Raw genomic sequence first — 458981 nt, forward strand, 5'->3', positions numbered from 1 at the left:
TTCATTATGTGTGTCTATGCATTACAGACTACAGGACATGTGCTTATACATATCTTGTTCTATACTACTACCTCTATTTTGCTTATCACCACACTACTCCAACAGTGAGTCTTCTAGTTTCTCTGTCACCAAATTTCTACCTTGCCAGATTTGTGCCTTACAAATTTCATTTTCCCTCCTCCCCATCTCCATGATGTTTCACAGACAAATAAATAAAATAGGCAGGGGGCCAAAAAATATAAACAGATTCCAAAAAGTAAATAAATGGTCCCACCTTCTCTCTTTTAAGATTGGATTAGGAGAAGAGGGCTGTCTGAATATACTCATGACCCTAGAAACTGTTCTCAAGCAGAGACAGCCAAGCCAATAATATTTAGAAAAATAACAAAAATTGACTGTATTTAGCTCTACAGAGGAATCCTGCTGGTTATTCATAGTTAAATATTAACATCTCAGCTGTTTCTGGCCAACTGAGTGACAGGCTATAGATTTGGTTAAATGACCCTCTACAAACCCAATGTGGCTGTAAACTTTTTAGAAGAAAATAAAAGTAACCTTTATATTAATAGTTAGTGACCCAGAGGATATTAGCTGCATCTAGTGCTTGTGAAGTCCAAAGCCCATATGACTTCGAGATTATTGGAGTTAAAAGAAATGTGCAGATATCATCTATTTCCCTTCTATTACAGACGAGGTAACAGAACCAGAGAAGTGAAAGAATGTACCCAAGGTCACACAGTTAGTTAATTACTGGCTGGGTCAGAGCTTGACCTGGGCTCTAGCTACCACCCTTATTTTATATAAATGAGAGTGAGGCCCAAAGATTTGCTGAAAGTCACACAGCCAGTTATGAGGCAAAGGTAAGACTAATGTGTCTGGTTTGCCTCCATATATCATATTCCCAGATAAACATAAGACTTAATTGAACAGCTTATTCATGTACAGATTTCATGTCAGTTGTATCGGAAATGTGATTTTCTTAAATCTTTCATAACTAAACCAAATTTCTATATCATGTCTTCCTTCAGTAGTAAACTCTCCATCTTATTCACTCCTAATTATTTCCGTCTCCTCCCCTTTCTCCAGAGTTGAATCCAAGTTTTGGACATTACTCAGAGTTTCCTTAGAATGAGGTTGGAGTGATGTGAAAGGGGGATGCTGGCATCTGCTTGGATACAACAAATCCCATCTGTTCTTTGGCTGGGAATTCAAACAGGTCACTGTTGCACTGTCCTTTGTTCTCCATCACAGAGCTTCTCCAGGTCTAGCTTTCTCCCAGCCACTTCCATGCCCCTTGAGAACATAGGACAAAGATTTCCCCTTGTCTCTCTGGAGATTCAGGAAATTAAGTGTGACTGAACAGGCCCATCAGTTTTAGGCCCAGCTGTAGACATTTCTTCTGATTCCATATAACTGGCCATAGGTAACTACTCTGGGATCCTTCTCAGGCCTGCAGGATCAGTCTCTCTTGGACTGCCAAAACTAGTTAGGAAATCCATAGTTCCTCCTACTCCCAGGACTCTGCCCAGTGAGGTGTCAGACACAGGACCCCTGCTCATGGATCACTATTATCACTCACTACTACTATCCTCACTGACTCTCCAACTTCACCATTTGGAAGATATTTATGTTGTTGTGGAGGCAAGGAAGACTCATCTCTCTATATCCACTGTTGATGGCCAGATTCTTGGGATAAGGAATAAGAAGACCCAAACCCTGGGCTGAGGCTCAGTTAGTATAGCTTACCTCACATGCACAAGAGCCTGGGTTCAATCCCCAGCACCCCCCCCAAAAAAAAACACCCCAAACCCTGCTGCTGTCAAGTAATTCTCTCTTCAATAGATTATTTGTTGTTTCAAAATTGATCCTTAGATACACAGAAGTGAATTAAGCATGATCTTTATTTCAATAAACAGTACCATCATTGTTCCATACATGGCCCTCTTTAATTTAGCTTATTTAATTTTAATAATTGTAATGAACTCCTAAAACATTCTATTCAAAACAAAAGCTAGGCCAGGCTTGGTGGCACTGCCTGTTATCCCAGCAGCTCAGGAAGCTGAGGAAGGAGGATAGCAAGTTCTGAGACAGCCTCAGCAATTTAGCAAGGCAGGCCCTAAGCAACTCAGCAAGACTCTGTCTCTAAATAAAATAGAAAACATGACTAGGGATGTTGCTCAATGATTAAGTGCCCCTGGGTTCAATCCCTGGTAGCAAACAAACAAACAAACAAAAAAGCTAGAAGGTTGGGGAACCTTAAAAGTAACTTATACCTGGGCTGGGGATGTGGCTCAAGCGGTAGCACGCTCACCTGGCATGCGTGCGGCCCGGGTTCAATCCTCAGCACCACATACAAACAAAGATGTTGTGTCCGCTGAAAACTAAAAAAAATAAAATATTAAAAAATTCTCTCTCTCTTTCTCTCTCTCTTTAAAAAAAAAAGTAACCTATACCTAACCATGTGTTCCACCACCCTCATATCCCTGCCACCCCCTACCATGCTTTACCTGATATGACCATTATCCTGAATCCTGTGTTTATCATTTGCTTGCTTTTATATCATTTTATTGCATATATATATATTATAAAAAGCAATGTTTAATTTTGCAGTCATGGTTTTCTCACATTCTATTAAATGTGTCATATATTACCTTTTGGGACTTCATTTTTCATTAAATATATCACTAACTCCATCAACATTGTCATTGATTGTTTGAAGATATTACAGCTTATTTATCCAGCCTAATATTGATGGGTATTTGGTTTGTTTCTATTTGAACTTCAAAAGCCAACAATTGACTCTTTTCTTCCTTTCTTCCATTATTTATGCTGTAATAACCCTACTCTGAGGCAATGGATGCTTTATGATGAATTGCTTGATAGGAGAAGGGTAATGGAGTAACAGGAAACACCTGGAATGAAAGCACATGCTGGTTAATATATCAAAAATTATTCAACTAGGGTTGGGGTTGTAGCTCAGTGGTAGAGCGCTCACCTAGCATGTGCAAGGCACTGGGTTCAATTCTCAGCACCACATAAAAATAAATAAGTAAAATAAAGATATTGTGTCCATCTACAACTAAAAAAAATTAAAAAATGGAAACTTTACCTAATCAAACCCTAAGCATGATATTCATTAGTTAAAAGGAGTGGTGTCAAGGGAGAGGAGAGTGTATGGCTCCCTGCCATATAGCCCAGTTACTGAAAGACCATCTCAAAGGACTTTGCAGGAACCTTGTCTTTGTAATGAAAATACATATATGAATTAGTCTGTTTTCTCCTCCCTTGTCTCCTGATAATTTTGCTCAGAAAACCGGATAGGTTGGGTAGAGAAAGTTTAAATAAGAATGTGATTCCTGGCTCAACATTACCATTAGCATCCTTTAGTCATGTTTTACATTATCTCCTTATTTACTAAAGAACATTGATTCTACTAAAGTTACACTATCATTAGTGACAGCGCAATTTGAGTCAGGATTTCTTAATATATTTCCTGTTCTCCATCACTATTAAGTACCTCATGATACTGACAAGTACCACTTACAGGCCAAATGCTGGAAACAAATAATTTTCCTGAAGATTCTGGGTGTGAAGTGTGTTTATTACAGGAAGGGAGCTGGTTTATATGGTTTACAAAATAATTTAATGATAAACAAAAAATTATTTAAAGATAGAGTTTGCTTTGAGGATCTTCTTTCCTTTCAATCCCCCTGTCTATGGCTTAGGAACATTGATTTAGGGAAAAGATTAGGCAGTTTGCTGAGATGGTGGAGTATGCTGTACTCAGTTTTAACTTCTTCAGCCAGTGGGCAGTGCTTCCTATTTCTTTAATTTAACTGTTTGTCTTCCAATATCAACATAAAACTTATTCTTCTGACTGATACCAGGTGCTTACAGCTCCGAAAAGCATTCACTGGCAACTGTAATATTTGTTTCAAAACAGAAAAAGAAGATTAAAATTATTCTGGGAAAATATTTTTCTTGATTCACTACCAACACCCTGCCTCCAACGTAGGAGTTATACAAAAAGTCAAGGGAGAAGTTGGAGAGAAAGTAAAAATACAGTACAAAAAATGACTTTTTCCATATTTTTATTGGTACATAATAATTATATGTAAAGATGGGATTTTTGTTATATATTCAACATGCACACAGTATAACAATATAATCTGGCCAATATCAAGCCCCAGAACTTCCTTTCCCCTTCCTTCCCCTCTTCTTAACCTTTGGTCCCTTTCTTCTACTGATCTCCCCTTGATTTTTATGAGATCCATCCCCACTTTCTTTTCCTTTTCCCTCTCTAGCTTCCACATATGAGAGAAAATAACTGACCCTTGACCTTCTGAGTTTGACTTATTTTTTAAGTTTTTTAAGTTGTAGTTGGACACAATATCTTTATTTATTTTTATGTGGTGCTCCCCTGTGCCTCATATGTGCGAAGCCAGTGCTCTACACTGGGCTACAGCCCCAGCCTGCGACTTTGACTTATTTTGTTTAGAATTATGGTCTCTAGTTTCATCCATTTTCCTGTAAATTACATTTTTTTTTCCTTATGACTTAATGAAATCCCATTGAAAATGATTTTTAAAAATATGTTCCACACCAGGCATGGTGGTGCACACCTATAATCCAAGCAGCTCAGGAGGCTGAGGTAGGATGATAGTGAGTTCAAAGCCAGCCTCTCCCTAAATAAAATATGTAAAAAGGGCTGGAAATGTGGTTCAGGGGTTGAATGCCTCTGATTTCAATCCCCAGTACTCATCCCCCCCCCCCAAAAAAAAGAACTAATTTCTAGGTTCATCCTGTCGTCACCAATGACACATGGAATTTTGGTCAGAGGAAACAAATTTTCAATTATAAGATAAGTTAAGGAGATCTAATGTATACCACAGTTCCTATAGTTAATAATAATGACTTGTATTTCTGAAATTTGCTAATAAAGTAGATCTTAATTCTCATCACAAAATAATGATAACTATATGAAGTGATGAACATGTAATTAACATTATTATGATAATCATTTCACAGTATATACTTATGAGAAAACATCATATTGTATATTATAAATATATATAATTTTTATTTTTCAATTATACCTCAATAAAACTGGGGGGAGAAATAGTCTCAAAGCTTAAGGTTGACATTCTTTGTTTCACTCAAAATGTTCCTTCTTTTCTTTCCTTTCTTTTTCATTCCATTTCCTTTTGTCTCTGTACATGACAGGGTCTCACTATGTTGCCCAGGCTGGCCTTGAACTTTTTCTTAGACTTAAGCTGTTCTGTCTCAGCCTCCTGAGGAGCCAGAACTGTAGTCATGGGCCACTATAGTGGATTTCTCTAGCTTTTCTATGTTCTTTTGACCCAATGATAAATTGATTGTGACCTATTGTGGTTAAAATGCTTCCATTTCCAAAAGCAAGAAATCAAATTAAATTTTTTTAAAAAGTAAATTTGGTTTACGGCTACCTGTCACCCAAAGGAATTGGTTAAGAAGTGAAAAATCAAATCAACTAGATGTTTTGACTATGTGTAACCAAGCAAAGTGTTCTAAGTGAGTTTTTCCTCATATTAACTAAATCTTTTGGTGGTTTGGGTGTCATAAGGAAAATCTCAGAAGCAATTTTATATCCATTTTCATATTTGTTTGCCAGTTGGATATTAACAGAGTGAGGAGATTAGGCTGCTAGGAATTCCCACTGGAAATAGACTCCATCTTTCCCCTTCCCTTTCCATCATATGTTTGATGTGGTATATTTCAGTTTAACTGAAAATATTCTATTTAAATTTTTTTTAAATTTGATCCTTTATCTGTATTTTCATGGTCATATCTCTTCCTGTTAAAGACTGAATACATTTTTCAGCTGCTTCAGAAGTATAAATGAAAATTCTAGTCATATCATCCTCATCAGTTGCCTCCCACATGTGCTCCTGAGAGGTCCATTTGGTATCTGCATTATAGTCCATGGGTGCAAAAGAAAAAATTCTGCTGATGGGCTCCAAATATGTGTTTTTGAGTGGATCAACCTGGCTCAAACTTGAACTCCTTCACATGTGAAATAAGTATTCATGTAACGTCTAATATTTGTGAGGAACCAGAGTTCCTTAAGCCTCAGATAAATGGTGTACTAGATCAATGGTTATTGAAATAACAATAACTATAATATTAATGTGTGCTAAGCATTGAACTAAGTATACTTTGTCTCATTCATTTCTTACAATAACATCATGGACATGGTGCTATTTTTATTCCCATTTTACAAAGAAGAAAGGTCAGTCTCAAAGAGGTGAAGTATAATTCACTCAAGGTCATGTAACAATGAAGCTAAGATCTGAATCCAGCTTACAACAGAATTTCCTGCATGGTTAAGCATTTCACATGTGAATTCAAAGAATTTGGCTTTTGATAAATAAGTTGGCATACCTAATTCTAGTTGGGTTAGAAATTTATTCAACTTGGAGATCTAAGTTAGGATCCATGGTCCTAATGGCTTTGAGCCACTTTGACTAATTTGTTTCATTGTGCCTGCAATACGTATATTTACCCATTTTGCAGACAAGCTGACAATTTCACTGATTTGTCTCACTTGAAGCTCACTGGTCCCATCAGGAAACTGAGGCTCAAGAAAGTTAAATTCCTTTCCCAAAGTCATGCAGCTATGGATATATGGAATTTTGTACTCTAACACCAAGAACAGACTTAAAGTAAGCCAGGGTGGAAGCTACAGTTCCAGTCAGAAATAATCCAGGCAAGATAAGATGGTGATTTGGGCCAGGGTGGCAAAGAGGGTGTGGTGAGAAATGATCATATTCTCAAATTTTGTTTAAGATACAGTTGACAGTATTTTCTGATAGATTAAGTGAAACGTATATCCCCAAGTTTTGGGATTTTAGCAAAAGGAATAAAGAATTTGCATATACTGTGAGATAAGAAAGACAACAGTAGAAGCTGGTTTAAAGAAAATCAGGTACTGAGTTTTGGACACATTAAATATAAAATTCCTAACTGACATCTAAGTGTGTCCATTAATAAGTAGATGGAATCATCAATGTATTGATAAGACAAAATTATGACCCAGGATGGGATCGTCTAATGAACAAGTATAGATAGAGAAGATGTACTAAAACTGAGCTCTGGGTACATCATTATTTAAAAACTAGGGATATGAGGCAAAAATCAACAAAGAAGACTGAGAAGTGGCCATGGAGGAAAGAGGACAAAGATAAGAAAAGTATCCTAGAAGCTTGGTGAAGAAAGTAGGAGGACAGGGTGATTTACTATGAAAATATGTGCTGATGCAATAGTCAAGTTAGGGAAACAACTAAGGTGCCTTCAAAAGGTGAAGGGATAAAGAAAATGTGGCACATATACACAATGGAATATTACTCAGCTGTAAAGAAGAACGACATTATGACATTTGCTGATAAATGGATGGAAATGGAGAACATCATGTTAAGTGAAATAAGCCAGCCCCAAAAACCAAAGTCCAAATATTTTCTCTGATATGCAGAAACTAGTCCAAAATGGTTGGGGGGAGTGAGAATGGGAAATTTAGGAGGAATTCCATCAAAATAGAAGACTGATGGACTAGATGAAGGGGACTAAGAGGGATGGAGAAGGGATGTAATAAGGAAAGAATGAAGTAATGAATCTGACCTAACGTGTTCCCATGTACATTTATGAATATATTACAGTGAATCTCACCATCATGTACACCCACAAGACACTAACTAAAAAGAGCTAAAAGTAAAGAGCAGAAAGATCAGAAGAGTAGAGGGAACAGAACCAAGAGAAGATGAAGGGGAGGGAAGGGGAAAGTACTGGGAACTGAATTAGAGCAAAGTATATCCCATGTTTTTCTTTTAATTATGTGAAAATGATTCCTAATGTTATGAATAACTAAAAAGAAGCAATTAAAAAAGTGTGCTGATGGGCCTATTAAGATGAGAACTGTGAAATAATCCTTGAATTTTATAATGTGGATGCTGCTAGTGATTGTGATAAGAGTAGTTTTTAAGGAATGGTGGAAACCAACACTTGAATAGACGGAGTTCAAAAGAAAGTAGGAAGAAAGAAATGGGCTGCAGAGAGTACAGACAATCCTTTCCAGAAGTTTTTCCATAAAGAGAAAAATAAAAATAATTCAAAGGGGAAGTAGAGGTTTTTGGTTTAAATATGAGAAGGATAAAAATATACTATTACATGATTAAGGAAGATTCAGTAAAAAGAAATTTCTTAGTGCTCCATCCATCAAGTGCTTACAAGCTTTTGGTATTTATATTGAACCATGAAGAATGATTGTTAAGGTTTGCTACATGTTAGAATCCCTTGGGGAGTTTTTCTTTTTAAAATTCTAATGCCTAAACCAATAAAATCAGAATCTCAGTGGCTGGTGTGTGTGTGTGTGTGTGTGTGTGTGTGTTAAATCACCTGAGAGGTCACAAGGAAGCCCTAGAAAAGCCACTTGCCCCATGTAGCTTCTCTCCTACCTACTAGATCCTTAGTTAAGGCACCGTCCTGTTTAGTTGCAAAGGAGATAAAACAATATGCTATTATCAATCATTAACATCTTAGAGAAAATTGTTCCAGAACCTTGCCAGTGTGACAGCTAGCTTAATACAGGATTTGGCAGAGATGAGAAATGGCACAGATAATTTTTGCTGGAGGGTAGATAGAACAATTCTGCATTTCTCATTCCTTTGATTCCACATCATGACTAGAGTTGTTCTTTTGGAGTCAGAAGTGCCCAGCAGGCTGCCTGTCATGGCCTTTGTTTTTCACTTGCAATTGCAAGCAGAATGCTGCATGTGTGGTAGAGCAGCAGGCCATGCCATCCTGAACTACAGAGACTTCTCATAACTCAGCATAGGAAACTGAGCCTTGAGATTTCCACCCTTTCCCCCTTGCTGTTGAGAATATGGATGCACTAGTGGGTACATAGTCTTCTAGTGTCTCCGGAGGAAACAACATACAAGGCCTAATATGTCAGCAGACAACAGAGAGGTCTAAACTATGTGCTGTGAAAGCAGAGACTAGAGAACAATTCATTCTAACAAGAAGCCTTCATTCACATATTAATGAAAAAATACTTACTGAGTACCAATTAGGTATCTGGTGCTGTACTAGGTTCTTGAAATTATATCAGTGAATAAAATATGACTTTGTAAAAGTATATGTTTATTGAGGTAAACAATAAGTAATAAGTGTGGTATATTTAATTTTGTCTCTCAATATTCACCCTTTACCTATACTCTAACTAGTGACTCCATGGTTCTTCCTACTAGAGACAGAGTATATTATTATTGTATTTTATTTCATTAATATTGTTCTTGGCCATAAGATTTGCTTTACCCAGTGGAATATTGGTGGAGGTGATGGAAACAAAACTTATATTATGCTTGTGTAGTTGGGCTTTCTGGTGCTTCTACCATAAACTTGAGAAGGGAATGTCTTTGTTTGCTTGCTAGTTCAAAGAAGATGAGAAACCAGAAGAGGAAAATTAGACCCAAATCACTGGTAGAAGCCAATTCCCAGTCAAAGCAGAAATATAAGAATGTGAAAAATGCTTGTTGTCTTAACCACTGAGAATTGGAATTATATGTTAATATAGAACTGTTTGGACAATTATCTATCTTTAAGATCAATGGAAAAGTTAGATTCACACATATCTATACATATATATGTATAAGTATGTTAGTGCTATGGAAAAAAAAAAAGTAGAAATGTAAGAGAGACCAGGAATGCTAGAATCAAGGATTTCAATGTGACAGGAGCAGAGTTATTTGTGGAGAAAGTAGTGAGGAACAAGGATAACATTGAGACCAGATTATGTTGGGCTTTGCAGGCAATTGAAAGGATTTTGATTAACTGTTTCTTCAAGCAACCCCATTTTTCACATGAGATGTCTTTCAAGACCACTATCTGAGAACAAAAATGTCTATTACTTCTAGATTAGTTATTGTGATTTTTGTTTAAGTACAATATGAGTTAATGTAGATCATTCCAATTCATACTTAGGATGATATGTGACTGGAATTTGTTTTTATTATTATGATTATTAATACATGTTAACTTTACATAGTAATGAGTTTCATTGTGACACATCTGTACATATATATATTGTTCATTGATCATCCACACCCTCCTTTACTCTACCCTCTCCACCATCCCGGCTTTCCTTGCTCCCCTCAACACCTTTTCTAGGTCCTAATCATCCTCATCCCTCTTTTACTTCCAAGTTTTTTTTTTCAGTTTCCACACAAAGAAAGAAAACTACAGACCAATATCTCTAATGAACCTAGATGCAAAAATCCACAATAAAATTCTGGAGAATCGGATACAAAAACATATCAAAAAAATTGTGCACCATGATCAAGTAGGATTCATCCCTGGGATGCAAGGCTGGTTCAATATACGGAAATCAATAATGTTATTCACCACATCAATAGACTTAAAAATAAGAACGATATGATCATCTCGATAGATGCAGAAAAAGCATTCGACAAAGTACAGCATCCCTTTATGTTCAAAACTCTAGAAAAACTAGGAATAATAGGAACATACCTCAATATTGTAAAAGCAATCTATGCTAAGCCTCAGGCTAGCATCATTCTGAATGGAGAAAAATTGAAGGCATTCCCTCTAAAATCTGGAACAAGACAGAGATGCCCTCTCTCACCACTTCTGTTTAACATAGTTCTCGAAACACTGGCCAGAGCAATTAGACAGATGAAAGAAATTAAAGGCATAAAAATAGGAAAAGAAGAACTTAAATTATCACTATTTGCAGGTGACATGATTCTATACCTAGCAGACCCCAAAGGGTCTACAAAGAAACTATTAGAGCTAATAAATGAATTCAGCAAAGTGGCAGGAAATAAAATCAACACGCATAAATCAAAGGCATTCCTGTATATCAGCGACAAATCCTCTGAAATGGAAATGAGGACAACCACTCCATTCACAATATCTTCAAAAAAAATAAAATACTTGGGAATCAACCTAACAAAAGAGGTGAAAGACTTATACAATGAAAACTACAGAACCCTAAAGAGAGAAATAGAAGAAGATCTTAGAAGATGGAAAAATATACCCTGTTCATGGATAGGTAGAACTAACATCATCAAAATGGCGATATTACCAAAAGTTCTCTATAGGTTTAATGCAATGCCAATCAAAATCCCAACGGCATTTCTTGTAGAAATAGAGAAAGCAATCATGAAATTCATATGGAAAAATAAACGACCCAGAATAGCAAAAACAATGCTAAGCAGGAAGTGTGAATCAGGCGGTATAGCGATACCAGACTTCAAACTATACTACAGAGCAATAATAACAAAAACAGCATGGTACTGGTACCAAAACAGGCGGGTGGACCAATGGTACAGAATAGAGGACACAGAAACCAATCCACGAAACTACAACTATCTTATATTTGATAAAGGGGCTAAAAGCATGCAATGGAGGAAGGATAGCATCTTCAACAAATGGTGCTGGGAAAACTGGAAATCCATATGCAACAAAATGAAACTGAATCCCTTTCTCTCACCATACACAAAAGTTAATTCAAAATGGATCAAGGAGCTTGATATCAAATCAGAGACACGCCGTCTGATAGAAGAAAAAGTTGGCTACGATCTACATACTGTGGGGTCGGGCTCCAAATTCCTCAATAGGACACCCATAGCACAAAAGTTAATAACTAGAATCAACAAATGGGACTTACTCAAACTAAAAAGTTTTTTCTCAGCAAAAGAAACAAAAAGAGAGGTAAATAGGGAGCCTACATCCTGGGAACAAATCTTTACTCCTCACACTTCAGATAGAGCCCTAATATCCAGAGTATACAAAGAACTCAAAAAATTAGGCAATAAGATAACAAACAACCCAATCAACAAATGGGCCAAGGACCTGAACAGACACTTCTCAGAGGAGGACATACAATCAATCAACAAGTACATGAAAAAATGCTCACCATCTCTAGCAGTCAGAGAAATGCAAATCAAAACCACCCTAAGATACCATCTCACTCCAGTAAGATTGGCAGCCATTATGAAGTCAAACAACAACAAGTGCTGGCGAGGATGTGGGGAAAAGGGTACACTTGTACATTGCTGGTGGGACTGCAAATTGGTGCAGCCAATTTGGAAAGCAGTATGGAGATTTCTTGGAAAGCTGGGAATGGAACCACCATTTGACCCAGCTATTCCCCTTCTCGGTCTATTCCCTAAAGACCTAAAAAGAGCATGCTACAGGGACACTGCTACATCGATGTTCATAGCAGCACAATTCACAATAGCAAGACTGTGGAACCAACCTAGATGCCCTTCAATAGACGAATGGATAAAAAAAATGTGTCATTTATACACAATGGAGTATTACTCTGCATTAAAAAATGACAAAATCATAGAATTTTCAGGGAAATGGATGGCATTAGAGCAGATTATGCTAAGTGAAGCTAGCCAATCCCTAAAAAACAAATGCCAAATGTCTTCTTTGATATAAGGAGAGTAACTAAGAACAGAGTAGGGACGAAGAGCATGAGAAGAAGATTAACATTAAACAGGGATGAAAGGTGGGAGGGAAAGGGAGAGAGAAGGGAAATTGCATGGAAATGGAAGGAGACCCTCAGGGTTATACAAAAGTACATACAAGAGGAAGTGAGGGGAAAGGGAAAAATAATACAAGGGGGAGAAATGAATGACAGTAGAGGGGGCAGAGAGAGAAGAGGGGAGGGGAGGGGAGGGGAGGGGGGATAGTAGAGGATAGGAAAGGCAGCAGAACACAACAGACACTAGTATGGCAATATGTAAATCAATGGATGTGTAACTGATGTGATTCTGCAATCTGTATATGGGGTAAAAATGGGAGTTCATAACCCACTTGAATCAAAGTGTGAAATATGATATATCAAGAACTATGTAATGTTTTGAACAACCAACAATAAAAAATTAAAAAACAAGAAAATGGAATCCAGTGGAACTATCTAGAAGAGAAGGACAACAATTCCCTCTCTCATGCACCTCTATCTGCTATCTGGTATAACTAAGTAGTACTACTTTTCTTCTCTTCTCCTCTGCTCCCCTCCCTATCCCTTCCTTCTTTCCCTCTTCTCTAGTAAAAAAAAAAAAAAAAACATTGCAACACTCATTTTTCTTTATTTATTTTATTTCACTGAACACAAGACATGGAATTTTATTAACCTCTTCTATATTACTTCTATATCTCTCTGAGATTCTTTATTCTTTGGGATAGCAGCGTTGATTTAAAAAAAAAACACTCAATTATTTGTTTTCTTCATTTCACTTTACACACAAAACTGAAATGTACATATATTTTGGCCTAAGGATTCTACCTCTAGGTATTCATTCCCAAAAGAATGTTCCTCTATGTACATAAAAAAGCATATAATACATGTTCATTTGATCTTATTCATAAAAAGGGAATAGAGTGAAACCACCTAGATATCAGTCAGTAGAATAATGGGCAAAACAAGTTTGATGCATCCATATAATGCAATAATATAAAGAAGGATAAAGTAGAATATAATGCCATAGTATAAACTAGGATAAAATTGCATATATATGTATATGTATATATGCACATATATGCATATGTACATATGTAATATGTATATATAATAACATGTATATAATAATTATATATATGCATATACATATATATGCATATATACATATACATATATACATGTAATGTTCAGAACATTATTAAGCAGAAGAAGTGAGTTGAAGAATAACAATAATTTCTAGTATTTATTGAGGGATTGATATGTGCCAGACAGTATTCCAAGTGCATTATATTTATTAATTAATTGTTAACATCATTACAACTCTACCTATGAGGTCAGTGATATAATTCTTATCATTTTGCAGATGAGAAAACAGAGGTGCAGAGGTTTGAAGAAATTCTCTAAGGTCACATAGGTATAGTAAGTGTTAAAATAAGGATTTGAATTTAGGTAGTTTGATACTAGACTTTATGCTATTAACCCAGATTATACCACATATCTTTTTTATGTGGGTAAAGACCCTATACTTCATATATTAGTGTACATCACACTTATTTTATTTCATAGAGAAAGATTTGGAACAATATGTGCTAAACTAACAATGGTTACTTTAGGTTGAGGGAATAAAATGGTATGAACCAAGAAAGACTTTTGCTCATCCATAGGATTTTAATTTTTGACAAGAAGAACAAATAATATAGCCACGTATCTTTCTGTAATTCATATTATTTTAAGAGAAATGAATAGTTTCTACTTCTGGTAATGTTCAGTAATCTCCTATTGGCTCAATATTCTTGAAGATTAAAATGTATATATATAAAATCTTAAGGACTTGGAAAGCAACCAAAAGCAGGAAGATTTTGGAGGGGAATTAATAACTGGCCAAAAGAGAATGGCAAAGGGTAAGTTCCCTAGCTTCTTGCCTAACGGCACACACTAGTCTATTCTATGGAACTACCTAATGCTCTGATAGAAAACTGGCATTTTTTCTGGATTGAGTATCTAAAGGATAGAGCTTGGGCCAACCACAGACTTTGGGAAAAGAGGGAGAAAGCAGCAAAGAAGAGAAGGCACAAATTCTATGTGTGAATTCTTCCCAAGTCTCTGGTTAATCTATGAATTTCAAACATGCAGAGAGAACTCTAAGTAGTTCTGCTAAGCATAGAAGAATTGATCTAATAGCTGATCAACCAATTTAGTTGCCTACTAAAACAAAATTATTGATGCTCTTCAAAGGACTATAACATTACTCAGAATTTCAACACCAAAATATATACAATGATCAGATTACAATTCGAAACTATATGATAATAGGAAAAACTATGTGAAGCAGCAGAAGAAATTGTTTCTTCTCTCATTCTCAAGAGAAAAAAACATTTAATGAAGGCCATCTCTGAAATGACTCATATTGAACTTTGCAGTCAAGTATTTTTAAGCTGTTATCATCATATCCTAAATAAAAGAAATATTTGTAAGATGAATGTAAAGATCAGGAATAGCAGTAAAGGATTAAAAATAATAAAAATGAAACATAGAAGTTCAAAAACAGAAAAATACAATATCTGAAATAGAAATTTTAAGTATGCTTAACAGAAGAATGTAGATGACAAAGAGGGAGTCTGAATTTCAAAACAGATTCATAGATACTATCCAATTTTATAAAATAGTGGTGGGGAGAGACTCAGAGACCAGTTAAGCAATATTAAAGGTCTAATCCATGATCCATCTGTAATTGGCATTCCAGAAAGAGAGAGAAACTGGAGAAAAAACTTTTTAAAGAAATAATGTCTGAAGATATTCTAAATTTGGTAAAAAACATAAATTTAAAGATTCAACAATCTCAGTGAATCCCAAGAAAGTTTTATTTAAATGTAGATAAATCATCATTAAATGAAAGAAAACCAAAGATAAAGAGGAAAAGATACATTGTACAGGGAAGCAATGGTTCAAACCACCTAGAATGTTGGAATTAGAAATGTTTTTCTCTTAAAAATATTATTCCACTTTCTTCTTAGAGAGATATTATTTCTCTTTTCTATAATAATATATTTAAGAGAAAAAGAACACTCAATTGAGAATTTTATATGACAATATATTAGTCATTAAGAATAAAAGTGAAATAAAAATAGTTTTACATAAAGGGAAACAAATGCATCTTATTTCCAACAGTTCTGTACTCCAAGGAATGATTGAAAAAAGAGGTAATTGTGCTAAAGAGATATAATGCAATATATAAATCAGGCTTTTCAGGAAGAAATGAACAGTATAACAGTATCAGACATGGTAAATATCCAGTAAATATAAAAATATTTTCTCTTAATTTTCTTAAACTAAGCCAGGTACAGTGGTGCACACTTACAATCACAGCTCCTCTGGAGGATGAGGCAGGAGGATTTCAAATTTGAGATCTGCCTGAGCAATTTATCAAGACCCTATCTCAAAATAAAACGTTTTTAAAAAGCCATGAAAATAAGAGCAAGGTCAGGAGTAGAAGAAGGTGTTTGAGGGCAAGGGAAGAGGGACATGAAAGTGGAAGAAATGACCAAACATTTCTATGTATATATATGACTATAACACAGTGAATCTCACATTTATATATACCCAAAAGGCACTTATTTTTTTAAAAAAAACTATAAATAAATAGAAGAAAGAACAGTAGAGGAACTGGGACTATACCTCAGTAGTAGAGCACTTGCCTTGCACATATGAGGTACTGGGTTTGATCCTCATCACCACATAAAAATAAATAAATAAAGATATTGTACCAACAGCAACTAAAAAAAAAGAAGAGTAGAGGAAAAGGAACAGGGATAAGGGGAGGAGAGGAAGGAAAGAGGATGCAAAATAAAAGGCTGGGTATGTAGTTCAGTGTAGAATGTCACTGGGTTTCAATCCATAGTATTGCAAAAAATTTTTTCTTAATAAATTTAAATGTTTAGAGCAGTGAGTATAACATTATCATATGGGTTTCAAAATGTATGCATATATGAATTATCTGACAATTATAGTATATAGATGGGAAGGGATTAAATTGACCTAAATAGCTGAAAAGTTTTTATATTTTATGTGAAATGCTAAAATATTACCACTTAATCAGAGAACAAAAAGTGAAGAATGTATATTATAATCCCTAGAGCAACCACTAAAAAGACAATGTAAAGAAGTATAATAAGAAATAAATTTTTAATTTACCATGGAATTCTAAGATGCATTTTAAAAAATCCAAAAGAAGTCAAAAAGAAGAAAAAAATATGAAACAAACAGAAATCAAATAATAGAATATTAGATATGTAACAAGCCATGTCAATAATCAAATTAAATATGAATTAGCTGACCATTCTAATTAAAAGGCATACATTATTAAATCAATAAAAATATCAAGACAACTATAATGTCTACAGTGTATGCACTTTAAATACAAAGGTGAGACAGGTTGAAAGCAAGTGATTGGCAAGATACATACTAATAAAAATATAAGAAGTTTAAAGTGGTTGCATTAATAGCTGGTAAAGAAAACCTCCATGAAAAAAGGTGAAATGGTAATTTTCAGATTCAAGATGGAAGACTTCATTCTTAGTTGCTTGGCAGCTCAGGATTCAAGCAGTGGGAGTAGTGTATCACAGTGAAGCATATGAAAGAGGGATTTCACTAAAATTCAATATTGGACTATCAGAGTGTCTTAGAGCCTCAGTAATTTGGGTGCATTGAACAAAGAAGAAAGTGCATTGGAGCCAAGCCAGTTACAGCAGAAGCAACACTGCTTGTTCACCACAGAGGGAAGGAATAACATGCACAAACAATGAAGTGATCTGATAGGAAAAACCTGAAATCAGAAAAGCATCCTGAACTTAACAGGCAACATTGCAAACTGGTTTTTTTCAACTGGCAAGTGAAAAGCTGAGGCAGGAGCCATTTTGAGGCAGCCGCCATTTTGAGGAGGCCATGCTTCAGCTTGCTCTTGCAGGAGCCCGAGAGATCACAGAGAACCTTACCATGCTCTCCCAGTGAGCACCTACCATGCAGCCTAGGGTGTACTTAGCAAAATATGAATGAAACAGGCACAAAGAAGATTGTGCCCAAGGGGGTTTAAGTTAAAAAAAAAAACATGAAGAGAAGCCCAATGAGTCTTTGCCTATGAGTCTACTGGCTTACATGATCAGCTGAAGAGGGTTATGAATCTGAACAAGTGAGTGTGAATACACTCAGGGCCTAAGCCTAGGAAGACTGCTTGTGGGCTGAAGGGTGGAGGATTGACTCCCCTGCCCCACAAGTAAAATTCCTGGGAGGCTCCTGAGATCCACACTCCCAGCAGAGATCAGCATCTGCAGGGCCTTGGGGGTGTGTTGATATAATCTCTCCAGAGCAGATACCACCCAGCAAATTCCCTAAGGCTTGATTAGACCTAAGCCCCAGCAGGAACTCCCCTCATAGGAAACTGCAGCAGCATCACCCTGTGGGTGCATAGATCTGGTCTATGCAGCTGAAACTCCAATTGACAGTAATTCCTACTCTTTCCTACTGGATCCTGGTAAGAAGGGAAGCTGAGTGCTGTTTCAAGCAGCTTCAGTCTTAGGCCACATCAAAGGAAGCTCAATGAGCAACACAAAGAGAGGAAGGAGTTAACAATCCACAACCCCCCAGCCCTCTCTCTTTCTCTCAATACATAGACTAACAAGACTTGGAAAGGAGTACAGTTAGGCATAGGAAGTGAACATCCATTCTCAGCAAACATTTCAATCAACTCAGTGGGGAGGATCCTTTTCTCTTTCATTAATAATCTTTTTTTTCTTTGTGTGTGTGTATGTGTGTGTGTATGTGTGTGTGTGTGTGTGTGTGAGAGAGAGAGAGAGAGAGAGAGAGAGAATTTGCTGTGCTGATTGGTTCATGCATATATATACTCATAGATATTTGTTTCATTTTTTTTCTCACTTTTATCATTTTTAAATACAGTTATTTTCCTTGCCTCATCTATAGAAGATTAGGGTTTGGCTTTGTTTATTCTTGTTTATTTCTCTTTCTCTCCTTTCTTTTCCTGCTAACAGCCAAATTCTCTTGTTCTCTCTCTCTCTTCCTTTACTTTGTTGTTTTCGCAATTTTTCTCCTCCCTCCTTATAACTACCACCTGCCACATTTTCTCTGCATTCCGTTTACTTTTTGAATATCATAAGCTCTCTTCCACCTTCATATAACATTTTCCTTTCTTTTAATGAACTGTATTTTGACCATCTTTTAGAACAAATTTGTCTATATAATTCCTGCACCAACATTTATGTCGTTTCAGTTATTACTGCTGCAGATGACAACAGTGTACTTTGCTCCACAAACAAATTAACAACATTCACATGTCAGCTATACTTTAATACAAAGAATAGAAGTGACAAAAAACAAAACCAAGGACCAGACCCCAAGCAGGAAAACTAGAGGTGAGCCTTCATGCTACAGCAAAAACAGGGAGAATGAACACAAAATCTGTGGACACCACACCTACAAGGGTGGGGTATCAATCCAGAACACTGTAGGACACTAAGGCAAGAGAAAGATGTGCCCTAAAAAGGCCCACACATAAAAGTGGAATAGAAATCCATCCCAACAAATGCATAAACTCAACACAGGAATACAAGAAAAAAAAGCAAACATGTAACTTGACACCTTCTAAAGTTCATAATTCACCAGCAACTGACCTCAAAAGATATTGAAGTAGATGAAATACTAGATAAAGAATTCAAAAGAATGATGGGGCTGGGGTTGTGGCTCAGTGGTAGAGCGCTTGCCTAGGATGCATGAGGCACTGGGTTCGATCCTCAGCATCACATAAAAACAAAATAATGTGTCCACCTTAAAAAAAACTAAAAAGATGCATAAATAAGTAAATATTTTTTTTAAAAAATGATTATACAAATGATCAATGAATTCTAAGAGAACATAGAAAAATGACTAAATTAACCAAGGAAGTCAGTACAGGATATGAATGAGAAATTCAATAAGGAGATAAAGATATTGAAAAAGAACCAAACAGAAATTTTGGAAATGAAAGACAATAATTCAAATAAAATGTTCAGTTGAAAGTCTCTCTAATAGAATAGAATATGCTGAAGACAGAATCACAGAGCTGGAAGACAAAATGGCCAGCCTTGAACATTTAGACAGTATTTAAAAAATGAAATAAGTAACCATGATCAGAATATATACAAATTCTGAGAAAACATTAAGAGACCAAATTTAAGAATCGTTGGAATTGAGAAGAGTTGTGAGAATCAGTGATGGAATGGATAATGTCTTCAGGGAAATAACAAAAAAAGTTTGCAAACCTTGAAATTAAGAGGTACTTCCAGATACAACATGCATTCAAAACCCCCAAAAGACAAGATCAAAAAAGAACCTCTCCAAACCCATTATAATTAAAATATCTAACATAAAGAATAATGATAGAATTTTTTTAAATATCTAGAGAAAAATGTCAGGTCATATTTAGAGGCAAGTGAATCAGAATTATTTCTGATTTCTTAGCACAGACTCTAAAAGTCACAAGAGCTGTGTTCCAAATCCTGAAATAAAACAACTGACAAGCAAGAATTCTATATCCAGCAATGCTATCCTTCAAAAATCAAAGAGGACATAAAGACCTTCCAAGATTATCAGAAACTAAAATAATTAATGAGTAGCTAGCACTACAGAACTTATTTAAAGATATACTCCACACAGAAGAAATGAAAAACATACACCAGGACTCACACATAAACAAATGTTATTTCAAGAATAACTAATAAAAGAAGAAACAGAACCAAAATAAACATTTAAATAAATGAAACTGGTAGAAATTAATAAATATCTTTCTATAAAACATTGAACATAAATGTTTTCAATGCTCAAATTAAAACATAGACTAGAAGAATTCATTCAAAAACAAGACCTAACTATACTTTATTTGCAAGTGACTCACTTTTCAAGCAAAGACAGCCACAGGCTGAAAGTAAAAGGATGTAAATCAATATACTATGCAAATGCTACCCCCAAAACAAGCAGGAGTAGCTACACTCAGATCTGACAAAGCAGATTTCAAACCAAAATTAATCAGAATAAACAAAAAAAGGTCACTTCATACTAGTAAAAGGAACAATTCAGCAATAACTTATAAAAATAATAAGTATTTATGCTCCAAATGTGGGTGCAACTAATTACATAAAAAAGACACTACTTGAATTGAAGCCTCAGATAGACCCCAGTACAATAACACTGAGTGATTTCAATATACCTCTTTCACCATTACATAGGTCACCCAGACATAAACTCAATACAGATTCTTTGGATCTGAAAAATATAAATTAAATGAACTTAATAGACTATATAGAGTATTTTATCCAACAAGAACTGAACACACTTTCTTCACAGCAGCTCATGGAATCTTCTCCAAAATACATGGTATTTTAGGCCACAAGGCAAGTCTTAGCAAATACAAAAAAAGATATAATTCCTCATCAGATCATAAAGGAATGAAATTAAGAATAAACACAAAAAATCCATATAGAAAATATATAAACACATGGAGATTGAACAATTCACTTTTGAATGATGAGTGGGCCATAGAAGAAATCAGGGGAGATATTTAAAAATTCTTAGTCTCAAATTAGTATAGTGAAACAACATACCAGAACTTCTAAGACACTATGAAAGCATTCATAAGAAGCAAGTTTATAGCTGAGTGTGTACACAAGAAAATCAAAAGATCCTAAGTAAACAATCTAATGATGCATATTAAGGAACTTGGTAAAGAACAAACCAAATCCAAAACAAGTAGAAGGAATGAAATAATTAAGATCAGAGCTTAAATCAATGAAATAAGAATAAAAATTACAAAAGATTAATGAAGAGTTGGTTCTTTTAAAATACAAACAAGAATTATAAGCCTTTAGTGAAAGAAACCAAAAGAAAAAGAGCAAGACCCATATTAACAAAATTAGAGATGAAAAAAGAGAGATCACCAAAGACATCACAGAAATCCAGCAGACAATTATGAACCATTTGTGAAAACTTATACTGCAATAAATTGGAAAGCCTAGAAGAAATGGATATATTTCCAGACAAATGCAACCTGCAAAAATTGAATCAATAAGACATAGAAAATCTAAGCAGACCATTAACTAGTAATGAGATAGAAACTGTAATAAAAAGACTTTCAACCAAAGGAAAAAAAAAAAGCCAGGACCAGATGAACACTCAGCTGAATTCTACCAGACAGTTAAAGAAGAACAAATGCCAATGCTCTTCAGATTATTCCATGAAATAGTGTGTTCCATCCAAATGCATTCTGTGAAGCCAGTACCATGCTCATACCAAAATTAGATAAGGACACATCAAGGAAAAAAAAACTATAGACTGATATCCCTGATGAAATTAGATGCAAAAATCCTTAGTAAAATATGAACAAATTATATTCAACAGCATATTAAAAAGATTTTACATCATAACCAAGTTTGTTTTATCCCAGAGATGCAAGAATGGTTTAATGCATGCAAATCAATAAATGTAATTCATCACATAACAGAATTTTTAAAAACTTAATGTCAATAGATGCACAGAAAACATTCAATAAAATTCAGAACCAATTCATAACAAAAACACCAAAAAAGTAGGAATAAAAAAAACCTACCTCAATATCTTAAAGACTGTATATAAAAACCCCAAGTAAACATCATAGTAAATGGAAAAAAAACTGAAGGAATTTTCTTTAAAATCTGTAACTAGAAAAGGATGTCCACTCTCACCATTCCTATTTAATATAGTGTTAGAAATTTTAACCAGAGTGATTAGGCAAGAGAAGGAAACAAAAGCCATAAAAATTGGAAAATAAGTCAAATTATAACTGTTTAAAGATGATATTATACTATATTAAGAAGATCCAAAAAACTCCACCGAAAGACTGCTAGAGCTAATAAACAAATTTAGCAAAATAGCAGGTTACAAAATTAACATGCAAAAATCAATAGCTATCCTATATACCAACAATAAATCTGCTGTGAAAGAAATCAGGAAATCAATCCCACTCACAATAGCCTCAAAAAATACCTATGAGAGGCTGGGGCTTTAGCTCAGTGGTAGAGCGCAAGTCTCGCACCTGTGAGGCACTGGGTTTGATCCTCAGCACAACATAAAAATAAATAAAGATATTAAAAGATACACAGCATGTATAAAAAATACCTACAAATAAATCTAACCAAGGGCATGAAAGACCTCTAAAATGAAAACTCTAGAACATTGAATAAATGACCTCCAGTGCTCATGGATTGGCAAAATTATTATTTTTAAATGGCCATTCTACCAAAAGCAATGTACTAATTCAATGTAATCCTCATAAAAATATCAATAATATTCTTACAGGATTATAAAAAAGTAGTCCTAAAATGTATTTGGGGGTAATAAAAGACTCAATAACCAAAGCAATTCTAGACCAAAAACACAATGTGGGAAGCATTATAATGTCTGAATTCAACCTATGCTGCAGAACTATAGTAACAAAAACTGTATGGTACTGGCATGAAAACAAACATATAGGCCAATGATACAGAATAGAAAACACAGAGAGAAATCCATACATCTACAGTCATCTGATCTTTAACAAAGGTGCTGAAAACATACATGGAAGAAAAGACAGCTTCTTAAACAACAGGGAAAACTGATTATCTGCAGGTTGAAGAATAAGATAGACCCTTATCTCTCATACTACATGGAAATTAACCCAAAATGAATTAAAGACCTAAGAATTAGACCAGAAACTATGCAACTCCTAGAAGAAAATATAGGTCAACACTCCAACATATAGACACAGGCAATGACTTTCTCCATAGAACACCTAAATCTCAGGAAATAATGCCAAGAGTTAATAAATGTGATGGAATTAAATTAAAGAGCTTTCACACATAATGGAAACAATTAAGAATGTGAAGAGAGAACATATAGGAGAAAATCTTTGCTCATTACTTTTCTGACAGAGAATTAACATCTAGAATATATAAAAACTCAGAAAACATCATAAAACAACCCAATTAATAAATGGGCAAATGAATTAAGCAGACACTTCTCAAAAGATAAAATACAAATGACCAACAAATATAGGAACAAATGTTCAAAATCATTACCAATGAGGGAAATGCAAATCAAAACTACACTGAGGTTTCATCTCACACCAATCAGAATGGCAGTCATCAAGAATAAACGCTGGAGTTATGGCTCATTGGTAGACTGCTTGCCTAGCACATGTGAAGTACTGGGTTCGATCATAAGCAATACATAAAAATAAATTTAAAAAATAAAGATATTGTGTACATCTACAACTAAAAAATTTTTTTAAAGAATACAAACAGTTTTTGATTGGGTTGTTTAGTTTTTTGGTGTTAAGATTTTGAGTTCTTTATATATGGATATTAGTACTCTGAAAAACGTGTGGCAAAAATTTGGTCCCAAAATATAGGCTGTCTCTTCACCTCATTGATTATTATTATTTTTTTTTGCTGAAAAGAAGCTTTTTAGTTTGAGTCCATTCCACTTATTATTTTTTTTATTTCTTGCACTTTAGGAGTCTTGTTAAGGAAGTTGGAACCCAATCCGACATGATGAAGATTTGAGCCTACTTTTTCCTCTATTAGGTGCAGGGTCTCTAGTCTAATTCCTAGGTCCTTGATCCACTTTGATTTGAGTTTTGTACATGGTGAGAGATAAGGGTTTAGTTTCATTTTGCTGCATATGGATTTCCAGTTCTCCCAGCACTATTTGTTGAAGAGGCTATCTTTTCTCCAATGTATATTTTTGGCACCTATGTCTAGTATGAGATAACTTTATTTATATGGGTTTGTCTCTGTGTCTTCTGTTCTGTACCATTGGTCTACATGCCTATTTTGGTGCCAATACCATGCCGTTTTTCATACTATAGCTTTGTACCATAGTTTAAAGTCTGGTATTGTGATGCCTCCTGCTTCACTCTTGCTAGGATTTCTTTGGCTATTCTGGGTCTCTTATTTTTCCAAATAAATTTCATGATTGCCTTTTCTATTTCTATAAGGAATGACTATGGGATTTTAATTGGAATTGTATTGAATCTGTATAGCACTTTGGGTAGTATGGCCATTTTGACAATATTAATTTTGTCTATCCAAGAGCATGGGAAGTCTTTCCATCCTCGAAGGTTTTCTTCAATTTCTTTCTTTAGTGTTCTGTAGTTTTCATTGTAGAGGTATATCACTTCTTTTGTTAAATTGATTCCCAATATTTTATTTTATTTTGAGGCTATTGTGAATGGGTACTTTTCCCAACTTATCTTTCAGAGGATTCATCACAGATGTATACAAACGCATTTGACTTATTGGTATTGATTTTATATCCTGCTAATTTGCTGAATTCTAGAAGTTTTCTGGTAGAGTTTATTTTGGATCCTCTAAGTATAGAATCATGTCATGAGCAAATAATGATAGTTTGAGTTATTTTTCTATTGGTATCCCTTTAATTTCTTTCATTTGTCTTATTGCTCTAGCTAGAGTTTCAAGGACTATGTTGAATAGAAGTAGTAAAAGAGGACATCCCTGTCTTGTTCCAGTTTTTAGAGGGAATACTTCCAATTTTTCTCCATTTAAAATGATGATACATTCAATCAACACATATATGAAAAATGTTCAACATCTCTAGTAATTACAGAAATGCAGATCAAAACTACACTAAGATTTGATCTCATGCCAGTCAGAATGGCAGTTATCAAGGATACAGACAACATCTACATACTGTGGGGTCGGGCTCCAAATTCCTCAATAGGACACCCATAGCACAAGCCTTAATAACTAGAATCAACAAATGGGACTTACTCAAACTAAAAAGTTTTTTTCTCAGCAAAAGAAACAATAAGAGAGGTAAATAGGAAGCCTACATCCTGGGAACAAATCTTTACTCCTCACACTTCAGATAGAGCCCTAATATCCAGAGTATACAAAGAACTCAAAAAATTAAACAATAAGAAAACAAATAACCCAATCAACAAATGGGCCAAGGACCTGAACAGACACTTCTCAGAGGAGGACATACAATCAATCAACAAGTACATGAAAAAATGCTCAACATCTCTAGCTGTCAGAGAAATGCAAATCAAAACCACCCTAAGATACCATCTCACTCCAGTAAGATTGGCAGCCATTATGAAGTCAAACAACAACAAGTGCTGGCGAGGATGTGGGGAAAAGGGTACACTTGTACATTGCTGGTGGGACTGCAAATTGGTGCAGCCAATTTGGAAAGCAGTATGGAGATTTCTTGGAAAGCTGGGAATGGAACCACCATTTGACCCAGCTATTCCCCTTCTCGGTCTATTCCCTAAAGACCTAAAAAGAGCATGCTACAGGGACACTGCTACATCGATGTTCATAGCAGCACAATTCACAATAGCAAGACTGTGGAACCAACCTAGATGCCCTTCAATAGACGAATGGATAAAAAAATGTGGCATTTATACTCTGTATTAAAAAATGACAAATCATTGAATTTGCAGGGAAATGGATGGCATTAGAGCAGATTATGCTAAGTGAAGCTAGCCAATCCCTAAAAAACAAATGCCAAATGTCTTCTTTGATATAAGGAGAGTAACTAAGAACAGAGTTGGGAGGAAGAGCATGAGAAGAAGATTAACATTAAACAAGGGTGAGAGGTGGGAGGGAAAAGGAAAGAGAAGGGAAATTGCATGGAAATGGAAGGAGACCCTCATGGTTATACAAAATTACATACTAGAGGAAGTGAGGGGAAAGGGGAAAAAAACAAGGGGGAGAAATGAATTACAGTAGATGGGGTAGAGAGAGAAGATGGGAGGGGAGGGGATGGGGGATAGTAGAGGATAGGAAAGGCAGCAGAATACAACAGACACTAGTATAGCAATATGTAAAACAGTGGATGTGTAACCGATGTGATGCTGCAATCTGTATACGGGGTAAAAATGGGAGTTTATAACCCACTTGAATCAAAGTGTGAAATATGATATGTCAAGAACTATGTAATGTTTTGAACAACCAACAATAAAAATTAAAGAAAAAAATAAATTAAAAAAAGAATACAGACAACAATAAGTGTTGACAAGGATTTGGGAAAAAAGGCACACTTATACATTGCTGGTGGGACAGCAAATGGTGCAACCGATCTGGAAAGCAGTATGGAGATTCCTTAGAAAACTTGGAATGGAACCACCATTTGACCCAGAATCCCAGTCCTCAGTGTATACTCAAAGGACTTAAAATCAGCATCTATAGTAATTCAGCCACATCAATGTTTATAGAAGCTCAGTTCACAATATCTAAACTGTGGGCCCAACCTAGATGCCCTTCAACAGATGAATGGATAAAGAAACTATAATACATTAGTACTCTGACAAACGTGTGGCAAAAATTTGCTCCCAAAATGTAGGCTCTCTCTTCACCTCATTGATAGTTTGAATATTACTCAGCCATAAAGAAGAATGAAATTATGACATTTGCCAGAAAATGGATGCAACTGGAGAATATGCTAAGCAAATTAAACCAATCCCCAAAACAAAAGGCCAAATGATGTGCAGATGCTAACACACAATAAAGGAGGTAGTAGGGAAGAACAGAAGTACTTTGGATTAGAAAAAGGGGAATGAAGGGAAGGGAGGTGGGAATGAGAACAGGAAAGATAGTAGAATGATTCAGACATTACTATACTAGGTGCATATATGATTACATGGCAAAGGTAATCCTACATCATGTACAACAAGAAGAATGAGAAGTTATACTCCATATATGTATAATATGTCAAAATACATTCTACTATCATATACAGAGATATGAAAAATTGTGATATATATGTGTAATAAGAATTGTGGGGCTGGGGTTGTGGCTCAGTGGTAGAGCGCTCGCACAGCACATGCGAGGCCCTGGGTTCGATCCTCAGTACCACATAAAAATAAATGAATAAAGATATTGTGTCCAACTAAAAAAATAAAAATAAAAAAAAAATTGAAAAAAAATTTAAAAAAAAGAATTGTAATGTAAAAAAAACAAAGTACATGTATAAGGGCATGAATTGGCGTGAATATACTTTATATACAAAGATATGAAAAATTGTGCTCTATATGTGCTCTATATGCTGTATAAGAATTGTAATGCATTCCACTATCGTGTATTTAAAAAATAAAATCAATTTTAAAAATAAATAAAGACTCCCATATAACAATGAAAGAAGTGTCCATCTAGGCAGGTGCACAAATCTCAATATAGGCTTCCAAGAATACATAACCCTCCAATAACTGAATCCATACATACTGAAGTGGGGTAATTGCCAGATTGTTGTTTAAAATGATCAATGAGGGCTGGAGTTGGGGCTCAGCAGTAGAGCGCTAGCCTAGCACGTGCAAGGCCCTGGGTTCAATCCTCACCACCAGATAAAAATACATAAACAAAATAAAGTGTTGTGTCCAACTACAACCAAACTTTTTTTAAATGATCAATGAATTTAGAAGAAGATCTAAGGAATGAACTAAGGGAGAAAATATAGGATATGAAAGAGCATTTCAATAAAAAGATAAAGATTCTCCAAAAAAAAAGAAAGAAAAATTATAGAAGTAAAAAACTCAAACAAATCAACAACTCAGATGAAAATCTCATCAATAGATTATATCAAGCAGAAGACAGAATTTCAGTGTTCAAAGACAAGGGTACATAAACCTGAACATTCAGATAGCAACGAAGAAGAAAAAAAAGAAAATATGATTAGAATATACAAGAACTATGGGACTTTTTTTCAAATATTTCTCTAGTTATACATGGACACAATATTTTACTTTGTTTATTTATTTTTCATGTGCTGCTGAGGATAGAATCCAGTGCCCCACATGTGTGAGGCAAGCGCTCTGCCACTGAGCCACAACCCCAGCCCCATCTGGGACTTTTTTTTAAGACTTAAGAGACATTTCTTAAGACTCACAGGTCTTGAGGAAGTATTAGAGATACACACTAATCACATAGATAATCTATTCAGAGATATTATAGCAGAAAATTTCCCAAACCTTGAGAATGATATCAACATTCTGCTTTTTGTAGTCATGTAGAACCCAAAAGAAATATTACCAAAAAAGAACCTCTCCGTGACACATTATAGTTTACATTACAAATATCCAGAACAAAGAAAAAATTTAAAAACTACAAAAGAGAAATTTCAACTCACTTATTAAGTCAAACCAAACAGAAAAATAGCAAATTTCTGAGTAGGAAATTTAAAGACCAGGAGGGTTTGGAATGACGTATTTCAAGCTCTGAAAGAAAATGTCTGTCAACCTAGACTGTTGTACCCTGAAAAGCTATCCTTTAGCATTGAAAAATAAATGAAACTTTCCAAGATAAATATAAACTAAAAGAATTCATGATCACTAGATCAGCATTGCAGAAAAAATCCTTAAAAGAACTCCTACATACAGAAGAAGTTAAAAACAACCAAGATAGCATGAGAAGGAATATATTTCATTAGAAGAGTAGATGAGCAAATGAATTAAGAACAAATCAAGTATTAGATATCAAACAAAATAACAGGAATTAATACAGATATCATTATAATAATATTGAGTATAAATGGTCTTAATTCTCCAATTAAAAGACATAGACTGACTGGCAAACTGGACTAAAAACACAAGACCTAACTCTATGTTGTCTACAAGAAACATACCTTATCAGTAAAGACATCCAAAGACTAAGACAGAAAGAATGGAAAATGATATTCCATGCAAATTGAATCCAAAAGCAGAATTTCTGAACAAGCAGAATTCAAGCCAAGATTATTCATAAGAGACAAAGAATGTCTCTATAGTAAAGGAAATAATCCAACATAAAGATATAACAATTTTTTATATGTATCCCCCAAACATTAGCACATCCAATTTCATAAAATAAACACTACTCTACATAAAGGGACAAATAGGCCACAATACAATAATAGTGGTTGATTTCAACGCACCTCTCACACAAGTAGATAGGTCATCCAGACAGAAAAACAATAAAGATACTACAGAGTTTAAAAAAGGTGTGGGGGGGTGAACTTGTGGCTCAGTGGTAGAATCTTGCCTAGCAGATGTGAAGCACTGGGTTTTATTCTCAGCACCACATAAAAATAAATAAAATAAAATAAAAGTATTTTGTTCATCTACAATTTAAATATATATAAAAAAATTTTAATCAAATGACTTGACAGTTATCTACAGAATATTTCATACAAAACTGAGTCCATTTTCTTTTCAACTGCTCATATAACCTTCTCCAAAATAGATCATATATTAGGCTACCAGGAAAGTCTTAGGAAACAGAAAAAATAAAATTATTCCTTGTAGCTTATTGAATGTTAATAAAATTAAATTAAAAATCAAGAGCAAGAAAAGTTACAGAAGTTATACAAAATCATAGAAATTGAAAAATACAGATTTTTGGGGGCGGGGGGTGTATTGGGGAGTGAACTCAGGGGCACTCAACCACTGAGCCACATCTCCAGCACTATTTTGTATTTTATTTAGAGGTAGGGTCTCACTGGGTTACTTAGCACCTTGCTTTTTTGCTGAGGTTGGCTTTGAACTTGAGATCTTCCTGTCTCAGCCTCCTGAGCCACTGGAATTACAGGCATGCACCACTATGCCTGGCAAACAAATACACTTTTGAACGATTAGTTGGTCATTGAGGAAATCAGTGGAGAAATTTTGAAACTCTCAGAATTGAATGAAAATAGAAATACAGTATACAAGAACCCATGGGAAGCCAGGCATGGTGGTGTATGCCTGTAATCCCAGCAGCTCAAAACCTACCCCAACAATTTAACAAGGCCTTAAGTAACTCAATCAGACCCTGTCTCTAAATAAAATACAAAAAAATATCTGGGTATGTGGTTCATTGGTTAAGCTTCCATAGATTCAATCCCTGGTATCACAAAAAAATTTAAGAAAGAATCTGTGGGAATACTGTGAAGGCAGTTCTAAAGTTCTAAGAGCAAAGCTTATAGTTATAATTGCCTACATTTTAAAAAATTTAGAAAGATCTCAAAAAAATAAGGATGTATTTCAAGGTCTTAGATAAACAAGAACAAACCAATCCCAAAACCAATAGAAGGAAAGAAATAATAATAATCAGAATTGAAATTAATGAATTAGAGAAAAGAATACAAAGGATAAATAAAACAGAGTAGGTTCTTTGAAAAGATAAGAAAGATTGAAAAACCCTTGATCAAGCTAACCAAAATAGTGAGAAGACACAGGTGAGTAAAATTAGATGTGAAAAGGAGATATTATAATAGATATTACTGAAATCCAGATGATAATTAAAGTAAATTTTGAAAATCTATATTCCAATAAGTCAGAAAATTCAAAAGAAACAGATAAATTTCTAGACACATATGATCTACCAAAATTGAGAGGGTATAGAAAGACTAAAGAGACCAATAATAGGAAATGAGATTGAAGCAGTAATAAAATGTCTTCCAACACAAAAATCCCAGGGGTAGGTGGATTCACAAGTGAATATTACCAGACCTTTAAAGAACTAACACCAATGCTCCTGAAACTGTTCTAGGAAACATAAAGCAAAGCCAGTATCACCCTGATACCCAACCTAGATAAGAGCACATTGAGAAATAAAATAACAGACCAATATCCTCAATTAGCATAGACATAAACTACTTAACAAAATAAGTGAAAATTGCACTCATGGACACATCATCATCAAGTTAGTTTCTTTCCTGGGATGCAAGGATAGTTTGATATTTGCAAATCAAAAAACATGAAACCCTATATAAATAGAATCAAGGACAAATAAAACACACAATCATCTCAATAGATGCAAACAAAAACTTTGACAAAATTCAATACACTTTCATGATAAAAATTCTGAAGAAATTAGAAGATAGGAGGAACTTAACTCAACGTAAAAAAGGATAAACATGAAAAACCCAAGGCCATCATCATATTGAATAGGGAAAAATCGAACACATTTCCTCCAAAATCAGGAATAAGAATAGCTGTACACTCACCACTCTTATACAATATAGTATTTGAAATTTTAGCCAGAATAATTAGATGAGGGAGAGAAATGAAAGGGATACAAATAGGAAAGGAAGAAGTCAAATTACCCCTGTTTCCAGATGATATGATCCTATGCTGAGTAGACTGTAAAGGCTCAACTAGAAGACTTTCTACAGCTGATAAATAAGTATAGCAAAGTAGCAGGTTGCAAAATAAACAAATTAAGCAAATATCTTTTTCCATATACAAGTAATAAGCCTAATGACAAACAAATCAGGAAGACAGATACATTCAAAATAGCCTCAAAAATATAAACTATCTAGGAATAAATCTAACCAAGGAGGTGACAGACCACTTCTACAAGTTTGAAGATAGAAAGAACTTCCATGTTCATGAATGCACAGAATTAATATTGTTAAAATGGCCATATTATCAAAAGCAATTTACAGATTCAATGTGATCCTTGTAAAAGTACCAATGACAGGCCCTAGCAGCCAGTGCCTGTGCCACCTTACCTTTCGGGGCCAGTGTGAGCACCTTACCTGGTGGAGCAGCTCAAGCTAGAGACAGTGTGAAAAAGATCAAGGTCTCTCAGGCTGCTGCGAGTTTCAGCAGTATGGCATGCAGAATGCCTGTAAGGATGTTCTGCTGGTCGGTGTTCTAGCAGGAAGCAACCCCTTCCAAGAGCCCAGATTCTGCGCTTTACTCTGAAGGCTGGGCAGAAGTTTGCTGAGGAATGCCTTCAAGCACATAGTAATGAATAACTGCCTCCAAGTCTCAAGAAAACACTTTTCTTTAGCCAAATGACTGAGATTTTTCAGACCTTTCCTGTGCTCTGGTCTTACAGCCAAAATTCTACAGAAATTAATGATTCTCTACTCAAATAAGGAAATTGAGTGAAGAGATATAGTTGTTTTGCATTCTACTGTCATGTATAACTAGTTAAAACAAAAACATTTTTTAAAAAATAATAATAATGGCCTGGTTCTCCTGGTGAAGTGCTTTGTATTAAGATAAACAAAGACCTTACCAACCTTACCACCATATATACCAAAATACACTTCTTTAATAAGTGAGTTACTGGAGTTGCTATAGCTATAATATCATGTATGTTTTGTTTACTGGATGTTTACATTTTAGGAAGGAAAACTCTTTTGTTTATTAAAAATGGAATATTTGTAATTTGTTGTTCCTAAAACTTTTATACTATAACAAAATTTGTTCTTCTAAAATAAATTTATAATTACTAAATGAAGACAAGAAAGTATGAAATTGGGGGGAAGAATGAACTTTATTAATCAAATGATGTCTTCTTGATGTTTTTATAAATGATAAAATTGTTTTATTTTTAAAATTAAACATGGGAGATGTTTCTTAGTAAACTTGTTTGGAAAGAGTCATGTTTTGATGTATATTAGATTGCCCCATCTTATGTATTGAAGCAGATTTGATCTTTTTAAAATTCCTTTACTTTATAGTTGTAGTTGCACTTTTAAAAAGATACATTATTTTATGTCTTTAAAAGATGTTTAAAAATGTTTAAAATCCCATGGCAGTGGTGCAGCCTGTAATCTCAGCTGCTTGGGAGGCTGAGACAGGAGAATTGCAAGTTCAAAGCCAGCCTCAGCAACTGTGAGGCACTAAGCAACTCAGTGAGACCCTGTCTCTAAAGTACAAAATAGAGGTGGGAATGTGGCTCAGTGGTCAAGTGCTCCTGAGTTCAATCCCTGGTACCAAAAAAAAAAGTTGAAAATTGACCTTCATACAGAACATTCCAAATGATTAAAAATGAAATAATATGAAAATTTGACCTAAATGAATTCTTCCTGTCAAAGTGTTTTATTTTGATGATGTGCCTTTCATTTAATTTAGAATACTTTTAGAAGGATACTTTGTGTTTGTAATAATATTTTTAAAACTTGAAAATAAATTCTGCTTAATTCATCATTTTCTATGACAGCACAAAAAAATGACATTATTCACAGAACTAAAAATCCTAAAATTTATATGGACTAGAATAACCAAGCAATCCTGAGCAAAAAGAGCAATGCTGGAGGTACCACAATACCTGATTTCAAATTATACTATAGGGACCTAGTAAGAAAAACAGCCTGGGACTGGCATAAAAACAGATATGTGTAGGATGGAGTTGTAGCTCAGTGGTAGAGTACTTGCAACCTAGCATGCACGAGGCCTGGAATTTCATCCCCCAGCAGCAAAAGAAGGAGAAGGAGAAGGAAAAGGAGAAGTAGAATTGGGCAGGGGAGGAGGAGAAAGAAAGAAAGAAAGAAAGAAAGAAAGAAAGAAAGAAAGAGAAGAAAGAAAGAAAGAAAGAAAGAAAGAAAGAAAGAAAGAAAGAAAGAAGAGAGAAAGAAAGAAAGAAAGAAAGAAAGAAAGAAAGACATGTGGACCAAAGGAATAGAATAGAAGACACAAGTCAAACCCATGTAGATGCGAGGCTGAGGATGTGGCTCAAGCGGTAGCGCACTCGCCTGGCATGCGTGCAGCCCGGGTTTGATCCTCAGCACCACATACAAACAAAGATGTTGTGTCCGCCGAAAACTAAAAAATAAATATTAAAAAAATTACCTCTCTCTCTCTCTTAAAAAAAACACATAGATGCAGTCATCTGATTCTTGACAAAGGTGTCAAAAACATATATAGGAGAATATGAAGACTCTTTAAGAAATGGTGCTGGAAAAACTGGGTACCTATATGTAAAAGAATGAAACTAGATCTCTTTCACCCTGCACAAAAGTTGACCCAAAATGGATCAAAGGCCTAGGAATACAACCATAAATACTCCAACATATAGGCACAGTTAACAACTTCCTAAATAGGACTCCTCTATCTCAGGAATGATACCAAGAATCAACAAATGACTTGGCATCAAATTACAAAGTTTCTGCACAGCAATGGAAACAACCATGGAGCTGGGCACAGTGGCACACACCTTTAATCCCAGCAGCTTGGGAGGCTGAGACAGTAGAACTGCGAGTTTAAAACCAACATCAGCAATGGTGAGGCCCTAAGCAACTCAGTGAGACCCTGTCTCTAAATAAAATACAAAATAGGGCTGGGGATATGGCTCAGTGGTTGATTGTCCCTGAGTTCACTCCCCAGTACTCCCCCCCAATAAAAGGAAACAACCTTGTGAAGAGATAGTCTACAGAATGGGAGAAAATCTTTGCTAGTTACCCTTTCAACAGAGGATTGACATCCAAAATATATAAAAACTCAACACCAAAGATAAAAATAAATAAACCATTCAATAAATGACAACCATTCGATAAACAGTTCTCAAAAGAAAAAGAAAAATGGCCAATAACTACTAAGAAAATGCCATAGACTGGCTGGCTTATAATTAGCAAAATTTTATTTCTTACAGTTCTAGTGGCTAAGTTCAAGATCAAAGTGTTGGTAGATTACTGGTGAGGGTGGCTTGGTCTCTCAGGTACAGAGCGCCATGTTTTCCCTGTGTGCTTACATGTTGGAAGGGGTGAACAGGTCTCTGAGACTGTTTTATATGAACACTAAAACCACACATGAGGGCTCCATCCTCATGACTCAATCACCTACAAAAAGCCCCATCTCCTAATACCATCACCCTGGAGATGAGGATTTCAACATGTGAATTTGAGGGCACACAAATATTCAGATCATAGCAAAATAAAAAATATATATATATATATATTTATATAGGATCATATTCCAAATAATAAAGCATAAGCAATAAAAATTTGGGGATAAAACAGAAACACATCTTTATAACTTGGGTGTAGAAAGTTTCTTAAGACACAAAGAGCAATACCACATAGTAAGAAAATGATATATTAAGCCACCAAAATTAAAAACATCTCACCATCAAAATAAGCCATGAAGAAAATTAATGCATGAGCCATACACTATGAGAAAATATTTGTAAAATGTATATAAGAAAAAGGACTCATTTAGGATATATGAATAAATAATCTAATAAAAATGGGCAAAATATTTGAACTAAAGTTTAGGGACTGATGATACACAAATGAATAGGGTCCTGGGATAAAGCTCAATAGTAGAACATTTGCCTACAATACATGAGACCTTGGGCTTGATACCCAGCACCACAAAAAAATATACATGAACAGTCAATAAGTATGTATCTATGTAGTCAACATCATTAGACATCAAAGAATTGTAAATTAAAATCCCAGTGAAATATCACTATACAACCATCAGAAAGGCCTCAGTGTTTTAAAAGATGTAAAGGGACTAGAACTTGCATACATTTTTGCTAGGAATGTCAAATGGACACTTGGGGAAAATGTCTAACAGTCAATTATAAAAGTAAATACACAGCTACCCTAATACATAAAAATTCTTTTCTTAGGTATTTATCCAAAAGAAATGAAATCATTTGTCTATGAAAAAACTTATATATGAGTGCTCATAGCTGGTTTGTTCGTAATATCTTCAAACTAGAAATAATGCAGGTGTTCGTTAATAGATGAACAGATGAAATCTGTGGTGTATATATACAAAGAAAAAATACTTTTAAATAAAAAGAAATTAATTGCCAATACATACAACAGTGAACAAATGAATCTTTAAAATATTATGCTGAATGAAATAATGATTCAACAAAACACTACAAACTATATGACTTCATTTATATAAAATTCTAGAACAGGAAAAGTTAACATATGGTGAAAGACAAAATAGTAGTTTTCTAAGGTAGAAGGGTGGGGATTGACTATAAAGGAACATGATAAACTTTCTGAAGTAATGTAACATCTTATATCTTGGAATGGGTGTTAATTTGTAACAAGTAACTAGTGGTTTGATTAAGATTTATGTATTTCATTGAATATAAATTTAATTTCAAGAGAAAAAGTATCATAAATTCTGAACTCTTGTTAATGATGGGAATGCTGAAGTATTTAGGCGGCAACGTTTTGTTGTCTGCAATTCACGTTGACACATATGTAAATAATAAGATGAATTAATAAATACATAGAGGAATAAAGAAATGAAGTATGTGATAATACAAAGTAGAATAAGATGTAAATTGTCAAGTCTAGGTATTGGGTATATGGATATTTACTGTAAAATTCTTTCAACTTTTCTATACATATGAAAATATTAATAAAAATCTTAAGATAAAAACAATGGTGGTTGTGATTTTTTCCAGAAGGGCCCCTTATCTCTTATCTCTTTCTGTATTTGATTTCTGCATGTTTACCCATATATAGTGCCTGAATTTTTCCATCCTATTTTGTTTGCAAGGTTATTATTTGTCTCCCATGTACCCCCATAACTCTCATTCCCATCAGGAACTCAATTTCAGACAGTCCTGTGTTAAGTAATACTGTACTCTGTTAAGGAAGCTTATCTGTTGGACCTCTTCAAGGAATCTGCCTCATCTGGTGCAACCTTCCATCTCAGACTTCAAAACCCCTCCCTGGTATCCACTAAAAAGGATTGGCATTATGGCTAGGGTTGGAGCTCAGTTGTAAAGTGCTTCCCTGGCATGCATGAGGTGCTGGGTTCAATCCCTAGCACCACATAAAAATAAAAATTAAATATTAAAAGTTGTTTATGTTAAAAATAAATGTGTTATTTTAAAACAGGATTAACATTTAATCCATTGGTTGCAGAGGTACAAGCTCACAATATAAAGAAAATTATACTGGAAACACAAAGATATTCATCCAAACCTGTAAAGTTGAATATAACCTTGTGTGGAGTTTCTGTCTAACCTTATATCCAGAATGAATTTGATGACTTCAGTTTGCTACAGTGATAATTTGTACAGAAAGTGGGGCTCAAGCAGTGTCATGAAGGCTTGTTGAGCAATCAAGATAAGTCTTTACATTTTAAAGGAAACCCAATGGCCATGATCCATGGACCTCTTTCTAGTTGTGTTTCTGAATGATCATAATGAGCTAAGCTTAAAAAGAAACAACTCTCCACAATACCAAGATATATAGTTCCACTGATTCTTTACTCCTGGCTGCACATTAAAATTACCTAGCCACTGAATTCTTTTTTGTAAAAGGATTCTGCAAATGATTCTAATTCCAGTGTACAAGTCAAGCAAGGTAGCTATTTCAGTGAGGATGCACTGGTAGAGCCATACAAGATGTGAAAGTATTAAATATATACATATTTTTTGGTACCAGTATTAAATTCAGGGGCACTTGACCACTGAGTCACATTCCCAGCCCTATTTTGTATTTTATTTAGAGTCAGGGTCTCACTGAGTTGCTTAGGACCTTGCTTTTGCTGAGGCTGGCTTTGAACTCACGATCTTCCTGCCTCAGCCTCTCAAGCCGCTGGGATTACAGGTGTACACCACTATGCCCAACTTGAAATATACTTTTGAGGAAGCTGAAAAATGCCCTGAGACCCAAGTGTCCTGGACACCTTGTTTACTCCATCCCAGAACCCCCAGACCACCCCATAATCTGTAACTAACGTGTTAATGCCTGGCCTCGCAGAAGTCCTCCAGGATGCTGCTTCAGCATTTAGCCAGATTTCATTCTAACTAATCAGTGCCCAGTACTGTACCCATTATTAGATATTTTGAATACCACTTCTGCAGCCAGTTTGAGAACCACTGATCTACTCAATTCATTTGAGCATTGTTGCTATATCACCCTAAATAACTAGTTTGACTATAGATTTCGTCTGACTTATGATGGATTCAGCAATAAGGTTTTGGCTTTTCGATTGTGTACAAGCAACATTCATTCAGTAGAAACCATACATCAAATTGTGAATTTTGATCTTTTCCCAGGGGAGCAACTTATATAACAATATTTTCTTACAATGCAGCAAGTCAGAGCTTCCGTTCAGTCACATGATCACAAGGGGAAAACAACCAAGATGCTACAGTATATTGGGTTGCTAAGCAATGTTGTTTGGTAGGTTAGGTGTATTCAATGTATTTTCACCTTGCGATATTTCCAACTTACAATATGTCTATGAGGAGCAATTGCACATTTATACCTTTGTGCATGCACATAAGAAGGTTTGGAAACAATCAAGGCATCTCTTGGCTTTGAATCACATCTAAAAAAAGGAAAAGTTTGAGCTATATCTTCTTTAAGGATACTTCCAGGTGTGAATTGTGTTGAACGTGAACTCGGCAGAGCTCCAAGAGAAGTGAGAGCAAAATGAATCCAGATTCCTGCAAACTGACTCAAAATAAGAAAACCCTAAGTGTGTGTTAATTGTATATTGCTCTTCTTAGGAACCATAGTTCTTCCTGAAGTTCACTCTTCTCCCACCTTACCAAGTTTAGGGCCTGGAACTTGAAGCATGAAGATGTGTTCTCTTTTACTTGAGCCAGAGATGCAAATGTTATTAGAGTTGAATATAGCCCATTCACTTTTTAAAATATTTTTATTTTATTTATTTATTTTTATGTGATGCTGAGGATCAAACTCAGTGCCTCACAAGTGCTCTACCACTGAGCCACAATCACAGTCTGAGCCCATTCTCTTTTAAAGCATGGTCCATGTGACTTCCACAGAGGGGTGACATACAGGTAAACATAAATCATTGTACTTGTTTCATGTTTATTTGCCACTAGTTTCCTTGAGTAAAACTTTGTGAATTATAGAAAGGAGGAGGAGTCTGTTGACTTTTATTGATCCTTCTAGAAGTTTAAACAGCTTTAAGCTGGCCTCCCCCATTCCATGCGTCTCTTAACCAAGAGTTTCTTTGGTTTTACAATCTCACAGCAATTCTCAGTTCTATGGCTCTTCAAGCACAGCTTAATTTATCTGGATCTCTTCACTTCTTGCTTGATCTTTCCTAAGTCAAGGTTCTCAAGTGGTAACTAAAACCATGTTTACAATAGCTCTAAGTTAGATGGCAAGTTTGCAATTATGCAGTCCATGCAATCATTAATGAACAATGTGAATTATTCAGATTACTTGTCTATACTGGTAAATAAGCAAAATATTTACCAAATCATTTCATTTCACATAGTGGAAATATAACTTATCCTCTTGTGTTAATAACTCTCAATTGTATATCTGTATCACTAATGTCTCATCCAATGTCCTAGATTGATATCTCTCAGAGTAATAAACTCAAGTTATTCAGTGAAAGATTGATGCAAAACTTAAAACCCCCACCTCCATCTCCATCCCACTTGCCCTCTCCCAAAACACTAAACTGTCTCTGTTCTCCAGTACTGATTTTTCCCTACATCTACCAAGCCAGATACCAACAATAAAATACAACATGATAAAATAACCATGCAAAAATACATGATTTATTTCCCAGTCAGGGAAGAGAAGACAGAATTGGAATGGAAGGAAGGGACTGGATTCATTTATCAACCAAAGTCATGGTTGGGCTTTGTCCTAGGCAAACATTTCTGAAGAGCAGGCCAGATTGTTTTTTGACTTCTTCCCTTGGCATCATTCTGCCATTTTACCATCTTCTCCACGTGAAATTCCCTTCCTCACTGCATGGATCAGAAATTTTTCTAGTGTGCTCTGTGTGAAGACCACCAGTAGCAGAGTCACTTGAAATAATATTAAAGTGCAGATCCCTAAGCCTTATGAAACCAGTTGATAAGACCCAATACTGAAGAATCATGGCCCTCTGTTTGCTTTATTTGCACAATTATCAAATGCAGCAATTGCCTTTCTACTTTATAGAGCTTCTTGACAGCATTTCCATTTATATAGTTCACCATAATTTTCAGATCAATGTTTATAACCTTTGATGCTTCTTCTACTCTGAATTGCTTTCCTCTCCACTGTCAACTTTCCTATGTGCATCAGTAACACCACCATAGTCACAGAATCTTAGGATCAAACCTTGGAGTTAGCAATGATAAAATAGGATGAATCCATTGGTTTTTCCCATGTTCCTTGTCTTTTTGGTTGATCTCCTCTTTTTCTCCCGCCTCCTCTCTGTTGGATTAAAGCTTATTATCTTTGCATACACAATATCATAACATCATTTTTATTGCATAATCTTCAAGTCCTTATCAGGAATGTGCTCTTGGAATGAAACTTGAAGGGGTCTGTGAAATTTCTGTTACAAGATCCAAACACCTCATAAGGCACTAATCAGAGTAGGGCAGGACACCAACTACTCTACTGTGTCAATTTCACCCAGATCCATGAAATTTATCTTCCCATTTGTGGTCCTAGAGACTATGCACTATCTAGCTTATGCCTCCTTTTATGTATGCCAAAATAAGAAGTCTTCCATCTTCACTTTATAACTAGTATCCTTCACTATTACCACCAAAAGCTTCATTTAAGGAACACATTGTATGTGCCAGGCACTATTGTAGTAAAGATTTTATAGGCAAGCACTGCAGCAATGGGATTTGGACCCAATCAGTGTGGTTGCAGAGTTCCTGTTCTTATCCATCACACTCTTTGCTAACTCTTGGTAGCCTAAAGAATAGCATCCAGGCTGTGCATGCAAGCAAGAGCTGTTTGCACCAAAGAAACTTCAAAACCTCCTTCTTCTGTCAACTCTGCCCAAATGGTGGAAGTCTACTACTAAGGAGTTGGCAAAGGTTTTACAAGGGCTCTTTGTGTGTGTGTGTGGGGGGGAGTACCAGGGATTGAATCACTGAGCCACATCCCCAGCCCTATTTTGTATTTTACTTAGAGAAAGGTCTCGCTGAGTAGCTAGTGCCTCACTGTTGCTGAGGCTGGCTTTGAACTGGCAATCAATCCTCCAGCCTCAGCCTCCTGAGCTGCTGAGATTACAGGCATGTGCCATTGCACCTGGCTAAAAGGGCTCTTGCTGCTACATACATGTATAATAAAAGAACAAAGAATCCCAAAGGATAATAATCACATAATTTAGGATGGAGGAAACATCTGGATAAAAAGTAGGTGGTAGAGAGAGACACTTAGGGTACTTCAGCTGTACTGCTATAGTTGATGTTCTTAGACTGGGTGTGGTTAAACAAATGTCTTTTATATGTCCACAGTATTTCATAACAAAAGGCTATTTCAATAACTTAACATAAAAATGGGTCCCAGGGAATCTCACTGTCTTAGACAAAGGAGAGAGATCATCCTATACTAGTTAACTTGTCATGTACTAAAGCCTGAAAAGGGAGCTGGGGATATAACTCAGTCGGTAGAGTGCTTGCCTTGCATACACTAGGCTCTGGGTTCAATCCCCAGCACCAATAAATAAATAAATAAATAAAGCCTGAAAAGTCTGGAAGTGGGGATGGAGCATTGTTACTCCTCTATTACTTCACAAGGAACAATCTTTAGATTTACAGCTTTATACTTCTTGTTATGTCTTGGATATGAGGTGTCCCCCCAAAGTTCCTGTTAATGTATCAATGTTCAAAGGTGAAACAATTAGATTATGAGAGATGTAACCTAATTACACCATCCTAGTTTAAATAGACTGGCTGGGTGGTAACTGTAGGCAGGTGGGACATGGCTAGAGAACGTGGATCACTAGGGTTGTGGCCTGGAAAGTTTTGCCTTCCCTATGACTTCTTGCACCCTCTCTTTCTCTCTGCTTCCAGACCTTGAAGTGAGCTGAGCAGTTTTCTTTTGCTGTGCCCTTCCTCATGATGTGTTGCCTCATCTTTGGCCCAGATCAATGGAGTCAGCTGACTGTGGATTGAGACCTCTGAAACCATGAGCACCAAATAAACGTTTCCTCCTCGAAGTGATTTTTTTTTTCATGGATTTTGGTCATACTTCCTGTTACCCATTGTAAACCTATTTAAAGATCTGGAAATAAAGAAATAGTTTAATATTACATATATTCATATCTCATAATCTTAGAACTCCAGGTTTCTAAACCTAAGAGAGATTGGAGTAAGTGTATATGAGAAGGAAGGGAGCAAGGAAAGGGATCAGGGAAAGGGTAAGGGGGAAAAAGGCAGGAAGAATGGTAAATAATTGAATAATCCTTGAAGATGAAGAGAAAGGAAAGAAAAATAATGGAAATTTAAGAAGTCTCCAGTTCTATCCATTTACTGAGAGATGTCATAAGTCATTCTTCTTTATGGCTGAGTAATACTCCACTGTGTATATATACTACATTTTCTTCAAAGGTTGAATGTTTTCTCTGATATGAAGAAGCTAATCTGAAATAAGGGGGGCGGTTATTAAAACAAGAAAGAAAGAAAAGAAAAGAAGCAGGGAGAGGTAATTTCATTTTAATATAGAAAATATTGGTGGAGTAGAGGAAGGGGATCAGGAGGAAAAAGAAAGGATGGAAAAAGGGAAGAACAGTGGACTGAATCTGATGGAACTTTCATATGAGCATGCCTGGATGTAGCAAGATGGGTTTGGGCATTGGGTATATCCACAGGACACTATTTAAAAAAAAAAAAACAACACAAAAAAGTAAATTGTAAATAGATTGAAGAGGGATCAGTGGAGTGAAGGGAAGGGTGTGGGAAGGAGGTGTTGGGGAGAGGTGCTAGGGAATGAATTGTGTTCCATGCTTTTGTGATTATATCAGGGTGTATCTTGGTGTTGTATTATAACTAAAAGGAGTAAATTCAAAACAAACAAAGGAAGTAAGCAAAAAACAAGGAGCACAATACGATTGCACACACAGGTGTGGGCAGAGGGGCAAGAAAGAAAAAGAAGGGATAATAGAAGGAAAGGAAAGAAGAGAGGTTTGAAGGCAGTGGAGAAAATGTAAATAAGAGCAGAGTGATAATGAGTATCATTAATTGTCTACTATTTGTCAGACACTGTACTGAACACATCACAAGCATTATCTCATTTGATTCCCCCCTCCAGTCAGTTAACAATATGTAATGGTTTACTCCTATTATTATCCATGCCTACAGATAATTTATTATTATTTTTTTAAAGAGAGAGAGAGAGAGAGAGAGAGAGAGAGAGAGAGAATTTTTAATATTTATTTATCTTTTAGTTTTCGGCAGACACAACATCTTTGTTTGTATGTGGTGCTGAGGATCGAACCCGGGCCACACGCATGCCAGGCGAGCTCACCACCGCTTGAGCCACATCCCCAGCCCCAGATAATTTATTTTGTAAAGACATTTGTACACTCCTGATATTAGGTATTAATAGACTCTTATTTTATATATGAGAAAAATAATGTTTAGATAACTTGACAGATTTGCCTGAGACACACAGCTTGAAAAGTAAAATTTACTTCCAGTTCTGAGTGACTTCAGTCACTGGGAGCTTAACCACTGGGTTTACAGAAGTCATGAGAAGAAGGAAAAGAAGATTGGAGGAGAGAACTCTGATTTGAAATGTATAGGGGTCAAGAAGGTAATAGCCATCTTCAGGGAAGAAGACTTGTTGGGCTTGTGAAATATTGAAGAATGCCTGCCTGCTCCAAGGGACATCCTAGCTGAGTTCCAGCTGCTCATCGCCTTGTTGGAAAGTGAGCCAAAATTGCCACATACTCTATTTTTTTCAAGTAAAGTTCAAAATCCAGACTTTTATAAAAGAAAATCTCCTATAATTTAATGTCAGCAAACAATTTACAAAGACAGTAACCACCGTATAAGACAAATAGAACCCAACTAGCAGCCAAATTTGCCTCACAAGTCACCAGTTTGAAATCTCTGGATAGAGAGGTGGATAAGCTGAGTTCAGAGATCAAAAGTAGAGAGAGGTGGTGGGGATGTGGCTCAAATGGTAGCATGCTCACCTGCTATGTGTGGGGTACTGGGTTTGATCCTCAGTACCACATTTAAAAAAATGAAGTAAAGATATTGTATCCACCTAAAATTAAGAAATAAATATTTTAAAAAGTAGAGAGAAATAAGTGATCAAAATAAAGAAAGAGGGCTGGAGTTGTGGCTCAGCAGTAGAGCACTTGCCTAGCATGTGTGAGACACTGGGTTTGATCCTCAGCACTACATAAAAATAAATAAAGATATTGTGTCCACCTAAAACTAAAAAATAAGTATTTTTTAAAAAAATAAAGAGAGGAAATATAAAGCAAGAGAATGATTTTATTATTAAAGTGAGCCATGAGTCAAAGGTCTAATAAAAGGGAAAAATGAGTAGGCAACTGTGGACAGCCCAAGAGATAGAGGGGAAGCAGTAAACTAGGGAGAAAAGATGGGCACATGCTTGGCAATCCTCGTGGGATCCTGGGCCACGTTGGTGACCAGGGAGAGGCAGGGTGGGACATCATCAAGCCTCTTCATGTCTTGGAACTGTTCTCAGGAAGCAAATGCTCCTCAGCCCTCACAGAACAGCAGAAACTGTCACTGCTTGGTGAAACCCCTCTGGGCAGTTTCTGGGCGCCCCCCTCCCCAGCAGAACCGCAGGCCTTGTAGAGAACTCTGCTGGTCAGCACTAATGGATTAGGGTGCTTTCGAGGCAGGGTTAGTGTTCTAGGGAATGGGTCGGCCGCAGTCTGGCACACAGCCTTTCCTGGCATCAAACAGGAGCTTGAGCAATACAGCAGTAGCCATGGTAACTGTGTGTGCTGCTACCCTGTTTGGATTCACAGAAGAGTTGAATTTTGCACCAGAACATCCGCATTAAGAAAATGCTGATCCAGTTAGCCCCAGCCCCTGCAACCCCTTTCTTGGGGAATCCCATTAAAAACTTGGAGACAGGAATAGTTGACATAAGAGATTCCCATTCCTGGGCCCCTCATTTCTCCCTCTGAGACTGTTTTTTATTGCATCACACAATAGCTGGACCTCAAGGTTACAAAGGATTTCAAAGATACTTGCTGCATAAAACTCCATCATTAAACTTTGTCCCCTGTAGCCCTCCAAATGACAGTTTTTTAGTGTAACCTGGGACTTCTCAGAGAGCTGGACACACAGGGATCAAATATATTTTATATATACACATATTTTTGTAGTATACACATACATTCAAAATACCAAACAAGTTATTCAAATTGTGTAGTATGTTCAGTGTTTACATATGACAAAATGAGTCTTTTAACTTTAAAAAAGACAATGAATCAATTTATTTCTTTCTGTCCTCAAAGACTTAATGACTGGGCTGGGACTGTAGCTCAGTGGTAGAGTGCCTGCCTTGCACGTGTGGGGAACTGGGTTTGATCCTCAGCACCACATAACAATAAGTAAATAAATAAAGATATTGTGTCCATCTACAACTAAAAAACTATTTTTTTAAAAAAGGCTTAATGACTAATGTAATTTTTAACTGAGACAAATAAATGTTCAGAACCATTGCAGCTAAATAGTTTCACAGGATATTTTTATATAACAGAAACTATTTTGTCAATTAGGGGTTTAGCCAATGACCATGATTCATAATCTATAGCCTATTCCAATTTAAATGTTCCACCACAGATGGCAATGTTCTATAATATATGTATGCTAGTCACTAGATAATTGCCAGGTTTATAAAAACATAATCCACAGTAGGACAGATAGTGGGTCTGATGGTGATACAGAAGTTTAAAGTTATATAATGTATTTCTTTCAGTTGTATTGTTTTACATTGCATATGTAGAAACTCATTTGGTGATAAGTCTAAAGTTAAAGCCTTTTATAAACAGGATGCCTCAGTTTAATGACCTCCTTCCTTGTCCCCACCTCTACGCCTTTTAGGAGATTAATTTTTTATTAATGCACCTTTTTTTTGCTACTGGGGATTGAACCAGGGGGTCTTAGCCACTGAGCCACATCCCTAGTCCTTTTTTTTGTATTTCATTTAGATACAGAGTCTTGGTAAGTTGCTTAGGGCCTCACTGAGTTGTTGAGGCTGACTTTGAACCTGTTATCTTCAAGGTTCAGCCTCCTGAGTCACTAGGATGTGACTCACTAGCATGTGTCACCAGATCTGGTTTATTAATGGACTTTTATACATAAAATCTTTCAAACAAATTTTGATTGGGGGGATTTTAGACCTTAGAATAAAGTGATGTATTTTGGAGATTCAATGCCCTTCAAATGACTTCAAGACATAGCTACTTACTCTTGAGGTACATCCTAGCTCTTCCACAAATGACACAAACTTTAATTGGAGGTGGCAGTACGACCCTTTGAAAGATATTACATTTTGAAATATTTCAAACATACTGTTATAAATGACCACCCAAATTAGTCGCTTAAAAAAACAAATTTTATTATGCTCATAGATTCCTGGGGGTCAGGTTTTAGAAAAGGCACAATGGGGAAAGCTGTCCCTGCTGCAAAATGTCAGATGCCTCTGCTGGGAAAACTTGACTTAATGGTTGTGGGCTGGAATCATCTGAAGTCTTGTTCACTTACCTGTCTGCTTCCTGGGATGAGACAATTCAAAGATTACAAAAAAACAAAAGAAGCACCTGCATGTGACCATTTCACACATTGGCTTCCTCAACTGTCTAGTAGCTTTGGGGCGGTTATACTTCTAAGATGACTTCTCAGCGCTCCAAGCATAAGTATTCCAGAAAGCAAAGAGGAACCAGAAGTTGCCTCTTCTGACCTGGCTTCAGAACTCACAGTCATTCTCACAATATCCTATGGATTACAAATTTGCCTTCAAGATTCAACAGGAGGTCCTACCTATGTTTTGGAAAAGTGCCAAAACTTTGGGTAATGTTTGAGAAATGCCAATGTGAGAAAATACAGTTGAGTAACATAGAAGTCATAAAAGTATTCATGACCCAGAGTTTTTTAAATTAAACTTGTTAGTACACTATAATTGTACATAGTGGGATTTGCTGTGATGAATTCATACATGCACCTAACATAATTTGGTAGATTTAATTCCCCAGTATTTCAGTCTCCCTCCCTTCCTCCATCCTCTCGCCCCTTCCTCTTCCCTGCTGTTTTCCCTTATATTTTCATGAAATCCCCCTTTTTCTTTTTTTTTCTCTATAGCTATCCAATGAGAGAAAACATACAACCCTTGATTTTCTGGATATAGCTTATTTTGCTTAAGATGATGTTCTTCAGTTCCATCCATCTTCCTCCAAATGCCATAAAATCATTGTTCTCTAAGGCTGAGTAATACTCCATTGTGTATATATACCATATTTTTTCTTTATCCATTCCTCTGTTTATGGACACCTAGACTGGTTCCATAACTTGGGTATTGTGAACTATGCTGTGATAAACCTGAATATGTATGCCTCCTTAAAGTTTGTCTTTAATTTTTTTAGATAAATGCTGAGAAGTGGTATAGCAGATGACTCAGAATTTTTGCATTAACATTCCTGCTGGGTTTGCTTCAGAGATGGTTTTATAGGCAAATAAAATATCACTTTTAAAGAAAGGACTCCAGCATATTGAGTTAGTTAGAAGTTAGTTTTCCAAGGATAGAAAGCTAACAGTTCTTGTATTCAACTCCTTCAATATTTATTTAGTTCCTACTATATGACTCTTTGCCTTATTCATAGAAAGTATAATCTAGTAGGAGTTAGGTCATAACAATAAAAATTGTAATAAGTGCTGTAAAGGGAATAGACTAATATCTTGGGAAGTCAGGAGAGCAGAGAAAAGAGTCAATATTTGAACTCAGCCTAATTCCAGAATCTATATGCTTAACCAAAGTACTATACAGATTCATATTATGAATTTGGTTTAAGATTTGAGACCTATAAAGTTGGGCCTGTGGTCTGTGGCATCCTTCACTCTATTAGACTTGTCCTCCCTTTTGCCTTCATTTAAATTGCTTTTGCCAGCATTCATTGCTTTGTGATTATTTATTTTGCTTGTCTCAGATTTTTCCTGGTAGAGCTCTCTTGGCAGGAAGCAATCTTGTCACACAGAGGTTCTACAAAGCAGACATGTTTAGACTATCTTTAATAAAATAAAGTGGCCTCCTCCCCATAATTAACACTGTGGAGCATATATTTAAACCTCAAAAGTCATCAAGTCCTGATTATAAAGGCATAAACGTGCTTTTGTCTTTCAGTGAAATAATCATTGAATGATTTTCTTGGAAACTCTAAAAGCTTGGAGCAAAAATTAAGTGGTTTGGGACCTCAGGGGATATAACTAAATCTTCCAGGCTATTTGGCCAGGTTATATTGCCCAAAGATTTAGAGGAAAAAAAGGTTGATATTTTCACCCACGTTGACCTCAAATATGTTACACACATTTGTTAGAATTTCCATTGTGTGCCAGTCATCAGTTGCATTTTTATTATGATCAAATTGTCTCTCTCTCTTGCAATACAATTGTATGCCATTCATACAGTGGTTCTTAATGAAAACAACAGGCTTTATGTCTTCTTTTTTTATTTTTAGTTGTAGTTGGACACAATACCTTTATTTAATTAAATTTATTTATTTATTTATTTATTTATTTATTTATTTATTATTATGTGGTGCTGAGGATTGAACCCAGCACCTCACACTGCTAGGTGAGCGCTCTACCACTGAGCCACAACCCCAGCCCCAGGCTTTAAGTCTTTAGAATTAAAGACACAGGAAATTAGTTGGGAGCCCCTATGTAACAAGCAAAAGAAGGTAGAAAAAAAATTCAACTACCAGATTCTGTCTTAGCTAGAGGCAGTGGCACATACAGGTAATCTCAGCAACTCAGGAGGCTGAGTCTGGAGGATAACAAGTTCAATGACAACGGCAGTCTCAGCAACTTAAAAAAAAAAACCCTGTCCAAAATAAAAGGTAAAAAGGAGCTGGGTGCAGTGGCCCCACGCCTGTAATCCCAGCGGTTTAGGAGGCTGAGACAGGAGGACCACAGGTTCAAAGCCAGCCTCTGCAAAAGTGAGGCCCTAAGCAACTCAGTGAGACTCTGTCTGTAAATAAAATACAAAATAGGGCTGGGGATGCGGCTCAGTGGTCGAGTGCTCCTGAGTTCAATCCCCAGTACCAAAAAACAGAAAAAAAGTAAAAAAGGGCTGGTAATTTAGTGCTTCCTTAGTATGTGTGGGACCCTGGGTTCAATCCTCAATCCTCAGCTCCACAAAATTTAAAAGAAAAAACCTAACAGGTTGATTTTTTTTTTTCATTCTTGATATCAGTTCTGCATCTGTGCCCAGTTTCTTGGACTTTAATGTGAATAAAAGGCAAAGATATTAACTTCTCGTTCCAGATTGACCACTATTTGTTTTTTTTTTAATTTTTGTTATTGTTGTTGTTTGAGATATACTTCATATACCATAAAATTTGCTCTTTTGAAGTATATAAACAGGTGGTTTGAGTATATTTAGAGTTGTGCAAACATGGCCACTATTTAACTCAAAAATATTTTCATTACCCCCAAAGAAATCCCTATACCCATTCACAGTCACACTTTATTCCCACGTACCCCACACTCCCTACTCCCTACCTACTTTCTGTTTCTATTGATTTGCCTATTCTAGACATTTCTTATAAATTAGACAAGCTCTATTACTGCCTCTTTTTCCTTTCCTCCTTCTTCTTTTCTAACTACCTAAAAAAAAATCAGGTTCCTGGTCTGTCAGCTTAGCCCTGTAGGGTATACTCAAAACAGGTTTTTTTGTTTTTCCATATTCTCTGGCTCACTATCTAATCCTGCATTTTCTAATCCTCCCATTTTCTTCATCCACATATACTCTCAGTTATCAATCAATTCAGGAGGATTATTAAACAGTAGGTACAAAGAACCAATTATATATAAAACTGAGCATTTGATATAAGTGAAGCAGAACTGTGCAAATTTTACTTGGATTATCTCTTGATATACCAGCTGAATAATATGAATAATAATAATAATTATTATTATTATTACCATTATTCCCATTTCACAGATGAATAAATTGAGGCATAAAAAGAATACAGACTTATATATGGCTTTTCAGTAGCAGTTCTGGGATAGTCAAAGTTTCCATGCCCGGGGAGGGTGGGGGGCAGGGAGTCCAGGTGGAAGGCAGGGTGATAAAAGTAGACAAGATTCCCTTTCTTGAGTTGGGAGATTAAATAAATTACCTACACGTGCAATACTGAAACAATAGTATAAAAGAGTGATTTTCTAGCATTACTATGTCTCAGAATCACCTGGAGGTTTGTTAAAGCACAAATTGCCAAGACCTACCTCCAGGATTTCTGATTTAGTAGATCCCTAATAGAGCTGGAGGAATTATGTTTCCAACTGGCACCAGTATTTCTAGTCCACTGTGATTCTCACTATGACAATCAGTGTACTACGACAATTACTGTTTTAGAGAATAACTGTCTTAGCATCTGGAAATGTAGCATCAAGATGTAAAATTATGCATATGTAGATAACATATGAGCTTTGGGCTGCAGGAAAAGTTATTACTTAAAGGATTTGGTGAAGCAAAGATGATCATCACACTAATAGGACTTAACCTCTCTGAACCTAGATATCCTCATCTGTAAAATGAAGATGATAAGAGCAAAATAATGCCCACTTCATAGAGCTACTGCTGATATTGAAAATGGCAACGCATGAAGGAGATCTTAGTGTACTGCTCAGTCCTTAGTTGAGACTCAATAAATGATGGCCAATGATACTTTTAAGTGTACCATACAATTGTGAGAAATGAAGAGAAGGTTCCTTCTCAGGGTAAGGCTATGATGCTGTTATCTCAGGAAGTAGTTGGAAAGAGTAGATGGCTTCAAACATGGTTCCTGGTGGTAAGGTTATTATTTCAGTCTTTGACTTGACCTCTGTCTTCCCTGCACTACATACCCTGTCCTCTTATTTGCCCAACACCTGCTACCTAGTTCCCCAGCATGCACCACACTACAGCAAGCCTTTCTGCTTGGATTGTTTCCTCTAACTGAAATACCTTTTCCCACTTTCTTCCCTGGCTAATACCTGACCATTCTTTTAAATTTGGCTCTTGGGGCTGGGGATGTGGCTCAAGCGGTAGCTCGCTCGCCTGGCATGCGTGCGGCCCAGGTTCGATCCTCAGCACCACATACAAACAAAGATGTTGTATCCGCCCAAAATTAAAAAAATTTTTAAAAAAATAAATTTGGCTCTTGTTGTCACTTGTTCCAGGAGGATTCCCTGAGCGTCTGTATTGAGGTGGGTGCTCTCCTTTCCCCCAAGTTTATACCATCACCATGCTTATGATGTTGTCATATAACTTTTTGTTTATGCACAGGTCTCCTCATTTTTTTAGACTGTGCTTTTCTTAAGGGTCAAACTATCTGGCTTCATCTCTGTACCCCTACTTCCAGCTCAGTGTTTATGACATAATATGGGCTGAAAGTATTTGAACTAAACTGAGAAGACACAGCTGTATTTGCACAGGTTTAAGGTTATTGTTAAAATGCCAACAAGTTGCCAAAGACAAGTTACCTTTCCTGAAATTACCGTATGAAAAACACCTGGGCATTCTTTTGTTGGCAGGAGAGATGGTCAATTTGACCTATGACTCATGGAAAGAAATGGCATTAAACAAAACTGGCCTTTCATGCTATTAAAACCTTGGAGAACACTGCCACCTAGTGATCAAATTCAAAGATGCTTAAGAATAAGGTATTTCTCCGTGGAGGCATGGAGCAGCCCACTGAGCCTGTATTTATGCAGGATAAAGATGAATGGCCAAGGAGGCTGGGGTTGTGCGTCAGCGTTAAGGGGCTTGCTCAGCATGGGTGAAGCACTGGGTTGGATTCTCAGCATTGCATATAAATAAATGATCAAAATAAAGCCCAGCAATTTTTATTTTTAGATAATTTTTTTTATTTTTAGATAAAAATACATTTTAAAAAATGGCCAAGTGGTCTAAATGTGGCAGGTGTGTGATGTGCCTTTCCAAATGATAGATTTTGTTAAATGAGAACAATAAATTCTGGGTGACTCATTCATTAGTCCTATTATGTGGCTAGTTGCTGATGGGGAGTGAGTAGAATTTTCCAAGACAGTCCAGACAGAATATATTTGGTCCCATTGTCACATTCACTGTCAGACAACGCACTTTAGTTTTTCAAATGGAAAGTATGGTTGGCCCAGATCTTCTTAAGGCAGCATTACAATCTAATTGGACCCAAGAGGCAATTAACAAATAAGACATCATTAAATTTGACTCAAGACATAGACTAGCCGTGTGTGTGTGTGTGTGTGTGTGTGTGTATTAAATAAATATACTCAAATGTACCTGAAAGTTTTCAGTTATCCTGGGTTTACCTATAGTTTTTCTAGGAATCTCTGAGGAGTTTTTGAGTATTCTGCCCTTAGAATCATCCCGAACCTATTTTCACATCAATAAGAGACATTACAGATAACCTTCCACATTATGTGCACTGCATTTGAAGTGAAACAAATGTGGATTTGGATTGTTGTTCTGTACTTATGTGTGACCTTGAGCAAGTTACTTAATCTCTCTGTGATTCTTCATCTGTAAAACAAAAGTGAAAATTATTCCCATTTCATTCAGGTTTTATGAGGATTGATATATATATATATATATATATATATATATATATATATATATATATATCAATATGTATATATATATATGGTAATAAATAATGTCTGATTGATTCTACTATTCTTCCCACACTCCCCATTCACCCCCATGTGCCTAATACAAAGAACCTCTGTTCTTCCCTAGCACACCCCCATTATTGTGAATTATCATCCACATATCACAGAAAACATTAAACCTTTGGCTTTTGGGGACTGGCTTATTTTGCTTAGGAAGATATTCTCCAGCTCCATCCATTTACCTGAAAATGCAATGATTCCATTTTTCTTTAAGGCTGAGTAATATTCCATTGTGTATATTTTCTTTATCCATCCATGTGTTGTAGGGGACTAACTTGGTTCCACAGTTTAACTATTGTGAATTGAGCTGCTAAAAACATTGATGTGGCTGTGTCACTATAGTATGCTGATTTTAAGTCCTTTGGGTATAAACCAAGGAGTGAGATAGCTGGGTCAAATGATAATTCCATTCCACGTTTTCTGAGAAAATCTCCATACTACTTTCCAGATTGATTGCACCAATTTGCAACCCCACCAGCAATTTATGATGGTACCTTTTCCCCACGTCCTCATGAACACGTATTGTTGTTTCTATTCTTGATAATTGCTATTCTGACTGGAGTGAGATGAAATCTTAGAGTAGTTTTTATTTGCATTTCTCTAGTTACTAAATAATAACATCATTTTTTAATATCTGCTTTGCTACAACCCTTTTACTATTCTGAAATAAAACAGGGAAATTCATAGACAATATAATGTGCCTACAATACTACACATAGTTTTATATATTTGCATATGTGTGTACCATACATTTATAATTGGAGAGAAAGGGGGGACTAACTTATTGTAAGGTTTAAATTTTAAAAATTGTTATTTAAAAAAATTATTTTAGTTGTAAATGAACACAATACCTTTATTTTAGTTATGTATTTTTATGTGGTGCTGAGGATCAAACCCAGTGCCTCACACGTCCTAGGTGAATGCTCTACCACTGAGCCACAACTCCAGACCAAGAAAATTATTTTAATAGACAATGAATTTTCGAATATTCAGGCCACTTCATACTAGAAAACCTAAGGAAACAGGCAGAGACTCGCATCTAGGTATAGAAATGCCATGAACACAAACACTACAAATGCAGGCGCTGACTGGGGCCTTGCATTACTTACTCAATTACCAAGAGCAGTGTTGCTGTTGGCAACAGGATCTTCAAAAATATTAAACAACTCTTGGGAGGGTTCTGAACAAAACAAAGCACAAATTTCCCTCAATTTATATGGTAGTTGTATTCCTGGAAATTTCAGCATATACTAAAACAGTACAAAAAATACTTCATGTTTATGTGTAAAGCAGAGTTATGTTCTAGGCAGATAATTATTAACAGATTTTTTAAGCTTCTGGAGTAACTGGGTGGGTTGGCATCAGAAGTTGGGCAGAACATAGGGATGGATTCTTCACTATGTAGACCTATCCAGCATATTGGGGGTATCCAGAATCTAGGGAATGGGGTAGAATGGAGTTTCTGATTGGAGGGTGCAGAGAATGGAAGAGATCACAGTGCTCAAATCTCGAAGGTTGGAGAAAGGCTAGGAGTCATTGCCAAGTAGAGAACTGGCATCAAGACCCAAGTCAAAATTAAGATCCTGGAGCTGGGTGTGGTGGCACACACCAGTGATCTCAGTGGCTTGGGAGGCTGAGGCAGGAGAATTACACGTTCAGAGCCAGCTTTAGCAACTTAGCGAGACACTAAGCAACTCAGTGAGACTCTATCTCTAAAATACATAGTGGGGGTGAGCTGGGGATATGACTCAGTGGTTAAGGACCCCTGGTTTCAATCCTTGGTTCAAAAAAAAAAAGACACTGGAAAGGCAATAATTCAGGAACAATGCAAACAGACAACCAAAACTGTAATAGCAGGCAGAGCAAGGAAAGGGGATCTGAATATAGGCAGTATGTCTTTCATCAATTGGTTACAAGAATGGACTTGAAGTCAGACTGACCTGGGTTTAAACCCCAGCTGTGCTACAGACTGTGAGATCTTGGGAAAGTTATTGTAAGTCTTTAAGCCTCACTCTCCTCTCATCTGGACACAGAGAGTAGTACTAAGAGCACCTGTCTCCTCCCTCAAAGGGTACTTATCAGGATGACTCTGGATAGTATATATAAGGTGCTGGCACACAGTAAACATGCACCATGTAGGCTAGCGGGGAATAAGACTACCTTCCAACCACACAGCTCTTCTGTGCCCTCCCTTCAGAAAATCATATCACCATAGAACTCCTTAGTCACCCAAGCCAGAAGCCTAGAGATGATCATTGACCTCTTCTTCCTCATGCCTCGCAATCCTACTGATTCCTTTACAATTTATTTTGTATCTAATGCCTCTCCCTCTATCCCCACTGTGGCTCTTCCAGTTCAGTTTCCCACACCTCCTGTCTCCCCCCTGTGATAGATCCTCTTCATGGAGCTTGGCTGTGCCTGGTAGGAGGATGAGTTTTCCGGGGATTCTGCTTAGGTAAAGTCTTGGCGACTGGGGGCAATAAGTCAGATCACATGTACATAATAGGTGGGAGCAAATGAAATCCATGGGGTAGAACTATTGACTAGAACTTGAAAAGGTCTTTTTAAAAATATTTTTACTTGTGGATAGATACAATTCATTTATGTGCAGTGCTGAGGATTAAACCCAGTGCCTCACATGTGCTAGGAAGTGCTCTACCACTGAGCCACAACACCAGTCCCTTAAAAGGGTCTTATCAGTGACATCACACAGCAAAGCAGACTACAGCTTAATGATTCAACCCAGGGACTGTGGGGCTAGGCTTCCTGGGTCTGAATTCTAACTTTGCCACTGAACAGCTGTTTGACCTTGAGTGATTTACTTTCTCTCTCTATGCTTCACTTCCCTCATCTCTAAATAGAAATAAAAACAACACATACATCAGAGTGTTGTAAGGACTAAATAATTAAATACATGTAAAGGGCTTAGAATGGTGTCTGTAACATTATGATTGTGAAAAGCATTTAAGTATTTTTTAAAATGTAAGATGGGGTTAAACAGAGCTGTGAGGAAGTACATTTCTCCTTGGCTCTACAAGGTATGACTTTTTTGTGTGTGTGTGATATGGGGGATTGAACCCAGGGCCTGGTGTAAGTGATCTACCACTGAACTACAGCCCCATCCTGGGATGGTCATTCTCAACAGGTGATGGTGATCCATGTGAAAAAGGGCCAATTCCAACTCCAATTCTTCCAAGGGCCGCCTTTTTTCAGGTGTGCATAACAGTAGCCTACAACCCTCTCTAATGCACTTTTTTTTTTACTATTAGCCATTGAATTCATTCATTCATTCATTCACAAATATTTATTAATTATTTTCTCTATGCTAAATACTTTCACATATAACCTATTTAGCAGCACATTCTACCAACCACAAAGCTAGTAATGATTTTTTTTTTAAATTTAATATTTAAGGCACTGTTTATCCTGACTGGTTTTGTTTCCTTGGTTTTCTGGCCCTTGGCAGTTTGAGACAGCAAGTATAGAAAACTAAAGAAGTGCCCAAAGAAGGCTTGGATTGCTGTATATCCTTAAGGGTTAGAGAGATCCCTTCTCAGGGCAAGTGGATTTCTATGTTGTCTGACTTCATGCAGATTCCCTGAATTGGTAGAAAGAGGCCAAGGAACTGTCAGTTTTTTAAATGTTCATTTACCAGTATAAGTACTGTTGTGGTAGGCCTGGGGCTGGCTGTGCCAAGGACTTGATTGACTATAGAAACAGTAATAATGAAACCCTGACACAGAGGGTCCTAGGACTTGGTTAATAGACTGTTTGAAAGGCTGAGGTGTTGTACAAGCTGCAAGCCATTATCAGATGCAGGAACTGTCAGAGAAAGGTCTAAAATGACAGAGGTTTTAGTCCTTTACTGTCCTGGATTTGACAGGGGATTTAGAGGGCCTGGAAGTCTAAGGTTACACTACTCTGGGTTCCTCACAGATGCATCTAAGAGATTGAGAATTACCAGCATTGGAAAGGATTCTATATGGTCACAAATCTGACAATGGAAGAGCCAGTTCATGTTTTTTCTTTTTAAAAAAATAGTGGGTCTCTGCTGGGAGGTAGAATTTTTGGCAGAAACTCATGCAAGAATGGTTGTAGAGGTGACTGCTAGCAAGTCCCCAAAAGATTCAGATGTCCAGAGGATGGTATGAGTTTGGCATTGACACTCTAGAAGAGGCCAGAGATCAAGGAATACAGTGAAGCCAAGAGGTGTTGTTTCTTTTTTTAATATTTATTTTTTAGTTTTAGGTGGACACAATATATTTATTTTATTTTTATGTGGTGCTGAGGATCAAACCTAGGATCACACATGCTAGGCAAGTGCTCTACCACTGAGCCACAACCCCAACCCAAGAGGTGGTATTTCTGATCAGTATGTTTGTACAATGCCACGTATGAACTCTTATGTGTTCCTCAATGATTCTTCTTTTTCCCAGTCGCAGAATGAAGTACATCCATGCTGGAGCTGACTTAAACAACATAAATTGGCTGGGCAGGGTCCACAGATCTATTTAAAACCTCCAGTCTACCAGAAGCTTAGAGGTTGTCTCAAGATGTCGTCGGTTTTGCCAGTGTCCTGCACACAATGACTCAGTAGCTGGTAGAGCCTGGGCTCGGTTGGGGTATAGAGCAACATCTGGCTTGGTTACCCCTTGACTAGCAGGCAGTGCTGGATGTTTTGTTAGGCAGGGAGACTAAAGTCACAATTAAAGCCCCAGGAAGTTAGGACCATAGGCAAATTCAACTTCAAACACCTTATCCAGTATTTGGCAATCAGTAAATCTAAAAATAAATCACTGGAATTTGAGCAACACTATTTAAAATTTAGTTTTGCCTTCATTTGAGATACATACTAGAAGGGGTCACCATAGTCTTTTCATAGTCTTGTCAAACTCCTGGTTGGAGTTTGACAACAAATCCTGCAATTCTGAATAGTGTCTGATGGTTCTGGGATTCTTTCATGAGTCCCTTCCTAGCCACCAGCTCATACAATTGCGCCATCTAGTGGTACATGCTGTGCTATGGGGAATGAGTTTTTCAACTGCACTGCAGTTGTTGACACCTTCTATTTTGGAAAGAGTGCTTGAGGGAAGGTGGGCTCTGGTGGTGATGGTGGGAAGATGAAGTGTGACAATCTGCCTCCCACCTGTCTCTGTTCTGCTTGCTGTTTTAGCAAACACACAATTCTTAGGACAGAGCTAAATGACTTCCTAAAAGCTGGAGTTCTTAACTTAATAGATATCATGGGACCCTTTGGTTGGCCTGTGAAGCCAGCAGAACTCCTTCTTATAATCATACTTTTCAATGTCTAAAGCAAAATACATGGCAATAAAGGGTAAACCTTCTATACTGAAATATGATAGTCTAAATATTAAAGATGAATTAATGAAATAGCAATATATGTGTTTCTTTGTCACACATTCAATAACAAGATCTAGTGTCAGGTCTCTACTACTATAATTTCAAAGCAGTGATGATCAAAAATATATTTGAAGACATTGGAATGAAACTGTTGTAACATGTCAGGCAACCATTTGTGACTTCCATTGATGACAAAGTCACAGGTTCTGCTGATACCATTGTGGGTTAATGCTTATGTTCATAATTGCAGGAAATGCTACATGAATCGAAGGAAACTGAAATTTGAAGCTGGTAAATACAAAAATGTATAACTGGAGTTGTATCTCATTGGTAGAGTGCTTACCTAGCATGTGTGAGGCACTGGTTTTGATCCTCAGAACCATATAAAAATAATCAAAAATAAGGTATTGTATATTGTGACACAGATGTGTTTTCTGAATCCAGGTTCTCAGATCCCTCCTGTGGTTGAACTTCATCTGCAGAAGCCATGTTCAGAAGGCCTTGCCTTAGACCCTTTCTAAGTGGGGAGGGAAGGGAGAGATTGCAGGCTTGACTACCCCCTTGACAGGCTCTTCGAAGAAGGTGATCAGGAATTCCACAGAACATCCTAAAAGAAAATGTACCAACTCCTAGAGTAGTGACCCCTCACTATATCTTACTCCCTTGCATTCATGCTCCTGCACAAGAGTGCTGGGGCAGAAGCCAGAAACTGAAGCTGGTTTAGGTTTTCTTTTTCTAGATCATTTCCTCTTTTCTCCAGAGGGTGGCATAGAGGCAGAGCTGGAGATCCCTTGGCAGCTGTACCCAGAGGCATCACCATCTACATAAGAGAAGCTGTGGCCTCTCTGTGGCTAACTTAGCTGCCAGAATGTGCACTTGCTAAGGGAAATCTGCCTTTTCTTTCCCCCAAAGAGCAGGTGAGACCCTGAGAAGCGTGAATTGGAGGTAACCTGTTTAACTCCGTACTACATGGGGTTTAGAGCCCACCTAGGAAGAGGGAAAGCAGCTCTGGTTGAGGTATGGGCTTACTGGGCTGGAGAAAAAGTGGACATTCCTCTCAAGAAACAAGCTGGGTCACAAAATGGAAGGGTCAACCAAGTCAGTTTCATTGGAGGAAAAATGAACATAGGATATTAAACTTAGTCTCATAACCAGGCTAAAGGTCCAGAGGTAGCAAATGTCAAAGGATTGAAAGGCCAGAGAGTGATAGCCTGTCAGAGACAGGAATAGAGTAGTCTGCAGGGTAAATATCAGGATGAGAGAGGTTCGTTGTAGCTTGCTGTTCTGGATCAGTAAGTGTTTCTGGCATGGGCAAGGAAAGCTGGTCTCAAATATTCAGGGTGAGGAAGTCCAAGGATGCAGAAAAGTATCAAAGGGGTGTCGAAGTTGTTGCAACAGTGGGTATTCTGAACAGGGACACTAGAAGCAGTTATGTGTTAATTCAGTTACTCCTTCTGTATAAGGAGATCACATGACATTAGGGATAAACATACAGGCATGAAAGCCACACTGTCTAGCTTTATAGCCCAGCTCTGCTTGTTACCAGCCATGTATTTTTAAATATATTTTTAGTTGTCAATGGACCTTTTATTTTAATTAATTCATTTATATATGATGCTGAGAATCGAACCCAGTGCCTCACAAATGGTAGGCGAGTGTTCTGCCACTGAGCCACCACCCCAGCCCCTCTAACCATGTATTTTGGGGCAAGTTACTTAACCTCTCTGTCCCTTTACTTCCTTAAATGTAAAATGAGGATAAAAATAATACCTCACTCAACAGGATATTGTAGAAGTTAAAATAAGACAATGCTTAGGACAATTAAAAAAAACAAGGGGGAGAAATGAATGACAGTAGAGGGGGTAGAGAGAGAAGAGGGGAGGGGAGGGGAGGGGAGGGGGGATAGTATAGGATAGGAAAGGCAGCAGAACACAACAGACACTAGTATGGCAATATGTAAACCAATGGATGTGTAACTGATGTGATTCTGCAATCTGTATACTTGGTAAAAATGGGAGTTCATAACCCACTTGAATCAAAGTGTGAAATATGATATGTCAAGAACTATAAAAATTTTTAAAAAACCAACAATAAAAATTTTTAAAAAGTGCTTAGAATAGTGCCTGACATATTGTATAAATTCAGTATATGTTAGCTGTTGTTAGTATATGCTGCCAAGAAGCAGTAGAGCTGAATGGTAAAGGTGTAGGTCCAGAGTAAGTTAGGTCCTAGCTCTATCATGCATTCTCTGTGTGAATTTGGGCAAATTAATTATCTTCTGTAGGCCTTAGTTTATTTATCTATAAAATGAGAAAAACAATACTACCTGACTTCAGCAGGAGTATTAAATGAAATAGCATGTGTAAATTCACTGGTGTATATGTAGAGTGTACTCAGTGTTAACTCTAATTATTGACCTGTGGGTGGTAAACAGGCAGATTTGAAGCACATCTTCCAAAATCAGTAGTTGCTTTAAAATAATGGAAAGGCACACAAGCTATTACTGATGGTAGTTTCCTTTAGAGGGTGGGGAATGAAAAAGAAGTTTCTATAATTGATGTTTTGCTGTTTTGAACTTGAATTTTCTTTTACCATGTGTGAATTAAAAAATTCAAGGAATGTTAATGGGTTATCAGTAATTCTGGGTCATCCATGATCACTTTATATGTTTTTGTAGTAAAAGGGGAAAGACAATTGGAGCCTTTGTTCAGAACACCCTAATGTTCAACACCCTTTTGAGGAAAGTAGTGTCCAGAGTTGAAGATATCTGGGTGCAAGATACAGGGGAAGATATGTGTCATGTCAAGATAATGACTGCTATTTTGTGGCCTTGATTTGGTTGGATGGCCAAGATAATATATCTCAAATTATGGGCACTGGGCTAGCTGCATCAAAATTTCTTGAAAGGGCTGTTTGAAAAACCAGATCCCTTGTCTTTAGCCAGGCTTCTCTGGATAAGAATTTCTGTGGGGTGGGGCCAAAGACCTATTTTTTAACTAACTCCCCAGGTCAATCCAAGGCATCTCAAATGATGAGACCCACTGATGTAAATGAAGCTGTCTTTTGCTTCAGATGGACTTGAACTCAAACATCAGTTCAGCCACTCTCCAGCTGTATCAAAATCCCCAATCCTGAAATGTGTCACTCCCAACTTGATGCTTGGACCCCATATTTCCCTGTTACTAAACCCTATCCCAGCTGCTACAGGCTCAATTTCATAGTTGCCTTTTCCCAGTTTGTGAGCAGAGGAATGGCTTCTTCTCTATATGTAACTGGCCTATTTTCTGCTTTAGTGCACATATACCATTATATCTGGTAAGCAGCAATTTTGTCTCCCTTCCTGCCTAGTGTCCTGTCATGAAATAGCTGCCAATACTCCTTCGCATACATGGTTACTAAGTGTTTGTCACTTGTGCTTTGGCCAATCAGGGGGCTGACATTGTTTACTTGGCTGTTGGTTTATCCAACTCGCTGCCCTTGTAACAACCTCTATTCAAGTGCACACATATGCACAGATGAAAAAGACTCTGTAGGCCTCAGAGTGCAGGGGATGATTCAAAAGAGTGTAATAGTAGTGCCTTGATAATGGGTTTGTGGTAATTATTGTGCAAGATAATGTATATGAAATGCCGAGCGTGGTTCTTAGCTCCTGTTATTAAGCTATATTCAGGATCTCCTTTCTGGCATGAGTGTAGGATTTTTCTGATTAGGTTTGTTTTATATCCCAAATCTATTTCTGTGTATAAGTATCAAGTGTCCACATCTATAATGCCATGAAGGCAAAGTTAGGTGCATAACCTCTACCTCTAAGGTTTCTCTCTCTCTCTCTCTCTCTCTCTCTCTCTCTCTCTCTCTCTCTCTCTCTCATTTCTGTTAACCTTATCATTTTATAATTCTCTATTAGGACTTGCCTAAAGAACAACTTTGAGTTGGCTCTAAGGAAGCTTCCCAGGTCACTATTAAGCAACAGATACTTCTGAGCAGGGTCTTCAAAGACAAGTAGAAGTCTACCTACATAAATTGCCATCAGAGTGGCTCTTGCCCAAGAATTTGAAATTTGGCATCCCTTGCAAACCTTGTTTGGGCCAAGCAGCTACTTAACTTCCCTCAAAATTCCCCTTTCTGCTGCCTCAACTCACACAACCGTCCTTATTCTCAAGTGTTCGTATCAAAGGCCTTTACTATACAAGATCTCACTGGCTGGTGGGGACATCCCCTGTCCTCCTCTTCACATGTTCCAGCTATACCTCATAAAGAGCAGGTAAAAGCTGTTTCATCAGTCTAGCTAACTAATGACAGGGGGAAATGGCTTTCAAAACTTTAATGTGGGGCTGAGGTTGTGGCTCAGTGGTAGAGTGCTTGCCTAGCATGTATGAGGCACTGGGTTCAATACTCAGAACCACATAAAAAAAAACCTTAAGGGCTTGGGCTGTAGCTCAGTAGGAGAACACTTGCCTAGCATGTGTGAGGCACTGGGATCCATCTTTAGCACCACATAAAAAAATGAACAAATAAAATAAAGGCATGCTGTCAATCTACAACTACAAAAAAAGTTAAAAGAAAAAACTTTAATGTGAATCATAACTTGTTAAACACATGGATGCCACCTCAGAATTTTCAGGGCATCCATACAAGGTACTATGTTTTGGATGTGTGTCCCACAAAGCCCATATGTAAGGTCTTGGACCTAAAGGTAGTATTGTGAGGTGCTATGGACCTTTGCAATTGAGGCCTGGTCGAAGATTCTTAGGTTGTTGAAAGTGTGCCTTCAGAGGAGAATGTGGGACATTAGCTTTACGTCTCAAGATGTGATGCTCACTCTAATGTGCTCCCACCATGATGTGCCACCCTCACCAGAGGCTCAAACCAATGTTGCTGCCTGATCATGGACTTGTACTTCCAGAATTGTGAGGCAAAATAAACATCTTTTTACTTCATGAGTACCCTGTCTCAGGTATATAATTCTAATGAAGCAAAGATGACTGATGCACCAGATATCACAAAGTGTAGTTGGTCCATAGATCACCTGTGTCAGAATTACCTAGTGTGCTTGCTTTAAATGGAGATTCCCCAAGGTGTTAGTCAGTTTTTCATTGCTGTGACAAAATACCTGAGAAAAACAACTAAAAGGAGGAGTAATTTGGCTCACAGTTTCAGAGGTTTCAGTCCATGGTTGGCTAGTTCCATTCATTCTGTACTTGTGGTGAAGCAATTCAGAATAGCAGAAGGACATGGCAGAACAGATCATCCATCATGTCATAGCAGCCCTGGAATGAGAGAGAGAGAGAGAGAGAGAGAGAGAGAGAGAGAGAGAGAGAGAGAGAAAGAAGAAGAAGAAGAAGAAGAAGAAGAAGAAGAAGAAGAAGAAGAAGAAGAAGGAGGAGATGGAAGAGGAGGAGGAGGAGGAGGAGGAGGAGAAGGAGGAGAAGGAGAAGGGGAGAAGTAGGAGGAGGGGGGGAGGAGGGGGGAGGGGGAGGAGTAAGAGGAGGAAAAGAGAAGAAGAGGAGGAGGAGGAGAAGAGAAGAGGAGGAAGGAAGAAAGAAAAAGAAGGAAGGAAGGAAGGAACGGAGGGAGGGAGGGAGAGGTATACACACACACACACACACACCTTTCCAGAGCATACCTCTAGTGACCTACTTCCTGCTATCAAATTATGAACACACTAAAATTACTAGTCCACTGATGAAGTCAGGGCCCTCATAATTCAATCACTGCCCCAAAGCCCCACTTCTGACTACTGCTGCACTGGGGACTAATCCTTCAACATATGAGCCTTTGGGTGACATTCCAGATGGAAACCATAACTCTTGGTTAGTCTCCACCTACTGAATCAGATTCTCGGACTATAGCAGTGCTTTCTAAAATGAACCCCCTAGTCTTCTGTAGCCTTAGTATCACCTGGGAACTTGTTAGAAATGCAAAATTATTTGGCCCCAACTACAAAATCAAAAATTGTGGGGGTACTGTTTGTGCTTTTACAAGCCATCCATGTGATTCTAATGCAAGCTCAAGTTTGTGAGCTACTGTACTAGAGTCTCTGTACTGTCGCATCCCATCCCTTGGATGCCACATCACAGTGCTTATGAACCCCTACCAATTTCTGCTGGAGATAAAAGTCAGTTACTACTGTTTCTTGAGGAGATTCCAATAAACTTAGGCTTACAACATTTTCTAGGAAGATGCTTTTCAGGGATTTTCTTGTGGCAGGATGATCTCTATGAAAATAGCAAAGGTACCTGTCTCCATAAATCATGAATGATACCAGTCAAGATGTCAAAGAACTGGCTGGAGGATAGTTGTCCTCAAACATATTTGAAGAGAGTAGAAGGCTCATTTCTCCTTAAAAAGATCATTAAGATCTTGTTCCAATTCAGAGGGGAGTTTAAACTGGGAAAAGGGACATATCCCTCAAGAATCTCTGTTCTCTTGTTGTTAATTCAGGAATCTTGCTACTTTACATCCAAGAATGCCATGTATAACTTCATCCAGGATATGGCGTACAAATTTTCTGCTGTGTTTGCGAAAGAGTATATTTTTAAAAATATTTTATAATTATTATTTTTCTGTGTTACTTATATGTTCTATATGCCAAGAACTGTTATGAGGGCTTTGTACATATTATCTCATTAAAATTCTTACATCAGCCCTATTAGTCATGCCAGACATTGAGGCTCAGGGATGCTTACTTAAGGTCACAATGTTGGTAAGTGGCAGAGCTGAGATTTGAAACTAGGTTTTGTTTTAATTCCATAGCTCATGCTTTGAACAGTTCATTTATTAGTTATTCATTTAAGTATTTGTTGAGCTGATACTATGGGACATACACAATCAAGGCATTGGGTGTGCTGTATTGGACATGAGCAAAACACATCAAAATCTCTGCTGTCATAAAACTTTCACTCTAATGTAGAAAGCAGACAATAAACTAAATAAACAGCAAAGTATATAGTATGTAAGATACTTGCAAATGCCAAAGGGGGGAAAATATCAAAGCAAAGAAGGGGCAATATGATGTGTTTGAAGGAGAGGGAGTAACAGTAAGGTAGCCAGGAAAGATCTCATTTAGAAAATAACATTTGAGAAAAAGCCAGAAAGAAGTGATGGGGAAACTATGCAGATGTCACAGAAAAGCCTTCAAGGCAGGGAGAAAAGCAAATGCAAAAATTCTGAGGTGGCACCAGGTACAGTACCACATGCCTGTAATTCCAGTGGCTCAGGAGGCTGAGACAGGAGGATCTCAGGTTTAAGGCCTGTTAGAGTCTGTAAACAAGTCAAAATAACACCTGGCATTTTACCAGGGGAATGTTAGAGTTCATAAACAAGTCTGGATGGTGCCTGGCAAAATGCCAGAGGGAGTGGTTTGAGAAGTAACAAAAGCGAGCTATTAAGTGTGGAGATTCCTTATTGGTTGACTGCTGTATCTAGTTTATGCTAATTAGATAAGCTGTGTGGAATGTATAAATACTGCTCCTGTCCTGCAATAAAGGGCTCCTACTCCTGCTGTATCAAGTACACAAGTTCTTCGTCACCCCCCCTGATTATTTTGCTGCAGCCAGCAGGACTGCGGCAAATGGTGGCCCGTTACGGGGAGCCCCGGGACACTTGGGGGTAAGTGACGAAAAAAAAAGCTGCCCGTCCATAGATAGGACGGGAGCAAATCTGCTCGTCCCTAGGCAGATAGGGCGAGAGGAAAAATGGCCATTTCAAGAAAATGGAGAAGATTGATACAGTATGTTTGTGTCTTGTTTTGTCTCAGTGTATTGTATTGTCTTTATGATGAAAATATGGAAGGGGTGAGAAATAAATTACTAAGGGAAGAAGGCACCCCAGTGGAACCAAGAATAGTTAGGGCATGTGTTGATAAGAGCCCAGGAACTCTAGTCAGAAAGAAAAAGAAAGTTCAGAAGAAGAAGGATTATCAGGAAAAAAGTTGCAGCAAAAGGCTATTACTAAATACTTTTCGTTACCGGAGGGTGCGTGAAGCGGAGAGGCGGCTGCCGAGTGTGCAAGCCGGTCACAGCGCAGCAAGGATTTTCCAAGAGGCGGCGGCGACTGGCCCTTCCCCGCCTCCTGGCTGGGGAGCTAGCTCTTCCACTGCCGCGAGCCCAAATCTAGACCTGACCTGGAGGCACAGTCTCGCAGGCTCTTGCTCCCTGTGCCCAGTAGCAGTTTGAGACCGGGACTCTCCCCAGGGCCATCTGGGGCTACCCGGGACGCTACAGCCGCAGAAGACACTACTGGTGTCCCTGATGTTTGGTCATTTTCAATGCCAATAACTAAGCTACAATGGTTCTCCCACACCTGGAAGCTAATGAGTAATGAGCACCATTAAGGCTTATTTAAATGTAAAAAACCTTGAGATAATGTACTAAATTGTTCAGAAGGTTGTTTTCTTAGTGGAATGCTACAGGATTTTCTTTAGCATCTTTGCAAGAGTTCCTGCCTTCGTCCCAGTGCCGTTGAGGACGAGGATGGAAAAATTTCCAGTGTTGCTGAAAACCGGATGAAACTTCGGCTGAAAAACGGACGAGACTTCGGATCTGTTGCTGTTTCTGCTGCTACAGCTTAGGCTAGCTGCCTGAAGAACTTACCTGGACTGTGATTTACCGGGACTGTGAGTTAATCTATTGAGACACTGCTTTACCTGGACTGAGACAACAAACTGTAATCTATAACAAATTGTAATTCGGTATCTTTGCTAACAGTGTCATTGCTGGTATAATTTTTCCAAGGGCTTCTTGCATGGAGCCATCAATTGGCTTGGTATTGTGGCATTTTGTATCCTCCCTTTCTGTTTGTAGCAGGTTATTTATGGTGTTTCTGTAAAAACCACTATGGTCATTATTTAAATTACACAAAAGGGGGAAATGTTAGAGTCTGTAAACAAGTCAAAATAACACCTGGCATTTTACCAGGGGAATGTTAGAGTTCATAAACAAGTCTGGATGGTGCCTGGCAAAATGCCAGAGGGAGTGGTTTGAGAAGTAACAAAAGCGAGCTATTAAGTGTGGAGATTCCTTATTGGTTGACTGCTGTATCTAGTTTATGCTAATTAGATAAGCTGTGTGGAATGTATAAATACTGCTCCTGTCCTGCAATAAAGGGCTCCTACTCCTGCTGTATCAAGTACACAAGTTCTTCGTCACCCCCCCTGATTATTTTGCTGCAGCCAGCAGGACTGCGGCAAAGGCCAGCCTCAGCAACTTAGCAAAGCCCTGAACAACTTAGTGAGACCTTGTCTGAAAATAAAACATAAAAAGGGCTGGGGATGTGGCTCAGTGGTTCATCCTTGTATTCAATCCTTGGTACCCCCACAAAAAAATATTTGAGGTGGCAGAGTCCTGGTGTAATAGAGGAAGAAGGGAATGGCCTTTGTGACTTATGCTTCATAATTTTTGTACTTGCTGTTCCCTTGCTTTGAATGTTCTAAAATTGATTTTGGTAAAGGTTTCAAAGTTCTATAAGTATTATAAAAATTATTCAAAGTACACTTTAAATGAATGAACTATATGGTATATGGATTATATCTCAATAAAGCTGTTTTTGCAAAAGGCAGAAGCCCAGATCATGTTGGGAAGAGTAGATATGGAGATGGTTGACTCTGAATGTATTTTGAAGGTGGGGTAAGCAAGGTATGCTGAGATGCTGGATGTGGAATGATAAAAACAAGAATCAAGGAGAAGTCCAAGTGTTTTAGTTGAGCAACCTGAAAGGTGGCATTGACACTAATTGATACTGAGAAATCTATGAGAGGACCCAGTTCTTGGGAACAGAGATGGAGTTCACTTTGGGACACATCAAATATGACATACTTATTTGACATCCAAGAGGCAGTCACTGATGTGAATCTGGTGTTCATAGGACAGGTTCAGGCTAGAGATACAAATTTGAGAGTCAAAAAAAATAGTACTTCTCTGTGCCATGAATGTAATTATGCCATATTTTCTACCATATACATGGTGATCCTTCTGTAATCATTCCAGAACTTCTAAACTTGGACCTCATGAGAAACCAGATCTTAAGAGTATGTCAATATGTCCTTGAAATAACTAGTTTCAGTCTCATGGCTGATGTCATTCATAAAGTATATCTGTATCCATGAAATACTACATTTCTAAAGGGAACCATTAAATATTTAACCCTAAATCTGTCTAAAATTCTATCTTTCATTCATTTTCACTCTATTTTAGAGATCATGTGCTCTCCTCTAGCTGCAGGATTATGGATACCCAGTCCCTTGAAGTGTAATGACACTCTAGACCTGAGAAAAAAAGTTGTGATTATTTGTTATCATTGTTTAAGTAACATAAGCAATCTGGCATATCAACTTAATTCTCTTCTTTTTCATAAGATGTGCTAGGATATGCGGAAGTGAGATAGAGGACCTCATTCATAAACTGCCTTCAAATTTTCTGATACCATAAGTCAGTGGTTGCCAGGATGGTACACCTTAGAGAGGAAGGGTAGAGTATCTTTGAAAGGATGTAATCTCCAGTCAGAAGGAAGTGCAGTGGGAACCCATCCCCCTTTGTTCCAAGGAGACCTCTGAGGAACTGCACTTCTGCCTGGTTAGGTGTACTTTTGCCACTCCAGGTGATTTGTAGACAATGTTTTCACCAAAAAATTGAGGGAGTCACAAGTGGCAAGGGGTTACAGCTAGGGAAGGGCAATTAAAATTGGATTAAGGCAAGTTCTAGATGTTCAATATGAACTCTAAACTGTATGCTTCTTGAGAACAGGGTCTGGGATTAAGCCATTTGGCTGGGAGTCAGAGGGGCGGTTCTAGGGATTGAATTCAGGAACACTTGACCACTGAGTCACATCCCCAGCCCTATTTTGTGTTTTATTTAGAGACAGGACCTCACTGAGGTGCTTAGGGCTTTGGAATTGCTGAAGCTGGCTTTGAACTTGTGATCCTCCTGACTCAGCCTCTAGAGCCACTGGGTGCCACTGCACCCAGCTAGCCATTTTTGTATTTGTGAAGTTCATCTCTTATGGGGCTGGGGTTAATTCAGCCTAATAGTGTCAACCAAAAGAGCCATTGTCAGAAAAGAGGAATGAGAAGGAAAGGATAACTCTTTCCCTTTTCCTCTCTCTCTTTCTCTTTTTCTCATTGTGAGATAGCCACAAACATAAAGCCTGAAAGCAGATGATTTAAATTATGAAGCACAGAAAATCAAGCCCAGGAAACCAGGTATAAACTTTTATTGCACAGGGTAAAGGAATAAGAAAGAGTGTCCATAGTCATAATGGTACTGACATGGTAAATTTGTCACATCCATCCTTTACCCCATATCCATCTGGAGAAGAATAATAGACCCAATGGTAGATGTATAATATGGAAAAAATGATAGTCACTAACCCTCCATTCTGATGCTATATGAGAATTCATTCCAATGGCTCTCCACTGGAACCCAAACCAAGTCCATCTCTTCCATGAGAGGTTGAAAAATGGGAATCAAAACAATGGTTCTTAATGATCCCCAAGAGCTACTGAATGTCTTTGCCAGACATGAAGGGACCAAGAACCTTCTGGTGCTTGATATATTTATACTTACAGCTGGTACTGAAAGAGGAACTGGATAAGAAACTACATGTGGCACACTCTGATAAGGACTTTGATAAAGGGTAATGTTATGAATTATTGATGAGTGAGGTTGGGCATACCCATAGGAAGGAGTGATCACTTCTCCTTGGAGAGGGCAAGCAGCCATTGAATGTTAATCTGAGTCTTGAAACACAAGTAAGGGCCCTACAAATGATGGAAGCCATTTAAATAAAGATGAATATCATGGCCCATGAGTGGAACTGTAAGGAGGTCAGCATTGTTGAAGGAGGAACTGCAGCTGGAAGCCAAATCACAGAGAAGTATTTTTCAAACTGTATCTTGGAATCCATTATGATGTTAGAAAATCAATTTGGTAAACCATGACCAACATTTTATTAAATGATATGGATTATAATAGAATAAAATGTAGTGAATTGCATGTTGTAAAGGTAAGAATCCTTTTGTGAAACTTTTGTTTCAACTATGTATAAACATATTTATGTAGGTGGGTACTGGGATGCAATAAAAAATATATTTTGTACTATGGGCCACTGTCAAAAAGTTTGAAATTCACTATCACAAAGGGCCTTATCAGCCCCACCAACATTTTCAGACATTTTCCTGTAGGCTATAGCAAGCTATTGAAGGAATTTAAGCAAGGTAATGACATGATCCAATTTGTGTCTCATTGAAAAGTTTAACCATCTTAGATCAAATTAACCATAGAAGAGGTGTCAGAATCAAATTAAGTACTGAACAACAGCTGATCTTTTCAAAATTAAATGTTCAAGCTAATCAAATATATGTTTCACAAGGAAGACACTTCAACTGGTACACATTCATTTATTTGACAAATATTTTTGGACTGCAAATCATGTCAGGCACTGTGATAGGAACCTAGGATACAATGCAACAATAAACAAAATTAACACTGTCTTCACCTCCAGGGAGTTGAGTCTAGTAAAGATACTGTAAACAAACAAACACTATCCAAATGAGTGTGATAAATGCTACAAAAAAAGACAGGATAATATGAGGGGAAATAGAAAAGTAAAGGTACAACAGGGAATAGTGATTTAAATTGTCGAGTCAGAGATAGGTTCTCTAAGGAAATATTCTTTAAGCAGAGACCTAAGGGGAAATTGGAGTTCGAAGCAAAGTGTGCAGAGTACAGCAAGTACAAAAGCCTGAGGGCAAGAGAAGAGTGTGGCATGTTCAAGAACAAAAAGGAGTCCACTGTGGCTAGACTATGATGATCAAAGTGCTAGTGTGGCACTAGATGAGACAGGTGATGTACGTAGGGCCAAGGGAGACCATTGTATGAGATTTGAAGCAGGGAAAAGGCAGAATAAAGCCTGGAGGAATTGGCTTGCATTCAGAAACTTGCCAGGGACTCTGGCACAGGCATGCTGGGAGCAATTAAAGGGACTGATGCGTAAAGAACACCACTCTTTCTTTACAGGCTCCTGCTCCAGATGAAACAAGCCATTAGCCCCTGGAGATTTGCCTGGTGGAAGGTTGAAAAGTGTCTGGGAGGATTCCAGAGATTAGAATGTGCCCCTGAAAATTATAAGGCATTCTATGCACTGCAAAAATCCAGGGGGGTACCATTCAGGTTCTCTGGCTGTTTCTTGGGTCTTTATTACGTTTTGGGGTGCCAAATCCTAGAACTTTCCTTGAACCTAGTACTGCTTGCATAATAAACCTGCATTTCTCTACTGAGTTTGCTAACCCCTGCTGTGATGCTAACAGTAAGGCAAGAAAGGTTGGATATGTTAGAGGAAGTCTGCTTGAGCTGGAAAACCTTGGAATTGACAGCATCTCTTGCCTCAGAGTCCCAAATAATAACCTCAAAGATTCTATAATAAATGGGTGTAGAATAGTGGCTAGAAGAGGACCATGTCATATTGTGCATTCAGGAGTCTTTCCTCAAAATTTGTACTTGCTGGCTTCATCCTTCTACCAATGCTTGACATGGCAGAGATTTTGTTTGTTGGCTTATTGTTTTGTTTTGGAGCACCCCTTAATTTCTACAAAGATCATCTGTTCCAATGAATGCAGGACAGTAGCAATGGAAACTGGTTGCTGAGAAAGAGGGTAGTCAAAGATGGGCTGTAGTGATTTGAGTGCATCTTTGTTGTGCTACAGGAAGGTGAATCACCTGTGCTTGGAAGGAAATGTAACAGAATAAGAATTCCTATGATACAGTGCTTCTCAACCAGGGATGAGCTTATGTCCCAGGGAACACTTAGGAATATGTGCAGACATTTTTGGTTGCCACATGTGGGGAAGGTGCTATTGGCATCTAGTAGGTAGATGCCAGAGATACAGACATATATCTTACAACATAGAATTTTCTAGAATAAATGTTAACAGTCCCTCAATTGAAAAAATGAAAAAAATCCTGCTCTAAAATCAGGTTCACATGCCACATGTGGTCATTAGTCTGGTAGAATTAAACTGCGAACTGGTCAAAATAAAATAACAGCCTGGAAAATCAAGAACAAATTGGAGGTTCAGCTGGTGATTGCATGTGTGGGATAAAAATAAATAGAATGACTTATCTGGTACAGGGTGACTTTATGACTTCATTTCTTATGGTTCAGGCTTCAGTGGTCTGAAAGCACACCAACATCAGTTGGCCTTGGTGGTCAATCAGCACTGACTCTAGAAGAAACTTCCTAGACAAGTAAGTGCAGAGCTGGAGATCACAAAGGACTTATTTTTTCCTTATATTTTTATTGGTGCATTATAGTTATACATAGTGATAGGATTGGTGTTACATATTTCTGCATGCACACCATACACAATATAACAATATAATTTAACCAATACCACTCCCCAGCATTCCCCCCCTTCTGTGCCTCTCACCCCCTAGTCCCTTTCCTCTACTAATTTCCCTTTGATTTTCACCAGATTCCTCCCCCCCCACCCCACCCCCCTCCGCCTTCTTTTCCTTTTTTTCTCTGTAGCTTCTGCATTACAAAGAAAGTGTACAACCTTGACCTTCTGAGTTTGGCTTATTTTGCTTAACATGGTGGTCTCTAGTTTCATCCATTTTTCTGCAAGTAACTTAATTTTATTATTTTTTTTATGGATGAATAAAACTCCATTGTGTATGTGTGTGTGTGTGTATATGTGTATATATATATATATATATATATATATATATATATATATATATATATATATCACATTTTCTTTACCCATTTATCTGTTGATGGATACATAGACTGGTTCTGTAGTTTCACTATTGTGAATTATGCAGTTATAAACATGAGCATATCACTGTAGGAAGATGACTTTAGTTATTTAAGATAAATACAAAGAAGTGGTATAGTGGTATAGTGGTATAGGTGATTCCATGCCTATTCTTTTGAGGAACCTCTATACTGATTTCATAGTGTACTAATTTACAGTCCCACCAACAGTGTAAAAGTGTTCCTTTTCCTTCATATCCTCTCCAGCATTTATTATTGTTTGTCTTCTTGATGACTGCCATTCTAACTGGTGTGAGATGAAACCACAGTGTACTTTTCATTTGCATTTCCCTAATTGCAAATGTTATTGAACACTTTTTTTCATATATTTGTTGGCCATTTGTATTTCTTCTTTTGAGAAGTGTCTGTTTAATTCATTTGTCTATCGATTATTTTGATTATTTGATTTTTTGGTGTAGTGGTTTTTTGAGTTCTTTATATATTCTAGATATTAATTCTCTGTCCGAAGAGTAGCTAGTAAAGATTTTATCCCATTTTGTGAGTTCTCTATTCACATTCCTAATTGTTGCCTTTGCTGTGAAAAAAACTTTTTAATTTGATGGTGTCTCATTTATTAACTCCTGGTATTATTTCCTGAGCTTTAAAGGTGCTATTGTAAAAGTCATTGGCTCTGCCTAAAAGCTGGAGTATTGACCCTATGTTTTCTTCTAGGAGTTTCTTAGTTTCTGATCTAATTCCTAGGTCTTTGATGCATTTTGAGTTGATTTTTGTGCAGAATGAGAGATAAGGATCTAGTTTCATTCTTCTACATGTGGATACCCAGTTGGGTCACAAAGTACTTTGGACATAGGATGGCTACCACAGCAATGTAACAGGCAATGGGTTTGTCTAGGGTCAGAAAATGAAAAGAAAATCCATTAATGTTGGGGGGTGTGCAAAAGGTTAGAATCCAGCTGAACCCCTTTCTTGTCGAATGAGTCTGATTAACTAGGCAGTCATGGTGGAAAAGGAAGTATCGAACCTTTGCTAACACCCAGGAAATCCCAATGAATGGTTAGATGGGGTCTCTTCAGTCAAGTCAGCGCAAGTCCAGCAAGGCTGACACATGTCACTTTGCCCTCGACATCTACGAAAACATTTTGGCTAACTAAATCTTGGCTCAGGAATTAGACTTGAGAGCTTCTACCATCTGAGGATACAGCCAGACAGCACCATTTATGAACCAGGAAATGGGCCTTCACTATCCACCCACTTTATTGGTACCATGATCTTGGACCTTCCAGCCTCCAGAACAATGAGAAATAAATTTCTGTTGTTTCTAAGCTACTCCATCTGTGGTATATTATTGTAGTAGTCTTAATTGACTAAGAAACTATTTATTTGTTAATGAAAGACATCTAGGTATTACAAAGGCCAAAGTAAAAGATAATATATTCAGACTATGTGAAAGAGTCTTTTAGGCTATTTCAATCTGTTAATTTCATAAATCACATAAAATTATAGGTGACAATATTAGAATTGAGATAAAGTTTTAAGATTTTTCTTTAAGAGAATATTGAATTTTTATATACTGGCAATGAAAAATTCACAAAGGAAGTCAAGAAAACAATTCCATTTGTAAAAGCATTAACAAGGATAAAATACTTAGGAATAGCCATGTGTGGTGGTGCATACCTATAATCCCAATGGCTTGGGAGGCTGAGGCAGGAGGATTGCAAGTTTAAAGCCAGCCTCTGCAAAAGTGACGTTCCAAGCAACTCAGTGAGACCTTGTCTCTAAATAAAATATAAAAATAGGTCTGGGGTTGTGGCTCAGTGTTCCATTGCCCCTGAGTTTAATCCCTGGTGACCCCCCCAAAAAAATACTTAGGGATAAATTTAACTCAAGAAATGGAATGTCTTTTACACTAAAAATACAAAACATTGCTTAAGGAAATTAAAAAACACAAATAAATATAAAGATAACCCATGTTCATGTATTGGAAGACAATATTGTAAAAATGGAAATACTGACCAAAGTTAAAATTCACTAAAATCACTATCAAAATGCCAATAGTCTTTTCCAGAGATATAATGTTTGACCCTCAAATACAAAAAAAAAAAAATGGAAAAAGAACAAAATTGGAAGGGAGGGCTTATACTTCCAATTTCAAAACTTATTACAAAGGTAGAATATCAAAAATTGTGTTGAACTGAAATAATGATAGACATATAGATCAATATAACAGAATTGAGAAAGCCATATATCTATGGCCCATTGATTCTTTTTTAAGATGGTACCAAGATATTAATGGGGTAAGTCATAGTCTCTCAACTGACGGTGTTGGGACAATTGGATATATGTCTGAAAAATAAGGAAGTTTGATCCTGATCTTAAACATTAACTTAAAATGGACCAAAGACCTAAATATATCAGATAGTTATAATATTTTTAGGAAAAAAAAGCATTAATGTAAATCTTCATGTCTTTGAATTTTGCAATAGTTTATTAGATATGATATTAAATGTATAAGCAATGAAAGAAAGAAAGAAAGAAAGAAAGAAAGAAAGAAAGAAAGAAAGAAAGAAGAGATTTGAGCCATGAGAAACTCACTGCTGACCTTGACGGTGAAAGCTCTCATGTTGAGAACTGCTCATGCAGATGGACATGAAATAAGGACCTGAGGGTGGGTTCTAGAAGCTGAGGGTGACCCTCAGTCAACAGTCAGAAAGAGAACAGGGACCTCAGTGTCCTCCAACCACAAATAACTGAATTCTGCCAACAGCATGTGGAAATTGGTACAAGCCATTCAAGGAACCTAGATGACAGCTTATTGCAACCTTAACCCTGAGCAGAGAATGCAGTCATGCCTAAGTCTTGACCTGCACAACTGTGAGATAATAAATGTGCATTGTTTAATTCATTAAACTACACTTAATGTTTAGTGTTTAAGTCATTAAACTACAGTTCATCTATTTTTTTTTTTATTTTTAGTTTTCGGTGGACACAACATCTTTGTTTGTATGTGGTGCTGAGGATAGAACCCAGGCCGCAAGCATGCCAGGCGAGCGCGCTACCACTTGAGCCACATCCCCAGCCCCAAAGTTCATCTATTTTTTCTTCATGAAAATTAAACTTTTGTACATTAAAGGACACTATCAACGAAGTGAAAGGACACACCACAGAATGTAAGAAAGTATTTATAAATCATTTCTGACAAAGGTTTTTTTTTCCCATTAGTTCTAATTAGTTATACATGACAGTAGAAAGTTCTTTGATTCATTGAACACAAATGAAGTAGAATTTTTTGCTTCTCTGATTGTACATGAAGTAGAGTCACACCATTTGTGCAGTCATACATGTACCTAGGGTAATGATGTCCATCTTATTCCACCATCTTTCCTATCCCCCTCCCCACTCCCTGCCTTCCCTTTGCCCCATCCAAAGTTCCTCCACTTATCCCATGCCCCATTATGGATTAACATCCACTTAAGAGAAAACATTTGGCCCCTGGTTTTTGGGGAACTGAATTATTTCACTTACATAATTTTCTCCAACTGCATCCATTTACCTGCAAATTCCGTGATTTTATTCCCTTTTAATGTTGAGTAATATTCCATTGTGTATATATACAATAGTTTCTTTATCCATTCATCTATTGGGGGGCATATAGCTTGGTTCCACAGTTTAGCAATTGTGAATTGTGCACCCCTGGAGAGAAGAATGCCACTTTGTGGTTCTCCACCCAAATTGCCTCCATCTTGGGACATTGCAGCCACCACCCTAACCCTAACCCTAACCCACATGGCAATTTGCACCATGGGACGATAGACAGGGCCAGGAGGCAGCTGCCTGTTGCAACACCACATGCTGCAGTGCATCATCACCAAACAGGCTGCCCAACACCATTGCACAGCCCATCCTTCTAGCCCCATATCTGAAAGTGTTTGCCTCCATCTTGGAATACCTCCACCGCCATCTTGGGTTACCTCCACTGCCACCTCTGACAAAGGTTTTGTGTCCACAATATATTTTAAAATTCTTTTAATTCAAAAACAAAAAGACACACAACCCAATTAAATAAAAGATTTGAAAGATTTGAATAAAGATTTCTATAAAGAAGAAATACAAATGGCCACCAAGCACATGAAAATATGTTCAACATCATTAGTCTTTAGGGAGATGCAAATCAAAACCACAACGAGCCTTGTGTGGTGAAGTACACCTATAATTCCAGTGGCTTAGGAGGCTGAGGCAGGAAGATTGGCAAGTTCAAATCCAGCCTCTGCAAGAGTGAGGTGCTAAGCAACTCATTGAGACCCTGTATCCAAAGGCTATAATGAAGACCCTGTCTTCAAAGGCTATAATGATGTTGTTCCACTTTTGTTTCATTCTGTTTCAGTTTTGTTTGGCGTTATCTTGTTGGGTTGTATTATAGTTATAGTAGAAATATTCAAGTAAAAGAGAAGGTCTCTCGAGCTAGTCAGACAGAGAAAAAAATTCAAGTAAAAAAGGTCTCTCGAGCTAGTCAGACAGAGGAAAAAGTTCAAGTAAAAGAGAAGGTCTCTCAAACTAGTCAGACAGAGGAAAAAATTCAATTAAAAGAGAAGGTCTCTCAAACTAGTCAGACAGAGGAAAAAATTCAAGTAAAAGAGAAGGCCTCTCAAGCTAGTCAGACAGAGAAAAAAAGTTTAGAGCAGAAAAAGCCATCAGGGGGAAAGTTACAACAGGAGACTGCTACTAATACCTTTCTATCACCAGAGGGTGTAAGTGTCCAACCAACAGTGTCACCTCTACAGGAGACTGCTACTAACACCTTTCTATCACCAGAGGACATAAGTGTCCAACCAACAAGGCCACCTCCATATGCTGGGAGGCTCCCAACCCCCGCAGTTGATAGATGGGATCCTGAGACAGGATCTCAAATATTAACATGCCCTGTATTTGAGGCAGGAGGGCAGTGAATTCACAATGCTTTAAATTTCAAAACAGTGAAGCAGCTAAAAGAGGCTGTAACAACCTATGGTCCTCAAGCACCCTTCACTGTAAGCATGGTCGAATCCATTAACAACTTGAACATGACGCCAGCAGATTGGGCTAATATGTGTAAAGCTGTGCTAAATGGAGGACAATACCTGTAATGGAAGGTTGCCAATGAGGAATTTTGCAAGGAGACAGCTAGGCGAAATGCAGCAGCTGGTTATCCTCAGAGAAATCTAGATATGTTGTTAGGAAAGGGACCTTATGAGGATCAGCAGCAACAAATTGCATATGATCCTGGTGTGTACGCACAAATTGCTGTAGATGCAATTAAGGCATGGAAGACTTTACAAGGACATGGAGGTTTACAAGGTCAATTATCTAAGGTAATACAAGGAGCTAATGAACCTTACGCTGAATTTGTAGATAGGCTTATTCAAACAGCTACCAGAGTTTTTGGGAATACAGAATAAGCAATGCCATTAATAAAACAACTGGCTTATGAGCAAGCGAATCGTTGGTGCAGAGAAGTCATTAGACCATGGAAACATGAAGATTTAAACATATATATTAAATTATGTAGAGACATTAATGAACAAGGGCAAGTCGTGGCAGCTGCAGTAAAACAGGCTTTAGATGCCAGGCCAAGAACATGCTACAATTGTGAACAAACAGGACATTTTAAAAGGAATTGCCCCAAAGGAGGAGGGTTTAACAAAACTAGGTATCAAAGGAGTAGAATACCGGGTATTTGCCCACGATGCCGTAGAGGGAGACATTGGGCTAATGAATGCCGTTCTCAAACCACCATAGAGGGTACTCCATTATCAAAAAACGAACAAGGACCAGGTGTTTATCCATGATATTGAAAGAAAGGCATCGGGCTCTGTTGCCAAAAAATGGACAGGGGGCCCCAATGCTCCAGGGCCCAAGACCACAAATATATGGAGCACTGGAGGAACCCAGCAACCCCATCAGGGTAGTGCCCAGGACATATTGTCCATTAGATCCCTCATCAGACAAACCAGAGGGAGCGCAGGGTTGGACATCTGTGCCTCCGCCAGAGCAGTACTAACTCCAGAGATGGGAGTTCAAATCATTCCCACAGGGGTAAAAGGACCTCTTCCCAAAGGAACAGTAGGCTTATTATTGGGATGCAGCTCTTCTACTCTAAAAGGACTTATGATAAGTCCTGGGGTAATTGATCCCGATTATGAAGGTGAAATAAAAATTATAGCCAGTTCTCCAAAGGGTATATCAGTAATTTCACCAGGAGATAGAATAGCACAGTTACTAATAATACCCAGCCTACATGATAAATTTTCCAGTCATACTGTAGAAAGAGGTTCCAAGGGATTAGGCTCCACAGGTGTAGATTGGGCTATGCTTTCTTTAAATTTAGATTCTCGCCCCATGCTAAAACTAAATATTCAAGGACATGAATTTAATGGTCTACTGAATACAGGTGCAGACCTTAGCATCATCTCTCCTCAAGAATGGCCAAAACATTTGTCATTACAACAAGCCACTCAAACACTTCAAGGCCTAGGAATGGCGACTAATCCCCATAGAAGTGCAACGGTATTAGATTGGCAGGGTCCTGAAGGATGTGAAGGAACTATACAGCATATGTATTGGATCATCTTCCCATAAATTTATGAGGACGAGATGTCGTAGATCAATTAGGATTGGCATTAACAAATAACATCAACCAAAATGCACCCATTATTATGACTAGACAAGGTTTTAGGAAAGGAAAAAGATTAGAAAAACAAGAATAAGGTATAGCAGCACCAATACAAATAGATCAAGGAATGGACAGACATGGGTTGGATTTTCAGAAATGGCCATTGAGACAATAAAAATTACTTGGAAATCAGAAAGACCAGTATGGGTTCCTCAGTGGCCCCTGACTAAAGAAAAGATACAAGCAGCCCATGACCTGGTCAAACAACAATTAGTGGAAGGACATATACAACCTTCTGTATCTCCCCATAATACTCCCATTTTTGTCATCAAAAAGAAATCTGGTAAATGGAGATTATTGCAAGATTTAAGAGCCATTAATAATGAGATGGTTATTATGGGACCTGCTCAATTGTCTGCTTTGCCAAAAACTTGGTATGTTTTAGTTATAGATATTAAAGATTGTTTTTTTTTTCAATTCAAATTCATCCTGAGGATAGCCCACATTTTGCATTTACTATCCCTGCACTGAATCATGAAGGTCCTGATCAGAGATATGAATGGAAAGTACTCCATCAAGGGATGGCTAACAGCCCAACTATGTGTCAAATTTATGTTAACAAAGTAATCCAGCCACTTAGAAATCAAAATCCTGAACTACAAATATTTCACTATATGGATGATGTATTATTAGCACACAAAGATAAAAACACATTGCTAGAATGTTATGCCACACTTACAAACTTATTAAAAAATTATAATCTAGAGATAGCAATAGATAAAGTACAATTAAATTTTCCAATTAATTATTTAGGAGTTCTATTATCCTCAACCATGGTCCATCCACCAAAAATTCAAACACGAGTAGATCAACTCAAATCACTTAATGACTTTCAAAAGTTATTAGGAGACATAAATTGGATAAGGCCTTATCTAGGTATACCAACAGGAGAGTTGGGACCTTTATTTGATATCCTAAAAGGTCCATCAGATCCAAATTCACCCCGAATGTTAACGCTTGAAACAAGAAAGGCATTAAAAATCATTGAAACATATATGGAAAATATGCATTTGGATAGAATTGATATAAGTTTGCCTTTATTATTTATTGTACTACCAACAAAAATATTCCTACAGGAGTATTTTGGCAAGAAGGTCCATTATTATGGATACATTTATCTTATTCTCCTAACACTATTCTTACTAGGTATCCTGAGGCTGTAGGACAATTAATACTCAAAGGAATAAAAGCTTTGACATTTTTAGTACCCAAACAATCAGCTCAAAAGGTAGAGCTTAATGCAGTATTACAAGCTTTTGTGATGTTTAAAGATTCTGTATTTAATTTATTTTCCGATAGTCAGTATATAGTTAATGCTATAGTATCCCTTGAAGATGCTGATAGGATTTCCCCTTCCTCTACTGTTTTCTCTTTGCTTTCCACTCTACAAAGTCTAATCTGGGACAGAAAAGATCCATTCTTTATAGGACATATCAGAGCACATACAGGATTGTCTGGAGCCCTTAGTTTGGGCAATGATTTAGCAGATAAAACTACACATGACATACATATTTTCTCTACACTAGAAGAAGCTACAAATTTTCATAAAAAGTTCCATGTCAATGCTAATACCTTACAAAAGCATTTTAAAATAACTAAGGAACAAGCTAGACAAATAATAAAACAATGTCAAAATTGTGTGATCTTTTTACCACAAGTTAATCTTGGAATCAATCCTAGAGGACTGATACCTAACCATATTTGGCAGATGGACGTCACACACTTGCCAGAATTTGGAAAATTAAAATATTTGCATGTTGCAGTTGATACTTCTTCTGGATTTTTGATGGGCTCCCTTCATGCCGGAGAAAAAACTAAAGATATTATAGCTCATTGCTTACAAAATTTTGCCACTGTGGGCGTTCCAAAACAGTTAAAAACAGATATTGCCCATGGTTATACTTCTACCTCTTTTAAACAATTTTGCTCATCATTTGGCATTACTCATATAACAGGAATCCCATACAATCCACAGGGACAAGGCATAGTTGAAAGAGCTCATCAAACTATTAAAATGTACTTATTAAAGCAAAAAGAGTGAATTGGGAAGGGGTATATATTCCCCAAAGATAAACTTAAAATAACCCTTTTTACTCTAAACTTTTTAAATTTGGATTCATCAGGAATAAGTGCTGCGGAAAGGCATATGTGTCCAAAAAATGTACATAAGCCCAAGGAACTTTGGAAGGATATTCTAACAGGACAATGGAAAGGTCCTGACCCAGTAATTGTCTGGAGTCGGAGGTCTGTTTGTGTGTTTCCACAGGGAGAACAGCAGCCGATTTGGATTCCAGAGAGAGATTAACTAAAGCGATTTCTACAGACCAAAAAAAAGATGATTTGGCTCAAATCCATAACAGCTGATATCCAAAACTCCAGTTTGGCTATTCTTACATCTGCAACAGAACCAGGATGCTTTTTTCAATATCTATTTTATTATTACCCTTTCCCATATCATGAAGTTCTATTTTGTTTTTTGAGCTCATACAGACCTAGGTTAATGTTTTGCTGATCAGTTCTATTTTTTGACTACAGAGTTTTTAAACATTGCAATGGAGATTTCACCTGTAAAAAGTTATAAGGCCTTTACTATTATGTTATGTGTTGTATGTATTATATTATGTGTGCACACTTGTGTTTTATGTTATATGTTTGTATGTACGTATGTCTATATATCATATATGAAGAGCGCTCATGAAAAAAATGGATCCAAATTTTTTTTTTACTCACGTGATTTAAATGGTTTAATTTAAATTGGGTAAACAGCTGTTGAGGATTGTTTTAATATGTGAACAAAAAAGAGGTTAACAGATCTGTTTGTTTACTTTCACCTTTCCTTTTCATTATATTTAATAATTCTGTTCAAGATAATGTAAATTGTTCAGAAAATTGTTTTCTTTTAATGCCTTTTGGAATGTTACATATTTTTTTTCTTTAGCCATTATTGCCAGAATTCCTATCTTCATCCCAGTGCCGGTGAAGACAAAGATAAAACCAATCTACAGCTTCTGCAATAGCCATCACTGAACTGCTTGCAGAACTTGCCTGGACTATGTATCACTTGTATGCATTTTGAACTCACTTGTATGCATTGTGAACTATCTGTTGGTGCAGCAACTTGTGGTAGTGTTGGGGTATTTTTGCTGATGGTGTCATCGGTGGTACAATTTTTCCAAAAGGAGCCATCAATTGGCTTGGTGTATCTTCCTCCCTTCTGCTTGTCATGGTCATTCAGCTAAAATTTGGGGGCCAACAGAGGTGAGGCAAAGAACCTCACCCCCCCCACCCCGCTGGAACAAAGACCTATCCACAGGTGTGGCTGTATGCTGGACCGGTAGTCAATGATGGGTAAGATCCAATTGCAATGGTACCAACCTAAGACAGGTAAGGACCATATGTACTATTGGACAACCTAAGGCAGGCAAGGTCCCTAAGCCACATGCTTGTTGTTTAAACAGAGAGGGGGAGATGTTGAGAGCCACAGCCGAAGGGGCCCCAGCAAACTTCCAGCTGCCAGCTGATGATTGGCTCACAGCGGCCCCAGCAAACTTCTAGCTGCCAACTGATTGGATCCTCTGCGGTGATGCTCATTGGGCTGTTTCCCCGCCCTTTCAGACCACGGAGCTGCTCATTGGGGGACTTTTTTTGGCTCTGCCCATGCGACCCAGCCAATCAGCCTCAAGAGCAGGAGGAGTGGGGGAGGTTGAGAGGCTTGTGGGAAGCCGGTGGTGGCAGTTGGGCTCTGAGGATTTTTCCTGAGGAGCTGTGTGGTGTGGTGTGTGTGTTCTAAAAATAAAGTTTGTTTCTTTTGACAAGTGGCTCCTGAATTGTGCCCAGCCAGACTGCGGCAATGCCCATTTTACAAAAGGAAATTCAGGCAATGAGTGTCATGCAGCTTATTCAGGGGAGCATCACACAGCTAACGAGAGGCAAAGCCAGTATCCATATTTATTCTGCTCTAAATGGCCTTCACATTCTGAGCTTGACTATCATAGCAGCTGTCCACATACTTCCAGAAAAACCTGGGTCATTAGCTTGGGTGAGGGAACATGATTGGCACCTGGGCTGCAGAAGCAGGTCTGCTTTCATGAGTTAAATAACTTCTTGGGATCTGGACCCAGTACTGACTGATAACATAGGGTCCAGAAAGGCAGACAATAGGAAGGACGTGCATTTTTTCAGAAAGTAGTTATAAGTTATGGGCTTCTAGCGTGAAAAACTTGGATAAGGAGGAGGAATGGTAGACAGCAGGTAGAATGTTGCTTCTACTGTTGATCCTGGTGAAAACCATTTGAAAGCTGCTGTCATGAAAGATCTGGGAAGCTGTGCTAACTTATTTGGACATTTCCCTGTAGGTGAGCTATTGAAAATTTTAAGCAGAGTAGTGGCATGATCTATTGTTATATTTCATCAAAGTCTAACCATATTTTACATAAATTGGTCCTGGAAAAAGTCTTCCCCCATATCTGCCTGTGTACCAGCTTGCCCATCAGAGAGTATTGATCATAACTAGGCCCTCCATAGCATCTGAAAATGAAGGTCATTAATTAAGAGATGGCAATCATGCTCTAAGTACATGAAGAAGGCATGGACTGAAAAACTCCATTAGAAGCACATCCCCCAGTCTCAATAGGTGCCAGCAAGAAGTCATACAAGGTACTTAATTCTATTGGTTTCTGAAGAGCAGATTATCATATCCTTGAGCTTGTGTGTGAGACTCATATCATATGCCTAGGCTACACGCTGGGGCAATAATGCTTTCACCTTTGTTTACTCACTAGAAGTAGTAATCTCTTGTGCTACCAGGTCACTAAACAAAAATGCATCTGGATAAACAATTGAACCTAGAACACAAAGCATCCAAAAAAGTGGCTGATAGGAGTTTTGCCCAAGTGGGAAGAAGGGAATCCTGGAGGAGTTGCCTTTATTCAAAGACTCAGAAGCAGCCTTGTATGCAGTATCCATGACCTTGGTTATTATCAATCTGACCATATTTAGAGGGGGCCTAGTGTTAAGATTGGCTAGTATACATCTGACTCTCTTTTTCTGCTGAAGGCCTGGCTGGATATGTGGTTAAGATTGTGGGTTTTGAAGTTAAATTAGTCTGGTTTGGAATCCTAGCTCTGTGTCTCTTTCTACTAGTCTGATTTTGGCAAGTCTCTTAATCTTAGTGAGTCTCACATTTCTCATAAGCATTTTGTAGAGGTTTTCAATGTCTTACACTAAGTAATAGTTCAAAAAATGAAAACTCCATCTCTCCTCTCCTCCTACTTCATCTTCATCTTCATTGTTATTATTATTGCACATAATGTAATCCAGAGGAAGTTGCTTGAAGCATTGTCCCAAGGGAATTCTAAGTCAGAGCCACAGATACTTTCCAAAATCAAGTTACTAGTTCACAGGGGTCTAAATCAAAGCAAGCAATCAAGGAATTAATTTGAGGGAGATGGAAACAGTGAGATCAGGGAGAGAGGTTGAGTTCCCTGAGAGGGGATGAGAAAGAGGCCTAGGGCTGGGGCTGGGGCTCAGTGGTAGAGCATCCGCTTCACACTGTGAGGCACTGGGTTCAATCCTCAGCACCACATAAAAATAAATAAAAATATTGTGTCCAACTACAGCTAAAAAAAGAAACTTAAAAAAAGAGGCCTGGAATAAAACTATTCTAGAATGTAGGTGACTTCAGTGGCTTTTTATTTAGATTACATGACTACTGTCTTGGTTCTTTTGAAAATATTAAAATAAGACAACAGAGTAGATACTGTGCCCTGCCAGACTCCTTCTGATAAGTGGAGGATCTCAGGATTTTCTTGCATTTGTCTTATAAACTCTGGCCTGTTGTTGCAGAGATGAGATGGTGACTCCTAAGATGGTAACTCCTTTGGCTGTTACTCTACCAATAGGCCCAGTATAGATCTTACCATACTATCATTATAAGCCCCACACCTCTCTCTCTATAGCATTGTTTCCATCCTAGGTCATGTGGCAGGAACACCAAAGTGCAGAATGGAAAACAAGATCTTTATATGTCAGGTACAGCAGGAAATATGTCTAAAATGGAGTGGGTGCTCATTGAAGATTAGGGAATAAGAGCGATGATGGTGGGCTGTGGATATAGCTCAGTTGGTAGAGTGCTTGCCTTACATGCACGCGGCCCTGGGTTCAATCTCCAGCACCACAAAAAAAAAAAAAAAAAAAAAAAAGAAGAATGCTGGTATTGGAGAACTAGAGTTGATGGTAGATATGTTGATGTTGGTACTAGAGAACTAGAGTTATGATAGATATCTTGCAAGTTCCCAAGCAATAATCCCTGAAGTTCTGTGGTGCATATGTGCCTAGAGGCAACCCAGACATTGCCTCCCATATCAAATTTCCCATCATCCCTCAACCAGTACCAGTAGTTCTATCCTCTGTCTTTGACCCACCAGGATGTACCCTAAGGAATTTTCTAGGTATTCTGCTGTTACCCTACTGTGTAAACTGGCTACAGGGATATCCTTGATGCAAGAATTTTTTTTTTTAAAGTAGTGAAGGCTAAGACTAGACTTTCTATGAGAGTAGGTGTTTCTGAAGCAGGAATATAGTGAGATGACATAGACAACTTTGGCAGTGGTGAAGTAGGTGGATCAGTCATGTGGCTGGTAGGCGGTATTGCAGTAGAGAAATTCTTCTAACATTGGACTGATTCAACTCTTTGATTCAGTCTGTAGGTGGATGGCACACAGATGTATGAAGCTGGGCCATATGGCTGGGAAGTCCATAGAGACAAAGGATCTTGTAAGATAAATAAGGTGGCGGTACCCCTGTTTACCTTTATATCTTCATTTTGTATATATGTTCCAGAAAGCTAGACTTTTTCCTAACATTGGAACTTTGTACTTGCCCTTCCTTCTCCCTGAAATGTTGTTTGCCTGGTTTGTTATTTTTCATCCTTTAGGTCTTATCTCAAAAAATTTTTTCACAATGACTTTGTCTAGAGTTGACTCTTAATAATTACTTTCTTTAAAATTGCTCTATTAATTTACTTGGTGGAATTTATCAATTTCTGCAGATCAATAGAAAGATCTATATCTATCTATCTACTTTTTTGTGGTCCTGGGGACTGAACCCAGTGCCTTTTGCATGCAAGGCAAGCACTCTACAAACTGAGCTACATCCTCAGCCCCTCTATCTACTTATTTATTACTTTTCCCCTACTGGATTACAACATTGATGAGGTCAAGGAACTTTTTAAGAAATGTTTATTCTTAAGTTTTAGGTGGACACAATATCTTTATTTTACATTTATGTGGTGCTGAGGATCAAACCCAGTGCCTCGTGCTGCTAGGCAAACACTCTACCGCTGAGCCACAACCTCAGCCACTCAAGGACCTTGTTGTTCCTTTGCAACACTGTTTCCATATTAACAGAATGGTACATATTACATATTAATTACATATTTACATATTTAATACATATTTATTGAGCAAATGAATGAATGGGGAACCAAGTTGGGATATAATAAAAAAAAAATGTTAGGACACCCACCACCATCACAAAGATAATGTTGTCGCTGTGGAAAAGTCCTGGTTAGGAATAAATTTATGTGTGATGGTGTCCCAGGAGCATTTTTGTATCAGGAGTAGAAAAAAACTGGACTTATCTTTGACCCAGATACAGTGTCAGAGTGTGCAATGTACTGGAGAGTCCCATTATCACAGCATTGCCTATGGGCCCCATTGTTAAAGTATAGGATGAACTACAGTAAACAACAGGAGTAGTGTCAGGGTATGGGCATTTCTCATCACCTAAGTCCAACTGACTGACTCTGAAACTAAATGAAGTGCTGTTCTACATAGCTAAAATTTAGTGGCCCATGTTGAACCACTTTTGCTAGTTGTGACTGGGTCTGATAATCATAAAATTCCATATTACCTAAATTTCCTTGGGTGACATTTCCTATCCATTTGTGAGTACTCAGTTTCCAGGATCCCTTTGGAAATCCTGGCAGTCTGGGGTAGAGAACATAGCAAGGTCTAACCACCAGAAGAAAGTGAAACACAAGGGCTAGATTCACAAAAAAACAGATGCTCCTTATTTGTGATTGGAAATAAAAACAACAGTAAAGTATAGATATGTGTCAAAGAAGTCCAATGAAATGCTAAGTAATTATTCCTGAGATTCTAGTTTGCTGAGTTTTCAAAAATATCAAATCTTTTCCAAATATATTTCTTAGTTTATAGGCACCCCTGCTTTCCTGGCAACCTATGTGTGTGCCAAGTGTGCCTGGCAGGTTAAGCAGCAATGAACAGCCATTGTGCCTCCATTGCTGTTGACTTCAGTGACCTGAGTATTTTGTCACCAAGTATTAGGATGCTTCAGGAAACAACAATATCTGTCTCAGACAGCTTTGATAGTCTGTAGTTTTCTTTTGCAAAGAAAGACATTGATGACATCCACAATAAGCTTCCAAATCAAACACAGTGGAAATGACCACGAGTACTGTGATAAAAATGAACCCCAACAAAACTGGAGGAATCAGCTTTGCTATGGCATGGCTAGTTAGATAAATCAGAATTTGATCAAAGGTGAACAGAGTCTTTATGACTATGGCTATGGTTTGAGATGAGAGGAATCCGTTACCCTCAGTTAATCCATTACCCTGGATAGTTGGCATATTGGCCAGATAGGAATGGGCTCAAGAATTCTCTCAATATTGAAATTTCTACTTTTCAATGTGGATTCAAAGGTGATGCCACTTCAAGAAGTTCTGGACATGACACACCATGTATTCATTTTGCTTTTGAAACCAAGTCAGAAAATTAGGATATCATCTAGATAGAGAACAGACTGTCTGCAGGAGATCACATAAGATGTTGGTCATTAAAATGATAATGGGTAACATTTATTGAGCACTTATTATGTCCCTGGTCTTATTCTTTTTTTATATATACTTATTTCTTAGTTGTAGTTGGACACAAAACCTTTATTTTATTTGTTTTTATGTGGTGCTGAGGATCATACTGCACATGCTAGGCGAGTGCTCTACCCCTGAGCCACAACCCCAGCCCCTGCCCCCCCCGGGTCTTATTCTTATTCCTGTTCTTTAGATTATAATACTAAGACACAGAAAGGATAAAGTAATTTGCTCCAAAGTCATATAGTAGTAATTGGAAAAGCTGGATTTTTAAAAAATATTTTTTCTAGTTGTAGATAGACACAATACTTTTATTTTACTTTGATCTGGTGCTGAGGCTCGAACCCAGTGCCTTTCATATGGGAGGTGAGCACTCTAACACCGAGCTACAACCCCAGCCTGGAAAAGCTGGAATTTGAACCAATGTAGTCTGACTATAAAGCTGATACTCAGAACCTCTATGTTAAACAACTCTGAAGTGCTCTTTCCCATTCCACTAAATGCTAGGATATATTCAGGACATTGCTTAGGCTAAATAGTTTTATGGTAAATTTGCCTTGGCCAAGTTGCAACTTCTACTTGTCACTTTCCAAGAAATCAACACAATTATAGGCCACTGCATGTCCAATTTCATGATGCCTCAGAGCTTGGAAATCAGTATGAGCAGGTAGTAGTGATCATATTGAGATCATTGACATTTAAGTAAAGGTAGAAATCTTCATTTTTCTAATTTAGAAAGAAACTGGAGTCTCATCAAGGAAAGTGAATGAATCACTGCAGCAAATTGGTGTCTTACCCTTGGCGTCTTAGATGGAATACAAAAACCGAGCAGTAACTTGAGCCCTGGAGTCCAGAGTGAAGGGAACAGTGGGACTTCAATGTAAGGGAAATTTCCCTGCTCACTACCAGAAAATACTTTATGAGAACTAATGTTCTACATGATCGAGGACTGAGAGGGCACAGGGGGTATCAGGTAATTCTATCCCTTTATTATACAGTGAAAGCCCAAGCCTACTTGAAGAACTTCTAGCCAAGAAAGGCTGAGGGTCCAGTGGAAGGATGAACACTGTAATAGACTCACTGGCCTATTTTCTTCCATTTTTAGCTTAATGGCATGTCTCCATGGTTACTGATCCCTTTCACAGGTAGTGCCTGTCAGCATTGTCAATAATAATAGTAATAATAGGTGGCATTTTTTATTACATACTGTTATGGTTTACATAAGAGTTGTTCCCCCAAAAAAGCTTGTGTTAAGCAATGGAGCAATGTTTAGAAGTAAAATGTTTGGATTATTAAATCTGTAACCTAATCAGTGGATGAATCTATTCAATGGATCAGTAATTTGAATAGATCACTGGGTGGTGACTATACGTAGGGGGAGTGTGGCTGGAGGAAGTAAGTCATTGGGGGCATGCTCTTGGGGGTTATATTTCATCCCTGGCTCCTAGTACGCAGGCTTTCTCCCTCTCCCTCTCCCTCTCCCTCTCCCTTTCCCTCCTAGCTGCTGTGAGCTGAGAAGCATTCCTCTGCTACACCCTTCTGCAATGATGTTCTACCTCATTTCAGACCCAGAGCAATGAAGATGAAGTTCACAGGCTGAATCGCTGAAACCATGACACCAAAATGAACGGTTCCTCCTCTAAGTTGTTCTTGTCAGGTATTTTGGTCACAATGATGAAAAGCTAACCGACACACATATACTATTGCCAGGCCACTGTGCTAACCACTTTACATGCATTATTTTGTTCAAACTTCATGACTATTTACTATGCCCATTCTATTAGTATCCTATTTTAAAGAAAAGGAAACCTAGCACACAGAAGTTATATGGTTTGCCTAGGGTCACAGAGAAGATAGTAGGGCCACTAACAATTCAAATGGACTGAATTCAAAACCTACTCTCAACTGCAAGAATGGAAGCAATCATGACCTATTCCTATGTCTCAAGGCCTTTGCATTTACTGTTCCTTCTGCTTGAAACAATTTCCTCTATATTGTCACATGGATGCTTCTTTCTTAGCATTCAGATCTCAACTTAAATGTCATCTCATCACGAAGGCCTTCCTTGATCGCCCCATGCCTATCAAAGGATCACATGAAATCATGCTCTTCATGTTTTGTTTTGTTTTGTTTTTTCAGTCTTCTCCACACCAACCAGAATGAAAACTCCACAAAGGTGGAGTTTTATTCTGTTTTGGGCACAGCTACATCACCAGAATCTAAAAGAGTGATTGGTATATAAGAACTCGGAAATAGACATTTGTGAAGTAAATGGCATTGCTTTGTCATCTCACATTAGTAAAGCTTTGTACCGGAGAGGTGAGAGCTTCAAAGCCTTGATCTGTAAGTGAGAGCCCACTCACCACTGGGAGTTCACACTTGATATCATATGGCCCCTCTCTATTCCATGCTGTTGGGCTGAAGGTTTGGAGGAGGGCCTAGGTAAAGACACAGGGACATGGTAAATGCTCAACCATTGGCTCTCTTGAAGAAGTAGGTAGCCCTAATTTATAGCAATTGCTGATCTTTATGGTATAAATATTTTTACCATCACACATTAGGCTGCCAACATGGTGTCACTGAACATGGAGTTGGAAGGGATGTGCAGTCATATACTATTTCCACCATACTGACACAATATCCATAAATAACCTCAACAGCATAGAGGATCAGGACAAGAGATAGTAAAATATTTAGGAAGTAATGGATTTTGAGTATTTATCTTTTTTATATAAAGTTTATATGATTTGATTTTTAATGATGGTTTGTGTTTCATAATCAGTTCACAGCATTCTTAAAAATTTACCAGTTTGCTCTCATGAACCAGTACAAGCCAGTTCTACTACATGACTAGACCAACCCTCCTGGAAAATAGACACAGCTGCTTTCCCAGCCTTGGGCACACACTCTCCACAGTTGTCAATGAGTGATGATCTCAGGCAGCTGATTTTAATATGAGTTGGAGGGTGAGTGTTGACAGCTGCAGTGGAAAATGCAGGTGGATCCTTAATGGGTTCTATCCTAGGGTCTGGAAGTTTTGCATTTCTAGGGGGCTTGGTATCTATATCTTAGAGATTATCTCAGAACTCTGCTAATGAGGAAAATCATTTCATTCCAGTTACATGCCAGGAACTGAAATTCACTAGCAGAACAGGAATCTATTGCTCAGAAAAGATTCTCCCCAAATGGAAGTGCTTAAACATATGTTGGCTCTGTTGAGAGGTATACTATTATAACATAGCAGGGGTCTTGCCCACATTTTTTGTGTTAGTAGGAAACATAATGTAGTAGTTAGGAGCATAAAATCCAAATGCAAAGAGCTTGAGTCAACCTTTTGACTCTGCTGTTAGTTAGCTATGTGAACTTAGGCAAAACACTTAATACATTATGCCACAATCCTCATGTTTAAAATGAGTATAATAGTACCCATTTTAGTGTTAATTTGAGGGTTAAATCAGTTAATACATGTAAAAACTATTAAAATAGTGAGTGATACCTAAATACTATGAGAACATGTTATCATTTTGTTATTTGCATATTAGGAGACCAGAAATGTAACTTGCCTAACTTCCCCTGCAATCCTGGAACAGAATGTCTTCAATGGAAAGTAGGACTACCACCTAGGAATCCTCAATAATTTTCTATAGGAGTGGGAGTTTTGGCAGTAGCAAAAAGTTGGATACTGAAACTCCACAGTTCCAATGCTGAGCTGTCACCTAGCAGAGTGTCTACATACACCACTGCCACAGCACTCCTTTCTATAATGCAAGTAGAAGCCTCCAGGAGTCAAAAGGACTCTACAGCTTGACCGGTACTCTACCTCTTGAGTCAGAAAAGAAGTTGCTATAGTTCTGATGAAAGGTATATCACGCTGGAAAAATTGAAGAGATAGGATGCCTACTGCCACTTAATGAGATATTTGGAATCAAACAGTTCCCTGAAGCAACTTCCTCAATAAGTATAGATTTATTATTTTTTAAAAAAGGAAAATGTCTGTGCCAGCCTAGAAAACCAAACAGGACTTATTAAAAATTGGGAGGTAATGTACAAGCAATGGTTTGCTGGTTGATGTGTAACAACTGGCTTTACAAAGTTGGAGGACCCGTGATTTGCAGTGTTTGACAATTTTTATGGTATAATCATTCCAGTCCCAGATGATTTCAAATATGATATCACTGAATGTAGAGTTGGAAGAGTTGCACATGTTTGGTTCTCATTAACTGATAAAAGCAGGCTACAGACTACACAAATAGAGTATGAAAACCAATTGTTCTGGAAGTGGGTGTTTCTCTTGGAAGAAGATGGTAGTACACAGGGTTACCTCCAAGAGCTCATTTAAAGGATGCATATTTTATTTGCAGATGGTAGCAGGTGGTCACAAATGTGGAGACCTTTGAACCACAACCTCAAAAGCAAGGATATAAACATGACATTCTAGTGAGAGATCAGGTGAATTTGAAGTCCTTGGGGATAGAAAGTTTCCTTTATAATTTTGGTAATTGTGTATGGCACAGCTGGGATATTATTGCCAAGCAGTAATACGCTGCTTGAATAACAGTGATATTTACCATTAGAATTATCCTATAAGAGTGATGCCAGCAAGATGGCAGACTAGGAGGTTCCAGACCACATCTTCCACAAAATAATGATTTTAAAATTACTCATTAAAAATTAGCTCTGGGGGCTGGGGATGTGGCGCAAGTGGTATCGCGCTCGCCTGGCATGCGTGCGGCCCAGGTTCGATCCTCAGCACCACATACAAACAAAGATATTGTGTCCGCCGAAAACTAAAAAATAAAAATATTTTTTAAAAAAATAGCTCTGGGAGAATAATGAAGAAACTTCAGCAATAGAGTGGAGTGTAACAACCAAGGATGGCCACATAATAAAGTATAAGAAGTATTTTATCTGTCTCAGCCTATCCTCAAGCTCAGTACATCTCAGTTCCAAGAGAAATACCATTAAGCCATGATCTTTCCCTGTGTAATAAAAAGAGAAGTTGGAGGCTTCTAGCGTCCTTTACCCCTACTTACCCCAATAGTCCTTCCTATTGCTACAGATACTCACAGCTTTAATGACAAATGACACCCACAGTATTTGCTGACACTAATCCCAACTCATGGGGCTGCAGAAATTCACACTACCGTGGAATCCTGGAGCTGGAGCCATCATGCTCCCTCCTTGCTTCACCAACATGTGTACACAGTGGTAATAAGGCACAGCACTGCCATATTACCCACACACCCATGCCCCAGACTCTCATGGTGATACTGCCACACATATCCCTGAGCCCTGGAATCCAAAATTAAATGGGATCATCTTGGTCATAAATAATGCACATGGGGGAAAAGGAGAGCAGGAGGACCCCAGCAATCTTTGCAAGCAAGGACTCTAGCAGAGTTCACACTACAATAGCCCACATACCCTTCACTGATAAAGACTCCTATAGTATTCATTGATACTGACCTCAGATGACATAAATGCCTGGAGTCCATGCCATTATGGCCCCCTGAAGCTAAAGCCACCATACCCTTCCCAGCTGATGCCCTAGACTCTCTGGTAAGTGAAAATAATTCCCTGCTAAAGCAGTTCATGAAGTTTACAAGAGGTGACTGCTCCTTCAAATGTGCAGACATCAACACATGACTATAAGGAACACACACACACACACACAGAGAGAGAGAGAGAGAGAGAGAGAGAGAGAGAGAGAGAAATAGGATACCATCCAAGAAACATTAAATTTTCATTAACTAATCCCAAAGAAATAAAGATTCATGGATTACACATCAAGAATTCAAAACACTTGTTTTTAAGAAACTCGATGAACTACAAAAGAACACAGAGAGGTGTCTCAACAAAATCTGGAAAACAATATATGAACAAAGCTATATTCCCAGTAAAGTGATTGTAATTATTAAAAGAGGGAGACGGGGAGAGAGGAGAGAGAGAGAGAGAGAGAGAGAGAGAGAGAGAGAGAGAGAGAGAGAGAGAGAGAGAGAGAGAGAGAAACTCTGGAGCTGAATGATATAATGAATGGGATGAAAAATGAAGTAGAGAATCTTTTTTTTTAAAAAGAGAGAGTGAGAGAGGAGAGAGAGAGAGAGAATTTTTTTAATACTTATTTTTTAGTTATCGGCAGACACAACATCTTTCTTTGTATGTGGTGTTGAGGATCGAACCCGGGCCGCACGCATGCCAGGCGAGCGCGCTACCACTTGAGCCACATCCCCAGCCCGAAGTAGAGAATCTTAAGAGTAGACTCAATCAAGCAAAAGACAGAATCTGTGAAATTAAAGATAAGTCATTTGAAATTATACAGTCAGTAGAAAAAAAGTGAAAAGTGAAAAACAGTGAAGAAAGCTTACACGATTTATAAGACAACCATTGAGCAAACCAATGTACATAGTATGTAAGTACCAGAAGAAGAAAAGAAAGAGCAAGAAGAAAAAAATTATATGAAGAAATAATAGCTGAAGAGGCAAAGCAAGAGCTAGTCTCCCCATAGAAACATCAATTTGTACAACTATTGATGAATAAAACTACCTTCACAAGAGCTAAGGAAATCACTGAAAGATTGGGCATAGTACCTGGTTTTATTTTTTTTTTTTTTATTTTTTTTTTTAGTTGTAGATAGGCACAATAACTTTATTTTATTTAATTAATTTATTTATTTGTGGTAGGGATTGAACCCAGGGCCTTGTGCATGTGAAGCAGGCGCTCCACCAACTGAGCTATGTCCCCAGCCCTGGTGCCTGGTTTTAGAATAGTAATAAGCAAAGATTCATTGAAAAAAACAAGAAGGAAAAAGTATCTCATGTCTCCCCTCCCCCAATTTTAAAGCATTGCAGCATGGAGAGAGATGCCTTCCATTTGAGGAGGAAGAGTGAGTTAAGTCCTAGCCTTAAAATTGGAAACCAGTACCAGGCTTACAATACTGAAACCCAGTACTGACGGAGTCCTACAGCTCCTGCTTCTAGGCCAGTGCCTGGAGATACGGTATCTGGACCTGCTTTCGCTTAATGGCCAATAAAGTGCTTCCATCTTTCTTTCTCATTCTTTGGAAGCACATCATAGAAAAAGACACAATCTGGTGGGGAATAAGCACAGAACTTTGCCTTGAAACTCATTGCTTGCCTGGTGAAATCCAACACTGAGTGCATACCAATTGCTCTTGTTCTTGTGTTATTGCCCATAAACAGATCCTCTGAACCTGACCTTGTGGGAGGTTGAGAATCATAGCTCTGGTCAGACAAACTTCTATTCCAGTCAGCCTTATCTGTGACTGGCTGCAGAAGCCTTGGACCATAAGTAAACTACAGCCACAGGTATGCCATAGCAGCATGTGCCTTGATCCTGCTCCTGTGCCATATTAGTCTTGACAGATTATGGGCTCTCGGTGAAACAGTATTGGAGTATTGGAAGCCACAATACAGCCCACCTCATTAACTCCCAATACAAAGCAGCACAACCCAAAGACAGTAATTTTCTACTCTGGCGAAGAAAAGGGAGGAGGGTGCCAAGATTCTGTATTGAATTCTAGACAAAATCCCATGTCACCTGACCACAGGCTAGTGACTGTGAATCAAGTATCTGGACCAACCCCAACCCCAGGCTTCCATGGATGAACTTCTGTAAGACACTCTCCCAGTCCATCCTGAGCAACAAACTGGATTTGTGATATACTTGGTGCTGGGACACCCTCAAGTGCTGAAACAATGACTTAGGGTACCATCTAGTGATGAAATAATGGAAATGACCACAGGCTCAGAGAAAATAAACAGTCTACTAAGATGTTTTGGAAGAACATGTACAAATAAAGCTAGATTGTAAAGATTAGAGTAAATGCCTAATCCTTAAGCATACATACAAGGGTCAAGAACTTTCAGGGATCCAGGACTTTACATAATAGACAAAATAAGTGACCAAAAATCAACAATATAGCAATCAAGACTCGTGTAATATTGGGCAGAGAGGTTAAAGTAGCTTTTTTAGGCTGGGGGATGAAGCTCAGTTGGTAGAATGCTTGCCTTGTATGCACAGGGCCCTGGGTTTGATCCCTAGCACCAAAGGAAAAAAAAAAAAAAAAAACTAAAATAGCTCTTTTAACAAAATTTAAGAAAACACAGAGAAACAATTCAGTACTTTATCAGTGAAACTAAACAGATTAAAAGAAATACTGAAGTTAGTTTTGTTGTTGTTTTTGTTTTTGCTTTGTTTTGGTACCAGGGATCAAATCCAGTGGCACTTAACCACTGAGCCATATCCCCAGCACTTTTTTATATTTTATTTAGAGAAAGAGTCTCACTGAGTTGCTTAGGGTCTCACTAAGTTTTTGAGGCTGGCCTTGAGCTTGCAATTCTCCTGCCTCAGCCTCCCAAGCCCTGGGATTACAGGCATGTGCCACAGCACCTGGCTGAAGAAATTTTTTTAAAATCAAAAATCTTGAGCTGGAAGTACACTAAATGAAATGAAGAAAAAGACAAAACATACCAATTGTAGAATAGATCAAACAGAAGGCTCAGTGAGCTTGAAGATGAACTATTTGAAAATACATAGATAAAAAAACAAAGAAAGAAGAGGCATGGAGATTGATTATGGGAATCTGGACAGCATTAAAAGAACAAACTCACTGGGGTTCAAGTAAGATTTGAGAATGCCAAAGTGGTAAAAAATGTATTCAAATAGATATAAACAAATTTTCTCAAACCTAAAACAGGATACAAATATTCAGATACTTGTATGAAAACAGTCACCTGTCAGATACAGACAATTCACTCAAGTGTACCACAATACATTATAATCAAGATCTCAAAAGTTAAAGACAAAGAGAGGGGGGACTGGGGTTGTGGCTCAGTGGTAGAGTGCTTGCCTGGAATGTGTGAGGCCCTGGGTTCAATCCTTAGCACTATATATAAACACAGAAATAAAGTAAAAAATCCACTGGCAACTAAAATATATTTTAAAAAATAAATAAAATGTAAAAAAAAGACAAAGAGAGGGTTCCAAAAACAGCAGGAGAAAAGAAACAAATAACACATGAAAGTGTTCCAATTTTCTCAACTCAAGACTTACAAGCAGAAATATTACAAGCCAGGAGGTAGTGGGGTTAAATATTCACAATACTCAAGGAAAAAAAAAAACTTCCATACCCACAAAGTTATAATTTAGAAAAAGAGACATAAAGACCTAAAATACAAAAAAAAAGGTGAAATTTTATGACCAATAGACCTGTGCTACAAGAAATTCTTTAAACTTAAAGAGACACCAGTGAGTAAGAGGAACATATTGGAAGGTATAAATCTCATTGGTAAGAGTATACAGACAAATTCAATATGCAATATTATTGTTAACATGCTTCATAAACCATTTATATCATAGCATAAAGGCTAAAATTAAGGGCTGAGAATATAGCTCGGTTGGTAGAGTGCTTGCCTCGCATGTACAAGGCCCTGGGTTCAATTTCCAGCACCACCAAAAAAAGGCTTAAAATTGAAACAATTTAAAATAATGGCTACACTATAATATACTAAGATGCATACAATATAGAAACATGTAAAACAAGGTCTCAAAAATTTAATGTGAAGAGGAATTGAGTGCAAGTGTATAGTTTTTATTAGTATTTTCTCTTTTTTGTTTCTTTTTGTATATTTATGATCAATGTTAAGTTGCTATAACTTTTAAATATATTCTTATGGTCAAAAGGTTTGTTCTAAGCCTCATAGTAACCACAAAGCAAAAAAAAAGGTGTAATAGACACACCAAAATTAATCAGCAAGAAATCAAAATACACTACTAGAGAAATCAGTTAACAAAGTAAAACTGTAAAAGAAGAAGAAACAGAAAGTTAGAAAACAGGGGCTGAGGCTGGGGCTCACTGGTACAGCACTTGCCTGGCATGTGTGGGGCACTGGATTCAATTCGCAGTACCACATATAAGCAAATTACTTAAAAGCCTTAAAAAAAAGAAAGTTAGAAAACAAGTAACAAAATGGCACGAGTAAAACTGAATTAGTTTCTCTGACTTAACAGTGACTTAATAGAGGGCTGGGGATATAGCTCAGTTGGTAGAGTGCATGCCTCACATGCACATGGCCCTGGGTTCAATTCCCAACACCACAAAAAAAGAGTGACTGAATAGATCAAAACATCCAACTACATGGGCTGGGGTTGTAGCTCAGTGATTGAGCACTTGCCTCACATGCGTGGGGCACTGCATTCATCCTCAACACCACATAAAAAATAAATAAAACACAGATATTGTGTCCATCTACAATTTAAAAAAAAAGTTTAAAAAGAAGATTGGGGTCTGGGCTTGTAGCTCAGTGGTAGAGTACTCCCTTTGTATGTGGAAGGCACTGGGTTCAATCCTCAGCACCACATAAAAATTTAAAAAATTAAAAATTAAAAAAATCCAACTATATGCTCCTTACAAGCTACTTCTAAGGACAAGCATAGACTGAAAGTATAAAGGAAATTCAAAATAAACAGAAGTAGCCATATTATGTCAAAAAAGAGACCTTACTCCAGGCACAGTGGCAGAAATCTGTAATCCCAGAGGCCAAGGCAGGAAGATCTCAAGTTCAAGGCAAGCCTATGCAATTTAGTGAGACCACATGGTGGATACGCCTGTAATCCCAGTGGCATGGGAGGCTGAGGAACGAGGATCACGAGTTCAAAGCCAACCTCAGCAAAAGCGAGGCACTAAACAACTCCGGGAGACCCTGTCTCTAAATAAAATACAAAATAAGGCTGGGAACGTGGCTCAATCATCGAGTGCCCCTGAGTTCAATCCCCAGTACCAAAAAATAAATAAATAAAAATAAAATAAAAAGTAAAAAGTGCTGTGGGTATTGAGTATCTGTGGGTTCAATACCCAGTACAAAAAAAAAAAAAAAAGACTTTAAATCAAAAGCTGATTTAAAATGGGAATAGGAATTATCTTTATAGATAAAGGAGTCAATTCAGCAAGGGGAAATAAAAATTGTACACATGTATGCACCCAATCTTGAGCACCTGAAAATGTAAAACAAATATTAACAAACCTAAATAGAGATAGATTTCGATACAATAGTAATTAGAGTCTTTAACACCTCACTTTCAGCGGTGGAAGCATCATCCAAACAGAAAATCAACCAGCAAACAAACAAAATTCAAAGTTAAATTACACCCTAGACCAAATGATTCTAATAGATATCTGCAGAACATTCCATCCAATAGCTGCAGAATACATATTCTTCTCAACAGCCCATGGAACATTTTCCAGTACAGGCCACCAAAGAAGTCTAATATTTTAAACAAGTTTTTAAAATTGAAATCATATCTAGTAACTTTTCTAACCAAGTGTAACAAAAATGGAAATCAGTAGCAAGAAAAACATTGGAGCCGAGCACTGGGGCACATACCTCCCAGTGGCTTGGGAGGCTGAGGCAGGAGGATTGTGAGTTCAAAGCCAGCCTCAGCCAACCCATGAGGTACTAAGCAATTCAGTGAAACCCTGTCTCTAAATAGAATGCAAAATAGGGCTGGGGGTTGTGGCTGAGTGGTTGAATGCTCCTGAGTTCAATTTCCCGATACCAAAAAAAAAAAAAAAAAATGGAAACTATTAAATACATGGAAGTTTATAAAAATACTCATGAACAAATTATAAGAAGCAAAAATAGTACTAAAAGTGAAGTTTATAGCAATTAACACTTGCTTTTAAAAAAGCAGAAAAATATCAAGTACATTATGTTATATTTTGGATCTGGAATATATTCCAAAGGCTCATGTGTTGAAGGCATGGTTCCCAGTGTATCAGTGTTCAGAAGTGGGGTCTTTAGGAAGTTGATTGGATCATTCAGGCACTAAAACATCAGTGATTAATCCATTAATGCATTTAGAGTTTGATGATATTATTAGGAGGTGGCAGAAACTACAGGAGGTGGGGGCTTGTTGAAATAACTAGATCACTGGGGACTTTCCCAGAAAGAGTATAACTTGTCCCTGGTTCCTTTTTCTTTCTCCAATTCTTGATGTCATGAGGTAAGCAGCTTTATCTGGTATGTCCTTCTGCCATGTTTCTGTCTCACCACAGGCCTAAAAGCAATAGAGTCAGCTGACCAGTTAGCTGAAGCTTCTGAAACCATGAACCAAAATAAATCTTTCCTCCTCTTGAACTGTTATTCTCAGGTATTTTGTCACAGTCATGGAAGCTGACTAACCAAGCAACCTATATTTGAATGTAGAAAAGCCAGAGCAAATCAAATGCAAAGTTAGAAGAAGGAAAGAAATAATAAATGTCAGATAAAAAATAAATGAAATAGATAATTAAAAATCCAAAATATCAAGAAAATGAAGAGTTGGTTTTTGAAAAGGTAAAAATACTGACAAGTCCTTAGCTACATTAAAAAAAGAAAATATTAGGGGAATGGGAAAAAAAAACAAGGAGAGAAATGAACTACAGTAGATAGGGTAGAGAGAGAAGATGGGAGGGGAGGGGGGGATAGTAGAGGATAGGAAAGGTAGCAGAATACAACAGTTACTAATATGGCATTATGTAAAAATGTGGATGTGTAACCAATGTGATTCTGCAATCTGTATTTGGGGTAAAAAATGGGAGTTCATAACCCACTTGAATCTAATGTATGAAATATGATATGTCAAGAGTTTTGTAATGTTTTGAACAACCAATAAAAATAAATAAATAAATAAATAAATAAGAAAATACAAAAATCAGAGATGAAAAAGATTTTATAATTTATACCACAGAGATACAAAGTATTATTAGAGATATTATGAATGACTTTGTGTCAACAAATTTAATAACAATGAAGAAATAACAAATTGCTGAAGGTATACACTTTCCCAATATTGAATCATGAAGAAATGGAAAACCTGAACAGGCCAATAATGAGTAACAAGATTTAGTCAGTAATGAAAGTCTCTTATCAAAGAAAGGTCAAGAACCAGATAAATTCACTGCTGAATTATATATTTAAAGAATAATTAATACATTTTTTCTCAACAATTTCCCCCAAAAAATTCTTGAAGTGAGTATAGCTAACAATGTGGAGAATCTAGTAGTGCTGTTAGTTTTTTGAGGAGGGTACCAGGGATTGAACTTAGGGTCACTTAGCCACTGAGCCACATCCCCAGCCCTTTTTTATATATTTTATTTAGAGACAGAATCTCACTGAGTTGCTTAGGGCCTCACTAAGTTGTTGAGGCTGGCTTTGAACTTGCAATCCTATTACCTCAGCCTCCTGAGTCACTGGGATTATAGGCCTGCACCACCAGGCCTGGTTGTTAGTGCTTTTATAGACATAACTCCCTTGGAGTGGCAAGTGAAAGAGGCTAGAGTCATTATAAGAGAAAAGTTTAGGTTCTTTCCTGAAAGAAAAGTGAAAGTCCTGAGGAATATCATTTCAGAAAATTATAGTGCAGTATTGGCAAGAGACCTTAGCTCCTGAAATCAAATATATTTCACATTGCACTAACATCTTTATATCCAGTTGTCCATGGCCCATCACCTATCTGACCTATGTCTAGAGAGCATATATCAAATGGATCTTGAAAATACTATGATTATTCACAACCTGCCCTCTCCTTCTAATGATATCTGAGTTTGATTTGAGGATCCATCCATATCCCACATTCTATCCATATGGATTAGATGATTCCTTCATCATGTATTCCAGGTGTAGCCATAGAACCTGAGCCTAAGTTGATGTATCTCATTTGCTGAAGCATAAATATTTGGTTCAAGTTCAAGCATATGAATCTATTAGTGTCACTGGGCCTAGATTTTGTGGGATACTCTAGGAGAGAAGCACTTTTCTCTACCCTCAATCCCTCATTTGATTCTGCAAGAATAGAGATGAGTGATTCTGCAATTATTTTGCTACCATGAAAGGAAACTTGGAACCACCATCATGAGCTGCCCTGTCCCTCTGTAGCCATTAGTCATATCTGGCTATTCAAATTTAAATAGTGTTCTGATACTTAGATAAATCAATTCAAGGTATAGTAATAGAGACCAGTTTCACCTTTTTTAAAAATATCTATTTTTTTTAGTTGTAGTTGGACACAATACCTTTATTTATTTATTTTTATGTGGTGCTGAGGGTCAAACCCATGGCCTCGCCTGTGCTAGGTGAGCGCTCTACTGCTGAGCCATAACCCAACAAGAGACTAGTTTCACTTTTATCTTTAAATAACCAAAAAATAAAATCACACAGAATATAAGAAACAAAAGTATTAAAACACCAAATACTAAAATTCCTGAGATACAAGAAGCAAATGAGATAAGTCATAAAATTGACCTAGTTTAATGCCATGAGAGGTTTCTGGGATGTGAATGGACAGGGGGGATCAGGCAGACCTGGTGGAATGACTCAGTTAAGGATATGGGGATGAAAGTCTCAATTTATTCTACAGAGATATAGTAACAAAAATAATGAGAAAAAAATGGTAGTAGCATCAAAAGAGACATGAGAACCAATGGAATAGAATAGACAACACAAAAACAAGCTCACATAGATATCATCATCTGATACTTAGCAACAGCACCAATAAACATGTTGGGGAAGCCAGGCACACCTGTAATCCCAGCAGCTTTGGAGGCTAAGACAAGAGGATCACAAGTTCAAAGCCAGTCTCAGCAAAAGCAAGGTGCTAAGCAACTCAGTGAGACCCTTACAAAGTAGGGCTGCGGATGTTGCTCAGTGATCAAGTGCCTCTAAGTTCAATCCCTGGTACCAAAAAAAATATGTTGGAGAAAAGATAGCCTTTCAATAAATGTTGCTAGGAAAACTAGATAGCTATTTGTAGAAGAATGAAACTAGATCCCTCTCTTTCACGATGCACCAAAGTCAACTCAAAGTGCATCACAGACCTAGGAATTAGACCAGAATCTGTGCAACTGCTAAAGAAAATGTAGGCCCAACATACCAAAATGTTGGAACAGGCACTGACTTTCTTAACAAGACCTGTAAAGCTCAAGAAATAAAACCAAGAATCAATTAATGGGATGCCATTAAATTTTTTAAAAAGACCTTCTGCACAACAAAGGAAATTACTAAGAGTGTGAACAAACAGCCTATAGCATGGGAGATCTTTGCTAGATACTCCTCTAACAGGGGATTAATATCCAGAATATAAATATAACTCAAAAATCTAAATACCAAAAATAAAAAAAATTAAAAAACCCAATCGATAAATGAGGAAAAGAACTAAACAGACATTTCTCAAAACAAACACAAATGGCCAACAAACTCATGAAAAAAAAATGTTCAACATCATTACCAAACAGGGAAATGAACATCAAAACTACACTATGATTTCATCTCACTCCAGTTAGAATGGTAATCATCAAGAATACAAATAGAGTTTTGAACATAAAGGGATGCTGTACTTTGTCAAATGCTTTTTCCGCATCTATCGAGATGATCATATGGTTCTTATTTTTAAGTCGATTGATGTGGTGAATAACATTTATTGATTTCCGTATATTGAACCAGCCTTGCATCCCAGGGATGAATCCTACTTGATCATGGTGCACAATTTTTTTTATATGTTTTTGTATCCGATTCGCCAGAATTTTATTGAGAATTTTTGCATCTAGGTTCATTAGAGATATTGGTCTGTAGTTTTCTTTCTTTGAAGTGTCTTTGTCTGGTTTAGGTATCAGGGTGATGTTGGCCTCGTAGAATGAATTTGGAAGTTCTCCCTCTTTTTCTATTTCCTGAAGTAGCTTGAAAGTATTGGTATTAGTTCCTCTTTAAAGGTTTTGTAAAACTCTGCTGTATACCCATCCGGTCCTGGGCTTTTCTTAGTTGGTAGTCTTTTGATGGTTTCTTCTATTTCCTCAATTGATATTGGTCTGTTTAGGTTGTCTATATCCTCCTGACTCAATCTGGGCAGATCATATGACTTAAGGGTCTACAAAGAAACTATTAGAGCTAATAAATGAATTCAGCAAAGTGGCAGGATATAAAATCAACACGCATAAATCAAAGGCATTCCTGTATATCAGCGACAAATCCTCTGAAATGGAAATGAGGACAACCACTCCATTCACAATATCTTCAAAAAAATAAAATACTTGGGAATCAACCTAACAAAAGAGGTGAAAGACTTATACAATGAAAACTACAGAACCCTAAAGAGATAAATAGAAGAAGATCTTAGAAGATGGAAAAATATACCCTGTTCATGGATAGGCAGAACTAACATCATCAAAATGGCGATATTACCAAAAGTTCTCTATAGGTTTAATGCAATGCCAATCAAAATCCCAACGGCATTTCTTGTAGAAATAGAGAAAGCAATCATGAAATTCATATGGAAAAATAAAAGACCCAGAATAGCAAAAACAATGCTAAGCAGGAAGTGTGAATCAGGCGGTATAGTGATACCAGACTTCAAACTATACTACAGAGCAATAGTAACAAAAACAGCATGGTACTGGTACCAAAACAGGCGGGTGGACCAATGGTACAGAATAGAGGACACAGAAACCAATCCACAAAACTACAACTATCTTATATTTGATAAAGGGGCTAAAAGCATGCAATGGAGGAAGGATAGCATCTTCAACAAATGGTGCTGGGAAAACTGGAAATCCATATGCAACAAAATGAAACTGAATCCCTTTCTCTCGCCATGCACAAAAGTGAATTCAAAATGAATCAAGGAGCTTGATATCAAATCAGAGACACGCCGTCTGATAGAAGAAAAAGTTGGCTACGATCTACATACGGTGGGGTCGGGCTCCAAATTCCTCAATAGGACACCCATAGAACAAAAGTTAATAACTAGAATCAACAAATGGGACTTACTCAAACTAAAAAGTTTTTTCTCAGCAAAAGAAACAATAAGAGAGGTAAATAGGGAGCCTACACCCTGGGAACAAATCTTTACTCCTCACACTTCAGATAGAGCCCTAATATCCAGAGTATACAAAGAACTCAAAAAATTAGACAATAAGTTAACAAACAACCCAATCAACAAATGGGCCAAGGACCTGAACAGACACTTCTCAGAGGAGGACATACAGTCAATCAACAAGTACATGAAAAAATGCTCACCATCTCTAGCTGTCAGAGAAATGCAAATCAAAACCACCCTAAGATACCATCTCACTCCAGTAAGATTGGCAGCCATTATGAAGTCAAACAACAACAAGTGCTGGCGAGGATGTGGGGAAAAGGGTACACTTGTACATTGCTGGTGGGACTGCAAATTGGTGCAGCCAATTTGGAAAGCAGTATGGAGATTTCTTGGAAAGCTGGGAATGGAGCCACCATTTGACCCAGCTATTCCCCTTCTTGGTCTATTCCCTAAAGACCTAAAAAGAGCATGCTACAGGGACACTGCTACATCGATGTTCATAGCAGCACAGTTCACAATAGCAAGACTGTGGAACCAACCTAGATGCCCTTCAATAGACGAATGGATAAAAAAATGTGGCATTTATACTCTGTATTAAAAAATGACAAATCATTGAATTTGCAGGGAAATGGATGGCATTAGAGCAGATTATGCTAAGTGAAGCTAGCCAATCCCTAAAAAACAAATGCCAAATGTCTTCTTTGATATAAGGAGAGTAACTAAGAACAGAGTAGGGACGAAGAGCATGAGAAGAAGATTAACATTAAACAGGGATGAGAGGTGGGAGGGAAAGGGAGAGAGAAGGGAAATTGCATGGAAATGGAAGGAGACCCTCAGGGTTATACAAAAGTACATACAAGAGGAAGTGAGGGGAAAGGGAAAAATAATACAAGGGGGAGAAATGAATGACAGTAGAGGGGGTAGAGAGAGAAGAGGGAAGGGGAGGGGAGGGGAGGGGGATAGTATAGGATAGGAAAGGCAGCAGAACACAACAGACACTAGTATGGCAATATGTAAATCAATGGATGTGTAACTGATGTGATTCTGCAATCTGTATATGGGGTAAAAATGGGAGTTCATAACCCACTTGAATCAAAGTGTGAAATATGATATATCAAGAACTATGTAATGTTTTTAACAACCAACAATAAAAAATTAAAAAAAATAAAAATAAATTTAAAAAAAGAATTAATATTAAACTGGCTGGGTTGTGGCTCAGAGGTAGAGAGCGCTCCTCGAATGCTGAGGCACTGGGAGCACAACATAAAGTAAAATAAATACACTGTGTCCACCTATAACTAAAAAATAAATATTAGAAAGAGAATTAATATTGGTAACTTTAAAAATAAATACTGTGAATGCTAAAAAAAAAGAATACAAATAATAACAAATTTGCGGATGGGGGAGGTACACTCATGCATTGTTAGTGGAACTGTGAACTAGTATAACTACTTTGGAAAGCAGTATAGAAATTCCTTAAATGACTATGAATGGATCCACCATATGATCCAACTCTACTATTCCTTGGTATTTATCCAGAAGTACTAAAAATCAGCATACTATAGTGTTACAAGCATATCAATGATTATAGCAGTGCAATTTATCAAAACCAAGTTATGGAATCATCCTAGGTGTCCATAAACAGATAAATAGATAAAGAAAATGAGGTATATACACTCAGTCATAAAAAAAGAATGAAATTAGGTCATTTGCTGGTAAATTGATAAAACTGAAGAATATCAAAGAAGTGAAATCAGACAGACTCAGAAAGTCAAGGGTCAAATTATTTTTCTCATGTACAGTAACTAGAGCAAAATAAAGAAAAGGGAGGATTCCATTAAAGTAGAAGGGAAGTTAGTGGAGTAAAAGAAGGAGATTGAGGAGGGATGGGAACATAGAAAAACTGTGGAATGATACTGACCAAATTATGCATGTACATATATGAATACACCCACAGTTAATTCAATTTTATGTGTACTCTGAAGCACCAATTTTAAAAATAATAACTATCTAAAAGGAAGATCAGTGGATTAGATTAAGGGGAACAAGGATAGGGAGGAGGAGAGTAAAAGTGGAAGTACTGAGGATTGAAATGGAGCAAATTATATCTCTGTATGAATATGTCAAAATAAACCCCACTATTATGTATAAATAAAATACACAAATAGAGAAGTGTAAAAAAAATAATTACCTGAAGGATCAAACTGTTCCCAAGTAATAATTACATCTCTGAAGAATGCTCAAAAATATTTGTGAAAATATAAAAATATTCGGGGAACAATGAGATAAAAATCCAATTAAAGATTGTCTGACATTGGGGGCTGGGGTTGTGGCTCAGTGGTAGAATAGTAGACAGTACTTGGTTAGTACTATCCCAGAATTGATACAGATATTAGAATTAGCAGAGAAGGAACTCAAGACATATAACTGTATTCCATGTTTTCAAAAATTAGAGACATGAAAGATATAGAAAAGACTTCAATATTTTTTCCAGAGATGAAAACTACAATGTGTAAGTTGAAAAATACATTGAAGTTGGGATCAGTGGTGCATGCCTATAATCCCAGCAGCTTGGAGGCTGAGAAAGGAGGATTCCAAGTTCAAAGGCAGTCATAGCAAAAGCAAGACACTAAGCAACTCAGTGAGACTCTGTCTCTAAATAAAATACAAAATAGGGCTGGGGATGTGGCTCAGTGGTCGAGTGCCCCTGAGTTCAATCCTTGGTACAAAAAAAAAAAAAAAAAAGACAGAAAGAAAAAGAATATTGAATGGGATAAATGGTAGAAAAATTAATAAATGTCATATTAAAATCGCAGTGAACTTGAAAACAGCAATGGGAAATATCCAACACAAAGCACTGGAAGAAAAAAATAATTTTAAAAGAGCATTGATTATCAAGAAATTTCATGCATTCTAATTTATGAGTAATTGGAGTGTCAGAAAAAGAAGAACAGGAGGAGGAGGAGAAGAAAATGAGGAGGAAGGAGGGTTAGGGGAAAAATATTTGAAAAACTAATTGCCAAAACTTTTCCAAATTTGATTAAAACTAAAACCTAAAAGCCAAAAATATTCAGTGTACTATATGCATAATAAATGACAGAAAGTTGGGCACATGCCTGCAATCCCAGCTACTTGGGAGGCTGAGACAGAAGGACCTTAAGTTCAAAGCCAGCCTCAGCAACTTAGCAAGGCCCTAAGCAACTTAGGGAGACACTGTCTCAAAAAATAAAAAGGGCTGGGATGTGACTCCGTGGTTAAGTGCCCCTGGGTTCAATTCCCAGTACCACCCTCCCCCCCAAAAAAAGAAACAAGAGGAAAAAATACATTACGGTACTTTATAATTAAGTTGCTCAAAATCAGTGATAAAGAGAAAAATCTCAAGAGCATTAAGAGGTAAAAGACATATAATGTATTAAGAAACAAGGATAAGGATTATGGTATATTTCACATTAAAATTAATGGAGCAGGCATGGTGGCTCATGCCTGTAATCCCTGCAGATCGGGAGGCCAAGGCAGAAGAAACATGAGTTCAAAGCCAGCCTCAGCAAATGCAAGGTGCTAAGCAATTCAATGAAACCTTATCTCTAAGTAAAATACAAAATAGGGCTTGGGATGTGGCTCAGTGGTCAAGTGCCTCTGAGTTCAATCCCCAGTTTACCCAATAAATAAATAAATAAATAAACAATGGAAGAGAAAAGAGAGTGAACAATATCTTTAAAATACTGAAGTCATTTCAATCTAGAATTGTATACTCAGTAAAAGTAGTTTCAAAAATGAGTGACAGCAGATAAATATACAGATCCATACAAAGGAATGACAAGCACCAAAATGATTATAGATGTGTAAATATATGAATATTTAAAAAGTATTTTAATTATTTTTGAAAGACAGTTGAATGTTTACACAGAAATAATAACAGTATATTATAGTAACAACATGTTGTAGGATTTTATAATATACGTATAGTAAAATGCACGTGAATAATGACATAAAGGTAAAAAGGGAAATGGTAGCATTCTACTATTAGGTTCTTTTTAACTGACACATAAAAACATTTAAAAAAGGCTGGGATATAGCTCAGTTGGCAGAATGCTTGCTTTGCATGTGCAAGGCCCTGGGTTCAATCCCCAGCACTGAAAAAAAAAACATAAAAAGTTGTACATATTAATGGAGTACCATGAATTGTCCTTTGTGTCATCATTTGTTGAAGTTATCGATAAACAAGACATTGGAAGATAGAATCTATAGGCCTTGGTGATTGGATGCTATGGGTGGTGGAGACGTAGGAGTTACAGATGGTCCTGTTTCTTGCCTGAGGATTAGTGTGTTTGGTAGTACCATTCACTAGCCTAAGAAACACTGAAGCAGGAGTGAATTGTGGGAGTGATGAACTCAATTTGGACATGCTGTGTCCGAGGTACCTAGGAGATACCCAAGTGTAGATGCCAAGTAGGGAATTGAATATATTGGTATACAGTATAGAGAAAAATATCTAGGCTAGAGTATATAAACTATATACATTTGTGAATCTTTAGATACTGTGGAATTGGAGGATATCTCAGAAAGGCTATGTAGAATGATAAGAACAGAGGTTTCCAAGATTGAACCTCAAAGATCACTAACAAGAGGCAGAAAAAGAAAGTCTTATAGGCAGAATCCATGGGTAGTAATGGGTAGGCCAAAGAGGCTTTTTGTGAATCAAACTTGGGCATTACAATCAGAATATAAGAAGCTATCTCTATCGTGTGCATAAAAATCCCTTGGAAGTATATAATTCCTTTTATGTGAGGTACCCTGAGAGTCAAATTCATAAAAAGAGAAAATAGAATGATGTGTCCAGGGGCTAAGTAGAAGGGAGAATAGGAAATTATTGTTTAACAGGTACCATTTTTTTAAGATGAAAAGAGTTCTACAGATTGGTTTCACAACAATGTGAATGTGCTTAATATTAACTATACATTTAAAATGGCCAAAATAGTTTATTTTATATAATGTGTATTTTACCACAGTTTTTTTAAAATCCCAAAGAAGTAAGAATCTCAACCTAGATTAGGAGGAGTTGAGGAGTTCTCTTCTTTTCTTCAGTAGTTCTTGTTTTATATATATCTATATTTTTTAGCTATTCATGGACGTTTATTTTATTTATTTATATGCAAGCACTCTACCACTGAGCTACAACCCCTGCCCTTCCTCAGTAGTTGTTTAAACACCCAGGAATACTATATACTATTTCCTCATCCCACAGGACTACATACCATAATGTCCTCTAGTATTTGAGTACATAATTTAGTGTTTATCACAATTCATTGTTTGAAAATCCTTCCAGGTATTGACTACAGTGTAATTGAAATAAAATGGCCTTCCATTTCAACTGATTAATATAGATTTCTTCAGGGCCTGAGAATGTTGTATCAAGATATGAACCTTGACATTCTCAGGAGTATTCATTTCCCTGTGGTATTCCTCTATTTCATGGATAGCAGCCTGTGCTTCCTGCTACAGTAAACACATGCAAAAATGGTTGAGTTAGATGGGTTTGGCAGGCTGAGGCTCCTTTACATATTAGCAAAATGTCAATCACTCATCCTTAGGCTCCAAAGAAAACAACAAAAGACAGAGAAATCCACTTTGTAAAAGTTAGGCCTAACTGCAGCTCTGTGGTTCCCAGGGAGAATTAACCTTAAAGGAGGATTGTTTTGCTCCCAAGGAAGTAAAGAGGCTTAGGTTATTCAAGAGGCTGGACAAAAAATGGTGTTACCTAGAGAGTGTGATGGGGTGGGGCTGGGGCAGGATATTTTTGAATGTGAACACAACATCATTCATCTCAGGACACAAACAATTCCCGCTTTGCCCCTCCTCCACCACAATACAATTTCTCACAGTAACTATTTACTGATTGGCTCCTAAGTACCCAGAAAAACACCCTGTGTCATGAGAAATGTAGGAATAGATACCAGATCAATCTTGATATCAGTAGTCTTATTGTCTAGTTGGGGAATGATTTAAAGTATAGCAAAAATAATTATTTTTCTAAATCTTAAATACATTAGGTTTTCTTGGAGGTCAAAAAGGGAAAAGACGTGTGAGTTGGGGGACATAGGCCTGTCCCTTGTGTAGAAGACTAAATAAGGTGTCTCCTCCACAGATACGTTGCCTTCTCAAGGGTAAGGAGTGAAAATGGGAGTTTAAATCCATCCTATAGCCCCATTTTATGTTCTGACTCAAAACTGTATCAGTCCTAAGGAAGAGGTGTCCTTGTCTTGGTTTGTTTTCCCAGCAGGACTGCCTTTTCTTCCATTTTTCTAGTTAATATCAATTTAAATTGACAAATAATAATTATACACATTTATAGAGTACAATGATATTTTGATGTACACATATATTGTGGAATGATTGAATCAAGCTAATAAACATATTCACCAGCTTGCTTACTTAGCACTTTTGTAGTGAAACATTTGAAGTTTTCTCTTAGTTATTTTGAAAAATATAACACATTATTGACTATAATCACCCTGCTGTACTACAGACCTCAAAACATTTCTTCTTTTTTTCCCACAGAGCTTCCCTTATTTTAACTTTATGAAATCCCTCTAGGAATCCCAATACAACACTGATCTGATATGTTAATCCCTGGAAAACTGATATAAAACAAATTTTATATATTTTTTTCTTAGTGAACATTGTGTCTCTTCTGATAATCACAAGTTCCTAAATTATTCCAAAATTTCATGAAGTATCAATATAAAACCTACCAGTCTACAGCATCTTTTATCATGTTTTTACCCATTTAAAAATCAAAATGTTTGCCCATTCTTAGTCCTCTGCCCCTCTCATTTTCCTTGTAATTTCTTTTTTTAATATTCTTTTTTCCCAAGACATTTCTCCTAACTAAAACTTTGTACTAATAACTTTCAACCAATAATTCCCCATTCACTCCCTCATGCCCTCTCAGTCTTGATAACTATCATTGTACTCTCTACTTCTATCCACTCAACTTTTTAAGATTCCACATGTAAATAAGATCATATAGTAATTATCTTTCTGTGTCTTGCTTACTTAGCATAAATTCCTCCAGATTCATTAATGGTGTCACAAATGACAATGCTCTTCCTTTTTAAAGCGGAATAATATTTAATTGTTATACCACATTTGCTTTATCTGCTCATCTACTGATGGACACTTAGGTTGATATCATATTTAGATTGTTGTGAATAGTGCTGCAATTAACACAGGAGTGCAGACATTCCTTCAACATATTAATTTCAATTACTTTGGATATATACCCAGAAGTGGGATTACTGAATCATGATTGCCTTTTTATAATTCACCTAATAATCTCCTATGTGCTGGTGTAGATCCTGGCTTGGATATAGATGATCATATTGCTCAGGGCAAAGAAATGGAGTAATAAAGCTAAGAATGTCCTGAGTCTACTGTCTGGAAGAGAGTTAGAACCCAGATATATTGGTTCCTTAGGCAGCCTATGCACCACTAACACTTCTTTTGTAAATGAATATCAGCATATGAACAGGTTGTTTTGTGTAAATGATAAAAAGACCCCCTCCTAGGTGGGTAAATTACAAAAAGCCTCACTTCCACTAGCATGGCAAATGAAGCCAGGGCTTTGTTTTTCATGGAGCATTGCCTCCCTGCTTTCCAACTTGGCTGGGTGCATTTATGGAATTCAAGAAATGCACATCTCTCTGTAGTGGCCCTGGCTAGCCTGTTGCCAAAAGTGTGGATGCTGGGACTTTCTCATCTTTATTTTTTTTAATAGTTGTAGTTGGACACATACTTTTATTTTATTTATTTATTTTTATGTAGTGCTGAGGATTGAACCCAGAGCCTCATGTTCTAGGCGAGTGCTTTACCACTGAGCCATAACCCCTGCCCCCTCAGCCTTGTTTTTTAGCCTTTTAAGATAATCTAGAAAGAAGGTGAAGAATGTTATGGTTTTTTATCCTAAGCTCAGGAAAACACCAGATAGAAAGGGTAGGACTAGACTCCTGAAAATTATGGAGAAAAGAGCTTCCTATGATTACACAGTGGGGAGGGACAATATAATACTGGGGTGGCTAGGCTCTTGGGTCTGATATACCAGCATTTAAATCCCTCATCCACCTCTTGCTAGCTGTGTAACCTTGGGTAGATTACTTTGCCCTCCACAAAACCTCAGTTTTTCCTCTGTAAAATGGGGATAATATCTCCCATGTTTGTTGTGAGGATAAAATAAGACAACATGGAAAGTGCTCAGCATGTAGTCAGCACTGGATAGATGTTAGCTGGTGATATTTCCCTACAATGTCCTCCTGCATTACATAATAAGGCACTGCCACTTTTACAATGAATGATGTATTTTCATCCCAGGGGAACCCAGGAACTGACAGGCAGAGGCTAGGGTGACCGCTCTCTGTCACATCTTTGAACAGGACTTTCTCTCACTCCAGTTAACACATGCCATATGGCAAGTGGAGGGGTGAGGAAGATTCAATTGCAGCCTTTTCTCAGCACTAGGAAAGATGTAATTGTCACTGGCTTTTCAGAAATGTTATTCTCCTTCCAGACTGGGTTTCTTAACTTGGTAGGCATTTACTCTAGCAAAGAAAGGGTGGCAAGCTGATTTCCAGATGTTCTTCTAGGTTGAATATGAGTCACATGTCAGATCTTATTTCAGCAGCACAGTCTGCTAACTCCAGAGAGTTGAGTACTTTTTTTTTTTGTTGTTTTGTTTTGCTCTTCAGAAAAGTATTTCTTGCTAAAAATGAAAGCTCTGTATTTGTGTCAACAGGGCTAGCTTTCAGCAAAACTGAGAGTTAGGGAAGAAGTGTGTCATTAGCTACTTTTCATTTTTTCTTTCCATTTCTCTCTTTTCTTCTGCATTCCTGGATCCCCTGGTTTATTCTTACAAACCCGAAATCTATGTTCACTTTTAATTTTTAATATAAGATTCAGGATGGTAAAATTTAAGGTGTGGCTCCTTTAAGACCTATTTTTCCAAGGAACTTGGAAGATGATAGGAGAAATCTATGTTGTTTGTGCACATGGGTACCCCTGAGTCTGGGAGGCTCACATGACCCTAGGTGTTTCCCACTCTGCTACAACCAACCAGTTTACACTCTCAGAGTAAATCCCATTATGGGAGGTTCAGCTTCCTGTGCCTCTTTAACCCTCAATCCTCATGTTGTTGTTGTTTTTGAAAGCCAGATGCAGTGGGTCAAAAGAAAAGTAAAAGCAAAATAAGTCACCAATTGTAAAGCCTGAGTGGGAGCCCTTTGTTAATTAGCATTTGCTAAGAAATTGCTCTGAGTCAGGAAATGCTCTTGGCATTTTCCCACTCCTCACCTCATTTAACCATTCTGTACCCCCAGGAGGTGAATTCTTTCACCCTGATTTTGTAGATGGAGAAATTGAGGCTCAGAGCCATCTGGTCATTTATGCAGCTATTGAGTAGCAGAGCTGGTATCTGAAGCCCCAATTCATATTGTGGTCCATTAGCCATGAGCCGTAGCAGAGAGTAACTTCTCTGTATCCTAAAAATGTCTAGAAATTCTTTAATTCATCCATATTTCTTGAACAGCTGCTCTATGCCAGAAAATGTGCTCAGAACTGGGTCTACTCTTTGAATAACTATAGTCAGCCCAGGGTGATCAACCTTCTTAGTTTGCTTGAGATGTGGCACTTTCATTCTGACAAAAACACTGCTAAAATATGGCCCTGTCTTTAATTTACAGTAACATTCCTTCCCAGCTCTACATCAGTGACTTCATGTTGAAAACCTGAAATTGGCCACAGTCACAGTTTTTTTTTCCATATAAATCACTAAACATTACAAAATAGGTCCCCTTTTTATTGTTCCTTTCTTAGGAAAGCCAATTATTAACATTTATCTGCACATCACTGCTTACTATTTAGTAGTAAATACATCCAAGTAGATAAGAAGTATTTATATCTTCTATATCTAACACAAAATCTTACTGCAGTAAGAAGAACTAATGTGTGTTGAGAGATTATGATGTAACATGGACTGCAGGCTTTAGATATATTAACTTCTTTAATCTTTACAATAATTCTAGGAAGTAAGAACTATTGTTATGTCCATTTTATAGATGAGGAAACTAAGGCTCTGAGCATGTAAATCATAGTTAATGAAGAAGCAAAGCCAGGGGAGGATATAGCTCAGTTGGTAGAGTGTTTGCCTTACATGCACAAGGCCCTGAGTTCAATCCCCAGCACCAGCACCAAAAAAAGATGAAGAAGAAGCAAAGCCAGGAATCAAAACCAAAATAGGCCTAATTCCAAATCCATACTCATTGTAGCCTGTGAAGGCAGAAAACTCAAGGATGAACTGTCATGGTGGCTTCCCACTCAGGTCCTAGAGACAGGGAGGCAATAAACCAATGAAATGATATTGGTACACACACACACACACACACACACACATTACTTTAAAACAGTAGATGGTTTAGTTGTGCAGACCTAAGAGGAAGATAGATCAAACTTAAAGACCATGGTAACAGACAAAGCCTCACCCTGCTGGCACACAAGTGTGCTATAGGGGCATGCTGAACACTTCTGGCTCAGAGGTGAGTCCAGAATAAGGCTGTGCTCGTCATGTTTAAAGGCTTTGGATGTGCTTCTGAGGTCACCTTTTTTTTTGCGGGGTGGTACCGGAGGAGATTGAACTCAAAGGTTCTCAATCACAGAGTCACATCCCCAGCCCTATTTTGTATTTTACTTAGAGGCAGGGTCTCACTGAGTTGCTTAGGGCCTCACTAAGTTGCCAAGGCTGGCTTTGAACTCATGATCCTCCTGTCTTAGCTTCTTGAGCCACTGGCATTAGTCACATGCACCACCACACCCTGCTGAGGTCACTTTTAGTTGCCTTTGCGGCCTGATGATGTGTTTCTCTAACTAAGTAATATTAAAACCTATTTTAGAGAAAACCTACAGGCAAGTAGTCTTTCACTCTAAGAGCTCCAGCACTACTCCCCCAAAGCTCTAAGCCTGCTATCTGTACCAGGTTATCTCCAATAATTAGATGGATCCAAGACAGTGTCAAATTTCTTATGCCAAACGTTTTGACTCTCTGCTAATTAAACTTCTCAGAGAGAATCCTCCTTGGTTCTTAGCCTCTCCCACATGGGAAACCATATCTCACCACCCATTCTATTCTTGTTGTTTGGAAATCTGTATTGTCTGCTACACCTCTACATTTTCCTCCTCAGTGCCCTTCAACCATGAGGTCCTGTCTCACCTTTGGCCCAAAGCAAAAGACTCGTTCATCTATAGACTAAGATCTCTGAAACCATGAGCCCCAGATAAATTTTCCTTCCTTTAATTTTTCTTGATGAGTATTTTGGTCACAGTGAAACAAAGTTTACTAAGACATCTCGGATTAACGGAGTAGATTCTAGAGGTGGACTCTGTATTCAAATTTTGGCTCCACCACTTCCCAGCTTCACATCCTTGGGCAGATGACTACATTTTCTGTGCTTTAATTTTAACAATTGCAAAATAAAGATGTTAATGCTTATGGCAAATATGATTATTGTGAGGAATAAATATGATAATCCATGTGAATTTCCTAGAATGATGCCTGAGCATATAGTAACCATTGAATAAATATTAGCTAGTTTTATTAAGTTACACAGGGATAAGCAAATTTTTCTTCTGTGAATGGCCAGAGAAGCATTTCAGGCTTTGTGGATCAAGAACAACTACAAAAATATTATGTATGTGCTTATATAACAAGAAAGAAAACAAATTTCCAGAAACTTTTACTGATTAAATTCCAAAAACAATAATAATCAAGTGTAGTTTTTTGTTTGTTTGTTTGTTTTGTAGTGCTGGGATTGAACCCAGGGCCTTGTACATGGGAGACAAACACTCTACCAACTGAGCTATATCCCAAGCCCTCATGTGTAGTTTTTGATAATATAGGTCTACTAATGAAAAAAAATTGATTTTTTTGAAAAAATGTTTCAGCTAATTAAGTTCAATATTAGAATTCCCTATAACTAGATCAGTTGTAAATATTTATTTATAAAAAGCATTATTTTTTAAAAAAATATTTTATTGTTATTGATAGACCTTTATTTATTTATTTTTAACATGGGCTGAGAATTGAACCCAATGCCTCACACATGCTAGGCAAGCACTCTACCACTGAGCCACAACCCCAGGCCCCCATAAAAGACATTCTTAAGTCTTGAGTCAAACAAAAAGAGACAATACCTTGATTTGGGTTTATCAGCCACAGTTTGCAAATACCTGGTTTTAGACAACCTCATTGACAGGTTTGTTATCTATCTACCTAAAGGATCTCCTAATTTATATCCATGATCTGACCTCACAAGAACTCAATTTTTTTTTGCAATTCTGAGCTATAAGAAGCAGCACTATCCCTGGACAAACTTTGAAAAAACCCAGAGGTAGTTTTCTTTAACCAAGGCCTGACCATGCAAGGTGTCTGTTTGATACCTGACCAAGTGCTAGACATACCAAATTGGGAACCCCAAGTTATTCAGAATGATCTATGGGTATTTGAGGTTTCCACCCCATTTGACAGCAATTAATAACCTCTAGGCTGACATTTTCAAGAGGGAAAATGATTTAATATGGTTCTCATTCATATCTCTAATCTTCTGATAGCTAAAGCTACTTTTTATCCTGGCATCCTAGGTCTAGATGACTCTATTCAATACAAACTAATATCATCAAAAACAGGTAAAGGGTTGGGAATGTGGCTCAGTGGTAGAGTGCTTGGCCTAGCAGATGTGAGACACTGGATTTGATCTTTAGCACCACATAAAAATAAATAAATAAATAAAGGTATTGTGCTCATCTACAACTAAAAAAATATTAAAAAAAAATAAACTAAGGAGGCCAAATTAATTTACGAGGAGCCTAGCTGCCTTACTATCTTTTTTTGTTTCTATTTCTCCAAGAAGGAAATATTCCTGCCTGTGTCCCACTAATTGTGTAGTATAGGGATTATTGACCATCAAGGTTAACCTAGAAAAGTAGAGATGTTACTTCAAGGATATTCAATATCGATGACTAGCAGTCATGGACTATAATAAACTGAAACACCTAATACCCAGCAGCTCAGTTTGCCAAGATGAAAAGCATCATCTTTAAGTAGTTCATCCTTTCCATTGTGGATATAGTGGGCCACATTTTGAACTATTTCTGTCATTTATTATATATCAGGCATTAGGAGAGTTGGGGAGGAGACCCTGTCTGTGCAAGCTGAGTCAATGCCTTTTCTAGTTCCTTCTGTTCATGCTGTGGTCAAAGAAAGGCACACTATAATACTTGCTCATATATAAGCTTCACGGATCAAGAAGTTCTCCCAGTGTCTCTTTCATCCTCTGTTTAACAGCAACAACTAACATTCATTGAGAACTCACAGTGTGTCAGACATTATATGAAACATTTTGTCAAGATTACCATATTTAGTTTTCACAAGCACCTTTTTTCTTTCTTTCTTTCTTTCTTTCTTTCTTTCTTTCTTTCTTTCTTTCTTTCTTTCTTTCTTTCTTTCTTTTTTTGATACTAGGGATTGAACTCAGGGGTGAGTACTCAACCACTGAGCCACATCCCCAGCCCTATTTTATATTTTATTTAGAGACAGGGTCTTGCTTAACACCTCGTTCACAAGTATCTTTTTAAAAAAATATTTATTTTTTAGTTGTAGTTGGACACAATACCTTTATTTCACTTATTTATTTTTATGCGGTGCTGAGGATCGAACCCAGGGTCTCGCATGTGTGAGGCGAGAGCTCTACCGCTGAGTCACAACCCCAGCCCCACAAGCATTTTTTGATGTACTTTTATCTACATTTTCACAGATGAAGAAACTGTGAAACAGAAAGATTAGCAGTTCATCCGAGGGCAACAACTAAGGAAGTAGCTAAGCCAGAATTAATACCAGGTTTAATTAACTTGCTCAGACCACTCAAATTGTATACATTGAGTCCAAATGTAACCCTGTAACCAAGCCCTTTGTAGTGCTTAAGTAATTCCACCACTCTCTGTTCTATTGCCTAGATAGCAGATTCTCCTGTTCCACCCCACCCATTTGGAGGAACATCTAGATTTGAGTATTTGCCTGGTTTGGCTACAATTTCTCCCAGAATGATATCTCTTGGATTGCCTGCCTCTGTTCCACCCTCTGCAGGCTGCACTTCACTTACCCTCTCATTGTGGTCAATGAAAATTCCATTGGAAGTATACTCCCATCTAAATCCAACAAGTAGAGCTTCAGCTGTCTGGAAGGAGGCTTCCAACATTACCTCATAATAAATGAAGCAAAGGGGAAAGACAGAGACATCCCCATGCTAGCAGATTCTCTAGCCTACCTTAACATTACCCAGCCCCAAGTAAAATAACAACTAATGTTATTTTTATGACCCAAATACTGGGATAGATGCTAGATACAAATTATTTCCTTTAAATCTTCATAATGATCTTTTGAGATTAGTACTATTATGCTCCCCATTTCAAAGATTGGGGAACTAATGTTTAAAGAGATTAACTGCTTGCTAATGTTCAAGAGCTGGGTTTTAGATTCAGATCTCTCTAATTTCAAATTGCACACTACTATACTCTATAATTAGCAAGGCCTGAGCCACAGTAGGCTTCAGAGAGATACTTACTCCTGGCAGTGCCTGGATGAAATCCAAGCCCATTCAGTCACAGCCCAGAAAGACAAAGAATGTTAGAATTGCCTACTATATGAGAGTGGATGATTGCACTTCCAGTTGAAAAGGCACATACATGAGTACTTCCCATGTGACATGACCACACCATACTGGCCACTGTGGTCCATTCAAGTCAAAACCTTCAACATAGTTTGTTTTTAAATATTTTTTTAGTTGTAGATAAACACAATACCTTTATTTTATTTTTTGTGGTGCTGAGGATCGAACCCAGTGCCTTCCACATGAGAGGCGAGCGCTCTACCGCTGAGCTACAACCCCAGCCTTTTAATAGTGGCTCTCTCTCTTACCCAGTGCTCCAATGAGGTATCACTTGTGACAGATGCTTCCAAGTCAATGAGTATACTAGTAGATTCCAAATTCTTCTGTACTGACTTTAGATCATAAAACAAACATCTCTGGAATTCTATCTCACAGTAAACTATTTCTAATATGTTTGTTTTTCATGACCTCATACAATCCTGGCCAAGGCAGACATATATATATATATATATTTATATATATATATACATACACACACACACACACTCATACACATATATATTATATATATTATTATATATATGCATGTACATACACACATATACATATATTATATATAAATAAATTTCACTGCATACTCTGAACCAGTTCCACATCCACTTCAGCCACGGTTATTTTGTTTATTAAATGAATCTTCTGGTTCTAAATTATTCAGCTATGTCATCTCTGATTACTGCCTTCAATTGTCATGCTGATTTTGAAGGGCCCCATTCAAGGCTTTCTAAGCTAATGTCCATTTGTCAGCTACTTACCACTGGTCATATAGGAAATACCAAATAAATACTAACTAGAGCAGTAACTGTGATTTCACCTTTTACTAACAACACGCTGGTTCCCCTTCGTTACTGTGCCTGATTTTTCCCCACAATTTATCACATTCATCCAGCTAGAAATAGTTATTTTTACAGCTAGTTTGGCTTTCATATATGCTATTTTACACACTCCCCCATGTTATACCCCATGTTATAGGGAGCTAAAGAACTGTAGGCTGTGAAAATACTGAAAGTCAGGGCATGAAGTACACTGACCAATACTGGATTTTTGAGGTTAACAGCAGTGTGGGAGAAAATCACAGATGCACACATGTACACACACACAAACACCATCATATGGGGCACTTGAAGATAATGAGCATTATCAAAATCTTAGGTTTCTGACTCCAGCTAAACCCTCTATGTGAATCCATCTTTTCTGCCACCAGTCTTTGCTATGTAAAATTTACTGATATTTTGCCCCTGTATTAATGGCTATGTCTTCAGATTCCTGGAAAGCAAGGTCAAGAACTGGTATGATTCAGATGTGGTTTGTCCCCTAATGTTTCATGTGTTCTAAGCTTGGTCCCCAGTGTGGTGATGTTAAAAGGTAGTAGGGTCTTTCAGTGGTGGGACTAACAGTGGTCATTAGGTTACTTGGGGCTGTGCCCTTAGAAGGAATTGATATATTTCTCATGGGGCTCTGGTTAGTTCTCATGAGACTACTGCTATAAAAGAGAAAGTATGGGGGCTGGGTTTGTGGTTCAGTGGTAGCACACTTGCCTAGCATGTGTGAGGCATTGGATTCGATTCTCAGAATCACATACAAATAAATAAAATAAAGGTCCATCAACAACTAAAGAATAATAAAAAAAAAAGAGCAAGCATGGCCCCTCACCAGTCTCTCTGGCTTCATATCTTACTATGTGATCTCTTGTTCTTACACATGATCTCACCATGGTGATAGCATCTGCATGAGGTCCTCACCAGACCTGGGCCAATGCTGGGGTCATGCCCATGAAAACTTAAGAACTGTGAGATAAGTAAATCTTTTTTCTTCATAAAGTTCCCTGTCTCCCAACAGAAAATGGACTATAAAAGGACAAAGGATGGTTGAAAAATGAGAGAAAGGAAGCTATGGCCCTCTACATCTTTCTATATGCTCATATATGAGATGATGTTGAGGCTCACAGGTCTCCCACACGGAAATACCCACTGGTGGTAAATGTTGTTCAAATACTGGGTGCTATAGATTAAGTAGGCAATTGGGTTTTCTTGACTAGGTTTGGTCAACAAAACTGCTTAGGCTCCTGAGTCCATTCCTCTCACTAATGCAGACAAAGCACATTGACATCCTTTTGACAAACCAAGCTATCAAATATTTCTCAACTTGCAAGAGGTATAGAAGAGACAGGGAAGAAAAGAACAGCAGCTTTTTCTGATTCCACTATAAAATATCTTCATATACAGCAGAATTTGCAGTCCAAAGATGATAGTACAAATCTCTATCAGGCTAGACCATGTGCCAGTACAGTGAGCATAAGTAGTAGCTGATAGACATACTTGCAATCCTGCATTGATGCCCAAGGGGAAAGTTTACCTCTAAGTACTGCATGATACCTTTCCCATAATGTGGATCTGAGAAGAGCAACCCAACTACTTATTCCTACAAGACAGGGATAAAACATAGGAGGTATTTCTTCCTAAAGTCCTTGGATCTTGACATCACAAATAACAAAATTGCGTCTAAAGGAAACATCAATCTAAAATGATTGGTCATATAAGAGTCTTGGGAAAGCAATAGAAACAGAGTGGCAATGCAACTGGGGAGAACCAGGATAGACAAGAGGAAGATCATCAAGCTGCTCAGAGTGGGCACACCAAATTAATGGTGTCTAAATGAACACCAAAGGCAGAGATCCAGTAAAAGAATTTAGAATTACACCCTTTTCTGTATATCACTTGTATAAACAGGCTGGTTCTTTTTAATGGGGCCAAAACAAATACTAAATTTAAATTTCAAATAAATAAATGTTTTGTTTTGGTACCAGGGATTGAACCCAGGAGAACTTAACCACTGAGACACATCCCCAACCCATTCTTTTATCTTTTGTTTTGAGACAGGATCTTGCTAAATTGCTTAGGGCCTTGCTCAGTTGCTGAGGCTAGCTTTGAACTTGAGATCCTCCTGCCTCAGCCTCCCAAGTTTCTGGGATTACAGGCATGTGCCACCACACCTGACTAAATGTTTTATAAACCATGCATACTCTCTAACCCAGTAATTCAATTTCAGAAATTTATCCTGTGTAGAAAGGCATTAATATGAAGGTGTCTGTATTATCCTGTTTTACATTGCTTATAAGAAAATATCATAGACTGAGTAAGTTTGCTCACATTTCTGGTCCAAAGCAAAGGCCACATTTAGTGATAATTTCTTGCCAGCAGAGCCCTGACACAGGTTCTTATGCTGCATGGCAAGAGATATTGAGCTTGCTTATGTATATGTCATGTGGTCTCTATCCCTCTTCCTATAAAACCAGGATTCAGTCATGGGGGTTTTACCATAATAATATTATCTAATCCTGATTTCTTCTCAAAGGCCCCATCTCTAAACACCATAGTTGCATTAAGTTTCTGTCCACTTTATACTTCACAATGGGGATCAAATTTCATCATGAGTGCTGGGGTTGTGGCTCAGTGGTAGAGTGCTTGCCTAGCATGCATGAGGCAGTGGGTTCAATCCCAAGCACCACATTAAAAAAAAACAAAATAAAGGTATTTAAAAAAACTTTCCACATGAGGTTAGTGGGGACAAAACATCCAAACCATAGCAATATTCATTGAAGTATTAATTGTATTAGTAAAATACCAGAAATGCTAGAAAGAACAGAGGTCTATCAATACTTTAGTCAATGCAAAATTATAATATATTTAATCAATGTAATATTCATTAGCCATTAATGAATACAAAAATAAACCAAATAAAAATCAACTCAGAACTGACACAGATAACAGAATTATCAAGAGAGAGAAAAGGAAAGGGGAAATACTGGGGACTGAATTACAGCAAATTATGTTGCATGCTTTTATAATTGTGTCAAAATGAATCCTAATGTTATATATAACTAAAAGAACCAATAAAAAGAAAAAAAAAAGAATTAGCAAAGCCATTAAATTAGTGACTTTAACTGTAGCCCATATGTTCAGAACCTTAATTGAAGACAATGAATATCTTAAAAAATGAATTAAGGGGCTGCGGTTATGGCTCATTGATAGAGTGCTCGCCTAGCATACACGAGGCACTGTTAAGCCTCAGCACCACATAAATGTAAAATAAGGATATTGTGTCCATCTAAAACTTAAGAATAAATATTTTTTAAAAAATGAATTAAATAGAACTTTAGAGATGAAAACTATAATGTATGAGATTAAACATATACTAAGTGGTTCTAAAGAAGATTAGAGATTGCAGAGGAAAAAAATACTGAACTAAAATAGGTAGCAATAAAAACCACTTAAAACAAAATACATAGGGGAAAGTCAACAAAATGAAAAGTCCATCGCTGTGCTATAAGACATTGTAGGTAGTAAAATAAATGAGAAATTGAAGTCCTTGAAGAAAAGCAAATATGAGCCAAAATATATTTGAGGAAACAATCATTTCCTTGAGAAATTACTAAATTTAATGAAAACTATAAGCCCTCAAATTCAAAAATTCAGAAAATCCAAACAAAAAAAAACATGAATAAAAGAACACAAAACCACATCCTAATAAATTTCCTCAAAACCAGTGATCAAGAAAAAAATCTTAAAAGCAGCTAAAGGAAACTAAAACGAGGTATATACTGAGGAACAAAGATAAGGTTGACAGTAGATTTCTCATTACAAATGGTGCAAGTAAGAAGAGATTGGAATAGTAATAAAAGAATTGTCAACCTGTGTTCTGTGATCACAGAAAACATCTTTTTAAAATGAAAGATATTTCCAGACATACAAAAGCTTTAAAGAATTCAGCATGAGCAGTCTTGCACTACAAGAAATATTAAAGGTTGTCTTTCAAGTAGAAAAAAATGACGCCTGATGGAAATATAGATCTAAACAAAGGGATGAAGAGGATCAGAAATGATAACTGTTTATGTAAATATATGATTTTTATATTATTTAAATCTCTTTTTAAATGATAGCTTATTTTTAAAATAACTGAAACAATGAATTGCAAGGTTTATAAATATGAAAAAGTAAAATGTATGACAGCAATAGAATAAAGTCTGGGAAGGAAAGACATAGAATTATACTGTTATTAGGTTCTTATGCTGCATGTGAAGTGCTACAAATTCTCTTGAAGGTACACAGTAATCATACAAAAAATCATTTTCTATATTCCAGAAGCAACCTTTAAATTAGCAAAACAAAAATTATAGCTAGTAAATCAATAAGGAGATAAAATATTAACATGAAAATACATAATTAACCCAAAAGAAGGTGAAAAAAGAGGAAAGGGGAACCAAGAACAGATGAGACAAATAGAAAATAAATACCAACAGGATATACTAAAAATTAACCATATTGTTAATCACTTTAAGTAAATGATTGTTTCTTAGATTAGATAAAAAAGTAAAACACAATTATATGATGCATTCACTACACACACTTTAAATATAATGACACAAATAGGTTACAAGAAAAAAGATGAAACAAGATGCATAATCACTAGTCAAAAGATAGCTGACACATCTGTATTAATGTAAGACTAAGTAAATTTTAAATCAAAGAATACTACAGTGATAAAGAAGATCACTTCTGGGCTGGGGTTGTGGCTCAGTGGTAGAGCACTTGCCTGACACATGTGAGGCACTGGGTTTGATCCTCAGCACCACATAAAAAAGTAAGCAAATGAAATAAACTAAAAAAAAAAAAATAGAAGTTCACTTCATAATGATAGAGGTCAATTCTGCAAAAGAACATGACAATCCCAAATGCTTATGACCCCAGTAAAGGGCTTAGAAATATGTGAAGCAGAAACTGATAGAACTGGGCTGGGTTCAGTTGGTAGAGTACTTGCCTCACATGCACAAGGCCCTGGGTTCAATCCCTAACACCACTCACACACACACACACACACACAAAAAAAAAAAAAAAAAAAAACTAATAGAAATAAAAGGAGAAATAGACAAATACATAATTATAGTTGCACATTTTAATAATTATCCCTCAATAATTAGTAGAGAAACAAAAATTTGGCTAAGATATAATCAACGCAAATAACGTTATTAGTAAATGTAACTAACATCTGTAGAACATTCTAGACAGTATATTCTTCTTAAGTGGATATGGAACATTCATCAAGGTGGGCTGTCTTCTTGGGAATAAAATGATTATGAATAAATTTGAAAGGATTCAGGTGATATAAATTATGTTCTTTATTTTTAAAAAAAATTTTAAATATTTATTTTTTTAGTTTTAAGTGGACACAGTATCTTTATTTTACATTTATGTGGTTCTGAGAATTGAACTCAGTGCCTCATGTATGCTAGGGGAGCATTCTACCATGGAACCACAACCCCAGCCCCAAATTATGTTCTTTGTCTACAATGGAATTAATGGAAATTAATAACAGAATTAATTTAAAAATTTCCCAAATACTTGAAAACTAAGCAATACAGTTTTGAATAACTCGTAAGTTTAAAAAAATCAAAGGAAATTTGGAAATTATTTAGAACTGAGTGAATATTGAAGCATAATATATTACAATTTGTGATTTGTAGCCTGAAGTAGATTGAAAAGTTCTTAAATCAATAACCTCGGCTTTCACTTTTAAAAACAGGAAAAAGGAAGACAAATTAGACCTGAAATAATTAGGAAAAAAAGAAATGATGAATGTTGAAGTAGAAATCAATAATACAGGGAAAAGGATAGTAATGAAACCAAAACCCAAATCTTTGAGATCAAAGGAATTGATAAACCTCTAGGCTGAGTGATCAGGGAAAAGAAAGGAAGTAAGAAAATCATAAATTTCTAATATCAAGAGCAGAAAGAGCACAGAACTACGTATTCTATTTTTATTGAAATTCTATTAATAAAATGGTAATTATAACACTGTGTCAGTACATTAGACAAATAAAATTTACAAACCTTTTTTTTTTTTTTTTGTGGTGCTGGGGATTGAATTCAGGGCTTTATGTGCAAAGGCAAACACTCTACCAACTGAGCTATATCCCCAGCCCAATCTATAAACTGTTTGAATGACGAACTATCAAAACTCCCTCAAGAAGAAACAGATAATATGAATAGCTATATATTTATTACAGAAATGGTATTTGTAGTTAAAAACCTTAACATAGGGCTATGGTTGTGGCTCAGTGGTAGAGTGCTTGCCTAGCATGTGTGAGGCCCTGGGTTTGATCCTCAGCACCGCATATAAAAAAATAAAACAAAAGATCCATTGACAACTAAAAACAAATAAAAAAAAGAACTTTCACACAAATATATTTTTAGGGGCTGGGGTTGAGGCTCAGTGATAGAGCGCTCATCTAGCATGTGCGAGGCCCTGGGTATGATCCTCAGAACCACATGAAAATAAATAAATAAAATAAAGATATAGTGTCGAACTACTACTAAAATAATATTTTTAAAAATATATTTTTAGACCCAAATACTTTCACTGGAAAAATCCTACCAAATATGTAGGGAATATATAATATCAAATCAACTGCAAATATTCTTCTAAAACTCGAATAAGAAGGAATATTTCAGGCTGGGATTGTAGCTCAGAGGTACAGCACTTGCCTTGCATGTGTGAGGAAATGGGTTTGATTCTCAGCACCATGTATAAATAAATAAAATAAAGGTCCATCCTCAACTAAAAAAAATCTTCTTTTCAAAAATTCTTAAGAGAATCACAGGGAAAATATGTTTGCAAATCATATTTCTAAGAAATTACTTGTGTCCAGAATGTATCAAGAACTCTCAAACCTCAATAAAAAGAAAAATAAGCAACTCAATTAAAAAATGGACAATGGGTGAGGAAAAATTTGTACTTGTATAAGCTGTTTGTTGGTATGTAATTTAAGATACCCTTTTGGAGGGTGATTTAGTAGAACTGAAAAAAAATTTAAGTGTACTTTATTCAGTATGGAGATTCCTCAGAAACCTTGGAATAGAACGCCATTTGACCCAGTTATCCCACTCTTCAGTTTATACCCAAAGGACTTAAAATCAGCATACTACAGTGATGCAGTATAAACATCAATGTTTATAGCAGCTGAACCCACAATAGCTAAACTATGGAACCAACATAGAAGCCCTTCAATAGATGAATGGATAAAGAAAATGTGGTATATATACACAATGGAATATTGCTCAGCCTTAAAGAAGAATGAAATTATGGCATTTATAGGTAAATGGATAGAACTAAAGAATATCATGCTAAGTGAAATAAATCAATCCCAAAAAACCAAAAGCTGAATGTTTTCTCTGATAAGTGGATGCTGATCCATATTGGGGGGTGGGTAGGGAAGAAGGAAATTTGGTTTGTGTACAGGGGAATGAGGGCAAGGATGGGGCTGTGGGGATGGGAAGGATAGTAGAATGATACAGACATTATTACCCTGTATACATGTATGATTACACCATGGTGTGACTCTGCACCATGTACAGCCAGAGGAATGAAAAGTTGTGCTCCATTTGTGTACAGTGTGTCAAAATGTATTCTACTGTAAATTAAAAAAATAATTATTTTTAAAATGTGCTTTATCCTTTAATGTAGCAAGCCCTTTGTTAACTACTATATTTTTTCTTAAAAAAGTCTGTCCAAGAGTTGGTGATACAGTTCAGTTGGTAGAGTACCTGCCTCGAATGCATAAGGTCCTGAGTTCAATCCCCAGCACCACACGCGCACACACACACACACAAAAAGAAGTATATCCAAGTAAATAAATAGGCATGTATACAGATATTTACTGAAATATTATTTATGATATCAGAAATAAGCACAATCTTAGTGTCCAGTATTAGAAGAATGGCGAATAAACTGTGATTCATCCATCATCATTCATATCACACTAAACTATATATAGCTGCTCAAATGAAGTAATGATATGTGCTTGATATGGAAATAAATCTGAATCCCATGAGTAGATAGAGAATGCAATTTGCAGAACAAATGCACAATGTCATCCTAAAGCCATGTGAAGTCATGCAGCTATGTATATATGAAACTTTATTTTAACAATCGAGAATGACACACACCAGGCTGGGCACCATGGCACCCACCTGTAATTACAGCAGTTTGGGAGGCTGAGGTAGGAGAAGAGAGAGAGAGAGAGAGAGAGAGAGAGAGAGAGAGAGAGAGAGAGAGAGAGAGAGAGAATGTGACACATATCAGATTTCTTACCAAAAAGTAGAGGAAGGTGAAGATAGATGACTGTGAAGGGGGCTTTTATCTCAATAAAGCCGTTACTACTATATATTTGTAGTAACGGTTTTATTGAGATAAAATTCACATAATATATTCGCACGTTTAACATATGCAATCCGATGATTTTTAAATATATTCACAGGAAACCAGGTTTCTGACGGTAAGTGTATTACTCTAGATCATAGCTAATAAAGAGAGAGCTGAGATTCAAATAACTGTGTTCTGGCTCCAAAGCCCATTCCCTTAGTCAATATGCTACACTGCTAGTTACAATGGCCTTCTGGTAAGGATATTCTGTACAACCAAGATAGCACGGTCAATCTCATAGCAGTGATGACAAAGGTATATTAGTCTGTTGAGGCTTCCAGCTCTATTCTTTTATCAGACTGCATTGTGTGTGTGTGTGTGTGTGTGTGTGTGTGTGTGTGTTGGGGGGTGCTGGGAATTGAACCCAGGGCCTTGTACATGTGAGGCAAGCACTCTACCAACTGAGCTATATCCCCAGCCTCTGTATGTGCTTCATATGCTAGTGTACTAGCTGACATTGGAACAGACATGGGGCCACCACCAGTCCTTGCATTCTTTGTTCAAAGTTTTGAATACACCACTGTAGTAGAATCATCACTTCTACCAGGACATAGTACTAGCAAATAGTTAGCATTGACCCTTTCATCCTCCTTGAACTGGAATATTCTGGCTGCCCAATTAGTGCTCCTTCATAGAGGCATTAGTCTTTTAATTGCCTCAGTGAGGTAAACTTGATAATAATGAGAGTAAGGCTCCCAGAGTAGGGGACTTCTTGGGGTGAGGTCTTGCCTACACAAAGGCTGACACGATTGGGCATCTACTCACCAGGGCACAGTGGATGTGAAAATTCTACCTCTCCTAAAAGAATAACATTTTATCTGAGAAAGCTGAGCTTCTATCTGTATTTCATCAGCATCAAGATACACAGGTTGTGCTGTATCATTAGAGGTGCGGAAGCTCTTATACCTCAAATATAGCCTTGACTGCCAGCAATTCTTGTTCCTATACCAAATAATTAACCTCAACTAGGTCTGTTTTACTAAAAGGGGAGGCATATGGGTGGAAGTAATTGGACTGTGGTCTTCTTGTAATAGGATTGCTTTTATCTCAGTTCTGGAGATCTTGGTTCAAATTGTGTAAGGTCAGGTTGGCTCAGGTTAGGGCAGGATTAAGGCAGAGAGTTTTTTAAAACTGTAATGAGGCATAATTGACATAAAATGTACTGCACAGACTTCAAATAATTACCATTTCTTTCTGTTTCTAATCTCTTTTTCTTGTCTCATGGCACTGAGTAGAATCTTTAAGATAATGCTGAATGTGAGTTATGCAAGGAGGCATCTCTGGTAATTTTAAAGGAAATAGTTTCAGTTTTTCCCTAGTAAATATGGTATTTGCAATAGTTACTGGTATGATGCCTTCTTTGAGGTACAGGAAGATCCCTTCTATTCTTAGTTAGCTAAGAGGCATTTTATAAAATTATGAATGAACATTAGATATTATTGAATGTGCTTTCAATATACTAATATGATCATATGCTTTTGTTTTCTTCTTCAATCTGTTAATATGATGAATTATATTAATTAATTCTCCAAACTAATCGTATATTCCTGGAGGAAACCCAACTTGGAAAATATTCAATTTATTTCTTCGTCTTACTTAATTTAGTTTGCTAATTTTTAAATAATTTTTACATCTATAATCATGAGTAAAACTGACTTGTAACACTCCTTTATTATAGAGTTTTGAGCAGGTTTTGTTATAAAAAATAACTTCAGGAATATTACTGATTTCTTTTCCTCTGGAAGAGTTGGGATAATATTGGAATGATGTTTTCTTGGATGGCTGATAAATCTAGTCTGTCAGGCATTGTGAACCTGGTGTTTTCTTTGTGGGAACAGTCTTAAGTACTAATTCATTTTATTTAATAGTTAAAAGCCTTTTTCAGTTTTCTAACTCCTAAGTCACTTTTTGTAATCTGCATTTTTGTAAGAATGTATCTATCTTTTTTTTTTCTTTAAGGGCACTGGGGGCATGCCCTGGAAGGGTTTATCTTTTCCCTGGTTCTCTCCTTGTCTCTCTCTCTCTGCTTCCTGGCTGCCATGAGCTGACAGCTTTCCTTCTCTATGCCCTTCCACCATGCTGTTTCTGCCTTGGAAACTGCTGACCGTGGACTGAACCCCTGAAACCAAGAGCCAGAATCAATCTTTCCTCTTTTAAGTTGTTCTTGTCAGGGTTTTTTTTTTGTATTTATTTATTTATATATGACAGTAGAATGCATTACAATTCTTAACACACATATAGAGCACAATTTTTCATATCTCTGGTTGTATACAATGTATAGTCACACCAATTCATGTCTTCATACCCGTACTTTGGATAATAATGATTCTTGTCAGGTATTTTGGTCACAGCGATGAAATAGATAAAAAAAAAAATTAACACAGCATATGAGACTCCAGAAAAGAATCCATAGGTTTATTTTCCACTTTGGTTTTGGAGGCTAGAAGACTACAAGGTGAGCTTCCTGATGAATGACAGTTATTAGGATGTGCAAATTAAGTGACAAAGGTAGAATGTATCTATCTTTAAGTTTTCCAATATATTAAAATAAAAGTTCTTCATGTTGTTTTGTTTTTATATTTTTAAATTGCTGCAACATCTACAATTATTTCCCACTTTTAAATATATATATATATATATATATATATATATATATATATATATATATATATATATATATATTTCTACTACCTGTCTTTCCCCTCTCCCTTGATTAATCTTGCTAGAAGTTTATCCAGTGCATTAGTCATTTCAAAGAAACAACTCTTGGTTTAGTCGATGCTACTATACATTTGTTTTATACTTCACTTACTCTTATCCACATTTTCATTTTTTTTGTCTTTCTACTTCCTTGGAGATTATTCTGAGTTTTTTTTTCTTATTTTGGTACCCAGGATTGAACTCAGAGGCACTGAACCGCTGAGCCACATCCCCAGCCCTATTTTGTATTTTATTTAGAGACAGGGTCCTCATTGAATTGCTTAGCACTTCATGGTTGGCTGAGGCTGGATTTGAACTTGAGATCCTCCTGCCTTAGTCTTCTGAGCCACTGGGATTACAGGTATCCATCACCACGCCAACAATTCTGATATTCTTTACGTGGCATACAACTGTGATCCCAGTGGCTCAAGAGGCTGAGGCAGGAGGTTTGCAAGTTCAAAGCCAGCCTCAGCAACTTAGTGAGATCCTGAGCAACATAGCCTGACACTATGTGTGTGTGTGTGTGTGTGTGTGTGTGTATGGCTGGGGATGTGGCTCAGTGGTTAAGCTGCCTGGGTTCAACTGCTGGTGCAAAAAAAAAAAAAAAAAAGAGAGACGTGTTTAAAAATTATTACCCCATGTTGTAGATCAAGAGACTGGGTTTCAAAAAAAAAAAAATCAAAAGGCTTTCCATAAAAACAACTTAACTACTCAATGAAGGAAAATCGAACCTCTTGATTATTTTTCCAATCATGAAATTCAGGAGATTGCCTGGGGAAATTTTTCCACACTTTTTTCTTTTTTAGCTATAAAGACATTTTATTTTATGGTTGACAACGATTTATTATATGCTTCAAAAGAGAAAACGAAGAGAATTTTGAATGTTCCCAGAAATGTTATATGTCTGAGGTTGTAGATGTGCAAATTACCTTAACATGTGTTATGATCATTATACATTGTATAGGTATTTAAATACCTCACTGAACTTCATAAAGATGTACAATTATCTGAGTGAGTTAAATACATACATATATATATATATATATATATATATAATTGAAAGTTTCAGAAGTATTATTTTTTCAAAATTTTTAAAGAATGTAAAAAAATAAAAAATTATGAGTTATTAGACCTTTAGAAAAAAAACTTGCTAATGGAAATTTATAGAAAAGGAAAAAGACATAGACACAAGCATTTGTTTTCATTTGAGAAACATGTTCCTGTCACCTTCAACTACTTTGGTATAATCCTGTGTTCTTAGCAGGAATTCAGTTTTCAAAATTATAATATCCATAGATATGTTTTCTAAATAACTATACTATATATAATGAAAACATTAAAGAGTACAAAACCAGTATTTGCATAGCTATGAATTACTTTAACTTTCTATTTATTTATTTATTTTGGTACTGGAGTGAACTCAGGGGTACTCAACCACTGAGCCACACCCCCAGCCCTATTTTGTATTTTATTTAGAGACAGGGTCTCACTGAGTTGCTTGGTACCTCACGGGTTGGCTGAGGCTGGCTTTGAACTTGCGATTCTCCTGGGTTATCTACCTGAGTCACAGGATTATAGGTGTGCACCACCATTGCTGGTTTATTTTAAGTTTTTAAAAATAATTTTTATTGCCCTGCACAAAAGTCAAATCAAATTTGATCAAAGAAGTAGAAATTAGACAATAAAGATTGTAATTTGTAGAAGAAAAAAATATATTGGCACAGACATTGACTTCTTAAATAAGACTCCTAAAGCTCAAGAAATAAAACCAAGGATTAATAAGTGAGATGCCATCAAATGAAAAACTTCTGCACAGCAAAGGAAGCAATTAAGAACATAAAAAAGAGATCCTATGGAATGGTAGAAAATCTCTGAGAGCCACTTTTCTGATAGGGGATTAATATCCAGAACTAAAAAAAAATATCAAAAACAAGAACAACAAAAAAACAAAAACCCAATCAATAAATACACAAAAGATCTAGGCTGAGGCATGAGGATTGCAAGTTTAAGGTCAGTCTTAGCAAGTTAATGGGGCCCAAACAACTTAGTGAGACCCTGCTCAAAATAAATCATAAAAAAGAACTGGAGATGTGGCTCAGTGGTTAAGTGCCCTAGGTTCAATCCCTAGTACAAAAAAGAGAGAGAAAAAAGAAAAAAGGAAAAAGAACTAAACAGACATTTCTCAAAAGAAGAAATACAAACGGCTAATGAATATATGAAAAAATTTTCAACACCCTTAACAATCAGGAAAGTGCAAATCAAAACTATACTGAGATTCCATTTCACTCCAGCTAAAATGGCAATCATCAAGAATACAAATAATAAGGCTGGGCTCAGTGGCACACACCTGTAATCCTAGCAGCTCAGGAGGCTAAGGCAGGAAGATGGTGAGTTCAAAGCCAGCCTCAGAAAAAGCAAGGTGCAAAGCAACTCAGTGAGACCCTGTCTCTAATAAATACAAAATAGAGCTGGAGATGTGACTCAGTGGCCATCTGTCCTTGAGTTCAATCCCCAGTACCCCCAGCCAAAAAAAAAAAAAAGAATACAAATAATAATATGCTGGTGAGAATGTGGGGAAAAGGGCATATTTACACTTTGTTGTTGGGACTGCAAATTGGAACAACTACTTTGGAAAGCAGTATAGAGATTCCTCAAATGACTAGAAATAGATCCACCATATGATCCAGCTGTAACACTCCCTGGTATTTGTTCCAAAGAACTAAAATCAGTATGTTATAGTGATACAGGCATATCAATGTTCATAAAACAAATGTCTGTTTAGATTTCAATTTACAGTTGCTAAGTTATGGAATAAGTCTAGGTGTATCTCAATAGATTAAAGGATAAAGAAAATGTGAAATATATACACAATGGAGTTTTACTAACTCAGTCATAAAAAAAGTAAAATCATGTGATTTGCTGGTAAATGGATAGAACTGGAGCACATCATGCTAAATGAAATAAGCCAGAAAGTCAAGGTTGAATGTTTTCTCTCATATGTGGAAACTAGAGAGAGAGGGGAAAAATGGAGTAATAAAAAGGATGTCACAAAAATTAGAGGGGAGACTAAGAGAGTAGAAGAAGGGAATCCAGATGGAAGGAGGAGGAAGAGCATAGGGAAGTGTCTGAGGTATAAAATCAACCAAATTATGCTAGGTCTAGGGGTGAACATAACACATTAGTCCTGCTTATGTAAATATGATTTTAAAGCAAATAATAATAATAATAATAAAGAAATCAGTAGAGTAGAAGAAGAAGATCAGCAGGAGCAAGGAGGGAAGGGAAAAGGAAGGTACTTAAGAATGAGATTGATCAAAGTACCTTATATGCAAAGTACCTTATAGGCATAATGGATTCGTCTATAAAGGCACTTTTATTGACACATAATTGTACCTATGGGATACAATGTGCCTTTTTTTGGTACTGGGGATTGAACTCAGGGGCACTCAACTACTGAGCCACATCCCCAGCCATATTTTGTATTTTATTTAGAAACAGGATCTCACTGAGTTTCTCAGTGCCTCACTTTTGCTGAGGCTGGCTTTGAAATCACGATCCTCCTGCCTTAGCCTCCTGAGCCTCTGGGATTATATAAGCATGAACCACCATGCCCAGCCAATATGCCATTTTAATACATGTATACAATGTGTAATGACTAAATCAGGGTAAGTGACATATCTGTTATCTCAAACATTTTCTACTTCTTTGTGTTGGGAGCTAGAAGAAACTATTTCAACTATTTTGAAATATACAATAAAATATTGTTAATAAATAACTGATATAAATTATATGTTTATATTGCAAATTATAATTATCAATTGTTTTATGTTATTAAGAATTGTATATTAATATATAAACTATTGTTATAAATCATTGTTAACTATAGCTACCCTACTGTGTTATAGAATACTAGAATTTTTTTCCTCTTACCTGACTGTACTTTTGTATCCAACCAACAATCTCTCTCTATTCGCCTTAAACCACTACCCTTCTCAACTCTGGGAACCTTTATTGTACTCTCTACTTCTATGAGATGAACTTATTTACCTTCTATATATGAATGAGAATATGTGGTGTTTGTCTATCCTTTCCACTGGCTTATTTCACTTAACATAATTACTCCTCTAGTTCTAATTTGCTGCAATTGACAGGACTGCATTCTTTTTATGACTAATATTCTACTGCATGTACATGTACACACACATGCACACACACATCATCATCATCATCATCATCATCATCTATCCATTCATCTCTCCATGGGTACTAGGTTGATATCATATCATGGCGATTGCAAATAACACTGTAGAAAAACATGAAAATGCAGATGTCTTTTTAACATAATGATTTCATTTAATTTGGATATATATATATATATACTCAGTAGTGGGACTCCTGGATCATATGGTAGTTGTTTTAATCATCTTTTTCACTGCTGTGACTAAAAGACCTGAGAAGAACAAGTTTGGAGTAGGAAAAATTTAATTTGGGGGCTCACAGTTTCAGAGATCTCAGTCCATAAATGACTGATCCTATTCCTTGGGGCTCCAGGTGAGGCAGAACATCATGGTGAAAGAGTGTGTTGGAGGGAAGCAGCTCACATGATAATCAGAAAGCAGAAAGAGGCTAAGGTTAGATCATCAAATATATACTCCAAAGGCATGCCCCAAATGACCCACCTGCCTACAGTTACTACTCAGCTAATCTCTGTCTAGGGATTAATTCACAGATTGGGTTAAGGCTTTCATAACCCACTCATTTCACCTCTTAATATTCTCACATTTTCTCATATATGAGCTTTTGTAGGACACCCCACATCCAAACCATAACATTCTATGCCTGGCCCCCCAAAGCTCTGCTTATCTCACAATGCAAAATTCATTTAGTTCATTTTCTAGAGTCCCCATAATCTCAACTGTTCAAACATTGCTCAAAATTTCAAGTCCAAAGTCTCCTCTGAGACTTAAGGCAAACTCTCATGGCGAGCTCCTGTAAAAATCAAAAGCAGTTGACAAGTATGCAATATATAAAGGTACAGAGTAAATATTTCCATTCAGAAAAAAAAGTGGGCATAGAAAGAAAGGGTGGGACCAAAGCAAAACCAAAATCCAGCTGGGCAAACAATTCCTGTAGTTCTGTAACTCCCATCTGAAGCACATGGCATTATGATGTTCTCTCCAAAGGGCTTGTGTAGCTCGGCCCCTGTAGCTTTGCTCCTTACTGACCGCATGGCCTCTCTGTTCAGTTCCTGCAGCTTTTCTGGGCAGATATCCCACGTTCCTGGAATTTCTTAGGGGGTATCCATTGCAGATTCAGCTTCCTCCTCACATCTCCACACATAGCGCTATCAGAGATTGCCTGCTGGGACTCCAACTGAGGGGAATTTTGCCTGGCCTACCAGATCTTCCTTTGAAATCTTAGTGGAAGCCTCCATGACCCCCAAATTCAAGTATCCTGCAATCCTGCAGAGCCAGCACCGCACAGTTGACACCAAATCAGTTGCCATCTCAAGTAGTAACCAAACCACCAAAGGTTTACAGTATTCTCTGAGTGTCTGGGTGGCTGAGCATGGTGAAACAACTTCCTAAGCCCCTCTATACAGGCAGGGTGCCCCACTGGTTTCTTCTCAAAGAAAGTTTTACTTTTACACCCTTAAGCCTGGGATGGATGTGGTCTTGTCAATTTCCAAGATGCTCTCAAGCCACCTTTAGCATATGTGGGCATAGTCTTTAGCATTTCTTTAGTGGCTGTAATGTCTTTAACAACTGCAAATTCCTTAGCCCCAGTTTTACTCCCACCTTTCAAGTCTAAGTTATATTTATTTTTTGAAGACTCTCCATCTTATTTTCCGTAATGACTGTACTAATTTACATTTAATTTTTTTTTTGTAGTTGTAGATAGACAGAATGACATTTTTTTGGTCTTTTGAATACAACTTTATTTTTTTAAATTTTTATTGTTGGTTGTTCAAAACATTACATAGTTCTTGACATATCATATTTCATACATTTGATTCAAGTGGGTTATGAACTCCAATTTTTATCCCGTATACAGATTGCAGAATCACATCGGTTACACATCCACTGTTTTGCATATTGCTATACTAGTGTCTGTTGTATTCTGCTGCCTTTCCTATCCTCTACTATCCCCCATCCCCTCCCCTCCCATCTTCTCTCTCTAACCCATCTACTGTAGTTCATGTCTCCCCCTTGTTTTTTTTTTCCATTCCCCTCACTTCCTCTTGTATGTAATTTTGTAAAACCATGAGGGTCTCCTTCCATTTCCATGCAATTTCCCTTCTCTTTCCTTTTCCCTCCCACCTCTCACCCCTGTTTAATGCTAATTTTCTTCTCATGCTCTTCCTCCCAACTCTGTTCTTAGTTACTCTCCTTATATCAAAGAAAACATTTGGCATTTGTTTTTTAGGGATTGGCTAGCTTCACTTAACATAATCTGTTCTAATGCCATCCATTTCCCTGCAAATTCTATGATTTTGTCATTTTTTAATGCAGAGTAATACTCCATTGTGTATAACTGCCACATTTTTTTTATCCATTCATCTATTGAAGGGCATCTAGGTTGGTTCCACAGTCTTGCTATTGTGAATTGTGCTGATATGAACATCGATGTAGCAGTGTCCCTGTAGCATGCTCTTTTTAGGTCTTTAGGGAATAGACCCAGAAGGGGAATAGCTGGGTCAAATGGTGGCTCCATTCCCAGCTTTCCAAGAAATCTCCATACTGCTTTCCAAATTGGCTGCACCAATTTGCAGTCCCACCAGCAATGTACAAGTGTACCCTTTTCCCCACATCCTCTCCAGCACTTGTTGTTGTTTGACTTCATAATGGCTGCCAATCTTACTGGAGTGAGATGGACATAATGACTTTTTTAATTTGTTTATTTTATGTGGTGCTGAGGATCAAACCCAGGGCCTCACACATGCTAGGCAAACACTCTGTCACTGAGCTACAGCCCCAGCCCCTAATTTATATTTTTAACAACAGTGGAGAGTCCTCATTTCCCTGAATCCTTACTAACCTTTGTTAGTTTTTATCTTTTTGAGAATAGTCATTCTAACTGGGGTCTAAAACTATTTTTGTTTAAATTTTGATATACATTGCCATCTAGCTGTCCAGAAAATTTATATTAATTTACATATATCAGTAAATGAAATCTATGATCAATCTCATCCTGATATCTCTCCATTTCTTTTTTTTTTTTGGGGGGGGGTAGGTGGGGAGAACCAGGGATTGAACTCAAGGGCACTCAATCCCTGAGCCACATCCCTATTCTGTATTTTACTTAGAGACAGTGTCTCACTGAGTTGTTTAGCACCTTGCTTTTGCTGAGGCTGGCTTTGAACTTGCAATCCTCCTGTCTCAGCCTCCTGACCTGCTGAATTACAGGTGTGCACCACTGCACCAGGCCAGTTCTTTTTTGTTGTTATTGTTGTTGTGAGACTAGATCTTGCTATTTTGCCCAGGTTGGCTTCAAACTTGCAGTCCTCTTACCTTTACATTCTGAATAGCAGATATTCTAGGCACGTGCCACTGCATTGAGCTCCTTACAGTTCTTACTGGACAGGGACTATAACTTGTTTAATATTTTTATTTTTATTGATTTTTTTTGGTACCAGGGATTGAACCCAAGGCTGCTTAACCACTGAGCAACAACCCAGCCCTTTTTAATATTTTATTTAGAGACAGGGTCTTGCTGAGTTGCTTAGGGCCTCACTAAGTTTCTAAGGCTAGCTTTGAACTCTGAATTTTTCTGCCTCAGGCTCCTAGGCCACTGGGATTATAGGTGTGTGCCACTATACCCAGCTGTTTAACATTTTTATTATGAAAAATTCCAAACATACACTGAAGAAGAGATTATTTGACAAATCGTGTGTGAATGTTTTAATCCTAAATAAATATCAACATCATAGATAGGAAACAAATAAAGCAAAGGAAAGCAAACTGAAATTTGATTGGGTTTTATATTCTATTTTTTAAAAAATATTTTTAGTTGTAGATGGACATTACAACTTAAATTTTTAAAATTTATTTTTATGTGGTGCTGAAGATTGAACCCAGTGCCTCATACATGCTAGGCAAACTCTCTTAATATTGAGCCACAACCCTATCACTCATTCAATTTTTAAAAGTCAGATTATTTTTAAACCTTTTCTGTGTTACAATTACAATAAAACCTTAATCATCAGGACCCTAAAAATGGGAAATCTTTGCTAACTAGATTCTTTCCTGATATTCTATTCTGAGTGGTGGATCATTATAATCTGATAACAGATATTTACTTTTTAAAATATGATATTCAGGACTGGGGTTATGGCTCAGTGGTAGAGCTCTTACCTCACACGTGCAAAGCTCTGGGTTCGATCCTCAGTACAACATAAAAATAAAGTTATTGTGTCTAACTACAACTACAAAAAATAAATATTTTCAAAAATGTGATATTAAACGAGTGACCTGGACTGGTCCACTAAGAACATAGTTTTATATTGCATTTCCAGTTTTAGGTGCCAGGTATCACATAGATCATTTTTTCATGTCAATTTTATTTAAAATAACTTCTAGGGCTGGGGTTGTGGCTCAGTGGTAGAGCGCTTCCCTAGCACATGTCAGGCATTGGGTTCCATCCTTAGCACCACATAAAATACATAAATAAATAAGGTATTGTGTCTATCTACGACTAAAAATTTAAAAAAAAACAACTTCTAGAGGTAGCTACTAAGGAAAAATATGGCTTGCATATTTTTCTTTCTTGTCTCTATTTTTATTTTTATGCCATTCCTGTATACCTGGAAAAAAAAAAAACATTTCAAATATCAGTTTCTAAGCAATTGCTCCTGGTTTTCCTCTTGGTTGATGGAATAGCACAGCATAGTGAAAAGTGCTCAGTCCTTGGAGTTCAAGTCATGGCTCTTCTTCTTGGGATGTGTGTGTTCTGGAAAAAAGTCATTTAACCTTTCTGAGCCTTGTTTTAGTCATGGGCGAAATAAAGGGATTAGACTGAAAAGAATAACTTCTTCCTGTTCTGAATTTCTCTCATGTCATGAATTACTGTTCCCAATATCTGGTTTTATTCATGGAGAATCTCACACTGAATGTGATCTAAAGATACCTAAAATATTTCTACCATCCACAATGCCTGTGCCACTGCCAAAAGTGATCAATTTCATTGAGTTTAGCATTGTCTTTTCTTTCTAGTCTTCTTTTTGAGAAGAAAATACGTAAGGGTGCTTCACTGTGAATTAATTACTCAGGTCACTTTTTTCCTACCTTGGAAAGCCAGGGATTTTGAAGTCTATAGATTGGAAGGAGGAAGGAAAGGGTGCACACAAAAAGACGGAAAGAGTATAAGAGACAGATTTCACTTCCTTCACATTCTTTTGCAGTTGGGCTCTGAGCTTGGCAAGGCTCAAACAAGAATAGTCTATTTGGTACCAGATTGGAACCAGGAGATCCTGGCTTAGTATCAGATTCAGGTGTTTCTGATGGATTATGAATAGAGTTCTTTATTGAGTTTTTAAAATAAACAGGTATTTGGTTTAGAAAAGCTAAAACATCCTTTTGAGTAATTCATGTACATTGTTTCAAGGCCATTATCAGGTATATCCTCCCATTGCTGAGGCTGGCTTTGAACTTGTGATCCTCCTATCTCAGCCTCCCAAGCTTCTGGGATTATAGGTGAGGGCCACTGCACATGGCCCCCAGGCATATCCTCCCTATCAATCACAGTAAGTGTAAGTAGCAAAAATCTGTATCATGAGATCCACTTCCTAATCCTAAGCATCTTCTTTTTATTATCCTCTGATGGTCCTGTTCTAATTTCCATGTTGGTACTTAGAACTGCAGAGAAACCCTCATCTCTACTTGTTCATTTTCTCTATCTCATATCAGCAGCACTTGACCTCTCCAGTCCTAGAGAAAAGCAATCTATTTCTCTGCATTTCTTCAATGTTGAGACAATACTGACAATAAAGAATTTCTGCAGTTAATAGAGAAAGACTGATTAAAGAACTTATTGCTTTTCTTTTTTCCTAATAATATTTATCATTTATTGAGCCTTATCGTATCACATGCACTTGCATCACTTTCTTTGTCACACCTCTACACTCATTTTACAGGTGGATCATAATTCTGGGTCATTGTGCAAGGTTTTCTAGCTAGGACCAACTGGCTCCAGGGCTGAGCTTTTTTGCTCACTGCCCTAGCCTGCTTCTTCTGCTTGATGTCTACACTCTTGGTACTGCCCAGATTGGTGTGTAGGAGACAGGTTTCCTCTCTTGGTGGCAAACAATGATTCATTCTCATGTCTTAGAGGAGGCAGACCTAGCTCATGGGGAAATAATTTACAATCCTAATGCCCTAGGAAACTCAAACTATCATTTTTTTCCTGTGTTTTATTTGTTTATTTTTATGTGGTGCTGAGGATTGAATCCAGGGCCTCACGCATGCTAGGTGAACACTTTACCGCTGAGCCACAACTCCAGCCCCGTCTTTTTTTTTTTTTTTTAACAAATTATTCTTATAGTACTGGTAGCAAAGTCAAAGGAAGACTTTGGCCTAAAAAAAGCCTTTAACTCTTTTTTGGTTTACTAACTTGTGGGTTACACATAAATGTATCAACTTAACTGCAAAAGTTTTTTCAAAGTCTCATTTTATTTTTTGTTATTTTTTATTTTTTATAATTAATTATACATGAAAGTAGAATGCATGTTGACACATTGTACACAAATGGAGCATGCCTTCAGATTCTTCTGGCTGTACTCAAAGTCTCATTTTAGTTAACAATTTCAACTGCCTTTAGCAAACTGTTTATTTCCAAATGAAGATCAGTAAGTGAATCTGAAATTTCTTTTTGAGATGTATTTTTATGTGGTACTGGAGATTGAACCCAGGGGCACTTTAACCATTGAGCCACATCCTCAACCCTTTTTTATATTTCACTTAGAGACAGGATCTCACTAAGTTGCTTAGGACCTCACTAAGTTGCTGAGGCTGGCATTGAACTTTCCTTGGCCTTCCAAGCCACTGGGTTGAGATGTAATTTTGAAAAGGAACTTGGGCCTGGAAATCTGAAGACCCTGGTCTCAATACTGGATCTGCCACCTACGAGCACGTAATTTTAGGCAAATAAATTTGCCCTTGCTGAACCTTAGTTCTTTATCTGTGAAATAGGAATAATGATATTTTTCCCTGCTTAACTCACAGAGATATTGTGGTAGGAAGTTTGTCATTAGGAAGTGTTTTGTAAAATTCAAAGTATTCTGAGAATAAGGTATTAGGCACAATGAAGCAAAATGCTCAAAAGGTCAACAGTGGGAAGGATACTCTCATCATGGCCCAAAGCAAGGAGTTCACCAAGAATTGAATCACAGCAGAAAATTGTGTCTTTCCAAAAATGGTTTCTTAGTTTTAGAGGGGCAGGTGCAAACTGGGTCTCTAGTTGAATCCATGAGAATCTTTAACCCTCTCATCTCCTGGAAACCAGTCTTGGTTCTCATCTAAACCCAGTACTCCATTCCAAGAGGGAAAATAACATGAGGATTAGGTGACATTCTGACACCCAAGAAGCCAGGAGCCTGGATAATGCTGAATGGTGAGCAGATTAAAAGAGAATGAATTGTATACCACCTTGGATACAAGCACAAAGATGTAGCAACAGAAGAAGAGACAGGAGAAAAGATAGAATATAGATCATATTCAAAATTATAGACCCTCCAACTCATGAAAGTCAATTCCAGTTAGAACCGAAATTAATCTTCTGAGTAGTCCAGACAGCACCCAGCAGTGTGTGAGAGTTCATTCAATGTAATGCGATGGTGGTGGTGACTGTCCTTAGTCTCTTTCTTTTCTCCTTGACTATAGTTTTCCAGAAATGGGTGCGGATGCAAGCTACCAGTGCCCAGAAGGAAGACTGAAGGAAGGGGTGTGAGCATCTTCTCCCCCTCCCGCCCAGCACCCCCAGCCCATTCAGTCAGGCTTGGGAGCCTACAAGGGTTTCACTTCCGCCTGGCTGCAGGAACCACAAGTTCCAGACTAGGTAGGAATTGGAATAATCATAGTCAAAATACACCCAGATGCTCTCACACACCCAGGCGCGCGCGCATCCCCGGGCCAAGGGGCGCACGTGAGCCCACACCCCGCGCACCCAGCCCTGCCTCTCGCCAGAGCATCCTCAGCAGCTGCCACAGAAGCAGCCTCCTCCTTCTTTTCCTCCTCCTCCTCCCACCGCCGCCGCCACTGCTGTGTGATCTCCTATCCCCTCTCCTCCTCCTTCCTCCCTCAGTTCCTGCTCCTCCTCCCACCCCCGGCTCCTCCTGTCCAGCAGCTAAGGGCAGAACACTCAGCAGCCCCTCTCCCTCTCTCGGGCCGCAAAGAGGCTGGAACAGGTCTGTGCGTGGAGTGGTGTGTGTGTGGGGGTGCTTTGTTGCGGGTTGTTGGAGCGCCCGTGGCTCCAAGAGCCGCTGGGAGGGGCACCGGGTGGATGAGAAGGAGGGTAGATTATTCCTGTTTTAAGTCTTGCTTCATGAATAAATGGGAGACATAGGGTGGGAAGGCACCTCGGTCCCTTTGCCAGCTCGCCTTCCCTCTTGGTTCATGGCGAGAGAGAACTGAAGCTGCCCGGACTCCTGCCCCCGCCCATCCCTAAAGCTCTCTTTCTTTGCGCCCTCACTCCCTGCATCCACTTTCCAGAGCTGAGCTTTCTCTTGTTCTGGGAGCACAGGGATGGGGGCGGGGAGAAATGGATGGAGTCGATCCAGCGGGGCACCTGGGTGCATGGAGCTTTGTTACATATAACAAAAACCAGTCCTCACCAGCTTCCAGTTCCAAGCTAGGCTGCTGTCTGCTGGCGGAGCGGGGTGTGGGCCCGGCAGACTAGGGAAGTGAGAGAATGTGAGGGGGCACTCCCTGTGTGTGACGGGGCATATAGGAATGCAGTGGTGTGTGCCGCGGACGTGGTGCGGATTTTGTGTGGGATTCAGTGAGTGTGAGTTGGAGTGGTGTGTGTGCGTGTGTGTCTGCGCCATAGGGCTGGGCTATTCCTGGCATTATATGTCCTTGGGTCTTATTCCATGCCAAGCCAGACTGCAGCAACACGCCGGCAGGAGGATCAGGTCCAACCTGTTCTGCCCACGTTGGAAGGGTAATGATGGTTTCAAAGTGATGGAAATCCCCCCAGCTGGGGCAGTTGCTTAGTACTTTTGGGATGTGGAATTTTCAACCAGGTTGACCAAGACCTGCTGGACATCTTTATAATTCCCCCCAAAATGTCCAACTTTCTTAGCAGGTTTTCTTTTCTCAGCCAATGAGAATCAAAGGTTCTTATAGTGATCCCTGCAGTGCCTCCTTCACCCCTTTAATTAATGGATTCTTATGTCTTCCTTACTGCAGAGAAGTTAGTGGTCTCCTAGGATGTAGCTGTGTATTTCGACAAAAAGGATCAAACTAAATACACCTATGTATTAGTCCAGAATTTGCTTTAGAAGGTTTTTTTTTTTTTTCTCCTTGAATCATAAAGTGTGAAGTGGTTTGGTAATTTTGTTTTTAATTAAAGAAAGAAAAGATCAATAAGATGAATAAAACTTCTAAACCTTCTCTATGACATTTTTATTTGTGATTTTAATAAAGCATTGCTTTTCAGGGTCCAAAAATATACAGTTAAAGGATATACTGACGTTTATTGCACACATGCTATGTGCCAGTAATGATGTTAGGTACTGAAAGTATAGAAATGAATAAAACATCATCTCAACTCTCAGGGAGTGCAGTCTGGTACGCAAGACAGAGTGTGTAAACAGACAATTAGAATAGAGTGTGACAACGGATGGGTACAGTATTGTGGGAGCATTGAGGAGGGGTGCCTGGCTGGGGTGGGGATTATGCAAAGGCAGGCTACATGGGGAAGGTGACATTTGAGTTGAGTCTTCAAGAATTAATTCACCAGGTGGCTAAGTGGAGAATGGCATCCTAAGTTGAAGGAACAGCATGTATGAAGGCAGAGAGGTTATAGTTAAGTAAGACTGCAGGGAGTCTGGAAGTATTACTGTCATATTCTCAACAAACCCAGGATGAATCTCTGTGGATTGGAATGATGATTAATAGAAAATCCAAAAGGAGCCAGTAATGCAGATTGATAAGGATCAGAACACATCCCCATCTTAAGAAATGTCTAGCTCATTTATTAATATTAGTGTCTTTTGTTTTAAGTCAATCTGATATATGTGAATGGATTTGCAAGGCAAATAACTAAATGGACAGTGTTCACATGCCGAATTTGCTGCTTTACAAAAGAATTCACAATCACATCATCTTTTTTTTTTTTTAGAGAGAGAGAGAGAGAATTTTAATATTTATTTTTTAGTTTTCGGTGGACACAACATCTTTGTTTGTATGTGGTGCTGAGGATCGAACCTGGGCCGCACACATGCCAGGCGAGCGTGCTACCGCTTGAGCCACATCCCCAGCCCTGCATCATCTTAAATAACAAACTCTCTGATCTTTATAGTGAATATGTTTTTTTCCAAAAATTCATTAACACAGAATTTTTCACATAGCCAGTGGATAAAGACAGATATGCCCACATTACAGGCACTTTTAAATACAACTTATCAATTTTAATGCAGGAATACCTCCTTATGCTGTGGATGTTTAATAAATATTAAGAGAAAATATGAAAATAGCAGTAAATATTAAATCAATTGTAATTTTTACTGGCTGTGATCTCTTACCCATTATATTATCTATAAAATACAAATTAACCATGACAAGATCTTCAGGTACTTTTACATTTTAGGTATTTTTAGTAGTGTCACTGGTAATCAACAATAGCAGCCTGGAACATGGTGCACACCTTTAATCCCAGTTTCTCTGGAGGCTGAGGCAGGACGATCCTGAGTTCAAATCCAGCCTCTGCAAATTAGTGAGGGCCTAAGCAACTCAATGAGACCCTGTCTCTAAATAAAATATCAAAAAGGGCTGGGGATGTGGCTCAGTGGTTAAGTTACCCTGGGTTTAACCCCCAGTACCAAAAAAACCCACCAAAGCCAAACAAACAAAAAAACACAATAGCAGAAGATTTCTGTGCTGTATGTTTTGAAATGGAAACATAATGACTACTCTAATATTTATACAATTAAGCTAGAATAAGGGCACAATTAGAGTCTCCTGTTTTGTTGTGCCAGTGCTGGCTGCATAGGTTGATGAACAGGACTAGGATTGATGCTAGAGATTGATTATTTCTACCGGAAGTGCCTGGTAGGTACAAAATCATGCTAGTTAAAACTGTGAACTCTGAGAATATGGATCAGCATTTTGAACACTATCTCCCTTAAATGAAGACCAGAAATAGTCTGGGTTCTTTTTCAAAAAGAATGTCAAAAGAAGTAGTGGACTTGAATTGACTTGCTTCTTCTTCTGACCAATGCCATATGACAGAGGAGATGATGGGGTATTTTGGTCTCATCAAGGTGCTTTAGTCACTGTTGATACCCAAAGCTATCAGATAATATCTCTAAAAAAACATGCCCCACAGCTGAGGCTATATTGGAACTGATCTTTCTTCTGTCCTGACACTCAAATAAGTCCAGTGGCGAGGTCAGTGCTTCTTGATGTGTGTTCCAAAGAAGACAGAATGCTAGTAGTCACCCCTCTATGCACACACACGTGGAATTTTGTGGTTAAGTTTTGGAAATTTTTGCTTAAACAAAAGCAGATTTGCTTGCTATAGAGCTTCTGAAAGCCTCCACTAGGCTAATGTATATTGTGACTCTCCAGGAGAATAAAATACAGCATTTCTCAGATATTTGTTGACAGAATCTGGTGTTTCAATGAGCATTTGGCTGGACTGGTGTTAAGAAGAATATTCTTTGGGCAATGCTGGGTGAGAGCATTCTTCACTTGGTTCAGAGGCTGTTCATATCTTGCTGGTAAACTTGGATGAGAGATAAACTTGGATGACTTACTTTACCTCTGTTGCTTTTCTTTCCTCCCCTATCTGTAAAATAAGGCTGATAATAATCATTGCTCTCACTGACTGTGATGGTGTGATGACAACTAAGATAATATCTCTGCAAGTATTTTGAGTTCCTTAGAAGAAAGGCTCTATGTAAACTCAAGGTTATTATGAAAGGGAAGTTAAGAATTAAAGCAATTATCCTGATAGTTCAGGCCCAAATCCTGTTTTTCTGCTGAGTTATTGGGCAGACTGCCTCAGTTCTCTGCTTTGCTTTGACTGCAAAGACCTATCCTCATTCAACCTTGGGTGACTCAGTTCTCTGGGCTGATTTCTTTTCACATCCTGAAAATTTCAGTGTGGCCTTTAATTTCCTGATTCAGAGTTATCATCAGTACAGACTTCAGAAAAAACTCATCAATGTGAACACACCCTGCTGACCAGAGAACCCTGGAGGTGGGAATTAAGTTGAGTGGAAAGTTGTTTTTATCCTTCAAAGTTATTATCTTTCAGAAGCAGTTTTAAAGGCCATCTTGGAAGCTCACTGCTTCAGGGTCCATCTCTAGTGGCCCCAGTGCTCATTCTGGGTTGGAGTCCTATTTGATGGAATCCATTTCATCAAGGCTGAAGCCATCTTTAAGGAAATAAAGAGGCAGAGGAAATGGCACTCACATGATTATTGGCCCTTCCTGGTTCTCTTGACTCCTGTAAATTCTCTCAATCTCTTTTCTTTACAAAGTGCCCTGAAAGAAGAATAGAGCTCTTGAGAATTATGGCTAATAATCATTGCAAAATAAGGCTATATGATGCTGGAAAGGGAGAGCAAAGTTGTTCTCTGTTTTGGACAACTTAGTGAAGATGTCTGCCCAGGAGGGGAATTTCATCAAATGGTACATATGCAAGTGCCTTTACAAGTTCACCTGGTGCAAAACTGTTTGGATGAGGAAATGAGGACCACAGAAGTGAAGTGAGTTGCCCAAAGTTACACAGTGACCACCTGACAGAAGTCAAATAGCTAAAATTCACGTCTGCTATCTCCTAGTGCTCCTCTATTACATCTAGTTGCCTAGTTGTGTAGTGCAAGGAATGTGGGTTGGCTTATTCAGTTGGATTTGGAGGTTATTTTCAGGTCTAAGCTGTGTTGGCTTCTATGTGGTGGCTTTAACAGAGGGACAGGTTTCTAGTGGAGCCCCCAAAGACCATGCTTCTTTCCTTATCTTCTCCATTGCTCTTGAGTGTATGATGCTCAGACTCAACAAGCCAATTGGACAGTTGGAAGCTCAAGGAATGGTTGTTCTGCCCTACATTCTCAGTTGGATGACTCAGTCATCCCAGTCCTTCTACCCCTTTAGTTATCTTTGTGGGCCAAGGACCCTCCTGAAAGTCTGATGAAAGCTACTGGTGTACTCCCCAAAGAAAGTCCTACACACCCTAACATGTTCATGTAATTTCAGGACTATCTAGGTCCAGAGCACCAGTGTGGCTTATTGTTCATGTTGATGCTCAGTCTAGGGTCACTTCTAGATCTTCTCTAAATACTAAAGATTCAGAGGTTGAATTGTCAACCTTAACTTGGGGGGCAATTGGAAATGCTGGGGTGAAGCTTGTGCCAAACAGTCTGGGAGAGGGGTAGTTAGGGTGGAAATTCTTTAAGATGAAATAATGAGATTGAATGCTGAACTTGAATTCAAAATTAAAAAGGAATTGAAATTTGCTAACCATGTCCAACATTATGAGAGAGAACTGGGCTGGTGTAGGTGTAGTGCCTCATGCCTATAATCTCAGCTATTTGGGATACTGAAGCAGGAGAATCACAAGTTCAAGAACAGCCTGGGCAAATTAGTGAGACCCTGTATAAAAATAAGAATATAGAAAGGGCTGGCGATTGTAGCTCAGTGGTAGAGCATCCCTGGGTTCAATTCCCAGTAATACAAAAGAAAAGAGACAGATATGTGTGTTTGGGGGACAGAAAGGGGAAGAAGTCATTGCAGGATAAAAAGGAGGAGATTTGAGAGGATGAGCAAGGGGGTCTGACCAGAAAGCCTATCCATCATGCCATATCTGAATGAAAGGAAAATACTTTCCTAAGGAATTAGGAACCCTTCTTTTCTCCAGTTTTTCTTTCCCTAGTTCAACCTCTAAATAGCAAAAGCTCATTGTTTGGGGTATTGGAAGTTGTCTTAGATGCTGGAACACTGTGTCCTTGGAAAGGACATCTTTAGAGACTGAAATGGGAGCTGGACATTGTGGGGGAGTGTCACAGTATGCCTTACGTCTTATTTCAAAAAAGCATTTTTATTATCAAAAAGAACACATGCTCATTTGTGCCTGTAAAAATAGAGATATGAAGTAGACTATTCCTGGCTTCTCCAACGGAGATTCCCTACCATGTTTGCAGTTTGGTATGTATCATTTCATTCATGTTTTTATGAATATTTGTGTATGTATTAATGTGCAGAAAATAATCAGGATGTGACCATGTACTACATACTGTTCTCCAACATGTTTTTTACTAAACCATGTTCCAAAATGTTTTGTCTTTTCAGTATATACCTAGCTATTTTCTTCCTTTTAATAACTATAGAGTATTCCATTATATGGCTGTTACATAATTTTTTAATCCAACCTTTATTAAAGTTTTCTATAATTTCTGATTTTTATATTATTAAATATTGGTACAGTGTTTTTCCTTGTACATGCATCTCAGCTTATTGTTTCAAGTGTTTTTTTTTTTGTGTGTGTGTGTGTGTTTGTCTGTGTGTGGTGCTGGGGATTGAACCCAGGGCCTTGTGCATGTGAGGCAAGCATTCTGCCAACTGAGCCAAATCCCCAGCCCCTGAAGTATTTTTGTCATATAAATCTATGGTGGTAAAATTGCTAGTTTAAACAGTTTGGTTTATACATCTCTGATTTTAACAGAGCCTGCCAAAGTGGCCCCTGAGAAGGCTGTAGAAATTTACATTTGTACCAACAAAGGCCATTTCTCCATGCTGTTCCTCACCAACTTCAGATATTTTAGATACTTTTAATCTTTGACAATGAGAAGACTGAAAAATGTCTTCCCTTTTCTTTGCCATTCTTTTTATCTGTTTATTAGGGTCTGTATTTCTTCTGTGTGGCCTGTTTTTCTTTTTTAGTTGTTCTTTCTTATTTTGATAACAGAAATCTCTTTATGCATTTTGGATAGTAACATATATCTAATATCTATGTTGCAAAAGTATTAAACAGTTTATTGTTTGTCTTTTAACTCTGTCTTTTACTGTACAATGACAGTTATGATTTTTTAAAAATCACAATTGTCAATCTGTTCTTTTGTGAGCACACAATGTCACAATCGAAAATCCTTGTGCTATGTTATATGTACTTGGCTTGTTATTTCTTTAAGATAAATTTGTTCATTTAACGTTTTTTCTGGATGTTGCCCAAATGCTTTTTAAATGTTTCCACCAATTTATGCCCTATCACAGTGTATGAAAGCACATTTTGGCCCTCCAGTTGATATCTTCTGATAATTTAGGTTGGGGTTCTAAATCAAGTACCAGGCAGGAGTTCATATTAGACATCGTGAAAATTTGGAAACAGAAATTCCTAACTGTACATAGAACACATGTAATACATGTTTCACCTTCAATTATTTAAATAAACATGCCTTTAAATTCATTTCCAACTAGAACTGTGTCAAAAGCATTTTCCCACATCAAATCCCTATAAATTCACTGTGAAATGAATAACCATTTAGGGTCATCTCTGCTGGCAGCAGCCAAAGCAGTAAGCAATGACAAATTAACTTTAGAACTCCACCTTTTCTTAAGAAACTTGGAGAAAGCTACTGTTGCACCTTCACTCACGTGTGAGGTTAGCAAGATTGGTTCTAGAGTTTTCTGGAGGCTGAATATTGAATAGAAATCAACTTTTAACTTGGATTCCTGCAATGAAGACAAGTTTGAGATCCTCCCGTGAGAAATGATGCTAACAGAAATAAACAGTGATGTCACTCTCTGCACAGGGAATAGTGACTAACAGGTACAGGTGTAGCTTTTCTCTTCATTCTGCCTGGGCTTGCTTCTTCTTCTTCTTTTTTTTTTGTGTGCCAGCATTCAGAAATGGTCAAAGGGCTTTTGGTGTTTGCTTTAGGCTAAAGGTAGGATCTATAGATCAGGAGAAGATGGAAAATCAAGAGTGAATGGTTTATGTGTTCAGGAATATCTTTTATGTGAAGAGCACAGTAGCAACCTTAAAATCCCTTGGGGTTGACAGAGCAATGGGAAAGCATGAAAGAATGGTGACAGTTTTTGCTTGCTCATTTTGCAGATAGAGAGCACATCTGAAAAGGAGAAATGCTCTGAGTTGAACATTGAGGGGAAAGGCTCCTGACATAATCCACTAACATTTGCTAATTAACCATTACCTAGCAACTTCTCTCCTGAAGGGATGGATAGGGGTGACTTTCTAGTGAAAGTGAAGCTTTCTAATTTGATAGATTTAAAAATGCCCTTTGTATTTACCTACCATTCACCTTTCTAGTGTGGTACTGGTACAACCCACCCCTGGAATGCTTCTCAGCTGTATGAAGATGGGTTGGTTATTGTTCCCAAAGGAATGATTTGGATTACTTAAAACTATTGACAATTATGAGTTGTGGTTTCCCACTTACCTCAAAATCTTGATATTTGGCAAATGGCTTTAGAATGTATCTAATATATAATTTTTTTTCTTTTAAGATTTTGGACTAGAGTAAGAATAGTTCACTGGGGAACTGATGGCTAGATAATATTAATAATCATTAATCTTTGCTTCCTTAAAAGTGCTTTTAATTGTTAAGCTAATGAATGTCCTGTTTAAGGAAAATGTCCTGTTTTCTTCAGTGCTAAATTATTTAAAACTAAAACGTGATAGCCACAAATGATTTCTACGTGTAAATCATATGATACATTTCTCCTTTATGGTGATTACAAGAGGAAAGATATTTTAAAAATATGCTAGGTACTTTCAGTAGAATTGAGAAATGGTGTGTGTGTGTGTGTGTGTGTGTGTGTGAGAGAGAGAGAGAGAGAGAGAGAGAGAGAGAGAGAGAGAGAGAGAGAGTTCATAATGAATTATTCTGTGAAGATAAAGCTGCTTTTTAATGCTGAATAGAACCAGGAAAGGACATCTGTTTCTATACTTAATCCAAAAGGAAAATCTCAGTAGCAAAGAGACAAAGATTGTTGGCAAATGGATCTTACACTGAATTGCAAGGCAGAAGAAGGCTCAGGTTCTGGTCCTGGTTTTGCTCAACATTAGCTGTGTGAAGTTAAACAAGAGCTTAAATGTCTCTGAGCTTCAGATTCCTCACACATAAAATGAGAGCAATAATTAGGAAGAGTCATCTATATTGTAGTTCTTCCATTTAAAAAAAATGCTATTTCCAAAGTAAAAGCTTACTTTATGACAGAATCATTTGGGTGCACTTTTCAAAAATATGTAGGAGATTTCACTTCAACCAAACTAAATCTGAAAATCCAACAGCAGAAATCTACTTGTTAGCTAGCTTCTTAGGTGACTCTAGAGAAGACTGTAACTCCCATCTGAGGTAACTTTCAGAAGGCAAGATCTCCTGGGCTCTCTGACCTGAGGGAATGAAACCATTTTCCAAAGTGGGGAGGTCCTGGCCTCTCTGTTGCTGTATCTTAAAAATCTATGAAATGACACTTGAAGAGACTGGTTTTGATCTAATTTCCTGGGGCTGGTTTATACAGAGGTAAGTGAAGAGCAGAGTGTTCTTTTTAATGACAGCAAGTTTGGAGGAACAAACTGACTGATAATGAGCATATTTTATGGTTTTTGGCACAAAACCTTCAGTAGAGGCATTACTGAGAAAGGACAAAGCAATATCCAGGACTCTTAGATCCTCTCAGCCTAACCCTCTCCTTTGACCCTCATTTCAAGTTTCTATTTCCTTTTTTGATTTGTAAAACTTTAGTTATATTTCCCTTCATTAATCTCTAACCCTTTATGCCCTAACCTCCTGCAATCTCCATCACATTCTAAATAACTTTTCCCCACTAATCACCCCCTGGTCACACCACTGATTTCATTTGCTTCAGTCTTAGGCACCTTCTCAGTATCATCCTCTCTTCTAAATGCCAAAAGGAAAGGAGACAGCACCAAGGGTACCCCTTTGTACTACTGATTTCCTTGTGTTCCGGTTCTCAGCCCTTCACTTCATTACAGGAGGAGTTGGAACTTGGGAAATGTTTCTCCAAGGCAAATTTCAGAGACAGGGAGTCTTGCTTTTTATACCTCGCTACCATTTATTGAGCATTTGCTGTGTACCAGGTACTGCTCGACTCTCTGCCTATCTTCACAAAAATGCTAGGTCGATGTTATTAGCATTACTATTTTATAGAGGAGGAGAAGGGGCTCACAGCAGCCAAGTGACTCACACAAGTTCTCTCAGATGGTGAGTGGCAAAGTGAGTCTATCTGGTCCTGGGGTCTGAATGATTAAACAGTGTTCTGCTATTAAAGGCTCCCCATGGTTATAAGGCTGAGGTACACCAAAGGGGGATGTGTGAAGCAACACATTTTCTTGGGTGTGGCCAGTTTGAGCCCTGAAGGAATATTAAACTACTGGAAAAGAAAGGAAGGTGATGGCTGGGGTTGTGGCTTAGTGGTAGAGCGCTTGCCTAGCATGTGTGAGGCACTGGGTTCGATTCTCAGCATTGCAAAGAAGAAAGAAGGAAGGAAAACATTGCAAAGAAGGAAAGAAAACATATTTTAAAAAAATAAAGGAAGGTGGGTTAATTTTAATAGTAGCCCAGTGTTGCCAGAGTTATTATGTATCATTTTAGGAGTGGGACTAGGAGACTAGCTTTATGCCTTGAGAATTGATAACTGAATAAGCATGCAAATATTGGCAGTGAAAAGTAAATTCCTGTGATTCCTCCTGTGACCATTATTAATTTCAGAGATCTTGGGAATGTGAAATATACTTTTGTTTTAGCCTACTACTCCCATCAGGTTGCTGATGCCAAAGGTCTAAATCACCTCTTGGAGATAGTGACTTTCTGGATAGTCTCAATGAATGGGTGACTGGGATAAGGGGAATCAGCCAAGAGGAGGGCTCATGATAGGGTGAACAACACTCTGGTTGGCTTTGGATTCTTGGGTTTCCCATTTGCTTGAGTCCTTCCTCATTCTCATTATCAAACTTGCAGCATGAAGTCAGGGGTATCTGGAATCTACCTGTACACTCATTGAACTAGAGTTGATACGACTCAAATTCATAAGTACAGCAAAATCACGCACTGTGATGTCCAGAGTATACCCATGGGGCTGAGTCCATGCATAAATCCTAACCGAATGCCCCATTTGAAGGAGGACCAAATTTTCCCTTTGACTGTAGTGCAGTTCGACACTTCTACACAAAAACAGATCATTTGCTTTCTTTTCTTCTTAGCTCTGTCCTGAAAGATCTTGTAAATTGGTCATAATTTCTCTTAATATCCCTTCAAGCTGAACGCGGTGGCACACACCTGTAATCTCAGCAATTTGGGAGGCTGAGGCAGGAGGATTGCAAATTCAAAGCCAGCCTCAGCAGCTTAGTGAGTCCCTAAGTAACTTCTGAGAATGTGTCTCAAAATAAAACATAAAAGGACTGGGGGTATGACTCAATGGTTAAGCACCCCTGGGTTTAATCCCCAGTACCAAAAAGATAAATCCCCTTCCAGTTGGAGCCTTCAGAGTAGGACTCTCTATCATCTCCTCATTTACAAATCTGTCAGTCAGTAGGTATGAAGAAACCAAGGTCTTGTGAGGCATCAGTCATTTGTTCAGTGTCTAAATGCTGACACGTCACACTGCCTCTCAAGTCTCTTCTTCCATCTTCAATGATCTTTGTTGTCCCTTCTCCATTTGAGATAGTGGAGCAATCAAATAATTTAAAAACAAATTACTTTGGGCTGAGGCTGTGGCTCAGTGGTAGAGCCCTTGCCTCACATGTGTGAGGCACTGAGTTCAATTCTCAGCACCACAAATAAATAAATAAAATAAAGGTCCATTGACAACTAAAGAATATTAAAAAATGGCTTTGAAAAAGTGGTCCAATATATAGATGCTCCTTGACTGACAATGGAGTTATTACCTCATAAGCCCATTGTAAATTAAAAATATTATTTTTTAAATATATATATAGCTATTGATAGACACAATATCTTTATTTTGTTTATTTATTTTTATGTGGTGCTGAGGATCGAACCCAGTGCCTCACATGTGCGAGGCAGGCGCTCTGCCACTGAGCTACAGCCCCAGCCCCAATTAAAAATATTATGAGTCAACAATGTATTTAATACTCATAATATACCAAGTATAATAGGTTAGCCTAGCCTACCTTAAACGTGGTTAGAACACCTATATTAACCTACAGTTGGGCAAAATCATCTTAACAAAAGTCCATATTATAATAAAATGTTGAGTGTCTCATATAAATTATTGAATACCTCCATCTAAAACTTACTGGCAACTGAGGTCTTAATTATTTTCCCTTGGTGATTTCATGACTGACTGGGTGCTGGAGTTTGTGGTGAGAGAATCCTGCCACATTTGCTAGCCTAGGGAAAGATTCAAATTCAAAATTGCGGGTATAGTTCCTATTGAATGTGTGTGCATTTAGCACCATTGTGAAATTGAACTATGTTAGTCAAACCATGGTAAGTAGGAGACAATCTGTATATGAATGGGGATGTCTTCAGGTTTTCCCTTGTGAAAAAGCTGTTTTTGAGGAAAAGAGAAGGTAGTGTAAAGGTGAAAAGGAACATTTGCTTAAGTTTCAATTCCTACTCTTTTCTACTAGCCATGTCGTCTTGGAAAGTTTCTTAATCACACAATTGCCTTTGCTTGATGAAATGCAAAGAGTAATAACAATATCTACATCATAGAGTTGTGGTAAGAAATCAAAGAGTTCATATATGTGTGCCCTATAGATAGTGCTCATTCATGTACTGCCATTTATGTTAGCAGCTATATTTTAACTTATATTATGAATACTGAAACAACCATGGAAATGTTTGAGTCCTGGCTCAGGCACTTTGGATAGCCACTTAGCCTCTCTAAATCTCGATTTATTTGTGCAGTGGGGACAATAGTAATAGTTTCCAATTAGTTTTTTTTTTTTTAAGGACTAGAAAAGATGATTCCTGCAAAGCTTTTAGGATACTGGTACTGCTGGTAATCAGTTGTCATGCTTAATGAGCTTGTAAGTTCTTTGACCCCTGGCTTCTCAGTGTCTGGACCACCTTTGGGCCTATCTCCCACCCCAGCAGAGATTTCTGATACCTGTGAGGTAGGTAGACATTATTTGTGGTAACCAGAGGAGATGGCCTCTTACATAGGGAGCTCCTGAGACGGAGGGCTTCATACAAAAGCACTGCACAGTGTACACTGGCTGCTTCTGAAGAACAGCTGATTCTTTAAGCCTGAAAATGGTTCACATGGTGACAAAAAAGGGGACAAAGCAGACCCGGCTTAGTAACTCCCACAGGAACCTGGTCCCACGCAGCATGAATTTCTGTGAGTTGCTCCCTCTCACTCACACACACCTCCCTGATCAGCCCTGCCAGCCATGTATTCCCTTCTGGCATTCCTCCAAGACAACCGGCTGGAGAGCCCTTTGTCTCCTCTCCACGTAATCCATCGAGTACGGCAACCAGATGCTGCCATAGTGACAATTCCTACTTGATCAATAGAGCTGGGAATTGAGCCCTGGTGACGGGGCCTACCTTGAGGGGGCCACCTCCCAGGGCATCACCTGCATCAGCCTGGTGACCAAGCAACCTGCCCTGTCCATCAATGGCTGTATACCAATCTCTATCCTTTCTGTAACAATAAACCTAAAACCCAAACCTAATCCTATCACTAATTCTAACCCTAACCATAACCCCCAAGCTAACACTAACCCTAACCCTAAACATAAAATGAAACCTAACACTAAACCTAAACCTAACCATAACCCTAACACTAACACTAACCCTAACTGTACCCCTAACCCTAACACTAACATTAACACTAAGACTAAACTAACCTTACCACTAAACCTAACCCTAATTCTAACCCTAAATATAACCAAAATCTTATCTGTAACCTTAACACTAACCCTAACCCTAACTCTAACACAAACCTTAACGCTAATTCTAACCCTAAACCTAACTAACCCTAACCCTAACACTGACCTAATACTAAACCTAACACTAACCCTAAACCTAACCCTTACCCTAACAATAACCCTAACAATAACCCTAACACTGACACTAACCATAAACCTAACCCTAAACCTAACCATAACCCTAACCCTAACACTAACACTAACTCTGTATAGAGAAAGGATAGAGATTGGTATACATATCTCTGCATTTGGGGGCCCCAAAGCAAATTCTGCCTTTATTGGGTTTTACAATGTCTACCTTATCTTGGGACTTTAGTACTTCTGAGCTATTTATTTTTATTGATGATGCTGCTTTTAGTGTTACAAATAACAGTAATAATAACTAACATTTATTGAGTGCTTATTATGTGCTAGGAACTATGTGAAATATTATGTGTATTAGCTCATTTAATAGTCGCAAAACCCTGTGAGGTAGGCACTGTTATTATTTCTATTTTAGAGAAGAGGAATAAAAACACAAGTTAACTTATCTTGAGTGCTTACTGTGTACTAGACACCATGCTAAGGGCTTTATACATATTTTCTCACTTAATCTTCATTATAATCTTATGAAGTGTAGGCACTATTATTACTTTATTGCTACTAGAAATATCTGTATGGCCTGAGTAGTTAGGTGTCAAGCAGGAAGCTGGATAACTATAGAATATTCTGAGTAGATTGCTTGACCCAAAGGAACTTTGGATATACTTTGACAGCAAGTCCTTCCTCAAAACCCTTTCTACTTCCCCACCAAGTGCTTGGGTACAGTAGAAATTGCTCATTCTGAATCCTGCTGGACACTTGACTGAGGCTGGAGGTGAGAGGGACATATCACCCTTAACTGCAAGCAGCTGAGGAGAAGTGGCTCATCCTGCCCTCCTGGAGTTGTTTTGGGAATATAGGTCAAGTATCCATAATCCAAAAATCTTAATTTCAAAATGCTCCCAAATCCAAAATATTTTGAGAGTTGACATGATGCTAACATGATGCTCAAAAGATTTCAAATTTTGGACTATTTTGGATTTGGGATTTTTCAGATGAGGTATGCTCAACTGGTAGAGTCTATACAAATATTCCAAAACCAATAAACCTTGGCATTTTGGATAAGGATTTTCAGCCTACAACTGAAATCAGTGGTAGAGGCATGGTTGAAGGTACAAGTAAAATACTTCTTCATACTTCATACTTCTTCGCTTGGGATTTTAGGTTTTCTTCAACTATATTGCTATAAATGACTATAACTTTCATCCCATCCCCAACAGTGGCTACCTAACACAGACTCCACACCCCAGCCACAGTAGGGTGTCCCCATCCTCTGAAAACATCTTTTACACAAATTTGCATGCCTTTTCTCTTCTGGGCTTCTCCAAAAATCCTCCTCAGACCATCTCACTTCTTTATTCTGTTTCCTTTATACTTTCATCCCAAGGACAAATTTTGATCATCTATTATATACTAGGCACTATAGCAGGTGCTTAGAATATGATTATAAGCAAAACAGACATAAGTCCTACCCTTGTGATGTTCACAGTCAAGTGGAGGAGGCAGATATTAAATAGATAAATCCAGACATATGTAATTTTAAATTGTAACAAGTGCTGTGAAAGAAAAGAGCAGGGAGACCAAATGAGATCCCAGGGAGTGTGAAGAAGGGACCTTCTGGGGGAAATGATTTTAAGCTGAGGCCTGAAAGATGAATGGAGAGTGTTCTGGGTATAGCTTGTCCTGAGACCCTGAGGTGGGTGCTTGCCACTCTCTAAGGAGAGTGAATCAGGGAAAAAGTGAGTCTCAATGAAGCTGGATTCCATGCAGAGCCTTGCTGGCTCTGGAAGTGAGTTTATGCTGAATGCAGCAGGAAGCTACTGAAGAGCTGAAATGTAGAGTCAAAATAATGTAATTTATACTTTTAAAATGTCACCCTGGCTGCTATATAAAATTGAACTGGAGATTGGCAAGAAGAGAAAGAGGGGAAAATTAGGAGGCCTTGACACTAGTCCAGGAAGAGAGATGCTGGTGGTTTAGACTAGGGGTGGCAGTGACCATAAAGACAAATGAGTAGATTCAGGATACACTGTGTGTGTGTATGTGTGTGTGTGTGTGTGTGTGTGTGTGTGTGTGTGTGTTGCTGGAGATTGAACCCAAGGCCTTGTGTATATGATGCAAACACTTTACCAACTGAGCTATATTCCCTAGCCCCAGGATACACTTTTGAGCTAGAATAAAAGTGATTTGCTAATGAACTAGATAGGGATTAGGGGGAGGAGGGATCAAGGACAACTTCCATAATTCTGGCTTGAGCAAATTAACAGATAGTGGTCTGTTTCATGTACATGGGGGATATATCCTGAAGCAAATTCATAATTTAGCTTCAGGTGTGGTGACACATGCCTGCAATCCCAGCAGTTTAGGAGGCTGAGGCAGGAGGATCACCAGCCTCAACAACTTAGCAAGTCCCTAAAAAGCTCAGTGAGACCCTGTCTCTAAATAAAATACAAAATAGGGCTGGGGATGTGGTCAGGTGCTCCTGAGTTCAATCGCTGGTATCCCCCCCCCCATGAATTTAGCTCCTTTTTGTGCCATTTTTGGTTTATAATGCTTATTTAGCATCTACATTATACTATATCACCTTGTTTTCATGATAGTTAACAGGAATGTATTTATTGTCTCTCTAGGTAGTTTTAAACTCTTTGAGGACACTGACTGTGTCTTACATATCTCTGTAAGCCCTATCCCCCAAAGCACCCAAAGATGTGATGCATTGAATGCTGACTAATTAATTATAGGAAGGAATTCCTTTCTCTTTCAACTTTACTTTTCTCATGAGCCCATGGGAATGTCTCTGGATTAAGCTTTAAAAAAAAACAAATATGACACCCTCAGAGATATGTGTGCTTTGATACTGACTTTGAACTTCATTTAATCTTTAATCGCCTTTTGAAAAATTGCTGCTGCATCCACATGATACACACTTAACTTTGGTCTGCAGAACATCCTTTAGCAGTGTGGTAAAAGCTATGTGATCACAGAAGAAATGGTCTCATGGGAATGTGTAGGTTAGCTCAGGATGGGCAGAGTGGAAGACCTGAAGTGGCTCAAGGGTCTGAGTTGTTCAGACAGGTGCGGAGCTTCATGGGCACGGGTTCTAATATGTGGCACCTGGATACCACAAGCCATGGATAGTATACTATGGAATCTTAGATTTGGTTACAAAATATAGTTCAGTTACCATGCCAAAATGAGACACAATAGAACAAAAAGGTGCTGTATGGCAGCTTTTATGTGATCCTGAAGTTCTGAGAGCCCCATAATCTGTATTTTTATAAGCATCCCAGGGAAATCTGATGCAGGTGACCCATGTATTGCACTTTGAAATATCCTGACTTCAACTGCTCAGCTCTGGAACTGAAATCAGGTATAGCCAGCTCCTTGGGTACAACCTAGGTCATCTTTGCTCCTTTTTTAGGGGAAAGTAGTTATGCCCAGGAACCTAAGGTACTTTAACATGTAGTTGTAGACAATTATAGACATCCAGGGATAAGTCACTAAAAGGAAGCTATAACAATGCTTATAACCACAGTAGGAAAGGCCAGGAAGTCCAACTCCATAACAAACACTATAGGTCCATTTTAGGGAAAGCTTAAAAGAGTGTGTGGTATGATTTGTAGAAGCAACACTGCCGGGCGCCTCCAAACTGCAGGTTACTTTTCATAGGAACCGAGGTGGGCCTTGCCTTGCACTCTAGCTCTCCACCAGAGGTGTTAGAAGGATATGAGTATGGATTTAGCCTCTCTTGGGTTGAAGGATAGTTAACAGTTCCTTGATCCAGCTTCACATGGTAGAGAATCTTATTCTAGTTTGGTCAGCTCAGCTTCCTACCTAACCAAACTTTGCTCTGTCTCTACCACCAGTGGTCTGGATACCATGGAGACCAACGTATTCCAAGTGTCCAGGGAGTTAACTCTAAGCAGCTTTATCATCATGGCTCCCATTTTCTTGGCTTCCACCTTTCCTGTTGAAGACCTATGATTGACTTGGTCATCAGTTGCAGAATACATGGCCTACATGAATGGAGATCAAGGGATCCACTTCACTTCCTATTTTCCAAGGCCACCAAGAGGAACTGGTTGGCAATACTTATTTCCAGTACTGCCATCCTTGGTTCTGACTAACTTCTTCCATTCCCAAATCTGGAATTGGCTGGCCCTTGGTGAGAATTAGTACTTTGCTAGTTGGTTTTAACTCTGGGATAACTTCACACAAATGGCTTCCTTCCAAAGGGATCTACTCAGAATTTTGAGACCTCTTGATTTGGTCCCCACACATGTTTGTGCTTTTTCTTCACACTCCATCCTCTCTCCCAGGCTTTTCACCTGTGCCTTTTGAGACCTATGTTGCACATCAACAAATTCCCCTGGCCCTTCACACTGTTGCAGTATAATCCACATCAGCACATTACAGTGCTGGCTCATGCTCATATTATCTAGAGAGCTTTTTAACAAGGTCTGAAACCTGGACCCCATCTCCAGAGATTCTAATTCAGTTGGCCTGAGGAGGAGCCTGGCTTCTTACTTTTGTGGAGCTACTCCAGTTGATGCTAATGTAGTATGTAGTCATTCTTTTTTTGGCGGGGGGTACAAGGGATTGAACTCAGGGGCAGATGACCACTTAGCTACATCCCCAGTTCTAGTTTGTATTTTATTTAGAGACAGGGTCTCACTGAGTTGCTTAGTGCCTCAGTAAGTTGCTGAGGCTGGCTTTGAACTTGTGATCCTCCTGCCTCAGCCTCCTGGGCCGCTGGGATTTGTAGTCCGGTTTTTACACCATCAATATCTGTTTGCCTTAACTGACACATCAATTTTCCTGAAGTTTTATCAAGCGTAGGCTGCTCATTGTGCTGGGTTCCATGTTCCACAGAGCTGGGGGTGATGTCTATGCTCTCCTATTTCCCCAGCACTTTTTTCAAAACTTCCATGTCTATCCTGACAACAAAGTTAACAAAAAATAACCGAGCAGATAGCAAAATTAAATACAAACTAGTTTATTGTCTTAAAATAAATTGTTTTTAAAACAAGATTAAACAAATGCTCCCTTTGAGACACATGTTATCTATACTGCCTGCTGGTCTTATCAACTCTTGCCTTTCTCATCCAATTGCACTTTTCTGGGACTTTTTTCTTGTTAGGTAATGCAGTATTTTATTTATTCTGTGTATTAATAAGAAATATTTGGAAATGTTTACAATATTAATTGAACTTCACCGAAGAGATCAACTTTGTTTTTTTTACATTTGAATACTTGGCATTAATAAGAGAAAATAGTCACTGGGTACAGGGGTGCATGCCTGTAATCCCAGTGGCTTGAGAGGCTGATGCAGGAGGATTTTAAGTTCAAAGCTAGCCTCAGTAGATTAATGAGGCCCTAAGCAACTTAGAGAGACCCTGTCTCAAGATAAAAATTTTAAAAAGGCCAAGAATGTGGCTCAGTGGTTTAGTGTCACTGAGTTCAATACCTAGTACAAAAAAAAAAAAAAAAACCTTATCATGCTTGATGTTAGCATGTTTACACACAACTCAGTTTTTTTTTGAAAAGTACTCACCATGCTTATTCTAAATAAGAGTACTTAACCAATTAATAGAGTGATAAGTAGTACATAACCAATTAATTATAGTAATAAGTAAATAGACAGGTGATGTGACTGCCCAATATTTTTGAGGCCAATAGGTTTAGCAAAAGGATTTTAGCCACAATTCAGGAATAAAAACCCACACAAGACAAAGTATGAAGCCAACTTGGGAGCTTAAGAAAAGAACAAAGCCAAAAATCACTCTTTGTGGCAACGGCGAGAGTGAATTTTCTTTTTTTTTTTGTTGTTGTTGTTGTTTGTTTGTTTATTTATTTATTTTTGCATTACAATTCTTAATACACCATTATACCATAATTTATTATATCTCTGGTTATATATAAGGTATGTTGACACCAAATTCACATCTTCATACATGTATTTATATAATGATGAGGAATTTTCCACCATTTTCCTTGTGGATGGTGTCAGTTCTGAGTTCTTTGCAGAAGTGCAGGCTGGGGAGCACAGTTGGGGAGATAGAGGCAAACTCGAGGGAAAGGCACAGGTGCACCCCTCCTGGACTTTTTTTAAAATATTTTTTTTTGGTTGTAGATGGACACAATACCTTTATTTTATTATTATTATTTTTTTAATGTGGTACTAGGGATCGAACCCAGTGCTTCACGCATGCTAGGAGAGTGTTCTACCACTGACCACAATCCCGGCCCCACTCCTGGACTTTTGATATCTGGTTACTCCACTATAAGTCATGCTTTTATCCTGAATGACTTTAGTGCTCCAGTGGATAATCCATACAACATTCTTTTTTTAAAAAATATTTTTTAGTTGTAGTTGGACACAATACCTTTATTTATTTATTTTTATGGGGTGCTGAGGATCAAACACAGGGCCTCACACGTGCTAGGTGAACAATCACCACTGAGCCACAGCCCCAGCCCCCTAACATTCTTTTTTTAAAAACTATTTTTAAGGGCTGGGGTTGTGGCTCAGTGGTACAGCGCTTGCCTAGCATGTGTGAAGCCCTGGGTTCGATTCTCAGCACTACATATAAATAAATAAAATAAATAAAGGTCAATTGAAAACTAAAAATATTTTTAAAAATTTAATTGTAGATGGACACAATACCTTTATTTTATTTATTTTTATGTGGTGTTGAGGATCAAACCCAGTGCCTTACATGTGCTAGGTAAGCACTCCAACACTGAACTACAGTTCCAATCTCTATCCAACATTCTTTTTGTTTTACTTATTTTTTAAAATTTGTTCTAGTTAGTTACACTTGACAGCAGAATGCATCTCGATTCATTGTACACAAATGGAGCACAACTTTTCATTTCTCTGGTTGTACACGATGTAGAGTCACATCATTTGTGCAGTCATACCCATACATAGGGTAATAATGTTCGTCTCATCCTATCCAACATTTTTGAATCACAATTCCTTTTTTCCTTTTAGAAATATCTATGGCATGCCTATAGATACCCAGCACTGTTGTAGTTATTAGGTTTGTGGCAGTGAATAAATGTATGAAAATCCCTGCCTTCAAAGCTTATGATTGGGATGGTTAAGGGAGATAATGAACCAATCATTAAACAAACAAACACTTAAGGATAATACTTAGGATGTGAAATGTCATAATAAACAGAATAGTAAAAAACATAAACAGGGGAGGAGATAGGAAATACTGGGAGAAGGGGTCTGTTTTAATTACAAGGGAAGAAATTTCCAAAAGGGTAGCCTTCACGTAAGTACCCATGCCAGTATCATGTGGGAGAGGGTTATGGACAGAGAGAAATGCATGTGCATATATCCTGAGACAAGCGTGTACCTTCTAGCTGAATCTGAGTTTCAAGAGGAGGTCAGGTAGGTAATAAGGGGATATATCTTATTGGGCCTTGTAGGAAATTAGAAGAACTCTGGCTCTTATTTAAATGAAATGGTGGGGCTGGGGATGTGGCTCAAGCGGTAGTGTGCTCGCCTGGCATGCGTGCGGCCCGGGTTCGATCCTCAGCACCACATACAAACAAAGATGTTGTGTCCGCCGAAAACTGAAAAATAAATATTGAAAAATTCTCAAAAAAAAAAAAATAAATGAGATGGTGAGCCACTGGGAGGAGAGAATGGGATAGAGTCTGACTTATATTTGAAGTTCTTTGACATCACTAATCTTTAGTCACCTTCATCTCTATTCTTTTTTTTTTAAGAGAGAGGAGAGAGAGAGAGAATTTTTAATATTTATTTTTTAGTTCTTGGCGAACACAACATCTTTGTTTGTATGTGGTGCTGAGAGGATTGAACCCGGGCCACACGCATGCCAGGCCAGCGCGCTACCGCCTGAGCCACATCCCCAGCCCCCATCTCTATTCTGTTTTGTTACCTGTCCCAATTCCTGGATTTTGTCACTGCTCCAAACTGTTCCATCTCTGTAATCTTCAAACTCAAGTATTGTGATTCCAAGAGCATATACATCCAGCCCCCTTATTCTCATTATACTTTTTTATTCACCTCATCTAAATCTCTCATGTCATGACTGAGAGATCTTGTTGGATAACAGTCCCTATGGCTTATCTTCTTTTCCTCTACCCTTTAAACCCCATAGAGCATATTTTCTAGTTGTTCTCGTGTATAACTTTCTTGTCTGGTTATCTTTATACTACAATAGTTAAGAAAAACTTAAAAACCTAAACAATAAACCTTAGATCATTCTGATGCATTTTGGTACTGACTGTATATATGAGAATGACCTAGGATACTTTAAAAAATATGGATGCCTGATTTCACTGATCTAAGAAAGGGCCCAGATATAGAGATATTTGAAATCTCTCTAAGTAATCCCAATAAGTAACAATTTTGAAGACCTTTGGACTAGGTCAGCATATGTCTTTTCCCTTTCTATATCTGGACACCTGAGTAGAAAACCAATCTCAACTGCTCCCTATGAACTGCTAGAAAAACTTACAAAATGACCTTAGTAAGCTACATGGCACATTTCTCAGTGTTGAAACAACCTATACCACCCTCCTCCATCCTTCAACGTCATCTGTGTCCCTGTTTCTCCAGAAGATGATATTTTCCCAATTTCATGGAGAAAATAAAGGCTTCTAGAGCCTCAACCTGCTGTCCTGCTTCCTCAAATCTAGAGGTATCTATGCCCATATTTATTGTATCTTTCTTCTGGCTCCTCTAGCAATTTCTATAGTTTTGTGGGTCCTCAACATCTTTGTTACTATTAGCTCTCTTCAAGATATCTACAGTCTCTAAAAACTTCTGTTCAACCCTATATATACCCTCTCTAGCTACTGCCCTGTGTCTCTGCTTCCCTGAGCAGTGAAACTTTTTTTTTAAATTTTTATACATTTTTTTAAAGTTGTAGATGAATACCTGTGTTTTATTTATGCATTTATTTTATGTGGTGGTGAGGATGGAACCCAGTGCCTCACACGTGCTAGGCAAGCACTTTTACCACTGAGCTACAACCCCAGCCCACAGTGGAACTTCTTTAAGGAAAAAAAAGTCTGCTTAGCCTATCTCCATTCTGTCAATCTTCATTTACTTCTCTCCAGTGGAGTCTGGTTTCTGCTTTTATGAAACATTTTTTGCCATGGACACCCGTGATATCCCAATTGGCAAGTCTAATGAATGTGTTTCTCAGTCTTTTACCTTATTCAGTGTTTCTGAGTCATTAATTTTTATTACCTGACCTCTTGAAGATTTATTCTCTCTTAGATTCCATGACACTATTCTTTCTTGATTAATCTTCTACTTCTTTGGCTGCTTCTTGAGACTTACTTTTTCCCAGACTTGAATTATGAGCGTTTCCAGAAATCTCTCTGTTTCTTCTTGGGAATTTTATCAGTGCTTGTGGCTTCTACTATCACCTACATGTTTATGACTCCCAGATATATAACCCACACCACACACAGATCTCTCTCTCTTGAGCCCTAGATCTATCTAACTGCCCCTGGGCTGTCTTTATCTGGAAATTCCATAGGCAACCCAAAGTCAATATGCCCCAAATGGAACTTGATTTTTTTATATATTCTTCCTCCACTAAACCAAAAACTTGTACCATCCAAAATCCTTCCTTCATCTCCTTTACCTTCCACAATGACCAATTCCTCCCAGTCTACCTCCCAAATCCTGGTACTCTATTTGTTCCTTTTTATTGTGACTTCCCCTTCTCAAGATTCACATCATTTCTCATCTATAATACCTTCCTATCTGGATTGTCTGGCTTTATAGCAGCCTCCTTCAAGCTGTCTTCTGAACCTGAATAATTTTTCTACCATGCAAAAATTTACCATGTACTTAGCTTCCTGTGTGCTATTAATGACCCCCAAGAATTCATAAAAATGTTTTTTTAAATACTTTTTAAGTTGTATATGGACACAATATTTTATTTTGTTATTTTTATGTGGTGCTGAGGATAAAACCCAGTGCTTCATGCATGCAAGGCAAGCGCTCTACTACTGAGTCACAATCCCAGCCCCCATAAAAATGTTTTTTAAGTTATGCTTTATGGATTTCTCTGTGTTCTGGAATGAAGTTGGGGGTCTGCAACTGAGTGGACCACATAACATGGCTAAATCTCTAATTTAACTAGCAACTGTGCTTTTTATCTGTTTATCATCCTAAATCTTCAAGAATATTTTCTATTAGAAGGAATATTTTATAGCCAGAAGAAAGGATTGAATGCCATTGATGCTGACCTTCACAACAGTATCTAACAAGTTCACTGTTTATCAGGAATGGAACAGTATCTCTTATGTCAAAAAAATGTGAATCATAGACCTTGTGTTTAAGAACTGTGTTTACTCCAGATTTGTTAATTTGGCTGCATTGCCCAGATTGAAACCCCTCACAGCTTGATAGGACATTCTGTGAGTGTTCCAAGGCCTTTCTTCTGCCTTTTAGAGTTATTAGAGCCTGTCATAGACATGAAATCCAGAACTCTGCCTGAAGAACACCCATGGCCTTGATGCAGGCACTGTTCCTGATTAGTCTCAGATGTCAAATTGTACACAGTTCTTGCATTTTCTATTTAACGTAAGTATCTCTAATATACTCCCAAGTGATTAAAGAGTCTTTTTAAAGCTACAGAATATTCCAGTGATCAAAGATTGTTACATATTTATTTTATGAAATGAAATTCTGTTCCCTCTATCAGAACAGAACTTTAGGACATCTTTCCAGCCCCCATGGGAACTGATTCTAAATAAGCTCTTCATTCTCAGAGAAGCTTCTGTGGTCCTTATTTACTATTTCAAACTGTGATTGAGCTCAGGCTATAGGCTTTTCATGTGCCCCATGCTACAAAATTATTCTAATTCGTCTACCAAATATTCTTATCAAAACTGCTGTTGAGACAAAGCTCTCAGCTAGGAATGAGATTTCTATCAGGTTCTAAATCCTGATCATACAGCCAATTTATTATATGACCTTGGAGAAGTCACTAAACAACCTCTGACCAGGAAAGGATGCTTTCAGAACAGATTGTTTCTCAGAGCCATTTTACTTCTGATACCTTGAGTCATTGATGTTGGGAGATAACCAGTGTAAAAATGCTTTGAAAAGTTCAAAGTGCTATATGAATGGAAAGGTGTCATCATCAATTAAACCTACTGCTTCAAGTTTCCGTAGGAGACAAAGGAGAGGTAAAGGAAGACTTCTTGATTAATATACAACAGGAGCAATTCAGTATCTGAATCATCTGAAGTAGGCAGGGTATTGTTATTTACCAGGGAGGAAAAACAATAATAAGAGATGTTATTTATTTATTTGTAGCTATTATTTATTGAGATATGACTACACACTTTCCTTTTTTATATGCATTTATTTATTTATTTATTATGTGGTGCTGAGGATCGAACCCAGTGCCTCACATGTGCTAGGCAAATGCTTTACCATTGAGCCACAACCCCAGCTCCTAGGCACTTTCATATACATTTTTGTTATTCATCCTCACAGTTAACCTATCAGTATTATTATTTTTGCCCTTTTACAATTGAGAAACCTGAGGTTCAAGGATGTTAAGTAACTTGGCTGAGGTCACATCCCTAGTAATTGTTGGTACTAAGATTTGAGCCATGATTTTTGTGATTTGAAATCTCAAGCATTTTCTAGTATAAGATGTGAAACCCAAGATCTTGTTTTCTAGTCCAGTACTTCTTAAACTGAATTTGCATTTGAATCACCAGGAGATCTTGCTAAATTCAGATTGCTGATCCAGTAGGCTTGGGGTAGAGCCTGAGCTTTTGCATTTCTAGCAAGCTCCCAGGTGCTGCTGATGTAGTTGGGTCCATGGACCACATTTTGAGTGGTAAATGGCTAGAAGCCTTTATATAGACTACATTTGCCCCTGGAATAGGGTTGCACAGGCTGTGCACTGCACAACTCTAGTGCACTACCCAGCACTATTTGAGGTATGGTCTTTGTGCAGTGTGCCTGCCTCTTTGGAGTCATGTACTACTATGTCCTTGCCTTAGAGTGAGAATATGGTAAGTAGTGAGTAGATACATGTACAGCATCTTCAGCCACTTGGGCTATATCTGAAGAAAGAAAAGCGCTTTTTCCTCCAAAAAGGAAAAATTGATCAATGTAGTTGAAAAAGAAATGCCAAGCCAGACTTCCCACAATGGGGGCAGCCCATTTGGTGTTTGGCAAGATGGGAAGAGGGGGGAGAGGGAAGCTGGCTGGTTGGCAGGCAGGCTGGCTGGCGTGGCTGGACCCATTCTTATGCTAACAAAGCCCTGATTCCAGGCCGCCGCAGCTGCTGCTCCTGTGGGGGCTTGGGCCATTCAGAGCAGCTTGCTTTATGAGTGCCAGACCCTCTGAACAGGTGCGGCCCCACTTGTTATTTTGCACAGCCCTGACCGACTAGACAGGGAGCTGATTATCACTGTGAATCGGGGATTACCGCTGATTTACCAGCTTCTCTGGAACAAAGGGGCCAGCCTCTAGACAGCTGGCTCTACTGGCCACAGTGAAGCTGATGGCCCTGAAGGCCATGTGGCCTTGAAGAGAAGGCTTTGCATTGAAAACGGGACAGAAGACAATCAGATTCAGGTAAGCAGTCCTTCAGGGGTAGGTCAAAGTGTGTGTGAGAGTCAGAAAATTTGAGAGCTTAAGACCACAGTCCCTAAACAGGTGATCAGAACCTATTGAGATATCCTTCTGTGGTCAGGCTGCTGTCTTGAGCCCTATCCCGGTCTGAGGTGTCCTGAAGTGGTCAAAGACGAGGGAAAGCCAGCTGGCTCTCATTATCCCTTTCCTCTTCTACTTAGCCTCAGCACCAGGCTTTTGCAACAAGAAAATCAGCTTCTAGTCTCAAGGAAGCAGGAGCCCTTTGGCTCTGTGATTAACCAGACCAGATATAGGGGAGGCAGCCTGGATCCAGATCCTAACCTGGTGACTTACTAGCTGCAGGATCTTTTTTTTTTTTTTTTGAGGTGCGGGGGATCAAACCCAGGGCCTTGTGCATGTGAGGCAAGCACTCTACCAACTGAGCTATATCTCCAGCCCCCCCTTTTAAAAATTATCTTTATTTTGTTTATTTAGTTTGTTTATGTGGTGCTGAGGATGGAGCCCAGTGCCTCATGCATGCTAGGCAAGCACTCTACCACTTAGCCACAATCCCAGCCCTAGCTGTAGGATCTTGAGTTAATTATTAGATATCTCCAAGCCTTAGTTTTGTGCCCTCTCACAGAGGAGTAATGACAGACTCTCCCTCATGGGGCTCTTAAGAGGATTTATCATTAATAATAATGAGAGCACCTACTGAAAACTGGGCACTCTTGTAAGCACATTGCATGCTGAAACTCACGAAATCCTCAAAATAATGTTCCAGACAGGGGCTCCCCATTTTATAGATGTAAAACTGAGGATGAAAGGGGATTAAGCATCCTGCCTAAGGCACATAACTAGTGAGCCAGCAATTGAACCTAGACAGTCTGCTCTAGCTTCTTGTTCACTGTGCTTTAAGGAACAAACTCAGAGGTTCTGTGATGCCTGTCTGTAATCCCAGCAGCTCTCATGGTAAGGCAGGGAAATTGGGAGTTCAAAGCCAGCCTGAGCAACTTAGAGAGACCCTAAGCAACTCAGCGAGACTCTGTCTCTAAATAAAATACAAAAAAGGGCTGGGGATGTGGCTCAGTGGTTAAGTGGCCCTGGGTTCAGTCTCCAGCACAAAATAAAACAAAACAAAAAGTGCGAACTCAAAGTAAACTGATGAGCACAGTGCCTGACACATATGAATTCTTGGTAATGAGGATGGTTATGATTCACTAACCTAACCTAGCCTCACTCTTTTTTTTAATATTTGTTTTTTAGTTGTTTTTCGACACAATACCTTTATTTCACTTATTTATTTTTATGTGGTGCTGAGGATCGAACCCAGGGTCCCACATGTGCAAGGCAAGCACTCTACCACTAAGCCACAACCCCAGACCTAGCTTCACTCTTTCAATGAGTGGCCAAATAGGTGATATATATATATATATATATATATATATATATATATATATATATATATATATAATTTTGTTTGTTTGCAATATGGATTTCCACAATTGGCACCTCCATTAGGGAAAGAATGATTTTTTTTTTTTTATCTTTTGTCCCCAGGGTTCCAGCTCCATTCACTCAAACACAAAGGAGGGTAGGACATTTCATTTTGTCACTTGGCTTAGCAGACCAACTTCTTCCTCTTCATTCTATAGCCTCTTTAGGCCTACTACTTCCCTGCAAAACCTTAATCCTTATAAATTTGATTCACTTAGTATGTTAAAGAAAGGGAGGTAAAGAAGGAAGGAGGGAAAGGAGAGAAAGAGGGAGAGGGAAAAAAGGGGGAGGGAGAGAGACAGACGGGCAGAGAGAGACAGACAAGAGAGGGAGAGGGAGAAGAGGCTTCTTAAAAGAAAATGAGAAGAATAAAAACAGTCAACACAATCCTATTCAAATCTAATCTTAAATAGGTTGGGACAGCTGTTGTAGACTGTTTATTGACAAAGAACCATGTCCATAATACACAATTAAGTGAGAGAAACAGACTACAAGCCATATAGTGTGCACCATTGGAAAAGACAGTATCTGTGTGGGGGTGTGTATGGGTGTGAGGGTGTGTACAAATATAGAAAAAAGACTGTAAGGAAGGATTCAAAATGTTAACAGTGATTGTGTGTAGGTACTGAAGTCGTAGATTACTTTTCTCATTTACATTTTTCCATACTTTTCTCTGAATTTTAAATGAATATAAATGAATCATAATTAAACTCTAAAGAAAAGACAAATGTTGGGAAAGGAAGAGCCTGTACTGTCTGTGCTAGAGAACAATAATTGTGGCCCATGTCTGCTGCTAAACAACATTCTCACTGTGCAAGGGAGACTACTCAGCAGAACCTCAGAGAGCTTGCAGCATGCTCTGAGTGTGTCATCTTTCTGCCTAGATAGGGAGAAGTAGAAAGCCCTGATCTGTGGTGTGCCACCTGAGATCCCATGTGTGCCTGACTATGGTTTAGGAACCCATTGCTAGAGTTAACATCCTAAAGCTTGCAAAAATTGTAACAGGGCTAAGGGGGTGAAAACAAACAGAACAGGGATTGTTGAGTGGGGATGTTCCACATTGATAACAGAAAGGGGAGGCCTGGAGTTATCTTCCTGAGCTGGAGAGTGGGTAAGTATTAAGGCTTCTTTTGCAGGCTTCCTATTTTGGGCATGAGTCCGGGAAATGGGAAAGAGAGTTCAGGCAAGCACAGGGTTGGGGACAAAGACATAGCTAGGATCTACAAACTCAAATACCCTTAAGGGCTCAGGAGCCTAGGAGAGTACTGCGATAGGTTGAAGAGAGTAATTCACATTATAAAACAGCACTGAGGAGCCTGGGAATATGGACCCACGGTTTTCATGCCTTATGGCTTTTTAAAAAAGCATGGAAATCCAGTTATTTTTGTAAAATCTTTCAATGACTAAGTTTTTTTTCTTTCAAATATGAAGATAATACAGACCAAGAAAAATTTATAAGCCACAGTTTAAAAATCATTTTACTTTTGATTAATTGTAGGTCTTTGGGAGGTTGTTAAGATGTTATAGAAGGGTTCCAATGTACCCCTCACCCAGTTTCCTCCAATGATTGCATCTTAAATAACCATCGTACATCATCAAACCCAGAAAATTACTTTGGCATAGCATGTGTACCTAATTCTATGTCAATTGGTCACATTTGTGGGGTTGATCACAGTCAAAATACAGAACTACTGCATCAATGCAAAGACCACTCTCATACTATTCCTAAATATTCACACCCACTTTCCTAGCCCTATTATCCCTAGCCCTAGCAACTACTATTCCCTCTCTCTGTTTTGTTATTTTAATAGTGTGATATAAAAGGAATAACATATTATGTGACTTTTTTTAAAGAGAGAGAGAGAGAGAGAGAGAGAGAGAGAATTTTTAATATTTATTTTTTAGTTTTCGGTGGACACAACATCTTTGCTTGTATGTGGTGCTGAGGATCGAACCCAGGCTGCACGCATGCCAGGCGAGCGTGCTACCGCTTGGGCCACATCCCCAGCCCCCTTATGTGACTTTTTGAGCTAGGCTTTTTAAAAACTCAGCATAAAATCCTAGAGATCCATCCAGGTTCTTGCATATATTTTTTTTTAATATTTATTTTTAATTATAACAATATCTTTATTTTTATGTAGTGCTGAGGATTGAACCCAGTGCCTCATGCATGGTAGGTGAGCACTCTACCTCTGAGTCACAACTCGAGTGCAAAGTTCTTGTGTATATTAATAACCCATTTCTTTGTACTGCTGCATAATATTTCATGGTATGTATATTTCATAATTTGTTTAACAATTCACTTATCATGGGGCATTTTTGTTCTTTTCAGTTTGGGGCTATTAGAAATACAGAAGCTATGAACCATCATGTACAGGCTTTTGTTAGATAGAAGTATTCTTTTCTAAGAAATGCCTAGAAGTATAATCGCTGGGTCATAAGAGAAGTACATGTTGAGTTTTACAAGAAACTGCCAAACTGTTTTCCAGAGTAGCTCTAGCATTTTACATTCTTACAAGTTATGTATGACTTATCCACTTTTTCTGTATCTTTGCTAACATTTGATGATATCACATTTTTTTTTACTTTAGACAATCTACAAATGTGTAATGATATTTTACATTTTTAATTTTTATTTTCTTAATGGATAATGATGTTGAACATCTTTTCAAGTGATTATTTACCATCTAAGTATCTGTTATGGTTTGTATGTGAGGTGTCCCCCAGAAGCTCATGTTTGAGGCAATGCAAGAAGGTTTAGAGATGACTGGGTTATGAGATCCTTAATCTAATCAGTGCATTCATCCCCTAATAGGGATTAATTGAGTGGTAACTGCAGGTAGTTAGGGTATGGTGGAGGAGGTGGATCCCTGGGAGCATGCCTTTGGGGTTTAGTTTGTTTGGTTGAGCTGTGCTCTCTGCTTCCTAGTGTGATGTCTTTAACCACTTTCCTCTAGCACACCCATCCACCATGATGTTCTGCCTCACCTCTAGCCTCAGGAATGGACATGGCTGTTGATGGTCTGAAACCTCTGAAACCATGAGCCTCCAAAGAAATTTTCCCTCCTCTAATTGTTCTTGTCAGGTCTTTTGGTCGCAGCAATGAAAACAGTGACTTAAAAAAGAAATTGGGGGCTGGGATTGTGGCTTGGCGGTAGAGCGCTTGCCTAGCAAGTGCAAGGCCCTGGGTTCGATCCTCAGCACCACATAAAAATAAATAAAATAAAGATACTGTGTCCAACTGCAACTAAAAAAATTAAAAAAAAGAAATTGGTACCAAGAAGTAGGTTCATTGCTGTGACAAAACTGAGCATGTGGTTTAGAAGCTTTGGAGCTTTTGGAATTTGTGAGAGAAATTTTGGATAGTTTAGAGTTGAAAGCTAGAAATGCTTTAGGTTGTTTTAAGGGAAGCTTAATAAGCGATTCTGGTGGGAGCTCAGAAGACCAGAATGCCAGTACAACTGTGCATGGTAAAGACAGGGCTCAAGAGGATTCAGAGGAAAAGGAGGACTCTGTTGGACATTGGACTAGAGGCCATTCATGGAACATTATGGCTAAGAATTGGTCTACATTTTTCCTGTGCCCTCAGACTTCTATGAGGCTGATTTTAAAAGTGATGGACTTCAATCTTGTGGAAGAAATTTCTAGTCAGCATGGTATTCAGCTGGCAGCTTTTAGCTAAGTTTATTGTGGTATTCAGGAGAAGAAATCAGAACAGAAAGACTTGAAAAACGTTAGTTGAAAGACAAGGTTAAACTGGGGTCAAGGAAGCTGCAGTTGTTAAAAGATCTTCCTGCTGCTAAAGAAATGCTAAAGATTTTGCCCAGACACAGTAAGATGGCATGAGGGCATCTCTGAAATTGACTAGACCACACTCCTATCTCTGGCTCAAGGGTGCAAAAGTAAAAATTCCTTTGATTAGGTTGGGGATTCCAGTTCAGGATCTTTGGGGGCAACTGAAGGCCATAGAGTGTGGCTAGAGGACTTAGTTATTGGGGCGAGCCTTTGTCTTATGTATATTTTGTACCTCGTGAGTGGAGTCTCTGTCTACTTCCTGGTGTGATTTCCTGTGCTGCTTTCTTTGTCACACTCCTCCATCATGATCTTCAGCCTCATCTGCACCCCCAGGAAATGGATCTCTGTCTGTGGACTGAGACCTCTGAAACTGTAAGCCACCAAATGAACTTTTCGTCTTTAAATTGTTCTTTCCAGGTCTTTTGGTCACAGCAATGAAAAAAGCTGACTAAAACAGTATCCTTTTTAGTGAAATGTCTTTTCACATCTTTTTCCCATTCAAACTGAATTTTGTGGTTTTTTTTTTTTTTCATTTAGTTTTGAGCATTCACAATGTAGATACCAATCTTTTGTCGGGTACATGGTTTGCAAATATTTTCTCTCAGTCCTTGTCTTGTCTTTGTATTCTTTAAACAGAGTCTTTCATGGAACAGTTTGTAATTTTTTTTTTTGGGGGGAGGTCCAATTTATTGATTTTTCTTTCACACATTATGCTTCTGATGTCACGGTGTCATGCCTAAGAATTCTTTAACAAGCACTGGGTCCCTATTTTTTTGTTTGTCTTTTTGCTACGGAGGATTGAACCTAGGGATACTTTCTTACTGAGCCATATCCAAGCCTTCCTTTTTTATATTTTATATAGAGACAGGGTCTTCCTAAGTTGCTCAGGGGCTCTCTAAGTTTGCTGAGGCTGGCTTTGAATCCTAGCTTTCGCAATCCTACTGCTTCAGGCTCTGGAGCCACTGGGATTACAGTGTGGGCTACAGCCCAGCATTTTATGTTTAGAAGAGAAGTTTATAATTTCTTTTACATTTAAATCTATGATTTTTTTTTCTTTTGGACCCAGGATTGAACTAACAGTGCTTAACCACTGAGCCATATCCCTAGCCATTATTATGTTTTATTATGAGACAGGGTCTCCCTAAATTGCTTAGGACCTCACTAAATTGCTGAGACTGGATTTGAACTTGTAATACTCCTGTCTCAGCCTCTAGAGCCATGGGGATTATATGCATGCCCCACTGTGTCCGGCTCTATGGTTTATTTTGAGTTAATTTTTGTGTAACGTCTGAAGTTTAGGTCAAGGTTCATGGTGTCCCCTATGATGTTCTAATATCCTTTGTTTAAAAAGAAATTTTTGTGGTGGGGTTGTGGCTCAGCGGTAGAGTGCTTGCCTAGCACGTGCAAGGCCCTGGGTTCCATGCTCAGCACCACATAACAATGAATAAATAAATAAAATAAAAGGTATTGTGTCCATCTACAACTAAAAAAAATCAAATATTTTAAAAAGATTAAAAATATAAAAAGCAATTATTCCATTGAATTCTTTCCTCATCTGTGGCAAAAATCAGTTAGGCATATTTGTGTAAATCTATTTCTCAGTCATCTATAATGTTTTATTGATCTATGTTTCTCTTTCTGTGACTATGATATTCTCTTGATTACTCTAGTTATGTAGAAAACCTTACTACTGTGTAAAGCAATTTCTTTCACTTTATTTTTTTTAATCAAAATAATTTAATCTCTTTTAGATCATTTGTCTTCCAAATATATTATTGAATAATATTGTCTACATTCACACAAAAAAATCTAGCTAGGAATTTTTTTTTTTTTTTTTGGTACCAGGGAATGAACCAGGGGCGCTTAACAACTAGGCTATATCCCCAGCCCTTTTTAATATTTTATTTCTAGACAGGATCTTGCAGAATTGCTTAGGGCCTTGCTAGATTGCTGGGGCTGCATTTGAACTTTGACAATCCTCCTGCCTCTGTCTCCTGAGCCAGTGGGATTGCAGTCATGTGCCACTGCATCCAGCTCTTGCTAGGATTTTAATAGGAATTATGTCACATATGCATATCTATTTTGGGAGAATTGACTTTTCTATTTTATTTATTTATCTATTTTTTAGTTGTAGTTAAGACACAATACCTTTATTTTATTAATTTATTTTTATGTGGTGCTGAGGATCGAACCCAGGGCCTCGCACATGCCAGGCGAGTGCTCTACTGCTGAGCCACTACTCCAGCCCCAAGAATTGACTTCTTTATTATATTGAATTTTATTTATATCTTTGATTTTTTTTTTTTTTTTAGTTTTCAGCCTGTAAGTCCTATACAGGTTTTGCTAGATTTACACTTAAGTCCTTCATTTTTTAATAATTATAAGTGGTATTATATTTTAAATTTTGGTTTTCACATGTTTATTACAAGTATATAGAAATACAATTATTTTAGCAGATTGAGCCCAGGGCCTCATGCTCACCAGGCAAGTGCTCTACCACTGAGTTACTCCCTGAGCCCCAACATTTTTTTTTTTGGTACCAAGGATTGAACCAGGGGTGCTTAACCATTTAGCCACACCCCCAATCCCTTTAAAAAAATTTTTTTTTTAATTTAGAGACAGGGTTTCACTGAGTTTCTTAGGGCCCTGCTAAGTTGCTGAGGCTGGATTTGAACTCAAGATTCTCCAGCCTCAGCTCTCAAGATGCTGGGATTGAAGGCTTGTGCCACTCCTCCTGGCTCTGTGTTCTTTAAAGTATACATTTAATTTAAAAAAAAAATGATGTTAAATTTTAGGTAGGGTAATTTACCTTTTTTTTTTTTACTTATGCTTTTAAGTGTCATTTCTCAGAAACTATTGCATAATCCAAGCTCACTAACATTCACAACCGTTTTTTTCCTAAGAATTTTATAATTTTAGGTCTTACATTTACATATTTTATTCATTTTGAGTTTATTTTATATGGGGTGAAGAAGAGGTTCAATTTAATTATTTTGTACGTGGAAATGCAATTGTCCCAGAAAAGAGCATTCTTTCCCTATTGAAATTTCTTGTCATGCTTGTCAAAAATCAAGGTTCGTCTTTTCGGCCTTCAGTTCTATTCCATTTCTCTTTATATGTAATTTTTGCCAGTACTACACTATTGATTACCACAGTGTTAGTAAGTTTTACACTGGGAAGAGTTAGTAGTCCAAATTTGCACTGAGTCACACCCCCAGCCCTTTTTATTTTTTATTTAGAGACAGAGTCTCACTGAGTTGTTTAGTGCCTTGTTGCAGAAGCTGTGCCTCAGCCTCTGGAGCTGCTGAGATTATAGTCAGGCTGCATCACCAGCCTGATTCTTGATGTTCTCTTTAAAGATTGTTTTATCATTTGGGTCCCTTGTATCACCATATGAATTTTAGAGTTATCTTGCCAATTTCTAAACCAAAGGCAATTGGGATTTTGATAACATTTGTGTATATCGTTTGTTTTTGAATCTATAAGTAAATTTTGAGACTATTGTCATTACAATATTGTCTTCCAATCTGTGAGCATGGGATGTCTTTCATATATTTAGAACTTTAATTTCTTTTAACAATATTTTGTACATTACAGACTGTAAATTTTGCACTTTTTTGTTAAATATATTCCTAAATATTTATTTTTTGGTGTATCGTAAATGGAATCATTTTCTTGATTCATTAGTTTGTTATTGCTACTGTATGTGAATAATGCTGATATGTTTTAGTCCTTCACTATTAAGTACAGATGGCTCCCAATGGTTTACCTATGACTCTTTTGAGTTTATAATGGTATGAAAGTGATCCATATTCAAAAGAAACTATATTTTGAATTTGGACCAATTCTTAGGCCAGCAGTATGTGGTATGAGACTCTCAGGATGCTAAATGACAGTAGAAATCCACAGCTCCCATACAGTCAAAATATCATGAGGGGAAAAAAACTGATAACTCCACAGTGTAGTATGTTGCCAAGTTATCCTGTATGAAATGCATTTATGATTCATATTATTTTCAAATTATGATGAGTTATCAGGGCATAATCCCATCATCAATTTTGGAACATCTGTGTCATGTTAGCTGTGAGTTTTTGTAGTTTCTTTTTGCCATGTTGAGGAGTTCCATTCTATCCATAACTTACTGTTTTATCATGTCATGAAATGGTGTTAAATTTCATCAATTTTTTATGTCTATTTAAATGATCCTATGATTTTTGTCCTTTATCCTATTGAAATGGTATATTGCATTAATTGATTGTCAGATGTTAAGCCATTCTTGGGATAAATACCGATTGGTCATGGTGTATGATCCTTTTCTATATATACTGTTGGCTTCAATTTGTTAGCAGTTTTTTCTTTTTGGATTTATTTATTGTTTTGGTACATTTTATCCAGTTGAAGTTATTCACTATTTCCAGGTTTCTAAGAGAATGGCTTGTTTTTGTTTTATCATAAATGAGGTAGGTCTTGTCAAATGGCTTTTCTGCATTAGTTGATATTATCATATCATTTTCTTATTTAGCCTGTTGATATGGTAGATTACAGTGATTGATTTTTGGAATATTGAACCAGTTTTGCTTCTATGGAATAAATCTTAATTGGTCATGGTGTATTATTCTTGTCAAATAATTCCAAATTATATTTGCTAATATGTTATGATATGTGAATCTATATTCATGAAGAATATTGCTTTCCTTTTTGCTTCTTTCTTCCCTGTTTTCCTTCATTTTTTTCCCTTTTCTTCTTTCTTCTTGGTACCAACTTTGGTTTTGGTGGTAGGGTAATACTAGCCTCCTAAAATGAATTGAAAAGTGTTCTCTTTTATGTTGTGGAAGATATTGTAGAAAATTGGTGTAGATTCTTCTTTAGATATTGGACAAAATTCTGTTGTGAATTCTGGTCTTGGAGATCTTTCGGGGGCTTTTAAAGCATGAATTTAATTAAGAATTACAGGTCTAGGCCTGGGGCTGGGGCTCAGCAGTAGTGCACTTACCTGGCATGTGTGAGGCACTGGGTTTGATTCTCAGCTCCACATATAAATAAATAAACAAAATAAAGGTCTATCAATTATTTTTTAAAAAGAATTACAAGTCTGTTCAAATTATCTATTTCATGTTGGGTGATTTGTGGCAGTTTGTGCATTTTAAGGAAAAGTCTATTTCATCCACATTGTCAAATTACTGTGTGTACAATTGTTTGTAGCATTCTCTTATTATCCTCATGATGTCTATGGGGCCTCCAGTGTGATATTTCATCCACATATTGTTAATTTGTGTCCTCTCCCTTTTTCTTTGTCGGTCTTGCTAGATCAGTTCAATTTTCTTGACCTTTATAAAGAACGAGCTCTGTGTTTCATTAATTTTTTCTATTGCTTTTCTATTTTCAACTTCACTGATTTCTAGTCATATATTTAATATTTCACCTTTCTACTTCCTTTGGATTTATTTTGATTTTCCTTTTCTGATTTCTTGAGGTAGGAGCTTGAATGCCAATTTCAGACCTTTCCCTTTTTATAATATATACATTTATTGCTGCGAATTTCCTACTCATCACTGATTTACCTGTGTCCCACAAATTTTGGAATGTCATATTTTTATTTTTAGCCTATTCATTGGGTCAAAAGGCTGGGGTTTTTTGTTGATGGTGTCAGCTGCACTGACTGGAGGTTCTATGGACAAATCTACTTCCAAAATCATTCAGTCCCTTGAAGTTGTAGGTCTGAAGCCCCCTTTTCCTTAATGATTGTCTGCCTTTAGTCACTCTCTTCCCTTAAGGCTATTTGCATTCCTTCTAAAGTAGCCTACTCTGCCGCAGGTCAAGTCTTTCTTTCTCATGTCTCAAAATTCTGATTTTGTTTTCACTTTTTAAAAAATTTTTAAATTTTTTTAGTTGTAGTTGGACACAATACCTTTATTTTATCATATATTTTTATGTGGTGCTGAGGACAGAACCCAGGATCTCGCAGGTGCGAGGTGAGCCCTCTACTACTGAGCTACAACCTCAGCTCTTGTCTTCACATTTTAGCTAAAGAAAATGCTCTGTGGGCTGGGGATGTGGTTCAAGCAGTAGCTCACTCGCCTGGCATGCACGGGGCGCTGGGTTCAACCCTCAGCACCACATACAAATAAAATAAAGGTGTTGTGTCCACCGAAAACTGAAAAATAAGTATTACAATTTTTTTTTCTCTCTCTCTCTCTTTAAAAAAGAAAAAGAAAGAAAATGCTCTGCTCTGCTGGTAGAATAAAATACACTGCTCTGCTGTAGAATTCATGGGATGAGATTAATCTCACTCATAGAATCTCCATTTTACACTATAATGTTCTTTTTTAATTAATGAATTTATTTTATTTTTTGGTACCAGAGGTTGATCCCGTGGGCACTGGACCACTGAGCCACATCTCCAGCCCTATTTTGTATTTTATTTAGATACAGGGTTTCACTGAGTTGCTCAGCACTTTGCTTTTGCTGAGGCTGGCTTTGAATTTGTGATACTCCTGCCTCAGCTTCCCAAGCTGCTGGGATTATAGGCATGCACCATTGCACGTGGCTCATTAAAATTCTGAGAGGTGCATGACAACAGATTTGACCCAGTGGAGTAGTTCTAATTTCAGGCCTTTCTGAATTCTGCAATTCTGAAGTTGAGAAGTCAGGGAATATTCTGTTTTTCTGTTCAATGTGATATGAATTAGAGCAAAAATTAGAGGCTAATGTGTTCCTCGGAAATGTCAAAGTCATGAAAGACAAGAAAAACTGAGAAATGTTTCAGTTTTCAAAAGGGACTAAAATGACATGGAAACTAAACTGAAAGACTGATACATGCTTGTGTCCTATACCAAAAAATTGTTATTTTATTTTGAAGATTCTTATTGGAATCATTAGTGAAATTTGAAAGAGGTCTTTAGATTAGATGATCCTGTTGTATGCATGCTAATTACTCAATTGTGATAATTGTCTGTGGTTCTGAAAGAGAATGCCCTTAGTTTTAGATAGTAAAATATTTAGGGATAAATATTATGATCTCCATTGTACTTTCAAATTGTTTAGAAAAAGGTACAGTGTAAATGTATAAATATATATATATATACAGAAAAGAGAGAAAAGGATGAAGAAAATGTTATAAAATGTTAGCATTTGGGGAATATGAGTGAAGGATATATGGAAATTCTTTTTTTTCTTTTAATTTTTTTAGTTGTAGATGGACAGAAATATTTGTTTTTATTTTTATGTGGTGCTAAGAATCGAGCCCAGTGCCTCATACATGTAAGTCAAGTGCTCTACTACTGAGCTACAACCCCAGCCCCAGAAATTCTTTATACTATACTTTTTTTTAAAAAAAATATTTTTTAGTTTTAGTAGAACAATATCTTTATTCTATTTTTACGTGGTGCTGCAGATTGAACCCAGAACCCCAAACATGCTAGGCAAGTGCTCTACCACTGAGCCACAATCCCAGCCCTATACTATACTTTTATACTTTTAAACTAATAGACTTTCTGATGAATCACAGCCCTGCCCACATCTTGATTTCAGCCTGGTTAGACCTTGAGTAGGAAAATTCAGCTACCCTTTTCCTGGATTTCTTACTCATGAAAATTATAATAATATTTATGTAGTTTTTTTTTAAGTGAGGCCAAAGATGTTTATGAAGCATTTGAAGTAAAGAGAGGGTAGATTCAAGAGACATTATACAGGTGCTTGCATGGTACACATCTGTAAATCTCAGAGTCTCAGAAAGCTGAGGCAGGAGTATCCCAAGTTCAGGACCAGCTTGGGCAACTTAGTGAGAACCTGTCTCAAAATAAACAAATAGAGGGGGCTGGGGATATAGTTCAGTTGGTAGAGTGCTTGCCTCGCATGCACAAGGCCCTGGGTTCATTTCCCAGCTCTGCCAAAAAATAAACAAACAAATAAAATAAACAAATAGACAAAGGCAAGGGCGGTAGCTAACACCCCCCCCCCCCCCGTTTAATTGCTAATGAGATAGAGAGAGACTGTGAACAGAAAGTCACTATAATTTGGTATCTGACTAAATGTGGTCAGAACTTGGGATGATTCTGAATTTGGGAACATGGAAATTGAAATAATGTTGGTAGAAAGAGGCAAATCAAGGCATAGCTTATAAAATAAGTTTGAGGTGGGTCTACGTGGACTGGATAGGGGGTGTTCACAAATGGAAAGGAACCATCTAGCCATCTAGTAGAAAGGAGTTATGGGCTGGGGTTGTGACTCAGTGGTAGAGCACTCACCTAGTATGCGTGAGGCACTGGGTTCGATCCTCAGCACCATGTAAAAATGAAGTATAGATATTGGGTGTCCACCTAAAACTAAAAAATAAATATATATTTTTAGAAAGAAAGGATTAAAACAGAATAGAGTGGTCAGGGCTGGAGCCAGAGGTTGGGGAGGCATTACTATGATTTTAGAGATATTTTGGAGCATCTACTGCAAAAGAAAAATAGATGCTGAAAATAGAAGGATGTTTTTTGAGTCTACCATGCACACTCACCTGGTTGTGAGCACTTGTACTGAAATCAGAGTTGTGTTTAAATACTGACTGTGCTTGTTTCTTGCTCTGTGACCTTCAACAAGTGCCTAAACCTCTCTTAGCCTCAGTTTTTTCATCTGTGAAATGGTGATGCTAATCATACCTGCTTCATTGTGAGGATTCAATGAGATAATCTGTATAGAGTACTCAGGACATTGCCTGGCACATAGGTAGAGCTGAAAAAATTGGTCTATGATTGTTAGTAGTATTTTCTTTAATGTGCTTGTCTGCTAGGCAACTTTCTTTTAAAAGGGCTCCTTCACAGTTCAAATGACTTTTTTTTTTTTTTTTTTTTTGGTGGGCTGGAATGACGCAAGGTTGACCATAGCATGTCATCTTTGACTTACAGAGGGGTGGACCTACAAGATGTCACTGAAAAGATGAGCTCCTTTTTTTTTCTGGCAATATGGGCAAATTAAGACAAAGTCATGGGCTGAGAGTAGTTCAATGGCAGAGCTCTTGCCTAACATGTATGAAACCCCTGGGTTCTATCCCCATCACTGAAAAAAAAGAGAAAGAGAGGTAGACAGAGGAAGGTTCAAAGAACTCTTGAGGGTAAGAGTCAAAGCCAGGGTTGACAGCGCAAAGGCAGACCCCAAAGAGATCTACTCTTCCAAAACCCACCCCAAGCCATCCCAGGTAAAGGATATTTGGAAGAAGCAGCAGCTATGATCTGATATGAGTGATGGGCACTGTGCATAGGGAGTGATTTAGGTTTATAAAATGTCCTTGGTCCCTCCCTTGATACTATTATAGGGAAACAGTGGGTTCTAAAGGAATGTGCCTGAAGCAGGCACGGTGGCACTTGCCTGTAATCCCAGCAGCTCCTGCAGATGAGGCAAGAGGATCCTGAGTTCAAAGCCAGCTTCAGCAACTTAGCTAGGCGCTAAGTAACTCAGTGAGACCCTGTCTCTAAATAAAATACAAAATAGGACTGGAAGGCTGAGTGTGTGGCTCAGTGGCAGAGCGCTTGCCCCATGTGTGAGGCACTGGGTTTGATCCTCAGCACCACATAAAAATAAAAATAAATAAACAAATAAAATAAAGGCATTCTGTCCATCTACAACTACAAAAAAAATTTAAAAGGACTGGAGAGGGCTGGGGATGTGGCTCAAGTGGTAGCGAGCTCACCTCGCATATGTGAGGCCCTTGGTTTCGATCCTCAGCACCACATAAAAATAAATAAGTGAAATAAAGGTATGCTGTCCATCTACAACTAAAAAATAAATATTTTTTGTAAAAAGGACTGGGGATGTGTCTCAGTGGTTAAGCACCCTTGGGTTCAATCCCCTCTACCAAAAAAAAAAAAAAGTGCTTGACCCAGGAATGAGGAGATTCCTCTTCACCTGCTGCCATTGACTCCCCTACAGAAGGTACAGCTCTGGCCACTGCTTACATTTGTTCCGTCCTGCTGCAGCATTAATCAATCTGTAGTCTTCTGCTACTACATGTTAATGCAATCAAAGAGATCACAGTGACCTTAAGATTTCCTGATTAATTCTTTTTTCCTCTTGTCAGCATTACTTTCTTTAATTTCTCAGCACTTGGCTCATTTTCTCGGCTCACTTGGCTCTGCTCCATGCTCCAAGTACCGTTTTTTTCCTCTGTAGACAAGAGAGTTTGGGTGAAGTCATGGAGTTCTGGGCTGTTTGGCAGTGGCAGATGGAGAAGCTGTCCTTGAATGAAGGCCTACTCCCCCAAAAGGAGGGCTTTGGGGTTTTTACAAAAAGCAATCTCAGAAAGGGACATTTGGAAATGAGAAAGAGATATAGACAGACATAGAGTGATCTTGTATATAAATGAGAAATTAGGAGAAACTGGTAGGAACAAACTGAAAGCATTTTATCTCAGATAAAAGAGGAACAGAAAGAAACCCAGTGAAGGGAACATTAAATGTGAAGGATTACCAATTTTCCAGAGGCTTCCTGAATAAGGTACTTTGAGATCTTGGTGGGGAGGATCTTAAGTCTGACACTTGGGTGTACTGCTGTAGTTGATAAAGACTTTCCATAGCAGGACTTGAGATTTTTCTCCTACAAATATATTCCAGTAAATGGTACTACCATTCATCTGCTTACTTAGATCAAACTTCTAGTCATTCTCCTGAGTTTCTTTTGTTGTCTTCCACATTCCATCCTAGACATCAGCAAATCCTGTTGAGTTACCTTCAAAATATATCCTGATTTTGACCACCTCTCACCACTTCCTCAAATGTAACCTTGTGTGAACTACCACCATCTCTTTCTCAGACCCCTGCTACAGAATCCTACTTGATTCCACTCTTTTTGCCAGGGTTCCCATGTATGGTTGTTTGGGTTGTATACCGCACAAGGTTTCGATAGCTATGGGTGTGCCATTTATATCACAAATGCATATTAACTTACATAAGATTGTGCAGATGGGTGCAGACATTCCAGGCTTCTTGGCTCTAAGTCAGAGAGCAGCAAAAGAGAGACTGCTCCTATATAAAATTGCAGCAATGCACATGGCCTTGCACAGACTCCAAAAAGCAAATGCACACATAAACATACACATGTGGTGGCACACACAAGTGGACTCTGTCCTGCCCAAGCCTTAAGTGTCTCCTGAATTCACTTCTTTTACTCACTGTCCATTACCCTCAGGGACTGAAATCCCATCCCTCCTACACAGAGTTGCCCCATCTGGGGAGAAGGTTGAGCAATGGGGTGCAAAATGAAAGGAAATGTATTAGTGAGAAGAATGTGGGTGCACACAGCATAAGCTGCTGCCTACCACGATTCTAATAAACTGCCTTGGGGTGGCTGGGGCTGTGGCTCAGTGGTAGCACACTTACCTGGTATGTGTGAGGCACTGGGTTCGAATAATATAAATAAATAAATAGATAGATAGATAGATAGATAGATAAAACAAATGTCTACCAATTAATTAAAAAAAACTCCCTTGGGCAGGACTCAAATTTGATTAGATTGTGCAAGAAAAGTCAAATTTTATTTATTTACTTATGATATTGGGAATTGAACCCAGGGGCATTTTACCACCATGTTCTACTCTGCTAACTATTTTCAATTTTTTTTTAAATCTTAGTGTAGGGTCTCACTAAATTGCCTAGGCTGGTCTCAGACTTTCAATCCTCCTGCCTCAGCCTCCCAAGTAGGTGGGATTACAGGTGTGCACTATCAGACCTGCACAGTTTTATTGTTTTTTAACTTGAGGAAGAGCTGGTCTTTTTTTTTTTTTTTAGTCGCAGATTATGGTGGCCCTTTGCCCAACAATCTTAACTCTATACAACAGTCAGCAAGAACTTTATTTTTAAGTATATTGATTCTTTGCTTCAAACCTTTCGTTTATATGCCAGTGTTATTAGGCTAAAGATAAAACTCTTACCTGGATTACAAGGTCCCTGCCTTCCTCTGCAGCCTCATCTCATTTTACCCTCCCTCTCCTGCCCTGCCTCCAGCCCCAGTCACACTTTTGGTCCCTTAAGCTCATGAAACTCATTTGTGTTTCATGGTTCGTGGTATATCTTTTCTATCTGTCCCTGCCCCTCACTTCCAGAGTGTTACCTCTATTAAGCAGGGACTTCATCTTGTTCACCATTATGTTTTCATCACTTAAGCACAATCCCTGGCATGTAATAGGTAGCCCATAAATATTGGCTGAGTAGGGAAATAAATAAACAGGAAAATAGGCAGTTTCGACACCCTCCCCCCAGAGGCTCTAAGACATGTCATTTTAGCCCCATTTTTAATGTGCTTTCAGATCCTCTGGTGAAATGAGATGGTCAGAAAATTCTGTTAACCATCAGAAAGCTAGGAGGCCTAATTATCAACATCACCAGCGGTTTTTTGTCTATTAGCATGTACTAAGCATTGCTCTTCACTCATTTCATCTCCATAGCAACCTTAGGAGCTACCTCCTAGTATTATCCCCATTTGACAATGAGCAAACTGAGACCCAGGAGATTCAGCAACTTTGATTCAGGCAGTTTGACGTGAATCTCTTTGTTGTGCTGCAGAGGAGTGAGAGAACTCTTCATTTCCTCTGCTCCCTTTTTCCAAATGTCTGCCACCCTCCAGAGCAATCCCATTGTCTTGAAGCCAGCCTTGGGAAGTAGGTAAAAGAGGGGCACGTGCCATGTCTGCAAACAGCAGACTAGTTAGCATCTCCGCAGGGAAGGAGCCACTTTGGTGATTGACAATATAAATTAAAAAGCTGAGATATTTTGTGCTATCTTGATATCAAAAGCTATAAAACCATCAAATCCTAAGCCAGCCTTGCCAAACTAACGGGGAGTTGCAGCCACAGAGCAAATTTAACACCTCTTTAAATTTTTCTGACATCAAAAGGAATGCTTCCACGGAGGTGAGAATGGCATTAGCTGGAAGCTCTGTGGGATGAAAGCTCAGCTATTACAGGGCTGGAATGCACCCGCCACCTTCATATGGGAAGAGAAATTGACACCTGGAGAAGGGGCAACCAACCAGGCAGACTTTACAGAGAATGAAAAATAAGAGTGGGAAAAGGTAATGCCATTCCCATTCTTAACATGTCAGCATGCTTATGGGCATAATAGAAATATTTTTCTACGGCTGGGGTTGTGGCTCAGGGTAGAGCGCTTGTCTCACATGTGTGAGGCACTGGGTTCAATTCTTAGCACCACAGAAAAAAATAAGTAAATAAAACAAAGGTATTTTATCCATCTACAACTAAAAAAAATATTTTAAAAAGATAAAGGAGGATTGCTTTTATTTTTACCAAGTGGTGTGTGTGTGTGTGTGTGTGTGTGTGTGTGTGTGTGTTGGGTGAGTGGGAGGTTTGCCTCAAGAACTGTTAAGGGGAGAATGAAAAGATCTGCATTGTGAAAGGGAAGGGGTGAAGAAAAATGTTAGAATTGGTACAGTGTTTCATAAATAACTAGTCATTTGTGACATAATCATATACACACTGCAAACAACACCCCTCTCTGTGGCAGAAATAGAGGGGATGTTCTCAATGGAGGGAGCGCCTCAGCCGAAGAGGCTAAATGAGAGCCATTCATCCCTCCAGCCTCTTTCTGTCATTGCAGAGATTGGTGGAATCCACCACGTAGGTTTTCTTTTCAAATTTTTTTTAGTTGTAGAGGGACACAATGGTTTATTTATTTATTTATTTATTTATTTATTTTGATGTGGTGCTGAGGATGGAACCCTGAGCCTCACACGTGCTAGGCAAGCACTCTAGCACTCTACCACTGAGCCACAACCTCAGCTCCGCCATGTAGGTTTTCTATGGTCTCTCAACACTGCTCAGCAGAGACTCCCAAAGGCTGCTTTGCTAGTGGCTGGTGGCTTTTAACCTCTGTGGGAGGGATACAGCCTTTCCCTTTCATCATGAAATCCATTATTTTTCTTTGAAGCACAGTGTGGGGCTTTTTTACAAATTGCATGGCAAAAAATAGAAATGCAGCAAGTCCTCAGCACAGTCCTGTGGAGGTCGGGGCAATCTGTCCCTCAGGCAGTGTGTGTGGAGAGCATATTCATTTCTGAGCTTGATGGTGAATTCTATGGGGAGGGAGGCAGCAAGCAAGCCATCCCTTCCTCTTCTGCCTTCAAGGGATCTGGATGGGAAATGAGGTAAAGCTGGGAGCTGTACAGAAAGCCAGCCTAAGAGCAGTGTTAGACTCTGCCAGAGGGTGTCAGAGTATTGCAGCCTGACTGTGAACTTGCTGTGAGACTCTGGGTGGGCTGCTTCCCCTCTTTGGGTCTCTGGCTTTTCATGTGCCCTTTCTGCTTCTTAGCATAACTGAAAAGTAGAAATGTGGAGAAAGTACACATGCACATATTTACTGTTTAAAACGAAATTTAAGTGCAGGATATTATTATTGTAGTTCTAAGTCTGCTCCTTGCCTCTGGTGGTTGCACCATTATATTGCATGTTCCAGCATTGGGGTTGGTAGAGAATATTCCAGGACAGATCCAGGGTCTCTGGAGGTGCAGAGAGGAGAGGTGTGGGAGGAATCAGTACTGGTAGAACATTGAGCTCAAAGGACCAAACTCTTATGGATCATAATTTATTTAAATGCTACTGCCTTAACCTCCCTGCATGTGCTTTTCAGGAACTTATCAAAGCTGAGACTCAGCTTCTTCATATATAAAGTGGGTCATTGTGAGGATTTTAGTGAGATAATGAATGGAAAACTCTTAGGCTGATAGTGCTGGTATGAAGTATGCATTTGATAAAAATATTTATTATTGATGCTCTTTGTTTCTGTTGCTGAGGAGAACTGTGATTTCTTAATCTCAGTGCATAGCTGGTCCTTAGTGAGAAAAATAGATTCCTGGGCTGTACCCTGAAGAAATTCTGATTCTATAGGTTTAGAAAGAAGCACAAAAATATGTGTTGGCTGAGGGTGTAGCTCATTGGTAGAAAGCACTTACCTAGCATGAATGAGACCCTGGTTTCCATTTTCAGCACTGAAAAAAAAATGTGTGTTCATCAAGTAAAGATGCTAAGGGATTGCACCATGGGGCCAGATTTGGAAGCCATTGATCTAGAAGAGTATTCTTGAAGCTGGCAATCATTAGGCACTGCTCAGGAAATCAATTCCATGAATAGTGACCAGTATTAAGAACAACAGCAAAGAAAGAAATGGAACAGGAAATAACAGTGTGCACGGCACAGAATAAAGTTAAAAATATTGTTTCATGAAATGTTTGTTTATGTATGTTCATATATAGTTTTTTTTAGTTATACATTGACACAATATCTTTATTTGGTTTATTTATTTTTATGTGGTGCTGAGGATTGAACCTAGGCCCTCACATGTGCTAGGTGAGCGCTCTACCACTGAGCCACAACTCCAGCCCCATATATAGTTTTGAGTATGAAAAATTTACATAGCTAATACATTATATAGTTTGTATGTATTTGCATATGTATGTGTGTCTATATATATAAATATTTACATATATTTATTATAAATATAAAAATATTTCATGAAGCAATACTTAAACATAGTGTAGGTCATAGTAAAAAGATTTAAAATACTCATTTCTCTCTTGGAGAAATTAGCATGCAGAGAAAGAATCTATCAAGTCCCAGACCAGACAAACAATGACTTGCAAGAGTGTGGAGAGGAATCCATTTCTCTTTTCTTACCATCACTTCCTGAGTATGCTTGGGTCAACAGAGTTGGTTGTTCTCTAATTAGAATGAGTTCTAATACCATGTAATGGCCCTGGCCTAAGATGTAAGGGCAAGTTAGGTATATAGCTACAGGTACCAGGCTAATTGCATTGACCCCATTACACAGAAAATGCATCTGGGTTTATTGATGTGTTTTGTTGCCAAGCCTCTGTACAAACACCTGTTATGCTCACTGAGTTCCTTCCTTTTCCCGGCCATTGATATTTATTTTATTATATAGAACTCTTTTTATTGCGACTGTAAAATTAAACAAACAATTAAATGAAACTCTTAATTCACATCAACCCACATCTTTAGTGTCTTTTCACTCTACCCTTGGTGTGTTGAGGATATTATCTATCACTCTGAACCTTTTGTTCACATGCTCTATCTACTGCTGTGTTCCAGTCCATTGTGATTCTGTGGCAATGTGATCATCTTATCAGTGAGGCCTTCTCTGTCCACCCTGTGTCCTAACTGTAGACCTTGCAAGATCCCAAACCTTACCACTTAAGAACTCCTTGTCTCCCACCTGGCTTTTTATTTTCCTCATGGTACCTCTCAAAATACCTACTATATTCCATTATAAATAATAAATAGATGAGAAAATAAACCCACTTGTCCAGATCTTTTTTTTTCTAGAAAGATTACAATCATCAGGTGCAGTGGCCACATCTGTAATCCTAGTGAAGCAGGAGGATTGCAAGTTCAAGGCCAGCCTCAACTATTTAGCAAGGCCCTGTCTCTAAAAAAAATGTAAAAAGGGTTGGGAACACAGCTCAATGGTAAAGTGCATGGGTTCCATCTCCAGATCAATGACAACAACAAATTAGAAATCAAAGTTTATGGAAGTCTTCTGATTTTTGAAGCAGCTCTTATTTTCATAGAAACTTGGACATCTGAATGCTTACATAAAATCATCTGATCTTTCAATATTGGTTGAGAATTTTTATTAAAATTCAACACTATTGGCACAAAAGACAATGTGTCTGTGGCCCAGATATTGCCCATGGGTCATCAATATATGATATGTGTCATCAATTTATGAAATATTGAGGATCTAAATGGTCTTATAAATTGGGGACCTTAAGTGAGGAAGAATAGGTTCAGAGAGGTTAGGTACCTTCCCTCCTTCCTCATGGTGACACAGCTAGCTTGTGGCAGAATTGGATGTTGAACCCAGGTCAGGTCTCTTGCCTCCTAATGCTCTTTTACATTCACCATGCTGCCCTGAGGCTGCCTCCCTTCTGCTGAGGGTTGAGCTAACCTGCCTGGTATAAAGGACAACATTCAGCCCCGTCCCCTCCTCACAAAGAATAACAGAGTCATCACCATTCATCTGATAAGCCCCAGGCACTTCTCACCAGTGCCTATGAATTTACCTGCCTTCCCAATCTCAACTGAGGATATTGCCTCTTGGCATTCTTTATTGCTTTTGCTCCAGTGATAGAATCAAGAAAGGGTCTTTATGGGAATGTTATTAGCATTGCTCCCACCAGCAGTGCCTTTCCGGTAGAATCCGTGTGGTCTAGTGCAAAGACTCCAGGGCTCAAGTCCAGAGATCTGGGCTCAATTTTCAGATATGTGAACTGAGACAACTTATTTAATCTCCCCAGCCCTCAATTTCCTTAACTGTAAACATGAGAAAAATACGATCTACCTCTCTTATCTTTAAAGGCTGCTGTGAGGCTCCAGTGATATAATATGTATGAGATCACCTTGAGAAGAACATTTTTACAAATATGAGGATATAGTATCATTATTAAATCAGCAACATAATTATTGAGCACCCGCTATGTGTGAGCTAATGTATCATTGGTTCAGGGCATTTCAAGGAGCACAAGGCCCAGTTGCTTTTGTGATATTATAGTTCAACTGAGAAAGACAAAGTGGGAAGAGATGAACAGAGCTCAGTGAGACTATATGATGAGTGAGATTATGGGTGGGAAGACCATGGAAGGATTCCTGGAGGGAGCTGCATTTAAACTATGCTTTGGGGGGAAGACAAAAGTTATTCTCAACAGAATAACAGGGCAAGTGAAGACTGAAATCACATTTCATATGGAGTGAGGAGATCGAATAGCAGCTGCCTAGTTATTACCAGTTTCTCTACTGGCTTGGGATGCAAAAGGGAGAATCAAAGCATACTGCTTATCAAATCAAGACAGGCTAAGGGGAATTGGGGGTACGGTTGATTGAAACAGGAGAGTCTCATACTGAGAAATGGTCATGTAATGGTTTCTACCTCATAAGCCTCTTATTAGCTTTAAATGAGATGATGTCTGTTAAACATTTCACACAGTGTCTAATGCATAGTTAGTACTAAATAAATGTTAGTTGCAGCATTCTCATTATCAATATTCTTTTAACATTGAAGATAGGGTTTAATAACATGGGCATTGGAATCTCCCTGCTATTAGTTTTGTGACCTGGGGCAAATCATATCACTTCCTTATTTTTGAGTTTCCTTGTCTTTAAAATGACAATGAGAGTAATGCCAACTGTAGAAGACTATTGTGGAAATAGAATTAATCTAAGTACTTATAATCATGTCTGGTACATGGTTAACATTCAATAGATATTAGCTACTATAATTATTATGGCCATTGACCATTAATATAATATGATTGCATAACAAAAAATAGGGAAATTGAGAAAAGTTCTTCCAAAACTTACTACTAAGATACACCATCTTGGGGTTGGGGTTATGGCTCAGCGGTAGAGCACTTGCCTAGCACGTGTGAGGCCCTGGGTTCAATCCTCAGCACCACATAAAAATAAATAAATAAAAAGTATTGTGTTCAACTACAACTATATATATGTATATGTATATATATGTATATGTATGTATATATATATATGATACAACATTTTGGGTACAGTTTTAACTCTGAAACTTATTTTTAAATTTTATTGACACATAAAATTAATGTTTTGTTAGCTGGGTGCAGTGGCACACACCTGTAATCCCAGTGGCTTGGGAGGCTGAGGCAGGAGCCTCTGAAGTTCAAAGCCAGCCTCAGCAACTTAGCAAGGCCCTAAGCAACTTAGCGAGACCCTTTCTCTAAATAAAAAAAAAATTAAAAAGGGTTGGGATGTGGTTCAGTGCACCTGGGTTCAATCCCTAGTACTAAAAAAAATTCTTTCATTGAGATAATGAAGAATACAGAAAATAGCATGCACTTGAGATACAGTTCATTAAGCATTTACTGAGCACCTACTATATGCTAGCCAGCATTCTAGAAGCTGAGATACCATAAAACACAGTACAGCATGACTCTTGCATGTAAGGAACTTAAAACAGGATATAGGAAAACAATAAAAATATAAAGCATTATGTTACATAATATTTAGCTATGGAGAAAAATTTCAGATTGGGTGATAAGGAATTTCAAAATGATCAGGAATGTGTATGTGTGTGTGTGTTTGTGTGTGTGTGTGTATGTGTGTGTGAGTGATGGCAGGAGAGAAGACTGCATAACCTATAATTTTAAGGAGTGTGGTCAGGGAGGCCTGACTGAGGAGATGATCTTTGCTGCAGCACTGAAGGACGATGTGAGAATACGCCTTGCAGGTAGCTTAGGTAATTGCATTGCAAGCAGAGAGAAGAGTAAGAGCAAAGTCCCCGAGTCCGAAGCATGTCTGTCATTAAGAAACCACCAAGAAACTTGTGTTGCAGGAGTGAATCCAACAAGGGGAAGAATAATGGGAAAGGAGATCAGAGAGGTCACTGGGGCCACATTGTTTAAGGCTTTGTAGGTCATTGCTATGCCTGGCATTTATAGGGAGATGGAAAGCCAAAAGAAGCTTGTCAGGAAGGAACACCATTTGATTTCTATCAGCTGTTTTACCCTCCTTTAAGCAGCGGGTTTTGCTGCCATAGACTTTGGATGAGAATAAACAAGGAACAGCAGCCCCAGCTGCCGTGGACTGCAGATAGTGGGCTCCTTGGTCCAGTGGGGGGGGGGCATAAAAAGGGGATGATAACACAGCATAGGGGAAAGAGACCCACTTTCTATAATCCTGCCACTGGGCATCTGTTCATTGGCCTTGACTTAAAACTCTCCCAGCTTTACCAGCCTGCTCAGCAGGACCTTCTCAAGGTCAGAAAGCCTTTTTACAGGTTGAATGAAAATGTGCCTCCTTGCTACCACTTGGTGGCAGTAGTCTTAGTTCTATCACCCTATTACCTAGAATAAGTGCCTACCTTCCATAGGAAAACACTCGTGATTTGAAGACAGGTGGCTATCCTATATAACCCCCAACCCTTCTCCTTTATGGACTCCATGTCTCTGGCACTTTCAAAAGCCACTCCTATTGTGGAGTAGTTCTCTTTGTCAATCTCATATCCCTCTTCTGGAGTTGTTCCACTTTCTCAGTGAACTTTTAAAATGTGATGTATATTCAAGGCATTCTGTAATCCTAGGGATTGGGGAGGATGAGGCAGGAGGATTGAAAGTTGGAGGCCAGCCTCAGCAACTTAGTGAGGCCCTAAGCAACTTAATGGGACCCTATCTCAAAATAAAAAAATAAAATAAAGAGGCTAAAGATGTGGCTCAGTGGTTAAGCTAAGCACCTCTGGGTTCAATCCTCAGTACCAACCCCCCCCCCCAAAAAAAAATGTGATGTGTAGAATGAAACAGGAGACTGCAGGAGGGAACAGTGGAGATTGCCAGGTAGTGATTATGTTTTAGGATCTAGACACTGTCCTTTGATTAATACAAGCTAAAATTGTGCTCTATTGTTTTTCCAGCTAAATAACTTAGCTACATTAAACTGTTGGCTCAAATTATGCTTGTGGGTCAGTTCAAACCTCAAATCTTTTTTGGTTTGTTTATTTGTGCTTATGTGAGCTGCTAAGACGTGCTTCCCTTTTTCTGGCCTTATGAAATGAACTTAAATTTTTAATTGAGGATTTCTTATTTGTCTTATTTTAATTTCATTTTTTCTTAAATTTTAGCCCAGCAATCCAGCCCATCTGAGCTCATTTTGAATTTCAGTTTTGTTCTTCAACCCTGCCAGCTTTGAGTTATCTTCAGACGTGGTAAGTACATTTTCTATATCATCTAAATTATTAATAACATTGGAAAAGCCCTGTGGCCTTTCTCTGGAGACATTTCTGCTGGTTACCACCTAAGTTTTGAGTAAAATTGTTTAATCATTTTGCCAATCCATTTGACTGTTTTATAATCTGTTACTATATTGTCTGATTTTAGTTCATTCATAAGAAATTTAAAGGAAATAATTTCAAATACACTTCTGAATTCAAGACATTGCTTTTACAAGACAAGATGGATGAGGATAATCTAAGATAGGGTTTTTGTTCTGCAAAATAGAAATACAAGTATAGTCTTCCCCAATTGTAGAAGTAATATGGACTGGTTGGAATGGTCAACAAATGCACATATACTGGAATTAGCAAATAGAATTTCATCTGTAATTCTGTGTGCTCACACCTACCAGATAATTTCTGTTAATGGTTTTGCATATATATAAAATGTATATATAAACACAGCTCTAGGATTTAAATAGGGTCATCCCATAGACCTGCTTTTGTGGTGTGACCTGCTCTTTTCACTTACAATCTTTTGGAAATATCTTTCCTTGGTAGAACATACAGTTTCACCTTGTCTTTTTTTTTTTTAAACAACAATATAGTGTTGTTTTTGCTGTATCTCAAAGTTTATCTCATCAATCCCATATTAATGGGCCCTGAGATCATTGACAAAATTTTGCTGTTAGGAGCAGCATTGCATGATGAACCTTCTTTTCTGGCTTAATGGGATGGGCTGGGTGCTATTTGTTGTTTTCTCTGGATTCCTCATCCTCCTGTCTTCTGCAGATCGGATGGATCTTGTTTTAATGTCCTAAATGCAGGACATCAATGAGAGAGCCATCAACTTAACTACTCGCCACAGTTTGAGTTTGAAAATCTATACTTTGTCCTAACTTGGAGTGGAGTTAACATTGTTTGAGTTCCTAGGAGCTTTTATGGGACCAAGACACCTCAAGATCAAGAATGAGTTAAGAGAGGCTTAATGGGAGGCTGCAACCCCTGGTTGGCACAGGCAAGGTGATTAGGAGCAAGAAGCAGCGGGATAACTGCCTTGCCAATGAGCCACTATTTCCCATTATATACCCTCCCCGGTGGCCATGCAGGGCCAATTTCTGGGACCTGAATAGGCTCCTCCTTTCTTTAAACATTTGCTCTGCTTTGGTGTCTTGCTCCCTGCACACAGGAACCTCCCAGGACAAGGTAGAAACCATCTGCTCTGAATTTCCAGAGCATTTTAAGAGCATGTGATTGAGAGTCAAATCTGGGTTTGACTTTTCCATCTGCACCTGCCTACCTCTGTGATCTTGGATATGTCATTGATCTTTTCTAGACAGACTTATTCTCAACTAACTGTAGAATGAATATATACCTATATGAGATTTAGCAAAACATCTAACGTAATGACTGGCTAATACTAAGCACCTAGTAAATGTTATTCACTATAATATTTATAGCTGCAATTATTGTCATCATTATCATCATGAGTGATCATATTATATTGTGAAGATGAAATGAAAACAAGTAAAGCACACAACATAGTGCTCAGCATAAATTGAGCACTAAATAAATGATACCAGTTATTGATTGTATTTATATCTTCTTCTGGATATGTGCCTCATTCTCTCTTTTTAAATTCTATTTGTATTCATGTCTTGATCTCTTAATTTATGAACTCCCTTGAGAACATAGTGTTTTCCCCCCTCCAACCCCGAGAAAACACAAAAGAGTCAGTGCTGGGGATGAGTGAGGTTGTTTAAAATTTAGATGAATGAGTGCCACTATCACTTGTTCTAAGCTCCTTTCTGATTGGATTGTTTACTAGTTAACTGATATCAGAAATTCACCTTCATAGCTTTGTGATCTTGGATATGACATTTATTACATTAACTGATCAATCGGGAAAGCTAAGGTAGGTCATAACATACATTCTGCAATCACCAAGACATTCATCACAGAATAATCCTCTACAGTATGTAAGCATTGGGAAATTTTTCTGAAACACACATGGTGACTGTGTGTGTGAGCTTACCAGAGCAGAATAAATTTGTACACTACTCTTAGGCTTCATCTAGCTGAAAGGAAAGGGATGCCATTAGACCATAAGCTCAATCCAGGCCAGCAGCAAATCCCTCTAGTACCAGAACAGCCTTCTGAAGTCATTTCCCTGACTTCATTCATGCCTACACACAGCAGTGAGACATCTTTAACAAATAGGAAATCAGATCATAATTTTCCCCTCCTAGAAACCCTCTAATGGTTCTCATTTCATAGAATGTAGATTCTAATTTCTTCTCATGGTCTTGAAGGCCCTGCCTAATCTGGCCCAGGGGTATCTAAACTCGTCTTATTCAATTGTTGTCCTTGATCATACTCTGCACTATGCACAACAGCCTTCTGTTTTGAGATGCCATACTCATATCTACTTCATTGTGTTCACTTTTGTTTGGACCCTCTGCCAGAAATTAAACCCTACCCTTGTGCCCTGAATGCCTCATGCTTCTTTTTGTCCTTCAGGTTTCCACTTAAATGATACCATCTTAGAAAAAAAGATAAAAGATGTTCTCTGTATACCCTGTCTCAAGTACATTTCTGTACCCCTATCATTCTCAAACTCATTAATTCTCTGATGTACTTCACATGAGAATCAGTCAGAGAACATTAAAGAAGCAGACAATGATCAGGTCCCTTAATATTTTAGAATTTCCAGGAGTGAATCCCAGGTATCTGTATCAGTAAATACTTCCCAGTTGATTTTAACATGTAGCCGGGTTGACAACCTTCATTCTGATTCTTCAGCTCTTTTCTTTCGTTTTTTTAGTGCTTATCACAAGCTGCAATTGTTTTGCTAGTTTTACCCATTTATTTAGTAAATATTTATTGAGCCCTTACCAAGTGCCAGGCAGTACTCAAAACATAGGGATAAAAATAGTGAACAAAATGAACATGAATCCTAAACTTTATAAAACATCCAATACAGTGAAGAAGGCAGAATATAAATAAGCTCAGTAAGATCTTGGACTCCCCAGCAAAATGTCTGTTGTTTATGTAAATGAGTGCATATTATTTTGTTTTAGCAACCCAAAGAGGCTAAGACAAGTGCCCATTATTCATCCAACTGGAGAGGCCAAGTAGACTCAGAACCTAGAGTTCATAGCAGAGGTCTCATCTGGAGATAGAACTTTGGGAGCTATGAAACTGGACGAGATCCAGATCTCATAGAGATGAGATCTAAGGACTTAATCCTAGAGTGCTCTGAAGTCTAGAGGTTATGTTAAAGAGCAACAAGCAAAAGAGATTGAGAAGAAGCCAGAGAAGAAGGAAAAAAAAAAAACTAACAGAATGCGGTTCCTGAAAATTAAGAGAAGAATTCAAGCAAGAGCAAGTGGTAACTTGTGTCAACTACTGAAGGTACATCAAGTCAGATGAGGACTGAGAATTGAACATTGAATTTTGTAACATGGAAGTTACGGTGCTCTTGTTCAGAGCAATGAGTAGAGTGAGTTCAGCAAGGAAGGGACGGAGAGATTTTGGAGACAATGGGTATACATAAATGTTTCAAGGCTTTAGTAAAATGAAGATGAGAACAATGGATGCAGTAGCAATATCTGGAAGAGAACTTACTAACCTTTTTAGATGGAAAAATAATATTTTAATGAGAGTGATCCAGCCTCCCACACATATTGTTGAATAAAGGATTGATCAAATAAATGAATAAATGAAAATATATGTCAAAGTGTTGAGCAAGTAACAATGGCAGGGGCAGGGTGGTAGCTGAGTGATAATGCTCACCTAGCACGTGTGAGGCCCTGGGTTCGATCCTTAGCACCACATAGAAATAAATAAATTAATTAAATAAAGGTCCATCAACAACTAAGAAAAAAAATAAAAAAATAATGGCAGGATAAAATGGCAGATTATTTGGGTAGTACCTTGACTTTAGATTCAATCATTCCTGGCATACCAAATTTGCCCCAGGTCAACTCAGCCTGAGCATGGGGTGACATGGCACAACTCTCTTTTCCAAAAAGGAATGCTCTGTTTTCTGTAGTCACCCCATTCCAGGGAGCAGACAGACCACTGGACTGAAAGAACTGGGTGAGGTGACACAAGACCTTAGAGTATGCTGAAAGAGAAGGCCCTTTGCACCATCACTATTTTCTGGGCTTGATCTTCTTCTATGATGCAGGACATGTGTGAGATACATGTCACATTGAAATTCCGAGCTTTTTCCTTCTTGATGGGGGGCTGTTAATGCTGTCATATAATTCAGGCCCAAAAGTTCTTAAAGCAAAGTTCCAAAAGAAAGACCCCAATCCCATGTTCTAAACAGAAACCTTGACATCCACCTCATCTCCTTCACTTCATTGCACAATCTTCACGGTGTGAAGTGACACATGAACCCACTGGGGATTCCCCTTGGTGCTCCTGACTCACCTTTGTTGGAAAGATGGTATGGCCCAGCTCCAGGCTGGCACATAGGTGGTGCTTAGTAACTTTTGAATGAATGAACTGTTTTGGATTTGGGGAAGTGACACAGGGATGAGAAAAGAATGCACATTTTTCTGGCCTTTCCTAATCATCTCAGTCTATGCTTAGAGGCAACTGTGTGCCAGGACATAGCCAGCAGTGTGATCATGTCCTGAGGTTGGAAGAAGAGACAGGGAAACCCCCATAGTGTTTTGGCAGCAACCTCAGGCATGCTTTTTCTATTATCTCTTGCAACTAGAGACTCTTAACATTTTGTCAGGTCTTAGGAATCCAAAAAATTTTACTTGAACCACCATTGATCTAATACCTGACTGATCTGGGCCACATCCTGTATATTATCCCAAAGTTGTGACTATAATACTAAAATATTATTCCTACCATTGCTAATTCTAATAATTGCAGCTAATATATACTGAGAACCTGCTTGGTGGGTACCTCTATTGTCTCCATTGAACAGAATTTCAGGCTACAAAGTGATAGGGTTCAGATGCAAGCCCAGTGTGAGTCACTACAGAATCATACTCTGTATAGTTTCATATCATAGCATCAGTGTTCTCTTTTAAAAATGTAAATCAGGTAATGTCATCCCGTTACTTAAAAGCTTCCAGTGGCTTCCCATTATATTTCAAATAAAATCCAACTTTCTTCCCGAGTCATCAAGACCTGGCAGAGTATGGCTTTTGCCTACCTCTCCACTCTTATCTTATTGCCCTTAGTCTACGCCATAGCAGTAATAGTGTACTGCTGTGTATATCTGTGTACATTTGGTAGGCTGATTTAGGTACTTATTACTATTTACAATGACCCTTCTCTTATAAAAAATCCTTTCACATTCCAACCATCCTGGGAGTCTTATTTATATAAGGTGGAATCTGCCTGTGGTTGTCCCTATGCCCATTGTTCCATGAGTACTTATAGGTCTAAGTACTCTCTCCCTTTCACCTTCATTTTTAAGATCCTAGGCCAGTCATGGTGGTGCATACCTGTAATCCCACTGACTCAGAAGGCTGAGGCAGGATGATTGCAAGTTTGAGGCCAGCCTCAGCAATGTAGCAAAGCCCTAAGCAACTTAGCAAGACCCTGTCTCAAAATCAAAAATAATAGCTGAGGATGAAGTTCAATGGTTAGTCCCAGGTCTTGTCTGGCATCAAGAAAATGTGGTACTCAAAGACAAATGTGAGCTCAAATTCTCATTCTGTGACTGCTGACATTGATGAATAATTGCTATCTCTAAGACAGTATAGAACAGGGCACTGGACTAGGAAACTAATGACCTATATCTTTATCCCAGCTCTCTCACTTATTAGCTAGGAGACTTCAGATAAATCCTTTCACTTCTCTAAGCCTCAACTGCCTTATCAGTCAAAGAAAATAATTATCTTTTCCCCTAAGGGGTTGCTTTGAATTTAGAATGAGATGACCTATGGGATATGGTTCTTCTGTAAAGTATATAAATTTGCATAATAGTAATGCTTACTGAGTGCTTATTTTATTTCAGCTGCTGCTCTAAGATCCTCACACTATCTCCATCAAGCTTCAGAAAAACCACATGAGATTAATATTAATAGTATCTCCATTTTACAGATGAGAAAAAAGAGGCAAAGGAGGGTTAAGGGATTTGTTTACCATTATCCAGCTGGTGAAGACATTTGAACAAAGACTTTTAAAAAGGGAGGGAGCAGGAGTCAGGAGGAGGAATAGAGGACTGAGAGGGAAATGCAAAGACCCTGAGGTACATGCTTGACCTGTTTAAGGAACAGCAGGAAGCCCAGAGTGGCTACAGCAGAGTTAGCAAGGTCAGCTTGTCTCTTTCTGGGACCTTGAAAATAACTGAAAGGAGCCAACCACAGAGGAAATATCAGGGAAGTCAAATAAGGGACCCCAAATAGAGAACCTACTATTGCCATCTATTTCTAGCAGTCACCATTGACAGAAACTTGAAAGAAATAGTAGGGATGTGAAATTGCTGAAGTCTAGAATTATTTTTTGGGGGGGAGTACAGAAATTGAACTCAGGGGCACTTGACCACTGAGCTATATCCCCAGCCCTATTTTGTATTTTATTTAGAAACAGGGTCTCACTGAGTTGCTTAGCACCTCACTTTTGATGAGACTGGCTTTGGACTTGCAATCCTCCTGTCTCAACCTCCAGAGCCACTGGGATTGCAGGCATGAGCCACTGCACCTGGCTTTTTTTTTAAATACTTTTTTTAGTTGTAAATGGACATAATACCTTTATTTTATTTATGTGTTTTTATGTGGTGCTGAGAATTGAACCCAGTGCCTCACACGTGCTAGGCAAGCACTAGAGCCACAAACTGAGCCACAAACCCAGCCCTGAAGTCTAGAATTCTTGTACAATTTCTGGTGAGTAAATAGATCGTTATCAAGCGTCATAACAAGTTTCTGACTCTTCTGTGCTTTATTCCGCTCCTCAAGCATTGGACTATAACTAATGAGGAGTGTGGCACTGGTGTCATAGCCTGTGACATTGTCCTGATTTTGCAGAGTGCAAAATCATGATAAATGTAATTGGGAGTGAAACAGGTGGGCTGATTTTTCTTGGATTAAGAGGTAGAATTGATGAAAAGTCCAGAACATTTCTGTGTTGGTCTGGTTTATGTATATCTTCAAAGTCCTTGAGTTATTCAGTTACCATTGTTTATGTGTTTGGGACCTGGCAATGCCTGTACTTTGAGGAATGTAGGCAATGATGCCACATGGGAAGCAGCCCTCTGGCCTGATGGATCCCTGAAATGATAGCCCAGGTACCAATGGGGTTTCCTGGAGGCTCCTCAGCTGGCCACCATGGCCAAGGATGCTGCTTCTTTCCACTGTTCATGCAGGGAGAGCCAACCTACTGCATAGAAAGCTTATTAGACAGGGGTGGTGTTTTAGGAACATCTGAACTAATCTACACAAGAACACTTGCCCTGTCTTTATATTGTTATAAAGATTGGATATATTTCTGAAAATGTAAACTATTGTATATGGATAAAATATAACATTGTTTTATACTATGTTAACATTATTTAAACTATGGAGTCCTATAAGAAGGTAGAAAATCTAAAACCACAGCATTTTTTTGATTCCTTACTTGTCTAGTGTTATGGAGAAAGCCATAATACTATTTTTGGAAATAACAGCTACCATTTTTTTTTCTTTTTCTTTTTTCTTTCTTTTTTTGTGCTAGGGGTTGTACTCAGGGGCACTTTACCACCGAGCCATGTCCCCAGAACTTGTTTTTAATTTTTTTTTGAGACAAAGTCTTACTAAACTGCTTAGGGCCTTACTAAGTTGCTGAGGCTGGCTGTGAACTTGTGATTTTTTGCCTCAGCATACCAAGCTGCTAAGATTATAGGTATGCACCATCATGCCTGATAAAAGCTACCATTTCTGAGGATTTACTATGTGCCTTCAGTAAATGCCTTGCATGTACTATCTCATTTAATCCACATAATAACCTGTGAAGTAGTCACTGTTAGTCTCCGTGTTGAGTGAGGCTTAGAGGTATTAAATTCAATGAAGTTTACATAGCATGTGGTTAGAACCAGAATTACATACGGGTGAATAGCTATACCATTAGGTTTTCGTATATCTGTGCTAAAGTATTGTTTAAATAGGACACAGATGCCCTGAAAAGGCAGATTGAGTCTCCAAGAGGCAAGGTACCAACTTTGCTCTTTGGGCTATACACACAGAGATGTCTATAGAGGGAAAGCTCCAAGCAACCAGGGTGACTCTAGCTCCATCTTGGAGTGATGGGTGGACAGTAGTGGGCAGTTGGATGCTTGAGTTAGTGCTGAGGGGACATTGGACATCCCAACTTGAAAGTTTGGGCTAAGGAGAAGAGTAACCATGAACTCTAAATTCTGGAAATACTCAGAGTAGTAGTGCCCTTCCTTGCACCTGTGAGGCACCTAGAAATCCAGAGCAGCACTGAGATTTGCCCAAGTCACACAGCACAGCACACCAGATCCACAATCTTCAGTGGAACTCTAGACTTTAGCTCCCAGTTAAGGGCTTATCCGTCTGCCCTACCCTTTAGGCCCCTCAGAGGAGGTGGGCAGGAGTCAGAGAGAAGAAGGCATCTCCTTGTGAGTGAAGCCATTGCCTGGAGTACTGGTTCTCAGGTGTGGCCTAGAGAACTGCAGCATCAATTTCATTTGGGAATCTGCTAGAAATGCCAGGTCTCCAGGTTTACCCTGGACCTACTGGGTCTGGGGCCCAGCAATGTGTGCTTTAACAAGTCCTCTAGGTAATTCTGATGAACACTGAAGTTTGCAAACCACTGGTCTAGATAGACAAGCTAAGCCCTAAATTCTGCAGGCATCACTACGCACATGGATCATCAACTCACACAGCACTCAGAAGGATAGTCTCATAGAGAAAGAATTGGAAAGGGACTGCAGCCCTTGAGCCAGACTAGCAGAATAATGTCACCTTCAAATACACATGACAGTGACAGATATACAGAGACTGGGAGGGAGGCATAGCCAGTTCTTGTTAGTCCACACCTGCTTCAGAGAACATAGTTTTGTCAGCTCAGCAGTTCCCTAGAGACATGTCAGCCACTCTGTGGAGGGTGCAGTTCCTGCCCTCAGGGATACTGTCAGCCAGGATTGTACAACCTCTGAATTGGGAGGAAGCTTAGAGGATGCCTACTTCATCGCTCAGCCCACCTTTACCCCACTTCTCTGGTAGTGAGTGCATCCTTGACTGGCATTCTTGACTTCAACATTACAGGGCTACAGGGATAATGAGTTTGGTTTCCTGAGTAGAGGGAGTAGGAGGAGAAACAGGAACAGATAATAATTATAATAGTGAAATAGTAATGTAAGTGCTAGAACTTAAGCTGTGAAACCGTGAGGCCAGGAGGAATGAATGTTCACTATATGAGATCAAGGGAGGCTTCAAGGAAGAGATGCCCTTTGAGCTGGGCAGGGTTTCACCAAGTTGAGAGGGCTGTTTCCAGAGAAGAAACTATGAATAAAAATATGGAGGCACAAAAAAGCAGGACACAATGCACAAAAATATTTTAGCATTTGAGGCTCAGAAGGCACACTCTGAAATGAGAGTACTTAGCTTCAAAGGTTGACTCCACAACTTGCTGACTTCAGGCATGTTATTTAACATCTGTTGTCCCCTGTTTTTCTGCCTGCAAAATGAGAGTAATAAAACCTTCTTGGCTGGGTTATGAGAAAGAGTAAATGAAATAACGGTACAAACTAACATAGGCCTGGTATGTAGCAAGCACTCCAGAACATTTAGGGCTACATCGCTTCATATATGAGAGCAAAAATATTGGTTTACTTGGAGCACTGGGAATGGGACTGGGGGGAGTACAAGTAATCTTTGATACTATGTATCATGGAGAAATATTTGAATGCCAAACTAAACATTTGGGACTTTTATTCTGAAGGCAGAGGATGTGCAATTTTAGAGGATGGATTGTAGCAGAGTGGTAGGAGAGAAAGAGGTAAGAAACTACTGGATCTTACCTATGGCATTGACAAAAATAGGGATATTTGAGTGACTGCATGTCTGAACTTTGTACTGTACTATTACACACAAACCTGAGTTCAGATTAACAGACCTTGAAATGTGCACATATGTATCTATCAAATAATTAGAGAATGAGAATTAGCAATTGGAGAGAATATTAGCCAATTTTTAGAGTTTTAATATTAGACAAAGGGAAAGAATCTGACCTAACTTTCCTATGTACATATATGAATATACCACAATCAGTCTCACATTCATGGATAACCATAAGGCACTAATTTTAAAAATAATTATAAATAAATAGAAGGAAAAAACAACAACCCGTTGTTAGTGTGAATTAAGCTATGTGAAATGTCATATTCTGTGAAAATATTTTCTGAAGCTGGCCTTTTTGTAAGAAAGTTTGGGGTGTGTGCGATTCACACATACTTGATAAATTTATGCACATTCTGTCTTACTGGCAGCGACCAAAATCTGTAATAAGACAAGGATCCCTCAATGAAAGAGATGATTAGAGATGGTAATAGCAGTGCACACTGGGTCCTAATTAAGGTATTTTCTAATGGTTGTCTAGGAATACAAGTGCCCTCCATTTGGACTTTGGCGATAACTAGAGTATGCTTTAGTTCTTAATCAGGATGCACACAATTCAAAATGTTCTTGAGTCCTGGGCCAGAGGGAATGATCTCATTTGGCACATTATTGAGTTACTGTGAAGAGGAAAGACACTAACTGCTCACAAATATTTTGTCATTGAGTAACTGCAAAGATGCATCTGTTAAAGCAATCCATCTGAGTGGGCTAGTTCTCTCGAATATTAAAGAATATCAATATATCCTAAAAGCAAGCCAATTTCTCCAGCCTTTACAAAGCCACTTTGAAGCCAAATGATCCTTTTTCTGCCTTCACCTTTCTTCCAGAAGATATTCACAAGCATATATAAATTCAGATTTGACCCCTTCTAATGGACCCTTTTCAGAGGAAGTAACTTTCTTTGGCTGCAGTGAAACAGATGTTTGGATGGGAGGGTGTGGAGGGTGGTGGTGGCAATGTGGGTTTGATGCTTGGGAAACAGTTCTGCCCCCAGCAGAATAGACATCATGAATTCTTTGTCAGCCCCTCCTCCCAGACCTTCCAGGCTTCCCCTTAGGTGGCTGACAGATGGAAGCAGAAGAGATACCTTGACATGGTTAGACTGACCAGTTAGATTGACCCAAATTCTTTTGGGAAATGCAAAAGCCTGCTGGCTCTTGGGATTAGCTGTCTGGTGTTTCAGTTGCTCCCCATCTGTACATTACCTTCTTGTCCAGTGCAACCCTAGCATACCACATCTGCTCATCTCAGCAGTTTACTTCCAAGCCAAGATAATTTAAGAATAGTTTAGTTAGAAGAAAGCAATTCTCCAATGCTAGAGAAACTTTGCAGCATGCCCAATGAGAAATTTGTCCCTCACCTAATTGATTTGCTAGATCCCTGGTGTTCTTTCCCCACTGTTTGTCCTTGCTCTTCTGCAATGATTCTTGGTGATGCAGCCAAATTGTTAGGATTTGCATGGTGGAGAACTCAGCACAGAGCACATACAAGTTTCAAGTCTTCATTTTTCATAAAGAAAGAGGAGCTTCTCTGGGCTGAGAAGCTGTAGGAGAAATAATAGGATGGAAAAAATGAGCGTTGTTTCCATTAGAGAGGTGGCACCCGAAGGCAGCAGGGAAAGGCCCTGGGAACCTCAGAGGCAGTTAGGGATGTTAGAACTCAGACTAAAGGAGACATGGGGTCTAGACAAATTATACTCAGGGCATACCCTGCTGACAAGAGTTCCTACCTCTATGATTCACAGGGTTCACAGAAAAAAAAATCTATAGCATAGCAGTTCTTAGATTTGGCTACACATTAGGACCTAATGAAGAGCTTTAAAGATATATATTCAGTCTTCTCCTTCAGAGATTCTTTTTCTTTTAAGACAAAACATAACAAATGCTGGTGAGGATGCAAAGAAAGGGGAACTCATCTCTACTGTTGGTGGGAATGTAAATTAGTACAGCCATTATGGAAAACAGTGTGGAGTGTCCTCAAAAGACCAAAAATAGATTTAACATATGATCTAGCTATCACACTCTGGGTGTATATCCAAAGGAAAAAAATGAGCAGACCAAAGAGATACCTGTATGCCCATGATTATTGCATCACTGGTTGCCATAGCTAAGACATGGAATCAACTGAAATGTGCATTGATGAAACGTAGTGTATATATATACAGTGGAATAGTATTTGGCCACAGAGAGAATGAGATCCTACCATTAGCAACAACATAGTTGGAAATGGAGAACTTATGTTAAGTGAAGTAAGAGATTCTATCTCCATTGTTATGGGGTAGAGTCTCAGCATTGGTACTTCATAAAAGCTCCTTAAATGGAAGTCAAAATCATCACAAAGGACATTTTTCTGACAATTTGCCACATTTGACTATAGACCATATTGTACATAATGTTATTGTATTAGTGTTAAAAATTCCTGAACTTGGTAACTTGTGCTGTAATTATGTAAAAGGATATCCTTCTTCTTAGAAAATACTCTGAAGTACTTGGGGGAAAAGGGCATGATGTTTGCAATGGATTCAAGTGAATTAGGGAGGAAAAACACACAGAAATATAGAGGGTGGAATAAAGCAAATATGGCAAAATGCTAACATTTGGTGAATCTGTGTGAGGGGTATACATGAGTTCTATGTACTATTCTTAGAATTTTTCTCTTAGTTTATTTTTTTTTCCAAACAGAAAATTCTTTTTTAAAAACCCAGCTTCCCAGATGAAATAATGTACAACCAGATTTGGAAACCATTGGAACCATTTGGAAACCTCAGTAAAGCACAGGGAATGGAGACCTACTGCAGATTAGGGGAGAATGAAAGCCTTTCTCAATCATCCTATACCAGTGCTTTTTCTACTTTAATGCTCAGACAAAGCTCCTGGAGATCTGGTTAAAACTCAGTTTCTAATTCAGAAAGTCTAAAGTGATGCCTGAGATTATGTATTTCTTTTTCTCTTCTCTTTCTCTCTCACACTCTTCCCCCCTCCGCCTCTATCTCTCCCCCCACCCCCTCTCTCTTTTACACTACTGGGGATGGAAACCTCTGACAATGCTAGGGGGATGCTCTACCACCAAAATACACCTCAATCCAAGGTTCTGCCTTTCCAATACACTAATATACTTCTGGTGATGCCAATACGTCTTGCCCATGAACCACCCTTGAATCAATAAATTTCTTAGACTGAATTACCCTCACATAAGTCTGTCAGTCAGTCAAGAAGTATTTTGGAGTTACTCACTCAAAGCTCAGCATTGCAATACAAATTATGTAAGTGAAATAGGGTGGACATGCTGAACTATGGATAATCTTGCCCCTCCCACCACTGAGAATTGAAGTCAGGGGCACTTGGCCACTGAGCCACATCCCCAGCCCTATTTTGTATTTTATTTCGAGACAGGGTCTCACTGAGTTGCTTAGTGCCTCGCCATTGGTGAGGTTGGCTGTGATCCTCCTTCCCCAGCCTCCTGAGCCACTGGGATTACAGGCATGCACCACCATGCCCAACTCTAATCTTGCTCTTTTGACCATGGGATCCCTGTGATGTGGACCTAAGAGTCAATTTGTTACATTGAACAGAACAGGGTACCCAACACAAGAAGCTTAAAGACTTGCAGAAAATGGAAGAGGGTATGAATTGTTCTCTTTAAAAGCAAGCCCATGTTATAGGTCACAGGAAAAGTTCAGCCCCTCCTGGTGTGTGGCACTTGGAACCCCTGAGGGTTTTGGAGAGAGCAACAGAATTCTGATGAGGTGTCAGGATACAGGCTGCCTGGGCCCAGCTGCTTCCTCTAGGTAGGGACTCATTTGTTAGAAACAGAATTCCAAAGAAGATTCTCATTTCGTGCTGGCTGTGGCATGCTTTGAGTTTGTTGCTTCTGCTTTAAGTGGAGCCAGACTGTCTCTTTCCTTGAGGGAGCATATGGAAAACAGCCTCTGCCTCTTTTAGAATTTTCTAGGCCTTATTTTCCCCTTTCTTCCTGATGGTAATTCCTTTCACCTCTGCCAGCCTTGCAGCGATTGTTTTCCATGCATTGAATTAGAGGCTAGCCTATTATTTTTATCTCTCTTGTTTACGTCCAAATCAAAGCTAACTAACAGATGCATAGAAGGAGGCAGCTGGGCTTCACCTACCATGCAGTCCCAGAGAATGGTCTTAGAAGGCAAATGAGATAGGCTATGGAGTTGGTGAACTCTGAGTTCCTATTTTAGTTTTACCAGTTGAGAGTTGTGTGTACTTAGAAGTTATTTAACATCTTGGAGCTTTAGTATCCTCCTCTGTAAAATGGAGCCAATAATAACACTAAATCTATAGGGTGGTGAGTGTTAAATGAAAGAGTGCACAGTGAATGCTCAAGAGTATTTACTGAGTTTTTCTATGTGTACACCAAGACTAGTTCAAGTCCAGTCTACCTTGGATGAGTTATGTTGTTCTACCTCTTTGAAACTTATCCTTACCCTTACCCTTAAATGAGACTGGTTCTACTAGGTAACTTACAGGTTTGTATAAAGAATAATTGAGATCAGCCAAGTGTTAAATAAATGCCAGGTACATAGTAATTTTTTTTTTTTTTTGGTGCCAGGCATTGAACCCAGAGGTGCTTAACTACTGAGCAACATCCCTAGCCCCTTTTTGTATTTTATTTAGAGACATGGTCTTGCTGAGTTGCTTAGGGCCTCACTAAGTTGCTGAGTCTGCCTTTGAACTTGCAATACTCCTGCCTTAGCCTCCCAAGCCACTGGGATTACAGGTGTGCACCGTTGCACCTGGCTAAATACATAGTAATTTGCTCAGCCAATGTGAATAAACATAATTCTTGTGCTTATTATTATTTTATCAGCTCTTTTCTGTGTTTCTTCTTATAAGATTAAACTAGCAGCCAACCACATTTTGAAATGATCCTTTGCGGTTTCCTCTGCTATCTGCCTTGTTATTTTTTTGAGGGCAGAGAACACTTTCTTTGTACCATTTCCTAGTCTCCATGATACTGGTAGAGAGTAGGTATTGGGAGCACACTAGAAAGAGACCGTTATGCTCTCTGTAAGCACAGCTGTCTCTGTAAGCTTATTGCCTTGATTTGATTCAGCATGTCTGCTTTACTTGTTTGGAGACCATGCTGCAACTGGTGGAACTTTTCTTAGTCTCCATTCCCTCATCTGTAAAGTGGGCATGATAGTAATTTCTATCTCTGGGTAGGATTAAAGCTGAACATAAAGAGGGAGCTCTATAAAGACTAGGAGGTATTATTATCTGCAGTTTTGCAGTCATAGATCTCAGGATTTTTTTTTTTTTTTGTGGGGGGGGCGGGTGGTAATGGGAATTAAACCCAGTGGTGCTTAACCACTGAACCACACCCCCAGCAATTTTTATTTTGGGACAAGTTCTTGCTAAATTGCTTAAGGCCTTGCTACATTGCTGAAGCTGGCCTCAACCTTACAATCTTCCTGCCTCAGCCTCCTGAATTGCTGGGATTACAGATGTGTACCACTATGCCTGGCACTGAGGAGCTATTCTGAAAAATTGTGTGTGTACATGCACATGTTCAAGCATGTAGGCACATGCGTGTGTGCACATACTCAAAAAGTGGGCAGAATTGAGAGAACAGGATATAAGAGTCACAAATAGGCATTCATTGCCTGTGAAGGCCCTTTAAACTTCAGATCAGAGCTATTGTCTGCATAGAGTTCTCTTTAAAACCATGGCATTATAATCCTCTGAGTTAATATTTTTTAAAAAATTAAACTTATATAACAGAAGATTAACCATTTTAAAATGAACAATTTAGTGGCATTTAGTATATTCCTAGTGTTGTAGAATCATGACCCCTAAGTTCTTCTGAATTGATTACCCCTTTAAGCTGGATATATCCAGAGAAAGGCAGGGCTCATTTGCTTCTGATGCCTCTCTTGTAACTGTTCCATATCCGTCCCCATTCCCACTTTGTTCTTGCCAATCTGTATTTACAAACACAAAAACTCTCTCTCTCTCTCTCTCTCTCTCTCTCTCTCTCTCTCTCTCTCTCTCTCCCTGCTCTTTGAAGCCACAGTAGTGAGTATATCTGACAGACATATATTAACATTTTTGGAGAGAGGAAGTGTTTGGCTCCAAAGGATGGAGCCAACTCTCAGAGTGTGGATCAGGTCTCATGAAAGTATTCCTTGCCATGGCAGGCTCAGTTGGCACACCTGAAAGCTGGCACAGCACAGTGGCAGTGGCCTGTTGTCCCTTAGCTTTCTAGTGGCCCTACAGACAGAAGACAACATGAAAGGAATTATGGCCATTTATAACCTCTGAGAGCCACTGTTCTGTTTGTCATTGTGTCTTCTGTCTTTGGGTTTCCCATTGTCATAAGTGGTTCTATATTAAACCATGTACAGTATTGCAAAATAACCTTAGTAGGTTCACAGCCTCACAGAGATATACTTTATATTTTTACCTATGGATAAAAGCCACACCTTAACTATTTTAAAATATAAAAAGAATAGCTTAAGCAGGGTGCAGCGGCTCTGGAGGCTGAGGCAGGAGGATCACAAGTTCAAAGGTAGCCTCAGCAAAAGTGGCACTAAGCAACTCAGTGAGACTCTGTCTCTAAATAAAATACAAAATAGGGCTGGGGATGTGGCTCAGTGGTCCAGTGCCCCTGAGTTCAATCCCCAGTATACCCTGTCTCTCCAAAAAGAACAGCTTAAAGTTACTAAATTTTGTTCCAAGCACTGTGCTAAATGGCTTATGTGGATTATTTCATATAAAAATCCTTACACTGATTCTAGGAGGTAGACTTTGTTAGTATCCCCTTTTTATAGATGAGGAAACTGAGGCACAGAGCTGATGACTGACTTGTCCAAGGTCACATAGTGAACAATGGAAAAAAACATGTTTTTTTTTTTTTTTAATCGTTTTAAGAATGTTGGTGCTGAGGATTGAACCCAGATTCACTTTGCCAGTGAGTCACATCTCCAATTAATTTTATTTTTTATTTTGAGATAAGTCACTAAGTTTCTGAGGCTGGCCTTAAACTTGAGATTCTTTTGCCTAAGCCTCCCAAATTGCTGGGATTACAGGAGGCTTGAACTCAAGATTCTCCTGCCTTAGCCTCATGAGTTGCTGGGATTATAGGTATGCACCACAATGCCTGGTAAAACTATGGTTCTTTTTTTTACTCACTGAGTAATACTGTTTCTTCATAATCTCACCAAGGATAATTAACAGATTAGGAAAAGAAAATGTGCAGCAAGCACATCCAGTAGCTTACTTTATTCACTATGTAGACTTTAGCCTTGGCTCATGAATTTAAAACTATGGAACCAACCTATAACAGATGAATGGATAAAGAAAATGTGGTATATATAAACAATGGAATATTACTCAGCCATAAAGAAAAATGAAAGTATGGCATTTGCCAGTAAATGGACAAAACTGGAGAATATGCTGAGAAATAAGCCAGTCCCCAAAACCCAAAGGCAGAATTTTCTCTCTGATACATGTATGCTAACCCACAACAAGGGAGGGGAATAAAAGAATTTCATTGTATTAGACAAGGGGAATGAAGGGAAGGGAGGGAGGATGGGAATAGGAAAGATAGTACAATGAATTGGACATAACTTTCCTGTCCTTATATATGAATACACTACCAGTGTAACTCCACATCATGTACAACCACAAGAATTCAGATCCTAGTTGGAAGAAGTGTACCTGTTCTATGTATATATAATATGTCAAAATACACTCTACTGTCATGTATATATAGAAAGATGAAATAAATAAGAAAGCTTTGTGATTGTCATTAAGGCACTGAACCCATCAGGAACTGTTTCTTCTTCATCTATATAATTTCCTGCTTCATCTTCCTCAGACTTGTAAGTAGAAGATGCAATATGCTATGCCAATGTCTAGAGTTGAAGTAACCAACAATGGCTTCCTGGGATTGTGTGAGAGCCATCCAGTTGCATGCTGGAGAACTAGACCACCTTAGCTGCTCTGTTATAACCTTAAGAAGTTGCACTATTCTCTGGATAAATCAAATCCTGGACAGGCCATTCCCTTTTCTACTTTATGTGACTGTACAAATTCTTAAAAACTAGCCAACTTCTCTGAACTTTGTATCCACATCTTTGAAATGTAATTGGAAGAGCATTAGGAAAATTTTCAGCCATTGAAATGTCAAGGGGCCAAACGTACCCAGTGAAATCCTTACACAGTGTCTCAGGCCTTTTTAATTTTTGAAAAATCACAGCTTTGCTATCTTAGAGGTTATAGTACAGATGAGCATGAGATGGTACATCTGAAAATGCCTTGCTCAGAGCCTGCCTCAAAGAGGGTGCTCAAGATGGTGTTGCTTTTTGTGACTTGATGCATTATTCTTTGAGGGTGGGCAGGGGAAAGGAGACCACAACAGGGGACAGGTGTTTTGGGCACTCAGGACTCCTCCACTGCAGAACTTGCCTATTTCCTGATTCCTTGAAATGTGTGCATGATTTCAAACACAGCTGCTTCTTCTTCACACAGGAAAGAGTACTGCACAAGGCAATGTCTGACTTCTCATGTAGATTATTCTGTTTCCCAGAAAAGTCGGGATAGGCCTGGAAGATGAGGCCCAGTTTTAAAAGCCTTTCTCTTCCTCTACCCTTCACCTTCCTGCCATGAAAATTATTTAGCAGGAAAACAGTCGGTAGTCTCTGAGCAAATAATAACTTTGTATTATCCCTTAATGTACAGGATAGGGGAGCAGAAAGACCAGGAAAGCAGTGGAGGGGAGCAGTAAAGTTCTCTGAAAGAATTATTGAATATTTTCAGAAATTCCAAATGTCCCACATGTTCACTGTTATCAGTGAAATAACGCACAGATGCTAAAAGAAAAATAGTGATTTTATCCACAATTCTTCCCATCTCTGCAGCATAAGCAATGTTAAGAGTGTGGGTCTCAATCCTCCCATGAACTTCTGAGCACATTCAAATATATGTGTTTATGTAGAATGTCCGTAGGGGATGCAGTTTGTACTAGGATGTGACTTGGGATATACATGTTTCTCTGCTTGACTTTTGCACTTCACAGTGTATCATAGACTTCCAGACAGGTCCATGGTTATTGATCTGGTTCATTGTTTCAAGTAGCTGCATAATTGTCCATAATATGAATATACCAGACTTTATTCAACCTCAACCATTCATCAATTCGTGTGTGTTCAGAATATTTAGAAGAATATTTAGAAGTTTGTAGTAATTCCCATAAAAAGGGACAGTATGTTCATTAATCCAGACACATTTACCAATGTTGATGGGAAAGATTGTTAGGTCAAAGGGTTTTAATTTAACTAATGCAAAGGATGCTTGCCTGATGTTCATAAATAGCATTCTGATTCCCTCTTATTTTCAGAAAGTCAATTGTTCAACAGTTAAGCAGATTTCATTTGCCTTCCCACTAATCAATGGCCCCATAGTAAAAACTTTTTTAGAGTGGGCTGTGAAGGATATGATCTTCTCTTGGGTGAGATCCCAGAAAGTGGTGGGTTGTAATTTACCAAAATGGACCAAATTCTCTTGATGCTTTCCTCACTGTTCTAGTCAAATTATTCTCCTACCTTTCTAGAAAGCCATGATCATCCTAGGCCCAACCTCAAGAGGCAAAACGAGAATGCATTCTATTAGCAGGAAACATGTTTGGGTTCTCTCTCAGATATTTTCCCCTGTTGGACAAAATACCAAGGGATCAGAAGGCCTGGAATAGTAAGGAGAGAACATGTTAACAGAAAATGAGCAACACCAATACACTTTGATAAAGGAATTTCTTTAGCAAAATTATTGCTTAAGAGTGCCTTGATAAGTATCAAGGACATGGTAGGGCCATGGGTGTTCACTATAAAATTCTTTCATGTTTGTGTAACAAAATGTTATGATATTAATGTGTAATTTGATTTATAAAAAATTTGGTCATACACCACTGCCTAAATATAAGATCCATATCAAGTTATTTTGTCATGTCTATGATACTTTGTTTTTTAAAGCACTTTCACAATCCAGTTCTACCTTATAACAGCCTTGTATGATGAAAATCATACTCCTCATTTGGCAACAGAGAATTTGGTCTGGCCAGGTAAATGACTTGTCCAAAGACACATATATAATTAGCAACACACATAATTAGCATTGAATTTGGGATTACCCATGGAGTTTTATTTCCACTGGGGAAGAGTGTATAACATGAGATCCCAATTCCATTTCTCATCAGGCTTCTGCCTGATTCTCACTTGGCCTAACCCAATTTCTCTTTTACTTGAATCATGTGAACTCATGCTTCTTCCCATGGCTGATTTCACACTGATTGAGGACTAGTAACATGCTAGATGCTCTAGAGACCACTGAATTAAATTTTGGTTGCTGCCTTTTATTGTCCAATCTCAATTTGTTACAGCCCAATCTAAAATAGTTATCCCTCCACATGAATGGAACAGTCTTATAAGAACATTGCTCTCTCCCCATTTTTCCTCAAGTCTCCTCAGAGAATTTCTTGGTCAGGCAAGAATATCCTGTAACTGGCCTCTGAGTGGTCCTGAAAATAGCTTCTTATTTTGCTTGACTTTCTCTGAACAATGAATAACAGGCCAGTTTTCTCTTTTGATGAATCAGAAGTGTAGCTCCAGCAAAGAATGACTTGAGGCATTTTGGAATGGTCTCTGTGACCCTAAATATTTTCCTTGGCAGCTGAAATGTCCTCTTTAGAGATATAACCCCTTGACTCTTTCCTGCCCCTTATATCTTGTCAGTTATGCTGTATTGACCATGCTTTATGTTATCCTCTGGAACATTTGGAACATCTGGAACATCTGTTCTTTCTTTAAGCATTCTTATTGTCACTGGCCTTGCCACCTTAAGTAGCTACAGGAAGACCCCCAAAGATCTCCCTATGTACTCTCTCCTTCTTTACTCCACACTGTATTTTCCTGACAGAATTGTATTTCTAAAACGGAGTCCTGGTTTTGTCAAGCCCCTACTCAAAATCCTTAGGCAGCTTTCTGTTACCCAGTGCAGTGCTTTTCAAAGTCTGTTTGCCCATTTATTTTGCCTATTTATTGTTTATTCTTTGGTTTTCAATCATCTGGGGAACCTTTTTTTCCAAGCAAAATATTGTATAGTTAAGATCACAAAATAAAAGACAGATGAAAGTAGACATTCTCTAAAAAATGGAGACAGGCTCTAGTCAAAGCAATAAGTTAGGGCCTAAGCCTCCCTGCTTTCTTACCTCCGGGCAGAACACTTGGGCTCAGAACATACAGTGTGAACATCACTGGTCGGAACTCCTTAGAATGGCATTCAATCCTGCTGCCCTTCCCCATTGGACTTGCACTTGTCCCTCAAAGAAACCCTTTACCTCAGGCATTTTTTTTTTTTTGCTCTCTGTCTTCTTCATACAACTGAGCATTCTTCTCTCTGCCTTTGCATACACCATAACCCCCAAACCTGAAATACCCACTGCTCTCATCTCTTCCTGTCTGAATTACATTCACCCTTCCTTCAAAGACCAGCTCTAGTCCTACCTATTTACTTCAAGAAACCTTCCATGGCTTCCTTGTTCTACAGGGATTTACTTCCTAGGGCTGTGATGACTTCATCTTCCAACCAAATAAAAAGTGATACTGACGATGTTCAACAAAGAAATTCCTTTAAATTTATGTACTCCTTCTGGCTACAGAAGGCATATGGGAGGGATCATTAAACGTGCGCTCTTACACTTTTCAATGGTGCCACTCTGGGAAGTCCCCATGCCTCAAGTTCCTCATCTGTAAAATGGGAATAATAATAATAGTTATCTTCAAGGTTTATGAGAGGATTACATTAAGTTCCCTATTCAGTGTTTGGCATTTAGGAATTAATGATGAATATTAACTTTTATTAGAATAGCCCAGGTACAGAGTGACATGAAGTCCTAAGCCAAGACAGAGATAGTAGTGTATACACTGATGTTAGATTGTTGAGGGGCCAGAAGTACAGAATTATGTACAGACTAGTGGACAACCAGTGGAGGGTAAAACAGGGTGCTTCTTACTAAGTGGGAAGGAAGTACTCTGAGAGGTGGCTCCTTCCAAAACCCTACATCAGCAAGGGCTCAATTCTCACAGATCCTATGCTCAATAATAATGAACTGCTGTTATGGTCTCTCTTCATATCTATGTTCTTTTAATATTTTATCACTTTTTTATTGGGACAAAAACCATGTATCATAAAAATTTATCCCCTTAATCATTTTAAAATTTATGGTTCAATAGTTTTAACTATATACACTCTGTTATATAACAGATCCCTAGAACTTTTTCCACCTTGCAAAAATGAAACTTTATATCTATTGAACAATAACACTCCCTTTCTCCCTCCCCACCTCCAACCCCTTTCTGCTTTCTGTTTCTAAAAATATGGTGACTGCTCAGCAGGGTGGTGCATGCCTGTAATCCCAGTTACACAGGAGACTGGGGTAAGAGGATTGCAAGTTTGCAGTCAGCCTAGGCAATTTAGTGAGACTGTATCTCAAAATAAAATTATTTAAAAGGACCAGGGATGTAGCTTAGTGGTAGAGCACTTGCCTAGTATGTGCAAAGCCCTAGGTTCAATCCTCAGTACCATAAAGAAAAAAAATCTATTTTTGTATCTCATATATTTGGAATCATGCAGTATTTGTCTTTTTGTGACTAGCTTATTTTATTTAGTATGTCCTCTAGGTTAAAGTGTGAAAGAATTTTATCTTTTTTTGAAACTGAATAATTATATTCCATTGTATGTGTATAAAACATTTTCTTTTCCCATTGATGTGTTGATGGATACTTGGGTTCCTTCCACCTTTGGGCTATTGTGAATATGCTTCTATGAATATGGATATTCAAAGATCTTTTCAAGACCCTTTTTTCAGTTCTTTTGGATGTATACCCAGATATGGAATTGTTGGATCATATGGTAGTTCTATATTTATTTTAGTTTTTTGAGAAACCGCCATATTGTTTTCCATAGCAACCACACAGTTCCTACCAGCAATGCACAAGGGTTCCACTTTCTTCCATTCTTACCAACCCTTGTTATTTTCTGTTTTCTTTATGATGATGGCCATCTGAATGAGTGTGTAGTGATTATTTCATTGTGTTCTTTCTTTGAATTTTTTAATGATTATTGATGTAAACAACTTTTCATGCACTTATTTGCTATCTGTATATGTCTTATTTGGAGAAATATCTATTCATATACTATACTAATTGTTTAATTAAGTTATTTATTTTATTGTCATTGAGTTGTAGGAATTCTTTATATATTTGGGATATTAACTCATTATCAGTAATACAGTTTGGAGATATTTTTTTTTCATTCTATGGATTGCTCTTTAAATTATTTCCTTTAACTGCACAGAAATTTTAAGTTTGGTATACTCCCACTCACTTATTTTTGCTTTTAGTATTTTTTAATGTACACATATCCTGACTTTCCAGTGAGATTTGAAGCTACTCAGGGTAAAGACAGAGTGATTCTTCTTACGTTTTCTATTGTGGCATGCTCTGAGCCAGGCGCTTCATGGTTGCTTGGAATGGTTTACTGACCAAGCCATTGAATCTACTAAAGCACATCAACCCATTATTGGCCATGAATACTTTAGCAAAAATTTTTCTCTAGTTAACTGGGAGCTAAAAGGATAGCCATTTGTAATTGGACCAAAAGATAGGAATGATTTAGAAGTGTGAAGATCAAACAAACTTTCCCTACCAGGAAGTGGAGTGTCTGTGGATGCAGGTGAGAGCATTGTGCCAAGCATAGGGTAAACTCCCTATAAATGTTTGCTGTTTTCACCACTAGTGTACTAGATGCCTGGGACATGGACAAATAGTGCTAGAATAACAGAATGGAGACAAGGAAAAGCCAAAAGAGGAACTTTGGCTTTTTACCTACTAAAAAGTGTGTGTGTGTGTGTGTGTGTGTGTACACATGCACACGTGCACATATGCTTGAGTGCAAAAGGAGAGGTTACAAGATTCAAATTGGTTTTGTGATCAGAAACATAATTAGCTGTTTCTATTCTTTCCAAGAGCAACCATTAATGCAGGTAGAGTGGAAGATCACAGATGTGACTTCTATTCGGTGAGCTCTTTTGCAGTGGGGTACATTCATTACCCATCTCATGCATATGTTAGTGATTTGTCCATAGTGGTTGTTCAATATACAGTTCCATAATGTTTAGGAAAGAAGGAAAGGAGAGAGAAAGAAAGGAAGGAAGGGAGGAACTATGAGTTGATTAAAGTATCTTCTCTGAGGACTCCAATAGAATAAATAGAAATTTCTGACCTGTTATTTAATTTTAAAATTGGTGTTGCCTTAAGGACTCATGATATTCAATAATGAAAACTCAGCAAAGATGGTGGTCTCTGCTTTTCACTGGAAAAAATATCAAGGGAATTTAGAAAATATCTTGAGACAAATGAAAATCTTGAGACAAACCAAAACTTCTGGATGCAGTGAAAGCAGTGCTAAAAACGTGATTTATAACATAAATGCATACATTTAAAAAGAAGGAAGTTCTTTAAATCAATAAACAAAATTTGTTCCTTAAAGAAGAAACCAAATCCAAAGCTGACCAAAAAAAAAAGATAAATAAAAAAATTAGAGGAAATCACTAAAATAAAGGGCACATTTCAAAAAGGTTCTGAGAAAGAAAGATTTTCAAAGTTATCACCATACAGAAATGAGAACTGTTTGAGGAGGTTGGTTTAACCTGACATAAACATAATAAAAGTTGAATTGATATGATAAATAATAATAATAGTAATAGAAAACACTGTTATCACTAGCTGTGTTCATTGTATACATGCATTAAAAATCACATTATCCATTGATATGTACAATTTTTAGGTTTTTATATCAGTTAAAAAATATATATATACACACACACACAATGACAAAGAACAAGGAAATGAAAATAATTTAATTTTAAAAAGCATCAGAAAGAAAGCAATACTTAGTAATGAACTTAAGGAGGGAAAAGATTTGTACAAGGAAAGCTATAAAGTATTGCTGAAAGAAATTAAACAAGATCTAAATAAGTGAAAGACATCCTGTGATCTTGGATTGGAAGACCTAATTTATTAAAGATTTCATTACTTCCCAAAGTGATCTACTAATTTAGTGCAATCCATATCAAAATCCCAATGACATATATTCATTAAAATGGAATTTTTAATCAAAGCACTAGCAGGGAAAAGGCAATCCACAGAATGAGGGAAAATATTTGCATATATCTGGTAAAGGATTGATATTGAGAATATATTTAAGAAAACTTATAATTCAACAATAACTAAAATAATCTGCTTAAGAAAATGGACAAAGGATTGAATAGATAATTTCTCCAAAGAAGATATACAAGTGGTCAATAAACACATGAAAAGATGCTCAAAATCACTAATCATTATGGTAATGGTAATCAAACCCGCAAGTGAGATAACACATTACCATATATTCTGGCATTTCGACTTTTGAGCATATACCCCCCAAAATTGAAAGAATTGACTTACTTGAACAGATATTTATATACCCATGCTCATTGTGGATTTATTTATAGTAACCAAAAGGTGAAGATAAACCAAGTGTCTATCAATAGATGATTTATGTCTATATAGATGTGTTACGTATATAGAATGAAATATGATTCACCCTTTAAAATGGAAAGAAATTCTGACATATGCTGCAACAATGGATGAACTCTGAAGACAGTATGCTAAATAAAATAAGCAGACTCAAAAAGATATTGTATGATTCCACATACATAAAGGTGCTTACAGTAAACTAATTGTAGATCTAAAGTGGAATGGTGGGTATGAGGGGCTGGGGATGAGAAGAATAGGAATTAATTGTGTAACTGATATAAAATTTCAGTTTGGAAAGATGAATTTATGGAGATAGATGGCAGTGACATTAGTACAACAGTGTGAATGTATTTTTTTCTTTCTATGCTTTATTAGAATTTCTCTGATTTTAATGATTTTCTTTTCTTCTATTTCTTATTCACAAAAGAAAACTCTTCCATTAAAATATGTTTTGACAATGGCTAGATAAGAAACTCAGTTGTTTAACAATATGACCCCAAAACTTTAATAAAGAACATAGAGTTAAGAGAATAAGATACAAATTTTCATTAATAGAAATAATACCAGTAAGTCTCTGAAAAAAAAAAACATTTGCAGAGACTGACTTATTTGATATTACTGATAATTAATCTTATTATTTGATAGTATCAAATAAAATCCTGTAGTTCAGCTCTTGCCATCTTTACTTGCTTAATAAAGACCTGGCATACTGCTGCTCTTGGTAAGTGTGAATGTATTTAATATGCCAGAATTATTAAGTAGAAAATTTATTTTATGTATATTTATCATAGTAAAACAAATAATTGTTAGAAATCTGAGTTATAGTTTGAATATATGGGCAATAATAATTTAATAGAAAACAAAGATAAAAAGACTGTTTTGTGGTAAAATGAAACCAATACAGAAGCTAAATACATATGCTAATAAAAGTTGAATTGATAGGATAAATAATAATAATAATAATAATAATAATAATAGAAGAAAACGCTGTTATCACTAGCTGTGTTCAAAGTAACTTACAAATATTACCTCATCTATCACAACAACCTATGAAGAAACTACTGTTATTTCATTTTACAGATAACGAAAGGGAGGCTTTCTTGGGACCAGGAAATCCACTATGTTACTATAAAGTCTCTAACACTGAGGAGATAACAGTTAAATAGGAGAAATCTATAGGCAAGGATGAAACTCTACAATGTCATATGTGTTGTAAGACAAGGATATCCGGAGTGTTACTATAGATCAGATGGAAAAGCAATTAATTGTGTCTTCCAAGGCCCCAGAGATGACAGGACTTAGAAACTGAGTGACAGAGACTCAGTGCCAGAGGGTCTCAGAGGAGACAGAAGCAATGATGGCCCATAGAAGACAATGAAAGAGTCACAGATGTGGGACTACTTTAGCTGGATTCTGAAAGGTAGACAAGACTTGGATAGGTAAAAGGAAAAGGTACTCCAGGCAAGAGTAACCACATAGAGAAGAACTGCTATGAACAAGAAGAGTCTCAGAATAGTTGCTATAAAGTGAACAATGAGGGAGGAACCCTTTGGGGCAGGTGGGATAAAAAAGAAATCTAAGGGGCTAGGATTGTGGCTCAGTGGTAGAGCGTTTGCCATCCATGTGTAAGGCACTGGGTTCGATTCTCAGAACTACATATAAAGAAAACAAAGGTCCATCAACAACTAAAAGATTATATTAAAAACAAATAAACAAACAAAATAAATCCAAAAGCTCACAGTTTACAACTATAGGATCATGGAGTCTAGCTGTGAGGTAGTATGCCAGGACCCCATACATTTTTAGAAGAAGCGCCTTGTAATTTTTTTTGTGGTGTTGGAAAATGAACTCAGGGCCTCACACATACTAGGCAGGTGCTGTACCACTGAGCTACACTCCCAGACCTCCCCACCTTTTAATTCATATTTTTTGATTCCATGGGCATGGGGTAGACACAACCTAAGGAGTAAGCAGTGAAGGCCCTTCCCTGGTTGGGAGGAAAGCTGTTAACTCTTACTTTGGCAACATATTCCCACTTGGCTGCACTGAACGGAATTCATGTAATTCTTCCAGGAGTAGCATACCAATGCCAAATTAAGGATTGAGTCATGGTGCCATTTTACCCTGCCCAGCTCTCCTTGCCTGCCAGCAAAGTTCTGTAGGAGGCATGACTTAGGAGGCAACAACCTCCCATATGGCTTTTAGATATTTCAGTGACTCTTCATCTCCTGTGCTGATGGTTCTCTGGCACACTTTCTCTGGAACTGAGAGTCAGTGAAGCTTCAGTGAGCTGCAGAGGAGGAAAACTTGAAGGAGGATTCTCTTGGTCACATAGTCCCTAAAATCTCCTTGGCATTTCTCCACATTTATCAAAAAGACTGCAAGACATTGAGAAGAAAGCTCCCTCCCCTAGATCCTTACCAGTGCTCCCTGAGGAGAAATTTTGTGCTAAAGGGTGGCAAGATGGATGTGTGGGAATTCCTGGGAATTTGTAGTGAGAGGAAAGGGCAGGAGTGAAGAGATCTTTGAAGCTTAAAAAGAAAAGGGCTGCTTAGTTCAACTTAACAACTGTTGAAGATCAATTTTCCATTTTCACCTCCAGAATTTTCACATGACGCCCAGTTTAAGAGACTAATTTTGGCGTTCTTTTGCCTTTTAAGATTCCAAGATTAAACTTCCTTAGTTATGCTGGTTAAATAGATGAATGGGTAGATGAATGAAGGGATATTGGATATATAGATCATGAATGAATGGGTGGATACATGTGACTGATATGTAGTTGGATAGATGAAGACTAAGAAAAGGAAAATATATCTGAAGTTCATCTCTTTCCTGCTTATCTTTGAAGTTCACGTAGGCTGCCTCAAGACATCATGAAACACTTCCTGGGCATCTCCCATTTCTTTCATTAGGTTTTAGATATGGCTAACATTGATACAAATTCTGCACCTTAGCTTAGTTTCAATAGATTTGATGTTAACTTTCACTGTGAAAGATTCAGTTTATAGACAGATACACTTTCTACTGTTTTCTACTGACTTTTGGCAATTGGTAAACAATTAACTTTGTAGAGCCCACTCTCACCCTTCTTCTAACCAAACTGCAGAGGGAACTAGTGATATGGTTAAAGCCAGTTGCTTGAAATGACTCATCAGTGAAAAGCAAAACATTTCATTCATTTGTATATACATGCAATACACAAACTGATTGCCTACTGTGAGATATTTGTCTTCCACATAGCCCATATGTTTCAGGAGCTCACAGTCTAGTGTGAGAAAGATATGTGGTATAGGGATCTAGAATACAATAAGTCCCAAATTGGAAGTAGATAAAGAGGGTCAGGAAGTGTCTAGAGCAAGAGACACTTGAGCTACTTGAGAGGATCAAAAAAGGCTTCTTATAGGAGGAAGATACTGGGAATCCCTGAAGGCCAACCCAAGAAGATTAGGCTTCTCCAATAAAGAGGACAACCAATGAAGGGCTTTTCCGAGCAGAAAACTTAGGGGCAAGATACATATTAATCCTTTCTGGTAAATATTGGACTATCATCATGCTTAGTTACCATGGCAACTAAATATTTATGGTTCAATCAGTCCTAATTTTCAAACATGGGTGGGAGCAACTTTTCCTGTGTTGTTATTATTTGTTTTTATAATTATTGCTATTATTTCTTTTCACCTAATATACAATCGATCTCTTCATCTTCTCCCAGCCTGCTTTGAATTTTCAGCAGTGATAAGAACATTGTCTTATTTAGGGGTTACTCTTGCAACCACATTTTCAACTTTGGCTCTATCTCTCTCCCTTTCAAGTGCAAGAGTACCCATTTAAATGTCTGTGGATTCAGTTGTGGGGAGGTCTATGAACTTGGATGAGAAAAAAGTACATTTATATTTTTACTAATCTCTAATTGAAACAACTTTGTCTTCAATTATAAATGTAGGTAAAAATGACTAGTAGTAGTAGCACTAATTGTGGCTTTATTACTAATAGAAATCATGGATATTTTCTGTATTACTACAGATATCGCCAATATCTTTAAATATTATTTGTGTGCATCACTACCTCAAAATTATAGTAGTTATGAGAGTCACTGCTGGAACTTGTTTAATATATTAACAAAGAATCACATATATGCCTACATCACAAAGTTTTTTAATAATAAATCATTTCAGTATTGATGGATTTCTTAGTATTCTTATATGTTTCATTTTATACATTTAGAAAATTGTTCTGCGAAGGATCCATAGGCTTCATCAGACTTCAGTAGGGGTTCCTAGCACAAAATTAGTTAAGAGGCACTATACTGCATTTTAAAATAATTGTTCATTCTAGAAAACATTTCTTTTGGGCTACCGTGTTGGCAGCTTTCATTCAGAAACTTTCCCAAGGTTGTAAACATTTAGATCAATGCCCTTGAAGACCAGTAAATCTAGGTTGTATTTATGTGACTACAGGCAAGAAAGGAACATTATGTGAGCAACTCTGGTTTTCAGCCAAGCCTGATTCTTTAATGCACCAGATTTCTGGGTGCATGATAATCTATAATCTATTTATTGCCCTACTTGTAGCCACTGCTCCTGTTATTTGCAGACACATTCAGAAATTGAGGTTTGGATAGCTCACAGTATTGCATTTAACCATTCTTCTTCCCTGGATGCCCCTGCAAACAATGCACTTGTGTGTATCAAATGAAGATAATGAAAAACAAAGGGAAGACTGCCCAATGCCGAGCACAGACTAGGCAGGCACTCACAGACACTTGTTAGAAAAGAAAGAGGCTCGAAGGACATGTAAATTTCATCTGACAGTGGCAATTTCGCTCCATTTCCTTTTCTCCTGATTACTGAAGTGAAAGAAGAAGGGGGGAATTGGCTCAATTGTCAAGGAAATGAAGTAGTTTGGTTCAGCTCCCTGGTAACTCAGGCCCTAATGAGGTAGGTTCTTAATGAGCCAGATCTTCCTCCTTGTCCTCTTCTTAAAGGGCTCTTCATGGGCTCATTGTCAGTTTCTGTCTCCCATGCTCATGCACTTGTCTTCTTTCCCCTCATTACTAACCCTCGGGAAGGTACACTTGGGCACGCACACACACGTCAATGAATGACTCACACTGAGAACTTGAGACGTGCTATACATACATAAGAAATCCCATTGTGACTTGATTATCACCAGATTTAAATACGCTATCCCTGAAACATCCCAACTCTATATAGCAAGAGCTCACACATTCACACTCTCCTTTTGCACACACAGGGGCCATACATACACAGTCTCCATGGCCATAGCCCTTTATACATCAGTGCCACACACCTCTGGGATGAGTCAAATCTTCACACCCATCACCCTACTGTGAGACATGATACTTGTTCAAGTGTACTTGTTTGTGGAGAGGACTCATTCCAAAATGTGCTATGCCCCTCCTCTACTCCTTTCTTCTCCCCATCCCTATATATCTAAAACTTACACAGGCATTTATAACATACAGGCCCAAGGGCCTAAAGGTCAAAGTCAGGGGACCCCTCTCTCGCAGGCACTGTGCAGATCTGTAAGTTCCCACGATGGTTATATCTGCATTGCTGTTGTTGCTAAGGTGGTGAAGAGCAATCAGCTATGGCTTGTTTCTAATTTTTGAAGGGACATTCAAGCTGGCACAGGAAGAATTCAGGTAGGTTCCCTTGATCAGACTTTTCTCAGCATGTGGGAATGTGACTCCCTTGGCTAAGCTATCCAGCTAGTTACAGGAGATGCTGGGGCCTCTGCCACCCACGCTTTTTTTTTTTTTAAAGAAGATTCCCCAACACCAAATTAGCCATTTGAAAATTGAGCGTAAGTGATTCCCATTTGGCTAATTGCTTTTAAGGAGTCTGTCAAAACCCCTCACTTATTCCAGCCCACACTAAGTTAGAAATTCCAGAATAGCACGATGGTTGGGGCAGTGACTCGGGAGCAGTTACAGTTGCTAGGATGGAGGCAGTCTTGTGTGGTGGCTGGGGCCCTGTGGGAACTCCAAGTGACATTTTTAGGGGTTCCCCAAGCTGACAGTGAGGAAAAGCTGATCTGATGCTGCCTGCCATTTGGTTTGAACATAAGCTGAACACTGAGAAATGCTGGACTAATTGGCTGATAGCAGATGGGAGGCCCTAGAACTCCCTAGGCCACCTTAAGTGATGGATATGAGACCTGCAGGAAAAACATTGAAGCAAGCCAAAAGGTGATCCTCAGATTCTTGGATCTCTCCTGGAGTTGAAAAGCTCACTTAGATATTTTCTCTCAACCCTCTTAAGGGCTGTGTCATGATTTGTTTTGGTAGGAATAAGCAGAAAATCAGCAAAGCTGAAGACAGGAATCATATTGTGTTTGTTTTCTATTGCTATGTAACAAATCCCTTCAAAACTTAATGGCTTCAAACAAATATTTATTATTTCACAACTTTGATGGGTCAGGATTCCAGGCACAGCTTAGCTGAACCCTCTGCTGTAGTTGTCTCAAAAAGCTACAGTCATTATGATGGTTAAGGCTCTATTATTCATCTCAAGGCTCAACCGGGGAAGCATTGGCTTTTAAATTGTCACTTGGTTGCAGGGAGGATTCAGGTCCTTGCTGATTGTCAGGCCAAGGTTCCATAGTTCTTGCTAGTGTTGGGCAGAGGCTGTCCTCAGTTCCATGTCACATGGCCTCTCCAGTGTGGCAGTTTGCTTCATCAGTGTGTTCAAGCCAAAAAGGCAATGAAGAGAGGGAATGCCAGAAAGATAGGTATAATAATATTTTGTAATCTAATCACTGAAGTGGTATCGTATTAATTTTGCCATAATCTATTCCCTAGAAGCAAAACACTAACACTTCATGACTGTGAAAACTAGAGAAGGGGTAATTAGGAACCATTACCTAATTGTAAGCTTTCAGGAATTAAAAATATATATATATATAATGAAAAGAATACTTTTCTTGAAATTGGGGATCTTCTAAATTTGGTTTTGTGATTAAAATAAGGTATTTTAAAAACATTTAGCAGGGTTACTAGCACCCAATAAATTTGATTTATTAATTTTGTTATTATTTGGTAATCATGTGAGGAGGCTTTATCTCCTATACTCTTTAAAAAAGCATTGCACAGTCTTATTCCTTAGGCCATTACAGTGTCAACACCCCAAAGATGAGTTTCTCTCTCTCTCTCATCAAGCTCTCATTTGCCCTCTCCTGCCAAACACACAAACACAGAAGTGCATGTACACAAACCAACTCTAAATTGTCCCTTCTGTATTTCATTTATCTCTGTATTTTATTCTCCAAGGGGATGGAAGCTAGGAAATGAAATTGAAGGATAGCTTATTTCCTCAGAGATGGCTACAGTAACCTACTTGGAAGACTAAACTATGCCCAAAGGGGTGAAAAAAAAAAAATATATATATATATATATATATATATATATATATATATATAGAGAGAGAGAGAGAGAGAGAGAGAGAGAGAGAAAGGGCCAGAGGACATTTTTTAAAATGATTCTGAGAGCAAACAAAAGTCACCTTCCATAAGCAAGAGACTGCACTGAATGCTTCAATGACCACATTGTCATCACTCCTCCACTCCTTCCTTTCTGACAATATATAAAATCCAGCTTTTGCATAAGCTTCTTTGGCTGATTTTTTTAGACAACCTCATTATTACTCCATGAATGCTGCTATTTCAGTCCTTGGGTAATTCCCCAGGTCAAGGCAAGTAGATTACAATGGGGTCAAAGGGTGAGCTTGCTGTCACTAGTCATCCAGTCTTGTCCCCATGACAACCTCTGCATCCTGTCTGAAGTGCTGCATCCTCTTGAAATTGACCTTGACAGCTGTGCCAGGACTTGTATCTAGTGTAGTTGAAAGAACTCTAGTCTAACAGAGGAGGACCTAGGATCTAATTTAATTGTTGCTACTAACTAGCCATAGGCAAATTTGGAAGCCTTGCTTCCTCATCTTCTCACTATAAATGGTAACATCAGCCCTGCTGATTGCATGGTCTTATGGGAAACTTAATAACAAGTTAGGAAAACATCTTGAAACACCCCCCCTCCACACACACACACACACCCCTATATAGAGGGCTATGCTAATAATGCAGGTAGTTGTGGTCTATAAGGGTCAAGGGTTCTGTCTCTTATTTTTAACTGTTGTACTCTGCAGGGACTTACCTAAATCTCTAAGCCTCAGTTTTTTCACCATTTAATAGCCACCACAATGCTCAGAGAGAGAGTTGTAAGTAGTTGGCTGGATTTTTCCAAACCACCTGTTGTTCTTTACTGTGGGTAACTGACGCCATGCTGGAGACTGAATGGTGCCTGGCATGAGAGCAGAGTGGAAGTGGTATGATGTGCCAGAAGGCAGAGGCTGTGGTCACGGCTGTGAGACATTATTAGCTGGATGTTTTCAGGCTTTCCTAGAGAGAGAAAGAGAATAGAAAGAAAGTACTTTAAAATAGAATTTTAAATTCTATTTTGCTCTGATACTACAAGATATTATATTTTAGCTCCTCTCATTTATTCTACTTAACCCTGTGTTGGACATGAAGTTAAGTTCTTTCCATGCAGTATATCATTCCACATTTGCTGCAGCCCTTGAAGGAAGCATTAAATAGATGAGAAAAATGGAAGTTTGGAGAGAAAGCTTAAATACTTTCCCCAAGATCGAACAGCTTTGAATTGGTAGAAACTCATTCCAAAGTCTACAATCATTTTGAGAAGTGGATGATGTGTCCCCAAATTTACAGGTCAAGAAAATAAAACAGACAGGTAAATAACTTCCACAAAGTCAAAAAGGCTAGTCAATGGAACAGCCTGTTGCCAAATTTTCTGTATAATGTAAAACATAGAATTTGGGCTCCCATATATTGTCAGGTCCATTAGTTCATCAATCCCTAGTAACCTATCCTTGAACACACACTCAGTGCAGGGGACTTGATAAAGGAGTTCCCACAGTACATACATTTGAGACACTAAAAATTACATGAGAGTAACCTTGATTGTCCAAGGTAGTGTGCTGAGTGCCTAAATTATTAAGTAGGTCTTCTTTCTTTGATGGACAAAATCTGTTATCTAACCATTGTTTCATTTTAAGTATTTTATTTCTATGTGAGATTGCATAGCTTTAGAAACAAATTTAGAAGCCACTTATAATTCTTCCTTTAGAAATTGTTTTTATCTTTTGCCCATTTAACCACTAGAGTCTTGGTGTCTTTCGTAACAAATATATAAGCTCTTTATATATAAATGCTATTAACTCTCTGCCATATTGTGGTGATAAATTTTTTAAACTCTCTTGATTGTCAAGTGTTTTGAAATTGAGGATTTCTTTTTGGAGTTTATTTGGGGGTGATATAGATGACTTTTTCTTTTTATATTTATTTTATAGATGTAATTGAACATAATATCTTTTATTTATTCATGTTTATGTGATGCTGAGGTTCGAACCCAGGGCCTCGCATATGTGAGGCAAGTGCTATACCACTGAGCTACAACCCCAGCCCTGGATGACTTTTTCAATCTTCCTGTATCCCTTATTTGTTCAAAAAGTATTGGTCTTGTGGTTTTTACCACTTAAGGAAAACAAATGTGTTAGTTCTAGGCAGAATTAGAGTGAATATTGTCTTTCCCTTAATCATGGGGGCTCAGTATTACCCTGGCAGAAACAAATGACAGTGCATGTCTAGTGTAACCCTTAGTATAATCCTAGTACCAAGTCCGGTACATAGTAGGTTTTCTGAAAAAAGAAAAACTTTATTGTAAAATTGAAGCATGACTCTTGGACTGGGGCTCTTGCTCAGTGGTAGTGCACTTGCCTAGCATGTGTGAGGCACTGGGTTTGATTCTCAGCACCACATATAAATTAATAAAATAAAGATCTATCAACAACTAAAAAAAGCATGACTCTTCCCTAAGAATAATGTATTATCAGTTATAGCCTCATATTTTATTGCCTCAGTTATGAGGCAACTATCTTCTTTTATTATTTAATTGAAACTCATTTTTCAGTATTTTAAAAATTCAGATTACACCAGGGACAGGATATCTACAGGTATTCATAGATCTCTCTCTCCTTTGAGACAGGGTCTTGCTGTATTGCCCAGGGTGCCCTCAAAGTCCTGGTTTCCAGCAAACCTCTTCTCTCAACCTCCTGAGTACCTGGGACTACAGGTGCATACCAACATACCTGGCTCTTCATAAAGCTTTAACACAACTAATTTGCCTTTCATCAAGGATCTCCTATGCCTCAGGTTTCTTGTAAATATTGTGGAGAAGGCTTCAACATAGTGATTATGTATGCTCAGAATTTAGTGACAAGACCTCGAGTTCAAATCCAAGTTCTGCTACTTACTGTTCCCCTGTTTGCAAATTATTTGAATTCCCTATGCCTTAACTTCAATCTCTGAAAATGAATGTGATAGTAGTCTCAACCTCACAGGATAGAGGCACTTCTGAGGGTTAAATGAAATAATGTATGTGAAGTTTCAGGTACAAGATAGGAAAACGCTCATAAACAGTAAGTATAATTATCATCGGCAAAAATAATGTATTATGTATTGGGAGTGTGAAGCAGGATCAGGATAGCACCAGGGACTGTAGCATAAAAGGTATTTAATATGAAGTTCCAACATACAGATTCAAGTTTAGATTTTATTATCAACTCATTTTGTTACTTTAGAGGAGTTGTTTTCCTTATGTGGGCCTGGTACTTTGACAGTACTCTGCCATTCTCTGCTTACTGGGCTGGGATACTAGCTCCATCATTGTTATAGCAGCAATGACTCCAGAGTCCTAAGCTGCCTGCAGTCAAGCATGAAAAGGCCTTTCTGAAATTCAGTATCATGTGGCTTATGGGATCCAGGATCAATGGGGTGCAAGTTACAACAAAGCAGACAGTTTGAGCCCAATAATAAAAGCTTTTGGTAGTGCAGTGGTCAAGTGCATAGAGTCAGAAACCATGTTGCTGAGGTAAGAACCCTGATCATGATATTTGCTAGCTATATGATCTTGGGCAAGTATTTTAGCCTCTCTGACACTCAGGTTCCTCATCTGTAACATGAGGACAATAATTGCATCTATATTATGGGGCTGTGATGAAGATTAAATAGTTCAGTATTCTTGATTTGCTTAGATCAGTATATGACATATATAAAGCAAAATAAGAATCTTTTTTTTCCAGTACTGGGGATTGAACTCAGGGTCACTCAACCACTGAGCCACATCCTCAGCTGTATTTTGTATTTTGTTTAGAGACAGGGTCTCACTGAGGTGCTTAGTGCCTAGCTTTTGCTGATGCTGGCTTTGAACTTGTGATCCTCCTGCCTCAACCTCTTGAGCTGCTAGGATTACAGGTGTATGCCACTGTGCCTGGCTAAGAGTTTTTATATAACCAAATAGATAACATTAAGAGCTCATTAATTCTTGGTTCATTAAAACTCTTTGATGGGAGCCAGGTGTGATGGTGCATATTGCTGGTAATCTCAACAACTCAGAAGGCTAAGACAGTAGGACCTCGAGTTTGAGACCAGCCTCAGCAATTTAGTGAGGCTCTAAGCAACTTCGACAGACCTTGTCTCAAAATAGAAAATAAAAAGGGCTGAGCATGTGGCTCAGTAGTTAAGTCCCCTGGGTTAAATCCCCAGTAGTTAAAAAAATTCTGGTGAGTAGTGAGCTCCTTTTCCCTCCTAGGACATCAGTAGAGGTTGGTGGTGTTAAATCTGTTCAAGCATCAAGAGAAGATTGAACTAAATGGACTTTACCATGACATCCTGATCACAATTCTATGATTTTCCTTCAGAGGTCACCTAGCTAGTCAGCAGTAGCAAGACAAACTTAGGGTAAAATCCAGATTAGGCCAGAACTTTATAGTAGACGGTTTTTCCCCTAGCCACTCTCAATCTCATTTTAGCTTGTGTTTTCTTGGATGACATTTTTAAATTGATTCACAAAATTCAGAGGTATAAAAAGTGTCCCTTGCCATCTTTCTCTTACTCACAGAGCAGCCATTACTTTGAAAACCAGTTTTACTTTCTGTCTTCTTGTCAGGTCTTGGACAAATTTGATTGACAGGAGGCTTTTGGTAAAACTGATTCATTCATGTGCTGGATGTTGCTTGCTGACTTATAGTCTCCCCATTTGTGAGGTTCCTGTTGCTATTAAATGAGAAGAATTATCATGACATAAAACTGATGCCATCGGTTTGTCAGTTTTATATGTGACCTGCATCTGCCATTTGTCTTTAACCTCTTACATGGACAGAGGACAGCATCCATTCATCTACCTTCCACCAACCATCACTCACACTAAAGACCTGCACCAGGTGGGGCTACTTAGTGACAGGTTGTGAGAAAAAGTGCTGGAGTTTCTCTAAGCTCAGCAGACCAGGCTGATTCTTTAATAGACTGTACAGACAAAAGGCAGTGAGAAAACTAGGGCAGAAATGATTTCTTACTTGGAGAACCAGTCTAGACTATGGCCCACACAAAAGTGGCTTCTTGTTGTGTGTGGTGGCTCATGCCTATAATCCCAAGGCTCAGAGGCTGAGGCAGGAGGATCACAAATTCAAAGACAGTCTAACTTAGGGTCTCACCAAATTGCTTGGGGCCTTGCTATCTCAAAATAAACTATAAAAAGGACAGAAGGTGGGACTGGGGTTGTGGCTCAGTGGCAGAGTGTTTGCCTAGCATGTGTGAAGCACTAGGTTCAATTCTCAGCACAGTGTATAAAGGAATAAAACAAAGGTCCATTGACAACTAAAAAAAATTTTTAAAAAAAGACTGGACGTGTGGATCAGTGTTTAACACCTCTGGGTTCAATCCCTAGTACTGGGGAAAAAAGTGGCTTCTCTGATGATTGGAGATGGGATGTCATTCTTCTCAGGCCTGAAATGGGCAGGAATCCAAACCAGGAAGGCAAGGCAAGATGTGAGCACAGAGGTGAATGAATCTCACTAGAGTATATAGACCTACAGGATACCCTGTGACTCAAAAGTATCCTGTGAGGATCTTGGCTGAGGGTAAGCCTGCAGACCCTGAAAATCCAGGGGATATCCTGCATGTTGGCAAAGAGCTGGGCCCCAAGAAGACTTTAACTTCCCTAAGAAAAGTAGATGTAGCCAAAACCATTAGAGTAGTGGAGGTTGGAGGTTTGCCAACACAACAAGAGTCAAGTTGGGTCCAGCGGGACTGCCACTCAACAACTCCAGGTATAGTCGTAGAATTGAAGACCTGAGTTCATGTTCCTGCTTAGTCAAGTTCCAGTGGGCAAGTTATTTAACCTCTCCAAGTCTAAATTTTCTCTTCTCTAAAATAGAGATGACAATAAGTGTCCCTGATTCATGGGGTTGTTGTGAAAATTACATATATACAGAAAGTAGGTGACACATTTACCACCCTTAGGCAAAAATTAAGTGGTCAGTAAATATCAACCATGATCATCATCATCATCATCATCATCACATTGTCATTGTCATTTTGCAGTGCTAGGAATATAAACCAGAGCCCCTTGTGCACACCAGGCCAGTGCTCTATCATTGAGGTACATCCTCAGCTCCCAATAATATTGACTATTATAATCATCATTATTGTCATCATCATGGATCAATTACTAGAAACAGATAAATATAACAATTTAGAAAATATACATTTTCATACCTTTTATTTTTTTGGTACTGGGGACTGCATCCAGGGGCACTTAACCAATGAGTCACATCCCAGCCCTTTTTATTTATTTATCTTTAATTTTGAGACAGGGTCTCACTAAGTTGCTTCAGGCTTTGTTAAATAGCTGAAGCTGGTCTCAAACTTGTGATCTGTGATCCTCCCGCCTTTGCCTCCTGGGTTGCTGGGATTACAGGTATGCCCCACCTCACCCAGCCATTTTTATCCGTTTGAATGCACACTGTATTTTGCAATAAAATCATTATTAGAAAAATAAAAAGTGATAGGACAGAGTGGTTAAGAACATGGCTCTCATTGTAAGCTCTGCCACCAATTCCTTGTGAGTGTCTGGGTAAATTGCTTAGCCTCTTGAGCCTCATAGGACCAACAGTGCAAAATATTGTAAGAATTAAATGAGGAAACTCTAATAAAGTGCTTTATGCAGGGCACTGCACAGAGTAAACTGAAATTTATTTCTCGTTATTATTATGGATATTTTTCTTTCTGCAACCCTCAGCCCTGTTGTGGTTCTACCAGTCTTTTTTAGGGGTGTGTGTGCTGGGGATTGAACACAGGGCCTTGTGCATATGAGGCAAGCACTCTATGAACTGAGCTATATTCCCAGCCCTCTACCAATCTTTACCTCATAACTCTAAACTATTCCCAAGGGAAATCCAGGATGACAGAAGTAGCCTTGGTGGATGGGGGACTGGGTGTGGTTGGCATTGGGACTATCAGGCCCTGGGGTGTAACCCAGTGGTAATGAAAAGTATTGTTAGGAGCCCAGCCTATTAACTAAAAGTCATGGCAGCTTTCAAAGGTCAGTTTTCCAGTGGCCTCCATAGCCGGAGTGGCTTCCTCAGGAGGCCCTGTACCATGATATTTCATCTTCCTTCCAGCCCCAGTGCTACTAGCCAGCTCTGGATGTATAATCCTGGCTGATGTATTTTCCACTTTCTTCAAATATTTGCTAAAAGCTTCCCAAAGCTGGAAGCCTTGCGGCTGCAGAGCACTCTGTGAGAGAGATGAAGCAATGGTTTCTATGACAACGCTTTGGTACTTATTAGTGTTTGCGTAGGCACTGAAGCAAGAGCTGGGGTCCAGACAGGCCCTTGCTGGGAAGGGATGAGCAGAAAAGAAGGCTGAGGTGACAGAATTGTTCTCACCTTGTCCTCTTGGTTGGTAGCCCTAAAGGAAAGCCCCAGGGAGATGAATGAGGCACAATTTGGCCATATGCCTTTAGAGACATGCTTTTAGTGCTCCTTGGGGAGCTCCAGTGCCATTTGCCTCACTCAATATCTGCTGTCTTTGCTACCAGGTTCAGCTTCCCTAAACACCCCTTCATCCTGCCACCCACTCTTTTGCCCAAAACTTGGCTGCCTTTCCCCTTTGTAGAAGAAGTCTAAATTGTGGTATCTGGGGCCTGTCCCACTCTCCTTTTCAGTAGTTTGCTGCTTCCCCCACTCTAACCTAACTATGTCCCTTCTACTTCATCAAGATTTCTTTTATTCCCTGTCACCCTGCTGGTGTTTCTACTTCTTCCGTCTCTTACATATGATTTTCCTTGTTTAGAGTTCCTAAAACCTTGACTCGTGTGTCCAAGACTTTCCTTTCCTTTAAGACCTGTCTCAAGCCTCAGTTTCTTTAATAAATTTTCTGTGACCATCCCAACTCAACGGAAACCCCTTTACTGAACTCCATTTGCATTATTGCTCAGAATTGGCATGCAGTTGGCACCTAAACGCATACTGCCTTTTCAGTTGTTTTACTACTTTATATAACTAGACAATAGTTTCCTCCCCAGAAAGGGACTTTTAAAGTTTGTTTCTGTTCCCACAGCACCTAATACAGTGCACTGATTATAAGAAGTTAATTAGAAAATATGTGCAAAATACTTAGCTTAGTGACACAAAATACTTAGCTTAGTTAGCACATTTGACTGTAATAGTAACCGATGGATAGATGTGTGGTAGTATTATTATAGCCCTCATATAGTTCTTGATTGATGACTTAGTATCTCTGTCACTACTTCCACTCATGGGCTGAGTATGATGCTCCTAAGCATTCATTTAGTCTTAAGCTTGGAAACTTCATGAGCCATTAGGTTGACAAAACTCAGTCTGTGACCATGGACCTCATCCTCACCTTCTGCTACTATCTGTTTACCACTGTGGCTTTCAGCATAGGCTGCATATTTTTCAGGGCCCAATGAAGAATAGAAATATGGGGTTTCTTGTTAAAAAATTAAGAATTTCAAGAAAATAAGAGCAGATAATGAGAGCAGAACATTAAATGAAGCACAGATATTTTCTGAGTGTGGGACCATGGGTCACTGCACAGGTAATGTTGTTCAGGAAGCCAACCCTGATACCGTCCTCATTATCCTGTGCTACTCACCAAGTCCCTGGGACAAATGACAGGGAAATCTACAAACATACACCAAATGGTTCCAGACTAATTTATCAAAAGCCAGTTCTCAAAAAGTTAGTTCACTGGCTGGTCAAACATCTAAACAACCAAGTTGCCATAGTTGTGGTCTTAATTCCTTGCCCATGCATTTGCCCTTTCCCAGACGCTGCTTATGCCTCTGACCGTTCCTATTCCCATACTTTCAGTTTCTTAATCCTCAGGTCTTAGCACATTTGACTGTAAAGGAAAGATTGTGTCTGTTTTATGTCCTTTGCTTCCCATGTTCTGATTGCTTTTGAATCAGTCATGGTTACTTTAAGGACTGAGGTGAATACCACTCCACCACCCCACGCTCCATCTTCAGGAAAATCAGGCAATAGAGAACAACAAATGTTCAAGAATTAAAAGCTATTATCTCAAAATAACTAGAAGAAAGATGTTCCTGAAACAGAAATGATAATTACCATGATTTGATCATTATACATTTTATATAGGTATTGAATTATCACACTATACCTCATAAATATGTATAATTATTATGCCAATTAAAATTTTAAAAGCTGAAAGTACAGTATATCATAGTTTTACAATCATACTTTTACCCTGCTCATAGATAATATCAGTTCCTAGAACAGTCTAACCCCATTTCTTTAAACATAGTAAGCGTAATTTTGTAGTCTGTTCCTGATATGTGTGATACCTGAAGTCTCGATGATCTGTTATACTTTTTGCTTTGTCTACAGGTTCCTGAACATTATTTTGTGTTTTCTTGTCTGTCTGATTATCTCATATGCTACTTGTTGTATTTGAAAACTATTTGTAGTAGTAATTTGAACCCCAGGATAAAGTTATCTTTCTTCAGAGAGAGAATTTTTTTTTTCTGCTTTGGCCAGGATCCTGGGGATGTGGTAGTCTGGAGCCATCTTCAGTTTATGATATGCATTTTTCCTGGACAATATAAATTGAGGTTGAGAGTCCACAAGGTTTTTGTGTGGTTCACTCTTATCTGTAGGTATAAGAATGCTGAGCCCTAACTTTCTGTATGGAGTGTTTCCTTCAAGACTTGTTACCTTCTACTGTCACTGTGCTTTGATTTCTTTTCTCCTTGACACACAAAACTTTCAACATAAAGTTTAAATGTGCTGACATGGGAAAATGTTCTAAGGGCAAAAACATGTACCCACACATTACTCAACTCTCAAAGTTCCCATTATCACTTCATTTTGTCCTAAAACACTATTTTGTTCTTTATTGATTTTTAAGAAAACACACACACACACACACACACACACATTGCAATGTATTTGCTTTCAATCATTATAAGAAATCAAAAGCATACCACATGCAATGCTCTCATGCTTTGAAGCAGTGTAAAACTACACACAGTAGGTGAGAAAAATTCTTGAAGTCACTTGCCCAGAGCCATATAGTGAATTAGTAATAGAGCCTGAAGGAGAACCCAGGCTTCCACAACAATGTTACTATCACATTAACAAGCATCCTCAAACAATGAGAAAAACAGTTATTTAGGTATTTCCCACTGTTTTACCTACTACTTCTGCCAAGTGCTGGGAGGGTGGCTTCTGGCGGCTCCTATTTCTTTCCTTCCATCATCCTTTTATAGCCTATTTTCCCAGAAGTCCTGCTTTATTCCTTTTGTCTTTAACCACCTGCTCTGTGCAAGAAATACCTAGCAAAATAGTTTAAAACTTTTTCAAAGCAGTCATGTCAAGTTCCTGGGCCTTTTTCTTGCCTTTCTCTCCAAGTACCCTTTTCAACCCCTGGATGTTTCCTTAGAAATGGGAAGGTGGGTGTGGCAATGGAGCCTGAACAATGGCAAATACCCAGGGGCCTTCTTGGCTAATGTAGTGGCCCAAGTACCACCAATGATAAACAAAGTCTTCTCTGCCATTTACCCTTGCCCCCCAGCCTGTAGTAGCAATCTCTCAGGTGCTGCGTTGGAGAACATACATACAAGAGTTCTGGAGTACTTTCACACATGAGTGTTAATTTCTCCATCTGTGCTGTCATCTGTGACTACCAGAAGCTGATCTTAAAATGTGTTTAAGCAGGTTAGTAGAACAGCACCTACAAGAAAACCCACCATTTTGGAATTGCCCACCTAAGCTGGATCAGGGAGACTGTGAACCTTTACCATTTTTGGAGAGGCTGATGTAGGAGACTCCAAAATGCCTGGGAGATGGGAGAGTCAAGCTATGATATATGATATAGAAAGAAGCTTGCAGTGATCTATGCAAAGTCTACAAGGGAAGCCCAGTGGACAGATACCCCAGCCACTGACTTCTCCAGATTTGCCTCCTCTCCTGCCCACCTCTCGAATGAAGTTGACTTCCATCTTAGAACTTAAACTTAATTAGCTGTTCTTTTCAAGGATCTTCAACAGATGCTACAGGTATAATCAGGCACAGGTGTCTGGAAAGAGGCCAACAAGGGCAAGTGATGGGAAATGTGCCCAAAATGTATATGAAATTACCTTGGGCGTCAGTTTGGAAGCATTAAGGTGTTTTGACAGCAGTGAAAGGCAGAACCACACTACTAACACTTTCCACTATGTTATGGGCATATCCTTTCAGGTTGTCAGGATTATGTTATATTTTGATTTTCAACAGTTATATTTTCTGACATTTTGAGCACAGTACATCTGCTAATATCTGAGGAGAATTATAGACCGTTTAGCATACAATTATGGGTTTCTTTTTTATTTAAATAAGAGATTTCACTAAGCTTGCCATCTCCTATATGTGATATGATTGCACTCAATTTTGATGTTTGTTTTCCCAGGGTAATGAGAAAGAAGCTATTAGGGAAGTTGAGAAAGGAAGATAATTGGAAAGTAAAATTCATTAAACTGAAGTTGGATCTAGTCTGTTAAGTAAGATCCACATGTACTGTGAGCAGTTCTGCTGACTCACACCCACCCCCCTCAGCTAGAAAGGCTCTGGTACGAGTATCACTTATTCTATTCTAGGAAGTTATGGCCTCAGGATTCTAGGCAACTGCACGCAGGGCTGATTTCACTCCATCCTACTTGCTGTATCTACGGGCCAGGTCTGGCTTAGACTTTGGGGCAGTTGCATTGTCTGTGCTGTTTTGTGGCTCTAATGGGTAGAAACTTTTCAATACTGGTCACCTCTGTTTGACCCTGTTTCTAAGCTTTTATTTCTGCCATTGCTGTGCCACTAAACCCAGGCAACCTAGCCTTCTCATTTACCAATCTAAGTTTCACTCTGTAACCTCATCTCTTATTGTTAACAAGGGCCAACCTGGCTGACCTGCCCAATTATGAGGGAAAAGGAAAGTCTTAACTGATGGTGGACAGAGAGCTGTATGGGAGGTGAGACTGAGAGAAGCAAGGAGGGTCACATGCTGAGTAGTTCTAATTTGCGGGATGTTGTGCTTCATGCTTTACATGCATCAACTGTATTCATTTCTGTCTGCAAAAGAAATAGCCAACTCTATATTGTAGGGGCTGACTTGATTTCCTTCAAAGAATACTCCATGAAGAATAAGAAGTCTATGGTCAAACAAGTGTATGACTTTAAATAAGTCACTTTCCTTCACAGGGCTTTAGTTTACTCCTCTGTAAAGTGGTCACATAGTCTTTTGTCAGTTCACCACATATACTTCTAGTAAGGAGAGAAGTGGTACAGATTAGAGTGCTTAGAAAAGTATAAAACATTATATATTTGTATGTAAGGTAATGTAGAGTAGACGTTAAGAATTAGAGTACAGATGGGCTGGGGGATCCCAAATCTGAGCCCAGTAATTTGACAGCTGTGTTACCATAGGTAAGTCACTTAATCTATGGATGCCTTAGTTTACATACCTATAAAATGTATATATGGATAGTACCAGTTCATGGGTTTTCATAAGGAAAATTGAGATACTGTGTACAAAATGCTTAAAAGAGTAATGAGAGTAAGTACTATGAAAATGCTATTTAATATTACATATATTAGATGCTATGAGTATTTTATTTCTTTGTCTTTCTCATGGGCATTATCTCAGTATTGAGAATGCTTAATGCAGCAGAACTTGGCTAATGCTGCAAGTCCATATAGGTTGTATATAGCTCTCTACATGCTAGAGAATAACAAATAACTCTACCTTACAATACACGTATTCCAAAACACCTGGCATATAAGGGAGTGGAATTTCAGTACTCCCAGTGAATGAGAGACAGGCCTCTCTAAAACTGACAGCCTTTGAGGTAAATGCAGAGAGGACTCATTTACATAAATAAAGGATGCTTTTAAATTTTCACAAATACCTTCACTGTATTGAGATATGCCTGTGTAGAGGGAGATGCACTTATTCTATCACTGTACACCATTTAGTGAACACCTTGTTCATGCCATGTTTGAGATACAAAGAGGACTAAGGTTTAGCCCCTGACTTTAGAGAATTGACTATTTAACATAAGGGGGGAGATAAGGCACACACTCAAATTCAACGTGTTATAGGACAGGATAGTGCTAAAGAGAATACACATATATTCTTTATATGCTGAGAAGTCTATATGCATGCTAACAACTGCAATTTTATACAGGCCCTGAGAATTGTGAAGTGTTGTTGGAGATAGAAAATGGAGGGTTCATTTCTTGCTGGGGGCACCATGGAAGCCACAAAAGCATGAATAGGCTTTCAACTGGCACAGCCAATGGAAAAAGGGAACCAGAAAAGCACTGGAGATGAAAATACACATGTAAAATGGGTATGAAGGGACCATGAGTGGCTTGTGTTGACTTCCATATAGGATACTCATAGGGTTTTTTGTTTTGTTTTGTTTTTGTTTTTTGGTACTGGGGATTGAACTCAGGGGCACATCCCCATCCCTATTTCTGTATTTTTTGTTTTTTTTAGAGACAGGGTCTCACTGAGTTGCTAACAGCCTCGCCATTGCTGAGGCTGGCTTTGAACTTGTGATCCTCCTGTCTCAGCCTCCTGAGCCTTTGGGATTATAGGCATGCACCACTGCACCCAATTTTTTTTTTTGGTTCCAGGGATTGAACCCCAGGGTGCTTAACTACTGATCCACACCCCTCCACACACACTCCAGCCATTTTTATATTTTATTTAGAGACAGGGTCTTCCTGAGTTTCTTAAGGCCTTGCTAAGTTGCTAAGGCTGGCTTTGAACCTGCAATTCTCTTGCCTCAGCCTCCCGAGCTGCTGGGGTTATAGATATGACACCACACCTGGCCTTTGATGACAGAAAAAAAGCTAAAAAGTTTGATTAGAGCTGGGCTTAAATGCCAGACTACAAATTTGGGCTTATTTAATAGACATTGGATAGCCAAGGGGAATTTTAGAACAGAGGAATTACATCATCCAAACTTCCCTTTTGGAGGACAGTGTGACAGCAGAATATAGGAAATGCCATCTACTCTGGCCACCTGAAGGACTTATCTGTTGCAGACAAGTATCTCTTTCTGTTCTGTATTATCAGTCTTTTTCTTTCCTGAGATATGCAATGGCAGCCTGCTGCTTTCAAACAAATAAACATAAAAGTGAAAATCTCTGAATTCGTACTGTTTTCTAGGTTTCTCCCCATTTCTCGATTGTCCTAACATGATAGATTCTTGAAACAAAGTCTGTACTCAACTGTTTTCACTTCCTCATGTATTGTTCTCTTCTCGACTTGGTCAAGATAAGCTTCTACACCAGTTATATTATAGTCACTACTTTTATCAAGGTCATCAAGGACCTCTGCAGAGTGACATCCAATGGTCATTTATTTCTCCATCTTTTTTTTTCAATACTGTCTTCTCTTAATTTTTGCAATTCCACAGTTTCCCAGTTGTCCTCCTATGTCTCTAGCCATTCTTTCTCAGTCTCCCTTGTTGACCATTTCTTCTGCCCCACAACTCCATTTTAGGTCCTCAGCCCCCTTTATCAGTGCTGACTTTTATAGTGATTTTATCCAGTTCCATGGTTATAGGAAGTGTCCACTTGCTGACAATGCTCTCACCTGACAACCCTCACCTCTTAATACTACTTAACATTTCCACTTAGTGATCTAATAGCATCTCAAACTTGTTTTATTGACAAAAACTTCTTTTTGATCCATGCAGTTTTCTTTCCTGATGTGTCTTTGTCTTGTTTTGGTATCAGGGTGATACTAGCCAAACCCACACCAAATTGTTCCTACTTTGGATTTCCCCTTGTAAGTAAATGGTACTATTTGCCCAAACCAAAAACCTAAGCTTCCTTCTTGATGTTGTTGTTGTTGTTGTTCCTCTTCCTCCTCCTCCTCCTCCTCCTCCTCCTCCTCCTCCTCCTCTTCTTCTTCTTCTTCTTCTTCTTCTTCTTCTTCTTCTTCTTCTTCTTCCTCCTCCTCCTCCTCTTTCTTCATCTTCTTCTTTTTCAGTTGTAGATGGACACAATACCTTTATTTTACTTGTTTTGATTTTTATGTGGTGCTGAGAATCGAACCCAGTGCCTCACACATGCTAGGAAGCACTCTACTACTGAGCCACAACCCCAGCCCATAAACTTCATTCTTGATCCTTCTTTCTCTCACCAAACATTTCCTCTTTATCTTCTTATTGACAGTGTTATTGGCACCCCTTTGAAAACATCAAGACTCCATCCATGCTCTCTAAACCCACTGCTCTCACTCAGGTTCAAACTAGCACCATATCTTGTCTATACCACTGCAATAGTCTCTCTCCCAACTGTCTGCTCACTTCTATTTTTTCTCTCTTATATTATTATCCATAGAACCTGTGATGACTTCATCACAGAGCCTCCAGAATGAGCTTTTAAAAATGTAAATTATACAATGTGACCCATCTACTTGAAACTATTCAGTAGCTTCCAGTCACACTCCTCATAAAATCCAACCTCCTTCCTATGGCTTGTAAGGGCCCCTCACATCTCTTCAGTCACATCTTGCACTACATCCCATCTTGCTCAGTATCTTAGTCTCACTCTCTTTTCTGTTTTGTTAACAAGCCAGTTAGAGCCTGTGTACCAGCTGCTCTCTTTTCTTAGAATCTTCTTCCCCTGGGTCTTTACATGTGATAAGGCTTCTTTTTGTCATGTAATTCTCAATATAGATGTCACCTCTTCATAAACGATTTTCTTGACCACCTAGAGTAGTCTGCTTTCCTTGTTGTCACTTTCTAACATATTGGCCTACTTTCATTTTCGTCATAGTATTGATCTCTATCCAGTTATCTTGTTCTTGAAGTGTTTACTCTCCAGTGTCCCCTACACACAACTGGGAAGTAAACTTTATTAGAACAGGATTTGCCACTGTATCTCTCATGCCTGCAATAGTGCCCGACATGTAGTTGACACACAATAAATATGTATTGAATTAGTGTTAAGTATTAATTGACAACAGAATGGTTACTGCAGGAATACAAACAATAAACACTAAAACCTCTAATTAAATTGGTGGCAGTTGGAAGCAAAATGAAGGGAAAAAATCAATATTAGACTAATCTTACCCAGATTTCATCTAAAGGTATTTAATGCTGCAAAGAATAGAATACTATTTGCAGGTCACTATGTCTATTACAAAAAATCAAAACTGAGACCACAAATCAATAAAGCAATAAGTAATGATTCATTTATTAATCAAAAATTTAAAAATTATTAGTTCTGCAGAACTTGCTGACTAGAAGTCACAAGAGTGGAAGGAAGAGACAAACAATGCTTCCATAATATTTTGCCATTAAAATAAAGCAAGAAGTTTGAGAGAATAATTGCTGGTGGGTGGGAGGCAAAAATAAGGGATCATGCTGATTTTTACTTATCCCCTGAAGTGTCTGGGAGACAGTTTAAATATGGGTCTAAAAGGACCAAGGAGGAGACAAGAGATTTGGGATATCATCAGCATAGAGATGGGAGTTGAGAGCAATACAAATGGATTTTCATGAGAAATACAAACAATTGAAAGGGATCTATTTGTCATATCATGTAGCTCCAAGGAAATACACGTAGAAAGTATGGATTATAACAATCTCCAATTTCTTCAGCCTACCCCACGGTTTGCACTCTTTCTCTCCTTCTCTCTTTCTCTCTCTCTCTCCCTTCTTTCTCTCTTTTTGGTACCAGGGATTGAACATAGGGGTGCTTAACCACTGAGCCCCATCCCCTGCCCTTTTTTATTTTATTTAGAGACAGGGTCTCACTAAGTTGCTTAGGGCCTCACTAAGTTGGTGAGGCTGGCTTTGAACTCGTGATCCTCCTGCCTCAGCCTCCCAAGGCACTGGGATTACAAGCATGTACACTGCTCCTGGCCTTGCACTCTCTCTTACATAACCCTGTGGATCCTTTTCCAGGCAGAGAAAACCTGAACATGGGCTATATGGAGGTATTGTGATTGCCCTTGATATCTGCCTCTTGATTTATTCCTGTCACACCTCACAGGGACAAATATCAAGATAAGCAATGGAGAATGCCTCTGAATGTCTTTGACTTTGCAGTCTTTTTGCAGGGGAAAAGACTAGCTATAAAGTCATCACTGCAATTTTGCTTTTCCAATACAAATGCACATTCTGATTGTTTAAACATACCAGAACTCATGCAGTCAGTAGAAATCACATTAACAATTTCATCCAAACATGTAAAGCTTTTTGTAAATCTGACTTGCTCCCTAATGTTGTCAGTTGAAATACATTTATTATCAATTTTACTTGCTATCATCCTGTAGCATGGCCAGATGAAGGAACTCATCTTAGTTAGTAGCAGAACTGGGTTGAGTCCCTCAGACCTCCAGGCTCAGCTCCTAGACTCAGAAGGAGCTGTTGCAATGATCTTAGACTTATTCTACCTCATCCATTTGCCAGTAAGAAAGGTCTCATCTTCCATGCTGGTCTTCATGCTGGACTGGTGGGAGCCAAGACCCTAGCAGACACTGATTGGTCTGCTTCTATCAGTAGATGGGAACCAGCCAAAGTCAGGGCTTATGCAGAGAGTATATGATAGGGTCCCTAATGAACAGAAGACATTGTATGTTTAGTTTCAATTGAAGGGCTTATTTGTCTTGTGTCTATTTCGAGACCCCATAAGGTGAACCTGGTTGCTAAGTGAGGATAGAAGGGAGTATGTAAAATAGAGAACCAAAGGACAAAGTGGCAAGTGACTCAACGCCCCTAACTGCTTGCAGGAAATGAAATCTAGAGCTTAGTTCTGGGCCTTTGACTTAAGCAGGAGAGTGGTCGGTTTGGGTAACCTTCTGAACAAGAAAAGACAGTCTGAATTTGAATTCTTGAAAAGGATTTCACTTCCATTGGAGGGAGGAAAAAAAAAAGAGTATGCTCCATCAGAGCAGTGACTTTGTCTTGTTTACCTTTGTATCCTTCGCGCCTAGAACAGTACCTGGCACATAGCAGATGAATAATAAATATTTCTTGAATATGAATTCAAACTGATTTGAATATAATTCCCAAGTCTTAGAGATAATATTGATAAACTCAGCTTGTCTAGTGGGAACCTTTCCTAGGCTTTTACCGTAAGAATTGAATAGCATTCAATTAGAATGGGCAAGAACTGAAAGAATAGGCAAATGTTAAGAGGTCACAAATGATCTATAGGTCACTAACACAGGCAAATGAATCATTTAGAACAACCACTGAAATGCTAACCAGATAGTCATCAGAAAATGCCTTTTGCAACTGTGCAAATTAAAAAGTGAGTTTTTTGTCATGGATAATACAGAGTAGTTGTCAAAAAAAATTTTAGTGCCTCTAAATAATGACAATGAATATTTATTGAGTGCTTACTCTGTGCCCCAATACTTTGTTAATCATCTTATATATATTACCTTACAGCTCCATTTACTCCTCACAGTGATTCCCATGGGCCAGGTGTACTTATATAATATCACTAGTTTATAAATGATGAAGCTAAGGCTCAGATTAGTGACTACATTCTCTTGAGTCATATAGCTACTGAGTGATAGATAAAGGATTTGAAGCAAAGTCCTCTAATCTCTGAGCCAGATCTATTCACCAATATGCTATTTAAGTGCATGCCTTCCTTTGACTCTTTACATAAATCATAATTTTATAAAATCTAAAACTGATTTAGTAGCAAAGAAGTTGTTCTAGTCAGCTTTTGCATCTCTGTGAGCACATAAGACCTGACAAGAACAATTAGAAAAGGAAAGCTTTATTTTGGCCGATGATTTTAGAGGTTCAGTCCATGGTTGACTGTCTCCATAGCTTTGGGCTCAAGTTGAGGCAGAACATAGCAGAAGGGCCCAGCAGAGAAAAACTGCACAGCTCAAAGTGAGGTCAGGAATGGGGCAGGGGGGTGGGGGTGGAGAACAAGCTGTGCTCATCAGGGATAAGATATGAACTCCAAAGTAATGCCCCAGAGTCAATCCACTGATTAGGTTACACCTGTCATAATCTAATCATTTACCTCTGGATATTCTTGCATTGTCTCAAAAGTGGGCTTTTTACAGGGATATCTCATGTCTAAACCATAATAGAAGTCTAAAATTTTGTCATTTTTTTTCATGCAAGGAGGGACTTAATAAACAATTGCCACATCGGTTTATCAGAAAAGTACAAAAGATAAGCGTATTGTAGTATATTGTATAGTAGTAATAAATATGTCATTATATTTGTTTTTAAGCTATGAAGAGACAGAGGTACCTTTTACTGTGTAAACTTTTTTATCTCATAGGCAAGATATAGCAGAGGTATCTGTGTATTACTTTCACATAAATATGTGACATGTTCAGAAACATACTCCATAACTGAGGAGAAGGGCATTCTTATGTAGTTTCTTCTAGGAGGGAACTCTGAGAATGGAACATAGAATGGTATAGTCTCTAGGTACATGGAGTAAGCTGGACTTATGAGCTCTTGAGGATTGGGTTTCCATTACTGGCTCAGGACTGAATGACAGAACTGGGGTCAAAACAGGTTCTAAAGCTAGAGGTTCCCAATGTTCCTTGTCAGCTAGCTACTAGTATCTGCCACTGCAGATGGGAGAATTCAAGGTTGTATAAGTCTATGATTCCACGAACAGATTCAGAACTGTCAAGTTGTTTCTATTTCTTTATCTGTACAGATACTGAATGATAGAAAGGTGTAGGCGTTCAGTAGTCAACAATGGGCAACACTTCTAGAGTACTATTTCCCTATGTGCTATAATTGTCTGGCTGTATTTTGTTCAAAGATCCATTCCAGGCACACGCATGTTTGACATACCGTATCATCAGGCAGGATCTTGCCAATACTGAAACTCTGACTAGGATACATCCAGTGGGGTTAGTCTCATTCCACATAGGACCTTCCTGACTGTGCCATACCACAATGGAAAGCACTCATCTAGTCCAGAGCCCTTTCCTTTTTCTTTGACACAGTCCTAAAGGGCCCTTGTCCACCGAATAGAATATGCTCAGACTGTACCTTTTAAGGGAAAGTTCTGTTATCACCATAGCATATTATTGAAGGTAGTCCTCCAGGCACTTGTCCAGACACCAACAGACAGCCACTGCTTCCATAAGAAGCCATATGCTAACTGCATATAGTAAGAACTTCATGTTTAAGATCACATAATAGGTGTCCTATATAACAAGACAAGTCCTCTTGCTATTATACAGCCTTGACACTGGTGTCCATGGCCTCACTACTTTGTGAGACCACCCTCATTCAGGTTGTATATCTCACTGAACTTTCCAGTGCAATGGAGCTGGTCCCATCCATTCCATTTTTGTGCCGCCATTATGCACATCATGAAGTTAATCCTCACTGCCCACTTCATCCCACAGGATAACCAGACTAGAGACTGGTCCATTGCTGTGTGTCATTGCTGGTCCACCATGTGACTAGTTTCAACAGGTCCTACCTTCACCAGTGCTTATACTGGCATTTTGCTCACATAAGGGCAACTATATCCCAGAACAGAATTCACATCACGCCATATGCCCAGTTAAGCAATTTTCCAGAGCCCCCAATCAGTGCTGCATTATCCAGAAAACCAGATAAGCTTATACTTAGACCATAGCACTACAGGGGCACCAACTGAATAAGGTGTTTAAAATTCAACATTTAAAAAGCTGAAGTAGTCATAATGAGAAAAATCAGAAGTTTTTTTTTTTTTTAAAAAAAAACAACATGTGTTGTATGGTTTAGAATTGTTTTCATTTGAATTACAGAGAGGAGCATGAACGTCAAAATCTTTGTAGTGATTAGAGTTTCCAAAGGCCCTTTTTTTGGCCTTGTCCTCTTTGTTTCTCCACATGCTGTGAGCCAGCCATCTGCTACTATCCAAAATTCCTCACACCATTAGCCAACTCTTGCCTAGTATAGTAATCTTACAGTGAGTAACAATATTCATCCAGAATACACTGATATGGCCATGTCAGGTGTTAAAACACTGAAATACTTCTCTACCTGTTGATAAGAGTCACTACTCTCAATCATCCCTGTTACCACCCTCTACTCTATATCTTCCATCACCACAGCCACCCTAGGTTCTCCCCAAAGATCCCTGGATCTCCTCATAATCTAACAACTGAAGGCATAATGCCTACTTTAGCATCCTGTTCCAATGTTTGTACTGACTGGTCAGTGGCTGTGCAGAATCTATTGCTAAATATTTTGGATTTTATCCTCGCATGTAGCCACCACACCAAACATTATATAGCTCCCCAGGATCCATTACTTAGATACATGCTACTAGGCAAATATCTTCCAAACCAAGAAGGACTTCAACACTAGTTACATATCATATAGCAACCACTGACTGGCCCATACCTCCACTCCCTATACTTATATGTACTCTTTGTCTTGAGGCAACCTATGAGAAGAAGCATCTCAACTGAACTCTTCCTGAGGCAGCCCTGCAGATACTAATGTCTGAAAACCACATGTCAGGTTTTAACCATGCCTCCTCTTCATTTATTGGTATGCAACCCACAATCTTGCCAGTGTATACTGCCCCAATATGAAGATATGGTTGAAAAGCTAGGTTGACATAGCCAGTACCAGTTCTTGTGAAATGAGACAACCTATAGCCAGATCTGAGTCCACCTGGGATATATAATGTGTCTGTGTCTAATATAAGTCTCACACCAACTCTTCACACAACATTAGGCAAAATTTGAAGCTAAGATCCATAATACAATTTCCAACAATTCAAGTGACCCTATAAACAGAGTCACGTCTAAAAACTGTCTTCCAACAATGAAAGCAAAATTCTATCCCCGATAGACATGGAAAACCACTCAGGACAGGAATAACTTGAGCAGGTCTGCATCTGTTCTTCACACTACACAAGCTAATCCCTGCCTAGACCAGGGTCCACATCATCCATCAATACAGAGCAGAGAGTCAAACACACAGCCTCTTCTCACAGCCTGACCAAATCAGGGAACAAACAACAGCCTGCACAACATAAAGCAAATTCTGAGTAGACTGAGGAGTCTTAAAGTTGCTGCTAAGATGACTAGAGGCCACCAAAGTACCCTCCACTTTATGAGACTACTCAGAAACTGATCAGACATATATTGCTCCATTTCTCACATTCATCCCCACTTCTTCTCTCCCTTTTCCTGTCTTCTTTGTCCTGTCCCTCTTATGCCCATGTCTTCTTTCCCTCCCTTCTCTTTGTTCTAGTTCTTTGACTCCCTTATTCCTTTGTTCTCTGAGAAGCTCATTCACTGCTATACTGTTTAATCATTATAACAGTTTTATGAGTCCCCATATACATTTAGGCTGGGGATAATCAGGAAACTTCTAAGATAGTACTAATCTCCCCAGGCTATTGGAGATTGGGTTTACCTTATGAAAATCACTACATGGAGTTTTTGCTCTTGGAACCAGAATGATTGAGGAGCAAAACCCTCTTTCTCAAATAAGCAAGTCCCTAAGGCAGTTGCCATAATCTGAGATCCTAGACGAAGGGCTTAGTGTCAGCCATATTTGGAGGGACCAGAAGAAAACCTGGGCAAAAAAACAGGTGGATCCTCTGTGTCTACTCTTCACCCAACCCTTGCTTTATTACATTAGGAAAAAAAAATATGCTGTGTAGGTTTGTTGTCAAGCTTTAGATGTTTAAGTAAACCATAATTCACTGTCTCTCATATTCCTTGATTCCTGTCCTTTCATGACATTCCTTTGTTAAAAGTTTTAATTTGTTATATATGACAGCAAAATGCATTTCAATTCATATTACATATATAGAAAACAATTTTTCACATCTGGTTGTACACAAAGTAGAGTCACACCATTCGTGTCTTCATACATGTACTTAGGGTAATGATGTCCATCGCATTCCACAGTCTTTCCTACCCCCATGCCCCCTCCCTTCCCCTCCCTGTCCTTTCATGACATTCCTTTTATTGGTCTTTCATGTCATATGTGGTATCATCACACTCAATCCTCGTCCCTCAATTTTCAGTGCCATATATTTGGTGTGCATATTTTAAGACCTTTTATTCTATGTTGACATACATATATAGGATCCTATACGTAATATTATTTTGTATGTGAGTTTTTGTATTCATGCTATGCAGCACACATTCTGCAACTTAACTTTTCTCTATAGACATTTTCTTGCAGATCTGGTCATATGATGTAGACCTAGTTCATTTATGTCAATTGCTGCATGGTGTGGTATATTATGGATAATCTCAATCTGCGTAATCATTCCCTTATTAATGGACATTTGAGTTGTTTCCAGTGTTCTGTTATTGCAAACCGTGCTTCATTGACAGCCTTAGCTTATGGCTCCTGGTGTAATTGAGCTGGAGTTTCTCTAGGGTAGATAGCAAAAATAGGAAATGCTATGTCATAATAAATGTTTTCCCCTTTTTATTTTATAAATACAGCAAAATTGTATTCTTGTTTCATGTGCTTTTTCCATATTTAAATTCCATTAACGTGTGTGAATGTGGACATTTCCTCAGTCCTTTGCAAATTTTTAAAATTTTATTTTGAAAAATTTCAAACCTACTTTCATTTACAGTGAATATTCATGTAACCATCATCTAGTTTCACCATTATTAACATTTTCCATGTTTTATCTATTCTCTATATCTAACTTTTTGCAAAACGATTTTAATGTAAGTTGTAATTGTCATGAATCTTGACCCTAAAATACTTCAAGGAACATCTCTTAAAAATAAGTACCTTCTTTAACATTACTGAAATGTATTTTCATACAATATTTCATCACATCTACAAAACTTAACATTACTCTTCTAATCTGTATATCATTTAATATCCAGTTCACATTCAAGTTTCCCCAGGTGTCGTAGAAATGTCTTTTTTAATGTTTTATTTTGACAGTCAGGATCCAGTCAAGTTTAACTAATTGCATATTTTATCAAGATATAATTAACATACCCAAAATTCACCATATGAAATTGAACAATTCAGTGATTTTTAATATAGTCACTAGATTGTAACCAACATCGTTGTCTAACTCCAGAATATTGCCATCATCCCCCAAAGAAATTGTGCACCGGTTAGCAGTGACTCTCAGTTTTCCAATATCACTGGACCTAGGAAACTGCTAATCAACTTTCTGCTTCTATGTATTTACTTGTTGAGAACATTTCACAGATATGAAATCATACAATATGATACCTTTTGAGTCTGGCTTCTTTTGCCCACCAATAATGTTCTCAATATGCATGCATGTTGTAGTATGTATCAGTATTTTATTATTCTTTATGGCTGAATAATACTTCATTGAAGGAAAACACCACAATTTGGTTCTTCATGCATCAGTTGATGGGCATTTGTGTTGTTTCTACTTTTGGCTTTCATGAATAATGTCACTATGAATATTTCTGTACAAAGTTGTGTGTGGACATATGTTTTCATTTCTTTTGGGGATATACCCAGGCATGGATTTCTGCATCATATGAAATTCTGTGTTTAACCTTTTGAGGAACAAACTCTTTTCTGCAGCGGCTGCACCATTTATATTACTAGCAGTAATTCATAAGTGATATAAATACTCCAAACATTGGCCCAACACTTATTTTCCTTTTTAAGAATTTTAGCCATATTAGTGGTCACATGCAATCATATTGTGATTTTTATTTGAATTTCCCTAGGACTAATGATGTTGGATATCTTCATGTGCTTTTTAAACCAATTATGCATCTTCTTTTAAAGAAAAGTCTGTTCGTATATTTTGCTGTTTTTAAATTGGGCTGTCTTGTTATTATAAATTGTAAGAATTCCTTTTATATTATAGATTGAAATCCCTTATCAGTAATATGACTTACAAATATTTTCTGCATTCTGGGCTTTGTCATTTTGTTTTGTTTTTTTGATAATGCTTTCTGACAAACAAGAGTTTATTTTCTGTAATATTTATATTTTCTAAAAGATAAAGCCTCATTTATCATTTTTTAAAATATTAATTTTTTAGTTTTAGGTGGACACAATATCTTTATTTTATTTATTTTTATGTGGTGCTGAGAATCAAACCCAGTGCCTCACTCATGCTAGGCAAGCACCCTACTACTGAGCTATGGCCCCAGCCCTGCTATTCTATTGATCAACATTTTTTTTTATTATAGATGTTCAATAAATATTCTGGATTAGTATTCTGTTCATACGTTTCACTTAGGTTTGTAATTTACCTAAAAATTTTTTTTTGCAGATGGTGTGTTTTAGGTAAGGATTTCATTTATTTAAATGGATAACCAGTTGTCTAAATATATATAATATATTGAATAGTCAGGCTTTTCATTAATTAGAGATTATATTGGTATAGTAAATTCTCATATGTACAAGAATAATTTCTAGACTTTTCATTATGTTCTACTGGTGTATTTTTATCTACTCATATGCAAATATGTTTTTAATTACTCATGTATGATATGCTTTCATGTCTGTCAGAGAAAGTATCTTGTCTATTTCTTTTAAAAATTACTGTGACTGGGCTGAAGTTGTAGTTCAGTAGTAGAATGCTTGCCTAGCATATGTGAAGCACTGGGATAAATCCTCAACACCACATAAAAAAATAAATAAAATAAAGGTATTGTGACTTTCTACAACTGAAAATATTTTTAAAAAAATATTGTGACTATTCTTACACTTTCCTTTTCCTTTGAATTTTAGAATCAGCTTGTCAAATCTTATGAAATATAGATTTATGTGTCAAATTCATCCTATAAGATTACTTTCATGAGAATTTATATTCTCAACAGGTTATTTTATATGTTGTTTGGTATATTTTTTATTGTTTTCTCCATAGAATTTTTGTCATTTTAGTGAGGTTTATTTCAGAGATTTTTTTATAATTTTTTTTAATTGTTGACAGACCTTTATTTTATTAATTTTTATGTGGTGCTGAGAATTGAACCCAGTGCCTCACACATGCCGGGCAAGTGCACTTCCACTGAGCCCCAGCCCCAGCCCCTATTTTAGAGAGTTTTTGCTATTGTCAATTATATTTCTTTAACATATATTCCAATTTGTTATTGCTCATGTACAGAAAACTGTTAACTTTGTTACGTGATCCTTATACCTAGTCACCTTTAAAAATGCCATGAGATATGAGCTCTAAATAGTTTTTCATTTATAAATGTGTTATACTAGTACATTATAGGTGTACATTATAGTGGAGTACCATCCCGCTCCATTTTTAAATCTCATTTGTTTTTCTCTCTTACTACATTCTATAGGACATTTAACACCATATGGAACAGTGATTATTAATGATCACCCCTTTCTTTGATTTCATTTTAGGGAATTTATTTTGAAACTTTTATCATTAAATTATGTTTGTTGTTGGTTTCTAGTAGATAGGCTTATGAGATGAGACATTTATAACTTACTAAAAACCTTACTAAATCATCAAGATATGCTGTACTGGGTATAGTTGCTCCAATTTAAGACCATGTAATGTGTTCTTTAAGAACAAATGCATAGGTAGCATGGGCTCCTAGACTTGAAGAGCATTGGCTTCAGTTGAAGTGAATTCTGGGAAGATGGAACTGTACATTGAAGCCAAATATCCACAGAATCTCCTAGAAATGAAAAAATAAAATGTCCCTGACAGAGGGTATAACATGTCAAAATATACCCTACTGTCCTGTATATCGAAAAAGAAAAAAAAAAATCTCAGCCCTACCAGGAAATAGGAGCTTACCTGGAGGTAGAGACATGTCTGGAGGAATCTAGACTCATAAGATCAGAGTCCTAGTACAGATCCTGTTGATCCTTGCTTTAGGTTAAATTATTTTAGTTTTCCCCACTACTTTGGGAGAGAAATTATATTTCCTTGGAGGTTGTTATCTTGTCATAATGGCATCCACTTCCTAGGACTGACAGGCTTTCTCTTTTCCATACAATACTATCTGTAGTGCCATGACAGTTACTCTTTCTGCTATTTGAAATAAACTCTGACTTCTTAACCTAACTTGGAAAAACTGGTGGCTGAAGCCAAGTACCTAACAGGTAATGTATTCAATAGAACTTCAGTCCCCTATACTTTTGGGAAATATCTAGAAAGTAGAATAGAATGATATATTCCTTTGGCTGGTTGTGGGCAGTTGGAAGCACTGGGATCCCCAAACCCTGGATTATAAAACTCATCCATTTCCTCACTTGCTGTATAAACTAGGCCAAATCACTTAGTCTCTCTGTGACTCAGTGTCCTATGTGCCAGTTGAGGATAAAAATAGCATCTATCTCAAAAGTCACTTTGATGATTAAAATAAATGTGTATAACATGTTTAGCAAAGGGTCCACAGGAATTAAGTGCTCACAAAATAGTATCTGTTATAATGGATTACTGAATGGAATTATGAGAAACCTCAGGGAGTGTCAGGGAAGAGCTAGTATCTTACTGTCTATGGTGACTTTCAAAAAAGCACTCACTAAATCATTTGAATATAACTAAAGAGAATCAGATTTCCTAATGAGATCTTTGGTAACCCTCTGCTTCTGATTCAGCCTTCTCTTCTTGTAGGGAAGGGTGTGAACATGAAACTGGCTATTCATGATGAAATCAGTGATTCCTTACCTTGAGAAGAAGCTCTAGAACCCTCAAAACTGAGGCTACTAAGATTGACAAATTGAGTACCCCTGTTACTCGAGATTAGCTGGATTCTGGGACTAACTGTATTCAACCCCCAAATAACTCCAGAATTATCCTGGTCTTCCAGGAATTTTATTAGCAAAGGGAAGAGCACAATTCAAGAATGTTGTATTCTACAGATGCCTCCCATGAACTGTGAATTATGCTAATCTGCTTACTGCTCTGAACATCAGACACCTCATTTGTTTAAAGGGGAAACTTATGTATGATTTGGGCACTAACATGCTGTTGCTTTGACCAGATTATTCTGCTATCTTGCAGCAACAACTTCTTATTTACAGAAAGAGGATGACACTATGGTTCATACCTCATTCATTATGACTTAGTGAGGAATGAAATTAGACAATTTAAACATAACAATAACAATAGTAGTAATGCTACTATTCAATGAGTACTTAGTATGTCAGGAAGAACACTGATAAATACTCTGTATGCATTGTATCATTCAATCCTCATAGCAACCCTATGAGATAGGTACTATTAATTTATCCATTCAACATATGAGAAAATTAAGGTTCAGAGAGGTCAAATAATTTGCTCAAGGTCTCATAAATGGTATTTTAAAGTTTCTGATGCTGTCTTAAATGGCACCTTTCCCCGTATTGAATCTTAATAGGTTCTTGCTGATATAGAAATGTCATTGATTTTTATAGAATGATATTTTATCTAGTCACCCTACTGGACTATAACAATGATTGTAATATTTTATTAGTTTATCATCTTGGATTTTTCTATAGCCATATTGTTCATAAATAACACCATTTTTGGAAAATTTGCTTTCTAATATTCTCTTATTCATTTTTCCAACCATATTACATTTTAAATTTTTTTTAAGTTTAAGATGGACACAATACCTTTATTTTATTTATTTATTCTTATGTGGTGTTGAGGATTGAACCCAGTGCCTTACATGTGCTAGGCAAGGGCTCTACCACTGAGCTACAACCCCGGGCCAACCATGTTACACTTGTTAGGACATCACGGTGTTACATAGTAATTTAAAATTATGGACATTCTTATCTTGCTTCTTGTTCTAATATTTTATCAGTAGGTACTACCAATAATGACTAATTTTTTGAGTAATTAATATTGACATATTGTCTCTTAAGTACCTTTGCATATTTTATGTCACTTAACCCTCACAACAATACTGTAAGGAAAATACTATTAGTTTTCTCATTTTTATGGATAAGGAAAGTGGAGCTCAGGTAGATTAAAATATCTTGTCCAAGATCACACAGTTCATATATGATGGAACCAAGGATCCGTACCTAGGCAATCTGACTCTAAAGCTTGTGTAACAGCCAAAATACTTCCTGGTAATTTTAGAAAGATGTGTTGAGGAAGTTTTCTTGTAATCTTTGTTGGCTATGTGTTTTTAATATTGATGGGTGTTAAAATTTTTCAAGATCATTTTATGATTCATCTCTTTAATCTGTCATTGTAGTGATTTGCATTAATTAATGTGTTAATATTGAACAGTTCATACCTTGCTGGGATAAACCCTACTTGGTTATACTGTATTGTTTTAATAGCTGCCTGATTCTATTTTCTTTAGAATTACCATATTTGTATTAATAAGGGAAATTAGTGTATACATTTATTTTTCTTTTTTGTCCTATCTGGTTTGAGGGAAGAGGGTGGCACATTTTTTCTATACTCTGAAACCATTTCTATATAATGAAAGTTGTCCGTGATTTGAAGACTTAGAAGTACTCACCCATAAAATTGTTCAGCCTTTTCAATTTGTACTATTAATTTCATCTATGATTCTTTTTTTTACTTATTGTTGGGTGAATTTTAGTAATTCACATTTTCCTAGAAAATTTCCTATTGAAATATATTGCTTTAAAATTTTATGTAATATTATCTTATTTTTAATATCACCTTTGTATTAATATTTATAATTCTATTTCATTTCTTGGTATTATGAGTCTTTCCCCTTGACTTTACATGCATTTATTTTATTGTGCTTTTTAAAAATAACTTCTGTAGTTGATAGCTTAGTTCATTTATTTTCCATTTGTTTTTATTTTCTAATAAATGAATTTAAGGCCTTCTGTTTTTCACTCTGCCTGCATCCAAAAGACTTTGATATGCACTGTTCTCATTATCATTTGATTCTAAAGCATTTGCAATATCAATTTAAATTCCTCTTTAGTTCAAGAGTTATTCAGAAGTGTGTTTGTGTTTTTAATTTCTAGATATATATTGTGTTGGGCCTGTGTGTTGGCAGTGGCATAGTTGGCTATCTTTTTATTGCTGATTTCTAATTGCGTTTGAGTCCCGCATGGCTGATTTCTGAGCCTGCATTCTCAATCAATAGAAATGGTAATAGTATGTCCCATGTGTGCCTCTGTCTGTTTTCCAATCTGGAGGCAGTGTGAAGTTGGCTCTTTGTATTCAGCACCACCTAGAAGTGAGCACTTGGAGATGTGAGAAACCAGACTGAATGTCAGTGCCAAAAGGTCAGTTGTGCACTTCAAGAGAGCCAGCCCCCTTCTTACAGAACCCCTCCCCATTGTTGGAGAAAAGATATTTGCCTTAGGAGCCCTCTTTACTGGGCAGGACACATCATGTTGATTTGTCTAATCCCAGAGGTTTGTAGCTTTCTTTCAGAGTCCTGGCTGGGTGTTTATGGGCATATCCCATAGGTCATGTGAGATTGACTGGTAGAATCTTCAATCCTGTCCTGGAGCAAAAAGCAATCCATAGAGATAGGAAATTTCTCAAGTCAATACCACTGTGCTTCCTGCCCTTGAAGCCCACTATATCCACAATAAAGGGGATAATTAGTATATAATCTTGGGTATTAATATATATTCATACATTCTTAGCAAAATAAAAGAAAAGCAAAACAAAATTCATATTTTCCCTATTTAGCAGTCTGGATGAATGTTGCATCTCCCTTTGGTCCTTATCTATACAAATACTCTCATTTTTGAGGACTGCATGTTAAGCAGAATAAGCCAAACTCAGAAGGTCAAGAATTGCATGTTTTCTTTCATATGTGGAAGCTAGAGAGGAAAAAGGAAATGAAGCTGGTGAGGGATCTCACAAAAATCAAAGGGAGATCTATAAATTAGAGGAAAGGGACCAAGGGGTAGAGAAGGGGAGGGAAGAGGGTAAGTGCCAGAGAGTGATATTGGCTAAATCATATTATTATATTGGGTATATGTATGAATATGTAGCAATAAATCCCACCAGTATGTGCAAGAAAAATGTGCCAATAAAACTGTGGGAAAAAAAAGGAATACCCTTATCTTCTTGTGACCCTAGTCTGTATATCATATCTCAGTTTCCTTCTGACTTCTTTCACATTCTGCAATTCTTTCTACTGCTACTGTGTATCTCTCCACTGCTGCTAGCCTGAGAATATTGAGTTTTATATGTTTTTTTTTTCAGATGAATATGGCTATATTTCCCCCGAACTGGACCTCAGCACAGTGTTTCATTTTTGTGTCCATATCTATTGTTTTTAATGTCCTTGCTTCCTTGACAACACATAATTGGGCTTTATAATAGGCTGAATCTGACTGCCTTTTCCTTGTTCTTTTCGGTATCATTAATGACAGTGCAGAATAAAGTGGGACCTAACATTAGGTTCTGCTTACCTCCCTGCCAGATGCCTCTATACAATGTGTTAGATTATCTGTTAGCCCTTTCTTCTTTATGGTCAATTTTTCTACCCATTCGAGCCATTACAAAATGACTTTGCATCATATGGGTATAAGATAACTGAGACAGAAGAACAGACCTTCTGCTAACATTCAGGTTCAGTTATACCAATGCAGAGCTGTTGTGAAACCCCTATCTTTACATAGCTAATTTTGATCATGTATATGGACAAAGCTAATTAATTTTGACCTGTGTGTGCTTTCTTTGTAATTATTAGTATTCTGCAACTTCAAAAGGTTGAGTTCACGTGTCTGAGACATCCTTCCTTTCTGAAGATAAACAGCTTTGCTACAGGAAAAAAAACAAAAACAAACAAACAAAAAAACCCTGCAATTCCTTTGTAGTAGGGAAATTTTCCAATTCAGGATTAAACAGGGAAAGGAATGAGCAGTGGCTCTTTTGAATCCAATAATAGTTGAATCTAATGTTAAGCCTTTTGCAAACTTGAAGCCATCACTGCCTCTTTAATGGCTCTTTCAAATGAATTGTAGATATTAGAGATGGAAAGGACCAGAAGGCTTCCTAATATAGCCCCCTCCTTTCAGCTAGAGATGCTGTTTTATCCCTATTTTACAGGTGAGGCAACTGAGGCCCACAGAAAAACAATGCAATTCTGTGGTCCCAGGTTCATCTGAAAGCATCACACTTCACTTTGCCCTATTCATCTTAGCCCATTCTTTTATATTCAGTCTTGGCCACTGCTTTGATATGATGATGCTTTCTATAGAGCCCATCCAAATTGTTACATGCTGTGCCCCTGGTGGGGAGAATTTTCACTCCCAGCTCCCATATTGAGGGCAGATCTGACTCACTCTTGTTTGCCTGTAGAGAATTGTTGTATCCTTTAATGAAGCGATAGTTTCCCAAGCCTCTGGAGCTGCGTGTGGTTCTTTCACTGCAACCTGTCATTTCCAGTGCTTTGATGTCTACATTAAAATACTCTTTCCAATGATATTTCATAGGGAGCATGTAATCATCAGATGGCTCTCATAGTTAATGGTGATTGCATATTGGACTCTAGAATCTCTTGGTAAGTGGCCCCCTCTAATGGGACAGCATTTTGCATATTTATACCTTTAGATAAATGTTAAAATATTATTTTAAAATATTTTAAAATTCTCACCTAAACCATTAATAAAACAAGTTCAGTGAGGTCATATTGGGCTTTAGAAACAGAAAATACTGGATCCCAAGCTTTACTATGAAATAGTTAATACTTAATTGGCTGTGTGGCCAGGGACATATTAGTTTAAACTTTCTGTGCCTTATTTTATCTTTAATGGAATATTAGTAATACATATCCCACAGGTTTGTTGTGAATATTGAGATAATTCACATGAAAAATGTAGCCCACATAACACTAACTACATTGTAAGGATTTAATATATTGCTAGTATTGTTATCATTATTATCATCTTTCTAATTACATTTCATGGTAGCTGTAAGATTATTAAATAAAATGTATAAATAATGTAGCAGAGTTTTTCATCTCTAGGAGATTCACAAAAAATAGCAACACTTACAATTATGGTTATTAAAGTGCTGGGAGTATTCCATTATATGATCAGATTTTTGGAGCATGGAATATTTGGTTATATAGGTGGTTTATTTTGATCAAATAGTACTATTCAGATTTTCTACTTCAAGTCCGCATGTCCCAACCACAGAGTATATTCATAAACACTATGAAACCCTTTAGAAATGGAGCCTTTCTCTGAGTCTTCCTATTAGATTTTTGTAGTACTGAAACACACTCCCCTCAAATAATTTCTTTTTAAGGTATAATTGTGAGAAATCATATTACCAAGGTAATACTCACATTTTACGAGGGAGTATATCCAGATGTGTTCTGATTACTTAGTCTCAAACTTTCTTTGATGCCCACATCTACTTGCACATCTTATATCCTATATAATCACCAACCAAATGTATATACCAGAAGTTTCAAGGGATTTAGAGTCAGAAAGACCTTGATTCTACTCATCCTTCACCAGTTGTTAGCTCTTTGACCTCAGCCAAGTGTCTAAATGTCTCTGAATGTCAGTTTCCTTATCTCTAAGATTGGACTAAAAATCATTTCCCAAACTCTTATCCAAAAGCCTTAGGGTCAAATAAGTTTCATAATTCAGTTTTAAATTTAAAAATACTGCTTGTTGTACAGTATTTTCAATGGAATCTGAAGTAATATTTGGTTATCAATCTCATCAGTATTTCTGGAAAAAATATATGAATGTTTACAATAAGATAGCCTAAAATTAACTTAATGGCAGGTCTTGTCACCATGTAAGTTTTGGCAGGAAACTTATGAAATTGGTTCTCAGAGCTTTCTGGAATTTGGAATTAATGATAATGGAGAAAAGATTTGCACCTGACCACATGAGAGGATTCTAGGGATTCCATGAGAAATATTATATGTAACAGGGTTCCTATTGAATATAAATTAAAATTCAGACACATCTGGGAGTGTGAAGACTCTCAGAAGTCTATTTGCTAGAGATGATCTGTGGAAAGCATAAAGCTCTATGAGAAAGAGGTCTGCATTAGAGACACAGAGCCATGGGAATGGAAGAGCTATCTGGTAGAGCATGATGGTGCTTGTTCTCTTGCATGGAAACCAAGTGTGAAAGTCTGTGTTCCTGCAGTGCAGGGCAGGTGAGATGGGAGTGATGTTGCTGCAGGAAGAAATGGGAGCTGCTCATTTCACACAGGTCTTACTGAGACACAGGGTAGAAGCAATGCTGTTTTAGTCTAGGTGACAAAATGTGGCAAAGAATAGAAAGGGGCATTCTCACCCTTCTGAGCAAAACCATCAGTGGCTTCTGCTTAAGCTATCAGAAGGGAAGGCAAAAAATATTTAATTCCCACCCTCAGCAGGAGCTTCCATGTTTCCACAACAAGAGGTGCCCATCAGCATCTGGAATGGGACAGAGGGGCTGCCATTGACTCTTTCATTAGCAGTATAAGCTTCATTAAATGAAAATGGACACAGCATATCCTAAAATTTATGGGACACAATAAAAGCAGTTCTACAAGGAAGTTTATAGTAATAAATGTATTCAAAAAAGATTTCAAATAAGCAACCTAACAGTACACCTAACGGAATCAGAAAAGGAACACACTATGCTCAAAGTTAGGAAGGAAATAATAAAGATCAGATCAGAAATAAATGATATAGAGGCCAAGAAAAAAACAATAGAAAAGTTCAACAAAACTAGGAGTTTATTTTATCTATCTATATAATCAGAGATTGAACTCAGGACACTCAATCACTGAACCACATCCAGAGCCCTATTTTGTAATTTTCTTTAGAGACATGGTTGTACTGAGTTGCTTAGTGCCTCAGCCTCCAGAGCTGCTGGAATTATAGGAGTGTGCCACTGTGCCTGGCAGAGTCTATTTGTTTGTTTGTTTCTTTATGATACTGGGGATTGAATCCAGGGCCTTGTGCATACGAGGGAAGCACTTTACCAACTGAGCTACATCCCCAGCCCCCAGAGTTTATTTTTTTAAAAGATAAATCAAATTCCTAGTCTTTTGAAGAAACTCCATAGTGCTTTCCAGAGTGGTTGAACTAATTTGCAGTCCCACCAACGAGGTATGATTGTACCTATTCCCCACATTTTCACCAGCATTTATTATTATTTGTATTCTTGATCATTACTGTTGTAACTAGAGTGAGATGAAATCTTAGTATAGTTTTGATTTGTATTTCATTGATCATTAGAGATCTTGAACATTTTTTATATATGTGTTGACCATTTATATTTCTTCTTTTGTGAAGTGTCTGTTTAGTTCATTTGTCCATTGATTGATTAGGTTATTTGGTTTTTTGTTTGCTTTTTGGTGTTGAGTTTTTGGAGTTCTTTATTCTGGATATCAGTAAAGTATATCCAATCAGTAAAGATATCCCATCAGTAAAGTAGCTGGCAATGATTTTTTCTCTTCCTGTAGGCTGTCTCTTCACATTCTTTATTTCCTTTGCAGTACAGATGCCTTTTAATTTGATGGCATCCCATGTATTGATTCTTGGCTTTATTTGTTAAGCTTTAGGAATCTTTTTAAGTAAGTTGGTACCTGTGTCCATATGTTGATATGTTGACCCTATGCTTTCTTCTAGCAGTTGTAGTGTTTCTGGTCTAATTCCTAGGTCTTTGGTCTACTTTGAGTTGACTTTTGAGCAGAATGAGAGATAATGATCTAGTATCATTCTTCTAAGTGTGGATATCCAGTTTCCCCAGAACCATTTGTTTAAAAATCTTATATTTTCTCCAATGAATGTTCTGGCACCTTTGTGACCCAGCTATACCACTATTTAGAATTTATCCAAATGAACTAAATAAATGAGTACCAATATTTATACACACACACACACACACTCGCACACACACACACACAATGGAGTTCTACTCAGCCATAAAGAAGAATAAAATTATGCTATTTGTTGGTAAGTGGATGGAACCAAAGGACATCATGCTAAGTGAAGTAAGTCATACTCAGAAAATCAAAGGTCAAGTATTTTATTTCATATGTGGAAGAGAGAGAGAGACAAAAAAAGGATTTTCATAAAGATGAAAGGGTAGAGGAAGGGGAACAAGAGAAAAGGAGGAGGAGAGGGCTGGCTAAATGTGTTTAAATGTCCATATTATCCAAATCAACCCACAGATTCAGTGCAATCCCAATCAAAATTCCAGTGTTATTTTTCCACAGAAATAGACAATTCAGTCCTAAAATTTGTATGGAATCAAAAATACCTCAAATAACCAAAACAATCTCAAGCAAACAGTTAGTAATCAAAACAGCATAGTGCTTCCTAAAAGCTGACACATAGACCAACAGAACTGAACAGAAAACCCAGAAATAACCTAAGTATTTTTGAGGTCAGTTGATTTTCAACAAAGATGCCAAAAACATAAATTGTGAAAATGACAGTTTCTTATGGTGTTGGGAATACTGGATATCTACATGTAGAAGAATAAATTTAGGCCCTCATCTCATACTGTATATAAAAATTGACTCAAAATGGTCTACAGGGATGAACATAGATGTAAAACTCTTAAAGCTACCATAAGAAAACATAGGGCAAATGGTCCATGACATTGGTCTGGGCTGTGTTTCTTTGCATATGACACAAAAGCATAGACAACATAAGCAACAGAGAAATGGAAATTAGAAATTTAGAAAATCAAACTAAAATCCTCCAGATAGGAAAGAAAGCAATCAATACACTGAAGAGATAGCCTATGGAATGGGAGAAAATGTTTGCAAAGTATACATCTGGTAAAGAGTTAACATCTAAAATATATAAAGAACTCAAGCAATGCAAAAGTAGGAAAACAAATAACCCTATTTAAAAATGAACACAGGACCTGAATTCACATTTCCCAAAGGAGAGCATACAAATAGGTAACAGATATATGAAAAAATGCTAGACATCACTAAAGGGAAATGCAGGTTAAAACCACAGTGAGACATCCAAATGGCTATTATCCAAAAGATGTGTTGGTGAAGATATGGAGAAATGGGCATCTATGTACATTTCCATTGTAGTGGGAATGTAAACTAATGCAACCACATTGAAAAACAGTATGGACTTTCCTCAAAAAATGTGAATGACTATGTGATTCAGCAATCTCGCTGCTACTGATTATGTATCTATAGGAAATGAAATCAGAATGTTACAAAGATATCTACACTCACCTTATGTGTATTATTATTTATAGGAGCCAAATTATGGAATCAACTCAATTGTCTATCAAAATTTGATTGGGTAAAGAAAATTATATATATATATATATATATATATATATGTGTGTGTGTGTGTGTGTGTGTGTGTGTGTGTGTATACACACTGGAATATTATTCAGCATTAAAAATAAGGAAATCCTGTCATTACAACAACATATATAAACTTGGAGAACATTATGCTAAGTGAAATAAGCCAGGCCCAGAAAAAATTATTATCTTATCTCACTCAGGTAGAATCTAAAAATGTTGAACTCATAGAAGTAGAGATAGCATTATGGCTACTAGGTCCTGGGTAGAATGGAGTCAGGGAGATGTAGGTCAAAGGGTATGAAGTTTTAATCAGAAAGGATGAATAAGTTCAAGAGATCTTGTACAACATGGTAACTATAATTAATAACAATTAATTCTATATTCTAGAAAATTTCTGAGAGTAGATTTTAAAAATTCTCACCACAAACATAACTGTGTTAATTACCTCTATCTAGCCATTCTGCAATGTCATACTATACATGATAAATATAGATAATCTTTGTCTTAAAAATAAATAAATTTTAAGAATATTTTAACATGAAAAGGAAATGAGAAATCATATTAGGAAAACAAAACAAAATAAAAAACAATAAAAACTCTTTAGAAAAAGGAACTTTCTTATGTGTGATGGTCCCCACTGAGTCCCTAGGATGTGGGCAAGTGCCTATGATTAAGTAACATTTGGTGAATGAATTTATTGGCAGTGGACATTTATGAAGATAGTGCAAATAGAACAACAACATGAAAAGACTCTTCTTGAGGACTCACAGAAATAACTAGAGGAGACCTTTAGGGGGACAGAGGGATATTGTGCAGACTGGGACTCAAATCGTGACAAGTGAGTTATGAAAATTCATGTAATCTCATTTGTAATCAAGATCATGTATAGCCTGGGGGATCTTGACACCTAGCATATTTTAAAGATTCAGAATGTCTTCTAAAAAGTTTTGAGTATTAGACAGCTAAGCTTAATATAGGCACCAAGTATCTCTTGGAAAGGTTTTAATTTTAAAGATCTTTGGGGTATGCCAAAGATGGAGGAGCAGAAGCTTATTCTAGCAGGTTCTTCTTGAGCTTGGTTGCTGCCTTTCACCTTGTGATACTACTTCAGAAGAGGGAGAGGCAATTTGGTTCGGAGGTGGAAAGGTTTTCTGTTTTTCTCCACTGTGCCAAGAAGAAGCCAGTTTTACTTGAGTTATTACTCCTAAGGTGAATTCATTTGCACCCATATGCTGGCTAAGCATGTGGAAATGTAAGTTATATATGTCAAATTTATAGAATTTTTCCTGACATATGGTGGATATTCCATTCAGTAATGTTTTTTAAATGGCTGATATTCCCTTCTGTATACCCCTCCTCCTTCCCTGATGCCTGATTATGAGCTTCTTAAAATCAGGGAGTATGGATGTAATCCTATCTTTGTTTCTTCTCTACCAGCATGCTTCCCAACAACTAGTAGATGTTTAAAAAAAAAGATTGCTCATTGAATGAATGAGTTATCTGATACTTAGGACGTGGATTACTATATTCAAATTTCTGCCACAGAAACACTTAAAGGAATTCTCTTTTCCTAAACTGCTTAAATCCTGTTTGTTTACTAATACTTTGCTTAACAAATTGTTCTTTGATAGGAAATGCAAAGGGTTACTGTATTCCATCTTAGATATGGAAGTATCTCTCAAGACTGAGTTGGCTGGATTCAAATGAATGAGGTTTTCCTGTTTATTTTTCTTGTCATAATGTTTCCCCCATAAATCAGAATACAACTCTGAAAGTATAACCACACTTTTTATGATTTGTTATAACATAGCTGCTGGCTTCCCTTGGCTCACATTTACTAAATAACCCCTTACCTTATTCTGGTTGATGGCTTCTTTGTTTTGTTTTGTTGTATCAGTGATACAAACCCAAGGGTGCTTAACCACTGAGCACTATCCCGAGGCCTTTTTATTTTTTAAAATTTTGAGACAGGTTCTCACTAAATTGCTTAGGCCCTGTCTAAGTTGTTGAGGCTGGCTTTGAACTCCTCCTGCCTCAGCCTCCAGTGTCATTGGAATTATAGGCATGCACCACTGCACCTGGCTAGTTGGTGGCTGTTTATATGAGGCCTTCATGACTTGCTCCTTACCTGAATTAGTTTATACATTTGTCTGAAAGCAAATTTTTTAAAAAGCTCAAATCATTTTTTACTTCATGTCCTTTCTTGTTACAATGCTAGTTGTTGGTTTGTTTCTCTGTCTATTCACATGAGCCTTTCTGTTCTTTAACCTCTTCTTTATGTGGCAAGTTTCCTCCTTTCCTTTGCCATTCTAAATGCACTCCAAACAATTGAGCTGATTAATTATATTCTTGTTTGTGCTCTTCCTTCTTCCTTTATTTTCATCTTAGCCAATTCTTGGCTTGATTGATAGACTGCAGCAAATGCGACATAGTCTCTCAAGTTTTTATTTTGGAAGATGCAACTCTACTTTTGACGGTAAGCAGGGAAGAGTCTCCACCCAGGCTGTACCTATAGTTGCTTTACGGTTTCCTACTGCTATGTATCAATTATTTTCTGTATACAGCATGTTTTTTGGTTGGTTCATAAATACTGCACAACTTTAGATGCTGGATAGAGGTCTAGGCACTAGAGAGAATATAGGAATTGTGGCCATGGCATCCATTACTTAACAATGGGGATATGTTCTACAATATGCATCTTTTTAAAAAAATATTTATTTTTTAGGTATAGGTGGACACAATGTCTTTAATTTTACTTTATGTGGTGCTGAGGATCAAACCCAGTGCCTCATGCATGCTAGGTGAGCGGTCCACCTCTGAGCCACAACCCCAGCCCTACAATATGCACCTTTAGACAATTTCATAATTGTGCAAACATCACAGAGTACTTACAAAAACTAAGATGGATATGACATCACTAGGTGATATATAATTATGGGACCACTGTTCTATATTGAGTTCCCTCATTGGCCAAATATTGGTATGAGGTTCATGACTGTATTTCATTTATGGACAGTTAACTCTTTTAGCCATGGCCAGGTTAAAGGCAACTTGAAAATTATTTTTATGTTTTTGATTAAAGATGTAATTATCCTGTTGAATCCCATGTTAAATTTTAATCTGCATTTCTTTGTTTTTTAATTGTAGGTGAACAAAATACCTTTATTTTATTTATTTATTTTTATGTGATGCTGCAGATCAAACTCCAGTGCCTCACACTTGCTAGGCAAGCACTTTACCACTGAGTCACCACCCCAGCCATTAATCTGCATTTCTTGAAGTGTAACCTCACAGTGTACTGGAGAACTGAGTGGCTGGTACATTCAATTATTTCTATGAAATATCCACAGGGGGTCATGTGATACACCATGCACAAGTTCTATCCAATATCCTCCCCCACACACATTTCCACTGCTTCTCTGAATTAGCTGTTTTGGGAAGTATGGAAGAGCAGGATCTGGGCCTGTTTGAGTTAGTTTGTATGGAAATTAGCTCAGAGCCACATCTCTGCATTACATATGAACTAACAAATTCGAGAGATTACTGATTCACTGGATTAAATGAAATTTCTCAGCGCTTTTAAGGAAAGAAGTAACTGATAAATAAAATAAAATAACTTATTTGCTACATAACCTGAGTGATTTCATTTATTGCTTTTTAAAGGTAATCTGTTGCCAGGCACAATAGTACTTGTCTGTAATTCCAGTAACTAAGGAGGCTGAGGCAGGAAGATTACAAGGTTGACACAGCTTCTGAAATTTAGCTAGGCCCTAAACAACTTAGTGACACCCTGTCTCAAAATAAAAATTACTGAGGATGTGGCTCAGTGGTCAAGCACTCCTGGGTTCAATCCCTGGTATCAAAAAATAAAATTAATTAAAAAAATAAAAGTATCTGTGCATTTTAGGAGAATCTTTCTCTAGTGGGCAATAATGCTTGAATCAAAGGAATAAAATGTGGATGTGAAAATGTAGAGGCACTACAGGCATTTGGGGATGAAAGAGGCCCAAAGACCTAGAGCTGCTGCTTCTTTCCTTCCTGGATCTGGGAAAGATGCAATCTGATTGACATATTTAGCTTATTGGGCTTGAAGAAGTCCCTGGAAGGAAGAATGGGGCACAGGAAAGGAAATAACACATTAAGATTAGTCTCAAAATTTATTTTAGAATAAGCCTATCATATTCACAGATCATTGTCTTACTCTGTGGAGAGAAGACTTTGATATGTGTGTGTGTGTGTGTGTGTGTGTGTGTGTGTGTGAGAGAGAGAGAGAGAGAGAGAGAGGAGTTTTCTAGAAAGTGGAATGTAGTAAAATACATTTATGTTTGAAATTGTTGTTTGTGAGATTCTGTATAGTTTGAATTTTACATCTAAGGAGGGAATTTGAAGGCTATGGGTTATTAATAGAACAGGACACTTTTTGTGCCCACCCCCCCCACCAGGCAAATCCGAATAGAGCTTAGGGGTGAGTAAGTGATAAATCCTCAGTCCCCCATCCCCAGTATAGTTCTTATAAATGTCTGATCATTTCAGCTGGAATATAAGGAGAATGGTGCTTTGTCTCTCTACCTCTCTCTTCAGAACTGAATTAGGGAGTGTTGTCTTTAAATTACAAAAGCTGGGTTAAGGGTGCTTTCTGGCCTTACAAGGGTGATGAAATTAAAAAGGGTCAAAGACAATCCCAAGATTAGTGAGAAAGTACACCCTTTCTACCCCCTGCCATCTACCAATCCCATTTACAAAGACGCCCCATGTCTTTCAAAAGAGACCTGCAAATTACCATGGAAATCTGCCCCAACAGGCTGTGCTGTAGTAGGAGTCAGAGCTTTTGTGAGCAGGGGTTTGTGGGGGATGGCACCATAGTGAACACACTTAAGCCTCACTAATTCCCTGAATGGGAGAAAGGCCAATCTTGATTTGTAAGAAGCTTGAATTTGAAAATATGTTTAAAGAAATGCCATGTTATTATTTCTAAAAACCTGCAGTCAAACTGCTGGCTGGTATCTGTGCACTGAGCTGCTGAGACTCTTAAGGCCTCGAACAAACAGATAAGGACTGTAATTAGCATATTGGTCATTTGAATGCAAAGTGCACTTAGTGGCGCTTAAAACCCATGTGTTAGCATACTCCCCTAGCAGGCTGTCACTTTTCTATGTTTATAGTATTAATTTGCCTAGCAACCTGCCCTCTTTTTGGCAGTAAACTTTAGCCTAGCATGTCAGAATTCGTTAAATTTCCCATATTAGCAGCCGAATTGAACAAGGAGAGTGGGGGGTGGTGAGGAATGGTGAACCACTTTTAAAAATCATCATGACCATATTTTAAACTTCTATCTAACTGACCTTTAAATTTTGCCAGTTAATTCATATTTACGATTTACTGAATAGAAAATATATTCTCTTGGATTGTTAAAAAAGGGGAGGCACAGATTCTTTTGAATGCCCCTCCTCCACAAGTGACCTTATCAAGTGAATAGCAGAGAACATTGGCTGTGAGTTGCTGCTGTATAGCAAAATCAGGATTAATTATGAGGCACAACAGGTGCTCAGTTATAAGGAACAACTGCACATTGAGATCTGCATCCATTAAACACGTCTGCGATGGTCAGCCAATGCTGCTGCATACACATATTTGTTTTTAAATTCACACTTGAGACCACTTCATGGAAGTGTGACTGAGTAGTGTTTGGGAACAGGAAAATGGAGAGATGAACACAGCTCCAATTTTACCCAAATATCAAATGTCTTCATCATTTTGCTGTGGACAAAGAAGGCTATAGTCATTACCAAGTCTAGCAAACCATCTGGTAGACTAGATAGTGATTGCAGCAAAAAGCTGGATGAGGCTTCAGAAAGCATCCAATCTAAATGCTGGCTCTTTCAGAAAAATCCCCAATTCTACTCTCTGGCTCTGTGAAATTCAGACACTGAGATAGGGAGATGTTACCCAAAAACCTGTTGGAGGATATTCCTTAAGTAATGAAATCCCTCTTTGCTACACATTAGAATATGAGAAGATTAGAACCTGAGGAGATTATTAAAACTTCTAATGTTCAGATTCAGGCCATCCAATTAAATCAGAATATTTAAAGGTAGAGGCCAGCCTCCAGTATTTTATAAAGGTCACCAGGTAATCCCTGTGTGCATCAGAGGTGAGAACACTACCCTAATACTTTCCTTCTTTACAGGCATTTAATTTCTATTTAATATTCCCAATTACACTAAGAAGGAAGCCTCCATCTCACAGATGAGGAAACTGAGAGGTTCACTGGGCCTAAATAAATTGCCCAAAGTCTCTAAAACTATAAAATGATGAATCTGGGATTTGTATGCAGAGTCAACTTTAAGTTTAATCATAGAATTTATATGCTGAATTTCTATGTAATGATGTCTCCCCGAATTTTGTCAGAATATCCAGCAGCATTCCAACAAATTTGACATAGGACAGGTCAAAGCAGTGAGAATTCATTAGACATCTTCTATGTAAGACACACAGTTTCAGTCACACCGTAGATTCAAGAAAATATGGTAAACTTCTGATGATTCAGGGGGCATTCTGATAACCCTAGTTAGGTTATCTCAGTATTTGTTATATTGAAGCTTAATTAGCCAAAGAGTATTAGACAAAATCAGATTTATTGAATGGCTTATCCATTGGCTACCCACAGCAACAATCGTCAATAGCAAAGCAGGTCTGGGCATCATTGGAAGGACACCAGTAGTGTCTCAAGGGATGAGGGGGCCCTTATGGCATTTTACAATGGCTGTGTGACCTTGGGAGAAACAGTGTTTTCTGTAAGCTTTTCAGGTGTCTTTATCTTTCTATCTTCCCAGCATGATTATTGGCAGGGGTGCTTATTTTCATTCCATACTGGCTTTTATTCTTTCAATCCTAGTCGGTTTTGACTCTTTCAGGTTTTGACCCTTTACTGAAAGGGGTAGGCCCTGGAAAAAAGTGGACATTCATATCAAATATTAATAGTTTTGCTATTTTCAACTAAGTTGGTAAAATATTTAATGGAAGATAAAAACAGTGAAGTCTAAAGAAGTTCTATAGTTGAACTAGTAGTATTATTATAATGTCAATTTCCAGGGTTTTAACAATGCACCATGTATCAAAATGTTGGGGGACATTTGGTGAAGGAAACTCTGGAAAGGGTACATGGGAACTCTGCCGTATTTTTACAACTACTCGTGAACCCTAAACCACTTCAGAGTTTTTAAAAGCCATAAAATATGTTTTATAGGAATGCAGGTTTCTGATGATTATCTAAATAAGATATTTCATAAGTAGTCTGACTTTATACAGTTCCATGAACAATCCAAAATTGGTTGTAACAACATTCTCTTAGATGTCCCTGGATCAACATTCTCTTAGATGTCCATGGATTTTAAAATGTTATTGTATTTTTATACCTTTGTCTGTTTATTTATGTGGTGCTGAGAATCGAACCCAGTGCCTCACATATGCTAGGCAAGTGCTCTACCACTGAGCCGCAACCCCAGTCCCATGTCCCTGATATTTTAAGAAATATTTTTTTAGTTTTAGATGGACAAAATAACCTTTATTTTATTCATTTATTTTTTTATGTGGTGCCAAGGATCCGGAAACAGTGCCTCACAGGTGTTAGGCAAGTGCTCTATCACTGAGACACAACCCCAGCCCTGTCCCTGAATTTTTAATATTGGGTTCAGTAGTGATGTCAGAGTACTGCTCAATATCCATGTCTTCCATGTACAGATCTCCATAGGGTTAGAAACATAGGGCTAATTTGTTCACCAAAATGCCATTTTGGAAATGTGCATTAAATATCAACACATAGGGAGAAGAGGAAGGAAGTCCGGGTAGGTAGGGGGAGGAGAAGGAGGAAAGGCATAAAGGTATGCAAGCCAAGGGATATGAAAGAAACAGAATAGATTGGTGGGGCTGACACTTGGGGAAGGAGGGAAGAGTGATGAGAAAGGAACCTGGAATGATGGGCTGAAGCTGGAATATGATAGTCAGGATGTGATTTCTCACTGAAATCAAAGACTTTGCACTTCCATTTTAATATTTACTACATCTGTCTTGTATTACTGTTACCTGAGTGTGTATCTTCTCTCTCTAACTAGATTCCAAGTCTCCTGAGGAAATGGTCCAAGTTTGGTTCATCTGTATTATCTCGCTGTATACCTTGCACTTAGTAGGTGCTCAATAAATTTGTCCTAGCAATGGTACCTTTTGAGAATATCCACACCCTCAAGATAATGGAGAGTGAGGTGTTTTCCCCCAGGAAGTAAAAGTAGTAGGCAAAAGAGCAGACAACACATTTCCCTCAAGTTTTCTTTGTGTTTTGCATTTTTGACTGGATTTGGCCATGCCCCACCATCTTTCACACATGCTCCTCATTGCACCTGGACCTTGCTCATGATGGCATCTTTTGAAGACAGATAATGCACCTTCCCATAATCAAATGCATTCCACTCATACCTCCCTCTGTTCGGTTTTACTAGAGGGTGGCAGAGATGCTTTATCCCTTCACCACCTGTTCCTCAGGTCTCTGATTTATAAAGAATACATGGGTTCAGGAGGGATCTGAAGGTGGCAAGTAAGGGACTCTTAAGGAGATTGTCTCCAGGATTTGGCTCACATTAATTTTCTGAGGGGATCGTCCCCATTTGCCTGTTGGTCACTTATTTTTTTTTCCTCTTCACCTCCTGAGACAAATGTTTCATGGCTTACCACTTCAGATGGTTGGGTGTGGGGATAGGGCACTACTGTTCCTAACAACCTCATTATGTGGTTATCAGGAGCAGACACTGCCCAGGTTGTCACGACAACCAGCAATGATTCAAAGCTTCCCTGAAAGGTCTGTATCTCTGGCAAATAATCAGCCTTTAGCTCTCAGCAGATGCTGAACTAAGCAGCCAACCACAGGTGAGCTGGGAAATCATGACATCACAGTCCAGCCGGTCCAAAAAAATAATAATAATAGGATTTGATTTTCTATTATCCTCCTTGGTTCTTTGTCCCCTAGATTTTGTCCTCCACTTTCTCCTTCTCTCTCTCTCTCTCTTTTTTTTAAGTGGGGGAGAGCAACAAAATCAACTTTCCAAATTCAATTCACTCTGCAGTTTGACTGAGGTTCTGGCAGTGCAGTGATTGTGAATGTGTGGGATAGGAATGTATAATGTGATCCCCTTGAGAGAAAAGTCAAACAGAACATCAGCTCAATTAAATAATGTGCTTTGATATGTAGGACCATGGTGGAAACAGGGCTAATTAAAACCAAGTCAGAGGAGAGGAACTTCCTAATTCTCACATTAATTCACCCAGAGCCTCCTGCATTTAATTGTCTTCGGCTTTTCCTTCACTAACTCCCTCTTGGAAGGGAGGAGGGCAAAGGTGGTGGGCTTCCTAGCTCATAGGTTTTGCAGGGCATGTCTCTAATGAGGGCTAATTATAGTGAAGGAAGGTTAGGACAGGCCCTCCAATCCCAAGTGCATACCATTTAGGGAACACATGTAAAAATGGGGGCTCATCAAGTCTAGTATGGAGGTGTACAGCTCTGAAATATGCCCAGGACACTCTTGTTTCATTATGCACTAGCGTTTATTCAACTGTTCAGAACAGGTTTGGCAAAGGGGGAAACTAATGGTCAGGAATTTGGAGTCCTGCTCAAGGTTTCTTCTCCAGAGGCTAAACTAGAATCTGAGTCTTCTGATTCCTAGCCAGAACTCAGTGGACCCAAGACAATGGCAATTTCCTAGCCATGAGCTTCTCTCTTTCCCAGCCTCTGGTTTTTCAAGGACATAGGATGATGACACTTCTTGGCATCTCTGAGTCTCTTTCCTCTTTGCACAATGCTATCTGCTATTAATGATAGCAGTATGAAGCAGAAATGAAGGGATTTGGTAAGGCCAGGCTGCAGTGATGGCAACAAGTTGTAGTGACTAGACCCTGAGTAAAAGAGAAGTGGGCACCGTGATCCTACCCAGTGCCTGTGCACCAGCCGCCATTGTCGTCGTCGTCGTCCTCCTCCTCCTCCTCCTCCTCCTCCTCCTCCTCCTCCTCCTCCTCCTCCTTCTCCTCCTCCTCCTCCTCCTCCTCCTCCTTCTTCTTCTTCTTCTTTCTTCTTCTTCTTCTTGTTTTTTCGTACTGGGAATTGAACCCAAGGATACTTAACCACTAAGCCACATCCCCAGCCCCTTTTTATATTTTATTTAGAGACAGAGTCTTGCCAAGTTGTATAGGGCCTTGCTATATGTTGCTGCGGCTGGCTTTGAATTTGCCATCTTCTTACCTTAACCTTCCGAGCTGCTGGGATTATAGCATGTGCCACTACACCTTATGCCAAGTTCTTTCCTATTAGGAAAAAGTTAGGGGGATTTTTTTTTTTAAATGTACATCTGACAGAGCAAAAGATGTGAAGACTGAGAGCCATATAGACTCAGAGTCCACTACTGGGAGCAGCTTCTGACTGGGGAACTTGATTTGGTGGTGGGAAGGGAGCCAGGAAATTCTGGTTGCTTTTGTCCATTGGCTTGTACATCATAGCCCTGCATCCAATGCCTGCCCTGGTTTGGCTTAGCTCAGCCTACCATGCCACATCCATGATTATTCTACCTGAACCATTGACCTAACATTTAGACTTCTTTCAGGATAACTGGGTGCTTTTTCTGTTTGTTTTTGTCTTAACCCAAAGAAAGCTATATTTTCCTTTTTTAATGCTGTATTTTACCAAAATGCAGTATATGCTTATTGTAAAAAAACCGTAAAAATAATACAGAAGTACAGATGCTCCTTCACTTTTGATGGAGTTACATTTCAGTGAACCCATCACAAGTTGAAAATGCTTTGAATACACCTAACCTACTGAACATCCTACCTTAGCTACATACTCCACTGTGGGGTACATGTTATTCCCCCTTGTGATCACATGGCTGACTCGGATTTGTGGCTTGCAGCCACTGCCCAGTATTTTGAGAGAGTATCATTCTACATATCACTAGCCTGGGAAAATATCCAAATTCCAAATTCCAAGTAAAACGTCTACTGGAAGCATATTGCTTTTGCACCATCCCAAAGTGGAAAAATTGTAAGTTTCAGCATTTGAAGTTGGATACCATCTCTATACCAAGAAAATTGAATACTCCCCATACCACACACGTACCCACATGCTTTTCTTTCCCATTTTTATTCCCACAGTTACCCTATTAGCAGTTTGTGTATAATTCCAGCTTAAACAAATATAAACACAAAGGGTTTGTTTTTCAACAAAAATAAAATCATAGTACACATGCTGTTCTGCAATTTTTTTCCACTGAAGAATGTGTTCAGGTATGTTTCTATTTTAGTATATAGGGAGCTACTTGATTCTTTTTAGGTGATGCATTATATTCTAAAATATTGCATACCATAATTTATCTGACAATTCCCTTATTAGGACAGGTGAGAACTTCTGGAGATTTCTACAGTATCAATAGTGTTGATAGTTTTACAAGTATAGTATACTTAGCCCCAGAGTCATGGAGTTGTATACTTTAAATATGTACAACTTTTTACATAGTAATCAGATCTCAATAAAGTGCTTTAAAACTCTCTGATAATTCCCTTATTGAGGGGGAATTTGTAGTGAATGTACTTGAGCACATGTTGGTATATTGTTATGAGGATATCTGTAGGCGGATTCCTTGTGTTGGAATTGTAAAAAACTAAATATTATTTACTTTCCTCCCAATGGGTTGTGCCATTTTTCACTTCACTCAACAGTGTATGAGAATGTTCCCTTCATCCAGGATTTGGCTAGAAGATTCATTTTAGCTTACTTGTCTTGCAACAAGCCCTATTCCAGAGCCTCTCACATATGTGAATCAAGTGGCTGATTGGGTTGGAAGGCCCCAACAGAAAAACATAAATTCAAAATTGAAAAATTGAAGTGTGGTCTCTACTGAATGCTTATCAGTTGTGCACCATCACAGACTTGAAAAATTACAAGTGGCAGCATTATAAGTCAGAGAGCATATAAAGAAAACACTTAATGCCTCCCTACCCCACACACATTCCCTTAAGTTGCCATGTTGGGTAATACAAAGATCACAAAAAATGAAAGTAGAAGACTTGGTTTCTGGGACCATGACTGTGAAGCATTGGACAGGTGACTTCAAACCCTTGAGCATCCATTGCCTCATCTACAAAATACAGATCATAATAATTGCCAAAGTAAACTGTTGCAGTTGTTGTGAGGATTAAACAAGAAGATACAATAGTGGTTTGTAATCTGAGAAGTAGGGTACACATGCCAAGAGGTTATTAAGGTAGTACTGTTGTATCCTTAAATCTTGTTTGGAGCTCCCAAACAAGAGAGCTGAGGATGGTGGGGCTGGGTGGACAAATTGCACAGATGAAATCTGCAAGCTATTCCAGCGTAGAATCTTTTTTTTTTTTTTGCCCAGTTTATTTATTTATTTTTTTATTGTTGGTTGTTCAAAACATTACATAGTTCTTGATATATCATCTTTCACACTTTGCTTCAAGTGGGTTATGAACTCCCATTTTTAGCCCATATACAGATTGCAGAATCACATCAATTACACATCCATTGATTTACATATTGCCATACTAGTGACTGTCGTGTTCTGCTACCTTTCCTATCCTCTACTATCCCCCCTCCCCTCCCCTCCCCTCTTCTCTCTCTACCCACTCTACTGACCTTCATTTCTCCCCCTTGTATTATTTTTCCCTTTCCCCTCATTTCCTCTTGTATGTTCTTTTGTATAACCCTGAGGGTCTCCTTCCATTTCCATGCAATTTCCCTTTTCTCTCCCTTTCCCTCCCACCTCTCATCTCTGTTTAATGTTAATCTTCTTCTCATGCTCTTCATCCCTACTCTGTTCTTAGTTACTCTCCTTATATCAAAGAAGACATTTGGCATTTGTTTTTTAGGGATTGGCTAGCTTCGCTTAGCATAATCTGCTCTAGTGCCATCCATTTCCCTGCAAATTCTATGATTTTGTCATTTTTTAATGCAGAGTAATACTCCATTGTGTATAAATGCCACATTCTTGGAAAACAAACCATTACTGACAGTAAAGACCATTTTCTGCTATCAAAAATAATATAGGCTGTCATTTTTATAATAGGAAGACCCAAGTCTTTTGTGCTGGGCTTGGGTCCTAACTCCTGTCCTCTTTGGATGGCATCACTATGCTTTAATTTGTCAAGCACCTAATAGGATTTTGGCCCCATGCTAGTTTCTGTAATCACCAGGGTGAGGAGAAATATACACATGAAACATTTAAATAACCATGTGCAGTGACTGCATAAATACCTCTGAGTTACAGCTGAGGTATATGGGAGGATTAAAGTGAAATCAAATACCTTTTAATTACAATTTAAATCAATAGCTTAGAAGACTCATGTTTAATCATTAGCCAGGAAAATCTCGTTATATCTTCCTGTTTCTTAAAAAAAGTGTTCTTGTTTAAAATAACTCAAATAAATGCATTTTATACATCATATATGTTAACATTAAGTAAATGACATCACTTTAAGTGAGTAATATTCTTTAGGTTACTTTTACCATTATGTAAAAAAAAAATCAATGTAATGTGATTACTTCTTTTTAACACCAAAGTTAATTAAAAAGATAACTGTGAAATCATCAGAAGCAGAATCATTCTGATTTAAACCTATTAATCAGGGATTTGAGAGGGAGAGTGTTGTGCATTTTTGGTTTAGAAGACAACAACACGACAAAAACTATATTTTTAAATGCCTGGATTTGAAAACCCCACCAATCTTGTATAGTCTGTTTTTAAAAGCAAGTATGTATTTTAACGAAGTCAGAAGTACCATGTTTAATTCTTACTAGGAGTACACTGTAGCACATTAGAAAAATGCACAGACTTTGGATTCAGATTTAGGTAGGTAGCCCAGATCTGCCACTTTCTACAATGTTCATGCAATATGTATGCATAAATATATATTTTAATTAAGGAGGACGAGATGCAAAGTGATCTGGATCATGTGGTTTATTTAGTTTTTGTTTTCCTCTTTACCATTTTGTCATCGATTGGGTCTTTGTTCTTTTATCAATTTACTGAATTATCACAATTCAAAATGAATTACTCCAAAAGAAATATTCCATTCTCCAGCTGCCTGAGAAATTATCACCAGTAAATCTGGAGATCTGTGGTGTGACTTTTTCTAAAAGGACCTAGGAGAATATATTAAGGTTATTTTTGGTTTTGAAACATATTTTGTGGGCATTATGGAGAAATGATTGGTGAATGTTATGCAATATTGAGAAAATTCAATGAAAGTGCACTGAAGCTGAGTGGGGTGGTGCACACCTGTAATCCTATCCACTACAGAGGCTGAAGCAGCCGGATTGGATTACAAGTTCAGGGACAGCTTCTGCATTTGAAGGAGACTCTATCTCAAAATGAAAAGCAAGTCTGCAGATGTATAAAAGAAGTAGAGTGCCTGTCAGTTAAATCACCAGTAAAACACACACACACACACACACACACACATATTCTCTCTCTCTCTCTCTCTCTCTCTCTCTCTCTCTCTCTCAAACTGAAAATGGTCATGACCCATTTTAACCAACTTGGAAAGTAGACAGGAAAAAACGCCTATAGTTCTACTACTTTAACCCAACCATTATAATTTTATGTTCTCTTCTGTTTTCTGTAGGCATGTTTTATATCTTATATCATTTTATTATAAATATACTTATTATATTGTATTAGGCTTTTTATGCCAGCTTACTGTCTCCTTGCAAGGATTTACCATAATTTATATAATTTAGCCAAATCCTCCTGGATTTTGGAGTAGTAAGGGATGATTTTTGAAATTAGGTTTTAGAAGGCTTTGGACATCTGCAAAATTTTGAACTTTTCAGGAGAGACTAGAGAAACCATTGGAGGTTTTGGGAAAAGGATGGACAGGGAGAACCACATTTTGATGAAATCATGCACATACTCAATTTGAAGTGGAATAATTATTCTTTCTTGTATAATATCGTGTGTTTTGAAATGCGTTTCATTTTCAGAAGGGTAGATTCCCTATGTAGATTACCATCTCTTTGAATCCCTCTCTGAGTTTTCTGTGTAACCCGTTTGCCTGACAGGTGGTGTCCCAAATCTAGTCCATTTTCCTCAATAATGTGTGCCCTTGTAGTTGGTCAGATTTCCTCCCCGGAAAGCCCAGTCTTCTTCAGTGGGGCAAGTAAGGAAGATAACATGAAATTCCCCCTCCTCTATCTAGGTACCTCTTTCTTGATGGCTCCACCTCTGTCTAGACAACCCGACGGTGTAGAAGTTTCTACCTCCTTTCTCTTTCCCTCTCCTTGTTCCCTCCCCTTCAGTCCCCCCACCCCTTCCCGGGCGCTTCCTGCCTGGAAACAAAAGATTGGTCCCCAGTAGCCCACTCAGGGCGATTTTAGTTTTATGCTCACCATCTGATTGGCCTAGGTACGGTGCAGAGCCCGGGTGACGTCATAGCAGAGAAGGGCTAGGGAGCGGTTGGCAAGCAAGAGCTCTATCGCGGGCGGGCAGCTGTGGCAGCGAACCGTTGGGGATCTCACACTGGGGGCTACAGCTTTTCCCCTCCGGGAGCGAGTGAGCTGGGGCGGGAGAAGAGCCGGGGGAGCGGGTGGGTCCGGGGCTGCGGCTGCGGCCGCAGGGCTGCGGCTCCCTAGCCCCGCCAGCCAGAGCGTTTGGAGGTAGAGGAAAGGTCTTGACAGGGTGACTGGACCCGTGGCAGGTAAATCCCGCGACCTACCGGCACCTTGTTAGCTCGGAGGAGGGGGTGGCGGCTGGGATCAGCTCTGAGACTGCTGAGCAGATGTTCTGCTTTAGGAGTACCCCCTCCCGCTCCCACATCCCTCCAGTCTCCTACGTGGCTACCCCTGTAGCCCAGCGAGCAGTTTGCTTGATCCTGGTTCGCATACGCGGACAAGTGGGTGTGTCAGGGCCGTTCCCGAAGGGCCCGGGCTTTTTTGCTTGGCCAAGCCCTGGACTCACTCACTAGGGCCTGGGCCGCTTGAGGCAAAATCCGCCCGAGAGCTACGTCAGCCTGTAAGTCTTAAACCACCTTCCCGAACCCTCCTTCCCCCCCCATCACCACCACAGTAGCTGTGACAGCAGCCCCTTAGAGAAGGGGAGGGGGTGTGGTCGCTGTCTCACCAAGTCAGCAGTGGAAGAGCTCAACCTGAGCAAACAGAAAAAGTGACGATTTTCTTAAATGGGTGCATTACCCACTTCTATAAATTTCTCTTTATCCCCCTCCCCTTTTTTTGGTGGGGGGATGGTAATGACAGAAGGACTCTTTTCTTCTCCTGTGGAAATGATGCAATAAGGCCCCTGAAAGCCCTGGAATCCTGTAGCTGGCCCTTGTGTTTGGGGAGTGGGGTCATTGGGTCTAGTGCCTTCCCCCTACCCTGTCCCCGTCACCTCGCAGGGAGAATTTCCCTCATTTGTGAACTGGCTCTGGCAAGATTATTGCCACAGTTCTGGGCAACTGGAACATTTTAGATTCTGTAGATTTTTAGATTCTTTTGTAGATTTTCTTTTCTTAGGTGGTGGTTGAGGAGTGGGGTGAGGGTTGGGGGCGGCAGGTGGTTCTGGCAAGGAAAGACCACAGGGCCCATTTGGGGTTTTTTGGTGTGTGTGTGTGTGTGTGTGTGTGTGTGTATTTGTGTGTGTGTGGCTCCCCCCTCCCCTTTTGGTCCCACCTTCCAGAATCCAGTTCCAGATTCTGGACTTGAGGGTCTGCTCTTTGGTCTCTAGAAGCAAAGGATAGAAGGGTGAGTGGCTTGGCTTTGGGAAGCATGATGGGGGCGGTTGCAATGCTATTTTTAAAAAATGGCTTTCAGCAGGGAAGCCTTTAGCCATGTTAGTCTTGCTCCCCCCATGGTTTTGCAGACTCAAATCCAGGCCAACTGTATGGCTGTCTGAGGTCTTGGAACAGAAGGAGGTCCATTCCTGTTCGTGACAACACTGTGGCCCTGTTCTGGGATGAGCAAGGTATAAAGGTCAGTGCGGTTTTCACTGGGCCATTTACAAAATTATAATTGGGCAACATCTGCGATTTGGACTTGAGGTTCCCAATCAAGGGCTCCATTGGGTTAAGAGGATTAATATGGTAATGAATATTTAATAGACTGGGCTTGGATTTCTGAATACAAATGTCATACTCCTCCATGCCTATGCAAGACAAAAATGAGAAGATACTAGGTGGTATGCTGTGTTAAGGCTGACAGTCCAGAGAGACCTTGGGGTGTCAAGGGGCAGATCCTTCAAGCCTCCAGACTGGCAAGTGAGCCTTATAGGAAAGACCGAGGTTTAATTAATTAAAATTAATTAATTAATTAATTAAACCGAGGTTTAAATGTAAGAAGGTACAGGCAAAGGGCCATAACACCCTGTGGACATTCTGACTAGCTGGCCATTCCCACAGGTTGGAGATTTTTCTGGTCAGAGTCAGAAAAAGTATAAAGAGCAAACAAGTTTGTTGGGATCTTGGAGGAGAGTAGGTAGCAGACATGACAGGTGAGGGAAATGAGGAATAACTGAAGGGAAGGAAAGGTGCTGCCATCAGAGTCTGCTTTTATGAGGTCAAAGGGGGTGACCAAGATTAAAAAAAAATCAGATCTAGAAATCAGACAGAGTAGGTAGAATCAGACTGAGATCAGATGGGGTGCAGATTAAAGCCATACAGAGGTGTAAGGAGAAAAAACATGGTCTTTCCAGCCCAAAGGCCCTGATTATCCTGGTGATACAGGAAAGTTTTAGTAGTTGAAGCAGTTATGGCTCAGCCAAAATTATAGGGACAATTTTTAGCTACTCAGGGTATCAGTAGCATGCCCACCTGCATAACCTACCTTCAGGAGCCAGTAACTTTGGTTAAGGGAACAAGAAGAAGCTTGGTGAGCAGCATCCTCAACAACAGCCACTTTCCTCATTGGTAAGGAGAAGGGATGGGGGGACCAGAACCTGAAAAGGGAGCGGGGTTACTATGAATCTGGCCCAGACAGGTTGACTGATATGTAAAATCAGTAGGGTAGTGTAGGACCAGGTCTGAGGGCCCTGCTTAAAGGAAAAAACAAATCCTCCTTCCCAGGGGCCTGTTTGATCCAGTGTTTAGACAGGGCACAGTGTAAAACCTCTACCCTGGAAGGTAAGTGCAGCTGTCAAGACATCTGGAGTGCAGTTTAAGCCCTGGCATCAGGACTCCCTCTTCCCTGCCCCACCTGCCAGGGGCTAGGCGGTTCCCTCTGCAGGGTCTGGGAATACTTGCAGGCCAACTCCACACTATACAGCTTTTCCAGCAGGGGGCGGGAAAGGGTATGCATCCACGCGCAGGACCCAAGTCCTCCATTTCAGGTGTGAAGCCCAAGCCTAGGATCAACAGCCATATATTTAAAATATTGTTTTGGAGTACTGGAGAACCAAATGAAACTCTGAGTCTTGCAGTCTGTTTCCATTTCCTCCCAGAAATGCATTGCTTCCTACCGGGCTCTGTGGCCTTGGAAGGCATTTGCATTTACATACTCAGTGATTACTTGAGTCCCTAATACACACAGACTAACCCAGGAGTTTAATTGGAAATGTTAATCAATGCAATAGATCCGTGTCTGATTTGCACATTCGGTCAATTATCTGCAGGTTTGGTAATCTGTGATGCACCCAGGGGATGCAGTGAGGGGGGCAAACTGCAGCTACAGTTGGGTCTAGAGGTGGGATGCAAAATGGGGGAAGTGGACCTTGAAGATGGAAAAAAATTTACAGTTTACTGGTGAGGAGAGGAAATCATTGCAAAGTGTGGTCACAGGGGTCTGATCCTGAGACGGAATAGGACTGCTGTGGTGAAGCCCACATAGTGGAGATGGAGGCCAGGGTTTTCCTGTAAGATGGAGGGGGTTGAATTTAAAGAAGAAAGTGTTTTAGGGACTAGAGGACCAGAAGCTGGGATGGAATGAACCTTGGGAATCAGAAATCAGGGCTCCTGCATGTTTATTCTTCTCTGAGCCTTATTTTCCTTGTCTTTCAAATGATACAGTTGGACTAGGTGTTCTCTAAGATGGTGGTGACATTTTTAGGAAGCAGGTCCATTTATTCTTGGTAGTAATGTCAGGTTTACTAAAATACAGCTTTCCTCTACCCCCTCCCAAATACTCAGTCTATATTACACGCTCTTTTGGATATCCTGGGGTTTTTGGGAAAACAATGCAAAATAATGCCACAAACAGTACACACACTTTTTTTTTTCTTTCAGCATTGTGGCTCTACTTTTACTTCATGTGAATGGGGTACAGAAGGAATCAAAGAAGTCCAAGTCTAGAATCTGTTAGGGGACTTACAACCAATGCCCTGAAAAGCTTTATGTGGTGGTCTTATAGACAGAATCCAGGTATTGGTAAGTGGTGGATAGTCACTAGTTCCTCTTACTCCTTAACTCTGTGTCCAAAGAGGAAGGGCTTGGGATGACAGTATATATTCTTCTCTTAATGCCTTTCTCCCCCATCTCCACCTGAGTCCCATAGACTTTGGAATTCTGCACCCTAAAGAGACACTATCCCTAACAGCACAATAGCGCCCTCTAGTGACCCTAACAGGGATACCTTTAACAGAGCTCCCCATTGACATCCTGTGACCCAACTTGGGTGCCAGTATACATGTGCAGCTTACAGTCCCTAAAATGAAAGGCTCCAGTCCTTCCAGCCAGCCAGAACGAGAAATTTGGGGAGGTGCCATTCCTTCAAGTCCTTCTCTCATATGAATGGGCTTAGAGAGGAAGTCATAGTTCCCCTTCCCAAACCCAGTATCCTTTTCTTCTTTGGGCCTGAAAAAGTTTCCAAAATGCTTTTCCCAGAGATTGTTAGTGCTAGGCAAGGCAATTAGTAAGGGAGGGGTCTGTTGTAAAATAGTTGTCCACATCTTCCCCCATCCCTACCCCCACTCCCACCACTAAAGTACAGTCCTTGTCCCCAGACAAGGATTTTATCATGAAGCTGGAATGCTGTAAGGCAAAGGGGGGTTAGGTATGTACAAGATATGTGCACTGACCCCCATCCCAGTCTCCAACAGGAAGCTGAGATTGCAGGTGTACAACAAGGCAGAATTGGCACAAAATATGATATAGGCACACGATATATACAACATGGCATAGACATAGCACAGTACAAATTAGATAACTGGCATGTACACATGACACAGTAGAGGTGCAATACAAACACAACTCAATACAGACACATGGGACATACAAAGTAGCATACTGACATACACATATACAACGTGATATAAACATGTCACTACACATGCACCCAACATGACACAGACTTAATGAACATACAATGTGATATAGATATGATGCAGCATACACACATGCAACAGCACACAAATACTTGACCCAGCATGTGCATGTACTCACACAGAGCATACTACCCTACACACATATACGCACACACACACAGACACAGACACACACACTTAACACAACACACCTACAAACAGCAGAGGAGTATGGCTAACTGGTCCAGCACTGTGTCCTTCCATGTCTTTTTGCATTGGCTCAAGCTGAGCAACTGGTGAGTTCAAGGCTAATTGCCATAGAGTTACAAAATGTTTCAATTGTGGCAACTGGGATAAGGTAGAGTTAAGTTCAAGGTAAACTGATCTTGTCAGAAACCTGGAGGTTCTTGGTTAGTTTGGGCTGGTGTGTATCCCTTCCCCATTTCTTGTAGCACTGTTCCCTACCCCAATGAGTGGATGCTGCCTCTCCAGCTAGCTCTCAGTTCTAAGGATGGGCAGCGGGCTTCTTGAGAACTTTTCTGTGCTCTCCTTGAACCCTGCCCCTCTCTGGAGCATTGGCAGTCCTTATTCCTCTCCTTCTACCCCCACCCTTTTGCAGGGTGAGCTCATGCAGCAAGGAAGGGGGTGGTACACCACTCAGTGGTGCAGTGGGTGGGATTTGGAAAGGCTGCCTGGAGTGTGCATGTGGGAAGTACACAGGGAATGCCAGGGAGGCTCAGGGACAGACGTGCGCTGGAGTGTTGCCCAGAGCAAGAGGCAGACCCAGGGTATGGCTTGGTCTTTTATTCAAGAAGGGAAACTGGAGATCATAGGGCTTTTCTGAGCTCCCTGAGGCTTCAATTTTGCCATCTTCACCTTTACATATATATCCATCCATATCTTTGGAATAAGGCACTGTACATTCTGGTATCTTCTAATAAAATGGATGCTAGCCTGGATCATGCTCTATAGGAAATTAGCATATAGTTGCTGCTTTTTCTTTGAGGATAAACAGCATTGATGGGAGTGGAGGAGGAATAAAAAATAGAAACTGAAGAGCTTGGGTTCTACAAGGGGAAGAGCCTTTCTTTGAAAGGTTCAACTGATTGGGAGAAAAGGCAGAAAATGGAGTAGTTAAAAGACCCATCTTCTGTTGTGAGTTTGGCTTAATGGTAGAGTGCTTGCCTAGCATGCATGATGTCTTGAGTTCAATCCGTAGCACTACAGGGGTGGGGGGAGATACAGAAAGACTTGGCTTCATGGTTACATGGAAACCTATATGGGAAGGATAGGGTAAATCATTGCCAAAATGATAACAACAAACATTATATCTTCAACCTAAGAAATCTGGGGAGACTGTAGAATAATTCTCTGTGCCGGAGATAGGAAGAATGTAGAGGGATGTCCCAAATAGTTCCAGAGTTGAGGCCTTTAGGGGAACTTGGAGTGCTTTTGCCTGAAAGACATTTTCTTCCTCACCTGTGAAAGAGGTTGGTGGGAAGGGGAATGGAAATGGAAGTGGAGACATGGAGTTGAGGAAAGGAATGAAATGAATAGTAGTGCCAAGTCATCACGAAGCTTAGTTCCTATTGTACTCAAGATTTTGTCACCTCCTATAATGATGCACATTTACCCATGATCCTGCAAATTATATAAAAATTCACATCTATCTTATTTGGTTTAGCCCTCCCAATACTTTCCCAAGGTGACTAAGGTGAGTCTTTTCCTATTGATAGCAAATTGGCCCAGAGAAGTGAAGTGACAAACATTAACTCTCAACTTAAATTTCCTATCTCTGAAATACTAATTCAGTGCCCTTTCTGGAATCCTGCATAAGAGTGTATTTTTTTTCCTCCCCTTTAAAAGGACGTCTTCCCTCTCTGCTTCTCTAGCTTTCTTAAAAGAATTTTTTGAAATTCCCTATAGTGTATATGCATGTGACATGTATGGGGGGGGGTTGGACTAGGGAGTGGTAGCAGGTGGAGAAAGAGGTTCCCTCTCCCCCACGATGCTTCTTTTGGCAGGTTTCCCCCAAGAAAGACAAGCTGAGTTCTTGCATCTTGTGGCAGCTGTTGTGCTTAGTTTTGAGTCTGCCGGAGCTGAAGCCAGCCCAGCCCCTTCTCATGGGCAGTGCCTACCTGTGCTGAGGTCCTACAGCAGTGGCTGTGTGAGGTGAGTAATAGATTCCAAGGCAGAGAGTTAGGGATCTCAAAATTCTGGTAAATGTTGCCTTTCCATCAGAGGCACCAGTACTAAATACCCTGCCCAGGCCTTACCAGCTAGACCTCAGGGCATGACCCCTACTTACTGGGGGAGTTTGTCCTAGTACAGCTTCCCTTGCTCTCTTGGTTCCCCTATCTCCAATATGAAACTGACAGCCTTGACCTACATTTCAGGGTGAGGAGGAGAAACAACATAACAATCATTGCCAGGTCCTTTGCAAATGTCAAGCAGCGTCTAAGAGCTTCATTGTAACACAGAAACTGCTTCCCATCAAGCTGTCATTTCCTGTTCTCTTCCTTTCCTGATGTCTAAGTGGCATTTCAGCCACACACCACAAATCTGTCAATGGGTTTCTGTGATTTTACTGCCCCATAATCTTATTTTTACCTTCTTATTCGAAGTGTACTCCCACCCATCCACCCTCTTCTTGGCCTGCCAAGCTTAACTTAAACCTTCCTGAAACTTCCCTCTCTTTTCACCCAACCAAGTGGTAAGGGCAAACTTTCTCTTCCAGCTCTTCAACACTTGAATATGTAGCATGCAGTATAGCACTTGTTTCTCTCCTGCCTTAAATAATTCTCTCACAGTTTCTGGAATATTCATCTGGTCAGGTAAACTAGAGTGAAATTTCTTCAAGGGTGGGGACTACATCTTATAGATCTCTAGTCTCTTTTACAAAAGTCCAACAGTTCCCCAGCAGTTTTGCAAATTGGGCCTCTCCTTCTTCCTCTGCATTTCTTTCAGATTTCTCAGCCTGCTTCTCTGATCATCTACCTCTGTCTCTGTCTGCCTCTCAGTCATTGTAGCTTCCTCTATTGGCTTCTTCTAGCTTTCTGTACCCTGCAGTCCAGCGACCTATTTGTAGCTTGCTGTCCTTCTATCTTTCTGTCTTGTTTTCTGTCTCTTTGTCAGCTATTTAGGCATCTGCCCTGTTCCCCAAGTTGAGAAGCAACAAACCAACCAACACACACACACACACACACACACACACACACACACACAAAGCAAGAAAAACAAACAAGGAATATACAATCCAATTCCCTTTTACCCTGAGCATGCCCTGGGACTATGGGACAAAGTAAAAGCTACAGTTCAGCACCAGTTGTTTGTGATGCCTTCTCATGAAAGGGAAGTCCCAGTGTTTCAGCCATGGAATTGAAGGTATGAAATTACAGCCTTGTCAATACTGATGCATTCAACTTTCCAGAGATGTTCTCGTAGGGAGTCCTCTATAGACTTTGACTGACAGGAGGTAACTAGAACTGACTAAAATAAGAAGCAAGCCCTGGGATCACTCCTGGGTGTTCTATGACAGCTACAACAACAACTTTTATTTATTATCTATTGTTGCCAGCTCTTTACTAAGCACTTCAGTTTTGTGTGTTACCATTTGCTCCTACCGTAACCCTTCAAGGTAGGTATTTTCTCTAATATTTTTACTTTCTGATTATACAAGTGATACTAGCTCAAGTTAGATATTATCTTTGATGAGATAGAAGTTAAGAGTGGCTATGTAACCTGCCTGTAATAGGAGGTATGCTGCTGTGGCTTTGGAGGGAAAGATGATTCCTGGAGTTTCCCAGACTACCAATTATTGAAGTACCATTGAGCATGTGCGCGCGCGCACGCGCACACACAAGCATACTTGTACTCTCATACAGTCACATTTATTTCCTGACTCATTCTCACTTAGCACACTGAACACATTCACAGTGATGATCCTACTCACCCTTACGTATGATCTTATTTACAAACATACTACATACAGGGATATTTACACTGCCACAAACTCACCTTCATATATTTACACTTTCACATTAACACACACTGATATTTACCCTATATCTCATCCTCATCCTCTCACTCACTCACACCTTTATACTCTTCCTTATATTCTCACACACTAAGAGCCACATACAACATAAAATTTTTTTGCACACTAAAATGTCTACATAATTGCACACACACATACACATGCAACACACACACATACATTGACTTTCTTACATTGAAACAGTTTCTCATACAGCCATACACATACTTAATTTCATAGGTTCCAACATATTTATATTCATCACGATTTACTCCTCACAGTACACACACAATCCATTACAGGGCAATACATGTGCATAATGCTCATATTTGCATGTTTATATATGTTCAGACTCTACATGCCATCTCACTCACTTACCCTCTTACACTTTCTTGCACTCTTACACTCAGAATGACATGCTCTTACACTTACATTTATAGCATTGAAACCATCTTCCTTCCCCTGTGACATTCACACAAAATCATACTGATGCATGGGAATACACATTCACATTCATGTACTTACTTTCTTCACAGTGAGATATAACTGCTCTCTCCACCAAATATGCAGGAACACAACTTGAAATATAAGTATACAAGTTCTCATTTTCGTGAACTCAGCCATTGTCACTGACAGCCATCATGGGACCTTCTCGAACTCATACACAATCACTTTTTTTTTTAAGTTAGAAGATTTAGAGTCTTTATTTAAATAAACCCTTGGATGCTGATAAATAGTGCTTGTATACACAGTTTCATACACAATCACTTTCACACAGATATATTCACAATGACACATTCTCATTCACGTTCACTACTTATACTAAATTACACTAACAGACGTACTTACTGCTGAGCCATGTCCACAAACTTAAACTCACATTTTCCGACACTTATATTTACAACCACACATTCCTACTCATTCCCATAGACACTTACAGTTTCTAACACTAATGTACATTCAAATGTGTACCGTCTTACATGCCAACTCATATAAATTACATACCCTCTAAAATTTCACAGTAGCACAGTCATACCAGGCACATATTCTTATACATTCCCACTCTCCTGTTCTCATAGTAGAACACCCTCACTCACACTGCTACATACATTTACACCCAGGAACGTGTGGTACATATAGTTACTGATGTGCATTAACACTGGCATACACCATACTGATATATCCAATTCATATCACAATAGTCAGTTCACATAGATGGATACATGTACTCACACACAGGGAATTACTGATACTACATGTGACAGGACAATTACTAGTATGCATATTCAGTCACATATTTACCCTAGCCACATTCTGAGTACCTTGATACATTTGCTTGCATCAACCTCCATGCCCATGCCATCACATGCTGTCCTGTAACTGTCATGTATTCTTAACTCACAATCTCATATGGACACATTGACACTGACATACACTCCCTCACTAAGATAATCACATTGACTCATCCATTCACATTGATTCACACAAATGATTAGTGACTCACACTCTCATGTACATACTCATACCATCTGAAATTCTTACACATGCCCCCAGCACTGATTTTCCTAGTTACACATTTTCTCAATAATACATATACCATGACACACCTAATTTTAGAAAATAGTTCATAATCAGAGTTGCCATTCTTTTTTTTTCCTACTTGTTTCTAGTGCTTTCCTTATCCACTATTAAAAGTTTCTCTGGCAACCAGTGGCCATAAGAAGAGTGTTGGTATCTTTCAGGGTGCCCGTCAGGAATAGATCCTTTGAGAATTTGTCTAGGATTAAAGAGACAAAGCTGAACCCCACCAATTAAGTTTTCTTTCCCCATAGTTTCCTTTTATAGATATCATCTCAAGTAGAGTTTTAATCAATGGTGTCTGACAAAGGTGGGGTTTATTTTCTGGAAGTTTAAGTCTAAAACCTAATTTCTCTTATAAGGAGAGGGAAAGGTGAAAAATGTTTTCTTATGGAGTCTTAATGGTTTCCTATGCAAAAGTGCATGTTTCTGGTTTTACGTTTATGATCTGGAATTGTCTGTTGACTACACACATAGTAAGAGTAGGCTTGCTTGTACCAGGTCTCTAATCTAGACAAGTCTACTCAACATCCAGTTGTATCTGGAACATGACATTCAAAAAAGGAAAAGAAAAGGCTAATGAACTAGCTGGGTGACAAAGTAAATTTCAACTGTCAGTGTGTATACGCATAGGTAAAATTTTAGCAATTGTTACTAATAAGTTACCAGAGGAGATTTCTCCATGGGCATGGGTCAGGAGGAGCTGTAGGAAGTTCCTTGCACTCCCAGCAGACTATAGATTTCCCTGAAAGGGTGAAAACAAGAACAAACCTAGGATTTGGTAAGTGGATCAGGCACCTGATGCTAGAGTTGTGTACCACGAGATTTAAAAACATGAGAACACCTTGTAGGAACCTCTCAAATGCTTGGTTTCCCCTGCTGGAGATTTCCTGGAACAAAATTGAATGGAAAACATACCTAAGCATACATTTGATTGTGGGTCTTGTGTGCCATGTGGAAGAACTATACTCTGGAACTGTACCAAGTACTCTGGCTCCCATGATTACATTGAGAACTTCTTTAATAGCAGATATGATATCATCTTACCTGTTTTGAATTCCTGCCTAGCAGAAGGCTGGACCCAGAGCATCTACTTGTGAATCTCAATTAGGAAACTAAAAGGGGGGCTGGGGTTCTGGCTCAGTGGTAGAGTACTTACCTCCCATGCATGGTGCACTGGGTTTGATCCTCAGCACTACAGAAATAAATAAAATAAAGTTATTGTGTCCACCTACAACTATAAGTAAATAAACATAAATAAATAAAAAAGAAACTAAAAGGGGCAGGTGGGCAGGAACATTTTGTCACCATAGTTTCTGTGTCTGTCCTCCTCAATCCTCTAATTCCAGTGACATTACCAGTCCAGATCAGGGATCTTCTTTGGGCTCTAAATAGCATTAAGCTCAGAGAGACATTCAAATATGTGAAAGATACATACTGTGCCCTTGAGGTATTTCCATTTGTGTGGGGAAGATGAAGTTACCATGAAACAGGAATACAATGCTAAAAGTCTTGAAATCTGGGATCAGAGGGGTCTTTGTCATGTAATTCAGTGGCCTTTGGACTCCTCAAAACTTCAAGGGCCACAAGTTATTGGGAACAGCAGTCAGTATTCAGGGAAGTCATTTGCCAAAGTAAATCTCCTTGTAGCCAGGGTTTGTAGCCATCTTTCCAGAAGATTGTGGAACAGAGTCCTTTGTCAAGTCAGCTATGAATTTTAGTAAGATTATTTAATTAAGCTTTAGCCACTACATCCTTCTGAAGATGGCCTTAAAGAAACTGCCTAGCAGGATTACATTTGATAGTGTCTTGCTGATATCCTGAGATGTATCAAAGGCAATTTATACAATTTACAGGAAAAGCTAAATTTCTGGAAGAAAAAAATCCAACTGCCTGGATTCACTTAAATTTATTGAGAAGCACTAGGTGAGAAGACCCAACCCCTTGCATTTATGTGATCATTTTATGATTTTAGAATATTAATAACCCACTGTTTCATTATGGTAAAGACATTGGGAGCATCAAATACAAATCAGCATTAAATCTCAATTTGGCCACTTCCTTAGTGTGCAACTTGTTTGAGTAATATCTTACCCCTCTTAAGAGTCAGTGTTCTCATCTGTAAACTGGGAGTTCTAATAACCTCATCAAGTTTATGAGAATAAAATGAGATAACTTAAGAAAGCATTTGATACAATGTCTTGCCTATACTCAGCATTCAACAAATGATAAATACTATCATTGTCTTTACCACAGCCTTTCATGGGGACAGAACCCTAAGATAACAAGAGGGTAGTATGGTTCTTTGCAGCCAAAGACCTTATTTTCACAGGACTCGCTGCTTACATCTTTATTTCTTCTTAGCCACAAGCTACATGTCAGCACTCCTGCCCACCCAAGAAGATGAGTGAAAAATAGGATTAACCCATGGGGAGTTTCCTCATTTCCTGTATCACTTCAGGACACATTTATCTCACCACTGCAGCAAAGTTTCTTGTTCCTGTAGAAGTCCCCTCTAGTCATACAACTTCTTCCTTGAAATCCATGAAGCCTTGTGATGCCACCTCCCTTTGCTGTTTCAGAACTTGAGAAGAGGGGAGACTCCTGATGTTGGTACAGCCAGCTGTCAGCTTTCTAACCACAGGTGCTCCTCTGCCATTGATTCTAATGTTGAATGTCTGCTTTGTAGATAGAGGTTTTTCTCATTTCCAAAGTTTGGTCCCCAACACCACAGTGGAGACACAGTTCGCTTACGTTGAGATGCTAAGAATAATTCATATTCAAGCAAAGGTTTTGAATAGCGGAGAACACATCATATATGCACTTGGCATGACTGAGAGAATATAAACAAGAACATTGGGCTTTTGAGCAACACAGGTGAGGGATTGTGTAGTCCTACTTATCCATTTACTAAGTCTATGAACTTTGGCAAGTGACTTAGTGCCTTTGAACATCAGTTGCTTCATCCGTAGAATGGAAAATACTAGTGCCTGTGTGGTGATGCACTATGTGAACTTGTACATGAGTAACTTTTAGCAGAGTGCCTGGGGCATGATTAGATTTCAATGAATGATGGCAACTTTATTTCTGGCTTGTGAAACCTGTGGCAGTAATTGTAAACATCTTCTGTTAGTAGAATGTCTTAAATTATTTCAAAGCAGTTCTTACAATACAATTGGATCATTGGATCCTTAGAACCTTAGGGTGAGGTGGTCCCGTTTTCCAGATAAAGAAATAGATTCCAAGGCCTTACAGCTTATTGATAGCAGTGATAGGCTGAACAAGTACCCGATCAGACTAAATATTTACATCTTCATTTGGCAAAGTCTTCTGAGGCTACAGTTAGCAAATAAAAGCTATTAGAACTGAGCATATTTCTTTGTGTGTGTGGGGGGGTGAGTATCTAAATGCTGCCTATAGTTTATCTACTAACTAAAACCTCTGTATGTTTGTTTCTGTCCTGTGTAATGCCCAGCATGCTGCAAGAAGGCAAAAAATGTGAGATCATAATAGTACCCTTTGGAACAGGGCTGAGTAGTGGCCACAGTGGTACCGTTCACCACCAAAAGAAAAATGTTTCTTAAGATTTTCTTTCTTAACTGAACCATACTGTGTGGTTTGGGTCATGTTGCTCCAGTTACAGTGACTATCCAGTCTGAGAATTCTTAAGATGTACTGAAACACATCAACAGACCTCTGGTATACTTGGGAATTTGTCTTGTGGCACAAAAATTAATGTCAGCAAGCTTAGTAAACTTTGGAAAAAGGATAGGTGGGTAAAAAGACTTGCTTTTGACCTCTCTATAACATTTGCTTCCTAGCAATATATTCATCTTGAATCACCCCTACCATGACATCATACTATTCACCTCTTTGACCATCTTCCTCAGTGATCAGGGGCTTCTCTTCCTCTTGTAGTTCCGAGATATTAGTGTTCCCCAAAGATCTTCTCTTCTGTCTTATTCTTTATTATTTCTGGGTAATTGCACATATTCCCATGCTGGTGGCCTTCAACTTAAAATCTTCAGCCCATATGTCCAACTCTCCTTTGAATAATTCCACAATGTCAAATGAACGTATTAGGGATGCTGCTGCAACTGTATTTATTGTCTTTTTCTTGCTTTCTCTTCTGAGAATAATAGTTTAGTAAGAGATATATTTTTCTATCACATGTGAATTAAAGTTTCCTTTAGCTTTTTGACTCACTATGTGGAAAATACTTCTCAAAGACAAGATGCTTAAATATTTATCTTTCTTCTCACTAGATATACCTAAGTGAATTTCTATAGAGATTTCCAATATGTCACTGTTATCATCTTCTCATTTTTGTATATTAACTTATATACATGTTTTTTATTTGTGGGTATTTTGTCTTTTTAGAATTAGTATGTTTTTTCATAGAATCTGTATAAAAATTTCGATGATTTTTTTTTCTAAAACTCATTATAAATGCTGTCCTATTGGACAAAGACAGTAGAACCATTTGTTCTTATTCTCTTGAGAATGTAATACTTGATGGTGGCCCAGTAACTACTAATATACGAAAAGTACTACACAATCATATTTGTTATGAGCACACCAAATTCATTATTTTCCATCACTACTCTAAGCTAGTTGGTTACTCTTATTTCACAAATATTGGAAACTGTGGCATAGTTCTGTTTGGAATCCCAAACACTAACTAAGGTCTACCAAACTCATTAGCTCTCTACTTTTCTCTAAATTCTTGGGATGGGTTACCTTTTGGGTTTCCAAGACCAGTTACTGGCATCACTGCCATCTTTGGTCAGTGTCCTAAATAGAGGCTCCTCTTGAAATTGCTTCCCCCGTCTTCCTTTTTTGCATATTGCCCATGTTTTTGTTTTTTTTTTCTCCCATGGCTCATCTTCATAGTGTTGCTTTGCAAAACTATTCCCATATTGCTATCTGGGGAAAAAGTCTTTGGCCTTAGACATTTGCTACATGGTCACCTAAATAATAGTTAATAAAATTAAAAACTACTTGATACCTCTTCATATGGCAGAAAGAATCCAAACTTAATAGAAAGGCATATAAGACCTTTCTTCATTTGCCTCTACTGATTTTACCTTTTCCTCTTTGGGTCTCTAATCTATTTTGGGCCTTAATACACATTGTTCCTTGTGCCTTAAACATGCCATCCACATGATTTTGGTTATTTATTCTTCCTAATTTAGTTTAATTTAAATGTACTTCTTCTATTAAGCCTCCTTCATCAGGTGATTGGGAGTCTCTCTCTGTGTTCTTTGATAGTATTCTGTTTTCATCTTGACACTTGGCTGTCAAGGCTGACACCCTTTACATTTTTAGTCTCTCCCAGGGAAAAGACTGTTCTTTGTTCCTTTGTCATCGTAGAACCTGGTGAACTCCTATTCACTCTTCAATACCGGCTGAAGTGCTATATCCTCTGACACCTTTGAACAGTATTAGCTACCCTTCACCCACTGTCTTTCCGAAGTATCTTTTGCCTGCCTGAGCACTTAATAAACATTGTGTACCTGTAATCCAAGTGATTTCGGAGGCAGAAGCCAGAGGATTACAAGTTGAGGACAGCCTCACCAACTTAGCAGGGTCCTAAGCAACTTAACAGGAACCTGTCTCAAAATAAAAAATAAGAATGGATGGTGACATGGCTTAGTGGTTAAGTACCCCTTGGTTCAATACCCAGTACAAACAAACAAATAGACAAACCAAAATCATAGTGTAAATGCTGAACTAATGGATAGATTAAAGATTTAAGAATGTTTAGTGATTTTGTGAATATCACAGAATAATCCAGAAGGAGAGCTGGGATTCTTTTGGGTTTATAAAAGACATATGAACTAACAATCAACTTCAAAAATTCAGAATGCATAACGAGATGCAACTTAGTTCTTCATTGAAGCATACCAGGAAAGAATTTATTTTTTCAAGGTTTATGTTCCTAATTCATTTCCCCAGAAGAAGTCTGTTCATATATGGCTACAGTTCTAGAAAATGTCCTGGCTCTTAGTCTTGCACATTTTACTTTCTTAAAGAGGTTTGAGATATGTTCAAAATCACTTAGTTCGGCAGGAATAGATGCCCAAAGTGAAAAAATGTATTTGCAGATTGGAAATACTGTTGAATAATAATACAACCCCACTACTTACTACTTTTTAAATCCTGGTGAACTCCTATGTGTACTTTATACCCTGTTCACTTGGTATAGTTTCTGACCCCTCTGAGAACATTAGTTTCCTTTCTACTCTGTCTCTCCCAAGCATCTTGTACCTATTTGGGTTGCATCACTTTGTACCTATTGTAGGTATGCATGTCCCCTTCCTCACTACTGTGACCTCTAGAAACCAAAAGCCTGATCTGAAATATGACCTCACAAATGACTATTTGGACTTGCTCATGGCCTTACTACAACCAGCTCTTCATTTTCTAATAGTTGGATTGGTGAAGTAGCTTGTTCCCCTCATTAACCTTTAATCTACTACCTCATTGCTACAACTGTCCACCTATAGAAGACTCATGACTCCTTCATATGGGAGCACATCCCTATTCTAGCACATGATCAAGTAGTGATCTTTATTCATCTCTTTGTATACCCCCTACACCTGATGCCATACCTGGCACATAGGAATGTTGGTGGCATGGGGATGTAAATCTGGGCTGTGATGTTTTTTGGAACAATACCTTAACTGTTCCTTATGTGTGATAGTATGATTTATTGGCACTGATTTCTCATAAAATAGGGCAGTAGTCAGTAAAGGAGAGTCTTGCCCTCTTCTGAAGTACTTTAGTCCCTCTTTTTTTAAAAGCACTTTTAATTTTACATTCTGCATACCCTTACTTGATTGATAGTTCTATTTTTTTCTGTGCATTTGTGTAATTTTATATATAATGTGAAGCCACAGATGAAACCTATAACTCAAGCCTATAACCTCACTCAGGACTAGGCATGCATTTATTTCCTTATGCTTATCACCTAGCATGGTGCTTGGCACATGAGCGCCAGGAAATACTTGTTGTTTGAGTAAATGAATGTGTGCATACATAGGCTATTTAATGGGTCTTAATAATAGATCACATTCTTTGTCCCCTCAAAGGATACTATGTGGTTTAGTCTCAGACTTCTTTTAAATGAAAGACAAACCCAAATCCATAAGGATAGTTGTGTTTTCCTGTACAGTACAAGGGCTGAGATAAGATACTTCCTTTTACTCCAGGTGTGGAACCTACAGACCCCTATTATTAAGCTATGCAGAAGAGGATAGGGCATACCTAGATAATCTGCTCAAGACCATAAAACCAGCTAGTGGTTAATTGACATGATTTAGCATGCTATGCCATAGGGAACTTATGGAGCTCAATCTCAAAAGAGAAAGAATTCTCTGAGATGAACAACAATTCACACAGTTTATACATATATGTTTAATGAACCCTTCAATTCCCTCTCCCTTTCCTCCCCAATATTTTTGTCAGGATGTGTTCTAGGCCACAGTCTAGGCTCTACAGGACTAATTTGGGAACTACTTACTGATTCCTCTTCTGGCCTGCTGACTCTAGGTCGTCACACCACTCTGCTTCTATTTTTTCTGCAATTTTCCTCTGAGAATACCATATATTACTTCCTTTGAGGTACGTGCTGGACCCTGTTGTCTCAGAATGGAGACTTCCTGGGGCCACAGAAACAGTATGTGTTTGAACACTGGGGAAACAAATCTGATCATGTGCTGGAATAGGAATGTGCTCCCATATGAAGGAGTCATGAGTCCTATCTTCTATAAGTGAATAGTAGCAGCAATGAGATAGTAGATTAAAGGTTAATAATGGGAGCAAGCTACTTCACCAATCCAACTATTAGAAAATGAAGTGCTGGTTGTAGAAAGGCCATGGGCAAGCCCATATAGTCATTTGTGAAGTCATATTTCAGATCAGACTTTTGGTTTCTAGATAGTTGTTTTGGCAGATTATGCTCTTTTCTTATACCCAGTTTTCTTCAAAACATTTGTCTTTGCAGTAGGGTCAAATATGGGGAATTTCTAAAAGTAGGGTCTAATCAGCTGAATGTTTATCCTCAACCATTTGTGAAATGGGATAGATACAAAGTAGGTCCTGTCATCTTTCATCCTTCCTTTAGCATTTGAGGAACTCTTTTGCTATGGGTAATATTTTCCCCTTCCTTAACTATAGCTCCCAAATAAGATGCTGAAATACATGCTTAGATGTGGACATGTAAACTTTGAGTAAGCGGCAAAAGCTCCAGAAAGAGTTGCTTATTTTATGCCAACTGGCAAGAAGTCACTTTTTTGGTGAAAAATGATTCTTGCTAAATGGAGCTAAGCTCCTGATTTAGAAATAATATCAGGTCTCAATTACCCTCATTTAGCTCTTCTCTTCATATATGTCATGCATATCTTCCTTGTAGAAAGCCAATTTGGGTACAGAAAAAATGGGAATACAGTAAGGACAGATGATAAGCCATGGTTCACAAGTTGGAAAACAGCATCCAAACATCTAAATGGCAAGTAGAATATGCTAGAAAAATCAGGAATTGAATTTCTTAGTTTAAATTTGGGAGAATTTGTGGACATTTCACTAGGGTAGATAAGAGAAGAGTATAATTATCATCCATGCATTGCAACAGAGATCAATTGGACCTCCAGATATTCAGGACATTGAATGCCTACCTATCTTGCTCACTTGGGCTATTGTTCTGCATCTAATTTTTTCCATCTGAATGTTTCTAAGGATGTTACATTCTGTGTTGAAGAATGTGGAAATGTTTTATTACAAAGAAGTTGACTTCCTTTTTCTTTTTTGAACCAATTTCTTTGAGGTATCTTTTAGAGTAATTACTTCTATTTTTTTATGCTTTAAAAATCTCTACCTCTGCTCTTTGTGCATCTTATTTTCTCTTTTTAGAAACATCAATATTGGAAATGAAAAGCTGAAACATAATAATGCATTGGTTTGCAAATATAAACACACATCAGATAATCATTAGCATTTTTCTTGGCATTAGCTATGCAGCATACACAATGAATACTAAAGTATGGCGTTATGTACATTTAGAATAGCTTAAGAAGTCATTTGAAAAAGAATTATTTGTTCTTTATAATATATGTAGTATATGGGGTCTGGATGCTAGCGTGTATCTATCGATTTCCTGATTTGCCACCTGACATTGAAATTTGCAACTATAATATGCTGGTTTATTGGACTCAATTAATGCCATGTTCCTACAGAAAACAATGGAAGTCACTCATAAAAGTGTTAGCAGGGAACAGGACTACTATAGAATCAGCCTCAATTGCCTGTGTGAGTGAGAGAGATCATGAATGTATTCTATGTGACTGTGCTTATATGTATGTCAGCAGTGAGCTATCTCTTGCATAATCTAAGATTGAACTAGGAGGCTGTAAAAAGAGCTAGTGCCTCCCTTGCTTGTCTGGCTGCTTTTTCAAATCTGCCTAACAAGTGGCTCAGCTCCTCCTGATCAAATGATCTTAGAAATGGCTTCCCTCCATTACACACGGTAATGGTATCTCCCTGGCGAGGCTCTCTGAAACAGCACACCCCTGTCTCTGATAGCAGAGTTCTCTTGGTGAGTGCCCCAGAAGAGACAAGTTCTAAAACAAGGCCATCTAAGAATTGGTACAACCGGCCAACAAAATCTGCTGGAGTTTTATCAGTAAACCACCAACCCTTGGTCTATGGATGGGAAAAGCAATTGGAATCAGTAAGTACCAGCCTTGAAGTGGGTTTAAATAAAAAAGTTAGACCTATTGTATTAATATTTTAAGAGGATAAAAATGTATACATGAAGAATGTGTGCATTTGTGTTTTCTTGGATACACATTGTATTAGTATAGCATGTAGGGAATTGACAGGAGTTTAGGAGTTTAAGGGGTTCTAGTCTCTGTTCTTTAACTTATTTTGTGACCCCAGGAAAGTCAATTAACCATTGTTCTTTATCAATTCCTCATGTGGGAAATGAGGACAGTAATCCTTTCTTCACAGTATTGATGTCAGGCTCAAAAAGAGTTAAGAAGACTGGAAGCTCCTTAGACATTAGAAAGTCATATATTTTAAAAGTGAGTTTATTGCTAAGCAGATGTAGCTGGCTTCTAAATGATGCCCTATTACTTTTCAGTTTGACTAGTGCTGATATTTCCAAACATGCCTTCTTGACTCAGACCCAATATAAGTAGGCATACAAGTTTATGCAACATTATGAAATACTTACTCATAGCTTCACCTAATGCACAGAGTGTATAGAGTTCTATTTAATTACCTCAACATGTAATGACTACTGGAAACAAGATACTGTACTAGGTGATATGAAGGTATACAGTTATGGCTGAGGGGCTCTTACCCTCAAGAAGCTTTTGATCAAGTGAGGGGAATAACATGCATAATGACTGTGCAGTTTGAGACAAGATGATGGAAATGCCAAGTTGGGCTACCTTTTGTAAATATAGTCTGGAAATTGCAGTGTGGTTTCAGAGCTTCTGGGAGACCAGACTTGGCTCATTCTCCTTCCTATAAAATTCCCTCTTTGGCATTATTGCATATTATGGGAATTAATTTCTGGAAAGTCTTTAGAAATCTTCAGATGCAAGTTGCTGTAGAAATACAGAGCAACATTTCTTTCAAATCATAAGATGTTGTCTTTTTAGTGGAAGGCTAGAGAAGTTTTCTTTTCTTTTTCTTTGACAATTAAAAAGTCTACTATATATTTTTACATTGTCTGTTGTAAGTATCTGTGCTGAGTGGTTCATTTGCTAATAATGCATCCAAGATAAAGTGGGAAACTGTCAGCTTAGGCTAATTAGCAAAACAGGTTTTGTTTCCCAGTCAAATCTCTACCTAAAAGTTCTGCTAGACATCTTGAAAATGTGTGCCTTAGGACAAAAGGAAGCCCCACCAAAAAAGCCAGCCAGTGTAACACTTTAATCCTTGTCTCACCACCAAAGTATAATTCAGTGCACACATCATTCTTCTAGTAAAAGCAGCAACCCTATCTTCACATAAAAGGTACGGTCCAACATTAATATCATTATCTAGTGAAACTTTAGCAGACTTTAAGTCTGTGTTTACTTAATACCTTGATGTGTGGAAGCTGTCATTAAAAGTTTAATTCTTGATTTATAGGGCTAATTATTGTTATAAAGAAACTCCCCCAAATTCCCAGAATGTAGAAATTGGAAACATTTTTATGCTTTACCATAGATCAGTTTAATATACTTTTAAAATCCTATAATCCATCTTTGTTCTTTTGTGCTTTTGTCAGTTTGTCATAATAGAACTGTCATCTCATCACTTCAAAGTTTCTTTTTTTTTTAATTGGACACAATATCTTTATTTTTATGTGGTGCTAAGGATTGGACCCAGTGTCTCACATGTGCGAGGCAGGCACTCTATCAATGAGCTACAGCCCCAGCCCTCAAAGTTTCTTTTTAATATTTTTTATTGTAGATGGACAAATAACTTTTTATTTTATTTTTATGAGGTGCTGAGAATCAAACCCATTGTCTCACACATGCTAGGCACAGGCTCTACCACTGAGCCACAACCCCAGCCCAGTTCCAAGTTTCTTGCAACCCTGTTCATCAGATGCATCAAGAAGTTCATGCTGGAAAGTTCTCCTAAGCTATATTCCAACATTTTATTTTGATATAAAAAGGATATTAAACAATGTTGGTATGCTCACCAATATATGATAATTCTCTTGTGTTGCTGGTAGTTTTGGAGCTCACCTCTGGGTTCATTAGATCATGTGAATCTGCCAGCCTGGACTTTTGTTTTTGAAAGAAAGGCATTATTCATTTGTTTTTTATTAAGAAAAATATGCAAATAAATTTTGAACGCCGAAAGAATAATGCAGACATGTGTTTGTTTCTGTATGTGTCTCTGACGCTATCAGATCTGATAAAAATATTTGTTTCAGTTGCTTATGGCTTAATAGGTGGCCTTGCAAGTTGTAGGACTAGAATTTCTGGATTTTCATCCCTTATATACCTGGGTAAAGTGCCTGTGGCAAGTGGGCACAATTGGCAGTTTTGGTTGCATCCAATACAACTCATATGCTATAGTATGAATTTTAGTCACATTGGCTAGAGTATTTTTTGTTCTTTATAGATATAAATGATAGTAGAGTATATTTTGACATTATGCATACATGGAATATATCTTATTCTAATTAGGATCCCATTCTTGTGTTTGTACATGATAGTTACCATATATCTTGATGGACACTTGCCTCTAAAATGCTTGTAGCAAAGCTCAGTGTCAAGAAGGAAGTCAGTGAAGGGCCATGTGTAAGTTTGTACTGATGTATTCACATTTGTATTAGTCATTTTTTTGTTTTGTTTTTGTAACAAAATACCTGAGAAAATCAACTTAAAGGAGGAAACATCTATTTTGGTTCATGATTTCAGAGATCTCAGTCCCTGGTCTGCTGGCTCCATTGTTTCTGGCCTTGTACTGGGGCAGAACATCATGGCAAAAGGGCATGTAAAAATAAAGCTTACCTCCTGATGGCCAGGAAACAGAGAGGGACAGAAAGACTGAGAGGAAGGGGCTCAGGGACAAAATATGTCCTTCAAGGGCATGCCTTAGAAGACATACTTCCTCCAATGAGGCCCCGCCTCTCACTAATACCAGGGACTGGCAACCAAGTCTTTATAGCACATGGCCTTTAGGGAACATTTCAAATTCCAACTATGATAATCTATATACACATTTTCTCAGACTTGAATGGAGGCCTGGATGAATAGAAAAAAAAAACAGATGAGAAAGAGAAAGGTAATCCTAGTACTCTGATAAAAGGAAGTTTAGGTTCCTTGGTTATCATGAAACAAGGGATTTCTTTCTTACTGCTGATGAATTTGAATTATAATTACAGAGTATTGGTAAGCCACATTAAGTCCCAAGGGCTAGATTAAAAATACACACCATTCAGAGAAACCATTTGAATATTTCCTGAAAAACATAGCAGCTAAATAGGAAATCAATTTATGAACAGATATAAGCTGTTGTTGGTTGTCCATTAATTTTAGCTATTTCTCCATGATGCCAAAGATCAATTTTTGAAAGTGAAACGAATGGCCTGTGGCTAGATGTAATGTGTAACTCACTTATAGGTTTCCTTTCTGTTGTAGAAGTGAACAACAACAGTTGAACAGGTTTTTGATTTGGTTCCTAGAAAATAATGGAGCTTTTGTACAATTCTTGAAATAGAGCCTACAGCCAGCCCAAACAAAATAGTCCCTTTCAAAATCTTGGAAATAATGACATCATAGGCAGATTGAACCAGCAATCCATTAATAGTATCCTTTGTGGAAAGCTGTCTCAGAAGAGGACCTGGATTAGTAAATTGGTATTGTTTACAAACATAGCATAATAGAATGCCCTTTTTTTTTCTACATTTGTGGGAGAGCAGGAGACCCCTCCCATTTAGGAAATAAATACTATGTTAGCTGTGAGGCTTCCTCACAGGTCCCTACTCTCCCTTTCCACTGATTCATCTCTGTAAAAACATTTATTCCAACTTTTCTTATAATCTCCTGATGGGTTAAATGGAATCCACACAATTCCAGTTTGGTAGGAAGTAGAACGAGCTGCCATATAAGCTAGGTCCTTTGCAGATCACCTTTGATACTGACCAGAGCATGTGTGTATGCTGTTGACCTTTTGGTTAAGAATTTCTGGTGCAATATGGAAGAGTATAGTTCAAGTTTTATATCCCAAGCAGTCCTTTCTTCTCATCTGAAAATATACCTGGTCAAGTAACATCAACATAATCAGCTGCCTGAAAAGAATCAGGGCATCTACCTGCTTCTCTGGTTAGAGAATGTAATTAGGAAAGAAAAAGGCCACTGTGTGGTGAACCACACCTACTTATCAAGAACAAAGGAGCATAGAATTTTAAATTACGGAGTTGTCCTAGAACCCTGGCTGGCCCAGACTCTTGTTTGCCTTATTATGCAAGATCAGCTTTGTTTTTTAAAAGAGGTCATGTGTGTTTCTGTGACTTCTATCATCTTAAGTAATATGTCATCAGAAAATACATATCATCTAGAAAATGGTGGCTCTCTGTGCCTGAGAGACACATTTTTTTTTCAGAAATCTGTCTTCTAGGTATTTCTTTTTATATGCTCAGTTCCTTTCCAATAACTTTCTTATTTCATTTTACCAAGGTAGATTTTGTGTATCCCAAATATGCCTTATATTTGGGAATTATTTTTGAACCCAGAAAAGTCAATCTGGTAGCAAATTCTTCTCAGTGGCTACATTAAATCCATCAGCCTCTCAGATAAAAATTAATGCCATTTGTGAAGTGAGGCTTAAACTGACTTTTTGTCTGGAGAAAGAATGAATTTAAAAGAACTAAAACTCAAAATGCAAAAGAGAATGTAGACATATTAGCATTGGTTTCATATTCTTGTTAAATATTTACTAATACCATTAATTAGTATGTATGCATGCACTTCATTCTTGATATCATGGATATACCTACATTGGAAAACGTGAGGCTTATCAAATTGTTGGTAGTGATAAAACATTTATTAGTGAGTACTTTCACTAATGCACTGACTGAAAAAAAATAAAAGAGTTGGTCTTAATTTGTTAAGATAATGCAAGGCATGACAAAGCAAAAGAAAAGAGATCTTGTGTCCAAATCAAGATCAAGTCAATCATTGTTAGTTGACAGCCACCTGTGTAGGAGGAGAAAATATTAATTAATTCTAGCCTATTTGAGTAATTATAGACTGTGTATTTGAGTGAATTTAAAGCATAGCTAATTTTTAAAAACTCTCCACAAAACATGATATAACTTAGCTCTGACAACTGAAAACAATCACATTGTAACCATTAAAGGGCCAAAGTGAAGATTGTGAAATGTGAGAGTATTTCCTCATTTCAACAGTTAATGAAGAGACCCTGGCTTTTATTATTCTTGTACCTAGGTTCGCTTCTAGTAAATGTCAGAATAAAGTAATGTGGTTGGTTGTATTTGGAGGAGTTCTTATGTTCCAAATTAGTGCAGGGTACTACTTGATGAATTTACAGAGATTTCACACTAATGGGATTTGATTTTCCTTGTATTCAAACTAGGAATTCTCTTGGAAGTTTTTCTTAGTACTTGAATTGTGCTGGCAAGTGTTGAAGTATAATGAAAGGACTTGAATTAGAGTTGGAAAACACCTGAAGACAAACATTTCCTTGCTAGGTCCATGCTTTTCCAGTTCACATTATCCTCCCAGTAGGATGAAGCCTGAATGTACTCAAACCTACACTCAAAATAGTAAATAATAATGAAGTTAAGCCTGGGATTGTGGCTCAGTGGTAGAGCACTTGCCTAGCATGTGTGAGGCACTGGGTTCGATCCTCAGCACCACATAAAAAAAATTAATAAAAAAATAAAGGTACTAAAAATAATGAAGTTAACAATAAATAAATTCCTAAAACCCAGATTGAATCTTACAAGTCTCTGTCAACTCCCTGTTGTTCCTTGTTTTAGGACATAAAATGTAACAGGAAATAAGGTTATAACATCTGTTCAGGATATGCCCTCTCCTCTGGATCTCCTTTTTGTTTATGGTGACATTCAGTCTACTTTCATCTTTTACTTGCTTAGGAAAAGAGGGGGCATTTTTTGCCCTACCAGTACGTCCCAACTCTGGTGAAAGTACCAGATCTATGGGATGTTTTCTGAGTTTATTCCTATAAATACAGCAGAGACATTTTGTAAATCAGGTACACACTAGTAAGAAACAGGTACCAAAACCATTGTAATGTAAAAGCAGCCAAAAAAATCATGGTTGTGGGCCATTAAAAATCAACAGCCAAACCTTTGTCAGTTCCATACTCTCAGGAGTTTGTGCCTCTTAACCATTATGATCATCAGGATGGAATCTTCAAAGAAAGGTTTAATGTGGTTCATTAAGAGACTGGACAGCAGAAATGTGTTTGTGTATACATATTGAATTGTCATTAATTGTTACTGTCACTTTCCTCACTTAGATATTATATTGTTGGTCTTCCAGGGAGGCAAATCTCTTGGTCCTGAAGAGAAATCCCTCAAGTTGATTCACATAAACCTAAGAAAACATGAGACTAAGGCTGTTGTTTCTAATATGTTAGAACCTCCATATTTACTATATTTGGTTTGGAATTCTCTTTTCTTAATTCCTGTTTCCTCCTGCTTTTCTTTAGGAGCTGTGAAATCAGTTGCAACTGAAAATGTCTGACAGTCTGGATAATGAAGAAAAACCCCCAGCTCCCCCATTGAGGATGAATAGTAACAACCGGGATTCTTCTGCACTCAACCACAGCTCCAAACCACTTCCCATGGCCCCTGAAGAGAAGAATAAGAAAGCCAGGCTTCGCTCTATCTTCCCAGGAGGAGGGGATAAAAGTAAAGTATCAGTGGTCGGGCATTGAAAAGGGGCTAGTTTATTATTTCATTGTCACTTTTTTTCCTCATGTAGTCATTTCTTAAGCCATTGGCTGTTCAGGGCCTGCCTGCCATTTACATCTACATCTTCCAAGGTTGCTTTTTTGTCAGAGGATCATGTTTGATGGACTTACTGTGGGTTGACAGAAAAATATATGTATGCTATGTTTGCTTTTCAGAGAAAATTGAATTCATAGAGTTAAGTCATGGGGAATCATAGCAATGGTATTGTCTTGAATATATAAACAGTGACTTTCTGATAACTTAGACTAGAATTTACAATAATACCTTCGTAACTGTAAGTTGTCCTTTTTGAAAATTTGAATATAGGTGATTTTACTTCTGTATATGTTTTTGGGAACTGAACATATTCAACTGAGTGTATGGGAGTCACTCCAAGTCACCACAGTGTTGTCTCTCTGACTGTGTTACAAGGTGGGAAGAAACCGAGTCATTCGTTTCTTTTTTTGGTCTTCTACCAGTGGTCTCCTACACAATCAGCCTTATGTGCACTGAGTATCACAATATATTATCATTTATCCATGTGGTGTTCATAATGCCATTTTGATGCTTAAATATCATATGCTAAACATTTGTGACATTTGGGGATATAAAATTCCTAGTAAACAACTTTCAGATTGTATTAATAATCGTAAAGCTGGAACATGGTTTCCATAGATGTGATTACTGAGGCATATATGAGTAAAGCCGGTACAAGGCCATTGGCATCACAGAAAGTGGCCAAAAGGGTAAGAAAGGTGATGTCTGTAGAAGAGAAAAAGGCACATTCTTGACCTGCTTCTTCAATGAAAACAAGTAGCTATATAGGTTGATTATATGGTGTTAGTGAGTCAACAATGGATATTATAAGGACAATTGAAACTCTTATCATATGCCTACAAGGTACTTTATATTTTATGCCTGAAAGATGGAAAAGAGGCAAATTACATTAAACCTCTGAATTGAAGATAAGCAAATGAATAACAGAACACTTTTCATGCAAGGGATCTGTGACCATACAAGAGGAGTTTTAAAAAATATATATATATTTACAGACACCGAAGTGGATCTGGGAAAAAAATTGCTTGCAGCAAGGGATGGTATGAGGATTAAAGGTGTGCCATGACCTAGAGATCAAGTCTTGTGTGACAGTGGTGCCAAAGAAAGGATGTTCTATGTTGTATCTGCTGCAACTGTAGAAAGCGATTGAGGGAAGGGAATTACATGCCTGCAAAAATCCTTTGGTGCTATTAAAATTGGCATGCTTTGGGAGCCCTTGAATAGTCCTGCTTGCCATTTTGAAGAGCAAGAGCCAACTGAGACTGATATGAGGTTAGCAAAAACAGAGGCTGACATTTTGGTTTTGGGGCAGTACTTCAGGTGATATCACGGTGAAACCATTGCTGCTGTACAGATTTCAGGGGGAACAATTGAGCTAAGTTTCCAGTGTGCTGGCATGCAAACAGAAGAGTTTGGATGACTCTTACTCCCCTCAAGGAATAGTTTGAACAGTGATTTTTTTTAGATATTCAAGACTACTTCAAAGAAAAAAAATTATAAATTAAATTCCTGTTCATTCTTCATACTCCATGTGCCCCACTTGCATTTGCCAATGCTAATCTTAATGTACACCTTGTCTTTGTATGTAGCCATATCTCATATCCTCAAGCCATTAGATCAATGTTTGATACAGCTTTCAAGTAATCATGTTAAAGTAATATATAACTTTATTGTTCAGAAAATATCATTTTTAAAAGAATATTCTATTTTTTTAAAAAAGCATTAAATAGTTCAAAAGAGCCTGCCTTTAACAGAAAATGGGAGAAGATATGGCCAAAGGCAGTGAATTATTTTCAATGATCCACTCAAAGACAGAATCAAGGGATCAAGAAGAATCTATGGACAAGGATACACATGTGGCACAGGATATATCACCAAATAAGTTGAATTTAACCTGTTCATACTAATTTAAATGATGTGGTACTCCTATAGTATGATCCTCAGGAAGTCAACAGTACCCTAGAGGTGATTATTATAAATGACAATGAAGACAATTAGGTGGTTTTCAGATTAGAAACAGAGGCAGTTATAAACAACAGATGCAATTTCTTTAGAACCATATTAAATACTCTTATGGAAAGAACTGAAAATTGGTACCTTTACGTGTCATAGCTTACCAGTCTAAAGCTTGAGTGATTTAGCAGAATTCTAAAAATAGGTGCTATGATGCCTTCAAAAACAATCACATTAGACAGGATCCACCTTCAACAGTACTTAAATAATCAAGTGCCATTTAATACCATTGCTGAACAGCTGATAAGCTACCTCAGACAAAGATGAATGATTTAAGTGAACATTTAAAAAAGGTTCTAAGTGTGTTTATATTATAAAGACCATACTGGGAAGAAAGCAATGCCAGAAAAGCCTAAGTCATCAGGTTATTGCCATTTAAATACCTTTAATGGAGGGCTGATAAGTTGCCTTCAGACAAGGCTTGAATGATTTATAATTGAACTCTGTTCAGAAGTGCTAAGGTGTCTTCAAAAAAGTCTTAAGAAGACAGACATCTTCAGAAGGGCCAAAGTCATTAAGTAGTGCCACTTAAATTCACCTGATGAATAGAGTTAAAGCTGAAAGCAATATATGTTACAACTTCAGGATTAGATTTTAGTGACTCTTGAGAACACAGATATCCATGATTTGAACTAACAGTTCAAATGTCCACTGTTCATTGCCTCTTTGTCACCCTCATTTTCCACCACCATAATAAATGATAGATACATCCTCATCACCTCTGGGAATCATATCAGGATCTAAATGGAAACTGAAGAACCTATCATTTTTACTAATTGAAACTATGTAAACTCTCAATTTTATGTAATAAATTGTTATTGTTTTATTTTATTGCACATAGAACATTTTTAAGGGCTTTCAAAAGTTCATTTGTGACTTCGTTCCTTCTAATTTTTTTTCCTCCTAAAACTATGATTCTCCCAGCTCAACTCTGCTATCTTGGGTTTGTCTACATACCTGACTCTCATGGGTGGGGAAGAATTACAATTTTTGTTCAGTCTTAAGCTCACAGAAAGAGCATTGGAACTGGGTTCTGGAGAGCCAGGTTTGCATCCAGCTCTGCCTGAAATGATTGCGTCTTTGAGCTAGTCATTTAGCTTCTGTGAGCCTCAGTTTTATCACCGATGAAATGAGGATAATACTACCTGGTCTATTTCACAAGATATTTGTGATAATCAAATGTAATTGTGTATACCAGATGCTACTAAAAGTAAAATTAAAAAGTGCTACATAGCTGGGCATGATGATGCAAACCTGTAATCCAAGCTACTCAGGAAATTAAGGCAAGGGATTGTGAGTTGAAAGCTAGCTTGGGAAACTCAGCAAGACTCTGTCTCAAAACAAAAATTTTACAAAGTGCTAGATAATTGTGAAGTGTCAACTTAGTATTTCAGACCTTCCAGACAAACACTAAAAAGCCCTATTTTCAAATTATTGTTTCTTTCTAAATAATTTTCTTCATAAATAGAATTTACATGTCAATTAGAATTTAAAAAGAAAATAAAAATTGCTCATAATTTCATAAGCCAAAGGTAACTGCATTGGTACTTTTCCACATACTTTTTTTCTCATCAAATAAAAATTGTTCATCAATGTCAAAGACTTGGAAAATAAAAACAAACATATAGAAAATAATAAAATATCACCCACAATTGTAAATCCTAGAATCAATGTCAACATTTTGGTGGATTTCTTATATATGCTATTTATGCACATATATATTTTCCTACATTCTTAAATTCATAATGTGTACAGTTTTGTATTCTTTTCATTTAACATTTATCTCATGAATATTTTCCTACCTTTTAAAAGTCTTTATAAAAGTTGTGATGGTGTAAATTAGTTCTTCATATAGTAGCATCACAGTCTATTTAACCATTTCTTTTTTTAAAATATATTTTTATAACTTTATTTATTTTTTTATGTGGTGCTGAGGATCGACCCAGTGCCTCACCCATGCTAGGCAAGGCTCTACCACTGAGCTACAGACCCACCCACCATTTCTTTATTTCTTTTTTTTTAATATTTGAGTCCTTTCCTAATTTATGTCATTATAAATAATGTTGGAATGACTATTTTATTTCTTAAATGAAAATATTTGGATTGATGAGAGCAGAAGATTTTATAAGCCCCTTTTAAATGTTTTCATTTACATAGAACATTGAGCATGATTGTTTTTTAAGAAGACTGTTAATAGTTCTATTGCATTATCCAAATTGAACTTTGATGGGTAAAAGAAAAATAAGAAGCAATAGATCTAATTGCAAGATTGAGAGTCTTTTTTTTTTTTTTTTTGGAGTGCATTCCAGGAGCTGAATCTTGGTATTAGAGCAATTTAGGAGGGAAAATTTGGCACCATTTTTTGCTACTTCACTATAGAAAGGATTCAAGATTTAGACCAGGAAAGGAATATCCTGGACAAGCAATTTTACTTTATTTTATGGAGCTTGTGAAGTGTGTGACTAATCAGGTTTCTCCTTTGTTGACTACTGGAGAGTTTAGAGCCAAATGTGTGGTTCATGCATAGCATTTGTAAAAGGACTCCATGGTATGTATGCACTTTGTATTAACTGTCTTCCAGGCTCCATTCTATTTTCCTGTGTTTTTGATTTTGTTTGTTTTGCTTTTCTTTTACTTTCTTGTCTACATTGAATTTATACTATCATGTTGTATTTGGTGTATTCTTGTAAACCACCTGACATACATTTTGGAACAAGGTGAGGAATACATACATGAATGAATAAATATATTCAATACATTAGTAAATAAATCAATAAGGAATAGGCAATGAGGCAAATGAATGCAGCCAGGACTTTGAAAATGGAATAGTGTCTCTACAAATGATCGATATTAAGGATTTGCAGCTTGGAAGAACATATTGGAAAGAATCAGGTGAGGCTGCATTTAGTGGTGACATGTTCTATGTGACATTTGTGTCTTCTGAAGTGTGCTTATGTGTCTTGTGTCTTGTGCTGCTTTGAGCATTAGGTATGTTTTGAAGGGCTGTGTCTGTAGAGAGCACAGTTCATGTGCATTTAGTTTGTGGAGAATCCAGAGAGAATTGGGAACTTGGTGAGCTGAGGAATGATGGATTGTTCCCTCTTCCTGAGCCTACTAGGGGATAGTTTTGTATGAATCAAATCAAGACATATAGGGAATGATCAATTATTTACTGTCTGGTAACTGGGTGCCAAGCAGTGTGTCAGGTACTATACATGCATTCAGTGTTAATCCCTATAGCTACTCTGTATTATCCCCTTTTTACCAATGAGGCAATCTAATCTCAAAGCATTTAAATAGATGGCCTAGGACCAGATAGCAAAGGAAAGAAGCCAGAAATCTCCTAAGTCTTCGTGACTCTAAACCCTGCTTATTTTCCACCCTCCTATATTATATCGCCTTGCAATGTGACAAAGGGACTATGTGGTAAACTATGTTCTTAGCATCTGAGGCCAGTAGTGGCTTTCATTTTTCCTTAAAAAGACTCCAGTGTACTTTGAAATGTGTCTGAATTTCAGAAAAGAGGATTTTTTAAATAACCACTCAGCAGGAAAGAAAGAAAGAAAAAAAATTCATATTTGTTTTAAAAGAATTGATGGTGAGACAACATTATTCAGAATAGAGATGCTAACATTTGATTTGGAGTTTTGTGTGTTAGATTATCATTGGGGTGTATGCTTCATAAGCTTACATGTTGATTGCTTTAGAAAGTTGAAGCTCTAAATGGGTGTGATCACAAAATGGGCAAAATTTCTTAAAGTGGTATATAGTTTTGTAAATGTATCCAGTATATATTGCTGTTCTAATACCAAAGTATGTCATCTTCTATATACCCCCCCACAGCAGGAAGCACTGCTGTATAACAATTATATTAAAGAAAACTCACAAATATCCTTTATGATTTTGTTAATCAAATGTCTTGATCAATGCACATTACTTATTTTCATCTAAATAATGCACAATAAAATATACTTAGTGTGATAACAGTATGCAATCTTTCTTTGGTGATGCCAAAGACCCTTCAGGATCTTGAGGTAGCCTAAGGTGATTTCATGTCACCAAAAAGTGTGGGAGTCTAAATTAATTGCGGGTTCTGTTATCAGAAAGTCATATGTCAGAGATTGTTGCTTTCATTCCTCTTCTCCAAATGTAGCCCATATTGCTGAGCAGAGTACTTTTCAGAGACTCTTGCCCTGTCCTTTGGGAAGCCTGGAGGGCATAACTTCTTGCTTGTCCTCCAGGAGAAGACCCTCCTATCTGCTTGTTCACTCTTAGAAGTCCACTATTGAAGTAGGAAGAAGGTGGGATAAGGATACCCTCTTCCTATCTACTAGGGCCTGAATTTCTACTTCATGTCCGTTAAACAGGGAAACTTGGCATGAATATGGTAGCCCACTTAAAACATAACACAGCTAAATTGAAGAGAAATATAGAATGTGGGATTGGAGAGTATATACACTAAGGTAAAGAGGAAATAATATTTGTGAAGCAGACTAAGAAGTGGAGAAAATACAGGGGATGGATAGGAAGACAGAAAAGCTCTATATCACATATTCAAATGAAGTGTTGCAAAGAAAGAAGCAATGATAATAGCTATGACAATAGCCTAAAAGATATGAAGTTGCTTTCCTCCTTAGAACAAATGAGGCCTTTTTCTCCTCTCAAACTTGTACTATGTAAAACTATACACATGATCAGAAGTATCATGCTAGGACATTGCTTCATCTTTGCATTTTATTTTCAAACATTTTCCATTGAAATTATTGCATGGGTGAATTGAGCATAAGTGAGAAGGGAGTCAGTATGTGTTGCCTAGACAGAGATGAATAGGTGGCAAACTTCTTAATTATCTCCCAGAATGATTATACTTGCTTAATGTTTTTTTTTTTTTTAAGATGATACTCCTGAAGGTGACGGCTACCTGTATGTATTTGTGGGGGCAACTAAAGGGCTCACATGGGGCTATCATTTCCTTTCCTCCATTCCATCATCCTCATGATACATCCAACTCATGAATTAGCCTTATAATTGCTCTTGAAGAATTAGGTACCACTTTGAGTTTTTATTTGTATATACTGTTTTCCATAGCCACTGAAGACCTGGCAGGAAGAAATAGACTTAATATTCCTCCTGAGGGAATAGAACTAGACAAAAAGAAATTCCAGATGGACTAATTAGATGCTATGGATGACAGTAAAATTTTCTAGGTTCTGCATTGGGCCTCTTAGGGATTTATGTGAATAATGGACCTTCCATTATCAGCCTTCCCAACTCTAAGCTTCTAGGATTTGCCAATATGATAAATGATATTATGATACAAAATAGTGAATATTTAAAACAACCAAGTTCAATCCTCTTTCTTGGTAGTTCTATTCCCAAGGACATCATTCATAGAATGGAAGTGCTAGGTTTAAAAAGTTTCACATTAGTTTCCCAGCAAAGAGTCATCTTGTTACTTAGTGCATTGCTAATGAGAAGATGTATTTTGGAAGGCCATTATGGGGGTATTATGATGTTTAAAGTACTTTCATATCAGTTACTTCTTCAAACCTCCTCTGCTATCCCATTTTATAGCAGAGATGTTAAATGATTTCTACAAATTTGCCAACTACTTAATAATAAAATAAGGCAGACCTAGAATTTATATCCTCCAACTAGTCCAGTGGTAGAACATTATACAACTTACCATAAAATGAGAGAAACCTAACTTGTTTTTGAAATAGGTTTTAACCAACAGAATATTGAAAATGGAGTTTTTAATGGAAGCAGGGGAAAACTAGGTGGATGGGCAATTATGACAGTAGTCATTCCTTTGTCTTTTAAGTAATTTCTCCTGAGGGCCTAATTTGCTAGCAGGAGGTTACCAATCTTTGTTTTAAAAAAAGTGAAATTCATTATTCTCCTATTCCTGTGTTATTTAGTGGGGGATGGCTTTTAAATGATTTTCTATTACAAAAAATAATGTTTGATGCTTATAAAATTGAAATAGTAAATAACTATTTTAAAATAGATAATTTTCCATTGTAGTTACCACATAATACTTTCAGATACTTCAATGGGAGAAATAAATTTGAAGGCCCGTTCAGTGATAGTCTACCCCAAAAATGTGAAAACCAGAGAATTAATCTTTCCCCTGTGTAAGGGAAAATATGCATCTCATAAATCCAGGAGTTAAGAAATTCTTGTGGGTCCTTGCTCATACCACACCCCAAAAAAAGGGTATTTGTTTATAGAACAGATGTAACAGGGATTAGAACCTTGACAAAAATCAGCCCCTCTGACACTATTGCTCTCACAAGGAGAACCAACCTCTTTGACACTGCCTTGCAGGACTTCTGTTGTACTATTCAGGGATACTTATTTTTACCCAAGTAGAAGGAAGGCTTCAGAATGCTTCCTTCTTGAGGGTTATGGCACAGTGTGCCCTATGACCCACAAATCAAAGGATGGAACAGAATAATATTTTCAAAAAGTAAAAAAGGCGACAAACTCAGTATTTGATTCACTTTTCTGATAATTAAGCAGACACTAAAGTGTTTTAATTCTTGTAGCCCACAGAGACAACATTTTGTAAACAACTTTTGTGGGACATTGACTAGCAGTCTTTTAGTGACACAGAAATCAGTGAACCACTAAAAGTATCTATCACTGAGCTGAAGATTCACCAAGTCACTAAGTAGCATCTATTTGGAAAAAGGAAGGTTGGCACACAAAGAATATGGATGGTCTTTAAAAAATACTTTTATGTCATTCCAAGATTACTTATCCAGAACAAAATTTAGGAACATTGAGATGAAAAACAGACCTTTAATATGATGGATCTCTGACCCAGCCATCCCACTGCATATGCCAGAACTTGCTTGGCTTCTTCTGTACAAGTTGTTTGGTTCCAGGACTATATAACACTGGATAAATAGACTGTAGCTCAGCAGCACAAAAGATTGGAGGAAGGAAAAGAGCTTCTGATTTCAATCTAGAGGTAGTGGGATAAGGGTACCTCTCAGGAAAGATTCAGACCCATCAACTCCAATATAAGTCTTCTAACAAAATGCTTTATTAGACCTCCTTTATCTCTAGGGATTCCTTGAAAGACCATGGTAGAGATATAGGCAACCAGGCAACAAATCAATCTGAACTGCATGCTGACTTTGAGCACAGATCTAATTTATTATCTCAGGTTAGAAATCAGATATAAGAGAACCTTGAGTATGCTTTTAACTGTTGTATCATTCACCCAGAAAATATTTGTGTCTGCTTTTTACTTGCCTCATTCTATGCTAAATATTGTGAAGGATACCACATATGAGAAAAGGTTCCTTATCTTCAAGTAATTTTCAATCTAGTTGTAGAAATAACAGGAAATGCTCCATTAGTGATCTTAAAGGCAACAGATACACTGGTAGGTTGTCTTCCCATTCTACACCCTTCATATCTTCTCCTCAGCCTGAGAGAAACAGTAACCATCATGAAGCCTGCCCCCACCATGGTCCATGTACCTTAGCAGCACATAACTACCTAGCTTATTTCTGGAAAACCCCTTTTAAGTTGGCATCCATCTGCTCAAAACCTTTCGAAGCACAGTTTTTATTACTATCTCCAATTTCATCTTCCTCTCCTCTTAATTTCCCATATGGTTGCTATCTATTTACCCTTGTCTTCTCACTTCTACATTCATTTGCTATATATAGTCCAACTTCTAAGATTTTGTTCTGTTTTCTTACTTCAGATAGTTTACCCTCATGTATCTAACAAGTTTTTGACTCATCTCTTAAATCTTGTGTCCTCCAGTAAGTCCTGACTGTCCATTACAGATTACGGTGACTGTTTCCCTTTTGACATGCATTTATATTAAAGCATTTACACTCTATTCTTCACAACGTAGCACCTAATTTTATTTTGTATTATAGTATTGGCTGTTATTTTGTTTCTTAAGCTTATTTCCCCAATTACTTTCCATTACTTAAGTTCCTAATGAATCATCTAGTGTACTCTGTCATTACATTGATGCATAATTTAACCTCTAGTTGATAACGGACTCATGAAAAAGAAGCTGAGGTAGTAGCAAGAGGTTGCTGTTCCTTAAATCTGGGGTTGCAAAATGCTTGCCTTGGAGAACTAGCCAGTCTGTGCATTTTTTTCCCTTTGGAAAAATTCTTTCCACACTTAAACAATATGCTTTATATAATACTTTGCTTTTAGCTTTCTTTATTAATGTGGCTTTAAATGTTGCCCTTGCCATGTAGAGCACAACATTTTGTATGGTTTCTGTTGCTTTTTTTAAAAATATTGTTTTGTGCTTTTAGACTAAATTTATGTAGGAAAGCTTTCTGTATGTCTGTCTTCTGTCATTCCTTTCCTTTTCCTGTAAGCTCTGTTTTAAAGGAGTTAGAAAGTGTTCTAAAAAGTAATACTGGACATGCAGAAATGAGATCTAATGAGAAGACCCAGCAAAACTTCCAGGAATTTTAGGGGAAGATGACAAACGGAACCACGACAACAGAGAAAACTCAGGTGACAGTTTTCTACAATGCTGTCAGGAGGCAAACATAGCACCATCCATGGATGTCTTCTGGGGAGAATTCATTGCTTTGCTGTACCTTGACCCCTGCCCTGCTCTATTGCCAGTATATGCATGTGGCATCTCACAAGAGATGTGTCTGAATGGATATATAGTCAGTGTGGACACTGTTGGAGAAAATATCAACAATGCCACCAACAAAATGCAATTACAAAAATAACTCTTAAACATATTCTCTTTTTGCCTGGCACTCTTGGAAGATCCAGGTCATTTTTTCCTCATCCATGAACACATCATAGCAAATAAGCATCAACTGTCTCCATATGTTGGGTCTCATTTCATATAAAGGTCATTTATTTGTTCATTCATTCGTTTGTTCAGTTATTCATTAAACATTGAGTCTGGTACTGTGGTGATGTATAGAGATGAATAAGTCCCAGTCCTTCCTTAAGTAACTGAGAGTCTAGTAGGGGACACAGACATGCAAGTCAATAGAGTTTAGTGTGGTAAGTACAAAACAGAAGTGAGCACCAAAGAGGGGGCATCTATTCAGGATTGAAGGGAGGGAGGAGATGTTAGAAGGCTTCCTGGAGAAGGTGACCACTGAACTGAGGTGAGTCTTAAAAAAGAGAATAGAACTGGCTGAGTAAGGCATAATGCAGTAGCAGGTTGAGTTTCTATGGCTACAACTACAAGAAATTCAGAATAGCCAGTGCAAAGAGTCAGTGTGGGAGTAAGTGGGAGATGAAGCTATGGGAGTACTGTGGGACTAGATCATGGAGGATTTATATTTGCTATACTAAGAGCTTTGAATTTGCTTCTAATGACAATGAAGGGAATGTTTTAAGCAGGAGGAATGATATCTGATAAGTGTTTCAAAATATCACTCTAGCCAGAGGAGGAGGAATGGGTTTGTGGTGAAGTCAGGCATGTTAGCCTGTTGGAGACATGCAAGTGGGAAATGATGGTGGCATAAGGGCCAGTATCATTAAGAATAGGTGAAGAAATCCAGAGGGAATACATTGAAAGGAGACTTAATACAAGCAGTTTTGGGAGAGAAGAAGCTAGAGAAGTGTGAAGTAGGAAACAAAGGGGGGATTGTAGTTTCACATTGTTTCAGGTGGGACAATAGAATAGAGATGTTTAATAGCCTATTAAGTACAGGGGGGTTGGGATATGGCAGAGAAATCAGAGCTGGAAGTACATATGGGGAGTCAGTACTGTAGATGGTGATTGAAACCATGCATGTAGAAGAGATGAACCAAGGAGAGGTGTTTGATGGCAAGACATGAGTACCTGGGACAGCTCCTAGAGCATGCTGTTTAAAGAACCAACAGAAAGAAGCTCCTACACAAGAGACTGAGAAGGAAAACCCAGAAAAATAGAAATTGACTCTAGGAATTAGTTGTGCAAAAGAAAGTGCAGAGGAATTTGTTTCAAGAAGTGTGTGGTCGGGGCTGTATAGATGAGTGGAAGAGCACTTGCCTAGCATGTGTGAGGCTCTGAGTTCAATTCTCAGCACTATGTATAAACGAATGAAATAAAGGTCCATTGACAACTAAAAAAATTTTTTAAAAAGAAGTATGTGGTTAACCATGTCAGTTTTGACTGAGGTGACAATGGTTTTAAGGACAGAAAAGTAGCTCCTGGTCAAGGAGGAGGTTCAGGGAGTCATTACAATGATTTGGAGAGTGAGAGCTTAATAACTCTAAAATACTTTTTCAAAAAGTTTAACCTAAAGAAGAAAAGGCCAAATGTCCGTAAAACTTAGAGAATAATGTGAGGAAGCAGAAGGCTAAGAGAAATCTTAGCCTTTTAAGCCCAAAACACCAGTAGAGAGAAAGGGAGTGAGAGATGAAAGAAACAAGAAGAAATGGATGTAATTGGTGGAATAAGATCCCTGGAGAAGTGAGAGGACTGGGATCTAGAGCACCAGTGGAGAGAGACACCTTAGGTGGAAGGAGTCACCTGTTTCTAGTGGGATGGGAGGAGATATGCATATATAGGCATCAGTAGCACCTTCTTATCTCCTCCCATCTATAGGGGCATCCCATATATAGGGTACTGATTCTTATATATGCATAGGAAGGTTAAAGGAATTGATATCAGAAGAGTTCCAACTGAAAATTAACATTTTTCTTTGAAGTAGAACGTACATCATATGCTAAAAGTAAAGGAGGATAGGATAGAGCAGAAATTTGAGTGAAATTCTGGAATATTTGCTGAGAGAATTGGGAAAGGAAGTTAGTAAGGGGCAAGGAAAATATTGCTAAAAATCATTAGTGACCCAAATGAGATCTGTGATCTTCATAATAACACCAGTCTACATGGCCACATGATATTTTATTCCTCAGCAACTCACAATGAACCTTAGTATAGAAGTGGAGAAATTTCATTGTTGGATTCTGTCAGGGTAGGGTTTGGCAGGACAAGTTCAACAATGGGTGAGTATTTCTAGGGTAGGGTGATGGCTTCAGACCAATTTACATGATTGACCAATACAGTCTAGGCTAGGAAAGAGCTGAGCTCGAAGAAGAGTAATATAGAAGTAAGGGCTTAAAAGGATTAGAAGTTTGGCAGGATGGGAGATGAGGCTTAGACCATAAGAAAACAGTGTGGAATATTTCAGAGAATTGTTTATTGTGAATAACAAAAAGGCCCAGCATAGCCATCGTTCTCCATTTTGTTTTTACATCATCAATAGAGTTTAGAAAGTCATCTTTCTAGGTCTTAGCTCCAGAAATCCTGATAGAATAGGTTACAGATAAGTTGTAGACATTGGTATTTTATGGAACTCTACAGATTATTCTAATGGCCTTGGTTGAGAACCAGTGGCTTAAAGGATAGCCATGGGAGTAAATTGCAGAAGTGGAAGGAGGTAAAGTTCACTAGAGTCGAGGGAGGTCAAGGAGCCCTGAGGAAAGAGTGTTAAGGAGGTGCCCATTTATTGTCCATTCATATCTTATGTTTCACACAGTGATGGTAGTGTAGAGTATTGGAGGGAAAATTTGGAGCTAAAGTCCTCAGTGGATACAAGGACATGGCCAAGAAAACAAAGTTTCGATAACCTCAAAAGGAGAGGATTTTGTAGTCAAGTGCAGAAGTAATGATTTCAAATAAAGAATTTGGAGTAAACTGGGAGAAAGCCTACCCTCCCTGTTCCCCTAGGCCAATAGGCTTGGGATGAGGAAGAATGAGCATACTCTACCAGGTTATCTGAGGAAGTTGTTATCCTCATTGGATAGTGAGATTTACAGTATTTCTCAACACCGGCTATGTAATTGAAATACCTGAGGAACCTTAAAAAGTAAAGATGACTGGGCCTACCCCAGATTGACAGGAGTGGGGTTATGGCCTCTCCCTAAAAATAATTTCTCACATGATAGGCAAGAAACGAAGAGAACATTTACTGAAGAGGTTGAAGATGTAGGGGAGTTTGTTCTTAATGGGACAAGCTCTAGCCACTAGAGGGCAGGCAGAATATTGGACTGGGTATAGAGGAGATGATAGATGACTAGATGACTTTTCTTTCTTTACAAGGTAATGTAATAGAGAAAGCTGTCAGAATAAGAGACTCTGGAGAGATTAGAGTTACAACCAGAACTCATGCACAGCCAGGGGTTCCCAAGGCCAAATCTCATTTGCAATTTGTGGTTCAGCCAGCAATCTTTGGCTTTGTTCTGGGTTCCAATAGGATATTAGAGGTACACTTAGAAAGTGATACTCATTTGGGCTTCCATTCTTTGTGAATACTAACCTAGAGCTAATCAGGCTGGGTTTTAGCTTAAGACTCAGGGTAGGCTGAATTTTAATATAAATGCCCAGTACTCAGAATTCTCTGAGGGAGATAAAGACAATTTAGTGTTCCTAAAAAATAAAATAAACCAAAAATCCATTCTCATCTAGACGCCAGTCATTGAAATTTACTGAAGGATAAGGTCCAAATATGTTTAATTTTAAATATTCATAATAAGTAGTGTAACTATTAAGAACTTAGATTCTGGAGACATAGTGGGGACATAGGTTTAAACGTTGGCTCTGATATTTGCCAGCTGTATAACCTGGGCGTATGGCTTAACCTCTCTTAAGTCTTACTTTTCTTATCCATAAATCAATAATAATACAACCATAATAAACATATTCATAATATTGTTGTGGAGATCAATTGAGAAAACCATAGATATACTTTGCTCAAGGTGAATGTTTCATAAAGGATAGTTCATAAGTGTACAGACCCAAGGCAGGTGATGGAGAATGTGAGAATGATACTTGTTTTCCTGCAAATTTTAGCTAAAGAGATAGGTATGTTATGTGACAAGTCAAAATATACATTGGGTGGTTCTATGGGAACATAAAAGAACAGGCATTTAACTTTGTCTGCAAAGGGAACACACTAAGGGAGTGGAAACCTTCAAGAACAAGGACTGCCCAGGGTTGTCAGTCAGTGGTAAAGCACTTCCCTCACATGTCCAAGGCCCTGGGTTCCATCCCTAGAACTAGAAAAATAAAAGGATGAAGGGAATCATCCACATAAAGCTGGGAAAAATATGTAAGAAACATGGCTTTCCAGGTCTGAGTCTAGCATGTATCAAAGCTTGGAGGCAAGAGAAAAACCTGGTCATGTAAGGAACATGGGATAGGTATGGATAGTGGGTTCCAAATCAGAGGCTGGAGAGATAAGTTAGGAATAGATTTTGCAGGCCCTTGGATATCATTCTAAAGAGCATGAACTTTTAACATTGATAGGGCAATGGTGGTGCATTTAAGGATCTTAAAAGGTGAGAATGTGATATATGTTCAAAGAGTAATGAATTGGAGGGGAGAAAATTGGAGGCAGTGAAAGGAATAGTAATGCCTTGCTTTGGACTAAGTGGTTAGTGGAGAAGAAAGAATGAAGTTTAGGAGATAGGATGAAAAGAAACTTGGTGACTAATTAATGTAGAAATAAAGTAGGAGTAAAAAATGACTCACAAAATTTTGGTTTTGGTTGCTGGACCACTGCTGAATTATCCAGTGGATGGAGTAAAATTTATGCGATCCAGGAAATCAGGGGTGCCCAAAATATGAAAACTTTATGATTTTGCATATATAGCTTTTTAAATATTATTTTTTATTTGTAGGTGAACACAATACCTTTATTTATTTTTTATGTGGTGCTGGTGATCGAATCCAGAGCCTCACACATGCTAGGTGAGTGCTCTACCACCGAGCTACAATCCCAGCCCTGTATATATAGCTTTTAAAAGGACTTATTATCCATCATAGTAACATCAAAATATTTTGAACTTCCTTAACTTTTTATACTTTAATATTATTTTTATTTAACTTACATGTTGAAGGGAATCACAATCCCTTCCTTGCTTAGAGTCCCCAAAAGAGGACCCGTCTGTCTTTACTCCTCCGATTTGGATGATTGGTGATTTCTTTCATGGAGATAGGGAACAATAGAGAAACGAATTTGGCTTCCTGCCTCTGTTATGCTTGGCCCTGAATGCAAGGAATGGAATGATTGGTCTGGTAAGATACTGGCAATCAGATGACCTTCTAGGGAAACACCATAAAGCCAATTCTGGGTATAACTCAGCCCAAGGGGAGTGAGTCAAATGCACGCCAATACTAATAGAGAAGTTAGGAGAGTTTATTTGCTGGAAATAGAGAACATGAATGCAAGTTGATATAAGGATTAAGATCAAAGTATGGGCTCTTAAACTGGAGTCCAGGAGAATTATGAACCTCTGAAGGTATATGCAAATATGTATACCACATTTTTGGATAAATTCCACAACTTTCTTCAGATATTTCATAGTAGACTGACCCCAAAAATGTTACGAAGAGCTAGTTACTATGAAATGAACAAAGCTTCTTCATCAGAATTCCTCACTTGCATGGGACTTTCAAAACCCTAATAGTGGCCCTAGCAATTTTATATTTATTTTTATTGTTATTTCTTAAAATGAGCCTGCCTCTCAAAAGTGTTTCATCCCACAATATCTGAATCCACCCCCTGTCAACCACAGATTAAGGAATTCTCTAACTTGAGTTAGTATCTGGATTCAATCCTGGAGGAATGAGTATAGAGAAAGGATTACAGAAGGACAAAGCCAGCATTAGGAAAGGCAGAAGAGAAAGAAATAATGACAAAGAAAAAATGATCACTGAGGGAGGAGGAAAGTAAGACCACATTGTCAAGGAAGTGGAAAGAGAGGTTAGCCTTGGAAGACAACAATCATGATTGTTTGATCTGGCTTTCTAAACAAATGAAAATGGTTGAACTAGTATAAATGGTAACTGTAGTATACGAACATGCAGAGGCATTAGGAATAAAACCGGAAGCTTTTACATCCACTGTTATTATGATATTCATCAATAAAGTAGACTTAGTATAAAAATAGAATCTATTCTAAGTTTAGGTTAGATGGAATATATACTTTTTTAAAAAAATGAGTCCTACATCTATTTCATGCCAGGCAAAGGTTCTGAGTGGCTCTTGTCCCTCTGCCTCCAAAATTTTTCCCCCTGATTCCGCATAGTCCTCCTGACTACTTGAATTTTCATATTACTGACCCATATCTCTGTTGTCTGGGTGAACATAGAGAGCAGTGTAAGAGAACGGAAAGAGAAAAGAAGCCATAAGACTGATATTGATATGAAAGGTTTTCATTTTAAAATTTATCACATGTAACCTACAAAACCAGTAAGTAACCTGAAGTAATTTGTATATGGTTAATTGTATATTTCCTGTAACTTGGGCGAAGGGATCATCTAGTTTCACCTAGGTAAACCAGGTTCACATTGACTTGCCCAGTATTAGGAAGGTGAGTATTATTATTTTTTCAGTGTGAAATACACTCTTGTGAGAGATATATGCTCAAATCTGCTGATATGTCTTTTACTGATGCTACTAGAGACCATTTAAAAATGTTTTCATGGTACTTTCCTTCTGGGAATCATTTCCAGATATATTACTTTCCTTATAGTTCCTAACTTAATTTCTTCAGTAATGTTATCTTTAAAGGCATTTGACTTATTAAATACCAATACATTTATTCATAATTATGTCACCATGAAAAATCTGCTACTTGAGAAAGGCAATGATTTCAAATGGCTAACATGACAGAATATAATGGGGATATAAAAAATAGTTATGGATTAGAAAAACTAAACCAAAGACCTAATTTGAGGTTTCAAAAGCTAATAAAATTTATTCAGTAACAAGTAACATTTTTTAATTGTTACTGGGATTGTGTTGTGTGGGAAATGATTAAAAATGGTTTTAAAGATAGAAAAAGATTTATAACATCATTACTTGTAATAGTATGTTTGTTCCAAGAAGATTATGATACACTTCATAATGTAAATATGTAAATTGAGAAACTTCCAGCCACTTTAGCTAATGTTAACATGGAAAAAATCCATATTAGTTCTATAGATAGCTGAAGTACTTTTCTATTCTTTCTAATACTAAGCCTTAGCTTGACTTGAATGTAATGAGTTTCTTATTTGACCCGATAAAACCAGTTAAACACAATAAACTCACACCTGTCAATTTACTTCATTAGATTGGTAAATTAAATAAATCAACTCTAATGGAGGTTTTGTTTGAATTATATTTTATAAATTTTTAAATGATTTCAACATAATATTTTCATCTAAATCTCAGCCACTTCTACAAATAATTGGAATTTCTGGAATTAAGTATTATTAAAATTGTAGGGGAATCAATTGTCTTTCAACTTTAGAATTGTTTTGATGAACCTAGTTGTACACTTTGGAAGACAAAACTATACCCCAAATAAACGCATGTTAACATTTTGCCTTTAGCCAATAAGAAGAAGGAGAAAGAGCGCCCAGAGATCTCTCTTCCTTCAGACTTTGAGCATACGATTCATGTGGGGTTTGATGCAGTCACCGGGGAATTCACTGTAAGTAAGCTCCTTATTTTGTTTTGTAAGCCATGAAAAAAAATCCTTTATAAAAATAGTGTCAATCAAGATTTGCCATGTCCCCAAATGTCAGACTCAATGTTTTTGATGATTCCAAGAAAAATGGACTTTTCATACACAATTATAGATGCAGTAGAAGTTGGCAACAATATTGACAAAATTATTTAGTTCCATCTTAACAGAAATATCTTATCCCTGTATAGTCTTCAAGTTGGTTGAAAATATTAATTTACCATAGCACAGAAAATGTAGTCTTGGTAAGGAGACCCTGCCTGAACCTGTTCTTTATTATGTGAAGTGAATCAGAGAATCATCTACTCAATTTGGCCAGTGATGACAGTTGATCTGAATAATTCAGGCTTTACATTAGGACCTGAATTACACAGATGAGCTAACTGCACTAACCAAAAAGCTCTATAAAATTAACTTAATCTTCTATTTGATTTCAAGTACATAGATTATTTTTAGCATTTTGTTTTGTTTCTTGTGTTTTTGTTTTTTTTTTTTTCTACTGGGGATTGAAACCAGTGGTGCTTTACCACTACTACATCTATAGACCGTTTTTTTTTTTTTTTTTTTTTTTTTTTTTTTTTAATATTATCATTATTATTTTGAGACAGGGTCTTGTCAAATTTCAATAAGTTGCTAAGGTTAGCCTTGAATTTGTGATAATCCTGCCTCAACCTCCTGAGTTGCTAGGATTATAGGCATGTGCTATCATGCCCAACATTAGATTATTAATAGATACATTTTGTAGACATTCAAAACAACAAACTCCATGTTTCAAGGAGAAATACTGATACATCATGTACGTTTTAGTGGTTATATGTTTACTTCACACACACACACACACACACACATACACACACACACACACACACACACACTTACTATGTATAGCAAATACCAATCAGAATTCTGTGGATACACCATAGCTATGTATCAATCCATTCTTTGGATATGTAGTGCTCATAGAGCACAAGATCTCAGATGTATGCCATTTTATATTTTCTTTTTAAGAAAAAGATTTGGCACCTCTTTTAGAAAGGTGAGGGAAAAGATATTGCTAAAAATATTCCCTAGGAAGATCAACTACTTTTTTTTCTCTGCTAGTAAGGAACTCAATCAAATGTGCTTTCTGAAACAATGAGTAATTTTGAATACATTTTGGGAGAAAATCTTTAATAGAACCATTACCATCAAATCTTGGCTTGTTAAACCAGAAAGAAATGTCAATATCAAACAGTTAAATTTCATTTCTCATACCATGATGGCTAGTGAATAGACTATATCATATGATTAAGCGATAAGAAAAAGAAAGAGCAAGTCAATTTGATTTGGAGAAGCAAATAATGTTATTGAATTGACAACCACATTATCTTATTTGTTCAATTCTGGAAGTAAGCTATAAGAATGAAATGCAAACAGTAAACATCTTGGCCTCATAAAGTGGTGTGGACTAATTAATCCTGTGTTCTCAGTAGTATGCAGAAGAGAGTGTTAGGAAATAATGCCACTGTAAAATTGAGATAGGTAGGATTTAATGAATTTCATCATCAAAGTCAGAGACATTGGGCTGGGGTTGTGGCTCAGTGGTAGAGCACTTGCATAGCATGTGTGAGGCACTGGGATGGACTCTCAGCACCACATATAAATAAATTAATTAAATAAAGGTCCATCAACAGTTAAAAAAAAGTCAGAGACATTACTCAAATGGTCTTGAGTTTGAGCCCAACCTTTATTATATTGTCAGAATATTCTCTTAGAGTGAGATGTGGTGGCACATACCTGCAATTCCAGCAACTCAGGAACCTGAGGCAGGAGGATGATAAGATCAAGGCCAACCTTGGCAATTTAGTGAGACCTTCTCTGAAAATAAAGTGTAAAAAGGACTGGGGATGTAGCTCAGTGGTAAAGTGCCCTTGGGTAGAAAAATATACATATTCTGTTAGGTACTTTTAGAAATATAACTTCACTATCAACACTACTATCACATTATCCCCATCACATAAAAGTAATTTTTATAATCTGGACAATTTTTACATTTTAAAGAGATTACAATTATTTTTCTGACATTTGAAACAGGAAAACCTCTTAAAATTTATAGAAATTTTATCTAACAACTCTTACCTATTTTATTTTTATAACTTTATCTTTTCAATTTTGACCCTTTCCCCCCTCTGTGTTTCTGTTTGAATTTCTCTTAGTTTTATTGTTGTCATCCCATATTTTTCTTTTTTTTTTCTGATGTGAAAATTTTCTTTTCTAGCTCTTCCATGTGATATTTTGCTTCCTTCCAATGTTTTATTGTTTCTACTTTTTTCCAACTTACTTGCCATCTTGTGATGCAATCTCTCCATCTTTATCTTTTTGTTGTTATTGTTATTGTTACTAAGTTCTGGATGGAAATGAAGGAAGTGAATCACCACCATCTTGCTGACTGTAGCACTAGCTATTTTTATTTTGTTGTTAATTAGAATACAGTGAACCAATCAGAGGGATATATGGGATATGTGGGATATATGGGCAATCTTTTCAATCATGAAAAATAGTTTGATACAACCAAATCCATTAAAACAATCCCCCACCAATTTTTAAATAAAACAACTATTTTGATGGAGCCAAATGACATAAATCTATTAACTATATAGACAGAAAGTAAATTTAGAAATATGAAGCATTTTACTGTCATCTTGATGATATTTTATAATGACGTACCCACTTGTAATTTTTAAAAATATCAAATTCTGCCTATTTTTTACCATCTTAACATGATTTACATTTTCTATACTATTTATTTGTTTAACTTTTAAAATGCCAAATGATAATACACTGTAAAAAGTAATTTAATTGGTAGGATTTTGTAGGTCTTAATTGCCACAGTACCACTAAGTCATTGTGTTTTGGAAGGATCATATCACTAAATTTGATTATTGTTGTTGTTGAGGTTGAATGTTTAGCAATTTCTTGAATTGTTTAATCCAGTTGTCTTACAAAGGGCCTGGTATTTTGAATATTTGGACACTGGTTTGGTCTGTTGCTTTGGTGATTAAACTGTGGCTAATTGGTCTATATAACCTTGTATATCTGGTCATATACTTGGATGCTGTAGCTAAAATTAGGTTGGGAGGTGAGATTTTTTTTGGTATTAAATTATTACAAGTCCTTACCCTTTATATTACCATTTTTGTCCCAAATACTTCAGAACTCCCCTTTCCAGACCTCTAGACCTGTGACGGTCGCTTCAAGTCAATCAGAGGGAAAAATGGTATGAGTGATATAAATTATCTTTTCTTATGATAAGATAATGCTTGGCCTGTTATATCATGCTACCATTCTCCTGGGCTACACTGGACAATCCCCAGCTTGATGTACATCTACTTGTTATTGTATATATGGTCAGGAATTGATATGTGCTCCTGCTTCTGATGCTCTTAGGTCTCCATTAGCTGTCTAACCTTTGAGATTAGTGCCTCAATTTGGAGTAACGAGATGGCTTTCTGATTCATGTGCCTCTGTGGCATACGTTCAAATTTAAGTGTCAGGTTTCATTGATAAACTGGTTTGCCTCAACTTAGAAAAAAGAAATTACATAATCAGTGTAGCTATGTGGTAAGTATAGTTGTCTGGAAGATCTCCTGCAATTGACAGCATTTTTTTCTGCTGTCTAGTGATCACATGACTATTATCACAGAAGTTTAGAAGTACCCTGGGGATGTATAATAACTGCAAATATTCTAATGAATATGGTAATGATCATGCCAGTGAAGTCTGCTTTAGTGGTTATGTGCAATGCATACCTGGATTTGTAACACTTAATACCTCCTTTGGCCATTACAGTATTAACCAAATGCTATTAATTGCACTTAGAATCAGAACTGGGATCATGCATGGGCTCCTGAGTTCCAATTTTTGGCTTAAGGCTTTAGCATCAAACTGCGTGATGAATGCATGTAAAAGTGTTGTTTCACTGTGCTTGGAGTAACCCCAAATGCCAGGAATCAAGGACATATATCCCAAATCAAACCAGTTGGGTCAAAGCATGTTTCTGTAGCATTTGAATATATTTAGACAACGCTGTACCTTATATCAGACCTTATTTTCTGGGAAGTGGGATTTGGAACTGTAGTATTAAAATGTAAATTATTCATATATGGTCTGAAAAGAAATTGTTTCCCTTTCCCCAGTCTCAAGTGTGTAAGAATCTTAAACATAGAGTCTGGCTGTGTGGGAACATCCTTTACCTAGTTTTCTGTAAGCCAGCCATGACTTTAGCAATAAAATATAGAAGAATTACATCAATGAGAACAAAAATTCAGCATTGCCTTATATCCATTCTCTGAATTTTAGTCAGAGAGACACTTTCAATGTGAAATTTAAATTGGTTAACCAGAATTGGGAATTGAAATTTGTAAGTTAATCACATGGCCATTGGGCTACCTGTGATCACCAAGTTATATAAAAACAACTTACAAATTATTGTCAAAGCTTTTCATGATGCCATTCTTCTTCCCTCCAAATTCATGTTTCTGCTTTTAGTAATTTCTCCAATCATTTAATGGTAATTCTTATTATTGCCTATTTATGAAGTAAGCACCTGGCCAAAAGTGGAATTATAATTCCAAACTTTGGAACATTGTCGTTTTCTCTGTTCTCTTAAATCTGTTGTCCTGTAGCCTGTCCTGTCCCTGATTTAGTTAATACCTCCCTATTTTCATAACCGCCCCACTTTAAAAGGGACCCCCCATTCAGACCCATTGGTTTCATCTCCTCCCACCTTCTAAGTTGTCCCACATTCTGTTTTAACTTTCTTTTCTTTCTTTATTTACGTCCATTACAGCCAGATCTCTATGGCTCACAGATGTGCCCAGGGAAGCTCCCAGAGGTGCGTCACAGGCCCAAAAGAAGCTTGCATCAAAGTGCTTCTTTGAGATGTCATAGCACTGCAGCAGCAGGTTCATGTGTGTGCAGTAGAGTTGTTGCTTGGCTTATCTCACTTTTTTGTTGTCATTCCCAAACTCTGGAGGCCCACGTCACACATTGTTTTGCCGAGACTTCATAGGACAAAGCCACATAAATTGTGCCTGGATGCACTTCAGGAATAGTGTGTCTGTTTCTCTCTCCAAGTTGCTCTTGGAGTTTGGACAATTATGAAATGGGGACGTAGGCTGAAGATGTAGGAAAGAATGTTGGATGCTTAATGCAAAACTAACTTCTCTGTAATTTTTTGCAATTCTCCTTGGTAAGATTTTCAAATACTCCCTCCTCTCTGCTCTAAATACTTCAGATTATTGTAAATTTTCACAAGGTTTTGGCATGGTTTTCATAGTCCCCAGGTTCTATGTGACCAATAAATGAAGTGGGGAGGAAGGGAGGGAGGGAGGAGAGGAGGAGGCATACCCTGGAGAAAGCTGCAGGGAAAATCCCCAAAGCAGCATTAATGTTTACTATTTAGCATCTCAATGGTCATTGCTCCTCCACAATTCTAGTTTGATCTCCTCCCAATTTGACTTTATATTAAAGCTGTAGTCCCAAAAAATTGAATTTTGTAATCACAAAGTGTAAACTGACCAAGGGTGAGGCTTTCCTTTTATTCTAAAGCATATTCTGATTGCAACATGCACAGAAATAGCTTATGTTATTCCAGTCATATAAAACCCATTGATCTGCACTATACTATGTTGTGCACAAATTTAGAGAAGTCTTGCTATGTCTGCCCTGAGTCACCAGAACAAAATAAGCTAAGCTGTAAACATCATTTCATGGATGAGCAGAGTCAATATGGAGGTGATTTTCATGCGCTTTTTTTTTCTATCACAGTCATACTCCCACCCACCCTTTTTAAGTTGGATCCTAGTTTTACCTATGTGTTTTAATTAGAGAAGAGAATGATTGCATTATTAAGTTACTAACGTTAAATCTAGAATGTAACTTCAGTTTCCCAAGTGTAATCCTACAGGTAGCATGGGCTTCTTGGTGAAGAACTTTACTGGAACATGAAATTGCCACTGCCATATGTTCTCAGCTGCCATTTTTTCCCTTTGGTTGTCCACAGGGAATTCCTGAGCAATGGGCAAGATTACTCCAAACCTCCAACATAACAAAACTGGAACAAAAGAAGAACCCACAAGCCGTTCTTGATGTTCTCAAATTCTATGATTCCAAAGAAACCGTCAATAACCAGAAATACATGAGTTTTACATCAGGAGGTAAGAGAAATTCTGGTGCATCAAAAGGTGAAAAAGTCATTCTAGTCTTAGAATCTCATGATTAGAACAGAATGTCTGTAGAACTTTTGAAGTCAGTTCCAGTACCTTCTCTGACTGGATTCACCATAAGTAAACCAAAAAGACAAATTGGAATTTGGGCTTGATGTTAGAAGATTTATTTTAATTGGCTGTTTTTGCAGAACCCAAGTAGGGAAATTGTTGAGTGAAGCAGTAATGGTAAACTTGAATTAGCAATCACAATTCTTCTTAGGAAGATACTCGGTATCTTATGATCAGGCCTTGTGATGGGTTCATGAAGTAAGAGGTTTTGGATCGAACCATAATCAATGGAAATGCATTGTACCCCTTAGACTCAATGATTTATATCATGATGACACAGAATAAATTTTGTGGTTGTCAGGTTACTTTGATCAGATCCCAATATCAGACTGAAAAAAGGAACTACTTCTTATTATTTAAAAAGATTGAAATAGCCATACTGCCAAATTGTGCTTTAATTTGCTAGTGTGTAGACCCGGCCTTGGTTTGGAAATTTGATGTTCAAATGTGCACTATAAACAACCAAAAGAAACCTAATCCCAAATAATACTTTCACATTTTGAGAAAAGTGATCTGGATCATCTCTCTAGTATAATTAAATATCCAAAGAATAAAGGGAATGCTATCAATAGTATCCTAGCCATAAGGACCTCCTGTGGCTTGTCATTGGATTTAATATAGGGCAGGCTTGAGATCTCTTTGGGAATAGTACAAGGATGTACTTGGAAGTGGAGGATTGTCTGATTTGGCCATGTCAAATATCAAAGCTCAGACTTGAAGGCACTTGGCAATTCATACACTAAGTGGGACTTTTTGATATGAGAGGATTATTTAACTACCATCCAATGTTAAAAACCTAAATTTTTTTTTCTAAAAAGAAAACCATTAAGGAAACATTTTTATGATATTTTAGTGTACCATGTGGAATGAAATGCCTGAGAGAGTCTGTTGATACATCAACAGTGTTTAATGCTTAGACAATAGGAATGGGCCTCCAATAGGCTATCAGAACTGAAAATGCATTCAAGAAATCATTTCAGTATAACCATTAATACCCTTCAGTTTCTCAGAGTTTGTTTTTTACTCCAAGTAGTCACTGCTGTTTAGCACCTTATTTCTAGATGCTGAATTATTTTAACTTAAAAATATGAACTCCTGGGCACTATGGCAAAACTCAATAGTATCAGAGTTCCTGCATTATACTTAGCTGAGTGAAATTCAATATATGTTTTCTTTTTTAAAAAATATTTATTTTTTAGTTGTAGTTGAACACAATACCTTTATTTTATTCATTTATTTTTATGGGGTGCTGAGGATTGAACCCAGGGCCTTGCACGTTCTAGGCAAGTGCTCTACCTCTGAGCCACAACCTCAGACCCTCAACATATGTTTTCTGAATGCTCTAGTGTGGAAACTGACTGACTGGAGAAGAGGATGAGAAGATGGGAATTTTTAAGGGAGGACAGAAGGAAGAGAGGAAAGAAAATAAATCATGGATATTGATGTATAGAATCATAACAGTTAGGAATAGGTAATCTTGATATTCCTCCTTATAGATGAGGTACACTGAAGACCTGGGAGCTTTTACTATAGGTTGTAAAATGACTTGGTGAGAACATGGTGAGGTTGTAATCGTGTGAGTTATTTTTTTAAAAAAGGTATCATTTGTCATAATGATATTTAATACTAAATTGAAGAATTACCTTCTGCTCAAAGATATTTTTTTTTCTATTTTTCTAAATGAGGTCGTCTTCATGAAATAAAGGTAACTTTTTGTTTCTCACTTTTCAGATAAAAGTGCACATGGATACATAGCAGCACATCCTTCGGTAAGTGAAAAATTAAAGACTATTTGTTATAATCAGGGTTCCCTAAGATCCAATAGAATATAATCGCATAATCCAGTTTTTAGATATAAAATCTTCACAAAACAGTTTTTAAGGGTATAACTTACATTTATAAAATTTCCCTGATTTTAAGGATACAACGAGTTTTAGTAAATTTATACACCTGTACTGCCATCACCACAATCAAGTCTTAGAATGCCCCAGTAAAATCTCTCATGACTGATCACAATTAATCCTCAGCCACTAGTTTGTGTATCACTAGATTGTTCCTTTTATTGCTGAGTAGTAGTATTCCATGGTATAATTATGACATTATTTGTTTAGTCACTCACCCACTGAAGACTTTCCAGATTATTTCCAGTTTGAGGCTATTACATATAAAGATACTGTGAAAATTCATGTTCATTTGTCTTTACATGGACAAATGTTTTTCTTTCTCTATGTATAGAATCTTAAAAATAAAAACCATATTAATAACAACTTCTTTTTATTGAACACTTAAAATGTACAATGTGGGTTAATATTTTATACTTGCTTCATCTTTCCTACAACTCAACTAAGATTTACTTTATAGATGAGGGAACTGAGGATAGAAATAACTTGTCTAAGGTCACAACACAACATTTTAGTGTAATTTATTTCAGCAGACTGAGGCACATTGTAGGAGGTGACTTTGCCCAAAGTCATGTAGGTGTATTGGAAAACCAACTGGAATAAATGTAACCTAGTTCTTGGAAGTGCTATAGTATCTGAAATAATATTCACATACATTAAAGAGGAAATGATCTTAGGCAAAGTTTCCTTTTCTATGAATTTTCATTCTAATACACTGATTGAAACTATTTCCTGACATACATGCTTCTTCAGGGGTAAAATAATTGACATTAGCAAAAGTCCCCTATTTTTTATCCAAAGAGTCATGGATTGCCAGGCTGATTTTTCCCTTTTTGTAGAAGAAAACTGTTGGCCTGCTTGAAATCACCCTGGGTGGATGTGACAATAGTAGATCATAAGTGGTGAAGAATAATGGCTTAGTTAGCCTTTAAAAGTTTTAGTTAGCATTTTATCACTGTGACTAAAAGACCTGACAGAAAAATTAGAGGGAACAGTTCCTTTTGGCTCACTGTTTTAGAGGTTTAGTTCATGGTTTGCTCACTTCCTAGCTCTGGACCCAAGCTGAGACAGAACATCAATGGCAGAAGGCCATGGTGGAAGAAAGCAGCTTAGAATGGCAACCAGAAAGCAGAGAGAGAACTCAAGCTCCCCAATGACAAATTATGAATGCCAAAGGCACAGCCCCATTGACCTAGTTCCTCCAGCTATACTCTACCTGACTACACTTAATCCATATCAGTGGATTTACCACTAATTAGGTTACACCTCTCATAATCTTATCATGTCACCTGAGAATTCTTACACCATCTCACACATAAGTTTTTGAAGGATACTTCATCTCCAGAGCACAACAAATAGTATGGCAGGTTCTCAAAAATTAAAAAAAAGAATTACCATATGATCGAAAAAACAACAGATTGTTGTTCTCCCTATCCAACTAGCTATTTCTCTCTCTTCTTTCTTCTTTGCCATGAGAGCTTAGGAAAGTAAGAAAGAATGTTAACATCCCCTATCAACACAGACTTTACCTCCTTTAATTTAATTAGTATCATACTTGTGCAATCCTGGCCAAGAACTAGATATTGGTTCTTTTAATTTTTTTTAAATTACAGATGGACATAATACCTTTATTTTTATATATTTTTATGTGTTGCTGACGATGAAACCTAGTGCCTCACATGTGCTTGGCAAGCACTATACCACTGAGCTATAATCCCAGGCCTAGGTATTGTTTTTAGGTCAGTTATTTTAAACACCAACCTGCTAGGATAATCTGTGTACTGGTTTTTATTTTCCCCTGAAATATATACTGTTTCTTTTGAGATCGCTTCTGTTGGTTTTGCATATAGAATTAAGTCTATATCATGGACAAATATTCCATTAAATCAGAAAAAAAGTGGATTTGTTTTTTGGATATAAAGCAGCTAGATGTTTTCTTATTTAGCATAAGTTTAGAAGTATGGAGTTCAGTGTGGTACAGTAAATAAGTGTGAACATAAAGAAGCATAATATAATATGGATAGCATTAAGTATGTTCATTAAATATATAGTATCAAATGTGTCTATTAATATGCCATGGAATATATCAATTTGCTATGAAAATGCAGAGAAAAGAGATTATTTTAAGATGGGGATGGAAAGGAAGTAGGCACTTGTCTCTGAGAGGTTAAACTCATTGCTTAGTACCTAACAAGCACTTGCTATATAGTTTTTGAATGCTGAATTAGAAAATGAATCATATAAAAATTGGGATTGGAGCTAGACCTTATTTTAGACAGGATGAGATTTGGATTTGTGAAAATGGGGAAGGACATTCTAAGCAAAAGGAAAAGTTTGAGGAAAGTGCACGATGGTGAGGAGAGCACGGAAACAAAAGTCATAGGTTTGAATAAAGTCTGGATACAAGAAAAGGTAACACAGGAGTGAAACTGTGAAAGAAAACATGGGGCTAAAATCAGAGACCCTTAAATGGTATTTTTAGGAATCTGACTTTTCCAGTATGCTTTGGGAAGCCCTTGAAGTGTTTTGAAGCCAGACAGTGAAGTGATCAAAGGTTATGCTTTGGGAAGTGTAATCTAACAGCAAATGTCCAGAATTAATTGAGAACAGAAGGCGAGACCAAATGAAGAGAGACTAGTGGGGAAAATACTGTATACAACTGAACCAGAGCCCTGATATGAGACAGTGACAATAGGACTGAAAATTAGATTCAAATTCTAGAGATGTTTTTATTACTGATTGTATGTTAGAGGAAAGGATGAGATCAAATATGGCTGTACGCTTAAAATGATATGTGAGTGTGGCTTGGTAGGCTAAGGCAGGAAGATCACGAGTTCAAACCCTTACTCAGCAACTTATTTTTACCTTTTTTTTTTTTTTTTTTGCGCTACCGGGTATTGAACTCAGGGGCAATCGGCCACTGAGCCACATCCCCAGCCCTATTTTGTATTTTATTTAAAGACAGGGTCTCACTGAGTTGCTTAGTGCCTTGCTGTTGCTGAGGCTGGCTTTGAACTTGTGATCCACCTGCCTCAGCCTCCTGAGCTCCTGGGCATATGGGCATGCGCTGCCATATCCTGCTCAGCCTCAGCAACTTAGTGAGGCCCTAAGCAACTTAGTGAGACCCTGTCTGTAAATAAAATATAAAAAGGGCTGGGGATATGGCTCAGTGGTTGACTGCCCCCAGTTCAATCCATATATAAAAAAAAGATATGTGAGTGAATTAAAATATAAGCATATTATCTTTCAGGAGATTCAGATTTCTATTGGAAGATATTGAGATTATCGTACAAAATCTAATTTAATGATCCTGACTACTCGGTATAGGCACAGCCTGAACTGATCACAAGTTTTGGCATCCTTTAATAGTCTGGATAAAAATTAAAATAGAAGCAATGTTGTATTTTCTAAATATTTTAAACAGATGCCTGTTTTACTTCTCACTTATTATATAGTTTCTTTAATATTAGTATATTAAATTCCAAATTCTATTCAGTGACCTACTCTTCAATTTGAAGCCAATTTTAAATTTTATATTTTGATTGTGCTATTAAAATGAATTGATTATATTTAGGATCCTGAGCTATTATTCCAATTTAAGTTAAAAACAATTAATATGAATATGCCATCATTTGCTAAAGAAACTGAATGTGTAGTTGACAGATTGCTCTTTTTTTGATTTGCAGTACTGGTTTGTTTATATACTAGTTATTTTTTTTTTTTCCTTCAGTGTGCATCAGAATTGCGAGGGACGTCTGTTAAGGTGCAGATTCCAGGAGTCTGTTCCAAAAATAGATCTGCATTGAAATTATGAATTCTGAATTTTAAACAAATACCAACAAGGACCCTCAAACTATATTTTCTATCATCTAAGTATCCAAAATCCTTCTTCCAATTCCTTTGGCCTTTAGATATTAATATCAAAGAAAAGATAGTTTCCTAAAACATTTCCTCTAGCTGGTGCATTCTCTGGATCAGGGTTCATAAGGAGTTCAGGGATGGTTTCACAAGCTCTATGAACTGTTGAAAGTATATGTTTAAAAAAGTCTCTACCTGCATTTTTCTGGAGATATGAGCCAAATCTTTCAGAATGTTGAGTCCTTGTCCCAACAAAGGTCAATAAGTGCCTCCCATGTCCCAATGTGTGCATCATGATATTTTTGACCCTCTCTAATTTTGATAAGACAAAAATATGTCATACTTTTTTAATCTACATTTTTACAATTTTAAATTTTAGACATAGTAATTCTCTGCCTGGAAGAATATGGAAACACTACAAAAACGAGTACTACAGGCCTGGGGATATAGATCAGTTCGTAGAGTGCTTGCCTCACATGCACAAGGCCCCACATACAAAAAAAAAAAAAAAAAAAAAAACCTACTACAAAAACTTGTTAAACAAATAAGTTTGTTAAACTTACAGCAGCAAAAATGACCACCACATACAGAATCTTAGCAGTGTCTAGACAGGGAATGTCAGGGAAGCAAGTAGAGTTTAGGGTTCTTGTCCCCGATGGTAAAGAAACTTGAAATATGAAAGGTAGCTACTTGGCCATTATGCACTAATTGGTTTTTGCAACAGTCTAAGAATTGGACCAAGAAGACTAGACCTTGGGTTATAATATTTGCCAGCAGGGTCATTCTTTGATCCTAGTAAGAATTTTTATAAGTGTTCTTTTGGAGGCCATATTAAAGAACTCCTATACTCCACTTTATATTGTTGCTGTAAATTTTTGAAATGGTTTTTAAAAATATTGATTTTTGAAATGATTTGGTTATAAGTAACATTTAATGTATGATTATGTATAATTTCTTGGCAAATCTTTGTGAGTACATAAGAATTGTTGCTAAATAAGAAAATCTAACCTACAATTTGTTTTCAATGTAATGAAATTTCTGTAAATGCTAAATTTAAGTAATTGGTTATGTTGAGGTATTATTATACTCAATAGACATTTGATTATAGATTGATTAATTTACTTGATAGTTTTATAGTGTCCTTTTAGAACTGATGATTTTTTTCTAATCTGAAACATCTTCATAGGCTGGCATAAAGCTTGTTATACCCAAGTTTGGTTTATACTGCCTAACTGATAAAATAGCAGCATTTTTCACATTATAAAAAATCTACTTCATTTATATGAACATTCTGTCATTAGGTATATTCTTTTTTTTTAAAACAAAATATTTTTTAGTTGCCAGTGGATTTTTTTACTTTATTTGTTTATCTATATGTGGTGCCAAGGATCAAAACCAGGGCCTCACACATACCAGGCAAGCATTCTACTACTGAGCCACAACCCCAGCCCCTCATTAGGTACATTCTTGATTCCAATAATCATAAGACAGAGCACCTTTCCAGAAAGAAAAAATATCAAAACAAATACAATAATCCAAAGGTAATTTCTTCCTGCACCTAACTGAATTGCCCTGAACAGATAGTGTTTCATAAGAAGAAAGTGATTTTTTTAAAGCTGGTATCTTGGTGTTGTTAACATTTGTTACTATTGCTATAGCCATAATATGATACCATAGCCCAGTTATTATGATTAAGTTAATAATAAATACAGGTGGATAAATAAGAAAACCAATGTCTAATACACATGAACTTCAATCTATAAATCATCTATATCATCTATATCATTAACATCTATATCAGGGAAATATTCTTTCACATGTTTATCAATTCTAGGGTGCCTTATTTCTCAAAATATATAAATATTGCTAGCTCCTATCAGATATGTGTTATACCTTATGACTCTACTGTAGGTATTTACATTGCTGTAGAAAATCCATATTGAATTTTTAATCACAGACTGAGGTCCTTTGACCTAATAGTCTTTATAGTATACCTATAACTGCCCCAGGATCTTTGAATTCAAGGAATAAAAATTCATTGTAGAATGACTGTGGGCAATATACCCAGTAATGTAAACAATAAACTAGTAAATTCATAAAAACAAAAACAAAAAATACAAAGCAGCTATAATAAAGCTGTTCAGCAGAAATACAAACCATAAATTTAAATTCACCTTAAATTTTCAATCACTTCAGAAAAGTAAAAAAGAAATAGTTGAACTAATTTTAATAATATATTTAATTTAATCCAATATATTAAATTAATATTTTAATACATCAATATATACGTATCAATGAAACATTTTTTAAAATTATCTCATGTGACTGGGAGTGGTGGTTCTCGCCTGTAATCTCAGTGTCTTGGGAGGCTGAGGCAGGAGTATCACAAGTTCAAAGCCAGCCTCAGCAACTGCGAGGCACTAAGCAACTCAGTGAGACCCTGTCTCTAAATAAAATACAAAATAGGGATGGGATATATCTCAGTGGTTGAGTGCCCCTGAGTTCAATCCCCAGTACCAAAACAAACAAACAAACAAATTATTTCACATTAAGTATATAACACCTGGAATGTAATTTACACTTAGAACACAGTTCAGTCTACCTGCATTTTAATGTTCAATAACCATATGTGGCTGGTAGTTCCTATATTGGACAATGCATCAGAATAACAAGTAAAGCTTGTTATAACACATATTGTTGGGCCACACTTGCAGAGTTTCTGATTCCGAAGTGCAAAGAGCCCAATAATTTGCATTTCTAACAAGTTGCTTGATGATGTTGACTTGGGAACCATACTTTGAGAACCATAACCTTAGTTTTTTTAAAATAGACTTTGCAGCCATTCTGCCCCTGTGTTAACATGAATGATCCTAGGTATTGTGGTGGTGGTTGATATTGTTGGTGATATTATTATAATTTATTAGTTATTGTAAATCAACATTAACCTATTGGTTAATATCAAACAATTATTTATGTGGATAGGTGATTAGATCGTCATTTCTATTACTGTCTGAGTGCTTCTTTTCAGGAGGCTGAACAAGGAAGAAACATTTACTGGCTTCCTTATTTTTAGTGAGTATTTGCAGAGCTGTATTAATACAATATCCATATGCATGCTCTGCCCTTCTCAAATTGACAAACCATCAGTCAACAAATTGACAATGTATCCAGTACAGATTTGAGGCTTTAATGGCAGTTTGATTTTTAAGTACTCATTGGATTCAAAAACATTTAACTTTAAAATACTAAAGTAATAAATAGTTCACTGTTTTTGAGCTCCGTGGAAAACAAAAAATGGTTCATTCCATCGTGAAACAAATTGATCTCTGAATGTGAGCACATCTTGCACACCAGATTATAAATGGTTCTTCTCATTTGTAAAATACATAGCTCCTTCCTATCCCTACATGCTTAAATATTCATTTCTGTTTTCTCATTTCTGACGAAAAACAATGAGAATTAATACCTGATACTTAAATTTTTTTCTCTAAGAGTACAAAAACAGCATCTGAGCCTCCTTTAGCTCCTCCTGTATCTGAAGAAGAAGATGAAGAAGAGGAGGAAGAAGAAGATGACAATGAGCCCCCACCAGTTATCGCACCAAGACCAGAGCATACAAAATCAGTAAGTTACAAGTGATTATTTCTACATGGTTCAGAAGATGACCTGTGGAACATAGACTTAGAATACAATTAATCAACCAGTAACCTAAGTAGCATATCTTATATTCACAGAACTTGAGTATCAGATATGATGCTGTGTTTTTTTTAAAAAAATATTTATTTTTTTAGATGTAGGTGGACATAATACCTTTATTTTATTTATTTATTTTCACATGGTGCTGAGGATTGAAACCAGGGCTTCATGCTTGCTAGGCAAGTGCTCCACCACTGAGCCCCAGCCCCAGCCCTGATGCTATTTTTGATTAGTTTTTTTTTAGTTACATATAACATTATAATTCATTTTTAATTATAAAATCATGGAATATAATTTGTTCTAATTCAGTTTACTTATAGTTTTTTTTTTTTTTTAATTAGTGCCTTGTGGATATAAATAAAGGTGAGATTCACTGTGGTGTATTCACGTGATTACATAGGAAATTTCGATCAGATTCATTCCACTGTCTTTCCTTATCTTGTCTCTTCTCCCTCCCCTGATCTTACTTCTATTTTGACAGAATTCCCTTTTCCCTACCACTTTTCTGTTTTTTCCTTATTTTGGTCTAGCTTCCGCATGTCAGAGAAATCATTTGACCTTTCACTTTCTGTGTCTGGATTATTTCACTTAGTATGTCGACCTCCAGTTATACCCTTTGGCAGCAATGCCATAATTTCATTCTTCTTTATGGCTGAGTAATACTCCATTGTGTATATATACCACATTTTATTTTTTCATTCGTTTGTTAAAGGGCACTTTGGTTGGTTCCATAGCTTGGCTGTTGTGAATTGTGCTGTTATAAACATTGATGTGGCTGTGCCACTGTAATAGGATGATTTTTGATCTTTTGGACAAAGAATGGGCTAGGAGTGGAATACCTGGGTCATATGGTAGTTCAATACCTAGTTTTTTGAAGAATCTCCATATTGATTTATGGAGTATTTGCACTAATTTACAGGCCCACTGACAGTGTATGAGTGTACCCTTTTCCCCACCTCTTCGCCAATGTTTATTATTATTTATATTCTGATGGTAGTGAAATGAAATCTCAGTGTAGTTTTGATTTACATTTCCCTGATTGCTAGAGATGTTGAATTTTTTTTTTCATATATTTATTGGCCATTTGTGTTTCTTCTTTACAAAAGTGTTTAATTATTTTGTGTGTTCTTTTTATATTGCAGACATTAATGTGTTCTTTTTATATTGCAGACATTAATTATATTATATTTTATATGTTTCTGAGTTCTTTTTATATTGCAGACATTAATGCTCTATCTGAGGAGCAGGTGGCAAAGATCTCCCATTCTGTAGGCTCTCTCTTCATGCTCCTAATCATTATCTTTGCTGTGCAGAAGCTTTTTAATTTGATGCCATCTCACTTACTGAACTTTTATTTTATTTCTTGCAGTTTCTAAGTCTTATTAAGGAAACTAAAAACTCTTTAAACAATTATGTTTAAATGAGATGACTGTCTCAATATCATAGTTATTCCATGGCCTATGTTTTAATTATAGAACTTTGTATTATTTTGTTTCATAGATCTATACTCGTTCTGTGGTTGAATCTATTGCTTCACCAGCAGCACCAAATAAAGAAGTCACACCACCTTCTGCGGAGAATGCCAACTCTAGTACTTTGTACAGGAATACAGATCGGCAAAGGAAAAAATCAAAGATGACAGATGAGGAGATCCTAGAGAAGCTAAGTGAGTTTGTTTATTTTTTTCCCATCATTACTTTCTTCAAGAGAAACTTTCTACTAATCTATTTAGAAGGAGGATTGATCTTTTGGAAGTTTGTATCTGCTTGTATGAACTCCAGGATACCCACAGTCATGAGATGAAAGGTTTGTGACTCACTCTCCTAACTTAACAGTAACAAAATATTTTTACTTGAAAAACATGTCAGGGTAACAGCATGACAAAACAAATCACATAAGAGATTTTGTCTTATGATTACCCCACAAATCCAGGCACAGTTGTGCACACCTGTAATCCCAGTGACTCAGAAGGCTGAAGTAGGAGGATAACAAGTTTGAGGCCAGCCTAGGCATTTTAGCAGGATATTGTCTCAAAATAAAAAAGGGCTATGGAGGGCTGGGGTTGTGGTTCAGTGATAGAGCACTTGCTTAGCATGTGTAAGGCACTGGGTAAAACAAATAAATAAAATAAAGCTCTATCAACAACTTAAAAAAACTATAAAAAAGGGCTAGGGATGTACCTCAGGGGTAGAATATCTCTGGGTTTAATCCCTAGTCTCCCCCCATACAAAAAGAAATTAAACCATCAAAAGGGATATAATAGTCTTATGATTTCTCCAAGCATTCCAACTGATCAATCACAATAGAAAAATCAACCTCAGAGCCCATCATAGCTAATTGCAACTTACCACAAATAAAGCAGCCTTTTCCCTTAATTTAGTATTATTTCTATTTGGTATTGGGGGCAGAGCAAGCAAATGCTTATAGTCTCCTTCCACAATGTCATTACTGTGTACATGCTTGTGCACATGCATTTTTTTAAAAATATACTTTATTATTATTATTTTTAGTTGTTAATGGACCGTTATTTCATTTATTTATTTTTATTTGGTTTTGAGAATCAAACCCAGCGCCTCATACATGCTATGCAAGTGCTCTAACACTGAGCTACAACCCAGCCCATGCATATACACGTTTTACCCCAGTTTTTCAAAACACTCACATTCTACTCAGTTCTGGGTCAAGAAGATAAAAATTTAGGTGTTCTTCAAAGAGTCAAAGGTCTATGCATCATACTTATTAAACTCATATAAAATCAGTGAGCCCCTGTCTCTAAATAAAATACAAGATAGGGCTGGGGATGTGGTTCAGTGGTTGAGTGCCCCTGAGTTCAATCCCAAATACCAAACAAACAAACAAAAAAGTTGCAGGACACAATGGAAAGATAATGTCCTGTCACCAAGAAACTTACATTATTTTTGAAAGATAAGATTTAGTAGCATGGTACAATCAAAGAATAAGATGTAATCTCTTTTCAGGCAATTGTTTTAATTTAAAAAGGAACAGAGAAAAGGAAGAGAGCAATTCCAGCTGAAGGCCACAAGGAGGCTCTGAGGAGGTGGTGGTCAGGACCATTTTACTCTATTGGGGACATTTTATTAAGTTTGGATACAGTGTTGTCACAATTCAGAGAGTGCTGCTGGCATCTAGTGGACAGAGGCAAGCAGTGTTTCTAAACATCTTGCAATGCACAGGATACTTCCCCTCCATTTCCCTTCACAACAAAGTATTATTCATCTCCAAATGTCATCAGTTCTGAAGTTGAGACATTTTGAACTAGAGGTATTTTGGAAAGGCAAAGATTGGCTTTGTAGTTGTTAATGAGCACTCACAATTGGAATTGTGGGACTTTAGCAAACTGACTTTACTCTATGTGATTAAATATTCTTCTAGCACCAGTACCGACCATTTATTATTACAACCATAATCATTCTCATTTACTGGGCACTTTCTGTACTGCCCACTTTACATACATTATCAGGGTTAATTTTCTCCATAATCTCTTGAGGTAGATTTGAATGTCCTCATTTTATAGATTACTGAAGTAAGCTTGAAAAGGCTTAAGTGACAAAGTCACCAAATTACAGTAATGAAGGACAGAACTAGATTTTTACCTCTTATCTATATGCATTCAAAGCTTACACTCTTCCCATTACCCACTTTGCTTTGCATATCCCAACTCTTGTGTAAAATGGAAGGAAGAAATGAAAGAATTCCTGGATAATTTAAGTTCAATTACTTACACTATTTCCTTAATTTCTTTCTTTGTTCTGTACACATAGATGTGACCTGTGAGATTAAATCAGATCTTAAACATCTTTCAGCCTTGCTTTACTTAAACAGACTGGTATTTAGTATCTGTTTCAAATCTCATTAGATGGATTGTAATGAAAATGCATTTGTACCTTTTAAGATTTTTTTAAAATATTTTTCAGTTATAGGTGACACAATACTTTTATTTCACTTATGTATTTTTATGTGGTGCTGAGGATCGAACCCAGTGCCTCACATGTGCTGGGTGAGCACTCTACCACTGAGCTACAACCCCAGCCCCATTTGAATGTTTTTTTGTTGTTGTTGTTGTGTTTTTTAAATATTTATTTTTTAGTTATAGCTGGACACAATTCCTTTATATTTTTATTTATTTTTATGTGGATCAAACCCAGTGCCTCACATGTGCTGGGTGAGCACTCTACCACTGAGCTAAAACCCCAGCCCCATTTGAATGTTTGTTGTTGTTGTGTTTTTTAAATATTTATTTTTTAGTTATAGCTGGACACAATTCCTTTATATTTTTATTTATTTTTATGTGGTACTGAGGATCAAACCCCGGGCCTCACACGTGCTAGGCAAGCGCTCTACCACTGAGCCACAATCCCAGCCCCCATTTAAATGTTTTTTAAGTTAGCTGACAGACATTATTTTACTGGGATAAACTCTTGGTTTTCTTGCAAACTATAAATGTGCTGGAAATGTGGCCTGTATGATTTCTTGTTTCTTCACTTCTGCACTAAGCAACAGCATGAAGAGGGAAAAGCTACCTTTGGTAACATTTTTATTAAGAATTGAGTGTTTTTTCCTGTATTGGACTTTATTCTTGGGCTCAAAATCTCTTTTCCTATAGCCAGTGGGTCATCTGTGACTGTTCATGCTATACCTACACATCTTGACAGGGAGAACTGGTAGAGAAATGGAGGAGTGTTTCTTAATTAGTAGATCCAGGCTGAAAGATATGTCACAGTCTCGGCCTTGCTTTGCTATCACCCTCCCTGTGCCCTTTGTCACTAACACACTCACACTTGGTAACCTTAGACAAGTCATTTTGCCCAGTGAGCTTCATTTCTTATCTGCCAAATGAAGTTAAGAATCATAACTAGATTTAAGAAGTCTGTCTATGTGGTGGATTTTAGAGAGTTCAGCCTCTGGTTGTGGACAGGCATTGAAGTGAGAAACACCCTGATTCAAATCGCAGACCCATGGGGCTGGAGTTGTGGCTCTGTGGTAAAGCACTTGCCTAGCATGTGCAAGGCCCTTGATTCTATCCTCAGCACCACATAAAAATGAATAAAACAAAGGTATTGTGTGCAACTACAACTAAAAATAAATTAAAAAAAAAAAACAAGTTGCAGACCCACTGTTACCAGCTCTATCACTTTGATCCAGTTATTTAACTTTTGTGGACCTTTCTTTTCTTCATCACGTGGGATAGTAGCAGTAAAGAGTATTAGCCTTATACCACTGTGATAATTGAATGAGAATGATTCATGAAATAACCTCAGCAAATGTATGTGGCACATAGTAGTTAGTTATTCAAAAAACTGGTAGGTACTGTTTTTTCTTACATGAATATGAAGCCTTAATAATATAACACAATGAAATACACAATTTTTTTAGTGTATGTGCTGGGGATGTAACCCAGGGCCTTGCTCTTGCTAAGCAAGTGCTTTATCACTGAGCTAAAGCCCTGGCAGCTGGGGTCGAATCATTGACACAGACTAGCTGTGTGACACTGGCAAAAGCACTTAACCTCTCTGAACTTCAGTTTCTTCATCTGAAAAACTGGAGATCATATTAAGAATGTAATGGGTGAAGACTAAATGAGTTAAAATACGTAAGACATCTAAAAAAATAAACAATAGCATAAAAATGACTACTATGCTATTTTCACAAAGTGAGAGTCACCATATTTTTCAGTACTTGAAGTAGGACAGAATTAAAGTAAAAATAATTTCAAATGCATTGTCTCTATACAAAAGTGATTGAGGACCTTGGAATTGGGGGTATCATTAGAGTTTGGGGAAGGAGTAGAAGAGCCTATGCTGAGAGACAAAGGAGCGGGTAAAGGGAGACAGAGAAGGAAAAGGATGGCCTACAACCCACTCCAGAGTGGACCCCACAAACATTAACAGGAGGAAAAGGAAGCCTCTATTTAATCATCCTCACCTTTAGCCTCAGGGAGCTGATTGCTAGGAGGCAGGCAGTCCAAACCACAGAGCCACTAGGCTATTCATCTTCCATGCAGATACTGATTGTGGGGGCCAAACCAAGGGATCATTAAGTCCTGAAATGAACAGATCATCTTTCAGTTTTACACAGACAGATCGCCTGAGTCTGGCTTGTTCATTGTGGTCTGTCTGGATCTGTTGGAAAATAAAGAAAGTCCTACATTTTAGTTAAAAATTCCAAAAAGGCACATTCAGCAAAACAAGCAATGCTGGAAATATGTCTTTATCCTCTTTCCTCCAGGGTCCTACAATCACCTATTCCTCTTTTCCTTCCCCTACCCCAGTATTCCCCACTCAAAACTCACTTTCCTAAGCCATCCTCAGATAGAACTGATAGTAATTTATGAAACTATTTTGCTTTTTCTCAGGAGTCAAAACCTTTATTATGTCAAAGAGAATATGTTTTAATGGTAGGAGTTCAGATTAGCTTAATATGTCAGAGAATGCATTGATGGGTTTTCTGCCAGTGAAACCACAATGTGAGAGCTCTTTTCCAAATACTAGCATTTACTGATTTTGTAAAACCTTGTACTTGAAAGTGAATGGTTTGGTTTCTGTTTAGGGAATTGCTTTGGTAGAAAATTGTTCTGATGTTGCTATCATTTTTTTTCTCTGAATTTTGGTTTGCTGATTTTTTTCACCTTTTAAATATTGTATCACAATGTTTTTCTTTTGCTTTATTGTATTTGAGACTTAGGATTGTAAACAAGACCTTCAATACCCTTGCCTAACATCAGTAGATGGCAGCACACACTCTCCTGTGAAGGGTAATGGGTGAGGGGACGCCATTTTATTTGAACAGTAGTTAAATTCAGAAGCAGAATCTCAGGAAAATTGTTGTCTTTTGGTAATCCTCATGAAAGGATTTATTTCCAGATTTTTTTAACCTACATACCATGGAAATAAAAGTTGAATAATTTACTACCATGGAGTCTCATTAACTGAACCCCGCCAATAAGAATTGGTCATAATTCAGAAAGTGGCTTGGGCTGAAGCTTATTTTGCTTTTGATCAGTCTATGGAAAAGAGTCTGCTCAGCAACTTAATAGTAAAACTTTCTTAGAAAACTATAAACTACTTAGTAAAACTATGGTTTCAACTGACTTTAAAATCATCGTTTCATTAGGGAAAAAAAGGGTCAGGCACTTACCCATTAATAACTGACTTGAAAAATATGGCTTTTAGTGATGTGGAAATCTTCAGACAACTTGAAAAATAAAATAGCAACTCAGAAATTGCTAAGTGGGTGGTATTCTATAGAGACAGCTCATGTAACATATATTCTTTATCCCATATTAAACTATGAGGCATTTATAAAAGATAATGCCTAATTTTAATTGAGTTCAATTAAATAAATATTCACTGAATATTTGATATATTTTATAAACAGCATTGAGGAAGAAGGCACTATGGATACAGAGGTGATACGACATGACTCCTGTCTTTAAGAAACTGTGTCAAAGGGGATAGCAAACAGATGGATAAAATGATCCAAAAAGGAGAGGGGGAAAAAAGGAAAAACTAAAGAGTGAGAGAGGAAAAATACAGTAGTAGCACAGAGAGGGTAAGTTACTGACTTTATTCAAAGGGATCAGGGATAACTTCCTCAAAGAGGAAACATCTGAGTATTAAGGCATGAATAGAAGCCTATCCTGAAGAAAAATGGGAAGGACATTCCAGATAAAGACTTGACATCATATGCCTAGGACTCTAATGTATTCAGTGTTAATTGAACAAAGATTCAGTAGTGGAGGGTTTTGTTGGGGTTACAGAAGAGGCATCTAAGCTGTTAAGCAGAAGCTAATCTTGATCTGCAGTTAAGTTTGTTTTGATTAGATGAGAAGATTCTAGTGGTAAAAGATGTGATGGGGAGAATTAGAGTGGAATCATGAGAAACCTTGTACTCAATGCCAAAAACTTTAGGCCTTACCCTGTAGATGATAGGGAATCATCCTGGTATCCTGAACCACAGAGAATCACATGTTTTGATCAGGTATCTACTTCCAGCATCACCGGAGAGGTGTGGACTCTGATCTGAAATATGCAGAGAGTGGAAACAGGAAGTCCATTTAGGAGGCTGCTGGAATAACTCAGGCAAACGATGATGAGAATCAAATAGAGAATTAGGATTCACATATATAATGAATAAGGTTAATAAATGTTCATTTTTTTCTATAGAAAAAATTACAAAGCAAAGAAAAAGTTGTTGAGAGCCCAAGTAAAGAAGCAGAAATAAACAAGGGACAGGTAGAAGAGATGTCTAGGAAGTAAAGAGATTCCAACTTGGTAGGAAACTGAATGAGCCAGTGAGGTAAAGGATGAATCAAAGATGATCATATTTCTGACCAGGCTATAGAGTGGGTGAATTGACAGTAGCACTGATTGAGATTGGAATTACTAGAAAAAAAGTTATATCAACTCATATTGCCTAAGTGTTATTTAACCTCATGTAAACATGGACTTCCTTTACCAAAAAAAAAAAAAAAAGCAAGAACCACCTCAACAATCTGATGAATAGTCCATGAGTGAAACACTTTACTAATTTTTTTCTGAATATGATTAGATATGAATCAAGCTGTCCATTGGCCCAAGAGAATAGATATTGTCTAAATTTGCATGAGGCATCATTTATAGACACAGCACAGCATTCAAATACATAATTGCTTTTTTAAAAAAATATTTATTTTTTAGTTGTAGTTGGACACAATACCTTTATTGTATTTATTTTTATGTGGTGCTGAGGATCAAACCTAGGGCCTCACATGTACTACACGAGCGCTCTACTGCTCAGCCACAATCCCAGCCCCTACATAATTGCTTTTTTAAAAACATTTTACAGTAGATGGACACAATGCCTTTGTTTTATTTGTTTATATGTGGTGCTGAGGATGGAACCCAGTGCCTCACACATGCCTGGCAAGTGCTCTACCAATGAGCCACAACCCCAGCCCCATAATTTCTTATTCTAATGCATTTAATAGACAAATATTTGTTGAGTGGCAGCCACTGTTCTAGGCACTGAAGTTAGAGATGAAAAGCCAAATTTCGTGGCCTCCAGGAAAAGCATGTGATTCTCATTATAGGGATCAGAGAAGACTTCAAAAGGGAGAGTGTTTTAAGATTATATTTAAATGATAATTATGAATTCATGAGTTAGATGGGAAGGGGAATTGGAAAGTCTATATGAAGACCTATGCGTTGGATAGTGATGGCATGTAAACTCAAGGTAGTACAGAGAGAGAGAAGAAGAATACTGAAGAATACTAACACTGGTTAATAGGAGCCAGATGGTACTGGATGGTGAAGGACCTGTGCACAACTAGAGAATTTGGTTTTGATCCTTCAGTGATCAGAAACTTTTAAGTGCTTTCTTAGAGATGGTTTAGAAAACAGGAAAAATAGAGAGTTATTGCTAACAAGTACAAGGTACCTTTTGAAAATGATGAAATTTTCTAAAATTACATCATGATGATGTTTACACAAGTCTGCAAATATACTAAAAACTATTGAATTGTGTGCTTTAAATGGCTGAAGTTTATGGTATGTAAATCCTATGTCAATAATGCCATTTAAATATTTGAAGCACTGGTAGGGCCCTAGGTCCAGGGATGTATGTTTTTAAAAAGTGAAAGTCTCATTACTTTATGATCATACTTTGTTCTTCATTATACCCATCCCTATCCCTCATTTTGTCCTTAGCACAGAACTAGGTGTACAGTAATTACTCAGTAGAAACTTGTACAGCAGAATTGAATGTAGTGTAGTGATTAACTTTATTCCAAGTCAGAGAATTCGTCTTTCCAATAATAAAGTTTAATAAAAGTGTCTAAAAAAATTCTTAGATGTTTTCATTTCCTAATCTACAATATTATTTTATGAAAACTTTGTGACCAACCCTGTTTTGTTTTCCAAACATCATCAATTTGGGCTAGGGTTGTGGCTTGGTGGTAAAGTGCTTGCCTAGCACATGTGAGGGGAGGCACTGAGTTAGATACTCCACAGCACATAAAAATAAATAAATAAAAATAAAGGTATTGTGTCCACATACAACTAAAAAAAACATAAAAACATCATCAAACTTTAATATAAGCATCATGGGTAATTATTACCACTTTAATTCATATGTTACTATTTGTTTTTAAAACAAACGAAAAGTAGCATGTTTCATAAATATGAGAGTATTTGCTTAATTTTTGTCATTGACTTTATTAGAGAGAAATCAATTAATCAGTTTAACTCTCTCTCTCTCTCTCTCTCTCTCTCTCTCTCTCTCTCTCTCTCTCTCTCTTCTCTCTCTCTCCCTGTTTCCCCACCTCTCTCTTAGGAAGCATTGTGAGTGTTGGAGACCCAAAGAAAAAGTACACAAGATTTGAAAAAATTGGTCAAGGGTAAGTGATGGTTATTTGAGATATCAAAAGATGAGCACCAGCAAGAGGTATTAAAATTTAATAACAGCTTGGATTCCTGCCAATTCATGCTTGTCATTTCTTGGATTGTGTTTGCGTTTTACAATCTTGGTCTTTCAAGCTGGCAGACTGACTGATAATTAAATCTACAAACATATCTGCTGGATTCCCAAGGATCTGGTGCCAGAGATTTGACTTAGAAGTCTGTCATGGGCTCTAGGAATCAAAACTTTGCAAAAAGTTCCTGATATTCCTGATCATCAGCTAGACATGGGAACCAGTGTTAGATCACTGGAACTGAAGGGAGGGGTCAACGGTTCTGCAAGTCAGCTATAATTAGGTATATCTCTTAGGCCTTAGTGTAATACTAAATGGGAGGGCCTGAGTCAGCAACAGTGTTTGAAGTAGAAAAGTTCTGTATAAAAAACTGTGCCTTCCTAAGTCACAATCCTCAATTCATTTGCTTCATTCCTCAATGGAAAATACTACAAGACAAGTTGTAAACGGACAGTGTCATGCATTGAAGAGGACTAAGAAAAGAAAATCTGGTTTTAGATTTTATTTTAATCGGTGAAGACTCTGGGAGTGCTATCAGTAAAGGTGAAATATACACTCCATTTGGAAATAGCCCTCCAGATCGTTGTTATTCAATATGGTAGTCATATTTACATTTGGCTGTGGAGCATTTGCAATTTGGCTAGTCCAAATCAAGAGATATGCTGTAAATATAAAATATACATCTAATTTTGAAACAATATGAAAACAGAATGTGAAATATCTCCTTGGTAAATTGTATATTGATTACATGTTGAAATGATAAAACAACATATGTTGAATTAAATAAAATATATTATTACAATTAATTGTACTTTTGAAAATGTTTTAAACTGTAACACTAGGAGGTTTATAATAGGGTTTATATTAGGTTCTTTTTCTTTCTAAATATTTTGTTGTTACAAATTGACATAGTGGTGTACATATTTATAGGCAACTGTGTGATGTTTGGTACATGCAAATATCACATGATATTCAAATCAGGGTGAGCATATCTATCTCCTCCAGTATTTATCACTTCCTTGTGCTGAAAACATTCCAAGTCTTTTCTTCCAGCTTTTTAAAAATATACGTTACATTATCATGATCTATAGTCACCATACTGTGAAATAGAGCATCAGAACTTATTTCTCCTAACTATAATTTAGTATCCATGGATGAGTCTGTCCCCAACCCTTCTTCCCCACTACACTCTTCAGCCTCTGGTAACCATTATTTTGCTCTTAACTTATATAAGATCAACGTTTTTGCATTCTACATATGAGTGAGTTCATGGACGATTTTTCTTTGTCTGGCTTATTTTACTTATTATCCTCCAGTTCCAGTCATGTTGGTGCAAATGACAAGATTTCATTCTTTTTAATGGCTGCATAGTGTTCCATTGCATATATGACCATATTTTCTGAATCAATTCATTAGTTGATGGATACTTGTGTTGATTCTATTTCACTATTGTGAATAGTCCTGTAGTAAACAGGGGAGTTCAGATATGTCTTTGACATGCTGATTTGATTTCCTTTGGCTATATTACCAGTAATGGAATTACTAGGTCATATGGTAATTCTATTTTTAGTATTTTGGGGAACTTCCATTCACATTCTCACTAACAGAATGTGAGGGTTCCCTTTTCTTCACATTATTGCTAACACTTGTTATATTTAGTATTCTTGATGATAGTCTTTGTTAGCAGACTGAAATGATACCTCACTGAAATTTTGATTTGTATTTCCCTGATGAGGAGTGATGTTGAACATTATTTTCTGATACCTGTTGGATATTTGTATGTGTTTTTAAAGAAATATCTACTCAGGTCTATTTTTTTTTTTTTTTTTGGTTTTGTTTTTTTTCCAGTACTGGGGATTGAACCCAGGACCTATCTATTTGTACCCAGGCCTCTATCACTGAGCTATTTCCCCAGCCCTATTACCCTTTTTGTAAAAAAAAATTGTATCCTTTTTCACATTGAATTGAGTTTCTGGTATATTCTGAATATTAACTTCTTATCAGATATATAGTTTGTTAATACTTTCTATGATTCTGTAAGTTGTCTTTTTGCTTTATTTTTTCCCTTTGCTATGCAGAAGCTTTTTGTTTGATATAATACCCTTTGTCCTATTTCCACCTCACATTATCTTTCTAATGGACAGAACTGCTATAATTGTAGGATTAAATGGGAGCTATTTGTTTATTTATTTAGTCACAAAGAGCTTTCTTCAAACAAAATTCTTTTTTAGAGGTGGGAATGAGAGATGTTATGATTTTGTTTTGATTGTTCATTCCCACCAAGACCCAACTGAGCCAACAATAGCATTGAATTTAAAAAGGAAAAAAAAAAGTAAGAAATGGTTTCAAATATCTCCCAGGTAATGAAGCAAGACTAATTCCTACAAGAACAAAGATTAGGCCACCAAGCAATTTTGCATACCAAAGAGATTTCCCCTTCTGCCTGTTATTTATACCCTGACCTCTAAAGGTGAAAAGTAAAGTTCTTTATTTCTGAGTACCTTTGTAAAGTCTGGATAATCTAAACTAAAACATCAAAGCAGAAATTCTGCTTGCCTTCTGCAGGAAAGTTTATTTTAAATTTCCACTGAGTTCATCATTTTAAAGAATGGTGAAATCACCGGATAGTTCACTTGCAGGCGAACAACCTTTTCATAAGCCTTAGAGGATAAGGATTCTATTTTATTTCTCCTTTTGTCTCCTTTAGTATCTAGCATAGTGCTTCCACCTATACTAGGCCTTGAAAAAAATTTATACAGTTATGGTCAACAGCCAACTTCATTTTGGCTGCACTCAAAGTTTAACTACCAAGCTTCCCTCCTCTGCTGCCCCCATTGCTCTGGAACTGTTTTTTGCATCAATAAATATTTGTTGAATTAATGAAAATGTTTGTCTTTATAGCTTTCTCTTTCCTCTGGCTTTTCATGTGTGTATGCATGTGTGACTTGTGTGTTTTCGCTCTGGCTCTTGCTCTCGTCAGTGTATCTTCATCTCCCATAATGATTTAGTCTTTCTCACCACGTCTTATTCTTTGTCCTTTGGATATTGCACACATCTTTTTTCATGCATGTTTGCTTCCCCTTCTACTGTCCTCTCTGTTTCTCTCTCTCTCTCTCTCTCTCTCTCTCTCTCTCTCATACACACACACACACACACACACACACACACACACATTCCAAATGGTCATAATATAAACCTCAATATATATTTTTATAAAATCAAGATGTATTTTCAAAATAGCTTTTAATATATAATCTAGCAACTTGAATATACTTATTTAATGTGATTTTATCATTTGTTTACTAATTTATTTTTCGTTCTTAGTATTCTCTGTTGTTAAGTTTAAAGTGAATGAGCAAAATATTTCTTTTTTTTTTCTCTGCAGATTCAGAAAACCACTCATGTATTAACTTGGTTTTTACTTACATGGCTCTCAATTTATTTTTCCATGAATTACTGGCCTAAATTAGACAAACTAGTTCTACTCTCAATATATAGACCTTTTATTTTCTTTTCATTAAGTGTGGGGTTTTTATTGTTTTGTTTTACCTATTGTTGTGGCATCATTCAAATCGTTTGGGTAACCATTCAATGCTAGGAATAATCAACCCCAGTATTCCATTTTCAGCTTCAGGGAACACAACAGCTCACTCTTGGGAACCAGATTTAAGAAAAAACCTCTTCATTAATCACCCTTGACTACTTGGAAAACTAAATTTTTTCCAGAATGGGTTTCTGCCACCCCAGCATTCAGGCCTGGAGCCAGAGCATTGGGATCCATCATCCATAAGTCAAGTTCAGAATTCCAAGTCTAATAATTTGAAGACATAGCTGAAGAGTCAGAAGCTAAAGATGATATTATTTCACTCTGTTTGCTGTGAAAAGTGTTCTAAAATCAGCCAGACATTTTGAGCACATGCATACAAAGTGAAATTATGAAGAGAGGTAAGGAGGGGGGAGACAAAGAGAGAGAGAAGGAAGAGAAGGAAGAAGAAGGAAGGAAAGAAAGAAAGAAAAAAGGGAGGGATGGAAGGAAGGAAGGTACTTCCCAAATTGTCATTAATAATTAATTGTCATTAATAACATGAATTCATCTGAGATGTATGTGGTGGAAACAGAAGAATCTTCATTCTCTAGGATAGTTATGTAAATGAACTTGTTTGATAAATGTGGTAGGATGAGACAACAAAATCAAATATTTATTTTCCATTAGCAGCCTTCGTTGGCAAGCCTGTATAATTCCCAAATAAGTAGTAGCTATGTAACAGAGGGCTGAATTTACTAATGTTAGCAGCTGTTCCCACAGATTTCTCATTAATACATTGAATTTACTTTAAGACCTTTCCTTAAATGAGAATGCACTGAAAAATAAGCCCTTTTTCCCGTCAGTTTCATGTTATATTTTCTCTTCAACAATGTAATAAAAAAATTGTGAGGCAGCAACTTTAAAGAGATGGTTTAGAACCAGTTTAACAAATACATTTTTCTTTCAGTGAACTTCTATCCTGTGCCTACTATGTATATAATACTGTTCAGAATCAGGTTCTGGGACTTCACAGTGACTTCTGTGTTCATTTTCCCCCTAAATATCTGACAGCGAGAAAAGGGGAATTGTATCAAAATACAAGCATATCCCCTTCCCCCATGCATATGCCTTTCTCTGATATTTTTGCCCACACACTTATCTTCACACTTATCACACTTATCTTCATCTCCCCCATAGATCCCTCCTTGGCTTCTCTGATCCTAATTGTCCTTTTCTGTCTTCTGCCCTTCAGAACCTTATAGATTATACCAGCATCAGCATGTATTTACTTCTTACACCTTAGTTTGTCTAGACAGGTAAAATTCCTTAAAAAGAGGCAAGATTGTAAACTCAGAAAGCTGTGAACAAATTGTTTAATTTCTTTAAGCATCAGTTTCTCCTTCATAGTAAAGCATAATGCACATACTTCATAAAGTTTTGAAATACAGAGAAGGTATTTAAAGTGCTTAGTGCACTCCATGGCGCATAGGTACTTAGTTAATGCTAGTTATTATTAGGAGTGAAAGATTTACCCATGTTCTACTATTATGCAGAGCAGAATACAGCAAGTATTAAAATTTACCTACCAAGAGCTATGGGCAAAGAAAGGGAGGTAAAATGATTTATAGCCAGGGAGGGGGTGTGAGGTCAAAATTCGTAGAGCAGTGTACATTTGAGTAGTGACCTGAGAAGATGTAAGAAGTTAACAAGTTGGGATTATGGGAAATTTCATTTGAAAGAAATCAAGTGAATATTTACTTTATACTATGGGATTCATTCCCTTTGATATCTGTAGTGTCTGCAAAAGTGTCTGGCATTGAGTGAATACTCAGTATTCGTTAAATGCATATTGAAAAGACCAGAAGAATAAAATATATGGATATACAAAAGTCCAATTGGCAGGAAAATTAATAGGAAATAATGCTAGAAAGATAGGTTAGGGGTATGTTATAAAACAACTTGAAAGATATAGGCTACACTGTTTTTTATTTGTTTAAGTTTACTTTTTTCAGAGTAGGTGATACTTGGACTTGGCATAATATTCAGAAGGCACAGAAGAATTGATAGTGAAATGTGTGTCCCTCCAATACTTGTCGCTTAGCCTTCCACTTACCCTGTACAGAGGAAACCTCTAGAAAGAGACTATTGATGGTTTCATATATAATACTTTTATAGATTCTTTGTGCACATACATGTGCACACACACATGTAAACACAAGCTCACATACACATACCCCATACACGCTTAAATATAAGGTGACATGAAATAATTTTAAAAATATTATTGACCTACCTAAATACATAAACTGCTAGATGTATAAATAAGTGGTTGAATGTCTACTTATAATGTTTAATTTGTTAATTTACTCCTATTTAAATATTTGAAACCAAACATTACATAAAATTATATTGATTTGGGGAGATTTTTTTCTACTTTTATATTTCACAATCAGTGGCTTTCAAAATATTCATAGGCATATTTAACATTGTTGTTTTTATAATTACTAGAACCTCTTTTTGAGTCTCCTAGCAGCTATCCAAATGTATCATCTGCTTTCTATCTGAGATCTTTGAGATATTAAATTAACATGTGATTGTCCCTCAGTAGTTTATTCCTGCCATAATGTTAAGATGTTTGTTTTCTGAATCTGGCCTATAAAGTTTTATGACATATCCAGTATACCACTCCTTAAATCTTCTGTTACAAATATTCAGATTTACACAAAAGTAGAGAAAATAGTACAGGAACACTGTGATTAATTTTGCCCATATTTAACACTTATCAATAATTTTTAATAAAATCAGAATGCCATTATAAGATCTACAAAAAATTAACACTTGTTTGATATTGTCTAACTCCTAGTCTATAATCAGAATTCTACAGGTATCTCAAAATGCTATTTTTACAGTTGATTTGTTCAAACTAACAAGTGAAGATGACCCACACATTGTCTTTCGTTGTGTTTGTTAAATCTCTGTACTTTAAAGTAGTCTCCCTTCTTTTTCCACCATTAGAAAAGTAGGACATCATTGACTTGTTAAACTAGACATCATCTTGCAGAATGTACCTCTTTCTGGACTTGTCTGCTAGTTGCATACAGTATCATTTAACTTGTTCATCTGTTCTCTGTATTTCCTATAAATGAGTGTTAGCTGTACAGGCTTAGTAAGATTCAAGTTCAGCATTTGGAAAGAGTTTTCATAGGTGGTGCTCTATCTATGTTTTGTATTCCATCACATCAGGATGCATTGTCCAATTGTCCTGTATTTAACGATGAGTAGATTGACTGGAGGATTCATTGGGTAACTTTCACCTTCCATGTAAAGTTACCCATCAACTTTTCATCCAATAGTTTCATCTATTGATGATTGTTGCTAAAATCAATTATTTCACAGGGGATTGAAAAATAGGGATTTTCTAAATCTGTCATTCTTCCATATTTGCTAGCTAGAATATTTTATGTGTGCTTGGTGTTGAGAGCCACAGCCGAAGGGGCCCCAGCAAACTTCCAGCTGCCAGCAAACTTCCAGCTGCCAGCTGATGATTGGCTCACAGCGGCCCCAGCAACTTCTAGCTGCCAACTGATTGGCTCCTCTGCGGTGATGCTCATTGGGCTGTTTCCCCGCCCTTTCAGACCATGGAGCTGCTCATTGGGGGACTTTTTTTGGCTCCGCCCACACGACCCAGCCAATCGTCCTCAAGAGCAGGAGGAGTGGGGGAGGTTGAGAGGCTTGTGGGAAGCCTGTGGTGGCAGTTGGGCTCTGAAGGTTTTTCCTGAGGAGCTGTTTTGTTTGGCGTGTGTGGTTCTAAAAATAAAGTTTGTTTCTTTTGACAAGTGGCTCCTGAATTGTGCCCAGCCAGACTGTGGCACTTGGTACTAGGGATTAAACAAAGGGGTGCTCTACCACTGAGCCACATATCTAGCCCTTTTTTAAAAATATATTTTTTAGTTGTAGATGGACACAATACCTTTATTTTATTTGTTTACTTATTTTTATGTGTTGCTGAGGATCGAACCCACATGCTAGGCAAGTGCTCTCTCACTGAGCCACAACCCCAACCCACTAACTGTTTTTTTTTTTTTTTTTTTTTTTTGTGGAGCTGGGTATTGAACCCAGGGCCTTGTATATGTAAAGCAAGCACTCTACCAACTGAGCTATATTCCCAGCCCCATATCTACCCCTTTTTATTTTTTATTTTGAAACAGAGTCTTGTTAAGTTGCTGAGGTTGGCCTCAAACTTGTGATCCTCCTGCCTTAGCCTCTCAAGTAGATGGGATTACAGGCATGTGTTACCAGCACCCAGCTTAGAATTTTTTTTTAAGAACTATACTTCATCAGCTAGGGATCTTTAGCTACCCTAAAATGTAGTCATGCAAGAAAGTCAAGATGAATTCTTTATTTTTTTGGTAGAGTTGGATCAAACCTAGGGCCAAATCCTTCGTTATTATTGCCAATTTAGTATAAGGAGTTGGTACCCACATTACTTCCAAAAGTTTCCAATGAGTGGTGGTTTTATTTTATATTTTTAGGAAGGGAAGAAAGCTTTATCTTTTATTTAAAAGCATCCTTATAAACTCATGAGTTTATGCATTTTGTTTCATTTTCATTCATCAGTATTTTTAAAATATTTTTTCAGTTGTTAATGAACCTTTATTTTATTCATTTATTTGTATGCAGTGCTGAGAATTAAACCCAGTGCCTCAAACATGTGAGGCAAGCACTCTAACACAAAGCCACAATCCCAGCCCATTCATTAGTATTTTTAATGATCAGATTATTCCATCTTTAGTTAATGGAAACCCCTTTTACTGTATTGACTTTGAAAGAGATCTTTTAAAAGCTTATTTAGGACATCTAATACTTGTACTTATAAGACGACACCCCCAAAAATAATTTATGTGCATCCTTTCTTTTCTAATTCTAACAGGTACTCTCTATGGATATCTACAACTAGCACTGAATATTGCAACCTAATACGTATTTCCCAAACTGTATTTTGATGATTAAAACCAAATGAACCTTGTATTTGAACACAGTGCATCTCTCTCTAGTCTCTCTCATATTTTTAACACAGTGGCAACAGACTATATTTCCCCTTTTCTATTATGAGCCTCTCTTTTTCTGTTTTAAAGATGGTTTCATATCAGTAGTTTATTCTTTTTTATATAATTTTATTTTATTTATTTATTTTTATGTTGTGCGGAGGATCAAACCCAGTGCCTCATGTGTGCTAGGCCAGTGCTCTGCTATTGAGCTACTACCCCAATCCAGTACTTCATTCTTTTTAAAAGATGCATAGGGTTTTATTGTTTGGATTAACTGTAAATTATTTAAGCAGGCCCCGATTGATAGACATTTAGTTTCTTTCTGATATTTGCTATTATAAACAAGGCTTCAGTGCATATCCTTACAGATAAACCATTTGACACTTATGTAAATTTATAATTAGGATAAATTCCTAAGTGTGGAATTGTTGTGTGAAAAGATAGTTGCCCTTCATAGAGGTTGTTTCATTTCATTGAACACTCCACCAACGATAATGAGTATGCCTGTTTGCTAGCCATCTTGCCAACACAGCTGTATTCATTTGTTTGGCATTATAATACTATAACAAAAACCCTTCTGTTGAGAGCCACTGACTAAAGAAAAGATACAAGCAGCCCATGACCTGGTCAAACAACAATTAGCAGAAGGACATATACAACCTTCTGTATCTCCCCGTACGGGCCACCAAATGCCGTAGTCTGGCTGGGCACAATCAGGAGCCACTTGTCAAAAGAAACTAACTTTATTTTTAGAACCACACACGCCAAACAAAACAGCCTCTCAGGAAAAACCCTCAGAGCCTCAACTGCCACCACCGGCTTTCCACAAGCCTCTCTCTCCCACACAAGCTTCTCCCCACCTCCCACAATCCTCCTGCTCTTGAGGCCGATTGGCTGGGTCACGTGGGCGGAGCCAAAAAAGTCCCCCAATGAGCATCTCCGTGGTCTGAAAGGGCAGGGAAACAGCCCAATGAGCATCACCGCAGAGGAGCCAATCAGCTAGATGTTGCTGGGGCCGAGGAGCCAATCAGCTAGATGTTGCTGGGGCCGCTGTGAGCCAATCATCAGCCGGCAGCTGGAAGTTTGCTGGCAGCTGGAAGTTTGCTGGGGCCCCTTCGGCTGATGATTGGCTGATGATTCACATAATTGAAAATGTGCTACATGTTACATAATTTTTTCTTTAGCCATTATTGCCAGAATTCCTATCTTCATCCCAGTGCTGGTGAAGTCAAAGATAAAACCAATCTACAGCTTCTACAATAGCCATCACTGAACTGGTTGCAGAACTTGCCTGGACATATTGTGAGCTCACCTGTATGCATTGTGAACTATCTGTTGGTGCAGCGACTTGTGGTAGTGTTGGGGTATTTTTGCTGATGATGTCACCGGTGGTACAATTTTTCAAAGGAGCCCTCAATTGGCTTAATGTCATGGCATTTTGCATCCTCCTCTACTAGTGATGGTCTAAAATTTGGGGGCCAACAGAGGTGAGGCAAAGAACCTCACCCCCCCACTGGTGCAAAGGCCTATCCACAAGTATAGCTGTATGCTGGACCGGTAGTCAGTGACGGGTATGATCCAATTGCAGTGGTACCAACCTAAGACAGGAGGCTGACGCCTAGAGGTCAGTTCATCCGATGACGGGTAAGGACCATATGATGAATTGGACTGCCTAACAGACACGGTCCCTAAGCCACATGCTTGTTGTTTAAACAGAGAGGGGGAGATGTTGAGAGCCACAGCCGAAGGGGCCCCAGCAAACTTCCAGCTGCCAGCAAACTTCCAGCTGCCGGCTGATGATTGGCTCACAGCGGCCCCAGCAACATCTAGCTGATTGGCTCCTCGGCCCCAGCAACATCTAGCTGATTGGCTCCTCTGCGGTGATGCTCATTGGGCTATTTCCCTGCCCTTTCAGACCACGGAGATGCTCATTGGGGGACTTTTTTGGCTCTGCCAACGTGACCCAGCCAATCGGCCTCAAGAGCAGGAGGATTGTGGGAGGTGGGGAGAAGCTTTTGTGGGAGAGAGAGGCTTGTGGAAAGCCGGTGGTGGCAGTTGAGGCTCTGAGGGTTTTTCCTGAGAGGCTGTTTTGTTTGGCGTGTGTGGTTCTAAAAATAAAGTTAGTTTCTTTTGACAGGTGGCTCCTGATTGTGCCCAGCCAGGCTGCGGCACCCTTCCCTACAATGATTTTTAAGAGGGAAATATATAAGAAAGCAACTCTTAACAAGAAAGCATGTGGCAATACAAAAGGCTGTCATGCAGAATTCATCGGCCAGTGTACTACAGCTGTATGATATTTTCTACCCAGATTAATACAGCCATGTACCTATGTTTGATAGAAAGTGACAATGGGAATATTTCATGAAACCATTTTCCTCCCAGAGGTAAAACTATGTTTCTGGCCAAAGGAATTTTGTCTAACATGTGAATCTTTGCCAATCATTTCATTATACAGAATGGTAACATAATCAATTCATTAATAATTACAAACAAACTTTAGTACTAGCTCATGTGTAATAAAACAAGCTTTCAGTCCCTATGCCTCTAAATTAGTTTTAGTTTTTTGTTTGTTTTCTTTTTTATCAGTTCTTTTTGGTAATACATTACAGTAGAGTCTTAAATTCAAATTAGGACCCCAGACTTGTGGATGTTTTAAGGCTTGAGAAAGTAAATATACCATGTTAGGTATTTTCAAACAACCTCACCACTCAATGAGGAGCCCCCTTTTTATTACATCAAGTTCCTTTATCGAATATGAATAGTTTTAAGTCTTGTATCTTAAAGATTTGATAAATAACAGCTTGGTTTAGAGAATATAACAAAGCAGTGTATGACCATAGAACTGAGGGATAAGCACTGAAAATAAAACATCTGACTTGTTTCTGTTGTTGTTCATGAAACTATGGCAAGAGCAAAAGTGGTGTGTAGTGTGTTAAGTTATTCTTTGAGTAGGACCACCCACCACAAAAGTATTTGCTTCCTCATTGGATCTATTTTGGGCCACACAAGGTAGATCACTGCTATGAAGCACTAAATAGTTGTAGTCTGAGCTCTATAATAGGCTTTGTGATGTAAGAGATTGGAAATACATTAGCATTTGTGAAGAACAGTGTTTATAGAGTGTAGGGAGATGCCCTTTGTTCTACTTAATGCTCTTAAATGCCCTGTGTTGTGTGTAAAGAAAGATGATGCCACTCAATCAGCCTTCATTTGCAGGGTTTGCACGTTGAGTTGTTTTTTCCAGCCATAGTAATGAGCTTGTATTAAGCCACCTGCCCTCCTTTCCTGTCCAGGCCTTCTTGAACCCAATGGGACACACTGTGAAGCAGCTGCTTAGACTTATGTTGGAGTGAGTAGCTGAGAGTTATCTGAACTTTCCAGGGATTAAGCCCTGTGACTGTGGCCTCATTATCACTGGACTGTAACCCACTGAGCTCCCCAGCCCCAAACCCATAATGTGTTACAGCTCTATTTAAAAGTAGATGACCATGAATACTCTGGGAAAAGTCATGCCCAACTAAAGAAGAGAAAATTACCTGTTAAAAATTATAATACTGGGGACCAGGTTTGTAGCTCAGTGGTAGGGTGCTTACCGAGCAAGCATGCAGCAGTGGGCTCAATCCTCAGCACCACATAAAAATAAAGAAAGAAACTAAAGGTATTGTGTCCATCTACAACTAAAAAGAATATATTTTAAAAGTTATAATTCTACTAATTAAACATTATGCCATCTGGCCCCAACTGCATTCTGTATACTTAGAAAGGTAGCAAGGTAACATGAATTTTTACATAACTTTTTTTTTAACCTTAGAGATGCACTTTTGAAAAGTAAATTACACAAAAGACAACCCTTTGAAATTTCTTTATGAGAACATTATTGCATGCAGTGGTTACTCTATTCATTTCCATCCTTGAGCCCTGAAGGGTTTATTTCTCAACAAAACAAGTAAATGTATGGTAGTGTCAAGAAATACACATATTTGTAATATTATGTCAAGTGCATTAATATAGAGAGGCAATTTCTACACAGGGTCCTCTAAGTAGTGACTTTCTTAAATATTCAGAGGAAGAAAAGTTGAGTGCTAACAACTAACCCCAGGTCCTGTCACCTTCAGCCACATGATAATCTTAACTGACTCAGAAACCAGGAGAACCAGCTTGTATGGTTATATCAAAAGAATCAAATATACCATGTCCTGAGACAAACTAAATGGCTTAAAGGGACACGTGGACTAAGTAAGCAGAAAATTAGAGGCAAGATAAATATTTGGGAGCGGGGAGCAACTTAGCATAATGGATACAATTGTGACCATGAGGAAGTACCACACATGCACTTAGCATTGATGAAAAATGTTAATGATCTATTTCAAACCAAAATGATAGTTAAGAGCACGGGCTACATTTTTAAGCTCAGCTGCTGATTAACTGCATAACCTTGGGGCAAGCTACTTACCATTTCCCAGTTTCTATTATTCATTTGTAAAATGAGGATAATGGGATTGTGTAGGGTGAACATTAAGTGAGATCATCTATTTACTGAGAGCTAGCAGAAAGTCTCAATAAATGATACAGGCTTTTCTAGCAGCGGTAGAAGTAAGAGTAGATGTAAAAAATAACCATCCTAAATGGAGTTTAAAATCCTTACCATGACTGCATTGGCACTATATATATGTAGAACCTTACATGGAGATATTGCCTATCCTTCAGGTTTCCTCACTCTTATTCCCACTAGGCTTACATTGGACCTCATTGAGCTCTTTAGTCCTCATGTCTTTTTCTTTTTCCCCAGTCCATGAGCTTCATTTTAGCTTCACTTCCTTGCCCTTCTTTCCCTCCTTTAATTCATTTCCATGCTGAAATCAAAGTGATTTATCTAACCTTTTAGCTCCACCATGCTGCTGCTTTGGCAGCTACTCAGGTTTATGGTTTGACATTGGCTCTTAGCAGGAAATATCAAAACCTGATGAAGAGTGCTGATAATTAATTTGACTTGTCAGGAAAAATAGTGAATTGTTTTTTTGTTTTGTTTTGTTTTTTCCTTGCTAGACCGTTTGGGCTAGATGCCAGTGTTTCCATTTGAGTATTATGCACTTGGCCACGTCAGGGACAGACTGTTGATAAAGTGTCTAATGTGATGTGGAGAATTCATCACAACTGTAATTGATGATGAATGAACAATGTGTTGGTTTAATATTCTTTAACCGGAGTGTAGGTTAACCCTAAGGTCTGTAATTCAGAGTTAGGAGCCCTTTGTTACTTACTGGTTGTGTCATATTACACATATACTTCCACTCTTGGGGCTTCAGGTTTCTTATCTACAATAAGGAGGTAAAACTGGATGATCTCTATTTCCCTTGAGTTTTAATAATCCATAATTTCTTTTTGCCATCTAAGGAACTGAGATTTGGAATAAATAAAATCCCTAGCATAAACATATGTTCTCTCTACAGCAATCTTTGACTTCAATATAATAGGGAATGGAAGGATAATAAGGATGAATGTAATTAAGTGGCTTCATAAAAATCGAATTGACAATATGGACCATTTTAGCATAACAGCTCCAGTATGTCAGTGAATTAGGAGTGTTAACCTCCATCTTTGTTAGATTGATTTCTGATATCTGTATAACCCACAGAGCTGAAAGATACTGATTTTTTTTTTTTTTGTACAAGGGATTGAACTCAGGGGCACCTAGCCACTGAGCCACATCCCCAGCCCTTTTTTTATATTTTATTTAGACACAGGGTCTCACTGAGTTGCTTATGGTCTTGCTAATTGCTGAGGCTGGCTCTGCACTCATGATCTTCCTGCTTCTGCCTCCTGAGCCACTGGGATTACAGGCATGCACCACTGGGACTAGCCAGACTCACTCACTCACTCTTTCTTTCTTTCTTTCTTTCTTTCTTTCTTTCTCTCTCTTTCTTTATTTTCTTTCTTTCTTTCTTTCTCTCTCTTTCTTTCTTTTTGTAAAAGTGAATTAAAATTTATTTTGTAAAATATATATTGAGATACTTTAAGATACTCCAGGATGTTGCAGAATTCATCTTTTAGGAATCAGTGTGATACATGTTTGGCTTAAAGATTGTTTCTTTTGAAGTACATATATACTACTGTGCTTCAATTATTACAAGAAGAGGTCTTCTCACCTTCACCACCAAGACCTCTATAATAGTCTCTATGAACCCCAGATTGTAAATAATTTTGATGAGTATATTGTATTTATTAAGTAATTGTTTATTTCTTATACTTCAATAAGCAAAAAAAAATGCATATAACTGTGCTGGGGCTATAGCTCAATGGAAGAGTGCTTGCCTAGCACATGTGAGGCACTGGGCTCTATTCTCAGCACCATGTAAAAATAAATAAAATAAAGGTATTGTGTCCATCTACAGCTAATTTTTTAAAAATGCATATAACTTAACTATTGCCTAGAGCCTTCTGGCCACCATGCAATATCTAACATAATCATTAGTTAATATAATTCCAGCTAAAATAACATGTATATGATATTTGAATTAGTTGCATTCAGATGAATGTTGAATTTCTGTTATGAATTTTGAGATATCAAATATCTTGAAAACTTCCAGGCACTTAAAGAGCTTCCTAGTCATCCACAGACTACCATCAATCAAATAATAACTATCATTATGACTAATATTTACTGGACAAATAGTATAGGTCAGGAATGTTTACATTTTAAGCACTGTAGACATTTAATCCTCCTTCAATCTTGAGTCATAGTGAGATTAAATTATTTACTCAGTGTCATACAACTAGGAAGTAGTTGAATGTGAACCAAGAGAGGTTAGGATGAAAAGGAATAAGGGATACTGATCTCAGCCCAGTGATAGGCAATGAAAGTGCTTCAATAAATGAGTCTTAAAATTTTTTGACATCTGTTGAAGGAGAGATTTGCACTTACACCACTGAATCTTAGATTGTTAGAATATAGAAATACAGTAGACTTGGGGTGCAAAGAACTATTAGGCATGCTGAGATGGAGCTAGGGATAAGGCACTAAATTTCACTGTGCAGATTATACTTGAGTATGTGCATTTTAGTTGAGGGTTCTACAAAGGCTGGAAGTTGGGTAAACCAATCATTTACTAATCAGAGCAATGAATTCCAACCAACTAGCAACATGTTTGTTTTTGGGGTGGTAAATAGGATGGAGAGTATATCACTATTTTAATACTGGGAACAAGGGTGAGGGGAAAGGGGAAAATGGCTCCCACTAAATAATTATGTATACACAGACAGGTGGGGGAAGGGAAAATGAGGGGGGAAGTTCATTTTTAGTTAATAACTGATGATCTAGAGTTTCAGGGTCTGTAAACCTCTGTGAATTAGGAATTTTTGGCAATTCTATACCACTGAATGTCGTAAAATCCAGGATATTAGGATTCCAGGGTTAGACTCCAACAATTTTAAGACAATAAAATGCTGAAGGAATTAGGGGACAGAAACCCCAAAGGATTTGCAAGGTAAAGCTCAAGAGATGTTAAACACTAATCTCCCTTTCACTCCAAGTCAATCACAGTTTTAGGTCCTAGTACAGTGAAATGGACTTGAGGTTGGAGAAATGCTGGTAGAGGATAAGGGAAGATGCCTTGGCTGGCATTTTGGGCCTTCCTCCCCAGATTTAGCTGGACCAGCTCCCATTTTAATTGTTTTATATTGAGGGTTCCTGCATGTGGTTTCATTTGATAACAGTATTCCAAGCTTAAAAGAAAAAAGACAAAAACACTTCCCTAGGGAGAAAAAAACATGTGGAACCTCTACAAAGTGTTCCACTATATCACCCTTAACCTCTGTCCTTTGGAAAATAAAGACAGATGCTAGCAAGGATGTTTTGGCTGGGAGATTGGGAAGGGTCAACCAAGAACTCAGTGTACTAGGAAAGTAGTAACAGCAGTAAAATCAGATAATAATAACAGTTACCATATTAAGCATCAACTGTGATCCAGGCACAGGGCTAAATACTTACCTAGATTTTGCTGTTTGAGTCTCTGCACTCCTAAGAGATAGGTACTACTATTACCTGACTTTGCAAATATTATTACTCTTTTGCATCTGAAGAAGTTGTGAAAATGGCCTAAATATGTAAAGATATACAAATGAATTTAAAATTGTATTTTGCAATTCAGTATAAGAAGTTGCTCAGGGATTATTCCAGCTATAATATACACCAGGTTGAGATGATCTATCTATCTATTCCTTTGAACTTAGAACAGCTCTGAATTCAGAAGAAAAAAAAATCACCTTCTGGCCCTTAAAGTGAGGAATGTCTTATAAGCTTATTCCAAGAGGAAGTGTTTTTATGTAGACTTAAGTAGAAGAAATGTTTTCTTCAATGGAAAAAATTCTTATTGCAATCATATGCTTGCTCGAGGATATTTTTATTAATGTGTTAATTCAGCAGATATTTGTTGGGCACTAACTATGTGCTCTGAACCCAGAATCAGAAACACAAAATGGACAGAATAATTTATTTAATATAATCCTCAAACCTAAGAAATTTCTATAATTATCAATTCCAGGTTTAGTGGCCTCTATTTTGCGTGATTTTTCAGCTTAGTTGGAATAGATATTTAAAACTCATGCAGGATGTGGAGGGAAGTACAGTTGTTGGTTATAGATGATAGAATTAAAGAGCTTTAGGAACAAAGTAGCCCATTCCCTATACTTTACATGTGAGAGAGTCAGATGACCTTAATTATAAATTGTATAACCTTGGCCAGGTTACTTAACTTCTCTCAACCTTAGGTTCCTCATATATACCATGAAAATGATAGATTTTCCTTATATAGAAATAAGGTAAAGAATACATAAAATAAGCTACATGGGCTGGGGTTGTAACTCAAATGGTACAGCATTTGCCTAGCATGGATGAGGCACTGGATTAGATTTTTAGCACTGCATTTAAATAAATAAAGGTCCATCGACAACTAAAAAAATATTAAAAATAAGAGAAGTTATATGAAGTTTGTCACAGTGTCTTGTAGGCACACACACGATATGCTCAGTATATGTTTGCTGTTATTGTGATCACTATTTTTCATGTGAGAGGATTAAAACAGTAACAGGAAGTGCATTGTCCCAAGGTCATATAGGCTGTTGACAGTATGCCAAATATTAGAGCTCAGATCTCTACCAATAGTGAAATATTCCTTATACTACACTACCCATTTTTTCCTGGGACCAGGTAATATAAAATTCCTAGGCTTATGAGAAATATTTCGGCTCACCCAGGGAGAAGAAGAGAGAAGAAATACTAGGAAATACCAGACATAAGAAAAGAATGTCTGGACTCAGAAAACAAAACAACATAAGGGATAAATGAAGAGTAAAAGAGAAACAACAATTACCAGAGAGTTTAGATAGGAAAGTGGGAGCATTACAATGCCTAGTGGATCACAGGATTGATTTCAAACCTAATTCCTTTATTTACCACAGATGAAATTGACAGTATTTTTTTTTCCTTTTTATTGGGGGTGGAGGCGAAAGATGGTTCAAAATGCATGTGTGGTTCACAGAAAGTTATTGTGAATGTAACTTTATAATTTCTATTTTTAAGCATGGGAACACTGTAATTGATGTTAGAATAGAAGCCTGAATACTACCAGTCCTTAAGGAATGATGGAGTTTAAAAGGGTATTTGGCTAAAGCAATACTTCAGCTAACTAATGCCATAATAAAACCACATTATTCCTTTGTGTAGCTACAGTACTGGTACAGCACTGAGAGTGGTTGATTAGTTAGATGAACATATTCTTAAAAATTAGAAATATATTAAAAGAGCCACACTGTTCCTCTGCTGAAAGTGAAGGTTAATTTCTTTTTCCCTAAGCAAAAGGTGATGTTGCGTTTGCTAAACTAGATTTCAGTTTAAGCAGAGGCCCTCAATTTTCATTGTTGTACGAGTTGAGGAATATTTGGAATATTTAAGTAGTTTCCCATCATTGCATAGAGCATGGCCCAGAAACTGGTGCCAAAAAATCTTGACTGGAGTTCCTAGCCCACCACAAGGGATAGACAGTGAATGATTTAGGTGTAATTACTTTATACAGAGGTTGTTCCAATATTGTGCACTTAAAATTTTGTTAAAAGGGTAGATCTTGTGCTCAATGTCCTTACCATGATAATAATTTTTTAAAATATGCTCTTGTTTTACTTCATCCTTTAATCTTGACTTTGCTAATTTTCCTCTCCTGCAAATAACCAGTATTTTGTTGCAAGTGAAATACATTGGTAACACCTTTATTGCTTATTCATTTGATAAATTTCACCTTCACAGGGCATCGGGTACTGTTTATACAGCACTTGACATTGCAACAGGACAAGAGGTTAGTGCTAACATTTATTCCTGATTATTTTCCTTTATTCATATTTATTCCTTGTTAATGACATATCTTATGAAAAAATGTAGATAATTTACTCATGGATTTGTGGTACAGAGAAAGAGCTTAGTAAATAATTTGTATGCCTCATTCTGTGTTCCCAAAATATTGATGTTTGTGTTTATTGTGACAATTGTGATTTATTCTCATATTTTCATCATCATTCAGGTGGCCATAAAGCAGATGAACCTTCAACAACAACCCAAAAAAGAATTAATTATTAATGAAATTCTGGTTATGAGGGAAAATAAGAATCCCAATATTGTTAATTATTTAGATAGGTAAGTGTTTTCTCTCATTATGTACATGTTGTTCTTATGAGATGGCCTTTTCTTGGTAAATTATTTTATTGGGCTCTTATTAATTTAACAGTCAAATATTTCTCAAATGCTACAAAGTAGTAGAGTGTGAGATACATGGCTAACCTTGCACCCACTTATCTTTGACCGCCCATCAAACATGAAAGGTTTTATGGGTTTGGTTCTAAACATAAACAGTTTGTGTAATTTCTACTTGCGGATTGTGGCTCCACATTGGCAGGAAATAGAGAGCCATGGTGCTTTAAGCATTTCTTTTAGTGTTTGTTTGGAGTGGGTAAGATCTCTAGGAGGCTGAATGAAGAAAGGCTGACTACAATGGCCCTGCTTTAATGGGTGCTTTGTGAGGAACTGACAGTGAGGTCTAGGGAATTGAGACTTTAATCTTAAACCTTTTTCTAAACCAGGTAATTAATGTTTCTTTCATCAGTAGTATTAGCAGTGTTATAAATAGGCATTTAAAGACAGCACTAACTCTTCACTTGTGGTTAACATCTGTCTCTTTCAGTTTCAGTAAGTGTTTGTTTAGCACAATTCTGCGGTTCTGAGGGAATACAAAAGAAAAAGCTAGTTCTTCAACCTCCATGAGCTTAAGATCTTGCTGTCTGAGTTTTAGACCAGGTAGATCAATAATATTGGAAGGAGGAAAAAAGGAGGACGGAAATTGAGAGTCATGATCAGTGTTTCATAAAATGCCCTTGGGGACTCACTTGCAGCAAAGTGACCCTGTGCATTCGTAATTTTGTCAAAATTGTATTTGCACTTGTAGAAATGCAGGTTTCTGGGCTGCTTGCCATAACTCATGAAATGGACCCAGTGAATTTTCATTTTTAATAGACTCCCCAGTGCATCTTATGGACATTGTAGTTTAATTTCACAGTGATGTGGGCCTAAAGGCACATCAAGGGTCCTTCCATTCCTTATAAATCCTCGCTCTTGCTAAACAAGGAACCAGAGACCCAATGATACTACTTAAGTGTCTAAACATGGCCCCAAGTTGTTTTCTATAACTTCATGCTCTTTGCCTATATAGTAAGGCTCTGGTGACCTCTGTGCCCACATTTGGTCACTTTTTGTTCTTGAATAACTATAGATAATAGACATGGCTCCACTCACAACTGACTTCTCTCAGAACTGAGACTTGGTCACAAGTCAAAGTCTTTTTCTTTTCTTGTTATAGCTACTTAGTTGGTGATGAACTGTGGGTGGTCATGGAATACTTGGCTGGTGGTTCTTTGACTGATGTGGTCACAGAGACCTGTATGGATGAAGGACAGATAGCAGCTGTTTGCAGAGAGGTAAGAAAATAGAGCATTTCTTACCAAAGAGTACACCAAAATTAGTATTTATGCTTATTCAGAATGTTTATAACATCTAAGTAACAATAACAAAAGTTTTCTAATGAAAAAACAACTGGAGAGCCTGACTTCAATTTGAATCTTAACCTAGTAGCATTTATTTGCATCAGTCTCCCCAGCCCCTTGTTTATTTTAGTTGCTTTTTTTGATAATCTTTTGAGTTCCATTATGTAATCCTTGAGGTGCCATATTTAATCCTTGAGGTGCCATATTCATATCACTATAGTGAATATGCAAAATGGTGATGTTCACATGGAACTTATTCCTGATTTGGGGGAATTTTAACACAATATTTATTTTTTACTACATATAAAATATGACCACATGATATTCCGATCTTTTTCCAGAAGGCAAGTTAAACAAGGTTCTCCTTCAGCCCAGGGAGCAGTTGCTTTCATACTACAAGGTGGATATTCCCCATAGCCCTCCAGTGGGCCTGTGCATGTTTCTTTTCTAATAATGGTATATGTTCTTACTTCAAGCTAAATAAAGGATTTTTGTTATAATTATTTTTTCAATAATTTTAAAAACACACACTTTTCATTAGAGTCTCATGTTGGGCATTGTCCTCTATCTCATTCATTATGATGAAGTTTTCTACAAACAAAATAGGAATAATGATTCACTAAAACGTGGAAACAAATGATAGAAAAACAAAAATAAATGATATCAACTAATCTTTACATTTTGTGTTAAATTGTTTGCTTGAATTTCCTCCTTTGTTTTCTTCTTATTCTCATTTCTTGCACCCCAGACACCACAGATCCACTAAATGCATATGTTTTCTATTCATGCAATAAATCAAATTTATTGTCATTCAAGTCCTGAGCCTGTGGTTTCCATTTTTTGGTATTACAATACAAAAGCATCTCCAAACAAGTATCTATAGTTATTTTATAAACTAGGAGACCTTCCCAAACTTGGCTCTCCATCAGAAGTAGCTTAGAGCACATGTTTCAAATGCAGATTCTTGGGTACTACTCCAAACCTATTCAATCAAATGAAATCATATACACAAAGGCTTCCTACATCTGAAAAGACCAAGCTGAATCTATACCTTGCAGATAACTAGGCCAAAGGATGATTATATTGTGTGTTAGCTTTGCTGTATTCATGATTAGTGCTACTTATATCCTTACTCTTTCATGGCCTAGTCTGACATGGGAGCCATCAAACTTATACTGCTAAGTAACATCACTGATTTAGTGATAGTGTTATTTTAAAGTGGTGTTAAGGCATGCAGTAATCAATTTCATTTGACAACACAAAATTATATCCTTCCCCAATAATTTGTCTAGAAATGAAACTTAGAATTTAAAAAAAAATGTGATATAATTGGAACTTTTTTTCTGGTTCAATAGTGCCTCCAAGCTTTGGATTTCTTGCACTCAAACCAAGTGATCCATAGAGACATAAAGAGTGACAATATTCTCCTCGGGATGGATGGCTCTGTTAAATTGAGTAGGTATTTTGATTCAGATCATGTTTGAGAAAATATCAGGGAATTTCTGTTCTTTTACTACCTATCTTAAGAAGATAGAAGATAATGGCTGCTGAAATGATTTATTTGGAAGCATTGAGAACCCAATTTTAATTAATTTGTTTTATGCTGTGTTCCTGTAGATTGTGTCCAGAATTTTTGCATTTAATATTTCACATTTTCTAGTGTTTTTTGTTATGATTGGATGACAAGTACCTAATTTGAAAAGTGAAGGATACTGTAATTTGCAGGAAACAATAATGGACACTGAAATATATTAAAGCTTGGTAAAAATGACATCAATGATTATTTCTGACCCCCCCTAAAACCAGAACCAGCTGAGAAATTAAGTATCAAAAGGATGTGAGCTAGGCAGCTATGGAAGCTCAGTGTTTCACAGGAAGGTTCAACCATATCTGAAAGTATCCTATTGTAGAATGAAAGAGGGTGGGCTTATTTTAATTGATTTTTCTTCTCTACAGCTGATTTTGGGTTCTGTGCCCAGATCACTCCTGAGCAAAGTAAACGAAGCACCATGGTGGGAACTCCCTATTGGATGGCACCTGAGGTGGTGACTCGCAAAGCTTATGGTCCAAAAGTTGATATATGGTCTTTGGGAATTATGGCAATTGAAATGGTGGAAGGTGAACCCCCTTACCTTAATGAAAATCCACTCAGGGTAAGTGAGAGGAGAACTCGGGTAGTTCATCCCCAGGAAAGGGGAAAGGCCAGATATCATTTCTGGTTTTCACCAAAATTGACCAGAATGGGCTTTTTCCTGGGACAAATAACATAGAAGCAACAGGTTATAATTTTAAAATTACTGTGAGCTTTGTAAAGTTTTCTTACCATGCCTCAATGGTTTCCTAATGTGCTTTGAAGTCATTATATCTAAAGAAAAGGGTCACTGGGTTCAATCCTCAGCACTACATAAAAATAAATAAAGTTATAAAAAATTCTTTAGTATAGCTCTCTACTGTAAGAACAGTAGAAATGGAAAGAAGAGAAGATGTGAGAAGCAAAAGTATTTATCACATGACATGGTTAAATAATCTATCTAGGAAACACTTACTTTATAATGACTTTAACAAAGTTAATACATTTCCAAACAGCTATAATTTTAAACTGGATTTCCCTTCATTATCATTAATGATTTATTGAGCAACAACAACTTGGTGGGTACTGGAATGGAACACAGAGATAGACATAGCACCAGTCTGGTGAAATCACAAACGTCATTAGAAGACTGTCAAGTAGAATATGAATGGAAATAGTTGGGGTTGGGTAACTCAGTTTGCTACTGCAGAAATGGATATTTGATCCTCATGTGGCCCACTTACCTCTGCAAAGAAAAAAGTTCCATTTCATAGCCTAATCCCACCATCTTTATTCAGAAAGGTGCTGTTGATCATGAACGAAAAAGGCAAAGAAGTATAAAAGAAATGTCTGTCTTCTCAGTACAGAAGCAAACCAGTAGGTATTATATTGTATTTAGTATAACGGTGACCCAGAAGCTGTTTTATGTATATAAAGGTCATTATATTGTTGAAAAAAAAGGAAATATACACAGATTTGAAATTTACTTCCCAAAATCATTCATATGATTCTGCAATATGTATACTCAGAAAAATGAGAAATTATATCCTATCTATGTATGATATATCAAAGTGCATAAATGCCTTCTACGGTCAGGTATAACTAATTAAAACACATTTAAAAATTAAAAAAAAAACTCATTCATATCATCTGTGTCATTACCACTAAGAGTCTAAAATTGAATTTCATTTCTAGGTATTAAAAAAACCATTGCCCCTTAGTAAATAGTTAAATGTGCTCACATTAAGCTTACAAAAATCCACATTCAAACCAAATATATGTGCCTTTCTGTACATGCAAAGAAACCCACAAACTAATTGTCTAGTTGTTTTCACAGCTGAATATTTTGTAAATGGGAGCTATATTTCCTATTATGGAGAGGAGGACAGCCTCCTCCTTGGCCCCCTTCTAATTGCTCTCTGGTACTTGGCCTCTTGTCCTAGTCCCTACATTGACTGGAAAACAACAGATATGAGTGAATGCCCTAATGAATGCTGTGGGCTATTTCTCTGGTCTCATGAAATAATCTGGAAGTGAGATGTTCACATTGATTAGCTGCCTGCGGCGCTGAGTGGAAAAGAAGGGGCATTTTCCCACCATTTGTGGGTCAGCCCTCCATGAATTTAATCAAGTCCACCCCTGACCTATGGACCATCGCATCAGGATAATTACTTGGGCTTTTCCTTATTGTTTAACTACCTTTTCCCATTAAGAAATAGCAGTGAAAGAACACATCAGGCCTGTTGTTTCCATGGATTTCCTCCTCTAAGTCTGTGGAGTTTGGAGGCACTAAATGGATTATGGCTATTTTGCTTTCTGCCTTCTAATGAGTAATTTACAACCTGCAGAATTTAAGGATTAAAAAAATGGTTCTGTAAAGCAACTGGTCTCAGTAATGCATTTATTACCTTCTTCAGTTCCTCAATTATAATTGATCGCTCTTCAGCTAGGCTGCTAATTGTTAGAAAAAAGGAAACAAGTTTTAATCTTTATAGGCATCTTCTAGCTTCAGATTAGAACTCATAATTAACAGCTTGTCTTTTAGAATCCACAGCCTTATATCTAAACAAGTACTTGCAGGTTAACAAATCACAAGGTTTAGGAAAGCCTACATTAAGACTATGACAAAAAGACCTGTCAGAAAGACCACCCTGTTGAATTCCACTGATAAGAATTTACTTTAACTTTGCTCATTACTCTCCTTGTGTGATCAGGTTCCAATTAATTAATCAACATGTCCATACTGAGTCAGCCCTATTCTGAGCCTATCTCTCCAAGACACCAGGAGTACTTTTTAAGCTTTAATTTCAAAATATGCTATCCTCATGATCTCTTAAAAAAAAACAAACAAAAACATAATGTCTCAAGCTAGATGCCCTTATTTGGGATTTGAAAAACATAGTAATTGAAACCAGGGGGAGATTAAAAAGCAAAAAATATAACATGAGCCCATAGGGAGCCTACACTTCTTTGGATCCTGGTGACCAGGCCATGTGTGGTAAAACAGAAAATCATCTAGGATTTTAAGAGAGGAATGAAAAAGTGTTCTATTAGGTTTTTTTTCCTTTAAATTCCTTTCAGCACTATCACCTGTCCACTGATTTTAAGGCTTTGAGATGGAAAGAAGTGGAAGGAAAGATAAATTATTGAAAGAAAGAAGAGTGGTAGAATGGAGTGGCACATGCTTGTGAAAAATAATTGATTCACTAGACAGGAGTTGGGTGTGTCCCTTAAAGCCTTTCTAAATCTGTTTCCTTTCTATAAAATAGGGACAATAGCTATCTCATTGAGCTGGCATGAAAACGAAATGAATAATGTGTATAAATCAGCTAGCATGTAGTTCCCAAGAACTTTCCCTCTACACTGGCCACACCCCATCCCCTTAAGGACTGAAGGGTTCTGTACAGTTCAGTGTAATTCTCATGAACAGGCAACACTGAATAGGACAGGTTCAAAGTGAAGTTTGGGGTTTTACATTTCAAAGTCGTTTGCATCTCAAATGTGGCTTTCTTTGTGTCTTTCTTTTGTCAGTTTTAATTCAGCAAACTAAAACCCTGTATGAACATTGCCTGTTAACATATATTTGATGCAAGGAATTGGCTACTTTTTTACCCTGGTTACAAAGTGGTTGGGGTTTTTGCTCCATTCTAATTGACCTAATTTGCTCATAAAATACCTTTTAAAGGTCAGAGAGTTATTAACTGTACTGATGTTATGAGGTTGGTACCCTTCCAGAGACAGAGAGGAGACAAACTTCTTACCATCCCCCACTGCCTGAAGTCTTTGCACTCTACACAATTGGCCTTGGACATGTTGTTCTGTGGCCCATGGACATTTTTAATGTAGCTTCCAATAATAAAGTGCCTTGTTCCTTCTGTTTGACTGTGATTAAAAATCGAACTCACCCTGTGGATGTGCAAATCAAATGTTGCTGTTCTGATAATCTCAACTTTCTGTATATTGAGGATATATATTTTAAGACCTGTGATTATAATGACCTGATTTTAAATAAGGAGGCATGATCATTTGTATAAAACAAAAATTTGGTTTGTTTCATTTTTCAGCACAAAAAGAGTGCCTCTTTATTAACTTTGTATTCACACATAATGGGGCTGGAGGGTTCTGTACAGTTCAGTGTAATTTGATTTGATGGAATATCCCATTTTTAAATATCTCAGTGGTATCCACCAAATCATGCAACCCTTTGTATCTATAATTTTCTAAACCTTTATCAAAGTTTGAATGAACTTTAAGTATTTAATACCCTTGTATTAACCATTATGGAGCTGTATCAGGTAAGTATTTAATACCCTTTCATTAACCATTATGGTGCTATATCAAACCCTGGATCACTGGAAGACAGTTATTGGTATCAATGCTAAAACAATATCAGTATATGCAACAGAGATCCTAAATCAATGGTTCTTCTCTTTGATTGCACAATGGAATAATTTGTGAAGTTTTCAGAATCGATGACACCAGATTTCCACCCCCAAATGAAAATGGTAACCAGGACTAGGCCAAATACAAAGCTAGGCAGTAAGCCCTCTTAACACTGTCCACACTCAGAAATAATTCTTCTTCATGCCTCTTTGAGGGTGGATGTTCAACCAAGAAAGAGCACATTATTATTCTGCTCATATTTTTCCATTTTATATAAAAAATCATAAGCAATAAAAAATTATGAGCATTACTGTCAAAGCCTACTTGAAATCATGTTCTGCTCTGTGTCGTTCTAAGATTTTCCAATCCAATAATACTATCAAAAAAGAAATATCTCCATGATATACCATTTTCTTTTTCAATTTTGCTTTTTCTGAAGATGAAGTTTATCATTAAAATGTGCTAGCTGCTGGTGGAGTACCTAGCACATATCAGTGCATAATATAGCCATCAATCTGACTGCTCATGATTAAGAGTTCATTGCCTATATAAGTCCAGGGAGAGAGGAGGTCAGAAACCTAAATCCAGACCTGTTGTCTACACTAAGAGACTTCACACCTTTTTCCTTTCCCCACACTTAAAGCACTACACAAATATTAGTTGTTGTTGTTGCTGCTGTTGTTGTTGTTATTATTATTATTATTATTATTATTGGATCAGGGAAATCCTAGTTAGCTTGAATGTCTAGGAAAGAGGGTTAAGTAGATTAAAATAATCACTAGCTACTGAAAAATAGCAACTAAAAGGCCAAACTGCATCTAGTTTCCTCTAACCACTGGAACCTGTGCTGTGGATTGGAATGTCTGGATTTGATGGCGCATGCTCATTTGGAATTAAAGTCAGACATAAACTTCCTGAGCACCAGAGAAGCAAGCATACTTTGCTAGCACTCAGTCAATATTGTTTTGAATGTATTTCAGGAAGAGCTGGGAGCATTCCCTTCTTTTTCCATAAGCCACTAGGGAACAGCAAGGTTTATTGATGGGTTGTTGACACTCCTACTTTGAGGGCAAGCCTATGCCTAAAAGGAGGGGCCAGTTAGGATAACTACAACTAAAATAACTATAGAACAGTACAGGGCTTCTTTTTAATCATAAAAAAAATATTGCCTGTCAAAAGATCGACAGCTCTTAAGAATCATTGGTTGTCAAGAATTCAGCTTAGGAAAATGAAACTTAGCCATAGGAAAGCTGCAAGTCTCATTTAGATTGTAATTCAGAAGCAGACAGCTTAAACTGGAGAGTTATGACCCAGAAGACAGCCAAAGGAGGAATTGATTTCCACAGCAAACTAAAATCCAAGAAACTCTGACCAGGCAAAAATGAGAGAAAGAAAGTTTGAAAATGTGGTGACCAGGGACCGAGCATTACCCAAGACTGGCATTCCTTTCTGCTTATCATTCCTGAGTCCTTACATGATGGTTTGGGTATGAGCCAGAGATGCATATGGCTATTGCCCTAATACCCAAGTAATTCAATTCCTCAAAAATAAGAGTTTGTTATAAACAAACAAATCTTGGACATAGTGATAGGCATTTATTTGCCCACTGAAATCTCTAGTCACATGTTTTTATCCTGTGGCTTTTGAAATCTGTGTTTTTGCCAATGAGAAATGACTTCACCAAGAACATCAAGGTTTTTTTTTTTTTTTTTTGATAATTAAGATCATTTCTTTTTTGGGAGGTGTACTGGGAATTAAACTCAGGGGCACTCGACTACTGAACCACATCCCAGCTGTATTTTGTATTTTATTTAGAGACAGGGTCTCATTGAGTGCTTAGTTCCTCGCTGTTGCTGAGGCTGGCTTTGAACTCGAGATCCCTCTGTCTCAGCCTTTCTAGCCGCTGGGATCACAGGCATGGATTACACCACGCCCAGCAATTAAGATCATTTCTGACTTTCATTATCATTTTGATTTATACCCTTTCTAACCTGATTGTGTCTTTATTTTAGGAAACCCTTTGAGTTCTAATATTGTGTGCATGTACAGATATGTAACAACAAATCCCATCACTGTATACAACTATGTACCAATAAAAAAATGTGCAAAGAGGGGAAAAATAGAAAACCCTGCATTCTGATAAAAGGATACTCTGATATGCCTTAGATAAGCCTCTCAGCAAAGAAAGTTTAATTTATGAAGGCAATCTTAATTCTGTAGCTGTGAGAACCAGAGTTGTAACATTATTCCAAGAATCAAGCTGACCTCTCGTTGTAGCCAGTCTTGTCTTTTGCTTTCTTTGTTTTTTGGGAGTGAGGGTTAAAGAATTGCCCCCCTCTGCTCAGATGGCAAAACTCACCAGTCAGTGGCCAATGAATGTGAGGGGACTAGACAAGGAGATTTCTATTATCTCTACAAACTTTATATGATTTGAAGATTGAACTCTATTCCATGTTGGTCAGTCAGGAATTCCACAAACTTATGAAGATTCCTTACTTCTTGTTGAATTTCTACTCCCTTATTGATTTAAATGAGTATAATTTGATTATGTTATGGTTTACTAATGGGTTCCACAAAGCCCAATAGTTAGTTGCATGAAGTTCCTTGGGCTATTGAAAATACCAAGAGAGTGATCACGTGGTAGGGTTCTTGGTTCCACCAGAATAGTTTCTCTTGAATTCATTTTCTATATTGGGCTATCACATGAGATTTACTTACATAAACCAGGGAATCTTGTGGGTTCCCTACTTTGATCCTGTGTTCTTTTGGCTGTAGATAAGCCACAGCTTTCCCTGACTTTGCCAAAAGCGCCATAGTTTGGGTGAGCGTTGTCTTTATGAGTGTTTTCAAAGACATGATCTTCAGAGAGCAGTTCAGAGCTATCTATCTTATCACTTCCAGACTAAATTTACATCTTGGAGAGTAAAAAAAGCCCTCTCATCTTACCAAGCAAACACACTTGGTCATGATGTGAAATATGCTGCATGTGGGACTCAGCAACTCCATACAGATAGTAATCTTGGGGAGAAGCCAATGAAGAGCATTGTAGTGATAAAAGCCATTATAGGGACATGTGGTCTATACTCTGGGGAGCAATGGGAGGAATTGTGTTTTTGTATACAGAGCTGGTCAGCTGATGAACTACCTGTAAAATAGAAGCTGAAATCAGTGTACGTGAGCAATAATGCTTGTTTTATAGATCATATTATAGGTTGTTTTGATCCTAATATGTTAATTTGGAAAAACACTAAGGTATCAGAGAATTAGTCCCTTCTAATGCTCTCAAATAAAATGTGAACAAATGTATAATGTTAAATGGTGCCTTGGAACCAGAAACTAAGTGTGGGTTGAAGATAAATGGGAAGTTTGGAAGATATATTCAATACGATGGTTTTTTTTTTCCATGATCACTTTTCTCATTTTTAAATTTTATTTTAGTTTTAAAAAAAATTTTGATTAACATGTAATATTTGCATATATTAATAGAGCACAATATGATATTTCAATATATGTATATAGCATGCACTGATCAAGTCAGGGTAATTAGCATTTCCATCTCCTTATCATTTCAGAACCAGAAGAATGTGGCAGTAACAGAGTAGAATCTGGGATCTAGGTTCCTTTAACCAGATTTTCTAGCCTTTAATCTCTGTTTGAATTCTGCTTCATCCCACCAGCCAGCCACCTTCTCTTACATTGTCCTTTGACTTCTGTCCTTGCCCTACTTTTTTGTTCTTTCAGCTTCTTCTACTTCCTGCACCATTTTGCTTTCCTTCTTTTCCTATTAACTCTTCCTTTCCTTTCTCCTTCCCCCAATCCCTTTCCTCTACTTTTTCCTTTTATTTATTTATTTTGATTGGTACCTTACAGTTACATATAAACTTGGAATGCACTGGGATATAGTCACACATGCACATAGTATAATTTGGATAACACTTTGTTCCCAAGTTCTTCCCCTTTTCCTCTCCTGCTCCCTCCCCTTTGGTTCCCTGCTTCTGCTCTACTGTTCTCCCTTCTATTTTCCTGAGGTTCCCTTTTATATTCCATTTTTCTCTCTCTAGCTTCAACTATGAGAAAACATTCAACCCTTGACTCTCTGAGGCTTGAGTACTACTTGGGATGCCATTGGTTGCCTCATGAACACAAGTATCCTGCTCTTCATTTCTTAACAAGAGATTAGAATGAACACATGCATTGTCAGAGTCATCTGGTATTTATTTTATGGCATTAGCCAGTCCTTTGTGCTTGAAAATAGTACTCTAAAGCTAGGCTAGCACCTAATCAGTCAGCACTACCTAATTACCTTTTATTATCAACCTATAATAGGATAGATCTATAATAAGTTCATTTAAATGGCTTTTTAAGGATCAAACAACAAAGCACAACAACAATAAAGCCCTCCTCCCATAATTTGGAGACAGCTTCTATGCAAACAAGTAGGAAGCTAAATTAGACCACATTGCTGTCACACTGGACTATTAAGTTGAATAAGTTCAAGTATGGAATATAGTGTTTGTTACAATATGGTGATTTTTTTTGCAGGTTGTGCTCCATTCACTCTCTACTTAGGAAATTAAAAAAAAGAAATGTCAGGGCCCTTCATGAAATCCATAAACACATCAGAAGCAGCAATACACTCTGGCCTTTAACCTCTGAAATCCCAGGTCATGAGCAAACTTAGTCAGAAGGTGTCAAGTCACTCATTGCCAAATCTTGCTCATAAAACACTCAAAGTTAGTTGAAAATTCTAACATAAGAAAGGAACCAGAGAGCAGTAGGCTGCAGGGAACAGCGAGAGTACAAGCTGCATAAAGACCATCAACACATACACACTAAGGATATAGTATGCATCCTCCCTAACTTGGTATGTGCCCTTTTGTTCCACATTTCCAAACAGGTGAAGAGTGACTGCTGCAGAAGGACCATTTCCTTTGTACTGGTAGAGGTGAATCAAGCAAACCAGTTGTTCATGCACAACATGCCTGCTTGTTTGCTTGCTTGCTTCTTCTTTCTTTCTTTTCTTTTCTTTCTTTCTTTTCTTTTCTTTTTTTTTTTTTTTTTTGGTGACATCCCTAGCTTTTTTATTTTTTATTTTGAGATATGGTCTCGCTAAATTGCTCAGGCTGAATTTGAACTCACAATCCTCCTGTCTCAGCCTCCCTAGCCACTGGAATTACAGATGTGCACATCACACCTGGCTGCCTCATTTCTTGATGAGCCCTTTTCTATCTCAGGAGAACTCCTACCTCAGAGACTGGAAACAGACTCCTACTTCCCCGATTCAAATAGTGATTCCTACATTACTAGTTGTGTGACATGGGACAAGTTATTTTTCTTAATCCCACAGGACTGTTTTTTTATCTGTTGATTGGGGAATCATAATAGTCTACCTCAGGGGCTTGATGTGTTGATTGAATTAAATAATAGTAATCATTCAATAAATTTTATCTGTCAAAACTTATCATGAACATATTTATACAGATATTAAGATATAGATAAATAGTCTTTTTGCATTTATGGTTCAGTTACATTGTATGTTCAAAAGACTTTTGTGGACTAGACTAGGAGCCCACTCATCCTGTATAATATGATTTCCATGGGAAAATGTTTTTGGAGTCCCAAATATTCAGCTTGCCACACCCTATCCTCTTTTAAAGTGAGTCTTTAGTATTGGTGCTGAGGTCTCTTGTAGTTGCTAATATATTTCCATGTATGCCCCCTGGTTTGTTTTCTGATGTCTTAACCTAAACTTTATAAACTGTTATAATGAACTGAAGTCACAAACTAAAGCTTTTTAATTAAATGGTTAGTCCTGTTGCAAAACTGCCTTAATGGAAATTTATTAGGTACATATGGATTGTTTTGAGACTTCTTTGGAGAAATGTGGTAACTTCTATAATGACTGCTTTGATCTTTCTTAACTGAGGAAATTGCCAATAAGGTAAATTGAATTATTTCTTCAACTGAATGAACTAGTTTTCTGTTAGCACTTAGGTAAATTCAGTTGCATATGGGTCAGTGAAAACTTTAGTGTTTTGTGTGTTGTTGCTAAGATATTTAGAGTTATCATTGCAGAATTCTAGAATATTAGAAACTTCTAGGTAATATGTATATCAGAATGAAGAATGCCACCAGTTTTGGGCCAATCATAGTATTTGTCATAAGGTCAGTAAATCATGGGGCCTATATAGTCTCACATGAGAAAGACAGTAGATTTTGCTTAATAATCTAACAGTATAACCAACAGTACATTCTCTGCTCAAGGTCAGCCAGAGAAGATAAATTCAAGTCCCAGGAAGAACTTGTTCTCTCCCCTTTCTCTCTGCATTTGTTTGCACCAGACTTATTGTGGCCATCTTTCTCCAGGTCTCCCCCTTTTGATGGTATCTCCTTATGTGCTCTGTTCATCGAGCGCTTTTTCAGTGTGGAAACTGAGTCATGGCTAGTGAAAAGTTATCACATGCCAATACTGATCAACTCAGAAAAGGTGCTTTATTTCATTGTCTGCCTATCTTACATTTTTAACAAATTACTTTAGGTTCTTAGCTTTCATACTCTATATCAGTCTGTTATATTCTCAGATCAGTTAAATTTGTACTTTTTTTGGCTTTCATTTCATTCAGCAACAAAAACATTTATGGAGCACTTATTTTGAGCAAACTGCTACAAAATCAGAGAGGATCATGACACACTTTATATCTTCCTCAGACTTCCAGTTCAGAAGGGAAGGCAAACCTGTAAACAAGTAACAAGTATTCATAATATGATGTAAAATACACACATGAATGAACAAAGGTTATGTGCTTAGAAGCATAAATAAATAGAGAAAAGCAAAATTTATTTGATTGAAACAGAGATGGGGGGACAGATCCTAGAAACTCTAGTCTCTCACTTTCCTTCCTCTTTTTCCTCTTAACTATTCTTCAGGGTGAATGTTGGACAGCACAGTTTGAAAACCCCATATTTGTGGATCACAGGTGACCATGAAAAAATTGTAAGCAAAGAAATGATTAGATTGTTAAGGGTGTGGACTGAAGAATGAAAAGAGTTGAGTAAGGAAAACCAATTAGGCGGTTATTAGAACTGTCTAAGAGAAGCCCGACCTTAAGCAAAGACAATGGGGAAAGGGAGAAGTGGATGGGTATGAAAGATATCTCTAAGGGTTGCATTAATGGAACCTAGTAGACTGATTATAAAAAAGGGTGGGGTAGGTTACTGGGTGAAGAAGAACAACTCAAGGATGATTCTGCCTTCTTACTTAATTCGAAATGGCCAACTCTGAGAAATCTCTAGTCTAATTTCTAATTGCTCATTTTCTTTGAAATTTCACTAACTCAGATAAAGCCAACATATGATCACTCATGCCCAGATTTAATTTCTTCATTCTTTCTTCATGTAAGACTTGACTTCTGGCAAAATCCTTTTTACTGTCATTGTTTTGTTGGCTACAACTAACTGTATTTGTGTCTCATTAGCAAGGCAGTGGGTAGCAATTTTCTTTTTTACTAAGATAGTCCCCAACTTACACAGAGGATGTGTTCCAAAAGTTCATTTTTTAGTTAATTATTTGGAACCCAGAGTGCATTTTCCCATAGAAGCAGCATTATACTTAGTGATCAGGTTCCCAGGCCAGTCCACAAAGGCCAGTTTCACCCATAATATAACTGAAAGTGTGGATATTTGCGATGGAAATTAGTTGGAAATAATACTGTTGCAATTAAAATGAAAACAATAGTTGAAAAAGGAATAGTCTGGGTTTTTGTTTCCCTCAAAGGGTAGTGCTTTATGAAAAGCAGGTTTAATCCTAGGAAGACAAAATGAAATAGATGAGGATTTTTGTGTAAATTGAACACCATGGCTTTTAAGTTTATTTTTTCAGTAATGTTTTAGAGTTTTTTTAAAACTAATAAAAGCAGTCATGTTCATTGCAGAAAATTTGGAAAACTGAAAAATACATTTTAAAAAATTAAGTCACCAATAATCCTACCATGGAAAGAAAATGACTGTTAACATGTTGGTGTGTTTCAACCTTTTTCTTAGTACATGTATTTTTTTTAATCGGTTGAACAGCAGTAGTTACATTGTATCCACATGATAAACAACAGTTGATGAAATGCAGTCTTTAAAATGATATTTATTAGCAATTTTTTGAACTGTGAAAAAAATATTTATGATATAATGTTGAGTATGCATAGATTGGGGATGAGGGAGTGTCAGATCAATACTCACCAACCAGGACTGGAGTCAGCTCTTAAGCAATCAACCAATACTCTCTATTATCAGCCCCAGCCTCCAACAAATCCACAGCCAGATTTTTTGTAGAAGTTCTGAATAGGACATGTGTGTTCTTTGAAGTGCAGTACAGGTTCATAACACTAGTTCTTTATTACTTCTCATTTTCCTTCAAATTCCAGTGTTTTCTTCTCCCTAGATGCTCTATATCACTAGCACTCCTAAGGCTTAACAACTATGATTAAGGTCATTTTTTAATTCGTAAATGGAATGGAAAGAGGAGCATACACTTCCTGAGGTAATTAGGTATGGATTGAACAGAGATGAGAAGAACTTGGGTAGCAAAGATGTGCATGTACTTGTAAGGAAGAAGATTATATGGAATAGAATGGATTCAGTTAAGAATGAGGAAAGAAAAGTGAGAAAAAAATAGTATGGTGTGCATATAGACCCAGAGAGAGTGGAAAACACCTTGAAAAGGGGAAAAAAGGTTTGTTTGTTTAGGACTAGGCTTGGCTTTAGAGCAGGAAAAAAAAGTAGGTAAAAAACAGTGATTTGGGTGGAGTTGTAACCAGCCGAAGTTAAGAGTTTTAGGAGGCAGTAAATGTACCATGCAGTAACTGATTTTCTTATAATAAGGGAACAAAAATGGTTTGTGAGAACAGGTGCTTCAAGCACTAAACATCTGCGATTAAAACACTTTGAACTTAATATATCTGTTAAAACTGTGCATCAATTGATTTTAGCCCATTCACTGTTTTCCTAAAAGCAGTTTGTGCATCCCAATCTCCTTTTAGTTAAGAGTTGTATTTTGGCACGAAAGCCCTAGGAACTGCCACCTGCATTTGCTCTTCATCAATTAAAGAATTGAAAATTACAAAGGAGTGAGGAGAGGTGGGGAAAAGTAAAGTGTTTGGAGTGGATTGTATTTACATATGGGTATCTTCATATACTAAGAACAACCCAAACATTCCTTGCACTCTGTTGAAACTAAGGACATTCTAAGTCTCACACACTGTTATGCAAGAGAGTCTCCTATGGAATGTTGTGACTCTTAAATTAGTGTGCTTATGATGCAGAGATTCTAATTTATCAAATCCTAGCTGAGCTGCAGGTTCTTGGCCAGTGATTCTCAATGTTGGCTGCAAATTGGAAACTCTGGAAAGCTTAAAAATACTGATGCCTTGGTTTCTCTTGCAGAGATTTTTTACATGATTGGTATTGGAATGAGAATTGGGCATGAGGACTTTTTTTTTTAAATCTCCCTAGGTGATTCTAATCATGCAGAAAACCTGAGAACCTCTAGTTCGATCCATTATTAAATATCAGGGTGGATTAAAACAGTTCTCAAAATTTGGTTCTGGAACCAGCAGCATCAAACAGGACGCTTGTTAGAGATGCAAATTCTTTGATCCTTCCTTTCCCATTTACTGAATCAAAAACTCAGGGTGGGGGTGGCCCAGGAGCCCATGTTTTAACAAGCCCTCCAGGTGATTCTTGTGGGTGCTAGAAGTTGATAGTCCCCAGATTACTTAAGTCCTTCCTAAGTCTTCCTAATGGACATCTACCTGCAGGGGTTGCTGGTAAGGAAAAGAGCTCTACTTACTGCTCTGGGAAATGACTTTGATAGAAATACCTGCAATAATAATATTAGGCTCCATGCAGGGGAAAGTTAAAAGGGGATGATAATTTTCTGCAAAGCCCAAGTAAGTTCAGGAGGTTGCATATCTTCTTAAAAGTGAGAGCTGGTCACATGAGCAAGCATATCCCTCCCTTGTGGCAGTACCTACAGGCAAACTCTTACTTATTCTTTAAGACCCTGCTCAAATTTCAATCTCCTCCATGAAGCTTCCTCTGAACTCTGACGTAAATTGTGTCATTTTTGTATTAGCACTATTTAGATTCCTGTATTAGTTCTTATCTCACTGTATTGTAGTGTTCTAAATGTCTCTCTGACTAAATTGTGTGATCTTTGAAGCAAGATGACTGTCTTATTCATCCTTGGATCGTTGATGTCAAGTACAATATCTGGTACCTACTAAGTGCTCTAGAATTATTTTCTCAGTGTAGGCATCAGGAAGTCAGCTTTGGGGACTATTTAGAATAAAAAAATAAATAAAACATGGACTGGGGGCTGGGGCTGTAGCTCAGTGGTAGAGCACTTGCCTAGCACGTGTGAGGCACTGGGTTCAATCCTCAGCACCACATATAAATAAATAAATAAAATTAAGGTATTTTAAAAAAAGAAAAACATGGGCTAGGATTGTAGCTCAGGGGTAGAGTGCTTTCTTAGCATGTGTGAGGCACTGGGTTCTACCCTCAGCACCACATAAAAATAAATACATAAAATAAAGGTATTGTGTCAATCCACAACTAAAAATGTTTTTAAAGAACAAAATAAAACAATAGCTGAATGAAGGTAGATGATTATTCTATTTTGCTCCAGTGTATCTTTCACGCCTGACACCTATTTGAAACAAAAATGTGTTTAATAGATGAATCCTTATTGCAAAAAACATGTCTTCAAAATATGGATTTATTTACCTGTGTGAATTAATCACAATCTTGGGTCCAACTCTCTTCCTTGAAGGCTGAGGGACCTTGATTCTGTCAGCATACCAAAAATTCATGTCTCTCAGTGGTGGCCTTACACATCAAAGATCTCAAAGACATAAGAATTATTAACAAATGTTTCATCATAGGATATATCATCATTAGGTACCAAGACTACCAATGCCAACTTTTCTCATATTTCCTTTCATTATAGGTAAAACTTCTTAAGAAATCTAATTAATATCAAAAGGGCTACAGCTGTCATAAGACAAAAATATTTTGAGTCCTTGTGTCCTACCACATTGCCTCCCATCCAGGCACAGCTATGGTCTAATTCTTTGTAATTTTGTAAGTTTATAATATATTTTTGTTATCCCCCATCTACTCACAAATATTCTTCATATAAGATAAGAAGGTAAAAATTATAATCACCTTTCTCTGCACCTTTTTCAGGTTATACTCAGTTCAGCATGATTGGATATATGTGTGCCCACAACTCTTTATAGTCACAGATTTACAGGCAGATCTTTGGTTTCTTTAGTGCTTCATCCCGTATTCATCGTATATAAATTTTTAGAGGCATAACTTTCAGAGGAAGCTTTGTAACTTTATTTCTAAGTTTTTGGGGAATATGATACCTCATTGTAACCTAAGTTACTACTAAGACTAATAATTTCTAGATGTTATAGAAACATTGAAATGTAAGTCACTGTTATTGTCTAAATGGAATTTTTAAGAACCAGAGTATAAACCAGAATGAAATTGATTTGTTCCTTCTGTTCCAACCCACGATCCTAATATGTATGTGCTGAATGGATTTTTCTATTTTTTTCCTATAGGCATTATATCTGATAGCCACTAATGGAACCCCAGAGCTCCAGAATCCTGAGAGACTGTCAGCTGTATTCCGTGACTTTTTAAATCGCTGTCTTGAGATGGATGTGGATAGGCGAGGATCTGCCAAGGAGCTTTTGCAGGTGAAAATAAAAGACAATAGCACAGAGGTCTTCCATCACAATGTGTGACAGTAAGAGAGCTCTTTCAAGAGATATGTAGTTAGAGTTAGGCTATTACCATTTGATTTTAGACCACAAGCACATAAGTATAGGCATGCATCTAATACATGATTGATTGACATGTTACCTTTCTTCTGAGAAGTTGGCAGTTTAATCTATAAATCTCTTTTATTCTTCCTGGAGTCTTATTTTGCAAGGGAAAAAAACAATGTGACCCTCTGGTGTTGCTGTTTTGTTCTAAACTTTACTTGTGCCCCTGGATGTTGTATGCAGGTGCTCTTGGCCGGAGGTAATTCTCTACATAACTATGCAATTATTTCCATGGCATTTGCTACTCTAATGCTTTACTGGTCAAAGCCCCTTTGCTTGTGATGCCAATTGGCAGGCACCTGCTTGCCTGGGTGAGTACCATCCAGTGGTGAGTGCCTCTGTAACCATTTGTCCTTTTCATGGCTCTCAGGGATACCTATATATGATGATAGTTAGTACCTATTATCTACCAAATTATGTACATACATTACCTCATTTAATTCTTTCTTACAAAAACTTTATAGCATGGTTATTATTATCCTGTTTTACAGACATGGAAACTGAGGCTCACAGAGCTCTCGAATGGCAGAGCTGATATTTGAGCCCTAGATTGTCTGAATCCCCCTACACATCACACACAAACAAATTTCAATTAAAAAGATGTATCTATTTGACAAAGAATCACATGGCCAGGATTACACACATAGCTTCACTGCTAGGGACTGTTTCTCAGAGACAGGTATCAAGACCTTTAACATCTAAGAACAATGGCCACTTATTCTGTCTGTGACTTTGAACCACACACCAATTAAACAAAAGGTGCAACACTTGCTTATGCACAACTTTCACCACAAAACCACTGTGTTCTGTCCTATCCTGCACAGAAAAATCTCTTCTTGTGAATTCTAAACTCCCTTCCAAGACAGAACCACACCTGGGAAAAAAAAAATTAAAAAAATAGCTCAAACAAATCATACCTTGGATCAAGCTATTTGGAGGAACTAAAGAGACCACACCTTCTCTTTTCTGCTCTCCATGACATTTCACAGGTTAACATAGGGCCCTGAAATGTCAAATCTGAAATGACACTTTGTTAATCTACTACTTAATCCAGCTTTGAATTACAGATGAAAAACCTGAACTTTTGAGTGCTTTGCTTCCATATGTTTTCATGCCTCCCACTACCCCACAAATACACCCGGATATAATTTCCTGTTACACCCTCTTCCAGGGATGACTAAAGATACAGGTTCTTTAAGTATAGCTATACAGCTAAGTAAATCATTAAATCAATTATCTAGTTAATTATTTACCCAACAGTACTTTTATATGAACCAGTCAGATAACTGATACAAAACTATATTTTAAGTGTGAATTGAATAGTTCATTTGTTGCATCTTTTCATTTTATACAAATAAACAAGAATCTTCATATCTCCTTAAGTCCATTCTCCAACGTTAGCCTATCATTGGGCTCCTTAGAGGTTACAAAAGAAATACTTAACAAAATGATGGAGACACAACTATTGGATTTAGCAGTTAGAAAGCCATTGGCTTCAGAAAAAAAATTCTTTAGTCATTAACTGAAGGCACACTTTCAAACATAAGGGCTATTCCAGAAAAATTCATCAGTTCAAGAAAGTCTGACAATTACAAACTCAGTGAGGTTTTACAAGATCCCTACTTTAGAGTTTTTAATGATGCTAATCAGTTTCCAGAGGATTTTCATGACACAGATGAAACATCTCAAGGACAAAAGCTGGCACCATGTTTTTTTTTTTTTTAATATTTTTTCTTTTTAGTGATGAACACAACTTTCTTATTTATTTTTATGTGGTGCTGAGGATCAAACCCAGTGCCTCACACGTGCAAGGCAAGCACTCTACCACTGAGCCACAACCCCAGCCCCTGGCACCATGTTTTTTAATTAAATGATGTTTAATTTGGTACTCAAATACATTTTAATGAGAAAAGGCTGCTTGAAAATGTAAAGTAATATACATGTTGAAGGAAAGAATTCCAGTAATTCTTCTTTTTTTCTCTTCCTTTTGCAGCACCCATTTTTAAAACTAGCCAAGCCTCTCTCCAGCCTGACTCCTCTGATTATCGCTGCAAAGGAAGCGATTAAGAACAGCAGCCGCTAGGACTGCATGCCTTACCCCTCACCATCTCCCTCATGAGTAAGACTGAAATAAAACTCTGCTGCAGGAAAGATGAAAGAAAAGACAGTCAAATAGGGTGGGGGTCTTTAACTTTCAAATGAATAGAAACTTCTTATAAGCCTTTTCCTACTCCCTCAGATTATGTAATTTATTTGTAAGCCTGAATCGCAGCCCAAACAGGGCAGCAATGTCGAAGTGGCCATCAAGTGGTCACTTCCACCGTGAAGCGAAAGAGCCAGTAGTGAATCCCCTCATTTTGTGCATTCACTTTGAAGAAAAAGATTTCTCAAAGATGCACATTCCCTCTTCATAGTGTTGTGTTTGTTTTTAAGTTAGAGAGTAGTACCTCTTACATTCAAACCTCCTTCAAAACCCCTTGCCCAATGTGATGTTTTTCACTTGCATTGTCATTAGATGTCCAGAAAAAAAAGATGTCAAGATGTTTTTTTTTTTAAAAAGAAAGCAAAAAAAGCAAAGCAAAAAAAAAAAAAAAAAAAAAACCAACAAAACAAAACAACAACAACAACAACAAAACAACAAACAAAAAAAAATGGAGCAAGTATTGTGTGAACATGTGGAATTCCATGCCCTAATAGAGTTGCAATTTTTTATTCTTCTTCTATAGTGGTGGCTTGGTTTGTGTACCTATTTTTCTGCATTTGTATTGGAAAAGGTTTCTTTTAAGACATTTTCCAAAAGCAGAGAGGAGTATGTGTTTTCAGGAAGGGCTTTAAATTACTGTATACCTAAATAAGGCTGAAATGGTGAAATCCTGTCATTTTCACAACAATGCTTAAGAGGTGGTCAATTTGTCACACAAACCAGCTGGTTCGTTTTCATATCAGAAAAAGGGCACACTAAAACTGTGACGTTCCTATTGGGTGAGTCTAGGTCCTAAAACCTAGAAAATCCTGATAGAAGAAACCTTACATAAACAAAGTTGAAACTTTCTCTGACAGCCAAAAAGAAAACAAGATATGTGTATAATACTGAAATCCTTGTTGGACATTAAGTAAACAAAGGTAAAGATACCTATTTTATCCTCTCTTGTGCTTTGTGGAACATTTACACTGTAAAATAGGCACTTCAGGAGGGAATAGATTCATGCAACATTTATTTATGATAAAATGATTTATTTTGGCAATTTATAACACTTTAGAAAAAAATTCAAAAGATTTGGAGAACAGAGATATAGTAAGCTTTCAACTCTATATGAAAGCTACATCCCAATCAACATTTGGCTCTGAGCACCTGTTCCCATTTTTCCTGTGTGTTACCAATTTTCTGTTTCAGGATTATGGTGTATATATAGTTCTCAGAGCTTTGAATTTCAAAAGTATGTTCATAAAAATCTTTCAATTCCCCAGTGAAAGTAATTTTGCTTCCTAATTAGATATTCCAAGAAATAATAGTCCAACTGAATTCCTTCTGTGGCTTGGGGAAAATACCAAAAATTGACAGTAATTTCACCATAAATTTATTGATTAAAAATTCAACACTTAGTACTTCCTGAATCTTCTGAAAGTAGAAAAAAATGTCTGGAAGGTATCTGCATAGAAAAGGATATGCTTCTCTTTTGAGAGTATTAGCAGTTTTATAAATTCTGGAAAGTTTTTTCTCTAAGCCTTTGAAAAGCTAACAATCTGTTGTAGGAGGCTTCATAATTTGTAAGTATACAAGGAATCTGAATAGAACCTATCATCTACATTCACCCACAGGGGGAAAGAGATTAATGACCATAGGCCTCTGTCCTTCTCTGTGAGGTACACCTTTCCATCTAACATCTATGATCCATTCCTTAAAAAGAAAGCACTTTCTTTAGAGTTTCTGCTAACCATATAGTGTACATGTTTATGTTTAGAAGATGACACCACTGATGGATTTCCTATTTTCCTACTGTTGTTTTCTTTGACTATAAAATTTGGGAGGAGCTTGACCCTCTTGCTCCCCTGCAAAAACAAGGTCCACAGTGGGATAAAACAACAAATGTGGAAAAAAAAGCTCAAATGGTAATATTAATTTGAAGCATATTATGTTATACTTTGCAAAGAGGTGTTTGGGCCTAAAGTTTTTAATGCCACACTGTTCTAGTATAAGAGAGAGGCCTTATTTTTGATTTCTTTATAAATTAAGCTTTTTGTTCACTCATAGTGCCAGGTAATTCAATGAAGTACCTGGGGTGCAAATAGAATTCATTACCCTGATGACTACACCCTGCCAGTAGAAAGAGCTGAAAACCTGGTTGGGAAGCCCTAGTCATCAGTTAGCATCCCTTATATGTTGCAAAGGCCCTTTTTTGTTATTTTGGAGACCCTGGAGCAGTGATCCTTCAGATCACTGTAGGCAGAGAAATGGCTGCTCTTTATACTTTCAGTTTAACATATTAACAATGAGGAGTCAAGTACTTTTTTACCATCACTTTGTACCAAGACTTGATGATATTATATCCCAGTAGGCATTACTCTTACAAATTTAAATCTATGTAAATTTCAGTGAGAAAAGCTTCTAAAACCCTTTCCTTGTGTTGGGGAGTTATGTGTATTTCTTATAAGTATTAGAGAGAAGCTGTTTCTTGTGCCAAAATGCTACCGAAGGATTCACATTTGGTACACTCGAACAACTTGGACTCCAGATGGTTGATAGTTTATTCCCTTTCCCTGAATTTTTTTTCACTCATCTTGACATAGGTGAGTCTATCCAGATCTTTAATATTGCTAGTATGCCCTGAGATAGTGAGGGCACATTATCGAATGTTGATTCCAAAATGTCCTGATAGAGGAATAGGGCAGTGGGAAAGTCAGGGAAGGGTGAGAAGCACAGTAGAGATTATTTATTTAAGAAAGAAAAGAACATTAATGTTGTAGCAAGGATCCGGTGCGTTGTCATAATCCCATGAGGATTTTGGGATGATACCATCCTCTCAAATCAGTCACCATGTTGGGTAATGACTTCGTTCTTGCTGATCTCGTCTATGTGTCATTGTAAATATTTGTGCGTCCATGTTCCATTTTGGCTACTGGATGGCCAAGTCATGTGAAGATTTAACTCAAGTATTTATTGTTTAATTGTGTTATTCAGATTTCTTTCCAGCTTGTGAATTGCACCCAGTTTTTTAGTTTAAACATCTGATCCTCACATCTATCCCTCCCCTGTGAAGCACATTCCATTGCTAAAAGAAAAAGAAATACGAAATTGCTTCCTGTTGTCCGTAAACTGTTTTGATAGTTTGAGATGTTTGTCTATAAAGGATATTTCTCAGCTCAAAGATCGTGTAAATACTTATATTCCTTTGCTGAATGGGTTGTTTATTTCTAATGAGGCTGCCAGTTCTCAGAGAGATTCTATAAAATCACTTTTACATAAAAAACAGGGATTACAACTATGTTAAAATAAGTGTGCATATGGACAAAGACTGGGAGGGAACACAGATAATTGAAATCAGTTGTGTTAGGGTGGTGGGATTATGTGAATTTTTTTTTCTTTTTGCAATTTTCTTTGATGTTGTTACTTTTTAATGAATAAACATCAGAAAGGGAACTATAGAAACATAGAAAAGATGCCAGAAGCAAAGGCCTTCTGGCCAGAGCCCAGAGCATGCAGGGCACAGGTATTTGCTAGTTACAATATTCCATAGGCTTTATACTTGCCTGGGTGCTGAGGTTGGCACACGCTCAGGTATGGCATGTGCTTTCTTAGGAGACTATTATCTACGTCCTAACTAGGGAGAGGCCACTACAAGAACTCCAAATACATTGTTCTGCTTTAAAACAGGCTGCCCTCTGCTTTGGTATGACATCCAGGTGTCTACTTTGGTTACTTTAAGTCAGAGGGATGACCATTTGATTATCCACTTGATAAATGTTTCCAGTAACAACTTTCTGGATCATCTTAACAGATTTTCAGGTTGAATTTTGGAGGATTAAAAGGATAAAATCCCAAACTCTCACCATTTCTTTGTCCAACAAGATCTTATCATCCAAGTAGACTTCTTCTTTTAGTAACCAATAGGCAAGTCTCAATGATTTCAATAGAAGTTATGACTTGCAATTAAAAGCTGACTCTGAAATTATTAACACAAATATTTAGGATTATCTCTACCTTTTGGCATTCAGTTACATTCATTCCTGTTAGTTTTGGCTTGTAGTGGTTTCCGTGTGCTTCTGTATGGATTAATTAAAGGTTGTATGCAGTAATTGTGGTTTTTAAGAGAAAGGGAGACCATCTACCAAAAGAGAAATTTCCTTCCAACTCATTAAAAAAATTTAGGTGAGGACTTTAATAAGGAAGTAGTGGCCTCAAATATGTTACTCACTTTCATCAGAAACAGACCCTATACCTTGAAAATTCACAGGCTTTTCATTAGCCATTCTCAGTGTAAAAGTACTCATGGAGGTGTTTACCTTGTCATCCCCACTTGAATCTCATGGTCCTTTTCTGAGCTACTTGCAGTTAATATTTAGTTAAACAAAGGCATGGCCAGTGGTGCAAGCATCTCCCAGTCTCTGAGCAAGAGGATGGAAATTCAGTATTTGTAAACTGACAGTCTAATAGGCCTGGGAATTTGAGTGACCTTAATACATGACTCTGAACATATATTTGCATGTGGATTGGGAAGGAAATAAATGGGACTTTGGAAATAATGGAAATATTTTTCTTATGAAAGTTTTTCATTAAAAAATTTATTTCTACTATAATTATTCTGTTGGTTAGCTTTTAGTTTTCACTCCTTTTTCTGATTCACACTCCTTTAGTGACCAAATGAATATAACCCAACTTCTCATACATTGGGAATGTCTGTTTAATATTAAATAGTATGTAATTGAATCTGCAAATGCGGGAACTGAGATGCCATCTCCATGTGCACACCTCTGCATATAAGTACTTGTAGCATTTACTGTCACTTAATTTGATTGAACTTGAAAGATAAATTTGTAGAATCTGGTTAGTGCCATCAATCTCCTTTGGAAGCTGCCATCAGGTGAATGCTATCCTATAATACCAATAGTAAGGCAGGAACTATGTTCACCTGACTTAGTACCCAAGAGGAAATTGACAGCAATTCTAGAGAATGAGTCAGATACAGTGGAAAGAATTCCAGCCTAGGAAGAAGGAGACCTGAATACTAATGGACTTTATTACTAACTTGCATTGTGACCCTAGGCATAACCTTTCCATGACTGTTTTCTCATGTCAAATAAGGGTGTTTGTGTAGCTGCTCTCCAGAGTCTTTCCAAAAGCTCTAACATCCTGTGGTATAATAGGTTGCCTTTCACATTCAATCTTACAATGTGATGGCAAATACCACATGCCTAAGCCTGAATCTCTTATATTTCAATTAAAAAATAGAACCATGTAAGATGGAAAAACTCAGTAGTACTAGAGAATGTTGATAAAACTTGTGGCAGACTTCCAGTTCATTCACAATGGTTTTGTTTTTGTTTTAATGTCCTTTTTCTGGTGAGTATTCCAGTTTTCATTTTCCATATACTCTGTATGTAAAGTCTGGTATTCATTAAGTTGTGGCCAGTATTTGCTACTAGAACAGAAATACACTGTCACATTTGCTAGAATAGAACTGTTTTGGGCCTCTCCTTTCCTATGAAGCAGTGCTGGGCCTTATAGAGTTAAATTCTAAAGTGGCACAAGATAGCAGACCCTGTGCAAATTAATGCCTGAGACTACAAAGAGGGGACCTAAGCACTTGCAAGATTCAGAGAGAGAAATGAAGAAGTAATTGCATACTTTTAGCATTGTTGACAAATTTACTTGTTGGAAACCAAAGATAGTGTTTCTGATGACAACTCTCACAGGGATTGGCCAGTTGTATGAGTATGCTGTGGAAAGGGTAAACCAGAAGTTAGTTAGAGGATGGTCCCACTTGCCTGCCTATAGCAGAGTGCCAACCAGTCCTGAGTGTGAAATTCAAGTTCAATGTGTGTACTTTGTGTGGTGTGCTTTATGGACCCGCATATACTATATTCATTAATGATGATAAGATGTTTCACAGAATCCAATAACCATTAGTGGGTTGAGTTTAAAATCTCAATACATCAGCCAGTAGGAGCCAGATCACAAGGATACTGATGTCTACTGAGATTATACTCATAACTTCCAGATAAAATAAGTTGAGGAGGATCTACATTTTTCACTGTTTATCGAATTGTATCTCATTTGGTTGTGCATTACTTTTGTCAAAATGTGTTATCTGTAAACCCATGTGTAGTGAAATTCTTCTGTAACTTTGGATTAAAGGTCTTTTGGATTATGGTCTTTTGTTTGTTTGATTTTTAAGTAAGTTATTTCTTTTGTAGACATGCTGATGGTATGGTTACATCCTTATGACCTCAGCATCTGATCTTTTAACGATTTTTTTGTTTCCAATATTGTTACTTTACATTGTGGTTGAAGCAATAGAAAATTGAAATATGGATTGTGCATGACTGTGTCTTGAGTGTAAAAATATTGCAGTTTGAAACTTGGACCTAAAGTATTGCAAATAAAAATGACAAACATCAATGTGCTGATGTTTCTCTCTTCTGTCACCTTCCCACCTGTTCTCCTGGCTTTGGCCATTTTACCTATTGTACAGGTTGGAGGGGTAGACTGTCTCAGATGTTTGGAGGTGACAAAATGCCCAGCTATATAGCAATACAGAAAATGCTCTGTAGATTCTGTCACTGAATAACTAACTGAGTGTCCATCTGGCTATGACATAGAAAAGCTCAAAGAAGCTAATGTGTACGCTCAATGCAGGGCAAAACGCTGGTAGATTCCAAAGACAGATGAAGGAAAAACACCAAGAGACATCATGCAATAAATCATTTGATTTTTATCATCTTTGTGTTTGAAAAATTGTGAACATACAAAGCAATGTTGCACCATGTTTATAGTTTTTGCCTTATATTTGGTGTCAAATTCTGCAGGTCACAGAATAGATTACAAACCTACATTACTAAGAACCTTCATCCAACTTGTTCCTTAAAAAGCACTTACTGATCCCAGCACTGGGACTAAGGTAAGAGAATCTCAAGTTCAAAAGCTAGCCTCAGCAATTTAGCAAGGCCCTAAGAAACTTGGTGAGAGTCTGTTTCAAAATAAAATATAAAAAGGGTATTACTGATACCCCTCCCCCAAAGAGCACTTATTGCACTCCTATTGTCTGTCAGGTAACTGTGGACATTTCTGCTAACGTTAATATTTCCAGTAAAAATCATCTCTAAGGTGACTAATTGATAGTAAAGCTCATTGAAAGCCACTAGATGCACCCATTGAGTCACATTTATCCGGAGATTCTCTTGAGCCCTCAAGACAAAAACACCAGATTCAGAAAACCGGAGTTTTATTGCACCAGTATTGCTTGCACAGTGGGCATAGTGGTCCTTCTGAAGCATGTGTACATAATCATATACATATTATATGATTATATCATATCATATCAGTACATACTGATACTATATTCTCCACACATGGATTACCTATCTTACCAAATGTTAATTCATTGTTTTCTAGTTCACTGTACAAGGTTTATTTTTCATTGCATCTCTCCACATTGAAAGTCAAAGAGATCTTTTCTGTAAATAGAAGTGGATAAGTGAATTAGGATCTCAAGAATGAGCTTTTGGTCAAGTTCTCTACTGCCAGTGTGCACAAATGACTGCATTCCCTCTGCCACTTGTTAGCCATGCATCTTTCTCACCTTCCCTGGTAGGTTTCCTCCAACTATTTTTCTATTTCTAAGAAATGAACTAGAAATAATTTTTGTGTGTTAGCAAAGTACCAGTATCTTCTACCAAAAAATAAATTTAAAAGGCTTTTCCACTTACCACAGAAACTTGGAAATACTGAGTCCAAGCATTATTCCACAGCTTAGCCCTACTAGCTTCATTGCTGAAACTCTAGTCAGGTTCAAGTCCCTTACTTCCTACTGAAGTAGGGAGGAGCTAACACCCAAGGTGCACCATGATTTATGATTCTTCTACATATTCTGTGTGTCTCAACCCCCAAATATTTGATTGGCATCTGTTGGATTCCCATACACCTATATTAAGCACTACTGTTAACATTGCCTATACCAGTTAGCATTAATCCTATAGCAGTACCACTGTCCAATTATTCCTTACTTGCCACTCTAGTTATTGTATCCATAATATTTTCCCCAGTCCCTGAGGCTAAGAGAACTCTGGGTAGGGCACTGGGGTGACTCATTCACTTGTGTCTTTGCACCTGTTTTGGGAGTGCTTTTTTAGTTTTCCACAGTCACTGAACCAGGGAGTAAGTTTCCCCCTGTCCATTCCTGGATCTTGTCTGGTCAACCTCTGCATAGCCTAGCCCCTTTTGGGCCCACTGTCTCCATTAGAAGTTAATCCACAGCTTTTGCTATAGCCATTGCTTTATACACTTTCTGTGTTCTTCCAAGCAGCCAACCTTGGAATAAAAAGGAAATTGGCTGTTTGACCCCATTGTACATGTACTTGAACATTTTACCTAGAGTATCCTGGTCCTATTCTCTAGAGACATATGCTCCTACAAACCAAGAAGCAAGACTCTATTACCATTAAGGGGAAATACACAAAAGGTAAATGAGAGCTAAGTTCTTAAAACTACATGTGAATCTACAATTATATCAACATAATTTGCAATAAGAAAAGTAACGGATTGTGACAACCTCCCACATGACATTTCAGAGGTCATGCCAACTCCCAACTTCCAATTACCTTGTTATCAAGGACTTCCCTACTAATTTAATTCCACCTGTCACTTGTCCCATGCACTTTAGGTAGTAGGACTTACTCTTTCTCTTCAAGGTACTTATAAGGTCTCAATGGGGAAGCAGAAAATCCAAATATTATTGCTTATGAGTTCTTCCCTGTGAATATGGATCAAGTTGTTATTTTGCCTATAGTGTCACACAGGAATAAAATTTGTAATGAGAAACAACTTTTTATTTTGCAACTGGTAAAACCAAATTGCTTTGAAAATACAGAAGGACAATGCCATGTTCTAATAACGTTATACTACAGAATAAAGCTCTTGTCAGTATGTCCTGAAACCCCACAGGCACAACTGAACAACCCTGACATGTTTTCCACATTTTCTTTCTAAACTCCTTTGAACAGATATTAATAAATGGAGTTAAATTCCCTTTCACATTTAAGTTTATTTAGCTGATACAATTCAGATATTTTTAAAATCATTTAAATAGCATTCAAATAGGGAGCAGGAATTACCAAAATATTCCCCTGAGTAAAATCTTACTCCCTTTTGTTACCATGTCCACCTTTAGCAATGATTTTTGTTTTCATTTTGGTTATATTGTGTTTAGTAAGCTATTTTTCACCTGAAGTAGAACTGTATCTCTTATAAACTACTTTCAGGGTATTTCTATCATAAGACTTTATTGAGTTGATTGTGTTATCAATCTAACCAACACCAACATACCTAACTAACATGAAGATGCTATATGTAATATATAATGTGTGTGTGTGTGTGTGTGTGTGTGTGTATATATATATATATATATATATATATATATATATATATATATATATATATATATATATATATATATACATATATAAATACCCCACCCCACAGTAGGCAGGGTCATATTACCAAATCCTGACCAATGAAGGTTGTATCCTTCATACTAAGAAATAATACTAAAAAGTTCATACAAGAAGCAACACATGGAAAGGAGAGAAGGATAGAATATCTTAAAGAGATGGGGAAGATCAGTAGTGTAGAAGAAGGAGATCAAGAGGCAGAGTGGAGGGATGGGAAAAGGGAGGCAACACAGAATTAATTCTTTAAAAAAATCACACTTTATGCATATTTAAATATACCACAGGGGTCTGGGGTTGTGGCTCAGCGGTAGAGTGCTTGCCTCACACGCACGAGGCCCTGGGTTCAATCCTCAGCATCACATAAAAATAAATAAGTGAAATAAAGGTATTGTGTCCAACTATAACTAAAAAACAAATATTTAAAAAAATAAATACATATACCATAGGCAAGTTCACCTTTATGTATAAATAAAAATAAATAAATAGATAAGTGTAAGGAAGTCTAGCAGAGTAGAGGAAGGAGAAGAGGAGAGGGGAGGATAGATGGGAAAAGGGTCAGATTGTGAACTGAAATTGAATTCCATGCATGTATGATTTTGTAGGGATGAACCCAACTCCTATGTATAACTACAATGCTGTAATAAAAAAAGAAGCAACATAGATGAATTTTTCAATTCCATGGAAGATTCTGCTTCATGGCAAAGTTGTATGGATGACACTTGGGCTGATCTGTTTACCAGTGATACAGGCATGTGTATTATTATAGTAATCCAGAACATTTCCCTTTCAGAAGTGCTCATATATGGAGCAAAGGCATCAATTCCAGGATCAATGAAATCCTCTTTAATTAGCTCTATGGTAAACTCTTGTAATCTTTGCTAACTCAATAGGTTTTTGAGTATTACTAACACCAACTTAAGCACCTCCATCAAATGATATGTCAACTGAAGCACTGCATAGGTTATTAAAGAAGCTAGGTCCTTGGTGTCATTTTCACTAACATCTATATTTTAAGGGGTACAATGTTGGTTATGCTGGACCTACACACTTTCTATGACCCCTCTGGGAGCCATTGTTCCTCTGATGTGAACTGTGAGGTGTACTACATAGTTTCAGGCTTAATAATCAATAAGATGCTATGTACCTATCTGAGTTCACATCTTTCTCAGATCTTCAGGTTTTCTACCAGAATTTTTCTTTTTCCATCTTTGAAGAAACACCTACCCCATATTTATCATTGTTGTGGTACCTGGCTCTAGCAGATATGGCACCTGCAGCTATGGGACCAAGGACAAATACAAGCTTGGCTCCTTAGCCTCTAAGTGTCTGGGAATTAAAGGAATGAACTCTGTCTGGAGAGGCACTTACTTTGCTGATAAACATATGGATGGTGGTCTGGTTGCTTTCCTTTGATTTCCTATTGGCTGGAGTATATACTGTAGCCTTCTATGATAGGTCCAACCCATTTGCTCCCATATAGATGGGGCAGTCATTTTGGGCTCACCAGGGTGGGGGCAGGTAGGCCTTAATTCCTCAACAGTACCCAGAACCCTTAATGCAGCTCCTGTCAACAAACTCTAATAGCATGATCGTGTTTGTTCCATTCAAGTTTATTGCAAAATGCCTTAGAGGTCAACCTGCACGTTTCTAATAATTTCCAATTTAGTCTATATCAGGTTCCTATTTATTTATTGGGTACCAGGGATTGAACTTAGGGGCACTCAACCACTAAGCCACATCCCCAGCCCTTTTTATATTTTATTTAGAGACAGGGTCTCACTGAGTTGCTTAGGCTGCTTATGAACTTTGGATCCTCCTGCCTCAGCCTCTGAGGTCACTGGGATTACAGGCATGTGTCACCATGCTCAACAGGTTCCTAAATCTTTACAACTCCTAGTGCTTCTCTCATAGTACCTTAGAAGAGGAATTTCTCATCAAAAATAAGTTTATGAGGGTAAAATCATCCTTCCTAGCACAGTAGTACAAAAAAATGCCCAATATTGGTTTCCAGTGCCTGTGGCTCTTGCCTCAACTTGACTAGACTACAAGCTGCCAAGTCTAAATTATAGATGCCCCTTAGGCCAATATGGAATCAAATTTAAGATTTTAGAGCAAGATTAGAATTTCTTTTCTAAACATTAATTTCCTCAATTTTAAAAGGAAAGCAAAAAGTACATGAAGAGTGTGAAGAATTAAAAAAAAAACTTAGCTTATCAATATGCTTGCCATGCCACAAAGTGGATAATCAATGAATAGTTACTACTTTTATTATTTAACCTTTTCAAAAAACTCCCTAGCTGAACTAGAACACCTTCCATAGTTTTTACTGCTCTGAGTCAGTTTTGCCCAGCAGTCCAAAAGCAGAAAAGTTTTTCCATAATATCATAGCCATTGATAGAGATCTTCTGGTTCTCAGTAGGGCACACCCATGTGGGCTCCAGTTGGTAAAATATGCTGATAGTGCGTGCATCCCCATTAAAATCAGGCAACTTTATTGTATTTAAATTATACTTAAATGGAGTTGAAACTTAAAAAGAACTTATATGATTGTGTTTGTGTGAGAGAAAGAATGTGTGTATGTACAATCTGACCACTTATCACCATCTTCACTGCAACTCATTTGATCCAAGTCATATTTATCACTCTTGAGATTTTTTATAATAGCCCCATTTAGACTATACTTTTTCAAACAGAACTCCTGATCTACTTTTCCTCATAACATCTATAAATTCTTTCAGTTTCTATAATTTATTTATTTACTATGCCTATTGTCAGACTATTTATAGATAAACATAAATACTACTAGGGCAGGCTTCCTCAGTTACAAGGTAGTCACTTAATAAAATTTAGTTGACTAAGTGAAAGTTGACTGTTACTTTTTCAAACTGTTTTCTCTTGGTTCAGAAACCACTCTTTCCTAATCATTGTCTTACCTTTTTGGTTACCAGTTCTCTAGTTCCTTTTCTATAGTCCTACTTGTAGCTATCCCTTATGTGTGGATATATTCCTGGATGTTTCCATAGTCTGTTGTATTCACATCTATGTCTCTAGCTCCCATCCATATTGTGACTCCAAAATTAATATCTTCAGCCCATGTCAACTCCAGAAATTTACTGTAATCTAAATGCCTATTCAAAGTCTCCACTAATATGTCCCAAAGATACTCAATCTTAAGTTATAAAAAAACACATTTATAATATTAGATCTATTCTTTGAATTCTCCTTCTCAGTATCACCCAAGTCAGATGTCTACACACCCTTCCTGAGTACCCCTTCATAAAATTTACCCTTACTATTTCCTCAGTTACCAGGTTCTCTTTTTAAATTTTTTTTGAGTTCTTTATTAACATTTTTAATATACTTCTTTTATTAATTCTAATCAGTTATATGTGACAGCAGAAATCTTTTCAATTCATTGTACACAAATAGAGCATGATTTTTCATTTCTCTGGTTGTACACAATGTAGAGTTGTACCACATGTGTAGTCATACATGTACCTAAGGTAATTATGTTCATCTCATTCCACCATCTTTCCTGCCCCCATACCCCCTCTCCACCTCTGCCTCCCCTTTGCCCAGTCCCAGGTCCTCCATTTTACCATGCCCCTTCCATTATGGATCAGCATCCACTTATCATAGAGAACATTCAGCCTTTGTTTTTTGGGGGATTGGCTTACTTCGCTAAGCCTGATAATATCCAACTCCATCCATTTACCTGCAAATGCCATGATTTTATTATCTTTTAATGTTGAGTAATAATACATTGTGTATATATACCACAGTTTCTTTATCCATTCATCTATTGAAAGGCACCTAGGTTGCTTCCACTGTTTAGTTATTGTGAATTTCGCAGCTATCAACATTGAAGTGGCTGCGTCACAGTAGTATTCTGATTTTAAGTCCTTTGGGTATAGACCAAGGAGTGGGATAGCTGGGTCAAATGGAGGTACCATTCCCAGTTTTCCAAGGAATCTCCATACTGCTTTCCATGTTTGCTGTACCAATTTGCAGTCCCACCAGCAATATATGAGTGCGCCATTTTCCCCGCATTCTTGCCAACACTTACTGTTGTTTGTATTCTTAATAGCTGCCATTCTGACTGACATGAGATAAAATCTTAAAGTGGTTTTGATTTGCATTTCTCTGATTACTAGAGATGTTGAACAATTTTTCATATATTTATTGATTGATTGTATTTCTTCTTCTGAGAAGTGCCAAATTCTCTTGATTTATCCCATTAAATATCTCTTAAACCATCCCTTTCTCTTTGCCTATAGTATTATTTGTGAATAGTTCAATAATCCAGGAAAATAAGAAATGAAGGCCTGAGGAAAGTGGTATCTCAGATTCCACTCTTGGTATCCTTCTAATTCACACTGCTGCTAGTGTTGTTGCTAAAATGGAATCTGAATAGGTGATGTCCTTGCTTTAATTCTTTCCAAGGACTCTGGCACCATCAGGATGAGCCACTGGCTCTGTGGTACATCTCCTTATGTAGATCTTGCCCTGAAGCTCAAGAGTTTCTCTATTACTTTCAGAACAGAAAGTATAACTCCTAGATGCAGGTCCACAAAGGATCTGGGAACCACATAGGAGAGTCACATCAAGAAATCAAAATTGAGGATTGGGGTTGTGGCTCAGTGGCAGAGCGCTTGCCTAGCATGCATGAAGCCCTGGGTTGGATCCTCAGCACCACATAAAAACAAATAAATAAATAAATAAAGGTTAAATTAAAAAAATTAGTTCTAGGTGGACACAATATCTTTATTTTTATTTATTTATTTTTATTTGATGCTGAAGATTGAACTCAGGGCCTCATGCATGTGAAGCAAGCGCTCTACCACTGAGCTACAATCCCAGCCCTTAAGGTTAAATTCTTAAAAAAGAAATAAAAATTGAGGGAGGTTAATGATGGGGCATTTGCCTTGCATGTTAGAGGCCCTTGATTCAGCCCACAGAACTGTAAAAAGAAAAAAAAATAAAATTTGGTGATCACTTAGCCAGGAAGGAGTACAAAAAAAGATGGTGAAGAACATTGACTATATTTTGTAATAGCAAACTCTTCTGTACAATAGTTTTGTAGGAAAAGTATATAAGCATGATGATATAATTAGTTATAAGGCTGAGAACTCATGGAGAAGTAAGGAGGAGAAGATATTTTTGCACTGTCCATCAGAGAAGAATTGTTTAGTTGTTCCCATCCCATGGGGTTTGGATTTGTCTTTTCAGTTGCTGCAAAAAAGTTTAAAAAAGTTTTTTTTTATAACTTTCCTTCCATCCTGGAAGGATGCTAACTAATTTTCCTCTTATTTTGATGCTTCAGAAGGTATGGGCCTTCTGAATGAAATTGACTAGCAATCTGAATGAAATTGATTTATTTAGCATTCTTGGAAATGGACCTACAGTGATCTAGAGCTAGACACATATATTTTATTTTAGATTAAAGTGGGTTCTTAAAATTTTACCCTGAGAAGCCAGGCATGATAGCACATGCCTGTAATCCCAGCAACTCAGGAGGCTGAGGCAGGAGGACTGAGAGTTCAAGGCCGGACTCAGCAACATAGCAAGACCCTGTCTCTAAATAAGATATAAAGGGGCTAGGGTTGTGGCTCAGTGGTAGAGTGCTTGCCTAGCATGAGAGGCCCTGGGTTTGATCCTCAGCAGTACATATAAATAAATAAAAACAAAGGTATTGTGTCCAACTAAAACTAAAAAAAAATAATATCCCACTTGTAAGAGGATGAATTTGGACACTTATTGCACATCATATAAAAAAATAAATTCAAGTGCATCCAAGGCCTAAACATAAAAGCTAAAACTTCAAAAATCTTAAAAAGAACAAATAGATATCACACCAAAGCCATAAGTAACAAAATAAAAAATAGCTAAATTAGGCATCAACAAAATTAAAAATTTGAGGGGCTGGGGATGTGGCTCAAGCGGTAGTACACTCGCCTGGCATGCGTGCGGCCCAGGTTCGATACTCAGCACCACATACAAACAAAGATGTTGTGTCCGCCGAAAACTAAAAAATAAATATTAAAAATTCTCTCTCTCTTAAAAAAAAAAGAAAGTCAGATGTTTAAAAAAATTAAAAATTTTGTGCTTCACAGAACATCATCAAGAAATAGAAAATAACCCACAAAATGGGAGAAAATACATTGGGACTCACATATCTGTTAAATGGCTGAGACCCAGAATATATAACAGCTACAATTCGATAATAAAATGATAAATAACCTAATTAAAATGGGCAAATGACTTAAAATCAGCCATACTACAGTGATGTGGCCATATCAATGTTTATAGCAGCTGAATTCACAATAGCTAAGTTATGGAACCAACCTAGGTGCCCTTCAACAGATGAATGGATAAAGAAAATGTGGTATACAAGAATAGGAAGTGAAGTTATACTCCATGTATGTATAACATGTCAAAATATACTCTACTTTCATGTGCATCTAAAAAGAACAAATAAAAATTTTTAAAAGAGAAAATGTGCTATATATACACAATGGAGTATTACTCAGTCATAATGAAGAATGAAATTATGGTATTTGCTGGTATGTGGATAGAACTGGAGAATGTCGTGCTAAGTGAAATAAGCCAATCCCCAAAAAACACAGGACAAATGTTCTCTCTGATATACAGATGCTACCATATAATATGTGGGGGAGGGAAGAATAGAAGTTCATTTGAGTAGACAAAAGAGAAGGAAGGGAATAGAAAAGACAGTAGAATGAATCAGACGTAACTTTCCTATGTTTATATATGAATACACCACCAGTGTAACTCCATGTCATGTACAACCACAAGAATGGGATCCTAATTTTAATAAGTTATACTCCATGTATCAATAATATGTCAAAATATACTCTACTGTCACATATATCTAAAAAGAAGAAATAAATAATAAAATGGAAAAATGGGCAAAAGATCTAAATAAAATTACAGCAGCATAATTCACAATAACCAAACTATGGAACCAGCCCAGGTGTCCATCAATGGATGAATGAATAAAGAAAATATGGTATGGAGTTTTATTCAGCCATACAGAAGAATGTCATTCGCAGGGAAATGGATGGAACTTGAGAGCATTATGTTAAAGTGAAATGAGCCAAACTCAGAAAGCCAAGGGTCATATGTTTTCTCTCATATGTGGAAGTTTGAGAGGACACAGATAAGAAAGTGGGATCTCATGAAAATTGAAGGGAGTTGAGTAATAGGAAAAGGACCAGGGGGAGCAAGGATGAAAGGGAAAGGGGAGTACTGGGGAACTATACAGACCAAATTATGCTGTTATATCATGTCTATGACTATTTAACAACAAATTCCACTATTATGTTTAATTATAATGCCCAAATAAAATACGGAAAATTTAAAAAATAATAATAAAGTAAAACAGAAAACAGGATAGGAGATAGAGCAATTCCAATGAGATGAACATAATCATCAGCCCCAAAAGTTTCTCAGGTCTCCTTATATTTCTTTCCTTCCAGATAACTAATATAGTACTCTGTTACAAGAAAGTAGTTTGCATTTTCTACATATTATATGAATGAAATCAAGAAGCAAATATTTTTTCTTTCATTCAGCATAATTATTTTGAGATTCACTCATGTTGTATCAAAGATACTTTATATATGCATGTCAAGATGGATGTTCTTTTTTTTTAGTTGTAGCTGGACACAATACCTTTATTTATTTTTATGTGGTACTGAGGATCGAACCCAGTGCCTAACACATGCTAGGCAAGTGCTTTACCACTGAGCCACAACCCCAGCCTCAGGATGGATGTTTTTAATCAATAAAAGAATAAATTGCCGTCAATATCACACCCACACTCATTCTTTGAAACCCCTATGAGAGCTATGATGGATAGTCCCCATTTGTATGTGTGAAAATGAAATAAACTGAACTTGGCTTTCAAAGAAAGAAAGAAAAAAGGCAGAAGAAAAGAAAGAATAAAGAAAATATACTTTGGAATGTATTAGTGCATTAGATTCCTTTTGGGAAAACCAAGTCTAACTACACATTATATACATAGATGAACTATAAGAGGTAAAAATTCTGAGCAAACATTTTGTATGCTATTTGCACAGTCCTTGGTACAATATTATAGTTACACACCTGGTAATATAGAGGTAGGTGAGATGTTCCCAATTTCTGGGTCACAGCAAATTTTCATGGAAAAGACTCAAGTTCAAGAGTCAAAAGGATATTATCCTGAATCCATCATTTACTTTCTGAGCAACTGTGAGCATTTTTTTAAATATTTATTTTTTAGTTGTAGTTGAATATAGTACCTTTATTTTATTTATCTATTTTTATGTGGTGCTGAGGATCAAATCCAGGGCCTTGCAGGTGCTAGGTGAGCACTCTACCACTGAGCCATAACCCCAGGCCTGTGAGCATCTTATTTCACATCTCTGTTCCTTAACTTCCTTATCTTTGAAAAACAGGGATAATGAAAGCACTTCATATGGTTGTTATTGACAGTAAAATGAGATCATGATATAAAGCATTGAGCTTGGAGTCTGTCATACAGCAGATAACCCAAGGATGTTAGCTCCTTTTCTTTTCTACTATTTTTGATTTAGAGGAAAATCCTCATTCTTGAAAAGAAAAAGTGGTAACATTTTTTAGCTTTATTGTAATATCATAGTGCCATCTGGTGACCATATAGAATGATTACATTATCTGTATGGGATATTTCATTTCTAACATAAATATACCATATCAAATTCCTAATGTGTACTGGGCTAGCATTGCAGGGAAATAATAATGACTGTGTTTGAGAAGTGTTTTGCTGTGCTACTCCCTTGGAGACCCTTGCCCTAGCTATTCATTCGTTCATGTCAAGAGGCATGGCTCAAGTAAAAATGAGAACAGCATCTTCCATAGCCTAGCCTAGACTGGGAAGATGGAAGGTTGACCATGGAAGAAAATGAGTGAAGCCTTCATATCCACTTGGCTATGATGGAGATGCTGAAAGAGAGGAGTTGTAATTTTCTTTAGTCTGCAGATCTTTCCTTGGCCAAGAGTCCAATTCCAGAAGAATTCCATAATAGAGATAACTGCAAGTACCACCCAAGTGTCCCTAAATATAGAATAAAAGAAGCCCCCTCTCAATTCTCCCAACCATACTACTGCCTAGACAAAGGACTACATCAGAGTACAGCCAAGATCTCTGAATCCAGCAGTCTTGTACCTGGGATCAAGTTTCATGAAGTACCCCCACCTCCAAGTCCCAACAGATGGCTATTCTTGCCATCTCTTTGGTGCCATGAACTCAAGTCAAGACCGGTCAGTTTATTGAATATGAACTTTATTGTGATTTGGTTTATGTAAGGCAGTGTGGTGAAGGCACTGCAGAAATTACACAGACTGGAAAACATGGTAGAAAATGAATGAGCTAAAAAAAACTACAAAATACATTTTTAAAATGAATGCATGCGGGACTAGTCTAAGTACTACAACTACATTTCTTTATTTTTTAATCATTGCAGAAGCGTTGAAATATTGAAATATTGTCAGAGGTGGGGGTTTGGGGTGGGATTAGGGAGGGCTTCATGGAGGAGGTGGCATTTATGCTGGGCTTTGAAGGAGGGGTAGACTATTGATAGATGGAGGGAGGAAGATTTCATAATGACTTAACTCTAGAGAAAATTCTGAAGAAGTACTGAAAAAACGAGAGGCCAAACAAACACCTCCCAGGGAGTGAAGCTTTTCAACTGAAAGAATTGCTTGAGGAGTCTGGCTGGGACTCAAAGTCTCAAGCTCCCAGATGGGGTCTTCAGTACCAATGATATTAGGAGGCACAGGACAACGGGCTTGTTTGTAAACCTAGCAGCAGCAAGAGGTTTCACATTGCAGTCAGGGGCCCCGAACTGGCTATACTATTCCTGGATGGATTCTCTCATCTTCTCCGTGTGTGATATTTAATTGTCCCTGCTCTCGCCCGTTGACTGCCTGAACGGTAGTTCGTGAACGCCCATGTGTGCGTTTGTGAGTGTAGGTGTGTGTGGATGGGTGGGGGACAGAGGCTTTGTCTCCCACTGCAGCTTCTTCCACGTTTCCCTCTTGTGCACAAAGCTGGCTTCCACTGAGCTGAAGCACAGGCCCTTCTCACACTCTAGGCCACATTGAACTCCAGCTTTTGATTAAGCACCTAGGAAGCTTCCTCAACATGAAGGTAAAACTTACTGTGGGGGGTGACTTAGGTTAAGGCAGGACTATACTTTCCGGAGGTGGTGTTGGTAGTGGTGGTGGTGATGGTGGTTGTCGGTGGTGGTGGTAAGGTTTGGGGCCTTTAAAGTTGACTCTGGCTGCTGGGTGAAATGCTGCTGACAAGTCTTTAACATCAAGTCAGAAGCCGGAATGTCAGGCTAGACCAGCTTGGCCTTGATCATCCCTCCTCCTTCCTCAACAAAACCTACAGGGAAAATATACTGGGCAACTAAAATCAGCAAAGACAGCTGTAGGGTGTCCAGGCTCCTGTTATTGTCCTGCTTGAATCTCACCCCCGGAAGCCCCAAAGATCTTTTCTTAGCACACCATGTGTATGATCTCCAGATAGGACTGTCACCTCCCCCGTCCAGCTGCTGGAGGTATATAGGTTATGTAGCTACTGATGCTACTTGGATCGGGAGGTATGGGAAACTTAACAGAAGAGAGGAAGAGTAAATTATTGTGTTTTTTTTTTCAATGATTGTGAATCTTATCTAACACCTGGCACCTGACATAAAATAAAAGGATGGAAAACTGTGTCAGGACTCTTTGAGATTGGAGACTTAGAGCTCAGTGAGATCATCACTGGAAATGACCTTGAAGCTGATGTGGCCTTGCTTCACTTTGGCAGTTGGACCACCCTTCTGACGCAGGTACAGAGACTTCAGATCACGGCAGTCAGTGGGGTCAGCATCCAGAGTAACTTGCCCCAAGAACTGATCACAGAATTTTCGGCTGTTCCAGACCTATAGAAACAAGTCAAGGAAATGAAGATGAACAACCTTCTATGAGACTGGTCCTTACCCAGTGACACTTAGAACCCTAATAGCAAGCTTGAAAAGATCCATTTTAAAACCAAGGGAACAGCTAGGTGTGATGGTGCACATTGGTTATTCCATCTACTTGAGAAGCTGAGGCAGGAAAATCACAAGTTGGAGGCCAGTCTGGGCAATATAATGAGACCTCATCTCTAAAATAAATAAATAAATATAACCAAGAGATATTTTCTTTCCTGATAGCCCTTTGGCTGAGAGGAGGATATCTCAAAGAATATAGATAAAAATCCAGAACAAAGAACTCAGGATCATCATTAATCTATGGGATGGGTTACCTAAAGGTAGATGTCAGAATTATTATTATTATTAAGTCAGAAAAACTGCCAGACTGCAGAAGACCTAGCAATGTAAGGGTCCTCTGAACTGGCATATGCTATCCATCATGGGATTTTATAATATCTGGTCTAACTAGTGTACTCATGAATATCTAGGTTTCTGCCTACAATGAAATAAATGTAGATTTAGGGTGGAAATGAATAAGAAAGATCATATCTGTGCTTGGCGAGAAGTGTTTTTAAGTTCAAAACAAATGAAACACACACACACACACAGGATAACACTTGCTCTGCATTCTAAATATATGTGAGGCACATGGAACAATCTGTAGAAAATACAAATGCCCCTACAAACATTATTCATATTTTTACCTGGACTATGATAGGAATGTCAGTGGTCCTTCTGTAGAAAATGGCCTGGGTGTCAAAAATGGCATGTACAGTATTCTTCTGGACAGGAGAACGGACTTCCTCCTTTCCACACTTGATGATCAAATATGGGTTTACACCTGGAATAAAGTGACATTTATTTGTAACACAGTGATTTAAGTTTCTTTGCTAGATAGACAAGAGGCTATCTCATGAAGTGAAATCTGGGACATTTAGCATAATACCTGGGTACCAGAATGATCTAGGACTCAAGATTTTTATTCCCTCTTTCCTTGCCTTACACACGTTTCATATAGAAGTATAAAAATGAATATTACATAGACCTTGCCCAAAGACATTAATAACCCATTCCCTACCATGGTGGACATCCTTCTTGACTTCTCTAGACTAGAAATACCACTGGAGAGACTAATTTCTGATCATCTTTTTCTAACCATATGTGCAATGAATGAAGCAGAATTTTTTCTTTCCAGACACACCCGTGGTTCTTACTTTCATTGTCATACTTCTTCTCCAGGCCCTCAGCACTGTGGACAGTGATCTGGGTAACTACCTTTGGGTAGCCACGAGCCAGGTTCCAGCAGGACATCTTGGGCATGTCCAGAGTCAGTTCCCTAGAGCATCAAAAAGAAGATGTGTCATCTGATGAAACATAGCCTTTGATGACATGGGCCTGCCAAAGCTGGCATCATTGCTGAAGAAGGCATGAGACACAATGTGGCCTAGTGCATTCCTCCTCAGATATGGCTTTTATTTTATGAATATTTTAAGAAATAGCAGATAAAGATCAGAGTAGGCAGGGTTCAGGGGAAAAGGTAGGTTTGGTGACTTGGCACTGAGGACATAACAGAGAACACCGAGGAATGCCAACTGTTGAAGAAAAGACAGAGTTGGCCAGAGAACAGAAGATAAAATATAAATGGAAAAACTTGGGCAATAGATCTGCTCCCCTTAAATGGCAGTTCAGAGCTCAGAGGCTCGGACTTTCACTGGGGAATTTCCCATAACCACACTTTGAGAAATATTTCTTTTATTTTTTTTAAAGGGAGAGTGAGAGAGAGAGAGAATTTTTTAATATTTATTTTTTAGTTTTTGGCAGACACAACATCTTTGTTTGTATGTGGTGCTGAGGATCGAATCCTGGCCGCATGCATGCCAGGTGAGCGCGCTACCGCTTGAGCCACATCCCCAGCCCCTACCTTGAGAAATATTTCAACCACCATCATTTCAATTAGTTAGGTTTGACTTGAACATGTTGTCCTATTGAGTGTATGCACAGAGGGAGATAGGTCAAAAGATTTAGTTGTAAAGGCAAAGCAGAGAACGGGAGTTTGAGGGGTTTGCCAAGGAAACTGAACCTGAGCTGGACAGGCACTTCAGAGAAGATTCTCAGGAGAAACTCGCTGGTGCGGCCATGCTGGAACATGGTTGGGACAAGCACATAGTTGCCCTTCTTCAGGTACTTGCTCAGAAACACTGTGCGGGTGTCAATGTAGGTGGAAGTCCCAGCACGCTCCTGGATGTAGAGGTGGTGGAGGCGGAATTTGCGGTTCACTTCCACCTAGAATTGAAATAGGATGAAATATTCCATTCTGCTCACATCATACTTTTTGTGTTGGATGTCTTATGTCTTCTGTCTTCTTTAGCTCTGGGTCTTTCATAATTCCCCTAATTCTAAGCCATTCTAATTTTGAATCCACCTGCTATAAATGCTCATTCTTACCTTGAAGAGCTCAAAGCCAATGATGTAATTGTCAGGTCTTCCCATTCGACGGTAAGTGCGCAGGTCCTTCTGCTGCAGTGACATGATGACCTTATGCCCATCCTCAGGCACGGTGAAGATGTACTAAGGGAAAGAGGCCACCAAAGAGCTGAATTAGCACTCCCATTTCAGATGAGCTGCTTAAATTTCAGGGAAGAAACTCTACATTTGGAAACAGAACCTTGAATTAATTTCTGGGATTTACTATTGACCAGACAATGGGACTGTGGACAGATAATCCATTCACTTGTTAAGTGTATAGAATTACACTTGCTTCTCCTTATAACATTCATCATGTAGCAGGTGCAGTGGTGCATGCTTGTGACCCCAGCAGCTCAGAAGGCTGAGGCAGTAGGATTGCAAGTTCAAAGCCAGCCTCAGCAACTTAGTGAAATTCTGTCTCAAAATTTAAAAAATAAAATAAAAGGGGCTGGGGATGTGGCTCAATGGTTAAGTGCCCCTGGATTCAGTCCCCAGTACCAAGAAAAAAAATCAGCATGTAGTAAGAGACAACTTTATTCTTAGGCCTTTGATATCAAAGGGTATGTTTTTGGTTTCATAAGTTCCTGATGTTATTAGTTTATTATCATTATTATTTTGCAATACTGGGATGGAATCCAAGGGTGCTTTGCCATTTTGCTACATCCACAGCCCTTTTTATTTTATTTTTTAGACAAGATCTTGCTAAATTATCCAAGCTGGCCTTGAACTTGTAATACTCCTGCCTCAGTTTCCCAAGTTGCTGGGATTACAGGCGTATACCACTGCATCTAACTTGGTTTGTTATTATTGTTGTTGTTGTCCCATTGTTTTTTAAATGCTCTATACAGAAGAATTCCAGAAATCATAAAGACAGAAAACATTCTTATTTTACTCAATCTGACATTGCAGCAGGGCCCCAGGATAGCCTCATAATGCCAGGCCAGACATGTGGCTTGTACAAAGATTGGATACACTTCCTTGGGGGATTGATGCATTCTTATCACTACTTTAGGGAAGCTAAGGCCTGTACCAGAACTTTCCAAACATTGTCTCAGGAATCATGTTGCTATTCAGAGATAAATGTAAAATTAATCAGATTTTTTTTCTTTCTTCTCTATCTCTGTGCCCTTCCCTTCTTCCATTGAGAAAGAAACAGAAAACAGATGCATAAGTAAGTCCCACAAAAGTCAATCCTGTGCATATGCATACAAGGGAAGCCATTTTTCCAGTTTGGTATATGTGTCTGATTATTGAAATACTTCCGAGATTGTAAATGGGCGTGAGGCCAGGTAGGGAGTAACAGGAGTTTTGCTTTTCCTTTGTGGACAATTAAGATGGAAAGGGCATTAAAAAAGCATGAATTAGGTAACTTAGTGCATCAGTCTTAGTGTTCTCCAAAATGCCTGGCCAAATTGGGCTTGTCAAAAGAAGCTATGCACTCATGGGCAATGACACAGTGACACAGTCAGAATTCTTGTCTCCTATAGGTTAACTCATTAGCACATTTGAATATAAAAGCATCCAGGTTATTATAAATCTGGGCTTGGGATATTTGAGGTTTTTTTTTTTTTTTTTTTTTTTTTTTTTTTTTTTTTTTTTTTTTACTTTGGGGTGTGCCTGAGTTTGACTACTGATGTGTCATCTGGAATAGCATTGTAATGACAGATGAATGGGACAGTGTCATTGACAGGGCATTAATTCATGTCCTGAGAAAAATGATCTGGTACAGAAAGAGTACATGAAAGAGGAAAAATATAGTATATATGCATCCAAGAAAACAGTAGGGCAGTAACAACAAATGAAGAAGAATTGAGACAGCATGTGATAGTAGATCCTCTCTCTCCAATGAGGAACCACCATAAGGAAGCAGGGGCTGCCAATCAGCTGTACCAAGCAATATGAACAGAGAGAGGAAGCCAGAGAAGGAGACTCAAATTTGATAATGTTGCCAAGGTACCTCTCTGCAAAGAGACATAGTCAACCATATTTTACAAACATCTGAACCAATTCTTAGGGATCTCAGCTTAGGAATATTAAACAATAGCTGCACGTGGAAGTCTTGTTGCTAAAGAAATACTTCAGAGAGAACCAAGATGAGACCAGAATTCCTGCTGACAAGATAACTTGGAGGCAAAGGAAAATAATTGACTCAAACCTGGGGATTCTGCAGGAAGGTATCACGGTTATTATAGCAGCCTCCAGAGCGGTTCATTAGAGGATCATCATCCACAGTCCAGCATCCCACCACTGATTCCAGCTCCTTGCGGCCAAAGACAGGATTGTTCACATTACGGCAGACGCTCAGCTTGTTAAAGTTGTGGCAAAAGTCTTCCAGACTCATCCTAAATGAAAGGGGTGCAGGTGAAAAATGAAGATGGTACCTAATATTTACCCCTTTTAGTTCCAAGTAGAAGCCTTAATTCCCTTAATACTGAAAACTTCTCCTTACCAAAACTCTCCATCATCAGACATAACAAGCCCCAGATTCTTGCGATCAGTTACAGTCAGTTGCTGCCACTCTTCAGAACTAAATGCAAATAAACAATAAAAGTATAAGCCATTATGCTTGCTATTGACTTTCTGTAGTAAACAAAGTGCCAAAGGAACAAAAGGTATGAAGATCAGAGTTGCTTTATTTTACCTCTAATGGGTCACAAAGCCCATAGAACTCATAAATGTCACTGAACATTGAGAGCTCACTAGCAGCCTGGAAGGATGAGTTTGGGAGAACTACAAGTTTTGGAGATGTAGCAGTGAAAGTGGAATGCCACTCACATTTCACTCCAGGGGCCACTCCATTCCTGTCTTCCCAGGGGGTTCCTTAGGCGAACCATATACAGCTTCTCAGCACTGAAGACTTCCACAAGTCTTTCTCCAAGACGGATCTTACGAATATCAGTCATGGTGTAGGTATGGCCCTTCAGTAGACCCCAATCAGTTTCAACTTCTTGTTCCTCCTGACTGGGAGACTGAGAGCAAAGAAATATATATAAGGGCATAAGAAATGAGAAACATAGCTTGGCACAGTGGTGCACGCGTGTAATTCCAGCTGCTCAAGAGGCTGAGGCAGGGAGATAGCCAGTTCAAAGCCAGCCATGGCAACCATGAGGTACTAGGCAACTCAGTGAGAGCCTGTCTCTAAATAAAATACAAAATAGCGCTGGTGATGTGGCTCAGTGGTAGAGTGCCCCTGAGTTCAATCCCTGGTACTCCCCCTCCACCAAAAAAAAGAAAATGAATTGAGAGACACAAGTCCTTGCTCTCCTTCCTTGATTAGTTGTATTCCACTATGAATTTAGTTCTCCCTATGCAGATAGAAAGTTAATCTTCACATATAACCTGTCACAAAAACAAGTGAAGGCTAAGAAATAAATATATAACAATTCACTTAAAAATTTAGATTCAGACTACCCTCTGTACTCAATTGATATAACTGTGATAAAATTTAGTAGAGCAAATCCATTCCTTGAGCAAGTACCCACAATCTTAACAGAAAAGAGGAATAATTTACCACAGGCTATTTACACCAACTGGGATGCTGCATTGGTCTCCAGTGAAAGGACTGGTTCAAAAGGATGAAAAGCTAAAGTTCTCCAGCCTCCATGCCAAGACTCAATGCCTATGTTAGCTTTCCAAATCCATTAATGGCTTTTTGTGGCTCTCCAGGCTAAGGGCAATGTTCCCTACTAAATTTTGAAGTCTCTTCTGCCAGGAGTGAGCATAGAGTGGTTGTTTTTGGTGAATACAAACCTCAATGGAGCAGCAGATCAGACCTCCTTTGGTGAATGTTTTGTACAGTTCTCCAAACAGCTTGTACTTCTCCTCAACAAGCTCAGTGTATCTCCCCTTCTGCATGTCAACAGTTTCAGCCAATGTGCCGGTGAAATCCACGATGATATCAGTGATGGTCAAACCATCCAGAGCCTCATAACAGCCTAGCAGCCTGGGGTCAAATATGCATGGTAACCCTTGTAAAATTTTTTTCCAGGTCAAGGACATAATGTTCCCAATAATTAAAACAGTCCCTGCCCCGTCTTTACCAGCTGGCTTTTTTCTAGATATGAAATGAGAAATATTTTGAGATTACAGTCAGAGATTTCTAAGCATAGGCTATGTTGATCAAGAACAGTCCATGCAGAAGTTTCTTTCTACAAGCAGAAATTAGGCAAGGACAAAAGAGGTGATCTTCAAATTAGCAACAGCAGAGCTTCCCCAGGAGTCTTATGAGTGGGTAAGGATTTAATGGAAGCCAGAACAACTGATTCCTTTCTCGTCTAGGACTTCTGTAGGCCAGGTCCAAACCTAAAGCAATGCATTGAATCTAAGTTTTAACCCAGTTTTATCTCTGGGATTGGGTTGGGAGAGAATGGACTCCCAAAGACTCACGTGGCTTTCCTTTCCTCATGTACCCAGACTACAGACTAAACAACCCTTTCCTTACTTTGCATAAGCTTTTTCCAGCAGAGCATTCCAAAACTCATTCATGGAAGTAGAGAAGGAGAAGACCAGATCTCCATTGATGGTGGGCAGCAAGTCATCAATCACCACCTCAGTCCATTCTCCAAAATGCCAGAAACGGAAGCGAAATATCCCAGCATATTTATCTGGTTTTTGAGGATCCCATTCCTGCTCCTTATGGTTGGGAATTGTCTGGAAAGGTAAGCACATTCAATCAAGTGTTATTCATCAGACCACATCCAGATATTGAGATTACAATTAACTCCTGGTAAACCCACATCACAAAAGGAAGCACACCAAATACACCTGGTTTGAGTCTAGATTAGAAAGTCATAGGTAGGGCATTTTGTCCATAACTTCTGCTTCCCCAGTTCCATTTTGCTGCTGATGATATTACCAAACTTACCCCTAAATGCACACAAGAATACACAGGATTGATGGGATGGCCAGTCAGGAGTTAAGTATTTCCCACAGACAATCTATAAACTAGATGATGATAAATAAACTATACAAATATATTCATGATTACATGTTTAAACAAATAAATAAGACATTTTAAAAAATATTTATTTTTTTAGTTGTAGTTGGACACAATACCTTTATTTTATTATTTTTATGTGGTGCTGAGGATCAAACCCCAGGCCTCGAACATGCTAGGGGACCAGTATACCGATAAGCCACAACCCCAGCCATAAATAAGGCATTTTAAAAAGTAAAAACAACCAAAATACAAGTCCCACTGTAGTTTATATTAAAATGTCCATTTTAAGGACTGAGGATGTAACTCAGTTGTAGAGCTCTTGCCTAGCATGTGTGAGGCCCCGGGTTCTATCTCACCCACCTCAAAAGAAATCAGAATTTCATGTCTATTCTGGAGATTTGTTTTCATCCAAAATAAAATTGCATTTAGGAAATTAATTCTAAATACTCTAAAATATAATATTCTAAAATTGCTTTTATGAAGAAAATGTTCTTTGTCCTTAATAGAGGGTTATTACTTTGTTCCTTTAAATTCTATATAGACACAGAAAGAACTTTTGTTCTATTAATAATTTATTAGAAAATTTTCAGTAATCTATTTCCACCTTTTCCACCTTTTCTGCTAAGAATGTATATGTCCATGACTTCCTGGCTCCTGCTGGCTTTATATTCCAGTAGGCACAGAATATAAGTATGCAGAAATACTGAGTTAGAGTACTACAAATGACAACAACAGGTCAATTTGTATATGTGACAAAGCAAGAAGAGTAAAATGTAGGCTGGGGTTGTTGCTCAGTGGTAGCACACTTGCCTGGCATGCATGATGCATTGGGTTCGATTCTCAGCATCGCATATAAATAAATAAAAAATAAAGGTATATCAACAACTAAAAAAAATCTTTAAAAAAGTAAAATGCTAATTGTGGGTATATGGGTATTCCCTGTAAAATTCATCTTTCTGTGTTTGTGAAAACTCTTATAATGAAATGGCAGGAATTCACTTAGTAAATATCTGTGACTTCAGGAAATAGAACAATCTAAGAATACGTCAAGCTGATCTTTTCATAAAATTATTAAAGAGGGCAAGAAGTTAAAAACTGAATGAGTTCCCACAGAGTGGGAGATACCTTTGTCCAGTGAGACTCCTGAACAGCCAAACAGGAAAATGCAGGAACCATGAACTTGTGCCCCAGTCTCCCCTGGATCAGTTGGTGATTGCTGATGTTTCCCACAATCAGACGGGGGTCATCACAGATGTCCTGTGGATACAGTGATTGGTTATATAAGAGTTTTCCTAGATGAACTAGGCAGGACATAGAGAGAACGGGGGTTAGGGTTGGTAGGTGACTAGGTTTTCATAGATAGGATAAAGAAAAGGTTGAGGGGATTGTGAGAAAAAACAAAGCAGTAGATCCTCTAGCTATAAGAAAACTTTCAGGTGGGAAGTGGCTAGAGAAATGGAAGGAGAGGATACAGTGAGTAACATGACATGTGCTGTGGAGGAACTTTGTCATTGGGGTTTGGAAGAGTTTTCACCATGCAGTGAGCTTTAAAAGATGAAAACTAAGGATTAGCACACTACAGTCTGATCCTATTTTGTCAGGATGAGATTTTTTCTGAAGCACCTGTCCGTGGAAGGGTGATTGCATTTAAGAGACAAGGACGTCGAAAGCAAACATTTGATGTGTCTCTCGCTCTAGGAAAATGACTTAAACGACCTTACAGGAAGTCCTGTTCTAACACAAAACAGAGGTAACAACAGTTTTCACGGCAACCAGATTTCCACCATGTTTGGATAGATATAGATGACAATAGCATTAATAGCAGGTATTGGGGCTGGGGTTGTGGCTCAGTGGTAGAGTGCTTGCCTAGCACATGTGAGGCACTGGGTTCAATCCTCAGCACCACATAAAAATAAATAAATAAAATAAAGGTGTTTTGCCATCTACAACTATTTTTTTTAAATAGCAAGCAATAATAGACCATGCACAGGAGCACTTCAAGAGACATCCCTCCAAAGGGATCTGGGCAGAGAGTAGGGGCAGTATTTGTTTGGAGTATATGTATGTGTCTCCACACCAACATATTATGAGATGTTTAATTCCCTCTGGAGTAAGCAAAATGAAACCCAAAGAATGTAATTTCAAAAAGATGTGAGGAGAGCACATGGAGCAATTGTCAAAATGTTATCAGTGCCTAGAGGAGAAGCTTCAAAGTTCCCCTGATGATAGAATAAATGCTGCAATGATAGTAATGCTTGAGTTGACTAGAGTTAGGCTGTTGGACAAGGGAGGGATATAGAGGCATAGCAGCTAGAGAAATGGGCATGGGCAAAGACATAGTGACATGCATGACACCATATAATTGAAGACATGATTGTGTGATACAGAGTATCAGCACTTGCAGTGTTCAAAGGCAGGAAATATCCATGAAGTCTTGATACATGGAGAAAGCTCCATGGAGGAGGCTGTTGGCCTGTACCTTGACATTCTGCTTACCCAGCAGAAATAAATCCTAGTCTCAAATGGAAAGAAAATCTAGACATATAGCCTTTTAAAAATTATTAAATAGAGACAGCTATATTTTTCTGCTCCTCAACCCTCTTTTTTTAAATGGACATAATTCTACTTGATGAAGGGTCTGGTCTACAGAATGAAACATTCCATATATTCTTTAAAAGCCAAAATAACTCTGGAAAGAAATAGGCATTTTGGGCAGGGACAAGTCCAAACTGAAGATTAATTGGGCATGCCTCTGCCAAAAGGAGATGGTTAGATGGGTTGTCAGCTTTGGATTTTCTGGGTTTTTTTTTTTGTTGTTGTTGTTGTTGCTGTTTAAGATGCATGTCTTGTGTCTCATCAATACTTTGTGTCATAGGAGAAAATTTCTATCTTATTAAGTTTTTATGGTTGTGAGCTGTCCATTTTTTTTTTCACTTCTTGAACAGAAAGCAGGTGTGTTGGGTGCGTTAGATCCTGATGTTCTTTTCTCTTTGTTTCTTTGCTTTTTCTAAGAAATTAAGCATAGTTTTCCCTCCCTATGTCAGATGTTACTGTTTTATTTGGAACAAGATGTAAAGTTATATAGCGATTTCTTGGATCTAAATGATATATACTATAGTTTCCTAGTTTGGAAAAACAATAAAGTGAACACTGATATGTGAAGTAGTGTACTTTTAGATTAATAAGACAAATTACTTGCTAACTTTCTGTAGTTACTAGTAGCTGGAGTTTACAGCATCTTCAATTTCCATAAGACTCATTTCACAACAGGGGTCTAGGCTTAACCATTACTTCTGACATGTCAACATCTATTCAAGATATAAGGGATCACATATGTGAACAAAAAAGACATATAAACAGAATTCACACTGAGGAACTGGGTGAGTATTGCCCTGTAAATCTGAATTGGATTATTGAATATATTGAATATTTGGTTATTGAATATCCTTTCTCTCTCTCTCTCTCTCTCTCTCTCTCTCTCTCTCCTCTCTCTCTCTCACACACACACACACACACACACTCACACACACACTCACACACACACTCACTCACACACACAGAGCTGTGTGCAATCATGGTAGAATGTAACTTTGGGCAAAATCCCCATTGTTTCCTATTCTTTCTTATAACCTAGCCTATTCCCCACTTCTATTTCTCCACTCTTCATACATTGTATCTATTTAACAATGGATTTTTAAAACATGAAAAGAGTTATGGAATGTCAAAACCAGAAGAAATTTTAAAAACTATCTAGTATTTGACAGATCAGGAAAGAGGCTCAGCAAGGGGCAGTACCTTGCTTCTCTGGTTGTCTAGTTAATAGGATAACTAAACCTAAAATTTTGAATTCTTCATAACTACATACTGTTATGTTCCCTAACCTCAAGACCTCAGTGAGTCCATCTATTTGCCTTAGGCTTACTGGTGCCCCTATAAAGGATAGTATTGTGCAGATCTACATTATTTGAAAGACTCTTAGCTTTTGGTTCCAGGCTAAATATCATCAATAGGCATTGATCTCCTCAATTCAGTGCACTAAATATGAATGAAGCTCATACTATATGTGTGTACTACAATGTGAAGCATAGGAGACTAGTCTTTATTAAACCTTCCCTTTTACCTCTTTAAAGAAGTGAGGCAAAAAAGACCAGAAAGAAACCAAGGAATTAGAAATGGTAAAAGTGGTGAGATAATGCAAATCTAACAGCCACATGGACCTTTTGATGATAACTTGAAAATAATGCAATATCTGTTTATTGACTTTTCTTCTAGTTTTGGGCACACTGGATATATTCCTGTTGGAGTTAAAGAAAGAAGGCTCGAGGAGTTTTTCTGCAACTCCAAGCTGAGACACAGAGTGCAGATGGGACATTTCAGCCTGAGCCGTGCTGGAGTGGTAGGAGGGAGTTAGGGGAGAGGTCACAGCTCACATATTCACAATATTTGGGTGGCTTGGGAGTAGGGGGGAGATGCTGAGCCCCTAATGGCTCCCAGCTGTGTTGGCACAGCTGAAGTGATCCTTGAACTGAACTGTTTGTCACGGTAAAATAATTTCTTAGGAGGAAACACACAACCAGGAACTGAACATCACAAGTAAAGCTGGAATGGTCCTCTAATACCCCTACCCTCAAGCCAAAACCTTCTGTAAGCAAAGCAGCTCCTCTAGCAAATATGTTATCTTAGCTGAGCATTATGGATCTCTCAATTATCCTCACCTCTTCCCCCTTCCCAGAGATGTCTTCAGGGAGGGGGCATACAATTATAAGGTCCATAGCCCTGCACGGGTCACCCTATGAGTTTCCCTTTGACTAACCACACTTAATTCTTCAGCAATTTTTATACAGGTGAAATTTGATGACAGTAAGAATTGAGTTCCCAGCTAAACCTCCAGAACCACAATAAAATGAAATGCTGCCCAGAAAACTAGCATCCAGAAGAGTGGAGGCACTTTCAAAAGTGGTATATGCAATCTAGTAGTATTGGGGGTAGGGGTGTGGTCAGCCCTATAGTAGGTACATTGTGACTAACTCTAAGGCCTAAGTAGTCCCAAAAGTCCCAGGGGCTAATTTAAACAGAACTGTCATTCGGGACCTGAGGGTTTTGTGAGCTAGTCCAAGCAGCCATTATCTATCCTTAGAAAATAGTGCCACCTCCATATGGGACATTTATAGGTGGATGTGGGCTCAGGGACCAATGTTGCACAAGTCTCTCAAGGAGTTTATTTTGCCTACTGAGAATTTTATTTACGAATAATTTAACATTCTTTTGCTTCCTAAAACTTCCAAGGAAAACTCAGTATGGAACCTGGGAATAAGATCTTAAGTCCAATTTCCCCTTCCAACATAGAAAACCAAGTCACTATGTAGAGATATTCTCACTTGAACCTTCAGACTTCTGCCGGAAGACTTCAGGTATAGTTCCCAAATGGCTTATTGTAAAGAATTTTTTTTTTAAATCTACGCAATGGAATATCATTCAGCAATAAGAAGGAACAAACATAGCACCACGTGGATGATATTAAACATCAAAAACATTATACTAAGTGAAAGAAGTTCACATGCAAAATTTAAAATAAACAGGAGAGCTGGGGGAAAGAATGTGGACCTACTCCACTTGGTGTAAACAGTGAAAAACATTTAGGACTACTGATGTGGAGGGACATGATCTCTGGGAGGGGTGGGATCATGAGAGTAAAAGAGAAGTGTTTTCTCTTTTACTATTGTTTCACATTCTATTACCCCAGCCTGTATATTCTGCTTCTGATATTTTCCCTCATCAGGTTTTCCTTTCCATTCCTAACACCATTGTTTTATTCCAGAACCTTACCACCCTCCCCTTCTATCAAGACAATGTAGTGACACAGCCCAGGGGAGGGTAGTTCCCAAAGAAAGACTGGGCAAGGGCCATGGTGGTGGAATTCCTGGACTCAAACGTGCCCAGGAGAGCTGACAGAAGATTTTGTGCAGGTGCCCTTTCTCCCCCCACAGCTGGCTGTGTAAATTCCCATGGGGCCTGGTTCCATTTTAGTCAGGGATTAGATGTGTCTGACTCTAAGACAGTATTGTAGGTGGATATGAGTCAGTCAGGAAAAAAGCCAGAGTGCCTGGAAGGAACTGGAGAAGAGATTTTCTGTGAGAATTTGGCAGGCAAAGTCCAGTCTGAAAACCCTACCTGCAGTCTTACACTGTAACTTAGTGTAACCTGGATCTTATAAGTTTTTAAGACTTTTTATGTTAAGGCCCAATAGGACAGGAAAGTCCAGGAGCACATGGTCTCAGGCAATGTACCCATGTGCCTAGAAAGCTAGGACAATAGCTGGAGCCATGGGATCACTGGAGGAGTCAAAGAGATAGGTTTTCTTCTGGAGGGTGTGAATAGATAATATGCCACTGAACAATTGGAAAACACTCTCAGAATCCCTATCTAAAGAGGCTTCCTAAAAGACAGCAAGGAAGTAGAAGTGGGAAAAGGGGAACTTTGCCCCACAAAGGTGGGTACCTTCCTGGGGTTAGGTTTGTTCAACTATCAGTGATGTTTAGAGGTATGGGAGGCTTATAAAGGCAGAAGTTTTTAAAATGGGTGAAGAAAGAGACAGAAAATACTAGGTTAATCGTGTTGCCTCCATTTTGGAAACTTCATAAAATTGCCCTGGTTGAGTGAGAGACTATACGGCATGCCAAGAGACAAGATGTGTATAAGCTTCCCTGCAAACCAGGATCTCAACCTTCCTAATGAGGTGGGGGAGGGCAAAGATCAATTTAGTCTCCCTGAGCCAATTCAAAGAGGCCCAGCACTGTCTCTTGGCTTTCCTGATGAGAGGCCAGAGAATCTTGACGTGGTTCTTGACCACAGACTTGGCCTCCATTCTGCCTGGAAGAATCCACAGCTTTTTGAGGGGGCTCAGATGCTGGTCCAGAATCTTGTTTTTTCCTCCTACTCCCCAGAAGCCTTTCTCAACCTTTCCAATCTATGATGATCTTCCCATCTTCAAAAACCCTACATAAGTTACTATCTATATGCCTGAAAATAGCATTTCATATATTCAGCGTTCATTTATTATTTAAATCTTTGATGGTTTTGTATCCATTTTCTAGATGAATATGGGATTTCCTCACTGCAGACTGTGTCTATATCTTGTACAGAGGCTGATATAGAGCAGGTGTTCTATGAATATTTCTCAAATGACTCTCCCACTGGAGAATAAGTTCACACAGTGCTCTCAAAAGGGACAGTATGGATCAATTATTGAAAGTACAGCATCAAAGTACATCAACAGAAGTACATCAACAAAGAGAAGGAATGTGAGAACTGCCTAGAAGGATGCTAACTTAAGAAAAAAGAGAGAGAGAGAGAGAGGAGACACAAATAACAATCTCCCTGACATGGCAATGGGAATGAAAACTCATGTGAGCTTTGAAGTCAAACCTGGATTCATATCTTACCTTGTTAGTGGTCCAATCCCAAGGAAATTCTTACCTTCTATTGGAGACTCAGTTTCCTCATCAATAAAATGGGCACTATATCTACCATTATTTTTTTTCAACCAGGAAAATTACACCAAAGAATTATATCAAAGGAATTTAACGTATCTAACTTCCTAATATACCTACCTTATTAAGCTGTGGTACATAGGATGAAATGAAATAATATATAGAAAACTCTAAACCCAGTATCTGACCCATAGTATACATTCCATAAATGTTGATTTTTCCACCCTTCCGCCTTGTTCAAACACCACCCCCCACATTCCTTCATCCTAGAGTTGCCTCAGAGGAAAAATGGACTATTTTCATGGTTATTAAGTTTTTTCCTTCTCTGCTAATCCATCTAGGATTAAATCCACAGAATTTGGACGATGAAGGCGAAGGACAAAGGACTGAGCCAAGAGAGAGGGGGAAAGATATGTGTTAAGACAGGCCAGCACAGGAAGCGCTGTCTGCTTGGTTCACATCTGGGGAATGGTTTCATGTTGGTTTGCAATTTTGCCACCCACCAGATGTCCTCCCACCTCCTCCATGCCCTCACCCCCATCAATCAGTCCTTCTCTCTCCTGCATCTTCAACTTTTTGTTTACTGGCTACTCGTCAGCCTATAAATATGTTCAAGTCTGTCCTGTTTTAAAAAGACACCCACCTAATAAACCTTTCTCAATTTCCTGCTTCCTTTTCAGCTACTTCTGCCCAACTGATGTCCTTTCAATCATGGCCAAGCATCACAAAATACTTATGCCCTTTATTACCATCATTAGTTTATAAGAGTGGTTCCTAGACAACTTAGTTATATTTTCTCCATGTATTTTCTTTGGGAAAAAAAAAGTCTTACCTCTCTGCATATCAATAGCAATTAATGAATCATGCTCATGTTTCCAAGATTTTTATTGTTGGTCAACAAAGTGATCTTCAGAGATATCAACAACTAGAGGCACAGAAAGGCAGGAGAAGTGCAATTCCCCTTCTGATGGAAAGAAATTTCTCCCAGTCTCATCATTTTTATTCTTTTTTATTTTTTTCTACTGGGGATTGAATTCAGGGCCTCTGCTCTACCACTGAGCTATACCCCCAACCCTCAGTTTCATACTTTCAATGGTCATCATTCTTTGCAAGCAAACACTAAGATACATACTTCAAGTTGCACAGAAAACAAGTCTTCATGTAACTAGTGTATCTTGGCACCACCTGGTGGCAATTTGCATAAACTGAAGGAGCTCTTGAAACTCCATTTAGGAGTATAAATTGTAGAAATTACAAGCAAAAGTGATAGGTGGATCCTTAAAGAAGGCAACCATTGAGTACTGGCTGAGATGGTTCCATCATCGTGCACCTCATTAAATAGAACATCTTCAAAATTTTGTGAAGGTTTAAGAACTTGCATTTTACAACAACCCCCTGTGGTCTATACACCAGGCAACTCATATTGGAAAGAAGCCCGGGAGGAATATCCTTCTCTTCAGTTACTACCTTTACATATAGCATGTTTATTTGCTATTTATTCTCCAGACTCCATCATCATATCTTATTATACTATGAGTGCCCACTCTTGTAGGACTGAGACTTTCCTTGAGACACAATGTATACCTGTTCCACAGAGAACCATAGCATCTATTAATAGTTACTATTAATAGATGGTGAAAGAGCTGCAGTTCTATGTGGATCCCACATGGCCAACCATGGGATGATATGGGTGATGATGTCCAAAGAGCAGCAAAAGAAGTTTCCTTCCCCAGACGACAAATCCATCTTCTCCCTATTGATTTAATTTCATTTATGTTCACACTTTAAGGAGTTTTTTCTCCTTATTGGTATGAGATTATCTTGATCTACTCAAATGAACTTCTGAAAAATAATAAGCATGGGAATATTTCCCGTGTGTGATGTGTGTGTGTGTGTGTGTGTGTGTGTGTAGAGGTGGTGATTGAAACAGAGACATGCACATGTTGGGCAAGTGCTCTGCCACTGAGTTACATCCCCAGTCCCGATATTTCCTTTTTTTGTTGTTGTTGTTGATATTTTGAAATTACTGTCTAACAAAATTTGACTAAAATTCAGGTCTCCTCAAAATAGAGCCGGGAGCACAGATCCATGAAGCATTCCCCTAGCCTTCTCTTTTTTTTAATACGAAGTAGTAGGATTTATTCCAGTGAAAAGAATCAGAACGCTTGCTGAGAGAGAGAGAGAGAGGGGGCCTAATAGCAGGCTTTTCTAAGATTCCCATTTTAAAATTGTCTCTGTGTGGTGATGGACATATGAATTAGCTTGAGTGTGGTAATCAAGGTATATGAAAACATAATGCTGTACACCGTAAATATATACAATTTTTTTATTTCTCAACTATACCTTGGTAAAGCTAGAGAGAGAGACAGGGAAAGGAAGGAAGTTAATATCCAAAATAGTGTACACAGTAGGCCTGTGTAAGGGAAAGAGTGGATCAAATAGGATTTTGATGAAGGAGGTCAAGAAGGAGACAGAAATTGGGGAAAATAAGGAAAGTTACCTGGGGACGTTTCCACACCACCTTTCCCGGGAGCAGTCGGTTGTAAAAAAGAGAATCATTCTCAGGCAGAAAAGTTGGGTCACAGAAAAGTCTACTGTCTTTGATGCATTCCTGCTTCAGTTCTTGGTATTTCTGGTTTTTGAAGAGCTTCAGAGGAGGACCCATAGTGTCAAACTATGCCTAGAATGAGAAAAAAAAAGTGTTGTCTTTGGAGAAACAAGTTCTCAGGTGCCTTGGGTAAGGCACCTAACCATTTTAGACCCTCGGTTTCTTTATCTACCAAATGGGGGCAATGTAAGCAATAACATTCTCACTGGTAAAATAGATAATTAACATGAAGATGGCAAGTTAAGCATGACTCGTTTATCATTTGAAAGGCAGTCTTCCATTTATGTGGCAAAGAAGAGTTCAAGGCAAAGTACTATTTTAAATTTGAAGATAAAAGTAAAACTATCATTTTACTGCATTCAGAATAAGTTGGTGGGGCTGGGGATGTGGCTCAAGCGGTAGTGCGCTCGTCTGGCATGCGTGCGGCCCGGGTTCGATCCTCAGCACCACATACCAACAAAGATGTTGTGTCTGCCGATAACTAAAAAAATAAATAAATATTTAAAAAAAAATAAAAAGAATAAGTTGGTGCCTTGGAGAGTCACACTTTGTGCACAAGGGGAGAAGCAGCCCCTTCCAATTCTTTTGCACAATTACTTCTCTTTTATCATTGAAAGAGCTTTGCATGTTTTATTACTAACCAAGAAGGCTAATGCAAGAAAAAGAGCTCAGCAGATGGCCTCCAAAGACAAGGAAAGATAGAAAGATTGTATGATCTTTTTTTTTCTTCAAGGTCTAACGTACAATCATTTGCAGACTCTGAAATCAAAAGGCAGACTCCGAAATTCAATTACACTAATTTGGTGGACTATAGATTCTTATCCCATAGCAATACACTGTTGCTTTCTTTCCTCTAAAAGAAAGAAACTTCACATGGTTAAACGGAGAATTAATATAGTAGCTCTTCAGACAATGTGTATTAGAGTGCCCCACACTCAAATGGCCTTAACAACTGGTTTTTATGAAGATAATTTGAAAGGCAAATTTGATTTCAAATAGCTTTTGGGTGATAATAGGGTTTTCACTGTCTTAACTTGATTTACAAAGAGAGTTGTAATGATTTTAATGATCCTCTTCTGCCATGAAGAGAGGATTGTGAATTTTTGATGTCAATTATTCTAAAAATATATTTTAAGGGTTACAGTCTATATTCTATGAGCAAAAGAGGGTTGAGACCAAAAAAAACTTAAGATTCAGAGTGTTAAAAATTGGACAATTTTTGCAAAAACAAAAACCCCACAAAATTGGCTACATTAGCACTTTAAAAAGTATCTGTGTGGCATACCTGTGAGGCAGTTGCTATTTTATAAAAAGTAAAATATTAATCAGACCTCTCTGCTAGCCCCTTTCATGTTCTTTCAGTATCACATTGAAATGCCTCACTAGTAAATAAGTCACCTCATTTGAAAATGATAAAAAATTTAATTTCTTGCCACGTTATGGCAATGATACTTCTAATATATGTGCAACAAGCATACAATTTCTCTGAAACCAAGGAATAGGAATAAAAAGCTGAACAAAACCACATATTTTTCATAGCCTTCTTTATTGACAATGACTTTACAAACTGAGAACTGCAGGGACACTGAAAACTGCTGAAATGTTTTCTGTTAATCAGATTTAACTCTGTCCATGTGTTTTAAATATTAGTATATTTTATTGTATTTGAAGGCATGGGTGGTATCAGTAAAAATTTTCAATTAAACAGCATCAGGGCCAATCTGAATGTTTGCCCAGGCTCCTTTGTGGAGCCTGTTAAAAATGGACCCCAATTTTCATGTAAGCTCAAACTTACAGCAAATGCTACTCTGCTTCTTGATTTCCCTAGGTTTGGTGGATTGCCAAAGGCTGGGGACTGTAAATGCGGAATATTCTGAGGCAATTAGGACATTTAGTTTGCCAGAACCTCCTAGTCCCTAAGCATTCCAGATAAATGGGCATTTCCTGCTCTCAAAAAAAAAAAGTCATCTGCCCTCATAAGTCTCCCTTGCTATTTGGGCAAATAGCGAGGCAGGCAAGAGCCTGCAAAGGGAATCCCTGTTTTAAAGAGGACCTAGCTATAGAGCAGCATCAATTGAAAAAAAAATAGGTCTCATTTTAAAGAAACAGACTGATCCCTCCTTTTCAGAGGTAGAATATACAGCTAGTATCAATGGGTCAAAGTTTGATAGAATGCCTTCTGAGTGAAAATGCCTGCATTTTGGGGACACATAAGGAGCTTCAGGCTAAGAGTCTGAATGAAATTTCAATAGAGTACAATTATAGTCCCAAGTGCTGTTAAAATTACACAGTTGAATTGACCCCCATTTCTGAGTAGGTAACAGGAGAAATGTGCCCATTGGTTCTGTGACCTTGGTCTCTTTGTGCCTCAGTTTTTTTCATTAAGATAGTGAGGTTATCAACCCCGCACCTTTACAATGTGGCTGTACATACTGAGATGATTAGTGTAAAAATAATTTGGAGTAAGTAGAAAGTGCTCTGTGAATGCTAGAGACACACTGAAGCCCCCTCGTTGCTGGGCACAGAGCTTTGCATATACCATTGTTCAGGAAAAAATGTTTTAAGTAGCAAATCAGTGCTTATATGGCAATTTACTATTCAAAATGTGCATTTTACATTTCAGTTCACATTCTCTTCAGAGCGGCCAGGTTTTATGGCCATGTTCTGTGCCCTTCATTTTGTACCTGCAGAAAGGGCAGCTCAGAGATGCAGCAGCCAGAATCTGGCAGACTCAAACCCGGGTCTGTTTAATGTTAGATTTGGCGTGTGACTTTCAATCACACTACACTGCTTCTTTTGGTCACTACATTTTTTAAGAACGAATTTTTTAATTCAAATGAGGAAAACCTCCAAAACAAACACGATGCCCAACTTTGAGGCATTCTGCCTAGAATTTGCTGCCACAGTGGATATTGAAAAGATTCTTTATTTTCCTGGTTTGATGATCATGGGAGAATCCAAACCCTTTACATCTGGGGATTTATCGATTAACCCTCAGAAAACTTTTGGAAAACCAGAACCTTGAAATATGGAATTGCCATAAATGATTTGCCCTGTCAGAGTGGAGGAGTGTCAAGAAGAGAATGTTTTCTTTACTGTCCCACTGCAGCCAATATTGTCAGGAGGAGAGAGCCCTTAAGTTAAAAGACCACATATGAGAAGAGTTGGTAGACAAAATAAAAGTGAGGGATTTCAGTAAAACTCAGAAAGTCTCTAGCTCAAAGGGAGGTAGTGAATGCGAGGCAAATGTGAACACTTATAAAGAAGGACACTGTGACCCAAAGGCTAGTGGCATGCGTGGCTGGTTGAGGCAGAGAGTGGGGTTTAGCACTGAGGTAATGATCTTAGACTATATTATCTGAACTCAGACTCAGTGCCTAGAAAAAGAATATGAAGAACACCGTGTCTTTCAAGGGAGCAGATTATGGAGAGTTGGGAATTGCCAGGGAGGAGTTGAGGGAGCCTGCCACGTGGAATGCAAAACTGCAGCTAGGAGTGAAAACTCTATAGCTACTCACTGGACCTGAAAGCATGGGGGAACTAGGCAAACTTTTGGAGCAAAAATCATTTGCTTGTTTACCTCAGGGTCATCCTTAGAGTAGAAACCAAGTTTTGCTCTAAAAATATCTGATAAAGGAAATCAGATCTGTGGTTCACAAATCACTTTGGATGAGTGGAGAGGAAGTGAGGGCACTTAAGGAGGTGAAGGAGGGAACACAGGGCCTCAGGAGCATTGCCTTTAGCTAGTTTCTCCCATTTCCCAGTTTCCCCCTTTGTTCTGTATTTTGTGCAAAAAAAAATGGAGGTAGAAGTTAACTAAGGGTTTGTAGACAATTTGAGTACAGGAGCCCCAACTCTGTCCTAGCATGAAGTAGGCCCACTTTAGACATAATTGACACCCTTTATTCCCCACAATTAGATGCTCTGTGGTGAGAGAAATGGGAATTCTAAAGGGAAGGAGAAAAATTCAGCATCCACATGTTACACAGAGAACAGTGCTTTCCATATATGCACAGGGGAAAAAAAGAGCACACAATTTCCTTTTATTACATTATTGAAAACTCTCTTAAAAATAAAAGCAATTTTAAATCATGAAAAGAACACATGCTAGTCATAAGATTCAGGATCAAATCCCAAATGCCACCATTTAATGTACATAACATCTTTGTTCCTCAGTTTCCCCCAAAGCACAATGCAAATACAATGGCTGCCCTGCCCATCTCAGGGTGTTATTGGGAAGATCTAATGAAGTTAAGTATGCAGTAGACATTTTAATTGTTAAGGATTAGGCTAATGCAGGGCAGTAGTATTGGGAAATGGTCATATGTAGCAAATTAAATTCTCTTTCTGTCCTTGGTAGAAACTGAGGAAAGTCAATTGCATGCTTCAAATAAGACACACACAAGCATTAAAAAAAAAAAAAACAGTGTAAAATGGCCCCTCTACCATTCTTTACTCCCTATTCCACCTCTTCTATTCTGCTGACCTGCCCTGTTGACTGAATAAGCCTATCCTAAAAGTCTAATTTTATAGTCCTTTGAGAATCTAATCCTGATTTTTATAGATGGCTATGCTGGAAGGACTCTTAGAAACTACTTAGTAAAACTTTTTTCTTTTACTGTAAGGTGAAGGGCCTTGCCCAAGGTTACACAGTAACAGGGTCACCACCAAAACTGGAACTTACTGACTCTTTTCACCACTTTTTTTTTGTTGTTGTTATTCAAAAAAAGAGGTGGCGGGAGAAGCATGCAAACATAAAACCTCAAGCAAGACATTGCTTCTGAAAATTCTCATTGTCTTCTTCTTGCAAGAATGCACTTAAGAGTTTTGTTTTTGAATTGCAAGCTGTCAGAAGGTGAGATGATTTCAAATCAAGGCTAATCAAAGAAACACTGTTTGGGGGTCACAAAGGGGCTTTTTCTGCTCTTAATTTAGGAACTGAAAACTCCCAAGGATATGAAAAGCTTACTTTTTAACCTATTCCTGACCACATTAGTGTTTAGGCTTTTTCTGGACTGCTAGGAACTTTAAGGACTAATAAAGAATGCTATTCAAATCTGAAGTTTACACACACACTCTTGCACACACATGTTCACATTAGCACACACACATGCATGTATACATGCACAAACTGCCAGAAGAATTTGCAAGAGTTAATTAGCAGTCCCCAAATATTTTTTGTTTACTCATTCAGACTATAAAAATGTCCCTAATTTCACAACAAAGATTAGCAAATGAAGCATTAGCTGAATTTCCATAAAACCTTAATACAAACTAGAATGTTTTATCCTGAAGCAAGCCAGAATTGACCATCAGAACAGCAGAATTTGTTGAATTTTCCTATGGGCTTTTCATCAAAATCTGAATTTTAAATCTTTAGAACCAATTATTTCAATTGCAGTACATACCCACTTTTCTTTTTCTTGCCCCAGCAGAAGCCGGCTCTGGTCAAGTAGCCCAATTAAGTCCCTTGAACTGTGTAGTTGGGGTCGGGGGTGCGGGTGAAGAACAGGGACTCAACTACAAATCAAAATTTAAACCAAAGGTAGAATCAGAGAGGAACAAAACCAGGCCAGGGGTTGACAATGGAATAACCAAGATCAACCTGTCACCAGAGGCAGGAGGGCCCGGGCTGTGCAGACAAGGAGTTAAGACAGTCTCGGCTGCCACTCCCTCCTGTGCGACATAGCACAGTCTGTGCACTTCACTACCAGGGCTCAGAGGCCTTTTGCACACAGTGTGGCTTCAAGATTTGCCTGCATTTCAATAATCTTTCCATACCTCTGGGTCAGCAGAAACTAGAAAGAAGTTCTGACAGTCAGCCAGGCTTCTCTCCCACATACCCTCTCTCCAGGTTTGTCCTTGTTACCAAGTATTTATCAGAAGGTGTGTACGGCACACACACACATACATGCACACAAAACTGACCAGATATATCCTGAAAAATCTTATTGCCAGACAACCACAATCACCACACACAGCACCCAAAATAACCAACCAAAATAACTGTTAGTTTTGAAGTTCCCAAATTACTACTAACGTGCACGCATTTGATTGAGACAGAATATAAAATTATAGCTGTAAAATTCAATTAATATAAAAGTTAACATTCCTTCACTTATCTTAGATGCTAACATATCCAGCGAATAAAACTTTAGCTAAATCTCTCCTCACCTGAGTTATCCCAGGAGACTTCTGCTGCTGTTACTGCTGTTGCTGCTGCTGCTGCTGCTGCTGCTGCCGCCGCCACTGCTGCTCTTAGCCAGGTAACCCAACTAAGTCTGTTCAGTCAGTGTGGCTGAACAAAGATTCTGGCTTTCTTAACCTGAAAACTATTTGGGCTGTACCAAGCTCTGCTCATAGGGGGAGGTGCCTCTCAGCAACTTCAGGAGCCTTTGCCCCGCCCAGCATTCAGAAACTGATCCTGAGTCATGAGGAAAATCTGGAAGGCACCCCTGCCAGATGTGCAGACGGGATGCCCACTCCAGATCCACCCACCAGCAAGTTGGAAAGGCTAGAAAGCCACTTTTGAAAGTTTTTTTTTGTGTGTGTTCCACAGAGAAATAAAACTTTCAGGGAGAGGGTCTGATAGGTTTCTGACTTTTCTGTCCCAGGGTTAACACAGCAGGCATGGGCATTACCCAAGAGAGGACACAGGGAGGAAAATGTTGAAGTGTTGGCAAAGTTCTTGTGAGCTTAGGCTGCAGACATGGCCCTCTTACAAAAATCACATCTATGATAGTGATGAGGACTTCAGCAAGGGAATGGAAATGAAAGAGCAGCTAATGGGATGCAGGGAAGAAAAGGTCACTTTGTGAAAAAGCAGGTAACATTTGGTCAAGGGCAGGGAGAAAGGAGGTGAATGGCATTTGATTCCATGGCAGCCATGAGAAGCCAAATTTCTAACAACAGTGCAACCCAGATTTTACCAAGCAGTGCCATGTGAAAAGCAGAGCAAATAACTGTGTTTACTCTGAAAGGTCAACCAAGAGTCTTTGGTGGGGTGCTCAGACCCTTGTAAAAAATTATGCCACATCCCAGTCAAGGTCCTGCTCCCTTCGTCCTGGGATATTCATTGGGATACAATTCCAGGGATATGATTGTCAAGTTATTTTGTTCATTTCATGTTCACAAATGATGAAGGATCCCATTATCTCATTCACCAGCTTTCCTGACTGGTGTGTTGTTTGCCCTTGAACCTGAAATTAACTTCCACCCCTACCTCTGTACTGACCCTCCTTCTGGTTAGTTGAAGATCTAAGAGATGAAGGATGAAAGGAAGTGGGGGGAGAGAGGGAAGGGGAGAAGGAGAGAGAGAGAGAGAGAGAGCAGGAGAGAGAACAAATGAGCGAGGTAGAGCCTAACAAGGAAAGGAAGTCTGCTCTCCCCGCCCACTGGCCCCATACCAATATTTTTATGAAACAGATCTGAGCATTTTTATAACTCAGGCTCTGAGACCTCCCCCTTGACATTTCGCTACAACTCCCTCTGTGCCTTCTATGCCAAGATGGAAATCAAACTAGAGTTAGGGGGCAATACAAAATGCCAGAGCCCAGGAGAGTTAGGACTTTAAATATTTGTACCCAATTTGTTCAAGAGTGAGAGATTTCTTAAGTAAATATCCCCCATGTGGTAGGATCTGAGTTTAGAAATCAAAGGAGGATGGTTTGCCTGGGCTCACATTTAGCCATATTTTGAACCTCCATAATTGTTTTTTTTAAAAGAAAGTAGGAAATCATAGAACCTGAAAATTGAAAGGAAATTTGGAGGCCATATGTACACTCCCACTAAGTGCAGAAATATCCTCCAAATAATATGGAAAACTCACCCTCCTAAAGCAGTTTATTCCATATTTGGACATTCACTAATTGTTAAAAACATTTTCCTTGGATTGAGCAAAAATTAGCTTCACACAAATTTTCTAATTCCTTTTTCATGTGGCAGCCCTTTAGGATATCTATTATGTCACCCCAAGTCATCTATTCTCTGGCATAAACATCCACAGTTCTTTTAAACCATGCCTCATAGAATATGGTTTCCAGATCTTTTGCCACTCTGGTTGTCTTTTGAGCATAAACCTGCTAGTGTGTAGCTTGTAGCTTAATTAAAACCCTCTGTAGTTTCTTGCATGAACTACTATTGTGTGCCTTATTCTGTTTGCACAATTGACTTTAAACTTGGGTGCTGGATTTTGTATTCAAAAACCATTGCCTTGTTTATTTCAACCTATTCCTTTACTCCCTTTCCCAACATTTTCTTTTTCATTATTGCATCACTGAAGAGTCTTTTTAGACATTTTTCCTACAACATTCCCTAAACACTATAATAATAGAGATATACTGTGTATGTGTTTATGTGCTGCAAGTATATCTGTCTTCTATATATAAAAATAAAAGATAATTGTTTACTCCTCGAGAACCAATTTTTGCCCTTAGAGGCAATATTGCCCCAACTGAGAGTGCATATCGTATACCACTAAGTTTTTATCTGCATATTTGATCAGCCAGAGTAATAGATGTTTTGAATAAGATAGGGTCCAGGACAGAATATTGCAGTGTAACCTTAGAGTTCTCTCCTTATTAACAGTCGCTTTTAATACTGTTGCTCAAATTGAAGCAATCCATGAAACTTCTGCTACTATCCAGCTCTTATTTTCCCATCATCTCTACCAAGATATATATAAGACTCTTTCAGATGTCTTACTGAAATCCAGATACATTATGCTGTGGTATTCCTGTCATCTCCCCTTCTAGATACCCTTTCAAAAAGGAAATGGGCTTAGTTAGGCATGACTTGCTTTTACTGAGTTCATGCTTACCCCTAGTGATTTCCGCTCCCTTTCTAAAGCCTCACAAATTACCTGCTTAATAGTGCATTCTGTACTTTTGCCAAGGATCAACGCTGTGCTCGCTGGTCTTCAGTTTCCAAGATCTACATTTTTCACACACCCCCAATACCACCACTCACCTTCACTAGGATTTTATTATTTGTCTTCCTCTTTCCATCTCTCAGCTCTTCTCTTTGTCATAATTTCTCAAAGTTTAACAAGATTGGCACTACGATCACATCTGCACATTCTCTCAGTAGCCTCGGATGTAATTTGTCTGGGTCTGGAAACTTGAACTCATTGAAGGTAGTTAAGTACTCCCTTATTATCTCCTCATCTATCTTGAGCTTTAATTCTCTTTCCAGTTCAAAGATCATGCTCTTTGAGGGAGAGGTTAAGTAACTTGCCCACAGTCACACACCTAGTAAATTGGCAGAGCTGGGATTTAAATCCCACCCTGTCTGTCTCTGAAGTCTGCCTCTTAACCAGAATGCTGTGTAGCTTTCCAGTAACAAGTGAGTGGTATGGCCTATGAGTGCTATATGAATTCCAAAGTCAGAGAGAGATCATCTAACAAGAGTTTTCAAGGCAGGTTTCATCAAAGAGGTAAACTTTCAGCTGAATCTTGAAGAATGAATAGATCAAAGGAAAAAAGGAAGTGATGTGTGAATATGTTGGTAGCGATGATGGAGGAGACTGAGATGGCATCCCAAGTGGGGGAAGTAAGAAAAATAATAAAGCACCTTGGGTATGCTTCAGACTCTACTTGGTTGATCATTATGAACACAGGGGCCACAAATGGTCAAGAGAGAACCAGAGTGTTCCAACCTTTCCTTAAGAACTAGTCATTCAAGCTCTGCTGCTTACTAGTTAAACACCCTAGGGCAAGGCACAGTTCTCCTGATCCTTGGTTTCCTGCTCTATAACATAGGAATAATAATGGGCCTATTTTGGAGGGTTTTTGTGAGGATTAAATGAGCTAGTTAATATGTGTAAAGTACCTAGAAGAGTGTCTGGCCTATAATTAAGGTTCAACAAATGTTACTTGCTGTCATTATTACTATAATTCATTTATTCATTCAACAAGCATTTACTGAGTTCTGATTATGTGTTATAGACTATGCTAGGTGCTGAGGATATAATGGTGAACAACAAGAACCATGAATCTCAGCTCTCAATAAATTAAAGATCAGCCATTAATTAATTTTGTGGAAGTTTTCAGTTTTCACTGTTCATTATTCCATTATCTGGATAAAGTGGTACATTTTAATTATCTTAAACCAACCTCTTTCAAAGTTTGTGGGAATAGTAATAGAGGTTTTTCACCCAATAGCCTAGGGCTTGGGGAACAAGTTAATGGCTTCTTTCTCCATTATTTTCATCTCATTATTTTCTTTCTCATTAATTTCATCTCAGACTTCACTTCAGTCTTGGGTTCTGCCCCTTTGCCTTTTCCAGCTTTATGCCTAGCTCAATCAATTCCCTATCTTAGGCATTTTCCATCTCTAGGTTATAAAATAGAATTCCCTATGTTGGAAAGGGGATTCCAGCTGCACCTGGTGTGCTAATGGTGGTGGAGGGAGGTGTATACTAGTGTAGTATGGCTCAGTAGTGTAGGGTAGTGTAGGGTAGTACCATTTGGCTTTGGCTAGCTAGCCACAGTCCCTGGCTTTTTTGAGTTTACAATCCCTCAAGGCCAGTAAAAGTGTAAACAGAAGCCACAAAGAGGATGGATTGTCAGCTTCCAAACCAAGTAGTCATGGGCCAGCATAGGGTGGAGTTCAATTAATATTTGAAAGGGGGTAAATTGGATGTCTTTCCCTTTGGCCTGGTTAACACAAAAATATGCTTCACTGGGCCATCATCGTGAGCTCCACATCCTTTAATCAAGGGAAGCATTTGTTTGCCTTGTCATCGAAAGGGCTCTAGTTTCTCAGTATTAATCAAACAAAACCTCTGTCTCTAGTAATGGAAACAAATGGTTACAGTGGTGGATAATCTCTGACTATATCATATTCATACTGCTCTGTTGGGTCATTAGGAGCCTTTCTCCACCAAGTGATTGGTTTCTGCATTATTTGGTCTGGCTGGTCTTTTTGCTCAATTTCTTTCTTAGGGCTAGACAAATTTTTCAGGAAATTAACCACCACTGGGCTGGTGTTAAGCCACGAAACTTGGGGTTGGGAAAGGTTGCATAGGGGTGACACTTTAGATATAGATATCATCTAAGTCTTAGGTATAAATTATAATCAAGGAAGGGTCAGCCACAGAGAATTGATCAGGGAATGGGCAAAGTCAGAAGTTGAGGCAAAAAGGCAAAAATTAGTGTGATCCAGAACTCACAGATCACAAAGCAATGTGCAAGATGGGATGGAGCCAAATAACTAAAAGGAAAAGTGAAAGACAAAGCCAAACATCATGTACTTCATGATAAGTGAGTGTTCGAAGGCTGGCATGATTGAACCCTGCCTCTATCTTTTATCCAAGTTGTCCCCCAACTATGACCTTTTTTTTTCTCACCTTTCTATCTACACAGATCTTGTTTGTTTTTTGATTCTGCAATCTTATTAACTCTGCAAAGTCTTCTTCCTCTCTCACTGATCCAACCTCTTTGAATAATCATCTCACTTTGAGTCAGTATCACTCAGGGGTCTGGTTAATTATTCTTCCATGTAGCGTGCACATACTTTAATTTCTTCAGTCTACAAACTCCTGGAGGATAGCATCTTTGGTTTTTGCACTTCTACAGTCTTCACAGTATGAAGTACAGGGACAGGAACCAGTAGGTATGCAATAAATACTTGGCAATGAACTCCAGAGATATTCAGAAGGAAAGTCAGTAGCAACAAAGCAAGAAAAGTGAATCACACATTCATATTCATTCTCTCTCTCTCTCTCTCTCTCTCTCTCTCTCTCTCTCTCTCTCTCTGAAAAAAGTAAAATCATCTTCTGGTATTTAAAAACTTAGAAATGGGAAGGTCTGGGAGGAATTATAGTATCTCTTTGCCAGAGCTGCATGTGCATAAAGAGTCCTTTGAGAGCTGGGAACACTGATAGAATTGGAAAACATGGGAGGAGGCAGCCTTGAGTTGTCATTAAATCTGAAGGTGATATAAAGGTAGGGAAGGGGCTACAAACAAACAGAATTATAAAAAAAAAATTCCAACATAGGGAAAGGACTCCTTTTCAATCCCAGAAAAATGTCATTCATCTGGCCTCCTCTAATTTGGGATTTTTGAAAAATTGGACTAAGGGAGGCTATTGCTTGATATAAAAGGATCTTGGAAGAAAAGAGTTGCTAAACTAATTAAGCATCCTCCATGTTGGCAGAGGGAGCAGGGGGATGGAGAGAGGTCTTGTTTGACTCAGTTAAAATAAATTTTCCCAGTTCCCTCCTAGAGCTCTTTAGAAGCCTCATTAAGCTAATTATAAGTCCTGTTGTATTCTTGTCCTATTTTCTCTTGTTGTAAATACTTAGGAGTATTAAAACTGCATTTTAAAAAAACCTACAATTCTGACTTTTCAGTTTCTTAGACTCGTCTCTCCTCTTCAATTGGAGCCAAGAATGAAAGGACTATAGTATGAAAATCCCCAAAGTACTGGGAACCATAATATGCTATCTCATTTAATCATCACAAAAACAACTCTGTGGCAGAGGTATTGTTCTTTCTGGAGGGAACATGTGTGACAGGGGTTGTTAAGTAACAAGCCTCTGACCACAAAGGAAGGAAATAGTGGAGCCCCACTTCTAAAAAAAATAATTATTCCAACTCCAAAGCTCTCCTGCTTTTCTTTGGAGCAGGTTGCCTATTAATTGAAAATAAGCATTGACTAATAGAGTATTCAAAAACTATTTAAATAAATCTTGTTTTATTAAGCATTTAAGTGGCTGTGAATTCATGAGAACACATGTTCAAAAATGGAGGTGATATTTGTAATAACCCCAAACTGGAAACAGCCCAGATGTTCTTGTTTTAGAAACCAAGACTATATTAGTGTTTGCCAAGGGTTGAGAGTGAGGGTTGCAGGAGGGAGGTGGGTGTGGTTATAAAAAGGAAAGCAATACCATGATGGATCCTTGATATGATAGCACTGTTGAATATCTTGGATCTGTGACAATGAATACATGAACCTAATGTGATAAAATTGTATAAAAATAAATACACACAGATAACTATAAGTAAAGAGAAATCTGAATAAGATGGGTGAATTATATCAAAGTCAATATCCTATTTGTGATGGTGTACTAGAATTTTGCAAAATGTTACCACTGGGGAAAGCTAAGACAAGAATAAAGCAGGATCTCTGTACTATTTTTTACAATTTGGTGTGCATACATAATTACCTTAAAATTTTCAAAACTAAGAGATGATATGTAGTGAGAAGGTTTATCTATAATTCAAATGTATTCTCTCTAATCCAATGGGCATATTTTCCAAAAGATGAAGTTACAATGGTCTGGTATTTTTGAGCAGTCTAGCTAAGCCTTGGAGGGAATGTGAGCTGACTGAGTGCAAGGAAATGGGAGTGTGGTGTGAAATTCAAAGGAGAGTTCATGCTTTGGGGCGTTTCCTTCAAGGCTGTAACTTTGCTTGTTCCTCTGCTCTTTGCTGGGAGAATGAACTGTACTCCAGAGACCTGGCCACAATAGACCTCAGCCAGAACTAGTTAAATAATTTGCTGGGCCCAGTGTAAAACGAAAGTGTGGGGCCTCTTGTCCAAAATGTATTAGGAATTTCATGACAGCAACTACAGAACATTAAAATAGGCGGGAGGCCCCTCTAAGCACAGAGTCCTGTGTGACTACACATGTCCTGGCCCCAGTTAATATTTATGATAAATCCCCACAGCTGCAACATCTAGAGAAAGCAGAACATCAACTCCTTCCCAGCCCCTCCCTACTGGATTGACTGAGATGGTTGAGGGCCAAGTGGCCCTTTGGGACCCATTCACTGTGCAGCGATGATGATGGGTATGTCAAAAATCCCTGCTGACTGATGGAATGGACTGCTGCCACATAGACCAGATATAGAATAAGAGAGGGAAGAGCCCAGAAGCAGAAGGCAAGCTGGAAAAATCTGGTGCCCGTTGGCAAAAGGGAGGCTGGTGAGAAGTAGCTCAGGCTAAATGTGTTGCCATACATAGAGCACTAAACTACAGTCCTGAGGCCTGGACTCATATGCCAACTTTCCCATTCTTGTGCTAATTAATTCATCTCTATTGTGTCAGTTTCTTCTTCTATAAGATAGAGATAATAACAATAGTACTTTTCTCATTGGATTGTTTGAGAATCACATAGAATCATGGATATGAAAGTACTGTGGAAACTCTCATGGTGGGTAGAAATGTAAGACATCTCAGAATAGCAGCCAGTCTGATTTTTATACATGTACCCCTAAGCCTTTCCCAGCAGGTGGTGGCTGGCCTGATCTGATGTCTGAAAGAAGGTAAGAATAAAATGCATGAGCCAGACTTCCAGTTCTGAACAAGAGAGAGTAGTACCACTCTCCACCCCTGAGCCCAGGTCCACCTTTTTGTGTGTGTGTGTGTGGTGCTGGAGATTGAACCCCAGGTCCACCTTTTTGTGTGTGTGTGTGTGGTGCTGGAGATTGAACCCAGGGTCTCATGCATGCTAAGCAAGTGCACTACCACTGAACTGCATTCTGCAGCCTCCAGGTCCTCCTTCTTAAAACTAAAAATGCTGGGCAAAACACAACAAAGAAACATAGGAAGATTGGAAGTTTGGAAGAAGGCAGACAGTCTAAGAATCAGAAATAACACACCTTTGAATTCTCTGGGGCTTCCCCCCACCATATATCTCAGACAGGATGTTGTAGAAACCTCCAACCTGGAACTTCCAGCAAGCACAGTCAAAATGTTCCAAGGAAGGCCTGTTCCCCTTAGTCACATAGCTGGGAAAAAGAGTAACTTAACAATGGAAAAATCTTTTTTTGGCAATACTTACCCTATTGCAACTAAACATCAATGGAACAAATGTAAACCACTCCTCTAGGTTGTCAGTAGGGCTAAGTGGGGAGTTGATCTTTATGCCTTGCCTGGTAGAAACAAATGATGCTTTAATTCCCCCATCAAAATAGTGTTAGTCCAGCAGTAAGCTGAGTCCTCACCCCCAATAGCAGCAAAAAGACTGAACAAGGTGATACAGTGCTAATTGACTTCAGCATGAAATTACTAATTATCTTGAAACAAATTGAAAAGTGAAAAATCTCAGCAAAGAAATAGAAAATGTTAAAAAAAGGGAAATTACAAAGTTGAAATACACAATAACTGAGATAATAGAAGACAGAATCAGTGAACTTGAGAACAGATCAATGAAATGTATCCAACATAAAAAGAAACCCAAGAACTCAAACATTAAAAAGAGAACAGGGACTCAGATACCTGTGGGACAATAACAAAAGCACTAACACTTGTACCATTGAAGTTCTGGAAGGAAAAATTAAAGAGTACAAAAATATATTTGAAGAAAATCTAGCTTAAAACACCATCAAATTTGTCAAGATATAAACCTACAAATTCAAGAAGCCGAGTAAATCTCAAATAGAATAAACTCAAAGAAATCCATGCCAGGGCCTGGGGTTGGAGCTCAGTGGTAGAGTGCTTGCCTAGCATGTGTGAGACAGTGGCTTTGATTCTCAGCACTGCATATAAATAAATAAAGGCCCATCAACAACTTAAAAAATATATAAGAGGGCTGGGGTTGTGGCTCAGCAATAGAGTACTCAACTCACATGTGCAAGGTCCTAGGTTAGATCCTCAGCACCACATAAAGATAAATAATAACATAAAGTTATTAAAAAAAAGAAATCCATGCTACCAGTCTCTAGCTTCTGCATCTTAATAGCTCACTTCAAGCCCTGACTTTCTCTGTCCTCTATCCCTAGGCCCAACCATCAAGTCTACCATTTACTCATTCAATGAACATTTATGAACACCTAACATTTGCCAACTATTCATCCAGCTGCTGGGGACAGGATAAGGAAAAAGAAAGAATCTCTGTCCTCATATAGCATTATATTCTAATAGGTGGAGACAGAGATAACAGGGAATGTGTGTTGGGGGAAAAGAGGAACTAAATAGAGGAGTATCTACTCAGATATATAATTTTCCCAGAAAAGGATCTTGCATCAGTCAGCTTTTCATTCATTTATTATTCATTAAGCTCCCAATTACTCATGATGCCTAAGGACCTTGGTGGGTCTTAGAGCTAGAGACAGTTTCTGCCCTCAAGAATCATATAACGTTCTTGTAGGACATGTTTCTCAACCTCAATACAATTGACATATCATAAAGGACTAGATAACTCTGTTGTAGGGGGCTGTTCTATGCTTGTTCAATGTTTAGCAATATCCCTGGCCCCTGCCAACTAGAAGATATTAGCATTATCCAAGTCATGACGACCCAAAATTTCCACACATATGACCAGATGCAATGGGTGGCAAAACACCCCCAGTTGAGAACCACGGTTTTAGAGTGAACTGACAAGTTGATGAATAATTGATATAGAATGTGATAACTGCTTTGATAGAGGAACCTCTTTGGGTTTTCTATTATTTCCAAGCACTTCAGAGGTAACCTCACTTCACCCTCAGCCTTATTTTCTACTGTGTGACCAAAGCCTACACTGTATTACATAGCTTTAAAAAAATTAGATGTTGATGGATATTTATTTATTTATTTATTTTATGTGGTGCTGAGAACCGAGTCCAGTGCCTTACACATGCCAGGCAAGTGCTCTACCACTTAGTCACCCAGCCCATATTACATAGCTTTTAATCATCCCAGAACATGGCATGACTTTTCCTTTCCTTGGGCTTTTCCACATGCCCTTTGCTACATATTGAATATCTTCCCCTGGCCAGCTACCTCAAATGGCATAACAGTCCTTTCAAATCTTTGAGGTGTTTTTCTCATTTTGAGGATGGGGGTCTATGTCAAGTTCATCTCCATAGCTCCAGTACCTAGCATAGAGCTTGTTTTTCAAAGGAATTCAAGAATACAAAAAAGAGAGACATGATTACCCTAGCTCTCAGATTTCTTCCATTCTGCTTGGGGTAAACAAGACAAAGAGAAATGAAACATTTCCATTTTGTACAACTGTTTATAGTATAATCAAGTATCAATATGTGTGGGATACATTAAAAATGATAGGGCATGGGTATAGGATTCATAAGATGAGGATATTGAATTAGGCCTGTAAGTTTCAGCCTGGATTTGGTAAGATGAGTGACAAGAAGAAGTAGATAAGGAATGGTTGTGAGAAAAAATAGTGGCACACAGTAGACTTACCAGGCAATGACAAAACCAAAGCCCAGAGACTGCAGACCTGATAATTGCTTTAAAGTACACAGGAGGTCTGCTCCCACCCTGAGGTTAGGCTAAATCTTGGATCATTTAAGTAAAGAACAAAGGAAAAGGGTTACAAGAGTGATGGGCAGTTTGGACTGCTGGAAAGCACTTGGAGGGACAGGTTCAGAGAAAGAACATAGGCACAGTTCTCCAAAGGAACTGATGTTCCACATACAGCAAGTAAGCGCTTCCTTAGCACTTCTGATTCATCTCCCTTTGATCAAGCACTTATCATGTGCAATATGCTTCTTACATATTGTCTTGCCTAGTCTTCATTCTATAAAATAGATCTCTCAGAAGCAGAGCTGAGATTCAAATTCAAGTTTTCTCATGGCAAGGCCTGGCCAATTTCATTGTGCCATGGTGCAATGATTAGCTGGAACAAAGTTTAGGGTATCAAGACATTCTTACACTAACTAATTTCCTTCCTTCCTTCCTTCCTTCCTTCCTTCCTTCCTTCCTTCCTTCCATTTTTCACTCTCCAGAAGCTTCAAATCCTGAGATACCCCATCCAGAAAAGCATGGACACCCACAGGGATAGGGCATCCACAAACACTTCTAAGATAAGTGTGACAATTTAACCAGACTTTATAAGTCTCCTCTTAAGGGTTGCAAGGGAAACTTCTTTGTGGAATGGGTGACACTTGAGCTAAGCCTGGAAGGATAATAAGGTTTTGAGAGAAAGTAAGCATTTGAGGCATGGGGAAAAGAGATCTTTAGAGTTGAAGGTCTTGCATTAGATGGAAACGGGATGTGTGTTGGTATGGGTCCTACAGAAGAAGAGTAAGGAGGATGGGTGGGATCTGACTTCAGAGTCATGTTGGCAAATAATGGAATATCAGACTGGGTAGAGCCTAAATCTGGAGTTAAGAGTTTATGTGAATTCTACAAACTGGTATGTGGAGACACAGGAGCCTGCCTAGCCAAATATAGCCATAAAGACAGTCATGGATTAGTTGACTGGGCAGCTGGGAAGGCTGCCACTGAGGGTGGATAATATAATTGAAACTTCTTTCTTGTCAAGTTCCTCTGGAATGGAAATGGCAAGTAAGGGTCCACTTATCATGAAACTGTGTACCTTGGGTACTTCACCTCCACATTTTGCTCTCTCATCTCCTTGGATTTCACTACCTCCATTATGCCCTTTGGCACATAGTCCTCACCTTTTGTCACTGGAAATCTCACACAGTACCACATTTCCTAAGAAATATCTTTTTGTCTCACAATTAATCCTCTTTCCTTGTTCTATCCAAATCCTACCATTTTCACTTATGTTCCTGAGCACAAACATGATAAAGTCACAGTAGATGTTAATAGTTGGTAATGTCTTAATAATATTGAAATATGAATGGGAGCCTTCAATGCCTTTGCTAGAAACAGAGGCAGTCATGGGACTTTAGCTTAGAGATGGGGGGATGGGGACGGGGTGAAGATGGGGGTAAGGGTGGAAATTTGAGAAGAGGGCCTTTTGGTGACCTTTGCATAAGAGTAGTCTTACTTATTTCATAAATATTTGAAAAGAGACCCCCCATTCTCTTTCGACTCCCTTATGTTCTGCCCACCTTGTTCCTGCCCTGCAGGAGCCTTCCAGAAATAACTGTATTAATTAAACAGCACTTAGATATAGAAAAAATGCTCAATTTGGTTTGGGGATAGAAACTTTTCCTGAGTTGTCAAGGACCCCACAGAATTGAAGCTGCTGCTGTTGGAGCTCATGTTCACAGCTCCCTTGGACACTAAAATTAACAGATGGGACACTTCAATCCAGGGCACAGTTGTCAAAAAACCACAGTTTAAATCAGTCACAGACAACTGTTTCATTCCCCACACTTGCCTGGGTGTAACAACTGCAGGAATGCCTCTGCTTAAATTACACCCAGTGACACCACAGGGAGAGACATGTCTAGGCTGCACTCATTTTCTGTCCTTTCTGAGCTTCTTTTAGAGCAAGGGTCAGCAATCTTTCCAAAATGGGGTGCCAGGGTTCTGACCCATGTTCTTTTATCAGATGAATGTGTGTGGGTTTATGTATGCAAACAATGGCAAGGTTGAGGGTGATGAGATGTGGGAGAGAGGGGAGTTCTTCTGAGTCTCAAAGAAGGGGGATGTGGTGGGTAACTATTGGCCAAAGACAGAAGGGGACTCAGTGACAACTCACAAAAATAAATGGTGAGGAATAAGTTATATCTGTGTCCCTTGACCTGTGTGCCTGTAATAACTGAGTGTTCAGCCTCAGGGTACCAGCTCTTTGAAAACGGAATCTATCCATTACTTTGTTCACTCAGGCATTCGTTGAGTGACCACATTGTGCTAGGCACTGGAAACAGTTAATTGATTATGACTCTGTTTCCTAAGAAGCTCACAGTCTAACTTCTAGAAAATTCTGAGCAATTGAACTATTCATCAAGCCTAGAAGTTAACGTCATTCATTCTATTGGCATTTGCTGATGCTGGGTACTGCACTGCACTGGTCGTTGGTATGCAGACATACAGAAAATAATTGGACAAGGTCCTTGACCCCCAGGGGCTTCCTGTATAGTAGCACAGGCAGACACACAGATATGTCCATCCATTTGTATTCAGAGTGGTAAGGAGTGCTTGGATTAGATGAGCCTCTATGATACCTTCTGACTTAAGATCCATGATCTAGAAGGAGAATGCATTAGATCTGGGAAGCATCAGGTCTGGGGGGAGGCAGATCCATATATCTGGGACTTGATCTGTTGCAATATCAGGTACCTAATGGGTGCTTGATAAACAAGTATTATTTTTATTTTAGAAACAATCTCTTTCATCATTCCCTTTACATGGAAAAGCAATCTCAACCTAGGGAAAAGTTAGTGAATTAAAGCAGGTCTTACTGAACAGATTTTGTTCTATTTGTGGTTTGTGGACTTTGGAGCTTCTTAAACTGATGGTCATCCTATCAATGCTTCACTGCTTTGTACTGGCAGTTCTCAGTCTGGGGTCTCTGAAGGTAGTAACTGGTGTCATTAAACTATTTTTCAATGTTAAAAAAGCCTAATAGCAATTGTGAACTCAGCCAAGACAAAGCCACAGAGAACTAAGTACAATATCATATTTCTTTACTTTTGACTGAAATTATATTAGTTTGGTGTGGTTATCTCATGTGGATTAGAAGCTCTGAATGAGTAAAAAATTGGGGAAATGAATTATTCCATAATAAATGTAGCTTTGCTAGATACAAATCTTTCCAAACGTGGGGCCCACAGGGGGAAAAATAATAAAAGGGATCCTTGGTGGTAAAAGGTTGGAAATCACTGGCCTCCACGTCTGGATGCCAAAGTTTGGCTGCAGATTCAAAGCCTGTGACCACGGAATCCTGGGATTATTGGCATCTGACACCCCTGATGTGGTTCCTGTTGGAAAAGCAAACATGCTCCCTGCCCAGCTTTCTAAAGTGTTATACATTAACCTGCTTACAAAGCGCCATTCACGGGTGGACAGGTTTTTTTTGGATTGCAGTTTACTGTGTTTTTGTGCCTGCAGTGAAAGAACATTTCAGAGGAAGCACAGGCTTGCCTGAAATCTACAAAGTTATGCCATTGCCGGACAAGCAGAGAGCTCCTTATAACTTACAGAGCTGGAACAAGCTGTCCACACCTTTCTCCTTCTCCTCGATAGCCCTCGTCCAGTACCTCTGAGAACATACATTCCATGAACACATGCAAAATTGACTAAGACTATCCACTGGGCTAAGGAGGGAGGACTCCTCAGACTGGGGAGAGAGAAAGGGGTCTTCATGGAGCCTGGTCAGAGAGAATCCTTCCCATTCTTCCCATTGCCTGAAAAAAGTTTTCTGATGGAGGCTTAGGAGGAGTGCTCTGGAAAACTTGGGGTTGGGGGAGCTAAGATTTTCTGGAGAGAGAAGGAACTCCCATGAACATTGATCCCAACCACATTTTTTAAAAAGACTTTTGAAGATATAATTGTGATCAAATGCGTGTAGCACAAAATTTACTATCTTAACCATCTTTAAGTTTACAGTTCAGCAGTGTGAAATATGTTCACATATTTTAGATCTCCAGAACCTTATTATCTTGTCTAATTCAAACTCTAAATCATTCAGCAATTCTTCATTTCTCCCTTCCCTTGGTTCCCAGTAATTACCATTTTACTTTCTCTTTCTGTGAATTTGATTACAGCAAATACTTCATATATGTGGAATTATTAAGTATTTAAATTTTTGTGATGGGTTTGTTTCACTTAGTATAATGTCCTTAAGGTTCATCCATGTGTCAAAATTCCTTCTCTTATTAAGGTGGCTACATAATAGTCCATTGTACTTATGTATCACATTTTGTTTATCCATTCATCTGTTGATGGTGATGGGTTGCTTCTACCTCATGGCTATTGTGAATGCAAAGAACACAGTTGTGAAAATATATCCTTGAAATCCCACTTTCATTTTTTATATATACTCAGAAGTAGGTATATGATAACTCTATTTTCAATTTTTTTCCAGAAACCATTATATTGTTTTCCATAATGGCTTCACCATTTTATTTATATTCTTGCCACCAGTGCACAAAAGTTTTAATGTCTCTATATGCTTGCAACACTTGTTTTATTTTAATGATAAACTTCTTTATGGGAGTGAGGTGATATCTCATTGTGATTTTGATTTGTATTTCCTTAATGATTACTGCTGTTGAGCATCTTTACCTATACTTAGTGGACATTTGTATACCTTTGCCTATTCAAGTAATTTGCCCATTTTAAATCAAGTTATTCATTTTCTTGCTGTTGGGTTATAGCAATTCTTTATGTATTCCAGATAGTAATCCTTTATAAAATATATATTTTCTCAGTATTTTCTGCCATTCTACAAGTTTTGTTTCCAGTTTGTTGATTATGTCCTTTGATGCTCCAGCTCACATTTTAAAACAAATTTTAATTGAAAAACACAAATCATATATTTATGGTATACAGTATGAGGTTTTGAAATATGTATACATCATGGAGTAGTTAAGTCAAGCTAATTAATTCATGAGTCATCTCTGCTCATCATTTTTTTGGGTGAGAACACCAGAACAGTCCACATTTTTAAAATAAGCAAAATTTATTAAAATGGAAAAAAGAGCACATCAAGAATGATGCCCAGGGCCAGGCATGGTGGTGCATGCTTGTAATCCCAGTGGCTCAGGAGGCTGAGGCAGGAGGATCACAAATTCAAAGCCAGCCTCAGCAATTTAGTGAGGCCCTGAGCAACTTAGCAAGACCCTGTCTCAAAAATGAATAAAATAAAATAAAATAAAAACCATAAAACAAAAAGGCTGGAGATGTGGCTCAGTGGTCAAGTGTTCCTGGGTTCAATCACCAGTACTAAAAAAAAAAAAGAATGATTGATGCCAGATTAAATGATTTCTCCAAGTCCTTGGAGACTCATGTTCTTGAGTTCCTTCCTGCTGATGCCTTGAGACACTTCTTTGTTTTTGTCTTTAATCAATCAGCACCAGGCTTGTTCTAGTGATAAAGGGCCCTATTCTTAGTACCATCCATCTACCTTTAACACCCACAACTTCCTTGTTGCTTTGACCATGCTTGTGTGATCTACCTTTTCAGATCTGGAAACCTCAAATCTACTTGAAAATTCTTTGCCATTCTAGGTACAGAAGATGGTAAATCCACAGCATTAGGACTTTGTATTAAGCCACTTTAAAAAATTCTCTTTAGATACACATGAAAGTGGAGTGTATTTTGGCCTATTATAATATATGGAGTGTAATTTATTCTTGTGGTTGTACATGCTGTGGAGTTTCATTGGTTGTGTATTCATATATTCTTTTTTTTTTTTTAGTTGTCTATAGACCTTTATTTTATTTACTTGTATGTGGTGCTGAGAATAGAACCCAGGGCCTCACACATACTAGGCAAGTGCTCCACCACTAAGCCACAACCCCAGCCCCAGGAAAGCCATTTTATTTTTTATTTTTTTTTTATTTTTTTATTGGTTGTTCAAAACATTATAAAGCTCTTGACATATCATATTTCATACATTAGATTCAAGTTGGTTATGAACTCCCAATTTTACCCCAAATACAGATTGCAGAATCACATCGGTTACACAAATCCACATTTTTACATAATGCCCTATTAGTAACTGTTGTATTCTGCTACCTTTCCTATCCTCTACCATCCCCCCTCCCTCCCCTCCCATCTTCTCTCTCTACCCCATCCACTGTAATTCATATCTCTCCTTGTTTATTTTCCCATTAGGAAAGCCATTTTAAATACAAACTTTTATAAAGAGGCAAGTCAGTTTAATGGAAAGATTGCCAGGCTATCATTTTCTGGCTGTGTGATTACTTCCAGGTCACTTCACCTCTCTGGGCCCTAGTTTCCTATCTTCAACCACTCTGCTGTAGTTTGTTAATGGTTATTCTGGTAAAGTATGTTGAGTGTTGAGCACAGTGCCTGTCACACAATGGGGGAGATTCAGCAATTTGTAGTTCCTCCTACTGGGCTTGGACTTTCAGTCAGGATGAAGCATAGGCAGCCAAAGCATGTTATACTCAGAAACAGCACAACAATGGAGTGGTGGGAGGGACAGGAAAAGTGAAAGCCTGCCACTGCCCGGCAGGAGGCCCAAAATGTCCCAGTGGCCCTCAGTTCTTCCTAGCCCAGAGTTCTTCCTATTCTCTGACTCACTTCCCTCTGCCAGAGATAAACTTTTTCTTCCTCATCCTCCTACAGATTTAATCCTTCACCAAGCACTGTTGATGCCACCTCCTGAAAGTCTCTTGAGCTTATAACCTTCTTCCCATCTATATCACCACAACCCTTGTCCATGCTTCATTAATTTCTCACCTGGTTCATGACATCAGCCCCCAATTCACACCTTGTCTGTGGCTCTTGGGTTTCCTGTGGCTCTGTCTTCACATGGCAATAGTAAGAGTGGCCTATCTACAACTTTTATCAGCTCATCTCACTCTTCTGCTTCAAACTTGTTTTCCCCCTTTTGGTACTGGGGATTGAATTCAGGGGTGCTTAACCTCTGAGCCAGGACCCCAGCTCTTTTATTATTATTTTTTTAAATTTTGAGACAGGGTCTCAGTAAGTTGCTTAGCACCTTGCTAAGTTGCTGAGGCTGACTTTGAATGCATGGTTCAATCCTCCTGCCTCAGCCTCCCAAACCTTTAGGGTTACAGGCGTGCACCACTGTGCCTAGCTGCTTCAAACTCTTTAATGACCCCTGGTGCTGTTCAGAGGGAAATTCAAATTTCTTAATTGTGCCTTATAGGCCCCACGTGGTCTGGCCTCTGGCTGCCTCTCCAACATCACTTTTCACCTTCCCTCTATCACACTCCACACTTGAGCCACATTGTTTAGTTGCTCAAGAGCATAGCACTTTTTTTCAGGCCCTTCAAATGTTGTTTTCCCCTCACCTACAACATTCTTCCTCCAGCTAACTTTAGACCTCAGTTAAGATGTTACTTCCTCTGGGAGGGCTCTCCCAATGTCTCTGAGAATGAATTAGGTGATTCCTCTGCATATGCTTCCTCACATCCTAGCACTGGACATGCTGTGTCATAATTACCATCTACTTTAGCTAGACTTGGAGCTCTGGGAGGTGAGGGGACATGTTTACTTACTCCTGAGAGTCTACTACAGTACCTGGCACAGAGTGTGTTGCATATCTGTCAAGTGAATGAATCCTGGTTAACCTTTCCTTTTACTCACTCCCCTGCACTCCACAGCTAAGGCTCCCCTACCTCACTGGAGGCCTTTCTGATCTGCAGACATATTGGGCCTGGATCATACTTCTTTGTCTTTGTCTTTCTGGCTGAAATGCCCTTGTTCTCCCCCTTTTTCTAACAAACTCCAACTTGTTGTTTAAGCCTCAGCTCAAGTTTCACCTCCTCAGAGAAGTCTGTGCTTGAAGGGGACCATTAAAATAAGGATTTATTCTAGGTAGGGTAATTCTTAGCTCATTCTTCATCATTAATACTTTATTATACTAACTCCAATATGTAGCAGCCTTCATCACCCCATTCCACCAGTTACACTGCCCCTCCTCTGTACCCTCAGCTCCTTGTAGCACCTCTGTCATAGCACTTCCACAAAGTTTTGGGGGATGGGTTTCTGTTTGTTTAGTTTAGATTCCACCCCACCCCATCCTGCCCTCCATGTTGTAGGAGGACATTGTATGACCTTAACTCCTCCCCCAGCCCCTGGCTTCTTGTAAGGGGACCTTGACTCATTTCTTCAATTAAAACGAAACATAAATTCTGTCCTTCCCCCACTCTTTGTCTTTCCCTGCCAGTATGCCCACTCATTACTGAGACAAGCCAGAGCTGCTTCCCTTTCAGGAAGCATCATTTTTCCAATTAGCCTTTGATTGGAAATAGTGCCATTGCAGCTGGGCTGCTTTAAGTGTTTGCTGATGGTTGGCAACCTGGTCATATGGAAAGAGTGCTGAACCAGGACTCAGGAGTCCCCAGTACTAACCATCTCTGCCTTTATCCAAATGTTGGAACATGGTGACTCCCTTCCATCCCTGGGACTCAGTTTCTTCCTCTTGAACCATGAGAGGTTTGAATTTAGTCTTTTGCTGCTTCAAGTGTGGCCTAAGCATGGAGCGGGGGTGGGTAGCTTGTGAGAAATGCAGTCTGGGTCCCAAATT

The 458981-nt window shown here is 37.9% G+C and overlaps 2 protein-coding genes and 2 non-coding genes across 14 annotated transcripts; 2 read left to right on the forward strand and 2 right to left on the reverse strand.

Annotated features, from left to right (window-relative positions):
* The first annotated feature begins 85863 nt into the window (after positions 1-85863).
* Trnav-uac (transfer RNA valine (anticodon UAC)) lies at positions 85864-85937 on the forward strand. The gene has a single exon. It is a non-coding gene; the product is annotated as a tRNA-Val (tRNA).
* A 43947-nt stretch (positions 85938-129884) lies between these two features.
* On the reverse strand, positions 129885-129957 carry Trnav-cac (transfer RNA valine (anticodon CAC)). The gene has a single exon. It is a non-coding gene; the product is annotated as a tRNA-Val (tRNA).
* A 14479-nt stretch (positions 129958-144436) lies between these two features.
* Pak3 (p21 (RAC1) activated kinase 3) lies at positions 144437-401578 on the forward strand. Of its 11 annotated transcripts, XM_058571639.1 has the most exons (21): positions 282925-283080; positions 284058-284122; positions 284241-284350; positions 286594-286734; positions 289634-289781; positions 309436-309637; positions 328089-328189; positions 331416-331478; positions 333051-333095; positions 334266-334419; positions 336271-336308; positions 343791-343922; positions 345495-345660; positions 354324-354387; positions 373334-373382; positions 373605-373717; positions 374934-375051; positions 376473-376572; positions 377074-377270; positions 392695-392832; positions 394955-401578. In XM_058571639.1, the coding sequence occupies exons 6-21, from the start codon at positions 309463-309465 to the stop codon at positions 395042-395044; spliced, it is 1743 nt and encodes a 580-aa protein (XP_058427622.1). In that variant the 5' UTR covers positions 282925-283080; positions 284058-284122; positions 284241-284350; positions 286594-286734; positions 289634-289781; positions 309436-309462; the 3' UTR covers positions 395045-401578. The 11 variants fall into 11 exon arrangements, with proteins under 11 accessions (XP_058427624.1, XP_058427618.1, XP_058427628.1 ...); XM_058571635.1 differs by lacking the exon at positions 284058-284122 and having other exon boundaries at positions 282922-283080; XM_058571645.1 differs by lacking the exons at positions 284058-284122; positions 331416-331478 and having other exon boundaries at positions 282922-283080.
* A 12358-nt stretch (positions 401579-413936) lies between these two features.
* On the reverse strand, positions 413937-439447 carry Capn6 (calpain 6). The gene is made up of 13 exons (XM_046420819.2): positions 439312-439447; positions 433030-433209; positions 424165-424296; positions 422542-422750; positions 421851-422043; positions 420876-421069; positions 420550-420627; positions 420256-420442; positions 418080-418202; positions 417715-417917; positions 416849-416970; positions 416339-416475; positions 413937-415601 (listed from the first exon to the last, which is right to left on the reverse strand). The coding sequence occupies exons 2-13, from the start codon at positions 433192-433194 to the stop codon at positions 415419-415421; spliced, it is 1926 nt and encodes a 641-aa protein (XP_046276775.1). The 5' UTR covers positions 433195-433209; positions 439312-439447; the 3' UTR covers positions 413937-415418.
* Positions 439448-458981: the final 19534 nt, after the last annotated feature.

This window comes from Marmota monax, unplaced genomic scaffold (genome assembly GCF_021218885.2).
Source record: "Marmota monax isolate L192 unplaced genomic scaffold, Marmota_monax_Labrador192_F-V1.1 WCK01_AAM20220418_F8-fsc00050, whole genome shotgun sequence".
Lineage (NCBI taxonomy): Eukaryota > Metazoa > Chordata > Mammalia > Rodentia > Sciuridae > Marmota > Marmota monax.

Coding starts and splice junctions, on each gene's coding strand:
- Capn6 (XM_046420819.2), bottom strand. CDS start 433,194: ATGGGTCCTCCTCTGAAGCTCTTCAAAAACCAGAAATACCAAGAACTG. Junction 420,443..420,549: donor TCTGATGATGGAGAGTTTTG/GTAAGGAGAAGT, acceptor CCTTTCATTTAG/GATGAGTCTGGAAGACTTTT. Junction 416,971..417,714: donor GAAGTGCCTGTCCAGCTCAG/GTTCAGTTTCCT, acceptor TTGATGCTCTAG/GGAACTGACTCTGGACATGC.
- Pak3 (XM_058571641.1), top strand. CDS start 309,463: ATGTCTGACAGTCTGGATAATGAAGAAAAACCCCCAGCTCCCCCATTG. Junction 354,388..373,333: donor TTTGAAAAAATTGGTCAAGG/GTAAGTGATGGT, acceptor TCACCTTCACAG/GGCATCGGGTACTGTTTATA. Junction 373,383..373,604: donor ACATTGCAACAGGACAAGAG/GTTAGTGCTAAC, acceptor ATCATCATTCAG/GTGGCCATAAAGCAGATGAA.